The sequence below is a fragment of the Caretta caretta genome, chromosome 5, assembly GCF_965140235.1.
Source record: "Caretta caretta isolate rCarCar2 chromosome 5, rCarCar1.hap1, whole genome shotgun sequence".
In the NCBI taxonomy this organism is placed as follows: domain Eukaryota; kingdom Metazoa; phylum Chordata; order Testudines; family Cheloniidae; genus Caretta; species Caretta caretta.
Genome location: NC_134210.1, coordinates 102,987,883 through 103,504,584, shown reverse-complemented (window position 1 = coordinate 103,504,584; position 516,702 = coordinate 102,987,883). Strand labels below are relative to the sequence as shown.

General features: G+C 41.4%; 3 protein-coding genes across 7 annotated transcripts; all 3 read left to right on the top strand.

The window, feature by feature from the left end:
* The first annotated feature begins 101,885 nt into the window (after positions 1-101,885).
* RFX3 (regulatory factor X3) lies at positions 101,886-356,366 on the top strand. 3 transcript variants are annotated; one of them, XM_048850510.2, is made up of 17 exons: positions 101,888-102,383; positions 237,655-237,779; positions 270,279-270,376; positions 283,671-283,929; positions 293,705-293,779; positions 298,917-299,098; positions 309,350-309,469; positions 327,527-327,648; positions 329,564-329,676; positions 330,526-330,641; positions 331,140-331,294; positions 339,997-340,094; positions 340,422-340,571; positions 341,569-341,777; positions 343,232-343,385; positions 346,475-346,517; positions 349,061-356,366. In XM_048850510.2, the coding sequence occupies exons 2-17, from the start codon at positions 237,663-237,665 to the stop codon at positions 349,297-349,299; spliced, it is 2,250 nt and encodes a 749-aa protein (XP_048706467.1). In that variant the 5' UTR covers positions 101,888-102,383; positions 237,655-237,662; the 3' UTR covers positions 349,300-356,366. The 3 variants fall into 3 exon arrangements, with proteins under 3 accessions (XP_048706469.1, XP_048706467.1, XP_048706470.1); XM_048850512.2 differs by lacking the exon at positions 293,705-293,779 and having other exon boundaries at positions 101,886-102,383; XM_048850513.2 differs by lacking the exons at positions 101,888-102,383; positions 270,279-270,376 and having other exon boundaries at positions 237,652-237,779.
* On the top strand, positions 163,362-165,274 carry LOC142072207 (uncharacterized). The gene is made up of 2 exons (XM_075128756.1): positions 163,362-163,951; positions 164,612-165,274. The coding sequence occupies exons 1-2, from the start codon at positions 163,573-163,575 to the stop codon at positions 164,860-164,862; spliced, it is 630 nt and encodes a 209-aa protein (XP_074984857.1). The 5' UTR covers positions 163,362-163,572; the 3' UTR covers positions 164,863-165,274.
* Positions 356,367-369,784: 13,418 nt separating the features above from the next.
* Positions 369,785-514,463, top strand: LOC125636961 (histone-arginine methyltransferase CARM1). Of its 3 annotated transcripts, none has more exons than XM_048850896.2 (13): positions 369,789-370,268; positions 422,626-422,751; positions 444,088-444,194; positions 444,400-444,504; positions 453,838-453,948; positions 480,302-480,479; positions 488,682-488,772; positions 495,250-495,331; positions 497,880-497,965; positions 501,571-501,660; positions 504,063-504,200; positions 511,256-511,345; positions 512,486-513,848. In XM_048850896.2, exons 1-13 carry the CDS (start codon positions 369,935-369,937, stop codon positions 512,703-512,705), a joined length of 1,758 nt encoding a protein of 585 aa, XP_048706853.2. In that variant the 5' UTR covers positions 369,789-369,934; the 3' UTR covers positions 512,706-513,848. The 3 variants fall into 3 exon arrangements, with proteins under 3 accessions (XP_048706855.2, XP_048706853.2, XP_048706854.1); XM_048850897.2 differs by having other exon boundaries at positions 369,798-370,268; positions 513,790-514,463; XM_048850898.2 differs by lacking the exon at positions 422,626-422,751 and having other exon boundaries at positions 369,785-370,268.
* The last annotated feature ends 2,239 nt before the right edge of the window (positions 514,464-516,702 follow it).

The following is a 516,702-nucleotide window of genomic DNA, read 5'->3' as shown; positions in this document are numbered from 1 at the left end:
ATGCTACATGGTGTCATAAGCGAGTTACAGAAGGAGCAAAAGAAAAAACTGAGACCTGCCAGAGTGGTGAGTGAGTGGGGAAAATGGAAAAGCAGGCAGAAGACCTGTGAAAGCTGCAGCAAGAAGGAGGCAGTGCACAGTCTCAGCACAGCAATGGAGTCTATAGCACAAATGGATCAGTTTGAGAAGTTTGATTTTTGGCAACCCAGACAACTGGCCTTGCTGGATCCATAGATTTGAGCAATTCCAGATGGCTTCTGAATCAACAGAGCACAAGAATACCAGGTAAATGCCCTGATATTTGCCATGGGCGATACTGCTGATGATATCCTATGTACCCTACCCCTTTCCGCTAAGGAAAAGAAAGAATACTCCAGAATGAAGGAGGCTTTTGATGTTCATTTCACAGGCAGACCGAATATTATATATGAAAGGGCCAGTTTAATACGAGGTGCCAGGAACAAGGGGAAACAGCTGAGACTTCAACTACTGCAGTTCGTAGTCTTGCAGAATATTGCAAATATGGAATGTTAAAAGAACTCATAAGAGACATCTTACCTCATAGGCAGGCAGGCAAGGAGCGTTTTGGTGAGGGCAGCACACCTTCACCTCACTCTGCTTCTCCCTGCCATCTGTGAGGCAAATAGCAGCCTCCATCCCTTCCATTCATCAGTGAATGTTCAATGGCGGCTGCACCTTCTGTCCAGCCGCCCCTCCTTTCCTTGAAGTTCGTAAGTGGCTCAGTGGTGTTCCCCATCCCTGCTTTAATAAGCAGCTTGGGTGCCACTAAGGTTAGTACATCCGCCACCTCATCCTTTTCAAGCCCCAAACATCCAGGGATTTTTCTTACAAGTAGAAGACATTGTTTCTACGCTACCTATCTTGATTTCTTAGTGAGATGCTTGGAAAGGATTGCTCTGGACGACATGCCCATTCAGGACCACAGCTCCTTCCCACCTTGCTTTGTGACCCACTGCTGGTGTGTTTTTGCAGCCGCTACTCAAATATGACAGACTCCTAGGTGAGTGCATCCCCATCTCCAAGAGAGCTTTCCAAGGGTCTGCTGAGTGCCTAGCTGCTCCTGCCCCTCCCCCCCAAGTCCCTTTGGCTGGTCCTCCACCTACGGCTCTTGTGTTTTGGGTGAGTCCTTTGGAGGACATATGGTGGGAGTTTACACAGAGGGCCATCCAGTTGGGGGATAAGCAGGCAGTGGTTTCTAGATTTCTGGCTGTTCTTGGGGTGTGTGAATAAGATGGAGAATATCTTATTGCTCTTATATAAATCCAAGATGCCCACATCTTGAATACTGCGTACACATGTGGTCCCCTCATCTTAAAAAAGATATACTAGCATTAGAAAAGGTTCAGAAAAGGGCAACTAAAATGATTAGGGGTTTGGAACAGGTCCCATATGAGGAGAGATTAAAGAGGCTAGGACTTTTCAGTTTGGAAAAGAGGAGACTAAGGGGGGATATGATAGAGGTGTAGATATAATCTCGTGAATAGTGTGGAGAAAGTGAATAAGGAAAAGTTATTTACTTGTTCCCATAATATAAGAACTAGGGGCCACCAAATGAAATTATGGGTAGCAGATTTAAAACAAAGAAAAGGAAGTTCTTCTTCACTCAGTGCACAGTCAACCTGTGGAACTCCTTGCCTGAGGAGGTTGTGAAGGCTAGGACTCTAACAGGGTTTAAAAGAGAACTGGATAAATTCATGGAGGTTAAGTCCATTAATGGCTATTAGCCAGGATGGGTATGGAATGGTGTCCCTAGCCTCTGTATGTCAGAGGGTGGAGATGGATGGCAGGAGAGAGATCACTTGATCATTACCTGTTAGGTTCACTCCCTCTGGAGCACCTGGCATTGGCCACTGTCGGTAAACAGGATACTGGGTTGGATGGACCTTTGGTCTGACCCAGTATGGCCATTCTTATGTGTGATCAGAAATGCTCCATCCAAATGCTTTTCAATAGAAAATGTAGTTTCTGCAAAATCAAAATGTTCAGTGGGAAAACTTCTGCTTCTGCTGAAATTTTTGATACTTCTTTCAGGAAAATCAAAATGAAATATTTTGTTTTGGGCTGAATTGCTCCAAAATCTATTTAGCTTGGTTTGTTTAACTGACCTGAAACTTTTTGTTTAATCCGTTCAGCATTCAACTGCGTTTTCCTATGGAAGTTCTAGTTGTCTCAAGGAAATCGTAGTTTGGATTCCTGAAGCCCCAGTGCTCTCCTATGGACTGGGCTCCCTAGCTGGTCTACACCTTCTATGATGGAGGGCAGTCTCCCCTCCGACTGAGTGGCATGGTGCATCATGGGAGTCGCATGATTGCAGGGGCATCATAGGAGACACCTATTAAAATGCTATGTTGTATGTGATTTTTAGAGGGACTAGGTCTGTACAAAAGCACAACCGTCTACTTTCCTGGGCTAGGATTATCAGGGAAATACCCCTGATACTCCACCATGTTCAGAGATCTTGCCATGTTCTAACTTGACTCCCTTTACTTTTATCACTGCAAACAACTTCAAACTCACTTTGAATCACCTTTGGCACAAACAGAATTTTAAACTCTCTCTAGAAAACACTGTTATTGAGCTTCCTCAACATCAGCTAAAAAGGTTTCTACTTCAGTAGGCAGCCTTAAAGTAAACACTTTCCATAGCAAAGTATGTCCTCCTTACTGCAATATATACAGTAAGAACAGGAAATAGTGTGAGTAAAGTTACCACCACACTAAGAGAAATACTTGCTTTTTAAGTTCCCCACTGTCTAATCTCCCAGATTCTTAATTTATATCTCTCCTCTATCCCCCTGGAAACGAAACTGTTCTTATTTCAAAGTTAGATATGAAAATCATTCTACCACATCTTCCCATGTCATTTATAGATTTACAGCTAAAGTAAATTTACCTGGCAGTCAGTATCATTAATGATTCACAAAGGAGATGGGCTGGTTTAGTGAACTGTAACAAAGAACTCCTTTCTGTGTTCCTTGTTAAAAGTTCCAGCATACCTTTGAAATATCTAGCAAATGCCAACCTCATGCATGGTTGCAACTGTGTACACAGGATAAAGTGCTACAAGTACATCCCAGGTAGGCAGAAGGAAATATTTTTACCCTCAATATTGTATATATTTTTGACACACAACCTAGTCCAACCTCCCAGTCTGTGAGAATCCATTTTTGCACACTATCGTCTTGTCTAAACACACAAGATGTACTGCTTTAACTATCCTGGGACGAGTGGCACAACCCCTGTAGTGGGGACACAGTTACACTAGTATAAAAGCTCTTACGCTGCTATAGCGTATTCTTGTATGGGATGGGGAATAAACTATCCTGACAAAAGGCAACTTTATACTGGTATTATTGCTACAGCAGTTGTAACGATCTAATTGTATTGGTAAAAAAATCACAGTTTTTGTACACATGTAATTGTTTTGGTCAGGGTTGTGTATAGACTAGGCCTAAGAAGTACAATGCTGTAAGCATAGTGGGTGCAATAATACATACATCTTTGTCACAGGCTGGCTGGCCCTTAAGGGCTCAGCCTGTGATGGATCAACTCCCCCTCTGCCCTCCCACTCCCCAGTTTATCCTGATCGGCTAGAGATCAGATGGCTTAACTTAGTTATTAGACAGAGCTTGGGAAGAGCTGACGATTCTCAAAAAGAGCTGGGTAAGGCCAGTTGGAAGGGGAAAGCCAGAGGAGAGGAGGTGGGAAGTGTCCTGGCTCTGAGAAGCAGCCTGAAGGAAGGTTGAGAAGGAGAAAAGCAGACAGGCTACTCCCAAGGTTTGCTGGAAGCTTGATTGGAGGCAGGAACCCTGAGAATAGCATCCTTTCTGAACCCCTGCAAGGGGGGAGGAGCATGCTAGCCCCTGGACTGTGGGGTTCTTTGAGGCACAGGAGCCTGGGACTAGGCTTGGGGACAAACTGTAGTGGTCAAGGTGCCTTTGTGAGGAAGAGGCAGCCAGCAGAGCCTGGCTGGGCTGCAGATTCAGTTGTTTTGAGTATTTTTGTTGGACTTTTGTAAAGGACGCTGGCCCCAGAAGGGGCTGGACTTCATAAAGTGGTTTGGCTGAATGGCCAGGTCACTCCTATGCCTGGAGTAGGCTGAAGGACTGCAGGGGAAACTGAGGCAAAAGTTGTTGCAGCACCAAAGCCAGCCAGGTGGTGACAGGGTGGGGTGGCAACCTTGTGACAGTCTTAGGAGCAACTGTATTTTGTTCTAATTATTTAAATGAATTTATGCTGGGGTTTTGAGAGGACTCTAAGGGAGTGAAGTAGCCAATTTCCCTTGTAGTTCTCTTCGTCATCCCCTCCCCACACCTTAATTCTGGAATGAAACCCCTAGATATTGATGTTCTGATTTTCAAAGGTACTCACCACCCATTGACATCGGTGGGAGCTCTGAGTGCTTTGAATATTAAGCCACAAAGTCCTCTAGATGCAGAACAGTAGCAGCAACAAAGTAAGCTTCATCATGCTATTGTGCTCATGTGCCTCAACCCTGTATCCATGCCCTTCTCCAGGGGTGAGAGTAGTTGTGTCCATGTCAACTTTCTCCTTGGTGTCTCTGCCAAGACTGTCAACAACAGTGCAAAACGTGGTAGTTACTCTGTGATATGGACACCTATTGAATGGAACCTGGATTGAAATGACCAAAATTGTTTCAGGTGGCCCACTAAAATGCTATTAACAAATGCCACTACTTTCTATTACTACCAACCTGGCTGAATCTGAATCACTGTCTCCTGGTGCATCTTCACTGGGAGAAAGGTGTTCTTACCATGTGTTAGCTAGCACATGGTAACTAATATGAAGTAAAATCCTAGTAAAGACAAGGCAGTTTGTAGTTTTCACACAAGTTGGCAGGTAGAGTTCAAATCTAAGTGAAGAGCCTCTGGTTTACGTTAAAATCCGTTAACATGTTAAAACTACAAACTGCCTTGTCTTATCTAGGATTTTACCTCATGTTGAATCTATGGTTAGCTAACACTATGTCAGAAGGCACCTTCCCCCCTCCCCCCCCCCCCCCCCACTGAAGACAAGGCAAAGATGAAAGACTCTCCATTCCATTAGCAAGCCCTGAAGCCACCCATATCAATCTGCCTTGTCAACACTCCTCAGGTTTGACCAGCAACATCTCTGTTCATCAAGGCCTGGATCTATCTGTATTAGACATTGCCAGACATGCTGCATTATGGACCAATGACTAGTTTGAGACTACCAAACTCACATGAAACATCGTTTAGGGTTTGGATCCACATCTCCAGAACAGAAAGGTCAGTGCACTAGCCCACTATGAAACCAATTACTTATTGCTAACCTTTTCCCCCTCTAAAAATAGCAAGATCTCAATTACAGGAGAGCCCTATTTATCAGAATAGATGGTTGGATATGTAGTTTGTGCTGATAAACCGTCTTGCTCTTGAAGAGTTTTTCATGTAAAAAACACAGAGTGGTGAGCAAAACCCACATTTTGATAACAGGAATTTTTTTAAGATAAAAAAATCTCGCTAATAGGTGCTCTACTGCATTTATAGAAAAATGATTTAGTTCCTTCTTTTGATCCCTAACCTATACATTATAGTCAAGGAAGCAGACACCATGCTCGCTGATTCAAAGAGAAAAGCAGTGTGTGCTCCAATCCCATTGTTCCTCATTTCATTTTCACATGATTGTGTGACCTCCAACAGGACATTTATCAGATGAGAACAAGCTGAAACCAAATTGATTGGCGCATTTAGTCTTTCTTGCCTTTTCTGAATGAAGCAGTGAAGCACTGTACTTTTCTTGTATGAATTATGGTTTTGTGGAGTCATTGTTCAATTTAAAACATAGGGCCAGATTCTCTCATTCACCCAACCTGCTCGCAGCACAAAAAACATGGGGGCAAGAGGGAAAGGTGGCTATAAGCCATCTTTGTTCCCCTGATCCTGGGACTGGTCTGATATCCAGCACAAGTTAGAGCAACCTGAAGGCCAAATGGCTATTATGGCAGACATAGATCAATGTGGAACAGGGATGGCCTAGTAGTCACTCCTGGTTTCTCCCTGGCTGCATCCCTAGCACCAGCCACGAGGAAGTGGGGTTGATGTATGAGCTGTTATGACAGTCCTGAGCTACCTGAGGATTCCCCTACACTTGGGGTCCTCAAATGGCTGGTTAAGATGGATTTAGGCTGCTATGGAACAGCAAAGATCATCTGGGGCATGCCAATGAACTGAGCCATAGTTCTGTGGAGGAGGGGTAGCTCAGTGGTTGGAGGAGGGGTAGCTCAGTGGTTTGAGCATTGGCCTGCTAAACCCAGGGTTATGAGTTCAATCCTTGAGGGGGCCATTTGGGCAAAAATTGGGCATTGGTCCTGCTTTGAGCAGGGGGTTGGACTAGATGACCTCCTGAGGTCCCTTCCAACCCTGATATTCTATGGTCAGTTGTGTTTGGAAGAAATTGAAGAGTTGTTTTTCTTAATAACCACAACACAACTGGGGAAAATTAATTCCTGGTGTTATGTTTATGTCATGCTAGATCTAGCACGCTTCATACTCTTCTTATCCTCCCTATCAACATTTATCTGGCCCCAGGGATGGGAAAAGGGCAGTTTTGTCTCCCATCTAGAATACTGTGTATAGTATAGGCTAGAAGGAATATTACCGCTCTGTAAAGGAGGCAGCCTAGGGCAGTAAAGGTGACAACGTTATTAAGGGAGATGATGGAAAAAAGCTAACAGAGCTCAGTTTGCTGTAAGAAGTTCGTAAAGGGCCATATTTTAAAAACTAGGTTTAAACTGGGAACTCGGGTGGAAGTATTTAATGCAAGAGGTAAAGACTGATCAATGGAATATGTTACAGGGGAAGATATTTGAAACAAGCAGGGCCGGCTCCAGGCCCCAGCGTTCCAAGCAGGAGTTTCTGCGACGGCAGCAATTCGGCGGCAGCTTCTCCGTTCCGCTGTCTGCAACAGCGATTCGGCAGCAACTGTTTTTTTTTCATTGCTTTGGGTGGTAAAAACGGTAGAGCCGGCCCTGGAAACAAGTTGTAAAACTTGGTCCAAAAGATTCGTGATAGTGACTTGTTTCTGGGAAAGAAGGTGGCCAGAAGAATAATAAAGCAACAGTATAAAGTATGGGCAGGGAAACCAGGAACTGAGATTAGCTCCTTTATTTAAAGGCTCTCGAGGCAGACTACAAACATTAATGAATGAAGCCACTAACTGACAATCTGAAGTTGGTTTACTGTATAGCAACTCACAAAATATCAGTGAGTTGCCTGTACACCTTCATCTTAGCTCAAGCCAAATGATTGTCAATTGTCACCAAAGGTGGCAATTATTGCTTGTCGGAATATGTACAAAATTACAAAAAGGACCCCTCGTTATCTGTCAGCTTCTGAACATAGATCAGTCTCCTTGACTTGACCTCCCTGGCTCCAGATAGATGGAGGCTGGAAAAATGCTAACATCTTGGGCCTGATTCTCCACTTCCCTGCATGCCATGAAGTCATTGCAGTCACTTTGCCATTCTGAGTGGGTACTGCTACTTTGCCCTGCACATGTAAATGTGTAAATGACTGCACAAGATGTACAGTAATGGAGTATCTGGGCCCCAGTCTTCTCATGCTCTTTGTTCTACTCTGTCCTCTCACTTGACTCATCCTTTTCTTTGTCTCCCACTCATGAAGGAGCTCTAGAGCTGCCCCAGAGGCAAAAGGTCTCTGTATATGGCCCTGGCCACCCATGGATACCCCCAGATACACACAAATTCAGGGTAGGTGTCAAATCCCCAAACTCATTCTGCGGGGAAAGAGGGCAAACCTCACCCGATTCGGTCCCTCAAAGTAATGATCAGGAGAAAATGTCCACAGTCCATTTCCTGTAGGTTTCCCTGGGGAAAGTGATCTGACCCTCTGTTACTTCCACACAGCTTGGTGGGGAGGTTTTCAAGGCATTGAACGTGAATAGCAGTTGGGTACCTAACTCCCATTTGTGCCTCTGAAAATTTCCCTCCAGAGAGTTAAAACTGGAAGAACTTTCAAAATCCCCGTTACTTGTCACTCTTTATGCTCTCTGTCAGCCCACATTTTGGAAAACAAGAATTTGCCTTCCCAACAACCTGCCAATCTGTCATTAGCCCCCTATCTTAAAATAAAGGCAGGCCCTCTGCTTCCCTATTTACAGACATATTTTGTATCTAGAAAAGACTTTATTTACATATTTGCCAAGAGTTTTGGCACTTTCTTCCTTAATCCTCTGGTTTTTAGACCCATTGTCTGAGCTTTGACTAATGAAAGAAAAGAAGCGAAGAAAAGTATACTAGAAGAGTGTTCTGAAGCATAAAGAGATTGGTCCAAATCCTGATCTCACCTGTCCTGGTGTAAATCAGGAGTAACCCCACTAAAATCAAAGGAGTTAAACCAGTGTAAAACTAATGTGAAACCCAAATCAGGCCTGTTACATGCTGCAGCAAAAGTTAATCTAAGCTTTCTATTCTTATTTTTGGGTGGGCAGGAGAGAAAAAGTGTGTAATAAACTTTGCTTTGCCTCAAATGTCTGCCTGCCAAAGCTGTGGAGCGTGTGTAACTATAGAAATGTTGGCCTTAGTCCTACAGCCTTACCTCATCCTGCAAGCATTTAACAAAGACTGTGTTATTGAATACCAAGTTCCAACTAATTATCAGGAGTGAGAGAGAGAGAAAGGGGACAATGAACACCTGACTCGATGCCATGTTAATAATTCACTCAGCTGTCTTGGATAATATAAGCCCTCCATGCACAAGAGTTTCATGAGATCCTGGAATGAGCTTTCATTTTCAGAAAGGTTTTCCCCTAGTGGTGGAGGAAATGCTATGAAAATGGAAGCAATCAAGGTCAGAAGTGTGTCTCCTGTTTGCACACCTTTCATCCTGAGCAAACGTATCTCGCTGATGCGTACTTTACATGCAAAAGATCATCAGGCTCTTTGCTCCACTGGGTTGCCTTAGTACCTCCAATAATTAATCATGAAAATTGCGCCCAGGAATTCCAAGCATGCAGCTTTCAACAGTGACACAATTTATCTATGTATAAGGCCACTAAAAAAAATGACAGTGGACTGTACCTCCCCAAAGGTCACATTCTTTACTGAACTCTTTGCATAATTTAAATGTTATGGCCTCTGGATATATATGCATGCCATGGTAGGGGAAGTGATTTGTAAAGCAGAAAGGCTTGTTCTCCAAAACTGATTAAGAATGAAGACGTCTTCCCGTTGTGGGTTTGCATTAAATAAGTAAGCACACATGGGCAAGTAAACCAATAAACAATAGATGAAAGCCAATTTTATCCACTATGTTCAGGCTGCTTTACACCAAACCACCAGCAAAAAGCAACCCCAAAGAGAACAGAGCTGGCCATGGGAGGATCATCCTCATGTTATACTGGGGTTGGGTGCAACAGCTTCTCTTCATTCATGATTTGATTGTAAAAAGCAACGACACTCCTTTATTAAATAGATAGCTGAAGCAATTAGAGCCACTGCCCAAAACACAAGCCGTATGCAAGGTTGGAATCAGGTTCAAGCCCTGTACGTGTGAGAGAAAGGGGAGAAACACCACACAACACAGAAGGCAGCAAGGAACCCCCAGAGACACACTTGTAGTGTGTCTCTGCGAAAAAGCTGAGAGCACTTTTGGGTAAAGTAGCTAAAAAGAGGTTTGGAATGGTGAGCAAAGAAACTATCTCCTGCTGTTTGAATCCTACAGTATTCAGGGAAAGAGGCCTTTATACACATATTCTTTGTAAATAAACAGAATTATAGAGTAGCATAACTTCCATGCCCTAGAGCTGGCATTCTGGCTTCTGTGACAGATATGGCAATTTTCTGCATATCCTTGGGAGACCTTATTGACTTAAGTTTAACTATCTTTGGGGTCCATTGTATTAAATGCAAAACATATGTATTATGGTGGGCCAAGGATCGCATGTAATTCCATGGGGAAGGGTACTCCCAGCTAAGAACAGTAGGGGGTGATTAGGTAAATTCACTCAGGTTGTAACACCTCCAGAGAGGTACGATCACCTGGAGAGGCTCATAGATACTACTTCAAACTGGAACCTCCAGAGATCAACAGACAAAGAACAGACTTTTGGAAAAACAGCCTAAATGTAAATTGACTCTGGACCTTCTTTCTGATTCAACAAATGAACGGGACCTTCTGTCCAAGAGAGGGCTCCAATACTGGTGGAAGGGTTGGAAGGACCTACCAGACCCCCCTAAGAACCTCATACACTGTTCGCATGTGTATAGGAACGTCTATTGTTTTAATGTTTTCTCTATAATAGGCTCACCTTAAGTATAAATGTGCTTGGTTAGAAACTGCTGGGTGGTGATTTGTAACTGTGGACAATTACACTGTTCATAGCCTCCAAAGAGAAAGCAGAGCAGATGCTGGCCTATATAGGCAGTCTGGCTTGATAGGAATATCACAATGTACGGCATAGCGCTGTGCAGCCTGAAAAACTCCGGTCAGGAGGGAGATGCAGGTCTCTACCCAAGAGAGATAAGGGCAAGAGCCAGAAACCTTTAAGTGGGTGCCCTTGGTAGACCATGGAGGAGGAATATAGCTTCAGTTCCCCTGAACTGTGACACCTTCCACTCCAGACTCTTAGCTGTAGCTGGAGAGGGGGAAGCTCTGGCAACTTCTAACTGCCATAAAAGCCCCTTGGTGGCCACAGGCACCTAGTGCAAGTTAGAAATGTTCACCTGGCTCGGAGCTGAGGAAGCACAAAGGTGGCTTAATGCTACAGCCAAGGATTTGAGCCTACAGGTATGTGCATTTAATTTCTTAGGGGGTGATACTGCAGTGCTGAGCACTCTCCATTTCTAGTAAAAGCTACAGGATGTGGTGGCACTCAACACTCCACAGAATCAGGGCTGTAAAGAGTTTTTCAAGGACAAGACCTAATCTTGCAGTTTTTGAGTGGCTTTTTCAAGGTTAAAACTAGCTGGGTGCAGAGGCCCCTTGCCTACTTGCAAAAACTGAGCTTATCGTGAGTATTAAGAATAGAAAGTACATTTATGCTTCAGTTCCTCATCCTCTCCTCAGAACTCTGCCCTCCCTACAACTCCTGTTATTTCACCCCAAATTTCCATCCTGCTCTTTTCACATTCCATCTCATACATGTTTCTTATGTCTCCTCCCACCCTCAGTTGCACTTGGAATAACCTGCTTCTTCCTACAAGCCAGGCACCCAGCTTCTCCTTCTTTCAAATCCCTCTCCAAAATCCACTTCCTTGGCAAACCTTTCTTTTGCTGGTCCCTTCCAATACCCTCCTCATTATTCCTTACTTTAACTATTTTCTTGTATATCATATATTTCTGATAGATTATAAGTTCTTTAGGGCAGGGACCTCAGGCCTGATTCTGATCTCACTTACACCAATCCTACACTGGAGTAACTCCATTCACCTCAGTGAAGTTACTCCTCAAATACGCTGGTGTGAAACTACAATCCCTTGGGCCCAATTCACTGTTACACTGCACCTTGTGTAGTCATTTGCCCCAACAGAAAGTGGATATAAAGCACTACCAGATTAGAATGGTAGTATCTTACCCTTAGGTTGCATTGGTGTAAATGACAATGCACGGTTGGAGCAATGCTGAATTTGACTCCTTCTGTGATTTGTAAAGTGTTTGTACACATTTGGGAACTACACAAATAATATGAGATATGGCTCCTGTTACTGCCAATAGGACTGCTTGCATGAGTAAGGTGAACATGACTGGGCCAGTGGTGAATGTTACAGATATGGCAATTTCCTGCAATGACCTTAAACTTAATTCGATAAGGTATTTTTTCAAGTATCTTTGGAGTTCATGGTATTGAATGTAAAGTTTGTGTATTATTGCAAGGCCTGGATGATCAAAGGACACTATTGAGCCATGTGGCAGATAAGAATGGCTTTTTGAGACGATACATGTGCAGTGGATTTCCTGGGAAATATCTAGGTGGAGATGTATGTGAATTCCCCATCTCTGATTCTGCAGAAACCCAGCCTTTTCAAGCTATATCCTAAAGAAAGGGCCTTTTCGCTGCTGAATCACCTGGAACATGAGGCCAAGATCAAAGGCCCAACCTGGTGGTTCCGGTTCATTACTATTTCAGATTCAAAATTTGTAACCATGGAGAAAACAGAGTTGGGGGTTTTGAAGTACTGACACCTACCGGAGTCCAAGATTAGAGTTGGGGTAACCTCTGGTAAACTTGTTAGCATGCATGTAGGTTCTTTTATTATTTTTATATGTTTTATATATTTAAGAATAAATGTGCTTGCTTAGAAAGAGCGGGGTGGTAAATTGTGGCTATGGCAATTTATGCTGTTCAGGGCCTCTGGAAAGGAAGCAAAATGCAGATGCTGGCTTGTTCAGGAAGTCTGGCTTGCTGTGAATATCACAATGTAAGCAGGGAAATTTGCAGCCTGGAAAAACCCTGGTAAGGGGTGGGGGAGAGAGAGAGAGAGAGGTGATGGCTGAGGAGCCAGGAGCCTAGAGTGGATGCCCTTGATGAACTAGGAAGGGGAAATACAGGTGCAGTTGTCCTGAACTGTGACAGTGAGGACTGGAGTTAACCTCATTTTTACAGCAGTTGGTAGAACTAACTGCATGTCCACAAGGAGTAATGTTTTTAGAATACTGTTTGGGAAAGGCTGTGAAAGTACCCTCCATTGGTTTTAAAATCCACAAACTGTCTTAATCTTTGTTTTGAAAACTACATTTTTTAAAACAAAACAGAAAAACCAATTCAGAGCTGATACTGGCTGCTAGGTTACAGCAAGAGCATCCTGTAAACAAACAATGAGACTAGCAACAGGCACATCTCCAGCAGCAGACGAACTGCAAACTTTCATCCATTTGTTACTTCTGTTGAAGAAGTTTTATTACTTATCGGAAAGAGAGAGAGAGAAAGAAAAAGAAAATAAAAGGTGTGTGCATCAGCAAAGTCCAGTGCATGGTAGTTATACATTTTACAGTGACATCACCAGTACCATATACAGTAGTTGCCTAATGCATGAAAAGATATACAAAAAAAACCAAAATTCCCTACAAACCCAAATAAACTTGCTGAGTCACAGGATTCCAAGAAACTGAGCTATCATTCTTGAAACTGTTCATACATCTCACATAATTGGTATGTAATCTTTGTCTAAATTTGCTGAACTTCTACAGCCTGAATACTTCTCAACAATGCTAATTTTGTTTGCTCTCTTCCTCTCTCTTTACGCTTTTCAGTCCTGATTTTGATTTCACACTCATTTTATCTGTGTGTAATTCCACTGGTTTCAATGGAGTTACTCCTCTTTTTACATTATTATTATTTATTTATTTATTTATTACCATGGCATCGTGCAGTACTAGTAATGGAACAGGACTCCACTGTGCTAAGTACTGTACAAACACAGAACAAAAAAAGACAGCCCCTGCCCCAGAGAGTATATAATCTAAGGAAAAGACAAGAGACAAAAGGTGGATATAAACAGATGGCAGAGCACAAGGAAACAGTGAGACAATATTGATCAGCCTTAGTGGCAGAGGTCTCAGCATGCCACCAGCCAAAAAGTTGTCAAGAATTTTGTAGAAGCACAAAAAAGGAGAGTTTCTTGAGGAGGGTTTTGCAGGGGGATAATGCATTTGTTCTGCAGATATTTAAGGGGCCTTCGTCCAAGTGTGAGGCGCAGCACAGGAGGCAGCACAAATGTGCTTGTTGGAAAATGTAACAAGTGGGCAATGGAGGCCGGCATCATGGGACAATCATAGGCAAGAGGCAACATCTCAGTAGTGAATGAGAGATGGTAGGTAGAGTGGGACTAGACCATCAAGGTCCTTGAAGGTGAAGACAAGAAATTTGTTTGATGTGATAGGGAAGGATGCAAAGAAAGGGGTGACATGGTCAAAGCAGCGGGCTAGGAAAATTATTTTTTCAATTCGACGAAGATTGCATTTGTCAAGGCCAGAAAACCGGATGGGGCAGTAATGAAGATGTGAGATAATAAGAGCTTGAATGACATCTGTAGCTGTATAGATGGATAGAAAAAGCTGTATCTTTGAGATGCACAAAGAATTGGCAAAATTTGGATGTATACAGGATATGAGGCTCTAGAAAGAAGTCCAAGTCAAAGTTGATAGCTAGGTTATGGGCCTGAGTGACAGGCAAGAGGATGGTGGTGTCCACAATGACAGAGAAATGAGGTAGCAAGGATGGTTTGTTGGGGAAGATTAGGAGCTCTGTTGTAGCCATACTGAGCTTGAGCTGATGACTACACATACAGTGGTAAAAGTGAGAACAGACTCAGACTAACTCTCTTAAAAAGAATGCTACATTTGTGTGGAAACGTGTAATGTGCCTTATTGATATTCCAAAGGTTGTTCAAATAAAAAGATCTGGAGATCTAAGAGGCCGATGTGTAATATTAGTTTGAAACATCTGTTCACTTCCTCCCTTAAAGTGAAACTGCTCAGAGTAGTGCTGATGACGCTATAGTTAAGGATGAGAAGACATTATAAAACCTTATTCGTGTTTGCTCAGCACTTCCTGAATATATTACCTTTTGGGCTCATACTTTCCAAACTTGGTTCGTCGTTCAAATGTCACACCAGTGTAAATCAGGAGAAATTCTACTGAAGTCAATTGAGTTAGTTGGGTGTAAAATCAGCCTTAGCAGGATTTGAATCAGGCCTACATAGAAAATTACCCGAGAAAATTTGAGCAAAATCAGCTCTTGTTGAGCTATGTGACTGAAAAGAATATTCTTCCATTATACAAATATTTGGATGACCCTGGTCCTTTAAAATGGCTGTCCATATTTGTCTATTTTTCTGAGAATTTTTCTCAGTGGTGGTATGGAAGCATCTGGGAGAATACTATGGTACCTCCTCAATTTGGCTGCAGGCAGATACCCAGAAATGTGTGGTACTGGAGATTTGATGCTCTCTGTTTCCCTGAGCTCTCCATGAAGGTGTAGAAACAAAGAGCTTGTCTACATGGGCCATTACTGCATGGCAAGCCAAGGTGTGACACTACAGCGCACCAGCTTGCCACACAGTTACATCCCACATGGACACTGCTACACCACACTAAAAGTTCCATAGTGCCTGTTGATGTCGTCCTGTTCCAAACAGCCTGAGTGGTGTTAAGGGGCCTTAGCATAAATGAGAACTAGGTACTTTGTGTCAGGAACCAGGGCCTGAGGCAAAGCCAGTCTCCAGGCAACTTAATGAGCGCAGATGGCCAATAGTAGGCTGCCAAACTGGCTACACCGCCTGATTGGCTGGAAGAGTCAGCAGACTTGCTCTGAGCCCCACAGCGGGTGCAGTTCTGTGGTGGCTCAAAGCATTTGTCCACAGCTGTGATAGCGCCTGTGCCTGTTTGTTCCCAGTCTTGTTCCAGCCCCGGCTCACACCAGGTAACCTGGGTCTGACCCTGGTCTCTGATTCCTGATTCTGACTCTGAACCTAGGCTCTGGCATCTGGTCTCTAACTCCACGTTTGACTCGGGACTCTAACTCTTGGCTATCAACACCTGTTTTAACCACTGGGTTTGACTGCCCGCGTCACGATCATTGACCCTTTATAGTCAAAGGAAACAATGGAGTTTACAGTCTTACATCTCAATTATTGTTATTTGTAATATGATAGGGCACAGAAGACTTAATTAGGGACCCATTCTGCTGGCCACTATACACACATAATAAGAAAGTCCCTGTCCCAATGAGCTTACAGTCTAGATAAATGGAGATTGACTTTCATAGAGAAACGCCCATGGAAACTGAAAGCTGGATTGAGGTCATTATATGGTTCTAAGACTCAATTGAGAGATATTGCAGAAACAATTACAGGCAATAATTTTTCCCCACAAATCAAGATTTGTCTTATTGGCTATTTTTTTATTAGTCATGCTCCCTTACTTTATATTTGTTCCTGTTCTATAATGTCACACTGAATAGAAAATGGCTTTATAAAGTAACAACCAGAAGAAAGTTTGGCAGCACTTTACAAATAGTGGCTAATCATTAAAGCTATTTGATGTTCATTGTATGGTAATAACATTATTCATAAGGAACTTATTCAATAGTAATGTGGCTGCAGTGTGCAGTTCAACAGTAACCTCTTGAATCTTATCCTTGAATACCTTCCACTTATTGTAAAGATTTTAAGCAAAATTTTCTACAGATAATTTGAAAAGGGGCTATTTTCAATTATTTGAGAATCTGAGTGACTGTGTGGGCCAAATTCTCCATTAGAGGTGTATTTGAGGACAGAATTTAGCCCTTTAGAACCAGCCAACTCAGGTTCGCAGGGCTTGGGCTGTGGGACTGTGTCATTGCAGTGTAGACTTTTGGGCTTGGGTTTAAGCCCAACCTCTGGGACCCTCCCACCTAGCAGGGTCCTAGAGCCTGGGCTCCAGACCAAGCTCAGAAATCTACACAGGAATGAAACAGCCCCACAAGCCTGAGTCAGCTGGTATGTGCTAGCCACGGGTGTCTAGTTGCTGTTTAGATATAACCTGAGCAACAAATACTAAGGCTAACTTCCAAGCAATACTTTGAAAATCCATCTCCAAATGGTTTGCATTGTAAAACACCTAAACTGTCTACAGATATTGTATTATGACTATGATTGGAGAGGAATGTGCATAAAGCAAAAATCTCCTAAGATGACAATCATTCTGAATAGTGATGAAATCATCTATTCTTGTGTCTGTCATGGGCTAGAATCAACCACATCTAGACAGGAGCCAGAAATCAGGCTTTTACCAGATTTGGGAATCTGACAAAAACCAAGAACTATAAGGTCACATTAAATTTGAAGTTTAGCCTACTTCTATTTACTAGTACAGAACAATGAAGCATGTAGGTTTCCTACTATAACCTAGATAATTTTCATTTCATTCAGAGCACATGCTGTCAGATTTCAGCTGTTCATATTCATACTTTCATAGTGAAATCTGTCTAGCTAACTAACCAGCATTATCATGTTTTTTTCCCCAAACACAAAAAACAACCATATTCTTTCAGATAATGTTGAGAGACTCTCTCCTTATCCAGTGCTAGAAACATCACGAGAATTGCTTGTAAGACTTTGGCACTGTTGGCGCAGAACCTAAACCCTAGTTCTGTCTAGGCCTGAAGCATGAATCGTAGCCTAAACTACATCTAGATCCCAACACCACTTTTATGGACTATCTCTACTAATAACCATTTTATATTATGTTTGTTACGCTATTCTAGTTGTATGTACACTTTGCCAATAAAATTATTTTTATATCATTTCATCAAGTACATTTTTTTCTCCATGGTAGATCTGTTCTTATTGGTTAAAAAACCCCAAATCGTCCCTCATTTCGGGTCAGATCCAGAACCCATTGACTCAGTGGGATTCTTTCTATTGATTTTTATGGGCTTTGGATCAGGTCTTTACTCTCCCCTTTGTGCATTTCTTCTAAACCATTTACCAGCCTGATCTCACTGAGTCATTTCATGTTGCCAGACTGCTCGGATTACCTCTGAGAAAGAGGACAAAAGTTATGTGAGGGAAGGAAAAGGAAGAGATTAAAATAAAAATCCGAGTCCTACCACTTTTGAGGAAAAACTGCAGTGAAGAAAAGATTAATGCAGAGGTTTTAGATTCCTAAACTATTTAGTATTAAGATATATAAGTATAAAAAATTCCCCTTCAGTATCACTTCCAAGGAATTTTTAGTTCTTGCCAGAAGGTTACAACACAACAATGGTTACTCAAGAAGCTGGTTAGTAATCCATGAAAAAGATACTGGCATTTTTGTTATTTGCTGACATCACACAGAAAGAGGAAAATAAGCAAAAGCAATAAAACTTTCATATAATACATATTTGCTGTTTTTCCAGTAATTTTAACATGACTTTATGTCTTGCAGGGCAACCAAGCCCTGTAGTTTGGTCTGTGGTTAAGATGCCAAAACCCACTGATGCAGATCGCATTGTTCACTGTGGAAAGAGCTCCAGAAAGAATGTAACCGGCCTCAAAAATGGCCTTGTTTTTGTTTTGGTTTGGAGGTGTTTTTTGGGGAGGGGGAGATGGTTTGCAAGCTGAAAACTTCTAGTTATATCTTCCAAGAATGGCACAAAGGCTCAATAAAAAGAAGAAATAAAAACTCATTGAGCTTGATTCTGCTCTCCTATCATTGTAAATCAGAAATAAGTCTGTTGAAATCACTTGGATTAAACCAGTTCAAAACTGGTCTACGTGAGATAAGAATCAGACCCATCAGCTATTAAAAAAGGACCATCATTCTCAGGTAAACTGAAAAGAGTTAGTTGTGACAGCTCTCATGAACACAATTTCCCTTGCACAGTGCAAGCAGCACACGCTGGTGTAGATGCCAATTGCAGTCTGTGTGAGCTGCCAGATAGTTAGTTGATGCTGTGGATTTCCCTGTCCTTCCATGAGACCAAACCAGATGACAATGTTGAGACAATTAAAAATGCTCCAGCTCCCTCTGAAGTTTCCCTTCAGGGAATTCCTTTCCCAGCTTTGTCTCTGGGTTGCTGACAGATGGAACTAAGTAAAGAGACACAGTTTTCAATCTCAACCTCCAGAAGGCCCAATTTAGTTTAATTTCTTCCCCTACTCAGAGATGCCTAGGGAATTCTTCCCTTCCTCAGCGTTCTCTGGAGCATCCAATTCTTGAGTCTTTAGATAAGTGTTTTCTAAATCCAGTCCTTCTCTCCTCCTTATGCAACTCACATTGACCACCCTCCTGGAGGGATATTCACATCCTCCCCATATCACTGACCAGTGGATAACACTGCCAAAGAAGCTGAAGCAACTGCTGAAAAAGGTGATAGTAAAACACTTTACCAACTCAACAAGGTTGTAACTGGCAAGTTTACACCAGCCATACCGCCTGTTGAGGACAAACAAAGAAAGACCTCAACAGAAAAAGAGCAAAGAGAGCTGTGGACAGAACAATTTCAAGAGGTGTTAGACCAATACCACAAGATCTACTGATTTTGATACAGAATTTAAGCACCCAGATTAGACATCATAACAACTCACATCACACACAAAGAAGTGAAAGATGCAATAAAAAAGTTAAAATCTGGGAAACCTGCAGGTGAAGATCAAGTCAGGGGAGAAATGTTAAAAACTTGTGATGACGAGACCACCAATAAAATTAACAAACTCTTCTAAAAAGTATAGCACCAGGAAAAGCCTCCAGAACAATGGGAAAAAATGGCTTTATAGTCAAAGAACCAAAGAAAGGCAACTCACCGATTGCAATAACTGGTGATGTGTTACCCTCCTTTCAGCAATAGGCAAAATCTTCTGAAATATCATTTTAAGCAAAATAAAGGAAGTGGTTGAGGCAAAGCTAAGGGGGATTTCAACCCAGAAGATCATGTGTTCACCAGATTTTCACTGGAGAATAATCATCAAAGAGCGCATTGAATGGCAATAACCATTCATAATAAACTTCATAGATTTTAAGAAAGCATTCAACAGCCTCTATTGTGATTCAGTCTAGAAAATCTTGAAGTGTTAGGCCAGCAAAAATGAGCATTATCAAAATTCAGATTACACAGTAAAATAAAGGCAGAGTTAAGCGAATGGTTCAGTATAGACACTGGTGTCAAACAAGGATGCATTCTCTCATCTCTCCTGTTTGGCACTGCCTTTTTCTTATTATGAGAAAAAGTGTAGACAGATACAACACAGGGATCACATGGCTTAATGACAGTATACTAGGAGATTTGGATTTTGCTGATAACATAGCTCTTCTAAGTGTGCTGGGGGTGGGAGGAAAAGGGCTGAGTACATCTGCTTGTGAAGTGGAAGGCACTCAAGGACAATAAAATCAACCCCCAACAAACAAGTAAAGCCCAAAAGACTGTCCAGCATTACAAAAAAAAAGAGCAGGCTAATAATTAGTTACAAGAAACAAATTAAGCAGAACACCAGCAACTCCCAACTGAAGACATTACATTAGAAGAAAAGGAATGCAAGGGGTGAGTCAGTTTATATACCTTGGCAGTAAAGTATAAACCAATAGGATTATCCAAAAAGAAATAATATCACGAATTGGCAAAGCAATGGCTGCATTCACCAGCTTAAACAAGATTTGGTCACTGAGCATCTACAGTTTGAAGAGCAACCTATAAAACCTTAACTCAAATGTTATTTCCACTATAACATATCAATGTAAAAGCTGGAAATCCACCACAGGTACAGACAGATGTCTAAATGCCTTCAAAAACAAATGCCTCGGGCAAACACTAGGTATAAAATGTAATTAATTTATAACAAATGCCAAGATTTGTCAGAGAGTTCAACAGGCCTTTATCTCTAAAGTTACCCAGAAAAGAAGATAGAAATATTTGAGACGTGTTAAGAATGAGCCAGAGCATTTGCCATTGCAGGTGTGCCATTGGGCAGCTGGAGGAACACATAAAAGGGGCCAACTGAAAGAATCCCTCTGAAAACTGCTCAGAGGGGGAAAACTAATGGAACTTAACATAGAGGATGTTCCAAGAGTGACCCGGTATACACAGGGATGACAAAGTCTTGTTTGTGCCCTAAGGGATGTTTGATAGCTCAGAAAGGACTCAGATTCAGATTACTGACCAAACAGCCCATTGGCACTACTTTGCTTTGTTTTGTTTCCCCTCCTCCTCACACACATGCACGTGCATGCGTACACAGACTCTTGCCAAGTACAGTTTGGCTGGACCAGAGGATCCAGCGCAGTGACTACTTCTGTAATTCTCTGTATTTCAAGCAAAACACACAATAAAATGGTATTTGACCACATAGCAAAAAGACTGACATTTCAAGGTGAGGTACACAGATAACAGAATACCAACATCTTTCACTCTGAATGTAAATATGAACTGTGTAGTACAAATCCTTCCTACAACCTCATGAAGTATTAATAGTCTTCATGCAAGTAACATAAAAACAAATGTACAAGTTTTTGAATGTTTGTTAGATAATGTTATTAATTTAGAAGTTGTGCTATGGATTGCTAATCTCCCCTAGACAGGCAATAAAGTTGTGGATTGTACTTCTGACCGCAATGCCACAAGATAATGATTGCTAAAAGTTCTTGATTTTTGTGCCTGTATATTTGGTAGAATTTTATTAATTTACGAGGATAAATTCATTATTTTCTAAAATAATTTATTTACGCTTAGGATAAAATATTCTGAGGCCATAACTTGGTTTCTGAATCTGTGTTTGCAATTTTTGCGCATGCAGAAACCTGAAGGTGTTTATCTATCCTATTAATATGTACAGCATTGCAGAATAAAATTAGAGGCTGTTTTTGGCCCTAATTCTTTGGGTTACCCAGTGGTCTTACTGTTCCCTAAATCAAAACAATGGCCTTGTAATCACAATTGATTTTAAACCAACTGTGTTTTGAAAGCAATCAAGGAAAACAGCAGACTCAGAATCAATACCTTAATTAGGGCCTAACTTGGGCTCTGACAAAAAAGGCTGCAGTAGGTTATTAAAGGGCACAAACACAAATACTGACTTGAAAACTGCAGCCAAATTCTGCCATCCTGTCTACACCAACTATGTTAGCATATATGTGAGGCTTCAGTTGGCCTCATTACTTATCTAACACTCTACAATCAATCTTTTGTCTTCCATCAGGTATGCATCTTCAGATCAATCCTCTCTTCAGATCCATCTTCCTTTCTAGGTTGTTTTCTGTCTGTTTCGGGCCTCCCCACTGCCTATCCTGCTTCTGACCATGAAAAACACTGTTGCCTGTTGAACAAGCGATAGCAGCTTTTGGGACCTTTCAGCTCAGTTTTCCATTAGAAAATAAATGTGTGATGCAGAGTCAAGGGACTTTCTCAGTGTAGTTTGTTTATTCATACACTGTACAAAAGTCCTGATTCCTGCAACAGGAATGTGCTGGATGTGGACTGTAATACTTATGCTGTGGACTGTAATACTTTGATCGAGTTTCAGTTCAGTTTAGTGTGCAGATGCTGCTTGGTGTTGGTGCACTGTGTGAACAGGCGGTCAGGCTATATGCTCTGATGATCCCTTCTGACCTTAAACTCAGAAACCTCAGCTAACGCACCATGCCCTTATCCTAAAGGCCATTATCTTTGGCCTCTGTCCAGGGGCGGCTCTACCAATTTTGCCGCCCCAAGCAGTCGCCGCCCAATTGCCGCCATGTCTGGATGGAAGAGCAGCAGAGCTGCCACCGAATTGCCACTGCGGGACATGGACTGCCGCCCCATTCTCAATGCCGCCCCAAGCACCTGCTTGGAAAGCTGGTGCCTGGAGCCAGCCCTGCCTCTGTCTTTCCTGGAAACCCACAGCTTAATCGTTGTTTCCTGATCCTGCCTCAACCGCTGGGCTTGACTTGGGAAACCACCTTACCCAAAGTTGCTCACTTAAGACCACATAGTCTGGAAATGACATTAATGCTCCTTTTGGCTTCTTTGCAACACATAGGAATACCAGAAAGGGTTTAACTGCCAATCAGAGAGTTCTTTAACCCATACAGCCCCTTTCAACAGCAGTCTGGATGAGACTACTGCATGGTTAACTTCAACTGTTTCTATGAGGAGTTTCATCCTGGGTGCTTCTACCTCAGTGACTCATAATGTGCATGATATTAATACCTGTTCCATAATATATTTTTGTTCTAAAAAATTAAGTAGTAAGACAATAAGTAGCAAATCCTAGATAAAGGAAAAGAAATGAAAAATGTTCTCTCTTATTTTATTAATCCACTCCTCCCTTCTACCTTCCCCCTGCAATGTTCTTAAATCTTATTCATGTAAACTTATCTAATTCAGATTGTATTCTGTAGTGATAATTGGGGCCTAGTAGCCCTATCCCAGTTGTGAGTCTAACTTTGGGAAAGTGGTTAAAAGTTTATAAAATCGTCCCATAACATATAATAATAGATGCAAAAGGGAGAGATTGAATTAGCTCCAAAAAAATTCTTACTGATATGATTCAAACATACCTGGAAAATAAAAAGAGTGGGACTACAAGTTAATGGACAAACCTGGTGTGTTGGACAATAGGCCTAACTGGTGAACAAGATAATGAGAAGGTGGATTGTTTCTCCCATCATCCATCTTTCAGGGTCCTTAAAAAAGAGACTTTGGGGCAAATGTTGGCTGACTGAAAGACAGAACAGGAAGGCGTGCTGGAAGTAGGGGTGCAGCAGCAGCCCATGGCTTGAAGTAATAATAGCAACCAAAAGTTTTACAGTTTTGTTCAACAGCTTTTAGCACCCCACCCCTTCACATACCATTTTGCCCTCTGTTGAATAAGACTGGCTTAGCCAGCCAAGACTGTGTATGTTGTAACATTGTTACAAGCCTGTGACCAAAGTGGTAGACTAATCCAAAACAGCCCAACACTAGTACAAATTTGCCAGATCTCAGAGTAGCCGCTAAAACCCTGTGTTGTGCCTGTGTTTCTCTCACAGTGAGGCTGCAAGTGGGTCAACACCAGAGACAGAAGCTACATTTTCTATCTTTGCTGTTCTTTTCTCTTCCTCTTTTGTGTGTTTGTCTTGTTTTGTCTTACAGGAAGCCATATTGGGCTTTAACAAGAGCAACAACAGTAGCTCCAGACTAACTAACTTCTCTTTTCCCCAAAAAGGACACAATCTTCAATAGAGTCTAAAAGACTGTCAAAGAGGGGTTTTTTCCCCTTATAAAAGCTCACTACAGCTAAAGGGAACAAAGGATAGTGTTAAAGTGAAAGCCTTATTTAATACTCTGTATTTCAAATTCTTTAACTGATTTTCCTTTTCTGTTTTTTTAGGAAAACGTTTTCAAAGAATTGTTCATGGTGCATTTGCTATAGTACTTAACAGGCAGAAGTCTCTGAATACCAAACTCCAAAATTCATTTAAAGTACCATTACCTCTGCTGCATGCCCTACCTCTCTATAAATGATTATAATCAATACTATACAGATTTGAACATGCAGGTTAAGTGAACATTAACAAAGGGACATGTTTGCAGGGAAAGGGGTGGAATTAGGTAGATACATAGTATCTAGCTACTTTCTAAAGCAGAACAGAACACAATTGAATGTTTAAATTACTGCAGACTTTGTGAGGAATAAGTTATGTTTTGGGGTGTTGGCTAACATCAGTTACAATTTGCAACTCGCTTCTCCATTCCTAGCCCCGAAAAGGTTGAACTGGGAGGTGAAATTTTAGAGTGGCAGACCCAAGGATCCTACAAAGAAATTCAGGATTTGTCTGTGTCCCTTAGGCTGTGATGCTGCAAACTTACATTAAAATTCAGGGCAGGTGAGTCCAATTACCAGTAGCTCCAGCCAGGAAATAATGGGTGAGGGAGTCTCAATCTGGGCTAGAAGAAGCTAGGAAAGCAGCTGAATTCCCTGAGAAAATATAGGCTGGGATTTATGTTGTGTTATTGATAAAGCCCGGGCAGTGTGTGCAAGGCTGTAATGGGGGGGGTCCATCCCTACCCCTTCAGACTGGTCTCTAGTGAAAAACCAGTGTCACTCCACAATTTTGTTCTGCTTTGGGAGCAATAGACCCCCTTGGCTCCTCTGCTGGAAAGCTTCAAGCAATGGTGAGCTTTGGTGTACAGAAGACCTCTTTGCCTTGTTCCCCAATAAGGTAAAATAATAGATTTACTTTCCCGTTGTTATCATGCAGCTGCATGCCCAGTTCTGTGTACAGCTTGAACTCCATTCATCGGGCCATCACTGGACTAGGTTTGTGTGTGCAAAACCCAGGGCTCCAGGGGAATTCAGAGTGAGTTTCATGGTTTGCACTGCAGAAAACTCACAGTTCAGCAGCTGCCACCATGTTTCATTCACAAGGAGGGAAGCTGAATGCCTGTTAAGTTGAGTAAGTGGAACTTTATTAAACCCCCTGCACTGCTCTGTCCACTTGGCTCAGTTGCTTCCAGCCTAACTACCCATATTCTCTGTTTCCCCAGTGTTCTTTCACTCACAGTCCCTCCAGGAAACATGAGCCCTTTGACTCCAGTACCACAGATCATGGTACAGGCACAAGCAGAGGAAGCACTAAGGGCAAAAGAGGAACCATCTGCCTGCTCTCGGTTTCTGAGCCAAGCACTAAGGCAGCTCAGGAGCTGCAATAGTAGGAAAGTCCTGCTTAGCCCCTGCAACCCTGAGCTGCAGCATGCCCAGTCCCTCTGTAAGGATGGGGTCCATGTGCAGTCCAGGAACCGTGGGGGGAGTGAAACTGCTCAGCGCAGATAGAATTTTCAAAGAATTTAGCTACCACACTCTTAACAAGTCTCTACTGAGCATGCACAAACTGAGATTTTTTTCAAAGGCTTATAACATGGGCAAATTTTCACAGGGATGGTAAAAGGCACAACTCTCACAAGGTGACATCACTATCAAATTTCAAGTCCCTCCTCCAAAGCATTAGGTGCTAGAATTTCTCAATGAAACAGTTGTAAGATTTTTTTTTTAACATGGGTAAAACAATGTATATTCCCCTAATCAAATTCTCTGAAACAGCTTTAGTGTTTTAGCAGAAACTTTTCAAAATATTCAGCTTCATGTAGACACCCAACATGGGAAATGTCATCCAAACAGCTAAAGTTTGGAAAAGTTTTAAGCACCTGAAACCCCAGTTTCGTAATAGAAAGTGTTGGGCCATCTAAACTGCAAGCTCTGCACCACCTATAATATGTACATGCGTGCGCACACACACACACGTATATATAAAATGTATTAAGAATTCATATAAAGAGGGTGGGTTTTAATTTAGGATTGGCCAGAGGGCTAATCACTCAATCTTTGAATTGCCTGCCAGAGGGGGATGATGGCCCACCAGCTGGAAGAGGATTGGAAACTGAGGCACAGTGGTGAATCTCAATAGGAAGGTACAGCAGTTCCATGACAAGGACTTTACTTATATTGTATATCCATTCTTTTGCTCTCTGTATGTTCATGTCAGATTCTGAGCAGGAATTGTGCCTGTTTGAAAAGTGCCTAGAACATTGTGGGTGTTACTGGAAACCAGTAATAAATAATGATTATGAAGCAGGCCTAAGACTAGTTAGTTGATTGAGGAGCCAGTCATTTAGCTCCTTGTTTAAAGTTTTACGTCAGTTATCCTTAGAGCCCTGTGCAGACACAAAAAGGTGGGTCCACATCCAATCTGCATCTGCCAGGATCGACCCACAATCCACTAGCCGTCTTTTACCTGCATTTGCACCCGCATGCAATCTCACAAGGGTTAGCAACGGGGGAGGGGGAACGTGGGGGAGGCAGGGACTTGCAGGGAAGAGGCAGTGCAAGGGTGGGGACTGGGGGTAAGAGGTAGCACAGGGTCTCAAGGAGAAGGGACACCACGGAGGAGGGTCTGGGAGGAAGGGGAGTCGCATCATGTGCTACTCCGAGGGGCTCACAAGCGACAGCACATGGCAGCAGCAGTGTGTGTTGCATCGCCGTGGCCCCACCTGCTCCAATCCCTCTGGCCCAGCCTGCCGGCTCCTGGGCAGTAGGGACTGGGAGCGCAGCCAGTGCTGCTGGGTCAGGCCATGGTGGGGACGCTGGCGCTGCCCGAGGGGCCTGAGCTGCTGGACAGGAAGCAGTGTAGCAAGCAGGTGCTGAACAGCCCCAACTCCGACCTGCCCCCCAGCCACTGGCTGCTGCCACCAGTCCTGAGCATGCTGCGGCCTCCAGGCTGCCCAAGCCAGACACTGGCCAGGCACCGCCCGTGAGTAGAGCCCTGTGTGGTTGTATTTGCATCTGATCCACAAAAATGGTCTGCACATATCCGCATGTGCAGATATGTAGGGGGCATCCTTGGATTTGCAGGGCTCTATTTTTCCTTCTCAAATTCTATTTGGCTGCCTTGGATCTGTTATGAGAGAGACAAAGTGAGTGAGGTACTTTTACTGAATCAGTTTCTGTTGGTGAAAGAGACATGCTTTCGAGCTCCCCAGAACAGAAAAAGAGCTCTGCGGAGCTTGAAAGCTTCTCTCTTTCAACAACAGAAGCTAGTCCAATAAAATATATTACTTCACTCACCTTGTTTCTCTGATATCCTGGGACCAACATGGCTACAAAAACACTGCAAACAATAATGGGTCTGTTATGGCAATCAGTTCTGCAGATATGGGATACCTTTACATTTTTGAAACTGAAGAAATGGACAGAATATATCATAATTAGATATAAAATAAGGACCTTTGTGGGGTGGAAATTTCTCAACAGACTTTGTGTTCCTTTAAATATGACCATCTGACCTCATTATTTAATATAATACTGTCAAGTGTTCCGTTAGATTTTCCTTGGCTGCAGTGTTGGACTTCTCACTATAAAGACACTTCGATATGATGGTGAGGGAGGGTATATAAGTAGCTAGATAAAAATAGAAACATAAGGAAAAGCTGACTAGTATTCCTTGGACAATTGTCATTATATTAAATGGAGAGTAGTGCTGTCTCAGAGTGCCCTCCTTGTAGGATGAAAGATAAGTGTAGAAAAGTTCTCCCACAGGAATGAACAAAAAAAATAGGCAAAAATCTAAGGCCTAATCTGTTTTATGCTTGTAACAGTGAAATGGCATTTTTTAAATAGCTGGAATCTTTTCAAAGCTGATCCTAGAGCTGTGCAAACATTGCAGCCACCCTGGCTGCCCCTTGCTTAAGGCATCTCCCTGACACCAACGTCCTGGTACTGGGAGTGGCAGCAACAAAATAAACAGTGGGATTTATTATCTTTTTAAATGGGAGGAAGATGTGAGAGGGGCTGGAGTCCCCTGATGGATTGCTGGGAATGCTCTGGTAGGGGTAGAGAGACTGAAAAAACTAGTATCCATAAGCTGCATCTAAATATGTTAGACTGCTGCTGAATTCTCTCATAAGGGGAAGCAGTGGAAATGCGTATCCATGAGGTAATGCCACCTCTGGCTATGGTGGGGGAATATGAAGGGATTTATTAGGGTCCTAAGCTCAATATCAGGAATTTTTCATATTAAATGCTATCTATGCACCTGAGGTTCTTATATGGTTGTCAATAAGAACATAAGAGCGGACATACTGGGTCAGACCAAAGGTCCATCTACCTCAGTATCCTGTCTTTCGACAGTGGCCAATACCAGGTGCTTCAGAAAGAATGAACAGAACAGGTAATCATCAGGTGATCCATGCCCTGTCACCCATTCCCAGCTTCTGGCAAACAGAGACTAGGGACACCATCCCTGTGCATCCTGGCTAATAGTCATTGATGGATCTATCCTCCATGAATTTATCTAGATTTGGGGGTTTTTTTTGAACCCTTGGCCTTCACAACATCCCCTGGCAAAGACTTCCACAAGTTGAGTTGACTGTGTGTTGTGTGAAGAAATACTTCCTTTTCTTTGTTTTAAACCTGCTGCATATTAATTTCATTTGGTGACCTGGTTCTTGTGTTATGAGAAGGAGTAAATAACACTTCCTTATTTACTTTCTCCGCACCAGTCATGATTTTATCCAGTCAGATCCTCCCTTAGTCATCTCTTTGGCAAACTGAAAAGTCCCAGACTTATTAATCTCTCCTCAGATGGAAGCTGTTCCATACCCCTAATCATTTTTGTTGCCCTTTTTTGAACATTTTCCAATTCCGATGTATCTTTTTTGAGATGGGGCGACCACATTTGCACACAGTGTTCAAGATGTGGGCATACTATGGATTTATATAGAGGCAATATGATATTTTCTCTTATTATCTCTCCCTTTCTTGGTTATTCCCAACATTCTGTTAGCTTGTTTGACTGCTGCTGCACATTGAGTGGATGTTTTTAGAGAACTGTGCACCATAGTACTTCACATGCAGCTTATATTTACTCTCACACTACTCCTGTAAAGTAGGAAAGTGCTATTAGTCCCACTTCACAGATGGGCTAAGTGACTTGCCCAAGACAGTCGGGAAAATGTTTTTCTTCACACAGGAAGTCTGCGGTAGAGCAGGGACTTGAACCTGTCTCCCCCCTAAGTGCCCTAACCACAGGACAATCCTTCCTCTCCCATGTTAAAGATGAGGCTATTTGGTGCACTTAATGGACACTGTACATTATATCAGTTTTATTACCCCCATATTGCGATCTAAATGTTGGTAAGAGTGAAAGATATTAGGAATAGATGACTGGTGCCTCCCCATACTGGGGGGACACAAGCTAAAGGGGAAGACACTTGACCACCCCATGTGTCTCCGTGCCCACCCCCCATGCTCTGCTCCCCGCCTGGGGCCCCTGCGCTCTCCTCGCCCCACCTTAGCTGCAGCGGGGAGAGGCTCTGTTCTCCCACTGCACTGGCTCCCCCACCCCCAACACATTAGGCCGCTCTCCCTCGCAGCTGAGCCCAAGCAGGGAGCGGAACGAAGCCGCTCCCAGTCGCTGCTCTATGCAGCGTAGCCAGCTGCCTGAGTGAGAGCCTGGCTGGGGAAGGGCTGCAGCGGCTGACTCCCTGCCCAGGCTCTGCTTCCCGTGATAGGGGCTGAGCATGCCGGCTCACTTGGCTGCTGTCCCCAGAAGCTGAGCCTGGGCAGAGGAACAGACCGCCGCGGCCACAGCAAGGTGCTTTCCAAGGCAGCTGCCGCGCTGAAGCAGGCAGCATCGTCCCTGTGGTGGGAAGAGGCTCTGACCCTGCCCCTTCTACTCCGGCTCTGGTCATGCCCCTTCTCTTCTCCACCCAGGCCAGCTGCTGCAGGGGGCTTGACCCTGCCTCCCCCCTCCACCCGACACATCGCCTTTGTCACAAAGACATACTCATGCTCTCTCTCATTGAGCTAAGGCCCTTAAAACCAGTAGCATAGTCATGGTACCGTGGGCAGCAGCGACACAGAATAGCTGTGCTGTCTATGTAACCATGGGGTCTAGGCAGACTTGTACTTACGGTGGCCCTGTGCTGCCACTCTCTGCTAACTGTGCTGCTGCAGCTACGCTGCTATTTTTAGCACTCTACCTCCATAAAAGCTAGCACAAGTATGTCTACTCAAGCTGCTCCCAGTGTAGAGGTAGCTTTATGATGATATGTTGTGTGTGGGGTGATGCCTGCCTCACATGCTACCTGAGTGGCCATATCCCTAAAGATAATAACGTATTTATATTGCACCTTTAATCCCAAACTGATACGGAAATTTTACACAGGGTCCATTCTATCCAGCACTGAGATTTAGTTACCTCTGGTGCTACACTAGGAAAGTTTGCAAGTGTTTTTCTGCACCATTGCTGGAAGCTGTAGGGTGGAAAGGGTCTGGCATCTACCTCTGTGTCATGAGAACATTCTGGAATATTGAGGAAGATTGGCTCTAGCTTCAGAAGCAAACTTTGCTGTTGAGTCCTATCTTTATTTTACAAACATACACAAGGAACAACCAGGCACCATTGCCTCAGCATTCATTAATTCTCTTTTAAACAAGACAAAAAGAAACACCCAGATTCTCTAACAGAAAAAGAACAGTTCTCTTGGAAAAAAAAAAATAACTTTCAGATTCAACTGTCTGCCAAAATAACCCTTGTGGTGTAAATATCTGAAATAAGTCTTCCAAGAGCATTGTACAGTTACCACAATCTCAGCAGTGGAGGGGAAAAAAACATTTCCAAAAGCCAGATCCTAAAGAAAGCTGTGCAATTTCAACATTCAATACATCTAAGAGTCAACAAGTAGACAAAGAAAATTCAGACCTTTGATGACCCCTGGTGAATAAACTAAGCACTGCATTGAAATGCTAGCTAAAAATTGTATTTGAAACACAGTCCACGCAATTCTCACAATAGTCAAATAACAAAGAAATATTGTTCTTTTTTAAAAAATACATAGCTGGCGTGCCAAAGAAAATAGGCTTTCTGCAGCTGGAGTACTATCAGAGCTTACAGTACAAGTTTTTAGGCAATCTAAGCAGATTTTCAGATAATGAAATTCTACATTCCTATATCCTTGTAATACAAACTGGGCAAGCTTGTTGGGGAAAAAATTAGTTTACAGTGCAAATATATCATATGTCTCTTATGACCCTCAAACAAAAAAGTTTAGTCCATACAGCAATTACATGGAGTATTAGAGATGGTAAACCCTGATGCTGTGGCCTCAGTTAGATTATCTATGTCTCAAGTCCTGTTTCATGGAAGAGTTAACCTTATTTACCTAAAATTTAAAGTTACAGGCTTGATCATTTTGCCTTTGGCTCCTCGTGAATCAAAATTCCTTTTGTGCAGACTCCTACTGTATCTTATCTATAAAATAAAATAAAAATGCCTTTTTAAAAGGTTGCATCTTGTACATTGATGTGTACATAGACTACACTGTGTATGGCAGTAGTAAGCTATCCTCATCAGTGTGGATTTTATCAGGTTATGAATGAGAAATAAATTATTTTAACTTTTGGAGAGGAGATCAAGGGTGGTAGGAATCTATCTATGCATGAGTCTTACTCATACTAATCATAAGAATACAATTATGTGCTAAATTCAAAGAGGTCTGATTTGGCCTTACTTATATATGTAATAATTAGTACTGTCCTATGTTTAAGATAAATAATCTTTCCCATTTATGTAGTGCTTTTCATTCCAAAAAGACCCCAAACTTAGCAAAGTAATATCCTGTACAGATTATGTACAGGGACCCATGATGTTTTGGGGATTACCCAAACCAGTAAGGGGCTCTGTCACTGCCTACCCTGTAACCTTGGGTGCCTTTATGCTGTGTAGCTTTGGTTCAGATGCTTGACACCAATAGTCTGCCCACAATCACAAGGTCTCACCCTGGCTTCCACATGCTAGTTACTCCTTGGAGGGTGACACCAACAGCACTTCCAGTCCTGAGCCTCCCCATCCATCTGCCCCGGATTCTTAAATATGAGACACTTGGACTTTTCCCCTCTTGTTCATCACTCATGAAGGCATAAAACCCATTCCCCCAACACCAGCTTATTTTAAGCACACACACTCCACACCGTTTGTGCAACAGTTACCTGCTTGGGATAAAAATAGAAAAAAGGTTTATTTAATAGAAAAATCGCAGATTCAAAGATAAAATAGTAAGGACCAGCGAACATTCACAAGCAACACAGAAAATAAACATAAAGATGCAACCTCAGGCTTTACACTTTCAAATTAGATAGACTCCCTTTTTTAATAAAAGTAACCTATTGGCTCTGAACAGATTTCCAGCATACCCCTTGCCATAGAAAAGATCCAGCATTTCATGGATGCCACCCACCAAGCAACTGTACCTCAGTATATGGATGCCTTTCATGTCAAATCCCTTACATTTTTAAAGGGTTTTTTAGGGTTTGTTTGTTTTTTTCCTTTAGTCACTATAGATATGCAAAGTTGAGAAATCCCCAGTTGTCTCAGTGTCGTTCCATTAACTTTAATGGCCCATTGTTGCCTTTTCCTGGGTTGTACAATGCATCTGGTTTTGTGTAAACACCTGGTTTGAGAACCACCACCACCCCACCCCACTGTGAGGTGTATGTAAAATTGTAGTACAGGTTATGAGCACAGTTTTCTATATACATAAATTCAAACCACAGCCTTATACACATGTCCTAATCATCAAGTTCAGAACATTGCAAGCTTTCATAAAAGACCTTATTCAGCATATTTTCATATACAATAACATTACATACAATCAGCTGAATCAACTGCTTATTCTTTGGGATTCAGACCCCCTGTCTTGCCCTTGGATTGTCTGGACCCTGACTGTCTCAGATCCCTCAACCACTGCCGAAATAAAGTCATTCTATAGTGAAATCTGGCACCTATATAACAGTGCACAGCATTACTACTGAACAATGTGAAAGTGGAAGTGAAGAACACCTTATCGCATTGGAAAAGCAGGGAGAATTTTAGGTAAGTGTCACATTTTAATTGCTAAATATTTTATAGCAGGAACATAGCTCTTCAATAGCACATAATTTTCTCAAAATCCTCTTGGCTGAAAATTTCCATCTTTAATTTTTGGCCAAAGTCTGTGTAGCCATTTTCTATGTGATATTCTTTCTTAACTTTTTACTCCCATAGGTTTAAATCTAAAATCTTGTGCACAATTCAGCAATGGCTGAACAAATTTTCATCAAACTTAGATCGTTTTGTAAATCTCATTGAGTTCTAAGGAATAAACCAATTTTGAAGGAAAGTTGTTTAATGGCTTAGAGGCTATGAAATTTGAAGAGCAGGATTCGTACAGTCAGATTTTGTGTTCAGCTTGTAGTTCTAGTAACAGTGGGGAGCGAGCTGTGTCACTCCCATCTCCCATGTGTGTGCTCGAGGGGGATTGGGTCTGCTACCATCCCCTCCCCTCCAAGTGACAATGCTGAATGAAAAGGGGTGTTGTCCTTGCATAGTAGTATCCCGTTCCTCACTCTGAAAAGGTAGGTGGGGGGAGTGGTCAGACCACTGAAGAGCCCAAGCATGTGTTGAATGCCTGTGGGCCTACCTTGTCAGAGGAAAGTAAACATGAATGGGGACTCAAGGAGGAGGATGTTAGGGCATGTAGAAATCCCAGATTTCTGCCAAATTGGTACAAGTGCTGGATATAAATTTGTATCTGAACTGCTATTGATGTTTGGATTTAATGCTAATTTTTGACAAATTCAAATATGGAGTCAGCTCATCTCTCTCCAGCTACTCTGCCTATTTTATCTAGCTATACTATATTGACTTGACAGAGACAATTCAGATATCTGAGACAGTGGCATGCTGTATAAATCAGTTTGGCACCAGTGTCTTCGTAGCTGGTTAATAACTTCAGATGCAGGTGCATCTCATGCTGCCCTATGAGAAAATGTTGGCCAGTTGTTCGATTTACATAAATCTGTGATGAATGAGCAATTTGTCTCATCTGAGAATGCCATTTTAACTGCTGAGGATCTAGGACCTTGTCACTCCTCTAACACTGCATGTAGAGAATATCCTCCTCCCAGAGCACTGTCCTCCCCTTTCCCAGAACCCAATAGAAAGCTCTTCATGGCCTCCAAGATCCACACATGCAAGAAGAGGGCAAGAGTTGTTGAGGCTGAGGGATCTGAGCTGGGTCCCATCTACAACCTTGCCAGGAATGCTCTGGTGAGTTAATACAGCTTGTCTCAACTTTCCTGTGGAGAAGTGAGGCACCACAGAACCACTCCACCCCCATAAAGTAAAATGATATAGTATGGATAAGTTTTTAAAACTTATGTCTATAGAAAAATATAAACACCCATATTAGTGCCCAGTATTATTTCATACAACAAACACATTTTAACCGTACACGTGTACGCACTGAGAACTTCATGTTTTCAATGAGACTTTAAAACAATTTGTTGCTATGAATGTTGGTATGATAGGGCACAATCCAACTTCCATTAACCTTTGTGGGCATTGGATCTGGCAAACAGCTAGGAAGCATTTTTATATAGTTGGACAGTTGGCTTATGGATAAAGTAAATCAAGATTCATCTTTATATGTACCTCTTCACCAGTAAGGTAGACTGGTTTCAGTTTAACACTTTTTATAGCACACTATACAAAAAATGTTTCTTTTGTTTCTTGTTTTACATAGAAGTGTCCTATGTAGTAAAGAAATGCAAAGTTTATTATATTCCAGAGCTACAGACATTCTGTCTCAGCATCTCCTATAGAATCAAATTTGGGAAACCATTATTTTTGCAAATGACATCTACTTATCTTACCAATTACCACCCTGAAGGGGCAGGTTAATTTTTGCTGATGTCTATTTATAAGGATGTGTAGGCGTGTGAAGTTATTGCCTCAACTCACAAACTGAAAGGGACAAGGTCAGGTTAGAAATCAGATTTTTAAAAATCCTTTAGAATATTTTGCAGTATGAAAAATGAAATTTTTTTGCATTATTTATGCTGGGTATTTCCTTCTTGTATTTCATTCATCTTGGACAATGAAAATAGACTAAGCAATTTCACTTTTGTTCGTATTCAGTTTCGCAATCTGTTTCATATGTACTAGCACAACATTGTGGAGTTTGACTTGTAACCCTTGACAGAAAAATGTTTAATTTTTTTTTAAAAATCATTTGTTGTAAATGAATTGTTTGAAAAAATCATTAAAATATTTTCATTACAGGGACACTATCAATTTTAAAATGGCACTTCTTTCTGAAATTGTTTATCTATTTTTGTTACAAGTAATGCTAAATATTCTTACGCTGAGAGTTAGAGAACAAACCATCTTTCTTTGTCTTTTCAGTTTGCTTCCTGTGTGTATTTCTGTCTGCCTACAGCCCATCACAGAAGCATGTGTGCCTACTCAGCATTTGTGTATAGTCAGTTTCATGTTTTTTCCCTGTACAGTGAGTCAGTTAGTTTCCCCTTCATTGTGTGGGTCTTGTGAGGGGAAAGAAGAACAACTTTAAAATATAGGAAACTGTGGTTGTAAAATCACAAAAAGTGGCTGGGGGACTCAGGGGCAGCTTGTAGTGCCTGAAGTTACTTTACATTCTTAAAAATTAATAAATTGGCTAGATATCTAGTTAATATACCCCTTAATTATTATTATTATTAATTTTTTTACAAAACCTAAATGTGACAGATGATCAATGGAATTTTAAAAGTTCAGGACACCATGATAGGGAAATGATCACTTTGGGCTCAGTCATTGCTGTTGTATGCATTACCTTAGTACCCTAGTCATGGACCCTGACACCTGTGCTAGGTGCTGTAGGATGACTCAGACCCCATAGAACAAAGAAACAGTCCCTACCCCAAAGAATTTACAAACTAAGTATACGATAAGAGATAACAGATTGATACGGACAGAGAGACGGGGGGAGTACAAGAAAAAATGACAGTTCTGGTCAGCATGATAGGCAGCAGTCCCAGCACATCCACAGCCAAACTATTGTCAAACTTTTTTTTTTTTGGGGTGGTCATGTTGCTACTCTGCCCAGGACCAGGCTGGAAAGCAGGTTGTGACTCAGATTCAGTTCAGTAAGAGTTGAGCGCATGCTTAAGTGCTGTCCTAAAGAGGAATGCTTTCCTGAAATGAAACCACAGTTCTACCGATACATCTTTATCTGGACCTGAAACATCTCTAGAACAATGGCGTTGGACTCTGGGGTTTTTATCGTATGAGCACAGAAAAAGTTCACCAAATTCATATTTTCATATGACAAAGTCAAATTTTAACCCAGGACTCCAGAGATGAAATAAATCCTTAAAAAAAACCTAAACTCAAAATATGACTTTTTTTCTTTTAGCTAAAACGTTCCAGGGTTGGAGACCACATCTCCAGATGGAAGTTTGTTATTTAATAATAATAATAAATTAATTAACCAAATATCTAGGCATACCCTTAAGCAGCATAAATTCTTCATTCATCAAATGGAACAATACTTGGGAAAATAATCATATTGTGTTTACTTTTCTCCAGTTGCTGCCATTCGCATTATGTTTTTATGAAACTTATAGTGAGCTTATCAAATGTATGGTAGAATTGGCCAGTAATTCACTCGCATTCCAAGGTCCACACACAGTAGGATGACTCAGACCCCATAAATATACTTCACCTGTCTCACTGATGTATAATAATGATACACTTTGCATAAAAGGTGCAGGTAGAGGAAGCCTGCCATCACTGTAGATTGGGGGAATCTAAACTGTGAGTGCACATCTGTGTCTGGCTCAAAGCTGAGCATGTAGGTCATTACTAGAGCTGTTAGGAAAATGGGTTTTTTTCATGCAATAAATTCTTGACTTTTCTTAAAAAAAAAAAAAAAAAAAGCTTACAGCCAAAAAAAATTGATTTCAGTTTTCTGATGTAAAAAAAGAAAGTTGTATGGTAAGTATCTGCTTTCTTTAATATTTTGTCAAAACCCTAATTTTCCCCTGAAAAGTTTTAATGGAAATTTTTTTGACTGGTCCTAGTTGTTACAGTTCTGTGCTGCCTGAAGTCACAGCATCCTCTCAGACTATGTCTTAACTGGAGGAGGGGAGTGAGAGGAAAGCTAACTCAAGTTAGCTGTCTTGATGCAAAACCCTAGTGTAAGTAAGTCATGGGTAGTTTTGACTTCAGTGTAGATACTCAAGGTCAACTCTATATCCCCCTCCTGGAGCTGACTTTGACTAGCTGAGGTAAAAATTACCTATGATTTGTCTCCACTAGACTGACAGCTCTGGAAACTTGTATTCTGTTTATACACAGATCAGATACAAGAATAGGCACCAGTGAAAGCTTTCCCACACATTGCCCTGCCAATGTGCCTCAGCCCTGATCGAGCCGGGAGGGTAATTTAATTGCTGTCTTCTTTACTGAGACTGCTAACAAGAGTGCCAGGTGTCAGGTGCTGTATATCACAAATATTAGATATTAGAGTTCAAATAGATACTGTCCCTGCTATTTAGATTTGGAAAAGCAGTTGGCATGAGGCCTGCTGTGGTTAGTGACAGTTTTTCTTAGAATAGGAGCACAGATCAGTGAGTTTCTCCAACCCCATATCAAAAGACCCAGTGGCATTTGTGTTGCAGCCAGCCACTCTCCTTCTAAACCACTATAAAGGAAAAGTGGGGGAGGGGAATCGTCTAGCCTCTGTTTCGGATGGTGTGGGGGAGGGGTGCAGTGCTTATAGCTCAGAAATGACTGGGCACTCTGAGGGTCCAGTGACTGATTTATTGTTGCCTGATCCTAGTCAAGGCTCGGTTAGATGAAGATAAAGCCTTTCTCTGAGTCAGGGCTCATGTTACAAGAGAGTAGTAAAACACGGTTAATTCTTTAGTATCCAGATACTCAGCAGGGGCACACAATCTTCACCCGCAGCTCTTCATCCTTTGGACTGTGGGGAAAAGGAGAATATAATGTCTAGTTCCCTGGGCTCCTGAGTGGGGAAAGACCATTTTTGACCACCATCTCATCTCTTTCAATATTGCCTATCTTCCTGTTGTCCCTTCATCTACTCTTTACAAGCTGATCTGTGCCATCTCATGGTTTGCTCATGCTCTCCCATCTGTTTGTATCCATTTACTGTCTCATTTTAGACTGTTAGCATTTTGGAGCAAGGACTGTTAGAAGTTAGGAAAACCTGTCTCTGTTATGTGTTTGTACAATTAATAATCATCATCATCATCATCTCTTGCTTCAGTGCTCCCACTTCTAGCTTCCAGGAGGAGAAAAGATGACAGCAGAAGGGAGGCCTTTCACCCCTACTCCCTCATCTAAGTACCCCCATGCACACAGGCCCTGTATCTGAATAGGACAGATTCTGAATGCGAAGAGTTAAGCACATCTCTCCAAACTGTGTTTTGTGCATTTCTGATTGATTTTGTGATGTAGAAAACCATCCACTAAAAACTGGAGTGAAGCCACCAGGGCTGGTCCTTGGGTAACTATTGAGCAGGGGTGCTGCAACAATTTTTATAAGTAGGGGTGCTGCTGATGGAAATCAAGGAACCTATGTATTTGGTGTTTGTTATTACTACTTAGAGCCAGGGGGTGTGGCAGCACCCCCAGCACATACAGCTCCAGCACCATTGTCATTGAGTGGTGAAGACTTTCAGTTGACTCCAAACCAGTGACCCAGAGATCAAAGGCTATCATAATGCCCAGTCCTCTGCATGACCTGCACTATTAAGGTATGACTACACGTTGAGCCGGGGGTGATTTACAGCTTGAGGAGAAAAACCCGTGCTAGCTTGCTAAAAACAGAATCATAGAAATTAGGGACCTTGGGAAGACATCTAGTCCATCCTCCTGTGCTAAGGCAGGACCAAGTCACCCTAGACTATCTCTGACTGGTGTTTGTCTAACCTCTTCTTAAATACCGCCCAATGACAGGGATTCCACAATCTCTCTTAGAAACCTTTTCTAGGGCTTACTATCCTTATAGCTGGACAAATTTTCTGAATATCTAACCTAAGTCTCCTTTGCTACAGATTAAGGCCATTACTTCTTGCCTACCTTCAGTGGACATGAAGAACAATTGATCATGGTCCTCCTTATAACAGTCTATAACACATTTGAAGAGTGTTATTAGGTCCCCCCCCCCCCCAGTCTTCTTTTCTTAAGGTTAAACTTGCCCAGTTCTTAAAACCTTTCCTCATAAGTCAGGTTTTCTAAACCTTTTATAATTTGTTGTTCTCTTGTGGTCTCGCTCCAATTTTTTAGTGTCTTTTCTGAAGTGTGGTGCCAAGAACTGGACCCAGTATTTCAGCTGAGGCCTCACCAGTGCCAAGTAGAACATTACAATTATCGCCCATGTTTTACATACAACACTCTTATTAATCCACCTCAAAATGATATTAGCCTTTTTAGCAACTGCATCACATTGTTGACTTTCATTCAGTTTTATACACTATAACCCCCAGATCCTTTTCAGCAGTACTACCATCTAGCCAGTTATTTCCCATTTTGTAGTTGTGCATTTGATTTTTTTTTCTTTCTAAGAAGAGTACTTTGTATTTGTCTTTATTGAATTTCATCTTCCTGATTTCAGACCAATTCTCCAATATATCAAGGTCCTTTGAATTCTAATCCTGTCCTCCAAAGTGGTAGCAACTTCTTCCAGATTGGTGTCATCCATAAATTCTACAAGCATACTCTATGCTTCATTATCTAAGTCATTAATGAAAGTATTGACTAGTATTGGACCCAGGACAGATCTCTGTAGAACCCCACTAGACACATCCTCTGATTTCGATGGCAAACCATTGATAACTACACTCTGAATATGGTCTTAAAAATTGCTATAATATGGGTGCAAATCTGATTTAATCTAGACCATATTTCCCTAGTTTGCTTAGGAGAATCTCATGGGGGACTGTGTCAAAAGCCTTACTAATATCAAGATATCAAATCTACTACTTCCTCTCATCCAGTAGGTCAGTAACCCTGTCAAAGGTGGAAATTATGTTGATTAGACCTGATTTGTTCAAGGAAATCCATTTTGGCTATTAGTTATAGAGGAAAAGAAAAAATCATTCCCCATGGACTGTGCCTTGATGTGGTGGGAAGGCTAGTGTGCCCCCATAACTCCGAGAGCTATGCTGGTGGGTGCATAACTCCTGGTAAGGTCACCTACACTAGATATGTTGAAGGGTAGGCCCTCTCTGGTAGGGGATTGGGATAATGATGACCTGCACCTGTTTAAAAAAAATAGCAAAGTCATTAGGGAAACCTACATGTAACTGGGTTGGCTGCTTCCTGTATGCCCCCTTGTGGCCTAGCTTCATGCTACAAGTAGCCTGCCTCACTTTCCCCTTTTGGACTATTCAAGAAACTGAAAAAAGACTTTTATCCATACCCACCACTCGGAGATTACACTTTATTAAATTATCAAACATTCAAAATAACATTTTAAAGTCCATCCATAATCTACACAAATAATGGTTTCTCTTCCTCCCAAACCTTCCTGCTTTGGCAGGCCATTCCCAGGCCCCTTATAGCACAGGTGCCATTCCCAGGCCCCTTTCCCCTTAATTGGCTCATTTGGGAGCATGTTCTCTGGTACTGGGGAGCTGGACCTATTTTCATCACAGGGGCCAGCCCCTCTTTGGCACTACGCTACTGCTCAGTTCAACAAACTCAATCCAACTCAACTCAATTCAAATAGACCTAGAAGAGAGATGATGCCGTGGGCAAACCCACAAGAAAGCTACTGAGGAATTTGCTCTCTCCTAAGTACATTAACAAAATTGTTACATGAAATGTGAAGATGCTATATGAACCTGGTAAAATAATCCAAGTAACAAAAGAAATGGACAGATAGGCCTAAGTGAAAGCAAGACAAATTACGTTGTCAACTGAACACATCCTGCTACATTCTGGACTACCAAATGTTCACAGAGATATGGGTCTGATACTTTCAAGGAGGGCAGCCAAAAGCCTGATAAAATGGTCACTAGTTTTGGAAAGAGAGGGCAATCAATTGGTTAAAAAGTGGAAAGGCTCCAGGTCCAGGTAACATTCCAAGGGAGATTCTTAAGGGAGACTTGAAGAACACAGTAGACATTTTGTTAGGCCTCTTATGAAAGATATGGGAAGAATAAAAATACCAAACAAGTGGAAAAGGATCATATAGTAAAGCAACCAAAGAAAGGGGACCTCAACTAGCGTAAAAACTGGAGGAGCATTCAATTGCTTTCTATTGCAAGTAAGGTATTTAAATGCTTTATTCTAGACAGAATAAAGAAGGTAGTAGATTTAAGATTATGCTAAGAACAGGCAGGATTCAGACAGGAGAAATCATGTGTATATCAAATAGTAACCCAACGTATCATCATAGAACTGTCAATTGAACAGCAGTCACTGCTTTATATGAATTTATAGATTTCCAAAATGTCTTTCATACAGTGGCTAGGACAGTTTTATGGAAGTTGCTACACCACTATGGAATCCCTCCAGAATTTGTGAACATAATTAAGAGCTTCTATGAAAACATGACATGCCAAGAAATATATAATAAACTGACTCAGCCATTTGAGGTTACTATGGACATCAGACAAGGATGTCTTCTCGCCTATGATCCTTTTACTGGTAGTGGACTGGGTAATGAGAGAGACCACAGAACAACCAAGGGGCATACAATAGACTTACACAGAAGTCAGATGACTTTTACTTTACAGATGACTTCAACTTGCTATCCCATACCTACACAGACATGCAAACCAAAACAAATTATCTCCTATGCACAATTAGTAGGGCTGAAAATCAACACTGAGAAAACTAAAACCATGAGAATCAACACACAAAAAGAGACACCAATAATACTTTCTGGGACTGACACACAAGAAATCTGATATTTCACATATCATGGTAGCATAATAAGTACAACAGGTGGAACAGATGAAGACATGAAAGGCAGAATAGCAAAAGCCACGCATGCATTTATAACTCTGAAGCTGATCTGGAGAAACAGAAATCTTGCCCTTCAAATTAAACTTTAAATATTTAACACCATTGTAAAGTTAGTCTTACAAAAGGGTGCTGAAATTTGGAGAGTTAAAGACCTTAGTAGCTTAACTCCAAGTTTTGATAAACAGCTGCCTTAGACACATCCTCAATTTCAGATGACCAGAAAAAAAAAATCAGAAAGAAAGAACTTTGGAGGAAGATAAAACAGAAACTGATAGGACAGAAAATTAAGGAATTAAAATGGAGATGGCTATGACCAATATGGAGGAAAGACCTGAATAACATAACAAAACAGGCACGGGACTTGGAACACCCAGGGCAAGAGGCAACAAGGTAGACCACGGTACTATGGTAATTCACAATAGAAGCAGACTTGAAAGCTATTAAAATTACATGGAAAGAAGCAAAGACTGCAGCAGGAGACTGTCAAAAATAGAAGGCAGTGGTGAAGACCTTATGCTCTGTGTGGAATAGAGAGGTATAAGATAAGAAGAACAAAAAAAATAAGAGTGTAGCCATGGGAACACAAGCTGCGGGACAGACTAGCCGCTGTATACATACCCATCCAAGATAGTAGGCACCTACTCAGGGTGACAAGTGCCCCTGCTTCTTCTCCCAGCCCTGCTCTGCTGCTCCTGCCACTGCCAAAACCCTCTATTTTTAGTGGTCTAACTCAATCAGAGCTAGCACAGGTATGTCTCCTTGAGCTGGGAATTATGCCTCCAGTTCAAAGTGTAGATGTATCCTAAGTCCCTTCTCTCCCCAGGTATATTTTATAAAGTCATTATCTCCTGAAATAATTTTAGTTCTGCTGTATCGTGGTCCATAAGATTATATAATAAAGCAGTAATGTTATCATTCATCCTCTAAGCACATTACAAAATATTTTCCCCTTGTATTCACATACTGTGATGAAACAACATAATTAAGTACCTTTTTCAAGATTAAAATATCCAGCCATCTCCTCTATATAAAACTTCAAGAGTTAATTTCCTTAAAGTGAATATTATGAAGCACTGGTAGATTCAGTAGGGGAAAAAACCGTTGAAAATACTCAATTTGCTTCAGGAGATATGCAAAAATGGCAACCCCCCATATAGTTAAAAGATCAAGGGAAGGAATGAAAGATTAAGCAGCAGATGAGATAATAGACAAGATAATTACAGAGCATTAAATCCTCCGATTTATTTTTAAGATGTTCAAGCTCTATTTAGAAAAGCCCATTGCTAACTTTTGTGAAGCTAAAATGAATTGTCCTCAAATATTGAACAGTAATGTGACTGACGGAGCCAAAATTTCATCATTTCATTTTGTAAAACAGCCCCTACAGTGACTGGGCATGGAGTGCAACAGTGGCACAACTGGGAGATGTGTTCTCTGAAGGAAATGGTATCTCAGGCTTTCAGATAGCAAACCCCAAAATGCCACATGGTGGGGGAGGGTCACCTTCAGTGAAGAATGTGGAGGGTGAAGGAAGCCATGTTGCTCTTCAGTGTTCTCAATAATTTACAATAGGCATCATTTGACAAGCATCAGGAATCATTTCACAAGGGAGCCAAACAGACCCCCTTCTTACCCGGTGTCAAATCATCACTCTGCTGTTGTGCAGAAAAGGAAAAGAACTGTAATTTAGGGGTAGGAGCTATGGTCACAGAAGTATAACTGCAATGACTGATATGTAGATTGGTTTGTGTTTCCCTGACTAACAGGACTTAGGTGAGAAGGCAATGACAGATGCAGAGGCAAGTAGTGACCCAAGTAGTGGAAGACACAATGAAGATGACGGGATGTAGAAGCTGAGGCATGTACATGATCCTGGAGGGGGTACCTGAAAAGAGTTTAGTCTGCATGAAGTACCGCCTGATAAAGCTGATGGAAGAAAAGATCCGAGGATTGGAGATGCAGGTGGAAACTCTGGTCGAGTTTAGAAGGGAGTTCAAGCAGATGATGGAGCAAAGATATGAGGAGGCTGAAGAGAAAAGCTCAGACTTGCAGATGGAAGCAGGACCAAAGAACTCTGAGGGGATACTGCTGGGTGAGGAAAGTGGACAGTGGAAGCATGTGTCGCAGAGAAAAAGACAGGCTAGTGAAGGAGAAACAGAGCTCAGGAACAGGTCTGCGGAGTTGGAAAATGAAGAAGGGGCACAGCGAGTGGTCACTGAAAGTGAGAGGGCAAGGAAGAAGAGAAGAGCAGCTAGTCCTATAGGAAAAGGGCAAGAGTTAATGGAGACTACACCAAATATGAGCCCCAGGAGGATACAGTATGGGTTGCAGAGAATTGCAAGGGACAATAGGAATCGAGAGGACTTGCAGCCAGAGGGAACAGGGGATAGACTGGAGAATTGCACCATCACCAGGAAAAGGCTGGTCTATGTGATTGGGGACTCCTTACTGAGAAGAATAGACAGGCCTGTAACAAGAACTGATCCAGAGAACAGAAGAGTGTGCTGTCTGCTGGGTGCTAAGATACAAGATGTGAACCTGAAGCTAAAAAGCATCCTAACGGGAGCGGGAAAGAATCCACTGATTGTCCTTCATGTGGAACAAATGATACGGCTAGATTCTTGCTGGAATGTATCAAGGGAAACTATGCAAGGCTGGGGAAGACGCTTAAGGAAATCGAGGCTCAGGTGATCTTCAGTGGGATTCAGCCCGTTCCTAGAGAAGGGCAACAAAGGTGTCACAAGATTATGATGCTCAACAGATGGCTGAGGCAGCGGTGCTATAAGGAGGGCTTTGGGATGTATGGCCACTGGGAAGCATTCATGGACAGAGGACTGTTCTCTCAGGATGGACTTCATCTGAGTAAGGAGGAAAATAGACTTCTAGGATGGAGGAAGGCACAACTGATCAAGAGAGCTTTAAACTAGGAATCTGGGGGAGATGGTTGGGAGATGTTCAGGTAATCTCCACGCCGGATTTTAACATTGAGAGGGAAGAAAACGAAGTAAGAAAGGATACAGCCGTGGGTAGGAGAATGGACATAAGGAAGAACGGTAGTGTACATACCAGTCTAATAGGTGATACTGGCGGTAGAATGTCTTTGCCTAATCGGGTAAAGAATGTGAGTGAGGCCAAACAGCAAAAATTAAGATGTTTGTACACTAATGCGAGGAGCCTAGGTAATAAAATGGAGGAACTAGAGCTACTGGTGCAGGAAGTGAAACCAGATATAGGGATAACAGAAACGTGGTGGAATAGTAGTCATGACTGGACTACAGCTATTGAAGGGTATGTGCTGTTTAGGAAAGACAGAAATAAAGGCAAAGGTGGTGGAGTAGCATTGTATATCAATGATGAGGTAGACTGTAAAGAAACAAGAAGGAATGGAATGGATATGACAGTCTGTCTGGGCAAAAATCACATTGGGGAAGAAAGCTACTAGGAACCTCCCCTGGGTTAGTGCTTGGGGTGTGCTATAGACTGCCGGGATCCGATTTGGATATGGATAGACCTCTTTAATGTTTTTAAATAAGTATATACTAATGGGAATTGTGTGATCGTGGGAGACTTTAACTTCCCAGATATAGACTGGAGGACAAGTGCTAGTAATAATAATAGGGCTCAGATCTTCCTGGATGCGATAGCTGATGGATTCCTTCACCAAGTAGCTGATGATCCAACAAGAGGGGATGCCATTTTAGATTTGCTTTTGGTGAATAGTGAGGACCTCATAGAAGAAATGGTAGTAGGGGACAACCTTGGTTTGAGCAATCATGAGCTAATTCAGTTCAAACTAGATGGAAGGATAAACAAAAATAGATCTGTGACTAGGGTTTTTGATTTCAAAAGAACTAACTTTAAAAAATTAAGGAAATTAGTTAGGGAAGTGGATTGGACTGAAGAACTTGTGGATCTAAAGGCGGAGGAGGTCTGGAATTACTTCAAGTCAAAGTCGCAGAAACTATCAGAAGCCTGCATCCCAAGAAAGAGGGAAAAATTCAGATGCAAGAGTTGTAGACCAAGCTGGATGAGCAAGCACCTTAGAGAGGTGATTAAGAAAAAGCAGAAAGCCTATAAGGAATGGAAGATGGGAGGGATTAGCAAGGAAAGCTACCTTATTGAGGTCAGAACATGTAGCAATAAAGTGAGAGAGGCCAAAACCCATGTAGAGTTGGACCTTGCAAAGGGATTTAAAACCAATAGTAAAAGGTTCTATAGCCATATAAATAAGAAGAAAACAAAGAAAGAAGAAGTGGGACTGCTAAACACTGAGGATGGAGTGGAGGTTAAGGATAATCTAGGCATGGCCCAATATCTAAACAAATACTTTGCCTCAGTCTTTAATAAGATAATGAGGAGCTTAGGGATAATGGTAGGATGACAAATGGGAACGAGCATATGGAGGTAGATATTACCACATCTGAGGTAGAAGCCAAACTTGAACAGCTTAATGGGACTAAATTGGGGGGCCCAGATAATCTTCCTTCAAGAATATTAAAGGAACTGGCACATGAAATTGCAAGCCCATTAGCAAGAATTTTTAATGAATCTGTATACTCAGGGGTTGACCCGTATGACTGGAGAATTGCTAACATAGTTCCTATTTTTAAGAAGGGGGAAAAAAGTGATCCAGGTAACTACAGGCATGTTAGTTTGACATCTGTAGTATGCAACGTCTTGGAAAAAATTTTGAAGGAGAAAGTACTTAAGGACATTGAGGTCAATGGTAATTGGGACAAAATACAACATGGTTTTACAAAAGGTAGATCGTGTCAAACCAACCTGATCTCCTTCTTTGAGAAGGTAACAGATTTTTTAGACAAAGGAAACGCAGTGGATCTAATTTACCTTGATTTCAGTAAGGCATTTGATACAGTTCCACATAGGGAATTATTAGCTAAATTGGAAAAGATGGGGTTCAATATGAAAATTGAAAGGTGGATAAGGAATTGGTTAAAGGGGAGACTACAACGGGTCACACTGAAAGGTGAACTGTCAGGCTGGAAGGAGGTTACTAGTGGAGTTCCTCAGGGAACAGTTTTGGGACCAATCTTATTTAATCTTTTTATTACTGACCTTGGCACAAAAAGAGGGAATGTGCTAATAAAGTTTGCGGATGACATGAAGCTGGGAGGTATTGCCAATACAGAGAAGGACCGGGATATCATACAGGAAGATCTAGATGACCTTGTAAACTGGAGTAATTGTAATAGGATGAAATTTAATAGTGAGAAGTGCAAGGTCATGCATTTAGGGGTTAATAATAAGAATTTTAGTTATAAACCGGGGATGCATCACTTGGAAGTAACAGACGAGGAGAAGGACCTCAGAGTATTGGCTGATCACAGGATGACTATGAGCCGCCAATGTGATATGGCCATGAAAAAAGCTAATATGGTCTTGGGATGCATCAGGCGAGGTATTTCCAGTAGAGATAAGGAGGTGTTAGTACCGTTATACAAGGCACTGGTGAGACCTCATCTGAAATATTGTGTGCAGTTCTGGTCTCCCATGTTTAAGAAAGATTAATTCAAACTGGAACAGGTACAGAGAAGGACTACTAGGGATAATCCGAGGAATGAAAAACCTGTCCTATGAAAGGAGACTCAAAGAGCTTGGCTTGTTTAGCCTAACCAAAAGAAGGCTGAGGGGAGATATGATTGCTCTCTATAAATATATCAGAGGGATAAATACCACGGAAGGAGAAGAATTATTTAAGTTCAGTACCAATGTGGACACAAGAACACATGGATATAAACTGGCCATCAGGAAGTTTAGACTTGAAATTAGATGAAGGTTTCTAACCATCAGAGGAGTGAAGTTCTGAAACAGCCTTCCAAGGGAAGCAGTGGGGGCAAAAGGCATATCTGGCTTCAAGACTAAGCTTGATAAGTTTATGGAAGGGATGATATGATGGGATAGCCTAATTTTGGCAATTAATTGATCTTCAACTATTAGCGGTAGATATGCCCAATGGCCTGAGATGGGATGTTAGATGCGGTGGGATCTGAGTTACTACAGAGAATTCTTTCCTGGGTGGCTGGCTGGTGAGTCTTGCCCACATGTTCAGAGTTTAGCTGATTGCCATATTTGGGGTCGGGAAGGAATTTTCCTCCAGGGCAGATTGGCAGAGGCCCTGGGGGTTTTTCGCCTTCCTCTGCAGCATAGGGCACGGGTCACTTGCTGGAGGATTCTCTGCACCTCAAAGTCTTTAAACCACAATTTGAGGACTTCAATAGCTCAGACATAGGTTAGAGTTTGTTATAGGAGTGGGTGGGTGAGATTCTGTGGCCTGCGTAGTGCAGGAGGTCAGACTAGACAATCATAATGGTCGCTTCTGACCTTAGTCTATGATTCTATGAGACAGAATTGTTTGTGAGACAAGTGATTGAAGCTTACGTGTTGAGAGAAACAGTTCTAACCCTAGAGAAATGCCTCCAAATAGCAAGGGCAGTTGAACTGTCCAGGAAAAGGATAAAAACAGTGACAGCCATTAGTGACACAAAAGTACACAGTATTAAAGAAACCCAGGAAACATAGACAGTCTGACGAAGAATGCAGGCATCATGGTCCAATGTACATACTGTAGAAAGCAGCAGGGAAGCCAGAAAGAAAAATGCCCAGCCTATGGGCAGCAGTACACAAGGTGTGTGAAACAGAACCACTTGATGACCTAAACCAACAGGTACCTCAAGAATTAAAAAGCAGTAGTACATTAAGTGGTTAAGAATGTCCAGATTTCCAATGAAAAGGAAGATATCTGTGGGGTGACTTTAGCAGGACCAAAGACTCTTAATATACATGCACTACCAAAGAAGGTTACCAGCTATTCAACTGCCATATTTGCAGTTATACTTTTGGATCAACAACCAATTCAAGTCCAGCTGGATTTCAGAGCCATCTGCAATGTAATCCCAGCAACTCTGATAAACAGCAATATTAGACCGGAAAAATGTGACCAAATGCTGGTGATGTACAATAAACGATTCTGTGGCCAGTGGGTAAATACAGGCTGTTGATAAGAAACCCATGAAACAAGAGACATTATTGTTTGGAGTTTATAGTAGTTGACATGCCAGAGTACCACCTACTGCTGGACAGCAGAGCAGTGCAAGCCATGGATATGATCGCAGTACAAAACCAGAATATCCTTGATGCGAGACAGGACGGAGAACAGTCACCATGGGCTCTGTCCAGCAGTCTAACAGAATATAAGAATATATTTCAAGGAGATAGACACCTTGAGGCCAAGCTGAAGTTAGAAATAAACCCCCATGTATAGCCTGTGAGACTTCTGAAACACAGAGTTCCGTTAGCCCTCTTTGAGCAATAGAAGAAGGAGCTGGCAAGCCTGCAAAGAGGCGGCATCGTTACATCTGTTGAAACTTGCACAGAGTGGATCAGCAGTGGTAAGAGAACCTTCAGTTAACTGAGGATCTCCAGTGAGCCAAAACCATTTAACAGAGCATCGAAAAGAAGTCTCTATCCTCTACCAGTGATTGAGGATATACTACCTCATCTATTCAGGGCAAAAGTATTTGTTCTTTGTGATGTCAAGGATGGGTTGGAGCATATTGAGCTCAATGAGCCATCCAGTCACCTGACAACACCTGCCATACCTTTTGGCAGGTACTGCTGGGTATGAGTACCTGTGGGCATTAACCCAGCCCCAGAGCTGTTCCGGTGTAAACTGAATTAGGCGCTAGAGCGACTCCCAGGTGTCAAGATTGTAGCTGATGACGTTCTTATTGTAGGAGATAAGATACCAAGGAAAAGGCAATCCAAGACCATGACACCAAGCTGTGACAACTTGTAAACAGTTGCCAGGAGTGGAAAATGCATCTAAATGCAGACACATTGAAGATGAGGTCAAACTGGACATCTGTTCACTTCTGAAAGACTACAGCCAGACCCTGAGAAACTGAGAGACAATAAGGAAATGCCCAGACTAAAGGCTGCAAAGGGAGTCCAGCGATTTATAGGGACAGATGACTATCTTTCCAGATTCTGCATATGCCTATGAGAAACCTGTGAACCCTGTGTATGCCTATCAGAAATCTTTGAGACAGTTAACACACAATGTTGCAGTGTGTAGATTGTCAGAGACCAAGAGCAGGCATTTGAAAGAGTAAAGGAAATCATAAACATGAGACCAGTCCTAAATTACTACTACCCTGCAGAGCAGCTACAACTATATTGTGATGCTTCAGAAGGAAGCCTAGGAGCAGCATTGATGCAAAGCCAGCAGCCCATAGCATTTGCTAGTAGACCCTCCAACAGACACAGAAAGGGGATTTTCTCAGAAAGAAAAGGAGCTACTGGCTGTGCTCTTTGGAATGATTCCATCAATTAACCTTTGAGCACAAGGTAGACCTGCAGTCTGATCATAAGACATTAGAAAGTATCATGAAGAAGTCACTGTTGGGTGCACCTGAGTGCAACACATTCTATTGAGGCTCCAGTGCCATGAGGTGAGGATAAGGTACAGCCCAGCAAAGTCACAGCTGGAGGCATATACACAGATGGCTCTGTGGAACACGAGAAAGTCTGTCAACGTGTTACAATACCTGTGCATCTCTCATGGGAGGCTCCAGGCAATCCAACAAAACACCGAACAGGATGGGGTGCTGCAGGCAGTAAAATGATTCAGACTTCTAGGGTTGGGTCAGATCAAAAGGAGAAAGTTCCCTCATCCGGTAGTAGGAGGTAATCTCCTGTGGATGAGTTGGATGTGTAAGAAATTATTTTATTTATGGGGAACCAAGCAGTAATCCCAGGAAATTTTAGAGCTGACCTCATGAGATGGATACATTCTTCACACCTGGGTAGAGGCATGCTTGAGATGATCCAGGAATGTATTTTCTGGCCAGGCATGAATGCCAACAGAGAGTATACCTGAAACAGTGTGAAGTGCATAAATGGTATAGTGGTCAACAACAGAAGGCAATTCTACAGCCTCATGAAATCCCAGCCCAATTCTGGGAAAAGATTTAGACAGACTCATTCACTTTTAATGAGAGGAACTCCTAAATTTGGGAATGGCAATATCTGATGCTTTTGCTAAACAGCATTTTTTTTAGAGACTATTATAAATCTTCAGAGATAAAAATAACCATATGAAGGACTCATTGTATAAGTCTTGTAAAAGCCTGCAAAAACAGGAGAAAGAAATCAATTAGAATTACCATGGCAACAACCAACAATTTTACATGCAAGAAGGAAAGAAAATAAAACAAGGAAACAAAATAGAAAATGATTGAAATAATATGGGATTTTAAATAAACATGGTAGAGCAGAATCTCAAGAATGTGAGAGTCTGTCATTCATTTAAAATATAATTTCAGATGAGGCGAATGTTTTTCATTCTTATTGATGATGGGTGAAATCTAAAATATTATTGATAAAGTTTAACTGCGTATAAAAGGTTAAAAAGATTTTCAGGAAACTGAGGTCTGGCAAAGTAGAAACATAATATAAAATGAACCTAAATCCATCCTATCTATGTGACTGTGTCTCTGTTTTTGTTTTGTTGTTTTCTCCTTAAATAAGAGCACAGAAAAATTGAATTATGAAAAAGTATATACCATATTTTATACCAACAATTTGAGAGTCACCATATTTTATACCAACAATTTGAGAGTCAATTTAATAATTTATGGAATGTTAACATACTGTAGAGCTTGAGTCTACATTCCCTGTCTACTCCAAACTCCCATTGGCTACAATGGGAGTTTGATATGCAGAGTTTGCCCTTTATATCAGAGGTTCTCAAACTGGGAGGGCACAGAATGTATTTGGTGGGGGAGGAGGGAAGAGGTTGCTGAGAATCTTTAGGGGAAAAACTTACTGCACACATTTTACCTACAGCAATGAATAACTAGAAAACATGATTCCTCCAGACATATCAGGTCCTCAGATGGCACTGTACATTTTGATGCATTTTTGTTAAGCTTGTATAGCATTATACGAAGTTGTTGCCATCTGTAGGTTAATCAGTTTGCTACGACAGTGTGTACATTTAATTGTAAGCATTGACCACAATCATGGTTTTGCTTTTGCTCTTATTACAATGAATAATTAGCTCATTTGTGCAATTTGTGGAATTGCTCTTCTCCAAAAAACAGGTGCACCCATCACACTAACAACGTGATGCCAGTAAGTAGTATCTCACATAAAATTTACATTGCTATATACTTGAATAGCTCTGTTTGAATCAATGCCTTACTGTTTTTAATATTTAATGAGTTGCATTTTTATTGGTAATATGTACTTGTGTGAGGAGAGTGGGGGGCGCATAAACTGCTATAGACACAAAGAAGGGGGGCGTGATCAAATAAGTTTGAGAACCACTGCTTTATATATCAGTGACTCAACAAAATGATTAGAGGTCAAATTCTGCTCTCTTTTTCAACTCTGCTGAAGTTTGTGGATTTGTACTGGTATGATTGAGATTAGAATTTGGTCCTTATTTTTACAGTGATCTTCAGCAATGTCTCCTTTCCTTTTTGGCATTACTTTCTATGTGCCAGTGAGCCTACAGAAACTGGAGCTATTTTATACTCTGATTTCAGAATGAGAGAAAAGCAGAATCACCAGCAAAGCTCAAGTTCTTAAAGTGATACTCTTTAGTAAGAGAGAAGAGAAAATGGTAAGGATGAACAAATAGAGGAGGGCATTAAGGATGGGAAGAGAGCTCTGCTGCAGAAATAGAATGGATGAGGAATGTGAGATGTTGCATCACATGTAACAGGCATAACATTAATCTCTTGTGTTCAAAGTTTGTGAAGATGGAATTTTCTCACCCACATGCTCATACGATTGCCCTTCAGTCATGCAGTAAGAGATTTTTGGGGCCTTGAAGGTCAGTTTCCTAGTTGGAACAGAAATTGGTGACACAGCGTTAGGTATTTTCTTAATATAGTTTGTGTATTTACAAAATGTACACAAGTTCTATTTCCTTCAATAGAGGAGGTAATGGGCAACTTCTTCCTTCAGAAACCTTGGGCAACATGCCATTACTCTGTCCCCAGAAGCAGCTGTCTTGCCTTTCTCTCTATCTGTCTCTTTCCATGATCTTACACTGAATCATAAAGCCTACCTGACTGCTTACCACATAGCTCTTTCTCCTTGCCCCTGCATTTTACACCTAGGAAATGACTAGCCCAAAACTGTTCATCTTGGGCCTTTCGTGCTCACCTTATAAGTGCTGCCACACCTTTATTATAAAGATGTCAGCAATGTTGTCCATTTTCAAGAGCAGTAGCAGCACTGCTGTGCTGTGACAATGGGAGAACAGGTATTGTATGTATTTGTGACTTCCAAGCTTGATATTTGCCATTATCAGTGTAAAACCACCATTTTTTTAAAAACATGGCAGCCTGTCTATTTAGCAATACAGGTCACCAAGAGCAAGTCAGGCTGGTACCTCCCTCTCTTCACAGGCTATTCATTGAATCCTGGATCAAATCCAAGGTTTCAGTACTCTCTTCGAAGCTTGCCACGGGACTAGTCCAAGTTACCAGAAGGATTATGTTGCCCTGTGAGATCATGACTTCCTGTAACCGGGCACAGACTCACTGGCAGCACCTCCTGCTGGTCATCCTTGGGAATTAGCTTTCCAGCCTCCGGAGCACCCTCTTCAGGCTGGTGTCTCGCCTTGCTGCTGGCTCCTGTGTCCCTTCCAGGACCCCAGTGCCCCTTTCACTGGGTGCTGCCCCCTGGAAGTACCCCACAGCTCTGGGTCTTCCCCTCCCAGGGGAACCCCCCACCCATTATCCGTACCTCGCCTCAGTCATAGGCTCCTGCCAGTCACCAGCTAGCCCCTGCGCCCTGGGGCAGACTGCAGTATGAGCCACTCATCACAGGCAAGGTTGGGTTTGGACCTGCTGCCTCTGTCTAACCTTGGGCTGCCCCCTGCAACCCCAGTACCTGTTGGGCCTAATGCTAGGCCGCAGCCTGGGGCTTTCCTGGCTGGAGCTCCCCAGCTCCTCAGGCCCTTCCCCAGCCCTGCTCCAATCTAGGTACTCTGCTTAGGTCCCTGCAGCCAGGTCCCTCCCTCTCAGAAACTAGAGAGAGTGTCTCTTCTGCTCCTGGCTTTTATAAGGCCCACTGGGTCTGTTTGGGGCATGTCCCCCAGCTGTGGCTGCTCTGCCAATCAGCCCAGCTCTTCCCCTGCCCCAGCCCTCTCCCAAGGCTATCTTAAACCCCTCTGGGCCCGAGCGGGTATCCACCCCGCTACACTTCCCATGACATCTGTGTTCCAGTGGAACTGTCAACCTCAAGAGTGAAACCCATGTGTAGGGTATGGAGGTTTCTCAGAAACCGGTCCAAGATGCTGGAACTTGCTCTAGGAAAGATCAGGATGATCAAGAACCTCAGTTCTTTCAAAGCAAAATACAAACCTTGATTCTTTGAACTATCGTCCTACAAGAATACTACACACACAGTACAAGTCCAGTTCCTGCTCCCCGGAAGAAAGAATATTAACCCACTTTAGAGTCTTGATTTATTTTCTTTTGAATTCCACCAGTGGTGAAATCTAACTCAAGGATTAAGAATAACTCAATGTTTATCAATTCAGTTTAAAACTTAAGATAGTAAAATAAACTCAATTAAATCAATACAAGTGTAGTTTGATTATATAATAAAGTTTTACTTCAAGCTAGTCTTATTAAAGATGTTTCTCGGTTTAGGCCTTTTTACTTGCATGTGGCTCATCCTTGAAACCTCAATAATAAATCTTAGAGTGGGGAAGAAAACAAGAAGGGACTAATTGTAATAAATTCAATTAAAAATTTCCCTAAATAAGCTGCCAATTTTAACAAATACTAAGCTCATGATTAAAATCCATTTTTTTCTGTAAAGATGAAACAGGTAGTTTTTCCTGTCATCTGGGTTCAAATAAATTTCTCCTCTCAGTGCAGTCTAGATACCCATCGTTGTTTTCTGAACAGTTATCTCTGGCTAGTCTTTTGAACAATGCACAGTCTTGGGCTAACAGAACCTTCTCTTGTACAGTTTAGGTGACGAATGCTTCGGACTATACAGGGTTCTGAGCAGATGAAGAGCTAAATCTACTTTGAACTCCACTGCAGACAATGCTTTGCACATCTAAATCACTTTGTTCAACATAAGAGCATTACAGATATTCATAATATAAATTAGATAGACTAACAGCTGGGAGATGTGATTCACCTGTTTTCTGGGTAGGTCACCAGTTGCAAGGAAAGCTCAAGATTCATCCACAGCTAACCAAGAACTTGTCAGAAGTTCTCCAAAAAGGCAAAGTAAGACATAGAGTAGGAGTACATTCCTCCACCAAAGAAAACATTTTTATTTTGTGCTCTGAAGCCTATGAGGCTTGTAAGGTGGTGTTCCAAGGTATAAGTATTTCTATGTTGGTGAAAACCTCTGTTTTCCCATTGGGTTTAGCGGCAGCATAAAAACAATCTTGCTGCAGAGTTGGAGAAAATAGAAGTAAACAGGGCTGGCTCCAGTGTTTTTGCCGCCCCAAGCCCCAAAAAAAAAAAAATCTTGCCGCCGAACGGGGAGGCAGAATCCTGCCCGCCGAACACGGAGGTAGAGTGATGGTGCGGCCGCTGAATTGCTGCTGGCGACCAAAGAAGAGTTGCGTCCCCGCCGCCTAATTGCTGCCGAGTGCAAAACGCGCTGTGACAGAGTGGCCGCTGAATTGCCGCCGCCACCGAGGGTGGATTGCTGCCAGAGCCTGATGTCCTGCTGCCTCTTTACATTTGCCGCCCCAGGCACCTGCTTGGTTCGCTGGTGCCTGGAGCTGGCCCTGGAAGTACAGCAAAGTTGAGGCAGTAACCCAAAGAAAAAAGAGAGCAGAAGCTATCTAAGAAAAGTCTGAGCATCAGAGGGGAATGACTAGCATTTACACCACTTGAGAGAAGTTCTAGAAACTGAGGAAAGGGGATACACAACAGCCAGGGCAGTAAATGAAGAATAGGTAGCTAGTAAACCAGCAAACCACTGGATTCTAAGGGAGGTTTTAGAGCCAAAAAGTCTAAATAAGGACAGTGGAATTAAGAAAATAAAGCACCCAAGGGAGAAAAATCTCCTAAGGAGATGAATGTTTGGCACAGGCTAAAGTTAGAGGAAATTACAGAACCTGTAGAGAGCAAAAGTAGACCAAGTAGAAGTCAAAATAAGGTGAGAGGCACAGTCAAGAAAAATAATATAGATTGTCCAAAAAGATAATAGAGGAATGTTGTGGTTAGGGTTGCTACTTTCAACAGTTTTGAAAATGAAACGCAGGATAATTAGCTTTTACATTAAGTTATAGGCAATCTGTACAAAATTTTCTTACCCTTACATTGCCTTGAGAAATTATTTATTGGGTAGCTGTGACTCAAGGACCCCTTGATGCCAGCTGAAAGAGGGCACAGAGGTACCAGGGATCCGTGTGTTCACCAAAAGGCGTCACGTGAGGTCTCTAATACAAGCCTGTGCCACACTGGTTATGTAAGGAGTTATGTATATACACTGAAAATTATATTCTTAAAGTCTGTGCCTAGGGACTGGTCATCAACAAAGGTGAAAAATGTTTTCTTTCAGGCCAAAAACATTGATCCATCTGTCTGTTTACATGTAAATTAAGGATTGTATGGGTCACAGTGGGCCTCCGTTCACCAGTCTGAGCTAAATGCTAACGAAGGATTGTGAAATCTTGAAAGAGAGAAAAGTAACAGGAAGGGGTAAACAGCAGGGGGCCCTATCTCAGGGTGCGTATCAAAGGCACGTGTTGGCATATTTTGAGGTGCAAAGACATATCCTGGCATGCTTTACCTAGGAAGTAAATGGACAGCAAGTTGCTTCATGAACAAAAGGTTCTCAGCCAGACTTGGTTGAAAATGCTGGAGAGAACTTCTGGTGAGATAAGCTTCTGTAGACAGGAGGATAATTTGCTAGTTACGTTTAGTATCTAGAAAGCAAGTTATGATTTTGTTTTATATGTAACCTTTTGTTTCCAATATTCTTACTCACTATCGCTTGAATCTCTGTTCTTTGATAATAAACTTATTCTTGTTTGCACTATCACTATAAATATATCTAATTGCTGTGTGTTCAATAGAGGTGTGTTCTGAGGTATAACTAGCAAGCTGTGGAGTACTGTTCCTTTGGGAACAGCAGACCTGGTAATTCTGTGAGTGTTCAGTGGCTAAGGGGCTGGACTATGGGGAATGCTATGGGGAATGCTTGGCAGATCTGGGGGTTGGGGTGTGCTTATCACTACTTGTACAGAGGCATCCAGGACTGCAGCAGCCTGGAAGTCAGTGCTTGTGTTCCCAGAGGCTGGTGATTTCAGGGAGGAGAGTCGAGGCTGGGGGAAGGAAAGAGACTGAAAGAGAGGCTAGATGCAGGGGACTAAGCAAGCCTGTGCAGGATTAGAGCAATCAGAAGAGAGTCCAAGGAGGTGAGCAACAGGTTGCTAATTAATCACAGAGAGGGAACAAATATTAAAGGTAAAGAGGCCTAGACAGAGGACAAAAGTAATGCTGTGTGGCAACCCACATTGGGAGTGTAAGGGAGACTCTTAATAGTCTCCTACCATTTTCTCTGAGAAGTTAGGGACTTTAGGGCTTTGCTTTTTTCCACCAGAAGCCCCATGCAGTACACAGACAACTTCACATGCTAAATCTGTTGTTTATGCCACATAATATTTACAACACAGTTGTTGGTGCTAAGAGAGTCTGTTTAATCCTTTTACAATCAAAGCAGTAGTGAGTGAAAAATGGTAGTATTTCTGGTTTGTCATACACAGTGTATGTCATTAGAAACTGCATGTTAATGCAGAATAGCAATCTACTGTAAATAAGCAGTATGTCTTAGAGGGACCAGTCAAGGCTTTGCCATCAATGCTGCTATCTACAGAAAGAGGCACACAAGGGGCAAATTCCAGTGGCGTATAGGCCTTGGCTGGCCCTTTGAACAGGAGTGAATTTCACCCGAGGTGAATGCATTCATAAAAGCCTTATTAAAGTATGGGATTTTCACCTGAAGAGTTTCTGGGAAAGAAAGATATGTATTTTTAACTCAATATGGCACATCTAGTTGTTTTGTTTTTGTTTTTAAATTATCAGTATTTTAACTTAAAATTTTTAAAACTATACTGAAATGAATGCAAAACCAAATGTAATATACAACTGAAAGAATGCAAGGATTGTTCATTCATATTGGTTTCTGTAATAGGTATTTCACAGTGGTCTGTGTGCGCCAAGGAAAGTGTTCTTCCAATGAGTCTCAGCCGAGATTAGCTCTTAAACTAGGAATCTAGCAATGGCTAGATCAGCTAGGGTTAGGACAGCTTTGCGCTACAGCTAAAGATCTGGCCTAAAGTTTTGCAAATTTTCTAAAGTACAGCAGAGTATCAATAGGGACTGACAGTAACGGAGTGTCAGGGTTTTGCTAATTAACTAATCTAAGCCAGTCTATTAATAACATCTGCCACTTATACTTTTTAAATTGTGTTCTCCTTTAGTTATTTGTACTTGAAAACTCTGTCCCTGGTCTGAGAGCAAAGCCTGTAGTTACCATTACATACCTGTCAAGTGGCCCTTGTCTGCTTTTCAGTAGATATTTTCTCACCTTTCCTGTTGAGTCTGCGAGGTTCCTCCTATGAACTTCAGAGAATGTCTTTCTAAAAACTTTAAGATTACAAAACCTCTGGTTTCTCGGAAGCAGAAATCTGTTTGATCCAATGGACAAAACACGTAACTGTACAAATATTTCACTCTTATTCCTGCCCTCTTTCTGTTAAACATAGGTTCCTTGGACCTCAAGAACAGAAAAGAGAGAGAAACAAGTCAATGGGAGGAGAAAGGAGTAATGAAGGGGTTATATTATAAGTAGACCATTCAAAAAGAGTTCCACTGATTGCAATTTTATGTAAGTAAGGGTTACAGAAATAGGTCCAATAGCTGGAAGTGAGAACCACATATGTTTATCTACAAAAACTTAGTTACTGTTGGCTCAAGTGCATTTCCTATCCAGTCAATCAGTAGAAATCAGGCCATCACTAGTTACGGCAGTATTAATATTCAGATCAACTTAGTCCACTTATCTTCCCACCCAAACATCACAGCACCAACACCCACTCACAGATTCTTCACCTCCACAACAAACTTCCCTTCACTTCTCACGTACTGCCTCTCACGCTGCACACTTGCAGTTCCTCAAGCAGACAGCAGTAGCCCCACCCCCACCCCTTTGTGAGCTGCTCCAATTCAAGTCTTGCACACATGGCACTAAAAGTTTACCTGGTAGTTATTTATTTATTTCTAGAAATCAGGGGCAGATTCTGATCCTCTTGAAGTCAATGGAAATTTTGCCATTCATTTCAATGTGACTAGGATTCAGCCCCAGTCTTTGTGTATCCTCTCGAAAAATGTATGCATATAATGTGAAGCTCTAAATTCAGTGGTGTTGTACTAAGAATAAATTCTACAGCTCCTTAGCCTCTGGGAAAATTCCTTTGTAAGAGACAGTATGCTGGGTGATGACTAGCTTCTAATGAAAAATATATGAGCATTTACAACGTAGACTGCTATAAAGTAAACCCAAAGTTTTATGCCTATGTCTAGTCAAATGGAAAGCAAAATGTAAACAAATTCCATCCTCAGAGAAATATAGAAAACTCCCAATGAAGTTAATAGGAATTGAAGGTGAGTCTCTCAATGAAGAATTAGGCACAAATAAGAATAATGCACACCATTTTATCCTTAATACACTATTCTTTACCGCAGAACAGTAAACAGAAGGGCAAATGCTGCATTCATGCCACCACGACATATAAGTCTTGACACATAACAATGTTACACAGTAGGAAATAGTTGTGACTACAGATTAAGTGCTTTAGAAGCAGCTAAGATGAAGAGAAAGGGGTCAGAAATTTAAAGAAATAGCACTTTACCTGACTCATTTGTGGTATTAGTGCAACACTGCTTCTGTATCTGCATGCATTAGGAAATTAAATAAAATCTACACTATAGACTAAGAGATGGAAAGGTCCATGCTCTTGAAAATGCAGGATTCTTCTCTGCTATACATTTCCCACTGCTTTATCTGGTTTTAAATGTCTGAAGTAATGGAGCTTCCTAGGATTGCTTTGAATTCTTCTGTGGAGAGTTGAACTTCACTAGCTTCCTCAGAGGTGAATGGGTGACTTGACACAACTTTCTGACTCTGGATACAACAAGGCACTATTTAAAATCAAACTCTTAGGTCAGTAACAGTATAGGAATGTATGGTATAAAGGTACTATTTTTAGAAAGTGCACTATTCCCAGAGAGTTGTGTTTTTAACAATTCATGAATCTGAACTAATTACTTAGATGTTTTAGCCACCACAAACACATACACACTGTTTAAACCAACTAGTGCAATTTCAGCTTTAAAGCTGGTGCGGATCTGATTCTGATCAATATTTTGAAAACTGCACTTCCACTGAGAAATAATACTAGAAACCACTGCCATGTGACTTATTTATGCATTTCATTCTTTCAGAGCAGGCAGACATAGAGTCAGCAGGTGGAGCTGCGATTCCCTCAGCAGGGCTGATATAAGTTTCTATGCTGAAAGATCATTCAGTTACATGTGCTCACTCTGACAGCCCATTCTAACTCCCCAGCCAGCAGAAGGTCATAATAAAACATGAACATTCAATAATGCAGTTGTTACATCATGTTGTAAGTGCACAAGCCAGGAGAAGAAGAAAACACAGAATTGACAGTGTTTGTCCGCACAAGCTGCTTTTACTTTTTTTAAATTAGAGACAAATGGTACTATTTTAAAGTGATATACATGATTCTAGGGCATCTTACATAATGCAGGGCTGTGCCATATTACTCATGCATGGACTAAAAGGGTACACTGATGTAAACACATTTTTCCATCATCTTCAACATTAACATATGTGAAGTACATCTTTATGGATGTGAATGACTTCATAAAGTGCTATTTATTTTTTTCATATAACATATAACGGCAGTCCCTCTAGATACTACTACTATTTAGTTAAATCAGGGGATCATGACCCCAGGTGTCACATGGTAGCAACTATGCTGTCTTTCCCATATTTTCAAATGGGTGTGGGTCCTAATTAGCTCCTGGCTAAATGGGAAGAGGGTCCTGGTATGGAAAACTTTTAGGACCACTGACCTAAGGTAAAGGAAGTAAACAAGATAAACATTTACAAAGTGCAAGTGGTACACTGCTATACATTTCTTTGTGACTATCAAACCTTTCTTTATTTTATTGCCTTGTTTAACTATCCCAAGAAAGGTTTCAGAGTAGCCGCCGTGTTAGTCTGTATTCGCAAAAAGAAAAGGAAAGCATAAAAGAAAAGAAAGCATAAGAAAGCATCGGATGCCGATGAAGTGAGCTGTAGCTCACGAAAGCGTATGCTCAAATAAATTTGTTAGTCTCTAAGGTGCCACAAGTCCTCCTTTTCTTTTATCCCAAGAAAGCTTCTCTTACTTTGCAAAGTTTTCATTTTAGTACTCAATCCATGCCAAAGTAATAATGATTCAGTTGCTTTCACATGACAGACAAAACACCCTGTTGTTTATATTTGCTATAGGTATAGTGGCCATTTTAATTAAAATCAATAAATAATTAACCCTGACTTGATTTTCTGTGTATTGTAGCAGAACAAGTACACTTGGGTTTTTGTGAGGCAAGTAGAAAGTAACTCTGGTCTCATTCTGAATATTTTATATGTTCTTTTCCTTTCTCCCCCACAATGTTTCTTCTCCTTCCCCAGTACTACTTTAAAAAACAACAACTCAGAAAGGTAGATTACCAGTTTGTTCTTTCGGTGTTGTTCTAGTAGGAGTGCCAACCCCAAGCGTTCAAGCAGCTTGAGTGAAGCCGCCAAAATCATGAGATTGGCTTAAAAAGATTTTTTTTAAATATTACATTTTTGTTTCTTTTTATTTTCCTCTTGAGTTTTGAGGGGTCATGTTTTCAAGCTTTTCTCTGCAACCACAAATTCCAGACGTTTTTGTAAATGAAAGCTGAGATAATCACATGACTCCATGTGCTGGAACTTCACAGAGAACCCCAAATATCATGAGACTCATGATAAAATCATGACAGCGGGTAACATTGTTACATCTTCACAGCTGCTCCCTGAATTGGCCTTTCTCGATGCAGCACTGAGCAGAGTTCTTTATTTCAGAGACAATATGATAGCCCAACGGCAGACACTGGGGCCGATGGTGTTTAGCACTGGCAGAACTGTAGGAAAATGTTAGGTAAGATTTTTTTGTATTAAAACATAGTTGAGTCAGCTAGTCACAGTCTGAACAACTCTGGATTAAGTCCATAGAAATGAGAAATCTGGTCACTCCCATGATCAGGGGTGCTGAGTGGCCCATTATGGCCAGGATGTGTGGAAATATGCTTAGAATGCCATTTTAATTTACTATACTGGATATACACGTAATTCCTTTTATCTGAAACCTGCTAGTACCTTATTTATTCTACCATTTCTAAAGAAGCAATTAGAAGCTGGGTGATCAAATACATTTCTTATAAGGACCTGGCACACACAATCATGTGACAACAGATGGTATCTGAAAGCCTTTGTGAGAAGTATGGCCAATGTTAAATAGACTGTGAATATGCAAGGTTGAACATATATTCTTAGAGTACCATTCATCTGCTCAGGCATCTGAAACATGGTAAACAAAATTCAGTTTATTTTGGTATAATGCATGTTAATGTGGAGAGCCATACAAAAGACATGGAACACTCAGTCCATACTGCTGGCTGCTGCACAGCAAAGCATACAAAGCAAGGTTAATGATGTTAGCCCCAGAGGGGGACTGACTCCAGTCATGTACTAGAACATTGGAATTCATCAAATTAGTGGGCAAAAACTAAAAGCAGCATATGTGTTCAGAGCAGGAACAGAGACTCAAAAAAATCTAGTGTAGGAAAAACCAGAAGGTGTAGTATAGATCAGAAGATCCCCACTTTGCAGGGGAGATGGCAGTAGCCCTGCAGTCAACAGCAGGGGAAGACAGGTGAGCAATGCACCTGTGCTAATGTACTATATATTGTCCTAGCTACGGAGTATTAGCCCTAGATTTCCTTGTCTCCCTGATCATAGCAAGTTTTGGCTCTTGGTATTAAGATGAAAGAAAGTGTGTAAGGCAGCACACTAATGAGAATTACCATTAAACAATGTAGAGTTTGGCAGCAATCAACAACAATCAGCTCAGAAGCAGAAAGAGCAAAGGCAAAAAGTCAGAAAAGCAGCTTTTCTGGAGCGGATTTGTTTTGGTTGCTTTCAGCATCAGGCGAGGCCAAGTATAATGTATGTTTAACAAACGTGATGCACTGTCGGCTAATATGATCCACTCTCTTGTTAAGACTTCTGGGTTGATTTCAATCATTTTTTTCTTTTCATTCGAAAAACATTCTAAAGACATCTTATGGGAAATGACTGTGAAAACAATGAGCCCAATCTTTGAGCTTGGTTTTTCTGCTCCACACACTATTGGTGAAATTTCAAAATGTTCGCACAGCCCAAGTAGCCTGTTGCATACTCCAAATGGAGCCCAGCACATGTGTAGGCATTCTGTAGCTTTTCAGAACTGGTTTGCAGATGTACTGTTCTCTGAGTGCTCTGGATGCTAAGCCCTTCAAGATGGCAGTGTCAGGGCCTGGAGAGGAGCTGAGCACTCAAATGACCTTTTCAAAAGCATTCAGCAGCCCAAACATTCTGCCAGGTGCTCCTAAGTTAGTTATGCCTGGTGCCTGGTTCAGACAGGAGGCACAGTTAAACCACTCATGCACCAGCAATACCCATTGATTGCTCTGCATGTCACACACAGGAAACAAACAGCCAGCTGATTTGAAAAACTCAAACACATAATAGAAAAAGATGAGAGGGTGATTCAGACAACTAGAAAAAGGCTCAGGGAGAGCAAATAGTAGCTTAGGGAGCTAGAATCAATTATTGCAGGCCTTCGGAGTCCATGACTTGCAAACATGGTTTTAATGTGCTTGACTTCAGCTGATATTATGGTAACTGCAAGTATCACTCTTTCTGAATAGTTTCTAAAACAGTCTGTCAGGTAGTACACGTGAATGGTGGGCAAGCATCATGTGTTGCGTCACCAGACGTATGGGATGAGATAGGAGGAGGGAATAGCTAAGGATGGAAAAACATTACAAGCTGTAGGTAGTGGATGGAGGAATCAACACTTCTGATCTGTGGATTCCCAATATACAATGAGCTTTCAGCAATTTTAGGCATACTTATGAAAGATTAAAAAATAGGAGTTCCCACATTGATTGGAAGCCAGTGTTGGAAAGGATATATGAAGGGCGGACACTCTGGAATGACTAAGTTAAACAGCAGAGCTGGGGAAGTCTTATTCAGGTCAAAGACAAACAGTAATATTGAGTTCATTCACCCTGTCACAAGAACATACAAAATCCATTTTGTGTATGCCAATTCTGCTATACACAGCCCCAGCAAGTTCATTTGGTACGAATGGGACACAGTAGACTAGATGGGGAACCTTAATAGCCTAGTTATAAATACTAAGGCACAGTCAGGCTCAGTGGAAATATTAAGACCACTCATTCAGGCTGTCCTTCCACCAGATATATCATGTAATGGGGGACAGAAGAGAGTTGTGATGGAAAGCAAGGAAAATTATTTTGGGGTAAAAAAAGAATTTTCACCTAACAATTCCTAAAATGTTGGTTGTACGCTTCAGCATTGTATTAAATAACATTTCCATTCCCATTTAGATTTGTTATTGTCATTTAAGCATCTAGAAAAGCAGATGGGAAAATGTTTGGAGTTTTTTCATTCACAATTGTTCAATAGCCAAGTTTCACTTGAAGAACTGGTTTCTTGGCAAAAATCATTTTTAAATTGTTATAAAGGAACTGTTACATTTCATTTAAAATGCTAAGGCCTGGTTCTGTGTTCTTTACATACCCCAAACTGCTATTGACTTGCCTTCCTTTCATGGGAGTTTTGAGTATGCAAGGAATGCAGGATCAAGATCAGTATAATTGAATAGCAAAAAACTTTGTTGGCATAGAGTTAAAGTTGTCCGGTGATAGTTTGTGCCCTTTTAGAATGCCTCATTCAGCAAAACTCAAGAGGAGAAAGTTTTTAATTATTCAGGGTATTTGCATGAATTCAGAAGCTTTGTTTCTTATGAATTGATACACTCTTGTTGCTGCTTATAATTCACCTGAAGTCACAGTTCCCAAGTTCACACACTGTTCCTGTGTAAGTCAGTGAGAACACTCTCATTGAACATCATTCTTGCAAGACAGAAGCTAGGAACAGTATTTCACCTTAAATCCATTGGTCACATCATGGCGGCCTCCCCAGCAGCACTTTTATTTGTGATATCACAAATGAAAAATTATAATATTAAATAAAGGAATAAGTAACTGAGCAGACAGAAACAAAAATTCTGCTTTCTTTAAATAAAAAAATAAGGGGAAACTCTTGTTTTTAGTACTGTGTATTCCATGAGATGTCAGCAATTCTTCAGTGGATTTCAGTTTTGTTTCATATCTAATCATTAATTTGCACCATGAATTTACTGTGTTTTTATCTGTTTTCCCTATGTTTGTTAAATCTCAATGCCCCATGCTAATATAAGGCGGAGTGTGTCACCCTTCCTTACAATGAGTAGTACCACACTCTGCAAGCAGTTCCAGTGATTTCAGTGGTAGTACTTGAAGGGGGATGGTGTTACTCAGCGAGAGTGAGCATGGCAAAATCTAGCCCACAGTAAAGGAACTAAGGGCACATTTACACTATGAGGATTATAGTGACATAACCCTGTAGTGTAGACACATGCTACAGCTCCGGAAGGAGTTCTTCCTTTGTTTTAGCTAGGTCTACATTGGCAGTTAGGTCAGCATAGCTACAGCACTCAGGTGTGAAAAATCCACACCTCTCTGTACTGTAGCTATGTCAACCAAAGTTTTAAGTGAAGATCAGGCCTAAATTATTCCCATGAGGAGCTAGAATAAAAGTTTAAACTTTGAAATTATTTTTAGGGATGTCAAGTGATTAAAAAAAATTAATCGTGATTAATCACGATATTAAACAATAATAGAATATAATTTTTTAAAATATTTTTGAATGTTTTCTACATTTTCAAATATATTGATTTCAATTACAACATGGAATACAAAGTATACAGTTCTTACTTTACATTTATTTTGATTACAAATATTTGCACTGTAAAAAACAAAAGAAAGTTGAAGTTACAAATGTAGAATTATGTATAAAAATAACTGCATTCAAAAATAAAACAATGTAAAACTTTAGAGTTTACAAGTCCACTCAGTCCTACTTCTTGTTCAGCCATTCACTCAGACAAATCAATTTGTTTACATTTGCAGGAGATAATGCTGCCTGCTTCTTGTTTACAATGTCACCTGAAAGTGAGAACAGGCATTCACATGGCACTGTTGTAGCCAGCATTGCAAGATATTTACATACCAGATGCTCTAAAAGATGCATATGTCCCTTCATGCTTCAACCACCATTCCAGAGGACATGCATCCATACTGATGATGGGTTCTGATCAATAATAATCCAAAGCAGTGCAGACCGATACATGTTCATTTTCATCATCTGAGTCAGATGCCAAAAGCAGAAGGTTGATTTTCCTTTTTGGCAGTTTGGGTTCTGTAGTTTCTGCATCAGAGTGTTGCTTTTTTAAGACACCTGAAAGTATGAAGGGGCACAAAAATGTTTAGCATATCTGGCACGTAAATACCTTGCCATGCTTGTTCTCACTTTCAGGTGACATTGTAAATAAAAAGCGGGCAGCATTATCTCCTTTAAATGTAAACAAACTTGTTTGTCTTAGCAAAAAAGTAGGACTGAGTGGACTTGTAGGCTCTAAAGTTTTACTTTGTTTTTGAGTGCAGTTACATAAAAAAATCTACATTTGTATGTTGCACTTTCATGATAAAGAGATTGCACTACAGTACTTGTATGTGGTAAATTTCTTTATCATTTTTACAGTGCAAATATTTGCAATAAAAATAATAAAAAGTGAGCACTTACACTTTTTATTCTGTGTTGTAATTGAAATCAATATATTTGAAAATGTACAAAAACATCCAAAAATATTTAATAAATTTCAATTGGCATTCTATTATTGTTTAACAGTGTGATTAAAACTACAATTAATTGCAATTAATTTTTTTAATTGCGATTATTATTTTTTAGTTAATCGCGTGAGTTCACTGCGAATAATCAACAGTCCTAATTATTTTCCAAAAGTGCTAAGCAAATGTATAAAACTCTTTTCTGGTTAAGAAATAACCTGTACTAATAATGAGACCATCTGTTTATTTTTAGACCATGATGTTAGGCCTTATCCCTCCAAAATACTGAGGAGGCTCCTGAAAGACATACTACTTATGAGGGACAGGGTCCAATATGGTTTCACCTCCTCTTGCAGATGCATCTGAGGAGTTAGAAACATCTGATCCATTTTTATAAAAAGGGTACTGTGTGGGTAAGTGGCAATGCTGTTCAGGAGAGCTATAACTGAGGCAAAAGTAACTCATCCAGGTGTTAATGAGCATAACTAGGAAGAGTGAGAAAGCAGATAAGAGTAGATTTGATCTAAACAGACAGTGCCTACTGAGGCTCAGGTATGATTTAGGTTAGTACTCTCTATACTCTAGGAAGGAAAATATAGGTCTGTCCCAATCAAATCACAAAGTACATGTACAGAGTGCACAATCAGCTTAGGGTTTCTATATGTAGGCTATTTGTACCAAAGCACACAACAATTACAATTGTCCTTTAAGCATGAACCTTAGTCCAAATGAATGCATGAGGGGTTGAAGCATGAATTCTCCAGAGGCATTGCTAAGGATTTTCATTCAGAGGAGTGTTTCCCAATATTCAGTATCTTATAGACATGCACACGATTGCAGTGGACTATTAAAACATTAAATTATCTTTCTCATATTTAAGCTCATTTTGGGTTGGTTCCATTTGAAGCCATTTGAAGAATGACTTTAACCAGTCCAAATGCCCAGTTCTGCAAACTCTTCTACTAAGTATAGCACTATGCCTAGCAATCGAATAAGTGTTTGCAGGATCAAGCCCAGGTTATTTTATAGATACCTAGCAATTAGAGGAATACTGTCAGGTATGCTATTTATCATTAAAATTGAAAGAATTTTTTAAATCTAATTTTACTTTTCCCTTTTTGCATTTTTCTTTTGTTGTTTGTTTTTGTTTGACACAAATGAGGGACCAACCTGGTGAGCTGATGAAGGTTTTAGTGGGGAAATTGTAGCAGAGGTGAGAATGTAATGCCTGATCTCATTTTTGCCAGCAAGCCAATGTACCTGGGGGCTTTTTAGCTGCCATTCTTTCAAGAGAGATAAAGGATTAAACAATGAGTCATCAACAATAAAAAGACTTACAGGCCTTGATCCTGCAAACATGCATGTATTTGATTTTAAGAACAGTAATCATTCAATTGTCTTCAGTGGAATTATTCCCATGCTTAAAGTTATAAATGTTTGAGGCCTGGTCTACATTTAAAACTCATGTCGACATAACTTACGGTGCTCAGGAGTGTGAAAAATCCACTTCCCTGAGCTCCATAGCAATGCTGACCTAACTCCTTGTGTAGACACAGCTAGGTTGACAGAAGACACAGTCCCTGCCCCAAAAAGCTTACATAGGCAAATATTCCATTAGAACCTAGAAGGTCTGAAAGCTTGTAATCAAACATGATTTAAATACTCTCTCCAGCAGTGAAATGTTAATTGCAATAACTCTTGAAAGTGCTACCTTCTTCACCCCAGGCTAGCAAGGGATTTCTGTAACGACAAGCAGAGATGGCAGATTGGTATTCCTTACTGGTTATATGCATGCTGAGTCTGAGTCAAGATATGAACGATGCAAATAGAATTTTCATCTAAAGACTCATCACCCAAGGCTACAAGTTAGTGTGCAAACTTTAAATTGGTAATGCAAAACGAAAAAACCTTTATGTTAGGGAGGCACTGTACTGCTGGAGGCAGCATGTTTTTGGCCAGGATGTAAAATAATTCTTTATCACATCTCATTAAAGATCCTGTGGGCATTTCTTGCAAGAATTGCTGTTGGTGTTTTGGCCAGATTCCAATCTTGATAACTGCATAATGTTTACTTATTCTGCCCTTGCAGTTTCAATTGTGTTCAGTATTCTTTACTTCCTTTCCTAACTCTTGTGTGTTATTTTTATGCACTGAACACATGTATGAATACATATAAAAGTACTTTAGGATCCTTGAGGTTGAAATGAATATGTAAGATATTTTCATTATAAACTTGACCAGTGCCTCCAAAGAAGATCTATAACAATGGAATTTCTTTAGAGCAAAGGTCCTGGGACTACTTTAAAAGCTTAGGGAGTTTTACATTTAGTATGATTTGCCTTTATGAAGGAAGGAACTCCATCACACTCTCTCATCTCTGAAAGCTCCACTCAGATCCCTAAAGTACAGACTTCACAGGATGATAAAACTCCCAATGAAGACTTTATTGAATAGTTAGGAGCTGACTTCCCTGTTCTCCGCACTATTCTAACAGCTACCATTTTGACAGGGGATGATCTGCCAGCCTGCATTCCATCGGTCTCTGTAAGATGCACTAAAGACACAGTTAAAAGATACAGTTAAAAGAATGAGGAGGTAGCCATGTTAGTCTGTATCCACAAAAACAACAAGGAGTCCGGTGGCACCTTAAAGACTAACAGATTTATTTGTGCATAAGCTTTCATGGGTTAAAAACCACTTCTTCAGATGCATGGAGTGAAAATTACCCATGCAGGCATTATATAATGACATGTGAAGAGAAGGGCGTTACCTCACAAGTGGAAGTCCAGTGTTCACAGGGCCAATTCAATCAAGTGGATGTAGTCCACTCCCAATAGTAGATGAGGAGGTGTCAATTCCAGAGAAGCAAAGCTGCTTTTGTAATGAGACAGCCACTCCAAGTCCCTATTCAAGCCCAAATTAATGGTGTTAAATTTGCAAATGAATTTTAGTTCTGCTGTTTCTCTTTGAAGTCTGTTTCTGAAGGTTTTTTGTTGAAATATAGCTACTTTTAAATCTGTTATAGAATGTCCAGGAAGATTGTTCTCCTACTGGCTTTTGTATGTTACCGTTCCTGATGTCCGATTTGTGTCCATTTATTCTTTTATGTAGGGACTGTCCGGTTTGGCCAATGTACATGGCAGAGGGGCATTGCTGGCACATGATGGCATATTTAACATTAATAGACGTACAGGTGAATGAGCCTCTGATGGTGTGGCTGATGTGGTTGGGTCCTCTGATGGTGTTGCTAGAGTAGATATGGGAACAGAGTAGGCAACGAGGTTTGCTACAGGGATTGGTACTTGGGTTAGTGTTTCTGTGGTGTGGTGTGTAGTTGCTGGTGAGTATTTGCTTCAGGTTGGGGGGGCTGTCTGTAAGTGAGGACTGGCCTGTCTCCCAAGGTCTGTGAGCTTGAGGGATCGTTTTCCAGGATAGATTGTTTTCCAGGTTGTAGATCGTTGATAATGTGCTGGAGAGGTTTTAGCTGGGGGCTGTACGGGATGGCCTGTGGTGGTCTGTTATTTTCCTTGTGGGGCCTGTCCTGTGGTAGATGATTTCTGGGTACCCGTCTTGCTCTGTCAATCTGTTATCCAAAAGCAGCTTTGCCTCTCCTGGAATTGACACCTCCTCTTCTACTATTGGGAGTGGACTACATCCACCCTGTCAACACTGGTTCTCCACTTGTGAGGTAACTCCCTTCTCTTCATGTGTCATTATATAATGCCTGCATGTGTAATTTTCACTCCAAGCATCTGAAGAAGTGGTTTTTTACCCACGAAAGCTTATGCACAAATAGATCTGTTAGTCTTTAAGGTGCCACAGGACTCCTTTTTGTTTTAGTTAAAAGAATGTTAAAAGAAAAGTTAAAAGAATGTTATGGTTGCAAAGTCAAGCACTCAAAAGTTAGGAAATGCCAGAATTAAGGTTGTCTGTGTAACCTTAATTCAGCCCTCTTGTTCATATGAATTATGGTACAGTCTTTAATTACAAGACACCCCATGTTATTATTTTTTCTTTTCCTTTCAATAATTCCTGTTAGCTGATAAATTCAACCTGGCTTCTGTCTAGTTGCCAGAGTGCTCAGCACAATATTGTCATGGTCCCTCAGCTTATACCATCCTCAAAATGCCTAAGAAAGGCACCAAAAAGAACCCACAGAGGCCAATTGCAAAAAAGAGCTAGGGTAGGGAGGATAAAAGTAGGAAGAACTAATACACATACTATCTGCACACAAGGAGCACATTTGTGGAATAGGCATCTCCTTTTACGTTTCAGAGTAGAACTGTACTTTAATTAGTAACCATGAACTGATGATTTTATTTAGAACACAGTGGAAGGATCATACTCTGAAATTTACAACAGTTCTAAGTAAACTAATAAATTTGTACTTTTCCTAAGAGTGAAGCCTGTAGCCTTAATCTAAAGGGCTGAAATCAGATATATTGCTTTTTTAAAATTTTGATTAAACATTATTTTTGCATGAACCGTGTCATAGGAAATTACAATAAGTACTAAGGGAAAAATCCAATAGAATAATATTGATTTTGCACCAATGTATTAAAATATAATAGTGTAAAAATATAAAATGTTTGTTTTCATTTGAATTATTATTAGGTAAAGGGAAATAATACTGAGCTCTCCAGAGGTTGCCCAAAAAGACAGAAAAGGGAAATAGAAAGAAAGAAAAAACAAAAGTAAGACATGCTGTTCATACACTGCAATATTTGTAGTTCATAAGGAGCTATGCTTACATGGGAACTGCATTTATAGAAAAGTAACTAATAAAAATAGTACACTTTTATTTTACAAGGGTATGGTCAGTAATCTCATTAAGTATCACCCTTGACTAACAAGAAAATACATAAATATGTAAAATAGTTTGTCTGAGAACAATTTCCTTCATTCTTCAATTTTACATATACACACCACATAGAGAAATGAATACTTATAATCATACCTGTGCAACTATATTGAAGTCAGTGAGGATTCATGAGAGTAAATGACAACAGAATTAGACCTAATACCGCCTTCTAAAAATTCATACAAAATCTATGCTAATAAAACATTAATATTCTACAGTTATGTGCTCAATTTCAGAAATGCCCAAATTTAGGTTGATTGTTCAGCCTTAACTCTGCCTCCATTGGCTCATGCATTATGATAGTCTTTCATTACACGAGAACTTACTGTTTTTCAAACACTAAAATAAAATATTTTAAATGTTTACAATATTAATGTCAAGGTCATACATGTAAACCAAAATTAGGCATCTCCTGACTTCCAAGGGCTTAATTGTACAACTTTAATATTCAATTAACTACAAAACACTGTATAAAAGAAAGTTAAGGTTGCACTGAATGAGGCAAAAATGTGGAAAAAGTAGAGTTTGATGATGTAATTAAAGATGATATCATAATGCATATGCACATGGGGAGCAAATTAAGGTTGAACAGACAACCTTCATTCTGATACTTCCAAGTTTTAAATACTTGATTTTGCAATCTTAATATTCTTTTAATATAGTTTTTGAGTATGATTTCATGTTTTTTTAAAATAAAAGCAAACTGAAAAACAGAATTTCATCCTGTGGAATCATGTTGACTACTATATGGTTCATCAACAGGGTTGGAACCTTTTGATCCACAGCACTGATCTCTGCTATTTGACGTTACAGAGTAACCGGTAGCAGTAGGAGGTTGTAATCCTCCATGTAGGTCAATCACTAGAGGGAGGTGAAACACACACTTTGCCAGTGGGTTTCACAATTATCTGCTGACAGGAGAGGAATGTTGATACTCAGGAATAATGGGTTCTATTCCAGTTTGTGGAGGGGAGTGTATTTAGTGGTAACAGACCCTTCTGCCCCTATCCCTCCCAAACCTAACCCCATCCCATCCAACCTGTCCTTGTCCCCATCTCCCAACAACACCCTCTTTGGCTACATGTCCCAATCTCCCCCTACCACTTCCACCTACCTCAGCTCCTCATACCAGTCTACCCCATGTCATTCTCCTCACCCCTCTGCACTGAGATCAGGCCACTTGCTCCTTTTCTCTGCTTCCTGCAAAACAGCAGGAGGAACATTCAGAGCACAGGAGAAGACAGTGTCCATGGTCTCAGTTCCTGTGCTCAGTGTCAGTGTGACCCTCACTTGTCAGGAGGAGCAATTGCAGCAAAAGTCCTTCTAAGCTCCACTGGAGCAGAGCCCTTTGATCTGGCAGAACTTATGTTTTCCACTAGCTCAGAGGCCTTCCCCAGCTGCAGAACTGCTGAAATATTCAGGAATTAAGCCAGGGGCTCCTGTAGAACTTATAAGGTTTGGAAGAAATTTTGACAATGCACCTGTCAACCTTACGAGGTCCACTGAAGGCCTTATTCTTTACCTCTACATGATACAAGTTCCCAAGAACCCTTCTCTCTGCACCAGTTCTCCCTACCAATTTGTAGCAATTTAGATGATGAGCCAATTCACTGGGAAGATGGCTTTGCTCTATATGCCCGTAGAGTCACAGTTAGCAATCTTAGTGAACACAATTTACTGTGTATGCTCCATGTATGATTGCTAAGTGCTAACACTTAGTCATATAAAAATTTGATTTTGGCCAGAACAAATCTGTGCCCTGGTCTTCACTGAAGGCTATTCACATGCCAATTTTCAACTTTCAAACGTCAGCTGATTTGATTGGATGAACACACACAGACACACGTCAGGAATTTTTTTATTATGGGGAAAGTGTTTTTTTACTCTCTTCATGCTTAAACAGCTGACCAGTTTTTGCTCAAGTTTACATGGACATTCACTTCAGGCAGAGACCACATCTAGAAAGTGTCAACCCAAAAGGGGGAAGATTCAGATAGTTAACATAGAAATCATAGAAATGTCTGGAAGGATGTTGTAACTGGAAATTATTAAATGTTAATCGTCTCAGTTAATTTTTACCTGTTATAGTACAGCCACTATATTAACATTTCAGCTTTGCCACCTGCCAGATGTGTAAAACTGATGTCCTGATAACAGTGTTGTGTTTCAGACAATTCAGGTACACACAAACATACAGTTAAGGTTCTTTAATAAGAAGAGTACTAGCAATTTGCTCCACAATCAAACACCTTGTAAACTAGACTAACTCCCAATTATGCTGGGGTTCTCAGGTTACAATACAGTAGCTTTAAAATGAAACATCATTACATTGATCACCAGTTTATTTCATGTTTTTATTTTTAACTTTCCCTACCAATCAGCATGCCATGCAATTATACATTTTAATAACAATTTTTTAAAATATAAACATTAAAAAGATTCTCTTCATCAAAGGGCAGCCCCAAACCTAAGAAGTTCTCCCCAAGAAACCACTATGTAATTTAATTTACTCACATTTTCTTGTGATATTTACAAGCTTTAAACATTGACCACAAACCCCAAAAGTCTTTTAAAAAAGATTCCTACCCCAACCACTAGATTTCTCCCATTAGTAGCTCCATTAAACATTCAGTCATTAGAGAGTCCATGGTACTTTCCAGACGAATAGGACTGTTGGCCCCATATTGCTAAATTATACTTTGGCCATTCTGCCTACCTACCATTCCTCTTTGAAGTTAGTTGAATTAGATACCACACATGCTTGAAAGGTGCCCATTTAAATGTGTTCCATTTTTTGATTTTCAGACCGTCTTTCTTGCAAATGTAAGGACAGATTCTGGCTGGCCCTTACTTGGGTGTCCACGGCAGAAGGCAGAAAGTGCCTTTCTCTATGCTTGCGTTGCCCAGATAAGAGCTCTCCACAATTGTAGTCCCCCACACCAGTGACTGTTATTTCAGGATGTAATCCACCTGAAAGGAGCAGGGAGAGTGTGGGGCCATAGACCAACTCTACCTTTCTGAAGCATGCCACAAAGCAAACTGGTATGGTGCACCCCCAGAAGGGATGTAGCAATGCTCTTAGCACTGTGGAGCTCAGGGAGGAATTCTGAAAATCTCAAAATGCATATTCTTAAATGAGTGCCTTATAAACATGTGTAATAATAATCCAGTTAGAGGAAAATGTAATTACTTCTGGACTGGAAGTCAGGAGATTTGGGTTCTAATTCCTTGTTCTTGCCCTGACCTGCTGTGTGATCTTGGGAAAATAATTTCATTTCTCTTTCTCAGCTTTCCCATCTATTTAAATGAGGTAATCTACACTTACCTTACTTGATAAAGTGCTTTGAGCTCTAGTGGATGAAAACACTATATAAGTGCAAATTTATTATTACTGTTGGCAGTGTGCAATTTGCACAATCTAGCCCTTACAGTTTCCACTAAACTTTACTAACAAAAAAAAAAGGGTAAAGCATGCCACAGTAGTTAAAAACTGATAACCTCTGATTTCTGATGTGTATATTTAATTTATATTTATTTTAAAATGCACCCATCCAAAGCCTTAAGATATGAAACATCCTATAAAATACATATGCAAATACACAATTGTTATAATTTTTGTTGTTCAACAGTGATGGAAGTTAATGTTATACCAATAAAATAAAAATCAGCAGGATTTTATTAAAGGGGAAAAGGCAAAATGCCACATTTATTGTGAATACAGAAAGAATCATAGTAAGCGGTTAGTTATAGCTATAACATTCCATTCAATTTCATATTTATTCACACATTCATTCATACACACACACATACACAGGTTCTGCAAGGTTGTCATCATAGTTATCAGCCTTAGAGTTGCTCATGCCAAGCCACTGGCCAGGTGGCCTGGATATGAGGAGGGAGAAGGGCCTTGTCAGATGCTCATCTGATTCTCCTGGAAGTTGGTTTGCAGAATCGGACCCCAAAGTTCTCACTTTCTAGAGTCCATTTTTGTAGGAATTTCTTCCTGTACCAGTCTATGGGAATTGCTTCATCATGCTGTTGCTGAATCAATCAGTAGATGGCACATTCCTGACGACTCCGTGCTGCCAGATGTTATCTTGTTCTTTGGTTCTTCCATTCTTGAGGCTGTTGGGTGGATTCCAGTCTGCCCTCCGGGGGTCCTCTGGTTATTTCCACTTGATGCCTTCTTCAGCCAATGGACACTGGATTCTTAGGCTGGCACCTCCCTGATCATTCAGTTATTATCCACACCAAGCATCCATCCACATCCATCCTCTATCTCTATTTTAATCACAATTGTTAACAAAGTGAGATGAATACAACAAAAGGGTGGGGAGTCTCTGGGTGCTGTTTCTGTTGTTACAGAGTATTGCTTTGAGTCTCTCTCTGTGTGAGTAGTTGTTGTTACAAAGAATTGCTTTGAGAACAGACTCTGTCTTAGAATGTACTAACACAATTAGCGGCTTGCAAGTTTCACACAGAGAGGGAGAGAAACAGTACCAAAAACCAAGAGACCTCTTAATTAGTAATACCCTGGAATTTAAACTATGGGGAATCAAACTCATTTGTGATTTTAATACAGAACTTCTTTAATATGATCCAATATAATGGCCATATCTGCAGTCTCAGGTGAGCTGCTTGCACTAAGTATCTTTAGAAATATGCTTCTGTGCTTTCAAATTCAGTAGCATTTTCTGAGATTCACAACTCAAAAGGAAACACCTCATCTATCATAGAAGCACGGCCAATTTGGCTAAAACATGCCCTCTATTTAACAATGAAGAGCCACACTATGCAACAGGTTTAGATATGGAAATGAAGACTAGGAACTTCAGGGGAAATTTTAGTTATACAGAATGTAATTGTCCAAATTGGAATTTGGATAGTGTGTTGGCTTTAACCATCTGCTCTTACAGAAAGAATCATGGGAATCTGAATGATCAAAAGTATCAGGACCTTAGATTTATGTCTCACTTGAAAATCAGCAACTCCAGCAACGTAGTGCCCTCTAATACTTTGCTGAGAATTAGCATAATGCTGACCCAGAGTACTAGCATAAGGCAATATGTATCCAAGCTAAAACTATACTACAGACCTTTCAAATGGAGGATCCATTGTGTCGACTTCAGTGGGAGTTTCACCAACTGGTTTCTCCATCCGTTTATCTGGATTATAATTATTATTCTCTGTACAATGTTTTAATTTTCTTACTGAATTCTAGGTTTGATTTTATGAAGAGTTAAATGCAGATTTTTAAAAATTCTCATTCAGAAGACAGACATGTTTAATAATTAACCCTGCTAAAAATCTTCTGCCAGGGACTACTATTTTTTATGTAATCTTTACTATTCTCATTAGCACTACCAATCTTTCATCAATCTTCAATTCAAATTAGGGTTCTTTCTTTAAAGGTTATTTCTTCTAGATGAAGAATTATATCACATTTTAATAAGAAGTCTATAATTATGGTGTCATATGTCTGCAGCTGCAAATAGGACATCCCTATACTGCAAATCAAATGTCTTTACCTTATTTTTAAATGCATTACTTCATAATTTCAGAGCCCAATCAATGTATTGAATTAAAAGTTCTTAAGTGATCATCTTTTAAAAATTGTCCTCACTTCTTCATTACACTTTCCCCCTAATATCTTTGTGAATCAGCAGTCCATAGTTCATAATATTTTTTTCATGTTAGTGAAGTACAATTATTTTTGAATAAGTACTTCCACCTCTGTGGGAGAAAAAATTCTTCAGTATATCCACTTCAAAATAATCATGTCATATATGTTTTCTAAAGCTTTCCATTTGAAAAGACCCTTGGGGTAAGTTTGTTGTCTGTAGTGTGTGTTTTTGTGTTTGTGATGTGCTTGCTGCTTGACTGAAATTTTCCCTAGTGTTTCTTTGTTTGGGGGACTGTGCGCTGAGCCTAGCAGCCTGCTAGGCAAGGCTGGAAGCTTCTTAAAGAGGCTTTGATCCCTAAGCCCTTTAGCACCCATCAACCTTTAATCAGGGAACCGGGATACTCAGGAAGACCAGTACTTTAAAAAGCCCGCTCCAGTGAACAGAAGCAGCTAACAGGGGAGTTTTGTGAGGGAGTTTAGAGAGAGAGTGTGTGTGTGTATGTGTGTGTGTGTGTGTGGGGGGCTAGATACACTTACCATTCTTTAAACTTAAAGCCAAAACCACGCCCTGATAAAAACAAAACAATGACAAAGGAATGAGCTTCAGGAGTAAAAAGAGAATGCAGGAAGAAGTCCAGCAACAGAGTGGGGGCTATCCAGTTTATTGCACCAGATGCAGCATGTATGACTACCTGCCCTATGGGCAGGTGGCGTATGTGTGCATCCAGTGCAAGGAGCTCCTGGACCTCAGAGACCATCATGGGCTTTGGAGCCCAGAGTGGCTGAAGTGGAGGAGCTAAGGGAGACAGAGAGATACATAGATGAGATTTTCTGGGACACAGTAGAACGGTCCCGCTCCGGGTCTGACAGCCTCTGTGCTGTTGAGGAGGATGAAAGTCTCAGGGAAGGAGAACATCCAACTGGGAGCAAAGGAAATGATCCATAGTTGGGACCCTCCTTCCAGATTATGTTGTGGTATCCTCTCACACTGAGGATACCTCTATGAGGGAGGGAACTCCAGTTATTAGGAAGAGACAGATATTAGTATTGGACGATTCATTGATTAGAAACATAGCTGGGTTTGCGAAGACTGGGAGAACTGCATGGTGACTTGCCTGCCAGGTGTGAAGGTTGCAGATCTCTTGAGACATCTAGATAGATTTATGTGTAGTGCTGGGGAGGAGCTGATGGTCGTGGCACATGTAGGTATCAATGACATAGGGAAGGATAGGAGAGAGGTCCTGGAGGCCAAATTTAGGCTGCTAGGTAAAAGACTGAAATCCAGGCCCTCCATGGTAGCATTCTCTGAAGAGCTTCCAGTTCCACATGCAGGGTCAGTTAGACAGGCAGAACTGCAGGGTCTCAATACATGGATGAGATGATGGTGTAGGGAAGAGGGGCTTAGATTTACTAGGAACTGGGGAAACTTTTGGGATGGGGGAGCCTATACAGGAAGGATGGGCTCCATCTAAACCAAAATGGAACCAGACTGCTGGCACTTGAAATTAAAAAGGTTGTAGAGCAGTTTTTAAACTAAGGGCTGGGGGAAAGCCGACAGGTGAGGAGGAGCACATGGTTCGGACAGAGACATCCCTTAGGGGAGGATCTATTCATAGAGATTCTCTATATCCTAGTAAGGAGGAAAGGATGGAAGATGATAAAATACATATAGGATCTGATGAGAAACAGTCAAATGAAAAGATTTCAGAGTGGTAGCCGTGTTAGTCTGTATCAGCAAAAAAACCGAGGAGTATTTGTGGCACTTTAGAGACTAACAAATTTGTTTGGGCATAAGCTTTTGTGGGCTAAAAGCCACTTCATCGGATGCATGCAGTGGGAAATACAGTAGGAAGATATATATACACAGATATATATACACAGAGAACATGAAAAACTGGGTGTTGTCATACCAACTGTAACGAGACCAATCAAAAGGTGGGCTATGATCAGCAGGAGAAAAAAAAATGTTGTAGTGATAATCAGGATGGCCCATTTCAAACAGTTGACAGGAAGGTGTGAGTAACAGTAGGGGGAAAATAGCACGGGGAAATAGTTTTTACTTTGTGTAATGACCCGTCCACTCCCAGTCTTTATTCAAGCCTAATTTAATGGTGTCCAGTTTGCAAATTAATTCCAATTCAGCAGTTTCTCATTGGAGTCTGTTTTTGAAGTTTTGTTTTTGGAAAATTGCGACTTTTAGAGCTGAAACTGAGTTACCAGGGAGGTTGAAGTGTTCTCCGACTGGTGTTTGAATGTTGCAAAAAGAAAAGGAGTACTTGTGGCACCTTAGAGACTAACCAATTTATTTGAGCATGAGCTTTCGTGAGCTACAGCTCACTTCATCTGATGCATACCGTGGAAACTGCAGCAGACTTTATATATACACAGAGAATATGAAACAATACCTCCTCCCACCCCACTGTGACCATCACTTACCACTGTGGGGTGGGAGGAGGTATTGTTTCATATTCTCTGTGTATATATAAAGTCTGCTGCAGTTTCCACGGTATGCATCAGATGAAGTGAGCTGTAGCTCACGAAAGCTCATGCTCAAATAAATTGGTTAGTCTCTAAGGTGCCACAAGTACTCCTTTTCTTTTTGCGAATACAGACTAACACGGCTGTTACTCTGAAACCTGTTTGAATGTTATAATTCTTGACGTCTGATTTGTGTCCATTTATTCTTTTGCGTAGAGATTGTCCGGTTTGGCCAATGTACATGGCAGAGGGGCATAGCTGGCACATGATGGCACATATCACATTGGTCGATGTGCAGGTGAACAAGCCTCTTATGGTGTGGCTGATGTGCTTAGGTCCTATGATGGTGTCCATTGAATTGATATGTGGACAGAGTTGGCAATGGGCTTCATTGCAAGGATAGGTTCCTGGGTTAGAGGTTTTGTTGTGTGGTGTGTGGTTGCTGGTGAGTATTTTTTCAGGTTGGGGGGCTGTCTGTAAGCGAGGACTGGCCTGTCTCCCAAGATCTGTGAGAGTGAGGGAATGTCCTTCAGGATAGGTTGTAGATCCTTGATGATGCGCTGGAGAGGTTTTAGTTGGGGGCTGAAGGTGACGGCTAGTGGCATTCTGTTACTTTCTTTGTTGGGCCTTTCCTGGAGTAGGTGACTAGTGGGTATTCTTCTGGCTCTGTCAATCTGTTTCTTCACTTCACCAGGTGGGTATTGTAGTTTTAAGAACGCTTGATAGAAATCTTGTAGGTGTTTGTCTCTGTCTGAGGGATTGGAGCAAATGTGGTTGTATCTTAGAGCTTGGCTGTAGACAATGGATTGTGTGATGTGGTCTGGATGAAAGCTGGAAGCATGTACGTAAGTATAGTGGTCAGTAGGTTTCCAGTATAGGGTGGTGTTTATGTGACCATCACTTACCATTCAATAACATCATGTAATGGCAGACAGCTAAAAAGTGACAAGTTTTTAAAGTGCTTATATACAAATGCTAGAAGTCTAAATGATAAGATGGGTGAACTAGAGTGCCTTGTATTAAGTGAGAATACTGATATAATAGGCATAACAGAAACTTGGTGGAATGAGGATAATCAATAGGACACAGTAATACCAGGGTACAAAATATATCGGAAGGACAGAATAGGTTGTGCTGGTGCGGGAGTGGCATTATGGGTGAAAGAAAGCGTAGAATCAAATGAAGTAAAAATCTTAAATGAACCAAACTGTACCATAGAATCTCTATGGATAGTAATTCCATGCTCTTATAATAAGAATATAGCAGTAGGGATATATTACGGACCACCTGACCAGGATGGTGATAGTGAGTTTGAAACGTTCAGAGAGATTAGAGAGGCTATTAAAATAAAAAACTCAATAATAATGGGGGATTTTAACTATCCCCATGTTGAGTGGGTACATGTCACCTCAGGATGGGATGCAGAGATAAAGTTTCTTGACCCCTTAAATGACTGCTTCTTGGAGCAGCTAGTCCTGGAGTCCACAAGAGGAGAGGCAATTCTTGATTTAGTCCTAAGTAGAGCACAGGATCTGGTCCAAGAGGTGAATATAGCTGGACTGTTTGGTAATACTGATCATAATATAATTAAATTTAACATCTCTATGTCAGGGAAAACACCACAGCAGCCCAACACTGTACCATTTAATTTCAAAAAGGGGAACAACACAAAAATGAGGAAGTTAGTTAAACAGAAATTAAAAGGTACAGTGCCAAAAGTGAAATCTCTGCAAGCTGCATGGAAACTTTTCAAAGGCACCATAATAGATGTGCAACTTAAATGTACACCCCAAATTAAAAAACATAGTAAGAGAACCAAAAAAGTGCCACTGTGGCTAAACGACACAGTAAAAGAAGCAATGAGAGGCAAAAAGGCATGCTTTAAAAAGTGGAAGTTAAATCCTAGTGAGGAAAATGGAAAGGAGCATAATCTCTGGCAAATTAAGTGTAAAAATATAATTAGGAAGGCCAAAAAAGAATTTGAAGAACAGCTAGCCAAAGACTCAAAAAGTAATAGCAAAAAAATGTTTTTAAGTACATCAGAAGCAGGAAGCCTGCTAAACAACCAATGGGGCCTCTGGAAGATCGAGATGCTAAAGGAGCACGAAAGGACGATAAAGCCATTGAGGAGAAACTAAATGAATTCTTTGCATCGGTCTTCACGACTGAGGATGTGAAGGAGATTCCCAAACCTGAACCATTCTTTTTAGGTGATAAATCTGAGGAACTGTCCCAGACTGAGGTGTCATTAGAGGAGATTTTGGAACAAATTGATAAATTAAACAGCAATAAGTCACCAGGACCAGACAGTATTCATCCAAGAGTTCTGAAGGAACTCAAATGTGAAATTGCAGAACTACTAACTGTAGTCTGTAACCTATAATTTAAATCAGCTTCTGTACCAAATGACTGGAGGATAGCTAATGTGACGCCACTTTAAAAGGGTTTCAGAGTAGCAGCTGTGTTAGTCTGTATCCGAAAAAGAAAAGGAGTACTTGTGGCACCTTAGAGACTAACCAATTTATTAGAGCATAAGCTTTCGTGAGCTACAGTTCACTTCATCGGGCATCTGATGAAGTGAGCTGTAGCTCACGAAAGCTTATGCTCCAATAAATTTGTTAGTCTCTAAGGTGCCACAAGTACTCCTTTTCTTTTCTCTTTAAAAAGGGCTCCAGAGGTGATCTCGGCAATTACAGGCTGGTAAGCCTGACTTCAGTACCGCGCAAATAGGTTGAAACTATAGTAAAGAACAAAATTGTCAGACTCATAGATGAACATAATTTGCTGGAGAATAGTCAATCTGGTGTGATAAAGTTCCTGCTCTACCTTGGTGGGTCTTGCGCTTATTGGTGGATTTGCTCGCCTTGGAGCCTCACGGTAGCCCTCAGTTTGGCCGTTTTTCTGAACCCACAGTCCAGGTCGACTCCTCCTGTGTCTGACCAGGAGTTGGGAGGATTTGGGGGGAACCTGGGCCCGCCCTCTACTCCGGGTCCCAGCCCAGGGCCCTGTGGAATGCAGCTGTCTAGAGTGCCTCCTGGAACAGCTATGCGACAGCTACAATTCCCTGGGCTACTTCCCCATGGCCTCCTCCCAACACCTTTATCCTCTCCATAGGACCTTCCTCCTGGTCTCTGATAATGCTTGTACACCTCAGTCCTCTAACAGTCCACGTTCTCACTCTCAGCTCCTAGTGCCTCTTGCTCCCAGCTCCTCACACGCACACCACAAACTGAAGTGAGCTCCTTTTTAAAATATTTGCCCATGCAAATTATAACATACAATTCTAGACACACAAATTATTTTAAAGCAATTCAAGAGAATAAAAATGACATACACACATGCAAGTTTATGCAAAAATTGCATGCAGATTTTAAGTCCTATTTTCGGAAGTGGCATAAAAAATATACATGCAAATGCTTAGCATTTACAATCACAAACTATGTTTGCAGCTTCACATTTTACACTGTGTGCTTTAGCCAACTGGCTAAAGATATGATGTTGCCATAACCAAATGCTCAGATAAAGACCACTCCTGCAAAAGGGACCACAAGTGAGAACTCTTAGACCCTGGCAGAGTCCAGTTGGGATCAATGGGATGCCTCATTGCATGAGGGTCTACACACTTCTAAATCACTTTGGAGGACTGAGGTGTTAGATGCTACATGAAAATTATTAATATTAAACATTTTAGCAACAATTTTAACCTTCTGTATACAACAAACAGGTTTGAGTTTGATAGGTTTTTAGTGTATGAGTTAAGAGCAAGAATGAAATAATAGACCAGAAGCTTGAACAGATGTTTTCTCTAGGCTCCACACAATTGTTCATTAAATACAGAAAGAAAAATCAGTGTGCCAAATTTCACAAGAGTATACCAAAATCAAGGGATAATGTTAACATTAAAAGTAAAAAAGTTATTACAAGAAAGAAAAGAAAAAGGTAACATTCTAAATAAAAGGGTACAAATCTCTTATAGTTTTTCTTTCTATGGGCCAAATTCTGCCCTTCATTACATACTCAACTCCTATTGGGAATTTTTTTTAACATTATACATGTTTGGCCAACTGACCACACATATGTAACCCACAAGCTTTATACTGTAGCCCTCAAAGAAAGGGACAGAAGCAGTGGGAGGAGACATGGATTTTAGTTGGAATATTCTGTCGCAACACATATACAGGGGAATGCAATTCAGCTATAAGGGTACAGAAACATTGGGAAATAGAGTGTGGCAATTACTGGACATGCTTAGTAGCTGCTTCTGAAGTTGCATAGAAATTTTCACTGTAGGTAAGCACTTGGCGGGTCACACTCAGTTACCCTCTGAAAGCTGAACCAATCAGAGTCTAGGGGGGCATGGAAGGTGGGCAGCAGGTTACAAATATGAGTTAAGGATAGCCCTGTGGACCATCCATACAGGACGAAGAGTTGTGTTTGCTGTGAAGACTTGGGCCTTGTCTACACTACATAGTTTTATTGACAAAAGGCAGCTTTTGTCAACAAAGCAGTGAACGTGTACAAACCGTGATGCGACTTTTGGCAGCAAAAATGCCATTTTGGCAGCAAAATTCAACCACCTGGATGAGAGACATAAGTTTTTTTCCTCTAAATTTTTGTTGACAAAGTGCCACTGTAGACACCATGCTTGATTTTATCGCTTTAATTGGCCATGAGGAGTTGTCCCACAATGCCCGTCATGACCGCTCTGATCAGCGGTTTGAACTCCACTGCCCTGCAGCCAGGTAAACAACCATCTGCCCCTCCCCCTTAGAAGCCCCAGGAATTTTTAAAATTCCATTTCCTGTTTGGTCGGCGTGGAGAGGTCTCATCACATCTTCCCAGGTGACCGTGGCAGGTTATCGAAGCAAATGCTCTCCCACTTAGACCACTGCGGAGCTGCTGGATCTGCTCAGTATATGGGGAGAGGAGGCTGAGCAGTCCCAGCTGCGCTTGAGCCATAGGAATTGGGATACCTACGGGGACATTTCTTGAGGCTTGTGCGAAAAGGGCTATGATTGGGACATGCTGCAGTGTAGAGCAAAGATAAAGGAGCTGAAGCAGGCGTACCCTAAGGCAAGGGAGTTGAAGCATCACTCTGGTGCTGCACCTAAGACCTGCAGGATCTATAAGGAGCTAGCCACTATCCTCAGTGGCGACTCCACTGCCAAGAGTCCTGTGGATACTTTGGCGGGCATGGATGCGGTGGAAAGAGGACCTAAGCTGGAGGAAGAAGTTATTGATGAAGAGGTGGAGTTACATGACAATGTGGAGCTCTCGGCAGGGTCACCCAGTGGGGCAGGCAGACAGGAACTGTTCACCACTCCAGAGGTGTCTAGCCAGTCTCAGCAGTTCCTCTCCATCGAGCAAGATTCAGGAGAGGAGATGCCTGGTAAGTGGCTGTGGTTTGTGTAGTGCGGAGGTGGGTTCAGGGTATGAAAATGTAGAAGGCTGGCTGTGTTTCTGTGAGCTGGACATTTCCCCGTGTAGCTAATCAGTACAGTGGAACAGGGTGTTGATGCACACTGAGATCTCATGGAAATTGTTCAGAGAAATTTCTAGGAAAGTTTCCTGGAGGTACTCGGCAATCCTCTGCCGAAGGTTCCTTGGCAGAGCAGCTCTGTTCCTTCCCCCATTGTAGGAAACTTTCCCATGGGTGGGGGAAATGGTTGTTAACCTTGCTGTTGAACCTGACCCCATCCCATTCTGTGACAAGATCCATGCACTATATGCAGCATAGGCAAGAGTGGTAACGCAAGAGGCCTACAGGCCTGCATCCTGTAAGACTTAGCTTAAGCTAAGAGCATTTGCATATGCTTGGCCGTAGTATTTTGACCCAGATAACGAACTAGGCCAACCTCTAGCCTAGCTCAAGTCCCTAGCTGTCCATTATAAGCAACCCCTGCCCCCAAACCTGCAAAAGCCCCTAGGCAAAACGCTGCCACAAGCAAACGGCAGATCTTGATAATAACGAAGTGCGTCAGCACAGTGCTAATTATGAAACTGTTTACTTTGGCTCCTTATAAAGCTTTATTAACAATGCTTGAGTGATAAAAAAATTAAGGAAATGTATCATTTGACTTGAATGTAAAAAACTATATAAGACTGGTATTATAGGGGCAGGACAGAGAGAGACCAGGATGGCACCTGCGTGTGGCAATATCTGTCTCCTTCTCCCTGCATGCTTGTATTCAAATAAAAGGACCTCAGGCTGTTTGAACCAAACAGATTGTGTGACTCGTTTTCCACAACAATTTGGGGGCTTGTCCGGGATCCACCATATACCATCCATGACTAGAGAACCGCAGGCCGTTTCCCTCCAAACCCAAGGTGCCATGTAAAAGGTAAGAGACCTTTTAAATCTCTATATTGGGTTTTCAGTGGAGAACTGACTGTAGGCTCTGGAATTGGGTGAGTTGCGTGCTGGATCTGAACTTTATTTTCAAACAGTTCTGATGCCTTCAGGTAGGCTGGAAAAGTCACAAAGGTGGTTGTCTAGGACTTAGTCTGTGTGTGTGTGTGCCAGTGTGAAAGTAAGGATCACAGAAAGACGCCCAGAGCCCTCTGCAAAGCTTTGCTCATGACCAGAGGTGTCTCTAAAGCAAGCTCTGTGGCCCCAACGGAGAAGGGCGGTAAAAGCCCTGGCCAAGATGGGTCGTTTCTGCATGGTTTGACCGGTGAAACGGACCCCGTCTAAGGCAAGGAAAGCATGCGTGTCCCTATGCTCCGTCTTTGGACGACCCTAATTCTTTGGTCATTGACTGATCCTACACCTTGCCTGAAGCGACAGAGTATACAGCTCTAGCCAATGCTCTTTGCGAAAGGGGGCTGTGGGGAAGGTCACAGGCTAGGACCACTGACTGGTCTTACACCTCGCCTGATGCGATAGAGCATGCGGCACTAGCTGATGCTCTTTGGTGAAAGGGGGCTGTAGGAAGGTTGTGGACACCCTAAAAAAGTCCACCCTCTGAATAGGACCCGAAAGGGGAAGAAATGGGGGCCGGTGGGTCCAGAGGGATCATCGTCCCGCCAAAAGGCCTAGTCCTTTCACTTGCAAGTTTCTGGAAAAAATGGAATTGGTATACCAGGGATGATTCAAAATTACGGTCTCCCCAGAGGGAAAGTTTTGCCCTTGACAAGATTGTGCACCTCAGAGGTGCACTTCTGGCAAATGTTTGATGCATATTTCAATTGGTATGGAGAAACAGAAAAACGGCACCATGAATCTCAAAGGAGGAGTCTCAAGGACTCCCAGGAGAAACTTAAAACACAATTAATGGAGACAAAAGAGAAATTGGGTTCTCCAAGCACCTGCTGGCCAGCAGATCTCTCTCTACCCTTTAAAGCCTCTTTGGGGTACCCCCTCAACTCCATCTGAAGATCCTATAAACTTATATTTAAACTTCAGTAGCGGTGGGCAATATTCCTAATCCCCACCCCATCTCTTTACCTCTGACTGTTTCTATCGGTCCTCTGTCTGACCATCATGCCTTCCTCCTCAGCCCTTGCTCACGGGTTAACCTTTTGGGAAGAGGCTTGCTATGTAAATTAAAATGTACATGGACACTCCAAGAGGGAGACCTCATTGCAGCAGGAACTGCTAAGGTTCCCCCCCCGCCCCCGTGGGCTGATCATGCTGACCAGGTTGGGTACATTGGGTCCGCCCAACCGGTTAAAATTCCACCTGAACCCAGCAAGACCTCTTCCTAAAATTCACCTGAATCCTCTCTCAAAATAGGCCAAGGAAAAAATTTGACCAGTAATCACCTCCTTAATTCAGCAAAGAGACATCATTCCTACAGTCAGTGAGTGTAACTCCCCATTTCACCATGCTGTTAATGCTGCTGTTCTCCTTACCATTCATGTTTTCCCTAGCCCCCTGCTACTATCCTTTCCGGCAAAGCACCGGTGCTGAGGGGTTGTTACCACCTCTGTCATAAATATAAAGGGAAGGGTAAACCCCTTTGAAATCCCTCCTGGCCAGGGGAAAGCTCCTCTCACCTGTAAAGGGTTAAGAAGCTAAAGGTAACCTCGCTGGCACCTGACCAAAATGACCAATGAGGAGACAAGATACTTTCAAAAGCTGGGAGGAGGGAGAGAAACAAAGGGTCTGTGTCTGTCTGTATGCTGCTTCTTGCCAGGGACAGAACAGGAATGGAGTCTTAGAACTTTTAGTAAGTAATCTAGCTAGGTATGTGTTAGATTATGATTTCTTTAAATGGCTGAGAAAAGCATTGTGCTGAATAGAATAACTATTTCTGTCTGTGTATCTTTTTTGTAACGTAAGGTTTTGCCTAGAGGGGTTCTCTATGTTTTGGAATCTAATTACCCTGTAAGATATCTACCATCCTGATTTTACAGGGGGGATTTCTTTATTTCTATTTACTTCTATTTTTTATTAAAAGTCTTCTTGTAAAAACTGAATGCTTTTTCATTGTTCTCAGATCCAAGGGTTTGGGTCTGTGGTCACCTATGCAAATTGGTGAGGCTTTTTATCCAACATTTCCCAGGAAAGGGGGGGTGCAAGTGTTGGGAGGATTGTTCATTGCCCTTAAGATCCAAGGGTCTGGGTCTGTAGTCACCTAGGCAAATTGGTGAGGCTTTTTACCAAACCTTGTCCAGGAAGTGGGGTGCAAGGTTTTGGGAAGTATTTTGGGGGGAAGGACCCGTCCAAACAGCTCTTCCCCAGTAACCAGTATTAGTTTGGTGGTGGTAGCGGCCATTCCAAGGATAACGGGTGTAAAATTTTGTACCTTGGGGAAGTTTTGACCTAAGCTGGTAAAGATAAGCTTAGGAGGTTTTTCATGCAGGTCCCCACATCTGTACCCTAGAGTTCAGAGTGGGGGAGGAACCTTGACAACCTCAAATAAGGAAAAGGTTGTATTAAGTCCGGACATAAAGGATTAAAGTTATTGTTAAATAAGATGCATCTAGATATTAGGAATGAATGTGCGTGTATGTAAATAGGTGTGTATAAATAAATAAAAGGGGGGTTAGTCAAAAAGCCCACCCTCCTTGCTAAATTGGTAGTGAAACAATACCTGTGCCCATGAAAAAAAAAATGTAACAAGAAGAAAAAAAGAAAAAAAAAAAAGGATCGGGCCCAGACAAGCAGGCAACCACAGTAAAGGAAGTTAAAAGAAAAAAGGGAAAGGTTAACTGTGTAGTTACTGGAGGAAATTAAGCAGTGAAACTTTGTACAAATGTTAAAAGAAGGTGTTATGAAAAGAAAATTCTTAGTTTCTTTGCAGCCACTCCTTTTGGGAATGTCTGTAGATAATCCAGGCAAGAGGTTATTTAGGTGGAATCATTTAACTATGAACAATCTTTGTTTTATAAGTTTAAGATGAATTGGTGTTGTTTTAAAATTGTAAACCCAAAAAATACTTTTGCCAGACAAAAGAAACTAGTGTTGTTTAATTTTGGTATTTAGCATTTAATCCTTAAGGTGACTTAATGCTTTACAAGATTTAAAATTAAATGTTTTTAAATAAAGACCAAAGTTGTGGCTGCAGCAGGGCAGTCAAAGCCAGGAAAATGGGAAAAGATTTTAAATCTGTTTTGGTAACAAATAGCAGATAAAAGCTGTAGTCAGTGCCCCACACTAAGTCGTAAGGTGGCTCTGTGTAATCAACGGTCATTTTGCCAAAGGGGAGCCAAAATGGGTTGTGTTTTTTCCTTTTCAAATCAATGTGTGTTTAAAAGCAGAAGTTAAAAGCTGGAAGTTAATTGCGTCATTTTGAGACAAAGACTCTAAGTGGCTAATAACTTTGAATCCAAAAGTAAGCCGAGAATGTCTGTGTTAATGCAAATCACCTAAATAATAAAGATAGAAGCCATTGAAACCTGACCTGCCTATAAAACAAATACAGAAAAATATGGGGAGTAATTCCTCAGTTTTGCCTGCAATCAGCAAGGGTATTTACAAAGAAAGGACTATTTTAAGCAATACTGCCAACAGTGTGTAATCTGCCAGCAACATAGTGTTGGTAAAGCTGTCAAGGTTGGGCAAGCAGCACATCCCCCTTCCTGGGGACCTTTTGTAAATATTCAGATTGATTTTATTTAAATGTCTAAATGTTGTAATTTTAAGTGTGTTTGTTTTAGCTAATGTATTTTCCAACTGGGTTGAGGCCTTTCCCTGTAAAAAGGCAGATGCCAAAACTGTTGTAAAACTTTGTTTAAGAATTTTGTACCACAATTTGACATACCTGTGAGTAGAAACAGTGATAATGGACCTAATGTTATTGGACAAATTATAACAAGTTATGTGCAGCTTTACAGATCCAACACAATCTCCACTGCCCGCACCACCCGCAGTCTGCCAGGACAGTAAAACATCAAAATGGGATTTTGAAAAATAAACTGGCCAAGATCTGTGCTAAAACAAATTTAAAGTGGCCAAATGCCCTCCCATTAGCATTAATGAATACGAGGGCCACTCCCAATCGAAGAACTGGACTCAGCCCTCATGAAAGTCTAACGGGGTACCCGATGCAACTACTGGCTGCGCCCCCACTGGCTCTGGCTCAGATGGACATTCATTTAATGAATGACACAATGCTTGATTATCGCCAGGCACTAATGAAGTGTGTCAGGTCTCTTTATACACAGGTAAAAGAAGCACTATCCAAGAATCCTGAGCAACCCTGCCACTCGCTGGGACCAAAAAAGACTGGGTCTATATAACAGTCCATCAGTGAAAGACCGTCCTGGCCCTGCGCTGGAGAAGCCCTTGCCAATTCCTGTTAATTACCAACACAGCTCTGGGGTGCCAGGGACTGACTGCCATCCCTCCACCTCAGGATGATCCTCCAACTGATGCTGCCGTTCCTTCTGGACAGCAGGAGAAAAGAACAAGGTGAAGTGCTAGTAACCTCTCCCTTATCCACTGACAAAACTATTTGCATTTGGACTTTGCTAGAAGAACCAAACCATTACAGCGTGATGTGCTAGTAACCTCTCCCCTGCATAATGCTAAACCACAGCTGTTCCAAGTAAAAAGAAGGAACACTCGTTCTGCTGAAACCACCAACGTCCAGGGATTCCTGACTACAAAAGACATTAAGAATTGGCCCTGATGGAAAAGACTAAGTATTGTTAATTGGCAGGGAGGGGACTGCGGGGACTACGCTTGGAAATGAGAAGTTGAGTGGTGGGATGGGTATTTTTCCGGGGGCTGGGCTCTGTGCTTACTAACAAGTACCATCAAAATGCACTGCCCTCCCTAATTGGCTTCTGGAGGATAAATACCAAAAACACCTTGCTACCATAGACCTAACTCCCACCATTCCCTCCACCTCTGTCACCACCCCTAAAATTTACCCAAATACAGATAATACTATATATTCTAATGAAACCCAATGGTCCAGGCCTTCAAATGGGTCAGTGAAAATAAAAATATATAGTATTACTACAAATGAGCTACAGGAATCAGAAATTGAGATTAATGGGTTCTGTGACGGGGTAAATATGATATCAGCTCCTGTACTCCACAGTGTATTGGATGAAGTAGGCCCTTACTGTTATTTGATCACCCAGCTGGTGAATAATCAAACAAATACCCCAAAAAAGTTTGTTCTGCTGCTGAAAAGCTTACTTGTACTGAAAATGTCCCAATAACTAATAATTTAAACTGTACCATATTGCAGTACACCCCATCCTATGCTATTGATGCTGAGGCCTCTCAAGAGTATATGTCAAGGTTCCTTCCCCACTCTGAACTCTAGGGTACAGATGTGGGTACCTGCATGAAAGACCCCCTAAGCTTATTCTTACCAGCTTAGGTTAAAAACTTCCTCAAGGTACAAACTTTGCCTTGTCCTTGAACCCTATTCTGCCACCACCAAGCGTGAAGAACAAAGAACAGGGAAAGAGCCCACTTGGAGATGTCTTCCCCCCAAGCCCTACACCCCCTTTCCTGGGGAAGGCTTGATAAAAATCCTCACCAATTTGCATAGGTGAACACAGATCCAAACCCTTGGATCTTAAGAATAATGAAAAAGCAATCAGGTTCTTAAAAGAAGAATTTTAACTGAAGAAAAAGTAAAAGAATCGCCTCTGTAAAATCAGGATGGTAAATACCTTACAGGGTAATCAGATTCAAAACACAGAGAATCCCTCTAGGCAAAACGTTAAATTACAAAAAGACACAAAAACAGGAATATACATTCCATTCAGCACAGCTATTTTACCAGCCATTAAACAAAATAAAATCTAACGCATTTCTAGCTAGCTTGCTTACTAACTTTTTACAGGAGTTCTGAAGAGCATTCCTGATCTGGTCCCGGCAAAAGCATCACACAGACAGACAGACCCTTTGTCCCCCCTGCCCCTCCAGCTTTGAAAGTAACTTGTCTCATTGGTCATTTTGGTCAGGTGCCAGCGAGGTTATCTTAGCTTCTTAACCCTTTACAGGTGAAAGGATTTTGCCTCTGGCCAGGAGGGATTTTATAGTTCTGTGTACAGAAAGGTGGTTACCCTTCCCTTTATATTTATGACAGTATATAAGGGTGTTCAGCCATCAAATGTGATATAATACTTCCTCAAAGAGAAATGGGTTGGCGTTTCAATGGACTATAATTAATGCTACCCTAGGGACTATAAAATTTACACTACCCTTATCTAGTTTTCAGATTACCTCTGTATATCCTAATTGTTCAAAAGGAGCTGCCATTCTGTTGGCACAGCAACGGACTTGAGTTTCCACTAGAAAGAAGAGGGACTTGGCTGGACACCTATGGGATGGTGCAAATAGCATAGCTGCAATCTGGAATATCCGTAAAGGTCAGCAACATGAGGAAAAAATTGGGACAGTTGGAAAAAGCCATGGGCCTTATTACTGGAGCACAGCTAGCCCAGGTTCAGGCTGGTGTTGGTGAATTATACATTATCTCAGCCCTTAGTTCAATGACCCAAAAGCCGTTAACAGAGATGGTACTGGGTATCACCAACGGTGGAAAGGCGTTATAGTGGGATCAGGCTTGTTCAGAGGTTCAGGATTTTCTGAATGACCAGCTCACGGCCATTCAGAGGGATCTTGAACATCAGGCATGGCCCTTTACCCTTACAGTCACTTCGGGAGTACCATCTGATTTGTGGCTGTGGAGACACACTTGGAGATTTTCTAAGTGAAAATGCAGATGTTCTAAGTGCTCCTTCCAAGCATAGGGGCTGGTCGGAAGGGTATGGGCTCCCACCTACCAAATCCTGCCGGGTCCGTGAGGAGGATGCATGTGGGACTGGATAATTCTCCGAGACATCTGGGAATTTGAACTACCTAGTATGCCCAACTGATTTGTAGTCAGTGCTCCTGGAATAACGCCCGACATTTGGGTAGGGATTGGAAGCCACTCTGGCAGTTAGAACCCCCTCAACTTCAGTGTGTACGTAAACTAAAACCAGGAGAGGTTGTCACTGTTCATGACACCATTTGTTGGGAGGGTATGGGACACGGGACTACCCTGACAGGACACCTACTTTTCCAAGCTAATAATAGCTGTGTGCATGTTAAGACCACTACCTTGAATGATGTACACTTTAATCTCACTATAGCCCCAGGCAATCATATCATTCATTGGCCTGCGGATAAAATTTTACAATTAGCCCTTAGGTTCCAAATACCCTTTTAACTGGACTAGTTTAGTACCTGACCAATTCCAAAATTTGCTTTCAATCCTACCAGAGGTTAAAAAAATCCTGAATTACAAGAAAAAATTCATATGCTCCAAAAAATATATCAAATTAAAAAGCATGCTTTCCATACAGCCTATAAAGTGTCTACTTTATGTACTAAGTATAATGTATTGTGTTCTGTGACTAAGGCTATACAACAACCCCATCATATTGTTACAATGGGAATGTTAATGCTTTTAGTGTTATTTAGTTTAAGATTATGTTATCGTTATTGTAAGGGATGTAATAAAACTAGCACCTTCCATATTTATCCTAACCATGCATTGTTGTTGCATTCAACTAAAACCCCAAAGGCTAAGCCATTTAATTTAAAATAAAAAAATACAAGGTTTGATAAAAATGAACGTTTAAAACTAATAGTTGTGCTAAAAGTACAAAACGGGGAAATTATGGGGGAAATTGCTGTTAACCTTGCTGTTGAACCTGACCCCATCCCACTCTGTGACAAGATCTATGCACTATATGCAGCATAGGCAAGAGCGGTAACGCAAGAGGCCTACAGGCCTGCATCCTGTAAGACTTAGCTTAAGCTAAGAGCATTTGCATATGCTGGGCTGTAGTATTTTGACCCAGATAACGAACTAGGCCAACCTCTAGCCTAGCTCAAGTACCTAGCTGTCCATTATATGCAACCCCCCACCCCTAAACCTGCAAAAGCCCCTAGGCAAAACGCTGCCACAAGCAAACCGCAGATCTTGATAATAACGAAGTGCATCAGCACAGTGCTAATTATGAAACTGTTTACTTTGGCTCCTTATAAGGCTTTATTAACAATGCTTGAGTGATAAAAAAATTAAGGAAATGTATCATTTGACTTGAATGTAAAAAACTATATAAGACTGGTATTATAGGGGCAGGACAGAAAGAGACCAGGGTGGCACCTGCGTGTGGCCATCTCTGACTCCTTCTCCCTGCATGCTTGTATTCAAATAAAAGGACCTCAGATTGTTTGAACCAAACAGATGGTGTGACTCGTTTTCCACAACACATGCCATTTGGTAATCACTTGTGCAGGGACCATAGCGGCACACAGGTGAGCAGCACAGGGAGCAGGGCAGAAGCCTCAAGCATGTGGTAGATGTACCCTAATTTCCCTGCTAGAATGACACCCACCTGTGGAAAAGGGTGGGAGAATTTTAGATTTTTCCCCCCTAGTTGGCTGCACCACAATCCTTGCAGAGTGAGTGCTCTTTTCCCCAAGTGGAGCGTCCCCCCACCACCAATACTCACTATGCTTTGGGTGTTCACAGATATGTGTGCTTGCCAAGAATCAGTGAGAAAATGATTGTTTTGTTGCAAAAGGTGTATTTTACTGAAATGTTTCAATGCTGTGCGTGACTTTAACAATCATGCTTCTGTGCATTGTTCCTTGTGCTTTGGCAGATGTGGCCTTCAGGAACACCCCCCACACACCAGCCGAGTGTCTCCGCCAGATAAGAAAGCGCCCAAGATGGAGCAAAGAAGACATGTTCCCGGAGGTACTGCACTCCTCCAATGCAGAGAAAAGGGAACACAAGGAGTGGTGGGAAGCCAAAAGGCAGGACAGAAAAGAAAATCAGGAGTTTGTTAAGGATGCTACTGAGTGGATGATTAAATTAATGGAAGGGGAAACGCAAATGCTGAAGTCCTTAATAGTGCTGCAGACTGAGCAGATCCGTGACTGCCCTCCCCTGCAGCATATTCAGAACTCTTTTCCATGCTGCCTCCAAACTCTGCCCAAACATTGCTTTCCACTTTCTGGGACTTCTGGGTTTCCCCTTCAGTCCACCCCCTTGGCAACTTTCATAATGATAGCTGGACCTACACACAGCTCTGAAAGTTACCTCCTTTCCCACCAAGCATCTATGTGTGTTTGTGTGAGTTGTTTCCTGTGCAATAAAAGCAACGTTTTTGAATGGTAACTCATCTTTATTTGTGCTCTACAAATTGAGATAGCAGGCACTACCAATACATAAACAAGCAGTTTATTCATGTGCTTGCTTGAATGTAAGGCCCCAAATGTCACCATTACTTCTAGAAAAACTACATGTAACATCGTAGCACCAATCACAGAGATATACATTACTGGTTCTCATTTTCAGTGTTGTCTTAAAGCCTCCCTGTTTCGAATTGCCCCCCTCTGGAGTCCTCTGATAGCCTTGGTATTTGGCTGCTCAAAATCGGCAGCCAAGTGGTCTGCCTCAACACTCCACCCCGAGCAAACCTTTCACCCTTAGCTTCACAAAGATTATGCAACATACAACACACGGCTATGACCATAGGAATATTATCCTCAGTAAGGTCTAGCCTGCCATAAAGGCATCACCAGCACACCTTTAATCTGCAAAAGGCATATTCCACTGTCATCCGGCACCTACTCAGGCTGTTGTTGAAGTGCTCCTTACAGCTTTCCAGGTTTCCCATGTAAGGTTTCATGAGCCACTGCTCTAAGGGGTATGCTAGGTCTCCCAGGATCACTATGAGCATTTCAACATCCCCCACTGTAATCTTCTGGTTTGGAAAGAAAGTCCACACTTGTAGCTTTCTATACAGGCCAGTGTTCCTGAAGATGCATGAGTCATGCACCGCCCCGGACCACCGCGGGATGTCAGTGAAATGCCCATTGTGATATACATATGCCTGCAACACCCTGGAGAAGTACCCCTTCCTATTGATGTACTCTGTTGCAAGGTGCTCTGGTGCCAAAATTGGAATATGTGTGCCATCTATTGCCCCTCCACAGTTAGGGAAACCCATTTCTGCAAAGCCATCCACTATTTCACATACATTTCCCAGAGTTACGGTCCTTCATAGCAGGATGTGATTTATTGTGCTGCACACTTGCATTAACGCAGCCCCAACGGTTGACTTCCCCACTCCAAATTGATTCGCGACTGAGTGGTAGCAGTCTGGAGTTGCCAGCTTCCACATAGCAATTGCCACGTGCTACAAAGAGGTCACCTCTCATTCTAGTTTTCTTGCACCCCAGGTCTGGGGAGAGCTCTACACACGGTTCCAGGAAGGTGGCTTGCCGCATCCGAAAGTTCTATAGCCACTGCTCATCATCTCACACTTGTATGATGATACAATCCCACCATTCAGTGCTTGTTTCATGATCCCAAAAGTGATGGTCTATCCTATGCAGCTGTTCTGTGAATGCCAAAAGCAATTTAAAGTTGCTCCTATCCATATCACACAGTATGTCAGGCGACTGGGAGTCTTCTTCAGTTAGGAACTTAGTGATTAACTGCACTGCCATCCACAATGTCTTCATGACAGTTAAGAATGCATAGGAGAGCAGTGCAGAATCCATCCCTTCTCACAAAGATGCCGGGGTGCATAGCAAAAAAGGGCCATTGAAAAAAAGCTGTAAAAGAAAGCCTGAAGCCCATGGAGTGCTGGGACACAAAGCAATACATCATGGGACATGGAGCCCGGTCCCAAGATGCACGGGATAGGTACCTACAGTGCATTGCTCTCATTGTCGATGATAGTGCCCTAACTGTGGACGTGCTCTGCCGACAGAGGGAGCGAGTGTGAACATGACATTCCAATTTTTATTATGTAGATTTTTGATTTTCTACATCACTTTTGTTCACAAAACTTTGTAGTGTAGACAAGACATGTCTTATCTACATGTGCCACTTTGGATACAGGTGAGTGCTATTCCAGGGAAGCAGGAAATGTTTGGTATAGTGTGGTGTGTATTACAGACCTAGCGGGAGAGTGGATTCTTGGATGCTAATATATAAACCAGGGGTTCTCAAACTGGGGGTCAGGACCCGTCAGGGGGTCACAAGGTTATTACATGGGGGGTTGCGAGCTGTCAGCCTCCACCCCAAACCCCGCTTTGCCTCCTGAATTTATAATGGTGTTAAATATATTTAAAAGTGTTTTTAATTTACAATGGGGGGGTTGCACTCAGAGGCTTGCTATGTGAAAGGGGTCACCAGTACAAAAGTTTGAGAACAGCTGATCTAAACTGTATTAGTAAATTTATTCACCAAAATTTGGGTTATTGCTGATCATGCACTATATGTATCTTCTGACTTTTAAAACAAACTTTGTATTTGTGGATAATCTAAGCACTATATCCAGATGTACAGACACTCTTTTTTCTTAACCTGTGTATTATACATTTTTTTTAACATTAGCTTTAATAAAATTTTTAAATCTGTTCTTATCAGTTTGATTAATGAGGCAGAAACTACACTTCTAGTAGACCTAGAGGGAGAGTGTTAAGGAAGCATTTGGTACTCATAGATGCTACAGAGCCTATGGAACTTACTCTTAGCTATTAGCTAACTGCTTTAAACTGGGATTCTGTTTTGGTTAGAGAGAGAACAAGGGCAGTGTGGAGTGAGATGTGGGATTTTACATTCTTACCTAATTTAGCTGGGTTTATGGGGAGAACATAGTGTTCTACAGATTGAAAGCCTTATAGAAATTCAGGGAGTGGATCTTATATATACTGATCCCAGTACCTGTACTACTTTGGATATAGGCTACATCTTTGTTTCACCAGAATCTGAGAATTGGTCAACTATTAACCCAGGGGCTGGAATACCACTAGCTGTGGAGACCACAGACTGTTTGAAAGCGTTCTGAAGTGTCCGGAAAAGGACTGAGATTCTACCATTCTTTTCAAGTTCTGAAAAGTCCCGGTGCCAGACATTACATATTATAGTCACACTATAAAGACTGAGAAATCATCTCTGAAAGAATACCGGAGGGGAATGTATTTATATGTGTGTGCTAAAGTATAGGAGTGTAAATGTTATGTTGAAACCTTACATTTGAATTTCAAATATGTAACAGCAACAAAGGATGGGTAGAGGCTATATCAAGAACACATGTAGATTTGTCTACTAGCTTTTGTTTAAAAGCTACTCATAGCATTCTAAATACTATTTACAATTTTCATACTATTTCTATTCTGTGTGCTTTGAATGTTTGTTCACTAAAATGTGTGGCTCTTTCTTTGAAGTTGACTGGAAACCATTAACACCTACTTGTCAAGATTTTACATGCGATAGCCCTGCAGTTTAACTCTAATGCTTTCTGAAAAAATATCAAACTCTGGCCTGTGCTTCAGCAAAGAGTTATGCTGAGGTACTGAAGAAACAAAATGTAATATTGCCTCAGCATCCCCATATTCTGTTACACATACAATATAAAATGCAAGCCACAAACATAGATTTTGGTTGCAAATGCAGAGGCTGCCAAAAAGGCCGTAGGGTAGGGATAAATTATGCCCATTTGATTTCAATGGAGAGTTGTATGTGTGTAATTAAGGGTGTAATTTGGCTAAAAATTGTATATGTTTACATGTTGAGTTTAAATTAAGAACAGCTATGTCTATTGTTCAGGGTGGATAGATAATTGTATTTAAAAAACCTTATTTCTATTAAAAGTTTGTTTTCTTTAACTATAAAAACTTTATCCAGAGAGAAGCTGTGATACTTTCCAGACAGATCACGGCGGGGACCATCCACAAATGACATTTGCCAAAAAGCTTCCTGGTTTTCTGGTAGCATGATGATTGCTTACATTCAGCTTGTATCCATATAATCTAACCTGGGTAATGGGAGGCACATAACTGAAACGCCTCAGCAGCTGACAAGAGAACAAATTTCTCCCCTGCTCCCACATTACTCTGGGGAAGGAGTAAATTATTCTATCCCTTCTATTTAAGCTCCTTAAGGTACAGCTATGCTGAACCTAGAGGTGTAATTTCCAGCTTGGGTAGATGTACACATGCTAGCCTTGATTGAACTAGCATGCTTAATACAGCAGTGAAGCCACAGCAGCACTGGTAGCAACTCATGCCAGCTGCCCAAATATGTACCTAGGATCTTGGATGGGATTGTATTCAGGTGGTTAGCCTGAGCCAAACTCCTGCACCATCACAGCTACACTGCTATTTTTTGTCTGCTAGCTTGATCAAACTAGTGTGTGTACATCTACCCAAACTGGAAACTATACTCCAGCTACTGTGCAGACCTACGCTTACTCTCCCCTGTATCACTCAGCCAACTAGTAGGTGGCAGACCCAGGGTTCCTCATATTCCCATCCTTCTCTATTTGCTTGCAGTGGGAAACAGGAGGTGAATAGCCACTGTTCTCCCCCCAAGAGTCGTAATGTCAGGAGGGTCACTTTACTTCCATAGGCTCTAAATTACACCAACAGGTAACAGCCTCAAGGGGCCTTTCTATCAGAGAGGAATAGTTGGAGTGTAACTGTGCACTGGCCACCTCGCTGCTGGGCCTACATGACCTGGGGATCCCAGTATGATGGACAAATCCTTGGCAGCCTGGAGTGGTGTAGAGAGGCTGTATTGTGGGCCACCATCTGACCTGTAAGCTTTATTGAAGATAAGCGTCTGTAGTGCTCTGCTCTAATGCCACCTCCATGCTGCACCCTTGTGGAGCCTCTGAAGACAATAGGAGCAGCATTTGCTCAGCATCTCACGATAAGGCTCTATTTTAGCAAATAATCCAGATGTCAACTCGATCACAGTGATAGTTTTACTAATTCTTTAATATTATTTCTTAACTGAAAAAGTCTCCACCAGTCAGTTACTGTAGGTCTTAGACCTAATCTACACTTAAAAATTAGATCAACCTAGCTACATTGCTCAGGGCTGTGAAAAATTTTGTACCTTGTTCAATGTAGTTAGGAAGATACAGAGAATACAAGCTGAGTAAAGTGGATTAAAGTTTGTTTGGGGATGTGGTGTGTGGAAATGCAAGATGCTAAAGGTCTTCTAAAGGGATGTAATATGTTGTAAGGATAGGGGCTTTGTGTGGGGAGGGAGTAGCGGGCTACAGACTGCCTTTGGTACAAAATGTTTGTGAGGGTATAGGCTGGTTACAGGTTATGCATAAGGATTCCAGATGTGTGTATTTGGGGGAAGTTACTGGAAGTTTCTAGGGTGTACCTGGTTTACAGATTGCATGTAGCAGAAATGTTAGAGGGACCAGTAGCTAAGTTACAGGGTAGATGGGTTCTCAGTCGGTGGATTACAGGGTGCATGGTTGGGAATGTGTGTAGGAATGTGTGTGGGAATGTGTTACAGGACACAGGAGTTGTGTGCATAGGATTGTAGGTAGGTTACAGGAAGAGTAAGGGATATAGGTGGGTTACAGGATGTTTGTGTGTGGGAACAGGATGCATTTGGGCTGTCGGTGAGTTACAAGGGGTGTGTACAGAGGGGTTGTAGGTGAGTTGCAAGGAGTGTGGAAGGCAGATGATATAGGTGTTGAACAGATGGCTACATGGTATGATATAGGTAGGGGCTGCAGAGATGTAGACAGGCCACAGAATGGGCGTGTTGGGGTAGGTGCCATAAAGGACAAGGATAGGGTGGGGTTTGTGGGTTGCAGGATGGGAGGGCCTGGGGTGTAGGTACATAGAAGTGCTGCTGTAGGGGTGAGGTGTGCCTGTGGGGGGGGGGCACTAGCACGGCTGAAGGATGGTGTAGCGTCAGGGATGTGTACATTGGGATTCACGTGGGAGTGGGGTAAGGGATGTGTATGTTGATTGCAGGACAAGTGCAGAGGTGGGGGATCTGCGTGTGCAGGTGAGTTGTAGGGCAGGGCTGGCAATGAGTATGTGGATTGCAGGCTGGTGTATGCGGGTTGCCAGAGATAGGTGTGGAGAGTTGGGACGGGTGTACCACAGTCAGTGTAGAGTGACGAGGGGGTGTGTGGTGTGGGCAAGCTGCAGGGCGGGGTGAGGGCAGGATGGCTACGGGTGGGTCCAGAGTTCGCGTGGGGGTGAGAGGCGCGCGTAGGCAGGCTGCACAGTGGATACAAGGGCTGTGTGTGGTGGCAGGTAGCAGAGTCTGTGTATGCGGGGTAAGGAGAGTGGAGGGCCGTGCACCCGGGGATTGGCTAGTCACAGGCTTTGCGCGCGCGGCGGCGGTTACAAGACGCTGAGTGCGGAGAAACTACCATCCTCTGTCCCCCCTCTAAGATGGCGCCTCCAAGCTGCCGTTTTCATGGCGCTGGGGGAAATCGGGCGCGAGGCGGGACTTCCTCCGTGCCCCACAACGCCAACTGCTTCCTCGGGGCGCGCCTGGCTAGGGGGCCCTGAGCGACTGGCAGAGAACGTCTCTCGCCGGCCCACATCCGGGACTTTCCTCCTCCCCCTCCTCTCTCCCACGGCCGGAAGTGACGGCAGAGCCGGTCGCCGCGTTGTTGGTGCACGCGGGCGCCAGGTGTGACCACGCCCCCTAGTCATGCACGGCGGGAATCGGCGCTCGGTAGTATCGCCTGTCGAGCGGAGTAACTGTTCTCGCTAACCGCCCCCTCGCGGACACCACATTGTGCTCAGCAACACCCGCCTTTGCGGGAAGGGAGGGACGCCACTCGCGCGCGCCCCAAGGGGAGGAGCGCTCAGCCCGACCCCACCCCGCGTTCAGTTGAGAGACAGGTGCGCTCCCCTCCTTCCTGTGAGGGAACCGAGTCTCCTCCCACCGGCGCCGGGACGGGGTGTCAGTCATGCGGTGGCCCCGCCTCTTCCGGGCCTCTCAGGCTGGGCCGCCGCCTCCTCCTCCTCTCTCGCTCGCTCTCTCCCTTTTGTGAGTTATAGCAACCGTTGCCTTGTGAATCAAGCGCCATAGTCACCGTAGTCCTGGCGACTGTTACCCATCAACAACAACCGCTCCTCTCCTCCTCCTCCTCCTCCTGCTGTTGCTCCTCACCCCCATCCTCACCCCCTTCCTCATCATCACCCACAACAACAACAGCCACCAGCAAGAGCAACAACAACAGCAACACCACAGCCCTGCACAGCCCAGGTGACTATGATTGTTCCGTGCATTCCGGGTCCCCGGGCTGCGCTGCCCCATTGATTGAGATGTAGCCAGAGGGTGAGGCTGTAACGCGTGTCTCCCTGCGGGCTGGTTGTCCCACCCCCCTTGGTTGTACTTTGATGGTGGATGGGGAATGTGGTGTTGGCTGAGGGAAGGAGGAAGGAAGCGGGCGGGGTGGGGGGGAGAGTCACGCTTCTGGTCTGCGGGACGGTTGTGGAGGGGGTGGACAGGTATCTCCTTGGCCTCCGTCTACAATAGAGGGGAATTGTTAGAGGAGAGGAGATGAGGTGATGATGAGCCCTGTCTGAGGGTACCTGCTTTAGCGAACACCCAGGCATGGATTCTGCAGCATACCAACAACCAGGGAATGTTTCTCCTCTTCCCTCTCAGGGGCCTTGTTCTGGGGTTGTGAGACTGTTCAGATTTAGATGTTTGTGAACTTTTTATCTCTTCTGGTGATACTCACACATTCCCCCGCCCTCTTCTGTGCAGCCCTAATTCTGTGGCCAGATTATTTCCTCCTTTAATCATCATTAGTTTAATTGTTTGTTTTTGGGAAAACTGTATTTTTTTGTACTGTAAGTTTTTTTTCTATTCACCCAGTAATCCCTCCAACCACCACCACAGACAGCAGCAGTTTTGCTTTGCTGTCCAGCTGCTGGGAAATATATATATATATATATATATATATATATATATATATATATATATTAATGCTGTTTTTGTACTTGTGATTTAATCTGGATACAGTGCATGTGTGCTAGTTGGGTTTGTAGTTTATCCACAGTGTGTTATCTTCCATATAGTGATGTTTGGGATAGAGGATCCATTTCAGTTTCCTTAAGTTTCCCACAGTGAAGGGAATCTTAGTTATTTTCATTATGAATGTGAGACTTTGTATACATCAGATAAATGAAAGAGAGAGGAAAACATTAAGAAAACTTGCTTTACAATTGTATTTGTCAAAGCTACTGTAGTTTTAGAGGATTTTTCTTGGTAGGTCTTTTTCTGCAGAGAGCTGAAATTTAAGTCAAGTTGTTCATAAAGAATGTATGAATCTTCTGAACTTGAAATGCATGTCTATTTCATCTTCTTTTTGATTGTTAAGATCTAGGGATTTGCCTTCTCAGCATATACTATCAATGTATTCACTTGTTTTTCTGGACATAAGGTGTGTATTTGATACCTCCGTGGGGTATCATGGGGAATTTCTTTAACATCTTTATATCCAATTCTTTCCCCCTCCCCCCAACCACCCCATGATGTCAAATCAACTCCCAGTTAATAAAATGGTCTCTAGAATTTACAAGTTTTTTTTAAAATACAGATGATTTTAAAAGTGTTATTTCCTCATTCCTGTATTTAATGTAATTCATAGGAAAATGGTAGTGTTTTACAACAAGATATTTTTGTTGATTTTAATTTTGAAGATACTTTTTTCCACCTTTACATTTAAGCCCTGCATTGACTACAATCTTGTTCCTCGTAACAACGCCAACAGAAAGATATTGATTTATTTGACAGAGCAACCTCTGAAGAATGTGACAGTGTCAATTATTCTGGGGATTGTCAAGTGCAGAGGAGGTTAGATAATTAATGCATTAGTGATACTTATATTATTTTTTGAACTAAGGCTTATTATGTCTCTTGCAGTTTTACTTTCTAAGTATGTTTTCATATGCAGTCCGTGTAACTGAAATGATACATTTCAATGAACCACCGAAGGTCTCAAAATTCTCATTTGTGGTCTTGTCAAAGTTTTCATCCTGAACAATAAAACAATCATCAGTAATACAAATGTTATTTTCTTTTAACTTAATATACTTTATATTGAAAAGGAAGAATGACTTATTTTCCTTTCTCCTAGCATAGGTCCTGTGATCAGATGAGTTCCAAATACATTAAAAATTACTGATATCAAAGAAGTCAGTTCATCACTGTATGTTCAGTATGTTATCTAGTAGAGTTGTTACATAGAAGTCTTAGTGAATTAATTTCTAGAATATAACAATTATTAGTTTTTGTTAGGGAGTTTACTTTGTGATTCATTATTTGTTAATTCATTCCACACGTCTAATGTTGCTTATAAGGTAATGCCCCAATTCTGCAAGCTGCACAGTGTGGGTTGGACTCCCTACACCAGCAAAGAGCCCCACTGATGATGGAGTTCTGGATGGGTCTAGAGATCTGCATGGGTAGAGCAGCTTTCAGGATCAAAGCCTAAATTAGCAAAGAAAAGTGAGCTGGCTGTGGAAGCAGAAAGCTTTATTTTTTGATGGGGGGAAAGGGGTACAGTAGGTTCTTTTTTAAAAGACTGTATTTTAAAAAGTGTGTTGTGTTGTACCACAAAAAGTTTTTAGTATTACTCACCACATTTACTTTAAAGGAGCTGTTGCATGAGGTAATTAAAAATAGTGCCATGTCACATCAGCTAGCACCATAGACTTTTACAAAGAAAAGCAGCATTAACAATTTGTTCCCACCTTAACGTTTTAATGTTTCATAGATGGGATCTTCATTATGCATTTTGATTCCCCAGTGTCCTCAACTATCAGAATACCAGATGTTTGCGATGTCAGACAGCCTTTTGATAATAAAGTGGTTTGTGATTTTTATTCACGTGTTTGTGGTTTAGAGTACATAGCTGAACAAGTGTGATTAAAAATGCATTTTAATGCACTTGCACATGGCTTCATTGAGTCTTTGTGAGTTCTGTGCTCTGGTGTGTTAGCTAACTTGCATTGGGCTGGAGAAGACAGATTTTTTTTGGCGATATATTCAAAAGAAATAAAATAGGAGTCCATGACCTGCCATTTTTATGTGGTTTAGAATCATTTGTTTTCTTCATCTCATAGGATAACTGGGCCTTGTTTCATTACTACTGTATATTTTCTTCTCTTCCTAAATTTAGCAGTTTGTTAGTTATAACAATACAGTTCTCAGAAATAAAAATGTTACTATTTCTTTTAACTTAATAAACTTCACACTGAAAGGGAAGGATGACATATTTTTCTTTGTCCTTACCTGGAACAGAACCAGGTATGCTTAATATGGTTAAGGAATCTAAAATGTTGTACAGTTTAATCATAGTGGTTGCTTTGTGGCCTAGTGAGCGTTACTGATTTTCAGGTTTTTTTTCCCACCTCTTCTGTCATTAAATTACTGTATTGCCTTTTCATAGTCAAAATTGAGTGATGATTCTTATGCAAACCACAAAGGAGGCCGACCAGCAGCAGACATTGACATGTGTGATATTAACAAGGGAACAGGCTTTTTCAACATATAAAATATATTCTGTTTATTTTTTTAAAGTTTGTTTTGAATTGAGATTACAGGTTGTGAATGCAACACAAATATACAGAAAATAAAAGCAAACTGTCAAAGTTATTATAGAGGTAGAGAGCTTGTTTTAAATCAAGTTCCATGTCAGATGAATATAGACTCTAATTAGAATGCCAAGAAGTGTGTTTTTAAATAATGAATTAAACTATTAATTTTTCAGCCTCTTCTTAGTAAATAGACTTTCAAAAATCTGCATGTTTAAAAGGGCATATTTTTCCCACCAGTTCTAAGTTTGGCATTATTTATATGTCTTTAATAAAGGTGGTGTTAACATGGTTGTAGTTTTTCTTTGCTTGCAAGTTCAATGTACACACACATTTTGGAAATGTAAGATTAAGTGGATGGACTGATCTGACTAAATTTAGCTTGTTAGGGACAGATGGCTGCTTTAAACAGGTGTCACTTTCATTTCTAGTGCATTGTGCTGGGACTTCCAGTGGCTCACAAAGTCCTGTCTAAAGCAGGTGGCATCTTCTGCTTTTGTCATTAGCAAAATCTGCTCTTTTATAGGTAATTATTTTCCCAGTGACTGGGTACATTATAATATGTGGTATAGTTTATCAGAGTCTTAAATGGCTCCTCATAACACATTCATATATTACATTTTTGGATAATCCGCTTATCAAACTTTTAAAGGGGGGAAAGGAAAGCATTATTAAGCGATATAAGTTAGCAGCTTTTGAATACAAGTAGGTGGAATAATCCTAATAGCTGGCTTGCAAGACAAGTAGCAAATTGCAGCTTGAAGTAAAAACTTGTTTTGCTAGATAACTGACCTGTGGCTTTTTAAAATCTGAATTGTTATGACTTAATTTTTATACCAGTGAACTATAAGTAGGAACATTAAATACATTTTAAGCTTCCATCTTTTATTTACAGTTTCTCTTGATCTGTGGGACATCTTTATTCTTTTCATTGTATTTAATATTAACTGTTACAAGTTAAAATATTCTTAACTTTAAACATTTGGAAAAAGAAAGAATTGGGTATGAGAACTAGAGCTTTTTAGTTTTTTACTTTCTGCACCAGTGTTGAGAACAATGACTGGTGCCTATTCTTAATCTGTTACATTTCCTCTATCAGATGCACCAGAGGGTGCTATGCTATTTCAAACACAATAAGAAAAAAAGCTAAAAAGCACCGATTTATTCAAATACATATATTAAACTATAACATTTATATTTTTCAATTCTTATTTTAAGATCAAGATTTTTCTGTCTTTATTCTATGCATCTCCATATAACAAGATGTTTTTTCTCTAAATGCTTAAAGTAAAGATTTTAAAATAATAGACTGTTCCATAACAAATATGTATTTACGCAGTATACAGTCACAGTTTACTTAAAATTTAAAACATAAGTATATATTTATTAGCGGTGCTTGTATAGCAGATGTAGTTTCCACTTTTATATATTTGCTTTATATCTTTACATTTACTCTTATTTAGGTATATCACTGCTAATCTCAATAGCTGAATTAATGATTTGACTTAGGAAATTCTCACATTTTTAGTGTGCTTTAATGTACTACTATTTCAGTTTTAACTATTACTCATATTTTATTTGGGTTGTTAATTATTTTACAGCTGAGTTTTGTTTTGGAACATATATTACCTTGCATTTTTGTTGGTCGGTTGTTTTATTCCTTGCTGCAAGTCTTGCTGGAAGAAACTGGGGTCAAAGCAGATAGAACTGATTATTCTCTCATAAGTAGCAAAGAGAGTACAAGAATCTAGTGGACTGGAATGCTTGTATGTATTTTATCCCCCTAATTATTGGGACTGATGGGGTAATAGAGAGGCAGTAGCCTCTTCATATTAAAGATAACAGCCAGGTTCTTTTATAAATTATTGTGGGTATGTATGACTGACAAATTAGGATTTCTTTTTTTACGAGTTTCATAGCAAAACACAGAGTTTTTGCATGACTAAAATTAAGTATACAGTTATAGTAAAAATGGCAAAATACCTTTTAAATTTTTTTTACAGTATCTTTGCTTTTCATACCAATAGCAAAATTGTGGAATGCAGTTTTTTTTTACCACTTGTGTAGCTTAATAAAGTCTTCGGAATTTTTTTTGTATATAGGATCTAATAATGTAGTGTTTGTAGCACATATTGAGCCTTCTTGAGGAGATGTGTAAAGTGGTGAAACTTTAACTCTGCTAAACTTACACTCACACACACCAGTAGATGGGTGTAAGTAAGGGTGTCTAATTCAGTGGAATTGTCATGCTCGGAGGAGCCACAAAAAGATGTATTCTGCTTTAACTCACATGTTCTTACTCCTTTCTGTTAGTTGCTTTTTTTTGCTCTTCTCCTGTCTTCTGGCCACTCTGTGTGAATTACACATGCTCAGAATCAGTGGGCCAAATTCAGAAATGAAGTATTAGATGTGTTTGTAAGTTGCATGTTGGTGAGGGGGTCTAAACTGGTGCAACGTGGATGTGAGGGAGCCAGAAAAGTGTATGTTATACCAATTTAGAATTCTTAAACTTATAGTAGTTTACATATAATCTTTATCTAGCTAGATTCATCACTGTTCTAAGCTAGTGCTGAACATTATACACTAATCTCTGAATTTGACCCACTATATTCACTTATATTTTGGTAACTTCTGCCTCACTTGTTAATGACTGGGAAAAACCTGTTTAGCAGTATTTTTAAAGCTTGCTTCCTATTATTAATAAACCCAATACATTGGAGGCTGCTTCCTTAGTTCCACTGTCTTTGAATGTACATGTAATGCAATCATCACATTGTACACAACGCTACCATGTGTAACTATGTAATCTACTATCATTCTCTTGTACCCTCTTACTGTTACTGTCACTTGTGCCTTGTCTCAAATTAGATTGTAAACTCTTCAGGGTAGGCCATGTCTTCCTGTGTTTATAGTGCCTGATTGGGCTTTTGGGCACTACCCCGATACAAATAAATAACAACAGTGGGTCTTGCTTGCTATGTACCCCCGAAGCAAGTGGCTTCCCTCTTCTGCTTTGTTACCTCAATGTAACAAAGTTAGCTGCATTTCTCCTTATTTATCATGTCAAAGGCAATTTCTAAACAATGAAACACACACTATTCAAGGCAACAGTGTAGAAGTGCAAAATATAGGATACAAATTAGCACTTCTCTAAAAGGTGCCATTTGCCCAATTCACTGTACTTCAGCTAAAGCCCTACTGTTCGTTTATCTGATTTCTGAGTTGTATTTTTTATAAATAGTGAATAATGCAATAATTTGGGCCAGGCTGGGGGATTGGCTTTTTTAACTTTTAGAATTTAAAATTAATATGTAGAAATTTCAGTGGAGGTAAATTTTTTAAAATACGTTTTTAGTTTGAACAAGTTAATTCACTTCATAAGCTGAATCTTCAGTTCATGTTCTGGAATGTTCCTTCAGTTAAGTCAGTACCGATTTTTTAAGAATATTTACCTGAGATTTTATTTTTCTTTGTTGTGATTGTGTTGAATGCTCAGTGGCCAATTGAAGATATTTTACTTACAAGTGGGTTGATAACCAGCATTGAAAATTTGATATACTGGCCTTCAGCATGGTCAGTGACATATCATTAGCAAACACGCTAGGTTAAATGGAGGATGGCCACATGAGCACAGTTAGAAATGTTGGGTTTAATTTTATTTGTCATAATTTACAATATTATCTAAGTTACTTCCTGCTCAGTTCACATTCTGCATCACTAAGAGTTGAAGACCAAAATAATTCAAGATGAAAGTGCAAGTCTTAGATGAACAGGTCTTGAAAATTTTATCAGTCACCTGCTAACCAAAGGACTAAATCTACTAGCTAGAGGTAAATGAGGGTGAGACAAGATTAGCAAGATCCCTGGGCAATACCCTAGCAAGAAATTCATCTGCTGGGAAGGGGGTAGATGCTGGGATTGCTACATGGGTGTGCTTTCATATCAGCCTCTGGCAAGGAGGTGTCATATAAACTTAAAGCTCCACCTCCCCTTTAACAACTGGAATGATAAAGGAGCTTTTTGTGTTTTCTCCCTCTTCTTGAGCCTCCTGGCTGATTTGTCATAGTAGGGTCTCTGCAAAATTCTGAATGACAGATGTAAATCTGACCAGTCCTGTTAATTCACTCTGTTGCTGCTTTGCAAACCTGTGGTATGGGCAGAAGCAGAGATATTGTAGAAAGGGAGCAGTACATTGATTTACACTAGGTTCACATTTGCAAGGGCCAGAAACTTCATGAACGTTTAAATTCTGCAGAAATCGATGATTTAATGCCTTCCAGCCCCACATTCCAACTACCACTACCACCATGCTCCTTAGTGAAAGTTTCCCACTTCCCCCTGGCAAGTGTATATTTCAAGCCCTCTTAGACAGAATATAATGCCACATATGAAATTCATCGAAAGATCATGTAAGGTCACAGAGATTGGGTCAGTTCATACATTTGACCAGTGACTGTCAGGGCCCAGTTAAAAACACTTGAAAGCATCCAACAATAACAATGCAAGCAAGATGTGGGGAGTGATTGGGGAAACTCAGGTTGGAGGAGTGTCATCTGGGGTTAGCTAATACCTCACATATGGTATTAGATAATGGTTAACAGAACACTTTCTTCTCCTGGCTCGTAAACAAGGTGTGCAGTTTCCAGGGTTAAGGCAGTTTACATTTGTTTTGTGTTTTGTTGAGTGTCTTCCTGTCACCAGAGGAATTGATGAATATATTGGTAAAATGAAGCAAAGAGAACACAGTAGGTACATTTCTTTTGTTTTGGATGAAACTTAAGAAGTGAAATTCTGCCCCCATTGAAGTCAATGGGAGATTTATTCTTTTACGTTCACCTGCACATCTACCAATGTGATATATGCCATCATGTGCCAGCAATGCCCCTCTGCCATGTACATTGGTCAAACTGGACCAACTGGTCAAAATTCTTTTCTACGTAAAAGAATAAATGGACACAAATCAGACGTCAAGAATTATAACATTCAAAAACCAGTTGGAGAACACTTCAGGCTCTTTGGTCACTCGATTACAGACCTAAAAGTCGCAATTCTTCAACAAAAAAACTTCAGAAATAGACTCCAACGAGAGACTGCTGAATTGGAATTAATTTGCAAACTGGATACAATTAACTTAGGCTTGAATAGAGACTGGGAGTGGATGGGTCATTACACAAAGTAAAACTATTTCCCCATGTTTATTCCGTCCACCCCCTACTGTTCCTCAGAGGTTCTTGTCAACTGCTGGAAATGGCCCACCTTGATTATCACTACAAAAGGTTCTCCTCCCCCCCCCCCCCCGCTCTCCTGCTGGTAATAGCTCACCTTAAGTGATCACTCTCTTGTTACAGTGCGTATGGTAACACCCATTGTTTCATGTTCTCTATGTATATAAATCTCCCCTCTGTATTTTCCACTGAATGCATCCGATGAAGTGAGCTGTAGCTCATGAAAGCTTATGCTCAAATAAATTTGTTAGTCTCTAAGGTGCCACAAGTACTCCTTTTCTTTTTGCGAATACAGACTAACACGGCTGCTACTCTGAAACTGAAAGAATTCTATTATGCATCTCTTGTAATATGAGCCATGCACATTAGTGACATATATATCAAAAGGGAAAAGTTTGTGTCATCCTTCAGTCAAATCTCCATAGTCCCGGAAAGCATATTACACCTGTTTACAAAATTAAATGAACACTTTCATGTGTTCAGATTATTCCTGTCAGAAGTCATGATTGTATTCAGGTTTGTTTTAGTGATGGTTAAAGAGGGTCAATTTGACCACCTATGTAATAGCTGGTTTACCATATTAAGTGTTATATAGAAGATCAAGTTGGCATACATTAGCTAACCAGGCACTAGGCACTTTAAGGTCACACTACCAATTCAACCATTACTGAAAGGGAATGCTTTTTGCTTTTTATTTAGTAACTTGTTTCAGTCCAACCTGAACGGGTTCACTTTACATCAAACCATTTCAGTTGAGCTACAAGTTGTGTGCTAACTGGTTAAATAATTTTATAGATTCACTTTATTGCAATATACTAAGTTCAGTTATATGAAGAAAATGCAAAATCATCTGACAGTTAAATTTTAGACTTGGTTTACAAGTAAAATTAATAGTGTGGTAACTTTTCCTTCTGCTTAAGGATGATTCTTTAAAAACTTTCTGTTTATATGTTCTTTGGGTCAAGGGAATGGATCTTATCCCTTGACCCAAAACATCCCTTCTGCTTTTTGGATGGAGGGGTTAAAATCTTGTTGGATTAAAAATAGCGGAGGGGGCATGCAACTGAGGAATGTCTCCTTCACAATGTCAATTCCTGATTCTGTAGAAATCCTGCTGTGCGTGCTTTGTGGTTTCAGGATCAGTCAGGTGTGAAGGGGTTGAGGCAGACATTCTCCATGGCATTGTCTCCTCTCAACCTCTTGGTCGTTCCCTGCTGGAGTGAATACAGACTATATCAGAATAACGTATGCTGTTGTTTCTCTCTAAATGCTCTGAACCCTCTTTCCCCAACAAGAAGGTTCTAGGAGTCAAAACCACCTGACAAACTCATGGTAGCTTTGCTGTGTTAGAGCCATGTTAATATGGAGGTGAGAGCTGGGAGGCATTAGGCCTCAGCGTAATTAGTATAGGGCAAACCACAGGTTTTAGGACTGCAACCTCAATCCGCTTCCCCCTACTCTCCGTACCCCACATATTTGTTACTTCTCATAAAAAATGGTGTAGCAAATTAGAAGCTTTTTAGTTTCTGGAAGAGTGTAAACTTCACATCTCCTGGGACGAATGTAACATTGGATCATCGCTTGAATGCAGAGAGTTAGTTTAGTCTAGTCAGATCAAGTCATAAATAATATTTGTTTTATGGTGTTCATATTATGATTTAAAAAATCTGGTTCTATAATATTGTCACAGGGAGGGAGATAAGCACAAGAGGGTTTTGACAGCTAGGCAGTTGCTTTGTGGTTGTCTATCATAGAGTGAAGGATACCCAAAAGCCAATTGTGATCTGAGGAGCTGCAGGATTTGCAGTGTCTTTATGTGCATGACATAAGTACCTTGTACATCAGTAAGGAGGCCAGCAGGTTATATAAGCTGGCCAAGGACATTAGCAGCTGGGAACAGAATTCCTTTAATGTAGACTTGAAGGCACATTGGACAATTGTAGGAAGAATGGAAAAGGTTGAGGGGCTAGTTGATTATATATAAAACCTTCAGTTTAATCAGCTGTGTCAACTCTATAGAGTGAACAATCTGGACCAGATGTGACTTAATATTATGTATAACCTTGCTTTCCGCTTCCCACTCTTCGTAAACTAATATTTTCATTTTTATTTGTACATTTGCTCTACATGGATTAGTCATTGTATCATATATTTCTTATGCACTGATACAAAAGCTGCCTATGTTCTCCTACTATACTGCGTTTGTAAGATTTAACCTGATAGAATAGTAAGTAATAGACCTGCAACAAACCCAAAGTAACTGTTCAGTTTGAGAGTACACAGAACTGTGTATCGAGTTGTAAAGATCACCAAGGTGCATAAATTTCCTGAAGAATATAAGAAACATATAACAAATATTTCCATGGGGCTAACAACCGTCTATCAGGGTACAAACAGCACTTGATTATTAAATAATACAAATATTGTATTAGTTGCTTCTATGTAATTGACTGTCAACTTCTAAATCAGATGGATTCCCCAGGGTTTCTCAGACTTTTTCATATTGGAAACCATAGTTTAATACAAATGTTATGTTACGGAGTGCCTCACCTCCTATTAACAAGTGTAAAGAACACCTTCCCTCCCATTTATGATCATATAACATCACTGTGGCACATAGTTTTCACATACACAATTGCACTAATTACAATAGAACCTCAATTTTATGAACACCAGTCTTATAAACAACCGGTTATATGAACCATTTTTCTTAAAGTGAGGGGGAAAAACCCATGTAATGAAAATTATGTTGATGAACAACAAGTAAATGTCCCTTCACATTCGCATGCCTTCAGTGCATTAGAAATCTCTGCAGTGGTTTGAGGGACAAGAAGGAAGGGATGCAGTGCATCGTACCACAATTTACGCATTGTACTTACTGTAATTTTGAGGTGTTGAATTTTATGAACCTCTCAGTTCCTAATTAGTTTGTACAATGGGGTTCTGCATTAGAAACAGATTTACTGTGTTTTTAACTTGTTTTAATGAAATTTAGCAGCTAGAAACAAGAAGTAGAAGTAGTGTCATGTGACTAACCAGGTCTCCATGGACCCTCAGACAGTAATCTGTTGACCACCAGTGCTCAGTTTTACAGCAAGTTTTTTCCTGTTGCTGGCCAAGGCTTCTGTTTTAATTCCTTATTACTACATTTAAAACTTGACTTATCAGTGTAAGTGAATAAGAGAGGGGACAGCAGCTGGAGTTTGCCACACAGAACAGGTGTTTTGTGTTACAAAGAAGCGGGATGGCTGTACAATGCATAATCTCTCCTTGAGTATAGAAAAATACTGTTTAAATGTCCCGCCCCCCCCTCCCATGCAGTGTATTACTAGTTATTTTTATTCAGACATTTTATACTTTGAACTTTGTAATCCCTTTGACCACAGACTGGAAACTGTATGTGTGTTTATTTGTAAAATACTTTACTAGGAGACCCCTCGAGGTACGGGATTTTATTTTCAGTGGAGTCCGGAGATGACAAAAATAGCAGCAATATGAAAAAGCATACACTAGGGAGAGAGAGAGGATTCTTTAGGGTTCTTCAAGGGGGGTATAAGTAGGAGGAAAAAAATGCTTGGTCTGAATATCCTGGGAAAGAAAAACTTAGCTTCCCAATGATGTGGTATTCTAGGTAGTCTTGCTTTCCAGATCCGTAATTCAGAGTACTACGTTTTCACTGCAATGGCTGAAGGGACACAGCCAAGACAAACCTAAGGTCAACATAAGATTTTCCATTAAACTTCTTAAAATACTAAAAGAAACAGCAACCCAGAAACTGAATGTGAAATTGACTAGAAGCTTACTATAAACCAGAGTGAAGCTAACCAGTAGTGTTGGCTTAGTGATTAGGGTATGAAAGTTAGGTAACTTTGACTGCCAGTACTTCATTGTGCCTCAATTTTCCTCATTTGTAAACAGCGAGAGTAAAACTTGCTTTTGTAACAAAGAATTTTAGGATGAAAAGCAGTAAATGCAAAGTACTTTTTTGTGTTTTTATAACTTCTTCAACTTTAATGATAATGGGTTGGATTTTCAAAAGTGCTTTAGCAGCATAAATCCCATTGACTTCCAGTGGAATGTGTGCTCCTAAGTCATGTAGAAACTGGTTTGAAAATTCTAAACCAAAGGCTTTCCAAATAACGGATAAAGAAATTTTAGTTTTTACAATACAATTTTGAACAAGATAGTGTCCCTTTAATGAAAAACATAGCCAACGCAAGTTTCACTGCTTTCTTCTCGGCATTTAAAATTAATGTCTCAGGGACAGAGATCCCCTTGTATGTAGAATCTTGTTTGGGAGAGGTTGATTGAAGCTGAGCAAAATTCCATATTTAGCTAGTTGCCCCATGACTTGTAAATAAAATCTTAACAAGTAGAGAACAATAAAATCTTAACAAGTAGGGGGGAGGGATAGCTCAGTGGTTTGAGCCTGCTAAACCCAGGGTTGTGAGTTCAATCCTTGAAGGGACCATTTAGGGATATGGGGCAAAAATTGGGGATTGGTCCTGCTTTGAGCAGGGGATTGGACTAGATGACCTCCTGAGGTCCCTTCCAACCCTGATATTCTATGAGAAGGTGCCTAACTGAGAACTTGAAGATTTGTGACTTTTCTGTCATGGGGATAATTGTGAAAATATTTTTCCTTGTGTGGGTTAGACTTTCATTAACTTCACTAAGAGTTGGATTGTGTTGCAAAAGGGAGAATGGTGTAGATGACATATTTCTTGAGGACATGCAAATAGCTGCTTTAAAGTGGAGTTTCCAACTTTAGAAAAATTGTGTGGGCTATAGGCTGTAGGGTTGTGAACATTTATACTGCATAGTTCTGATTGATTGCCATTGAACTTGCTTGAATATGAGTAATTTTACCTGGTGTCCCATATTCAGCATAGGGAAATATGGTCACCCTAACTTCACAAAAACTGTGTGGGCTATAGGCTGTAGGGTTGTGCATTGTACTGCACTTTATACAGTTGCAAATACAAGGCAAAGGGGGAATGATGTGGAATTTTATCAAGGGAAAAAAATAGCCTCTGAGGAAGTGTTTATGTGGTGACTCTACATCATCGCTGAGACCAGCTTCATATTATGTGATTAATTGCCTCCAGGGATTGAAGACATTTTCATGGCCTATTCCTTTGGCTGGGTCAAATCAATGTAGGTGAAGCCCATTCTCAGAAGCCTGAAGTCCTCAGCAAAATTAACGTTGCTCTTTTACTCATAATCAGAACTGCTCGAGGGATGCACAGACTCATGTTGTACATATCACCAATTGTGATAAATAGTGTTTTAATAATCAAGACTATATTAGGAGCTAATCTATTGTATTCAAAGGCAGATGTTTCTTTGTTGCTTGAATCTAATTGAATGATCAAGGCATGAACAAGTAAATACATTATACAGAACCTACATTTTAGTTACATTCAAAACTGACTTCAACTTGCCTCCATCAAATCCTGGTAGTTCAGTAGAAAGGCACATATGACTTACTAAGGTGCTTTGCAGTAATGCCTTTTATATAGTTTTACCAGTCAGACTGAACAACGAAATGCACAGTAAAACTTGTCCTAAATGATCGAGTACTGTAACAAGATGACTGTCTCTTTTCTCAAGGTCCCATTATTCTCTGTTTCTAGCTTTAGGAACATCTTAGCCCAGTGAGGCTGTATGTCTGATTTTTTTTTCTTTTAATGCACATTAGGGTTTATACATGTTAGAAACAGATTAAAATGTATGTCAGAATTGGAGTGTTATGAAGCTTATTGAACCAGACAAGACATTTGAACAAAATAACTGAAAGACAAGTAAAATATCACTGTGTGAAAGTATATAGCAGTATTCATAATATTTAAGGTAGTTGTATATTTACTGTAATTTAGAGGGACACTGTTAGCTTAAAAAAATCATGGGCAGTGTAATAACATCACTTTTAAAGTAGACCAGTTATTTGAATGAGGTGACCTGTTTCCTATTTTAAAAAGTTATCTTTGTTACTAATAACTTCTTAGATAGTTAAAATGTAAAATATCTTATTTTACTAGTTTCCAGTTTTAAAAATCTATTTTACTTTTTCGTTGGTTTACTCTTTATATATCTTATTGGAGAATATAATTAGACTGGTCAGTTTATATTCAGTTTTGTTTTCTGGTACTTTTACAAGTTGAAGAGATTGTAGGGGAATCTCAAATACAATTTTCACTAAATGAGAAGACTTGAGCTAATATTACGTTTTGTTAAGCCCTCATTTAAAAAAATTGTCTAAATTACCTGGCAGTGTCCATTTAACAATCATTTCAAGATTTGTCAGATAATGTGAAAAATTCAGTTAAAAATGTTCCCCATTCGTTGATATTAATACATACCTTCCACATGCCACTTTTTAACTGATTAAAAGATACAGAATCATATCTGTGACATAATTGAGATGATACATTTCTTGACATTCAATCTCTGTCGTAATTAATACCCAGTACCACTACTATAATAATAGAATCACATATAACATAAATTTCAGTCTCATTCAGCTTTAGTTGAATCCTGCAAATTCTGTTCATTTTTATGTGGCTCTTCTGTTTTAAGACAATGGACGTTCCATCCATGGTGCCCTTTAAGTTTACATCATGGTGTCTTATTGTGTATTCATTACTTTATTTGTGTTTATGTTTGATCTGAATCACCTTTGTGATATTACATTAGTATAAAAATCGTAGCAGAGGATCTCCAGGATTAAGTGGGCTAACCTATTTTATGCAAACTATATTGTGTGCGGTCTAAATAGAATGCATATTCTGGTGTTTCAGTTATAGAAGTTGCATTTATTTTTTTTCTTGATTTTATATTTTCGTATGCTTTTAGTGGAGCTGATGTATGTCATAGTTAGTAAGGTGAGTGAAAAGAATCCACAGGCCTCTGTATGTATCCACAAGCCTCTGCTTTTCTGGGGAAGGGTATGGTTAGATACAGAAGATTTAATAACATAGAAGACTTTATAAATCGTATGTCATTAAGAAATACAAATGGAAACTGTTGTTCCTGTAGGTCACGCTTGTGGAACAAAAACACAGTATTGACATCTGTACAAGTTGAGGCTTGCCCAGGCCAGTATCTTTTAAGTTGTTGCAGCACAGTTAACTGAAAAAAGTCAACCAGGAGAATGCATCCTCTATGAACTGAATACACTTCACTGCATAGCAACTAAAAGCAATGTAGGCAGTTACGCACTAATATGTTTAGTATTTATCTTAAAGTGGTGGTAGTGGTGGGGGGAGGTTTGAGTAGGGTGATAGAGTCAAGATGTGACTAAAGTTATGTTTCTTTTTGTGTATAATCATTTTCTGTATATTTTTAATTTAAATTATTTTAGAAAATGCTGTGAGGCCAGTGTTGATTTTTGTTTTCTTCAACCTAACTGGGAATAAGGGAATTCTGAGCACAAATGTGTCTAAAAAGAAGCTTAATTAATTGAAGCAATCATTTCTTTAGAAAAAGATATAAAAGATTGGAAGCTCAAAGGTATCTTGATGTTATGGTAGTCTAGGTTGTGTTAGTGAATATGAAATGACATTTGTAATAATTTTCCTATGGGAGTATGCTTTTGTCACTTGTTCTTAATCAGATAAATCCCCTATGGATAAATCTTTCTTGAAAACTACTCCCATTGGATTTGGCCTTAACTTGAATATTAAAAAAAGCAGTATGATAAACAATGGCATGATGAAACGTTAGTTATCCCTTGCACCTTTGCTAAGAAGTTCCTCGTCCGGTGTTATCAATCTTAATCCTTCAGGGGTTCTAATTTTCTCTGCTTTATTAGTGCTGTTCCATTTGAATTAAAGCAGTTTTTCAAATAGAAATTATATTAATTGATTTCATTTTGAGATAACTGTAGAATAGTCCATGATTATTTACTTTTAGAATTATTATGCTTTTCAACTTGTGTGGCTTCTAATCCATGAAATGGAAGAGGAAGTGCTAAATTTTTTAAAGGAGATTTGGTAGTCAGCTGAAAGGACAAAGTATTAAAGACACCTTCAAGACTTTAAATGAGCATACGGTAACTCTTTCAAGATGCTTTTGCCAAAGTAACCAGATACCTGATTACTAATTTTGTAGGCTATAAAAAGGAAAAATCTAAGGGAATGTGGTCTTAAATATCTAATTACTAATTTTATTTTAATTGTTACTAAACAAGGATTAAAATTGAACATCTGTTCTTAAACCTTTTTTATTTTAACATCTTCTGTACTTACCCAGTTAATATTTTAGTGTTGCTCTGGTTTCCGATTATGTTATCACCACTGGCAGCAATGTATTTTCGTACACTTTTTGTAATTATTGTTCTGTTTCTGATATTTGCTGAAACCTGATTCTTGTCGGCCTCTATTTTGGGGCCTACTTTTTCTCATTTATTTTTACCACCTCTTCCCCATTCATACATATTTCTCTGTTGCCTGAATTGCATGTGTTTTAGTAGTTCACAGTTTACCTGAGAAGATCAGATGTGGCAGTGTTTCTAAATGTCACACATCTGGCAGTCTTGACACACATTCGGCTTGGCTGCCAGGATAGCCTGCAACTACTTTTGCCAGACTCCAGGGTCTGCAATGGCCTCTTGTTACAGGCAGCCATGCAGTCGCTTTGCCTTCGTTTGCTGCTCCTTAGCTTTCTTTTGAGGGGGAAACCTTTTCTGTTTTTTCTCAACCCCCCAAATGATTGGTTGTTGGTTTTTTTGTTTAAATACTTGAGGAAATTTTCCTCCATCAATTTTAAATTAGTGCAAGATGGAGCAAAGAGACACTCAGAGTATGTCTACAGTATCGGGTGTGAAAAAACACACCCATGGCCGACATAAGTTACACTGACAGAAGCGATGGTGTGGACACTGCTATGTCAGCTGGAGATGCTCTCCTGCTGACATAGCTACCGCCACTCATTGGGAACGGTTTAATTATGCTCTCCTCTCGGCGTAGAGCAGCTACATGGGAGACCTTACAGCAGTGCAGCTACCTCGTTACAGCTGTGTCGCTGTAAGGTTTCTATGTAGAGATAGCCTTAGGCCTGGTTTACACCTAAATCTTAGAGCATGGCTACACTTGCAAATGTAGAGCACTTTGCATTAAACCAGCCTTCGTAGAGCGCAGTAGGGAAAGTGCTGCAGTCTGTCCATACTGACAGCTGCAAGCGCACTGGTGTGTCCACATTTGCGGCACTTGCAGCGGCATTGGGAGCGGTGCATTGTGGGGAGCGGTGCATTGTGGGCAGCTATCCCACAGAGCACCTCTTCCCATTCTGGCGCTGTGGCTTGTGGAAAGGGGGCGAAGGGTGGGGGCATTCTGGGTCCTGTCGCAACGCCCATGATGCATCGGTTCGCATCCCAGCAATTCCTCTGCTTCCGTCCACAATTGGTGCCATCTTTCAACGTTTTTTATACTGCGTCTTCCCTTTCGGTCTGCGGGAATGGAGCCTGAACTGCTGAGGAATGTGCTGATGAGTCTTGCCAGCACATCACGTTAGGCAGTCGAGTTACTCCTTAAGATCCAGAGTGACAGTGAGGACTCTGACGATGATATCGACTCGCATAACGCATACAACACGAGATTGCTTGTGGCATTCACGGACATGCTCACCTCAGTGGAATGCCGCTTTTGGACTCGGGAAACAAGCACTGAGTGGTGGGATCACATCGTCATGCAAGTCTGGGATGACGAGCAGTGGCTGCAGAACTTTCAGATGAGAAAAGCCACTTTCATAGGACTGTGTGCTGAGCTCGCCCCCACCTTGCAGCGCAAGGACAGGAGATTGAGAGCTGCCCTGCCGGTGGAGAAGCAGGTGGCTATGGCAATCTGGACGCTGGCAATTCCAGACAATTACCGATCAGTCGCTAACCGGTTTGAAGTGGGAAAGTCGACCGTTGGAATCATGCTGATGCAAGTTTGTAGGGCCATTAATCGCATCAGGCTCAGAAAAACTGTGACTCTGGGTAATGTGCATGACATTGTGGCTGGCTTTGCACAAATGGGTTTTCCTAACTGCAGAGGGGCGATAGATGGGACACATATTCCAATTCTGGCACCAGCCCACCTAGCCTCCAGGTATGTTAATCGGAATGGGTATTTCTTTATGGTTCTCCAGGCACTTGTGGATCACCGTGGACATTTCACTGACATTAATGCAGGCTGGTCCAGAAAGGTGCACGACGCACCCATCTTTCAGAACACAGGCCTGTTCAGGAAGCTGCAAGCTGGGACTTTCTTCCCAGACCAGAAGATCACTGTAGGGGAAGTCAAAATGCCCATTGTGATCCTTGTAGACCCCGCTTACCCTTTAATGCCATGGCTCGTGAACCCGCGGTTCAATAACTGGCAGAGTCAGTGCAGAATGAGTGTGGAGTGTGCTTTTGGCTGTTTAAAGGGCCGCTGGTGCTCTCTGTATGGGAAGCTGGACCTGGCCGATGACAACATCCCCACGGTTATATCGGCATGCTGTACCCTCCATAACATTTGTGAAGGGAAGGGTGAATGATTCACTCAGGCATGGAACTCGGCAGTTCAACACCTGGAGGCTGAATTTGAACAGCCAGAGAGTAGGTCTATTAGAGGGGCCCAGCGCGGGGCTGCAAGGATTAGGGATGCCTTGAGGGAGCAATTTGAGGCTGAAAGCCATCAGTCATGTTTGCTGTCCTGCACGGGAGTGAAGTGCAGTGGTTCCAATGTTAGTAGGAATCTGTGTTTGCTACACTGATATGCAGTGCCTGTTTCTTTCCTGGGCTAAAGTATCTTTTACTTTATGCAATAATAAAGAATGTTTTCACCGCCAAAAAATCCATTTATTGAAAAGAAACACAACTGCTTTGGAAACGGAAAGGGCAAGGGGTTGGGGTGGAGAACTATACAATCACAAATTTGCGTATGTTCTGTTATCATATTCAGCCTTCCTGTCTGGAGTGCTGCACAATGAGTGCTGCACTTCTGGCTGGCTATACTGCATGGTGATGGGGGTTGAGTGCAGTGGGTAAGGGTCGTAGTTTTCAGGGCTGGGTGGTGAAGCTACAGGTGTTGGAGGCAGCTGGTAACGATAAGAACCCGGATGTTGGGGAGTGGGTTGGAGGTGATATGGGGGCACAAGGGAAAGAGTTTTGGGACAAGGGCGGCGGGGGGGCAGGCGTGGAAGTGCTCCGCCTGCATTGCTACAAGCACCTGTATTGAGTCTGCTTAGCGTTCCATAATGCTTAGCAGCTGCTCTGTGCTTTGGTGCTGGCAATCCTCATTCTGCTGGCGGACCCTCCTTTCACTGTCCCGCCACTCCTGCACTTTTTGATTTTCATTAAGGGACTGCTGCATTACTTCATGTAGCATGTCCTCTTTGCTTCTACGTAGCCGCTTCCTAATTCTTTGACGTTTCCGGCTGATAATAACACAGACGGCTGAGATCTCAAGGTTGCATCTGTAAAGTCAAAATGCAACACTTAACAGAGGCAGCATTGTTCACACCAGACAGAGCAGTGATTCGGCCATACTTAAAGTAGACAAGCACAGTCTACACAATAGCAGAAATTGCCCGTCCAAAAGCGAGCACACATAACCCACAGGAGCCCCAAAATGGTGAGTAAGCACAGGGGCAAGGGGGGCCGTACTGTCCTCTGGGGTTCTGTGCCTTGGGGAGAGCCAATACTGAACACTGTCCCCACATTTTCCACAGGAGTTTGTCCTGGAAGATATCTCGCTGTTGAGTGTGACCTGGGAAGCAAGGGAGGGTCTTCTACTACAATGCGGCTTCCGCCCTGGCCCATGTGCAGCTTGCCTGTGTCCTCCCGCCCCTCACGGTACAGTAGCGCAGACATGTTAGCCTTACTGGGACAAGGGGCACAGTAGCTTTGCTAAGGAACCGGCGCAAGCGGATTGCATAGCTTCTGCATGAGACCTTTGAAGAGATCACTGAGGCAGACTATTGCAATGTGAGAGAGCACATCAACGCCCTGTTCCACATCTAGGCATGCATGCAGCTCTAACCCTCCTCGCCCCAAGAGCCCACACTGAACAACTTCCTTCCCAAAATAAAAGCTGCTTACCAGGCACCTTCTCTGGTGTTTGTTCTTCCCCAAGCACCAGCCGCCGCAACTGGCTACCTTCCTCCTGGCTTGAGAACAGCTCCTGGCTGCATGCATCTAGGGATGCTGGGCTGTCACCCTCCTCCTCAGCACCCTCGCTCCCACTTTCCTCCTCCTCCTGGCTTGTTGAACTGAGCTCTGAAGTGTCCATGGTGGTCTTTGGAGTGGATGTGGGGTCTCCCCCAAGTATTGCATCCAGCTGTTCATAGAAACGGCAGGTTGTGGGGGCAGCACTGGAGCAGCTGTTTGCCTCGCGGGCTTTGTGGTAGTGTTCCGCAGCTCCTTCACTTTAACCCTGTACTGCAGTGCATCCCGGTCATGGCCCATTTCCATCATGTCCCTTGATATCTGCCCGAAGGTATTGTAATTCCGACTGCTGGAGCGTAGCTGGGACTGGACAGCTTCCTCTCCCCAAATACTGATGAGGTCCAGCACCTCATCATTGCTCCATACTGAGTATCGCCGGGCACAGGGAGGCATGGTCACTTGGAAAGATTCGCTGAGAGCACTGCACGCCTTGCTGAGCAAAGTGATGACGAGAGTGACTAGAACAGGAATTGTGGGACACTTCTGGAGGCCAATCAGAGTGCATTAGTAGACCAGGGTATCCACACTGGCACTGCAGCACTCCAGCAGGGGCACATCAAGCATTATGGTTCTCGTCGAGGTGGATTACCAGGAGCGCTCCAGCCGTGGAGTCTGAGCGCTCTACATGCTGTGCCAGTGTGGACGCATCATGAGTTAAGGTGCCCGGAGCTGCTCTAATACTCTCCAGCTTGCAAGTGTAGCCAAGCCCTAAGTGAATTGTCCCAGGGCAACTCACCTGCTTAAAGTTAAGCACATACTTAAACGTTTGCAGGATCAGGTCTTAAATATAAAGTCGGTGGTTATGAAGGCAAAAGTTAAAGTTCTTATATTAATATTAACTTGTTAATGCTGTATGTAATATGGTAAGTGTTTGGTGATAATGATATAGGCATTAGCACTTTCATACAACCCCATTATCATATGCTTCTCACTTGCTAAAATAAATTCTTTCCAGTTGCAAGTTTTCATGTTTGACTTCAGCCATGATGTGACTTTTTGTTTAAAGTTTGAGCAATATTCTTTCAGAAGTTTTCAGTTGTTATGTAATGGTATTTTTTTTTAAATAGTAGTTTAATTTTCATATGCTAGTTTTCTCAAGATAGTTAAGTTCAAAGGGGCCCCACTAAACTGGATGACTGTCAAGAAAATGTCAGATGAAATTCAGTGTTAAGTGCAAAGTAATGCACACTGGAAAACATCCCAACTATACATACAAAATAAGCTGTTACCACTCAAGAAAGAGATCTTTGGAAACATCTGCTCAATGTGCAGCAGCAGTCGAAAAAGCTAACAGAATTTTAGGAACCATTAGGAAATGAATAGGCAGCAGGTTTAAAACAAACGTAACAAAGTGATTGTGCATTGTGTAAAGAAATAATCTGTGGAACTCATTGTCAGTAGATGTGAAGGCCAAAACCATAACTGGGTTCAAAAAAGAATTAGATAAATTCATGGAGGATAGGTCCATCAGTGGTTATTAGCTAAGGTGGTCAGAGATGCAATCCCATTCTCCAGATGTCTCTAAACCTCCAGCTGCCAGAAGCTGCGACTGGACGACAGGGATGGATCACTCAAAATTGCCCTGTTCTGTTCATTCCCTCTGAAGCATCTGGCATGGTCCTTTTGGAAGACAGGTACTAGGCTAGATGGACCATTGGTCTGACCCAGTATGGCCGCTTTTATGTTCTTATGCTTTCCCCTACCTCAGGAAAGACTGAACTTTATATTTTGAAATTTTCAGATTGACTAGTCCCCAGTTAATATTAGGCCCTTTTATAATCGGAAAAATAAATTAGTTGTAAGTGTATTAAAGGCCAGTTTTGTATATGAGCGTGGCTGTGCTGGTTCAGGCCCTTAATCTTGATATTAATTGTATACCATAAATACATTGGAAGCGTAATGTGACAGAATGAGTTAGTGTAAGAACTTAATATTTTTGATTTTCTGAATTCTGAGCATTTAAATTCCTATCTGTAATATTATATGAAGGTTTATTTTTTATTTTAATATATCATCCACAAATACAGAGAAGATATGTGAAAAGCTTATTTAGATAAATAAAAGTCATATTTATGGAGGTAAATTGCCTCATTCTGCTATTTTGACAAATAGATTGTCATGCTGATATTTTTAGAATGGGACTTTCACTGTTCTAATGTCAAAATCATATTTTCCATTGCACTACAGTGTCAAACAGTCAGCTTTCTTTGCCAGTCATCCATTATAAACTGATGTTATTTGAGACTGTTCTACTGTATTGGAACATGTGAAAGAGATACAAAATCTTTTTATATAATTCAATACATATTGATAAAAACCTTTTAAATAGCCTTTTTAATTTTGCAGAAAACATTGTTTAGTAGCAACTTACATATAGTTTCTCAAGGCACATTTATGCTGGTGTGTTCTGCCGCTCCCCCTTTTTTTTTTTTAAAGCCATTCCCCCCCCCCCCGCCCCCCGCTTTCGTCAGTGTTTCACAGCACTTTGCCTCGTGTCCACCTAAAAATTCTTATTTCTGAATATTAAAATTGTAGTTTTTATCTTGAAAATGTAATACTTACTGCAAATATAAATGCCACAGTTGGACACATTAATGCATTTCTTCACCTATTAAAATTTTATTAGGTATTGGGAAGGTACCACATTTCAATAAGAACAGTAAATCAGCAGCAATTTATCCAATGTTACCAAGTCCTTCATTTTGAGTGGAGTACAGTTTGAACATATATGTTTATATATACAGTTTGAACATATGAATTAGCATCTAGGATTAAATACGATCTTAGTTCTGCATGTATGTCATATTCTCTGCATAAGAGTTACACAAATGAGACCCACAAAGTGCCTATTTTGTTTCTGTAAATTTAGTGCATTTACACAGAATTGTGAAGAAATATACAGGTCATATGATTTTAAAACAAAAACATGGAAAAGGGAATCTTTTAGAAAGGCAAGAACCACTCCTCCGTCTACCACTGCTCTATGTATCCTCAGTTAAGCAGGATATATTATCTGTCTGCTGTGTCCCTCTCACCCCTCTACTTCTATCTTCACTCATCCCTGGCTCCTGTCACTCTGCATAAGCCACTCTTCCACCTGCTCCTCCCCGCTTTTTCTGCGACTAGCTCGTACCCCTGTTCCCTTTCTCACTCCTCATTAATCTGTATTCAAATTAGGCCACTTTCTTCTTTTCCTCTGCTGCCTGGACACTAGCAGGGACCATTGAGAGCACAGGAGAGACAGTTTCCCAGCTCTCCGTTCTTGTGCTCAACACCTGTGGCTCCCAGGAGGAGCAATTGTAGGAAAAGTCTTGCTCAGCCCTGGCTTGTTGTATGCTTACTTGTTCTATGGTTTGGGCCGTGTGCCATCTGGTCAGTCTGTAGAGGCTATGTGGGGATGGTGCATATTCAGTGCAGACAATCTTCAGAGATTTTAGCCAGTTTAACAAGTCTCTACAAGGGATGTGTAAAATGAGATTTTTCAGGGTTTATAATTTGGCTAAATTTGGGCAGATTTTCATTGGGCTGACAAAAGGCACATCCCTGACACGAGGATGGACCTCCTTCTGCCAAATTTCAAGTCCCTGCTTCAAAGCATGGAGGTTTTAGAGCGTCTCAACAAAAAAATCGTAAGGTTGTTTTTTTTTGTTTTTTTTTTAAAACATCGGCAATGAACATATTTTTCTCTAACCCCATTCTTGGGAATAGCTGAACCATTTTAGCTAAATTTTCAAAAAAATTCAGCCTGAGGCATACACTTGGCATGAAAAATTTCAGCCTAAATGGTTTACGTTTGGTAAAGTTATAAGCAACAGAAAATAGTGTTGGGATTCCCTCTGAGACCTCTTTCCACTTGGCTTCTCAAAAACTCAGTTCAACTCCCAGATTTCTTCACTTAGGGTATGTCTACACTACGAAATTAGGTCGAATTTATAGAAGTCGGTTTTTTAGAAATCGGTTTTATATATTCGAGTGTGTGTGTCCCCACAGAAAATGCTCTAAGTGCATTAACTCGGCGGAGTGCTTCCACAGTACCGAGGCTAGAATCGACTTCCAGAGTGTTGCACTGTGGGTAGCTATCCCACAGTTCCCGCAGTCTCCGCTGCCCATTAGAATTCCTGGTTGAGATCCCAATGCCTGATGGGGCTAAAACATTGTCGCGGGTGGTTCTGGGTACATGTCATCAGGCCCCCCTTCCCTCCCTCCCTCCATGAAAGAAAGGGCAGTCAATCGTTTTGCGCCTTTTTTCCTGGGTTACCTGTGCAGACGCCATACCACGGCAAGCATGGAGCCCGCTCAGCTCACTGTCACCATACGTCTCCTGGGTGCTGGCAGACGTGGTACTGCATTGCTACACAGCAGCAGCAACCCATTGCCTTCTGGCAGCAGACAGTACAGTAGGACTGGTAGCCGTCATAGTCATGTCCGAGGTGCTCCTGGTCGCCTCTGTGGCAGGCGATATGGATTGCTAGCAGTCCTCTTGTACCATCTTCTGCCGGGCAGGCAAGAGATGAGGATGGCTAGCAGTCCTATTGTACCATCTTCTGCCGAGCAGCCATGAGATGTGGATGGCATGCAGTCCTTCTGCACTGTCTGCTGCCAGCCAAAGATGTAAAAGATAGATGTGTGTATCAAACAAGAAATAGACCAATTTGTTTTGTACTCATTTGCAACCCCACCCCACCCCCTGTCTAGGGGACTCATTCCTCTAGGTCACACTGCAGTCACTCACAGAGAAGGTGCAGCGAGAGAGGCCAGACCAACCTGCCTGTTCCAATAAGAACATAACTTAGGTGCACCATTTCTTATTGGAACCCTCTGTGAAGTCCTGCCTGAAATATTCCTTGATGTAAAGCCACCCCCTTTGTTGATTTTAACTCCCTGTAAGCCAACCCTGTAAGCCATGTCATCAGTCACCCCTCCCTGCGTCAGAGCAATGGCAGACAATCATGCATCTGAGTTGAGAGTGCTGTCCAGAGCAGTCACAATGGAGCACTCTGGGATAGCTCCCAGAGGCCAATACCGTCGAATTGTGTCCACAGTACCCCAAATTTGACCTGCCAAGGCCAATTTAAGTACTAATCCACTTTTCAGGGGTGGAGTAAGGAAATCGATTTTAAGAGCCCTTTAAGTCGAAATAAAGGGCTTCATCGTGTGAACGGGTGCAGGTTTACATCGATTTAATGCTGCTAAATTCGACCTAAAGTCCTAGTGTAGACCAGGGCTTAGTTATCTTTATTTGACATACAGAAAAACTACGCTGATTTGATCAGAGTCAGGCTCAGGGGATGGGTATAGGGCATACCCTATATCCAAAATTACACAGAAAACCTCTTCCTTTGTATACATTTACACATTACATTGCGTTTACTATACATTGCATCACACGTTTTGGGATAAGCTTGGTTACTTTGTAGGAACAAGTCCCTATATAGCATGCTTTGCTCATGCTCTGTTCATGTATAATGCTGATCTTTACATTCAAGCTTGCTAGTGGTCGGTGGCTAATCAGTTTGGAATTGGAAAATCCACTGTGGGAGACCACTGTCTTCCAACTATGCAAGGCCTTGAAGAGTATCTTGCTGCACAGGACTGTGACTCTTGGCAACATGAAGGAAATAGTGGATGGATTTGCAGCAATGGGGTACCTGAACTGCTGTGGGACAATAGACGTCACTCATATCCTTATTCTGGCATCATCCCACTTTGCCTATGAGTACATAAACAGAAAGGGATACTTCACCATGGATTCACAAGTGCTGGTAGATCACTGGGAACACTTCACTGATATCAATGTGGGCTGGTCAGGGAAAGTATATGGCGTTTGCATCTTTAAGAATACCGGCCTTTTCCAAAAGCTGTAGCAGGGATACTCTTTCCCAAATGGCACATTCCTACTGGTGATATTGAAATACCAATTGTAATTTTGGGGGACCCAGCCTACCTCTTGCTCACCTCAATCATGGAGCTGTATGCTGGCCACCTTCACACCACCGAAGAGAGATTCAGCTGTCAGTTCAGAAGGTGCAGGATAACTTTTGAATGTGCGTTTGGTAAATTAAAGGGTCACTGGCACTGTTTACTGATTGGATCTCAGCAAGACAAATATCCCCATTATTATAGCTGCATAATATCTGTCAGACGAAGGGGGAAAAGGCTACCGCCAGGGTGGAGGGGCAAGGTACACCATCTGTCTGCTGAATTTGAGCAGCCAAACACCAGGGCTATGAGGAGAGCCAACCGCAGAGCTATACTGTTGTGGGAGGCCTTTAGTATTTTAACAGTCAGCCACAGTAGTGTTATGTGGTGTTTTTATGAAATACTATTGGCTCCCCTTATGAATTTTGTAATACATTTGAGTTTCCAAAAACAGAACTTTATTGCGTGCCAAGAAACAGAAAGCAAAATTAAAGTGCAAGTACACAAGGTTCAAACATTGCATTAGCCCTGTGAAAGGCTGTACTTTAAAACAATAAATGTTTATATTTATGTATTAATAAAATATTACAATCTTTCAGTCTTGTTACAAAATGTGTCGTGCATTGTGGCTGGTCCTGTAGTTTTCACAGGTCATTATATATGTAGTTGTGGTTCTCCATATTTTCCCCTGGTGTGGAGTAAAAGGGGTAAGAGTTCATATTATGCTGCCACCTGTTGCACTGTGGGGCGGTATAGAGAGCAGTGACGATGGAGTTTTCCATGGATTGGAAATTGTGCTGTGTCCAGAATCTTTGGGCATGTATCTCGAAAATGCTCTTCAACATCTGTGTTTGTTGCCTGAGTAAACCTGTGATGTCCTGGCAATCCCTTTGTCACTCTTGTAGCAACCACTTTCGCCATTCTTGGTCTTTATTCCTGGTCTTGGACATGTAGCCCTTCCACGTTTTGTGTTCATGGTCAGCATTGGTGGAGGATTGGAGGATCTCGCAGAACATATCCTCCCTGGATCACTTCTTTCTTTCCTGGATCAGAGTCAGGTATTTAGCAGTCATAGAATGGAACGTTTCAAGTGTACCATGCCAGAGGCTGCTGATTAAAACAGATACACCATTAGATTTACAGTTTCAAAGGAAACAGAAAGATTAAGTTTCAAAACTCCCTTACATTATTTCCATAAATACCTTTAATAAGAAATGCCTATTGTAGCACCTTATTACTGCGCCACTATGCAGCTCAAGCTATGGTGAGTACTACCCAGTAGGTTGAGTCTATGTTGGTTAAATGGAAGATTTATACATTAGGTGCCCTTGGGTATGAGTACAGGGAAAGTACGTTGAATATTGCTTCTATTTTAACAGGCAGTAGTGAGTTTGGCTGGTATCTCACTCCTAAGGGCAATAAAGGCAGAGCTGCTAATGGCATCCCAAAGCTGCCCAGGTGCTAGCCGATTTACTGAAATGATGCCAACAGAAGTGGTTGCAGACTAATGTGGAAAAGTCTCTTCTGTTACAAAGGAAGAAACAAGGCCGCCATTCCTAGAAATACTTGGGAGAGGATGGCAGAGTATCTCCATGAAAGTTTTATTGATATTGTTCAAGAGGATAAAAAGGTCATCCCTGTTCAGAAAAACAAGTACTCCGCATCAGATGTATTGTCGTCCCTGCTGCCTGGCCCAACTAGGCAAACAATGAAATAGTGGGCACTGCCTTTGCTGCTGCTTCTTTTTTTTTTTTTTTTTTTAAATCTTTGAGCACAGGACATTGATATGATGTGGACTATGTAAATCAGACTGCCATACTAATTTTTTAAAATTTATTTTCTAACATATTACAAGTAAAGTGAGCAATCAGACATCAATGCTTTTGTTCTGTAAATGCACAGATGTGGTGGGTGCCATTTTAATGGGGAAGAGAGGGAGAGGAAGTTTCGGTAACAAAAAGGTAAAAAATTCTTACGAGGAATATTATGTGTACATGCTTAGCTGATCTCAGTTTCCCTTCATCAATAGGCTCATCTGCACGCAAGTGGCAGGATTGTCTTGACTCCAGTGGAGTTTCAAACAGCACCTAGGTCATTGCATGGTCTGCATTCCCCTCCTTGTCACTGTCTCCTGCCCACTTCCTCACTTACACTGCAGCAATGTCTACATGAGGCTTCCGCAGAGTGTCCACAGTTGTATGCGGGGTGCTAGTTGGGTCCATGCCAAGTGTGACTTGCAGTTCGTTGTAGAAGTGGCAGGTCTGCCAGGTTGCCCCAGTTTTGTTGTTGCTCTCCCTCACCTTCTGATATGCCCATTGAAAGTTCCTTCACTTTCATATAGCACTGCTGCTCATCCAAGTTGTACCCCAGTTTCAATATCCCCTGTGCACTCTGCACATAAATGTCTATATTACTTCAGCTGTTCCTTCACTGTGCTCGCCCAGTCTCTTCTTCCCACAGGTTGAGGAGATACATGACTTTCCTGCTCCAGGCAGGAATACGTCAAGTAGCTCTCTGCATGCATGGAGTGGGCATGATCGGATACTCACAACAAAGGTGGGTCAATAGGCGTGCTTGCCAAGTTGAGCAATTAGGAAAAAGCATTTCAAAAAGATGCTGGAGATTTATAAGGGCGTGGAGGGTGCTTCTGGTGGTTGTGACCCTTGGGTAATGGAGTGCAGAATTGTGATAGGAGGACCACTGTCACAGGGACCCAAGGGCATTATGGGACAGCTAATGGAGGATTGTTAGGGTTGATAGAAGTAATGCAGTGTCTACACTCAGGCTGCATTGACACAAGAAGGTTGACCGTACCTTTGCGTCGTTCAGGGAGGTGGCGTAATTGTGTCGCTTAAGTCATAAGGTGACAAATTCAGGTGTAGATACACACACAACTAGGTTGAAACCAGTTAACTTAGATTGATCTAACTTTATAGTGAAAACCAGGTGAGGCCATCAATTCTCACTAAAGTCAGTATGAGTTAAGGGTGTTCAGCAGCTTGCAGGAGACATACATCTCATTAGGATTGGGCTCTAGGCCTATGGTTTTGTATTTTAAAAGCGTGCTCTTTTGCTGAAGTTAAAAAAAAGTCAGTTTTGCATTCACTACTTTAACATATTTCAGAGTAACAGCCGTGTTAGTCTGTATTCGCAAAAAGAAAAGGAGTACTTGTGGCACCTTAGAGACTAACCAATTTATTTGAGCATAAGCTTTCGTGAGCTATCCGATGAAGTGAGCTATAGCTCACGAAAGCTTATGCTCAGATAAATTGGTTAGTCTCTAAGGTGCCACAAGTACTCCTTTACTTTAACATAAAAACACTCCAAGGCTTTAAATTCAGGAGAGGAAAAAAGGATCTACTGCAAAAGAGTCCCCTTTCCTTAGGGCCCTACCAGCATCTCCACAAGAAGAGGATTTGTTCTTTCAGATTTCAGAGCTTTTTACCTAAACAAGTCTTTATAAACCTGCTACTCTGAAACCTTTACAAACCTCACTATTTCTAGAGGTCCTTGTGGAAAATCTCAACCAAGCAATCAGCCCAGAGTATGTTAGCAGAGACACACACTCTTTTCTTCCAATCCTTTTGCCAATTTTTAGAATCCATTTCTAGGCAATGGTTGTTTTGGTTATCCTAGACTACGCTATGACATACCTACCTTAAACTTTCCCGTCCCTTTTTGGGATTGTCTTTCTCTTTTTTTTTTGTTGGTGGGATTGATTACATTGGGGACTGTTAGTATTAGAGATAGTGGAGAATGGCTATACTACCCAGTTCTACTCCTTGCCACCTTTGAGTTCTTTTCTAATCAATTTGCAACGGTATAACTGAAGACATAATTTGAAGGCACTGGGATTGCATAATTGTCACTAGGTCTAATTTGGCCAATAGAACCTTTATTACTGGTGATGATACACAATGAGGAAAGAACTCAGTTTGACACACACATCTTAGATTGAGTTCACAGGGCTGTTAGACAAATTTGGCATAGAAATCATTGGGAGACAGTAAACTTGAAACATGTGCCTCTTAAGTCTTTTTTTCAGAATTGACTTGTTGCCTTAAGGTTCCAAGAGCATTATTCTTTCAATTGCCTTACATATATATCGGATTTTCTATTCTTTTTTTCTTCTTCTTAAATGCATAGCTTAATAAATTACTCTATGTTGGTAAATGCTTAGAATGAAACGTGCTTTCTGTGCAATTGTATTAACTTCGCTGTTGAAACTTTAACTTTGGCATTTCCTGCCTTTTTGAGAGTTTTTAACTATACAGCTTTAATGTTGGATTGAGGTATAGGAGTTTGCATTCAGTTATAATGCTGTGGGGTTAATATGGACAGGTTTTGAATAGTTTTCTTGTTTTTAAATTTATTTACATTGTTAGAATCTGGCATTGTTACTTCTTTGTAATAAGATATGTCCTAAATTGTGTGCTGACTATTTAAGAGTTTTAAGCTCTTTAACCAAGCGGGTTGGAACTGTAGAAGGAGGCCTACAGGTTTATTAACGCTTCTTATCCTGAAAGCACAGCATACCTTTTCAGGTTGCACAGCAACAGACTCCTAGCAACGATAATAGATTGAATTTCCAAGAGTGACCATGCCGGATGTAATAATAAAGCAAGAGTACAAACAGTTGTCATGGTTTTCTTTTCACAATAAACTAGTCTTCATTTAGGGAGCTTTAGTCTTTCAAAAATGGTCAACTCCTTGTAAAACTAAGGATATTTAAGAATAGTTCTGGTACCAAAACAAGTCTGCTTAGAAAGAGTGACTCTCATGTTTTTAAAAAGTGAAGTAGTATTAGACGTACAGAAAACAAAGAAACATTACATGGATTATCAAGTAAGGAGGACACTTAATACCTACATAAAAAGGTTTGTCATTCATAACTTGTTCTCTAAGTTGATCCATACTAAGACTTCATTAAACGTGGGGTTGAACAAGTAAAACAAGAATTTTGGAAGGGATAGAAATAGTCATGTTTCAGGGCATAAGGCACACTTTAACTAACACAGGTTAGGAACAGACTTTTCCTGTGAATTATCCCATAACTGCCTACTGTAGGACTTGTTGCACCTTCCTGTGAGACAGATGGTGTTAGAGACAGGATACTGGTGTGATCTATTCTGACAATTCTTATGTTCTTATGCATGATCAGTGTTTTGTTGCTTTTATTTGTTCAGTTATCTCCTCTTGGTTCAGCTAGCATGAATCCTGGGCCAGTTCATTCTAATTTATTTTTTTCTTTTTGGAGATACATGTATGTTCATGTAAAAATCAGACCATATTAAAAAGGTTTATTTCTTCGAAAAAGCACAAGAAAACTGGATCATTTGATTCCCTAGAAGTCTTTTTTTTTTTTTTTTTTTTTAAGTTTGTGAGCTAACTGTTGTAAAGACATTTGTAGGCAGTGACAATAAATAAAATTTCCAGTAGCTGCTGGACAAATTTATTTCAGTGTCATAATAGTCTGTCAGAATTTTCTCTTGTCAAGTCTTATATGTGTGAAAGGTGAGTATGTGTGGGCAGGCAGGCGGGTGGTAAGTAGGGTAAGAGAGAGGAATCCTTCTACAAAACTAAAATACAGAAATCTGGATGCACCTGTCCATACTGTAGTTACAAATTCTGACCCGGCTAATTAAGTTGAGATTTGAACTGCAGCTTTTGACAGCAGTAAGATGTAAATGTCAGGGTGGATTGATCTTTAAATCACTGATTTTAGTCATAATTTAAATCAGCAAGCAGGAAACCTTGACTTAAATCATCAATTTTAAGTGTTTTACATTTGTACTTTTCAGTTATTTTCCTAAAGTTTATTCTCATTGGTTGGTAATCATTAAACCATGATGACTTGCAAGTAAATACAGCCTTCACACTCAATTTTGTGCTGCTTTTTGATAACTAGGAGGATACCTATATCTGTATTCATTTATTTAAGCAATTATATAGCTTAACTTACATTTATTTAGTCTTAATTTTTATATTTGTATTATGTTAAGAAATTCATCATTTACCATTTTATTTACTAGATTAATTTTTTACTTGCAACATGTTTCAATCTCTATTTGGTGGAAATTCAGATTCAATTTAAAATGCACAAAAATGGCATTTTAATTTTTTTAGTAAATAAACTGCCTTGAAGCTGGATACATAAACTTCTTTTCCTCATCAAAATGTTTTGCATTTAAAACTACCTTGTTAAACAAAGGAAGTTAATAAATTGAACTGATTCTTTCTGTTCAACGTGTGTTTAAAGATTTTAGAACTAGAAGATCTCATTCTCACACCTAATTTTTATTCATATATTGGAAGAGGAAAACATGCTTTTCTACTTTTTCAGCTACCATCTGATTTCTTAACTTTGAATGAACTAGCCATTGAACTGCACTAGTGGAATAAACTGAAATGAAGAAAGTTATTCTCTCTGCACTTGCAAAAGAAGGTATTGCTGTCAAAAGCTGGTTTAGCACTTCAACAAACTCTGGTGCAAAGCGCTTAACCAGGGACTTCCACCAATCCAGTGGTTTGACATTTTAGAAAACTTGACAGCAAACATGTACTGTTCATAATCATTTTTGTATTTAACTTCAATGTTTTTAATAGATTATAGTAAATTTGTATTCCTTAACATGGGTTGTCAATTTCAAATTTAATCTTAAATAGGTTTATTTTTAAAAAAAATTGATTTAAATTTTAGAAATCCAGTTTTAAATTTTTTAAAATACATTTTCATCTATTCTGACAAATATAAACATGCCAGTACATGTGCTAATATACATATGTTCAGTTTGTGTAAGTGTTTGGAAAAGCTTGTTAGAATGGTAGCTTATACTAAAGACCACCAAATACAGTAAAAAGAAATTATGTATCATTGTTACATTTTTTTAAAAGGATTTACATTGGAAAATGGCACCATTCTGATTAGTTGACAACCGTCCTAACATGGTATAAAACACACAGCTTCCGTTCATGGTAAAAGCAACCACTCCATAGAACTGAGCAAGGAAATGATATAAAAATATAAACAATTATAAAAAATAAATGTGACTTTTAAGTTGGGATGTTTTACTGGATTCATATGTTACGCCATCATTCTGCAATGACTTTTCCCAAGCATAGGAGTTTGTCTGGGAAGAACTCATTGTGGGACTGTGTCCTTTTTTTGCATTCCTAAAAGAACTTTGTTAAAATGACATTTTAGGCCAGGCTGTGATATTCTTACTCTTGTTGGATAATACGTTATACTGTGAGTTGTTCTGTTTAACTCAATGAAATTCTTTTTGACTGAAGTACTAGCTGAGATGAGTAAGGACATTGCAGTCTGTCCCTCTGTCTTTGACATTTTTAATTCACCTTCTAAGCATCTTGGGGTGTCTACACTGTAGTTAAACATCTGCAGCTGGCCACTGTCTGCTGACTTGGGCTTTGGCTGCGGGACCTGTAAAATTGCAGTGTAGATGTTTGGGCTTGGGCTGGAACCTGGGCCCTGGGATCCTTCCCCACTCCAGTTTGAGCCCAAACATCTACACTGCAGTTTTACAGCCCTGCAGCCAGAGTCCCATAAGCCCAAGTCAGCTGACATGGGCCAGCCACAGGTGTTAATTGCAGTGTAGACATGGCTTTAATTTTCACTGCTGTGGATTGGTATTCTAAGATTTATCAAAGACTTTTGTAATAGAAGCTGTAGAGTACCAATCTAAATGATTAACTTATGTTTGCAAATTATGTAAATACTTTTTACACAACAATGCAGTGCTTTAGATAAAGCCATAATATTATGTTAATTTACCTTAACTTTTTTAACCGTAAACTAGAACAAAAATAAAACAAAGGGACATTCAAATAGAGGGTCTGAAGCTGATCTCACATAACACTTGTTTTATACTGATACAGTAACTTTGACTTAAGTGATTTTGTGGTATTGTTCCACGATCTGAGAGAGAAGGTAGGTGAGGTAATATGTTTTATTTGACCAATTTCTGTTGGTGGAAGGGAAAAGCTTTTGAATTTCACAGAGCTCTTCTTCAGTTCTGGAGAAAGTAACCAGAGTGTCTCATCTGAATACAAGAGGGGAGAAATTGGTAAGCATAAGGGATTCATGCATGCTGTAGGAGAATACTTAAAATGACGTAGGCAATGGAGGGTTACCAGGCAGTAGTGTGTGTTTGTAAATTGTTGTAATGAGCCACAAAACCAGTCTCTGTAAATTCCGTGGTTTTTCGTGTCCAGCAGTTATGAATTTGTTTCCAGGCTCATCTTTTAAAGATGTTGTGCATGTTTATTTTGAGGATGAAGACAAAGAGGTTAGATATGGAATGATCGCTTTGTGAAAAGTGTTTGCCCATGAGTGATATGGTGTTTGTGACTCTTATTATTTTTCTGTGTGAGTTCATTTGAGAGTGCAGTGATTGTGTGGTTTCACCCACATAGTTGTTGTTGGGGCATTTTTTGCATTGGATGAGGTGCAACATATATTGTAATAAGCATGTCTAGGACACATGGATCTTGAAAGGTATGTTGTGGGGGATATTGATCATTATAGTAGTGGAGATTGTCTGCAGGTTTCATATCTGTTTTTTTGGCAGGCCCTGGATGCCGCTTTGAGTTGGTGTGTCCTGGTGTGTGGGGAGCTTGATTCTGATGTTGAGTTTGGTGAGGCTGGGTGGTTGTTTGAAGTCCAGAAGATGGGGTTCAGGAAGTGTTTCTTTCTTGATGCGGTCCCTATCAACTCCAAGTTGTAATTGTTTAATGATACTGTGTATAGGTTCTAGTGTGGGGTGACAAGCAGGGATGTTTAAGCACCTTTCCTGATTAGGGGTGCTTTCCTTGAATCTGGACTTACATTTATTTAAAATAATAGTTCAGTGTCCAATATTTATTACTGTACTAAGGAGGGACAAATGTGTTATAGTACTGCACTCTCAATGTTGTGAGCCAACAACTACTACAGAAACTGGATGGCTTAAAAGAAAAATTATGGAGCAAAGAAGAGATGGATTTCAAAAATATATTTACAGGGGACTTGAGATAGAGAAAGGAAGGGTTATAATTTAGATAGAGGGATGAAGATGTGAAGATATACTTTTTTTTTAAGTGATGGAAAATGTATAAGGAAACGGGGAATATGAAAATGAGGAAAACTGCAAAGAATAAAATTGTTTGAATTTGTAATTTAGTTAACATTTCTTAAAATAGCTCCTGTAAAGATTTTAAGTAAAATTGTTTGTTAGTGGCAAAGTACAGCATTTGAAATTTTCAAAGCAGTGAAGGGGACTTAGACACATCTTTCATTATAAGATTAATTAGAAGAATGTGTCTAAATCACCTAGACTGCTTTCCAAATCTCAACAAGTATGCTGTTGTCCAGAATCATCTTAATTATCTTTAATAAACACACTCCTTTGTTTTTACCAAGTACCAGGATCTCTCGCCACATTTGTTATCAGTATATATTTTTTCATTTTAATAAAAGCTTTTTATATATTTACAAAGAACAGGATGCTGCACAATGTAGTTACTCTTCCATTCCTTACTGAGACAAACCTGTATAGTTAGGAATGCAGCATCCAAGCCTGACCACCTGCACTGATGGCTCTATGAACGTGGGGGAAATTGGAGCACAGGTAGTGCGGTATGCCAGATGTTACAGCAACGGAGGGTAAGTATCACAGCTTTAATCATTTGGATAGTATCATTGGAGAGGAATTCAAATGATTATATCTGAAAGAGCACCTTGCATGTCTTTTAAATTATTTATGAATAAATAATTTAAAGAGGCGTAATGATCTCAAGTTGCAGTGGGGGAGGTTTAGGTTGGATATTAGGAAAAACTTTTTCACTAGGAGGGTGGTGAAACACTGGAATGCATTACCTAGGGAATCTCCTTCCTTAGAGGTTTTTAAGGTCAGGCTTGACAAAGCCCTGGCTGGGATGATTTAGTTGGGGATAGGTCCTGCTTTGAGCAGGGGCTTGGACTAGATGACCTCCTGAGGTCCCTTCCAACCCTGATGTTCTATGATTCTGTGATTGATTCTATGATTTGTTTTTATAAAGAGGAGAATAGAGAGGGGACAGGGTAGTGGTGTAAAAGAATGAATAGAAACCAGAATGATAGAACAAAACTCTTTGTAAAGAAATGTCATATCCTAATAAAAGAAAAATGTTGAGCGAGGAAAAGGTAAATAAGTTAAAAAGAAAATAGAACATAAGTAATATATGTTCTTAAAAGAATTGTGGATTTATTTAAAGCAAATTAAGAGAATTTCCAAAGTGTTTCTAAGTATAGAAAAATACTATAGAGAGAGCAGACTAAAGAAGTAAGAAAGAAGATAGTAGAAGAGAAGAACACAGTGAAAAAAAGATTGGTAACAAATAAGAAAGGTGTGGCTGAAACTGCATGCGATATAATGTGTTATGAGGTCATATTGAGTGTTTGTCAAAATCAGTCTTTGAGGGTTTTTAAATTACTGATGTTGGTGTGTAAGGCCTGTGTCAAATTTACTTCTAAAATTCTGTTTGCAGACAAATATTTCCAGGGAGATGCTTAGCCCAGACCATTATTCACTGTTTTTTTAAATTTAAATGTGTTTAAAATGTAGAGATGAAAATGCTATTCCACTCATCTGTTCTAAAAAAACTTCTCATGTGTCTTACTCTTGCATGCTTACCTTAAACCAGTTCTTTCATAGCAATGCTTTCCATTTGATTCTTTTGCAGATCAGGGCAAAAAATAATTAACATTACTATTTTAGTACTTTTTAACTAACATCATTTAAATGGAAGGTAGAATCATTAGCTGTTTTTAAAGTTACTGTATTGACTCATTTTAAGAAAAGACTTTTAAATACTAAATGTTCCAGGTAAAAATCTATATGATGAGCAACATAGTTGTCCTCTGAGTGAATATAAGACAGAATTAATTTTCCTGTGGCTCAGCTGCTATAATATAATAGAGCATATATGATATCCTTCTTGAATGAATTCACCCAATATTCAATATACAATATTCACTCTGGAATCGTATACTGTATTTATGGCACAATCTGCCAGTATAACGAGGAACATAAATGAGCCATTTTGATGCTTAATTAAATACTGAGGGTCCAATTCAATGGGTCTACATCATATTTATGTACACACATTGCATTTAATCAGAAATAAATGCAGAATGATGTTTTCCTAGTAAATAGAGAATATCGTTGAATGTGTCTTTCTCTTTTCATGACATCCTACAGGGGATTAATATTAAAATAGCTTATATGGAAATACTAAAAGCACTGATGTAGAGGATGAAACACAGAATTCCTATGACTCAATCCTTTTAAAAATCCATTGGATGAGAGAGTAGGAAAATAATCTTTATGGCCCTTTTAAGAAGAGGATGCAATATTGAGATCCATACATTCGTCCGTGTCAGTTCCAAAGTCATTGGTGATCATAGAGTCATAGGGTTAGAAGGGGGCCGCAAGGGTCATCTAGTCTAACCCCCCGCCAAGATGATGAGAGAGGGAAGAGGGAGGGGCACCGCAAAATGGAACGATGGTAACTTGCATATGATCCAGACCTTCATGGGATCATCTGAAGAGGATGCAAATTCCAGCATGCTTTCAAAATTCATCTTGATAACCAGGAAATGTTAGAAGTTTACTTCTAAAATGAGATATTTCATAAAATCATTGTTAAGGGAAACTGTTTCCCCAACCCTCAAAGTTAAGAGATGTGCAGCACAATCATAAACAATCTCTTGGAAAGTGTGTTCTGTGTGATGGTGGGTGAATCCATAATAATCTGTAAATCCAAGTTGCATTTTCTGTTCGCAGTCATAATTTTTGTTTAATTACAGAGATGCACAAGGTTTTTTGTCTTCCAGTGGATTTGAACTCCATATTGTTAATTGTTTTGTAGCCCTCAGCCTGTTCTTTGCAGAGAATTGACTTCATGCTAGAAAAATCCAGTTGAAGCCAAGTAGTTAGTATTGGATTATAATCTTGAAGAACCATATCTCATGAAATAAAAAGTTTTAAACTTTTATGTTGATAAATTATCACACCAAAATTATGAAAGAGCAAAAAATGATTGTGAATGTCAGATATGTATTATTTGGAGAAGAGATGATACTGCATATACTCTGATTTCAACAATATGCTGATGACATGTTTATCTCACTTTCCAAACTAGTGCCATCACAAGGACTTCACAAGGTGTACAAGGGATCAGCACCTGAATGAAGAGCAGTACTTCAAAGTTCATTTAGGCAAGACTAAAATGATGTTGGTTAGATGGAATTAACTGTGACACTGAATTCTCCTTTCATACAGGGCATCTCCACCCTATTTATTAAAGTGTTAAAAAGCAGCATGGTCATCTTACATGATTCATTAATCCTAAATAGGGTTGCCAGGTGTCCTGTTTTCGACTGGAATGCCCGGTAGAAAAGGGACCCTGGTGTCTCTGGTCAGCGCTGCTGACCGGGCCATTAAAAGTCTGGTCGGCAGGGCTAAGGCAGGCTCCCTGCCTATCATGGCTCTGCACAGCTCCCAGAAGCAGTGGCATGTCTCATCTCCAGATCCTAGGCGTAGGGGCAGCCAGGGGCTCCATGTGCTGCCCCCGCCCCAAGCGATGGCTCTGCAGGACCCATTGGCCAGGAACCGCAGCCAATGGGAGCTGCGGGGGCGGTACTGTTGAACAGGGCAGCGTGCAGAGCTGTCTGGCTATGCCTCCACGTAGGAGCTGGAGGGGGGACATGCTGCTGCTTCCAAGAGCTGCTTGAGGTAAGCACTGCCTGGAGCCTGTACCCGTGACTCGTCCCGCACCCCAACCCCCTTCCCCAACCCTGATACCCTCATGCCCTCTGAACCCCTCGGTCCCAGTCCAGAGCCCCATCTTGCACTCCAAATCCCTCATCCCCAACCCCACACCAGACCCCACACTCCCAGCCGGAGCCCTCACTCCCCTGCGCCCAACCCCCCTGCTCCAGTCCAGAGCTCCCTCCCACACCCTGAACCCCTCATTTCTGGCCCCACCCGCAGCCTCAGCCCAGAGCATCCTCCCATACTCTGAACCTCTAAGCCCGCCTCCCCAGCCAGAGCCCTCACCCCTTGGGCCAGTCTGGTGAAAATGAGCAAATGAGTGAGGGTGGGGAGAACGAGTGATGGAGGGAGGAGGGATGGAGTGAGCTGGGGCAGGGCCTTGGAGGAGGGGTGAGGGAGGGGAGAGGCCTCAGAGGAGGGGCGGGGCAAGGGTGTTTAGTTTTGTGCAAGTAGAAACCGTAATCCTAAAAGATAGGTAGCATTGATGGACCCCCTGCCCAAAAGCCTTCTACCTTTAGCTTGTTATGAAACTCTGCTGCTTCCTTCCTGATAAGGATTTTACCACAGTGACCTTTGTTTTTGTTACCACCGCACTGGAATACTGTCATTTGCTTCCACAATCAGCCCCAATTATAGTAATGCAGAGATTGTAGTTATTTTAGAATGCCTCTGATTGCCACCTCCATAGTTCAAGCTACTGTGAGCATGTGACCGCTGTCCTCTATTCCCTTCACTGGCTCCCAGGCTGATTCTGGTGTTGTGTTAAGCCTTAGTTTTGATTTTCAAGGCTGCTAGTGGATTAGAACCCAACTACATCCGTGATTAGATCTCCATTTCAAGACAGCTGTACTCCTCTGGTACAGTGCAGCTCACACTTGGGCAGAATGTATGAGAGACAGAGAAAGTGGGGGGTTTTGAACTAGCTGTGGAATGAGCTTTCACAGGAACTTGGACTAATCTGAATTTTAACTACCTTTAGGGTATGCTGTAAGATCCTCCTCTTTGGGAGAGCTTTGCCACCATAACAAGGTAGATAACATAAAACCCAAGCAAGCAAACAAACAAACCAATCCACTAGCAATATTCAACCCAAGCAGAGTCTCCTCTATCCAGCAAAGAAAAAGGAGCAGAAGGCTCCATGAAATCCACTAGGGATCTCACTATGAGGCTACTACAGGGATTGATACTATTTAAAACCCTAAATTAGATAGAAGGTTGGTACCCAAACACAAAAATAGAAGGAGATTTTCAAAAACACCTGAGAGAGAGGTGCCTGACTCCAACGGACTTTCACCTGACTCCCATTAGTGCCTTTGAAAATCTCCCCCATAAACTATTGAAAATTTTACCCTGTGTCTCCATTTTTTAACTTCTTAAAGTGCCCAACAGACTTTGAGCACAAGTTCCATTTTCAAAAACTTGTCTGGCAGTTTGTGAATCACTGTCTCTTAACATCTTGTTCTTCTTCAAGTGATGGTCCCTATGTGTATTCCTCATGTGGGATATCCATTCACACCATACGCCCGAGTCCGGAAATTCTTCAAAGCAGTGTCTGTTGGCTTGCACCTGCACAGTAGCTCTCCTCATGCTCCTATCCATGACGCAGTGTGTGTGGAAGCTTCTTCAGTTCCTTCTTACTGCCACATGCCTGAGTTGGAATTGTCCTTCTTCACTTAGTTGCATGACCTGTAATGAAACCATTTATAAATAGTTATAGTCTTAGATTAGTAGTTAATAATTACATTTTAAAGTATAGTATAGAATATTTCTTTTCCCCAGGTTGGGGAACCCCTCTCCGGTTCCAGGACTATGCATAGAATACTGGGATTCAAGAATTGTGTTTCCTGCTCTCAGTCCTTCTCCATCAGTGATGAACATCAGCATTGCCTGTATTGCCTGGGTGAAGTGCATATCTTTGCGAAATGCAGTATCTGTCGCTCTTTCCCACCCAGAACTCGAGAAGTCCAGGAGTTTCGCCTATGGATGCACCTGTTAGGGTGTTATACCAATAAAATAAAAACCAGCAGGATCTTATTAAAGGGGAAAAGGCAAAATGCCACATTTATTGTGAATACAGAAAGAATCATAGTAAGCAATTAGTCATAGCTATAACATTCCATTCAATTTCATATTTATTCACACATTCATTCATACACACACAGGTTCTGCAAGGTTGTTATCATAGTTACCAGCCTTAGAGTTGCTCATGCCAAGCCACTGGCCAGGTGGCCTGGACATGAGGAGGGAGCAGGGCCTTGTCAGATGCTCATCTGATGCTCCTGGAAGTTGGTTTGCAGAATCAGACCCCAAAGTTCTCACTTTCTAGAGTCCATTTTTATAGGAATTTCTTCCTATGCCAGTCTGTGGGAATTGCTTCATCATGCTGTTGCTGAATCAGTCAGCAGATGGCATATTCCTGATGGCTCCGTGCTGCCAGATGTTATCTTGTTCTTTGGTTCTTCCATTCTTGAGGCTGTTGGGTGGATTCCAGTCTGCCCTCCGGGGGTCCTCTGGTTATGTCCACTTGACGCCTTCTTCAGCCGATGGACACTGGATTCTTAGGCTGGCACCTCCCTGATCATTCAGTTATTATCCACACCAAGCATCCATCCACATCCATCCTCTATCTCTGTTTTAATCACAATTGTTAACAAAGCGAGATGAATACAACAAAAGGGTGGGGAGTCTCTGGGTGCTGTTTCTGTTGTTAGAGTATTGCTTTGAGTCTCTCTCTGTGTGAGTAGTTGTTGTTACAAAGAATTGCTTTGCAACAGACTCTGTCTTAGAATGTACTAACACAATTAGCAGCTTGCAAGTTTCACACAGAGAGGGAGAGAAACAGTACCAAAAACCAAGAGACCTCTTAATTAGTAATACCCTGGAATTTAAACTATGGGGAATCAAACTCATTTGTGATTTTAGTACAGAACTTCTTTAATATGATCCAACATGGGAAGGCTGTGAGGTCCCTCTCTAATCCAGGCCAGGGAGAACTCCCCTGTAAATCGGCCTCAGCTGACCAATCAAACATGTGCCTTGGAGTGGAACCCTCAACATCTAAGCCCATGGGCTCTTCTTTCAGGGCTCCACATGAGAGTAAATGGGACTCGCATGGGTGCAAGGATAGATCCACCATTGAGGACTCTCCATAAGAAACGCACTTCCTCCCCAAGCCTGTCCAGGTTGGGCAAGATGTTGCATACGGAACCTAAGGAACTGTTTCCAATGAAGACCTCTCCCCCCCTCCCCCTCCCCAGATCAGAGGGCAAAATGTAAAAAGAAGGATCTGCTGGTTTCATCGGTCACCTTGACACCGAAGCGCAAAGATATATGTTCCTCAGTTTCATCTATGAGTGCTGGTAGGTAGAAGGGCCTTGTCCTTCTGAAGAGCATCCAGTCACTGCAGGAGCACTGGATGCGTCAGACTTAACTGGGGAAACCCCTCAGGGACCAAGGTGTACTGAGACTTATATAACACAGGAGGGTATATTCCTCTCTTATCCCCAGTCTCCATTTCTTTCTGGCCCAGCTCTCCAGAAGGATGTCCTTACTCTGGAGGAGAGTCTACATCACTGTCCCAGGAGGCATCTCATCTCCAGCCATGTGGCAGGAGTGCCGTGGTACTGACGGCACCGCTCCTAGTGGTGGAGCAGTTCTCAGATGAATCAGAGGAGATGGCTGCACCAATATCTCCATGGAGACAGTTGAGCTGCGATAGACAGTAAAGGGGATTATGCTCACCATTCTGCTGGGTATGACCCCCTCCCCAAGAAAGCTGGTACTGATTTTCTTGGGGTCCCTTGCAACTGATCAGTCCTCCTTTTTGGCTTGATTGGGTTCTGTGGGATCCGGTGGCAGGCGTCCAGGCCCCCTCAAGGGTTGTACTGCTCTTCTTTCTCTTGTCAATGGGTTCTGTCTGTGTAGAAACATGTGGAACTGAATCTGCAGGTACTGATGATTCTGATGACTATCTCTTTATCATCCCTGGATGAGGTGGTCGCTCTTTCTTCACTTTCTCCACCGCATGACCGCCGCCATACCACGAGCTGTTACAAGGAGTTGCCAGTGACCTCCATCTCCCATTTGGACATCTTGTAGCTGCAGGGACCGAATAAGTTAGCCCTACCCATCAGTGAGGCCATACTAGAACTGGCTAGAGTGGTATGGCACACTCCAGCATCCTATGCCCCTACACCAGAAAGGGCTGAGAGACAGCATTTTGTTCCTGCGAAAGGGGCTGAATTGTTATTCTCCCATCTTTCCTCCAACTTGCTAGCAGTTCAGGTGACTGCTGAAAGGGTTCAGTCGCACTATTGATGGGCCTGTCTGACAGATAAAGCCTCTAGGAGACTGGACATCACAGACCTCCTGGGGAGAAAAGTCTTCTTCACAGGCCTGCAAATTTGTGTCACTAACTACCAAGCATTAGCAAAGTATTATTTTAATACCTATCCCACGCTTGTAGACTTCACAGACAAGCTTCCTTCACAGAAGACAGGACCCACTTTCAATCTCTTTTAGATGAGAGGAAGCTAGTGGCAAAAGCAGCCCTCCAGGCTGCAGTGGATGCAGTGGATATGGCTTCCTGAAGTTTACCCACTGGTCTAGTCATGAGGAAGGATTCCCAGCTGCAGTCATTTAGGTTTCCTAGGGAGGTCCAAAACATCCAGGCCATCCCTTTTGACAAGTCGAATCTCTTCAATGAGAAAATGGATGAGCTCCTGCACTATTAAAAGTCTCGAGATCAACTCTGCATTCCCTGGGAATTTATACTCCAACCCTCAGGAGGAAACACTGGAGGCAATCCATGATCGAGGCCATCCCCTCCCCATGCACCTTATTACCAGCGCACGGCTGAGCCTCCGCACAAACACCAAAAGATTCAGAGGCCTCACTTCTTGGCTCCCTCTTCTGCTACAGCCTCTAATCACTCTCAACCTCCAGTCAAGAGCCACTTATGGCATATTGGTAGAGACCTGTGTACCGCCACTGATGCCAACAGCTCCATCCCCTGTCATCTTTGGGGACTGTCTTACACTCTTTGCCCACAACTGGAACAAGAGCGCTACAGACAGCTAGATTCTGGAGATTCTCTTTCCCACCTCATAAAGCCCCTTCCCAATACCCCTTTGGGGATCACGCTCACGAAGTTATTCTTTAAGGGAAAGCAGAATCCCTTTTACACCGAGAGGCAATAGAGTGTGCCCTGTCTCATTACTGTGGGAGAGGGTTCTATTCCCCATATTTTCTAATCCTCAAAAGAGACAGAGGGTAGAGGCCCATCCTGTCTTCTGCAACTCACCATCTTCATTTGAAAGCTGAAGTTTCGAATGATTACATTTGCATCTGTAAAACCCTCCCTTCAGGAAGGGATGTGGTTTGTGGCTCTCGACATGAAGGATGTGTAGTTCCATGTGGATATTCACTCATCACACAGGAGTTTCCTGCGTTTTATGGCAGGCCTGGAACACTTCCAGTTTCGAGTCCTCCCCTTTGGGCTGGCTGTGGCACCCAGAATATTTACAAAGGTTTTATCTCTGGTCGCAGCCCCAGTGAGATGATAGGACTATACGGTATTCCCATACCGTGACAGTTGGCTCCTGGTAGGCCACTCTTGTCAGGAGGTCACATCAGCAACAGCGTTTCTCATACAGCTTTTAACAACCCTAGATATTTGCATAAATGAAGAAAAGTCTGTTTTGTTACCTACAAGATCAATGAACTTTATAGGGGCAAAGCTGGACTTGGTTTCCGTGAGAGCATACCTCCCCTCAGAAAGGTTTTGTGCAGTTGGCAACCTGATTTCACACATCACCCACAGTGCACAAGTACCTCTCACTGTTAGGCCACATGGCCACATGCACCTATGCCAGACTTCACTTGCAGTGCCCGCAGGCTTGGCTTAACTTGATTTATTGACGAAGCAAGGACCACATCAACTCCATGGTGGTCGTTCTCAGCAGAGTTCTCACCTCCCTAACTTGGTGGTTGAACCCAGAAAAGGTCATGGTAGGAGTTCCCTTCAGCTCTCCCACCCCAGGGTCACCATTGTGACAGATGCCTCCTTTTTGGAGTGGGATGCTCACCTGGAAAACCACGCTATTCAGGGAACCTGGATCCCATGAAATATAAATTTACTGGAACTGAGGGTGGTCTCCCAAAGGCCTTCCTTCCTTTTGCATGCTCAGTCCATGTACAAATAATGTCAGACAATATCACCATGGAGGTCTGTATAAATAAACAGGGAGGAGTGTGATCTCATCCCCTCTGCCACGAAGCCATCAGGCTTTGGAACTGGTATAAGAAACAGTATCATGATACAGGCATCGTACCTTCCTGGTATTCACAACTCCCTGGAAGAGAAATTAAGCAGAAGTTTCTTGATAGATTTGGAGTGGGAGGTTCGTAACAAATCGTAAGTGAGATATTTACACAGTGGGGTGCACCATTATGGGACCTCTTTGTGTCCCAAATGAACAGAAGTCTCTCCCTATATAGCTCTAGGGGAGCCATAGTGGTGACTCCCAAGGCAATGATCTGCTGATGTTCTGTATTAATGGCCTCAATATGCCTTTCCTCTCATTTCCCTGCTTCCTCAGATTGTAGGGAAGATGCATCACAACAAAGCCAGCATCATTCTCCTATCACCCCACTAGCCAAAACAGTTCTGGTTCATGAACTTGGAACAATGTCTGCATGCCTACCAATCAGGATCTTCCCATTCTGGGTCTCCTAACCCAGGGTGGGATGTGGGGGGAGAGACCAAGCATCCCAATCTGGTCTCTCTCCACGTCAGGGCCTGGTTTTTGGATGGACGTCGGAGATAGAATGTCCATGTTCATCCCTTGTTCAGGTGATCCTTAACCAAGGTAGAGAAGAGTCTACTAGAACTTGCTATCTTGCCAACTGGAGACACTTTTCAGCCTGGCACGATTACACCAACATTCTCCAGATACTTTAGGCATCCCAGTTGTTCTAGGCTATCTCCAGTCCCTGAAGACTTCAGGTCTCTCTTAGTTTGCTAAGAGTACACCAAGCAGCAATTAGCGTCTTCTTCCCTCTGGTAGAAGGATATGCTGTCTTTAGTTAGCCAGCTACAGTATGATTCATGAAAGGCCTGATCAGGACCTTTCCACCAGTGCTTAAACCTACCCATCAACGGGACCTTAATCTTGTCCTGTCCAAACTCACTAGTTTGCCTTTCGAACCCACAGCAACTTGTGTCATGGCCCACCTGTCCACAAAGTGGTATTCTTAGTAGCTCTCACCTCAGATAGGAGGGTCAGCAAGCTCAGCGCCATCGTGGAGGACTCTCCTTCTACCGTGTTTCAAAAGGAAAAGGTTTCTCTTCAACACCACCCCAAGTTTCTCTCCAAGATTGTTTCAGAGTTCCACATCAATCAAATTAATACTTCCTGTATTTTTCCTGAAACCCCATGCTTCCCCTGAAGACAAGAGATTTCACTCCCTCAGTGTCAGGCATGTATTCACCTTCTACCTGAAAAGCCCATTAGGAAATCATCGAGACTCTTTATCACCATAGCAGAGAGATCATGTGGACAAGCCATATCCTCCGAGAGGATTTCTAATTGGGTCTTGTGATGCATCTTATGCTATGTCTACACTTTGCAGCTTACAGTGGCACAGCTGTGCCACTAATGCCTTGCTGCTGCTCTTTGTCGGCAGGAGAGAGCTCTCTTGCTGACAGAATAAAACCACCCCCAATGATGGGCGGTAGCTTTGTTGGCAGGAGAGCCTCTCTTGTGGACAAAGCACTGTCCACACCAGTGCTTTTTGTCATTAAAATTTTTGTTGGTCAGGCATGTGTGTTTTTCACACCTGACCGACAAAAGTGCAGTGTATACATAGCCTTAGAGTGCTACAAGGTAGCAAACATCCCCTGTGGGTGTCACAGCTCACTCCATACGAGCACAAGCTGCTTCCATGGCATCCCTGTCAGATATTCCTCTGCAGCACATCTGCAGAGTGGCCACCTGAAGTTTGATCCACATGTTCATGATGCGCTACATTGTAGTACATGCCTAGGCTAAGGATGCAGCAATGGTATTGGCAGTATTGGAAATATCTTTACTACCAGCTTTCTCGCACCTGCCTCCAGTTTGAACACTGTTTGCCAATCATCTACATATGGAATATTTATATATACCATCACTCGAAGTAGTGGACGTTGCTTACTGTAACTGGAGGTTCTTTGAGATGTGTGGTCCCTATCTGGATTCTACTACCTGCCCTCCATTCCCTCTGCTTTGGATCCTATTGGATTTGCAGTAAGAAAAGGAACTGGAGAAGCGTCAACCAGAACTGCCTCTTATATTCTCGGTTGGGAGTACAAGGAGAGCTACTATGTGCGCGCGAGCCAACGGATGCTGCTTTGAAGAATTCCCGGACTCGCATGCATGCATACCCAATGTGTGGAGTACAGATAGGGACCACACATCTCGAAGAACCGCCAGTTACAGTAAGCAATGTCCACTATTTTGAGTGATGGTACGTACGTTTATGTAACCTCCACATTTTGAAGCATTCTAGAACAAGAGGGTCTTCTGGATTAGAACTCAATATGAATGCATATCTATTTGGATTATATTGTGAATATCTTTGAGAGAGAGAACTTTTGCTGAGGTTACTGAACCTAAAGCATTGGGACTCAAACCCCATAGTGTTGTATGCAGGCAGACATTTTGTAGAATGGAATGGACATTGATACATATTTAGAAATGCATCGGGTGTGACCAGATTTATTTTAACCAAGAACTAGAATCATGATTGGTAAGGAATGTAATGATTAAAGGGATATCTGCTTATCTTAATTGAAATTCCATTTTTGAAGATTTTTTTTCTTGATATTTTGATACTTTATATAGTTACATTAAACTTTGGAGGAACGGTTTTATATATTTTGCTTCTAAAAGTAGCTTCCCTGAAAAGATTGTCCAGTCAGAAGGACTGTTGAACAATTCAGCCTTAAAATCTGGTTTTACAAGTTCTTTTTTGAGCAATTGCACATGTCTGTTCCACTGTAGGAATGTGTGCGCCAATGCACAGTTGGAGCGTTTCCCCTCAAGTGACTTGAGTGCCCCCTGCTGCCTCGTGCTACTATGGAAAGGTATAAAGGGTGGAGCTGCCCCTGACCCCACTCAGTTCTTCCCTACCCTGGTTTTTGGAGGTGCTGTTCTTGATTTTGAAAGTCCTTTTTTTCTTCTTGTATATAGTACCTGTTGGTTAGTTATAGTCTGGTTTTAAGGCTGTTTTTTTTTCTGGCATAGTATTAGTATTAGGTTAGTGGTTGATAGTTTGGATTGGATGGTCCCCTCTTCCTGGATGCTAGTGCTGGTATCAGAGTCATGCCTCTGTGTCTGGGCTTCATGTTCTGTCACTCTTGTAGCAAATGAATGCCTGTCACTGACCCCACCACAGCTGTCTTAAATGCTTGGGGGAGGCCGATGTCAGTGACAAATGTAACGTTTGCAAGGGGTTTAAGCCCTGTTCTGAGAAAGAGCAGCCAAACTCAAGTATTTGATGTTGGAGTCAATGCCCCATCCACTGTTGGAACCTTCTCACTCAGCGGGTGCCGAATTCATCCATATCAGTTAGCAGTGCTCCTTCTGGTTTGGCTGAGCCATGAGACAGGTCTGCATAGCCAGTGCTGAAGAAAAAGCACCATAAGTCTGATAAGAACTTGGTACCAGAGACTTCAAGATCCTCAGCACAGTAGTTGAATGCACATAAGAGGCATTCCCTGATGCAGTTCTCAAATCATAAGAGGTAATTGACTCTGGAGTCTAAGTTGGCGCTGTTGAGACAGACTCCTGAGTTATCTGCCTTGATGTCTTCAGCACAGCTATCAATACTGCAGGATCAAGAGTCTTTCCCAGTGCTGTCTATGCCCTAAGCTTAAGTGGCAGCTTGTGAGTTGTTATTAACCTTGTCAACACCTGTTTTCCTGGCTATTCAGGACTTTAATCTGGCATCCACGTCTGAGGTGTCAGTGTCAACTGTTCCTGCTCCAGCTCTGACTGGCTGTATGGTAGTGTTGGACCCAACAGTTAACGTGACTCTCAGCTCAGTACCGACTGGAGGGAAATCAGCCATGATTTCACCAGTACCTTCATCCCAGCCTCTAAGCCTATCTCTGCTGGGGTCAGCTCTCTTCTGGATGGAGGAAGCAGATTCATCATTGGATTCTGAGGTCGTTTCTTATGTGTCATAGCCTGGACATGTACAGCAACCCTGTGGAGTGCTTATCCTCTGTGGTACCAGCCACTGTCGCAACATGACCCATCTCACAAGGACTAATGGCCCAGACGTATCAGTGACCTTTCTGGAACCCTTGGGGTTTCTCTCTTCAGTTTAGGGCCTCACTGCACTCTTTACCTCACACTTCTTCAATTGGGGCATTGTGAGCTACTGCATCAGACTGAGCATCTACCCATCCTTGGTACAGGGCCTGGTACTGTACATAAGAATGGCCATACTGGATCAGACCAAAGATCCATGTAGCCTAGTATCCTGTATTCTGACAGGTGCTTCGGGGAAATGAACAGGAACAGGTAATCATCAAGTGATCCATCCCCTGTCACTCATTCCCGGACTCTGGTAAACAGAGGCTAGGGACACCATCCTTGGCCATCCTGGCTAATAGTCGTTGATGGACCTATCCTCCATGAATACATGCAGAGATTCACTCTCAAGAGTTGCCCTTGTAGGAATCAGAGGAGGCTCCACCTCCTTCTTCATCCTTTGACAAGGCAGTGGTAGCAGATTCTGTTTCTCCCCCACCTGATGGTTGTATAGTTGTTGAAAAGGATTGCTACAGCTCTGGATATTCAGCCAGAGAAGGTCAAGGAAAAGCCACACAAGCTGTGAACATTTTAGCCTCAGTGGGACCCTTCTAAACTAACTCTCCCTATTAATGAGGCTATTCTTGCGTTTGTTAGATTGTTATAACAGACCCCATCTTCCCTGCCCCCTAATGCAAAAGGAGCAGAGAGAGGAGATACTATATTTCTTTGCATGGGTTTGAACATTTCTATAACCATCACCCTCTGGGCTCCCTGGTAGTCTCTGCTGCTAATGAAAGAGAGAGATGGGGTCACGAGGCATCAACAATGAAAGGTTAAGAAACAGGTCTTATTTGTAAGGAAGCTTTATTCTACAGGAGGTTTGCAGCTTAGAATTGAGAACCAGCAAGCTCTGCTGGGTTACTACGATTTTAGCCTCCAGGATAATATTTTAAAATTTAAGGACAGGCTTCCAGATGATGTGAAACGGGAATTTTGCTGCAATAGTGGATGAGGGCAAATTAGTTGCCAGATTGGCTCTGCAGGCTGGTCTAGATGCAGAGCAGTGTCCTTAACCATCACTATGAGGCAGTGTTAATGGCTGCAGTCATTTTGTCTCCCTCCCTCTGTGGTTCAACAGACCATTCAAGACCTCCCATTTGAGAGTCCTTTGCTCTTTCTGGAAAGACTGATAAGAGGCTGCATAGTCTCAAGGATTCAAGAGCGACCCCTTAAGTTTCTAGGTATTTATGTGCTGGCATCAAAAAGAAAGCCCGTTTGTCCGCAGCAGTCCCAATGTTATCAGAGTTTCAGACCTAGAACCTGTCCAGGAAAAAGGGCAGAAGTTACAGGAGAAGTCCGCCACCTGCCTCTTCTTCTGTAGCTGCCAGTTCATCTAGACAAGCTGGATTCTTGAAACGAACATTTTGATACTTTGGTCAAGGGCAGACTGCCTGTCCCCAGAGTGCCATCTTCCCCTCCCCATCCCTCCCATTTACTAATCACCTATCCCACTTCTTAATTGCTTGGTGTCATGTCAACACGCATGGATAGATCTTTAGCACAGTGGAACTGGGATACACCCTTCAGTTTATTTCTATCCCCATCTCTAGCCTTCCTTTCCAATCTCTCTTCAGGGACCTCTCTCCCAAGGTCCAATCTCTTCTTCTCTGTTGTTCAGGGGAAAGGGGATTTATTCCTGCTAATTCCTAATTCCGAAAGCAAAAGTGGGTCTTAGGCCAATTTTAGATCTAAGAGATCTTAACAAGTTCCTGAAGAAAATGAAATTGTGGATGGCCAATCTGGATTCATTTATTCCTTCTTTGAATCCTGGGGACTGGTAATCCACTCTCAACTTAAAAGGTGTATTTTCATGTAGGAATTTTCTGTGGCTCTGGTGAATTGCCAAGTTTCATGATCAACAGATCCTACTATCAATTTGCACTGCTAGTCTTTGTCCTGTCAGCAATGCCTCTTGTGTTGACGAAGTGCCTGGTGGTGGTAGCAGTGTTCTTGCAGAGGTTATGTGTCCATGTTTCCTTACCTAGACAACTGGGTGGTGAGAGGCCAGTCCATGTCTTAAGTACTGTCCAGCGTGGCCATTATCCAGTCCACTTTTGATGCATTGAGACTGCTAATCAACACAGAGATGTCGATCTTGACTCACATACAGAAAACAGTATTCATTGGAGTGGTCCTGGATTCTATGAAGGCCAAGGCCTTCCTGCCATGGTTGAGATTACAAACAATGTGAGCCATTGCTCTTAGACTTAAAGGCACATCCTGTCACTACAGTACAAAACTGCGTCCAGCTTCCTGGGCATATGGCACAATACACTTACGTAATACCGTATGCACTTCAGAAAGTTACACGATTGATTAGCCTTGGTGTATTGACCAGTCCATCATCAGATGGTGGTTCAAGTACCAAATCATGTCCCTGGACTGGTGGATAGAACCCTTGAATATTTGCACAGGAATTTCCTTTATTCCTCTGCAACAGATGCTCACCCTAGTCACAGATGCATCAGATCTATGTTGGGGGGCTCGCTTGGGTCTCCTGCAAACACAGGGATCACTTATGTCTCCTTCAGACACAAGGTCTGTGGTCTGCCCAGGATCTACAGCTACATATAAAAGTAAGAGCATTATGAGCCATGTATTTGGCTTGCATGACATTTCTTGTAGATATCTAGGGACATAATTTGTTGGTGCTAACAGAGCAGCCGGGTTTTACATGAACAAGCATTACATTACAGCAGCCATATTTTACATGAACAAGCAAGGGGTAGCCTGATGGATGCAACTGTGCCAAGAGGCAATTCTGCTTTGGGATTTCTGAATCTCCAACTCTATCCACCTGAAATTTGGCTACCTTCCAGGAATACAGAATGCTCTGGCAGACTACCTAAGTAGGTTGTTCACCAATCACCATGAGTGGTCTCTTCATCCAGATGTAGCCAGATCCATTTTCCATTTGTGGGAAACTCCTTAAGTGGACCTGTTTGCAACAAGGACGAAAGAAAATGTCATCAGTTTTATTCCTGAGCGGGTCACAGCGCAGGTTCTTTGACAGATGCCTCCCTGCTAACATTGTCAAACGCCCTGCTGCATGCCTTCCCTCTGGTTGTGCTTCTGCCCAAAGTTTTGTCCAAAATCAAACAAGACCAGGCTTATCTTATCCTAATAGGCCCAGAGTGGCCTTATCAGCACTGGTTTACAGCTTTACGAACCCTATTGGTCAGACCGCCACTATCACTACCACTAGAAGTAGACATGATCTCCCAGGACTGCAGCTGCCTTCTCCATCCCAATCTGCAGGCCATCCACCTGTTAGCCTGGGTGTTTCATGGCTGACATGTTTGATAGGGGGTTTGTTTTAAGGAAGTACAGGAAGTGCTTCTAAATAGTGGAAAGTCCTTTGCCTAGGAGTACTTACCTGACTAAATGGAAAAGATTCCCTGTCTGGTCCCGACAGAAAGATGTTTCCCTGGCCTGGGCTCATATCCAGTATGTATTGGACTGTCTCCTGTTCCTGAAATAATAAAAGTTAGCCATTAGTTCCATCAGAGTACACATAGCAGCTATTTTGGCTTTCTCCCCTCCTGTTGGTAATCACTCACTGTTTTCCAATCCTATGTTTATCAGATTTTTGAAAGGTCTGGACAGGCTATAATCATAAGTTCAGGAGGCTGTCCCTCCATGGAACTTGAATCTAGTTTTAGCAAAGTTGATATGTTCCCCACTTTGAGCCACTGGCAACCTGTTCCCTGCTATACTTTTCAGGGAAAATGGCTTTTATGGTTGCTATTACCTTGGCCAGGAGAGTGGGGGAATTGCAACTTCAAGTGTCAGAATCTCTGTATACAGTCTTCTATAGAGACAAATTTTACTTCCACCCTCACCCGAAGTTTTACTAAAATAGTTTTTTCTGTTTTCATATTAACCATTTACTGACCTACTTTCCAAAGCGTTATACTCATAACGAGGAAACGCTCCGTACTCAAGAAGAGGTTTGGCTTTTTACCAGCATCAGATTAAACCATGTAGGTCTTCAATGCAACTGTTCAAAGCATCACAGAAACGTATGACTTGCTGGGTCCTCGATAGGTCACCTAGTCCAGTCCCTTGCACTGAGGGAGGACTAAGTGTTATATAGACCATCCCTGACAGATGTTCGTCTAACCTCCAATGATATATATTCCACAACTTCCCTAGATTATTTGTTGCAGTGCTTAACTATCCTTACAGTTGGGAAGTTTTTCCTAAGGTTTAACCTAAATTTCCCTTGCTGCAGTTTAATCTCATTACTTTTTGTCCTGTTCTCAGTGGAGAAGAACAATTTATCATCCTCCTCTTTTTATAACAACCTTTTAGATATTTGAAGACACTTTTCATGTCCCCCGTCAGTCTTCTCTTTGCCAGACTAACCAAACCCAGTTTTTTTCAGTCTTTCCTCATAGATCATGTTTTCTAGATCTTTAATCATTTTTGCATTTGTCCTTATTGAATTTTATCCTATTCATTTCAGTCCATTTCTCCAGTTTGTCAAAATAATTTTGAATTCTAGTCCTGCCCTCCAAAGCGCATGCAATCCCTCCCAGCTCGGTATCATCCTCAAACTTTAGAAGTGTACTCTGTGCCATTATCCATTATTCACCACTTTTCATCAGGACTGCAAAGAGAATGAAAGGCTATCCAGTGTCTTACCAAAGGATCTCCTCTTGGATATCCAGTTGTATTTGATTATACATACATACATGATTGGCTAACATAATGTCCCGAAGTAGAGTGGTGGCCTATTCATCCAGGTCTCAAGAAGCTTCTGGCTCATGAGTTCAACTTGAATATTTATAAGGCAGCAACCTGGTCATTGTTTCATATGGTTGCGTCTCACTATGCAATCTCTCTGTAATTCAGAGGCTATGCAAGGTTTGGATGAGTAGTCCACCAGTTCCCTTTTCAAATAGACTCTGAGCCCACCTCCAGTTCGATCTGCTTGTGAGTCACCTACAGTGGAATGGACGTGTGCAATCACTTGAAGAAACAATTACTAACCTTTTTCTGAAACTTGTTCTTTGAGATGTGTTGTGCATATCCATTTGACAACTCTTCCTCCTTCTTTGCCTTTCAATCTGCTAAGAAGGAACTGAGCAGGGATTGGATGTGGCTTCACCCTTTATATCTGGGCATAGTAGTGTGAGGCAGCAGACGGCTCTCTGGTAGCCCTGACAGGTATTGTAGAGGGAAAAATCTCCAACTGTGCACAGGGTGCGCATGCACCTACAGTGGACTGGACATGTACAACACATCTTTCAGAAAACAGGAAAAAAGTTAGTAATGGAAACTTCTCACTGAATCACTGGGAGAATTTTTACTCTAAAAATGGCTTTTCTGTTAGCAGTCATGTAGAAAAGTCAGCGAGCCAGGGCCATTATTAATTTAAAAAGCCATCTTACGGGTTTTTTTGTTTTTGTTTTTTTGACACACTATTATTCAAGCTGGATCCTGAATGTTTTTCAAAGAGAAATAGTCTTCCACTTAAATCAGCCTATTTCTTACATTCCTTCTTTCCTCAGCATTCCTATAGCTTGGAGAAATAGTTACATACACAGAGTGTAATCTTTGCAATGAAGAAAACCTCAGAGGAAATCTGTCCTATGGGAACCAAACAAGGGATGCAAAGCATCTCAGTCAACTCTTTTTAGGTTGACAAGTCAACTCTTTTTTAGGCCTACAGATGATCAGTAAAGAACTCACTGTAGGAGTAAGGACACGCTCTACCAAACTAGAAGGCTGCCTATTGGGCAGAATAGCAAAGATACAACAGATCTCATCATGAGATATATCATCTTGGTGTATCTTTTGTAGTGCTTAGCAAAATAGAAGTTTTTGTTTCATTCACTTTTGGATGAAAAGTCCTCCAGTCTTCTCTTGGTATCTTTCATCAAAGACATTTATTAATTTTTGAAGGAGAAAAAAGGGTTGAGAGCTTTATTTGGTTTTGGAATCATTTTCCCCCTTCTCCCCTTTGTTGGAGGATATTTGCTGCTTTTTTTGTCTCCCCATCAATTCAAGGTCTCTGGAGCAGCAGGTACTCATGTGGATAGAAAGGGAAAGTAAGTTTCCCTTATCTTTAATCTTATCTTTTCCAAAGTGTGCTTCATCAGAACCTACTTTGTGCATTTTATTCTCTGTTGTATTTCATTGATTGGACATGCATAGGGGTATTCTTCCTAGTATAAACATTTTATCTGAAGAGTGAGGGAGAGAAAAAAATGGAAGAACTATAAGTTTAAAATAAAAATCTTTCTGCCTGGGTAATGTTTGAGTAATGATTTTTCTAAAATAGACCTTAGTTCTTTGTATTTCCTCAGCTATGGTAAGATGCCTAATGTCTGAATATGGCTGTATTTCTTTAAGCAGGCTAGCAGGGGAATTTAAGAGAGATTGTCAAATTAAAAGTCACACTTCTATCAATTATTTTTTAGTTCAAGCTTTCTCAATCACAAGAGGAATCTCATATATTACCTCTGGTGCTTGAGGAATAAAGGTAGAAGACCAGTATGAGACTGACAACAATGGGTACACACTTCAGAGAAGGTGAAATTATGGATAAGGAAAACTAATTTCACCTTTTTTCCCCTCTAATCTCTTTCAGTTATATAATCTTAAATGCTTCTTGTAATAATGATAGATTAAAAAATTCACAAAAACGTAGTATTTTAAGTCGGTGTTCCTTTTTAACTATTTTGTTTGCTTAGTGTCCTTAATGATTACTAAAACTGTACTTAGCTGATTGCATAAACTGAAGATTTCTTCAGTTGAAGTAATCTAGCAAATGAAATTCAAATAATCTTACAAAAACCATTACTCATTATAGGTCCAGTAGCCAATCAGGTACTATCCATGCTTCAAATTTTCAACTATATTAAGAAAAATAATAGTTTAAAAGTGGTCAACATAGTTCATGTTACAACTTAAAAATAACATTTTACAGAAGTGTTAAAGTCCTCCAAATGTAATTTTGAACACAATTCTGTTGTACACAGTTTAGTTGTACTATGAATAGGTCTTGCAGAAAAATTGTATTAGTCTCCTGTAATGCACATCATTATTTTGATAAAATAAGCACTTGCAACATGGTTCAAAGCAGGAAGTAAATGCTCTGTTTGTTTGCACAGGCAAATACATTCAGATATCTATATACAGTTTTGTATTTATGTTACCACAAGTATGTTCACCTATGGTATTTGAACTGCAGTCATGTAGGGCTTGTCTTCACTGCAACAGTTAGCTAGAGTTAGTACACTCAAGTTACTGCACTGGAGTTAGCTTAGCTTGAGTGAGAGCGACCACACAGCAAAACCACACTAGAGTTACACAGTGATTTGATTAGCAACACGGAGTGATTGGATTAGTTTCTGATGTAAAGGGTGGCAGCTCAGGCTAGCTGCGTTAGTACAAACCTGCTTGGATCCTTGGGTACATATTCAGGTGGCTAACCCAAACCACCACCTGCACTATTGTTCTAGATCAAGCAGAGCTAATGCGTGTCTGTTTATTCGCTCTGGGAAGCATGCTTACAGCTACAGTGTAAATGTATTCTCAGTTTATACTTTCTTTTACTACTCTGTGAAGACAGAGAAAAAAAGACTTCCAATAATGAGTGCACTTCAATACAAGCAGGACAATGGATACTTTATTGCGTCCTACGATTCCCTGCATTAAAAAGCATATCCAAACTTGTTTCTGAAGGGTCATGAGGGTGTTCTATCACAGTTGTAAAAATGGAGTAACTTAACGTGATTGTGCAGGTTAAGCCATATTAGCATATTTTGAAAACAATTTAACTTTGTGTTGCTATGAACACAACCTTAGAGTTAAAAAGAAATTTTTTTTTATTCCTATAGCCCAATGTTTGAGGACTCCCAAAATTGTAATTTTTTAAATCATGTCTTTATTTTCTAAGGCAATATCCTGGTTCTGAAGTGCTTTCTTGTCTTTATTCAGGGCAGCAAACATTATTATGTGCTGATGCTCAGTTTTCAAGATCTGTGGTCACCTTTTCATTGCTTTCAGTTTCTCAGATCACAACAGGGGCCATAATGGGGGCTGTCGGACCTAGTGGTTGACTCCAGGAGTAGAGTTGGGTTGGAGTCACGCCAATGGTCAAAGCCAAAGTCAGCAACTGAGGTCAGGGCAAGGAAGCAAGAACCAGGAAAAAGTTGTGGTGAGAGGGACAGGGACGAGGCATGGTAGTAGGAACAAGAAACATGAAATAGCAAGAACAAGGAGCCAGAACTAGTTGAGGAATCAAGGACTTGGTCTCAGAGGTCTAGGCAGTAACAGGCCTAGTGATTAGATGCTCAGACAGGGTGTGGGACAGGAACAGGAAGCTTTATACCCAGTGGTGTCCAATCAGCATCTGCTGTCAGTCATCTGACGCAGCTGAATAAGCAGGTGTTGCTTCTGGTAGTTGAATATTAGTAGCAGTTCCCTTGTCAGTGCTTGCAGGTGCTGAGTATAAGACTCCTGCTTGGGAGCCTCACAGGCCTAGGTTTTAGACTGATGGTGCCTGACAGATCAGTTCTTTACTTACTAATTTTTTTTAAAGGTTCTTGCATAAACATTTGGTTATTTTAATTGACGCCTCTTCTGGATGTTGGTTATACTCCCATACTTACAAAATTTAACAAGAAAAGAAGCTTTACTGAGGTCTGTGGTTTCTCAGACACTTGTGGTTTAAAAATGTTCTTTGTGGTGGATGATGTTTCCTTTTGCAATCTTCACCTCTTATCTGGGTGGATTATATTAACAACTGAATATCTTCCATCAAAAGTGATATCAAAGTCTGAGAGAGGAAATAACCAACAAAATTACAAACAAGCCTCTTGCAAGAGGATATCCATTCTGTCGCTCAGTTGTGCACACTTCTATTCATTTTTTATTTATTTTAGATTATTTTAGAATTACAGCTCTTTTAATGCCAAAAGTGGTATGAAGTTGAGAGCAAATATGAGATTTTAGTGTTGGGGATTCTGATGGCTTTTCTACTTCATTATGAAAAGCCTTGTTTTTCTTCTCTTCTATATGTTTGGCTTGATCATTAAAGGAAAGAGTTTGGTTATTAATCTTGGCTACAGTATATGCATAAAAGGAAACAAATAACAACTATTCACAATAGTATATGGTTGTTGGTCAAATGACCCACTGCTTCAAAAAGCCCACAGCTTTCTGGCTCATAAGCACTTACCTGCTCCCCCCCCCCCCCCCCAACCTTTCAGGAATTAAAAGCAAAGGCCATCATACTGAGTTCACTAAAGAGCATTTGCAAAAAGCACAAAAGAGAAAGGTGGATACTTGAGGAGAAAAATTGCTTTAAAAAGGAGAGCAGTGGAAAGAGGAAGAAGGATTTGTTACCCTTTAAAAATGTCGTTTAAAAAAAATTGTCCCCATCACCTTTTAAAACAAAACACCGAGGAAATGTGTAGCAGACGCTCTGTCTGTAGAAAGGCAGGTTGATTTCTTGTGCATGTGATTTCTGGTTTAATTAGCATTTATCAAAACTGCTTTGGCTCAGTTTTATATAAAAACATCAACTTCTAGTTAACTTATACTTTTAAAATTGAAGTAGCCTTAAGTAAGAGCTATTGAAACATTTAATAATAAGGCCAAATTTTCTTGAGTTGAGAATGAGATTGGAGTGTTATTTCCTGACATTAACAATCTAGGTATGGACATTCTTTGATCCTAGTTGAGTTAGCAGGCATCTCTCTCTTTCTCTTTTATGCCTCTCTATTCCATGTGAAACATAAGGCCTTCACTATTGCCTTCCATCTTTGCCAGCCTCCTGCTGCAGTCTTAGCTTCTTCCCATGTCACTGTGAGCTTTCAGTTCTACTTTACTGTGTGTTTCCATGTTATCCTTGGTCTACCTCTTGCTCTGGGTTTTCTGCCCAGTGCTTGTCTTATGATATTCAGTTCTTTACTCCATGTATGTTGTAGCCAGCTCTGGTTTCCTGTCCAAGGTCTAGAAGCATTTCTGGTGAAATCTTGTCAAGGCCACTTGCTTTTCCTGCGGCTCAGTGCTCTCTCTGCTTCCTCAGTGGCAAAAGGCTGTAAGATGTCTTCCTCATTCTGAGGTGGGGCCAGTCTGTATCTGCACCATTTCCTCTTCACTGACTCCTCAAAGGGCTTGTTCCTGCCAATCCCTGCTGGCTTTTGTTATTTTACTTAGGTGTGTGGTGATGCTGTTCAGGGACGTTTTACAGTGACATATAGGTGGTGGTTTCTGTGCTGCTCCATACTTCCTTATGAGTGACGATGCTTTCCTGCTAGACCTTGCCATATTTATATCAGATGCAACTTCTCCCAACATTCCATGCAACTAGCGTTGAGACTGACACTGAGGTGTTTTGCTAGGACAGGAGTGATGATCCCCATAACAAACACTATCCCAGTGAAATTATAGAAAATCAGACTGGAAAAAATACTCAGAGCTGACCTATGAGTATATATTGTGCATACTGCATAATACCTCTGTAGAATGGGTAACATAGTTATCTCTGTCTTGTATACTTTGTGGGACTATATAACCATGTATGGGCTGTTATCATTCCTAAGTGTCGTCCAAAGACAATGTTGTCCAAACTGTTGGGACTCAGTGTGTTCCAGAATGAGGCTGAAAAGCCAATGATTGGGAGGTCCAAAAATCTTTGATATCAAATCTCTATTTATTTTAGATACTTACTACATCACTGTAGTAGTACCTGAGCGCCTCACAATCTTCAATGTGTTTATCCTCACAATCCCCTTGTGAGGTAGGGAAGTGCTATTATCTTCACTTTACAGATGGAAAACTGCGGTGCAGAGGCTAAGGGCTTGGTTACACTTGCGAGTTACAGTGCATTAAAGGAGCCCCGGGCGCACTAGCTCACTACCCGTCCACACTGGCAAGGCACGTAGAGCGCTCTGACTCTGCCACTAGAGCGCTCCTGGTACTCCACCTCGGCGAGTGGAATAACGTTTAGTGTGCCCCCGCTGGAGTGCCGCGGCACCAGTGTGGACGCCCTGTTCTGTTAGTGCGCTCTGATCAGCCTCCAGAAGTGTCCCACAATGCCTATTCTAGCCACTGGTCAGCACTTCGAACTTTACTGCCAGACCCGCCCTTTAAATCTCTGGGAATTTTCAAAATCCCCTTCCTGTTTGCTCAGCCAGGCGTGGAGTGCTCTCAGCGAATCTTTCCAGGTGACCATGTTGCCACACGCCAGGTGATCCCCAGTAAGGAGCAATGGCAAGTGCTGGACCTCATCAGTGTGTAGGGGGAGGAAGCTGTCCAGTCCCAGCTGCACTCCAGCCGTAGGAATTACGACACCTTCGGGCAGATATCAAGGGACATGATGGAAAGAGGCCATGACTGGGACATATTGCAGTGCAGGGTTACAGTGAAAGAGCTGCGGAACGCCTACCGCAAAGCCCGCGAAGCAAACAGCCGCTCCGGTGCTGCCCCTGCGACCTGCCATTTCTACAAAGAGCTGGATGCGATACTTGGGGGCGACCCCACCTCCACTCCGAGTACCACCATGGAGACTTCAGATCCCAGTTCAACAAGGCAGGAGGAGGAGGAGCAAAGCGGGAGTGAGGGTGCTGAGGCAGAGGAAGACACCCCTGAATCCCTAGATGCATGCAGCCAGGAGCTGTTCTCAAGCCAGGAAGAAGGTAGCCAGTCACGGCGGCCGGTGCTTGGGAAAGTACAAACACCAGAGGAGGTTCCTGGTAAGCGGCTTTTATTTTGGGAAGGAAGTTATTCGGTGCGGGCTCTTGGGGCGAGGAGGGTTAGGGCTGCATGCATGCCTAGATGTGGAATAGGGCATTGATATGCTCTCTCACATTGCGGCCTCAGTGATCTCTTCAAAGGTCTCATCCAGAACTTGGGCAATGCGCTTGCGCAGGTTTCTCGTGAGAGCCACTGTGATCCTTGTCCCAATAAGGCTAACTTGTCCGCACCACTGTACCATGAGGGGCAGGGGGACCATCGCTGTACACAGGCAAGCTGCTCATGGGCCAGGGTGGAAGCCACATTGTAGTAGAAGACCCTCCCTTGCTTCCCAGGTCACACTCAACAGCGAGATATCTTCCAGGACAAACTCCTGTGGAAAATGTGGGGACAGTGTTCAGTATAGGGGCTCCCTGTCACTGTTGGCTCTCCCCAAGGCACAGAAACCCAGAGGATGGTACAGCTGTGAAACAATCAGTCACTCTTGATCCTGTGCTTACCCACCATTTTGGGGCTCCCGTGCATTAAGTGCGCTCGCTTTGGGATGGGCAAATTATGTTATTGTGTAGAGTGTGCTTGTCCTTAAGTACAGAGGAATCATTGCTCTGTCTGGTGTGAACAATGCTGCCTCTGTTAAGTGTTGCATTTTGCATTTACAGATGCAACCTTGAGATCTCAGCCGTCTGTGTTATCACCAGCTGAAAGACTCCAAAGAATCAGAAAGAGGCCACGTAGAAGCAAGGAAGACATGTTGCATGAAGTAATGCAGCATTCAAGTAATGAAAATCAAAAAGTGCAGGAGTGGTGGGACAGTGAAAGGAGGATCCGCCAGCAGAATGAGGATTGCCAGCACCAAAGCACAGAGCAGCACAAAAGCGCGGTGCTCCGGCAGCAAAGCACGAATCGTTGATAAGCATAATGGAGTACCAAGCGGACTCTATCCAGGCACTCGTAGCCATGCAGGCGGAGCACTACCGCGCCTGCCCCCCCACCCCTGCAGCTCTTGTCTCAAAACTCTTTCCCTTGTGCCCCCATGTCACCTCCAACCTGCTTTCCCCAACATCCGGGTTCTTACCGCCACCAGCTGCCTCCAACACCTGTAGCTTCACCACCCAGCCCTGAAAACTACGACCCTTACCCACTGCATTCAACCCCTATCACCATGCAGTATAGCCATCGTGAAGTGCAGCCCTCATTGCACAGCATTCCAGACAGGAAGGCTGAGTATGATAACAGGACATACAAAAATCTGTGATTGTACCGTTCCCCACCCCACACCCTTGCCCTTTCCGTTTCCCAAGCAGTTGTGTTTCTTTTCAATAAATGGATTTTCTTTTCAATAAATAGATTTTTTGGCTTTGAAAACATTCTTTATTATTGCATAAAGTAAAAGATACCTTAGCCCAGGAAAGAAACAGGCACTGCATATCAGCGTAGCAAACACAGGTTCCTACTAACATTGGAACCACTGCACTTCACTTCCGTGCAGGGCACCAGACATGACTGGTGGCTTTCAGCCTCAAATTGCTCCCTCAAGGCATCCCTAGTCCTTGCAGCCCTGCGCTGGGCCCCTCTAATAGACCTACTCTCTGGCTGTTCAAATTCAGCCTCCAGGTGTTGAACCTCCGAGTTCCATGCCTGAGTGAATCATTCATCCTTCCCTTCACAAATGTTATGGAGGGTACAGCACGCGGATATAACCATGGGGATGTTGTCATCGGCCAGGTCCAGCTTCCCATACAGAGAGCACCAGCGGCCCTTTAAACTGCTAAAAGCACACTCCACACTTATTCTGCACTGGCTCCGCCTGTTATTGAGCTGCTCCTTGCTGCTGTCAAGGCTCCCTGTGTAGGGGTTCATGAGCCATGGCATTAAAGGGTAAGCGGGGTCTACAAGGATCACAATGGGCATTTTGACTTTCCCTACAGTGATCTTCTGGTCTGGGAAAAAAGTCCCAGCTTGCAGCTTCCTGAACAGGCCAGTGTTCTGAAAGATGCGTGTGTCATGCCCCTTTCTGGGCCAGCCTGTGCTAATGTCAATGAAACCACCCACGGTGAACCACAAGCGCCTGGAGGATCATAGAGATATACCCCTTCAAATTAACATACTCTGAGACTAGGAGGGCTGGTGCCAGAATTGGAATGTGTGTGCCATCAATCGCCCCTCTGCAGTTAGAAAAACCCATTTGTGTAAAGCAATGTCATGCACGTTACGCAGAGTCATAGTTCTTCTGAGCAGGATGCAATTAATGGCCCTGCTAACTTGCATCAACACGATTCCAATGGTTGACTTTCCCACTCCAAACTGGTTAGCGACCGATCGGTAGCTGTATGGAATTGCCAGCATCCAGATTGCCATAGCCACCTGCTTTTCACCGGCAGGGCAGCTCTCAATCTCGTGTCCTTGCGCCACAAGGTGGGGGCGAGCTCAGCACACAGTCCCATGAAAGTGGCTTTTCTCATCTGAAAGTTCTGCAGCCACTGCTCGTCATCCCAGACTTGCATGACGATGTGATCCCACCACTCAGTGCTTGTTTCCCAAGCCCAAAAGTGGCAGTTCACTCTGAGCATGTCCGTGAATGCCACAAGCAAACTTGTGTCATATGCGTTACTTGAGTCGATATCGTCGTCGGAGCCCTCACTGTCACTTTGGATCATAAGGAATAACTCGACTGCCAAACATGACGCGCTGCTAAGACTCGTCAGCATACTCCTCAGCAGTTCAGGGTCTATTCCCGCAGATTGAAAGGGAAGACAGAGTGCGCAGTACAAAAAACGTTGAAAGATGGCGCCAATTGTGGACAGAAGCACAGGGATTGCTGGGATGCGAACCGATCCATAACGGAGCATTGGGACAGGACCCAGAATGCTCCGTGCTGCCCACCCCCTTCCCACAATCATCAGAATGGGAAGAGGTGCTCTGTGGGATAGCTGCCCGTAATGCACCGCTCCCAATATCTCTACAAGTGCCGCAAACGTGGCCACGCCAGTGCACTTGCCGCTGTCAGCGTGGACAGACTGCAGTGCTTTCCCTACTGTGCTCTCTGAAGGCAGGTTTAATTCAAAGCACTCTACATCTGCAAGTGTAGCTATGCCCTAAGTGATTTTTACTCATAGTCACATGCGACGTCTGTGATGGAGCAGAGAATTGAACCTGGCTAGGTCTCCCAGGCCTAAACTAGTGCCCTAACCACTGCACCTCTCTAAATTAAGGGTCTGGCCTGTCTCGCACTATTCAGCTGTGACCTAAAAAAGAATCCAGTCAAATGATATCTTCAAAGATACATAATTACCAATGAATAATTTAATTGCTGCTTTATGGTCATCTCTTGAAATTGATAAGATTAAGTGAACTATTTTCTTGCTCTTACAAATTAGTCTACTTTTATATTTTCACTGTAGTTGTCCAGCATGAAATTATAGTCATTAGACATGAAAAAGCCACTGTGTCCATTCTACTGGAATTTTACAATTTGCCTTTCTAATAGAAGATGTATGATATGATATCTAAATCTCTCTCATATAAAGTGATGGAAAAACGCAGGTGTATTGATAGGTCAATCAGATTTTAAATTAACTGGTTAAAGTAGTGTCAGCCTGAGCAGTCTGAATCTTTAGAAGTCCAATAAATATCTCCTTCAGTAATGTTCATTTTGTGGCTGGGTGAGTGGCTGTGGTTTTTGGGATCTTGTTGCATGGCATTTTTGTAACTTGTGTTTTGTCCCTCTCCAACCTCCCCGAAAAATATGTAGAGGTCTAGATCTATGTTTTTAAACTCTAATCCCCAAAGATACTGTTGGAGTTGACTGATAAATTTAAAATTTAGTTGGCAGTTTAGTTAATAATCAAGAAGTTTCCCAGGACAAAGGGACAACCACAGAAGGACATGCTCTCTAGCCAGCTGTCTCTGTATTCAGGAAACTGTTTTTGCTGTTCTTATCTGGTTTGAATTAGTGAGGTGTAATTCAAAACATTTCTTCTTTTTTTTTGGTTGATGTGCACCTATCAAAAAGCATTTTATCAATGATTTGTTTGTAATAATAATAAACCCTAATATTTCTGTGGCATGTTAACCAAGAGGATTGTAATGTGTAAATCCTAATGTGAGCTGTGCTGTATGATTGACTAAGTAATTTCTGATGTCACAATTGCATCACCCAACAATGAGCTAAGCATCAGCACGAAATCAGGATTCTAATCCAAATGAGGCATTTGTTGAATGGCCCGAAATTCTGTGTAAGTAATGCTCTCTATCAATAGTTATAAGAAAGTGGCCAAGGAATGAGACTTGCAACTAATTTCATAGAGGTATGCGCTCAAAATTGTAAACTGCTAGATGTGAATAGTGCTCCTAACAGAAGATACAGTAGATCATCAGCTGGCACTAAGGAAAGGGGTGTTTGAGGTAGCATCTTTTCTTTAGAGTCCTGTGTTAAAAGGGGCACAGTTTTGAGGAGTGGGGTATTTCACTATTAGTATATTACACCTGTTCTCAGGATCTGCACTTGCTACCTGTGGGTTCCTAAGAATTTGAACTCTGGTTTTTGACCCCGTAAGCCCTACATGATTAAAGCCTGCTTGTTTGGAAGATTCTCTCCATGTGCTATTGCCAAGTTATAGCGCTTAGCTACTACAATGCTTAGCACTTTAGATCAGTGGTTCTCAAACTTTATTTTTCGCAGATCACTTGAAAATTGCTGAGGGTCTCGGCGGACCACTTAATGATCTTTCCAAATGATGTTTGTACCGTTCGCTAACTATTGTAAAGCGCTTTGGATAAAAGCGCTACGTAAAAAAACCCGTAATACTTAACGTTTTTTTGTTCTATAAATAAAAGCACACAACTCATATTTTAATATCATTAGTCTTACCTTTCTAATGCGATGGATGTGCCCTCTCTCCCACACCGTGGCAGCCCCCAAGCTGAGGCTGGGAAGGGAGGAGGGTCTCTCCCCCGCCACAGCAGCCACAGAGCTGAGGCTGGGAAGGAGGGCCATCTCTCCCTGGCAGCTGCAGCTCTGGAGCTGGGAAAAGTCGCCTCTTTCTCTGGCTGCCGCAGCCCTGCACATCCCAAATTCCCCCCTCCCCTTCTCACCCCATTGCCCTTTCCACCTGCCCCCTATTCCTCCCAAGGACACCACCTCCCCTTACATGTCCGTCTTCTCCAGGGTCCAGGTACCTAATTAGTGGAGCCACGCCTGTCGCTCCACTAATTAGGCGGGTGGCCCTTCATTCTCTCGTGTGGGCCACCCAGGTGCACACCTTAGAGGGAACTATCCGCGGAACCTCTGCTTTAGATAATGTAAAAAATAAATTTCACTCAGTGGAGGTGCTAGCTCAGGAACTCCCTCAGTTTAAAAGGGAGGGGTAGCTGGCAAGGAGTTGTTCATGTTGGGGCCTGACTCTCTGAAATTCACTCCTTCACCTCTTTACCCTGAAATAGCCCAAATCTGTTGATGAGGACATGCTGCATAATCCAGTTTTGCTCAGTTTTCTAAGGAGGAGGAAGATGGAGGAGAGCTGCTCTTTCTAGGGGTATGTCTACACTACGGAATAAGGTTGAATTTATAGAAGTCGGTTTTTTAGAAATCGGTTCTATATATTCGAGTGTGTGTGTCCCCACAGAAAATGCTCTAAGTGCATTAAGTGCATTAACTCGGCGGAGTGCTTCCACAGTACCGAGGCTAGAGTCGACTTCCAGAGCGTTGCACTGTGGGTAGCTATCCCACAGTTCCCGCAGTCTCTGCTGCCCATTGGAATTCTGGGTTGAGATCCCAATGCCTGATGGGGCTAAAACATTGTCGCGGGTGGTTCTGTGTTGCGTTTCAATACAAGACAGGACACAGCTTTAGGCGAGCAAGCAGGCTGGTTTGCTGACGGGATTTGCCCCCCTGTCAGCTTTTCCAGCTCTCCTTTTATTTCTCTCCCCCCTGTGCAATACATACTCCGACCGCAGAAGGCATCAACAAAGGAAATAAGATGACTTTGATTAATATTCTTATTTACCAGCCTCTATCTACTACAATCCTTGTTCTCAGGCCTTGAGCCCAGGCCAAGGAAGCTTCCCACGGTTCATGTCCTTTAGTTGACTTCCCATGGTCTATGTCCTTGGACGGAGCAGTGTGTGCATCGCTCCTACACAACAGTCCGGGTGTGCCCTGAATGTTTCCAGGTGCATGAACGCTACATGAACCCTTCATCCCCCCCTTTTTTGTTATTTGTGCTCGGCCATCTCATGGTAGCCATCAATTTGCTTTTGCAAGGAATTTAACTCCCGGACAGACAAGGACATAACTCGGGGAGCCTGCCAGGGCAGGTCTCTACAAAGCCTTAGCAAAGAGGGAATACATTGTATACAGCAGCAGCAAAAAATAAGCCCAACAATCACAAACACAGCATAACCGAAAAGTTGTCGCAGCCATCCTAGAGAGGGCAGCCAACCTGTAAGCCAATTCCAAAAGCCCTCAAACCCCAGATCTTGGCGTATGTGTGCTGTAAGATTGGCCAATTCGGCCAGTCTAGTTTCTATGGAACGATTATTATCAGTTAAATTAAAACAACACATATGCCGAAACGTGGAACAGCCTTGATGATGTTTCAAGAGCAGAAAATCAATGGCTGCTCTGTTATCCAAAATTGCATCCCTTAATTCGTGTTGCTCTGTGTTAAGTAGGGCAATTGCCTGGGATGTTGTATTAATTGCCTTTGCCGCAAAACACGCCAGGGCATTCAAAGTTGTGGCTGTATAAGTGACAAGCCCGGGGACCCCAACAATAGAGGCCACTAAGGCGGTATACTCAGAGTGGCTGAAAAGATCGACATCTGCAACACAATCTTCTGAAAGGGGTATATTTTTACTGCGCTTTTGGCCGGCAAAAGGCAAAATGAGTGTCATTCTACTGAGGCAACAAAGGGTGCCATCACTTAAATTTGCGGGAATATAACTAAAGGTGCGTGAGCCGCAGGTAAAAAACCACCTGGATGGTAGGATGATATGGCCATAATTGTACGAAACATTCACGGCGTGGGAACAATTTAAAAAGGGCTGAGAAATTTGCCGACAGCCTAAGGGCACCTTTGTACTAGTGCAGTTGACCACACGCGCACAGGTGACATTGTTGGCCCTGGCCAGATACAGTGTGTGGAGGGATATGGCTGTGTGAGGCAAAGTATAGTTGGCCGGGCCCCAATTAGCCATGCCAGAGTACTGGGAAGAGAGATTCGCGTAAGCAACGAGCATCGTCTCATTCCCTATTTCCTCAGGGTGATGACATACTGGAATGAGGCATGTACCTAACAGTTCTCCGGCTGCTACAGAATCAGATAAACAAAAGTGGGTAACATTTGCTATTGAAGCCAATCTTTCCCATAGGTTATATGTCATTTGGGCCCGTAACGGAGGAAGCGCTTCCGAGCCAACCCCTACAAGAAATATCAAGCACAAAAGGCATACAATCAATACAGAATTAGCAGTAATTTGGGCGAGAATTGCCACAAACAAGGTCTCAGGAGTGTCTGGCTGTTGATTTGCTGCCAGTCTTCGTTGAGCCGCGGCAACCAATGCTTTTACCACTCCCCATGTCACGGGCTGGCTTGGGACACTACGCCTCCTCCGTTTCCGTCCTGTCGTTGTCGACCCGGGAGGCACCGCGCTGTCCTCCAGGGTCAGCTGAAACTCCGGTATGGGGTTCGATAGTCCCTGGCGCCACGCCATGCTGCTTCAGTGCCAGTCGCGCACACCAGGCCGGAACCCACAACGGTCCTGCAGGGAGAGACACAGCAGCATATCCCCGACCCCAAGTGATTAGAGGTACTGGGTCCAGCCATTGCGGGTCGGGCAGCTGACGGTAATAGACACGCGGTCTTTCCAGTACCTCGGATTTATGAAAATGCCGATCCGCGGGGGTCTGCTGATCTGCGTTCAGCGTTAAATTATTTAAAGTAAACGAAAGGATAAGCAATTGTTGCTGAATGTCTCCTAAGGTTCGGAGACGCTGCTCCCCTTGTTTTAATTGTTTATCAAGCAAGGTTTTCAGCGTGTGATTTGCACGTTCAACAATAGCTTGGCCCATGGAATTATAAGGGATCCCGTGTTTTAGACGGACGTCCCATCGGGCACAAAAAGTGGAGAGGGCTGTGGAGCAATAGGCTGGGGCATTATCCGTTTTTATCTGGCTTGGCGACCCATAACAGCAAAACAGGCTAGCAAATGGTGAATAACTTTGGGAGTGGCTTCTCCACGCTGTGGGGTCGCCCAGAGGAATCCCGAATAGGTATCAATGGAAACATGAAAAAAAAAAAATAGGGGCGGAATTGTGGCACGTGAGTGACATCCATTTGCCAGAGCTGATTCGCCACGGTGCCTCTGGGGTTAACGGCATAAGAAAAGGTAGGGGCAGCAGCGGCACAGTGGGGGCAGGAACGAACAATAGAACGTGCATGATCAGCAGGAATGTGAAACTGCCGGGCCAAAACAGAGGCAGACTGATGAAAAAAGGAATGGCTTTCAATGGGGTCAGAAAAAAGGGAATTTACCTGACCACGTAACGCGCGATCAGCGTGCGCATTGCCCTCAGTGAGTAGCCCAGGCAGAGGGGTATGACTGCGAATATGAGCAACAAAATAAGGGAAATTACGAGTGGTGATGAGATACTGTAAAGACAAAAACAGGTGAAGGAGGTCTGCATCGACCTGAGGGGTAATGAGGGCTAGGGGTAAATGATCAATTACCTGATAAACATAATGGGTGTCCACAATCAAAGGGACAATCAGCAAAAAGTTGAAAGGCCAAAACAACAGCAGCCAGTTCTGAGCGCTGCGCGGAATGCTGAGGCAGCGTAAAACGAGAATGCCAATGAGGGGGGTCACCTAGTTGATAGGTGACAACACCTTGATGTGGAGAGCCATCAGTAAAAAGAGTGATAGCTGAAACAATAGGTCGAGAGCGGCTAAGACGATGCACAATTAGGGGCACCTGTTGGATAATCACCAATCGGGGATCTTTTGGGGGATTATAAGAGATCTCTCCCACATAATCACAAAGAGCAACCTGCCAAGCCAAGGAGGTGTGGTACAAGGAATCAAATTCACTACGTGATAAGGGGAACGCAATGGCAATTAAATCAGTGCCCGTGAGTTGTACTGCACGGTGGCGGGCATTACGAACAAGATCGGACAGGGCGTCTAAATAAGGATAAATGTTCCGAGGAGGAGTGGATGACAAATATATCCACTCTATGATAGAGACGGCTGTGTTCGTACGAGGTACAAACAGAGCCCCCGTGGGCATATGAGGGGTGGCAAGGATAACCAGCCGCAGGGGACAGACCTCCGTGAGTCTATCCACAAACTACTGACTCAACACTGCATTGATCTGTCGAATGCAGGCAATGTGCTCCTCAGTGATGGCAATAACTGCGCCCGGTGCCCGAGCTCCACGTAGGAGTCGAACAACGGCTGCAGCATTGATGTCAGGAGACGGAAGTAGGGTCGAATCCAATTTAAATGACCCAAAATCTGTTGTAATTTAACAAGGGTCAAGGGTTGGGGAAGGACTAGTTCCGGGCAAACAGGGGCAGCATAGGTTTGTAAAACCTTATGCCCAAGGTATTGGTAGGGATAAGAGCGTTGGATTTTTTCTGGTGCCACCAATAGGCCATTTTGGCCGAGAATCTGGGACAAAGATTCAAGCTGTTCTGCCGTGACCTGGGGACCACTAAGCAAAATGTCATCCATATAATGGTAAACCTTTAGTGTGGGGTATTGGGCACGAAAAGGGGCGAGGGCCCGATCCACAAAAAGTTGACATAAAGTTGACATAAGGTTGGACTATTTTGCATTCCCTGGGGCAAGACCTTCCACTGATACCTAAGAGAGGGTTGCTGATTATTATATTGTGGCACCGTAAACGCGAATTTTTCGCGATCTTGTGGGCAAAGGGGGATGGTGAAGAAACAATCTTTTAAATCTAACACACAAAGCTGATCGGTTTGAGAAATTAAATTTGGGTTCGGTAAGTCAAATTGTAAGGGGCCCATGGGTTGTATGCGTTTATTTATTTCCCTTAAATCATGTAACAGCCGCCATGCACCGGATTTTTCTTAATAACGAACACCGGGGTGTTCCAAGGACTAGTGGAACGTTCCAAGCGCTGTGCACGCAAATGTTGTTGCACAAGCGAATGAAGTGCTTTCAACTTCTCTAAAGGGAGGGGCCACTGGTCAATCCATACGGGCTCTAAGGATTGCCATACCAATGGTAATGCGGAGGGCAAGGTGGGTGCGGGAGGGTTTTGGGCCATTATATATTAATATCGAGGGTGGTGTCCAGCTTTGTAAGTAAGTCACGGCCCCAAATATTGAGGTGGACAGGGAGCACAAAAGGGCGGATTGTAGCAAGGGCACGGCCTCCCAGTTTAGAGACCGTGACCCAAGACAAACTTTGGCGCCCAGGTTTACTACCCCCGATCCCCCACAACTCTTTAGAAGGAACTGTTGGCCAACTGACCGGCCACTCCGGATCACGAATCACCGTAACGTCAGCTCCAGTGTCCACCAGCCCTGTAAAAGGAACATTATTTAAGAGAAGTGTTAACTGAGGTTTCGAGGGGCGGACCGACATTGTTAGAGCAACAAGTGGAGAGGACCTGTTGTGAGACGGCAACTGAGACAGCGTCGATCCAAAGCCATTCCCGCCCCGGGCTCGATCCTCTGCGGCTGGCACCTGATAGGGGACTAAAATCAATTGCGCAATTGACCATCCACCTGGGAGCGACTGCGGAAGATGGGTCCACACCTGGACCTTAATAACGCCGGTGTAATCGGCGTCAATGACCCCTGGGATGAACAAAAAAAAACTGTTTCCCAGCGTGTGAGCGAGGGAGAACCAGACCCACAAATCCGGCAGGGAGTGGTCCCGTCACCTGGGTAGGTATGGCGCAAACCTCCCTCGGCAACTGAAAGTCAGCATCCTCCTGCATAATCAAATCAAGCCCTGCACTTCCGGCGGTTGCCGCCCTCATGGAGTCTATGGATTTTAAAGCAGAAGAACAGTTGTCTGAGTGGGAAACACCCCCGTTTGGCCCAGGGTTCGGGGGGGACCCGTCGTGCAGTTTCCTGACCCGCTATGACACTGATTAGCCCAGTGATAGCCCTTTCGACACCTGGGGCACTTCTTTGAGGGGCGAGCGGGCGCCGTTGATGAGCGGCACTCCCGCTGAAAATGACCCTCCTTACCACAGCGGTAACGCTTCCCCTCCTTTCCGCTTTTTCTCAGGGCGGCAGCCAGAACTCCAGCTTTATGGGCTTGGGTTCCGATGTTTTGGCACGCCCGCAGCATGTCCGACAGCTCTAGAATTCCAGAGGCTTGTGCTGCCTGGAGAGCACGGCGGCAATCCTCGTTCGCATTTTCAACTGCCATTTTTAACAGGATCTCCTGAGCTGCTGCAGGGCTATCCACCTGTTGGAGGATAGCCTCCTGCAATCTGTTGGTAAAATCCATAAAGGACTCTGACGCACCCTGACGGATACTGGCAAAGCTTTTGGTAGGCTTGCCCGAATCCGGGACCTTCCGGAAAGCATGCTGGGCGCAGGTGGAAATAATGGGGAAGATGGCCTGAGAGAGTTGAGACTGCAGCTGAACGGTAGCAAACTGGTCCTCCCCTGCCAAGTGCTCATAAATGATACCTTGCTCTCTATATACCTGGGCTTGGCGTTCCGCCATCTGCCAATACTCACTAAGCCAAATAACATACTGACTGGGCGTCAGCATCATGCGCAACAGCACTTTCCAGTCTTCAGGGACGAGGGAATACCCAGAACCTAGCCCTTCAATGAGACCTCGCACATACGTGCTGGTCAAACCGAACTCGCAAATCGCTTTCTTTACCTCTCTGATCACCGAGTAAGGCAAACTGACCCGGTTTGCAACCTGGTTGCCCTGGCCATCATCCTGCCAGGTCACCGGACAGACTGAGACCAGATCAGCCAGCTCCTCTGCTGTAATATCTGAGCGAGTCTTTGCTGTGTGAACCATTTGTTGCACCAGCGAAAGCCCCTGAGCAGACGCGGATGACCCCCCGGGGGGCCCCGAAGCATGGGGTCCCACGGGGGGAGGGTGATCACACACCGGCTCCGGTGGGGAAGGCCAGGGAGGCGGTGGTAATAGAGGCACTGGGGGCGAAGCAGGGGGAGGAATGGTTGCAGACGGGGAGGGGGGAGATCGGCAGCCCCTCTGTTGGTGCGGAAGAGGGTCTTTCCGAGGCGACACGCTGTGTCGCATCGCCAGGAGGGGGGATGGCTGCAGGAGCGGACGGGAATGGCGAGAGCACCAGCCTCGCGAGGGAGGGCCTGTCCGAGGCGACACGCTGTACCGCGTCGCGGCAGAGGTGCCAGGCATGTAAAGCCTGCACGGGCGCCCGAGGCTCCTTGTGCAATGTCTGGCCCAACCGCTCCCAGTCCGCTAGCTTAAGGGTTCCAGCTTCAGGGTACCATGGGCATTGGGCACTCACCTCCTGTAGCAGGAGAGTGAGTTCTCGAGTGGGGCAGTCGTGCTGAGCCTTACGCAGCAAATACTGAAGCTCATTGCGGTGTTGCACTTGCAAAGCAGAGAGGGAGCTTCCCATACTTACCACAATGAAAAATACTCACCGGGATCCGCGAAGCGGATGAGTGACGTGTCTGAAACCCTTGCCGGGCGAGGTGAGTGCTGAGGGCCCCATGTTGGGCGCCAGTTGTTGCGGTTCAATACAAGACAGGACACAGCTTTAGGCGAGCAAGGAGGCTGGTTTGCTGATGGGATTTGCCCCCCGTCAGCTTTTCCAGCTCTCCTTTTATTTCTCTCCCCCCTGCGCAATACATACTCCGACCGCAGAAGGCATCAACAAAGGAAATAAGATGACTTTGATTAATATTCTTATTTACCAGCCTCTGTCTACTACAATCCTTGTTCTCAGGCCTTGAGCCCAGGCCAAGGAAGCTTCCCACGGTTCATGTCCTTTAGTTGACTTCCCATAGACCATGTCCTTGGACGGAGCAGTGTGTGCATCGCTCCTACACAACAGTCCGGGTGTGCCCTGAATGTTTCCAGGTGCATGAACGCTACATGAACCCTTCAGTTCTGGGTACATATCGTCAGGCCCCCGTTCCCTCCCTCCCTCCGTGAAAGAAAGGGCAGACAATCGTTTTGCGCCTTTTTTCCTGAGTTACCTGTGCAGACGCCATACCACGGCAAGCATGGAGCCCGCTCAGGTAACCGTCACCGTATGTCTCCTGGGTGCTGGCAGACGCGGTACAGCATTGCTATACAGTAGCAGCAACCCATGCCTTGTGGTAGCAGACGGTGCAATACGACTGGTAGCCGCCATCGTCGTGTCCGAGGTGCTCCTGGCCACGTCGGCTGGGAGCGCCTGGACAGACATGGGCGCAGGGACTAAATTTGGAGTGACTTGACCAGGTCATTCTCTTTAGTCCTGCAGTCAGTCCTATTGAACCGTCTTATGGTGAGCAGGCAGATGATACGGATTGCTAGCATTCGTACTGTACCATCTTCTGCCGGGCAGGCAAGAGATGAGGATGGCTAGCAGTCCTATTGCACCATCTTCTGCCGAGCAGCCATGAGATGTGGATGGCATGCAGTCCTTCTGCACCGTCTGCTGCCAGCCAAAGATGTAAAAGATAGATGGAGTGGATCAAAACAAGAAATAGACCAGATTTGTTTTGTACTCATTTGCTTCCCCCCCTCCCCCGTCTAGGGGACTCATTCCTCTAGGTCACACTGTAGTCACTCACAGGGAAGGTGCAGCGAGGTAAATCTAGCCATGTATCAATCAGAGGCCAGGCTAACCTCCTTGTTCCAATAAGAACAAAACTTAGGTGCACCATTTCTTATTGGAACCCTCTGTGAAGTCCTGCCTGAAATACTCCTTGATTGAAAGCCACCCCCTTTGTTGACTTTAGCTCCCTGAAGCCAACCCTGTAAGCCATGTCGTCGGTCGCCCCCCCCCCCCCCCGTCAGAGCAACGGCAGACAATCGTTCCGCGCCTTTTTTCTGTGCGGACGCCATACCAAGGCAAGGATGGAGGCCGCTCAGCTCACTTTGGCAATTAGGAGCACATTAAACAACACACGCATTATCCAGCAGTATATTCAGCACCAGAACCTGGCAAAGCAATACCGTGCGAGGAGGCAACGTCAGCGCGATCACGTGAGTGATCAGGACATGGACACAGATTTCTCTGAAAGCATGGGCCCTGCCAATGCATGCATCATGGTGCTAATGGGGCAGGTTCATGCTGTGGAACGCCGATTCTGGGCTCGGGAAACAAGCACAGACTGGTGGGACTGCATAGTGTTGCAGGTCTGGGACGATTCCCAGTGGCTGCGAAACTTTCGCATGCGTAAGGGCACTTTCATGGAATTTTGTGACTTGCTTTCCCCTGCCCTGAAGCGCATGAATACCAAGATGAGAGCAGCCCTCACAGTTGAGAAGCGAGTGGCGATAGCCCTGTAGAGGCTTGCAACGCCAGACAGCTACCAGTCAGTTGGGAATCAATTTGGAGTGGGCAAATCTACTGTTGGGGCTGCTGTGATGCAAGTAGCCCACGCAGTCAAAGATCTGCTGCTATCAAGGGTAGTGACCCTGGGAAATGTGCAGGTCATAGTGGATGGCTTTGCTGCAATGGGATTCCCTAACTGTGGTGGGGCCATAGACGGAACCCATATCCCTATCTTGGCACCGGAGCACCAAGCCACCGAGTACATAAACCGCAAGGGGTACTTTTCGATAGTGCTGCAAGCTCTGGTGGATCACAAGGGACGTTTCACCAACATCAACGTGGGATGGCCGGGAAAGGTACATGACGCTCGCATCTTCAGGAACTCTGGTCTGTTTCAAAAGCTGCAGGAAGGGACTTTATTTCCAGACAAGAAAATAACTGTTGGGGATGTTGAAATGCCTATATGTATCCTTGGGGACCCAGCCTACCTCTTAATGCCATGGCTCTTGAAGCCGTACACAGGCAGCCTGGACTGTAGTCAGGAGCTGTTCAACTACAGGCTGAGCAAGTGCAGAATGGTGGTAGAATGTGCATTTAGACATTTAAAGGCGTGCTGGCGCTGTTTACTGACTCTCTTATGCCTCAGCAAAACCAATATTCCCACTGTTATTACTGCTTGCTGTGTGCTCACAATCTCTGTGAGAGTAAGGGGGAGACGTTTATGGCGGGGTGGGAGGTTGAGGCAAATCGCCTGGCTGCTGGTTACGCGCAGCCAGACACCAGGGCGGTTAGAAGAGCACAGGAGGGCGCGGTACACATCAGAGAAGCTTTGAAAACCAGTTTCATGACTGGCCAGGCTACGGTGTGAAAGTTCTGTTTGTTTCTCCTTGATGAAACCCCCTGCCCCTTGGTTCACTTCTACTTCCCTGTAAGCTAACCACCCTCCCCTCCTCCCTTCGATCACCCCTTGCAGAGGCAATAAAGTCATTGTTGCTTCACATTCATGCATTCTTTATTCGTTTATCACACAAATAGGGGGATGACTACCAAGGTAGTCCAGGAGGGGTGGTGGAGGAGGGAAGGAAAATGCCACACAGTACTTTAAAAGTTTACAACTTTAAAATTTATTGAATGCCAGCCTTCTTTTTTTTGAGCAATCCTCTGTGGTGGAGTGGCTGGTTGGCCGGTGGCCCCCCCACCGCGTTCTTGGGCGTCTGGGTGTGGAGGCTATGGAACTTGGGGAGGAGGGCGGTTGGTTACACAGGGGCTGTAGTGGCTGTCTGCTCCAGCTGCCTTTGCTGCAGCTGAACTATACACTGGAGCATACTGGTTTGGTCCTCCAGCAGCCTCAGCATTGAATCCTGCCTCCTCTCAATCACGCTGCTGCTACATTTGAGCTTCAGCCCTGTCTTCAGCCCGCCACTTACTCTCTTCAGCCCGCCACCTCTCCTCCTGGTCATTTTGTGCTTTGCTGTACTCTGACATTATTTGCCTCCATGCATTCGTCTGTGCTCTGTCAGTGCGGGAGGACAGCATGAGCTCGGAGAACATTTCATCTCGAGTGCGTTTTTTTTTCTTTCTAATCTTCACTAGCCTCTGGGAAGGAGAAGATCCTGTGATCATTGAAACACATGCAGCTGGTGGAGAAAAAAAAAGGGACAGCGGTGTTTAAAAAGACACATTTTATAAAACAGTGGCTACACTCTTTCAGGATAAACCTTGCTGTTAACATTACATACATAGCACATTTCGTTCCAAGGTCACATTTTGCCTCCCCCCACCGCGTGGCTACCCCCGTGGCTAACAGTGAGGAACATTTCTGTTTAGCCACAGGCAAACAGCCCAGCAGGAACGGGCTTCTCTGAGTGTCCCTTGAAGAAAAGCACTCTATTTCAACCAGGTGACCATGAATTATATCTCACTCTCCTGAGGATAACACAGAGAGATAAAGAACGGATGTTGTTTGAATGCCAGCAAACATACACTGCAATGCTTTGTTGTACAATGATTCCCGAGTACGTGTTACTGGCCTGGAGTGGTAAAGTGTCCTACCATGAAGGACGCAATAAGGCTGCCCTCCCCAGAAACCTTCTGCAAAGGCTTTGGGAGTACATCCAGGAGAGCCGCGAATGACAGGGCAAAGTAATCCTTTCACATGCTTGCTTTTAAACCATGTATAGTATTTTAAAAGGTACACTCACTGGAGGTCCCTTCTCTGCCTGCTGGGTCCAGGAAGCAGCCTTGGGTGGGTTCAGGGGGTACTGGCTCCAGGTCCAGGGTGAGAAACAGTTCCTGGCTGTTGGGAAAACCAGTTTCTCCACTTGCTTGCCGTGAGCTATCTACAACCTCATCATCATCATCATCTTCTTCGTCCCCAAAATTTGGTTCCGTGTTGCCTCCATCTCCATTGAAGGAGTCAAACAACACGGCTGGGGTAGTGGTGGCTGAACCCCCTAAGATGACATGCAGCTCATCATAGAAGCGGCATGTTTGGGGCTCTGACCCGGAGCGGCCGTTCGCCTCTCTGGTTTTCTGGTAGGCTTGCCTCAGCTCCTTAAGTTTCACACGGCACTGCTTCAGGTCCCTGTTATGGCCCTAGGAGATTTTGACAAAGGTTTTGGCATTTCAAAAACTGGAACGGAGTTCTGATAGCACGGATTCCTCTCCCCAAACAGCGATCAGATCCCGTACCTCCCGTTCGGTCCATGCTGGAGCTGTTTTGCGATTCTGGGACTCCATCATGGTCACCTGTGCTGATGAGCTCTGCATGGTCACCTGCAGCTTGCCACGCTGGCCAAACAGGAAATGAGATTTAAAAGTTTGCGGTTCTTTTCCTGTCTACCTGGCCAGTGCATCTGAGTTGAGAGTGCTGTCCAGAGCGGTCACAATGGAGCACTCTGGGATAGCTCCCGGAGGCCAGTACCATCGAATTGTGTCCACAGTACCCCAAATTCGAGCCGGCAAGGCCGATTTAAGCGCTAATCCACTTGTCAGGGGTGGAGTAAGGAAATCGATTTTAAGAGCCCTTTAAGTCGAAATAAAGGGCTTCATCGTGTGGACGGGTGCAGGTTTACATCGATTTAACGCTGCTAAATTCGACCTAAAGTCCTAGTGTAGACCAGGGCTAGGAGAGGGTAAGATTAAGATTAATCTCTTTGGTTGATTATTTTTGACTTGAAAGTGAAGAAATGCAAAGTCTACTCACCTGTATAATAGGACAACTATGTAGCGAGTACGGGAAAGATTAGGGAATTACCAAGGTTTTTATGTTTTAAAATTGTACTTGTTTCTTGTCTGCCTGTTGGTGCTGGTCTGTATTGTCTGTTTAGATTGTAACTATGTCTGGTCGGGGACCATTTTGTGTTTGTGCAGTGCCTGGCACAATGGTATCCTGATTGTAGCATTTAGACACTAGTGAAATACAAACAATAATTAAATGGCAAAAAACTTTGTTCATGTGGCGTTAAGGTTGCCTGGTGATAATTTGTTCCATTCGAGGACATTGAGTTCAGGAAAACTCAGCCTTCTGAAAACCAGAAAATACAGAGTTGAGGGAAACACCCATGCAACCTTAACTCTGCCCCCAGGAGCTGGCAATAGTCACTAGGAATGATCTACCTGCACTTCAGCTGCATTGACTATGTTAGTTGTAGCTGTATTGAATGGTGGAGGAATATTTTGGAGAAGCTTGGAAGAGCTGTGATTGTGATATAAAAACATTTGGGGATTAGTTTGAGGAGCATCATAGAACTTTGACTGTGATATGAGGAGGTCTGGGCCTGAGTCCCTCCTCATGTGCTGTCAATAGAAGGAGATGGATGTGTACTTTGAGGTTCTACTCTGCATCATTTCAATACAAAATTGTGTAGGTTGTGTCAGTGGCAGGACACTAGGGCTTCTTGCAATGAGTATGGTCAGTAGTGAGATGAGATATGAAAGTAGTCTCTGGATTAAAAAGTGTGGTATTCTGTCAGAGGAGTAGGCTCAGTGTTTTAGTGAGGGGCAAGTAGCACCTATCCATCATAATGAAAAGACAAAGTGTATGTGTGTTGTGGGCTCCCAAAGAGGGCAGAGTTAATGCTGTGTGGACATTAACCTTAACTCTGGATTTCTTGGTTTTCAGATATTTGAATTTTGCTGAATTGGATGTTCTGGAAGATCATGCACTATTACTGGCCATGTTAACTTTGCATTAATGAACTTTTTTGCCATTTAATTTACTAGGTTTTCAAACAGAAGGAAAAATGCTTGTTGGTCATTTAGAAAGTTATAATTCTCATCCAGGTTTGTAGCTGATATGCTACTGTGGCTAGGTAATAATCGGATGAGCTAACTTTTATATAACTTTTTCAGCAGTAGATCTCAAAGAACTTTACATTATTATCTGCATTTTACAGATGGGAAACTGAGGCGCAGAGAGCTGAAGTTATTTGCCCATGGTCACCCAGCAGGCCAGTGGCAGAACTAAGAATAGTTCCGGGCCAAAAGTGTTTCCACTTCTAAGCCACACAATTACTATGTGTTTTCTCTGTGCTCCGTGCACCTCCTGTACATTTTATTATACTGGAATGAGGATAATGGCCATGCTTTGCAATGCATAGTTCCTAACAGGGTGGGAGAAATCTCATCCATGGTCTATGTCCAAAAACCTTGACCGTTTTATTACATGATTGTTGCAGTAACTATAAGCATATGAGAGAAGACTGGTGTGTCTCTCTCCTTCTCCATTCCCTACCCCACCATTCCCTACAATACATAGCCTGCCCTCCAAAATGTCCAGCTCCCCTACTCCTTCCTGCCCCATAAAGCCATGAATTAGGCTATAGAAGCCATTAACCTGTAAGACATTTCTCTTTGCTGTCTCCTGCGGCTGCCCTATCTTGCTGTTGCATTAACCATAGCCCAAGCTGAACACTGAGCTGGCCTCTCACTCCAGATGTGATTCCTGCCCCTGATTCAGCCAGGCATGCCCAGGTCCAGTCCACCCCTCCTCCAATCCAGGCTCTTCCTCCGCACACTCTATGAGCCTCGTCATCTCACACCAGGGTGATGTGTATGTTAACAACTTGCTCTCTGGATTTCAGATGTTTAAATTTCTGTTACTTTCATTAGCCCCATGCCAGATCTCAGCTTGGAGGGAGATGGGCTAGGACACCCAAAGAGGAGCAAGTGTTTCCCAGATCCTACAAAAGACAGCATGCAGGGAGAGGGGCTCAGACCCCTGCAGAGGGTGAGGACTCCCCCAGGTCCTAGTATGCACACACATGGAAGTGGAGATTTTAGTGACAGCCCATGATACTCATAAACCCCTAATTTCTGCTACTGCTCTATTCTTCAACCCCTCCTGTCTTCTCCTCTCCTAGTTCCTCCCCTCTCTGCCTTACCTGAACTCTCACAACTCCCTCTTCCCTCCCTTACCGTAATTTATCCCCCCTCTAGATCCCTCATTGGAGACCCAAGCCCCTCTGCCTTTTGCCACCTGCTTTTGTACTCCAATCAGCCCTTCTCTCCTAGTGAGCATTTGCATGTATAATTTATTTTCTTAACAAAACAAAACAACACCCCCCCCCCAATAAAATCTTGATGGAGACAGATTTTTGCAAATATTAACAGTTCATTCTCAGATTTCTGCTCAGGGTGTGTTTCTGAAGTTACTAGAATCTGTGAAGACAGAGACCCCAATGAGGGATCTAGAGGGGGGATCTCTGTCTCAGTAATCTGGGGTCTCTGTCTTGGGAACCCCTGGCTCAAATGCTTCCACCTTTGGCCAATTAACCCTATCCTATGCTGCCATGAGGCTTGGCAAATGACAAGACAATTTGTATAAGCATGTGGATTTTACAGCACTTAGAAGAGTTGTCCTTTAAATACCACTAAAAGGCTTCTCAACCTTAGCTAGAGCAGAGCATTATAATATTACTCCTGGGGTAATTCTGCACCAAAATATTAAAAATTATATGCACAATATTTTAAAATTCTGCAAATGTTATTTGTCAATAAATAAATGTGGCTCCAGCATGGTAATGGGGAGCACAGGCCACTGGCTGCATTGAGGTGGGAGATCACCCTGAGGTCCCCACTTCCCCTGGTACAGAGACTTGGCAGTGAGGCTGCACCTGAGCCTGACCCAGTGCAAGGGCTGGGCTTGCCCCAGAAACAGCCTGGGGCCCTGCCCCTTTGCTCCAGGTGCACGAGGTGTGGGTGGGCAGGCTCAGCCCAGCAGGATCCAAGTGTGGAGGGAAGAGGTTTCCATGGGGGGCAATCTGGGTGAGGGCGGCTCAGTGGGAGATCTGGATGCCCAGAGGATCCTTAGGGGGGTTCCAGGGCAATGGGATTCTGCAGGGGATCCAGATGAAGGTGATTGTGGCTTAGCAAGGGTTGGGGAGAACTGGGTGCGTGGGTTTGAGTGGAGGGTCCAGGTGCTGGGGGAGTGGGGCTTGATCTGGTGGGGTTCCAGGTGCAAGTGGTTGGGGATCAGTGTAGTGGAAGTCTGGGTGTGGGGGGCTTGTTGGAAGGGTCCAGGTGTAGGGGGGTAGGACTTGTTATTGTGAGGGCCTGCTTAATGATGGGGAACCCCAGCTGCTGCTGAGGGGATGCTGCATGCTGGGCTCCCGCCTCCCCCCATGATTCCCCGATTCCCTTTTCTTCTCCATTCCACTCCCCTCAGTCCCACATTCCCCTCCCCATGCCCTATTCCATCTCCCCTTTCTCCCCACTGCCTCTTCCCCCCACCTCATCACCCCCCCTTCCCTCATTTTCCTCACCTCCCCCCCCTTACCCAGCCCCACCGCAAGCACTCACTGTTGCACGGAATAGAAAACAGGAAGGTTCCCAGCACACAGAAGGGGGTAGCATGACTGGCACTAGGACCCAGGAAGCGGCGTTCAGCTGCAGAGTGAGCAGAGCCCAGACACAGCCTCCTTCAGCTGGGCAGCTCTGCGCTTGCCAAATGAGGGGGGGCAGTAGCATGTAACCCCATGTGCCCCCCCATTCCTTGCTTCTGTTTGTAGGGGGGGCAGCCCCCTCCCCAAAGTTTGCCCATGATCACCTCCCTCCCTCCCCATGCAGCTTCCCTGCCATTTTCTGCAGGGAAACACAGGAAATCTTCAGGGGAGGGGGCATTTTCTGCGGGCGCGCAGTCACGCAGAATCCCCCCAGGAGTATAATATTGTCTGAAATGAGAGAGAGAGAACGGAGGGGAGGGTTTCCATACATCCATTAGCAGCATAACATTCAGAGAAGTGTTAAATGACCCATTCATCTCAATGAGATGGTCTCAGCTGAAAGAGTTGGGACTTAAATACTGCCTGAAACAATAGTCTAAGACATGTGAACTGCTCCATTCATGTCAGTGGGTGTTCCCTTCCCAGCTCCCCAGTGGTGGAGAGTTTTTGATATATGTCAAGCATACCCCTTCTCAGCTCCTCACCCCTTCTCATTGTGTTCTTGCCTTGGTCCATGCTCTGAACTTGCCAGTTCTAAGGTCCTCACTCAGGGCGTGTCTACACTGACATTTTACGGCGCTGCAACTTTCTCACTCAGGGGTGTGGAAAACCGCACCCTGAGCGCTGCCAAGTGGCAGTGTAGACAGTGCACCAGTGCTGGGAGCTACTCCCCTCGTGGAGGTGGGTTTTTTTATAGTGCTGGGAGACCTCTCTCCCAGCTTTGGTGCCACAACTACACAGCCACGTTAAAGCATTGCCGTGGCAGTGCTTTAATGTTGCTAGTGAAGACATACCCTCAGAGTGGCAAGGCTTCCCCAATCCTGTCCCACATGGTGGGGGAAGACTGGAGGGAGAGGGGCTCAGGCATTCCCAGAAAGGCAAGACCCCCAGAACCTGGCTTACATGAGAGAGGCAAGGCGGGCAGGGTCCTATAGATCCTTGTGGGCACATTGGGGGGCTCAGATACTCCCAGAAGGCTAGTGACCTCCCCTCCCCAGATCACATGAAGCAATTAGGGAGTGGGGCTCAGACCACCCCCAGAAAGGTAAGAACCCTTCAGAATATACAGGATGAAAATGCTTTCTGCCTTTTAGACTTTTACATAAGCAACAAATTTTAGAAGTGAACAGTGCACTACCCAATCAGAAATTTAGTGTATCTGACCACTTTCTGCCCCATGGCTGCATGAAGAAATAGTAAAGAAAGAGACTCACCTGTGACTATGACAGACTCAGGTGTGACTTTTTTCATTTTATTTTTGCTGTCTCTTCTCTGCCACCTTGTGGGCTGATTTATTTTAATTCCAGAATGGAATCTTGCTGCTTTTAATGAAGATGACTTTTTCTTTGTATTCTCATTATCCTTTATCCTGATTTGATATATTCTGCTGCTGTTTTATGTTAATTTTTATTTTCAATTTTGGAGTATAATGAAATTAGTGCTAGCATTTTAAATGCTATAGTAACATTAACAGAAAGCTGATCAGTCAAACGTATGCAGGCATTTCTGTAATAGACCTAGGCTCTAACTTACTGAATCGGTCATGCTGATAGCTATAAAAAATTACAAGAATGGCTGTTGATGATTGGATCTTTGCTTCTTACTGCATGTGATGATTTGAAAAATCTTAATTACACTTGAACTTTTTGTAAGCACATATTTCTTTACTCTTCCATTGTGTACTCTCTTGGGTCCTCCCTATAAAAAGAATCAATAGCAGTCTTTGAACAAGTATACAAGTTTCATCAGTTCATTTGTCAAGATAATTTAAGAATTAAGTTCAAAATGTGATCAAAGAAAATATTCTGCAGACATTAAAGCTGGGAGTAAGAAATCAAAGCTTTTGTTCCCCCGTTCAACCCTTCCCTCCAGAAATCAAATTTATTGGTATATAATAATACCTCTCCTGACTCCCATATAAAGTAATCAGTCCCACAGGAGTTGAATCCATTCTGTTGAAACATGTAATCTGGGAAAAGTGTTTTGACAGGAGTCAAAATGTAGTAGAATTTCTTTAGAGCATTATGTCCCAGTCTACTTCTTGGGTCATTGAAGGAAGCCTAAGGGCAGTTTATATCCTCAGCTGGTTCAATGATCAAGATAATGATTTGCATAAATATCAAAGTTCAGCCTCAACTTTTATGTTCCATTTATGCCCCTAACCCTGTGTTTCATTATCCATCACCATCTGGTGGACCTACTACTTGGGCTATTGATACGGACTTATATAATACAAGTTTTAAAAATTCCTGCTATTAATTTTGGGATTTTCATTTTATCTGTTATAGTTTAAGATTTTAATTGCCTTTCTGTGCATTTTTGGAATTCCATGTACCAGTACAAAAAATATGTTTTTTTTTATGCACGTGAGATGGAAAATGGCTTTGAAGTTTGACACATTTATATGCATCCCATGATAGAAAGACAACACCAATGCACTGAACCAGGTCCAGAAATCCTTCAGCTAACTTTTGGCAAAGTCTGCTTAATGTGCATTGTCAAAATGAGAAGTATCATTTTAAATTAGCCAAATGAATGAAGATTCATATTCAAATCCAAAGTAATTGACAAATTGATTAATTGTCCTGAGCTAAGAATTGCATCTTTGCCTCCCACAGCCTTTCTTGGCTTAATGAAGGGGAGAGGGAGTTGAAGAGGGAAGATATCTGAAAGGGAAGTGGACTGTTTAAGGGGAGCTGTCGGGAGTGTGGAGAAGAAAGCAGACCACAGGGAGAAATAAGGGAGTGGGAGCAGACTCTGGGTATGCTGCACTGTACAACTGCACTTACACTGGAAGTGGGATCCGGGGAGCAGGAAGGAAACTGGGAAGCAGGGAGAGTTAAAGGGTAAGGTGATTCTCTGCTCCCCTCTAGTAAAATTATTTCTCATTTCCAAAGAAATGGTTAGAGTCAGAGAAGCACAACAGCATCAGCTTTCTTGAGCTACGAGTGGATATGTTGGCTTTGATAGTTTTCCAGAAATCTATATATGAAGGTGCACAAAAATTTAACATCAGTAGTCTACCTACATAAATAAGAAAAACAAGAAGCTCCTTCACTGGAGGTTTTCAGAAGGAGGCTGGATAGCCATCTGTCTTGGACAGTTTAGACACAACAAATCCTGCATCTTGGTAGGGGGTTAGACTAGATGACCTTGGCAGTCCCTTCTAACCCTACGATCTAAGAAGTTTCAGCCTTCCAAAAGGCAATAATAAAGACTCAAATAGGCAGTCTGCTACAACAGAGTTGATACAGGCAAAAAGCAGTTGTCTGTCCTTCAGATCTGTGTACATAAGCAGTATCCACAATTAAAAATAATAATAATTTTTAAAGAGGATTGGCCATAGCAGCAACACAAAATAGGAAATATTAATGGAATTATTACTCTGAGTGCAAACAATTTTCATCTGTAAAGCAGATGTGGACGGAACACTAAAATAAAGCTTTGGTTTTTAAGGGGCAAGGAACCCAAAGTCAAGGGAGAGAATAAGCTGTAGGAGGCATGGCCAAAAGATATTTTGTGTCTATTTCCACTAATACTATTTGTAGGTCAGCTAATACATAAATGCAGCAGAAGCATATATAATAACCAATCCAATATGACCTTGATTTTTCTAATATATAGATTTAGAAAGTTTTCATCATGAGTGATCTCTCTACCAAGTGCAATAGGTCTCAGTCAGGGCACCCTGGCACAGATTCATTGAAGGAGCTTTCCCCCTATTAGATTTGTTTTGTTTTAGAAAGAAAATTCATATTTAAAGCTAAACATGTATCTTTAATTTTTATTGAAAATATATGACACAATAACCTGAATTCTAAATGTGAACTGTAAGTACAAACTGTTATTGCATCCTGAAATATGCTGAATGTCCTCATTAAACAACCAATAAAAAAACATTCAGCCTAGAAGTTTAGCCCTTCTGTGAAATCTTCTGGCTGTTTGTTGCTGGGAAATCGATGAATAGTATAAGTGCAGTTACAGAGTTTTTGCATATTCTGGTTTGGGTTTAACAAACAAGGTGATGTTACTGGATTTCATGGAACAGGAAAAAATGTTTTAAAGAGGGTACAGTAAAAGTTATTTCTTTGCTCAATGCCTCTGCAGTTTAGTAAGTGAAAGTATTCAGCGTACATGTCAGAGCTTAAGAAGACTTTCATTTTATCATTGCAGTTTGAATTTTCAGTTTTACTTTTCCCAATTCATATCGCAACCTTTGCTTTTTTAATTTAATAATTGAACAGAGCTGCTTCTTCTAATCATCCGTAAAGTATATTTTTGCAACCAACAGTTTATATGAATTTAGATTATTTTTGCACATTACTCTGCATTGAAAGGCTTTACATCTATCTATATTTTGCTTATTCTAATTACAGAATTAATATTATGTGTATTTTTGGCAGCAACGTCTTTGAAATATTACAATTAATTGTTTTTTAAAAAGGATACAAATCTGCAGTTTTTATGTCTCAAGTATTTCTGCTTCACTGTTCTACAGGATGATTAATATTTTCTAATGAAATTCTGTTTTCCAAGAAGAAAAAACAGTCAGGGTAAAATATGAAAAATGTTTTAGTTTGTCCAAGGCTAATGTTGACTTAAATAGGTCTAGGTCTTCATGGTTGACAGCTGCAGATAATTAGCTTTTTCTTCCTTAACAAAGAAAGCAAATGGAGCCGCAAGACATTCATTGCCTTTTCTGTCATCATAATAATAATGTATGTATTTAACTTCTGCATTTCTTTAAATTGATTTAGTGCTAAGCTGCCTACATTACATATAATGGGAGTGACAAGTGAAAGCTGCAAAGTATATTTGTGCTGCAAGAGGGAGAATGATTGACACCTAGGTTCTTCTTTATAAGAAACAGCAATGTTTCAGTGCTTTATTTATTTATTTATTTAAAATCCTGAATATATCATTCTTAACACTGTGGAGTTTAGAAATAAATGTTGAAAAAGGGTTGCCATTTGCACTTCTCTTAGTGTGGAAACAACAAAGGTAAAATATTCTAAAAGATCTTTTTCAGTTGTGTTAGATGTTCTAGCTCTATGCCAGCACTGCAAATTACAGAGAAAAGAATATGGATTTTAGATTGCTAAAATAACATTTTTTTTCTCATTCCTAATTGATTGAAAATCTGTCTGCTTGAAAGAAAGCAAGTAATAATGACAAAACCAATGCAAATACATACACATGAAAAGCATAGGGACATAATAGTTTGATTTATGTTAAAGCCATACCATTTTGATACAAAGCTTGCAAGACCTTTGGTTTCTTTTCTGAGAAAGAGATATGGGGTCCATTTATGTATTTTATAAGTCACCAGTATAAAATGTATGCTTGCTTTTAGTTTTACTTACTTTATTCAGAGAGGAAGGATAACTGAGTGGTTAGAATGTTAGACTGGAACTTCGGAGATAAGCATTCAATTCCTTGCTTTGCTACAGACTCTCTGTATATGACCTTGGGCAAGTCTCTGATACCTCAGTTGTATAAAATGGGGATAATAACACTTCTTTGAGTGGCCTCTATGCGTTCTCACTCTTGGGGTGTGCCAGAGGTGCAGCTTGGACAATAAAATGCTTTGTAGCCCATTGGAGCTCTCTCTTGCCTCCTTTTGCCTGTCCCTTCACTTTTCTTGAACATTCTGAGAGTGAACCTATAAAAGGGAATGTGGTGCTCTGGCTGCCTTAGTTCCCTTCCAACTGTAGTGCCAGAGTGACTGGAGCCTCTCCAGATGTGACTCAGATCCACCTCTTCAAACAACACCATGCCTTTAGTTAGTTTTTAGTCATAGTTAATTAGGATTAATATAATTGTTTTGTTTAACTGCAAAGTATTTTTATTTAAATTTGTAAAGATCCATTCGGTTCTGCCCCTGGGTGCAGTCTCCCAGATTCCATGGCGGATATGAAGGGAAAATAGCTAGAATTTAAGAGATGTGCCTCTTGCCCTGCCATATTTCCTCTGATGCCCATACTAGGTGTTTTGGGGGAAGAAATTAGGGGGAAAGCCAAATTAGGAAAAGAACAAATTAAATAAATATTTAGATAAGTTTGAGTTCAAGTCAGCAGGCTCTGGTAAAATTCGTCCTAGGGAACTTTAAGGAAATAGCTGAAGCAATCTTGGAACCGTTAGCAGTTATCTTCAAAGACTCACAGAGGGACAGGGGAGAGCAAACACAGTACCTACCTTTAAAAAGGGGAACACAGAGGATCCAGGGAATTATAGACCAGACAGCCTAACTTTGGTACCTGGAAAGATGCTGAAACAAATTGTTAAACAATCGTAGATCAGCCTATAACACCAGGATATAGGCATCCCTATAGTGATGCCAGATATGTTTTCAGAAGAAGATCCTATGGGAGAAGTAGAATTCCAGGACATTGACTTAGGACCTGGTTACCAAATGACAACATAGGGGTTGCTGCACCATCTTCTCTTTCTGAAGTTGCCATACAATTTCATGAGCTTGTCTCTATAACATCTTTTACTTTGGAGATACTAGATAGAAGAGACCTCATCCTGTTTTTGATATTCTGGGCGTCCGTAATTCCAAGATAACAAAACCAGTATTAGAAGGGCTCTTACGAAAAGGATCTGGTTGAATCATGTGTCTAAGAAGGCTGATCATGTTTACCAGCTGTACTACAAAAGTTTCTTTCTATTTCACACACATCCTACTTCCAACTCTGTGGTAGCAGCTGTAGCTGTCCAATGGGTAAAAGGAGGCAAGATGTATTGTACCCAATCTGACAAGAAAGGCAAGAAGCTGGATACTTTGGGCAGGAAGATCTCCTCACCCAGTGTAGGCATCAGCTCAAATCAAGCTGTGATATCTAAGTATCAGTTCCATCTCTGGGAGAAGATGGCTATCTTTAAGGACCTGCCTGAATATCAGTCATCGGGATATTTGTCGGTGCCAGTTTGAGTCTTGGAACAGATGCCACGGCTCTAAAGGCACTGGGGATGGAAAAGACTGTTAGCCTGTCAACGAGCTTAAAGCCATGTCAGTTCCAGCTATATTGGTTTTGAAGAAGAAGTGGTTGAGGGAAAAAACTGCCACTGTTAGCTGTGCCAGATGGCATTCATTAGACTTACCAGATCTGTCTGATACTGATGTACCCTCTATGGTTCTAACTTTGAGATTCAAGTCAGTTCCGGGTTCCACTTCAAAGCCCAGTGTTGTGTGGCTGAGTATTTCTCCAGATCTGGTATTTTCCAGGCCTGTGATGCTAGATCTGTCCCCTGCTCCAGTTCTGGCACAGTCATTGGATCCAAAGAGAACATCAATAGTAGTGGCTGATATCCATCTTCCTCCTCTCTGAGTGGTCCTCAGATTCGTCAGACAGAAACTTAGTGATGGAGAAGAGACAGTCCTCTTCAGTTCTGCGATCTGTTTTAAGGGAGATGGGTTGTTCAATACTAAAAACTGATGACATCCTCAAAGATGAAAGATACTAAATTGTCATCTAGATACTATGTGAACAAGTAGAGAAGAGCTTATTCCTTACACCTGTTTAGGGACTGGTGCATCCGTCATACCTAGGACCCTATCAAGTTCGCTGTCCATTTTGGTCAATTTCACAGTCATAGGATTTTTAAAATAGTCAATTTCATGGTTTCAGATGTTTACATCTGAAATTTCATGGTACTGACTGTGGGGGTCCCAACCCAAAAGAGAGTCATGGGGTGTGGGGTCACAAGGCTATTGTAGGGGGCCGTGGGATTGCCACTCTTACTTCTGTGCTGCTGCTGTCCGGGTGACTGCCTTCAGAGCTGCACAGCCAGAGAACAGCGGTTACTGGCAGGGCGCCCAACTCTAAAGCCATTGCCATCGCCAGTAGCAGCGCAGAAGTGAGGGTCGCAGGATATGGGTGGGATGGGTTTCCATACGTCCAGGTGTTGCCAGAAGCCTCCTCCCACAGTTGGGGGCTGACAGCTGGTGCTGCAGCCTTTCTGTCGGTTCGGGGGCTGACAGCCACCCCTCACTTCTGCACTGCCTTCAGAGCTGGACTCTCAGCCAGCAGCCACAGACCTTCCTGTAGCTGGGAGATGTTCTTGGAGGTGAGTCTAACCTGGCTCCGAGAGCGGCCCCTGCAGGGGAAGAGGAAGTCCCATCCCTCCCTAGCCTGGGCTGGGACTAGCAGCTGGAACCTGGAGCATGTTAGGATCCCCCAGTTGGGGCATCCCCAGCCCTTCCCCTCTCCTACAATAGGTATATTTCATGGGGGAGATCAGATTTCATGGTCTGTGACACGTTTTTCGCAGATGTGAATTTGCTAGGGCCCTAATCATAACATTTAATTTATAGTACTTCACCTAGTAGCAGAATACAACACACTGGTGGATCAACTCAGCAGGGCCAGAAACAGCTACCCACCTAAAGTACCTCTGACAGAGAAAGTCTTTGCCTTTAAGGGTCATCTGGATATTGATCTGTTTGCAGTTACAATGCCAAATGCCTCAGAGCAGGAGCACACAGCCTGTCCATTTCAGATGTGTTCCTACTTGACTGGGGAATTTTTCTATTCTGCATCTTTTCTCCATTTCCTCTAATCCATAGAGTGATACAGAAGATAAAGCAAGGCAATTCCAGAATAATTCTGATTGTTCCAGCATGGGCAAAACAGTAATGATTTCCGGATCTCCTTCACGTCTCTAAAGAAGTGTATCATTGTTTCCTTGTGACTACAGATATGTTATCTCAGTAGGACAACTGGATCTTTCACCTAGACCCTCAGTCTCTATGCTTGACAGCATGAGCTGTAGGTCTCGAGCTGGTCTAAAGAAAGGGTACAACATATCCTGTTAAACTCTAGAAAGCAATCCATTTGTAAGTTCTGTGACCTCAAATGGAGACTTCTTTTTTTTTTTAGGCTTCAAACAACAATGTAACACCTTCAGTCAGCATCATTTCGTTCCAAACTTGATTACTTGCTACAGCTGAAACTATTTGATCTCGCCTTATCCTTGCTTAAATCTGCTTAGCTGCCAATTCAGCTTATTGTATACCAGTGGACAGCAGATCTATGTTTATCCATGACTCAATTAAACAGTTTATGAAGGGTATAGTGAATGTATATCTGCCAGTCAAAGATCTCATACCATCATGGAACCTTAACCTAGTTCTCACTCAACCTATGAGGTCCCCCTCCCCCTTTGAGCCTTTGAATGATTTACTGATGTTTTACGTGTCAATCAAGACTTACATGTACTATACGAATTATATATACCAGAAGACTAAGTGAAATACAAGTCTTGATGGTGTATCCACTCTTCAGTTTCCCCAAAGACAGTGGTCCTCCATCTTCATCCTAAATTCCTCCACAAGGTGGTTACTAACTTCCATCTTAATCAGGCAGTTCGTCTACTGATATTTTTCCCCAGACCTCATGCACCTTCAGGGGAGTCAAAACTGTACACATTAGTTGCTGAAAGGACATTAGCTTTTTATTTAAATAGGACTAAAGACTTTAGAAAGTCCTCTAATCTCTTTATAACATTCAAAGAAAATAGTGTCAGGCTGTTCATTTTTCATTCAGATGGGTTGGGCTATGTCTTGAAGAGAGCTACAAACTAGACTCTGGCCCCCTTTCCATAAAGGTTAGGATTAATTCTACAACAGCTAAGGCAGCTTCTCTATGCCTTAGCCATATTTCCATTATTAAAATCAGCAGGGCTGCAACATGGAGCTCCATCTACACATGTACTAAACATTACTCTTGATTTAGCATGTAGATCTGATGCACAATACTATTAAAGAAGGTGGGATGCTGAGTCCTAATAAAATCTTCCTCAGTTAACAGTATTGCTTATCAAACTATCCCAGGAGTTGGAATGTATAGAGGCCACTCAAAGAAGAAATGTATTGCTCACTTGGAATCAGAGTTCTTTGAGATGGATTATATTCATTCATACTCCCTGCCCGCCTTACTCTCTTCTTTTGAGTCCTGATTGCAGTCTAGGACTTGAAGAGACAGTGGAAGGAACTAAGGTGGCTGCAGTACCATACCGCTTTTTAGAGTCTTGCCTTCAGAATGGTCAGGAACTGTGAGGGGAAGAGTACGAGAGTGCTCTACTGAAGAGTGCTATGAAGCATTCCAGTAGCACATCCTGAGATTCTGAATGCATAGAGTTCATCTCAAAGAACTTCAATTACAGGTGAGTAACCTTCATTTGTCTTTGTTGCAGAGGTATTCTGAGTATAAATACAGGAAAATTTATGAGGCATGGTCTGCATTGTTTTGGAAAAATGGCAGTCACTGTAAAGCAAATGTAAGACTGGAAGTTGATTTTTCACTGTTGACAGAAGCCGGGACCTAATGTGTATACTAACTTCAAGAAAAGGACAATATATATATATATATTTAAAATCAAAAGAAATTTTCAAGTGTCTCTCAAAATTTACTTTAGATTTATTTAGTTTTTTCTTATTTGTTGATGTAGTTGATGAAGAACTGCAATAAAAGGATCACATAGTATTAGTTGAACCTAACTAAAACTTTTGAAGGGTGATTTACAAGAAGGAATACAAAAGAAGGGCTATCAATGTGTTATTTACATTAAATATAGCTTATGTTTGTGTTTCAGGTTACACAACTTGCTGGCTTCTGCTGTGTGTAATTTTTAATCATGCATTATGGTGGTAACTTCACATCCATCATGGAACTTCACAGGAGCATGGAGCTAATCATGGGTGGGGCAAGTTTTGGGGGTGGGAGACTTAGGATATTTTTTGAATTTCAAAGTGTTATATTTTTAAATAACTTTGATTATATATCTTATGAGGTATAAAGTAAGGATATTTCTCCCAGATCAAAACGGTATACTAAAAAAACCTGTCACTTACCATACCACTGCCCAACTCTTGATTTGTTCTGTGTACCAGTATAGTTCTGGGGGGGTGTATGTTGAGATGTCCCACAAAACAGAGCTGGGTACCTATGGCTCTGAGACACCTGAAAAGCAAAACCACCCCCTCTCCCCAATAAAATAAATGTGTTGAAAGACCTTGATCCTTGCTATTTGGAGCATGCAAAATGTTGAGAGTTGTTGTAAAAAGATTCTGATTATATTTTGAGAAATTATGATGGGGCACTCTATCCTGGGAAGCAGTGACTCTGAAAAAGATTTGGGAGTCACGACAGATAATTGTCTGAACATGAGTTCCCAGTGCAATGCTGTGGCTAACGAGATCCTTGGATGCATAAACAGGGGACTCTCGAACAGAAATGGAAATGTATTTTTTTTTTTACCCCCATTTTGGTATTGGTGCGACCTCTGCTGGAATACTTTGTCCAGTTCTGGCATGTACAATTAAAGAAGGATATTGATAAATTGGAGAGGTTTCTAAGAAGAGCCAGGAGACGATTCAAGGAATAGAAAACTTTCCTTAGATAGACTCAAGGTGATCGACTCAAGGAGCTTAATTTATTCAGTTTAACGAAGAGACGAGTTACGGGGTGACTTAATTACAGCTTGTAAGTATCTACATAGGGAATAAATATTTAATAATGAGCTCTTCAGTCTAGTGGAGAAAGGTACAACACAATCCAATGGGTGGAAGGTGAAGCTAGACAAATTCAGACTGGAAATAAGGTGTACATTTTTCACAGCGTAATTAACCATTGAAACAACTTATCCAAGGGTCATGGCAGATTTTGACAATTTTTAAATCTTCATTGACAATTTTAAAATCAAGATTGCTTGTTTTTCTAAAAGATATGCTTTGGGAATTATTTTTGAGGAAGTTCTGGGATCTCAGTTATGCAGGAGGTCAGATCAAATGATCACAATAGTCCCTTCTAGCCTTGGAATCTAAAAATTTATGTGTTGGGAAAATATTCAGGAAGCTGTAATACATGACTGTATGCATCAGATGATATTCTGCATCCCCCATATAAGTGATGGTGCATATTTCTGCCATTGTCTTGATGTTTCCTGCTGACTGTTCTGTAGAGTGATTTTGTTACATTTGTATTGTATTCTGATTAGATCAATTATGTTTGTTTCTAAAGTGTGCAATTCATTAAGATGAGGATGGACTGCACAAGGCCCTCAAAACCAGCTGCAGAGGGACACTGGTGTGGCAACTACTTAGTGGAGCCTCCAGATCACCTCCTTGACAGTGTGGGTGATACTGGGGTCATCTAAGGTAAGGGCCAAGGTATCCATGGTTATGCAGAACCAGTGGCCCCAGCACTCAGTGGGAGTGGTGCAAATGGAGCTGCCGCTACTCTGGTTGAGAGCCTGAAGTAACTGCCATACCATGTCCTACTGTGGGCTGTGGTGATGGATTTTGCCTCACATCCCAATACACTTCAGATTAGTAAAGCTCAAATACTTTATTACTTACCTTCCTTTGTAAGGTGCTTTGAGATTTATACATGACAAACTCTGAGAGCTAATCATCATCATCATTTGGGCTTTAAGTGTAGGAAAGGAATCATCTGATTTGCAAAGGTTCTGATTGTGCTGGGGTCTGGTCTAACAAAGATTAACTGATTTTACTTTCTTGAAGTGAATCAAATCTTTGTGATGAAAATGGGGAAAATATTGCTTTGGAAAATAGTTTACCCACTTTAATCATGCTTATGTAATTACCTTAGTGCCTGCTCTTAGCTACTTACAAAATTGGGGCCTTAGACTTCAGGGAATCTCATTTGATCTTCAAGACTGTAGATTTTGTTTCAGAAATGTCACTTGCTGAGGACAACTGCAGCCATGGCTGAAATCTGTGAGATTTCTTTGCAACTCAGCTGCCCGTTCCTGTTGCCATAGAAATGAATGTCAGATTGGAGAGGGTTGGGGAAAAAGCGGGGTAAGTGCTTTAAAATAATCACTGGTTCCGTTTTGAAAGCATGATTATTGTAAAGTACTTACTTTTTTGTTGCTCTGACATTAGCTTCTATAAGTGGAAACAGCAGTGAGCCACTGACTTGTTAGAACTCCTTCTAGTATATTTCAGTTGTTGTATTTGGTTAAAATTCTCAAAATCTTTTTATTTTAAATTCAACTAACAGACCTAAGGCCTGATTCCACAAACACATACGAAGAACTTTACTCCCATGAGTGAAGTTTGTTCATGTGCAAGTAGGTGTTGGCAAGATCAAGCCTATGGGCTTGTCTACATTACCCGCTGGATCAACGGGTAGCGATTGATCCAGCAGGGGTCAATTTGTCACGTCTAGTCTAGATGCGCTAAATCGACCACTGAGCACTCTCCCGTTGACTCCGGTACTCCTCCAGGGCGAGAGGTGCAGGTGGAGTCGATGGGAGAGCGTCAGCCATGGACTTACTGCAGTGAAGACACCACGGTAAGTAGATCTGAGTATGTCGACTTCAGCTATATTATTCAAATTAGTTATGATCAGTTATTAGATCGATATCCCCCCCCCCCCCCCAGTGTAGACCAGGCCTATGTTTTGGAAGATAGGTTTTTTGTATGTGGTGTTCTTCAGTAGTTTAAGTTTATGGCCATGATCCTAAAATGGAATGCCTGCCAATGAATCCTTGCATAACATATGCAACCTTATTGACTGCTGCGTGCCTTTGTGCTGTCACAGGCATGTGTGTATGAACAGCAGATTGCCAGATCACAGCCCCATTTAAAGCTCTAGTTTTTAGGGTAGCACTAAATATTGTAAAACTGAACTGAATCTACCAAACTCATGTCACATAGATGACCAAACAGCCAGCAGATGACAACTTTTGGTCCTTACCGACTTGTCTAGATGTTTGGAATAGCAACCTTGAGATGAAAAATTTTTTTTCTCCAATTACCAGTGCCCTAAGCCATCCAGTCCCTCCTATTTTTTTTTCTGTTCTTAATACTGTGGTGTTTGTCATGCAGGTATTCAAAACAGAAGTTATCACTTTACATAGTAAATACATGTACATTGTACAGCGTTCATGGTGTGAGATACTTATTTCATAAAACAAGAAATGATACAGTGTTTACAACACAGTGATTTCAGCATAATGTATTAATTCTTGTATCTTTAAATGTTATGTAGTTGCCATTTCTAGTAATTGCAACCATTTCAAGTTGTTACAGCTGCATGAAGGATGAAAAGGGAGAATTTTTTATTTGCCTTTCTCCATGTTGTGGTTAACGTCTACTCTTACTTGTCATATGTTTAGCTATGAACATTCTGTTTAAAATTTACATTGCTTCTCATCAGTTTTTCTTTTTTCCCTTACCTGTAAAGTATATTGGATTTTAGTTATGTTTCGGTTTATGACAAATTGACAACGGAACTTGCACACCTTTTGAATTATGGAATTGGTTTACATATGGTAACTCATTACTTCATAGAAAGGATAACTCATTTTAAAAAGAGACTTTTACATATTTATTTATTTATTTATTTATTTTATTGTTTTGTTTTAAAGAGATTCAATCATTTAGGGTGACATTCATCTCCAGGCCAAGGTCCTGCATGAAACCCTGTTCATCACACAAGCCTCACTTTAGTTCTTAACTAAAAAGGGTTTGTATGGTATACAGTGCCTTGAGGATGGCCCAGATGCACTGGGGTGAATTTTACTTTAATTGTACATCTAGGCTGAGATTTTCAAAGGAGCTTAAAGAAATTGAGCACTCAGCTCCCACTGAATATCAGTAGGAGTTGGGCATCTAACTCTACATTCCTTTGAAAATCCCAGACCTAGTGTATAAAGCAACAAAACAAAACACACACATACAGAACTTTGCACATAGAGGAGTAGTACTGAGAAATTTGATATGAGAGAATCTCTGTGGAACTACTCCCTAGGGAGCCAAAAATTGGTGGGTCTAACTGAAATAAACTACTCTAGCTAAAATAAAAAAGATACTCAGCAGTAATGAACTCAAGATATGGCAAAGTTAGACCTAAGACTGTTGCTCGGAAAAAGAGAAAATCATGCTTAGGGTAAATAGTGTGTCCTAGATTCCTAGGGAAAAAGAGAAGGAATTATCAGGACTAAAATCTCTGAACATGAGGAATGGATTTATTGCTTGAAGTCAAGTTTCCCTCTTTCTGGAGAACTAACTCAAGAGAAGGATTCCTGAAAAGGGAAAGAATGAGAGAAGTGGATTGTGCGAAGGTGAAGAACATTACTACTCTTCGCAAAAAGAAAAGGAGTACTTGTGGCACCTGAGAGACTAACCAATTTATTTGAGCATAAGCTTTCGTGAGCTACAGCTCACTTCATGGTTAGCCCAGGTTAGCTGGCATGGGTTCATGGGGCTGTAAAATTGCAGTGTAGATGTTTGGGCTTGGGATGGAGCCCAAGCTCTGGGACCCTGTGAAAGGTAGGGTCCCAGAGCCCAATCTCCAGCCTGAGCCCAAATATCTACATTGAAGTTTTACAGTTCTGCGAACCTGAGTCAGCCACCGGTGTTTTATTGTTATGTAGGCATACCTTCAGAGTCCTCAGTCCACCTATTGAACCCTCTGTTGTAGAGTATTGTAGAGTGGCATGATAGGAAATATATTTTAATCCAGGTTTGTTTGTGTAGGTAGTTTCTGGTTTGGTATTGTCAAAATATTTAATTCATTTATATTTATTATTTAAATTCGTATAATGCACTTGGCAATGTACAAGACAAAACAGAGAGTCAGTATCCCAGACATCTCACATCTACACATGATTTTGATACTAAATTGGGAAATTAATAAAAATATTATGCTAGTAGAAATCTGGATAGGTATACTTAGGAAAAATTATTGTAAACAAGTTTACATCAGTGCAAACATATTTTAAAATTAATATATTGTTTTAAATGTTGAAATCAAGAATACTAATCAGTAAAATTTTTAGAAATTAACTTTTCCACTGTTGGTTTATTTTACTTTTGGATTCCCCCTTCATAGAAGCCAAAATGTTTGGTTTCAAGGTGTGCTCTGAAATAAGGCATGAATCCCCTGCTGAATGGGTGCAAGGGTTCACTCATGTAATAAATTGATGGATTGGGGACCAGGATAGAAAGTATGTTAGCTTTTCCTTTCTGTATGTCCTTGTCCACCCTCTGTCACACTCTTTAGAAGTGCTGCTATGCATACATCTAAGGTAGCAAGTTGTACAGTACAGAAGGCATACTGAAAACTGCATTCTTGTATGTTGGTAGGCAGTAAAGGGATTTTTTTTTAAAAAATATGATTTATAGCAGTGTACGTTTATTCCAGAGCTAAAAACAGGAGAATAAGTGAATTTTAAGGCTTTTTCCCTGCTTAGGTGGAATAAATTTCATTTTAACATATTAAGTATTTATATATCAGATGTCTCTTACTAGAAAAATTTTAAATTTAGATTTTTTTAAAATATGTTTTTAGGAATTTATGTATATATTTACTTTTCCTGGTATTTCAAGAGAAAAAATATTGATTTATTGTAAAAATAGAAATAAATGTGGTTGGTTGGTTATTTTATTGATCAGCTGGGAGAAAGTGGAGATAGCTTGAGCTGTTTTATTGATATGTGATGTCTTATTTGTGGGGTTTTGTCATATAGCTCAGTACAGCCTGTGTGCTTGTTTATCTGTCTGATTACGTAGAGATATTTGTGCAGATATCTATAAATATAAGCATACACATTTATGTTTTATAAAAGACAGAGTACCATTTAAAATCTGGACTTTAATATCTACAATGGATAATTTAACAATCAGATTTACAGCCATTTTTATTCTAATATGGAATACCTCAGTAAAGGAAATATTACTGAACAGTAGTGTGCAGTGTTGTAGCTATCTTGGTCCTAAGACATTAGAGACACAAGGATGAGGTAATATCTTTCATTGAACCAACTTCTGAATGGTAATGTCTGTTTTTAAAATGGAGTCAACTGTACCTTTGATAAAAAATTTCAAACTACTGTGTGATTGTGTATAGCCATAATTTGTATCCTTTACGTGCCACATTCTAGATTTATGTTTTAACATTTATCACTGACATTCTGAGGGGAAAAGTTTTGACAAGCAGGTTGGCCTTTCACAGTCCATGGAGCAACCAGGGCAATCTAATCACTGTATACGGTAGGCTGAAGGCTGCAAAATGTTTATTGATTCAAAAGTAATTTATTGTACATTTTGCAACTATGAGGCAAATGTGTTTCATAGGTCTCTGTATTCTCTCATATAATAGGTATATCACATTTTAATTTCCCATTTCTTGTTTTAGTTGTCAGATATACTTTATGAAGACACAAAGAGAAAAATAAATAATTGAATTACAGGGTTATCAATACAGGGTATTACATCCATTAATATAATAATGCCATATGAGCAAACAAAACTTGCATTATAGATTCTCCTCTCCATGATTAGCTTCTCTAGAAGGTACAGAATTACACTGTGTTCTGTAATTTTCTGTAAAAAAATTCCCATCTGGCCTGGGGAGCAACAGTCTAATGCAGATGTCACTCTAACTTCTATCCTCCTACATATAAGTACTAACACTAATCCACTATCCCTTTGGAATGATTTAGGAAAATATAAAATTTGATTTTTAAATTAATTTAGCTTAGATTTTTCGTCTTTGGGAAATTATAACTCTAATACATGTACTGTACAGATAGTTTTGGATATGTTTAAGTGGTGTCATTTCCAGGATTTAATAGAATTTTAATAATACATTTTACACACCTTATGAGAATAAAATAGCAAAAAAGCCTTGTTGTTTAGATGTCTATTCATTAACTGAAAAGTTATTTTGAAAGAAGAGAAAACTAATGTATGCATTATGGGACCCAAAGAATTATACTATTTTTTGAGAAGTTAAGCACAAATGCCATGTATCTGTCACATAACAATAAAACAAGAATGCCATTTTGTTCGAGAGGGTTGACCTATACTTGTGCACCAATTTTGTCCTGTACCCATCCCAGGACATTTTCACAGGCAGACGCATTCAGTCATATCTAGCTTTTAGGTAGGAAATTTCCTGTATTTGAGGTAAGATTGAAAAAGGTCCAGCTGCATCTTCTCCTTATGCTTCCTCATTACTCCTGAGACAATTCTGCACCAAAAAAAAATAAAAATTCTGCTAAATGCTGCATATTTTATTTGTCAAAATAACACAATATAATCATGCCAGTTTCAATTATTTTGGTAATTACTTCAACTACAATACAGAAAAAAGTCACAATAACTATTTAGCATTTCCTAAAGAAATGAAAGTTAAGTTACAAATGCTTGGTAACCAATACCCTGCATTCCAGTTATAACCTTGCTAGCAACTTTGGGAAATGCTTGGTTCTGACTCTCCTGACATTTTGTTGACTGCTTGATAAACATTTTATTTGTCCTCAGGTTCTTTATTTATTTATTTTTTTAATGGGTAAGTAAAATAGATCCTGAGCTGTAATCTAACCCCACTGTGACACTCTGGCACAGGAAAAAAGCAAGAAAGCACACACATCTTCCTAGCTGAGGATTCCCTTACTGTCGTTTATAATAAGGCTCCTTCACACCACTGTGGCAATATAAAGGAGCCTTAAAACTTTTACACCTGTTTTATGCTCATGGGGGAATTCACTAAGAATGGGAACGATTAACTAACAATAATAGGAACAACTGTGCAGGCAGGCGACTACATTTTCTGCTCTGTCTGAGGGGACAGAGCCTACCTCATGCCTACCTCCAAACAGCCCGAAGCCCTATTCCTCCATTCTGGGTGCACCACAATAGTCAGCGAGAGAGACAGAGTTTCACTCACACGCATGCCCAGACCTCCTCCCCTCGCTGATTTATGTCTCCACCAGCTTCTCCAGGTGCTCAAACAGACTCATCTGGGCTGCTTGGGAAATGTTAAATTGTGGGTGGGTGGGTGTCCGTCCCAAATTTCTTTGCTTTCCCATTTTTTTGTGACAAAGTAAAGAAATCTGCGAGGGACATTAATTCTGCGCACACGCAGTGGTGCAGAATTCTTCTAGGATTACCTCATGTAATGTGGAACATATATCCATCTGGAAAACACAGTGTCAACAGCAGTCCTGCAGTATTTACAACCAGGTCTTGGTTATGCACGTTAAGCTGGGGTACATCTACACAACAGAGAAAACTCTGCAACAGTGAGTCTCAGAATCTAGGTCAGCTGAATCAGCCTCTTGCTGTGGGGCTAAATGTAGCAGTGTAGATGCTTGGGCTGGAGTGAGGGCTCCAAGACCCTCTGTCATTGCTGGTTTTTAAAGCCTGGGCTGTAGCCTAAGCCCAAATGTCTACACGACTATTTTTAGACCCACAAGCCTAAATCAGTTGACCTGGTCTCTGAGCCTTGCTGCCATGGGGTTTGGGGTTTTTTGGGATTGTTTGCAGTGTAGCCATACTCTGAGACCTCATTCTTGATCAAATCATAGATGTATTAGCTTTCTTTGCTGATGACTTTGCATTCAACAGCATGATGCAAAAAGCCAGATCTGTGTTCACTGACATACTAATATCTTGAGAATTATTAAGGGTTAACCAAGGGAATTGAGAATTAAATCTTGCTTTAGAATATTTTTCATGTGATAAAAATAGTTTTCCATTAGCAAGGAGTGGCTCCTAACGCACACTTTCGCTTTTCTAATGCCATGTGAGTTGACTCTTGTGTCTATTGACAGAGCATGGTCTGGCATGTTTCCAACAGTAGAATCTACCAGGAAACTTCTTGGTCTCCATGTGTTGTGTGGATTAGGGGAGAAGGCTCTTTCTAAACATATATCCTAGAAGGTATACTATTCTAATATTGTAGCTATAGACAGTTTACACATTGTTGTTAATATTACAGAGAAAACTGAATAAGGATCTGTTACGGGTGGTTTGTTCAATGTCTTAAGATTAATTATATGCTTTTATTACTGAGTTTTAAAAGTCTAGCTGCTTGGGTAGTTGTTATACCAAGTAAAATGACTCTAATGTTACAATATGTTATTATTTTATTAGTATGAACTAGGTCAATTTCTTCCCATGTATTCTTTGGCACTTTTTGCTGTTCAATTATGAACAGTCACGAGTATTACTGTGACTATCAAGATATTCAGCCATGTTTACGGCCGCATCATCCCTCTGAAATTTCACTTCCCTTGAAATGCATTTGCACCCTAGCCCCAAAGTAGAGTTTCAATATATGAGGACTTTAGTTGTGATTTTTGGTTAGGCTGACAAATAGTGAAAAAAACAAAGTAGTATGTCTTGAGTATAGTGAAGCTTGTATTCCAGTCCCCAGGATAATTAAGGCAGCATGCCAACTAAGCCGGATCAAATCTGCAAGTTGGGAGCCTTGGAAAAGGTTAATGGTACTTAACCAATTAAGAGTGCAATATTGCTGTTTCGTTAATTTGTCACAAAACAACTAAATATTTATAGTTGAAATTTTAAATTGCTTCCTGTGAAATAATGGTTGCTTTATATGTGAGTTTTATTAAAGAAAACATGATGGAGTTCTCATGCACCTTCCTACATCTGTGATCTGTATTTTACTTGACCTAATTTGCCACGTAATCATCCTCTCTGCCAAAGTCCGTCTTTAAAACTCCTTGGGGCCTATAAAGCCTAGTTCTCTCCTTAGAGAAGTGTTAACAAATAGTGACATAGACAAGAACAAATAAAAAGTCTATTTAAAAAAAAGTGGAACGAACAAGTATTATGCTTAATGCCACCAATCCTTTTTTTGTTTGTTTCTTCCATCCATCCATCCTTGATATGTTGTCTATTTTGGGCCTGATCCTCAAATGCTAATGACCATATTGCTTACTGCTATGAAAAAAGTTTGTGATCATGTAATTAAAGACTGTCATAATGCATATGGCATGCAGAAAGGCCAAAATTAGAAAATGCCAGAAATAAGGTTGCCTGTGCACCTCTAATTTTTGAGTTCTTGACTTTGCAACCTTAATATCATCATCATCATTATTATTATTTATTTTATTTATTTTAGTGATAGATTTGTCACCTTTGGTTTAGAGTAATGAGCATATAAAAATTGGATTTAACCATACCGTATTTTAGGATAAAAAGTTCCATTTGGAATTCCTGAATTATCTCAATGTTTGCTACAGCATAGCTGATAGGAAACAATTTATAACTGCTATGTAATAACTGAGTAATGATTATATCTGTTTTTGTTTGTTTGTTTTTGTTTTTTAGCATTAGGTATATACTCTAAGGCAGGGGTGGCCAACTTGAGCCTGAGAAGGAGCCAAAATTTACCAATGTACATTGTCAAAGAGCCACAGTAATATGTCAGCAGCCCCCCATCAGCTTCCCCGCCCCCCCCCCAGCTCCCAGCCCTTCCCGCCCACCGGCAGCCCCGCCAGTCAGCACCTCCTCCTCCCTCCCGATCAGCTGTTTCATGGCATGGAGGAGGCTCGGAGGGGGAGGAGCAAGGGCATAGCAGGTTCTGGAGAGGGGGCGGGAAGGGGTGGAGTGGGGGCCGGGCTTGTGGCAGAGCCAGGGGTTGAGCAGTGAGCATCCCCCGGCACCTTGTAAAGTTGGTGTCTGTAGCTCCAGCCCCGGAGTCGGTGCCTATACAAGGAGTTGCATATTAACTTCTGAAGAGCCGCACGTGGCTCCGGAGCTACAGGTTGACCACCCCTGGTCTAAGGTTTTAGAAGGGATATAACTAGTGCTGTTTAGTTTTAGTCTACATCTACACTTAAATGTTGTGTTTCAGTGTAGCCACTCGCTACAGCCATGGGCGGGGTTTTACCATCACTGTAGTTAATCCACCTACCTGAGACATGTTAGCTAGGTTGACAGAAGAATTCTTCCATTGACCTAGCGCTGTCTACACTGGAAGTTAGCTGAATTTAACTGTGTCACTTAGGAGTGTGGATTTTTCACACCCCTGAGCCACATAACTGGGTCGACTTAACCTTTTAGAGAAGATCTGGCCTAAATGTCTAATAATTCAATAGCATGTTTTTATTATACTTGCATATTTATGAAAAATATGCTGCAGGAGGATGTGACAAAATGGGGAATATCTATTATTTTGTATAAATAGTGTGCATACCTCTGTGTGTTTGTTTATGATGGGTTCCTGGCTATGGAGTTACAGAGACCAAGCAGAAAAGGCAAAACAATGGCAAAGATAAGGTACTATCTTGGAGAATACCATAGCTTCTTAAGAGAACAATTGGGGGAGCTGTTAATTGGGGAATGCCCCTACTTGGCTGCCTTCAGTCTGGCAAACCAGGATACATCTAAGATTCAAGTGGCTACTAAAACATTATATATGCTAACCTGCTGAAAGGGAGGGGAAAGTTGTCAGCTGCTGCAGGCTGACATAGACTGACTGGGAGTCAGGGTCTGAAGCGTATGTTGGTTTTTAAGAGAATGGGGGGCAGCAAGGCTAAGTCATGTCTACCTGCATGCTTGAGAGGAATTCTAGGTGTTGGTGAGGCAATATGCATACTAGTCTTTTTGTTTTAAATTCATTTCTCTCAGCACTCTGTACCTTTTGGCAAATAAATCATACGTCGTTTTGAAGAAGCTGAATCTGGGTCATGCATACTATTAATGTCTATAAATTCCTAATGGGAAACCCTTGCAGTTGCCAAACTCACTGGGTCTGCTAGGCATCATTGCTGCCAAATGGGATGGAGCAGGTGTAACTCCGAGACCCAGTTGGTGTGATTGGATCATGCGATCTCACTTCAAACAGATGTGGAGGCATGGTCCTGACACTTGAAAGGGTTTTACTTGTGGAACTAGAAAAGTCTCAGAAGAGGCAATTTACCCGGGGATCATGACAGAAGACATTTGCCCTTTAAATAAAAATGGTCAATACTTGTTTGAATTATCAATTTTTATAGTCTTATAACATTGGTAATAAATTGCTAATATTTATAATAGCTGAAGTGAAAGGTGTATAAAATAGATTCCTTTGCTTTCTGCTTTTTAGAGTCACATTTGGTCCCATAAGCAAAACCTGAGTAAAAGGGCATTTCCTGTTGGTTGTACATAAGAAATGAAGAGGGTGTGCCCCTATCCTCTGGGATTCTTTTGCGCAAGTGGGGTGTGAATCTGTATGGTGGAGTCTGGCGTGATCGGAAGCTCTGTGGAATTACGGAACAGTTAAAGGGGCTGGGACAGAGGATTCACTGCTGTGCAAATCCTCTTGTCTTTTGTCCATCCCTACTCCCCACATTCAGAAAGAGCACATAAAGCTCTGCATACTACTCCAGTCATTGGGTTGGAGTAGCTTCTGCATCTCGGAGACAGGTTTTCTTCCCTCATATATATCTGCCATCAACCCACACTGACTAATTAGGCTAGATGCTGACCTGTAGATTTTGGGTGTTGTTTAATAACTTTTGACTTAAGCTTATGATCTAGAAGGGCATCTAGCCTTGATTTGAAGACATTGAGACATTATGGGTGGGGGTGGGATCTGGGAGTTACTGCAGGGAAGGACATACAGACAGAAGAACTGAGGAGATACAAAGGCTAGATAAGAGGGAGGGAAATGGAAAAAAGAATGTGTGAAAGGAAGCATGGAAAATTAAGGGCAGAAATAGTGGTTGTACTAAAGCGGAACATAATTTCTGTCTGTGCGATACTGAATGTGCCTATATGGTATTGAATAAATAACTTAAGGTTTTATTACTACATAAAGGACCTATTTTACCCTTGATCTTTGTGCAGACCTCCCATTGACATCAGTGGGGGATCCACTATGGATTGCAGGGGGGACAATTCTCAGTATATACTCCCAATCTAAAGACCATAATTTAAAATAAAAATTGCTCCTTTCCACTAAAAGAGTTTTGGCACCCCTGTTTAGAAGCTGTAAAGATAGCATCATATGGCGTATGCTGTAACTTGGTGAGTGGAAGAGTGTCTAGAAAAAGCTTAGATTGCCTGAATGGTCTTTAAGAAGATTGGATTAATATACTGGAACATCTCCATTCTAATAGTACCATAGAGAAAATTTGAATTAGCTTTAGGTGGCCTGGGCAGTTGTGTGTTGGTAAAACAGAGAGATTTCAGCAAAGATCAGGATTTTTTTTTTGTTTAATGTGATTTTATTTTTAAATGTTTTTACATTAAAATGTGTTTTATAATTTTGTTTTGTTCTTTAGAGCTAAGAATATATTTCTTTTTAATTTCCATTTCCTTGAGAGTTGGTGCTTATATCGCAAAAACAGCAAAATAAAACTGAGGAGGGAAGAGCCTTAAATGACTTCAACTTGATATATGCGACAATACAGTTGTTTAGTGGAATCAGGAAGACTCCATAGTGCATAAATTTCACTTGAGTAAGCTAATGTCACATAGTGTTAAATCTATCATCAGAAATACAGGAAATAAGAATTTTTCTAGCATCTCCATTAGAATAGATTAGACTCCATATAATATGCCTATATTTGAACCTTTTAAAATTTCTCCTTACAGGATTTCACAGATGTATTGAATATCCATCCCATTACCAATCTCCTAAGTCATCCAGTCCCTGCAAAAAAGCATTTGCAATACAAAATAAGCCTTTAAAGTATCTGCAGAGACAAAAGTTACAGTATGGCAAACACTATAAAGAATAAAGGCAAGTGATGTCTTATGTGGAAGGGAGGAGGAAGCTGTCCATTAATGATATTTAACATACATCAGACAATGGCTTGAAAAATCTGCAGTTACTTTGCTTGGTGTATAAGGGTGCCTAAACCACCAATTTCTGCAGAATGTAAGTCTTTATTTAAAATAAAATTGGTTTTAAAGACATGATTGGTGCAGGATTTCCACTTTGGGGTCCAGACCTCCAATGTGAGACACGTGGCCAGCTCCCTAGCTCACAAAATTTTTGACCCTCTGATGCCTAAGTAGGCCGCCTCAAGGGCTTCATACTACTGTGTGCTCTAGTCTTGAGTACTTTGGAGCTCCAGAACCTTCCAACCAGTTCCTTTCTGACGTGGGTCAGTAAAGGAGCTCTCCATGGGAACTGAGCAACAATTCTAACCAGAACAGCTCTTGCTCATGCTGAAGCTCGTTTAAGTTTATTTCTGCCCTATTTCTGTTGTTTCTTCTGTTTTCAGTCAGTGCTCCCGAGCCCCGGAAACCTCTTCCTTTTGACTCTTCGCATCTTTCAAAGATTTATATATTTAGGCTTGTTCTCTTCCTCATGTTTTTTTCAGAAAGACATATGCAATACCAGCTATCTGTCTGTCTATCTTAAATGTAGGTGTTGAGGCTGTCTGTGGTTGCCTAATACTTTCCATTATCAGTCTTGTCAACTCTCCAAATTTTTCACAAGTCAAGTGATTTCATCCAGGGCTGGAGCAAGTCTTGTGATGTCATGAGATGCTCCAGTCCCTTTGTGAATGTCAGCCCTACCTTGGGGATGACCCTATCTGATTGGCTCTTGGGGAAGAGAAGACAAACAGGGATGCTGCAGGAGGCAGAAAGAGCTCTTTCTCCCCATCCCCTCATGAGCTGGCACCATTCTCACAGGAGGGGAGCAGGAAGTAGAGTCTGGCAGTTTGCTCCCTCCTCCCCCTTCCCCTGAGCAAGGGGGAAGATCCTTCCCTCTGAGGGACCGTCTACCTACCTGTAGCACCAGGCCTTGCAAGGAGAAGAAGAGGGACCTGCTACAGCTGCTCGCCCCTGGGCCTGTTAAAAGAGGCAGAAGACCCAATCAGGCTGTAGGAGGAGCAGAGGTCAAGCTGTGTGGCAAAACTGATGTTGGGGAAAGAATTGATTTAGAGTTGGGGGCAGAATTAATTGCTAAGTGGGGGAAGGTGGGAGTCAGAGTTCCTGCAATGGGGGCCTGAATCACTGTACTCAATACATTTGGGAGTTTTGGCAACACTAGTTGACACTTACACTCTGGGGGTAAAGAGGGGGAGTTCAAAAATCAAAACTTTTTATTTAAAAAAATCTCATGATTTCTGGGGGTCTAACTCATGATTCTTGAACCTTTGGAGCTAGCAGTACTGCACTGTCAAGACCCAGTTTTCATTTGTTTGTAACTGTACCAAACTCTAACCATTTGTGCTGGAATTTTATATGCCAGGTCTCTGCCTCAGGCTGATTTGTTTTTTTTTTTTAATTCTGAAAACATGGTTCAACTGTTTTAACAACATAGGAATAAATATTGTTCCAATATTTAAAAAAAAACCAATTTTATTAAGAAGTCTTAGTGCCTCAGTGCTTTGGTGCAGACACTTGAAATTTGACAGGAGTGGGTAGGAGTGGGTAGCTTTTGTTTTCCCCCTGAAAATCCACCCAGATTTGGCTGAGTTCTAAGCCTCTGAAAATCACCATCAGCATATGCTCAGTAGACATTTGTTAGAGGCAGGATGGCAGACAAATCCTCCAGAGGTTCTATTTGCACCAGATATGTTTCAGTCAAGGCTCCAAGGGCTGAGCAGCACTTTCACTGCAATAGTTCCTCCTCGCTTCCAGGGGCTACTGAGCATCAGGTGCTAGAAGTGAGAGCTGCAATGCTTGCCTGTGCTCTCAGTGATTCCTTTGCTGGTGCCAAGGTAGCATGGAAGAGAAGGAGGAACCAGCCTAACTTGAATGTAGAGAGTTAAGAATCAGAGTGGAAAAAGAGGCATGGAGACAGGGATGAGGACAGGGTCAGTCTGGGATGGGGAGTAGGAGCGGAGGAGCACAAGGTTAGGATGGGAAGGAAAGGAACAGAGGGGAGCCAGGGACAGATGGTGGTTTTGAAACAAAGGGGACAGGACAGGAGTGACAGACATAGGTAGGGAATATTAGGAGCCAACACCAGGAGAGAGTAGGCCACGAGGATCAAGTGAAAATAATCCTTTAGGGAAAAAGTATGTGATCATGTGATTAAAGACTATCTTAGTGCATACACAAAAGGGAACCGAATTAAAGTTGCATGGACATCTTTCATTCTGGCATTTCCTAACTTTTGTGTGCTTGACTTGGCAACTAACGTTCTTTTAATATTGTTTTCTTATGTAATTATGGCAGTGCAACTCTCAGTTACATACTTAAGGAGAGCTGAGTTTTGCATTTAAAGGAGGATTCAGCCACTTTCCCATGTACCAAGGGTACAGCATGTCTTTCCCAAAATTAGATCATTTATTCTTTGAGGATAGATATTCTTGGAGCTTACAGATAATTTTGGTACTTAGTCAAAATTAATTAAAATGCATCTTTAAAAAATTTAACTTCCAGACTTTTTTCTGTGTCTCAAATGATCTTAACAAACTAAATAAAAACACAGGTTTCATAATTTCCTGGTCGCTAAAAGTCCCTGAATCTTGTGCATATCTGCATTTGAAGATACTTTTAGGAGCCATTTTTCCCATTATTCTTCATAATTAAGTTCCCATTCATCCGAGGCAGATGAAAAATATTCTAATTCAGACAATTCCATATATAACGGCCTTCTTCCAAAATGGCTGTCATCTCCCTTTGTTCTCAATGGGGCTGAGGCCACAGATTGCTCTTAACAAAGATGGCTCCTCATTAGAAATTAGAGGTGGCCATTTTGAAAGGCTGATTCTGGGAAAGAGCAACCACTGAGTTATTGACACCATTGCCTGCGACATAGCACCCCCCAGCAACACTTTGGCTCAGCAGGCTCAACACTGATCTAAAGGGGAGAGCACCCTTTACTGGGTCAGCCCCATTGGTAGGGTGCGCTGTGCTGCAGGAAGCAATGAGCTGAGGCTTTCATAGAATATCAGGGTTGGAAGGGACTCAGGAGGTCATCTAGTCCAACACCCTGCTCAAAGCAGGACCAATCCCCAACTAAATCATCCCAGCCAGGGCTTTGTCAAACCTGACCTTAAAAACCTCTAAGGAAGGAGATTCCACCACCTCCCTAGGTAACCCATTCCAGTGCTTCTCCACCCTCCTAGTGAAAAAGGTTTTCCTAATATCCAACCTAAACCTCCCCCACTGCAACTTGAGACCATTACTCCTTGTTCTGTCATCTGGTACCACTGAGAACAGTTTAGATTCATCCTCTTTGGAAGCGGCTATCAAATCCCCCCCCATTCTTCTTTTCTGCAGACTAAATAATCCCAGTTCCTTCAGCCTCTCCTCATAAATCATGTGTTCCAGCCCCCTAATCATTTTTGTTGCCCTCCGCTGGACTCTTTCCAATTTTTCCACATCCTTCTTGTAGTGTGGGGCCCAAAACTTTGACTCAAGCTAGGAGAGAGTTCACTTCCAAAGTTAACCATTGAATTTGCATTATGATTATTCTTTTTGGCACGGGGGCTGGAATGCTGACACAGACATTCCCTGGCTCAATAGAAACTGTATAATGCATTGTTGCAGCTGATGAAGTGTGATGATAATATTTCTAAGTCCTGCTGCTGCTCTTAGAGCTGTTTGCTGTGGAGCTGCACACTGTATTTGTTGGCTGGGGAGCTGCCAGATGAAGTCAGATTGGAGAGAGAGGTGAATAGTGTAAAGATGTGGCTGGACACAGCAAGCTGATCCTGGTTTCTGCCTGAGGAAACTTTAATAAGCCTAGGTTTACATCTTGGTTTAAGTAAAATAGACTTCAGTTACATTGCAGCACAGTTGCATCATTCAGTCCCAACATCCCAAGTGCTCATAGTGCAGTCCATTGGTTTGGAACTTAGCTGGTGTCCTTTGCCCTGCCACCATCAGGAGAGAGAGTAAATAAGCTGTAGTAACGGATGCAGCCAGTACCTACCTGTTAACAGGAGAATGAGGTTCTGTAACCACTAACTTTCAGCCAGATTTGTGTGATACACACTTCCCTCTCAACTTGTGACATCCCTGCCTGACAAGGGACCAAGACCCAGGATAAGGGATACATGAATGATGGAGACTGATTACATCCCCCAGTCCATCCCGAATGGATTGTTCCTGGTAGATATTTCCAGTAAGGTATTAAGTGTCCCCTAACACAGTGGTTCTTAAGTTCTTACTAAGGTGACCCACCAAATGCATTTTGTGTTTTTTTTGTGACCCACCTAAGGTTCACATTGGGGGAGGAGCAAAATCATAGGCATGTCCTTCTCATCCTTGGAGTTTGGACCCTGAATGGGTCACAAGAAAAGACAAAATGCAGTTGGTGGGTTGTCTTAGTAAAAAGTTTAAGAATCACTGCCCTAAAATAAGGCTTCCACCACTTCCTGTGCAAGTCTCTTTCACAGTCTAATAGAGAAAGTTTCTTGTGTTCAGCCTATATTTCCCTTTGCTGATTGTTGGATCATATTAAAGAAGTTCTGTATTAAAATCACAAATCAGTTTGATTCCCCATAGTTTAAATTCCAGGGTATTACTAATTAAGAGGTCTCTTGGTTTTTGGTACTGTTTCTCTCCCTCTCTGTGTGAAACTTGCAAGCTGCTAATTGCGTTAGTACATTCTAAGACAGAGTCTGTTCTCAAAGCAATTCTTTGTAACAACAACTACTCACACAGAAAGAGACTCAAAGCAAGACTCTGTAACCACAGAAACAGCACCCAGAGATTCCCCGCCCTTTTGTTTATTCATCTCGCTTTGTTAACAATTGTGATTAAAATAGAGATAGAGGATGGATGTGGATGGATGCTTGGTGTGGATAATAACTGAATGATCAGGGAGGTGCCAGCCTAAGAATCCAGTGTCCATTGGCTGAAGAAGGCATCAATTGGAAATAACCAGAGGACTCCCAGCCTCAAGGATGGGAGAACCAAAGAATAAGATAACATCTGGCAGCACGGAGCCATCAGGAATGTGCCATCTGCTGATTGATTCAGCAACAGCATGATGAAGCAATTCCCATAGACTGGCATAGGAAGAAATTCCTATAAAAATGGACTCTAGAAAGTGAGAACTTTGGGGTCTGATTCTGCAAACCAACTTCCAGGAGCATCAGATAACGTCTGACAAGGCCTTGCTCCCTCCTCATGTCCAGGCCACCTGGGCAGTGGCTTGGCATGAGCAACTCTAAGGCTGGTAACTATGATAACAACCTTGCAGAACCTGTGAGTGTGTGTATGAATGAATGTGTGAATAAATATGAAATTGAATGGAATGTTATGGCTATAACTAACTGCTTACTATGATTCTTTCTGTATTCATAATAAATGTGGCATTTTGCCTTTTCCCCTTTAATAAGATCCTGCTGGTTTTTTATTTTATTGGTATAACATGATTTCTATCTTATTATTAGGGCCCTATCAAATTCATGGCCATGAAAAACATGTCATGTACTGTGAAATCTGGTCTGCCCCCATGAAATCTGGTCTTTTGTGTGATTTTACTCTGTACCATAATCTTGCTACTCTCCACCCCTCACAACTCCTTTTTGGGTCAGAATCCCTACAATTACAACACCGTGATATTTCAGATTTAAATAGCTGAAATCAGGAAATGTACAATTTTAAAAATCCTATGACTGTGAAATTGACCTAAGTGGACAGTGAGTTTGATAGAGCCCTACTTATTATTTCACTCTGCTGAAATCCTCTCCCTCCTTGGGCTTTATATTCATTAAGAACAGTTATATACCTCTGTCATTGACTGGCTAGGTTTTCCAAATATCAAGATCTTTCCTTGTCATTCTATCTTATCCAGACCTTTACACATTTCAGTTACTCTTCTCTAAATACCCTCCAGTTTGTCAACACAGTCTTGGTGCTGAGATTATCAGATCTTAGTGCAATACTGTACAGCCAGGAAGAGGAAAATGACATAGTGGAAATAAGAGGCAGTGAAGAAGTTCTGGACTAAGCGGGTTCCTCACAATGGGTGTTACTCATCTCTGTGCGTCCCTCCCCCACCCTATTATTTATCAGGATGTAAATAGTCTGCTGGCCTTCTGAATGTTGCTGAATTTGTTGCTGAATTTCATATGTTGCTGAATTTCACCCAGCATGTTAGGAGAGGTAATGGGATGACGCAGAGGGCTGCAGACCTTCTGATAATTACAGATAGACTGAATAATGCTGGGAGATGTCCTGAGCAAGGGCTAGTCTACAGCAGAAGCGATGAATCAGCGCAGCTGCATCAGAGCATCTGCGCCACGGTAGCACATCTGGTGAAGATGCTCTATGCTAACAGGAGAGAGCTCTCCTGATGGCATAATTACTCCATCTTCACGAGAGGCGGAAGCTACATTGGCGGGAGAGCGTCTCCCACCGAGAACAGCACTTAGGTCGCTGTAATTTGCATCGCTCAGGGAGGTGGCTTTTTCATATCCCCGAGCGATGTACGTTATATCGACATAAGCAGTAGTGTAGACCTGCCCTTTTTCTGTGCAGGAGAATTGTATGGCAGGGGCATTGGAGAGATGTTGGGTTTCTGAGGTGGTAAACAAGATTAGTTTGTGGGGCTCTGTCAGAAGGGACTTAGGTTTGCATTATTTCCCTTTTATCTTCCTAGTCAAAGTCCTGTGAATTGTTTTTGATTTGCCATTCTTACCCCAAGGCTATCTTTGCATGACAGCCCATTGGAATGTGATGAACGTATGGCGACAGGAATAGTTTCAGTAACTACTTCCCTAGAGCTGAAAGGCTCCATCTCCAATACCAACCTCCTGAGCTGTCCTGTCCCTGCAAAATGAATTTTCAGTATGAACTGAAGCATTAAAAAATGTTCACTATCTTATTTCTCAAAAGAAATTAATCCAAGATGGAAAGTATGATTTTTGTGACTCCAGGTGCACTATGGTGTAATTCAGTCCCACAGAGCAGCAACATTTGACAGCCCATAGTGCTGTATTTAACCTGGAGCGTACCTACCACTAAGGCTATGTCCACACTGCACTTTCATCTGTAAAACTTTTATCTGACATGGGGTGTGAAAGTACACACCCCTGACTGACAAAAGTTTGACTGATGAAAACCGCTGGTGTGGACAGTGCTTTGTCAGTAGGAGACACTCTCCCGCCAACAAAGCTATCGCCCCTCATTGGGGGTGGTTTTATTTTGTTGGCAGAAGAACTCTCTCCTGCTGACAAAGAGCGGCTACACTGCATATCTTACACTGGCACAGTTGTGCCACTGTAAGGTGTGCCGTGTACACCTAGCCTAAAAGACTGTGAGAGGAATAAATTAACAGGACTGTGGTGGGGCTACAGTGAGTAGAAAGCTCCTTTTTGTTCTGTGTTTGTACAGCGTCTAGCATAGTGGGGTCCTAGTTCATGACTAGGGCTCCTATGCGCTACAATAACAAAAATAAATAATAATAATAATAGCAAATCTCAGTTCTTCACACAAAGGAATGGCTCCTTTTGATAGGATTTTTGTTTTGTGTTAGCGGCAGAAAAGAATTCTAACTGCTGACTTACTGTTTGGTAATAGATAGTAAAAGCTCATTTTAAGGGGTACCTAAACTTTCCAAATTGCTTTAACCCACTTCTAGTAGCATAGAGAGCAACATGGAATGGAATACTCTGCATTATTTTGAAAGTGCTCCTATACAATAAGTGACCCATAGAGATATCCAGTGAAGCATAATGTGTTGAGTTGTTGTTAAACTTTGTACTCACTAGTAATGTGAGAATTCGTGTAATATCAATACTTTTTTTTATCCTGGAGGGTATTTGACTTTTTCTAAGACCCTCTTACACCAGTCCCAGTGTTTTTAAATCACTGCTTCTCCCTCATACAATTGCTTCCATAGAATTCTAGTTTTGGAAAGTGACTGATACACCATGTGGATCTCTGCTCATCTGACATTAGTTAGGCATAGGAGGGTTCTTCCTGAGCTTGTTATCATTTCCTCTTCCCCCACCAGACACTTGTTTATGTATCCCAAAACTTTTGTTCTATAACCTGAAATGACTTTTTTTCTTTATTCCTATAATTAGTGCCTTTTACTAGTAGTCATTTTTGTACTTTCTGTAGTCTCTAGAAAAAATTCCCTTAAAATCAGGCCAACTTCTAACTTTCTAGGAGCTCTAGAATTCTTGTAATAGCAGTACTTACTTGTAGCCCAGAAGGCATTTTTGATCTTTTCTAAATCTTTTCTTTTTCAATCCTAGCTTACTGCTAAATATTATTCAGTAGAACCTCACTCATCCTCATTAATGAGGATGATCTCCAGTCCAGTATAGTGGGGTCTGTACTGTAGTGAGATCTTTGCTGAATGGAACCAGTGTATTTACATCATGTTCCTCTCAGGGCTGTGGGATATGACCACATCTCCCTCTACCCTCTCCAGTTCCCTTTTCTCTACCTGATCCACCTTCATTGCACAAGATTATTTATCCTGTTTCTCCTCCTTCCTGGTACTAAGATAATGGGTGTTGGAATCAATAATTTAACTTGTCCATTGTGCTAAGGAGGGATAGTCCAAGTGCCAGTGCTATCCCCTTTTATTTGTGATTAGAAAGGAAATAGTTGGGAATAGTGCTTAGGGGAGATCGTATTTTGCTATCAGACACTGTAATATTATAACTATCACATTTTGGTTTCAGTGACTGTAAGCTCTTTGGGGCAGGAAGTGTGACTTATTATATGTTATATGGAACCTAATACAATGGGACCCAAACTGCTTTATCTAAATAAATTACTACATGAATCATATTATGAATTAGGCCAGCGGTTCTCAAACTGGTTCGGGACCCCAAAGTGGATCGCGATCCCATTTTAATGGGGTCATCAGTGCCGGCGTTACACCTGCTGAGGCCCGGGGCCAAAGCCCAAGTCCCATCACCCAAGGCCAAAGCTGAAACCCGAGGCCTTCAGCCCTGGGTGGTGGGGCTCAGGTTATAGCTCCCCTGCTTGGGGCTTAAGCCCTGGGCTTTGGCCTCCCCAGCCCTGGACGGTGGGGCTCGGGCTTTGGCCCTCCTGCCCGGGATAGCAGGGTCTCAGGTGGGCTCATGCTTTGGTCACCCCTCCTGGGGTCATGTAGTAATTTTTGTTGTCAGAAGGGGTCGCGGTGCAATGAAGTTTGAGAACCCCTGAATTAGGCCTTCAACTTGAAAGATATTAATAATTTGATTCAGATGATGTGTGAAAAAAGCATCAGCTTGAATCTGATTTGAAATAAGAAAAAAAAAATGGTTACAACTCTTTTGTTTGAAAAAGTAAAAAAGGTACTTAAGCAGCTTGTGTATGTCATCTGTGTACAGAAAAATCATTGCCAGCATTAATCATTGTCATTAGTTATCTACACAAGTGGTTTTCAAACTTTTATTCTGGGGACCCAATTGAAGAAAATTGTTGATGCCCATGACCCAACGGAGCTGGGGATGAGGGGTTTGGGGTGTGGGAGGGGTTGAGGGCTGGGGCAAAGGGTTAGGGTGTGGGGTTGAGGGCTGCGGGGTGGGGCCAGGAATGAGGGGTTCAGGGTGTGGGAGGGGGCTCTGGGCTGGGGTTGGAGGTTGGGGTGCAGGAGGGGGTTCTGAGTTTGGGGGGCTCAGGGCTGGGGCAGGGGATTGGGCCGCAGACTTACCTGTGGCGGCTCCTGGTCAGCAGCGCAGCTGGGATGCAGAGGCAGGCTTCCCACCTGTCCTGGCACCACAGACTGCGCTGCGCCCCGGAAGCAGCCAGGAGCAGGTCTGGCTTCTAGGCGGAGGCGCACGACTCTCAGGCACTGCCCCTCCCTCCCCCACAGTGCAGAGCCAGGGCTCAGGGCGAGGGCAGCACACGGAGCCCCGTGGCCCCCCTGTCTAGAAGCTGGACACTCTGCTGGCCACTTCCAGGGCGCAGCGCGGTGTCAGAACAGGTAGGCACCTTAGCTGGGTAGCACCACTTACAGGACTTTTAATTTCCTGGTTGGCGGCGCTGACCAGAGTGACCCAGTGCCTCGCAACCCAAACTTTTGAAAAACACTGATCTACACTGTATCATTGTCATCTTCTCTTCAAATCAGTTTAGTGCAAACTTTTTTTTATAATACAGTCATGGGAATTGCATCAAACCTAAATATAATAGGCAAAAAAATAGAAATGTTATTTGAAACCTTTCATTTAAGAGTCTTCAATGAGTCATAGAGAAGAAAATTATTTTCTTATAATGGACATTATAAACATTTTTCTTGTATTAGAGACAAAAAATAGCTAGTGTAATACTTTTTTCTGTTTGTAAGTAAGCACAAGTATTTGACTTCAAACTGAGATTTTTGTTCATGATCAAAAGGAAGACCATTCATTACTTCCTAATACTCTTCATTATTTTGTTGTATGAACGCTTATTTTACTATTTTTAATGCTGTTGTAGGAATACATAGTTTATATCTATTACATATATCTCAGGTATTGTCAATAAGGGATTTTCTGTCTGTATACTTCCTTAGTTAATGATGGATATGTTGTTTATATGTGTCACATTCCGGGGTGCAGTCCAGATCAGTGAGGGGTTCTGTCATCACACCTCTAGCCAGGTGTTAACAAAGTTAATTGGCAATCACCTGTCAAGTGGCCATTCTTTAGCAGCAAAGGGGAGCAGAAACAGATCAATCTGCATTTTAGCAAACAAACAACCTGGAACCTCTTTTATCATGAGACTCCATGTTTCGTTCCTCACAGTTGGAAAGAATTTTATTTAAGGGGTAACTCTCTGGAAAATGCAATTCGAAAGGGTGACTGGGCTCTAAAAGTGAGAGGCAAAACACTCCTGGTTCTCTCTCTCTTTCATCTAAGAAGACAAAGGAACCAGCCCTTTGGGGGGGAAATCCTGACCTGAGACTTTTGGTCAGCGCAGTTGCTGGGAATCACATATGTGGTAAGGATTTACCTTGAGCCAAGTCTAGCTTGTTAAGTTTTAGCTACTAGGAAGTGTTTTATCGTGATTTCTCTTATAATCATTTCTGACTTTAATACATTATATTTGTATTCACTTAAAACCTGTCTCTTTGTACTTAAATAAACTTGTTTTATTTTTAGTCTGAACTAATCCAGTGTTATGTTTAAATTGAACTGTTTGGTAACTCCAGTTAAAGTAGAAAATCGTTGAATATTGACCTTTACAGGGGCAATGAACCTTTAATATCTGAACTGTCCAGGAAATGGCTGGACAGTGCAGAACACATGTTTTTGGGAAAATTCGGGTCTGGGAGTTTGTTGGGATCACCCTGCAAGTAGTAACCAAGACTGATGGAAGCTAGAATGTGACTGGAGTGTTGCTGGTAGGCTGCTGGGGTCAGAGCTGCTGGACCAGGGCTACAGCTATACTCAGACACGCCGGGTGTGACTAGCATGCTGATAGGTTGTTTGTGAGTGGACCTCGTTGCGAGCTACAACAGCAAAGCATTTTGAAGTTACCTAAGGTGGTGGGACAGGTGATGACAAAGACCCTCACTGGTCTGTATTGCACCCCAGAATATGACAGTGTGTAAACCTTTTAATTCTGAAATCCAATTCTTCATCTTTGGACACCAGCTTATGAAGAAAGGATGGATGCCTCTTCACCTTCAGTTTACTTACAAGCAGCAGAACCAGCCATGTGTTAGACATTTTGGAGCTCTGGCTAGTTTTCTATTTCTTTTCTTATCTTCCTTCCTTCATTTTTCTCTCTGCCTCAGTCAGAGGGAGTTGCAGTAGATCAACTAGGTTGAGGAAGTAGGAAATTCTGATACGTGATCAAACTTGTGGAACTATACAGAACAAAGATTAACACAGATATGAGTTTAACAATTTGGGAGCTTGCTTATCAAGGGAATGGATCAGAAGGCTAGAGGAGCCTGAATTGGTTAGAAATTAGAGCAGTCTACCTGACCATGAAACACCTGCTATCTTCATCATGATTGAGAATGACAGCTATGTCTTATGTAAACCAATGTAGTGTATAAGAGTACCCCACTCTTCTGAAGAAGGCTATATAATACTTATCACAGCCTGGCCCAGTCCCATCTGGTTGGACACCAGCTGCCCCTTTGTGTTGTGAGTGGACCTAGCCACTGTCCCATATGTTTCTAAGCAAACTGGGTCTATGGAGAGCCTGGTCACTGTTCTTAGGTGTGGGTCTGTAAGGCATGCTCCCAGGCTCAGACTTCTTGTCAGAACCTTTCCTTGGGACATGAGAGACTGTTGTCCTGCCATCCCCAGACTCTGGAACCTTCCAGACACCCCTACTTGCTTACATAGACTCCCTCAGAATTCCACTTAGGCTGTGGTCACTCTGGTATTCTAGTTTAATCCTTTAGAGGACTAAGTAGCAGGTAAGCAAGAAATACAAATTTAACACAGGAATTTCTTAATCACAGCTTAAAAAGCATTAGATTGCTACAGATCTAGGCAAAATTACTGAAGTCTTGGGACAGACTCTCAGAAGGGGAGAGATCAGACTGGTAGTTGTGAGAGGGGAGTGTGAGTTATCAGCATTTCAGGCTAGGCAGAGTCCTTCCAGCCAGTTCTTCCGGCATGTAGCGATGAACGACTCCCTCAGTTAAGAAGCACCTCTTTAATAAAGTTTCTATCCTTTTTTGCCCAGGTTGAGAAACTCCAGGCTCTTATTCAACTCAGATTTCATTGCAGAGAATTCCTCATGCCATGGTGTTGGGACAGCTTTTGAGAGGCAATTAAAGCTAATGGCACTAGATTGCTATGTGATCGTTTCTCAGTCATAGTCATTCAGCTCAGTCATTCAAGCACCTTTCCTGGGCTGGGCACCTGTCTGTAATGCATTACAATAACTTGCATTGTCAAGGTTAGACCTGTACAGCAGCTAACACAAAACGGATATCTGAATCTGAAATGGAGGTTACAATCCAAAAATGGAGGTAACAATCCAGAATAGAGTTCACAGTTTGACCTAGACATTTCCCACTTTCTTACATTGCTAATATAAATAAAAGGGGATCTATAATAGCTGTGAATATAAGGGAAATCGGACTGTTGGGCCAGCTAACCAATTTGATTAGTAAAGGACCATGGAGGATGGACTCTACATCCAGGAGTGTTCACACAGATCACCAGGATATTGGGTACTGCAGTGGTTTAGAACTGTTTGTCTCAGCAAAGAATTGCAAATCTTTTTTTTTTCCCCCCTAAATAAAAGGATCTAGCAGGCAGGTACAGATGCTCCCTCACAGAATTGGAGCTTTGATCTTATGTAAACATCCTCCTCCCAATTTTGCTCATTCCAAAGAACCATCAGAAAAATAAAAACACAGTTGTAGTGCACTTAATAAATAGTACTTTATTGGCCCAAGAGACTTGTTCCCAGACCTACTGGACATAGTATCAATGGTTGATTAATGACTAACTCTGAGGACAATGTATTCATTCAAGGATGCACACTTCACTCAGATTCAGGATCCTAAAATTTCTAGCCTCAAAGCAGTGTGTCAGATGCTTATAAGAGAATTACTTCTCACAAATTATTTTCATAAAGCTTGATTTAGGACAAAAAGCTATGAATTTTGCATATTCCAAAGTATGGGAAATATTGACTTGAGGAAAGGAATTTTAGGCCCTAGCCAGCCCAAATCCTTATCATCCTGGACTACTTGCAAAGCTAGGTGATTATCATTAAAATAAACCTCAATGGAGGTGCATGTTGCTGCAATAATAAACATTCTAGCACCAATACTAGGATTCTTGATACTTAGAAACATAGGTGTAAAAAGGTTCCTAAATCAGCAGAGAATATCAGTGTGTCTACAATGCCAAGTTTCAGGGTAACAGCCGTGTTAGTCTGTATTCGCAAAAAGAAAAGTAATACTTGTGGCACCTTAGAGACTAACCAATTTATTTGAGCATAAGCTTTCGTGAGCTACAGCTCACTTCATCGGATGCATACTGTGGAAAGTGTAGAAGATCTTTTTATACACACAAAGCATGAAAAAATACCACCCCCACCCCACTCTCCTGCTGGTAATAGCTTATCTAAAGTGATCACTCTCCTTACAATGTGCATGATAATCAAGTTGGGCCATTTCCAGCACAAATCCAGGTCCCCTCCCCCCCAACCCACTCTTGTGTCGCCAAAACCTCTAGTGAACAAAGTAATATCTGAGAATAGAAAAATGTAATAGTTGACTGAAATATTTATTTCCTTTCTTCTAACTTTCCTACTTATGAATCTGATCCTGCCTTGGGAGACCTTATGAGCGAATGTTAAAGAATTGTTTTTTAGATTTAGTTTTCCTAAGATGACGTATTTGTAATACCTAGCAGGATTAAATATAATTTTGATGCTCTAACAGGTTTTATTAGTATGTTGCTACAGCTTTGGAAGCACCTTTTGGTAGGTCACAGCAAGAGGTCTATGCCACATCCTTTCGGCCAAAAGGTCTGTGCTTAACTGGAGATGGGGAACCCTATTATGATGACTAGTGAATACACGTATGGGAAATTAGAAGTAAACCAGTAAACAAAATTTCCAGTCAGTGTGCCTTTTGTGACTCTTCCATTGGGAATTACCAGAAAGGGTCCATGCTAATTTGTAGCTGTCTATGCTTCTTCCTCTTGGGTCCAGGTTAGGTGTGCATTAGTGGTGATATATGGAGCTACAGAATCAAGTTTACAGACTTTCCGTAATTTCACAGCTATTCCTTCTCTCCTCCCTAGAACTCTCGAGATGGTGAACAAGCTATTTTACTAAATAAAATATGTCAGATCAATCCATATCTCAGAAATATCCAGCTGCCTACTCCTGTCTATTTTGTTATCCCTAAGTGAGTCAGAGGGGACAGACAATCCAGGACTAATTTTCTCCAAATTAGTTTCCTTAAAATTAAAAAAAAAATGTTTAAAACTTTCTTCTTTACCCACTCAGAATAGTGCATCGAAGTTGTCTTCTACCTCAGAAATAGATTAACAGATTCCATGGGCAGAAGGGATCATTGTGATCTTCTACTCAACTTCCTGCATAACATAAGCCATGGACTTCCCCACAATAATTCCTAGATCATAGAAATAGGTGTATGCAGCCCACCAAACGTTAATGATGATCGTAAGAACTCTTATTTGAAATAATTATTTATTTGATTTATTTATTTAAATTTATACAAAAGATAAAAAGAATCCATAGTATTTATTAAGATCTGTTCACATTTGTAGTATGGTTCAAGAACTAAGCACAGTGTATTAATTTATTTGTTGATACTTAGATGTTCTAAGAATTTTACTTTGTTGTATAAGTCATTATGTTGCCTGAAATTCTTAATGAGTGTGTTGGTCATTCACTACTATGAGTAGGTAAGGTCAAAGATTATGTTTTCATTCTGACCATTAAAAGCCAGTCATCATTGCGTGTGATTAGAAGATTTAGTTTACTTTGGCTTCTAAGATGTTTTATTTACCCTTCTAAAGGAGAAAAAAGAAATTTCCTGCTGCACTTGAAAGTAAAATGTACAGGCTTTTAGTTTCAGCGTTGAATTAAAACCTGGTAAGTTATTTGGTGTAGACAATAACATATATGTAGTGGAACAAAACTTTACAAACTAGTATTTAGAAAAGTAAATTAGTTCAGGATGAAGGAGCCCAATAAAAAAATAAATAGTTACTATTAAGCTGACACATTTATACAATACTATTTGATAGACAGTAGATAATAAGGTCAGGCTCTTAAACCATTCAGTCTGGTATGTAAAGTGTTGAAAACAGAAGGATCCCTACTGTGAAACTGAGTGTATTAAATAATCTTTAGGAAGCTTAACAAACAACATTAGAGTACACAAAATTTGCAGTAAAACATGTATTCTTAACACAGTTACTTTGCCTGGGTTTTGCCTATTAGGCTGAAGATATGCTAATCTTGTCACGTGCAGCAGCTGGGTTTGTGCAATATTCTTTTCCTTCTCCTAGGGGTTAATTAGCCTTCTTTCAAAATGTGGCCTATTTAACTGTAGATTCTCATGATTCAGCCAATACTGCTGGTACAAAGCAGAACTGTTAACAGGCGGGTGTGTCCTACTGCTTAATTAGCCAGAATAGAAAGATCCTTTGTCAAACAAGCATCTGTTGCTTGTGATACACCTGACAGTCCCATTAGGCAAATATGACTAGACTGAAATTGGGCATCTCTCTCCTTCAACAATATACAGCTCATTTACATATGTGGAGCATCCCTGAAAAACTGCAGGGGTTTATTTAGTTTATCAGAATGAATTAGTGTAACTGATAAACATCACTTGAAGAAGCCCTGTAAAATAATTTTACTAACTAAACTGCTCCAGGACATGGCATTAGCAACAACTGCCACTGAACAGGGACACTATACATGTTGGATGTAAAGCAGAGCATATTTCACGTTTAAGGAAAATCCTGTGATGTGTTAGCAAATCATGTTAAAGAATTGTCCTCATGGGGTGAGCGTGGACAGTGTAGAAATAGAGGAGACAAACCAAAATACTTCTGAATAGGTAGGAATTAAGGTGTTACCTTTAAATTATCTGTTCAGCGAAAATTGGCAACCGCATTTATATTCCCCAAACATGCTTTAGCATTCTAATTGATCTACTGTTAAATCAACCTACAGAACTAATCAATTCAAGTGCCTCTGGCAAAATACTAGTTAGAATGTATTGTAGTTCCACTGGAGAGAGAGAGACAGCAAGTTACATCCTTAAATCTAGAGGGATTATCTTTGTCTTTGTTCTTTTCATTTACTAGATTCTTAAATTTTCAGACTTAAGGCCCTTCCCCATGAGGGCATCTGCATTAGGCATTTTTCTTACTGTTGCTACCATTGGTAGCCACTGGTGGGAGCAATGGTGGAGCACATGTGTAAATAGGGCTCCAGGCTGCTGCAGGTGAGTTAATCCCTGTATCTTCTTTGAGTGAGGTCCCTGTGGGTGCTCCACTTTAGGCTAGCTAGATTTCTTTATAAAAAAATTTTGTTCCTCTTTTCCCCGTTGGGGAAATCTTTATCAGACACAATGCTTAGCTCACCCAGATTTAAAAAATGTGACTCTTGCCATGAGGCAATGCCCATCTCAGACGGTCATTCATTGTGTGTCCGTTGTTTGGGGGAGACCCATATCCCCCCAAAATGTTCATGTTGCAGTAACCTGAAAGCCAGGGCAAGGCGTGACAGAGATCTCTGCCTCAAATCATTTAGATGGAGAAGTCCCTTCAGCCTACTCCTCCAGGAACAAAATCTACATCAGCAGATGGTTCCCCAAACAAACCTTTGCTAATGGGAGTGCTCAGCCTTCCCAATCGTCCAGGAAGCAAGCCGCGACCTCTCCCAATAGGGACACTCAAAACAAAAAGAGCTCCCCAGCAAGGTCACCTTCTTCGGTGCCGAGTTCAAGTAGAGTGAGCACCTTTGAGGCTCCAGGCGGCTCCAGGCACCTCCGGCACCGTCCTTCAGCGGACCTCTGCCAAGCCCCGCCATTCTGGAACGTAGTTGAGATGTTCCTCCTCCATGGCACCGACCACCCCGGTGTGGGAATCAGCACCGAGATCGACTCAACAAGCAATACCGCCCCCACTGGCACAGATTCAGTCATCGGCACCAACCATCTCGAGAAAGGCACCGACTATATCCACATCAGCAGCACCGCTGCCACAGAAACATACTGCTCCACAGCAGTTTCTACAACACAAGGATATAGCGATCTCCTCAGTGCCACAATCACCCTTGCTCGGTACCGAGGGGATCTCTGGGCCAACTAACCGAACAATTGCCCACTTCTCTGGCTCCACATCCCTTCTCCAGTGATGAAGAGGAGGAAGTACATGGGAACTGTTTCTCCTCCCAGCACTCTTCTCCGATGGGACGAAAACCAACATGTGAAGCAGCTGAGACCAAATCTTACCATCCTTGTGAGGTACAGCAATGGTATGGGCAACCCTGGCTGGGTCCACCGTGATCTTTGTCATGCCTTGCCCTGACTTTCAGGTTACTGCAATGTGAGCATTTTGGGGAGATATGGGTCTCCCCCAGCAACGGACACACAATGAATGACCGTCTGAGACAAGCATCACCTCATGGCACGAGTCACATTTTTTAAATCCAGGCGAGCCAGGGATTGTGTCTGATAAAGGTTTCCCCAATGGTGAAAGGGAAAAATCTGGCAATTAAAGAAAAATATCTCTATCTTACAAAAACAATTTTTTTAAAATAAAGAAATATAGCTAACCTAAAGTGGAGCAGCCACAGAGACACACATCTTGAAGAACCATTGTTACTGCACAAGGTGAATAACTTCTTCATCTAACCCTGTTCACAGCATGACTACATGATGCGAAGATTAAAGTTAAAACATTATCATCTGCCAGTGCCTTTCTCATGCTGATGCTCTGATTGTTGATTCATAGATACTAAGGTCAGAAGGGACCATTATGATCATCTAGTCTGACCTCCTGCACAATGCAGGCCACAGAATCTCACCCACCCACTCCTGCAAAAAACCTCTCATCTATGTCTGAGCTATTGAAGTCCTCAAATCGTGGTTTAAAGACTTCAAGGAGCAGAGAATCCTCCAGCAAGTGACCCGTGCCCCGTGCTACAGAGGAAGGCGAAAAACCTCCAGGGCCTCTTCCTATCTGCCCTGGAGGAAAATTCCTTCCCGACCCCAAATATGACGATCAGCTAAACCCTGAGCATATGGGAAAGATTCACCAGCCAGATACCCAGGAAAGAATTTGCTGTAGTAACTCAGATCCCACCCCATCTAACATCCCATCACAAGCCATTGGGTCTGTTTACCAGGAATATTTAAAGATCAATTAATTACCAAAATCATGATACCCCATCATACCATCTCCTCGATAAACTTATCAAGTTTAATCTTAAAGCCAGATAGGTCTTTTGCCCCCACTGCTTCCCTTGGAAGGCTATTCCAAAACTTCACTCCTCTGATGGTTTGAAACCTTTGTCTAATTTCAAGTCTAAACTTCCCAATGACCAGTTTATATCCGTTTGTTCTTGTGTCCACATTGGTACTGAGCTGAAATAATTCCTCTCCCTCTCCGGTATTTATCCCTCTGATATATTTATAGTGAGCAATCATATCTCCCCTCAACCTTCTTTTAGTTAGGTGAAACAAGCCAAGCTCCTTGAATCTCCTTTCATAAAACAGGTTTTCCATTCCTTGGATCATCCTAGTAGCCCTTCTCTGTACCTGTTCCAGTTTGAATTCATCCTTCTTAAACATAGGAGACCAGAACTGCACACAGTATTCCAGGTGAGGTCTCACCAGTGCCTTGTATAACGGTACTAAAACCTCCTTATCTCTACTGGAAATACCTCGCCTGATGCATCACAAGACTGCATTAGCTTTTTTCACGGCCATATCACGTTGGCGGCTCATAGTCATCCTGTGATCAACCAATACTACAAGGTCCTTCTCCTCCTCTGTTACTTCTAATTGATGCGTCCCTAGGTTATAACTAAAATTCTTCTTATTAATCCCTAAATGCATAACCTTACACTTCTCACTATTAAATTTCATCTTATTATTATTACTCCAGTTTACAAGGTCATCCAAATCTTCCTGTATGATTTCCTGGTCCTTCTCTAAATTGGCAATACCTCCCAGCTTTGTATCATCCGCAAACTTTATTAGCGCACACCCACTTTTTGTGCTGAGGTCAGTAATAAAAAGATTAAATAAGATTGGTCCCAAAACTGATCCCTGAGGAACTCCACTGGTAACCTCCCTCCATCCTGACAGTTCACCTTTCAGTAGGACCTGCTGTAGTCTCCCTTTTAACCAATTCCTTATCCACCTTTCAATTTTCATATTGATCCCCATCTTTTCCAATGTAACTAATAATTCCCCCTGTGGCACGGTATCAAACGCCTTACTGAAATCTAGGTAAATTAGATCCACTGCATTTCCTTTGTCTAAAAAATCTGTTACTTTCTCAAAGAAGGAGATCAGGTTGGTTTGGAACAATCCACCTTTTGTAAAACCATATTGTATTTTTCCCATTTACCATTGACCTCAATGTCCTTAAGTACTTTCTCCTTCAAAATTTTTTCCAAGACGTTGCATACTACAGATGTCAAACTAACATGCCTGTAGTTACCTGGATCACTTTTTTCCCCCTTCTTAAAAATAGGAACTATGTTAGCAATTCTCCAGTCATACGGTACAACCCCTGAGTATACAGATTCATTAAAAATTCTTGCTAATGGGCTTGCAATTTCATGTGCCAATTCCTTTAACATTCTTGGATGAAGATTATTTGGGCCCCCCGATTTAGTCCCATTAAGCTGTTCAAGTTTTGCTTCTGCCTCAGATATGGTAATATCTACCTCCATATCCTCGTTGCCATTTGTCATGCTACCATTATCCCTAAGATCCTCTTTAGCCTTATTAAAGACTGAGGCAAAGTATTTGTTTAGAATCATAGAATCATAGAATATCAGGGTTGGAAGGGACCCCAGAAGGTCATCTAGTCCAACCCCCTGCTCGAAGCAGGACCAATTCCCAGTTAAATCATCCCAGCCAGGGCTTTGTCAAGCCTGACCTTAAAAACCTCTAAGGAAGGAGATTCTACCACCTCCCTAGGTAACGCATTCCAGTGTTTCACCGCCCTCATAGTGAAAAAGTTTTTCCTAATATCCAATCTAAACCTCCCCCACTGCAACTTGAGACCATTACTCTTCGTTCTGTCATCTGCTACCATTGAGAACAGTCTAGAGCCATCCTCTTTGGAACCCCCTTTCAGGTAGTTGAAAGCAGCTATCAAATCCCCCCTCATTCTTCTCTTCTGCAGACTAAACAATCCCAGCTCCCTCAGCCTCTCCTCATAAGTCATGTGTTCTAGACCCCTAATCATTTTTGTTGCCCTTCGCTGGACTCTCTCCAATTTTTCCACATCCTTCTTGTAGTGTGGGGGCCAAAACTGGACATAGTACTCCAGATGAGGCCTCACCAATGTCGAATAGAGGGGAACGATCACATCCCTCGATCTGCTCGCTATGCCCCTACTTATACATCCCAAAATGCCATTTGCCTTCTTGGCAACAAGGGCACACTGCTGACTCATATCCAGCTTCTCATCCACTGTCACCCCTAGGTCCTTTTCCGCAGAACTGCTGCCTAGCCATTCGGCCCCTAGTCTGTACCGGTGCATTGGATTCTTCCGTCCTAAGTGCAGGACCCTGCACTTATCCTTATTGAACCTCATCAGATTTCTTTTGGCCCAATCCTCCAATTTGTCTAGGTCCTTCTGTATCCTATCCCTCCCCTCCAGCGTATCTACCACTCCTCCCAGTTTAGTATCATCCACAAATTTGCTGAGAGTGCAATCTACACCGTCCTCCAGATCATTTATGAAGATAAATTGGGCCATGCCTAGATTATCCTTAACCTCCAGTCCATCCTCAGTGTTCAACGGTCCCACTTCTTCTTTCTTTGTTTTCTTCTTATTTATATGGCTATAGGACCTTTTACTATTGGCTTTAATTCGCTTTTCAAGGTCCAACTCTACTTGACTTTTAGCCTTTCTCACTTTATCCCTACATGTTCTGACCTCAATAAGGTAGCTTTCTTTGCTGATCCCTCCCATCTTCCACTCCCTGTATGCTTTCTGCTTTTTCTTAATCACCTCTCTGAGATGCTTGTTTATGCAGCTTGGTTTACAACTCCTGCCTATGAATTTTTTCCCCTTTCTTGGGATGCAGGTTTCTGATAGCTTCTGTAGCTTTGATTTAAAGTAAACCCAGGCCTCCTCTGCCTTTAGATCCATAAGTTCTTCAGTCCAATCCACTTCCCTAAGTAATTTCCTTAATTTTTGAAAGTCAGCCCTTTTAAAATCAAAAACCCTAGTTGCAGATTTATTTTTGTTAATCCTTCCATTCAGTTTGAACTGAATTAGCTCATGATCACTTGAACCAAGATTGTCCACTGCAACCATTTCTTCTGTGGGGTCCTCACTACTCACCAAAACCAAATCTAAAATGGCATCCCCTCTAGTCGCTTCAGCAACTACTTGATGAAGGAATCCATCAGCTATCGCATCTAGGAAAATCTGAGCCCTATTGTTATTACTAGCACTCGTCCTCCAGTCTATCTCTGGGAAGTTAAAGTATCCCATGATCACGCAGTTTCCATGAGTATTTACTTCATTAAAAACATTAAAGAGGGCTCTGTCCATATCCAGATTAGATCCCGGCAGTCTATAGCACACCCCAAGCACTATCCTAGGGGAGGCTCTAGTAGTTTTCTTCCCCAGTGTAATTTTTACCCAGATGGACTCTGACGTCTCCATTCCATCGCTTCTTATTTCTTTACATTCTACCTCATCATTGATATACAATGTTACTCCACCACCTTTACCTTTATTTCTGTCTTTCCTAAACAGCACATACCCTTCAAAACCTGTAGTCTAGTCATGACTACTATGTCACCATGTTTCTGTTATCCCTATAATATCTGGTTTCACTTCCTGCACCAGTAGCTCTCGTTCCTCCATTTTGTTACCTAGGCTCCTCGTATTAGTGTACAAACATCTTAATTTTTGCTCTTTGGCCTCGCTCACATTCTGTAGCCGATTAGGCACGGTCATTCTACAGCCAGTATAACCTATTAGACTGGTATCCACACTGCCCTTCCTCCTTACATACATTCTCCTACCCACGGCTGTATCCTTTCTTACTTGGTTTTCTTCCCTCACAATGCTAAAATCCGGCGTGGAGATTACCTGGACATCTCCCAACCATCTCCCCCAAATTCCTAGTTTAAAGCTCTCTTAATCAGTTGTGCCTTCCTCCATCCTAGAAGTCTATTTCCTTCCCTACTCAGATGAAGTCCATCCCGAGAGAACTGTCATCTGTCTATGAATGCCTCCCTGTGGCCATACATCCCAAAGCCCTCCTTATAGCACCACTGCCTGAGCTATCTGTTGATAGTCATAATCTTGTCACACCTTTGTTGCCCTTCTCTAGGAACAGGCAGAATCCCACTAAAGATCACCTGAGCCTCGATTTCCTTAAGCGTCTTCCCCAGCCTAGCATAGTCTCCCTTAATACTTTCCAGCGAGAATCTAGCCGTATCATTTGTTCCCACATGAAGGATAATTAGGATAACTTTCCTGCTCCCTTTAGGATCCTTTTCAACCTCAGGTCTACATCCCGTATCTTAGCACCTGGAAAACAGCACACCCTTCTATTCTCTGGATCAGCTCTGGTTACAAGCCTGTCTATTCTTCTCAATAAAGAGTTCCCGATCACATAGACCTGCCTTTTCCTGGTGACAGTGCTATTCTCCAGTCTATCCCCTGTTCCCTCTGGCTGCAAGTTCTTTCCATTCCTGTTCTCCCTTTTAATCCTCTTCTACCCATCCTGTATCCTCCTGATGCTGTAGCTTTTATTTGTTTATTATTAATTATATTGGCTTAAAGCCTCACTTCAAATAGTTATTTTGTCTGATCTCACTGTTCTGGTTCAGAAAAATCTAGGTGCTGTAGGTAGTAGAGCAGGTAATTCAGTAGGTGGCACCCTTTGCTGAGTAATTAAGGAACAAATGCCCAACATAATTTTAAGGACCATTTTGCTAGTAGAATTATTGGCTTTCAGACAAACTGTAAAATAAAGGACATGACCACTTATGGATATTAATGATTGCGCATAACTTTTTGTATCAATAGTGGGGTTAATTTGTATGGTCTCTCCAAATTCCCATTACATCTGCGTACCTAAATTCCACTCTAAATTTCAGATTCCAAGGTTTCGGTTTCATCTTCCAAGCAGCTGTATGTGTGCTATTTTATGTAAATTATTTAATGAGATAATTTGCTTGATTCAGACATGTGGAAAATAATCCATTATGTAGTCCTTATGAGGTGGGGTGGAAAAGTAAGTGCCCCAAACTGGTTTGGGAGAAGAAAATGATATAAAGTATAATCTCATTCCTCTGTACCAGCCGGGAAAGAGGTGATTCCTGGCTAGAGAACAAAGAAATAAGGTTATTGTTAGGTGGTGTACACACATTAGCTTGCAGTTATGAATGTTCTACATTCCTCTGTCCTCAGTTCCTCTCTGCCAGCAACACTGGGTTAAAGAAATAGTCTTCCCGTTGTCTTTGATGCTTTTTGTCATTTTTTAAATAATATTTCTTAAAACTTCTTATGTTTGGTATTAGTGTTTTTACCAGATTTTTGCAGTTGAGAACTTTGTCTGCTCAGTGAGCGATACAAAATTGTAAATCTGTAAAAATCCCACTATTTTTAGAGTTGAATGTCACATGACAAGATTTCTGTCACTTGAAGACAGTCATTCTTCCCAGAAAATTTGAAGTGATGGACGTTTTGTAGAAAAGCAAGAAGGGATTGGGATCTGTATCAAATGCATTTCTGTCATGTTGGGATAAAGGTTTCCTGTATGCTGTTTCTCTTTCGCCTTGTGTAATAAAGGAAATGAGATAAAAGGCTAGCCATATGATCTCAGTAGGTATGAAGGGGTTGACTCACTATTAGTGCCTCTTTGTGGTCAGGTGTTGCTTAGTAGCTCTCTTCCTATCCGGTACCTCCTGCTGATGGTCGCTCTGGGGCCGTGGTGGTCTCCCTCTTCCTGTGTCGTGGCCCTCTGGCCAGGTCATGTTAAAGGGCAGTTAATGAAGAGAAATAAGAGGAATTAACACAAATGAATTATCCTTAATTGGGTTAAGGCTCTCTTCTTTCAAAGGGCACTCATCTGTCTGTGGCCCTAAACTGAGTTCACATGTAGTAGAGGTGAATAGTTCTCTCTCTAGGAGAGTCAGCCTCTGGCCCTCCTTTTCTTCAGGCAAGGGCTGTTGGGCAGCAGTCCTCTGAGAAGTTCTTGCTTGCAGTTTGCCCTCTTTCCAGGAGCTGAGGACTGAAGGTCAGCTCTGCTCCCTGGTCTGCCATCAATTGACATGAGTATCTCCTTCTTAAACTCCTCCCTCCAATCCTAACATCTCTCATGAGTGCAATGGGGCGGAGGCACCCAAGCCCACATTAAGTCTTGAGAGAAGTGCTAGATCCTTGCTTCAGGAGGGCAGTCTGTCTCTAGACTGGGCCCTTAGCCATGTTGAGTGGTGCTCACTTAATCTAATGAGTCACTTACGTAACCTTCCTTTCTCCTTCACAAAGTTGTCTCTTTAGCACCCAATGTAGGCAATTAGTAAGCAGTAGCAATACCCAACTAATGTCCAGATTCTTCAGCCCTTCTTCAGACTGAGCAATACTTACATGAGTAATCCCAGTTTTGGAGGAAGATAATTGAGAAGATTGTAGAGTTTTCCAATTGTACTGCTTCTGCCTTCTCTTGTTCCCCACTTCATCATGTTCATATGATTTTGTGCAGGCAGAGGAAAACAGAGGAAACAGGCCCATTGCAACCTTCTCTAGAACATTTGGCCATGGCAAGTCAGTGTGTGTGTGCCGTTAAATGATACTGCTTGAAGTGGTTCCAGTGCTTAAAGTCATATGTGAAGATCCTATAGTCTGGATTTGTGAAGGAAGTATTTTATTAATAGATGATGATACTAGTATTCTTTTTCTCAGTCAGAGAACTTTAGTTACAGATTTCTAGAGTTTGTGGCCAGAGGAGACTGTTAGATGTTCTAGTCTGACCTTTGGTATATCACAGGTCATTAAATTTCACCCAGTTATCCTATATTGAGCCCAGTAACTTGTGTTCTGACTCAAGCATGTCTTCCAGAGAGACATCCTGTCTGGATTTGAAGATGTCAAGACATGGAGAATCCGCCACTTTCCTTGGTAGTTTGTTCCAGTGGTTAATCCCACTCACTATTAAAAATTTTTTTTTTAAAAAAGTGCCTTATTTTTAATCTGAATTTTTCTAGCTTCGGCTTTTAGCCGTTGGTTCTTGTTATGGCTTTATCCACTAGATTAAAGAGCCCTTTAGTATCTGGTATTTTCTCCCCGTGAAGGTACCTGTATGCTCTAATGAAGTCATCTCTCAGTCTTCTTTCTGATCAGCTAAACAGATTGAGCTCTTAAGTCTCGCGCTGTAAAGCAATTCCTTCAGCCCCTGAATCATTTCTGTAGCTTTTTTCTGCAATCTCTCAAATTTTTCAAAATCCTTTTTAAAATGTGGACACTAGAACTGTATGCAGTATTTCAGTATTGGTCTCACTGATGCTATCTGCAGAAGTAAAATCACTTCCTATTGCTACCTACTACTCCCCTGTTTACACATCCAAGGATCACATTAGCTCTTTTTTCTACAGTACTGCTCATGTTGAGTTGCTTGTCCACTCTGACCCATAAATTCTTTATTGGAGTCAATACTTTCCTGGATAGAGACCTCCATTTGGGAGGTATGTCCTGCATTTCTTGTTCCTAGATGTATCATTTTGCATTTGCCTATAGACTGTTTATACTGTAAATTATCTGAAGCAAGAAATAGCTGGCTTTAAGAAATTACCTGAATCAGCTACAGACTAAGGACAGACTCATTTCTAAGTCTCCAGATTTGTTCTTTCATAATTGATTTCCTGCCTCAATTGTAGACTACAAATAAGTCAGATACATCTCTGTTCATTAAGATTATTAAATAATAGAGATATTTGGGGCTTAGGTGAGAGCAGAAGATGCCCCTAAATATTTACATATATGAATGTTTGAGCCTGCATTCTTATGGAGAAAAAATGCCTTCCACATGGTGACTCTTCAGAAAGAAAAAAGTAAAGAAAAAAGTATTTCTGGTATTACATATTTTACTCATTGAACTTTTTCAATATACTTTGCTCATTCTGTGTCAGTACTTTCTGAAAACTGAGTATATGGGATACACCATAATTTAAAAATGCCTTTTGTAGAAATGACTTATAGTTCTCTAGAATTAAGGACAGTCAGTATGAATTGTGCTTTGAAGTATTCAGTTCAATACAGTGGTTATTGGAGACTTTATAAGAAGGCGTGTTTAGTGCTGGCTCAATAAAAGTGAAATACTTATAAGTGCAGTTTCTAAGACTAATTATATTGTTCGCTGTATAGATAGCTTCAAGTGTCCAGATTTAACTACGATGCAAAGATATAGGGTTTGATTGTCCTCTCAAATGAGTTTTACCGTGACGTAACTTCCAAGGACTTTCATGGAGTTGAAGCTAATTTATCCCATGACAAGTGGAGAAGAATCAGGTTAATTTCTCTAAAAGTTCTTTACTTCACAGCAATAAATAGGTTCAAAAGCACCTTGCTACTGAACTAGCATACACTGTTATAAAGCAGGCTGGTAGGTAAACTAGGAAAAATTACTTATTGTTAGCATCTAAAGCTTGAAGTATTCTGTTCTCCGTTTTCTTTCTGTGCAGCAGCCATAAGTAAATAGAGCAATAACCTGTGTAATGCTACATACATATTTTCTTATATTTTAGGATATAGCAGCCGAGGGGCTGGGGGAAGAAATGTGCACAGAGCCATGTGATGGTAGGGGGGAAAATCTTTTGGCTAATCCCCAGATTAGAATTTGGGCAAATGTTACTCTTTTAAGATTTACATAAAGATAAGTGACAACAAGCAAAAAAGTTCATGTGGTAAACTGGATTTTACATTTTAATTTTATTCAGAGACCACGATGCAGACATCAGAGACTGTGTCGGACACAGGTTCAACAGTGACTTTACAGACATCTGTGGCTGGCCAGGCAGCAGTGCCCACACAGGTAGTACAGCAAGTACCGGTACAGCAGCAGGTAGGTGGCTGTTAGTCTAGGAAAAAAACATGAAAAGTCAAGTCACAGTTGTGCCTTTCCTCAAATATAATGAAGGACTGATTTTGTATAGGTCTGCTAAATGAACTCTTCTTTCTGTTTTTATCCATTTTATTTTGCTAAAACCAAAAGAGCTACATAAAAAGACACACTGCTTCTAGGATTTATTCCTTGAATAAGATCATCAAGACATTTATCAGAGGTGTATAACCACCATATATATATAAATATGTGGTAGTAATAATAGATAATATAGTAATGTAACATCATAATTTAACATTAATGTAAAACAATTAAATATTCAAATTAATTTATTTGAAAGGTTAATAAGGAAAATATTCCTAATATTAATGGCCAGATTCTTTTCCCTTTTTGTTTTGCCCCCTTGAATCAGTCTAAAATAAATGCAAAACGAGTATTACTTTGCACCTCTAAAGTTGTATGCTAAACACTGATGACACCCTTGACTTGAAAGCCCCACCCTAGAATTCATTTCAGCAGCTGAATCTGTGCAAGATCTACAGTGTAAATTGAACTGATTTGGGGGAATAGGTAATTGGGTGCAAGAGTTGTGCCTTATATTTAAAATAGTGTTCAAGGGTTTTTTTTCTCATACATGTAAATAAATCAGTATTTAATCATGAGCGTTTTGGGGATTGTGGATGACAGTGATGTTATCTTGCACTGAGAACTGGCTTTAAATAATTATAGAATCATAGACATTAGAAATGGAAAGGACCTTTTAGATCATGCAGTCTGATTTCTTGCCAATGCAGTCTTGTTCCCAGGAGTAAACAGTTTCTAGTATTTTGTCAAATTTAGTTTTAAAATCCCAGGTGACATTGTTGACTTGCCTCTTACTTTTCATTGTTGATCAATTTTTCTTGATAGTAAGACCAAACTTTCTCTCTTCTAATTTCATGCTATTACTTCTGCTTATATTTCTATGTATAACATGGAATAATTCTGTTCCGTTCTAGGGTATTAATTCAGCAAAACTACTTAGGCACATAATTAACTTTAGGCATATGCTTAAAATCATCTCTATTCAGCAAAGCACTTAAGCACATAGTTAAGTCCTATTGAAGTTGGTAGGATGTCAGTGTGTACTTACATGCTTTGTTAAATAGGGATGGTCTTAAGCATGTGCTTTAAAGTTAAGAACGTCTCAAAGTGGTTTTGCTGAGTTGGGATCTTAGTGTTTAGATCTTTCATTATTTGTGGATAGTTATGTTTTTCTGTCTCCTTCCTCCTCGTAGTTATTGCTTAGCCAATCTATAGTATGTATTTGGTTCTTTTAATTTTTCCTCATAAAATAATCCCTCTAGCTCTATCATCAGTTGTGTAGATCAATTGTGTAGCTTTCTTATACTTATTCCAATTTTTTTTCTATTAATGTGGTATCCAGAACAGAACACAATAATCTAGATGTGGTTGCAGTGGACTCTTATCTGCCTGCTCTGGTGCGATGCCTTAGTGTATGCAGGCATCTGAAAATCACATTGGTCTATTTTTTGCAGCCATGTAGCAATACGTAAGGCCACTATCAACCTTAGTTCTTCTTTTTGTAATTATTCCTATGGGTGCTTCACTTTAGGTGTGCATGTGCACCTTGGATGAGAGATTTTTGGTAGTGGTATCTACATGGTCTGTGCTAGCTGTGCTCTGTACACCCTCCTGCTCTGATCTGAGGGCAGGTCAGACCCACTGCTACTCCAGTTCTTTCTCAGCTGCCCACTGCCTGAAAGGGAACCCTGGAGTGTCCATGCACTAGTGTACCTCTTGTCTTAGCCAGCTGTCCTTGCCTAATTCCTTAATTTTTATGACATTTTTTATTAAATTTATTTTACTTTTGAACTTACTTGCACACTTTTTTGTGCGTTTTTTTTTTTTTCAGAGGGTCCCCTCATTTTTCAAGGTCAGGCCTCCCACCTCACTTAGAGCCTTTTCCTTTGTTTGAGGTGTCTCTCTTTCCTTGCTGATTATGCCCCAAACCCTTGGTCTTAAATGCTGCCTGACCCCTAGAAGGTATTTACCCCTCAACAACATTCATTCTAGCTGTCTCCAATATCTGGGGGAGATAAATATCCCATCAAGGTGCAAGATCTGCATTGGATTTGGAAGCAAATCCAGGATACTGAAGGAGGACAGACTTAAGCTGCTGCTCATGGAGCATTCTATGAGACCCTCCTCCAACTTGGGGCCTGTTCAGCAGCTTTGACTAGTCTAGCACACCCCTTCAATTTCCATCACTCCACTCTAGGGGGCAAGAACCATGGGGTATCTCCAGATAGTAGCTCAGAGCCCTCAAAAAAGATGAGACCTAAGCCTCCTGATAGAGAGGCCTTGAAGAAAAGGGATAAATTGCCTCAGAAATCTGTTAGCAAGGAGACATTGAATTCTGGTATGGGTATAGTTGAGGCTCCAAGACCCTCCTGTACTGAGCTTCCTGCACTGACTAAGAAGACCTTTAGTGCTCCCTGCTCTGAAAAGTCTCTTGGCGTGCAGCTTCACCTGGTACTAATGGTAATATGTGGCACTGAACCAGTAATGCATAAGGGCTCCATCACCTCAAAGAGATCAGTACTGGCACCAGCTCCCCTGCTTCCTGCCACTCGACTAGGGTACAAATACACAAGGCATTCTATTCATGCCCCTGTGCCATCTTTGGTACCAATGGCTTCAACTGTGATGGACTCAGCTCTCCTATGTCCTGCCTTCCTGGTACTGAGCAGATTCCTGTTTCTAAGCGACCTCCTACTATTCAAGGAGCCTTATTTTCCCCCTACTGATGGGTACTGAAGGAAACCTTGTGGACCCATGATCTCCTCTGGTACCAACTAAATGAGCTCCCCTTCAAAGACTCCTTTGCTGACTTGGATATGTCCATTCAGGAATCTATCATCTTCCCATTCAGACCCCCTCCCCAGAAGTCTGTTTTGAAAAGAGGGTCAGCAGGAACCAGACACATGCGAGTTCCTCAACAGCCTCCTTGCTATAACCTCTTTTGGGGTTCATTGCTCTTCCCCTATGCCCTGCCTCAGTGTCCCTTCTGCAGCTCCTGGGCTGCATATGGAGACCAGTATTATAAGAGCACACTCTCTCAGGAATGACCACCAGGAGTGAGAGGGACTTGTTCCTCAGGACCCCCCTCATCTCTACCCTTGTCAGGAGAAACCAAGAACTGTGGGCTGATAGAAAGGCAACACCACCCACTAATAAGTCCTCTTCCTCACTTGATGAAGCTGTAATACCTCCTCCACATTCCTATGCAGACGACTTCAAACTTTTCCAAGATTTCATGTAAAGAATATTTGAGTCTCTGCAAATCCCTCTGGAAGAGGTGCAGGAGTCGCAGCATAGCATGATGTAAATCCTTCATTCCACCTCCTAGGGCAGGATGGCCTTGTCAATAAATGATGCCTTGCTAGAGCCATCGAGAACAGTATGTTAAATACCTGCTTCTGTCCCACCCACTTGGAAAAGAAAGGACAAGAAATATTCACTCCAGTGGCACAGAATACCTATTTGACTATCTTGAACTGATCGGTGGTTGGTACTATTTATGAAACAAACAGCATGATTCCAGGTCCACATGATAAAGAGTATAAGCGGCTGGACCTTTTCAGTCATAAAAATTATTCCTCAGCCTTATTACAATTTAGGGTAGCAAATTACCAAGATGTAATTGCTCAATATAATTACACAAACTATAATAAATTTCACTCATTTTATTGAATATCGTCCACAATAACAAAGAGACCGGTTCCAGGCACTCATCACTGAAGGACAACTCGTTGCCAAGGCCTCATTAGCCTCTCTCATCTGTGGCAGTTTCAAATATATAAAGGGCCATAGAACCACCCAAGAAAAGATCTAGGTTCCACCTCTGTGGTTGCCCAGCTACCAGCCTGCATCAAACCACCATTTTGATATATTGGTTGAGAGCCACAAGTCACTTCATTATCTGGATCTTGCACTCCACCACCTTTCTACTTCCCATTTCCTGCCTTATGGGGACCATCTTTCCCATTTCATGCACTCATGGGAATGAATCCCTTTGAACTGGTGGGTGGTAGAAGTTGTCACATCAGGCTATGCCTCCTCTCCACCCACCCTCACTGCCCCTCCTCAGGGACCCATCTCATGAAGGTTCCTAATATAAGAAGTGAAATCCCGTCTTCCAACATGGGAAAAAGACTCTACTCTAAATACTTTCTGGTGCCCAAGAAGAAGGTGGGATGGAGACAGATCTTGGATCTCAGAACATTGAAAATATTTATCCAGACTCAGAGGTTCCAGATGATGACCTTAGCAGCAATTATACCACCTCTAGATCCAGGGGATTACTTTGTGGCCCTTAACCTCCAGGATGTGTGTTTTCATGTAGCAATGCATCCAGCTCACAATTGCTTCCTGTGGTTCACAGTCAGTCACAAACATTATCAATAATAGATACTTCTATTTAAGCTCTCTACTGCCCCAAGAGTCTTCATGAAGGCTCTGTCATTAGTGGCTGTCCAGCTGAATAGTTAGGAGTGATCGTCTTTGCCTACTAGATTACTGACTCCTCGAACAACGAGGTACAATCAGCAGTTGGAAAGGCTCTACCTCTTTTCAACACACTGGGGCTAACATTCAACAGAGAAAAGTCCACTTTGATACCTACCCAATGTATCAAGTTCATTGGGGCCACCCTGAACTCCTAGACCACCAGAACACACGTACTGTCAGACAGATTTGTCACAATGTCCAACCTCATCTCCCAGCTTCAGTTAAGTCCTCGAACAGTGAGAACTTGTGTGCAGCTGTTGGATCACATGGCAGACTGCACATTCATGACACTTTACACCAGATTACATTCCCGATGCCTTCAGGATGGGCTCAGAACCATCTATGCCTGACAAATATTATCTAAACAAACTGGTATCTATTCTACAAAAAGTCCTTGAGTCCTCATCTGCTTTTTCTCCCCAAGATCTCCTCGGACTTCCACACTCACCAGGACATTCAGTAACTCATCTTCTACTCTCAACTGCACAACTGTAGGAAAGAAACCAGTGTACACATCCTGGATGTTAAGAGGGCACTAGTTTTCTGCCTAGAAAGAACATGCTTTTTGTGTCCTTCACAGACTTAATGAATAGAACCACTGTTTCTGCCCAGAGACAATCCAGGAGGGCACTAGCATTCTACCTAGAGAGAACTAAACCCTTCAGAGTTTCTCCTAGGCTCTTTGTATCTTTCACAGACAAAATTAGTGGAACTTTATTTCTATCCAAAGACTATCAAAATGGGCTTTGGGATGCATTTTGGCCTGTAGCAAACTCTCAAGAGTGCATCCTCCCTCTAGGGTGACAGCCCATTTCACTAGAGCACTGTCCACCTCAGTTGCTTTTGGCAAGAATGTCCCCATCAAAGACATCTATAAATCTGTCACCTACTCATCTGTTCATACCTTTTCCCAGCAGTACCCCATGGTGTATATTTGCAGCTCTGATGCAGCCTTTTGGATGACTGTACTCCAATATATATTAGGCAGGATTCCTCAGCACCTGCCCCCTTAATGTGGGTACTGCTTGGGAGTCACCTGAAGTGGAGCGCACATAGGGACACTTACTTGAAGGAGAAGGGGAGGTTACTTACTTGTACAGTAGCTGGGCCTTCAAGATGTTTTGTCACTATGAGTGCTCTATTACTTACCCTCCTTCCCCTGCTAACAAAAACCTGTGATCGGAGGAGTAGTGATCCATCAAACTCTCTGTCAACTGGCAAGGGGGTTGTAAGAACATCCTGATTCTGGTATGTACATTCTGTCTCATCAAAGAATGTCATGTGCGGTCTTAAATGAAAGCCAGAGTCACACTGGTCATTAATATCCTTCTGAAATATAGGTACAGATACTATATAAGGAATTATGTGTATGTATACTGAAAATATGATCTTAGATTCTGTATCGCAGCAGAAGTTGAGAAATAGGTTTCTTGTCAGACAAAAAGAAAAGGAGTACTTGTGGCACCTTAGAGACTAACCAATTTATTTGAGCATGAGCTTTCGTGAGCTACAGCTCACTTCATCAGATGTTTACCGTGGAAACTGCAGCAGACTTTATATACACACAGAGAATATGAAACAATACCTCCTCCCACCCCACTGTCCTGCTGGTAATAGCTTATCTAAAGTGATCAACAGGTGGGCCATTTCCAGCACAAATCCAGGTTTTCTCACCCTCCACCCCCCCACACAAATTCACTCTCCTGCTGGTGCTAGCCCATCCAAAGTGACAACTCTTTACATAGTCAAGTCAGGCTATTTCCTGCATAGATCCAGGTTTTCTCACATCCCCCCCACCCCCATACACACACAAACTCACTCTCCTGCTGGTAATAGCTCATCTAAACTGACCACTCTCCAAGTTTAAATCCAAGTTAAACCAGAACATCGGGGGGGGGGGGGGTAGGAAAAAACAAGAGGAAACAGGCTACCTTGCATAATGACTTAGCCACTCCCAGTCTCTATTTAAGCCTAAATTAATAGTATCCAATTTGCAAATGAATTCCAATTCAGCAGTTTCTCGCTGGAGTCTGGATTTGAAGTTTTTTTGTTTTAAGATAGCGACCTTCATGTCTGTGATTGCGTGACCAGAGAGATTGAAGTGTTCTCCGACTGGTTTATGAATGTTATAATTCTTGACATCTGATTTGTGTCCATTTATTCTTTTACGTAGAGACTGTCCAGTTTGACCAATGTACATGGCAGAGGGGCATTGCTGGCACATGATGGCATATATCACATTGGTGGATGTGCAGGTGAACGAGCCTCTGATAGTGTGGCTGATGTTATTAGGCCCTGTGATGGTGTCCCCTGAATAGATATGTGGGCACAATTGGCAACGGGCTTTGTTGCAAGGATAAGTTCCTGGGTTAGTGGTTCTGTTGTGTGGTATGTGGTTGTTGGTGAGTATTTGCTTCAGATTGCGGGGCTGTCTGTAGGCAAGGACTGGCCTGTCTCCCAAGACTTGTGAGAGTGTTGGGTCATCCTTTAGGATAGGTTGTAGATCCTTAATAATGCGTTGGAGGGGTTTTAGTTGGGGGCTGAAGGTGACCGCTAGTGGCGTTCTGTTATTTTCTTTGTTAGGCCTGTCCTGTAGTAGGTAACTTCTGGGAACTCTTCTGGCTCTATCAATCTGTTTCTTTACTTCTGCAGGTGGGTATTGTAGTTGTAAGAAAGCTTGACAGAGATCTTGTAGGTGTTTGTCTCTGTCTGAGGGGTTGGAGCAAATGCGGTTGTATCGCAGAGCTTGGCTGTAGACGATGGATCGTGTGGTGTGGTCAGGGTGAAAGCTGGAGGCATGCAGGTAGGAATAGCGGTCAGTAGGTTTCCGGTATAGGGTGGTGTTTATGTGGCCATTGTTTATTAGCACTGTAGTGTCCAGGAAGTGGATCTCTTGTGTGGACTGGACCAGGCTGAGGTTGGTGGTGGGATGGAAATTGTTGAAATCATGGTGGAATTCCTCAAGGGCTTCTTTTCCATGGGTCCAGATGATGAAGATGTCATCAATATAGCGCAAGTAGAGTAGGGGCTTTAGGGGACGAGAGCTGAGGAAGCGTTGTTCTAAATCAGCCATAAAAATGTTGGCATACTGTGGGGCCATGCGGGTACCCATAGCAGTGCCGCTGATCTGAAGGTATACATTGTCCCCAAATGTGAAATAGTTATGGGTAAGGACAAAGTCACAAAGTTCAGCCACCAGGTTAGCTGTGACATTATCGGGGATAGTGTTCTTGACGGCTTGTAGTCCATCTTTGTGTGGAATGTTGGTGTAGAGGGCTTCTACATCCATAGTAGCCAGGATGGTGTTATCAGGAAGATCACCGATGGATTGAAGTTTCCTCAGGAAGTCAGTGGTGTCTCGAAGGTAGCTGGGAGTGCTGGTAGCGTAGGGCCTGAGGAGGGAGTCTACATAGCCAGACAATCCTGCTGTCAGGGTGCCAATGCCTGAGATGATGGGGCGCCCAGGATTTCCAGGTTTATGGATCTTGGGTAGTAGATAGAATATCCCAGGTCGGGGTTCCAGGGGTGTGTCTGTGCGGATTTGATCTTGTGCTTTTTCAGGAAGTTTCTTGAGCAAATGCTGTAGTTGCTTTTGGTAACTCTCAGTGGGATCAGAGGGTAATGGCTTGTAGAAACTCGTGTTGGAGAGCTGCCGAGCAGCCTCTTGTTCATATTCCGACCTATTCATGATGACAACAGCACCTCCTTTGTCAGCCTTTTTGATTATGATGTCAGAGTTGTTTCTGAGGCTGTGGATGGCATTGCGTTCTGCATGGCTGAGGTTATGGGGCAAGTGATGCTGCTTTTCCACAATTTCAGCCCGTGCACGTCGGCGGAAGCACTCTATGTAGAAGTCCAGTCTGCTGTTTCGACCTTCAGGAGGAGTCCATCTAGAATCCCTCTTTCTGTAGTGTTGGCAGGGAGACCTCTGTGGATTAGTATGTTGTTCAGAGGTATTTTGGAAATATTCCTTGAGACGGAGACGTCGAAAATAGGATTCTAGGTCACCACAGAACTGTATCATGTTCGTGGGGGTGGAGGGGCAGAAGGAGAGGCCCCGAGATAGAACAGCTGCTTCTGCTGGGCTGAGAGTATAGTTGGATAGGTTAACAATATTGCTAGGTGGGGTGAGGGAACCATTGCTGTGGCCCCTTGTAGCATGTAGTAGTTTAGAAAGTTTAGTGTCTTTTTTCTTTTGTAGAGAAGCAAAGTGTGCGTTGTAAATGGCTTGTCTAGTTTTAGTAAAATCCAGCCACGAGGAAGTTTGTGTGGAACGTTGGTTCTTTATGAGAGTATCCATTTTTGAGAGCTCATTCTTAATCTTTCCCTGTTTGCTGTAGAGGATCTTGATCAGGTGATTCCGCAGTTTCTTTGAGAGCGTGAGGCACAAGCTGTCAGCATAGTCTGTGTGGTATGTAGATTGTAATGGATTTTTGACCTTCAGTCCTTTTGGTACGATGTCCATCTGTTTGCATTTGGAAAGGAAGATGATGTCTGTCTGTTGCCCCATAACCTCAGCCATGCGGAACGCAATGCCATCCACAGCCTCAGAAACAACTCTGACATCATAATCAAAAAGGCTGACAAAGGAGGTGCTGTTGTCATCATGAATAGGTCGGAATATGAACAAGAGGCTGCTCGGCAGCTCTCCAACACGAGTTTCTACAAGCCATTACCCTCTGATCCCACTGAGAGTTACCAAAAGCAACTACAGCATTTGCTCAAGAAACTTCCTGAAAAAGCACAAGATCAAATCCGCACAGACACACCCCTGGAACCCCGACCTGGGATATTCTATCTACTACCCAAGATCCATAAACCTGGAAATCCTGGGCGCCCCATCATCTCAGGCATTGGCACCCTGACAGCAGGATTGTCTGGCTATGTAGACTCCCTCCTCAGGCCCTACGCTACCAGCACTCCCAGCTACCTTCGAGACACCACTGACTTCCTGAGGAAACTTCAATCCATCGGTGATCTTCCTGATAACACCATCCTGGCTACTATGGATGTAGAAGCCCTCTACACCAACATTCCACACAAAGATGGACTACAAGCCGTCAAGAACACTATCCCCGATAATGTCACAGCTAACCTGGTGGCTGAACTTTGTGACTTTGTCCTTACCCATAACTATTTCACATTTGGGGACAATGTATACCTTCAGATCAGCGGCACTGCTATGGGTACCCGCATGGCCCCACAGTATGCCAACATTTTTATGGCTGATTTAGAACAACGCTTCCTCAGCTCTCGTCCCCTAAAGCCCCTACTCTACTTGCGCTATATTGATGACATCTTCATCATCTGGACCCATGGAAAAGAAGCCCTTGAGGAATTCCACCATGATTTCAACAATTTCCATCCCACCACCAACCTCAGCCTGGTCCAGTCCACACAAGAGATCCACTTCCTGGACACTACAGTGCTAATAAACAATGGCCACATAAACACCACCCTATACCGGAAACCTACTGACCGCTATTCCTACCTGCATGCCTCCAGCTTTCACCCTGACCACACCACACGATCCATCGTCTACAGCCAAGCTCTGCGATACAACCGCATTTGCTCCAACCCCTCAGACAGAGACAAACACCTACAAGATCTCTGTCAAGCTTTCTTACAACTACAATACCCACCTGCAGAAGTAAAGAAACAGATTGATAGAGCCAGAAGAGTTCCCAGAAGTTACCTACTACAGGACAGGCCTAACAAAGAAAATAACAGAACGCCACTAGCGGTCACCTTCAGCCCCCAACTAAAACCCCTCCAACGCATTATTAAGGATCTACAACCTATCCTAAAGGATGACCCAACACTCTCACAAGTCTTGGGAGACAGGCCAGTCCTTGCCTACAGACAGCCCCGCAATCTGAAGCAAATACTCACCAACAACCACATACCACACAACAGAACCACTAACCCAGGAACTTATCCTTGCAACAAAGCCCGTTGCCAATTGTGCCCACATATCTATTCAGGGGACACCATCACAGGGCCTAATAACATCAGCCACACTATCAGAGGCTCGTTCACCTGCACATCCACCAATGTGATATATGCCATCATGTGCCAGCAATGCCCCTCTGCCATGTACATTGGTCAAACTGGACAGTCTCTACGTAAAAGAATAAATGGACACAAATCAGATGTCAAGAATTCTAACATTCATAAACCAGTCGGAGAACACTTCAATCTCTCTGGTCACGCAATCACAGACATGAAGGTCGCTATCTTAAAACAAAAAAACTTCAAATCCAGACTCCAGCGAGAAACTGCTGAATTGGAATTCATTTGCAAATTGGATACTATTAATTTAGGCTTAAATAGAGACTGGGAGTGGCTAAGTCATTATGCAAGGTAGCCTGTTTCCTCTTGTTTTTTCCTACCACCTCCCCCCCCCCGATGTTCTGGTTTAACTTGGATTTAAACTTGGAGAGTGGTCAGTTTAGATGAGCTATTACCAGCAGGAGAGTGAGTTTGTGTGTGTATGGGGGTGGGGGGGATGTGAGAAAACCTGGATCTATGCAGGAAATAGCCTGACTTGACTATGTAAAGAGTTGTCACTTTGGATGGGCTAGCACCAGCAGGAGAGTGAATTTGTGTGGGGGGGTGGAGGGTGAGAAAACCTGGATTTGTGCTGGAAATGGCCCACCTGTTGATCACTTTAGATAAGCTATTACCAGCAGGACAGTGGGGTGGGAGGAGGTATTGTTTCATATTCTCTGTGTGTATATAAAGTCTGCTGCAGTTTCCACGGTAAACATCTGATGAAGTGAGCTGTAGCTCACGAAAGCTCATGCTCAAATAAATTGGTTAGTCTCTAAGGTGCCACAAGTACTCCTTTTCTTTTTGCGAATACAGACTAACAGGGCTGTTCCTCTGAAACTTGTCAGACAAAAGATGTTTATTTGCCTCTCTGTCAGCATGTAGATTTAGCATTGTAAGCTAACACAATGGAGGCACATTTACATCTGAAATCAATGGAGAGCTCTGAAGTCAACAAGGAAGAGCACATGGCAGAGGAAGAGAACCTTACCTGGAGATACATTTCAGAGGTTTACTATTCCATATTTGTAGAACAGAGAAGACACCCTGTCATGCTGTACCTAGGAAGTAAATGGGAATCCATTTACATTCATGAAAATGTGATCTCAGCCAGCCTTGTTTGAAAAGGCTGAAGAAGACATTAGGGGTGAGATAAACTTCTTTAGACAGGAGGTTAGCCTGTTAAGTTTAGTGTCAAGAAAGCATATTATGATTTTGTTTTATATATAACCCTTTTGTTTCCATTATTATCACTTACTTTCTCTCAGTGCAGTGGTATTAAACAAGGACCTGATAGTACAAACTGAATCATACAAGTTGGTGTGTACACTCTTCCCCTGGGGACAGCAGACCTGGAATTTTTTAGAGTGTCCTGTGGAGAAGGGGCTGGATACTACAGAGGAATGCTTTGAAAGGGCTTAATGACTGGAGTACACCTGTTGTTAACCTAGCAGGCAAAGGCAGGGCTAACATAGCTCAGAGGATAGAGCTTGGGTAGCTAACAGTCTGGTGATATCAGGGAACTGATGCCCAGTTAAACACAAGCAAGTCTTCCTCATGCTGGAGGCAGGGGGGTAACAAGGTGACTCATAGCCTTGGGTATCCTGAGAGCCAGCACAATATGGACACGCACACATCTAAAATGGAGTACCCACAGGGACAAAACACTAGTTACTGTACAAGTAAGTAACCTTTCTTCTTTGCGTGATTGTCCATATACATATTGCACTGTTGCCAGAGTCTTTTTTAGTCAGTGGTACTGTTGGAGTGGCACATGTGCCCTGCCCGCCCTTGTGCCTGCAGCTACGGGCATAAAAGGTGGGGCTGCACCAACCAACTCCAGTTGCTTCTTGCTGCCCATGGTTAAGAGGCAGAGCTTATCACTTCTTTTGGCATACTACCCATTGTCTTGTAATATTAGTGTAAATAGATAGTTTTTAGTTAGCGGTAAGAGGTTTGGTTTAGGTTTTTTGATAGTGTCTGTTTAAAATTCCATTCAGGACCTTATTTTTGTTTTTTTCTTTATGGGAGGTACTTGCTAGCAGTCTGTGCACCAAAACTGACCACAAATCCATGTGATTCAAACATCACCTGTCTTGAGAAGCAGTCATGCTGCTGAATGAAGGCCAGACAGAATGTTTCTCCTTTACTGGTGTGACATTTGGAGACCATTCTCAAGGATACCTCAGAGCTAGAGAATCTCACCTCACGGAATTTCTTTGAGCAGTCGATATGTCCACGTTTGGACTCTGGCCTTTCAACTCTGGAGGCTGAAAAGGTTGAATGGTCTTCCAGGACTGCTCCTGCCTCTTTATCTTCTAAGACCATTGAACTAGCCATCAAGTCTTCTGCCTTGAGAAAGTTATCAGGAGACAGAGGTAATAGGAAGGAGAAGAGGCACAGATCACGCTCTCCAAGTGTGGTATCTAGGCCTCAGAAAACGTTGAGGCTTTTTGATGTAAACAGTGCTTCTAAACTTAAAAAAAAAGGGGGGGGGGCCTTGAGCACCCATCAAGTTCCTGCTTGGGCTGATTTGGACTTGGACTTATCTCATATTTTACTCAGTGCCATATCGGCCATTTTGGGATCCTATGACCAATCCTCCAGCACTGACTACCCTGGTACTGGCAACACTGGTACTGATGACTGGTGTATCCTAATGCTGTCAAGATTATATATTGTGGCCCCACCTGCTATCATGCCTGTTCCCTTTGTATTGCTTCCATCTTAAACTGTTTTGGCACCAAGACCATATCTTGCTACCAGAGAACTTATCATTTCATCAGTACCAGACTCTCTGCTTCTTGCTTCCACAAAACTATTCCCGTGGGCACCACCTTTAGTTCTAGGTCTAGTACTATCTAGTACTACCTAAAGTATATCCCATACAAATTCCCATTACACCAGTGGGAACAGCACAGCCATTCAGTGAGGAGGTATTCATTTACCTCATAAGCTTTGGGGGACAGTGGAGAGCATTCTACAAGATCCTAGTTGTCTGGGCTTTCTGGAAAGCATCTAAGAGAGGCTCCTATTATTATTATTTATTTATTATTATGGAAGGAGCTCATAAAGGCACCCTGGCCATTGGTACCCACTTCCTTGGCCTTTGGCATCTTATACATTCTAGTATACCTGGAATTTCTGGATGCCTTGGGGATATTCTCAGCATTGAAGACCTGTCTCAACTACCTGTACAAGACTCAGATCTCTGTCTCCTGAACAACTGAGAATGGAGTTATATCCCCCACAACAGCCAGAACCATCTCAGGACGTTTCTCCTCTGGATGAGACTTGCAGGAGACAGAACTGTCCATCCCTGCGCAGTGTCTTCATCCCGAGATGAAGCAGTGGTTCCCGAAACTTAAACATCTACTCCTGATGATTACAAGGTTTTTCAGGAGTTAATGAGGAGAGTAGCCTTGACATTCGGAATCCTGATGGTTGAAGTTCAGGACAGGCCACATAGATTATTGGACATCTTGCACACTTGGTACTAGGATGTACCTCTCTTTTAGATTCTGCTAAAATATTGTGGCAGATACCAGCTTCACTGGGTTGCACTTTGAAATGTGCAGACAGACATTACCGGGTACTATCCACTGGCTCTTTGTAACCTTATACTTACTCAGTACTGGGATCTCTTGTAGCTACAGCTGCAAATGAGATCTTGCCAGACTCAGCTAGGATCTACTCTAAGCATAAGGAACCTATAAGATTAGACCTTTTTGGCAGAAAATGTTATTCCATCTCTAGGCTGCAGATGTGGATTTCTAATTACTGAGAGGTATTAGCCAAGTATGATTTCATAAATTGTAATACAATGCAAAAATTTATTTATTAACTCTAAAGAGGAGTTCAGGTCCATCTTAAAGGGCAGCTGGAAGTGAAAACATAATTGAAAACTGCTCTGTAAGCAGTTGATACGGCATGTAAATCAATGGGAACAGCTATACTAATGCACAGATCCTCTTGGTTCTTCTCCTTCTGTGATATCCCTAGAGAATTACAAATGACTACTGAGGAGTTGCCCATTGAGGGTTGTAATTTATTCCATGACCATCTAGGGCAGGCGTTGGTATGCCGATTTTTGGCCGCACTCTGCTGCCAGCCGGGGTCCCGTCCGCTGGCCCCACTCAGCCCGCTGCCTGCCTGGATGATCAGAACCCCAGACAGGCAGTGGGCTGAGCGGGGCCAGCGGCTGGGACCCCAGGCCGGCAGTGGGCTGAGCGGCTCAGCCCACTGCCGGTCTGGGGTTCTGGCCGCTGGCTTCTGCCAGCTGGGGTCCCGACCGCTGGCCCCGCTCCGTCCGCTGCCTGTCTGGGGTTCCATCCACTGGCTCCTGTAAATGTAAAATGTATTATTGGCACGTCAAACCTTAAATTACTGAAGACTTGGCACGCCACTTGTCAAATGTTGCCGACCCCTGTTCTAGGGCAATGCTCGTTGAGAGTATACACACCAACCCAAAATGCAAACACTTTGGACTTCAGATGTACCAAAAGCAGCCTGTGTGTCATCAGTCCAGGTTCACACAGCTTCTCAGGGAGCTGCAAAAATTCTCTGGAAGAAGACCATCATCAACAGACATATTATTGCCTCTGCTTCCCTCATTTTCCAGGCAACAAAATTGACTCAATGCCTGGAAGCAGTTTACCCGTTACTTCGGATATTTCTAACCTATCTCCTCCTGTTGAGGATGGACTGTCTGACTTCCACCACTTATGGATTACAAAAACAGACCAAAGAAACAAGAGTTTGTGTAGTGGGTTATACAGTTCAATGTCACTCCCTGTTCCACCCTCTGTCTTCTTCCCCATCCCTATTCAGGAGCCCCTTTCACAACAGCAGGTTAGAACAGGGAGTACAATCACTTCTCGCTCTCAGTGCAATAGTGGAGGAACCACACCACCTGAAAAGGAAAAGATTTTACTTGAAGTATTTCCTTATCCCCAACTAAAAGGAAGGACTTTAGCCTATCCTCGATCTCAGGGCACTGACCATTTACATCAAAAGGGGCAAGTTCAGAATGGAATTTAGCAATAATCATCCCGACCCCACACCTGAAAGACTGGTACACTGCTCTTGATCTCCAGAATGTGTATTTTCATATTTCAATCCATCGGACATACAAACAGGGCTTTGCAAATTAACCCAGGGAGGTCATACCAAACATAGGGGTTGTGTGAAAGAAGGTACAGAGGAGATTGTGTGAAATGTGACAAATAACCAGACATAGGTGGGAGCTGCGACAGAGCCCCCAGGACATAGGCAATACAAACCTTGACAAGGGAGTATAACCAATGAGAGATAGAGTTATGTCGAGTTTTGAAGGTGACAGCAGGAAGTTTAAATTTGATATGCTATCATATGGGAAGCCAATGGAGGAATTAAAAAAGGGGAGTTACATGATTCACTTGATTGGCAAGGAAGTTGCATTTAGTGGCAGCATTTTGTGTAGACTGAAGGGAGGCAATGTGTGTGTTCGGGAGGCCAGAGCCTGGGAAGTTGCAGTAATTCAGACAGGATGTAAAGACAACACGAATAAGAGATTTTGCAGTGTTGGGAAACAGAAAAGAACAGATTCTGGAGCTGTTGAGAAAGAAGTGGCACAATTTAGAAATGATGTGGATATGTGAGCAGAGGAGGAGGAGTCAAAATGTGAACGTAAATGTGGACAGGAGACTGTGAAGGATCATGGACAAAGAGTCTAAGTGGGGCAGCTCATATCCAGTATAGATAGGAGGGATAGAACAGCCACTTCCCGCATACTATGAATTGAGAGGGTAAGTGGAGTCCTCTCTGAACAGTGAATCAAGAGGCCTGTGTGTGAGAGAGAGCGAGAGCGGGGCTAAGGTTGAAATTTGACCTCACGCACTTTGGGAGCTGGCATCTTCTTCCTAAAGATGAAAATAATTAGAAGACAGGCAAAAAGAAATGTAATTTTAAATATCTCATGATTTTAAGCTATTCTTGTGATTTTTGGAGGTGTGTGTGTCATGGGGTATATAGGCCCCATGTTGGCCTGGCAAACAAATGGTTAAGGGGAGGAACTACCGGCCAGTACTGATTGGCAGCCTCACAACATCTGGGAGAATAAAAGAGCTGAGAAGCAGAGGGGCAGGGTGGCTGCCACAGGAGCAAGCAGGCTGGAGAAGGAAACTCATGCCAGCAAGCTGCTGAGTAGCTGACCAGAGACATTACCGAGAGAAGGCATAATCAGATCTACAGGCTGGAGAAGCCTACAGAAATTTGAGTTCCCCTACAGGCCACTCAGAGACTTAAAAACTGAAGGTGTTTCCAGATCCTCTGACTACCAGGACCAGCTGACTTTGCCAAGTATAAGAGGAAAATCCACACACCCCAGTGGGACTGAAACTAGCACCCTTCATAGCCCAGAATGGGAATGTCATAGAGACTCAAGCAAGAGGAGCTGACTGACCACCCTGCCAGATCAAGCAAACTCAGTGGAACACTCCATCTGACCAAACGGAGTTCTGTTGCACCAGCACATCAGCTCACAGGGTGGTCTTATTAATTTTGAAGGTCTGGCGTTGGCAGTACTGGCTACAGGAGGGAAAAGATGGAGGTTAACAGTGTGGGCTGTCATGGGCATATCCATGAACACAGATATCCCTCTATGCACAGACACAGGGAGATGATGTACCCCATGGAGTTATCCTAGATGCTCTTTACTGAGAGTTTGCTGCACATAGTTTTATTTCAAATATAAATTCAAATATACAAGGATTTTTTTTCTGTGTTGATAAATGGAAACAATTTTCAGAAATCCTGGATATATACAAATTAATCAGAATATTCACTTTGTGGCAATTAGACTAAAGATACATCAGTGAATCTATATTTGCTTCATTAAGTATGTATATGATACGGTGATTTTTAAAGAGAATTGCTATTTTCTAATAAAACTAATGCATCTTTGAATTTTATTAGAAAATAAAGTAATACATTGCATGTGTGCTATGTTTGAGTAAACAAACTTCTGTATATTTACATTTATGGTGATATAAATAATTGTTCTTTTGAAGTGAATGATACTGTTTTAGATTAGGGTTTTTTAAATTAAAACTGATTACAGTATTTCATTTGTCTAGCAAACTATTCTCTTCCTACATTTCTTTAGTATTTACATCATTCTTAAATGACAGCTCATGCTTGTGTTGCTCAGTGTTTGTTTCTATAGTGTAGTGATAGCTGTCCTTGGAAAAACGTAGAATACATTTTGCTGAAGAAATACTATTTCTCTGAAGGAGAGGGAGATAGTTAAATAAAAAGGTGAAACTGACAGCCCTTTTCCTGGAGCTGTATTTGTGTTAAACTGTCCTTTATATTGAGCACATAGCAAATTAGTATCTGTCATTTTCTCAGATATTATATATCCTTTCTTTGCACGGAGCCAAAATAAACATGACTCTTTTAAATGTCCTATTCAGGGCTCCTGAGTCAGACAAAACTCCCATTGTCACCAATAGAAATATAGGATACCCTCATGGCAGCCAGGAGAGGTGGTGTAGGCAGCCAAACTGAATGCATTATGGAGGAGGGGGAAGCCTGCCCAGGATTCAGCATAGTAGATGGGGGTTGGAAGGCATCTACTCTACCCTGCATTAATGAGGCAGGATAGGAAACAGCAATGTCTTTCCTGTCAGCTTTCCTTCCACCCCACCACCCTTTTCATCTATGAGAAAATAAACATCTGTTCCTGGAAAGCCAGGCTAAGAAGCCAGAACACTTCTACCTATCTTTTTTTTTTTTTTTTAAAGTCTGCTGTGGGGTAGAATTGTCCCAAGACACTTATGCCCCCCATCTCTCAAAAAAGTCAGGACTGGGAGGTTGACAGGGAATTGGGGGAAGAATGGCCACAGCAGCGCTTTAATATCACTGCTCCTTTCCCCTCCCCTCCCCCCATCAACGGCCCTGCTGGTAGGGTGCCTACCAGCAGGGCCACCAACGGGGCGGGGGCAAAAGGGGCAGCGACATTAAAGTGCTGTCATGGAGGGTCCTTAAAGCGCTTTAATTTAATGTACGGGCCGGTACCGGCAGTCACTTCTTACCAGTACACCGTACCGGCCTACTTTCACCCCTGAAAATATCCCATGCTATCCTGATACAAGGGGTATTGTTCAGCCAGCAAGTTCTCTATCATCCTTCTTAAAGGAATATCAAAGACACAAGCAAAATTGGATGGCTCCAAAGTATTAGTGGATGGTTTCTGAAGCATATGTAAGCGGGGGAATAGTCCCGCTCTTGTGGGGAACTTTCCTGGCTTCTGCATTACCCCGGTGAAGTGGGCTAGCAAAAGGATCTGAGTCCTCGCTCCACTTCCTTTACCCAGTGGCCTCCCTGCCCTTGAGGACTCCCCTTCCACTCTCCTGTCTGGCAGAGTCCTCGTAACCCCAACAAGGCTGGGCCCAGGATTCCTGGGGGGCTTGACCCCCAACCCTGCTGTGGTCACCTAGGACAGGGGCTAGGGTGTCCCCACTCCGGGGTACTCTCTCTGTACTGGGCACTTCTCTGACCCACTGACCATTACATACAAGTTAAAGCAAATGCAAGTTATTTAATCAACAATTAATTTTAAAAAGAATAAGGGAAAATGAGAAAGGTTAAAGGAAACACATCAACCCGCTCTGTGGCAGGGAACATCACAAACAGTGTCTCTGGAATGTCAGGGCAGTTCAGAGTCTGTTCCTTGTAAGTCCCAGGCCTTCTTCTCAGGCCCTGGCTGTGCTGCAGGGATGCTGTGGGTTGGACACTTGCTCTGGTGGTGGCCTCACACTCTCAGGCTCTAAGTGGTAGGACCCTTCTTCCCAGTGTCGCCCCCGCCCTGTCGGGGTTAAATTCCAAGCCTGGCCTGCAGAGCCTCTTGGCTGAGGCGTCTCCCTGTGCTGGGCCCGCTGCCCAGGGTCCCCCTCGCTCTCTCCAGCTGCTCACCACACCCAGCTCCGGACTGCTCCAGCCCCAGCTCCACCACTCTGTCTCAGCACTGCTGCTGCTCTGCCTCCAGCTCCCTGGGCTGCTTCTTTGGCCCTTCTGCCTCTGGTTGCTACAGCTCTGCTCCCAGGACAGGTCTGCTCTGCAGGCTGCTTCTGTGACTCTGCTCCCAGCACTGACCTGCTTCGTGGGCTGCTTTTCTGGCCCCTCTGGCTCTGGTTGCTGCAGCTTTCTTCCCAGGGCAAGTCTGCTCTCTCTGGGCTGTGCCTCTGGCTTTGGGGCTGTAGCTTTGCTCCCAGGACAGGGTCTGCTCTCTCTGGATCTGGCATAGCTCTGCTCCCCAGCTCAGCTTGGGCCCTTGCGTTCTCCTTAGCTCGACCCCATGCTGTCTGATGCAGGCAATTCCAGCTCACATGGAGGACGGGACCTCCCTGGCCTCCTGACTCCCTGATTAGCCTGCCCACCCTGTCATTCAGGCTGACCTGGATCATTGGCCTCTCCCCATTGTTTCTGGGGACTATCAGTCTCAGGGTCCTGATTTCCCATCGACCCTTCCCCTTTTTAGTACTGGGAGCTAGCCAACCAAAACACCACCACTGACTGTTAGTAAGGGGGCAACAGTCCCCTTAAACATAGGTTAAATTCTGACATATTTCAGCTGGGGTAGCACTCTGCCCTAACTGAAGGGGTAATTGACAGTAGATTCTAAATTCTGAGCTTTCATAGATACTAGAAAGTCACTACTAGATACTAGATACTAGATACATAGATACTAGAAAGCTTGTGGCTGAGCTGGCAGAAGAGGCGGGAATGCAGTCTCTATTGCTATACCTTTACCAGTTTTACAGCATAGTGCTGTCATCATTCACTTCCTCCAATAACCCTAACCTTAAATCTTAAGCCTACTTCTATCTCTCCCCTTGCCAGTGCACCAAATTGGCACTGTTTAGATGAACTAAAACAGTTTTGACTTAAGTATACAAATAAACTTGAGGGGGAGGGAGTGATAACTTGGCTGAGTTATCTCTGATGTCAGAATGCGTCTCTGCCTGCAGCACTAAGTATGCATATTAGACTTTTCCATTGTTCCTTTTCAGCTGTCACCAAAATCAATAGGGTTCTTCCCACTGATGCCTACAATATTCCCGGAAATCATGGAATTGATTGGACCCAGTCTTCAAAAGTTACCTCATTAGAGACAAGTGCCATCGAAAATGTTCAAGTTTTACTGAAACAACACAGCTATTGTAACAGTTCTTTTTAGTAGGACAGCATATTTAAACTCTGAAATATAAAATGTGTCTTCCAGTAAGATATTTATGCACAAGACCTTTTCTAATGTATTTCTCAGACATTCCCACTAGAATTCTTAGCAATCCAATTTAGCACCTTCTACTTTGCAAAGGAAAAACAAGAACAAGCAAAGGTTTAAAAAATTGTAATTTAAAATGTGAAATTCCATTATTATTTAGCTATTTCTTTTCATTCTAGATAAATGTGCCTTATCTAAAATGTTAATATAGAAAATAAGTGATAAAAGAAATCCCAAATCACTGGTCTGTTTTCTGATAATTCTTTGTTGTTGTTATTTTATATAGTGTCAACAGTGGGCTAGTGATGGACAAGAAGACAAAGTCCATTGCACTAAAGTTATTGTGAATATATTTTCCAAAAAGATTTAAAGTTGTTGAAATCAGATAACATTTCAATTCACTACAAAAAGCACTTGAAGAGCAGTTCTTCTCTGAAAAGTAACCTGTAAAAATGGCATTGTGGGAGTCCCATGTTTGTCTCTCAATAACTTCATATTAAATTTCTGCCATTTTAACGCAATTTTTTCTCCTAACTGCCAGCCCTGCAAGTTCAGCCTGGGCTCTAAAAGTTCGTCTGCACTTTTTCTGAGTTGCACATCTTTATCAGTGATAAGATTCTGCAACTGGGTCTTAATCATGACGTTAAAAACATGGCCGGACGGCTGCTAAAATTCATATAATACATAAAAGCAAAGCGTGAGTTCTAAAGTTCTGCATAAGCCTACAAAGTGCGGTGGACTAGCTTTCCCAAAATTGGCTTATTACCATGCATCACAATTAAAAGATGTGATCAACTGGGTTAACAATAGACCATCCAAACACTAGGTAAAACTTGAACAAGACTGGAACCCCAGATGTTCATAGCTATTCATAGTAATTGTTGGTTTAAGATGAAATTTAGGTCACCAGAAATAATAATAATTAAAAAAATCACCTATTCATCCAGATTACCTTAACAGCTTTGAACAAATTTTCTAAACTCCTGTTGGTGAGGCCCTTTCCCTTAGCTACTTTCATTAATAATCAGGAATTTATCCCTTGTAACGATCAAAGTGACTATTTGTTGTGGGTAAGAACTGAGATTACTCAATTGGGAGAGCTATTCCTAATTTGAAATCATAGTGTAATAGGGCTTCCACTTACTGAGTGCTACCTCATGGCCAGAGCTCCCCCTGCGGTGCCCTCCCTCAGCTTTCTCACTCCTGGGCCCTTTATGAGCTTTACACAGCCCTTCTTGTGCATAGAACTATTCTCCACTTGTGGCTGGTTTAATGACCACAAACAGTTCCACATAGTACTTAATGTCTCAGAAATAAAGTTCAGCAATGCAACCCAAGAGTTCACAGTTATTTCTGTCTCTTCTGCCACCCACACAGAGCTCTTCTCTTTCCAGTATCTGTTCTTCATAGGCTTACCACTGCAAGCTATTTCTTTCTGGAGCTCAGCCTTCAGGCTCTAGCTTCCTTCTACTATCTTCTCCCTTCTTCTGGTGAGAAGGCTATATATATGCTTCCCTCCTCTCGAGAGGTTTTCTAAATTGGCTGGAAGAGAAGAGAGCCTTTCCGCACCCTACAGTACAGTGCTCCTGGTCCTAGTCTCCTGAAGGTTCGGTGTCCTGTCCTCTGTCACCCAATCAATCTACTAATTCCCCAGGACTGCTTCTTCTCTTCAAGGCTATTTCCTGGGTCTTTCTTTCAGCTTCCTGGAAATGGGGTCTTCTGGCCCCATCTACTCTTAAAGGGTCAGTATATCCCAGCACATGTACCAAGAGATATGTAATAATATAAAAATCCTGTGTTTTTAATATTTACAAGTGAAACAGTTTATTGTGAAATTTGGATACGAGTTGGCCCTATCTAGGTCTTTAACTGCATTTGAGGAGTTTACAACAATTTTTGACTGTGTCAAAAGCCTTTCTAACATTCAGATATATCACAGCTATTGCTTCTCCCCTATTCACAAGACTTCTTACCCTGTCAAAGAAGGATATTAGGTTGGTTTGACATGATTTGTTCTTGACAAATCCGTGTTGATTATTACTTATCACCTTATCTTTCTTACAAATCAGTTTTTTTATTTGCTCCATTATCTTTCTGGGTATCAAAGTTCAGCTGACTGGTCTATAATTCCCTGGGTTGTTCTTATTCCCCTTTTTGTAGAGAGGTACTATATTTTCCCTTTTCCAGTCCTCTGCGGTCTCTCCCATCCTCCAGTTTTCTGAGATAATTGCTAATCACTCAGACCTCTTTTCAGCCAGTTCCTTAAGTATTCTAGGATGTATTTCATCAGGCCTTGCTGACTTGAAGACATTTAATTTGTCTAAGTAATTCTCAACTTGTTCTTTACCTATTTTAGCCTCAGAGCCTACCCCATTTATACTGATGTTCACTATGTTAGTCATCTAACCTTTTTGGTGAAAGCTGAAACAAAAAAAGCATTTAACACTTTGGTCATGGCTGCCTTTTCATAGAATCAAAGAGATGTAGGGATGGAAGGGACCTTGAGAAGTCATCAAGTCCAGCTCCCTGCACTGTGGGAGGACCAAGTAAAGCTAGACCATCCCTGACCGGTGTTTGTCCAAATTGTTTCTAAAACATCCCATGATGGGGACTCCACAATCTCCCTTGAAAGCATATTATAGAGTTTAACTACCTTTTATCGTTAGATTTTCCTAATATCTAACCTAAATCTCCCTTGCTGCAGATTAAGCCCATTACTTCTTGTCCTACCTTCAGTGGACATGGAGAACAACTGATCGCTGTCCTCTTTATAACAACACTTAACATAGTTGAAGGTTGTTATCAGGTCCCACATCAATCTTCTTTTCCCAAGATTAAACATGCCCTTAAAGTTTTTTTAACCTTTCCACATAGGTCAGGCTTTCTAAACCTTTTATCATTTTTGTTGCTCTCCTCTGGACTCTTTCCAATTTGTCCACATCTTTCCTAAATTTTGGTGCCCAGAATTAGACATAGTACTCTAGCAGGGGCCTCACCAATGCTGAGTAAAGTGGGGCAATTACTTCCTATGTCTTACATACAATACTGTTAATACACCTCAGAATCTTATTACCCTTTTTTGCAATTGCATCACATTGACGATGCATATTCCATTTGTCATCCACTTCAAGAGTCAGATCCTTTTCAGCAGTACTACCACCTAGACAGTTCTTTTCCCATTTTGTAGTTGTGCATTTGATTTTTCCTTCCTAAGTGAAGTACTTTTCATTTTTCTTTATTGAATTCTATCTTGTTCAATTCAGACCAATTCTCTAATTTGTCAAGCTCATTTTGAATTTTAAACCTATCCTCCAAAGTGCTTGCAGCCCTCCCAGTTTGGTGTCATCTGCAGATTTTTTAGCATACTCTCTACTCCATTATTTCAGTTATTAATGAAAATATTGAATAGTACTGGACCCAGGACTGATCCCTTTGTGGTCCCACTAGATATGCCCTCCCAATTTGACAACAAACCATTGATAACTACTCTTTGAGTACGGTCTTTTAACCAATTGTGCACCCATCTTATAGTAATTTCATCTAGACCACATGACCCTAGTTTGCTTATGACAATGTCATGTGGAACTGTTTCTGTTTTCTGCTATTTTCTTTCCCTCCTCATTGAGTAGTGGCCCTACTCTGTCTTTGGACTTCCTTTTGCTTCTAAAGTATTTTTAAAATGTTTTCTTGTTACCCTTCATGTCCCTAGCTAGCTTAATGACATGTGCCTTGGCCTTTCTAATTTTGCCCCTGCATGCTTGTGTTGTTCATTTATATTCATCCTTCTTAATTTGACCTAGTTTCCTCTTTTTGTATGACTGTATTTTGAGTTTCAGGTCATTGAAGATCACCTGGGCAAGCCAGGGTGGTCTCTTACCATTCTTCCTATCTTTTCTCTGCATTGATATAGTTTGCTCTTGTGCCCTTAATAATGTCTCTCTAAAAAGTTGCCAACTCTTCTGAACTTTTTTCCCTTAAATGTGCTTCCCATGGGATCTTATCTACCAGTTCTCTGAGTTTGATAGTTTCTCTGAATATAGGACAGCCTTAACTTATACACAACTTAATGTTTTTGTTTATTAACATACCTGTAAATGTTGAGTTTTCTTAGTAATTTATGGGTTTTTTTTTTCAAGTCTGGATTCTATCTTCTTTTTCTATTTTTTTCCTGTTTGTATATAACCCTTTCCTAGTGTTAAGACTCCAATAAATTTTAACTTTTAGTTTCTGTTTTCCAATATGTAATGGAGACTTTTTATTTGAACAACAGTAGTACTATAGAGAAGGATAAAATAAAGTATAAGGTGGTCTTTGAAGGACACCTCTCAATAGTAATGAGGGATCCAGAGAGATGCCTTTAGAACTAGTAAACATAAACACTACAAATGAAGGTTAATAATAATTTAAATAAATTTAAAAAAAAATAATTTTATTTGGTTCTCCTTTGAAAAGATTCACAAAATTGAATTATGCAGTTGATCACACATGGAATAAAAGTCACTAAATGTCTGTTTAGAGAGAGAGAAAGAACTTGTTCCTGCACAGTAGAGATGTGAAGTTTTGTGTATATATAAGTGCAAGATAAAAATGATGAATAGAACAGGGAGCACATTGGACTCAATCCGGCAACAATGTGTGCTGCAGTGGGCTGCCAAATTATTCTTGCCTAATAGCAGAAATAAGGCTAAAAAGGAGAGGATGTAGCTAAGTGCTACAGAAGTATGCTAAGGAATTTGCTTAAGTCCATGTTTCCTCAAACATGTCCATTTTCCACTCATATCCCTCCCTTATTTTATTTTGCACTGTTAAGCATAAGGGAGCAAATATAGAAGGGATTGGCACTAGCCCCCACTTAGTTTACGCTTAGTGCCTCATACTGCACAAGCAATTAGAGGAGCTGAGTTAAAATAGATCATGTAATCTGTCCAGAGAGAAACATCCATCCACCAAAATTTGAACAAATCTTCATATTCATCTCAGAGCACAGCCATAGCATGCAAAAAGGATTGTGAGGATGTATCATTGAGACAGAGATGCACACTTCTATTAATCAAAATTGGAACCTAGCTTAAAACCATGTTTAGCATGTGCAAAATGTAATCATGAACTGATATGGACAAAGAATATTGATTGCAGTGTGTGCTGTTTCTGTGATGCCTACCAAAATGCCTACCAATCCAGACTAATGAAGATACTAAGAATGATTCTGAAATCTGAGAAGGGGAAAAAATGTATATCCAGCATTATTTATAGGCATGGCAGTTGATATTTTTTAAACTGTTTATAAATAAGAACATAAAAGCAGCCATACCAAGTCAGACTAAAGATCCATATAGCCCAGTATCTTGTCTTCCGATAGTGGCCAATGCCAGGTGCCCCAGAGGGAATGAACAGAACAGGTAATCATCAAGTGATCCATCCCCTGTTGCCCATTCCCAGCTTCTGGCAAACAGAGGCTAGGGGCACTGTCCCTGCCCTTCCTGGCTAATAGTCACTGATGAATCTATCCTCCATGAACTTATCTAGTTCTTTTTTGAAACCTGTTATAGTTGGTCTTCACAACTTCCTCTGTCAAAGAGTTCCACGTTGTGTGGAAAAAATACTTCCTTTTGTTTGTTTTAAACCTGCTACCTATTAATTTCATTAGGTGACCCCTAGTTCTTGAGTTAGAGAAGGAGTAAATAACACTTCCTTATTTACTTTCTCCACACCAGTCATGATTTTATGGATCCCAATCATATCCCCCCCCTTAGTCGTCTCTTTTTCCAAGCTGAAAAGTCCCAGTTTTATTAATTTCTCTTCATCCGGCAGCCGTTCCATACCCCTAATAATTTTGTTGCCCTTTTCTGAACCTTTCCCAATTCCAATGTATCTTTTTTGAGATGGGACGACCACATCTGCATGCCGTATTCAAGATGTGGGCGTACCATGGATTTATATAGAGGCAATATATTTTCTGTCTTATTATCTATCCCTTTCTTAATGATTCCCAACATTGTTAGCTTTTTTGACTGCCACTGCACATTGAGTGGATGTTTTCAGACTCAGTGACTGCAAGATCTCTTTCTTGAGTGGTAACAGCTAATTTAGACCCCATCATTTCATATGGATTGTGTTTCCCAATGTGCATTATTTTGCATTTATCAGCCTGGAATTTCATCTGCCATTTTGTTGCCCAGTCACCCAGTTTATTTTACCCTATTTATTTTTCTAATGTTTCCTTCTTAGTGGTTTTAATACAAATACATTTAATTTGAAATTTAAAGTTCCCTGTTGTGCAACATTTCACTTTTGTGGTTCAAGATGGTTTCTGTTTTTAAATTGAATATTTTTATTCGCTTTATTTTTGTTGACAAACATTTGCATCCACATACTGTATAAATTAGTGCTCCATTTGTTCCTCTCGGGCAGCATATGTTACTCAAGCATGTAATTTGTTTTGGTATTGTTTTCTTCTGCAAATAATAATAAAAATAATCACTAAAAAGCTACATCAAAATAAGCATTCATTCTGCCTCTCATTCTATTGGGGACACGCTGATTGCTTACTCCTTCTCCTCTTCCAATTACTCCAGGCTGGAAACAACCAAACAAGAAGAGTCAAAGAAATCTACTAGTAGGTCCAGTAGGTCCTTGTTAACCCCATTTGCTTCCTGTGCCAGTCAGTTTATTTCCTGTCTTCTGGCAAGACAGTTCCAAAAGTTCCCCTGACTATGCTTCCCCCATCCCTAATAATACCAGTTTTAGAGCTTGAACACCATCAGAATGTCATAAATGTTTCAGTATCTTGTGTAATTTCGCCTTAATAGCTGGTTGCTCTTACACTGTCACACAGGCAGGGAGACCAATCAGACAGTTTGAGATTTAAAGAGCCTCTGGTGGACACTCTCTCTGAGCCTCCCAATCACTGTTCTACTTCACAAGCCAACAGACCACACTGTAAATTTTTTGTTAAACATTTAAATAAAAGTTGTCAGGCAAAAATGACATATAAAACAGAAGAAGGGACAGAAAAAAAATTTCCATAGTGCTACAGTCTTACACTGAAAATGGTGATGAGTTTTTCCTCAGGCCAAATTCTCCTAAATGTATTGGGCCCCTATATCTTTGAGGAGATATCTGTTCTCCTTGACCTCCCATCCCTAAATAGAGAGATGTGCCCTACTCAGTCTAAGGCTATGTCTGCACTACACCTCACTGGTGGCTGTGTGTAGGATATATGTAGCTACAGGCCACAATGAAAATCCTACTGTGCCCACACTGTAACTACATCATGTGTTAGTGAAAGGCTCTGGCAGAGGGGGAAAGCTTCAGTAGCTCCCTACTGCCGGAGCCTTTCACTATGGTGAGGAAAGCCTCTGACAGCGGGGAGGAGGGGAGGTTCCTTAGAGGGGGAAGACTCCAACAGTAGGGAGATGACAGAGCCTTTCCCTGTTGGGAGAGTCTTTTCCTGTAGAGGGGCAAGGTTCCAGCAGCAGGGAGGCAGCAGGACACTACACTGCAAAATACAGCTGTGTAGACAGGCTTGGGCAAGTAGTGAGTATATAGGATATGTACTTGCATATATACTCGCACCCTTCAGGAGTGTCTTTACTCCACCCATCTAATAGGTGTCTCCCTGGCTACACTGCTGTTTATACCCACACAAGGGGGCTAGATACGTATGCATTCTACACACAGCTGAAAGAAGCGTGCAGTGAAAATGAACCTTAAGAAGATGTGCCCTTTCTCAAGAGGTTTAACACAGATTTGGCTTTGGTAGTGAATGAACTTTTTCTAACTTAAAAAGTCAGATACTTCCTTATAAATAGGTTTCAGAGTAACAGCCGTGTTAGTCTGTATTCGCAAAAAGAAAAGGAGTACTTGTGGCACCTTAGAGACTAACCAATTTATTTGAGCATAAGCTTTCAAGTGAGCTGTAGCTCACGAAAGCTTATGCTCAAATAAATTGGTTAGTCTCTAAGGTGCCACAAGTACTCCTTTTCTTTTTCCTTATAAATATAATTTAAAATAGGATCTAGCTTAGTGATTTAACAAGTTTTATTGTTAACACTTCTTTAAAGTGGTTTTCTTCAAGACAAAATTTTCCTAAACAAAGGCCATCACAAGGGCTTTTTAGCTATATTATTTCTCACTCGTCACCATAAAGAGACCATTTTAGTATCTGGGTTATAGGGAGTCGTGGTTTTTCCCTAAAAATATATTGGACCCGGCTCTAAATTCAGTTTTGAAGGAAGTTTTTCTTAAACTTCAAAAACAAAAGCTGTTTGGGAGTTACCTGATCTTTTAAATTTTCTTTTCAAAGAATTATACAGTATATATGAAGTTCTACCAGGGGGTGTGTGTATGTGTTTCTATAGTAGCATCAAGTCTCTAATATTGACCTAGCAAATAACCTTTTATTTTCTGAAGGCTTCATTGTGAGCTTATAACTCTGAAAAACTGATTTTCAGACTCAGGATGTCACTCAACTGTCATTTCCAACTGCCATGGAACCTTCTAGTTACAACATTTTTAACTCCTAACAGGGTTTCATTGTTTTTTTTTTAAATAAGTCAACATACATCCTCCCACCTTTACTCTGAAGCATGGTCTCTGGCAAGGTGGCAGAGTGGATGGAGCATTATCAGTTGCTTTTTATTTGTACTGCTGCAAGGATTTTTATGCATCAGCATATTGAATTAATAAACAAGCTGTAGGAGTTCAAGAATGTATAATTTTTTTTAAAAAGTCCTGACTATTTATCCTGCTATAATTTTTTTTATTTAAAATATGGATGAAACTATGGAACTTGTGTTTCTCTTCTTAAATCTCAGATTGCAGAACTTGTTTATATGATACACACAGGAGAAAAAAAAATCCTTAAAAACAGACTTTATTCTTGAAAATTATGATAATCTTCTGTCACTTATCGTGTGAAACACAACAAAACACACATTTGAAGGTGGAAAAGTGTGCTTTCAGGACTGACCCAAAGCTTGTTGAAATTATTCTCATAGACTTCAGTGGGCTTTGGATCAGATTCCACCAGCGCTTGTAGAGCAATTATGATTTGGGCTTACAATTTAGGATAAAATAGAGGGCACAGGAATTCAAGGAGGATGAAAACATCACTAGGTTTGATTACTGTTGAACAAAGATTTTTGTGTGATGCAATAATTTATATGACCTCTTTTCATGCACAAAATCTGCTTTGAAGTCAAGTAATAAGAAGAGCTTCTGGATTAAATAGTGGTCTCGTGATTTCATTTCTTTACTGAGTCTCCCTTTTATAAAGCCAGAGATTGGTTGGAGAGGAAACGTATGCAGTCGTATCCTGTCGTACTGTTAAGAAATCATCTTTACCACTTGATTAAGATTTTTTGAAAAATAACAGGTCAGGTACTCTTTCCAAAAGAGCAGGCTGTGCAAGAGCAGGATTGTCTTTGTATAAATGGTTCACAATGGAAATATTTCACAAAACTTCTGGTGGTAAACACTAATTAATCTAATCTTCAAAAAGGATCATTTCAAAAACCTCCATTTTTCTATCGAACTTTAGCAACAGTATTAAAGTGTGGGATTGTTCTCAGAATCTAAGCTTTATAGTCAATATAGGGAAGAGTTTCTATAAATCTGTCACAAAATCTCTTTTCTAAATGAAAAGGAGTACTTGTGGCACCTTAGAGACTAACCAATTTATTTGAGCATGAGCTTTCGTGAGCTACAGCTCACTTCATCAGATGTTTACCGTGGAAACTGCAGCAGACTTTATATACACACAGAGAATATGAAACAATACCTCCTCCCACCCCACTGTCCTGCTGGTAATAGCTTATCTAAAGTGATCAACAGGTGGGCCATTTCCAGCACAAATCCAGGTTTTCTCACCCTCCACCCCCCACACAAATTCACTCTCCTGCTGGTGCTAGCCCATCCAAAGTGACAACTCTTTGCATAATCAAGTCGGGCTATTTCCTGCATAGATCAAGGTTTTCTCACATCCCCCCACCCCCATACACACACAAACTCACTCTCCTGCTGGTAATAGCTCATCTAAACTGACCACTCTCCAACTAAGAGTGGTCAGTTTAGATGAGCTATTACCAGCAGGAGAGTGAGTTTGTGTGTGTATGGGGGTGGGGGGATGTGAGAAAACCTTGATCTATGCAGGAAATAGCCCGACTTGATTATGCAAAGAGTTGTCACTTTGGATGGGCTAGCACCAGCAGGAGAGTGAATTTGTGTGGGGGGTGGAGGGTGAGAAAACCTGGATTTGTGCTGGAAATGGCCAACCTGTTGATCACTTTAGATAAGCTATTACCAGCAGGACAGTGGGGTGGGAGGAGGTATTGTTTCATATTCTCTGTGTGTATATAAAGTCTGCTGCAGTTTCCACGGTAAACATCTGATGAAGTGAGCTGTAGCTCACGAAAGCTCATGCTCAAATAAATTGGTTAGTCTCTAAGGTGCCACAAGTACTCCTTTTCTTTTTGCGAATACAGACTAACACGGCTGTTCCTCTGAAACTTTTCTAAATGAATGAGTCAGTACCGGAAAAGAGAGAGTAGAAAAAAATCTGTTATAGTCAGAATTTTGCAGAGGTAGTCAGGATGATAGAGATGTTCTAATTGAGAAGTTCTCAAAGAGTCCTTCCTGATGAGCCACAGAATGAAATGAGAACCATGCTAGAGGGGTATTGGAGTGCTGGGAGGCCTTAAGGCATATTCTACCAGGTCCAAGGCTGCCTGACAACAGCATGTCTAAGAAATATTTCTGTCACTGAGATAGGGAAGGTTTCTATCTGAAGTTCAATTCATAAATTTATGCAACATTACTTTTTTGACTTGGCTTCCAGAAATAGGGTGGAATTGTATTCTGTGCCTACTGAAGTAGGTGATACCTGGGGCAGCAGAATGCAAAGGTGGGTTTAAGTGGGGAAACTCTGCTTTCAATACTCAGAGAAAGGCTTTATCTATACTGAGGGTTTTGATATAGTTACACCAGTTTCACAGCATTCACTTAAAAAGTGATGCAGCTTACCCCAATTAGAAACTCCGGTATATCACACTAATGCAAGCCCAGTTTTTACACCAGTGCATCACATCTATACTAGGGATTTATACCAGCTCAGCTACGTCGGTATAGCTGCACTGGAGCAAAAATCCAGGGTAGACAAGGCCAAAGGAAACTTACTTACCTAGAAAATGTAATTCTTAGAATAGATGAACAGCATCGATCCACACTTCTCATCCACCTTCCCCAGTTCATTTTAGGGTAGATTATGATTTAAATAGAAAGGAACTGGAGTGAGTTCCATGAGGCTTCTGTTGTGAAGGAGTAAATATGTAGTCGAGTGTTTTCCAGGTGGTTCTGACTTTGTCACTGAGAGTACATGCACTCCCAAGAGTATGGCTCTGAGATGTCAGTACTGTAATGTGGTAATTGCAGTCTTATCCCACAGCTGTCGCATTCTCTATTGTTTAATAACTGTTAGAACATTCATGTGCCCCAACTATTTCATATTGCTTAGTAACCATTAGAACCACTTTAGCACTGGACATACTTTTTGCAAAATACCATGTCCCATAAAGTGCCTGGTGGTTTTTTGTTTTTGTTTGTTTTTACAGGTACAGCAGGTGCAGACCGTGCAGCAGGTACAGCATGTCTACCCAGCACAGGTGCAGTATGTGGAGGGAAGTGACACGGTCTACACAAATGGAGCTATGTAAGTTTTATTAATTGGAATTTCCATACCTGGCAGGATGTGTGGTTAAATACACATCTCTAATGACACCTTACTGGCTTCAGTTTTGTAAGTGGATGAGAGAAATTGTCAGTGGTTAAAAGCTTGTTCCTTGTAGTGTCATTTGAAATAATTCTAGGGAGAAAATAGGAGATGAATTCACATAGTTTAAATATTTTCAGATAGAACTTTTGCCTTGAAATTAATACAGGTATATTTCTGCAACTGTTTTAGTTGGACCTACATAACAATTACATCTACAGTATTCTGTCATATTTTTTAACCTTTAGTTTTATGGGTAAGTTTAAATCCTAGCCATAGAAAGAGTTATCTAACTTTGCAATAAAGTTTTTTCATAAAAAAAGACTCAAGTTATTGGCCACGTCCCCTTCCAATTATAATCCTACTTGCAATAGCACTACCTGTGGCAACTACAACAATTACTTGTGGAAAAGAAGTGATGTGTTTTTACTGTGTTTAATGAGATGTGTTCTTTCCCTTTCAGGAGGGAAATAAGAGTAACCTTGTCTCAGTTAGTGCTACATGGTCCCCTTCTCCAGATATCTTCCTCTTCCATCTGTGTTGTGTTGTGTTGTGAGTGCATTTAGGAGCAAGGAGCACACAGAAGCATGTGTGGAATCAGCAAAGATTTATTTATTGATAATTTAAAAGCGGCACAGCAGAATCAACTTTATTTCCAGGTGTAGCAACTCTTCCAAAGTTAACTCTTTCAGTGCCTTCCAGCACAACATGGTTTTCCTCTCTTCCTACGCCTTCTCCCAGTGACCCACTGCACATACTGCCTTGCTGCTTGTTTTCCTTCTCTCTTGCACATACTACTCAACTATCCTATTCTAGGCAGGGCTGGTAGTACTGCCTCTTATTAAGATTGCCCAACTCTTCCAATTATAAGACCCTGTTTTCAGTTTCTTATCACTTTGCCAAACTTTAACCATTTGGGCTGAAATTTTGTGTGTTGGGTGTCCGCCTTTGGCTAAATTAGTCTGAAAAGTTTCAAGTAGAACAGTTCAGCTATTATACACTGTTTTGTCCATCTGAAAAAATTCTGGCTATCTTTCTGGCGAAATGCCCTAGTGCCCCCATTCTTTGGAGCACAGACTTGAAATTTCGCAGGGGTAGCCTTTGTCTCAGGGATATGCCTTTTGCCATTCCAGTGAACATCTGCCAAAATTTGGCCAAGTTATAATCCTTTGAAAAATTACATTTCACACACGCTCAGTAGAGACATTTTAGATGTTAGTAGCTACATTTTCCAAAGATTCTGTTTGCAGTGGGCATGCTGCAACCCAGGGCTGAACAGAACTCCCCCTGCAATTGCTGTTCTGGCCTACTACAGGGTATGCTGTGTGTGGGACCAGAACTGAGAGCAAGGAATCTCTTTCTCCTCTGCTCTCAGTGACTGTCTTGCTGGGCTCAAGCAGCATGGATGAAGAAGCTGCCTGATTTGAATGCAGAGGGAAGAAAAGCCAGCCCTGAGAAGGGGTGGCAGTGAGAGTAGATTGGGAAAAGGAGCATGTGGGGTGGAAACTGGGACTGCAAGCTGGTTGTGGAAGAGAGGGAAACTGGGACTGGCTGAGCAAGGAGACTGGGACAGAATGAGCCAGAGACTGGGACTAGCTGGGCAAGACTACTCTGGAGGAACGAGTGTCTGGGAGCCAGTAGACAGCCAGGAGAAAGAGACTGGATGAAGAGCCAGGGGACCTGACTGGGATTGACTGGGCAGTAAGACTGAGACAAGAGACTTGTGGGGGAGGCACCAAAGTTAGATGAGCAGCCTGGGGGGAGAGAGAGTGCCATTTGGAGCCAGTGGGCACAGGGAGCATGGATGGACCACTAGAGACCAGGATGGAGGCAGTTCAGATGAGGAGCCATGGGGGACAGGCGGGTCTGGGCCTGGATGGACAAAGAGACTGGGGACAAGGAGTTGGGGATAGGGAGGAACTGGAAATGGATGGGCAAGGAGACTGGGACTGGAATGAGAAGCCTGAGCAGTGGAGACTGGGACTGGCTAGGTAAGGATAGTGGGACTGGATAAGGAGCCAGAGGTAGGGAAGAGACAGGACTGGGACAGGGACAGATTGGAGGGGATGGGTCAGAATGGATCATGCGTGGGGAAATGGGCAGAAGAGTCTGCCTGTTACAGCACATTCTCCTCTGGAGCTTGGAATGGAACCCAAGATTCTACTTTATGTCAATGTAAATCCCAGTGTAGTTGTGCATGCATCCCATGCTCATGAGATTGTCGTCTTTTGAATAGCAGCATCCCTTGGGACCGTTCATGCAGCCTGTGCCTCCTTGTGCTCCCATGTGAGGGCATAAAAGCTGGACCAGCCGCATCCTTTCCATAGTTTCCTCTTACCATCTGTGGCAGCAAAATGGAATCCAGCGATGTCCAACCTGCTATTCCCTTTTCGCAGATATAGTGTCAGTTAAATCTTCTCCCGTTGTCTTCCACATTTCCAGAGAACTTCAAATCTGGTGGGGCTTTTGTGTAAGGGGCTGGCCAAGACAGCAAATTCTGCTACGGATCTTTTGTAGTAGGAGGCCAGACGTAGCAAACTGTGCACTTTGGTTACATACCAAGATACAGGCCATGCTCTGACATATCCACCTTCTCTGGATCTGGGCCTGCTCCCTCCATAGAGATCATGTGCCCCAATATGTCACATCGCTAAAGAAAAAGCTGACACTTAGTGTCGTTAACTTTCAGATTGGCACCTTTCAACTTCTTGAGTACTGATTTCAGTTTCTGCAGATGTTCTTCCAAAATTCAGCCTATCACAATGATCTCATCCTGGTACACTAGGTAGGATGTTTTCTGCAAGTCTGCTGACACGATATCCATGAGCCTCTGGAATGTACCTAGCACATTACACAGACCAAATGGCAGCATGTTGAGCCCAAAAAGTCCCTGCTTGGTGCACAATGCTGTTTTAGCGTTATCTTCTGGATACACCTACAGTGGCCAAACCCCACTTGCCAGGTCAAGGGTGGAGAACCATCAGTCTTTAACCAGGCCATCTAATGTGTTGTCAGTGTGGCGCAAGGGATAGGCATTATTAACAGTTGCATAATTCAGTTTATGATAATCCCTGCAGTCCCACACACATCCATGTTTCTTCCACACCAAAATCACTGGAGCAGCCTACAGGCTCACAGAGGGCCTAATGAGCCCACTCTCCTCCATTTCTTGTGAGCCATTGCTTGAACTCATGCTGAAAATGAATGGGGATCCTTCCAAGTCTTTGACTGATACGTCTGGCATTCCCAGAACTGATCCAATACTTTATTAACACAGTGCATCCCAGATGATGGGTCACCATGACTAAATATATTTGCATATTCTAACAAAACTTCCTGTACTGTTCACATCTGTTCAAGCTTCAGACTGTATTGTTTAAACTTGAACTCAAGTCCTGCATCTCTCTGAGCCTTTCTTCCCAGCCCTTTGTTGCCTTGACCCTGGTCTGGTTTGAACTTCCTCACATCAACTGGGTTCTTGGTTTTGTGATCTTTCTGCAGGACCAGCACACCCCTCTCAAGTGTGCCAATCACCCTATGCTGATACACGACCAATGGGCTTTGTTGACATGTTGGCTATCCATACCAGGATTTGCCACATCAGCTCCTACCAATCGAGTGTCCAGTGAGGAGCTCCAGCCTATTTGAAGGTTAGGGCTCAATCAGACCACCTTCATCATCTTGGCACCCACCTTTGATCTGCCTGGGATAATCATCTCAATTTTAGAGGCTCCATCAGATTTTCTTCTACCACCTCTCCATGCACTTCCACATGGCCGTCTGTAGTGAAGAGGGGAAATCACCTTCCCAACAGAGAACAGGAACAGTTGGTGAAATTCACAGCAACATGGTATTTCTTCAGGAAGTCCGTCCCAATCAGGCATACTGAGTGCCATCTTTTACCAAGAGGAATTCACAGGTTAGTTGTAAAGCCTGGAGGTTGATGACTGTGTGCCACATTCCCAGAACTTGAAGCATCATTCTGTTATCCACCCTGACAGCTAATTTATAGGGTTGATGATTCCTCTCGGTCTCAGTGGTATGTACAATGGATACCTGGGCATTGGAGTCTAGGAGAGAGTGGCACTGTATTTCTCCAGTCTCCCCTTCCAGATAGTATCCAGCCCTACTGCACGAGCAATCTCCACCTTCTTTGGAATTGTTTTCAGTAGCAATGTCCATTGGGGCTGCACATGTGTCCTGTGCTTCCTTGTGCTCCTGTACAAGAACATAAAGGGCACAGCAGCCACAACCCTCCCATAATTCCCTCTTACCAAGTGTGGCAGCAAGATGGAACTTAGACTGTGTCTGATCTGTGCTGCCAGCTGTCAAATATACCTCCCCCACTATCAAGGCTAACTCTGTCAGAGGTCAAGCAACATCCTTGGCCTGTTTCAGAAAAGTTCCAGTATCTGAACTCTGCTAGGTGGAGCAGTCTGCTCACATATGTAGAGCACTGTGCACTGCACTTGGCTAGTAGATCCAATACCAGGTTCAGAAGAGCAGTACTCCCATCCTGGTTTGACTAATGTATCTGGTGCTCTTCATGCCTGCCATCCTGAAGACGATGCTCTGTGCCAGCCATCTACAGTGGAATCCACGATGACACATACACAAAGAAAGAATGGTTAGTTAATCTCTAGAAACTGTGTTTCTTTGAGATATTATAGTCAGTGTGGATCTTCCAACCCATCCTTCTTCCCTTCCTTAAGAGTCCTCAGAGAACATAGGCTTCAAAGTACAGGGGAACTTTTTTTATTCACTCAATTTTCATAAGTCCAAACTTTTCTTAAATGCTATGTGTCCAGTGGACTTTAAAACATTTCTATTTCCATGAGCAAGAAATACTGGATTGAATACTGGATTCTGCAGTGTTTGTCTCCTTGTACAAAAACTGTCTTGCTGTTTATGCGTACATATTTATTTTCACTTCCTAACACATTTTGGAAGTGTCTGTATAATCAATAATATGTAGGCTGTATGGTTTGTCAACATTATTCATTTAATGTCACAATGGAATTTCTACATGTTGTATTATCATGCAACCCTGTTTTAGTGTAAGTTTTCTCTCATATAGTTATTCTTGTTGCAGATATATTTTATGTAATTATTCTATATATAGAATATACATAGAGTAGATTTACTATAATTAACTACTGGAGAAAAGCAAATTACTTACCTGTAATTTTTGTTCTCTGATAAACGTAGACCCACCCGTCCTTCTACCTTTCTTTAGACTTTATGTGTTTTCTTTAGTTAAACAGAAATTTGATCGTTGGAAGCAATGACATTCTATTAGTCCATCCAACCTCAAGCCATGTGATCTGTTTCTCTTCCAATGGTTTAGAGAGTCTGTGCTGGAGAAATCGCCACCCCTTGTGTGTTTGAGAATGTTGCTCTCTACCAGCAAGAATGGGGGACCTCTGACTGTATGGATCTGCTGGCTATACTTTCATATGGTGGGGCTATGGAGGCTATTGAAGCCCACAAACTGCAATATTTCCTTTCCATATCTTGGGAATGAAGGATTCTGTTCAGTGTAGCTCCCAAGGAGTGCCCTGCATAAAACCTGTTTATTCAGTCATTATGCTGGGACATGGGATTCAAGCCAAAATGTGAAAGAAAGTTATGATACAGTTGCTGTGGGAGCCATAACTTTGAATTTCTTGACTCTTTTGCAGGTGAATTACCATCTGTGCACATTAACATAACATTTATATTAGACACATTAGAGAGTGTCTATGGTAATTGTAGAAAATTAGCATACCCCAATATACAGCTAGAACATCTTAAATGTAAATTTATATTTGTCTTCTTTATCTCTATATACTCTCATACCCTCAGGTGCAAAGAGCACCCATTAGTTTCTGCCATTTATTTCGGTCTTGTGCTGGTCTATTCAGGCTTCTGGGGGCTTGTCTACACTATTCACTGGATTGGGGGGCAGCAATCAATCCAGTGCGGGTTGATTTATTATATCTAGTATAGATGCGATAAATCGACTTCTGAGCGCTCTCTCATAGACTCCGGTACTCCACCAGAACGAGGAGCACAAGCGGAGTCGATGGGAGAGCGTCAGCTGTCGACTTACTGCAGTGAAGACACCGCGGTAGATTTAAGTACACAGTAGTGTAGACAAGCCCTGGGTGTCATGTTAATAGATTTGGCTTCTTGCTCTGTTATTATGCATAATGTTTCTCTAGGCCATCCTCTTTTTCTCTGTTCATGTTGTCTCCATATTACCATCTGATTGGAAATGGTGTTGGTGGCTTCCTTAAAGTGTGTACTGAAAATGTCCATCTTCCTCTTCATACCATGTTTAATGCTTCAGATTGGTCTGCTCTTCTTAGAATTTCTGATGTTGCAAAAAACTCTTTTCAGTGAATTCTGAAAATCTTTTGTAGTTGTTAACTTTGGAATGGGTTGATCTTCTTCTTATCAATTTCTGTTGTAGATTTCCGTGACTGTGGTTCATGAAGGAGGACAGACATGATGCCAGTGTTAAAAATTCATAGTTTTGTGTTAGTGCCAATCATGCTACTTTTCCAAATCTTTTCAAATTTATGTAAGTCGTGCTGCTTTTGATATTTGTTGTTTGATATATAGCATAGTGTCACCATCATTTCACATCTCAACCCCCAGGTAAAATGACTTACTTCTTCTGGTGTTTCTTTGTTGTTTTCTCCATCTACTTTGATGGTTGCTTTAGGGGTGTTGGATGGCCATATATTTTTGTCGTTCTCTTGCTGATGAACAAGCTAACTTGTTTTGCTGTGTCTGCCAAAAGCTGGGTCTTTTCTTCCATTAAATGATATGTTGATTAATCAGGACAATGTCATTGACAAAAACAAAGTCATCAAATTGTGCTTTATAATTTATCCATAAAATTCACTGCTTATCTTTTGTGGTTACTTTCCTCATGACATAGCCAGTGACGAATGCAAACAATAGTGGGGACATAATACAGCTTTGCCTTACTCCAGTTGTTGTCACTGCAGAGCATTGATTGATTTTGTCACCATCTTTGACTGCACATTCAACATTATGATATAGATCTGCTATTTAATCATTTTTGCTTGTATTCCCTAGTATGCCATAATTTTCCAAGGACTGTTTCTGTGTATACTGTCAGAAGCCTTCTGGAAATTTATAAAATTTATCACAAGAGGGGCTTTCCATTCTACACTTTGTTCTGTAATATGTCTGAGAACAACAATATGGTCTGCACATTATCTCAGTGGTCTAAAACCAGCTTGTTCTTCTCCAAGTTGGAGATCTATACGTTTCTTAAAAGGTTCCAGGATGATGTTGCACGTGATTTTCCCAGCCACTGAGAGTAATATAATTTCTCTCCAGTTATTGTAGTTGGTAAAGTCGCATTTCTTTGGCAATTTTACAATAAGGCCCCTCTTCCATTGGGATGGGTTCTTTTCTTCATTCCATATTCTATAAAAAACCCAAGGAAAGTCATAGAGGGCTCTTTCATAACTTTCTTTAAGCATCTCTTTGGTAATGTTATTCTCTCCAGCTACTTTCCCATTTTTAAGTTTACTGATGGCTTTTCTAACTTATTCCATTGTAATGTCTTCTAAATCAATATCAAGCTCTGGTGGTAGGTCTTCATCATGTATTTCTAATAGTTCACTTGGACTTGGTCTATTTAAAACAGCCTGAAAATGTTCTGCTCATCTTTTCCTTTGTTCTTGTTCCATACTTAGTGTCTTTCCATTTGCATCTTTAGTAGGTCCTCCAATACTGCTAGAGTTTCCTATTAGCTGTTTGGTTGTTTTACACAAAGTAGTAAATTCACCTCTTTGGCTGGCATCTTCAGCCTCTTCATAGATTCTATCAATAAATGCCTTTTTATCTTTTCTAGCACTCCTTTTTATCTTTCTGTCTAGAGCTCTGTATTCTTCTTGCTACTTGTTTGTCTCTTCTTCTTGTCTTAGCATTCGTAAGTTTTTGCTTTACGCTTCTTTTTTCCACTGCTTCCCAAGTGCATCACTAGACCATCCATACCTTTTAAATTTCATTGCTATTAAGACTGTCTTTGCACTTTCTAGATAGCACTCTCTGATATCTTCTCACATAGTATCAGTTTCTTTGTTTCCTTCAGTTTGACTCCATGAGAACACTGAACTTGTTCTTCAGTTCAAACTGAAAAGCACATTTTGTGTCTGGATCTTCTAATTTTGCACACTTGCTTCATGGCCTTTTTTTAACCACATTCTTCTTCTTTAACTTGATCTTCAATTTAGTGATACAAAGATTATGGTCACTTCCCATGTCTGTTCCCCTGTATGCACATACATCTGCCAGCGAGCTGCAAAACTTCCTTGAAATGCAGAAGCAATGTATCTGGTTCTTTGCAGTACCATCTGGGGAGTTCAGTGTCACTTTGTGGATTTCATTATGCGGGAAGGGAGTGTTGCTCCACTTATCACTAGGTCATTCACACTGCAACTTTCTGCTTGTTGTTCACCATTTTGATTCATGTCCAAATCCCTGCCGCATTTGCCCATAATCATATCCAACCAATCATTATTACTTTATTACATTATGATTATTACTTCCAACCTTTACATTAAAATCATGCATAGTCACTGTGATATCATATTTGAGGACTTTGGTTAACACATCCTATAACAAATCATAAAAAACAATTTTTTTCTTTTCCAGGCTTTTCCTGGTTTGGTGCATAGCATTGTATGACTGTTAGTTTGAAGAATCTAGTCTGAAAACAAGTTCCAATAATTCCTTAATTTAACTATTCCCACTTGCTTAGTGCCTGCTCAGCTTCTTTCAACTTTAGAATTTCTGTGCCAGCTTCATGGCTATCATCTACTTTCCTACAGTAGATTATGATCTTATTTGTTTCTCTGAAATGTAGTTTATTTGAACCTGTCCGCCTACACTCACTGATAACAAGGACATCAAGATGATAGCTGTCCTTTTTCTTTCTTTCTTTTTTTAGCAGTTTTAGTAGTTTCATATATTATTCTCACATTCCAAAATCTGATTTTCATCACTGATCTGATCTTGACCAATGTACTTTTCAGGACATAGGCTTCCTTCTGGGTTTGACTAATGCCTATCATATTCTTCCCATGAAGCTGATGTCTTTTTGGAGCCTGTGGCACACCAATATGGCTGCCAGCATTCATTCCTGTACTATATTTGTTTTATGTGATGGGGTTACCAGCTCCATGCACAATCCTAGGTCCACAGCTCCTTATTCATTATATGGAACTATCCATATTTTTATTTACATCCACCATATTCTATATAGCTCAATGAATAGTCCCTTCAGAAATGGTTATATCCTGTGTAAGGCTAATCTACATTTCAAAACTTTAAGTATAACTTCTGACAAACATTTCTACCAGCTCAGACTGGCTAGTCCACAAAAAAGTCTGATGAGTAATTCTGAGTTTTATAATTATGCCCCTTTATTTCTTATGTGGACTAGAACTACAGAAAAATTAATAGGATTGCAAAGAAAGTCATTTCCCTCATTTTAAACACAGAAGTGTACTACCCCTTTACAGACACTGTAATATATGCCAGTATTTCTAATGTTAGATATCTGTGTGTGTGTTTATATATATATATATATATATATATATATATATATATATATATATATATAAATTTATAATATTATATATAATTATAATATTGTATCTATAATTTTGATTATTTCATGTATTTTCCAAGAATTGTATTTGGAAGAGAGTGCTTATAATTAGCAATGTGAATTAATAATTCAATCTTTACAGTTTACAATTGGAGAATAATGATTCTGAAAATAAAGTAAAAGATGATTAACACTCAAAAATTATAGGCTCAACTTGAGTGCACATTCCTGAGTTCAGATTCTTAACCAGCTTCAAAATTGTATAATTAGACGGCTGCTTTTTTTTAAAGTAAAACATGACATTACAGGAAGAAAATTCATTGCGAGGAAAAAATATTTTTGAAGAAGACAGTATAAGTAAAAGTGGTTCTAAAATGAAAAACAACCCCTACATACATAAATACAGAGATGGTGATCACCTAGCGAATTAGTAGTTCAAAGAAAATTCAGGGTCATGTAGAGTTAAGGTACTGGCTAAGGCATGATGGGATGGCTGGAAGGAGCACTAATTTATAGAAGTGAACAGATCAGAGTCTTGACGTTTACATAAAACCTAATAATAGAGTCAGCTGGGAATACATCACTCTCTGTGTGTGTGCATACACACAGTCTAAACTTAAGGGAGAACAATAACAAGATTTATCCTTTCTGTATCAGTGCATTTATTCACGATTATTATACACGTTTTCCCCAAAAAGTATGACAGTAGAAACTGAAGAATTTAAAAAACAAACAAACATAGTAACAGTATTTAGGTGCCCATAGTCAGTTGTTAGAAATTCAGCTGTGCAACTTCAAATTTATTTTAGTAGTAGCATTACAGTAATGCCTAGATTTACTGAATTCACAATTGGATAGCTGGTTTCTGTTCTGATGTGCTACAAACTACTCATTCTGTAAAACAACTTTTTTGTCCCTGAAGTTTTATTTTTAGTAGTATTAATTTTTTTTGAAAATTTCTAGAGGAAAATGGTACGTAAACAATAAAATATAACAGGGCATGCACAGAACTTTAGTAACTGGCATGCCTGGTGGTGTATTGTGATGCACAAGATTGAATGCTTCCAGTTCTCAGGAAGAGGTGTTACTAAAGAGTAGAACACACATCCAGGAACTCCCTCCTCACCAAATATTTTTTCACAGGTTTTTTTTGTTTGTTTTATTCTGTATGATGCTGCAGTCTTCTTAGATTGGTGGTGAATTCTCATGGCTGTTTTTATACTTTTGAAATAATAATAATAATAATTAATAATAAAAATCCTAGCTCTTATATAGTGCTTTTCATGTATAGATCTCAATAGACTTTACAAAGAAGGTTGGAATCATTTAAAAAAAAAAAACTTCAAAAGCTACTTTAGAAGCTCCACCCTCTCATGACAATAATAGTATAGCACAAGGATTTAAAAGCATTACAATTTTTTAAAGTGAAGCTTCATAGCTTCTAAAGTGGCTCTGAATGACAAGGAAGAATCCCGAGGGAGTTCATGATGGCCAGAGTGTAAAGGTAATTTAAGCTATCAAGTTCTGGTCTGTGCTATTATCATGGCCCCATGTATTCTGTGATTCTGCCATTGTTTAAAAGCTAATAGATTGCAGAATCTAGAGAAGGATAAATTACCACTGAGCCCTTGCTCTGCTGATTTGTTAATAAATCAAGTGTAAGTCTTTGTTCTTTTAAAAGAACAATGTATTGTCATGGCCAGTAGGGCACTGCTCAGCAGCTGACCTGGTATCTATTTCCTGTTCCAGTCTCTTAGACTCTTTTGTTAAGGCAGAATGCTCAACCCCTTGTGAGGAAAGGGGAGTGGTCTGCCTTATGCACATGGACTCTTCTGAATAATTATAGAGTAGTGTTGACAAAGTGCATAGAAAGTCTTGCCCATGCCTTGTTGTCCAGAAGGATAGTAATTTTGGGTGCCCTCACCCTGTGCTGTCTGGTTTCATGGTTTAATGTAGGCAGCATACACTGCCATCCAATTAACTCACCCTTCTGGAGGGCAGGAGGCAGCAGCCAGATTCTGGCACAGCTGGGACCAGGATTGCCAACTTTCTAATCGCACAAAACAGAACAGCCCCACCCCCTTCCCTTGCTCCTTCTCCGGGGCCCCACCCCCCACTCACTCCATCTCCCCTCCCTCCCTTGCTCACTCTCTCCCACCCTCACTCACTTTCACTGGCCTGGGGTTGGGGTTTGGGGTGCAAAAGGGGGGTGAGGGCTCGGAGTGGGGCAGGGATGAGGGGTTTGGGGTGTGGGAGAGGGCTTTGGGCTGGGGCAGGGGGTTGGGATGCGGGGGGGGCATGGGCTCTGGATTGGGGGTATGGACTCCGGATGGGGCCAGAAATGAGGGGTTAAGGGTACGGGACAGAGCTTCGGGCTGGGGCAAGGGTTGCGGTGCGGGAGGGGTGCGGGCTCTGGGGTGGAGTTGGGGATGAGGTGTTTGGTGTGCAGGAGGGGGCTCCAGGCTGGGGCCGAGGGGTTTTGAATGTGGAAGGGAAAGTGGGCTCTGGCTGGGGGTGTGGGCTCTGAGGTCGGGCCAGGGATGAGGGGTTTCAGGTGCAGGAGGGGGCTCAGGGCTGGGACAGGGGGTTGGGGTGGGGGAGGGGCTGCGGGGTTCCAGCGGCACTTACCTCGGCTCCCAGGAAGTGGTCGCCAGCTCCCTGCGGCCCTGCAGGCACCACCCCCGCAGCTCCCATTGGTTGCAGTTCCCGACCAATGGGAGCCGATGCTCAGGGCAGCGTGCAGAGCTCTCCTGGGCGCCCATGTGCCATGGGACTGCAGGAACCTGGAGGCTGCTTCTGGGAGCCGCGCGGAGCTAGGGCAGGTAGGGAGCCTGCATTAACCCCAGGCCCCACTGCGCCACCGACTCGACTTTTAACGGCCTGATCAGCAGTGCCAACCGAAGCCACCAGGGTCCCTTTTCAACCAGGCATTCCAGTCAAAAACTGGATGCCTGGCAACCCTAGTAGGGACACAGACAGGAAGAAAAGTATCAGGTGCACAGTTGCAGGGATATGGTGAATTCTGTGACAAAAAAGTTGAATTCCATGGCAACTTGGGAAAGTGCCAAATTGCTCAGCCACAGAATTTCAAAGTGCCTCTGATTAAGATGATTGGGGTAGGTCACAATTCCCAGAGCTATTGCTTCATGTTCTCCGCAGATGCAGACAGATGACACTGGATTGGGTTTAAACTCGGTTCACATTTTTGAGATTTTCTCTGCAATAATAATGTCTAAAAATGCAACTGAAAATCAATCAGATTCTGGGATGCAATCCTGCAACAAGGGGGTGAATTCTGCAGCAAATTCTATGGACAAAAATTAAAATTGCCAAATAGGGCCCTGGTTTTGCTGAGGATCTGAAAGGTTGGAGTTCAAGCCCACCTGATGATCCATATTGGGGAAAAATACTTATTTCAATACTTAGTCATGGAAGTCAATTACTCAATGCTTAGACATTGCAAAATGCTATTGTCAGTGCATGGGTTGTGCACCAGTCTTATTTAATTTGATTGTATACTCATTTCCACAGTGTTAACATTGCACTCACCCAATAAAGAAGACAAATAAATACCTTTTTTTTTTTCTTTTCCTAAAGCCGAACAACAACTTACCCTTATACAGAAACCCAGATGTATAGCCAAAACACCGGGGGGAATTACTTTGATACTCAAGGAGGTTCTGCACAAGTGACAACAGTGGTCTCATCTCATAGTATGGTGGGCTCTGGAGGGATTCAAATGGGTGTCACAGGAGGACAACTCATTAGCAGCTCTGGAGGGACCTATCTGATTGGCAATTCAATGGAAAATTCTGCTCATTCAGTGACTCATACAATGCGGGCCTCCCCAGCTACAGTAAGTATTCAGAACTACATAAATTTTTAGAGCAAGTTTCCTGGTCCCTGTTGTGCTCTTTTATGACTATGTATGTTTCTTGTAACCGAAATAATGTGTTTGAAAAAATAAGTAATTTTGATCCCCATCCTGCAAACACTTATAAAGGTGCTTAACTTTGTGCATATGAAGAACTCCATTTAGTTCATTATGCTGTTCATGTGCATAAAGTTGTGTGCATGCTTGAGTATTTGCAGGATCAGGGCCTTAAATTGTTGGACATATGTTTTTATGCTTTCTGAAAAAGAAACAAAATATTACCTTGCAAGGAACACTTTGTTTATATAATTGAATTTTATAACTAATATCTTAACTCTACAGATATATGTAACTTCTTTGCATTCATTGCATTTTCTAAATCCAGTTTTGGTATTTATTTTGTATCATATCTCAAAATAGTCACCACTAATTCTGAATTGTTCCACTATATTAACTTTTAGTATTGTTCTGCTTGTTATTTATTATTATTATTTATTATTTCTGGTCATTCCCAATTATTATTTTATATTTCTGGTAACTCCCAAAGACCCCAATCTTCTGAGGATCAGAGCCTCATTGTACTAGGTGTATTAAATATAGATACTAAGAAGCATTCTGTTACTACAGTGATGGGTGACCTTAACCTATATAGACAAACAAGGCAAACATAGTCCTTTCCCTTAAGAACTTAGTCAGTCCTGATTCTAATTAAGAAAAATTGGTTTATATTTACTGTATCCTTGCTGAATAGCTCTAGTGTACATTTTTTACCTACTCCTTGAGGAGATTCTGCCCCGATTATGGACATTAGAAATTAAAGGACAAGTGAAATTATGGAAAGTGAAGTAGAAAGAGCAAACTGAAAAATGTCCTCAGGAGAAGAGGACAAGCAAGATGGAGCATGACTAAATAGTATTTATATATTAGTGCAAAAAGTTACTAAAAAACTAAGGGATTTTAGTTTTGGAGACAGCTGAAATCAGTAAAAATCAACAAATAATATGTCAACATTTGAAGCTGCATGCATTTGAAATGATGAGCCCATTACTGTGGCATCAGATAATTCAAATGATCTTGTAAAATAACAATTAATTGCATTAATATAAACAAGGACTAAATGCAATCTGGGTTATTAAAAGTAAAAGGTGATATTTCCCGCTAACATTGAAACTGCCATCACTATATGGTATTGTAAATTCTTTTATTGAGGACTGTTATGAATGAAAAGAAAAAACGTAAAGAATTCTGAATCATAGCCTAAGTCATGTTATATTGGAAAATTAAGAGAACAGAGATTCAGCCTGCAGCAGGAGTTTTTATATGCATGTTTTTTGATTACTAAAGGAAAAGGATTATATGTTGTAGCATTTACAGTATTTTAACTTTAAAAGGTGGTTCTTAAAGGAGTATCACTGATAAATCAGATTTATTTAATTAAAAAATCTCTGATCATATATTTTTCCTTTTCATGGCTTTTATATAGAACATTTTGCATTAGTTCCTTCTATAGCCCAATTCAATGAAATTGAAGAAATTCTGCAGTTTTGGTCTTACAGCCAGTTTAGTATGTGTCCTAGGATTAAAAAATAGGTGCAGAACTAGAGTAGTTTCCTGTAGGCAAAAGTGAAGAGAAGGGTCATCTCCACAACAGATGTTTCTAGAAAAAAAATTAAATGGCAAATATTTTCTTGTGTTCTCTTAGCTATTATTAATGGCTTTACGTTTGAATAATAACGTCCCCTCTTTATAACCCAGTAGCAAGAAAGCTACCTGATCCTACCAGCACAGATATAATCTTGTTTAATAGGATGATGCCATTCTGATGCCGTTCTGTTACCATATAAAATAATATGTCATAAGTTCAGCAGTCTGAAGTGACAGCAGAATAAAATAAGTGGAAAAGATGAGCTCAGCGGGGGCAAACTGTTGATTAAATGTAAACAGCAAACATAATTGAAAAAAATATTTCAGAAAAGTGAAGAATACTGGACTTGCATTGAAATCTGATTTACTTGAAAATTTTTACTAGTCTGAAAGTCCCATGTTAAATTTTGCAACTGAAAACCAAATTAGAATTTTTGCCCAAATATGGAGAAGCATGTCTCTATATTTACAAAGGATTTTATAATATAATCTACAATTCAACAATTGTATTTGCCAGGTTAATTTTTGCTTTACATAAGACACATTGCCTTTGAAACAATGCGTCTTTTAAGAGCATAGACAGTTTAAAATGTGATTTTTCCAGCAATTATAATTTTAACACATTAAGACAAGCAATATTTTTTCTGTGTTTTGTGATCATTTTGAACAGAAACAATTGGCTTGCAAAATAAAATATATTTTTAAGGTAAATATCTATCTCAATTCCCCTGCTCTTGCTGTTTGTGTTTAAAAAAGTTGTCTTAAGCATATAGTGTGTTCCTGTGTACATTACCGTAGCACGTTTGTTTTAGGAGTGCAGAAAAAATACTTTGTATTTGTAAAATTGCTCTTTTATCACTACAATAATATTTCTCCTCTTCCCCCATGTTCAGAAGGTACCTTGTATTTGTTTGAGTGTCTGGTTAAGGAAACTGAATAAATTGCAAATGCATTTCTTGCTGCTAAAATGTTAAGCAGGAAATTGCTAAATGGTGTATGAATTTTTTTTATTACATTGGGCACTTGGTATATATGGGTTCAACTGATTACATACAAGCGTTTGACTGAAATGTAAAAGGTTCAGCTCAAACTGTTAATTGATCTGAAATACCTACTGAGTTTTAATTTTACTTGGAAGTTAATAATATACCAGCCAATCTTTAGCAATAAAGTACAGTGTTTTTATATGCATTGCTGACTCAAGCTCAGATAGCTAGAACTCATTTCACTTGTGACCCTCATCTTAATTGCATCATCATAACGCTTTTCTGTACTTGTCTAAAGAATTCTTTTGAGTGATCTAAATAACGTGTATCAAAGCTGTTTGTCATTGTGATAAATATGCAGCAAAGTTTTTCAAGCCTTTTGAATGAATTTATATAATTTTCACAAGGAGACAAAGGAAATGTAAGCAACTAAAATTTTGCTTATTGCCATTTGTGTGCGCACATCATAACCTCTATCACTTTTGTCATATCTGTATCTAATTCTGTTTTGTCACTTGCACTAAGCAACTTTATTTGCTGTCATTCATCCCCATTCATCAAATCACAAAGCTTCTGTAGAACTTAACAGTTTAGTTTTATTAAAAAAATTTTAGCTAGTCCTGATTTTAAAAAAAGATTAGATAGATTGGTTTTGGTGTCAAAATATGACATTAAAGGGATGCTGTCAAGTTAAAAGTCAATTTAAAAAAAAAATAACCTGTGTTACTCACAGTACCTTAGATTATTAGAAGTGGGGGGGAAAATCTAAAAAAATCCAGTTTATTTTTCTTCAGATTTGCTGTCTGTTTACTTATTGCGCTCTTCAACAAAAATAGACTATCATTGACAGTTTTTCTTTTATTTTTGTTCACTTTCACTTTATGCTTCTTCTCATGTATCAGCATAATCTTGAGATGTATCATAATCATCATCCATCATGGCAAATCCCAAGGATGTAGCCTTCTTGCAGATCTAGCTAAATCATTAAGGTAATCTGGCTGGATGTTCAGTTTATGTTCATCATTGGCGATCATATCACATCATCAAAGCTTTTGGCAACCATGTGATCACCAGCTGTCTAGTGGCATTCCTTGGTACACACTTTGCTGGTTTTCTCCTGTAATGTTTGAGGACTGTTTAAATAAAATAAAATCATATTTTGTTTTGGATCATGAAAATATATTCATATTTGCTTTTGTAAAACTTTTACAAAACAAATATTGAGTCCACAATACTTGACAGTGCCCTTCTCAGGTTACAGCAGGAATTCCGTTAATTACCAGTTGTGAACTTTTGAGAATCTCTCTTTCATAAATATACTTGAGGGATACATTGGCATGCATGAGGAAAGTTTGTTAGAATTCATGTTACTCATTACATTTCCTCCATTGGCATTGCTTATTTCCATCAAACACTTAGCTCTTCTGTTTAGCTGTAATAATTTGCATTTTCCTAGTTATTAAGAATAGTTTATTGTACTAAAAAACTTATGGCAGCCAGACCAGAGATGCAGCAGTAGTGTGTGATGCTGATATGAGGGTAGGCCAAGTTCAGTTGAAATTAATAACATAGTAAAATTGGTACATTTGGTTTGAGTGTTTGGACAAGTCAAGAAAAGACTCCAGTTGCATTGTTGCAGAACTCTCTTCCTGTTACTGGTTGATTGTTATGCTGGTATTTACAGTGATATTGAAGAAGGTTGCATGTTCCATCCAAGGTGGTAGAAGAATGAGGTAGGAGTTGCTGAGGGCTGCAGAGGTTCAGTAAAGATAAGAAAGTAATAGGAATATCAACAGCCTCTAAATTATAGAACCTGAATCTCCAGACAGTCTCCCCATACTCAAATACATATGCACTTTCCCTGTGATAAAAGAGAATTATTTTACAAATATTTTTCTGATGTCAAAACTTAAAACAATTTATTTAACTACTTAACAGTAAGTGTGTTGCAATGCCTGTTAGCCAATGAGAGGCTCCCGTTTGTCAGTCCTGCTGCTTCTAACAAGTTTCGGGATTGATCAGCAAGTAATGTGGTGCCATGCATAAAAGGCATCACCAAATGCAAGCAGTCTTCCACTCACACTGCTGGAACATTTTTCGTAGTGTAGATCCTTTAGTTCAATCAGAAAGTACATAAAATTAAAACAAAGCAAATAACTAAAAATATTTTGAATCCCCATACTTATTATTTATTGTTTCTGGAATCACAGTGTGCTAGGCACTCTCCAAACATAAAAGGAGGCATGGTTCATATCTGAAAGAGCTTATGCTCCTTATTTAAAAAAAACAAAACCACACCAGCTAGGCATCTGAGGGTAGGAGAAAGGGTATTAACAAACAAAAAAGGTGGCCCAATGGTAGTAATACACCATGTTAATGGCACAATTAGAATTATTTTAAAAAATATATAAACTTATAAAGTGTCATAGTTTTATTTTATTCTGGGGTGGTTGTGTTTTGGGTGATGGTTTGGGATCAGTTTTAATGTATCCAAACAATTCAGCCATTCCTAGGTGAAATAACTTTTTTTTTTTCTTTTAAGTTGGCAGTTTATAGCTGTACACACTAGGGGAAGGCAAACTGATTCAGATAAAATATTTTGTCACAGCTTTTTTGGAGTGTTTTTATAGCCTGAAATGAACTTCTTTTCTTTCTCGCTTCTGATTTCTCTATGGGACTGAACCCAGCAGGCTTAAATTCTGGGAGATAATGACATTTCCCTTTGGGATTGAGGCATACACAAAGCCAGATCTACAAGTCCATATGTGAGAGCTTGAAGATTTGTGTTTCTGAGTGTAGTATACTCTTAGATATATTAGCCACAAACTGTGAAAAAGCCAACAGCAGTGAAACCCAATGGAGAGTTTAGGGTCTTTCTGCAGAAGAAGGGAGAGAAAGAACTGGCACACCCAATAGATTGCTTAATGGAGGATTTGAGGGGAGTGATGAGCTGGCCACCCTTTTAAGATGCCAGTAAAGGAGAGTAGATAGCCACTAGTCCTCTTCCCAGAAGACTGGATTATGTCAGGTGGGAAGCTTAGGCCTATTGGGGAAAGTTGTCTGGCTGGAGAGGAGAAGCTAAAAGTTTGAATGAGTTTTCGAAAAAAAACTTAACTTTTTAGATGCTTATCTAAACCCCAAACATTCTGGATATTCACCCATGCCTAATATGTTAAGTATGTACATGCCTTATATAAAAAATGATAATATAACAAAGTTTATATTAATCAGCCAATATGTATATTCGTTTGTGGTTTCAGACATATTAAGGATCTGCAATTGCACCAGGTTTTCTGTCCAGTAGCAATTATAAACTTTTGATTGTGATTGATCCTGCTTATTTTTGTAATTGAATTGATCAATTTTAAGAAAAATAATAGGTTTTTAAGGCTTATTTATATTTTATTTTAAAGTAGACACTCAGAGAAGACTCCAGAGACAATCTTCTTCAGAGAAGATTTTTTAATTTATTTTTATAATTTGTATTTCTTTTGAGGGTATATTTAAAAAGCTTTTGGTATACCATGCTTAGAATAATTCCATCTCTCCAGCTTCCATTTCTTTTTTGTCTGCTTTAGCAAAATTCATTATAATCTGTTAAAGGCTCCACTACTGCTGTGGAGAATCCTGACAGAATCTCTCAAGTTTAATTTTTCTGTCTGTTCAAGTCTGGGCTATTCTCTCTTGAGATGATCACTGCTGCTTCAGGCCTCTTTGATCCCAGGTCAGCCTGTCAGCCTAACTCACCTCACTAGCACCACTTCCTTTTCAAAGAACAGTTGATGTATATTTCGTGCTTTAAAGGAGACAGTTTCACAAAGATAAAAAAAATTGAGCCAGATCAGCTGGGAGGAATAATGTAATCAGGAAACTGTGAATGATAATTGGTAATTCTTTAAGAACACTTTACTACATACCCAGAATCAAGGAAGAAGGCCATATTGACTTACAAAAACATAGCCTGGTTTAGAAGGGGTGTGAAAACAGCTATAATTTTTTTTTTTAATATATAACCAGTGGATGAAAGGGGAAGTTCTTAGTAATGAATATAAATCAGAAGCTAGGAATTATAGAAAATTGATAAGGGAAGCAAAGGGACAGAAGGAGCAATTTATGGACAGCAGCATTAAGGACAGTAAGAAGGAATATTTAAAAAGTATATTAGGAACAAAAAGAATCCTAACAATGGTATTGGTCTAGTGGAAATGGTAGAATTACCAAATATCAATAATGATGCAGAAAAGGCAAAAGTGTTCAATAAACATTTGTTCTGTATTTGGGGGAAAAACAGATGATATAGTCACATTCATTCCACTAGTATCTCAAGAGGCTGTTAAACAGCAGCTACTGAAGTTAGACATTTTAAACTCAGCAGATTCAGATAACTTGCATCCAAGAGTTTTAAAAGAGCTAGCTGAAGAGCTTGCTGGATCATTAATATTGATTTTCAATATGTCGTGGAACACCGGGGAAGTATTAGAAGAAAGCTAATGCTGTGCTAACTGATAGGTCTGACAATGTAATCATCAAATGGGTGTGTTTCTGGTGGCATCTTGCAGGGATCGATTCTTGGCCCTACTATGTTTTACACTTTCATTAATGATCTGGAAGAAAACATAAAATCATCATTGATAAAGTTTGCAGATTACACAAAAATAGTGGGAGTGATAAATAACTAAGAGGATACAGAAAAATTTGGATGTCTTGGTATGTTGCGCACAAGCAAACTGTGCATTTTAATATGGGTAAATGTATACAACTAGGAACAAAGAATATAGGCCATACTTATAGGATGGGGGACTTATTCCTGGGAAGCAGTGACTCTGAAAAAGATTTAGGGGTCATGCTGTAAAATGAGCTGAACATGAGCTCCCAGTGCGATGCTGTGACCAAAAGGGCTAATGCGCTCCTTAGCCGAATAAACAAAGAGCATCTTGAGTAGGAGTAACAAGATTATTTTACCTCTGTAATTTGGCACTGGTGCGACTGCCGCTGGAAAACTATGTCTAGTTCTGGTGTCCACAATTCAAGAAGTATGTTGATAAAGGAGAGGGTTCAGAGAAGAGTTACGAGAATGATGAAAAGATTAGAAAATATGCTTTATAATAATAGGTTCAAGGAACTCAATCTGTTTATTTTAACATGGAGAAGGTTAAGGAGTGACTTGATTACAATCTATGATTACCTACGTTGGGAATAAATATTTAATAATGGGCTCTTCAGTCTATCAGAGAAAAGTTTAACAAGAGCTAATGACTGGAAGTTAAAACTAGACAAATTCAGACTGGAAATAAGATGTACATGTTTAACAATGAGAGCAAATCATCATTTAACCAAGTGTCATGATGGATTCTCCATGACAGATCATTTTTAAATCAAGAGTGGATGTTTTTCTAAAAGATCTGCTCTAGGAATTATTTTAGGGAAGCTCTGTGGCCTCTGTTATACAGGAGGTCAGACTAGATGATTACAATGGTTCCCTTCTGGCCTTGGAATCTACGTATCTATGAAATACTCTAACTCAACCAGAAGTCACAGGCTTGATGCAGGAATTATGTGGTGAAACTCTATGACCTGTGTTATGTAGGAGGTCAGACTAGATTATCATAATTTAGCAAAAAAAAATTGTTCTTTAGCCTTGTCAAAATTATGTCATTTATTTTGTAATCAGACATTCTTTTCAACACTTTACCTGAATAAAAAGGGCTTGCATTTCTAAAACAAAAACAACTGTCCGAAAGAGAAATGTAATGTTCAAGATTAAGAAAAGTACCTTTTTAATTAATGTTGCAATAAAATTATTACTGTAACAAGGGAGAAGTTAATTTTGCATGTGTGCTAGTAAAGTCTAATACATGACATCTGAAATCTTTTTTATTTCAGTTCATATGTGTATTGATGAACCCTACTGATGCTTGTAAATTAGACTGGAAAATCTGTGGGTAGTATGGTAATAAGGCAATGTGTGGGGGGGAGAGGATTCAATAAAAATTATCTATCGGGAAAAAGATAAGTGTCTTTAAACTTACAGTTAGTTTTGAATATGCCATGTTTTTGTTTTTTCCATTTTACAAGACTAATTCATTTCTTGCTATTTTTACTGCACACTGAGTGAACATGATTATCTGTCCTCTTACTGAACTCTAAAAAAGGGTGTGGGTGTGGGAAGGTGTTTCCATGAAAGCTTTTCTATTTTACATCTCATTGCCTCTGTCATTTCCAATGTTTTTTCTCTGCTGTAGCCACAGTTACACTTAATACAGAACTACAATTACCCTGTAATTTTACTCAATAACGCTACTACGGAAGCAGCCAAAAGTGACATTAAGATCCAAAGTTATGAAAAAAAGACTGGGTGGGGGTCTTTACACATATGCATTAGGAATAGTACTGCTGTATGTTTAAGGGGTGATATAAAATAATAATTTTCATCTTAAAAGGTAAAATTATTCTGAATAAATTAGAATATTTTCTCAGAGCTGAAACCTGCACTATGTGCACACCCAAACTTCCATCAACTTTCCTGAGATCTTTGGATGTGTAAAAAATGCTATGTCAGGGAAGAAGGCTAAAATCCAGCCACCACTGAATCTAATGGCTAAACTCCCATTGAATTCAGAGCATGTAGGAGTTCACTCTAGGTGTTTGGGTGCACAAAGAGAAAAAATGTTGCCTCGAGTTCATATCTCTGACTTCAAACTATGCAAGGGGTTTTCTCATATCCTTGGGAAAAACTCTTCAGGACCTCGGGTGTGGGTTGTATTTCCCCACCCCACCCTCTGCGTTTGGTTAAAGATACTGAATGTTCAGAAGGTTTTTATATTTGCATTGTGACTTAGAAATAAATTTTGTGCTTGTTTTATTTCTTGAGCAGAGAGGAGGGTGAATTGAATTTTCTGAGGGCCTGATCCTTCAATGTGTATAAAAGCAAAATGCCTCCCAAAGTTACTGGGAGTTTTGCTTTCACAGGGACTCCAGAATCAGGCAGTTAATAGAATTTGTTCAATAACCTGGACTGAAGTTTAAGCAATTCCTGTTGAACTTTAAGCAATCTATCAAAGTTTCTCTGGTCAGCCTTTTATTACTATCTTGTCTTGAGCCCTTTTTTTAATGACATCTATTATCAGATTGAAATGGCGATTGAGACACTGCAAAAGTCTGATGGTCTGTCCACTCACAGAAGCTCTCTTCTCAACAGCCATGTAAGTTGCCTCTTCTTCATGTAAACTAATCTCCTGCTTTGTCTGCATGCTTAATCTGTCTCTAAATGCCTGTTTGGTTTTATTGATATTTTATTTTATTTTATTTTTTTGGCCTCTTAATCTTCCCTTCTCAGTCACTTGTAATCTTATACAGCATCTCCCATGGCTATGTTTTGTCAGGTGAAATGTCACTAAATACATATATATTATTGAGTTAGTTTCTTAGGTTCTGCATTATGTCCACAGGTGTTACCACATTCTGAGTTTCACAATAATGTAATTGTGAAAATAATCATTGAAAAATTCTTAATTATCCAGGGGGTTGGTATTTGAGATAAAATTAGCCTCTAAAAAGAATCTGGGCACTGTATAATAATTTTTTGGGGGTGGAGCATGCAGTATGAGTATGTAATATCTTTTGGATTATTTTAGAGAATGGCATTACTTTATTTTGAATAATGAATTTATTGAAAATGACAAAAGAATGCTGAAGGTCCATAAAGTGGTGTTGGTATTTCTGTTAAATGACTTATACAAGATGTTGCCTCCATGGGCTGAAAAAATGAAAACAATTGATTACTCTGAAAGCTGGAGATATGTTTTGCTCTTTGTGCCTCTTTATTTGGTCTGAATTTACAAATCCTAAAAAAAAGAATCTTCAGTAAGAATAACTTTTGCCTAAGGTGGGTGTTCGTATAAAAACAGCATTTTAAAATATAGTGGTAAAGATATTAAATGTAACTTTTGTATAGAGAGGGAAAAGGGCCCAAAGCTTAATCTCCAATTTACTGTATAAATTATAAAATGAATTGCCAGCCCAAGTTTTTCCAGAAATATCTTTCCAGCTGGTAAAAGTTGCTTTATTTAAATTATATTGTTTGGCATTTGTATATGTTCCCTCCTTATCACATATTAAGGCTACTAATCAAAATGATTCTTATTCTCTGATCACACTTTTTTATTCTTCTACCAAAAAAATGGAGAATAGGAAACTAAATCTCAATTTCAAAAGTTTATTTTTGTACTATCAATTGGTTTCATGACAGTAGACACAATAATTTAGAAATCAAACCAAAGCAATTATATATTTTGTTCTGAAAATGTCCCATAATCGGAACCTGAAAAACCAATAACTTTGTGTGAAAGTTTCCCATCATGATGGCAAGAAACAATAAGGGATTGATTCTAAAACACGTGAAAGAGAAAACAACTTTAGAAACTGCTAAAATTGTGGGAAGAGAGATTGAATAGCATCAATGTGATTAAGACTTTTAAATTCTATCTTGGATGTTAAAAAGAAATGTTGTTTTGAAGATAGAAGGCTGCCTAGAAATTGCATTATCAGGGTTAATTAAATACCATTCTGAAGAGATCATAACCTTGGCAAAGGGCCAAAGCATGTTAAAACTGGAGATACAGAGAGCTGTTACTTTGTCTTGAATCCCATATGGAAGCACACAATCCTTAACATCATATCTAAGAAGAGCTAGATGATAGGCTGTTTACCTTGGGTAACTTTATTCCATTATTTACATATAGACGTATATAGTTATATGCACTATTTACAAATACCTTTCTGCTAATAATATTTACATGTACCCATTATACTATGTCACTACTTTTCTCTTTTGTTCCTTTAATTTGGGCATTATTTCAAATTTTAATAAAAGATCAGTATGTAATCAGGATAGGGCTCTGTCTTTGATCCTGTATAGGACACACAAACATATTTCTTTGACATGATAGTCTTGACAGCCCCAATCACCCATATAAGAAGTTGACAGAAAATGGTTGAATTTATTTTATAGTTTGCCTATTTTTAAAACTGTATTTATTTTGCCTTCTGACTCAAATTGGTGTAACATGGAAGAAATGTAATATGTTTTTTTGTTTTCTCCCTATTTCTCAAACTACCCTTCATTTTGATTTCCAGAGGTCTGAGCCAAAGCGCATTAAGTCAAAGTAGAGACACTTCTGATATAAATGGGCTTTAGATCAGGCCTGAAAAGCTGTGAATTTCATTAGAATTACCTTTTACATTACAAATGTTCTATTCATCCATGACAAAAATTTAAACTCTCAAAAATAATAGTCTGCTGACTTGGCTTTCTATGGTACTATACCTCCATTGTTAGCCATCCTGGAGTGTGGTTGCCTTTATTGATGCTTGCTCATTTTTCATTTCTCCTCTACTTTTTTCTTTTTCTGATTTCTTTGTGCATGAGGTTGACTTGACTAATCAATTTATAATTGAATGTTGTATAAACATCGGAGTTTTAGTGAAGCCAGAGTCAATTTGCCAGTTTTTACCGTGTAAACACTTCATACTTATCCATCCTTAAATGCTACTAATACTATTAGTCAACAAGCTAGTATTCAAATCCTGAACAGCTCAGGTGTCGAATTCTTATTCTGCATTGAAGAAATATGTTTACAATAGCTGTATAATGTTTGTAGATTATTTTCCTTTTAAAATTACATACAGCCTTGGGCACTCTTCTTTCCAGCAATCTAGCAAATAATCACTTGATGCCTTTTGCCACTGAAATACATCCACCCTAGAGCAAAAATCCTTGTTCTATGCTTATCTTGGATTATGCTGTGCCAACATTGGCTAATGCAAGTTATAGTTGAAATAATATCTGTCAAGAATTCAGATCATTAGTAAAGTGCACTTAAAATGAATCCTAATAGGTTATAATCCATCTGGAAAAAAAACCCCAAATGTTACATTTAGAAGTTAATTGGGAAATGCATTTTTTGTTTGTTTGTTTGTCAGTCAGTATTTCCCTTTGGGGAAAAATAAGAATAGTTCACCCTTCTTAATCTATCCTGATTAACGGAGATTAAATGCAAAGGTTGAAAGATGTAATTATCTTGGTTTCTAGCCTCAGATATGCTTATGTCAGTTCATTAGTGAAAAAAGTAGTGTTTTTTTAAATAAACCAAGGTAAAGGTTAAAGTTTCCAGTGATATTTTTTTTCATAGGTTTTATATCAGAATGGTAAACAACCAATTTAAAAGACATTTGTGAACACTATGACTCAGTATTTTTTTAAATAATGATTTTAGATCTACCAGCTGAAATAAGGATGATAAACTGCTCTGTTTTATTAGATTCTATTTAAAGTGCAAAATTGTCTAAAAGTCTGGCTAACAGCTCTACATTGTGGAACCATTTAAGTACGTCAAACACAGAGACATTTCTTCTTGTGGGTATTTGCCTACTTGTCATTCATATTACGTGCTAGCAAGTTAAAACAATAGAAGCCATCTCAGCTCATATTTTAGAACATAAACTAAAGAATTACAATTTTGTTTTCTATTTTGTTCTCCATGGAAAAGGAGAACATGAAGATAGCCTCTAAAAGGTCTTGGGTGAATTGTTGTTCTCGTTGCACTTGGCAAAGTGCACATGACTCTGATTGAAACGGAGGTGAGAGTCCAGTACATTAATTATACCTCTAGATTTTAGTGAGTACTAATGTAAGAGTGACTGTAGAGTGGGGGCACGATCTAAGAATGTTCTATTTTAGGAATACAGAATTAAATTTTTTCACATTAAAATATTTAAGATCTGTGTCTTAAGTGATTATGTTCAACATTAGCAAAAGTTTTCTCTTCCTTATCATTGAAAAGTTTGTGTTACCACTCTTTATTAGTAAATGAATGCGACAGACTACAGTATTATCACGTAAACTGATCTTTTTGCTGCTGTTAAGAACATATATATATATTACTCATGTTTTGCCTTGATACTTTACATTAAAATTTGTTACACATTTCTGTTGAGAACTAATGCATCAGAACAAAATTTTGTTGCATTGGTTGAAATCATTTTAAAATGCCTGGTTTGGAGTTTCATTGGAAACTCAAAACTGAGCCCAGATTTTTTGTAAAATCCATTAACCTGACTGATTTAAAGATTCACACTGAAATCATGCTCTTGGCTTTGACATCAAAACTGGTGAAACTTGGCAATTTCAGCTGCTTTCCTGTTTACATTTTTGGGCTCATTCAAACCCAAAACTCAAAGGAAAATTCTGGGGGATATAAATCTGTGGTATGGTAAGCCAAATGAAAGATTATCAGAACCCTAGAAAACTGAAACCACAGACTTTCACACAATTTAAGTATAACCATCATATAAAAATACTCCTATTTTGTGCTATCATTTTTCTACTCAGTTAAAGCTGGTGGGAAGATCGGAGTGAAACTGACACAGGCAGTCGACCTTGTTAAAGTGCTTTTTCTTAGTTTGTTTTCTCATCTGTTAGTGGCAGTTTATATTATATATGTTGTAAGTATTCCCAAAAAGATACCATTTGTGCCTCTTACTATAGAGCCACTGAAGTACTCGGCATGTAAGTGTTTTTCTGCCAGCTTTCAAAACTACCCACTAAAGTTCTAAATTAAATGACCTGGAGAGAGAGTTTTTATAGGACTCAGTCCTGTTCCCACTTAAGTTAATGACAAAATTCCATTTGGCTTCAATGGAAGCAGAATTGGGCCCATAATCTGTAATAGTTGTATTAGTTCATTTCAGCATCACCTAGATTGCTCCTTGCCTTGTGTTTGTTTTTTGGTTCTTTATTTATGGTTAAAAAATAAAAGAATAAATCTTGTTCAGTTAAATAGTGTAACTGATCTGAGTGCCTGGGGAAACGAAACAACTCTGCAATACATTAGTCTAATAATGCAGATGGATTAAATGACTCTCCATCAGTTCAACAAGCAGTTTCCTTTCTGTGGTTGTTTAAATACATTTATGATTGGTTAAATTCCCTAAAGTACTAACAATTTGTGTCCAAAGCCTAGATCAGTGTACAGAAAATTAATGTGTGGTACTGGACTCTTGAATACTTTAAGAAATGGGAACTATCTGAGGTCACAAGTGTTATGAGTTCTGCTATTTCCATGTATTTCTGAAAGACTCAAAGACACCATTGTATATCTAACACCTCTAAAGAGGACTGCCTTCACTTGAAGAAAAATGTCACCATTGAATAGACATTAAGAGCAATCTCAAAATGTACTAAGAAGCTTTGTATTGTACAGCTATGTTAATAATAGCCTAAAACGTTTATTGTGAAATTATCTGAATTTACTTTTCTTCACTGTCTCCTATTTGAAATAGCTCCAGTGGCTCTTAGACAACTATGAAACAGCAGAAGGAGTCAGTCTCCCCAGAAGTACGCTTTACAATCATTACTTACGACACTGTCAGGAGCACAAGTTGGACCCAGTCAATGCTGCCTCCTTTGGAAAACTCATAAGGTCAATTTTCATGGGGCTACGGACCAGGAGACTAGGAACCAGGTCTGTGTAAAACAATCAGATCTTAGATTATAGCATAGAGAGAGTGTAGGAATCATTGTGATCATGAACCTTGTACATGATACACTAAACAAACTGAAAGAAAACATTACTTAAATGTTAAAATGTTTGTCTATAAATTTCTCATGTAATTTCAAACTGTGTCAAGTTGTTACAGAAATCCATTACATTTCTCCTTGTCCTGAAATCACTTATTAATTTTGAAACATACACAACAGATTTGTAGCAATACAAATATAATATAGGCTGTTGGTTGGAAACTATGCATCAGATGGAAAATAATTACTATATTTCTTATGAGTTAAAAACCTGGTTATATTTGTTTTTTATTTTTCATCCAATACTTAATTTAAGTATATGCTGAGCACAAAGTGGTGGTTGATCATTACATATAAGACAATAGGGGTGTTCTGCCTTTCCATATAAGAATAAATGAATGATCTTAATGTAGATCAATATTTTTATCAACTGATTTTTTTGTTTGTGTTATAAGGGACTGTTATTTAATGCTGCCATGATTCTACAGCTTAATTACAAAATAGCTTCAATTCCTTATTTATAAATTGTCATTACTGTTTTTATTTCATGCAGTGATATTTCAGTGTGGTATGATAAGTAAATATGAGGGACACTAAGTGTAAAAATAGAGGAGTTTTTTCTTGTATGTTTACCCAGTGTAGTGGGCTATGCTTAAAGCCTTATAGCAGATTCCATTCACTCATTCACAGCTTTTCCAAACACTTACCTCTTAGATTGAAATGTTCCATGCTTGTTCTGTCTGAAGGAAAAGTATTTATTATTAATGTTTTGTAAATGTGAGCCTTTAGGGGCTCTTTAGCCATGTTTGCGTTAAAGGAGAGTAAGGGAACAAAGATTTCTAATCACAGTTTTTTTTTAAACAGGGAGCTAACAAAATTGGTGAGTTTTGTAATTTGAAACGTGTTCGTTATTTGCTTTGAAAAAAGAAATAATTTTGATTCAACCAATAAATAAGAATTTGAAAATAGTGTATAGAGCAAGACCGATAGAAAATGTGTTTAAATCTTTTAAGTGTATACAGATGCACACTTACACATGTTGCTGGCAAGTTCCACAGAGCTGAATAGTTCAAGATTTTTTCCATTTCTTGTTTCCTTGTCCAGTCCTTCCAGATACCAGGACAGCAGCAGCATGTTGTCAGTGGTATCAAAGGCTGCTGACAGAACTAATAAAACTTACATGTACATGTGACCTTTTTTCCCTATTACCAAAAGGAATTTGTCAATCAAGTATTTTCTACACCATATCCAGGCCTAAAAGAAAATTGAAAATAAATTGGGAAATTAAAAAAAGATCCATATATCACTACAATCTTCTAATAATCTTCAATCTTCTCCACCATTAAAAGGGTTCAAGATAAGGTAGTAATTGGCACTGTTGTCAGGTGGCAGTTTCTTGAGCAAAGACATAACCGCAACTTATTTAAGAATGGCATGAGGAGCCTGGTCCATTTTGTCCGTTGCACTCTATACCTTCCCAGCACATCCATTTGTCTCATTTATATTTTGCTGCTGATCCAGTGGATGCCTCTGATTGGTGCAATATTGTCACTTTTGTCTGTAAAATACAAGTGGCAAACTCCTTGTGTCAAGCTATGCTCAGAATGTTTCCTGAGAGGGACCATTTGCATTATTGCTGCACAGAACAGTTTGTCTGGTCATATCTATGTTGGTCCAGTAACTGATGAGAGTTTCTTAGCTTTAGCCACAGTTACAACAGAGATGTCTACTATTAGCTGTATCAGAAAGAGCTCTCCACCTCTATGCTCTAGTGTCTACCATTGTTGTTTTGTAGGTCACAGGTGGCAGTTGGACAGAGTGAAAGAAGGGAATGTGTAGGGGCAGTTGTGTTGGTCATTTATGGTAGAAGATTATCATCATGTCATGCTAAGATATTGACAGTGTCCAGCCGTTGATCATTATTTTCTTAAGCGTTCTGAAATCTTGCTTCATCCATCAGTTTGTATCCAGTCTAATAAGCCTCAATATGGGCCAAAAGATGTTATCCTTTTTTTTTAAATAAGGAGAAAAAAACTAGTTCCATAGGTTTAAAAACACATTAAAATGTTGTTTATACTTAGAATGTTTTTCTACAAAGGCCCCAATCCTGCATTTGACTATACACAGGCAGACCACTGCCCCTGTGCTCAGCCCCACTGAAGGCAATAGGGCTCCATACAGGTGCAGGGGTCCATGTGTGCTTAAAAAGTTTGAAGTCTGGGACCAAAATTATTACAGACTGGAAAGCCTGAAGTCTCTAGGAGCATTGGTGTCTTTAATATTGTTGGCCTTGCTCAACCTAAGCCACTGAACGCTGCAAAAATTCTAACAACATTGGATTAAAGGTTGCTCCTGTTTGTGCTACTATATATCAGTTAATTTTAAACACATATGTGTGTGTACATGTGCACTGGTATGTGTGTGTGCATGGGTACATTCAAGTACATTGAGCTTACACATGCCCAGGGAGAGATTATGACACACTTACTCACCCTGAGTAATATGTTACTTCACAGATAGTCCCACTGAAGTCAGTTGGACTACACGTGGTATAAGGTACTATTCGTCATAAGTACAGGTATCACAGCCTGGTCCATGATGATTTATTGATTATTTTAAAGCCCCTTTTTGCCTGTCTATAATCTGTTTCCATAGAAACAGGGACAGCATCTTGCAGTGTTCATCAGGATTGTTAGAAAACTTGTAACTTTCAGTAGCTCCAGGTAAGCCCTGCCAGTTCAGTTTTAACAGCACACAGCCTTTAGGATATTGTAGAATCCATACACATACTCTTTTTTCCATTGTATATAGTTCAATAGATACTGCTATAAAGCCATCACTGAAATAGTTGGTAAATTCTTATACATTTCAGGAATTGCCACTGTAGGCACAGCAAAGTGTCTCTTTGTGATTTCATAGATCTTATATAAAACTAAACTAAAGAGCCGTATAAACGAAGCAGCAGAGAGCTAATACTTCTTAGCTCTGGCAGTATTAGATACACAATGCCATCACTTCAGAAGGGTGGTGAGGTCATAGATCCTGCCCACCACTCTTCATTAGCTGCTATTTCATATCCTCCATGAGAAGAAGACCCCCCGGCAATCACTTTAAAAACATTAAAAGCGTCAATTTACTTCTTAAAATCTTTAAAACAAGGCTTCTAATGTAGCACTTACGTTTCCTTCTTCAAGTGGAGGGACGTCATCCAGTATATGGAGTCTTGCTCAGGACACTAAATTCTTGCAGTATTTTCCTAGGAGATGACCAAAGTTTTCAGCCAACAAAAGTGCATATAACCCTAACTAATCTAATGGCAGGGTAACAGAAACTTGGTTATAGTAGTGCAAACCCAGAAAAGGAATGCATATGCCACACCAACTCTTTATTACTGGCATAGCAGGAATGAGAGGGTATGACTGCAGAAAAGCAGATGTGACTGGGACATTTCCTACACAACAATTATCCTCAGATATTTTTTTCATCCATAGTTGCCATTGAAAGCCAACAAAAGTTAGAAGACACCTAAGGCTGAAACAGCCATCTATAAAGCAACACCAAGATCAGGGCAGTACAAAGGGGAGTTCTAACTTATCTTAGCACACCATCTGCTGCCTTGCACTCTTTGTGTTATGGCCGAACTTAAAGCCATATCAAATGGCCCTATATAGTAACGGTCTACGAAAACTTTAAAAAGTCCTTGCTTTTGTCTCTGGAAGGAAGAAAACTGAAAGAACACTGATACTGAACTTATTATATTTAGTGCTATGCAAAAGTACAAGTACTGATATTCTCTTTAATGTTTGCATATGGAAAAACTGATATTTTCCTCAGTATTTACAAACTAATAATAACTAAATAATTGTTCTGTTGCTGTCCAAAATTGTGAATTTGCCTCAGGTAGAAATTCCCCATTTCCACAACATTTTTTTTCTCTTCCTGTCATCGATGGCAGTTTTTTGCAGAGTTCTGATTTATAACTTAAGCCTTACCATCTGAAAAATATATCATTGAAGAATGCTTACAAAATATTTTTCAAAATCAGTAATGACAGGATTTTACTGTTGTTTTATTCACATGAACAATATGTTTTCCTATTTTTGTTCTGTTTCAGAAATTGTGTGATTTCAAGTCTCTATATTAAAAATATCATGTTATGCTTAAAAGTTTTACTATATATATATAGTATAACTTTTAAGCATAGCATATTTTTTATATATATATATACACACACATACATATAGTGACAAAGTTCCTGCTCTACCTTGGTGGGTCTTGTGCTTATTGGCAGATTTGCTCGCCTTAGAGAGCTTCACAGCAGCCCTCAGCTTGGCCATTTTTCTGAATTCACAGTCCAGGTCGACTCCTCCTGTGTCTGACCAGCAGTTGGGAGGATTTGGGGGGAACCTGGGCCTGCCTTCTACTCCGGGTTCCAGCCCAGGGCCTTCTGGAATGCAGCTGTCTAGAGTGCCTCCTGGAACAGCTATGCGACAGCTACAATTCCCTGGGCTACTTCCCCATGGCCTCCTCCCAACACCTTCTTTATCCTCGCCATAGGACCTTCCTCCGGGTGTCTGATAATGCTTGTACACCTCAGTCATCGAACAGTCCGCGTTCTCACTCTCAGCTCCTAGTGCCTCTTGCTCCCAGCTCCTCACACGCATACCACAAACTGAAGTGAGCTCCTTTTTAAAACCCAGGTGCCCTGATTAGCCTGCCTTAACTGATTCTAGCAGCTTCTTGATTGGCTGCAGGTGTTCTAATCAGCCTATCTTAATTGTCTCCAGAAGGTTCCTGATTGTTCTGGAACCTTCCCTGTTGGGAAACGGAACGTCCTTTGCTTGCTCCTCAGCTATCTGCTTTCTATTCTTTCCTAAAGCCCCCTGGCCTGGATTTTTCTTACTTTTTGCACCTGCCTTAGTCCCCCCCCCCCCCCCCCCCGACTGGGCCAGACGCTTTTTTTGTTTTCCTTTGATTTTTTGTTTTTTTCCGTCTCGTGCTGTCGGCCCTCAGCTTGCCGCCAGCACCCCCCCCCCCCACGCCTGCTTTCGGGCGCAGCTGTTTGTTTCAGCTGAGCCCCCCGGAGGAGGGGGGGAAGATTGCCGATTTTGCTGTCCGGAGGGGGGAGTGGAAACCCCCAGACCCAGCCGTTTTGCTGGCAGCTCAGACTTTACAACATTCTTAGCATGCCGAAGGCCTTGGAACACAGCCAACACAGCTGGAGAAGAAGATTTCAGAAGACAGGAGAAATAATCCAGGAGAGCTATAAATCATCGTGAAGGGGGCCGTAAGACTGAGTAATTTTCTGAATTATACTCTCGTGGGGGGGAGTTTGACTGTGGTTACTTGCGTTTGTGGCAGCACAGGGGGTGTGGCGCGGAGACCGCCACCCCCGATCCATCGGTGCCCCCAACTCCCCCACCCTTACTACAACTGTTACGGCCCCCCCGCCGTCCGTCCCTGCTGGCAACCTGCCATCTCCCTTTGGATCCAGCTGTTCGCTTTGAACTTTGCCTTTTGGACCGGACATAACAGCCGACCAACCGAGACTCTTTGGACAAACATGTGTGGGTCTGCACACACACCCCCCGGATTGCTTATCCCACAGCTTGCCCCTATTACTGGACCCCGATTTTGTTTCTTCCCCCCCCTCCCAGTCCAACCCCCTCGGCATTCCCCCCCCTCCCCGCCTGCAGCCTAGCGGGGAGGAGCGGCTACTCCACTTCTCCCCTCCCCCCTCCTCCTTCCGGTGTCTCCCTGTCTCTCTCTTCTCACAATGGCGGGGAATGAGAGGGGCGAGGCCGCTTCAACAAAATTAGTTGTCCCTCCCCCCCCCCCCCCACTATTGTCAAGATACTTGCCACCCCCCCCAGCTGGGGCACCGGGGTGATCGCTGCTGCTGCTGCACCCACCGCCCTCCCAGATTCTAGGAAACCCCCCCCGGTTGGCCGGAAGGGCCAGGGCGGGATGAAAGGAAAGGGCCCCGCTAAAACCACTAAGCCCTCCATGGCAGAGGCTGCCCCCACCACTGTGGCCTCGTCATCAACCGTGGCGCCCCTCCCTGCGTTTCCCTCCACCAGCTCTGTGATTGTCCCTCCCCCGGCCCCCAGGACGTATGCCCGGGCGGCAACGGGCTCCCCCCTGCCTGCCGCCTTGTCATCTCGCCCCCCCCCCCGCCTCCGCCACCATCACCAGCGGCCGGGGCCCTTTCCCCGCCTTGACCAGTAGGCACGGCGTCCGTTGCCTCCTGGTGCCCGCCTCGCCCCACGTGGAGACATACGTGCAGGCATTAGCGAAGGTGGTAGGACCCACGGCTATTGTGGCGGCCTCCAAGATGTATGGGAAGGTCTTTTTTTTCTTAGCTTCGGAGGATGCCGCCCAGGAGGCGGTGGAGAGGGGCCTGACGGTGGGGGGGGGGGGGGGGTGTTTGTCCCCTTTAAACCATTAGAAGACCTGGGCGTTCGCCTCGTCCTCACCTCTGTTCCTCCCTTCTTACCCAATGCTGCCCTGTTACCCGCCCTCTCCACTCTGGGGAAACTTGTTTCTGTCATCAGCCCTCTCCCGTTGGGCTGCAAGGACCCCACTCTCCGTCACGTTTTTTCATTCCACCGGCAAGTGCAGCTTCTACCGCCGGCAGGGGTGCGTGACGAAGAGTCGCTCGAGGGGTCCTTTCTAGTCCCCTACCAGGGAGCCCGCTATTGGGTCTTTTACTCCACCGGAGAGGCCCGGTGCTACCTCTGCCGCTCAGCGGGGCATGTCCGCAGAGACTGCCCTTTGGCCTGGGGGGGAGGAGCACGCGAAACCCCCAAGACCCGGCAGGACATCGGCCCCGCTGCTGCCGACGCCCCTGGCAGCCCGGCACCTGAAACCAACCCTCCTCCTACTCGACCCATCGCTACTCACATCCGGGCCCAAGAGATACCTTCCCTACAACGCCCGGGCGAGCAAGGGAGTTCCACCCTTGCTAGTACCAGTTCAGCAGAGCCCATGGAGGAGGGTGTGGCAAGGATATTACCGGGTATAGGAGAGGGCCCACCCCAAGGAGAAACCCCCGCCCCTCATGCTGCCGCTACCTCCCCGAACCCCTGAACCATCGCCTCCGCCCCCCGACACGACCCCTGCTAACCAACCCCCAGATGACGCTATGGAGGGCTGGACCCTAGTCCGGGGAAGCGAGGCAAGCGGAAGGCTCGAGCTCCGCTGCATCCATCCGACGCGGAAGCCCCCCGGAAGACCAGGAAAGGAGGCACTGCTATCGAGCCTCCCGCCACGGCCATGAGTGAGATCCATCCGCTGGTGTCGGGAGGGGAAGACGGACTGGCATTGGAGGGCAGAATCCCCCCTCCACGGGAGACCCTCCCCTCCGAGACTTCTGAGGACGTCCCTTCTGCCTGGATACCACCCGAACCCCCCGCGGACCCCGAGGCGACCGTTGAGACGGGCCCTAGAGGAGAGGCCCCCGGGGTGGCAGGAGCTGGCCTCCCCCCCGTGTATGCGGAGATCGAGGCCCTAGATTTGACCCTGGTCACCCAGGGAGGGGATGATCTGCTGCCGGCTGGCCTCGAGCTGGGCAGCCTTACCCCAGCCTCCCTTTCCCCATGCTCCCTCCCCCTAATTGCCTTCCTGGGTGAGCACCCTGCAGAAGGTGGTCTACCACCTGATGCCATGGCCGCTAAGACCACCATGGAGCCAGTGCCTAGCATTATTGGGAGCCCCCTCCCTTACCCCTTAACCCTTGACTCTGCTCAGGAGGCACTTTCCTTTAGCTGCTTGCCTCCTGAACCCCAGAGCCTTACCCCTGCCCCTTCCCCCACCCCTGTCCCTGCCCAAGTCCCCTCCTCCTGCAATGCTAATGCCGCCCCTGGGGTTATTTCCTTTCCGCCTTTCACAGATTCCCCCCAGGGAGCAGTCTTTGCACTTTCTAGCCGCGACCCATTAGGAGTGGCAATTTTTTCCCTGCCATCCCCCTCCACCCCAAGGCGTGAAATGAATTTAATAACCCCAGCCTGTCAGACACCCCGTCAGTGGTCCGCACCCTGTCTACCCGCCTTAGCGGACCACGAGGCTGTATTAAGAGTCCCACCAGGGAACACCTCGGGAATTGTAACCCCACCCCCCCATGAGCTGTGGCATGCACTACGGAAGTTCCTAGAGCACACCCGTGGCGCCCGCAATAGGGTACAGCTGGCTCTTCAGCTATGGGGGGACTTTGATCACATCCTCCAGGCCACAGGGGCCCTTATAAAGGAGGGCAGGGGGCAAGGAAGGCGCGGTGCTGTGGCCTACGAGCGAGCCCGCAGCTTCCGACGCGATCTACTCACCCACGGGATGGGTCACGGGTTGCTGTGCAACCCACCAGGGGCCCTGAATACCCCCGCCAACACGAAACCCCCACCCCCCCAGCCCTCCGCATGACGCCTCTTATTATTGCAACCCTGAATACCAGGGGCTGTAGGATGGCTCTCCGCAGGTCCCAGGTGCTCTCTTACCTTCGGGAAGGGGGGTACTCTGTAGTTTTCCTGCAGGAGACCCATACGGACCCGGCCGCCGAGGACAGGTGGCGGCTGGAGTGGGGGGACGGGGTATACTTTAGCCACTTCGCGACCTGGCAAGCTGGAGTGGCGACCCTGTTCTCCCCCAACCTATGGCCTGAGGTGCTAGGGATCAATGAGGCCGTGCTGGGCCACCTGCTGCACCTTCGAGTCCGTATGGAGGGGCTCGTGGTTAATCTTGTTAACATCTATGCCCCGCAAATGAGCTCCAGGCGGCCACAATTTTATCAGCGGGTGTCCGACTTTCTCGGCATACGGTTATACATGTGTGTTTCTCGGCACCCTGGATTCGCACGAGTGCCTGGTCCTGGGAGGGGACTTTAACACCACCCTCGAGGAACGGGACCGCTCAGGGGCTGAACCGAGCCCGGCCGCCGCGAATATTCTCCAAGGGATAGTTGAACATCACTCCCTAGTGGACGTCTGGCGTGACCATCACCCAGATGACAGCTCCACGTTCACCTTTGTCCGGGTGGAGGCCCATCGGTTGGCCCATGAAACGTCCTGCGATTGTGGGGCCTTTTTCCGATCCTCAGTACATTCACGTATCCGGGTGGAGTTCCTCTGGGTGGCGTCCACCGACTCCCTTGACGCTTTCGAGGAGCGGTGGGTGCTGTCCGGGGTTCTCTGCTCGGTGACCCCGTCCGGTTCCCTCCGTCTGACCCTTTGATTGAGAGGAAGAGCGAGAGACGCCAGCCCCAGCCGTTGCCGCCGTGGATACCATCATTCCTGTCATCTAGGAGGGGTCCTATAATACATGGGTGTCTACCCCCCCCCCCCACCCCTAAACAGCCCACCCCGCAGCCGAGCCCATCTTACCGGGCACTCTCAGGAGAGGGAGGATCGGTGACACTGGGCGCGGCACTAGGTAACTCAAGGGGGTGGAAGACCATGAGTGTCGAGGAAGCCCCCCCACTCTGGGCCCAGGCTAGCCTGAACACTTCTCCCTCCTGAAAGCTGCTGTGTTATACCTTCTTTTGTGTTGTTTTGTTGCATAGTTGTTTTGTTTCCTTTGGTAATTTTGTAAGTGTTACCAATAAATTTTCTTTCTGTTTCAAAAAAAAAAAAAAAAAACCTTCCCTGTTGCCTTACCCAGGGAAAAGGGACCTACTTAGCCTGGGGCTAATATATCTGCCTTCTATTACTCTCCTATAGCCATCTGGTCCGACCCTGTCACTATATCTATCTATCTATCTATCTATCTATATGAATAAGATTAAAACAAAGACCATTATAACAAGTTTCTTCAGATCACTGACACTGAAGTTTAGTTGAAACTTTAGATTACCAAATTTAGTTTGTCGGGTTTTTTTTCCACAGATTTATTATGGATCTTTTGGATCTGGATAGTATGGATTATTGTCTCTGCATATGAGTCAATTTAAGGGGCATTTACTGGGCCTGATGCTCCTGGTTTACACTGATGTAAGGGAGAGGAGTTGATCTTATGAACCCAATGGTATGATAGAAGTATAAAATTGATGAATCAGGAGGAGAAATTGGAGAGGAGAATTTGGTCCAATTTCTGTACTCTATTTTCCAGTAGAAGTAAACTGTAAGACTTTAAAGGGAAAAAAAACAGTCTGACAAATTATTTCTGTTTTATCAACTTTTTTTCCCTTAATTCTTATTCTTTCGTAAAGGGGGAACTCCAAATATCATTACTATGGGATTCGTGTCAAGCCAGATTCTCCTCTTAATCGGCTACAAGAGGACATGCAATATATGGCTATGAGACAACAACCCATGCAGCAGAAACAGAGGTACAGTGTGGAAATTGTAACTATATTAAATATTTTTTCATATTTCTAGCACTTGAAACCTGGGAGGATTGCTTCAGTGTGATACCAAACTCCTTTCAGCATTTTTGGAAATTACTCGTCTATATGAAGTAGTTAATAAACCTCTCTATTATGCATAAATTTTGCAGCAAAAGGGAGTAAAGTTTTTTTTGGATTTTTAAAGGAGTGTGGGATGCTTTTATTTGTGCTTCTTAGTATTAAAGACTTTCCATTCTGACCCACTAAATAGATACTGTTATTCTTGCATGGAGATTATATGTGTTGCAAATGGGGTTTTTTTCTCCCCCATTGGTATTTTAAAAAGGTATCGTTAAGGAAGAAGCTGTGTGATGCAGTGTACTGGGCATCAGGAGACCTTTTTTCTATTCCCATCATTGGGGACAAATCAGGCTAGATTTACACCATTCTTTGTTAGAAAAAGGTTTGGGTGTGAGTTCTTTTCCACAATGTGTTAAGTACTATGCTAAAAAAATTATAGAAGTATTAGGATTGTTTCTTGATTCAGAGATAATTTCATTACACTTTGAATTTCCCCAAAAAAAGAAAAAAGGTTTAAAAGACTGCAAGAGATGGTCCTGATATATTTCTTAAAACACTGTATTCTTGTTTACTAGTCTCTAAAATTCCACTTCTAAGGAGATCAGAATTGAAATTCTGTTAAGTTTGTTCTGAAGTTTCCAGATATCAGTTAACCAAAATGTTCCAAAAGACAATGGTAAAGTTGCAAATACTGATACTAAAAGCAAAGTATAATATAGTTGTCTTGAAATTTATCATCTGGACAATCTTTTGGATTATTTTCTCCCAAATTGATTGAATCTGATAAGATACTTTGAATTTCAAACTCCATTGTTCATATTTTACTATTACATCTTGTATGTGGCCTTATAAGACAGTGGATCAGATTTAGCCTGGGATTGACTTCCCTTTTGCAACAGGAAACATAGTGTATCATCCCTACCCAAAAAGAGGGGAGGTCCTGACTAGGAACCAATATGACCAATGTCATCTAGATATGCTTTGATTAAATGTTTTCTCTCAGCAGCTGCCACTAGTAGTGCTTCTGTAGAATCCCAGCTGTAATTTAAAGCAGCTCCATTCACTGGAAAATTCCAAGGAAGGGAGGCGGCAGTAAAACCATCTGTCTTCCCTTGGCATATGTAACCACTAGGAACCAAGATGGCAGAGGGAGACTGCAGAGATTTGCATATGTTTGAAAAAGACTGTCTTAGACGCGTGGGTTCTAGGGACAATTCAAGACAGATACATATATATGTGATAGACTGACATGATACCACAAAAGGAAATATTTGATATCTTTGAAATCAAGGAATCCAGAAAAACTCAGGAAGTCAACGAGGACATCTCACAAGCACTACAGAAAGAGTGCCATAGAAACAGTTCTATTGAAGGAGCAATCCCATACAGTGTACTCAGCATTCTTTGTTGTCTTAAAAACAATCAGGACCTAAAAGCCATCTTCAGTCTCAAAGCACTTGATAGGTTCACTTGAAAATCAAAGCTCATCATTTCCATGAGTAGTAGCAGTGGCAGTTGTAAATATTTATATTATGATAGCATGCAGCTGCTTAGGGCCCCATTGTGATAGGCACTGTACAGACACAAAAAAGAGAGAGTCCCAATTCTGAACGGCTTAGAGTCTAAAGGCACAGGCTGAGCAGTCAGAGATGTAGCTATAACATACAAGCAAATGAGTATGGTGAAGAATTGGCATTTTTTTTAAGTTACATGTATTGTATTTTGTTTGTTTGCCTGCTTTTGGTGGTGGTGGTGGTGTTTTTAATGGGGGTTAAAGATATGGAGGAAGGGAATAAGAAAAGGAAAGAAATGGAAGCATTAATTTCCAGTATCATCTGCAGAAAAGACCCAGGTTGATTGCAATATATTATCATGTAACTAGATTCCTAAGAGCAGGAAAACTGACCAGTGATTTACAGATTCCCACTATGGAGCTTAAATTGTGTGCTTCAGACCCTTACAATACCTCTCCTTTTACCTCTGAGGTCAGTATTCCTTTACTTTGCTCACTCTTGTGGTATTTTCTCTAATTGCTATAATGTCAGTTCAGATAGCATTGTAAACAAGATCACTGCCCATTGAGCTACAATACTTACTCTTGAGGGCATTCTGTGCCAAAAAATTCAGCATTTATTTTAAAATTCTGCAAAATTCTGCAAATTTTATTTGTCAGATAAATGTGGAGGCTCTAGCATGGCATTGGGGAGCACAGGCCACTGGCTGCACAGAGGTGGGAGATCACTCTGTATCCATCCATCCCCCCCCTCCCCAGGACATGGATTCAGCGGTGAGGCTGCACCCAACCCTGACACACTGCAAGGACAGGGCCTGCCCCAGAAACACCCCAGGGCCCTGCCCCTCTGTGCCAGGTGCACTAGGTGTGGGCAAGCAGGGTCCGCCTGGCAGGATCCAAGAATGGAGGGGCTTAGTGTGGGGGGATCCTGGTGTGGGTAGAGAGGGTTCTGTGTGGGGCAATCTGGTTGCGTGCGGCTCAGTGGGGATCTGGGTGCAGGGGGAATCTGGATACACAAGTGCTTGTTGGGGGGTTCTGGGTGCAATGCTAATGGGACTCTGGGGGGGGGGGTCTAGGTGAAGGTGGTTGGAGCTCACCGGGGGGGTCTTGGTGTGGGGGGGATAGAGCTCCACAGGGGGATCTGGGTTTAGGGTGTCCAGTGCGGGGGGCCCAGATGCTAGGGAAGTGGGACTCAGTGGGGTGGGGATCCAGGTACAGCTGGTTGGGGCTCGGTGGGGTGGGGATCTGGTGCAGGTGGCTCGTTGGGGTGGTCCAGGTGCAGGGGAAGTGGGGCTTGGCAAAGGGGATTCTGGGTGCGGGGGGGATGAAGCTTGGTGGCAGGGTCTGGATGCACGGGGGTTAGGTGGATGGGGGAGCAGCTCCCAGTACAGTGATCCCTCTCCCTGCAGCTGAAGAGTGATGAGTGCAGGAAGCGGAAGGGGGGAGTTTGCAGAGCTTCCTGCAGCCTGGGGTGAAATCTGAGGGTGGGTCTGACCTGGCTCTGGATGTCGTGCAGGGGAAGAGGAAGTCCCGTCCTCCGCAGCCCAGCCGGGACTAGCAGCTGAGCATGGCACGGGGTAAGAGCTATGAGCCAGGTCTTCCCCAGTCCTGCCTCCTGCCCTACAGTGATTTACCTCTCTGCCAGCTGCCCTGGGCACCCAAAACATACTGCTGGGAAGAGTTGCATGACTGCTCTTCTTGCTTCCCCATCAGAAAGTAATTTGTTGGTGGAGAAGCAAAGAAATCTGTAGGGGACATGAATTCTGCGCATCCGCAAGGGTGCAGAATTCCCCCAGGAGTAAATACTTCATTTTCCATCATGATAAAGTAGTTCTGAAGACCATTTTTGCTTTCATCTCAGAAATCAAATACGTCTTTCTCAGATCACAATAAATACCTGCCTGAATCTGAAGCATCTTCTGCTTCTGAGGGAATTCTGCCCCTCTGCGCACATGCAGAATTCATGTCCAGCGCAGAATTTTTTTTTCTGCAGAAAATACATTCTGCCCAAGAAGTGCTGCAGTTCCACTTTTCACCCAGCAGAGGCTGCTGTGGCACCAGAACAGCCAGCTGACTGGCAGTAACAGCTAGCAGCCAGCTGCGCTCATCACAGCAGCCTGCCCAAGGAGGCAGAATGGGGCACACGGGGCTGCTGCGGGGTCACAGACTGGGATTCAGAAGGGCTAGTGCAGGGGACAGACTGGGGAGCAGGTTAGGAGCTAATGGGTTGACAGCATCGAGCCATGGGCTGAATGGGAGGGGTGCTCCAGGACCACAAGGGGATGAGGGCAGAGGGGGGCAGGGCCATGTTGAGGACAGCAGGTAGGGGGGCTCCAGGGGCACATGGGGACAGGGGATGGGGGGCTCCTGGGCCACATTTGGTGCAGAATTGGTGCATAGAAAGACTAGTAGGATGATTAGAGGAATGGAAAACCTACCTTAGGAGAGGAGACTCATGGCTTGCTTAACTTAACCAAATGAAGGCTGAGGTAAGATATGATCGCTCTCTGTCAATACATCAGAGGAGACTTACTAAAAGTATGCTAAAAATCAAGATAGCCTGTTTTGCAGCTCATACTGCCATGGCGAAGCTGCCCCAAGTATGTGCTTATCTGAGACTGTAGGCACCTACCCAGGGTGGCTAGTCCCTCCTGCCACACACTGCCAGAGCTACATTCTGTTTTTCATATGCTAGCTTGATGAGATCTAGCAAAAGTATGTCTCTTTGAGTGAGGGATCACACTCCCAGCTTGAAGTGTAGACATAGCCCTACTGTCAAGTTCCTCCTTAGCTTATCATATAGCTTGTTGGCTTATCATATAGCTTGTTGAAACCTTTTAATTTAATGTACAATAATATATTCTGTTTTGAGTCATCAGTTTGTCTCACTGTAGGGAAAATTAATATTTAAGCAGGTGTCCTTTCTGGATGGGGGTGAGGAGGCATTCTTCCTTAGTACAATAACCATTGCACATTTCCAGTTTGATTCAATATGGTCTGGACTCCATTTCCACAAGTAAAATAGCTGTTGTCCATCTCCTGTACCTTCCCAGGATAATTTCAAACACTTCTTTGAACTTTTGGAGGTATCCACTAATTATGCCTGCTCTGTGTTTTCTATCCCTGTCTCAGTGTAGAGAAAACTTCTTTTTGTTTTGTTTTTGTCTGATCCAAAGATAACATATTTTCCATCACCGTTCTCCTTGTATTTTCTGATTACTTAACTCAAAGTGTTTGCTACTTGTAGAAATTCATTCATATCATTCTCTGGGACATAAATGTAAAGAGACCATTCTTGACTCTTCTATCTTATCCATATTCTTTTTAATTCCTATACAAATAGTATCCAGTCTATTACACTGCCTAATTGCTAACACAACTACTTTATCAGTCTGTAGCTTCTCTTCTTGTAACTTTTTGGACCCTTTTAAAACAGTTTGGCCTTATAAGCTACACTAAAAAGTATGGAAGTGTAACATTATTCTTTTCTCAAAAAAACAGTATAATGCAATCTATAGAACTATGTTATAGTTTGGTTATAATACAATATCTAGAGCAATGTTAAAGAAATTCAGGTATTATAATACTAATCAGCTTCCCAATTTAGTGTTTAAGAAAAGAGCCTTCAGTTTCTTTTTGAACAGCCAAGGTGTTTGGACTGTGCAGTTGTAGAGCTGACGTAACATCATGATCTAAAAATGATTTAGTTCTGCTTTGGCTTCCAGCCAGATAGATATGGCTCAACACTGGTTGTTGCTTTGCTAAATGTTGGAACCCTCATTTGTTCATTGTTGTCTTCTGATTCTCATTTTCATCTTAGCTATAATTAACTTTTCCATTCTTGGCATTGAACTAATGAGAGATTTTAAAAGTTGTTTTTCATCAAAGAAAGTTCACATTCTTTAGACTGTCTAATGTTTTCTTGCCTTTGGTTGCAAATAGATGCATTTCTAATAAGGTCACCGGGTCACTTGTTCGAGGTTCATTGCAGATGTGCAACAGTGCACTTGCAGGACAGTTCTGGCTCTTCAGATACTATTTAACAGCTAGCATAACCTCTGAACCAATCCACACACCAAAGAGTACTAAAAATATCTAAATATTTTTCAGATATCTGTACATTATCTACAGGTTTTTGTGTATACAGTAAGTTATTAAAGCATTTGGGTTTCTTTGATTTCCTAATCATTAACAGCTTTAACTTTTGGTTGCTTGTGGCGCTGCAAGCTGTTAAAATTACCATTTGCTTTTTGCTAATTTTAAAACCAGGGGCTGCTTTTTTTCCATTAGCATCAAGAGCAAGGTCTTCTATGGAACAAAACACTAAAATAAGATTACATAGCTTGGTATGTTACACGCAGCTCTCACATACTGGATCAGTATGCCACATTCCTCTATTAAAAAATCATGAGTCAGAACTGCAAGTCATGAGATTGGCTTAAAGGGTTTTTTTAAATAATACATTCTGAAGTCTTTCAATTTGCTTTTTGTTTGTTGAGCCTTCAGGGTTCACATTTTCCAGCATTTGTCAGCAAACCCATGAGGGATACAAACTTTTTTTTCTTCTTCTTCTTCTTCAATGAAAGCTCAGAATCTCACTTAATAGTATGACTCCAGGTCCTGGATCTTCCAGAAAAACACCAAATAGTGTGAGACGCACAATAAAATCATGAATGTTGGCAACATTGCCACAGCAAAATCTTTAAGCCTTAAGAACTTATCCAGAAGGGGTGTTGCCTGTTTATATAACTTTTTATCACTTAGTCAGTCCACTGTGACTTCTGTTCCTTCAGAGTCGTACGACAGTTTTCAATTCAGTTTTCTTTCTTACCAGTTTGCCTGTGTGTGTCCATGTAACATCAAAGAGGCATCTTGCCATGCATTTCTATTCTTTAGTTTCTGCTCCATTCCCTTAGTAAATGTATGTGGTTTGTTGCAGAGAATTTGAGTCAATGGCTATTTATATAGTGCTATTGTAACTTTACCTGCAATATGTTCAGTAGGATGGACTGGGGGGAAATGAGAAAAAGGGAGTCCGGAGAGAAGTTTATGGAAGTCCAGATATAACAGAGTTTACTCATCTTTTTTGGAAGGTTATAGACCCAGCACAGCCAGTTCCAAGTTTCAGCCCTAGAACAAGAGTGTTCTGGGAGATATAGTTCCACAAGGGATGCTAGAAATCACAGGCTGGGCAGCAATGCATGTGAGGAGAGGAGGCAGAGTTATAAAAGAGATTATTTTCCTGGGATGCCAGTTTTCAGAAGTAATGAGTCAGACTCCCCAAAATCATGAGATTGGCATAAAAATCATAAGATTTTTTTAAAATATGTTTTTGCTTGCCTTCTGATTTTGTAATCTTTTGGGGGTAAACCTCCCATCCCCAATTTCTATGTGATCATTTCAGCTTCAAAATTTACCTTTAAATACATGCACGAAAAGGCAGGCTTTTTCTTCAAGCTGCTGTGCATGTGAATTCTACTCATGGGTGAGCTGGCACCCCTGCATAAAAGATTGGGCTTTTTTTTTCTAGTACTGCCCTTTAAGTGTTGTGCAAGCATTTGTCATACTCCCCCTCCCAAGAGTGTAAGGGGCAGCATGACCCAATCACCAGCCAATTCTTTCTGACCTCCTGGGGAGTGGAACCCCACTGAGAGGAAATTCTATGAACTTTGTTTTAGTGCCTATGGTTGATAGAGTTGTGGGGACTGGTAACCAGGGCCGACTCTACAGTTTTTGCCGCCCCAAGCAGTGAAGAAAACTGCTGCCACGGACGGCAAAAGGAAGAAGTTGCCTCCGATTTGCCACCGCGGCCAGCAAAGGGAGAAGCTGCTGCCGAATTGCCACCACGGCGGGCGGAACAAAGAAGCTGCCGCAGAACTGCTGCCGTGGCCGGAGGAACTGCCTCCCCTTTCTAACTGCCGTCGCAAGCACCTGCTTGGGACACTGGTGCCTGGAGCCGGCTCTGCAGTTAACAAAGGATTATGAAGTACCTAAAGAACAGTGATGTTAGGCTAAAGAGCCAAAAGTAGCCAATGCCAGGAGGGAAGTTAAAAAACTATCAAAGTGAAGGAAGAAGCTATGATATAGCTATGTCCTATGGCCAGGATTCCCAAGAGATGGTGGAAGAAAGCCCCCTTTCATTCGCTCTCTATCAATAAGGAAAATTTGCTGGATAGATAGGAAGTACTGTATCTTAGAGATGTTATGCAGAAAAAATCTGCAAGATTTAGACATAGCCTGGATGAGAAGACCTAGAGAGAGACCGGAGTCAAAGATGATACCCAGGTTATGGGCCCGCGTGATAGGATAATAGTGTAGTCCACAGTAATCAAGAAAGGAAGGAGCAGGGAGGGTTTGTGGGGTGGGCGGGAGCTTGAGCTTTGTTCTAACAATGTTGATGTTAATGAGCTTCAACTGATGGCTAGACATCCAGAAGGAGATATCTGATAGACAGGCCAAGATTTTAGTTGGCCCTGCCCTCTGGATGGTCATAGAAACTCCTCACAAATGTAGAAAATTGACACTATTATCTGAAGACTTTCCATACTTTTACTGTACTTGTAGTTAGCCATGTAAAATTCCTCTGAGATCCAAATACCCTTTTCTCTGAATCAAATCTTTTGAAATATGTAATGTCCATAATGTGTCTGTATCCTTTATAGCTCTTCTTTCAGTACTAATAAAGAGGCCTGGGAAAATGAAAGAAATCTGAGTAAAATAAACAGTAGGTGAATTTTAGAAAAGAATGATTAGACCCGGAAGGGAGATTGTATACACTAGTGACTGGTAAGTATTTTCCATGTCCATAATTAAAGCTCAAAAGGTAACCAAGACAGGCTAGACACTTCGGAAGGAAATGGGGAAGCCTCTCATCACCCATATTGGTGAGGCTTTATTTTTTACTACTCATAAAAGACAGTACGTCCAAGGTTGCCTACCATACTCAGCTCCGGGCTTTACTGAACCTTGGGGAAAAAAATCTTCTCTCTTTCCATTTCTCAGCTGGATCCTGCAAGTTGTTTCTCAGTGCTACTGACACTGGTCAACTCATGAGATAAGTCACTCTGTCACCATGCCAAAATTCAGAATTTTCCCCAACATATTTCACATAAAGCACATTGGAGCAAATGCTAAAATAATCCTGACTTCAAGCACTAGAGGATTAAATTGGCTTTTATATTTTTAATTAAGTTCTTTCTAAATCCTAGAAATTCTTAAAGGATTGTTTTTTTATGCTCTTTAGGCATTTTGGATTGTATTCCAAAAGCTGAAAAGTTTGTGAAATGACACATTCTGTAGCAACTAGCTACGTTGTGTTGCAGTATCCGTTTTGGTTAACAGGAATTTTCAGATAAAATCTGATGTTCTCTCCAGTATTTGTAATGGCCATTTATAATTAGAAAAAAATTTCCAAATTCCTCCACTCCAAATTGTAGCAATTGCAGATGCATCCACCCTAGAATCAGGAACGCATGCGGAAAAGTTCTGTAACCATGACACATAGGGTGAAATCCTGGCTCCATTAAAGTCAATGAGAGTTTTGTTATAGACTTTAATGGGGCCAGAATTTCACCCTTGGCCTCTATGTGAAGCCAAACTTCAGATAAATGTTCTGGGATAGGGTGGCCATGTATGTACTTTCAGAGACCTGATATCCTAAAGGTGATCATGCTTTAAGTGAACAATCAGGCCACTCTGATCTACATCAACAAAAATGGAGGGAAACCTTCTCCTGTGAAAGTGGAACTGTGCAACACAGAAATGCTGCTGCTTTGGACAATTTATGTTTTGTGTATCCTATGCTATGTAATTGTGCATTTAAATGTATTTCTAGTGTCCCCAGAGCTTTGTATAGGCACCCTTTGTTGTGGAGTTTTCTTTTAGAACAAAATCTAAGTAAATAAATAAGACTCTCCAGGTTGCCATTTAATTGGATCAGAATGAGAACATGATTACAGTCAGCCATTTAATAACAGACTCTCACAGATTGTGCAGTAACGCCTCACTTAAAGTTATAGTTACGTTCTTGAAAAATGCGACTTTAAGTGAAACGATGTTAAGTGAATCCAATTTCCCCATAAAAATTAATGTAAATAGGAGGGGTTAGGTTCCAGGGAAGTATTTTTCGCCAGACAAAAGACATTATATACATATACAGAAAAAGTTTTAAACAAGTTCTAATCAGGTGATTGTCTGGGGACCTGCTCATGAGCTCCCTGAGCTTCTCCTAAGCGTTTCTATCAGGTGGGATATTTCCCAGGGAATGATAAATAATGAACTAGCACTTGGCTAAGCCCTCAAGGGTTAACACGTTGTTGTTAATGTAGCCTCACACTCTACAAGACAGCACCGAGGGAGGCAGGAGAGAGGAGAGGCAAAGGACGCACACAGTGCCTGCAAACACTTCCCTGGGGGAACTGAACACGATGATGAGCACACCACTCCCTTCTCCGGATGGCTCATGTACGGCTGCACAAGTGCCGACTTTCCAAAGTGCCAGATGGGTGTTCAACCCCTGGCTCTTCCCCAGACCTGCCCCCAGTCCACCCCTTCCCCCAAACCCCCCCCGCCTTTTCCCGCCCCCCCCCCCCCAAGCACGCTGTGTCCTCGCTCCTCCCCAGCCTCCTGAATGCCATAAACAGCTGATTGCGGTGGGCAGGAGGCACAAAGAGGGAGAGGGGAGGCGCTGATCTGCGGGGCCTGTCAGCAGGTGGAAGGCACTGGGGGTGGTGGAGGGGAGCTGATGGGGAGCTGCTGGCCCACCCTGATTCCAAGCCCCCCACCCATTAGTTTTGACGGGTTGCTCTTCCAGAGAATCCCTCAAGTAGTGGTCAAAGTACTGTACTAGCAGGAGCTGGCCAAATTATGTTATAACCGAACATTGCGCAACTTTAAACAAGTATGTTCTCTAATAGATCAGATGTAACAACAAAACAGCGTTAACCAGGACAAGGTTAAGTGAGGAGTTACTATACCTGGATCAGAGGGGGGTGGAACAAATCTTCTTCTTCAAGTGCTTGTTCATGTCGATTCCATTCTAGGTGTGTGCACGCCCACGCGCGCGGTCATCGCAGATTTTTGCCTTAGGGGTATCCGTAGGATCAGCAGAGGTGCCCCCTTGAGTCCCACACCAATATATAAATATATCAGGTGCCACCGACCATACAGCCTCTCAGTTCCTTCTTACCACCTGTGGTGGTTGGTAGGAGTGCCTGTCCTTGCATAGCAAGGTCTAACGGTTTTTTGTCTTTACTGACTTCGAGCCTTAGGACCTTGTAAATAGTTTGTTTATAGTAGTTAGGGTTAAATAGTTGTTAAGTGTATATGCTGTAGGAATCAGCAAAGGCTCCCCATGAGGGCAAGCCAGCTGCTAAGACCCCTCGGGGCAGTGGAGCGCCACCAGTCCCCAGAGGCAAAGAAGTGCTCTCCACCTCCATGCTGCAGATCACTGGAGTCACAGCCCAGATCCTCTGGGGATCGCCTTTGTCATCGGCACTGCGATTGCAGTTCCTGCTGTCTCGATGCAGATTGCCTAGAAGGAGATGCTGGTCTCCATACGACTGGTACTGTTCGCCCTCCCGCTTTTCATCCTGTACGTGCAGGTCCCGGTCGCCTGCCCTGTGGGAGTGCTCTCTGCCATGTCTTCAGTCTCCCTGGCACCAGCACCGGTCCCCTCAATACCGGCACTGATCCACTCGCTCTGGGCACTGGTCTCCAATGGCGACAGTCAGCAAACAGACTAAAGTGTTGACTTTCCACCGTGGTCACCAGAAGGGGATTCCTCTGTAAGGACAGTTAAGCCCCTCGCCTAGACTTCATTGCATGAGTGGGCACCCGATGCCATGTCGACGTCAATGGCACGCCTTGGCAGCACGGCCAGTGGCCAGCGCAGTGGCCTTATTGGGGAGTGCCAGTCATAGCGATGCTCCCTTCACACCACTCATCGGCCACTGCCTTGGAGCAACAGCTGGCAGCACGAACAGCACCAGGCTCGGTGCACGAGGCATGCTTGGAGGTCAAGCCAGAGGAGACTGCACCCACCCCTAAGTCTCCCTCCCCCAAGGGGGAAGATGCCTCCCCCGGCAGTACAGTCACCATCTTCGTCCCCAGATGAGGCGGTTGCAGGACCCTTGAGGGCCAGCCCACCAGATGATTTTAAAGAACACTAGGCCCTGCTTCAAAGGATGGCTGAAAATTTGGGCCTAGAGGTGGAGGAAATGACTGAGCAGGTGGACACCTTGTTTAATGTCCTGTAAGCATCTACCCCAGCCCGTATCACACTACCAGTTTATAACATTGTCCTCAAGATTGCCACAGCCCTCTGGCAAACTCCCTCATCCATCCCGCCCACCTTGAAAAGGAATGAAAAGGAATACTTTGTCCCAGCCAAAGGGTTTGAGTACCTTTACACCCAACCTGCCCCTGGCTTGTTGGTGGTTTCTGCAGTCAATGAAAAGGATAAGCAAGAACATACCAGCTCGACCCCCAAAAATAAAGAGGCCAAAAGATTGGATCTGTTTGGGAGGAAAACTTATTCAGCTGCCAGCCCTCCTAAGAAGAGAAAAATTTAACTTATGGGACGCTCTCTGTAAGTTCAAGGAGTCTCTCCTGCAGGACTTGGCCCAGGAATTCAGCACCCTGGTGGAAGAGGGCACCATGGCGGCTCAGTGCTCCCTCCAAATGGCATGGGACATGGCTGACTCAGCGGCTAGGGTGGTCGAATTGGCAGTGGTTATGAGGCACAGCTCTTGGCTTCAGACTGCTGGCCTCTCCCAAGAGATGCAGACCTTGATCCGAGATGCAGACCTCCCATTCGATGGGATCGGTCTTTTTTCAGAGCAAACGGTTGTGAGGCTGCATGGGTTGAAAGACACTTGGGCTACCCTTTGCTCATTGGGCATGCATACGCTGCAGTCTGCAAGAAAGCAGTTCCAACTGCTCCTGCCACCTAGGCCTTAGCAATCTTATCCTGGGTCTACAAAAAGAAGGGACAGAGATGTTAGTTTCAGCCGCCGCCCTCCTTCTGCCCACCTGCGCAGTCCAGCCTGGCAAAGCACCTCGGGGGCCAGAAGTGTTCATTTTGAGGGTGCGATCGAGAGCAACACCCCACTCACCTCTAAAGATCCTCCCCGTTCTTTCCTCAACTGTCTTCGTCCCTACTGTTTGGCCTGGTCATGGGTCACCTTGGACCATTGTGTGCTGGAGATAGTGTCTCAAGGCTAAACCCTGCAGTTTTCAGCCACACCACACTCCTACCACCTCTCTTTCTTGTCCCTCTTCAGGGACCCTTCTCATGAGCAACTCCTCATTCAGGAGGTCGAGAACTTCCTGCACATGGAGGTGGTGGAGGAGGTCCCTCTGGACATGACAGGAAAGAGATTCTACTCCCATTATTTCCTAATCCCAAAAGCAAAAGGGAGCCTCAGACCCATTTTGGACCTGTGATGCTCTCTCAAGAAGTTGAAGTTTCCCATGATCTCCCTGGCCTCCATCGTCACTTCCCTGGATCTGGGAAACTGGTATGCCACCCTCGACTTAAAGGATGCTTATTTCCATATTCCAAGGTCACAGACGTTTCCTCCGTTTCCAATTTATGGTGCTTCTCTTTGGCCTCTCATCAGCTCCAAGGGTTTTCAAAAAATGAATGGCGCCAGTGGCTGCTTACCTGAGACGTCAAGGGGTCCAGGTCTTCATGTATCTCAATGACTGGCTCATCAAGTGCAGGTCTCGGGAACAAGTACAGAGGAGCCTCAGTCTGGTGTGTTCCAACTGCCACGATCTGAGCCTGTTAATAAATTATCAAAAATCCATCTTAAGGCCAGTCCAACAAATAGAGTTAATCAGGGCAGTTCTCAACTCCACACGAGCCAGAACCTTCCTTCCAAAGGTTCGTTTTCAGACTATGTCAGACCTGATCTACCATGTGAAGAGCCACCCACACACCACGGCTCACACCTGCCTGCAGTTGGAGGGAGTTCCCTTCATGGCCCTTCATATCAATGTCAGGGAGCTAAAAGTGGTTCACCTAGCCTGTCAGGCTTTCTTGCCCCACCTGAGCAGCAAGGTGCTGCAGGTCCGCAAGGACAATACCGCCGCGATGTATTACATCAACAGGCAGGGCGGCGCCAGGTAGTCGGCCCTTTGCCAAGAAGCTCTTAGCCTTTGGGACTTATGTATGCGGCATGTCATTCATCTGGTAGCCACGCACCTGCCCGAGACCAGAAATGTGCTAGCAGATTGCCTCAGCAAGATCTTCTTGTCTCGCCATGAGTGGTCACTCCATATGGAGGCGGCCAGTATGATCTTCCAAAAGTTGGGAACTCTCCAGGTGGACTTGTTTACGTCCCATCAGAACAGGAAATGCCACGTGTTCTGTTCACTCCAGGTGATGGACAGGGGTTCCCTGTCAGATGCTTTCCTGCTCCCATGGTTGGGGGCCCAGATGTATGCCTTTCCGCCAGTGCCATTGATCCACAGATTCCTCGTGAAGATCAAACAGGACAGGGTGGAGGTTAGCTTGATAGCCCCCGAGTAGCCTCATCAGCACTGGTTCGGCACGCTGATGGACCTTTCAGTAGCCGCCCTGCTGTGGCTCCCTCTCTGGCCAGACCTGCTATCCCAGGACCATGGCAGGCTTCTGCACCCGAACCTGGATGCGTTGCACTTATCGGCATGGCTACTGCAAGACTGAATGCAGAAGAGTGGGAATGCTCAGTCCAGGTGCAACAGGTCTTGCTAGGTAGCAGAAAGCCCTCCACCAGAGCTACTTACCTGGCCAAGTGGAAAAGATTCACGTGCTGGGATTTGGAACGATGCATCCGGGCCGAGCGGGCCTCGCTGCAGGTGATCCTGGATTATCTCCTGCACCTCAAACTTCAGGGCTTATTCCTGTCATCAATCAGGGTCCACCTGTCCGCTATTTTGGCCTTCCACCCTCTGTTCCAAGGCAGGTCGGTCTTCGCTCATGACATGACAGCCCAGTTCTTGAAAGATCTGGAGTGTCTATACCTTCATATCCAGGACTCTGTCCCTCCCTGCAATTTGAATCTTGTGCTGTTGAGGTTCATGAGGCCTCTCTTCATACCTCTGGCTTCCCGCTCTCTTCTCCTTCTCCCCTAGAAGTTTTTGTTCCTGGTGGTGGTTACGTCTGCCCGCAGGGTGTCTGAGATCAAGGCACTTTCTTCAGAACTGCCCTATACTGTATTCTACAAAGATAAGGTGCAGTTGTGGCCACACCCGATGTTCCTGCCCAAGGTAGTTTCCCAGTTTCATACCGGCCAGGACATAGACTTACTAGTCTTCTTTCCAAAGCCCCATAAATCCGAAGAACACAGGTTACACACCCTGGATGTCAGGAGGATGCTGGCCTTTTATATTGACAGGACAAGGCTGTTTTGCAAGTCAGCACAGCTGTTTGTTGCTGTGGCAGACAGGATGAAAAGTTGCGTAGTGTCTGCTCAAAGTATTTCATCCTGGATGACAGCCTGCATCCGATACTGCTACAAGCTGGCAAGTGTGCCTCCACTGGCGATAGTCAAGGTGCACTCATGGCTCAGGTGCCGATCCAAGAGATTTGTAGAGCTGATACCTGGTCGTCTGTCCACACGTTCATGTCCCACTATGCGCTTACGCAGCAGGCCCAGGACGATGCTGGCTTCGGCAGACCAGTGCTGCAAGACTGTGAACTCCAAGCCCATCTCCATTGGCACTGCTTGTGAGACACCTAGAATGGAATCGACATGAGCAAGCACTCGAAGAAGAACAAATGGTTACCTATCTTTTCGTAACTGTTGTTCTTTGAGATGTTTTCCTCATGTCCATTCCATTACCCGCCCTCTTGCCCCTTTGTCGGAGTTGCTAGCAAGAAGGAACTGAGAGAGCGTAGGGTCAGCAGCATCTGATATACTGACACATAGGTGCGGCACTCAAGGGGGTGCCACTGCTGACCCTCTGGATACCACTACAGCAAAAATCTCCGACGACCGCACACATGGGCATGTGCACACCTACAATGGAATAGACATAAGCAACACATCTCAAAGAACAACAGTTACAAAAAGGTAGGATAACCGTTTTTTCCTCAAATGAAGCAAACCCAGGCTAGAATTCTGCCACTCTTCTGAAACCTACACAGTTTCTGTTGTTCTGCAGAGGAAAAATTCAGACCTCAGAGGAGGTTAACACCTTTCCCTTTCCGTGGAGGATATTCAGGTTTACCTTGTTTCCGTTTCCCTCTAGTTGCAAAACTTCCAGCTAAGCTCCACAAAGACAAAGTGTCCATATAAATCCAAACATATTTGGTTGAGTTACGAATTTTTCAAAATCACCATTTTCCATCTGTGTTTTTCTCACAACAGCTTGTTCCTGGCTTGGAGTAAAAATCCTGAACATCCCCAACACTGTATGCACTGCCTTACTTAATTATGCCACAAATAGTGCACTTCTTGACAGGACACAGTCAACACAGATCCTCCCTCTGCGAACCAGGAGACCCTGAATTGAAGTCTCACTTCTTTTACTGACTAGTAGTTAATAGTTCTGTGTCTTTTGCCACCCTTATTCTTGAGCAAGGTCTTCTACCCCAGTGAGGAGTTATACAAGCTGGAAATACAACCCAACTCTCAGCCATTTAGCCAGGCTGCTTTAGAAGGAATCAGTCAAATCTAAGCACTCAACTATACAGTGTTTCAAATGGACCGACTCATGAATTTGTAATCCACTATTTGAGTTTGTTACCCATCATCAAGTGGCTGGTGCACAATGGAGAACAATCTATTTCTGCTGCCAGCTATTATAGTTAATCCTTTCAATTTAGTGGTATAGGTGCCATAGTGTTGAATATCCAGAAGTCAAATCCTGCTGATAACAGGGAGGTCATAACATTTGCACATAACAGAATTAATTTTCTTTTAAAAAAAATCCTAGCAAATTACCTACAAAAAAACTACATTGAAAGAATGGTATGATTGCAAAGGCCTGAACATTAGGAAATGCAAAAATTAAGATTATCCATGCAATATTAATTCTGCCTCCTTGTTTATGTACATTATTTATATAGGCTTTAATTACAGGATCACATACTATTTTTTTTCCACAGACTCTCTGTCTCATTCAATGCACAAGATGTTTGGTGTTCAGAGAATGAATCCAGGGTGTGCAACGAGTGAGGCTGTTGTTTGTAGGTTCCCTGCTTTATTTGTTGCAGAAGTTGGAAGGTGTGTGGTGAATGAAACAGGGGATTGCAGGAAGAAAAAGGATTGTATCATAGCTAAAGGAGTTAAATGCCATCCTGGAGAACTGGATTCTATCCCAGACTCTGCCATAGACTTCCTATGTGATGCAGGGCAACTAACTTAAACCATACTTTTCACAGGTGACCATTAATTGTGTGTTCCTCGTATTCTGGGTGCTCAGTTTTAGACACCTGGAGCCTGTTTTCAGAAGAGCTGAGTGCTCACAATTGCAGTTGAATTCACTCAGAGCATTTGAGGCGCAATCTCTCTTGCAGAAAAGTTGTATGGTCAGAAGGAATGAGCTGAGCATAGGGTTGGGCATCAGGAAATTCCTGAGTTTGATTTACTGTGTTTCTGTTTCTCTATCTGTAAGATGCTTACCCAGCTACTTCATGGGGTGTTCAGATGATTGATTAGTTAATATCTGCACAGTCCTTTAAATATAAAATTGCTAAGGACTCTAAAAAATCAGGCCTAAGGTGTCTCAGTTTAGGCAGCCGATCATTAAGGTACCCAGAATTAGTTGATATTTTTGTATGTAGTGTAATTGTAGCCATGTCAGTCCCAAGATATTAATTCAGTTCAGAATATACCTGAAGAAGAGCTTTGTGTAGCTCAAAAACTTGTCTCTCTCACCAGCAGATACTACCTCGCCCAATAAAAGAGATTACGTTACCCACCTTGATATTTTTGCACATTTTGGCCTTAATCTCCCTGCCTCGGTCTCTGTCTGAGAAAGCCCTCACTACCACATGGGGTATTGAGGAAATAAATTATTTAATGTATGTTGGGCCCAAATAGTATAGTGATGAGCCATAGAAACGCTTATGAGGCACGTATTAATTCCATATTCATTGCAGGGTTTGGATATGGTATAGTAAATAAGGTAAGAGAGCCACAAATTGAATTATAAGTATTAAGAGAAATATTGAACAACTTCCTTGTTCAGTGAACACAGTTCAGCTAGACCAACCAGCTGGCCAATCGGAACATAATTTTAGTGAATCAGTGTCCCCAGCCAAATTTAAATTTGAATTAATTCCTGAGAGGAAGAGAGCAACCACAGAATCTAGTTGAAAAGAACTTTTATATATTGAGATTTTTGTGAGATGGAGAAATCCTATTTAAGGACAGAGCAACTGAAGTGGACAGAATCATACTGTGTAACAGTGGACTTTTGAGGAGTTGAATAAAAGGATAATTTTGTCTAATTTTGTGTCCAATATTTTTTAGGTACAAGCCTATGCAGAAAGTGGATGGCGTTGCAGATGGTTTCACAGGAAGTGGTCAGCAGACAGGCACATCTGTTGAGCAAACTGTAATTGCCCAAAGTCAACATCATCAACAGTTTTTGGGTATGTGAGGGCACATTATCCTGGTGTACAAATAAAAATAAACATCTGGCATCATCATAATTCTCTCTAGACTTAGGGTGTCCCATTAAAGCTTTCATTCATATTGGGGCACCCAGAAGCTAAATTCCCTCTAAGCTGCACAGCTGCCTATTAAGCCCCATGCAGGGGCTTAGGGCTGCGGTGGGAAGAGGTGCCTCTCCCCCAGGATGGACCAGCCCCGGACTTGCGGTGGCTGGGGGAGAGGCGCCCTGGCCCCAACCGAGCCCCGGCACAGACCTGCCATGGTTGTGGGAGAGGTGCCTCCCCTCCCACCCCCAGCTCAGGTGCTGCTGCAGGGAGAGAGAGCTTGGGGGAGTCCTCTCTCCCCGCCGCAGCCCCCAAGCAGCCTGCACCCCAAACCCCTCATCCCCAGCCCCACCCCAGAGCCTGCACCCCCAGCCGGAGGCCTTCCACCTTCCCCCTCCTCACCCCAACCCTCTGCCCCAGCCCTGAGCCCCTTAGCCCCAGCCCCACCCTGGAGCCCTCACCCACTGCACCGCAATCCTCTGTCCCAGCACTGAGCCCCCATCCCACACTCCAAACTCCTCGGCCCCACCCCCACCACATGAATTTTGTTATGTGCACTAATATGGAGGTGATGTGTCACACGTGTCACACATCACCTCCATATTGTTGCAAATAACAAAAATTCATTCTGCATATGCATGGGAAAAATTAGAGGGAACACTGCCCAGAAGTTATATACAGAAACTATATGCTCTACATCATGAAGCTTATGCAACATTTCACATACCTCATGTACGTATAGAAGAAAAGTTGTGCAAAATCTATATTTGCACTATACTTGTAAACATATACTGCAACACAATTTACTGTATGTATTGTGTGTCAAATTTACAGTCAGACTTAAAACTGATGCCTTAATATTTGTGCTCACATCCATTGTATGCTTCGCTCCTGAATGTGTGTGTAAAATGGGGTTACATTCAAGCTTTGCAATTGCAATGTAGCCATTACCATTTGGAAATATGGCCATGTATGCTATATTTTTAAATGATATAATCTATACTACTGTAGACTGAAAGGACCAAAATTTGAAAACTTGTGGTCCAAGGTCTACATGCTCAAAAATGTGCAATTTGTGCATACATCAGTTCATGAGGCATTTACCACAGGTGAGCATATAAATCATATATGTGCACACAGCAGTGGTAATTTAATAACTATTTGCATATATAACCACCTGTTTTGAACATGCCATTACATAATTGCACACTTAGCGTTAGGTTCATAAACTGGGATTTTAAAAGCACTCACCATTGGCCTACCTTGGCTCCCACTGACTTCAGTGGGAGTATATTTAGACCAGTGGTAAGTGTTTTTGAAACACACTTAACTGGTCACACACTTTTTTTTTTTATGCAGCATACTCAAAGTATGCATTAGGTATGCATTAAAGTCCATTAAATTCCAAATGTAAACGCTGAATACTCTGACAAATATACTACTGAATGTACTAAAGCTGTTCAATAGTGCAAAATAAAACCTAGTCAATGTGAATATGCTATAAACTCACATATTGTACTTTATTCTGTGCTTTACTGAAAATATCTTGTAGACTGAAATACCTTAGTGCTTGCCTTTGATGTACAGACATGTAGGATATACATAACTTCATTTTAGCATGTTATATATCCTGTAGTATAATATATCTTGTACTTAAAAAAATAGTGCGTTTAAAATTTTGTGTTGATAATTTTTTATTGCTATTTATAAAAATAAGGACGTGTTTGTTCTTTGGGTACTATCCCTTTTAGAATTTATTTCTTTGTATCATTCTTAAAGGTTTTCCTAATTAAACTGTAATTGGTACTATTTACAATAGCTTTCTTCCATTATGTTGTCATGGAAACAGATGCATCTCGAGTACTTCCAGAGTTTGGAGAAGTTGAAATATCTTCTTTGCCAGATGGTACTACGTTTGAGGATATCAAATCACTGCAGAGTCTTTATAGAGAGCACTGTGAGGTAAGAAGGATGTATTTCATATACACTGTTTTACCTTTGATTCTTTCATGAGAAGTCAAACACTCTCAATGCAATATGACTATACAAAACATATTACAGCCTGAGAGAGTCTAACTTGTCTAAAAAGCAGTTTGCTTATTCAGTTCTAAGGGAAATTTTACAATAAGATTTTTCTGGAGTCTCTCGTTTTGTAAGAATAGCCAATATTAGTATATTTTATAGAATATTGAGAATGAAAATTAGTTTGTTTTTAAAAAGTTTGATCTTGATATTTCTGTCAGATTTGAGAAATTAGATTTCAGATTTTGCATGCAATATTTTGGTTTTGCTGTGGGAGTATAAATCTAATTCAATTAATCATTTCTATTTTTTACATTAAGAAACAAATATTTTTTTTCAAGTATTACAAAAACAAGTTTCCTGAGATGAGAGCTTTAAGCCATATTTCATCTGGAATATTTCTGTGGCTGTTACAACTATTTCAAATGATGTGAAATGGAAAAGATATATGAACCTTCAGTGCAGAAGTAGTCATGGCAAATTTACCTTGTCTCCCTTGATTTTTTAGCTATTTTAGAAGTTTTGCTTATGTGAATTCATCAAATATGTTTGTTTAGGGCAGACCTTCTCTTTTTTGTCTCATATCCACTTATACTTCTATTAGTGTATCTCTCTGCACATACTGGATATATACTCTGATCACTGGTTAAAATAGAAATATACATTTCACCACTATTCCTCCTAATTATGCAAAATATAGCCAGTATATAAATGTTGTCATAACATACCCTGCTAACGAAAATTTAGGTAGAAGACCACCTGCACTTGCCTTTTTTTTCCCCCCCCCAGGCAATATTGGATGTTGTAGTGAACCTTCAGTTTAGCCTGATAGAAAAATTGTGGCAAACTTTCTGGCGCTATTCTCCCTCCACTCAAGCTGATGGCACTGCTATTAGTGAACCGAGGTCAGTAAATGTCTCTTTTACTGGTTATTATCATCATTTAATTGCAGATGTAAAATCAAATAGAAGTATAGTTTTACTACGAACTGGAAACCTAACTTGCTATCATTAATTTACGAGGTTAAATTAATGCTGTCTAAAATGTTTGTCCACTCTAACTAGTGTTTACCACAAATTGCTTTTTTGAAATGATTGTATATGTATATCTACCATTTTATTTGGTTTGGATCACTACAGTAGAGGTATCTTTTCATAACATTGTATTCAATCTTTTTTGAGATAAAAGGACCATTCTTATCATACCTCTGCATAAGTTATGTGCTGTAGCAGAAATTTGAAGGCCATTTTTCAATCTCATATGACACAAGGTGCACAGTGCTGTTGGGTGTGGTTCAGACATGTATAATGTTTTATTAAATAAAATATTTTAAAGTCCATTGTTTTCCTATCTGCATGTATATGCATTTTCATTTATTCATTTGATACATTTGTTCACACCAGCAATCTGAGTGAAATAGAAAGTCGACTTCCGAAAGCAAAGCTGATTACTCTGTGCAAAAATGAGACTGTTCTGAAATGGATGTGTAACTGTGACCATGTGATGTACCAGGCTTTGGTGGAGATTCTCATTCCTGACGTCCTTAGACCTATTCCTAGTAAGTTGAACACAGATGACGTCTTGTAAGGATTTTTTTTTTTTTTTTGGTCTGGTGATCTTATGCCTACAATACCTCCCAGGAAACCTTTGGGAGTGATTTTGAAGGCTACAGGAGCAGTATATGTGGTCACTCTTAGCTTTATAGTGTAGAAAGGTAGCAGTAGGTGTATGCATTGTATTTAAAGAAAAGGGGATTGATGATTTCACCACATTTATAAAAGGATAAAAACAGGCTTCCAGAAGTTTTCAGGATATATTTTCCTAAAAAAAAGATGCTTTTGTCATTGTATATTATTTATTTTATTATACTTTAGTATCAAAAATGTTGTTCCTTTGTACTCTGACTCTAGTCTACATGATAGACTCCAACACACTATGGGTCTGAGCCAGAGTCCACTGATATCATTCAGAGTTTTCCAGTTATTTTAGTAGGCTTTGGGTTAGGCTTTACATTAGCCTCTAAATAGCTAATAAAAATTATGTATATGCTGTATGCTTTCGTTTCTGGACAACTAAACAGTTGTTGTTGGTTGATCAGGAGGTTACTAAAGTCAGTAGGTTATGAATTTTAATGTTACATTTTACTATTAAAATGGTGTAGTGCAAAGTCAAACATTTTTAGCCTTATTCGTTTTTCCAGGCTATCACATTTTTTGTTCTATGTCCGACCTGATAGACTCAGTGACTGATTGTAGTATAATACCTTGGCCAGCCAACCATTATCAAATTGTTTTACTCAGGAGTACAGTTTTCTTTTCAAAGCTAAAATTATTGGAATCCGTAATTGCTCAGGTAGTGAATTTTAAGACTGCTTTTAACAGAAAACTAATTCACTTGGTTTCCAGCAAAGTTGAATTCCTTTATAAAGTATTTATTATGTCATGTATGTCATGCTAAATATTATGAATATATCTTCCATTAACAATAATAATTAATGATATTGTACAGGTAAAATCCATATAACTACATATGCATTGTGTTCGCTTCATGAACCAAACAATAGTCATTTCATAGTTAAATTGGATTAATATTTAAAGGAGATGGTGCCTCAGATAGCCTTGTAACTAACAAAGCTATTTTCTGTTGGTGTCAATACAACTGCTACTAATGATTCCAGTTACAGACAGGTCAGAAAAAAATTACACCTACACCTTTGTAAGAACATGCTACTGACCTTCACTTATTAATGAAACAGAGTGGAACGTCACTATACACAGTACAGTACAGTACTTGTGGTACAAGAAATTTTAGCTTTGTGAATCCAAAAGTCCAAATGCCAACCATATATTAAGACAATTTTTTAATTAAATTTTATAGTTAAAAAGGCAAAGATTAAGATATTGGTGGATTGCAGTTGTATTTGACCCTTTTATTAATGAAATAGAAAAGAGAAGAAGAAATGCTGAATGATTATCCTTTTTAAATACAGAGATTAAATAAGCAACCTTTGTCTACATACTTAAACTAATTGGCTTTGGCCTATGTTTATGGTGGAGTTTATTTTTCTGTTTAATGTAAATAGGTAGAATCTTATTTTCAAGTGAATTCAGTCCAGCTCAAACAAATATTCAAAAAAATTTCAATTAAAGTTGACAAATTGAATTGAGGTTTGAATGAAGGAGAAATGAGCTATTAAAATAGTCTTCCATTCCATCCACACAAAGTAGTTTCTGATTTTAAAAAATGTATTGCGTAAGTGAAGTTATCATGGAATATTTTAATGTGTGTATATATGCTTACTGATTTATGTACCAGATCCTGCTTTTTCCCTTAACCTTTCACTTGCTTCCTCTGCATTGACTGGTAGTCCCCAGAGAAGTTTTGTAAATTAGCTTATTAGCTATGACATCTTCCTGCCTACTCTCAATTTACTTCATGAGCTAGATGGAGCAGTGTCTGTACAGAATTTCAAAAAATTCTTCATTGATGAAGCATATATGTCCAGTGCTGATAAGTGCATATATGTTTGGGTCCTCTTCATTCTGTTTGTCATTACTGACAAAGGATTTCCATTAGGAATGAAATGCAGTAATGGATGAACATACCATTAGTTAGATTTGGATGATTATGTATGCTGTATGTGGGATTCCTGTTGTTTGGATGATGCTTGATAGAAATATCTTTTAATCCAAGGATCACTTCCTACCAACAAGCCTCTTTCTATCTTTTATGGTATCCTGGTGGGTTCCCATCCATACCCTCATCTCTTCAAATATCTTTAGAGGGCAGATGTTTGATCCACTTTCTTTTCTGGATCTTCAGGAGTAGTTGCCTAGCCTGTTTCTCCCATACTGATCTTTTGCAGGAGTGACGGCACATAAGTAGGCCCACTTCCCCAAATTCCCCATCCTCCACCCCTGCCATTCTGCATTAGTGAGAGTTAAAATCCCCCTCGCCCTTTTACAGTGACCCTTTAATTCAGCAACTAAAAGGTACCGTTCTGTCACAAAGTCCATTTAGCTCAATAAAAATCCCTAAATTTAATCCAGATTTAGTCCTTTAGCACAGTGCACTCTGGAATGAGTCTCAAGTACAGGATACAAAATGCCAATGCAAAAACAGCAGTAGTGGGAGCAGCAGTAGTTTATTACCTGCTTCAGAGGTTGAGGAAATGTCTTCCACTCACCACAGTAGGCTAAATACAGGATTCAGGGAAATTTGGGTTTATATGGCTGGCCCCATAAGAACAGAGATGGGTGAAGATGACTTGCTAATGGCTTCCTGGAAAAAGCATCATTCAAGAGTAAGAGTGGAAGCTGAGAGCAAAAAGGGGTAGTGATTGTCTCAACAAGTACAAGTTCTTCTTTGAGTGGTGGTCCCTATATGGATTCCAGACATGGGTGTGCATCCGTGACATGCGCCAAAGCTGGAACAGTTTTGCAGTAGTAGCGTCCATTGACCTGCATGTGTGTTGTGCATTGTTCGCGTGCTCGCATCCAGGGTTATCAGAGGCCATGCAGGTCAACACTGCTCCAGTTCCCTTTTATCGCCACATGGCTAGAGTCAGAACGCCTGTTCCTCAGTGCTCTTAGCCTTGCTAAGAGAACTGCTTGTCCATTTTTTCAGTGTATATAGTTGTTTATAGTTGTATATAGTAGCTTGTAAGACTCATAATTAGTTAGGATCCCTGTTGGATTTCTTCCCCCGTCGGACAGATCCCTCCCACCCCCCGCTTCCGGGGATTGTGCCCTGGCAAGCCAGCTTTGAAACCCACGCTCCTTTGCTGTGAGCGACGAGCACCAACTGTGCCTTTACTGCCTTGGCGAAGCCCACGTTGTCACTGGCTGTTCCTTCTGCCGATCATTCCCGCTCCGAAATTGAGAAGCTAAAGAACTTTGCCTCTGTACATTTCTAATGGAGGAGGCTATGCGCCCATGTGTGCAGTCTGATCCGAAACTGGCAGATCCATCGGAATGGCATCTGTCACCACTAGTAAGTGCCCCTCTGTCTTGCTCCAATGCAACAGAGCCATAAGTACTGCCACAGAAGCCAGACCATGAACATAAGAAGCATGGACATGGGCATAAGGGCAGCTCCCCGATGGGCACTGCCCTGAAACACAGCATTGCCTCCCTGAGCTAGATCAGGTGAAGAGTTGTGTGTCGACCCGGCTGCCCCAGCTCCCAAGAAGCCCCGGAAGGAGCATAAGGCAAAGCACCATCCACTTTTGAGGACCTCTCCTTTGACAACCAAAAGCTTTAGTGACAAGACGGATAAATCCCTCTGCGCTCTCAGTGATTCCCACCCCGCTCTGCAGTCACTCACCATATACACCTGGGCCCCGACCTGCAGGCAGCAGAAGTTGTCCTTTTGCCCTGCCCCAACACCTCCTTCTACCCCTACTTCCAACAACAACAGGCATCGTCCCGACATCATCAGTGCTCTCAACAACTACATTACTCTGCTGCTACCGCTTCTGCCCCCTCAACCTTCCCACAACATCAGTCAAAACACCCATTTTGACTCCCTCATCTGAACCTCCTCCTATCCCTCTCATGCTGCCCCATGTTACCCTTGGGGGCCGTCTTGCCTGTTTGCCCACAACTGGGACAAGATCACCACAGACCGCTCGATGCTTGACATCATTCACCAGGGGTACTCTATAGAAGTCCTCTGATTCCCCCCTCATCGCACTCTCCTGGAGATCCTTCCCACTCAGATCTCCTCTGAGAGGAAGCAGGCACCCTTCTCCGAAAGGGTGCCAGAGAGCACAACCCCCTCCATTACTAGGGCTGCCGCTTTAATTCCCTGTATTTCCTTATTCTGAAAAAAAGAGGCAGCTGCTGCCCCATTCTGGACCTCCAGTTACTCAACAGGTTCATACGAAAATTCAAGTTCTGGATGGTCACATTTTCCCTCCTTATCCCTTCCCTCCCTCACGGAGCCTGGTTTGCAGCTCTCAATATGAAAAATGCCATATTTCCACATAGACATTCACCTGGCTCATTGGAAATGTCTCCATTTTACGGGTTGCTCATTCCCATTCTCAGTTTTGTGTCCTCCCCTTTGGCATTGCCACTGCACCTTGTGTATTCACAAAAGTCTTTGCCATCATCGCAGCCCACATGCGACGCCTTGGCCACTCCGTGTTTCCCTATCTTGATGACTGTTCCTCGTTGTGATGTCACGCAACCACCTCCCTTCCGGTATACAGACCCTTTGCAATCTCCTCGCCAACATGGGCATTTGTATCAGCAGGGAAAAGCCAGTCCTCATCCCTACCCAATGGATCACCTTTATTGGGGCATTCCTGGACGCTCTCGTGAGCCGAGCTTTCCTCCCGGCAGACCCGTTTGCCATCCTCACCTCTCTCATCGCAACATTATGCCACAAACCGCACACCTGTATCCACCAATGTCTTTCCCTCCTTGGCCACATGGCGGCCTGCATCTCCATAACACCCCATGCCTGCCTCCATATATGCTGCCTTCAACTGTAGCTCAGGTTGATCTACAAACCACAGACAGACTGCTTGAACAAGTCTGTCCTGCTCCACTGGTTCGTCCTCGACTCCTTCATGTGGTGGACCAACCTGTCCAAAGTCTTGGTCGGCACCCTGTTTTACACCTCCCGCTCTCTGCACCACTCTCACCAGAGAGGCCTCCCTCACTGGTTGGGGCGTCCACCTGTCTAGTCACATGGCCCACGGCCTCTGGATACCGAGAGAGGCCAAGATGCACATCAACATTCTGGAACTGAGAGTTGCCCGTCTTACCTGTCAGGCATTCCTCTCTCTCATAAGATCATATCACATTCAACTGCTGTCCCACAACATGGCAACAGTTGTATATATCAACAAGCAAGGCAGTGACAAGTCACTCTCTCTATGTGCAGAGGCCTCCAACTCTGAAAAGGGTGCATCAAGCACGAAGTGATACTACAAGCCTTGTATCTTCTGGGTGCCAGCAACTCCCTAGCGAACACACTCAGCAGGTTTTTCTATGCGACCCATGAGTAGGAACTACATGATCCCACATGATGCTCTGTCTTCTGCTGGTGGTGCACCCTGTGCTGGGAACTCTTTGTGACCAGTGAGAACTGCAAACTCCCCCTCTTCTGCTCCAGATGGGCATTGGGGCCAGACTCACAGGGCAATGCCCTTCTCCTGCCCTAGACAATGAAGTCCACTATGCCTTTCCGCACATTCCCCTACTCCCGCAAGTCCTGCACAAGATTCAGTGGGATCAAGCGAAGGTCATATTGATGGTCCCCTTTTGGCCTTGCTAATACTGGTTCATGGACCTCCTCCATCTCCCTGCTCATCCCTCGCCTCCCCTGATCTGCCTCCACACCCACCCAGATCTCCTCACACAGGTGCAGGGATGATTCTGAAACCCCAACACATGCCTGCTGCACCTCACAACGTGGTATTTGGATCGGGCTCGCAAGTAGACAGAGCCATGCTCCACCCTAGTGCATGACATCCTCACGCACAGCAGAAGGCCATCTTCTAGAACCTGCTATCAGACAAAATGGAAGCATTTCACCACTTGGGCACACCACCACCATTACCCACTAGACTCCATATCCATTCCTATCCTCCTAGGCAACTTCCTCCAACTTAAACTGTAGGCCCTCGCCCACTCCTCCCTCAGAGTCCACCTGCTGGCTCTCAGAGCCTTCCTCCCTCCATTAGACAGTTCCTCCATCTTCACTCACCCAATCACCATTTGCTTCCTCAATGCCTTTCAACCTGTACAAAAACCTACCCCTTCTTGGGACCTGAATATCTCTCTCTCTCTGTTCTCACTAAACGACCGTTCAAAGCCCTCGCAACCTGCTCTATTGCCCACCCTCTCCATGAAGATGATCTTCTCGTGGCTGTCCCCTCAGCGATTCTGGTACTCTTATAGAAGATGAACACTTTTAGTTCTGAAGCCAGCATTAGCTGGCATGACACTAATGAAACAAACAGCATTACTCCCAATGCCATTTCCTGCAAAACCTTTTATTACTGACAGCAGCACTTCACAGGCTGTAACAAATCAAAAGCCGCTCAGGTCACTTTTATTGTTAACTGCATGCAAGATCACCTTGTCACTCTCTAAATTAGTTTTCTTGTGTGATAGCCAAATCAGTACCAAGAATGTCTAAAGAAATGCCGTTTTAAGATCTTTTGTAGTTACCAGGCATATAAACAATTACTGCTTCAAAGAAAAATAAGAGATTTTAATTTCCTCTCTAGAATAGGGCTTAAGAAGTAAAGGCCAGCACACATTTAGGTAGCATGCTTTCGCTTGATTGAAACAAAGAGAGCACAGAATTTGTTTTGGGTTTAAAATGACACTTCTCTCTCTGAGGTCTTCAGAAATTCATGGTTATTCTATACAATTTTTATGTTAAATAATCTATTTTATATACATAAAAGAAACTTCCTGCTGTGGAAGTTAGTATATCTCTTACTATCATCTATTCCTCTTTTTCATCACAACAAAAGACAACATTTACTTCATCAAGTTGTTGTTCGTTTCTTTTTTTAATCACACTTATTTTGAAAGTAGAATAGAGATACTTTGCTCTGAAAGATGAGTATATGAAAGAGATGTTTTACTATATCTGTTGTTCAGTGTTCATGAAAAGATTAATTTTGCCTTAGACAACTAGTATCATTAACTTAGTGATTACAGCTCAAGGAACACTGTATTGAAGAAATTCTATAAAACCATTGGTCACATGAATTAATGCACAGCTAATTAATAAGTGTGCAGAAATAAATTTGCATAGCACCAAAAGCATGCTAGGTATTTGACAGACCAGAAAAAAGAAGTCTCTTTTTGTCCTAGAAGACTCATGAAAAAGCCTGTTCTCATAAGACTTCCAGCCCAGTTTTGCAACATCACAAGGCTCAGACCTTACCAGGTTCACCCATCACTAGTTCCCACTGCATAGTTGAAAACAAAATAATATGCTCGGAAGACAAATAACTTTTTTATCTTTTTTGATAGATCTAAATAACTTTGATTCCTTTAAAAAAACACACACTTTAAAAAAGGGAATCATTAATTACTTTAGCTGTAAGTGGATATTTCTCAAAGAATATAACTTTTCTTTACAACTAATTCTTACTCTACTGGAGAGAGATGATTTTATAAATGGATCCAATCAATACTCAGTTGTAGACATTTTCATTGTTTCCTTTTACATGTCATTCAAAATCTTTTAAAGACAATTGAGTTTCCCCCTTTCAAGGTTTTTTTACACCATTATTACAACTGCGTTGTTCATCATGAGTCTACTGAAACTTATAGTTTTCCTTTCTCTTTTATGTGACACTTTTTTGGTAGATCTATGTATTATACTTGAGAGAGCAAGTGAGAGGTAAGGAAAAGTGAGGTTTTATTTACTGTGGAGGAGTTCCTGTTTTTTCTTTTCCAAGTGTAGCTCCCTCAGCACATATTTCCCTTCCATCCCCCTTCATGAACTAGAACTTTTTCTCACTTGAGAAATGCAGGTTAGTGTCCATCTCTTCCTTTATAGAAGGGAATATGATGTCACAGGCTCATCGACAGGTCTATAAAATTTCTCTCGAACCACCTGTGTGGACCACTCATCAGTGCTGAGGGAGCTGTACTGGGAAAGGGAAACAGAGGCTTCTCCACGGTAAGAATAACCCTACTTTCTATCACTTATGTATATTTTTATATTTTGCTGATTGACACTGCCTTTGAGCACTGCACTATCATGTGTTTTATTCTTTAAAACTGGAATAAACATCATGTTGGTGATGGTGCAGCACAATTTGGGCTAACTTGAGGAAATTATACTTTTGTAATAATCACAATTTTCAGCAGCCTCTCTGTACCTGAGAAGAAAAAGCACTTAGTTGCAGTGGAAGGTTGAAAAGTAATGATGTAAAGAGAATCCTGCTTGTTTCAGTAGATACAAAACAGTTGTTACAGTTATTGATGTTCCTCTACAGAAATACCTGAAACAGTACTCACCACTGGTGTTTTGTTGCTTTGGCCATAGACCTTTGAAAGCTTCTTAGATAAGGAGGTCAGTTCTGCTTGGAAAAGCTGAAAATAAAATAATTCTTGCATATTATATATGTGAATGAAGAATTTTGAACCTAGACTGGATAAGCCTCTGAGTATGTAAAAACGGCAGATCTCATCAATATAGAATATTAAAACATAAAGGACATGAAGGTTTCAGTACAGGCACTTCTTTTTCATTTGGTTTTTATTCTTTAATGTTTAGGTGCCTTGACCCAAGCCATTCGTAATTTTGCAAAAAGCCTTGAAGGTTGGCTTTCCAATGCCATGAACAATATTCCACAGAGAATGATACAAACCAAGGTAAAATTAAGTAACTGTTTAGTTTGGAATGAAAGTTGCATTATTCAACAGTGAGCCTGAATGACATTAATGACTATAGTAAAAATATTTGCATTTTGATAGCTACAACAAATGCTGTTATGTTTATGTTTTGTTTGCTGAAAATCTTTAAAACATATGAGGAAACATTATTTGATCTGTAATTTTAAATGCTGTGATTCACACGTAAGATGGCTCACACAAAATGAATATATAATTAAAATGTAATATAAAAGAATCATCAAGGGACAAGTTGATCCAAAAATAATGTGAGTACAATATGATTTGAGAAAACTGATTTCTTCATAGGTTGCCGCTGTAAGTGCCTTTGCCCAGACTCTGCGAAGATACACATCTCTTAATCACCTGGCTCAGGCAGCTCGTGCTGTGCTTCAGAACACTTCTCAAATCAACCAGATGCTCAATGACCTCAACCGTGTTGATTTTGCCAATGTCCAGGTAAACTGTATCTTTACAAAACAGAGTTTATCAAGTGTTCTCTTTTGTTTTCCCCATAACTCCGAACATTAGTATTAGGTCACATATTTCCACCCAGAAAATGCAACAGGTACATTTTGCTGAGGTGTATGCTGAGTGTGTCTAGCCAAATCTAACAGTTTACACAACTGTCCTCAGGAAGGAAAGATATCAGAGCTTTTTCCTCTCTATTTCCTCTGTTCCAACCCAAAGTGTTCTGCTGACTTTCATTTAGTGGAGATGCAATTGAGGAGTCCACTTATTTTTAGAACTAATGCTTCTTTCCTGTGATGAGGTCTAATGCAATAGGTCTGGTCTTCTGGGCAGATCTAATAGTAGCTAACTATACTGCAATATTTCTAGCGAGGGTGTCCTACTCACATTTTTTAAATATTTAAAAGTAATACACTTACCTGCTATGGTCACAATGTGTTTCAAATTATTTATTCTATTTAAAATATGATTCCAGTGTCTCTGTAAATATACTATAAATCGCATAATTAATTTGGATTAATTTTGTTTGCCTACAGGCAAACAAAACGGCCTTGATCTCACCCACTGCTTACTACTCTCTGCACTAGTACTTCTCTGCTCACCCAACATGCTGCCATTACACTCCCTACAACCCATCAACTCCCAAAATTTTCATGATAAATGTTAGGAAGGACTAGAGTTAAAGAAGTTTCATATAAAAATATTTGAGTATTGCTCTCTATTCATTTCTGTTTTTTCTACAGTATTTTTAATTTAGATATTTTATTTAAAGCCCATTTTCATATTTTGTTTATTTTTTGCCCACCTTTTTGTAAGAATGAGATTATGGGGGATTTAAAAATAAAAATGGCTTCATTAGTTTGCCTGGAAAGAGTAGTTCATCCTCTTCATTCAGCTGATTATTTAATCTTTCATAATAATTTTCCTTTTATGCATAAGCTTCACATACTGATGTTAATTGAAGATATGTTATGTACTGTAATAGGAGCAGGCTTCCTGGGTATGCCAGTGTGATGACAACATGGTTCAGAGACTAGAAACCGACTTCAAGATGACTCTTCAGCAGCAGAGCACTCTGGAGCAGTGGGCTGCCTGGCTCGATAACGTAATGATGCAAGCATTGAAACCATATGAAGGAAGACCCAGCTTTCCTAAAGCAGCACGGCAATTTCTGCTAAAATGGTCTTTCTACAGGTAGTACTTAAAATTCTTTTAAAATGTTTTCAGTGTATTTCATACTTTGCTGTTGAAATGTGCGCGCACACAGAGATTTTGATAACATGGAAGAAAAATAAGATCAGACCACAGAGCACTCACTATTAAAGATCCCATAGCATTTTTCAAAAGGGTAGGGTTATATTAACCTCAAATTCAAGGCCAGAATGCAACTCAGTGATTGAGGAGCGATCCTTGTGAACTGTTTCAGAAGCATTGTACAAATGCAATGAGAGCCAAATTTGGTCCTAAGTTTGTAACATGTTCAGGAAATCTTTGGGATGAAACACTATATAACTGTAAAATTATTTTTATTAATATTTATTTATTAAAATACCAGGTCTTCTATTTTTATTTTGTTTTGAAGACAGTCTTTTTTAATATGTGGAAGAACATCAAGCAAAAAGTACATATTCTGTGTTACTTCTGTTACCAAAGAAGAGCTGGTAAATAAAGTATATTCTTTGTGTGTCATGTTTGTATATAAATACATGGTAACATTATGTAACTTTTTTTCTGTCTGTATAAAGTACATTGACAGAACATTTCTTAATTTTTTAAAGATGATCCATTATAGTATCTGTTTCATGAGTCTTTAATATTGTGGAGTTTTTCAAACAAAACCTGCATTTGTACATACAACAGGTATACCTGCTAACTTATTGGCACAACTTATGTGACCAGCTTTAAAAATTGTATCAATCAGAAATCCGTACCATTGTGTTGCAGTTTTGGCACCAATGATGGTATAGCTGAAAGGGATATTTTCTTTTGTACTTTCAGATCTTTGTTTAAACTAGAATAATTATAATACAATGTTTTTTATTTAAGATTCAAGTGGAAGACTCTTTCTTGTATTTTAATGCCAGTTTTTCAAAGGACTGATTTTTGCATATGCCTAACTGATGTGCATGTAACCTTTAATGTGTGCCCCCAAATTGGGATGATTCAAAACCGACGCATCGAAAGGTGTGCATGCATAAAGAAATACACTTTTGAAAATCTGGCTCCTAGATTCTAGGAGTGTGGTCTCAAAGATGATAATTTCAGAGAAAGAGGAAGGTTGTTTACCTGTAAAGTGACTTCTCTGAAAATAATATAATATAAAAATGCAAATTCACCTACTCTATTTAACTTTTGAGAAATGTTTGGGATGGGTCTGTGCCAAAATAATCCATATTTGCAGAGCAAGGTATGGTATATAGATTCTGGAGTATTCAGGCAAATAATCATTTCTAATATCTTTCCTGCATTGGTTTCCTTGACATTGCACCCCAAAAACCCCATAACTCAGGAGTTTTGTGTCTGTGGATAATGTTAACTGCAGAAGATTCTTCTCTGAGTTAATTCTCCATATGGATAAGTCATGTAATTGTAAATATGGGGTAATTTTAATATTTATTTTATGTATATATCTTTTCATTTTTAAACAGCTCAATGGTTATTCGAGACTTAACCTTGCGCAGTGCTGCTAGTTTTGGCTCTTTTCATCTGATCCGCCTGCTTTATGATGAGTACATGTTTTACTTAGTAGAACATCGTGTTGCTCAGGCAACAGGAGAAACACCTATAGCAGTTATGGGAGAGGTAAGATAATATGCAAGAGTTGACTGGTTGATTTAGAGATGAATTTGGAATGTACCTTTACAAAGTGTCTGTAATTTCTAATTAAATGTGGGAAGAGTTTAATATAACTGCTGTAGGCATAAGGTTTGGACTGGGTTTGAAATAGACCAACATTTTCAAACTTGGGTGCCCAAAGTTAGGTAATCTTAATCCATGTTTAGGCAACTAAATAAAGTTGCCTGATTTGCAGAGTTATTGAGCACTCATAACTCAGGACTCTAAAAAAAATTGCAAAAGAAACCTGTAGTTGGAAACTCTTCTTTTCAGTGAACTATCCGCAGAAAGTAAGAATTAATTTCCTTAAACATTTGCATAATATACTGAAAATCTGAAATAAATAATTTGGATTAGATATAAATGTCTCAGATTCCATTGTGCAAACACTTACATTTCCTTGATTTTACACACAACTAGTCCTTTTGGCTTCACTGGTACTATTCATGTACATAAAGTAAAGCCCATACATAGGTGGTTGCTGGATTGGGACCCATATAGTTAGCAGGTGGCTAATCTAACTGAAATGTGGTGGTTTTTATACCATGGAATCAATCACATTATGTCTATTGCATTGTTAAGTCAACTCACAACTTAAGTTGACATCATACAGCATTCTTTCTTCAAGACTTATTTAATATTATCCATAAATGTTTTACTTTAATAGAGGTTGGGGAAGTGCCATATACTGTTAGCTTAATTTGTGGTGTCTTAATACAACATAATACAGCATCACACAATTTAGAAAAATAAATCATTCTGAGTAGTCACCTGCTAACCATTCAGATATTTATATCCAATAGTGGCTTTTTTTAAAAATTGCAGTGTTTCCCCATTATAATGTATGTATAGTAAGGAATATGTCAAAATGTAGAGTTGCTATATTTCTGTCTTTTTAATTGAAATAGAATTTGCTAACTGTGAGGTGTTTAGCGTGAGGGTTTCAATAATGGTCTGACATAAATTGAGGACTGGCAAACTTCTATAGCTCAAATAAGAACCAGCCCAAAACTGTTTTGAGTTTTGGGGGGAAAGTGGTTAACTATTTTTTTATTTATGCCATTTGTGTATCTGTGCAATTCCTGGTTTTGGATGATATAGCAAAAGGAAGGCTAATTCTTTCTTTATTTTTGACCAGAATGAAGCCAGGTAATGTTAGAAATATATTAAATAAATATATGTTGTTCTTACCTGAGAATTATAGGTCAGATTTTGTTCTGCAGTTTCTCATTCAAAAAAGGGATGGAACTGGAGGATTGTTTTCCAGGTGGTGTGGGTGGCTGGTAGACAACATTGCATTTAGTTAGTTTGCATAAATCAGATAATTACCAGAATAAGATACACCTGATATAAACCCCGACTATTTGGCCACACTGGAAGAAAACGAGACAATTGATATTATTTAGACTGCAACTCTGTCATCTCAAATATCTGGGAATATCCAGCAATAAAATTGCACAGTGCAGGTCATCATCATTTGCCAGATAATCTCCAACCTGGTCCTGGCCATCCCGTTGCTGAAATCCAGCCACCCTCCCCTTGCATGAGGTAAAAAGGGCTAGAAAAGGAGGGGGACTCAGCACCCTCCTGTACCAGATGTAGGAGCCCCCAATTCCTTTCCTCAGCTCATTTAAGGAATGCTTTCCTTCAAATCCTTTCCCAGTCCATTTCATCTGATAACTGTATCCCCTCTGTAACAAGTACCTGCACTGGCCATCTGCCACAAGGAGGCACAGGCAATTAAGCTTGTCTGCCTCCCACACATCCCACTCCGGGTTCCCAGATATTTACTGATTCCTTCCTAAATACTGGACAAAAATAGTCTGCTCCCCTGTTAGATAGTGTACCTCATCCTTCCCAAATAACTTGGGTACCCAGTAAGGTACCTGTTCTGTTCATTCCCTGGGGGAACCTGGCATTGGCCACTGTTGGAAGACAGGATACTGAGGTAGATGGACCTTTGGTCTGACCCATATGGCCGTTCTTATGCTTATATATGTTCTGATGTGCCACCCTGGTTTAGCTGCTTTCTGCTCTTCCCTGCTCTATCTGTGTAAACTTTCCCCCTCTACTGTCCACTGTAGGAGGGGGAACCCCTTTTCTTCAAGTCAGATGGACAAGGATTCACCACATACAGCTGTGGTGAGCACACTTGCACTGGTTCAATGTATTTACATTAGGTGTGTGCACTAGTGTCATTGATGTAATGACATGGGTGCAAATTTCTCAATTACAAACAAGGTCTTAAGGGGAAATTTTGTGGAAGCTTTTTGTTTAAATATTGGCAGCACATCATAGGCACCAAAAATATTTTCTAAACTGTACGATGCAGGAATATCTTACTCTAAGAGCTTACACTCAGAACAGGCAAGGATCCTGACAAAGATGTCAGATAATTATTTTAATCAGGATTTTAACTTCAGTTTTTAATTAGTTTCACCATTTTCATTGCTGGGGCTTTTTATTTTAGCTTTGATGTTATTTCCTTATTGTAAACCATGGTAAAATGCATCTTAGTGGGAATGGAAAATGAACTACTGAACTCAGTGAAAGTCTCTCTGATTTTCTGCACCCTGTCATTCCCCACCTCTACATATGCTTCCTTTTTGGTCAGTAGAAAGACTGTATTTAAAAATCACCAAAAAGAAAAAACAGTCTTATGTCAAGGTGATTCATCTACCAATTGTGGCAACTATTTTTTTTTTCACAACTGGTACATGTCTAACCTCACTGTGTCTTTTCTAAAATAACGCTGTCACACATCTTAATTTTGATAACTTGGTTTAAAAGTTTCCTGGTCGCTGCAATATAGAATCAGAATTGTTCAGATTAAGGTGGACCAGTCAAAAAACAAAGGTTTTTCTTGCTGTTTTTGCACCACGGCAGCAAAGCAGGTATTTGACTGTAACTGTTTTAAAAAATTGGTGAGTTAAATTGCAAATAATTTTCTAACTGCATGATAAAAAGGATGGACTACATCACCATTTTATTTGATGTTTAAATAGGATGTGCAGTATGGATTTTAAGACTAGCCAAGAATATTTATTATTTTGCAGTTTGGCGACTTAAATGCTGCTTCCCCTGGAAATATGGATAAAGGTAAGTACTTAATCTCTTGAACATATAATTCTTTATAAAACTAGTATTATCTGGAGCAAGACAAATCTTAATATTATGGAAATATAGTAGGGCTGTCACGTGATTAAAAAAATTAATCACCATTAATTATGTGATTAAAAAATTAATCCCCATTAATCACACTTAAACAATAATAGAACAGTACCATTTATTTAAATACTTTTGGATGTTTTCTACATTTTCAGATATATTGATTTCAATTTCAACACAGAATAAAAAGTGTACAGTGCTCACTTTATATTTTTTTTTATTACAAGTATTTGCACTGTAAAACAACAAAAGAAATAGTATTTTTCAATTCTCCCAATACAAAGTGCAATCTCTTTATCATGAAAGTTGAACTTACAAATGTAGAATTGTGTACAAAAAACTGCATTCAGAAATAAAACAATGTAAAATTTTAGAGCCTGCAAGTCCACTCAGTACTACTTCAGCCAATCACTCAGACAAACAAGTTTATTTACAATTTGCAGGAGATACTGCTGTCCACTTCTTGTTTACAATGTCACCTGAAAGTGAGAACAGGCATTCACATGGCATTGTTGTAGCCCGCACTGCAAGATAGTTACGTGCCAGATGCCCTAAAATTCATATGTCCCTTCATGCTTCAACCACCATTCCAGAGGACATGCGTCCATGCTGATGACTGGTTCTGCTCGATCCAAAGCAGTGTGGAATGATGCATGTTCATTTTCATCCTCTGAGTCAGATGCCACCAGCAGAAGGTTGATTTTCTTTTTTGGTGTTCAGGTTCTGTAGTTTCCGTATCTGAGTGTTGCTCTTTTAAGTCTTCTGAAAGCATGCTCTACACCTCATCCCTCTCAGGTTTTGGACGACACTTCAGATTCTTAAACCTTGGGTTGAGTGCTGTAGCTATTTTTAGAAATCTCACATAGGTACCTTCTTTGCGTTTTGTCAAATCTGCTGTGAAAGTGTTCTTAAAATGAACATGAGCTGGGTCATCATCTGAGACTGCTATGACATGAAATATGTAGCAAAATGCAGGAAAAACAGAACAGGATATATACAATTCTCCCCCAAGGAGTTTAGTCACAAGTGTAATTAACACATTATTTTTTAATGAGCATCATCAGCATGGAAGCATGTCCTCTGGAATGGTGGCCAGAGAATGAAGGGGCATACAAATGTTTAGCATATCTGACACGTAAATACCTTGCAACGCCGACTACAAAAGTGCCATGTGAACGCTTGTTCTCATTTTCAAGTGACATTGAAAACAAGAAGCAGGCAGCATTATCTCCTGCAAATTTTAACCAAACTTGTTTGTCTGAGCGATTGGCTGAAGTAGGACAGAGTGGACTTGTAGGCTCTAAAGTTTTACATTGATTTATTTTTAATGCAGTTATTTTTTTGTACATAATTCTACATTTGTAGGTTCGACTTTCATGATAAAGAGATTGCACTTCAGTACTTGTATTAGGTGAATTTGAAAAATACTATTTCTTTTGTTTTTTTACAGTGCAAATATTTGTAATAAAAAATAAATATAAAGTGAGCACTGTACACTTTGTATTTCGTGTTGTAATTAAAGTCAATATATTTGAAAATGTAGAAAACATCCAAAAATATTTAATACATTTCAATTGGTATTCTATTGTTTAACAGTACGATTAATCACAATTAATTTTTGAGTTAATCACGTGAGTTAACTGCAATTAATTGATAGCCCTAAAATATAGTAGCGCAGAACCTAAAACTAGATTCTTATAGTCTTCTGAATGAGTGTTCTATAATATCTACAGTATATTTCAGTATCGAATAATTACAGGATGCTGTAGATATGGCCTCTAATAAGAAAATCTTTTAAAAGGGCTGATTGTTTATACATTAGTAGGTATTCAGAATCCCACCCCGAAACTGGCTACATGCTGGTGGGTGAAATCTATACACATTCGTGTGTAGATAGTCTGAAAGAGTTTTCTCTGAGTAAGGACTGCAAAATTGGGCCCATTGTTTGTCAAGCACTTTGCCAAATAACTAGCTTTTTAAATAGTGAGAAGTATAATAGAGAGTGGTAAATTTCTAGGTCCTCTAAGTAGAGCCTTGGAATCAGCAAATCTGGCCTCTGTTCTCTTCTTTCCCCCTGGCTTGCTCTGTGATCTTGGGCAAGTCACTTAGCTTCTCTTCATCTCCATTCGTGTTAAATTCTGCAGGCAAAAGACATTATATAAGTACAAAGTTATTGTTATTTTAGTGACACTATTATATTTGTTTGAGCTGGCTTGAAGTGGCAAAAAGCAATTGCAATATTAAGAATGTGTACTATAATATTTGAAGCTGAGAGTTCATTGAACACATGAATCTCACATTATGCACTGACATTTTCCCACTAAAATCTCAATTTTCAGTTTATACCTTCTCAGGTAGCTAGATTTCTGTTTTTCATATCTTATGTGTTGTTTGCAAAATAAAAGCCTTAGTAATTCACAGTATTTAGATTTTTTTTCACTGTGTGCTAGTTTCATGGTTGTTTGTTTGTGCAGATGAGGGCAGTGAAGTTGAAAGCGAAATAGATGAAGAGCTAGAGGAATCTGGAGAGCCACAAGCCAAGAGAGAGAAAGCTGAGCTAACCCAGGCATTTCAGGTGGGCTGCATGCAGCCAGTACTAGAGAGTGGAGTACAGCAGAACCTCCTGACCCCACTTCACAATGAGCACATTGTCACAAGTACTCAGACTATCAGACAATGCAGTGCTACTGGAAATACATATACTGCAGTCTAACAAATATTAAAGCTTTTTTCCCCCCAGATTACATTAGCCCTGTTGATGTTGGGCTTAATATGAAAAAACGAGAATAAGTCTGAAGGCGACTGTTGTCAAATTTTAGCTTTGCTGAACATTACCTTTGTTGGAGTTGTGAAATGGAATGGGTGTATGTATTTTCCCAGATCTGTTTAAAAAAAAATTTTTGTAAACAAAATCATTTTACATTGGTCACTCAATATTAAGAGTTTTCTTAGTTTCACATGTCAAGAAGGATTTTGCAAAGCTTACTATTAATGTTTTTGTCATCTTATAATTAAAGTAATTTAATTTTTTCATAGTTTTTTAAAATATGTTAATGTTAATTGTTAGTTATGGTGATGATTTAATATACATAGTTTTTTAATTAGATGCACTTCTGTGAAATATCAAAAGAAATATTTTCTTTGATTTACACTGGAGGCATATTCATTTGACAGCAGATGCATCAAATTTGTCATAAAAAGGTGCTTTTCATTGGACAGAACTAGAAAACACTACTATTTTGATCATATTTCTGAGCATTCAGTGGGAAAGTTTTAGGAATTTTTATTATAATGCTGGAGGGTTGAGAAGATCTATTGTTTTCTTTATCTAAGGAAGAGTTATGTTTCTGCATTCATGAATGCAGACTAAATGAGAGAATGGTAATGTGTGCATAATAAATGTACATAATTATCAGACCATCATGTAAACAATGCAAGCTTCCATTGAAACCATCAGTTTTACATTTTGTTTGCATACCAGTTCCTCTGTTTGAAGACTACTGATTCTATATTTGAGACCACTGCACAGATGCTTTCAGCTGTTAAGTGGGACTGTAGTAGATAGATACTGAAGTTGAAAAAGAAGTGACTTGATTTTTGTAAGTGTATGTGCTACTTATGCTGAACTGGACATACAGGAAACCATTCCATCTGGATGACTTTCTTCTATTCCAGGTCTTTTTCCTACTAGTAGTTCAATCTGCTGCTCTTATAAAAGATAACTTATAGAATGCAAGGAATGTAGCAACCTGCATCATATTTACTTCAAAAATATTTCCTAGTTCTTAAAGTAAGTGGATTTAAATTTTTACAAAAATTAAATAAGGCAGTGTAACTGGCACACCTCATTTGTACTTATTCCCAATTGTGTAGAATTTGAATAGGTGGCTAGATGGACCATTGCCATTTAAGAATGTACATCAGGGATCATTGTACCTCGGCTATTACATGGTGCCTTAAACAGAACTGAAGCTAAGATTTAGTACTTTTTGTTATTAATAACTCTTAAATTCATTCAGCAAGGTGTGCCTGTCATTTTCAAATTCCCTAAGAAGTAAGGGCAGGTTACATATTCTTCAAAGAAATAAAAGGAAATTTTTTATTACTAAATGGTGTTAATATCCCTCTTAGAGTGACAATAAACCTATTTTTTCTTGTTTCTAGCTGAATTTCACTTTATTACAAATGAGATATGCTTGGGGATCTGGAAAGCAAAACTAGCTTTAATGCCAACTTCAGATGTTAACAAAGTAGGTTACCCCAGCCCCAAGCATGGTTATATATTTTCTAAACCCTTGTCTACTTTTAATTTTAGAAAGTAAACAAAATGAGCAGGTACTTAATGCAGAGCATGTTTTCAATTTGTATGTGTGGTGGGGTGTCAGTCTGCAATTATGTTTAATGGCTAAATCATAGAGAATGTGTGTACATCCCATTTTAATTGACATGAAACATCTCACAGGCATGTGTGATTATTTTATATATTTCATTATTTTTAAAACAGGCACACAAATCTACTCAGTTCTAATAGTGGAAATAAGCAAGCAAAAAAGCCAAAAATGAAGGAAAGTACACACACAAACATTTCAGTTTTATTGAGAGGGCCGGTTGGAAAAAAAACTAATGAGTTATTTAGTCTGGTTTATTTAGTGTGTCTTTGGACTGATCTTTTTTACCTGTACCAAATGGCTGAACAGCATGTGAGATGAACAGTATATTTATAGTATACATCTTTCTTGCTAGAGTTTTCATATGCTCCAAGAACTGATACAGATCAAGTAAATTTTCTTAATACACTAGTAAACATTTTTAATGTATAAAATAAGTATAAATTGTTTAGAGTTGTACTTTTCAGAATTTGGGGCCCGATTTTACATGCTCTACAGCTCGCACCAGTCAATGGGTGTTTTCCCTGAGTAGAGAGTGCAAGATAGGGTTTATGTCATTTACAGTATTTGAAATTTATGCAAGCTCTAGGTTTCATAGGTTTTGTTCACCCAGATATTATTTGCGTGTCCTGATTTTTTTTCCATCCAAAAGAGCATGTCTGCACCCCTCATTAAAATAAAACTAAGCTGTGATAAATATTTATTCCCCTTCATTGTGCATTATGAACTGTTTACAGGTTAAATTAAATATAAAAATAACAAAATATTTTCCATTTTCAACATAGTTTCTTTTAATGCTTTAATACTGAGGTTCTGAATTGGACCAGATATATTTACTGGTTTCATCTTTTGTGTTGGCAAACCTTAAATGTTTTCTTTTCCTTGTCCTGTATTGTTTTAATGTTGGATTTGCTCATGCTGAGAGAAAAGTGTGATTGTAACATGCAAATTTGGATTGCTATCAGAGGTGGAGCCTGTAAGCCCTCCATGATTCAACTTCTCCCCCCAGTTGTTCACTGTTCCCACAGTGCAAAAAATAAGAGTAAATACAAAAATGGAATGTATTTCACAGTTTGAACCAACAATAATTTTTATGCCTTAGATGAAAACTAGAATGTTAGATGAATCTGAGAATCTAACATGCCAGAAATCTTAATTAACTAGAGGTGATCTACTCCTTTTCTTTCTGAAAAAGAGTGTTATTTATCAAAATAAATTGGAATCATGGCGTGTTCAGTTAATTGAATGAAATAGTTTGTATTCCCATGTTTATAATTTGATTATAGTGTCAATTTTAAATAACATTTCCATCACTTTCTTACAAGATCTCTCCTTTAATGAAGTAAAATACTGTGTAAATTTACACGTTTGGGTGGTGTTTGTGGGTTTGGTTTTGGTTTTTTACATTTAATGGAGTTGTAATAAATCAAACACTATATATATAATCAATCAATTTGCACACTTTTGCTATTTATTAATATGTGGGAAGGGTTAATGATTTTTGGTAAAAACAGAGATTTAAAACCGTGTTCCCAGTTCTGCATCATGTAGTATGTGGCTAGACTTAAGTGCCAACCCTTAAGCCCACTAATTTCATTGGTGCTCTGTGGGAGTGCAGCAGTTTGCCCACATGCTACAAATTGCAGGGTCAGTGCCTATGTGATTTGTGGATTTTATCTGATCCAGACACTGATTTCAGAATAATTATTTTAAAAATATCCCCCTCCCCCTTTAGCACAAATAATACAGTGAGCAATGTGGGGGGTATTGTTGATCCACTTTCTCAAAACATGGGGCCCAATTTTCACAAGTTTTTATATGTATGCAAAATTGTTGGTACTTTTTCATGTCTCTCATTGTACACTAGATTTAAAATTACTTTTTGTCTCTCCAACTTGCTATTCTTTTTGTGCTTACTCTTGTACTGTAGCATGTTTAATGCATCTTTGTTTAGATAATATTCCTTACACAACATCTGGAGAATAGTTTTAAAATTGTTTACCTACAAAATAAGCGATGTGCAACATTACTGCCTTGAGTTTCACAAATGGGTAAAATCAATAAAATGCTGGTGTATTGTCATTCAGGAATGTATAGGTCTATATACAAATTTGTTTAATTTAAAACGAGGTATTTTTAAATGTCTGAAACACTGCTATGTTCAAATTATTTTCATTTGAAGACCGTATCTGATATCTTTGTGGTTCTTACCAGATGTCATCTGCACTGTTTAGGAAAACACGTATATTAGTTTAAAATAGATTGCAGTTGTTTCATTTAGAGAAGTGGTTTCACAGAACAAAAAAATCATTTATAGCCATAAAAAGAAATCAATAAACTCTGTAATATTAGAACTCATTTTTTACAGTAATTTTAGAATTTGAAATATTAATTTGGGAGAGCAGTACTAATTCCTGAAAATTGGGCCCTTGTCTCTGTGGAACAGGACAACCTCTGTGTACATGGTTAAGATAAGTCAATGAATGGAATTATAGTATCTCTGATACTTTATTTGGTGATTTTAAAAAACTGGAATAGAAGCATAAACACAGTGCTTATTTCTAGTATTAGAAAATTAATTTGATGTAATGCCTTGCATTAACCCTTTGAGCATTGTAAGTCACATGATAAGGGGAAAATCTTTTCAGGTAATTTAATTATTAGTCTACTGAAGATATTGTATACATCTAAGTGTCTGGTTATGTTGCAACAAATGTTTTTTTCTAAAGTAAATGCTTGCATACTATGTAGACTTTTCAATTTGTTGTAGAAGGCTTGATTGATTTAGGCTAAAATATATACTGCCATCTATGTGTACTGTCTACAGCAAAACAGTACTTCAGCTCCTTTAGTTTCATAATTCCGTAAATATTTAATGAAGGAGTCAAATATATGGTCCTATAAATACAAGTTGTGAAGTACTTAAAATGCCTTTAAAAGGTGGGAATTTAGCAAAAAGGGTTATTTTTAGACTTTGAAAATCTCATTAGGGTAGCATTGGAAAGCCCCAGTACTGTAAATGGAAATCTTTAGGAATAAAAACAGAACAAAACTGTCATAATAAGTAAGGATGATTTTTGCAGGACATTTGAGATGTTTGCAGTTAAATTTTCTGCACAATCTTTTGCATAAACAATTGCAAAAAGAACATAATTTTATTTATACCACTTCAACATTTTGTCACTGTGAAATGGCATATGGATAACAAAGAAGATAGAGGCACTTGGTTCAAGTTCATCTGTGAAAGCACTTTTGGATGGCCCTTACTGAGTGTCAGAATTTAAAAGAAAAAAAAAACAAACCTATAAATTTGCACCTGCATTTTGGCATCTGAAAAAACACCTTTTTTCTCACAAATAAATTGTGCATACAAAAATAAGGGCACAAATTTAGAAGTGGGTGGAGACTCTGAAAAAAATAGTTCTAAATGTCACCTTACTATATGAGAATATTGTAGATATTGTACTGGTTCCCTGCAGTATCAACCAGTGATCACCATTATCTGCAGCTGTGCTTGCTTTAGTCTAGCTGAGTGCAAAAAAGTCTCATATTAAGATGTTTAGTGGAAATACATCAGTAGTGTAGTGCAGATATGTTGTAAACTTTTTTTTAGTCAAATAAACAATGCAAATTCATGCATAATTAATTAAAACAAATGCAATACTCAAAGGGTTTTAATTTAACAATTTTTTATTCATAATTTACTGTAAATGCTTCTCAGTTTGCATGCCTTGATCATTGCTGCTAGTGATTTTATGTGCCAGTAGACCTGAGTTTAATTTACCAATTTTACTTAAAAAATAGTAAAAGCCACTTACAAAGTGACTGCCTATTTTTTGTTTGAAGTCAGATATGCCTTATTTTCAAACATTTGTTTTAACTCTTTTGTTTTGTTTGAATTTTTTTAAAAAAAATTATGATGATGGGATTGGAAGCCCTGAGTAATGAAATATTTGGTAAGAATTGTTAATTTACATCGATTGTTAAGGGTGAAATTCATCCCAGAGAAGAAGGCCCAGCACAAGATGGTGAGTCTCATTTAAATCACAGTTGGGCATGTGCTTGATTGCTTTCCTGAATCAGGGCCTTGTTTAACATGGGGCTCAGGTGGTGCAGATGATCTTGCTGGGGCTGTCGTACTGGGCTGAATTTCACTCTAAAACAATAAAAGACATTTTCAGAAGAATATAGGAATTGGGAGGAATAACCTCCTTTGACTCATGATTATCAGGGACCCGATTCAGTACTCCAGGCTCAAGAAAATTAACTACTGAAGTTAGCAGGAGATTTTTTTTCATAAGGAGTGCTAAAGGGATCCCATTTTCTTTGGCTGTCCCTCAGTGCGAGGATGATGTCTGCCAAGGGGTTCATTGGTGAGTTTTTAAGTGGCTGAGGAGCCCAAGTAAATTTTCCTTGAATAAAATATTACGGTGATTTGGCTTATTTTTATACATTACATATAAAATTAAAATAACCCAGTATATAGATTTTAAATATTTGTTGGTCAAAAAAGGTATCATTTTGTACCAAAGCAAGTTCCTTATCCCTGTCCCATCCCCACTTGTTGCCATCAAAAATTTGGATTTACAGTAGTAACCAGCGAGACTGTTACAGAAACTTTAAGTGAGTGCCTTTAGAAAACTTGGAAATTTGTGCCTGAGATGGTAAACTTTTAATTAGGTTAATTGTAGTGCTTACCAATCAGTAAATTCTACTATCACTCAGGGCTTTCTTACCTTCTAGGTAACTTCCTTCGTTGTGTTTATTTTTATTTTTTTTAAAGTGCCATCATTTAAATTTCACTTAGTAAGTGGCAGATTACATTATTCAGTCCCACAAGCACAGAAACATTGTAACACTAGGAGATATTTGAACTTTTATTTTCCAATTGACTGAATATGTTATGTAAATGAGGTAAGCAACTTTTTTGTAGATTGTATGTGTGAGATAATGTAATGTTCTTTTCCAGTTTTTGGATTACAGTTAAATATACTTTTTAATTATTTAAAGAAAACATCTTTACAGAATAACGTGATGAGTTTTTTGTATAATGTATTTGATTTTGTAAATATGTATTTCCTGATGTGATTTTTGTGAGAAATGCTAAATCTTTTAGTATATCATGTCCTCTCAAAATTGGCAGGAGCTAAATAATAGTTTGTGGGCAATTTGTATTGTGTACTGTACAATAACTGGGGAACTTTTATAATTATAAAAATATATATTAACTTTTAGTGTGTTGTTTAAACAAATGACTGGAACATACTAAAGATAGTAGGATTTTTCTGAATATTTCAGACTTGAACTCAGGCTAGCTTTCTTGTGTTTTTCAAAACAAAATTGTGTCTTGTCTTTTAAAAATCAATAAATTTGTTTTCTTGTTACAAACAAATTTTAAATGCTTCTGTTTTTATTAATTTTCTTGTATAACCAAATATTTCACAGGACTGTTGATTTTGGGAGAAAAATTAAATAACATCACCTTTCTGGCTTCATAATAAATTAAGAAATATTTATATTTAGAAATACTAAAAATAAAATCTAAAAACTACTGTGTAGTGTGCCTCAGACCATAGAAGAAAAATATAATTGAGTGATCAAGTGCTTCTTCTGCTAATGAGCTGTCCATGATCCCAGTATTAACAGGTTATAACGGGTTTATTACTCCTCTGGTTTGATTCATTTCACACTGATATTGCTTACCATTTCTCAACCCAGATTAAAATTTTATTTTACAAATTATTATTTAAATATAAAATACAAATATCTTATAATTTAGGACCTCAGCTCATAATAATGTAGCCTAGATTTTTTTAAAAAAATTATTTTGACCCTTTTTATTCCTGCTCCCCAGTTTAATATATACGGCTGAGTTCTCCTCAAAGAGAAAAATTTTGCACTTTAGTTTGCATTGCAGATCTCTATGCTAGTTCTGTGCTCAGAATCCCATGCTATCAATAGAAAGTTTCCTGTTTGGAACATACCCAGAGTACACAGTGAAGATCTTCATTGCAAATAAGAAGTCCAGTATACATCGTAGTTATTAATATTTACTTTTATTACAGTAGAATCTGGTGCCCCCAACTGGGATTTGGATCCCATTGTAACAGGTATGGTACAAACATATAGCTACTGTTGCTGTCTTTAAGAGTTTTTACAATCCAAATAAGCAAGACTCACAAAAGGATGGAGGAATGAAGTAGAATTAACTCTATTTATCGGTGGAGATTTGAAAGATCAGAAAGGAAAATTTTGCAGAGGGCAAATGAAAATGTTTGACAACTGTTTAAACTTGGTATAAAAATGGTTGAGGCTGAACCAGACTATACAACAGCTTGGCTTGCCAGCATGGGTGGGTCTAACTACATTTTAATCGGGTTGAAAAAATGCCCTGTAGCCCTCATAAGGTATGTCTACATGGCAACTTGGAGCAAGCTTCCCAGCCTGGGTAGACTCATGTGAGCAGGGCTTGAGCTACCCACTAAAAATAGCAGGTACAGACATTGCAGGTTGGACTGGACCTTGGGCTGTCAAGCCCACCTGACCCCCTAGGCTTCAGAGCATGAGCTCCAGCCCAAGCCACAATGTCCATACTGCTGTATTTAGTGTGTTAGCTTGAACCCCGTTCATGTAAGTCTGTCTACCCCCGGGTGCAAGGCTCACTCCTAGCTGCAGTGTAGACATAAACATAGTGATCTACGCTGCTAAAACCTAAGGAAGTTGGTTAAACATGAAAGTTCGCCCTGTGTTGATTTAACCTACGTTTTCTGCATGGATTTGCATGTGAAAATGCAGTCAGAGTATTTTGATGTGCAACCCCTTACATAAGTCCAGAAAGATGCATGGAATTAAAGCCCTATTTCCAGAGATGCTGAGCACCCTCACCTTCGCTACCTTCAGTGCCAGTTATAGATGCTCAGCATCTCTGGAAATCCAAAGACAATTCTATTTACCTACCTGCTAACCTATATTCAGAGACCACTGATTAATTGTAATTTTTACTTATTTATTTGTATACTTCCAACAGCATGTTTTGCATCTTACAGACAGGATTGAATACAAAGTGCTTACAATTTAGATACATCATGGAAAACACAGGAAAAAAACAGAAAGATTGAATAGTGAAGTTTAGCAGACTTATTTGTTCCTCAATTTTTATTTGTTTAATAGACTTTCTGTTGTCTGTTTTATTAACCTTTCTGTCTCAGAGAGGAAGAGTAGGATTTTTAGGTCTTTTATAAGAAATGCATTTTAAAAAAGGACTTGAAGAAGAAAAGGGTGGATCAGGTCAAGTCAAAGGTTCCACGCATTGGGGAAGGCACAGACATGAGTGAGAAAGAGACAGGAATGCTTGTATTTTAACTCATTTCTTTTACAGTGTCATCTGAGGCTTCATTTTAAATTCATATTTTTTATTCTTGCTGAATAGTTGACTCATGGAGTTGATATTGTGCAGTGTGTCTGCCACCTGGCTGTGTACGCTTTGGAGATGTTGGATTCAGTTCATTTTCAAAGGTAAACTGCAAGAGTAAAATGAAAATTGAGTTAAGTCCACAAATCTGTGCTGATTGTGCCCACTAAACTGATTGCAGGGTTATTCAGCAGAGATATCAGGATTAATTAGTCCTCTATAAGTCTTTTACTCTGAGTAATTCATTGAAATGTCAAAGTTTTCTAAAAATGGCTTAGAATGTATTATTCTGTGACATCACTCTCACCATCATCATTCGTGCTATTAGCCCCAGGCATTAAATGTACTTTAGAGATTTGATGAGTTATCCAAATCTTTTGAAAAAAGAAAAGGAGTACTTGTGGCACCTTAGAGACTAACAAATTTATTTGAGCATAAGCTTTCGTGAGCTACAGCTCACTTCATCGGATGCATTCAGTGGAAAATGTGAAGTGAGCTGTAGCTCACGAAAGCTTATGCTCAAATAAATTTATTAGTCTCTAAGATGCCACAAGTACTCCTTTTCTTTTTGCGAATGCAGACTAACACGGCTGCTACTCTGAAACCAAATCTTTTGATGAATCTGCCTGATATCCGCATTCTTGAGCAATCCCATCATACACGTTTAAAGTCTGCACATGTGTTAAATCCTTTCCAACATAATCCAGTCCCTCTGCTTTATTTAATTTCAGTTAAGATACATAGAATCTACTGTATATAATAGAAAATATTGCATGATGAAAAGTAAAGTGGATATAAATGTCTTACTATTGTTCATCCAAAATTTCATTGAGAACTTTTCTAGGTTGTTAATAGCTAAGATTTATTCTCATACATTTATCTGTGCTGAGGGTTGAAGGTGGTTCTGGTTTGGTAGGAGAGAGTAAATACCAGATGTGAACCTTTTTCCACCTCAACTCCCTTCAAGAATGTTTTCAGTTTTATGTCGCTATCTACTACTGTATTCTTTCGACACATATACTAAGTGTCTCATCTTAACTTGCAAGGCAAAAAAGACACTCTTGCAAGTTATGATTTTTTAAAGTTAATCAAGGGAAATTAGTGGGGCTTAATTGGTTTTCCAAACTCCTATTCATTACATCAGTCAAAAACATTTTTCTTCCACATGGTGGAAATATGGGATTGTTGTGAGAAGAAGCACAGTGGAGAGCATCTTGGTGTGAATTTTAATCTTCTGCAGATGTCTTCTCCAAATATTTCATTGCATCTTAAACACTAAAAAGTAGTGGCTTCAACACTGCCAAAACCACACATTCATAAATCATTAGCCAGGCCCTAAAACCCATGAGATTTGCTTTAGAATTCTGGGTTTTTTAATTATGCATTTTGAGTTCTTTTTATTTGCCTTCTGGTTCCTGAGCCTTTATGGTGCACTTGGGTCATATTTTCAAGCTTTTCACCACAACAGAAAAGGTTAGAAACTTGTTTTGTTTTTATTAAAGCGGAGCTTCTCACATAATGATATGACTCTAAGAGCTGAGGCTTTAAGAATAACACTAAATATTGTGAGACTCATGATAAAATTTGCAAGAGTAGGTAACACTAGGGCAGAGGTCGGCAACCTTTCAGAAGTGGTGTGCCAAGTCTTCATTTATTCACTCTAATTTAAGGTTTCACATGCCAGTAATACATTTTAACATTTTTGGAAGGTCTCTTTCTATAAGTCTCTAATATATAACTAAACTGTTGTATGTAAAGTAAATAAGGTTTTTAAAATGTTTAAGAAGCTTCATTTAAAATTAAATTAAAATGCAGAGCCCCCCCAGACCGGTGGCCAGGACCCGGGCAGTGTGAGTGCCACTGAAAATCAGCTTGCGTGCCGCAGGTCGCCTACCCCTGCACTAGGGTTTTATTTTTCGTTAGGGTGACCTGCCGTAGAAAGAGAGCATCTTCAGACTGAATTTGTTATACTTGCTTTCTTTTACTCTGCTTAGCACAGTGCCTCCAATTTTTTCTTTGTGAAATCCAACTGGATATTCAAAACCTCTCTTTCAATGAAGTTGCCTTGCTAGCCTGGAACCCTATCAGGAGACATATCAGCCCATTTCAACACTATGTAACCTGAGGTTAGGGTCCTTCATTTGAGGCAAATAATAAAGTGAAATTTTCAACTGGCAAGTTTTATAAATCAAGTTTGTTGGATTTATATGAAAGATGTTCTCAAATGCCAGGATATCAAAGAGACAGTCTCTTGGGAACCAGCATCCAACTCATTTATGGATTTATGTATTAAAACCAACACTTCTAATGGTATCCAGCAATAAGCTGAAATTCAGTGCAGCCTTTAGAGCATGTGAATGTATTTCCTGCAAGAAACACTCTTCTACAATTGGGCTACTACATTCTGCATCAGCTAAATCTTACTAATAATTTTCAAAATTAACTCCATGGAGAGCACATTACTATAAGTCTCAAGGTGACAAAAGCATGGGTTATTGTAGAGAGGTCTACACCTGAAGAGAAGGGCACAGCCTTCTGGCTGCAAATAACAAAAACCTTTCTTGGCCACTGCCTATGCATCCAGAATTAGCTGGGGATCCCAGAGGAAGAGAACATGAGTCACAAAAAGAAAACATAACCCACCAAATTGAGGGATACAGTTTCAATTCTGCCATTTATTTCAGTTATTTCCCACCAAACCAAAATAACTCCAATCCTGTCTGAGCTGAGATGCAGCTAGTTCTGGTGCCTCTCAGCACTCATTCTGGCAAAACACTTGAGTAAGCCAATGAGATTCCAGCAGCCTGACCTGATAATACAGGGATATATAGCTGAAAGTCATCTGGCACTGCACGCTATCTTTTCTGATGGCCTCAAATACATGCTGGACAAGTTGGACAATAGAATAACCCACATGAGCCCCCTCAGCATATATGAGCAATTGTCCAATGCTACTCTTGGGTCTTCTCAGAAAGAATAAAGCCAGTCAAGAATGCAAAAGCAAAGGTAGTTGAAGTTATTACAGGACTGAAGACAGCACATGCAATTCTGCAAAATGTATATACAGAAAATATTTAGGCTTGGACCACCACAGGTAGAGGTCCTAATTTTCCACTTCTTTATCCCTAATGCAAGAATTAACACCTGTGCAAAATGAGTGTAAAAATGCTACCAAATCAAAATGGTACTGGTTTATACTTGCTTTGCAAAAGTGTAAATGACTACACAAGGATCAAGGCAGTGGAGAGCCAGGCCCAAAAGTAAAAAAAGAAATCCCTCTGCCACCCAAATTTTTACACATACAATTTTGCAGAGAGAAAAAGAGATTTATGATTATTGTATTTGCGAGCCAGGAGTATTCAAACTCTTTTACAGTGTGGACCACATCTTAGTAGAGAATTTTTCTCACGGACTCTCTCTCCCAGGCACAATAATGCAGAGCACCTTTCCTCCCACTGGAAGTTTTGCTTATCAATATTATGAAAGTGTTCAATGTTGTCTAACTTATTTTAATGCACTGTACTAACCTGGAAATAAGGAGGAAAGGTGGCATCACACCAGCAGCCATCTCTCCAAAGGCTCCCAACAAGTGCTTCATGGACTGCTAATGGTCCACTGCCCACGGTTTTGGACACTGTATTCCATGTGCAGGACTTGGAATGCTATTTTTAATTGGGGAAGTCCCATTAAGTAATAAAACCCCAGCATGTCAAAGAGATCTTGAAAGGCCAGGATCAACACAGCAGAACACACATTTTATACTGGGTTCAGGAAAAGAAAGAAAAGTTGCCTCTTGAAGTTTGGTGACTTTGTCTAACTGCACGATCGTTCAGAGTCACTACTAATTACCTCCATCAGCTTATTTCAGATGAGGTCTGAAAGCATGATACGATGCAATCCTGAATCCTGCACAGAAGCCTACCGGATAAGGCTATCAGTCTTTCTACCCCACTGACCAGTCAGGGTCCATTTACAGATCCTCTCAGTTGGTTTGTAATTGGAGATTGAGATGACCTGGCTAAACTGATGCAGCAGTGATGCTGAGGTGTTTTTCTTCCAACACACAACTACTCACAAAGAATCTGTAAAATAAATTCCCCCACCCTGATAAATGTCATTAGGCCATGTTATTCAGCCCTGACTCAGGTAAAATACCCACCAACTTCATTGGGAGTTTTATCTGAGAGAAGCTACAAGATCTGACCCATTATCAGTATTAAGAAAAGTAATTTAAATTAGCTTCATATTTCAAGGTTATTTACTCCAGCTCTTCCTGACTCTGCTATAATATGGATCCCACAGCACAAAACATGGCAGAATTCCAGAGAAATTGGTTATTTCTGGAAGACACCATTCAAAATAATACAGTTTATGAGCAAGAACTGTCCTATTTTTATTGCTTCTATTTTACAGGGTAATATTCTGTACACTACTGATACTCTCAATTAAATAAGCTATGTACTGTATCATGTTTAAAATTCTATTTAACTTGCCTCCTCTCAGCAGTTTACATCTATAGTGTAAAATGCCACATGGCTCACAGCACACTAAATTGTAGCAATCATTTCATTGCACATCAATGTCTGTGCCAATTGCCATTACATATATGAAGCCAACCATCAGTGTACACACAGACCTGACATTGGCCGTTGAGAAACCTTGATCCATTTCTGGCACAGTCAGAGGGATGCCAGATAGAGTTGGTGCGCTGACTTGAAGTTGATGTGGCTGATCTCATTCCAGATTTTGCTAAATCCTATCGTGTGCATTCTTTCCCAGTGGCTGGATTAGTTTAACAGCAGGGCATTTTTATAAAAACCTTCTTGACAATAGTACTACAACAGTGCTGCTGTTACCAGCTTGTTCTGAGCAATTTTCTGAGCAGAACCATTTTTAGTAAGAACCCTTCTGGATAACACATTTTTCTGTGGAATTGCTATGCATTCATAACCTGGAGACATTTTTGCTATCATAACTGTTCCAGGCACTCCAGTTCTGTTGGGATTCCTTAATCTGGGCAGACTCCTAGAAAGTTCAAGCTAGTTAATAGGGTACCTGGGACTCCAGGCCAGAGCCCACTTAGCTTCCCAAAGGAAGTTGTCTTCAGCAGCAGGACAAGTGTGGGAGTTCAGACTTTCCTGCTTCTTTCCTGCAGTGTGAATTCAGTCTGGCCCAGAGGGCTGGAGAAAGGTCCCCTTTTCCATTTAGGGAGGAGCTGCCAGCAGAGCAGCTGTGTAGAGGGATCTCTGCACAGCTTGCACACTGCAGAGGAAGTCCCTGAGCTGGTCCCATGGAGGCCAAAGTGCAGGGAAGGGCCCCAAGAGCTTCAACCTGAAGTCCTGGTATCTTGCACAGATGTTGAGAGGTTGCAGTAGCAACTGCTATTCCAGCCCACGGGCTGGAGTAATGGTCAGAAATGGGGATACATTGCAGAATCCTTATTGGCTGTAGTATGGGGAGACGGATTCTACTTTCCCATCTGCTCTCATTACTTGGGCTTTATGTGGGCAAAGTGAATTCCACCCTAATATGACCATTTTACCATATATTTACAGGTCAGTAGCAACCAGTGATCACCATTCTCTCCCTTTCAGTATTGTTTCTGAAGTTCAGGAAAGTATTTTTTCCTCTGTGACTATTCACTGAACCCCTCCCTTCCTGAAGCTTCACCCAAGAAAGCCAAACCCATGAGTGCATCTGAACAAGATAATATGCTATTTTCATCCCCAGTCAGCAGGCCCACATTCCATCAATGAAAGGCTAGTGTGGCATAGCCCACTCCCCATTCTCTCAACCACAGCTCTTCAGACAAACTTCAGGAACATGCAGAACAGATATGTTCACCCACAGCCTTCAAGGCTCAGCATGGACCAAATAGCTAGACTTATCCCCACTGTCAGACTCCTCAAGGATAAGTGAATGCTGTGGCTATCCATATTCACCAACTAGCTCTGTGATGTGTATCTGCAACACTCTAATATACCAAAGCTATTGGTGATTTACCCTCAAAGCTTTTAAAGTCCCTATCCCTCTCATAGCAGGGAAATATTTAATAGCTTTGAAGTTAGTCAGCTCCTATATCAGGTATGAAAAAGAGTTTTGTATAATATTAGTGCTAAAATAATTTCAGTACCTTGCAAAAGGCATTGTTCCCTACCTGCAGTGAGGTAGAATGTGTGCATATGAAAAGCCCTAACTAATTTATTTAAAATTTTCATTTCTGGTTATAGCAGGGGCGGTAGATTACTCTCTGTCTTTATCTCTGTTTAGGAAGTTTCTGAAGAAGCCTATTAACTTGATAGTGCATTTCCTGGAATTTAATGATATTTACATGGTTTTAAACTTTTGTAATAACATCTAGTTGCTGTGGTGATAGTCACACAATAAGGCTTTAGTCCTGCCAAAACTTACACGTGCTCAACTTACAGGGATTGATGGTCTTTCATCTATAGTATTCTATAAGATTGTGTAAAATGTGTAAATAAAATGTCAGAGGGTTTTCATATTGTGGGTGTTTCCCTGTGTATTTTATATGCACTGACAATAGAGAGCTAGATCTAGCCTTTGTTATAAACTCTCTTAATTGCAGAATATGTAAAATTATTTTGTTTCTGTATTGTGTTGTGGCCACAGTTGATTCAGGGACATAAGAATCTTACTGAGGAAGCACTCATTTAGGGTTATAATCCTTGGACCAACCTAGGGTTTTGATTTTCGTTTGCAGATTTAGTCAGTACAACAACAGATGTGGTAGTCAAAAGATAATGCTTTACACAGAAGCCTGAAGAATTCAGTCTTACAAGAGAAATGATAGCTTGTTCAACCATTTGCCATGGTAGTACCTGTTATCGGCTAGAACTTAAGTGTAGCCATTCCTGTATCACACTTAGTGATGCTGCATAGTTGTAGTTTCCAGTTCAGAAAGATGATGCCCCCTACTTCTGTGGACATTTGTATTTGATAATGCTAGTCCTAGCTTTCTTGGTTCTCCACAAAAAGTGTTTGATACTTTGAACCAATTTTGTAATAGGGAGGACTTGTCAGGGCAAAAGTAGCCTTAGAAATATGTTCATCTTCATCAAATGAACATGGTCCCATAATTACTGCAGCTAGTTTTATTGTACTTGGGGCAAATACCAATTTAGTAAAATAAACTCTTTAAGAGACATGGGACCCTGAAGTTCTTTACCTACTATCAGTGGAAACAGAATTATGAGCATCACTAGTTATGGAATTCATCCCACTAGGGAGGTAATAACTGCACAATTCATGACGAAGAAGCCAAATGCACATGATGAAGATCATAGAATCATAGAATATCAGGGTTGGAAGGGACCTCAGGAGGTCATCTAGTCCAACCCCCAAATGTTTATCCTTGAATGAGATTGATTTCACATCCCACAGATGCTAGTTATTATTTCTCCTCTTCCAGACAAATATAGAAATAATAAACAGGTATGGCTCAGTGAAATGGTTTCAGAATGTATGATATGCAGGAGCATCATTATATTCTCTGGGTTTGCAAGTTTACTCCACAACTCAATGAGTTTTCACTTCCTTCACACATTCAAGGCAGACAGGCATACTACCTATGATATGGCTGAATTTTTTTACGGTTAATCCAAGCATCTTTATCTGTTTTCCAAATGCCCCAGTCCTATTGTGCCTCATTCTGGAACATTCTCCTTCTTAGACTCTCCCAGTAATTCTCCTAATAACCCCCTTGGGTGACAACCTATCTGACAAAACTGCAAAGGCCAAAAGAAAAATAAATCAAGGTAACTCTTATGACCAGGCAATTTAATTCAGGCTCTCCAGATTTTGTAGCCTGACTTTCCAGAACTTTGCCATCTGTGGTGGTCTCTGAAAGAGTAAAAAAACCACCAGCCTCTTAATCTTCTGGTGAAGGACAATCTTCAGTGGGTTTACAATCAGTTGACCAGCTGGAAAAAGCTATTAATAAGGACAGTTACTACTGGGTTTCTCTATTGTCCTTCTTTCTTCCTTTCTCCCAGACCTGTTAGCAAAAGCATTTGTAGAGACTACAGCCCTACCTCCAATTGTAGTAAAGGGGAAAAGGGTTAGTCAAATCTTCCAGTGTCCTACCAGTCAAGGTCAAATTACCTACTGTTGCTGAAATTCCCAGTAATACTGTTCCCTTAGATGTATGGGCCTCACTTGAAGGACCTAGTCTAGAAGGGCATTAAAGCATTAGACTCTGAGTTGTCTGTTAACTCTCTCTCTCTCTCCGGTAACCGCCAATAAAATGGATTTGAAGGATTCAGATTTCTTGGATAACAACTGTCTCCACAGTTGAAGTCCCAGATCAGCCCTGCTATTTTTCCTTGGAGGACCTGCTGATTCTATGCAGGAAAGTTACCACGGTTTTAAAGTTTTATCCCACCTTCTCCTTCAGGCGGTCCTGTAGTGTTTCTTATTAACTGTGAGCAGAATAGGCCTGATGATGTTTTATCTCTCTACCCAGCACTCCAAAAATTAAATACCGTAATCTATGCAGCCCTAAATTTTGGCAAATTACATACATTTCCTGATGATTAAATTAAGCTCAGGTCTGAAGCCCCTAAAATGGATTCTGCAATGGGCAACTGTTTGCAGAGTAATTCCCTACCAGTTGGAGGTAATGCCATGAAAAAAGTCCCTCCAGGTCTGAGATATTCACCTTGAAATTTTAGTAGCAACCTCAGAGTAAAGAACTATAAAAGCAAAGACATCTGGGAACTATATCAAGAGAAAATATGCTTAAGTGGAACTTGCGTTGTGCATAGGCCTCATGCTGGCTTCTGCACAACAGGGGGAATTTACCCAGTATGTTCCATTCCCTTAAACCTAAGTTGTTGCCACTATGAATGCAGCTGTTACCAGAACATCCATCTTTTGCAACATGAGCTACCCTTGCCTATATTAATTAGCAACCTGATTGTCCATGTAGTATGTTCATTTAATTAGCATTGTAGAAAGAATTAACATTTAGAAGCGTAGGAATTGTGATACCTGCAAAAGTCAGTAAACCAGGAAGAAGAAAAATACAATAGATCCTGGAAACCCTACAATAGTATACTGTAGTACCATAGGGGAAAAGGGGGGATTTTCTTGCTGATTTGATGTGATATTCATCTTATGTCCTGAAAAGGAGGATTGATTGCCTTGTCCTTTTTATGCTAACTAATATAATTGCTCATACGTATTCAAGTTTCAGTGAAAATACATACCATCCTCATTGCTTAAATTAACCATTTTAACAGTTAATCTCCACAGAGCCATCTTGTTTGCTTTTAATTCAGTAGTTGCTGTGGTTAACAGGGAAGGAGGAGTTAAAAACAGAAAACAATTCTATTTTAAACTGTTAATTTACTTTTTAAAGTTTATAGTTTACCTTCAATAATAAAATCATAAATTATTTTTGTCCTATGATGCAATCCCTGCACTTAACTTTTACAGCAAAAATGTTTCACTAATAATGTCCTTACACTTTTCGCTTGCCAAGACTGAAAAGTGCTCAATGAAAACTTTGCTCTTACAGCAAAATAGTGACATCTCCTGGTCACCACTCTGGCTACATTGATTAGTTCTCTGAAAACAAGGAGGATAAAGGAGAAACACCAGGGAAGAAAATGACTGAATTATTTGGATTTTAGTAAATAATTTGATACATTTTTATCTTACTAAATCACTCTCTCAAAATCATTTAAAATAAGCTTGGATATGAACACTTGAGAATTACCTGAATGATAAAATAATTATTAATGTTTTTAAAAATTAGTTTTGAGTGTATGATTTTAGGCCCCAGTGCTGCAAATTAGGCATACTGTTAACTTTCACATATTATTAACTCGCATTTAAGTAGGCCCACTGAAGTGAATGGGGTGGCTTGGGTGCATAACCATACTCATGTCTGACCCATGAAGCAATTTTGGTGCCTAAGTCCCCATGCAATCTATGAAACTCCCACTTGGCTGCTGCCTAACCCTGTAGGCACCTAAACTCACTAGGTGCCTATGTTTTAGACACTGGGAGGTGATCTAACCCCAGTTTTATGGGATATTCTGATGTGGGGCTCCCTCAGCATCTCGTATTGAAACTGTTCTACTGTGGATCAATAATGAAATAGTGTTTGGAGCAGGGGGCCTGGACTCAGTGTCTCCTATCTCCTGCCCTAACTACTGGATTAGAGAGTCATTCTCACTCTGTAGCCCAATGACTGTTCCACTGTGGCTAAATACTTACATAGTCATTGGGGCAGAGAGAGAGAGAGAGAGAGAATGACTCTGGATCATCGGTTAGGACACCCACATAGACAGCAGTGTTGCACATGTGATTTTCTAGACATTTCTTTGCTCAGGATTGCAGCGCTTGAGGATATGCCTATACTGCAAAAAAGACCTGCAGCACCAAGTCTCATAGACTGGATCAACATACTCCAGCTCACACTACAGAGCTAAAAATAGCAATGGAGATCTATTTGGGCTGGGCTGGAACCTAGGGCTTATGAAACCCAGCAAGTGGGAGTGGGTCTCAGAGCCTGGGCTCCAGCCCAAGCCCTACTGTCTAAATTGCTAGCCCAAGTCAGCTGACCCAGGCTCTGAGACTGGCTGCCACAGGTCTCTTTTTGCAGTGTAGATGCACTCTAAATCCCTTTATGGATCCCAACCCTAAGAGCTGACAGGATTGGGACCTCGGTGGGTATCAAATGTTTTACTACATTCCAGATAAGGTTATTTTCTTCTTCTTTCCTACTTCTCAGCGGACACAGGGCCAACAAGCTACATGCTGAAGGCCCAGTTTTTACACTGCCAGGAGAGAGAATTTTTGAGTGTCTTGGCTAGCTTCGCAACCATTCTGAAAAGCACAAAAATGAAGTCCAGAATACAATTTAAAAAACAGGGACTAGTATGGACACTGCTGCTTTAAACCAATTCCACCCCCACTTAGGGTGACCAGATGTCCTGATTTCATAGGGACAGTCCCAATATTTGGGGCTTTTTCTTATATAGGCTCCTATTACCCCCCTCCTGATTTTTCACACTTGCTGTCTGGTCAGCCTACCCCACTGCTCTTTTATCTCCCCAAAATGTGAAAAGCTGGGGTCAGGGAACCTTACTCCCAGATGTTTTGCCATTTTCAAATTCCCCCATTTAGAATGTGAACTGTGACCTTGATTGACACCCAGCTCTGAGTGCCTCCCCTCGCTCAGCTTCTGGGCAAACTGCTGCCGTCGGAGCGAGGGCCCTATAGAGGGCGAAAAGGGGGTTTAAACGTTTCACCGCACAGCCCTGCCTCGGGGGGGGGTGCATTGAGCCAGGCCTCGCAGTGCCCCTCCGGCGAGGGGGGTGCTCACGTGAGCCAGGCATTTTGCAGGGCTGCCCGGAGCGCCCTCCAGTCCGCGGGTGTAGCCACGCCGCTGGCCGGGAGATGTCACTGTTTCGCTGCAAGCGCCGAGATGTCGCCGAACACGGCTCACCCCAAGCGGCGGGGGAACGGCTAGCGGCGGAGCCGGCTTTGTAGAGGGAGGGGAGAATGCTGCGTTGCCAATGCCAGAAAGAGCCGAGAGGTGTCTCAAATGTGGGACTCGTTTATCAGTGAAACCTGCCCGCCGCCTCTCCCTTTCCCTCGGCTCCCCTGCGCGCTGCGCTGGGCCGGGGAAGCAGCAGGAGCAGCCGCAGCCGCCTGAGCTCCGCGGCTGGGCGGCGGCAGGGATCATGGCCGCCCCTCAGCAGCCCCAGCCCCTGCAGTACAGCGTGAGGCTGCTGCTGGTGAGCGAGGAGCAGCTGCGGGGGGGGCTGCAGCTTGCCAGCCCCAACCAGGGCGCGCTCCAGCTGGCGGTGCAGCCGGGCGAGGAGGATGCAGACGTGACTGTGACAGACGGTGAAGTATTGAGCACGCGCGGTTGTGAGGCTGCGTGGGTGGGGGGTGGCTGGCTGGCTGGCTGTCGGGGGGGGGCTGCTCCTGACAGGGCAGCGCACGGGGGGCGCCCGGCTTGCTGTCGAAAGCTGTTTTCCATCCTTTCCCCCCGGCGAGCAGGGTCCCGCTTGCCCCGGGGCTCGCCCCTCCAGAGGCCGGGCTTGCTGTGCATGAGGGACGGGACTGAGGAAGGCTCCCCTGGGGGCGTGTGCGCGGACGGGGCCACTCAGCGCAGCCCGCCTTCGTTTGCGCGGCGGCTGCTCTGAACGTGGGAATCCCTCCCCGCCTGGCAGCACAACTTGTTGCAGTGTGTGTGTGTGTCTAGGTCTAGACTCACGCCGAGGCCGAGAACCGATGTACTGGAGCAGGAGGGACCGGGGGCGGGGGAGTGACTGTGGCCACCTGATTTTCATGTTCAGCTGCAGGACAGAAGTTTCTTCCTGCGTAGTCAGTAGTTGCTTTGTCCGCAGTGCCCTGAGCCCCTTCTTGAGTCGGTGACTCCATGCAGCATTCTCGGCTTCGGGTGCTGTCTAGCAGAGACTGAGTGGAGGGGAACGTGGCTTAGCGCAGTGGTTCTCAAACTTCTGTACTGGTGACCCGTTTCACACAGCAAGCCTCTGAGTGCACCCCCCCCCCCAAATTAAAAACACTTAAATATATTTAACACCATTATAAATGGGGGAGGCAAAGCAGGGTTTGGGATGGAGGCTGACAGCTCGCAACCCCCCATATAATAACCTTGTGACCCCATGAGGGGTCCCGACCCCCCAGTTCCAGAACCCCTGGCTGAGCAGCTGGTGAAGACACTGCGTTTTGTCAGCTTTTCCGGCAGGGCTGTTCCTTTATTCTGTGTGCCTCCTATCGTTGGGGGTCCCTCGTTGCTCCTGCAGTACAAGTAATAAATAACAATGCCGTGGTGATGAGCGCAGTAGCAATGTCTAGATAGACACGCTGCAGCAGGGCAGGTGGTGTGTCTCCATTTGTTTGTACAGCACCAAACCCTGCTGATAATAGGGGAGTAAATGGTATTTCACAATGTCCTATGAAATAATGGATTAGATACAGGTTCTTACTGTGACTTTAGTGAAAACACAGCTGCCATTATGTGCTTGTGAGTAGCACACAGGACCTTTTGATATCAACTAATTTTATGGAGGAAAAGTATTGGCCAGAATGTCAGGGCTGTTCCCCCTACTGTTTTATTTTTATTTTTTATTTTAAGTGTGTGCTATGGGATTTCAATGTTAACCAGACATAGATAGAAGAGGCCTTTGTTTAATATCCTTGAAAGAGAAGCTCTTGATTCCTCCCTAGACAGGAGAGTAAAAGCAATGAAATTGAGGGGGCATGGGGGCAAACCATTTCCTAGATGCATTAATTTGACTCTGTGTTTATGTTAACGCTTAAAACTTCTCACACACTGGTTTCCCGTGTTTGCCTTGCGGCATTACAACCAGACTATGTATCAAAGCCATGTCCAACCACTGTTAGCTGTGGTGTTCAATTAGTCTCATAAATAAAATCCAAGAAAATACTTCCCCTTTTCCAGACACTGTGAATGGCAAGGTTCAGCCCTCCAATCACTTCTTATTGTTGTCTGCAAATGTGTCATGCTATTTTAGGATTCAAAAGGGGCAAGCACACAAAGCACAGGTAAAGAGTGCACGTGTGCACACGCGCTGTCAAAATGTAAAAAGAACTTCAGTCACTTTGTCCAATGCGTGGCGTATTTTATACACTTATTTGCTAGTACATTAAGCTTTCAATAAGAAAAAAAATTGGGGGAAGGGAGCTGGGGCTACGGAGAGCACAGTAAAAAAAATACTTTGAAAGTGTAATGGCTACAAAAGGAAAATATGAGTGCTGCCAGTTAGCAAAACAAATGAACCCTGAGACTATTCTGCAATGTGTTGAGCACCCTTAACTCCCATTGTGACTTCCCTTGGCACTTTGGAAGACTGGGCCCAAAAAGTGCTGAAAGGGATCTTGAGACTAGGTGGTGCAGCGGATTAAAATCCTGTTTGGGTCAATAGTGTAAATCAGTCTGATCTCATCCTAATTGTTAGCAGATACTTGTCCATGTTACTAAACAATCAGATAATATAGCATTTGTCAGTCTCTCTCTCTTTCTCTCTCTGTCCAAAACTGATCATGGGTAAGGATAGTAAGATGGTATGGGCTGGGATTTAGAGGTCCATTGTTTGGAAGATTGGATATCACCTGTCTGACTGGTTATGTCCATTTTATGCCTCAGATATGCTTGACTTTTATGAGCACTGACAATCATCATCCATTAAATATACTGGATTTTATTTTTCTACCAGCATTTAAAGTTAACAGATATTTGAATTGGAAAAGGATCACGTGACCCAACAGAAAACTTGAAAAATACAATGAAGACTTTGTTTAAAAACCTAGATTTGATAAAAACAATCTTTGAAGTCCATAACAAATCCCAAACCCTTTTATACTGCTTTGGTTTCTGTGCTGCTGAGCCAATTCACAGAATTGAGGCCTGATCCTCCCAGCCAGCCTTTACTCACCAAAGGCAGTTCCTTAATCATGCAAGTATTTGACTTCGGTGAGGACTACTCATGTGAATACAGGATCAGGCTCCAGTTTATTAAGGGCTCAATTATGGCTTTTGGACACAGACTAGCATTGGGGGCAGTACCATCCTTGGCAAAAGAGGGGAATACATCCAGAACTGTAGCTCTTTAGGGGGCAGCATGCTTCCACATCTGCCTTTCCTCACCTCTTGCACATTCACACAGCACCCTAAGCACTGTCAGACCAGGTGTGAGGTGAGATTCTTTTTAGAGCCATATGGCAGTTTTATCATTTGCTGCTTGAGCAGTTACTATATTATGAGAGAGATTCAGATTGTAAACTCTTCTCTTATATGCCTTATTTTAGCCCTCTGTGACTTTGGCTGTTAGAATTGATTTGGGCTGAAAGTTGTCACATTTACTTTAAAAGATAAGGAGGACTTTTCTGTGAAGGCTGAATAAAATTGGTCATGATGTGCCTTCTCTTTAAGATACAAGTTATTTTAAAAGAAATTATGCCGACTTGAAATCTTGACATGTTTCTTAGTGTTTCTGTAGCTCAAAAATGACTTCTAACCCTTCAAACTTTCTGTGTGACTAAATTTTCTTCCAAAATTGTGCAAAGGCTATGTTTAGGGGAAAAGTTGTAATTCAGCAAACTTATTAATATTTGTTGTAATGATTATTGTGTATGAGTACTTTGCCCTCTGGTGGATGGTTGCAGCTTAGAGCAAATATTAAGGTTCCTCCTCTACGTAACCAAGGTAAAAGGCTTTCTCTTAGCTTAAGGAGTAGCAGACTGGTTTTTCTGGTGCTTACGAACCAAGGTTCCGTTCTGGTCTTTGCAGACTTGCGTGGTTTGTCTATTAATTGTAGGCTTTATTTGTAGCAATGGCTTCATTGCAGAATGGTACACTATTTTTTTTCTTCAAAGTGTGAAGGAAAATTGGTTACCCTTCTTTGAGCTACAGATGATTAAAAATGACTGTCAATATGGAGGCACTCTGTAGCAGCAGATCAGTAGTTATAATGGAGCCCTGATTTCCAACATAAGCCCTGTCATCATGTCCATTTATTCAATTCTATATGGGTTCTTATACCATGCTCACCATCTTATCCGAACGCTTTCCAGTAGTGCATTAAGCATCATGACAACTTCTGTCATGTGTTTGTTCTCTGATCCTTTCCCTCAGTGGAGGAGTGGGTGCACAGTGGAGTGTTTTGGAATTTTTTTATAATACACACACACACACGTTACTATATGTTTATGCTTGAGAAGGCAACACTGAAGACATGTACCCCACACTTGGTGTGGAAGGGTGTGAGGTTTGTGATGGTCCTTAGTTCTTGTGGGAGTTCATTCCACAGTCTGGGGCCAGCCCCTGAGGAAGCACCGTCTCCTGCACAGATGAGCTTTACATTTCCTATAGAAAGTTCCATTGTACCACAGGTACAAAGTTGTTGACTTCTAACATTGCACAGGGAAAGTAATTTTGTGATTACTAGACCATTTGTTCAGAACCTTGGAAGTCTATTAGTCCTACCATTGTTAAGTTATGAATGATTAAAAACTTGACATTTTACTCTGAATCTACTTTTGGGGAGGAGGTCGTCCCTCTGGCTAAAAACAGCTTGATTGCAAATCTTAAATCTTTACACATAGTCACATACCACTAACATGTAAAGCACAGGGTAATTGAATTTAAATGTTGGAAATTATTTATCAATATTGACCTTGAAGCATTAATTAAAGCATATACTGTATACCAATGTGAAGTCTGCGTGGCCCAACAGATGCTTTATAAAGTCTGTGCAGGAGAAGCGGAGAGGTCATGGAAATGCTGAAGATACGTTGCCATATGCAATGTAGGAGCTAAAGCAGGGGAGCCATAAACACAGGTATTTGGCAGAGCTCTAAAGCCAGAAAATGAAAGCCATAGGGAGCCAGAGATCCTGTGGAACTCATGAGCTTTGCTGGACAGTGTGAGCTTGGGGCAACAGGGACTTGCAGTCATGCCCAGATTGCATTTTGGAAGGGCGGGAGAGAAGACACTGTGGAGCTCCTAAGCTCTACATTGGCCTAGTAAGTTTTCTTTTTTTTTGCTGTTATTTTTGTTTTTTGTAAACAGAGAAATAAAATAAAAAAAACTTGGTTCCTCAATCTTGATTAATGTTCCTCTGCTACATATGTATACCAAGGAATGTTAGAGTTAAAAAATAAAATCTTGACCATTTAATGAGGCAGTTTAGCCTAGTGGATAGAGCACTGCATTGGGATTGAGCAGACCTGGGATTCTATTCCCACCTCTGCCAATAAACTTCTGGGTGATGTTGGGTAAGTCACTTCCCTGCTCTATGCCTCGGTTTCCCCATATGTAAAATGGTGGTGATACTTACTTCCATTGGAAAGCGCTTTGAGATTTATTGATAAGTGCTACATAAAAACATAAACAAGAAAAAACATAAAAAAACATAAAAAAGAAGCTTACAAGAAGTGGAAGGTTGGACATATGACCAGGGAAGAGTATAAAAATATTGCTCGGGCATGTAGGAATGATATCAGGAGGGCCAAATCGCACCTGGAGCTGCAGCTAGCCAGAGATGTCAAGAATAACAAGAAGGGTTTCTTCAGGTATGTTGGCAACAAGAAGAAAGCCAAGGAAAGTGTGGGCCCCTTACTGAATGAGGGAGGCAACCTAGTGACAGAGGATGTGGAAAAAGCTAATGTACTCAATGCTTTTTTTGCCTCTGTTTTCACTAACAAGGTCAGCTCCCAGACTGCTGCACTGGGCATCACAAAATGGGGAAGAGATGGCCAGCCCTCTGTGGAGATAGAGGTGGTTAGAGACTATTTAGAAAAGCTGGACGTGCACAAGTCCATGGGGCCGGACGAGTTGCATCCGAGAGTGCTGAAGGAATTGGCGGCTGTGATTGCAGAGCCATTGGCCATTATCTTTGAAAACTCGTGGCGAACGGGGGAAGTCCCGGATGACTGGAAAAAGGCTAATGTAGTGCCAATCTTTAAAAAAGGGAAGAAGGAGGATCCAGGGAACTACAGGCCAGTCAGCCTCACCTCAGTCCCTGGAAAAATCATGGAGCAGGTCCTCAAAGAATCAATCCTGAAGCACTTGCATGAGAGGAAAGTGATCAGGAACACCCAGCATGGATTCACCAAGGGAAGGTCATGCCTGACTAATCTAATTGCCTTTTATGATGAGATTACTGGTTCTGTGGATGAAGGGAAAGCAGTGGATGTATTGTTTCTTGACTTTAGCAAAGCTTTTGACACGGTCTCCCACAGTATTCTTGTCAGCAAGTTAAGGAAGTATGGGCTGGATGAATGCACTATAAGGTGGGTAGAAAGCTGGCTAGATTGTCGGGCTCAACGGGTAGTGATCAATGGCTCCATGTCTAGTTGGCAGCCGGTATCAAGTGGAGTGCCCCAAGGGTCGGTCCTGGGGCCGGTTTTGTTCAATATCTTCATAAATGATCTGGAGGACGGTGTGGATTGCACTCTCAGCAAATTTGCGGATGATACTAAACTGGGAGGAGTGGTAGATACTCTGGAGGGGAGGGATAGGATACAGAGGGACCTAGACAAATTGGAGGATTGGGCCAAAAGAAATCTGATGAGGTTCAATAAGGATAAGTGCAGGGTCCTGCACTTAGGATGGAAGAATCCAATGCACCGCTACAGACTAGGGACTGAATGGCTAGGCAGCAGTTCTGCGGAAAAGGACCTAGGGGTGACAGTGGACGAGAAGCTGGATATGAGTCAGCAGTGTGCCCTTGTTGCCAAGAAGGCCAATGGCATTTTGGGATGTATAAGTAGGGGCATAGCGAGCAGATCGAGGGACGTGATCGTTCCCCTCTATTCGACATTGGTGAGGCCTCATCTGGAGTACTGTGTCCAGTTTTGGGCCCCACACTACAAGAAGGATGTGGATAAATTGGAGAGAGTCCAGCGAAGGGCAACAAAAATGATTAGGGGTCTAGAACACATGACTTATGAGGAGAGGCTGAGGGAGCTGGGATTGTTTAGCCTGCAGAAGAAAAGAATGAGGGGGGATTTGATAGCTGCTTTCAACTACCTGAAAGGGGGTTCCAAAGAGGATGGCTCTAGACTGTTCTCAATGGTAGCAGATGACAGAACGAGGAGTAATGGTCTCAAGTTGCAGTGGGGGAGGTTTAGATTGGATCTTAGGAAAAACTTTTTCACTGAGAGGGTGGTGAAACACTGGAATGCGTTACCTAGGGAGGTGGTAGAATCTCCTTCCTTAGAGGTTTTTAAGGTCAGGCTTGACAAAGCCCTGGCTGGGATGATTTAACTGGGAATTGGTCCTGCTTCGAGCAGGGGGTTGGACTAGATGACCTTCAGGGGTCCCTTCCAACCCTGATATTCTATGATTCTATAATACTCTTATTAACAATACCATTAAGTATAATTATTTAGCTGCTCACTTACAAGGGAAGGTAGAAAAATTCAGATACTTTCTTGGTCCTTAAAACTCTTGGGTAAGTGTACATGTAAAACATTTTCATCGCCTATTCCAAAAATAACTGTAACTCTGTCCTTCTTTGCTGTCCACTATCCATCTAGCACGGGTATGCTTCTATTAACTGTAGTATATAGGAATTGGGTAGCATTCTTTTGGGAACCCTCTACTGGGCCTCCATATCTTCAATTGCAGAAGCAGCAAATATCTAACAGAGTAGCTAAATTATATGAGCGAGAGAGGCTGGTGAGGGGGCACGTAGCAAATACAGTTACTTGGAGTCCAGTTGTGTCCATATGGCTTCATCATATCCTTAATGCTGTGTAGGGAGCAAAGACATAACCTTAACCATATTGTTGTATGCTGACCATGAATAGAGCTCATCAGAGAAAAGGCAGATTTGTCAAACCCATAAAGTTTCATGTTTCAGAGTAGCAGCCATGTTAGTCTGTATACGCAAAAAGAAAAGGAGTACTTGTGGCACCTTAGAGACTAAGACATTTATTTGAGCATAAGCTTTCATGAGCTACAGCTCACTTCATCGGATGCATGCAATGGAAAATACGCATTTTCCACTGACTGAGGTTTCATTTGGAAACTTGCCTGGTTTCCTGCCAGATTGCCTGGAGGGCTGCTGTGGAGCCCAGACTTCCAGGGTCTGTGGCTGCAGGGCAGCCCCGCTATGCCAAAACTTTCAGGAACCTGGGGATTGGCTCCCAGATCTGTAGCAGGGAGCCTGGAAGTCCTGGGATAGGCTCCTAAGGAGCATAATTTATTTTCAGAAATGCCACGTGTTGGTGTTCCTGAAACAAAAGGTTTTCTGAATTTCCAGTTCATGGAAAATTTTGAAATATCAAAACTTCCTGTGAACCAGAAATCCCAAGTTTTGGCTAGTTCTAATGGTGAATCAATATGTAATACATACTGTGAACACGTTGACTCTCTTCTCTCTAGTGTGGTAATTAGATAATGTGCTATCTTGCTGTGATGAACAGGTATGTGGCCTGTATTTGTAGAGTGGATTGGATGTAGGTGAACATGTAGACTGTCCAGAAGGGGACAGACTTGATGACTCTTATTCAAAGGGTGAATATTGGGATTTCTAGCCGTTACAGGGAAAGTGGATGTAGCAGATTGACTTTTTGCATATGGCTGGGATGGTGGGGTGGGGAAAAGGTATTGCTTCTGAAATGTACATGGAAAATAAGATCTGACCTATTTTAGTCTTTAAACCATAGGGGGTAGGTGGATGGGGAGGCTCAAATCTCTGGTCTTTATATGGATAGTAACAAGCAAGATAAATTCTTGAATATTTGTGAAGTACTTAGGTATTATGATGATGGGGCCACATAAGAACATAAAGATGATGTCGTCTCTGGCTAATTATGGGAGACTGAACTTACAGGTGGTGTGTGGTTGCGTGTGGGCCGTATGTTGTGGTTGGTAGTTTGCCAGAGTTTGTAGTCCTTATGGTAATGTAGGATGGGTAGCTGGGTGGCAATGTGTGTCTGGTGTTTTAGGCTGAGAGTAGAGAGTGTTTTTTAGAATATGTGATTTGACATTTTACAGTAGTACAGTGGAATCGTATGTATGAACTATATGAGTGATTTTGAATATTTTAGTAGTGCCTACCTCAGGTGCTCAAAAATCATGAGTGACTTAAAATCATGAAGTTATTTTTTAATCATAAATGTTGGATTCCCCTCCCCTTTCAGTTTTCTGAGACTTTAGGATTCACTCACTTCATGATCAGCTTTTCTCCATAACCATGAGGGGTAGAAACGTTTTTAAATAAATGAAAGCTGAGATTCTCATGCAATTTCTGGATTGCAGCCTCTGGAGATATCCCCAAAATCACAAGATTTATGATAAAATCACAAGAATTGGCAACATTTAATATTTCTCTACCCACCCTTAAATGTTTATTTCCATGCTTCAGGACTTGTTCGGAACACTCCTTGATATACAAAGAAATAGCAACCTTAAATTTAAGCCAGTAAAGTTTTGAACATTCTAAAGCAAATTTTTAATGAGACTAGAGAGTGCTTTTTTATAGAGTCACAATATTGTTGTCAAGCTATTTAAAATAAGAAGGAGAACATGATTGTTTTGGTTTAGAAGCAAACTACATAGTTCAAAAAGCAAAGTGAAGACTATGCAGCCATGTACTTCCAAAATTTGACTCATTTAAAATCTTGCATCCTTCTCTTATCCAACTACTACAACCTATTATTTTGCGGAGGTGTGCGGAATCAATACTTAACTGCTATGAAAGACCACTAGCCAGTACTTTTATGAGATCAAGGTTTTATACTTTTTAAAAATCACTCTGATTGCATTGTAATAATTAAAATAAGCTTTAATGCTTACACTGCAAAAATACAGTGTAAAATTTCAGAAGCTGGATATTTCAATTTCTTTTCCTTCCCTACTGATTTTGTTGTGCCTTATACAAATGTTTCATTTTTATCTTTTACAAATACAACTAACATTAACTTGCACACTTCATAGGGGGGTTCATACTTCAAGATGCCGAGCACTCTGGCGAAGTGTTGAGTGCCTTCAACTCCCACTGACTTTAATGGAGTTGAGTGTGTTGTGCACTTTGTAGGATTGAGCCCCGAGCGTCTTCATGACAAAACAGCTCTGAATAGGATTTGTGAGAGAACGGGTGCTGCATTATTTCTGTATCAAAGTGGAGGGAATGAGTGGAAGTGAATGATACATCGACTGTTCCCCAGATTAATTCATTTTGATTTTTGTTACCACAATGGGAAATAAAATTCTTACAATTTTAGGGCTGTTTTTGTAACAAAAAGTTAAAGGCTGTGAACTAGGGTAACTTAACTCATATTACATTTTCTGGCTTTATAGAATGTATAGGAAAATGCAGAAGTGCTGACTAGCAAATATATTTAATTATATTTGAAATACACATAAGAATGGTAGCCTAAATAGGTTAATGGTGGAAATAGTTTTATTCACAGGACCTGCACTGCACAATGTATAGGAGCCAAAAGTGAACTGGATGACGAGGCTTGTTTGTTGCGACCAGTAAGAAAAAAAATTCCTCTACTAAACACTGCTGCTTTTCTTTTTTCTCCCTGACAGTAGTTGCACTTAAACTATCCTATTTTACTCAAAACAGACGTCCAAATTCAGAGACTGGTGGCCTCATGATAGTCAAAATTCACATCCGGAATTAGTATGCATTTTGTTCTTTGCATATTTTTTGAGTTTTGGGGGGAGGAGAAACAGAAAGTTGGGTAAACTGAAGAGAGGAGACTTGAGGATAACTGAAATATATTTCTGTTCTATTGGTTGTTAGTGTGAGTTGACTTACACAAGCTAACCTTTTAATTTTTTTAGCTTTTTATTATTTTTAAAAGTATGGGCATCTGAGAGTGGTCTTGAATTACAAGACAATCAATAGAACATTAACCAAAAAGGAAATCACCAAGGGAAGTGCATTAGGCCAATCAAAAACTTATTCACAGCTCCACATAAACATTACATAGGACAAATTCCACAGCAAATATATTTCAATCAAAGACATAGTTTGAAGTCTAATGCTCTGTTGATTTGCTTCAATTCAGAAATCAGGAAGTTAAGAATTTATAGTGATTTCCAAAACCACAGTCTTTCCTCCAAGTGCTAGTTCCACAGTTAAGATTTCAGAAGTAAGTTGTGGGAACAAAAATTTGTACTCCATCATAAAAAGAAGGAGATATCTAAAAAGAGATATCTAAGTATCATGATTAGTACTAAGTTTTGCTGCATAAAAAACTTGCATGTTGAGCAGTCAGGTTTTACAAATTCTTCACTTGAAAACTGAAACCTTAGTCTTACAGAACTGGGTCTTAAATTTGGAAATTATTAAGCCTTTTTTTCCCTTTTGATTATTTTTATTTAGAATGCAACTTCTGAGAATATTGAAAATAATGAGCAGGGACATCTCCAGAACCCTACACTACATACCCATCTCTCTCAAAATAATTTGAACAGAGACAAATTAAAAGTCCTTTGGCTAACTCAGGATTAAATTTTTCATCCAACAGTTTTTCAAATAATTTGAGCATAGAAGTAAAAAGATTATTTTTAGTACTTTTTTTTTTTTAAAGCCTATTGGTTATAGACTGCAGACACTGGACTTTTTTCCAGGGCTTTCAATCTCAGAAGCAACATAACATTGTCTGGTACTAATGTTTTCAATAACATTTTTAAATACAGCATAATTTGATATCTTAAATCGGGGTGGCCAGCATGAGAAGGAGCCAGAATTTACCAATGTACATTGCCAAAGAGCCACAGTAATACGTCAAAAGAAAAAGGAGTACTTGTGGCACCTTAGAGACTGACACATTTATTTGAGCATAAGCTTTCGTGAGCTACAGCTCACTTCATCGGATGCATTCAGACTAACATGGCTGCTACTCTGAAACCTGTCATTATGCAAGGCGCTGAATTTAGCCGTATGGAGTGGAAATCTATCAACTTCATGAAAAAAACTCATACAGTCCACTGAATGCATCCGATGAAGTGAGCTGTAGCTCATGAAAGCTTATGCTCAAATAAATTTTTTGGTCTCTAAGGTGCCACAAGTACTCCTTTCCTTTTTGCGAATACAGACTAACACGGCTGCTTCTCTGAAACCAGTAATACGTCAGCACCCCCCCATCAGTCCCCTCCCCCCGGCTCCCAGCGCCTCCCATCCACCGGCAGCCCCATCTCTTCCCTCCTCGCACCTCCCAATCAGCTGTTTTGTGGCCTGCAGGAGGCTCTGGGGTGGGAGGGGAGGATGAGGAGCAAGGGCATGGCAGGCTCAGGGGAGGGAGCGAAAAGGGGTTGAGTGGGGGCCGGGCCTGTGGCAGAGCCCGGGGTTGAGCAGTGAGCACCCCCTGGCACATAGGGAAAGTTGGCGCCTGTAACTCCAGCTCTGGAGTCGGTGCCTATACAAGGAGCCGCATATTAACTTCTGACGAGCCACATGTGGCTCCGGAGCCACAGGTTGGCCACCCAGTCTTAAGTGTTCCCTTTGCTCTACTGAAGTTTCCAACTTCTGAATCTTTGGAGCAATAGTATCCAGCTTTGATCTATTTTCTTAATAAGGTGATATAAATTGTTTAAGGTATCCTACTCATCTGCAGGGGTTTGGTCTTCTGCCCACAAAAGTAGATGGTAAAACTCACACTGACTTCAATAGTGCATGATCGGCTTCCAGTTGTGAGAGACGCCAAACCTATAAACCAGATAAACTAGGGTGGAAAGGTGGAGGAAGTGTGGGTGGGGAGGCAGTACTATCTCACAGGCTATATTGACTTTAAAGAAGTTTCTCTCCACCTCAGCCAGTGTTGATACCTGTCTTATTGATTTCAAGAGCCAAAAGAGTTAAAGGTGTTGTAAATCTTTTCACTGTCCAATGACTTTTTCAATGTCACAATTTTTTTTCTGGAAGCCCTGGTTCACTCAGTTTTTTGGCAAACACCCAAAAGCACTTATTCTAAAGTTAGAAGGTTATTGATGGAAATGCAAGAAAAGAACAAGAAAGCAGAACAAGCAAAACTTTGAAACTGAAATTGAGTAATTATGCAAAATGAATGTAATTACAACCAATTTAAAGTCTTTCTTCTTTTGGAGGCAAAATATTAGTTTTTTATTTTACTAACAACCTTTCCTTGATGAAAAGGAAAGAGTTAGAGTAAAAGTAATTCATGATGTGTGAAAGAGATTTACTTTTCCAGCTTTTAACAGACAGGCACAAGATGAAGAAGAGAGGGGATAGAAAAGATGGTTGGGAGAGGGGGTTTAAATAAGGCTTTTGTTCATGTTCTTGGAAAACTGGTCAGTCATGAATGGATGCTTTAGTCTGGCATGTTGGCCACAACACCTGTCGCTCTGGACCCTGGCTCACATTCCAGTCAGAAATGTTATTTGGTTGGCCACCTTCTTCTCAGACAAAGCAGGGCTGGATGGCCCATCTCATCTTGCTGTGCTGACAAATGCAGTGCAGTTAATTTTAGGATTCAGTGAAAAGCTGAGAGAGAGTGAAAGAGAGGATAGAAGGAAGAATGGTTGGGCAGAAAATACCACAATTATGTATTCTTACTGATGGGCTGAGGACAGGATATCATGATGATATGATGACTTTCAGGACTCATGGCCTGGTGAAGAACAAAGTTTCTTAAACAAGAGCAAGGCTTGGTGTTCTTCTTCTCGGAAAGAAAATCATTTAGTCTGGTCTGTTCCTTCTGTCTTGGGATCGAGGAACATAAGATGAGAGTTTTTTAAAGTCTTCTTGGAAGAACCCCTGCAAAGGGGAGTGGGTTGAAAAACGGGCAGCATAGTTCATCTCATTGTTTCATTCAACCAATTTAACTCACTTGCGTAGGTAACAAACTTGGCATAGGTAACTTTGTTCCCATTATTTTTTTATTATTAAATTCAACCTCACAGTCCTGGAGCTATGGCAGCTAGACCTTTTACTTGGACTAATTTTAATTTCTCTGGGTTTTTTTTTTGTACCTGTTTAATAACATTCACGATTAAAAATAACTTGACTTACTTTTTATAGTTAGTTCCCAAGCAGGCAAAATTATAGGCCCAGTTGTTAGAACATATCTTAGACCAGATCCTTAGCTGGTGTACAACTGGCAATACTAAGTAAAGATGACAAGTATGTGATATGCCGGAAACATGGAAAATATATAGGATTCCTACCCCTCATTATAATCCTTGGCACAAGAGTGCTAACTACTGTAATTTGCAGTAGTGAATTTTTTGAGATCTGAAACTAGTTTGAGACAACCAACTCGTTTCTCATAGGCTGCTAAACACTAATCCATAATGACTTTCATGCAATACTGACCTGAGCTGGATACAAGCAGTTAATCTTGAGGGGCCACAGTTCATACTCTGTTACCAGTCCCCTGGGCCATTCATTTCCTCACATCAGATACTTTTTGCTTTGATGAATGGCGGTATTATTTTACTTCCCCCAAGTAGATACTTAGATTGTTTAATCTCCTGATAAGTTTTAAAACATATAAAACTTACAATTTAGTTTTAAACTGAACCAATTTATCAAATTTGGAAATCTGTATTAGGAACTGAAAAGTAGTTATACATCTGTTCTAGTGCTGTAAATACACATGCATTGGCTTTATTAGCAACAATGGTCTGCCCAAGTACAGTAGTTGCAAACAGTTCTAAGCAGCAAAGCTGTTGTAGCTTCTTATCTATTTTTTATGCCATGCAAATCCTCCTTTTTCTTAGTGAGAACAAATAGTTGCTCCTGAAGACTAAGAAAATCATAAAGATGGTACTTTGGGAGTATAATTCAGGCCCTCCCTGGTACTCTGGATGTATGGAGATTTATAATTGCTCTTTTCCATGACTTTCAGAAGTGTCACTGAAGCATAGAGGATTTCTTGGAGGGATTATACAAATAATTTTAAAGGTTGTTTAAATTATCACACCTATTTTAGAGGATTACTTTTTTTCTTTTCTTTTTTCAAGGGGAAACTGCAGGTCCTTTCCATCAGGCAGCTCTTGAAATAGAGCAGATTAGTCTGTTTGAAGGAACCATTAGTTTGGCTGAATGTGATGCAATTAAAAACAGGAATCTTGAGATTTTCCTGTAGCTGTTCCGTTTCATAGTCCCATGCCTCCTAATGAGAACAGATCATAACTCAAGACTTTTCAATAACTAAATTCTGAAAATGTATTTCCTTTATTTTTCATGAATAAAGCTCTGGTTGTCACCTGCATAGGTTTGAAGCATATCTGGAATAACATCTGTTTTTATAGTAACCACAGTATTAATAAAAAGAAAAGGAGTACTTGTGGCACCTTAGAGACTAACCAATTTATTTGAGCATGAGCTTTCGTGAGCTACAGCTCACTTCATCGGATGTATACCGTGGAAACTGCAGCAGACTTTATATACACACAGAGAATATGAAACAATACCTCCTCCCACGGAGGTATTGTTTCATATTCTCTGTGTGTATATAAAGTCTGCTGCAGTTTCCACGGTATACATCCGATGAAGTGAGCTGTAGCTCACGAAAGCTCATGCTCAAATAAATTGGTTAGTCTCTAAGGTGCCACAAGTACTCCTTTTCTTTTTGCGAATACAGACTAACACAGCTGTTCCTCTGAAACCTGTCACAGTATTAATGATATGTGACGTTTATGTAATCATAAGTGATCATATTCTCAATTTGAAAAACCTTAACGTAAATACCATTAATTCATTCTTAAGTTCAACAAAGAGTAGTGTTAAAATGGGATGCTCTAGATGGTGTGCTTTACATAACTGTACCAAGCATGGTCTAAGTAGCCAGGACCACCAGATATAGCTCACAACTGGAGTAGTAAATCTCACATGTTCTCCTTGATTAGACTGTGAGTGCACAATAGATACTCAACTTTTTCTTGTGTTGTCTGTACTGTTTCCTGCTAGAACAACACAGCCAGAAGAGTAACAAATGCTGGAATGGTATGCATCTTGATATAAATCGTCAGGCTTTTCCATTTACAAAAAGAAAAGTTCTAAATCAGATAAACAACTCTTTTTAATGTTTTAGTGCGAAATAAGTGAGAACTAGTTAAATCTTTATTGATAAAGCCATAAAGACAATATTGGTGATGATCCACAATTATGGGGAATAGAGCTGTGAAAAATTTAGTGCCCCTATAATGCCTTTAGAGTCAAAAGGCTAACTATAAACATTTCTAGCTTTCCACCCTAATCAGCAGTCCCCATAGAATTGCCATACAAGAAAAGTGAACATGCACCAGGCTGTGGGGCTATCAATTAATGGTTATCCAGAAACAGCGAGCACTCTTCTTTCTCCTTTCTTTCAAACATAGTGGATATAGTGACTGCATTATTTCTTTGAATGGTAAAAAAACAATCTCACTGGTCAAGGGTCGATGTCAATGCTAGTTTCATTTCCTGTGTTCAGATTTAGGCCCGTACTGAGGAAAGCACCTAGAGCACACACTTTATTTTTTTAAGCATTTCTTTAAGTGTTTTCCTGGATAGGGTTACTTTGCTGAAGAAAGGCCCTGGTTTCCTCATTTAATACAGGTTCTGAATGACAGAGTAATGTTCACCGTTTATATACCTTCACCCCAAGGAGGGGGAGAGAGCGCCTGGGCCACAGTCATACCACACCTTTCTCCTCCACCCTCTACCACAACACAGGCCACCTGGGTTGGCTGAACCTGGTGAGGGGCAATGAGCTGCAGCCTCCTAAGGGTGGAGCAATGGGTTTAACCCTCTTGTACCTGGGAGTTCTGAGCAGCTGTGTGCTGTTCCAATGTCAGCTGCAGTCTGAGGTCAATTTGATCTTCAGTGCTGCATGGTAGTCTTGCACTGAGTATTTGTATTTGTCAGAATGAACAAGACACTCGAACAGTTAAAATGGAAGAGCAAAACTGGTTGACTTTGTTTCTGCAGTGACTTTCTCAGTGGTTTGCTTGTATCTTTGCTGCTGCTTTTCTTTATCAGTGCTGATAAAATACCTGTGAATAGACACTAGCTCTTTGGTTTCTGAGTAGCATAATACTTAGCCCGGGTCTACACTGGGGTGGGGGATCGATCTAAGTTACTCAACTTCAGCTACGTGAATAACGTAGCTGAAGTCGACCTACTTAGATTGACTTACCGTGATGTCTTCACCGCGGTGAGTCGACTGCTGCCGCTCCCCTGTCAACTCCGCCTGCACCTCTCGTGGAGCTGAAATACAGGAGTAGACGGGAGAGTGCTCGGGGGTCGATTTATCATGTCTAGACTAGATGCGATAAATTGATCCCCGTTGGATCAATTGCTGCCCACCGATCCGGCGGGTAGTGTAGACATACGCTTAGTTACTGTAAAGAGGAACTGATGAAGAGTAGACTATCTCAGTGCTTTACTGTGAGTGTGTGATTTCCTCTGCCTTTTCCCCCTCCCCCATGCTCCACACCCGCTCACATCAATCATGGTTACAGACTGAAGTTTAAGTATGTAGGACAAACCATAGTAACAGCATCCCCTGTGTGTGTAACTTAACAGTAACAAGTCTCCGGGACCAGAACTCTTGAGTGAATACCATCTGAAAGAACTCAAATGTGAAATTGCGGAACTATTAACTATGGTTTGTAACCTGTCCTTTACATCAGCTACTGTACCCAGTGACTGAAAGATAGCTAATGTAACGCCAATATTTAAGAAGGGCTCTAGAGGTGATCCTGGCAATTACAGACCGGTAAGTCTAATATCAATACCGGGCAAATTAGTTGAAACAATAGTAAAGAATAAAATTGTCAGACATATAGAAGAACATAAAATTGTTGCGCAAGTCAACATGGTTTCTGTAAAGGGAAATCATGTCTTACTAATCTATTAGAGTTCTTTAAAGGAGTCAACAAACGTGGACAAGGGGGATCCAGTGGACATAGCGTACTTAGATTTCCAGAAAGCCTTTGACAAGGTCCCTCACGAAAGGCTCTTACGTAAATTAAGTTGTTATGGGATAAGAGGGAAGATCCTTTCATGGATTGGGAACTGGTTAAAAGACAGGGAACAAAGGGTAGGAATAAATGGTAAATTTTCAGAATGGAGAGCGGTAACTAGTGGTGTGCCCCAAGAGTCAGTCCTAGGACCAATCCTATTCAATTTATTCATAAATGATCTGGGGAAAGGGGTAAACAGCGAGGTGGCAAAGTTTGCAGGTGATACTAAACTGCTCAAGATAGTTAAAAGCAAAGCAGACTGTGAAGAAGTTCAAAAAGATCTCACAAAACTAGGTGATTGGGCAACAAAATGGCAAATGAAATTTAATGTGGATAAATGTAAAGTAATGCACATTGGAAAAAATAACCCCAATTATACATACAATATGATGGGGGCTAATTTAGCTACAACTAATCAGGAGAAAGATCTTGGATTCATCCTGGATAGTTCTCTGAAGACGTCCACACAGTGTGCAGCGGTAGTCAAAAAAGCAAACAGGATGTAGGTTCACTCCCTCTAGGGCACCTGGCATCGGCCACTGTCGGTAGACAGTATACTGGGCTGGATGGATCTTTGGTCTGACCCAGTATGGCCATTCTTATGTGTTTGCCTCAGGACACTGAGGGTATGTTTACACTGCAAAAATAAATAAGTAAGGCCTGTGGCAGCAAGTCTGAGCCCAGATCAGCTGACTCAGGCTCACAGGCTCATGCTATGGGGGCTAAAACTACAGTGTAGATATTTGTGCTTGGGCTGGAGCCCAGATTCAAACCCAGTGAGGAGAGAGGGTCTCAGAGCCCGAGCTCCAGCCCAAGCCTCTACACTGCTCCTTTTAGCCCTGTAATACAACCCCCACAAGCCTGCGTCAGGTGGCCTGGGCTCTGTGACTTGGTGCAAGGGATTTTTGTTGTTGTTGTCTGTGTAGACCTACCTTGATTGTCCAAAACGATGGTCTCTGATTAGGCTTTTTGATGAGTGGGACGTTGTTTTTATTGAAAAATTGTGTAACTTAAAAGACTGAGGTAAACTACCTGGGGTTTTGACACATTTTCATGGACTGAGACTCTCTCATTAAGAGAAGCAGATTTCAAGCTAATGGTTCTTCAGATTTGGACATATAGGCAAGTAAAAATGGGGGCTGTCAATGAACCCAAGATAGTTAATTATTAACGCTTTAGAATATATCTACATGAATCAGAGGAATTAAATAGATACAATAGGACACTTGATATAACAGTTTGCAGGCGTTATTCATAATGAACCTCCAGGTAACTAGACTGGATTCTGGATAGGCTTTTGCTGTTTTTTAGGATGTCCCAAACATATCTTATGTGCTGTCGATTTTTATACTGCACCCATCACCAAGGTATGTTATTTTCACCCTAATCCAATAAGGATGTCCCCGTGGTTAGGGTGGTAACCTGGGATTTGGGAGACCCAGGTTCAGTTCCTTGCTGTGCTATAAACTTCCTGTGTGACATTGGACCTGATGTCCCCCATATCTCCATTCCTCATCTGTTAGATGGGGGAATAGTGCTTCCTTTCCTCATATGTGTGTTGTGAGGATACATACATAAAAGATTGTGAGATGTTCAGATACTACAGTAATGAGGGCCATATAAGTACATTGGACAGACTAGACCCTGGGTTGGTGCACAATGGTCTGGTGGGCCCAAGATTCCTAAAGATTGCTTGAAGGATCAGGATGAAGACTGAAGTCCACTCCTCAAGTACAGTGGAGCTGCTTATGGCAGGGGAAAAGCTTGTCTGTGTGGGAGCCATATCTTTCTCTGGAGCTGCTCCTAGGTGGAACAAACTCCTGCACACACTAGCTTTGATCAAAATAGCAGTGTAGCCATGGCAGCACAGTCTCATGCGAGACCACAGGTACACAGTCAGGCAGCTAGCCTGGGCGCTTGCCGGCACTGCTGCAGCTATGCTGTTTTTTTTTTTTCTTCTTTTAGCATGCTAGCTCGATCAAAGCTTAGTGTGTATACACCTACCTGAGCTGGAAATTGCACATCTAGCAGCAGTATAGTTGTACCCTAAGACCCTTCTCAAGCATCCTCACTTTGCAATCCCAATGCTTGCTGCACTTCTCAGTCAATAACAGAGCCCAGTAGCAGGCATCAAATAAATTAAACGAAAGCGCTCCTCATGCTTATTTCTCACTGGGGGGGGGGGGTGGAGGGGAAAGAAAGAGAGAGCGAATCATATGTAACAACTGGTAGTCATGCAACTTGGTGCCCTGCTGGAAGGGACCAGGCTACTATGGTGATGAGGGTGATAATAAGGGCCTGAATGGAATATGGGTAAAAGTGTCTCCGAGCTGCTGGTGGGACAGTTGTCCACACCCTTTTAAACTCCCAACTAATTATTAAATATAGATGTACAATCCTCTACAGATTTTTTTCCCCCATTTTTACCAAATTATTGAATACGAATATACACCCAATCCCAGTTTGCCCTGTCCCACCTTCTTCCCCTCACAACCAACAGCTGTCCATTCCTCACTGCTTCCCTCTTCTCACTCCACCGATCCTTCCCACTCCATCATCTCGCCTTCCCTTAGTAAAGTACAGTAGTCCAGGGCTCGCTGCTGCCTATGTGAATGACAGGCTGGGGGAATCACCATTTTCTAGTTATTTATCGGATATTGATATAAAACTCCCTTCAGATTCCTCCTTTTCTCTCATATTATGAATATCAATATAAAATCCACTCAGAGCATGATGCTTATTTCTAATATTATCAAATAATCAGGTTTTGCTGCCTTTCTTCACAGTTCTAAAATATTAACATACAGTCTCCTAATATTTGGCTCAGTTTTCTTTCTAATTATCTATCATTGTCTTAATATCCTCTCTCTGATTTTTTCTCCATCATATAAAGTCTCATATTAGCCCATTTCTATCTGTTTCTAGAATAGTGATATAAAATCCTCTCAGATTTTGCCCCTTTGCTTATAATTGGACCTCAAAATGTTCCACTTCCCTAATTATCCTTTTTTATCCCCCTCACTTCAGATTCTCCCTTTTTTATTTTGATATCAGTTTTTAATAATTAATCTCCTCAGATTTTGTTGTTTTCCATGTAGTTACCAAGTAGTGATATGAAATCCTCTTAGATTTGGTGGGTTTCACATGTTCTTTAATTTCAGCAACATCTTTCTAGGAAGGAAATTATTTTCCTGAGTCTTTGTCCATATAGGAAGTTGTAGAAAGAAAGCGGGGGGGTTGACTCCCCAATCATCAAGTTTCCTCCTCATGTCTGAGTGTGAAATTGCTCCAATGGATATAAAGGATAAAACAAACTACCAAGGTAAGTGGTGGATTCTCCATTTCTTAATGTCTTCAAGACTGGGTGCCTTTCTGGAAGATATGCTTTAGTCAAACAAGTTATTGGGCACTCAATACAGGTGAAAGTCTGTGGTCTGCATTACACAAGAGGTCAGACCAGATGATCTAATGAACCTTTCCGGTCTTAATATGTATAAAAATGACCACTTCCAAAACAGTCCCACTGCACCTCCTCCTATGTATTCCTCTAGAAATTAATGTGCTGGAGTTTGAAATAGTAGCAACAGTTTGAAAGTGCAGCTTGATTGGCTCTGGTGCTATTTCTGAAAGTACAGCTTCCTAGGAATAATGTTAGATTCAGTTTCTTGGCGTGCCTGAATGTACACATGTGCTTTAGGCTGGCCTCGGGTACTGGCAGGTTGTGTGTGTGCGTGCGCGATGATGATACCAACCCATTTCTAAACTTCAGCTCTAAATGTGGTCTCTGGTTTACCTATGGCATCAAACTCCTCAAGCCTAAAAAAATGTTAGCAAGCAAAGAGACTGAAAATCCCTCATCTCAATAATTAATATCACTATTAACAAACTGTTTTGCTGAGTTATGGTTAAGGCTACAAATTAATCATGGGTATTTATGGTATAAGTCATGGACAGGTTACGGGCAAGAAACAAAAAATCACAGCCTGTGACCTGTCCATGACTTATACCATAAATACCCCTGATTGAATCTTAGGGTGGGAGGTACTGCCGGGGGGAAGCCCTTGGCACCAACTGCCGGAGGGGGGCCCCAGGAGTCCACAGCAACCAGTGCGGGGGGAGCCCAGGCACATCCACTGCCACTCCGGCTGCTGCTGTGGGGGGAACCCCGGTGGAGCCAGCACCTGGCCTTGGGGTCAGCCACACTGGCCACTGCAGAAGTCATGGAGGTCACAGGAAGTCACGAAATCCATGACTTCTGTGACCTCTGTCACAAACACGGAGCCTTAGTTATGATACTACTAGGCTCGGTCACAGTTGTGGCAGCCTGGTTTGAGTTAACGTCTCTCTCTGGCATTTATATAATTTATGTAATGTACCATCAAGATTCTCTTGTGCATATTTTGTTTTATCTATTCTTTTTATGCTCCATAGTATGAGTGCCTGTTCCACCCATTTTTTTTTTAATTGCAACAGCATTGATGTACTCCAACCAAAGCTGAGGCAAATTCAGGATCAGTCCCTGCCCTAAAAATTTGCAATCTAACTATACAAGACAGACAAAGAATAGGGGAAAGGAAGAAGTATAATTCCCATTTTACAGATGGGGAAGCTGAAGCACAGAGAGCAGGGGAATCAGGAAAATTGAACTACATTTTCTAAAAATAGTGTGAAAGTAAGAGTGTAGAATGTAGACCAGGAATAACTTACCCCTGAAATAGATGTGTGCTGGGTTTTTTTGTTTGTTTTATTGTTTGTTGTAGGGGAATATGTTGCTGAATTTGCCAAATTTCAAGCACAGAGAAAAATAATGGATAGATACAGAAACATGTGACAGTCTGATTCAGAGCCCATTGAAGTTAATGGAAAGACTCCCATGGACTTCAGTGGGTTTTGGATCAGCCCTGCAAGAGCCTGTTTTGTCTACTCTATACCACCTAAGGCAGGGGTGGCCAACCTGTGGCTCCGGAGCCACATGCAGCTCTTCAGAAGTTAATATGCGGCTCCTTGTATAGGCACCGACTCGGGCTGGAGCTATAGGTGCCAACTTTCCAATGTGCCAGGGGGTGCTCACTGCTCAACCCCTGGCTCTGCCACAGGCCTGGCCCCCACTCCACCCCTTCCCGCCCCCTCCCCTGAGCCTGCCGTGCCCTCGCTCCTCCCCTCTCCCCCCCAGAGCCTCCTGCACGCCACAAAACAGCTGATCGGGAGGTGCGGGGAAGGCGCTGATCAGTGGGGCTGCCAGTGGGTCGGAGGAGCTGGGAGTGGGGAGCTGATGCGAGGCTACTGATGTATTACTGTGGCTCTTTGGCAATGTACATTGGTAAATTCTGGCTCTTTCTCAGGCTCAGGTTAGCCACCCCTGACCTAAGGGGTCAAATATCATACAAGCAACAAAATGTAAACTTGGCATGGGTTAGGGCAACTTTTGACAACTCAGTTTTGCTGCACTGGACAATGCTTCCGTTTGTTCATTTGCAGCCCTGCTGTCAGTTTTGGTGCAAATGTATGCCAAGAAGTCACTGCTGTTTTTATTTTATTTATTTACTGCAAATTGTTATATTAATATTCCTTTTTAAATGTAAATATTTTAATACTGTAATCCAGCCAAGGGAAATTCCACACCCGCACCCCACCCCTCACAAGCAAGGGTAGGAGTATCCTTAAAATGTTTTACCATACAAACATCAGTCCAATTTAAGAGAGCACTATCAACTTGAAATTTAGACCAAAAAAAACAAAAAAACACACAGAGAGAGAGAGAGAGAGAGAGTTCCAAGTGGTCCCTCTACCAATTTTTGTGATTTTTATGATCACTTTTTCCTGGTTTTTTTAAATGTTTTTTTCTCTTTTGTTTCTCCGTAAAACAACTCTGACTGTAGTGAAAACAGTGAAATTGTCTATGTTCAAAATGCTGTCAAATCATAAAATAAATAAACTTAAAAAAACCCCTCCCTCTCTTAGTCTTTCACTTGGTATTAATTTTGGGTGTTATATGTACCTAAAGTAGTTAAATTTTCTTCAAGTGGAAGTGTGAGTTTTTTAAGTTGACGGTATCACTTTGTATTTATTTAAATAAATCCAATAAGCAGCCCCGTCAAAGTCATAGTTACCTGATCCTGCAAACATGTATGAGTAATTTTGCTCATATGAGTAGCCCCATTTATTTCAGTTGGGGAGTACTCATGTGCGTAAACTGAGTAATGTATTACTCCTACATATGTTTCTAGTATCAGGTTCTTTTTGTCCAAAAACAAATAATCATGACTGTTTGTTTAATAATAGGTAATTGGAAAGTGAATCATGCAAGTTGAGATCATGATGGTGTGACCACTTCGGTGCCAGTTGCTTTTATGCCAAACATTTCTGGCAACTAAGAAGTTTATTCCAGAGAGAAGCCTTCCATTCATCTCATATTGTCAGATGTATGGAATGTTCCAAATCTGAAATGGAATTGTTTGAATGTGTTTCCAGAATTGTAGCAGAAATCCATTATTGGGAAACTTTATTTTTGTTGTTTGTAGCTCAGGTTATGTGTTCAGCTAGCTAATTAGAAAGATGAAGAGTATATTTGGCACATCATGCATGACAGGCATTTCTGAATCACATACAATAATATCTGTGAGCTGGGGGAAAGGACTTTGAACTTGAGGCTAGATGTTACAATACTTCTAATGTTGTTTGAAAACAAAAAGGGGGACTGATATAAAATGATGGACCAGATCCTTAACTGGTGTAACTCCACTAAAGTCTTGTAGATTTAATAAGTCTTCCCCCCACCCTGGTAATTGACTAAAGAAACCTAATACTTCCACACATGTATCCTGCAAGTTCAGCAAATCTTGTGCATCAGGCAATGGCTACAGTCCAGTTACTGGGGGTGGGGACTATTAAGAATAGTCTCCTTAGAATTTCATGGAGAAAAATGTTCTGGATTTTTTTTCTCCCTCTCTTTTGGGGATGAATTCTTAAATAAAATTGTTTCTCCTTAATATCCTGACATTTCTTTTGACTACAGAATTCTGGTGCTAAATACAAGATGTTAATTTGCACCTCGTAGTCTCTTTCATTTTATATTTTTAAATAAAGTGTTACAAATCCTTAATTGCTGGAATTTTCCCTGCTATACCACACACAAGTGCTTAAAGTAGCTGTTGGTAAAGATGAGCAAGCTAGAATATAACATTCCTATTTTTTACCTTTTTAAAAATTTAGTTTTTAACTGTGTATTGCTGCTCAGAATACCATGCCTTTGATCTATTGTGTTGTTGTTTTTACTTCAGTGACCATCAAAAAATATAGTGTGTGTTTAAAAAAAAAAGGGGGGGGGTCATATTTTGTCAATTTACCCTTTAAAGTTTTGTGCTGATATAGCCAGAATTTAGTAAGACATTCAAAACATATTTATAGACATAAAATTGCCAAAATAAAGTGGTGATTTGTGAATGTTTCATTTATATTTCAAAATATTTGGTGTCATCAAGGATATAGCATTCTTGTGTGTTTGTGTTTTTGTTTTATTGCTACCTAAATGAAAATGTGAGGCAAGTTAATGACATTTAAAAGATATTTGTTGCACACAAAATCAGATCAGTTTCCCTAGGTGACTTCATATATTTGAAAAAAATTACATATTGGCCTTTTTATGTTTTGGTACAAAACATTTTATTAGGATACTGTGCTGCATTAGTTTATATCGCCTTTTAAACATTAATGAAAACAACATGTATTGAGATTTAGCATTTATTGACAAAAGAACATGTCCAATTATACCTAGCTATTGATTGCATGTATTTACATATATAAACATAATTTTAAAAATCACTCTTAACATGAGAGAAGTATAGTTTTGCATATAGACTGGATTTAAATATCATCACTGCCCCATATTTCATAGACCTGCCTATTCTCATACAATAGTTCGACTCCCTGTTTGACAAATTCCTTCTGTCCTTTAAAATAGTGTCAAGGTGCATCTGTTTAGGAAACATGAACCATATTTCACTAGTAAAAGTAATAGTTAGAAAGGTGAAAAGAAAAACAGAAAAAAGCAGTTGAAAGGTGACTGAGGAAACATTGTCTAACCTTTTAATTTCTGCAAGGCTGGTCACTTTACATCAGTCCTCTCCAAGACATTTTCCTATAAAGAGATTGGTGCACAGACTCCTTAAATGTCAAGCTAAGCAGAAGCCAACAGTGTGAGATCAGTTTACTAGTAATGGTACACAGGGCATTATGAAATGCTATTTTTGGTTTTCTTGCCCTGGGTCCTTAAAAGGTCCAGGGAGATAGCTTATGCACTTCTACTGGGTTCTTTTCATCTGGACTATGTGCAGGTCCAGTGCTACAGCAGGTATTCTGTAAATCACAAGGATTTATAATCGTAGCTTCTGATTTAATATTTTCCCATTTGAAGCTAATGAAGCTGCACCAATTTATACCAGCAGAGAATTTCATCCAATGTTTTCTGAGGTACTTGCATGACATTCAAGGTGACTCATCAATGCATTTGTCAAAGGACATGTGCATGTTTTAAGACAAATAAAAATATTGATCAAAATAATTAATCTGTATCCAAAATGGTGCTGCAGTATAACTACATCCATGCTTCAGTCCACACTGAACATCTTTCCTCACTTGGAGGATTGCCAACCCTTCAGGATTGTCCTGGAATCTCCAAGAATTAAAGATTAATCTTTAACTAAGGATTATGTCATGTGATGAAACCTCCAGGAAGACGTCCAACTAAAACTGGCAACCCTTTTGCTCAGTCACACACCCCCTTGGTTATTTTAGAGTGTTCTCCTTGACTCCAGTCTCTGACCTTTCATTTTGCCGGCTACATCTAGAACAATCTAGAATACCCAGCGAGAGGTTGACTGAGCCAAAAGCTCAATGAGGACAGATACAGAGCTACCCACGCCCCACCTCTGACTCAGGCACCATTTTTAGTTGGGTAACACTCTTTGTTAATATGAACAATGAATGTTTGGAGAAGGCATGGCTGAGGAGAAGATGGGCTGAGGCTGATATTTGGATTTGGTGATTTGACTTTCCTAAAAATATTAGAACTCCTGGATCTAAATATCAACCTATTTGCCCAGCCCTAGATTCCTCCTTTATAACTTGAGTTTTGCTCCTAACATTTTTACTGCACATGTTACCATGTCAGCTGAAAAAGGTAATTTGTTTGGTGACAATTTGTGTGGTAATCACAACATGACACTTTATCCCATTGGGGCCCACAGAATGGAGTTTGAGCAATCAGCATACTTTTCTATAATCAGAACAAATCATATTGTTATCCATGACACAGTTTTCTTCCCACACTTTGCAGTGAAAGTGACTCCTAATCTGCTTGTGGTTACAAATTGTATTGCTTAAATCACGTCAGAATACAAAGACACAGCTGAGTTTTGAAGCTGATAGACTAGAGCCCTCACAGGTGCACGCTCATAATAGTCTGCTATAGTTGCAAAGGTCAGGTTTATAAGACCTTCTACAACCCAAATTAATGTTCAGTAAAATGGTACTCACCTAAAAGGGGTGTGGAGGCAGATCTAAAAATTGAAACAAAAAATCATCCAAGACACTTTCTTCTCTGCCAGATAAATGGAAGGAAAAGATATTTTGCAAACATACCTTATAGATGATGTGAGGATAAATACATTGGATTGTGAGGTGTTTCAGATACTAAAATAAGGGGGCCACAGAAGCATCTTAGATAGATGTACAGTTGCATTTTGCTCACCTTTTTTTTAAAGGTGCATAAGGAGAGATTGAGAGTCCTGTCTCCTGATGTCATTTGCCTGGTTCATAAAAATGGATCCTCTGACCCCGCATCACCACGTTCGCACTGTGAAGATGATGGGGCATGGTCTCAGAGTAGATGTGGCCACAGCTGGGCCTTCTTGTACCCTGTAACGGGGGGCCAACGATAGATGTGCTGTCCTTGCACATAGGGGTCCTTGCCTTCGCTCCTTGTGATACGAGTAACTCTCATTTAAGTCAATAGCAATTATCCTTATTGTAAAGCAGGGGGAGAGAAGGTGGCACAGGAGCAGCTTTTCTTCCCTCTCCTCTCTCTGTTTTTGCAAACTGCAGGATTGAGTCCTAAAAAACCAAAACCATTTGTTGAAATTTCTAGTGCACCAAAAGTGACTTCGGTTTTATTTTATGGGGTTGGTATAGTGTCAGGAATTGGGTATTGTTCCTTTACATATTTTGTGAGCCCTTAAAAACTTTTTTTCTTGAAAAGTCAATAAAACATATTTAAAAATAGACCGAGAAGATGGTACGCTCCATGCAAAAGTTCAGTTGTTTAGGAAAAAACATCCTGTGATATACAGGCTTTTCTTTTGGTGGTCCTTGGTGGTGTTGGCCAAATAACTGTTGGTATCAAGGAGTATATTTTTGGTATTTATTTAAGGCCTCTAGGAAAGAGCCAGTGCTAACACCTTAAGTCAAGGAACAACAGTCCAAAAGCAAATAAAGCTAAATATCTACTGCCTCTCAACTGTAGAGTAGGGATATATGTGCAGAAATAGAGATCTTGCTGATAACTGTGTTTTTCAAGTAAACAACCACCGTCTAGACATATTTCCAGCAAGGGGATAAAGGGTTTTCATTTCAAATATCATTGAGCACTGAGCTGTGAAAGTGAAATTATGCAGAACTTGTTTCTCTAGTTTTTTTTTAAGGCTTTATCATATTTCTTCTCAGACCGTGAATTTCAGTATCTGCTGCCAAGGATCATTCAACTGGATTCTTGCTTTAAAAAGGGGGAGAGGGAGGAAGGAAGGAAGAGTTTTGGTTCCCCTCCATTCATGGAATTTGAAGGAAGAATATTGCCTTCATTCTTGCTTTTGGATGTGTAATTTGCATCACCATACATCTCATTATAAAATCAAATACTCTGCATGTGTATGGTTATGATGATGCAAGCCATATAGGTTTTATGCTCCCATTTTTCCTCATTGGTCAGCATGAACTTTCTGGACAGATTTTGCTTTCCTCTCTTAAAATAATAAGCTCTCTGCCAAACAAAGAAAATTAGAGCCCAAGTCAAAACTTCAGTAAAAATATAAATTAAGCAAATTTAATACAGTGTAGTATAGTTATTGATTTGTATGCAAAAAATCAAGGCTTGTACTTCAGAATGTGTATGTATGTAGGTGCCGACTTATACAATCGGCTAAGTGCATTATAGGGATGTTTTTGTCTTGTTTTAAACCATTGGGTTTGGCTATAGATGAGGGCAGCATACCTTTTAGATAGGAATAGCAAATTTCTTATCAGCCTTATAATGAAGGCACTCAGATACTGTGTTGATGGGGACAGCATAAAACTATAAGGCAGATTGACTATTGTATCATCTGGTACAGTACAGTTTTTAAAAATCGGCCATGTGTTTTTTGGCCTAAAGTTTTGTCCTCTGCTGTTTTCATCCAGTTTAAATCAACACCATTAGGGTTTGAAGAGGCAGAGCATGTAAGCCCTGGTCTACACGAGGACTTTAGGTCGAATTTAGCAGTGTTAAATCGATGTAAATCTGCACCTGTCCACATGATGAAGCCCTTTATTTCAACTTAAAGGGCTCTTAAAATCAATTTCCTTACTCCACCCCTGACAAGTGGATTAGCGCTTTAAATCGGCCTTGCCGGGTCGAATTTGGGGTGCTGTGGACACAATTTGATGGTATTGGCCTCCGGGAGCTATCCCAGAGTGCTCCATTGTGACTACTCTGGACAGCACTCACAACTCAGATGAACGATTGTTTGCTGTTGCTCTGACGCAGAGAGGGGTGACTGATGACACGGCTTACAGGGTTAGCTTACAGGGAGCTAAAATCAACAAAGGGGGTGGCTTTACATCAAGGAGTATTTCAGGCAAGACTTCACGGAGAGTTCCAATAAGAAATGGTGCACCTAAGTTATTGTTCTTATTGGAACAAGGAGGTTAGTCTGGCCTCTGATTGATACATGGCTAGATTTACCTCGCTGCACCTTCTCTGTGAGTGACTGCATTGTGACCTAGAGGAATGAGTCCCCTAGACGGGGGTGGGGGTTGGGGGGGTTTGCAAATGAGTACAAAACAAATCTGGTCTATTTCTTGTTTTGATCCACTCCATCTATCTTTTACATCTTTGGCTGGCAGCAGACGGTGCAGAAGGACTGCTAGCCATCCTCATCTCTTGTCTTCCTGGCAGAAGATGATGCAATAGGATTGCTAACAATCCATATCACCTGCCTGCTCACCATAAGATGGTTCAATAGGACTAACTGCAGGACTAAAGAGAATGACTTGATCAAGTCACTCCAAATTTAGTCCCTGCGCCCATGTCTGCCCAGGCGCTCCTGATCGACCTCACACAGGCGACCAGGAGCACCTCAGACATGACGATGACGGCTGTCAGTCCTATTGCACCGTCTGCTGCCACAAGGCAATGGGTTGCTGCTGCTGTGTAGCAATGCAGTACCGCATCTGCCAGCACCCAGGAGACATACGGTGACAGTGAGCTGAGCGGGCTCCATGCTTGCCGTGGTATGGCGTTTGCACAGGTAACTCAGGAAAAAAGGCGCGAAACGATTGTCTGCCCTTGATTTCACGGAGGGAGGGAGGGAGGGAATGGGGGCCTGACGATATGTACCCAGAACCACCCGTGACAATGTTTTAGCCCCATCAGGCATTGGGATCTCAACCCGGAATTCCAGTGGGTTGCAGAGACTGCGGGAACTGTGCGATAGCTACCCACAGTGCAACGCTCCGGAAGTCAACTTTAGCCTCGGTACTGTGGAAGCACTCCGCCGAGTTAATGCACTTAGAGCATTTTCTGTGGGGACACACTCACTTGAATATATAAAACCGATTTCTAAAAAACCGACTTCTATAAATTCGACCTAATTTCGTAGTGTAGACATACTCTAAGTGTTAAAATGTTCTCCATTTATAGAGAAAACCTGCTGTCATGTAGCACCCCTGAGTTGTAGGCTAGCTTCTGACTAGTAGAATCAGTTACTTATCCACATCGTGCTATCATCGGCAGGGTTTGTAGAGAGACATAGCTAGAGTATTCTTCTAGTGACAGCCACAGTCTGGCATGTACTTTATTATGTTAAGCTTGTCCCTCTGTTTTCCCCACCGCCAGTTTAGTACACAGGTCTTGCTTTTTTATAACAAGTCCTATTATATTTATTCTCAATTTTTAATAATTTAAAAAGACTTTAAATCATAAATCCTACAGAACATTTTCTCTACTAAGTGTAGCTGGATTAAAAACACAGATTCCTCTGCTCTAATGTTTTAAAGCAATATGAATTCCACGTGATATTCATTAAGACGGCTTAGAATTAGTGCCATTTTAAATGTTTTATACAGTATTGCCAAGGTCAGCAATCATTTTATAGATACCTGCAGTTTTTGGTCTACTGTTTTAGGGTTCATTTATAATTCATCAGCAAAAGACTACTAAGGCCTATTTGTATACTCTTTTAGGTACTAAATAGTGGGCCATTATTGCCAAATTCAAACCTTTTTGTCAGCTAAAATATGGGGGCAGCAAGGACATTGCAGTTCTTTTCCTATGTTGCATATGGAGTCAAGCGTAATACTGCTGTATGAAAGTTACCCTACCTTAATTGATGGACTGCAACAGAGATGCTCACCTGTAGTAACAGGATTTGTCTAGAAATAGGTTTCATTAGACATTCTGCTTCAAACGTAGCTAATGTGAAAATAAACTTATGCAGGGGTTCAATAAATGCAATCTATTAGTACTGATGTTTTTGACATACTAGCTGTTATCTCTAACAATTGTCAGTGGTTAGCTTTCTCTTGGTTTCTGATTCTTACAATTGTAAACATTGTTAGCATTCATGTGAACATTGAGAGTTGGGCTCTTAAAGAATTGTTGCTGATTTTCATTGTGCTCGATTTATCAAGGACCAAATGTGTTTCAGATCCACAGTTAGGCCACAAAAGACTTTTGCTGTTAGTTTGCCAATCGTATTCTGGGTAGTGAGTATTCGAACCTTTTCTTTTCTTTTCAGCTTTGTGGAACTCATTAAATAATTTTCTAACCTAACAATTATTTAAGTAGAACTGTACACAAAAATTGTTCTCTCTCTGTCTCTGTCTGTCTCTCTCCTAGGGCTTATCTACACAAATGCTTAGTTTGTACCAAACAGGCACTTACTATCTGTGTGGACCCTGCTGCTATGCACTAAAAGTCTCCTAGTGCCATTCAATCTACTCCTGTTTCAGAGCACTCCGCGGAACTTTTAATGTGCAGCAGCTGGGTCCACATGAACACTTAATCCCTGGCAGGCCAGCACAATGTAGACTTACATCTCAGCTTGCCGCAAAATATGTGTGTAGACAAGCCCTCAAAGAGGAGAGGGATGCAGGGCAAAGGAATTAAATGGGGGAGACTTCATGTTCCATAGCCACTACCAACTCCCACCCCTGCCACAGTGGCTTCTGTTGCCAGTGGCAAGTGACTACTTGAAAGTCTCCCACCTTGCCTCCTTGCTCCTATCGCAGTCCCAAATGTAGCTCTCCTGTACATTGCTGCAGGTTCAATCAGCAATCTGTTAGCTCAGGCTTTTCTGCTCTGTTCCTATGGCACATAGCTCAACTGTGGAGAATACCAGTGGCTGCCCATCCAGATCTGTGCCAAGCAATATGTAGTTTTCTGCTGAGTAGGAGGGGAGAAGAATTTAAAAACATGAGAACAATTTAAAAAACAAATGTGGAGGGGAAAAAATAAGACAAACAATGGGTGAGAAAGGGGACTGGGAAAAAGGAACCAAGTAGAAATGCTGTGTTGAGGTCAAATAAGTCCAATGAGCTCTTCCTGGGAAGGAATTTAGTGGGATTTATTCAGTTTATAGTACCCAAGAAAACTGGAGAGAGGAGGGCTGTTTGAGATCTGAAGGAGTTCAGCCTATGTGCCAATGTGTGTCCCTAATATTTTGGGGCAGGAGGGCCTTCCAACCAGTACCTCTGAGGCCACTGTGCCATATGAGTTCCCCACATGCCTGATATCCACTAGATAGGAAAGCTCTTCAAAAATTGTTAGAGGAAATTCATGAGCTGAAATTAAGCTGAGCAGAAAGATCCCTGCAGCAGACTTTTCAACACAACTTATATCTGCTTTTAGCTCTATAGGATGGCATGGGGACATGGGGGTTTCTGCAGGCAGACAGCCTCTGCATGCTGGGGAAGAGGGTCCCTGCAAACCCTGATAAGCCAGGCAGAGTGGAGAAAAGGATTAAGTAAGGCCTGGGAGTGGAGTCGGGGACTATTAGATAAATATTTTAAATGTATCCAGTGACACAAAATCATTGTTTGGGGAGTGCAGTGCAGGTGCTCAGCATGCAATCTTCCCATACATAGGTTGGAAGGTCCCTCTGGTGCTATCTGCAATTTCACAATCTGGAAATCCCATGTCTCGCTACTCCTCCTGAGTTCCCCATGCAAAGTCTAATTACTTGGGCTTTGCGTGATATGGGATGAATTACATCTAGAATTAGGAGAGTATACACAAGGCATCTAACGAGACAATTTCTGGCCTAAATACCAAATGAAAATGTTATGCTTTTGGCCTTCTGGCAAATGAGTTTTAACACTCAGAAATGGATTTTAAACAAATGCAATTACATAATTTTGTTCTTTAATATTGACAGTTTCAGATAATAAAGTCCTCAGGCAGTGAAAATGCCAAACTCGTTTTCATAGCTGCCAAGTTTGGTACAGCTCCATGTGTGATGTTTATACAAAATAGTGAAATAATTTGATTATTTTCTAAATAAGTTGCATATAGCCATAAACTTCTGCTTAAAAAATTGTGTGGGATGTATGTAGTGCTGCTAAAGGGCACACTGGTCCTGCTGTATGAGTTCTTTCTCTTTTTCTCTGTATGAGTTTTCCATGAGATGTAGGACAGACCTGCCAAATTCATAAATGTCACATGAGATGCATGACACTTGGTGGGTCTCGATTTTCGTCTCCTGTGCGCCCTGATCCCAGATGCTAGTAGTTTCTTCTGATAAGGAAACAATATGTCAGAATTTTGAACGCAGCCTTCAGTCTGGAAGGAAATAAGAGTCAAATCCCAGCATAGCTCTCTTTCGATGCCTTTTGACAGTTACAAATGCTTTTCTTTCAAGAAATATCAAAGAATAATCTGGGTTAAATAGTCTTTACTCCAGTATAGATGACATTTCCATACCTCTTCTCATTGGTTAAATGGTTGTGGGTTTTTTTAAGGTACTGGACAAAACCACAGCTTTACATTCTTATTGGCCTTCCCTTTTATTTCACAAGTAAAATTTTCACTCAACTGAGCTCTGCTTGTACTCTAAAGCCTCTGCATTTCAAGCTTCTTGGGGGGCCTGTGTGTGTAGTTTTAAAGGCATGCTTCAAGATTGTGCTTGCTGCTTCTTGCAAACGTACAAGAGCAATGTGTGTCTTTTGAAATCTTGCCTCGTGGTAGGATATTGAGCTTGGCTTAAGAACATAAGAACGGCCATACTAGGTCAGACCAAAGGTACATCTAGCCCAGTGTCCTGTCTTCCGACAGTGGCCAATGCCAGGTGCCCCAGAGGGAGTGAACAGAACAGGTAGTCATCAAGTGATCCATCCCCTGTTGCCCATTCCCAGCTTCTGGCAAAAAGAGTCTAGGGACACCGTCCCTGCCCATTCTGGCTAATAGCCATTGATGGACCTATCCTCCATGAATTTATCTAGTTCTTTTTTGAACCCTGTTATACTCTTGGCCTTCACAACATCCTCTGGTAAGGCGTTTCCACAGGTTGACTGTGCGTTGTGTGAAAAAATACTTCCTTTTGTTTGTTTTAAGCCCCTTATTTCCCTTTAGTCTTTTGGGTGCAATAATTTTACATGAATACACATCCCTGTTATGAGTTGTGTGATCACCAGCAGTATACCCCTTTGCGTCAGGGACCAGAGATGTAAGGCTTCATCTCCTGCGCTCCCAGTAGTGGCCTCTGTGTGCCATTCAGCCCTCTTGCCGAGAAGCATCTAATTCAGGTCCCTTTTTAGGGTAATGAAAGCTCAGACAAATCAGCCCTTCCTCTGGTCTCTGACTTCAGTCTTCTTTCGCAGCTGTTTTGGAGTGACTGTCTTCTTCCCTAACTTTGGTATTGAGCCCTGGGCCTCTCGGACTGCATCTTCCAGAGGCATCTGTTCTCCTGCAGACTCTGCTTCAAGCCCTTTCACAAGAGTCCCAGTGGTTCCTTCTTCCAGACTGAACTTTTTTGAGGCAAAGGTGGTCTATTAAGTTATCATCTGAGGTCTGTTGGTCCAGCACCCTGTGGCTGAGAAGCAACTAATTAACCACAACACAGGTGCAATAGATGTTGGCTCCAGTTAGTTATCCCTTCTATCCTGTGATGGGGTTTCACCCTATCACAATCCTATTTTCTAAATTAAAAACCATTTCCCCCACTATGAACTTTTCTCCAAAAGATTTGGATCTCTTGTCTACAGTAAAAATACTATTCTAATTAGAAGTCAGCCTGTTTATACACCTTATTCTTGCTGGATGAAATTTGACGCTGTGGAGAGGGCCACTCCAAGGTCTGTGCCCCCATTTAAGCCCTACTTTTAAGTGATGGTGCTTTCCATGAGATTGGTAGGAAGCTGTTTCCAGGTGTCAAAGTGAGACTGGGAGCAGGAGAGTGCAGCACATGGGGAATGTCCCTTCTGCCTCTGGATTGGATTAGCAGCTCTCCCAGTAACTAGCCTGTTCTTTGGCTGGTGCAATGAGAGCTCCATTCCAATTCCAATCTACTCTAGCCATTGGTTATTTGGAGCTATTTGCAGTGAATCATATTGTTCAGTACTGTAGCCTGTACTCAGGCACCAATGTAAGTGAGCATTTGAACATAAATAACATTGAATCTTGCTGCTGATATAAAAATATCTTTGAACTAAAAAGACAGCCATTTATGTAGCAAAATGTTTTTACAGGGTATGACAGTTAACTTTGTTTTTATTGCATTTTTTTATCCTACAATATGAAGTCTGGTACTTTTTTCTTTTCAAATAACACACAACATTTTTTTTATATCTAATCAAGTTAAAGATGTACTGACAGATTTTTTTGCTTTGTTTTTGTTTAATGCCCACGCTATACTAGGCACTTTATGAGTAAGTATGAAGAAAAGGCCCTAGCCTGATAGAGCTTGTAGTCTGATCCTAGGGATCTGCCAAGTGTGAAGAACAAATGTGCAATCAATTCACTAGACTTTTATACCTTGAGTTAAGAAAGACCTATCTGTAGTATGTTATTTACACATGGTAGGATGAGACAACAGAGAAAACAGTGAATTTACCATGGAATTGCTATAAAAGAGCACAGACAAAGGAAAAAGTAGAGCTTGTTGGAAAACTTAAGTGAAAACTGGAAATGAACACTTCTGTGAATTTTTTTCTTCCGTTTACTAACTCTTAAAATTATATTTATAGCTGAGAACCTTTTACCTTCATTGTACCTAAGCACCAGTTCACTCTAAAAACAGTCATGTTTTAGTAACCAATTTGTGACATGCTTATCTCCGTTCCAGTTATGAAGACATACCGGTAGTAATGTGGAGACGAAAAAGTCACACAACATAATCATGTGTCAGCTGAGTTTGTGACTGCATCTACCTCACCATGTTTGGATGTTGCATTCAGAAAAAAATCGGGGCATCTATTCTTTAATTAAAGTTGATTGAATTTTTTTGAACTCTGTGTGTGTGTGTGTGTGTGTGAACAATTAGCCTTTTTAAAAAGAAGTTAATGAAAAACAGGTTTTTGGTAAATGAAAACCTATGATAACCAGTTGCAAATATATTTTTGGAAAATTGAAAAATAAATAAATAAAAATACTTTAAAAATACAAAATGGGTCTATTTCAAACACTCTGACTTTGTCTGCACTGGAAAGTTATACATCCCCCTAGCCTGGACAAAGTTATGCTGGTGAACTGATGCTTTATACAGGTATAGCTATTTATGTACAGGAAGTGGAGTAGTTGGAATAAGGCACCTTTGTATAACTTTGTCCACACATAGCTGTACCAGCACAAATGCTGATCAGAAAAGAAAAAAAAAAACAAAACCCAAAACAAAAAAACCAACCCTACACTTAACTAACATAGTTAGACCAGTACAGCTTTCAAGAGTAGACCAGCCCTTTGAAATGAAAATAACTTCACAGTTTTTAATGAAAATAGGTTTTTACTTTTCAGCGAGTTCTATCAATGACACCTCGGCAGGGATAGATTGCTCCGAGGGTGTATATGCACAGCAGCTCCATCCGGACACCCGGCAAGGTGCTCTACGATGTCCTAATTGCTGCCCAGAGAGCTGTAAAGAAGGAGGGGTGGCCCTACTGGCTGCACGGGGATAGTTTAAGGGATCAGTTTACATGGGAAATAAAACAGTGTTTAGAACTGGTTACGGGAGGAGAATAGAGAGCCAACTTAGCTTTCTGGCCAGGATGCCATACATCTACTGTGTATTAATTATGTTGTGTGTGGTCACAAACCATTTAGAGGCAATATGTTCATTCGCTGATTACAAACTAGATTAAAAGTTGTAGTGTAGAGCGAAGGCCTAAGATTAGAAATATATTTTTTATCCTTTTATGTTAGACAGCAGTTAGTGAAATTAACTATACGGTTTCCTGTAAATAGTCAAGCAGTATTGACTGAATAGTACTGTAAACACTTTTAAAAGTTTGCTCTAGCAAGAGGCAAGCTGTGGCTTCCGTTTTTCTGCTAAACTCTTGTTCATTTCATTACTTCATTTTCCCCACCAACTGTCTCTTTGTCCATCTGTCACATGCTGTCTGTAACCTAGATTGCAAGTTCTCTGGAACTGGGATTGTCATTTGTACTATTTGTCTGTACAGTGCTAGCACAGGGGGCCATAGTGGGGAGGTTCCTAGGTGTTACCCCAATACAAATAACAGCAGTCACCTATTTTGAAGCTGACTAGGTGTCAAATGTGTGTATGATGCCCCTAACTCTGCAATTTTCTGTTCAATATCTTAATACCCAAGAGCCTCATTTGAATTGCAAACTAAAACTATATTTGTGTTTGGGTTTTTGGGGAGGGGAGGGGAGTGTAGATAACATTCAAAAGGAAATTTTTGCACTAAATGTATATATTTACCTCCGTCTCTTCTTACTCCACAAACTACATTTGCCACTGTACTTCCTCTTCCTATCCCAGCACTCCTAGAAGCATTAGATGGTAGAAGTGCTAAGGGTCTCCACCAGGAATAATAATATTTATACCTGATTATTTTTTTCAGGTTACAGAGGTGCCAATAATTGTAATTTTCAAAACACTACAGATCAAAAAGTGGTATTGTTTATAGTTCCTTTTTGATATGCTCAGCCTCAAGAGAACCCATTCCCAGGCTAACATAATTCTAGGCCCCGTGTTGAACCAATATTTACTTGTGAATTATTTGATAGATCTCAGGAGCATATAGATTGTTGATCTATAACTCATCTGTTTGAAGCCTTTTATTCAGTAGTAGCTCCTCATTTTTCCCTCTCCTCCTTTATGCGCAATCTCAACTGCATAAATGTTGACATATATTTTATAAAATCATAATTTATATTTTCTCTTCAATCTTGCAGACCTTGTAAATCTTTTGAGCATCTCACTGTGGTTGGTAATCTGTGCTACCAAGTACAAAGAAAGAAAATAAGTATGCTGTTTGCTTTCCTTCCTTCGTACAAATAGGCAGTGTTCTGATCGAAAAGTGACAGATTATTGCCAGCAGTGAAAATACAGATTCAGCAATAAAGATAACTTTAACAACTACGATAGCAATGTAAGAGAAATACTTGGTGTATATTTATAAAAGTTGAGGTGTGTATATTGCAGTTGGTCAAGCTTTATAAACCTTGTCGATTTCAATGTATTAACACTTCTGAGACATAACAGGTAGTCATGATGTTTGTCTTTAATAGAAAGAACCAGTTTTTCTTTTGCCATAACAGTCCATAGTCTGCCATCCATGCAGTGATGAGACCACTGCTGTTTTCCATTTTCTGGATTTCCTTTTTTCCCCCCCTCCATGACAATATGGAACTCGACTGTGCTGAGGCCCCCAACTGTTTCGTGGTTTGTTGTATCATAAGCAGTATTTCAGGCTCTAGTTCTTGGAGATATTACATTCTGGATGCAGAGGGAATGTCAGACATTTTATTTCAGCAAGATAACTTGAGTCCAAACCAGTCCTGCCATATCTGCTACTATATCCCCTCTTCTTAGAATTCTCTTTAGGTGACTGGAACTTCTGTTTCTGTTCACTTTGTTGCTGATTTAGTAGATCTGCTGTTGGAAACCAGTTCATATATTGTGGCTGTGATTGTGGATTACTGTGATATCTACTTGGGTACAGCTTTGAATTCTTTCTTACATTACTGTGTGGCAACTTCAGATGCATTGGCTTGTTCAGTAGATGAAGGTCACATATGTATATAAAAGTGCTATCAACTCTCATTTTCTTAGTCACCTTGTTCTTTCTCTGACCTGTGATTCTCCCCCCCCCCCTCCCCCCCCCTTTGCCTCCTCTGGATTGTTCACACTTTTCTTCCCTGTTCAGCATTTGCCCTCTAGGTATCATTATTTCCAAAGATATTCCGTAAAAGATGCTAAAGATGTTTCTGATTCCACCTTTCTTAGCTCTCCCTGATACGTTGGCTTTCCTTTCAAAAGAAACTTTCTCAGTCCTGTTATTGTCTTTAAGATAATGAGCCATAAAAACTGAACGGCGTTTGTTTTAAGCAAGCTAGTTGCAGGACTCTGGTTCAGTGTGCGCTAATCAGTATGGTCTTCTCATATGTTGCAATAATGTGACACCTTGGCATCTCCTATATAGGTGGCCTGCTCATCTCATACCATCAGCAAAATTATAATCATGTAAATCAAGTTTGAAAGTTGTAAAGAACCTGCTGATAGAAGCTCAGTAATTTTAGTCATCATCCCAGGTGGGAATTTTTTAAATTGTTGAATATAAAAACTGTTAAACACTGCATATTAGTAGAAACTTTTGGACATACAGATCATGCACATTTCCTTATTTGTTTATAAACCAACTAAGCAAATGGTACAGCATCAGTCAAAGCAATAAATCAGAATTGGGTGTGTAGCAAGATCAGATTATGTGACAGATCAGAAAAAGTGGGCCAAGCATTCATACTATAATTCACTTTTTTCTTTTAATTTGTAGGGCCTGTGTTTGCGTCGAAGGGTGGGTGGGTGGATGAATATGGAAGCCATGCAAGGTACTAATCTTTTAGCTTCTTCTGAAATGTGTAATGCAAAACTTTCCATTTCTGTAAAATAGCTTGCATTTTAAGACTGCCAGATTCTCACTACTCAGTGCTTTTCCTGCAAGGATCAATAGTTTTACGTAGTTATTCATTCAGTTTCCTAAATTTCTAAAACTGATTTTTGTGCTGAAATCTCCTCCAATAGTTTTACTATGTTCTCACTCTTGTAATCTCTTTTCCTAAATAAATGATTAATCTGCTGGGAAACTGGAATCAGATGTTTTTGAACTGGCTGGCAGTATTGTATAAAATAGCTTCCAGAGCAGTCGGAGGTCCAAATATCTCTTTTGTGCAGCACTCTTGAGTTATCATTCCTTTGTCTCAAAAATGAATTCCTTCTTGGGATCCACTCTTAAGACTGCTACATTTTAGAGAAACAAATTTAACCTGGAAGACTTTATTAATTTCTCACCAACATCAAAACTCCCTCCAGAGCAAAGTTTCAAACATTTGTTAATTGCTTGAAAGATGCTGTCCGTCTTCAGTAATGCTTAGCTATCTGAGAAGCTCTAGTTTAGTTTCAGTTCTGACCATACTACCAAAATGGTGCTTATTAGGTATTGTGAGTTTATCTACCAGGCTTACCTCTGCTCCTTTGGCCTTCATCCAACTTGAATTCTCTGTTGCATTAGACTTTTACGGTGAACAAAATATTGGCTTGACTGCATTATGCACTAATGACTATTAATGGATCTCTTGGGTTCAGTGCTTGGTTTTTATCACCAGTCTGTCTTAATGAGCTCAGTTCACTACCATTCATAATAGTCTCACTTATGATCCCATCATTGCTCAGCATGAAGATGATTCACTGCTCGGTTTCGTAGCATTAACAAGATACTTTAGCAAGAATTTTTCTTTAGAATGAGGTGGGCTGTAATTTCTATAGTGCATTGAACTGGGACTCAGCAGACCTGGGTTCTATTCCTAGCTCTGCCACAGTTCTGCTGGGTGACCCTGGGCAAGTCACTTCACCTCTTTCTGCCTAGTTTCCCCATCAGTAAAATGGTGGTGATGTTAGTGACTTCCTTTGTAAAATGCTTTGAGATCTGCAGATGAACGGCTACATAAGAGGTAGGACTGTTATCATTTATTCTGACTCTGAGAGTCCAGTAATTATATCATGTGTATCATCACATCTACCTAATATCTCATTTTAGATTTTGAAGAACTTAACTCCAAACCTGATATGAAGAAAACATTGCTCCCAGCCTTGTCATTTTAAATGACTGATGGAAGCTAAATTGTTCCTCCAAATAATATGCTCCTGGCGGCTGTGTTTGGTAGGGAGGGAGTCCTTGCTTTGTGATAAAATGTTGCCATTAGTGTCTAATGGAGTCTTAATTAATGACTTATGGGAAACATTCATTTTAGTTCTATAGGTGGATTTTGGGGCTTAATTTATAAATGTTTTAAAACCTTTTGAGATCCTTGGGTAGTGTCTCTTAAAAAAGAGAGAGAGAATATTTACAATTCTCTACTGGGGGACACTGTCTAATAAGATCATGCATGAACTCCAGTTAATTGAGAATGTTGCTATATTCCTTGTGAGAGGGCAAATTATCAAAATGCACTCTGACCATTTGACCACTGGCTGATTACTAGTCCAACAAAGTATCAGTTATGGAATCAACTAAAAATTAGATAAGATGAAGTGTTTTGGGTTGTTGTTTTTCTTAATGGACATAACTGACCTTTCAACCACTTACCGTATATACTTGCCCATTAGCCAAGATGGAGAGGTAAAAATGGCAAAAACTCCATGACCCTTTCATAAGCAGACCCTATATTTTAGGGGTTGGCAAACTTTGGCTCCTGGTCCATCAGGGTAAGCTGCTAGTGGGCCTGGATGTTTTGTTTACCTGAAGCGTTCGCAGACACGGATCCCCGCAGCTCCCACTGGCCACAGTTCACCGTTCCCAGCAGATGCTCCAGGTTAGCAAAACTTCCTGATCCACCAGCGGCTTACCCTAAGAGGCCGGGAGCCAAAGTTTGCAGACCCCTGCTATATTTTTAAAGTTGGCATCACAAAAAACACTCAAGTTTTGCTGGAATTATTTTAATGTAATCTAACGAAAAACCTGTTGTTATTATCACCTTCAAAATTATAGTCAGTGTTTTAAATATCCATTTACTGATATTAAAGTCTCATATTATTCTAAGGTACTTATTTAAAAAGTCTTAAAATCCTTCAAAGTCCGAAACAGTTAATTAAACTCTGCTTCAGTCACAGCTGTTACCTGCATTGTCATCGTAGATGTTGGCAGTGTCATCTTCAGACTCATATTCCTTCTCATCATCAGCCTCTGTTGAGTCGTCATCATCAGATATGGCATCGTCTTCTGACCCGTCAAGCGCATTGCTGATACAGCATTTCTGAAATGATTTTTCTGTCATTTCCAAGGGAATGGACTCCCACGCGTCCTTGACCCACTGGGCGACCAGATTGATTTTGGCTTCATAAGATTCCTGCCTTTTGTCAACTTTGCCATGCCTGAGCACATCCATTCAGACTACATTTTGCGTAGCCTGTCTGTAAAGGGTTTGTTCAGGCAGATGTCAAGTGGTTGTAGAACAGAAGTTAAGCCTCCAGATATTACAGGCAAAGTAGTTTTCATTTTTTTGGCCACATTTTTCACCTCATCCATCTTGTGAGCCCTGAACATGTCCCAAATGAGCATAGCAGATTTCTTGAAAAGTGCTCCTGGTCTCTTATTCCACACTTTTTTCTCCAGCCATTCAATAGTCCCACTTTCATCCATCCATCCATCCCTTTTCGTGTGCATGTACAATGACACCAGCACGAAATTCCATGTTTTTAGGCAAGGTTTTTCTTTTAAAAATAACAGGAGGGAGCTTTGATCCATTGGCCAAACATGATGAAACCAAGGTAAAATTGATTTTTTTCATGGCCAGTGGTTTTAATTAAAACTGTTTTTTCACCAACACCTGTTACCATTCTGTTGCTCGGAAAATCGAATGTCATCAATGTTTCGTCCATATTTTCTGTTTGTTCAATTCAAGTTCAAATGCATATTCCTTTCAATATTTTATAATAAACCTTTGGGGAAAGGTTCGATTTTTTTCTTCCGGATCTCTTGGCAGCTTTTGCGCTATCTTTGTTTGCTGACAGAGACCATGATGGTTCATGAAGCGAGTACACCAACCTGCTGATGCGACAAACATTGACGGCTTTACTGATTTGTATTTGTCATCTTTTGACATTTGCAGAGCACGCAGACAAATTCCAGTTCTAGTGACAACGTACCCATTTTGTCGACATTCAACAACCCAATCATTGAGATCTTTCTTCAGCTCAGGAAATGAAGCGCACCTCATTGGACATTTTTTTTCTTGCTTCTTGGCATGTCTTTTAGTGTTGTTTTATTTTTTCGCCGTTCTCTTACTTTCTTCTCATTGATACAGAATTCACAAGCAGCGGCGCAATTATTGTTTGCTTCTGCATATTCAACAACTTTAAGTTTGAACGCTGCATGATAAGCAGACTGTTTTCTTTTGATTTCACAGTTGTTCATTTTAAATACTAGTATGAAAATATTAGAAAATAATAATTTAGTTATAGATTTCGTAGGACTTTATGTAGGAATGTCACCTGCTTTATCACTGTCAAGTTATAATTGTTCTTTGTTTATTTCAAAGCAGCCCTGTAGATTGGCATGTCTGGGCAATAACAGGCTATTTCAATTTTATTACAGAATCCATCAATTCTGTGTGTTATGTTTTCAGATTGGCTCGAGACTCACGAGGTCCATTGGTAGAAATGCATGAAGAAATCAAATTACACAGTAGCAGACTGACACCAGTGCCATAGTACTATCGTTCATTGTATTTTTCTGATTGGCTCGTAAGGTGAAGCATTTTGTGAAATGCATGGGTCAAATGTCATGCAGGTCTGCAGCACTGCTCTTTTAGCATTCATTTCAAGCCAATCTAGTCCACTAAACAAATACTTTTCAGCTTTAAAAGGCTGCAATATTGACAATAAAATTACTTTACAATCAATATAAGTACTCACTATAAAAATAATTATAATATAGTCCTGTAGTAGAACAGTACTAGGAAAAGCAAACCGCTAGTACTAGGAAAATTGAACTTTAGGGAAGCCCTTTTTTTAAGTGGTTTGTTTACATGGACATGAACTGAGAAAAACTGTATAATTGATATCCATACATTTTATTTACATTAATACTTCTTTTATCTCAATTATAACATAACAAATATACAATTTAAGTAAAAATTAAAATGTTAACAAATTTTTAAAGAAGTGACTCCAGAATTGATGTTCCATCATCAGCGATCTACAACAGGGGTTGGCAAACTTTGTCTCCTGGCCCGTCAGGGTAAGCCGTTGGCGGGTCGGGACGTTTTGTTTACCTGGAGTGTCCGCAGGCACGGAGCCCCTCAGCTCCCAGTGCCCGTGGTTTGCCGTTCCAGCCAATGGGAGCTGCAGGAAGTGGCGCGGACCGAGGGATGTGGTGGCCACCACTTTCCTCAGTTCCCATTGGGTGGGAACGGCGAACCACGACCACTGGGAGCTGATGGGCTCTGTGCCTGCGAACACTCCAGGTAAACAAAATGACAATGTATTGGATATTCAATTCAATAATTCAGAAGAGCTTAAAATCATCAAATTTTGGTGTAGACCTGTTGATAAGCCGACCCCGGCTCTTTGATGCTTCACTTTTTTTACCAGAAAAATTTGGCTTATGAACGAGTATGTATGGTATATTCCTGATCATGCAAGACGCTTCTTATAGACCTACAGAGAGATGGCCTTCATTGTACAGAATCTTAGTCTGTACAGTTAGCTTTTGATGAAGTTGCTTCAGGCAAGATCATCATGCCTCTTATATCTAGACAAAAAAGCACAAGTTTTCAACTTGGCTTTTAGTGTTTAGATGAAATCATAGTCATATGTTTCAATGTTTTATGAGCTGTTACACATGAGGTTTTGTACAGCATTTTTTAGTGTTCTGCATGAAAGGTGTAATATACAGTAAGTGGACGGTGCAGGAAGCCATGCATGCCTGATTAAAGAAAATAAAGTTTTTTCCCTAATAGAAATGAGGAATTGTACAGAAATACATACATTCCTTAAATATTACATATCTAACACTGCTGAAATCACTGAGACCTCATTATCTGCTAAGTTTCAGAGGAACAGCCATGTTAGTCTGTATTCGCAAAAAGAAAAGGAGTACTTGTGGCACCTTAGAGACTAACCAATTTATTTGAGCATGAGCTTTCGTGAGCCACAGCTCACTTAGCTGTGGCTCACGAAAGCTCATGCTCAAATTATCTGCTAAGTACATGTTAGTTACTACCTGTCATCTTAAACTTTTTTAAATTAAAAAAGATAGTGATATAAAGTCAAGTACTTTAGGTTCTGAATTTTAATAATCTTTTTGAAGTTTTCTTGTTTTCTTTTCAAGTTGCACATCCTTTGGGTCGTACACTGTGGGTGGGTGTGTATGTTATATATGTTTGTTTAATATATATTATGCATGTGCACGCATAAACAAGCAGCTTTTGGGCTGAAACTTTACTCACTTTCAGTATTGAATATCCTCAAATTTCTGCTCACACCAACATCTGGGGTAAGCTTTCCTTAATAACAATAACTGTTGTTTTTGTACTGAGTTCACTCCCTGATTTCTTCATTCTGTGCTCTCACTTAAGTCACAGCATAATACCTGTGGATGTAAATGGGACTAGGGTCCAGCCCTAAAAGTACCCAATGCTGGGGGGTGGTTTATTTATTTATTATTTGTATTTTAGCAGTGCCTAGAGAAGACAACCAAACTCAGAATTCCAGTGTGTTAAGGGCTGTAAGGTTTCAGAGTAGCAGCCATGTTAGTCTGTATCTGCAAAAAGAACAGGAGTATGCATCCAATGAAGTGAGCTGTAGCCCACAAAAGCTTATGCTCTAATAAATTTGTTAGTCTCTAAGATGCCACAAGTCCTCCTTTTCTTTTTTAAGGGCTGTAAGAGACAGTTCCTGTCGCACAGAGCTTAAACTCTAAATAGACAAGACCAAAAGGTGGGGGGAAACAGAGGCACAGCTCCGCTTTCACAATGTTACTAACATTTCAATTACAGTGAAAATGGCATTGCATGCTTTTTCCATAACTTACATTAAATCTGCCATATACAGGTCCCACAACAATTTGGGTAAGGGCCTACTGGAACACAATGAAGGAGCAAAGTAGTTTGAATATTGCCCAGTGGTTTGCCTAAAATTATCCCTATATGAAACAGTGCAGAAACCACACAAACTTCCACCTAGTATGTGATATTTACGGAGGATGCTGTGACTGACCACAGGCTCTTCATGGCTGTCTCCTACTCTCTTCTACTCGGAGAGCCAAAATCCTCCTTTTCACAGCACTCCAGATTTGAAGACGCACAGTGTGTGCTCTTTTAACCCCTTGGCGCATATCAGTTTTTTGTGGTCTAGGACATCTAGAGTAGATTCTGGCTTCTTGTCTGGTGGTGGTGTATATCTCTAAAGGTTGTCAGTAAATATTTTTAGCACAGGTTGGTTAAAGACTGGGTGTGAGATTTTCAAAATCACTTAAATGAGTAAAAAGAAAAGGAGGACTTGTGGCACCTTAGAGACTAACCAATTTATTTGAGCATGAGCTTTCGTGAGCTACAGCTCACTTCATCGGATGCATACCGTGGAAACTGCAGCAGACTTTATATACACACAGAGAATATGAAACAATACCTCCTCCCACCCCACTGTCCTGCTGGTAATAGCTTATCTAAAGTGATCAACAGGTGGGCCCAGTGGGGTGGGAGGAGGTATTGTTTCATATTCTCTGTGTGTATATAAAGTCTGCTGCAGTTTCCACAGTATGCATCCGATGAAGTGAGCTGTAGCTCACGAAAGCTCATGCTCAAATAAATTGGTTAGTCTCTAAGGTGCCACAAGTACTCCTTTTCTTTTTGCGAATACAGACTAACACGGCTGTTACTCTGAAATCTTAAATGAGTAAGGAGCACAAGTCCATAAAAGTCAATAGGACTTGTGCTCTTTACTCACTTGGGTAGGATCTTCAAAAGCACCTTTTACTCCTCCTGACTCTGCATATGTAGATGCTGTGCTAAACTAAGAGTATGTATAGTATAAATAAAGTGTATCTCTAGTTTTATTATCTGAAAAGCAGCAGTTGGAACTAAAAAAACATTTAAAGTAATTACACAGTCAGGTTCCAGGTGAGGCATTTTTCATAATGTGCTATAAAGGATTAAAAGTATTCTGAAAAAATGTGAGAAGAAATTATAAACTGAAAGATTTGTGTTGGGTTCATTAAATGAAATCTAATTAAGGTTTTTTAATGTATTTTCTTACTTAATGGAAAAAGTACTGGCATGGATGTGCTCTGGTGGAATGAAGAGAGAATAGTCCTCATGTCTAACACAGAAACACCTGTATGTGAATTAAAATGTTTAGCAGACTTTATTAATGGGGAAAACTTAAAAAAAAAAAAAAGTACAAAAATATCTAGAATTTTGAAATGCTTTATATGTTGAAAGCATTCTACCAACACTAACTCATTCCTCCTCATAACACCCCATCAGGTACGTGGGTATGTACTACCCATTCCCATTTTCAGGTAGGCTGTGACCAGAGTCCCCGGGAACCCCGCTGAGGTCACTCAATTAGGATGAAGTTCAAAGAATGGGGCAGATAATCCCCAAAACTGGTGGATATTCCAATACTTAGTTTTACCAAACTAGTGCAAAACAGCTTCTGTAACAGCATCTGATTACCCAGAAGCCAACAATCCAGTTCCCTTAAAGCAACCCAGCCTTAGGCCTCCACCCAGACACCCAAGGCAAATATGATGAGGATTACTGAAAATCTTATCCATCATATAAAAAAGTTCTAACAATCCCAAAGAATCAGACGCATTATCTCCCAGGTTAAGGAATATTCCAGATCTTACGCAAATACATGTTTGCAGCCAATTCTTATTAACTAAACTAAAATTCATTAAAAAAGAAAAGAGAGAGTGTTGGTTAAAAGATCAATGTACATACAGACATGATTACAGTTCTGAGATCAGATCCATGGTAGAGATGGTGAGTTTTGTAGTTGCGAAGAGTTCTTTCAGAATTAGTCCATAGGATATAGTCCAATGTCCATATTCAGGGTGATCCAGGGTAGGGAGATCTCAGCCTTATGCCTTAAGCTTCCCCTGCATGAATCATCAAGCAGATCTAAGATAAAAAGGATCAGGACCCTAGACATTCTTATACAGTTCCAGGCCTTCTTTGACAGCTCGGAGTCCTTAGGCAAACAATAGGCAATTATCGAGATTTTGAAGTAGACCTATTTCCTAAGCATCACTTGTAATTAGCTACAGGGATTAACATACGATAATTTATTCATTAAGCAGTTTATCACAAACTTTAAAGAGACATATAGACAATGACATTATTTCACCCAAGGTTCATCTAAAGGTTGTTAATCCCTTTTGATCTCTGAATCAACAGCTATAGTGATAGACAGGAACTGTCTGTTTACATGGCTAACATCTAACAAGATATGAGTACACACATACAATTAGTATCACCTCTAATTCTCTAACAATACAGGTTTGCATTCAAACTTTTAGCCCATCTACCATGGAATGGCCCTAATTACCATTTGCATACTTTTCTAACATGTCTCTAAAGGTTGGCTCTGGGTCATTTAGCCTGCAAGCTGCTTAATCCTTTCTGGCCATGCGTCACACTTTTTGAATCAGATTTGTTGCAATTATATAACAGTGGGAGTGTCCCTCTTGCTGCCCCCTCTTCCAGACCTCAAAGGAAAACTCAAGGAATATGAATCCTCACAAAGGAAGAAACCAAAGAAAAGGATTTATGTAAGATCATGTGAATTGAACCACCAAGATTTGTGCAGCTCTAGTTTTAGATATAAATCCAAATATGACAAAAGTTTATCCTTGGAAGGATAATGTGGATCTGTTTCTGTATGTCCTTCACTTGTTTTAGACCCAGGTTTCTCGATGACGTTACTGAGAATTATGTGATGCTTACACTCTGGTTATTACTCTACTAGTGATCTCTCCCCATTCTTTACATTTTAAGTTACTGATGTAGTATGTGATGCTGCCTCTTTAAAAAGTACTGTATGTGAGCACCACCCTTTCATATCAGCAGTGAAAACATTACATGCTGGGAAACTGAAAAGAAGAAATCTGCCTGAACCACAATATTGAACCTGCTCTCCCCAGCTCCTCTCTAAATTTTTTAGAAAAGCTGGGATCCACATCCTGATTCATTTGTTGATGTCATATGTTGTGGCTTAGTTCTATCTAAGAAGCTGACTCAGAACACCTGGAGTTTGGAGGAGTAAGTCTCCAAATCTGGATCTGTACTCTTACAGTTGAGTTCTGTCTATATAAAAAGCCATCCAGTAAATCTAGCAATATAGCTCTGTCTTCCATATTAGCTCCAGTCTCTCTTTGTAACTTTGTACTGTGTGTCAGCCTTACCACTTCCATGAAACTTTTGTTAAATTTTGTAGTCAGTGTATCTGATTTTTGGGTACTGGATAGACTGACAGAAGAAAGTAAGTTGCAACACTGAGAAAACAGTAACATAATAGATAGCCGAAGAGTAAAATTCATTCTTGAGTGCATGTGTGCACACTGTTCCAAAGAGATTATTGGAACTGGTTCTTTAATAAAGAAAATGTCTCATTTCCCAAAGGTGAGATCTGTGTAATGGACCGTGGCTGTGTAGGTACTGCCGTTTTCAGTGGGGATTGAACCCTGGAGATATTTACCACCAAAAGCACAGGCCTCTACACCTAGAACTAAAGGAGAACCCCTACATAACTGTGGGGGAAGTAGCTGATTGCATGGTCACTTTGGCTTGTTACTTGAGGAGGTTATGTGTAGTAAGCAATTGTATTACTCATGGACCATCCTGATGTGTTCATGGGCACAAGTCCAGGGAGGAAGGTACATGCACACAGAAATGCGTGTGTCTTGAAACCCAAATTTGTAGGTATCTGTTTGGGTGTGTACAAGCTCAAGCTGGGAACACACTCTTGAAAATTTGTAGGTTTTCAATAGTTAAGCCTAGAATAACACATGAAATGTGTATTAGAGTGTCCACTATCTTTATATTGTATTTATTTCCAGCCACAGCAGATTTCTTTGAAGTGCAGAGTTTGAAAAATTTACCTCACACCTCCTAGCCCCAGGACTAAGCCCAATGGCTAGGGGGGGAGGAGGTGGAAGGAGGGGGGATAGGTGTGCTGCTGTGTATCTCTCCTTCCCTCTAGTGGAACTTCCTGCTTTTTAACAGAATAAATACAGTGTATTTGATGGACAGTATGTTACCATTAACTTTCTGTTGAATTACTGTTTTTAAATGTAACTTACTAAATCTTTTGCTTTTTTGTGCTACCTTTCCCATCCTGACCTCACTCCAGTTTTTCTCTTTCATGTTCTATACCAGCTCATAGTATATTTTTCTACATTATTTTGATTGTCTGTACCCTCTTTCCCTTCTCTCTCAATCCACTTTCTTATGTTCTTTTCTTTCCTTACACTATGTGCTCCACCTTCTCCCCTGTGCTTTTTCTCATTTGCCCCCCAAAATCTTTTCTCTCTCCCCGCCCCCAAAACTCACTCATTCAGCTCTACCAACCTATTTACTTATTTGTAGGTCTTTAAAAAATTACTAGACACTTAACTGACAGAGGATTACACTAAAATGAGAGGCGCAACTGTCTGGAAACAAAGCTCAGTGATGGTATCTCCTCCCGACTCTCAAATATCAGGGAACAGGGAAAGTGTTGGGATTCCTATCAGGGTATTGTCTCTGAAACACTGGAGCTTAGATACTATGGTGATGAGTGGCAGTTTAAAACCCTGTTTGAGGGCTTCATCTTTGGTAGCCCCTGCTTTGTAGATGCCAGATAAATTTGAAGCTTTCCAGCCATTTTCAGGTTGCTGGAAGTAAGGATGAATATTTTTACAGGGCGTGCAAACTGCGTCACATGCTCACCTCCTGACAGCTGCAAGGATGGTTGTGCGAGAATCTGATCATTTACCATTTCCCATCCCTCTGATTTTTGATCTTCCTCTTTAGAGAGTAGTACCTGTGCTTACTTCAGCTGAAGAGTACTTAAAAGTGTATTCTTGTTAAGCCAAATAATTGGATCATTATCACTAAAGTTGTAGAAAGTAGGGTCTATGGGTGGATTTCATTTCGCACGCAGCGTGGCATAGTATAACTGCATTTCGTGACACCCAAATGCCAAAAGAAAAGGAGTACTTGTAGCACCTTAGAGACTAACCAATTTATTTGAGCATGAGCTTTCGTGAGCTACAGCTCACTTCATCAGATGTATACCGTGGAAACTGCAGCAGACTTTATATACACACAGCCAAGCTCTGCGATACAACCGCATTTGCTCCAACCCCTCAGACAGAGACAAACACCTACAAGATCTCTGTCAAGCTTTCTTACAACTACAATACCCACCTGCAGAAGTAAAGAAACAGATTGATAGAGCCAGAAGAGTTCCCAGAAGTTACCTACTACAGGACAGGCCTAACAAAGAAAATAACAGAACGCCACTAGCGGTCACCTTCAGCCCCCAACTAAAACCCCTCCAACGCATTATTAAGGAGTTTCATATTCTCTGTGTGTATATAAAGTCTGCTGCAGTTTCCATGGTATACATCTGATGAAGTGAGCTGTAGCTCACGAAAGCTCATGCTCAAATAAATTGGTTAGTCTCTAAGGTGCTACAAGTACTCCTTTTCTTTTTGCGAATACAGACTAACACGGCTGTTCCTCTGAAACCTGTCCAAATGCCAAAGATGCAAAAGAAGGAAAAATTGCTGTGGTCCCTTCATTCTGTTTTGTTGCTACAGCTTGATTCCTTTTTTTTCTTTCTTTGCAACTCCACTGGTTAGAGCAGCAGGTTCTGAACCAAAGGTGTGACCCAGCAGTGCTTTGTTAGAGATGTTTACAGGACTGCCTGCACCAGCTGAACAACCAGTAAAATTCCACTGTTGCTAAGATCCTGTGGGAACACAGGGCTGGGGAGAGGAGGAGGGACTCTCACCTTTCTTCCTTTTGCTGCATCTACTTCTGCCCCCTACCCCCCAAACACAGCACAGCTCACAAAGGCCTGTGGCATATGGATGGTAGGGGGGTGAATTTTCAGCCATTTTGTGGATCATAGAGGGGGTGAAGTTTGAGAACCACTGTACTAGAGAACAAATTTCTCCCTTAAATTGCCCATCTTTAGTGCATGCTTAGGACAGTTTTAAATTGTAGATATCTATACTTCTGTTTGTGTTTTGTGTTTAACTTTTTAAAATTTTCTAAAGTATTTTTTTCCCCTTCAGCTGATGGAGTCTGTGTGTTTAAATGCTTGGTTAACAGAGACACTGAATACTGTCGTGTGGGCAAAGAGTCTGTCCTAATTACACTGGGGTACAACAGTGCCTTACTCCAATTCAAGTCACATTCTGGTAAGTGCTTGCCGCATCACAGACATCTTGCATTTCTGAGAATCGTCTTTCTCTCCCTTTGCTGCTCTATGAATATGTTTACTAAAACTCCTCCTATCTTTTCCCTCTGTTCTACATTATCTATTACATACTGCAATATGTTCATGATCCATGTGACTTGACATATCACTCTCCGGTTCTAACCAGCGATTGACATACAAGGCAACCATTTTCAAAAACACTACCAGAAACCCATTCTTATTCTTGAGGACAGATAACAGTTGAATATGGTACTCTTAGCATTTCATCCTTGATAAATGTAAGACTCTGTGTGTAAGAGCCAGCAATTTTTTAATTGTCCTGAAAGCTGTCCTTACCTTAAGGCTAAGCTCTTCATCTGTACAATTATGTCATTAAATAGTTTTGTAATTCAAATGCTTTTGAAACCAGCAATTCCTTCCTGTTTTTAGCTTTTCTACCAAAATATAAGCATCTATGCGCATTGGTATACTGTAACGTATACCTGCAGTCTGTATGTATTCTGTGTCTGTACATTAGCTTGACTCTACTGATGCTGAAAAAGAATCCCACTGTCGTTCTTTTAAAAAATCATTTATCAACTGCATTTAAGTGAACTTGTGAAACTTTAATAATTGCAATTCCACTTCACCAAATTTATCCTAAGTCTAACAGCAGCAAAATTTATTTTAATATAATTTTATTATAATAGCTATATGCATAAATAAGAGAAATTTTCTCACATTGACTTTTCAAAGCTTGCTTAGTTCCTGTGCAGGGCAATTCAAAAACCTAGTTCATTTATTCTGAGGAACATGCATTTTAGACCAAATGTAATTATGGCATAGCACGAATAGAATTCTCGCTCTCCTATCGCATACCCAGCACCATATACAGGAAAAAAACAACTCGACTCAACACATTCAGCCAGCAATTTGGACTGAAAATCAACCGCAGTAAGATAGATTCCATGACCTTTAATAGCGCCATCACCAGTACGGATAGAGGATTATGTTCTCACCAATGTAGAAACATTCACATACTTGGGCAGCACCATCAGCCAGGACGGTGGAACAAACCAAGACATCCGGAACAAAATCAGTAAAGCCAGGAACACTTTCAGGAGCTTAAATACAGTCTGGAAATCCTCAAAATACAACACCAAACCAAACTCAAGATTTATCAGAGCTGCGTACTTTCAACACTACTTTATAGTGCAAAATGCTGGGGAATGAGAAAGTATGATATGTCCAAACTGTCATCATTCCATACAACCTGCCTCAGAAAAATCTTCTGTATCTTTTGGCCCAGAACAATCTCAAACCAAGATCTTTTGACACTGTGCAGCCAAGAGGATCTGAGCACCATCATTACCTGGAAGTGTTGGAGTTGGATTGGCCATGTGCTTTGAATGGAAACTGATTCCATCACCAGAGTAGCAAAAAGGTGGACACCTGAAGGCAAGCGAAAATGAGGCTGCCCGAAAATAACATGGCAAAGAGCTGTGGAAGCCGAGCTGAAAAACCTGGGGCACAGCTGGGGACTCACTGAAATAGTTGCCAGAAACAGACAGGAGTGGAGGAGCGTCATAGCTGCCCTAAACGCCAGAGGCGTAGTGGGAAGATGATGATGATGAATAGAAGTCTCCTTTTTCTAGATCACCTGGTCTTTTGTCAGGTACCACAACCATTGTCACCACCACCACCTCCTGGCAGGTTTTAAAAGCGGTGTATTATTAGATCATCTCACTTGCATCTATAAGGGGAAATCATTCTTACATCCTCCTACATTGCTAAAGCAACACAGTTACAATGTAAAATTATAGCTCGGTATTGTTTCCCACAAAATGGTGTCACAATTGAGAAGAAATAATACTTTTTAAAAAATGAAAATGCCAGAACAGTGTTTATAGAACAATTCAGTAATAAATGGGGACTTGACAAATAATCAGAACCACTGTATGGATAAATTATTAGATAAATCTTCCGTGTCAGGATTTGAATAATTTATTTAAAAATCCTGACTGTTCTTGACCTTTCCCAGTGTTTGACATTATACAGTACACCAATGTAAAACCACACTTTGACCTTTCATAGTTATCGGTTTGCTAAAGTTCCGAGCTGTTTAACAGATCTTTCCATAAATAATCTGTGATGTACATCTTGAGGATTTAGCCTGACTAGTTTTTTTCTTTTTTTAATGTTTTCTGTATTCCCTGAAGTGTCTCATTTAGTCATTATGGTTCCAATTCTGGTGGGCATTTTAGGTTTAGGAGATCAGGGCACAAGGAGTCTGTTTTTTCTTCTACTTCCCTCTGCTGCAGACAACAGGAAAAGACTTCTCCAAACAAGCACTCAGAAATGTCAAGAATGTCTTCTGCCCAGCTCACGGTGTTCCAAAGGGGAATGGCCTGGACGTTAGGAGGCAAGTGCAGTTTTACCAGGAAAGAGAGATTTCATGAGGCTTGGTCCTACTCCTTAGAGAGATCTGATATAGTTTAAAGATCTGATCAGCTCCATATTGTGGAACTGTTAGCTAAAACTTTTATAAGAAATTGAGAATACAGTATTACGTGTAGCTAATTGGAAACAAGCCATTTTCCAGTGTTCTCTTTATTATATTTGAAAATGGGGAAAAAATAAATTGAAATGTCCATGTAAATCTATGCAAGTTACTTTTACCCAGAGACATTAAAAAAAAAAAAGTCTGAGTTTAAACAAACACCCTGTTGATATCAAATATAATGTACCAGCTGCTACATAAACTTGAAGTTGCCAATAAAAATGGCATTTATTTTTGCATGATTCCTGAGAAGTTAAATAATATTTTAAATGTATAAAGATAGCATAGTGCATAATACTGAACAGTGCCCCAATTGTGAGAAAGCTAACATTATTTTAAGAATGAAAGATTATAGGGCAGCAGCCATTTTTTGTCTGATGTCCTAGGCATAGGCCTTATTGGTGCATATAAATATATTTTTTTTAAATGAGAGAAAATAATGCTACCATCTGCAAACTTGAAGTGAAGACTTCGTCCTTTTAAATTTCAAGAGATTTTATAGTTATGGAAATGTTTTATTAGCTAGAGTTCTCAAAGTCCTATTTCTTTTCTAGATGAGGAAAAATTCATGCGCCACTTGTGCCCATGCAGAGAACTGTTGTTCTGTGCCTCCCTGCTTCCAGCATTTAGACAGCAGTAAATCACAGATTGTATCCTCCATTTCCTGCTGAACATATGTGCAACATCTGAATAGGCTCAAGCCGGCCATAAAAATGAAAGTTAATGTATCTAGTACCTACAGGCTTTTCTTTCAAAAACAAAGATCATTTATTTGGAACAGATTAACCAACCAGTCTGTAGCCCATCTGTAGTAGGTTTGGTGTGTAGGTCTGCTCCATAGTACAGATGTCTTAATTTAGCACAGAATTGCATGATGATGATAGGATAAATTGCTCTTTCAGGGTGGCCGTAGGAATGCAGATTCCTCCTTTACAATCCTCCTAGTCCTGGCATATTGCTATTTGAGGAGTGACTCCAGAAATCAAACAGACGTGCAAACAGTAGTTGTGTTTACATAGCCTAATCAACTCAGTTCTCAAATCCTTAACAAAACAACACGCACACAAACATCACACAGCAACAATACTCTATGCTACATGCAAGTGAGTACAGTAAAAGGGGGAAAAGGAAATAGGTTGATGTCGTTGATCTCCAGGCACAGAATTTTTATATATACATTCTTTTGGAAATCTAATATTTACTGTATTTGCTATATGAATAAATTGTGTCCGTTGATGCGATATGGACCTAAGCAGATATAACATATTTGATAGTGACTTTTTAAAATTATGCCTGTACTTGAATATAACAGCACATAGGCATGTCAGAAATGCAAATACTCATATTACGTTCCATGCGGAACATCTGTGCATATTTGTTCCATTGTGGTGCCTAGACCTGGTTGTGAAATTTGCATATAGAGACCATTTGCTCACTGGAAAGGCTCTCCTATGGCTAGATTGTCCAGTGATTAATTTGTTCACGTATTTTTGCACACCTCTATATTGAGTAATTTTTGGTTGTACTAGGTCTTTTCGCTGCGATTCTGAAAATAATCTGATTTTTGTTCACACCCTTTTTGCTTTTTCAACTTCAGCCGCACTCTTAGACTCTGTTTCAACAAAATACATAAGCAAGTACTTAATTTTGTTTTGCTGATTCAGAATCTTAATATGCATCATGTGAAGTTCTACTCCAATATAACTATGTAATCACTTGCTAGTTTTTTTTGTTTGTTTTTTTTTAAAGTTCTGACTTTTTTCCATGGGACTCTAAAAAGAGGAGATGGTTTGCTTCATCTAGACCTGCTTTATTACAGTCAGTTTAGAACATGGTTAAATTCACAGAATTTACTGAAAAAATCTTAAACGTTACTAATGCATAAGAATAAAGTGTGAATGTATCAGAAATATATTTATGCACAACTGCACCCCTAGTTTTGCAGATATAAATAGAGGTCCCGGTGCCGGAGTGCTCTGGCTGCTTTGCACCTCTCTGCGTGTTCACAGTGCCCTAAAGTTTTAACCCAGTGGAGGATCTCTCCTGTGTGCGTGGAACAAGCATTTGTTAGACATCAAAATATAGTTGTTCATTAAAATAGTTACCACTATGACCTGTCTTGCTTCTAGGGAGGTGCATGCTTTCTCATTGTTTTCCAGGCTGTGTTTAGAGCGCAGGATCCAAGATACATAAAGTGATATTGAGGCCTGCTGTTCTGTTCTCTCTCTGGATGGCTCAGTAAATGATTTTTATGCCTTCTGTTATTTTTCATGTCTGTTGTTCTTGCTGTTGGCATTTTGAGTCTGCCATCCCCCTTGAGTGATAGCTTCCATTGTCATGACCTTCATGGAATCTCTACTCTTTGATCCAATGGGGGAGCCTGCCAACCAAAAACTTACATGCTATTTTGAATATCTCACTGACTCTTTGCAAGGCAATAATATCTAAAGGGTATCCCAAGGGCTAATCTGATTCTGCTGCTGCCATGTTATCTCAATATGATATCATGCTGCTTGTTTTTCAGAACCTCTCATTCCTCTAACCTCTTGCACAGATAAACTAAGCGAATGTATCCATTGTTGGTGTTTAAGGTCAGCAATTCGCAAAATGATTATAAAGAGGGGAATTAAGGGAGCAGAAAGAAGATCAGTCACATCTTCCCAGCTTTTGTGTATCATGTGACATCCCACCATTGCTCTAGGACAGCGGTTCTTCAAACTGTGGGTCGGGACCCCATTTTAATGGGGTCCCCAGGGCTGGCTTAGACTTGCCAGGCAGCAGGGCTCAGGTTATAGGCCCACTGGCTGAGGCTGAAGCCCTTGGACTTCAGCTTTGACCCCTTCCCCGCCCAGGGGAGTGGGGCTCGGGCTTTGGCTCCCCAACCTGGGGCAGTGGGAGTCAGGTGGGCTGAGGCTTTTGTCCCCCCTCCTGGGGTCGTGTAGTAATTTTTGTTGTCAAAAGGGGGTCATGGTGCAATGAAGTTTGAGAACCTCTGTTCTAGGAGTTAATCCATGTTGTTTCCTTTCTCCCTGCATGGTCATATTTATTTTTTGAAGTTTAATGTGGTTTATCAAATGTGACAACTGTGTAATCCAGTGCTTTTTTCGTTGATGATGTAGCCGAGTGAGTTAGAACATTTTTTTTTGCTTTTTGTTTCCTTCATGTCTTTTTTTAGTTCTGATCTGGATAATTTTAAATTTCCAGATTTTCTGTTTTACATTCAAGGTTATTAATATTCCGCCAAACTGTCTGAGTAAATGACATGAAGACAGTTACTTGGAAACTGATTTTTTTTTTCAGCTCAGCCATAGCTCTCTTCACCACTCTTTGATCCACCTGCATGTAAACCTCTGCATAATGGCGCTGTTTTTGTCTCAGAAGAGGGGATTATCTGACTGAAAAAGTCATGTTATGGTTTGTTTTCTTCTTTAATGTTGTCTGGTAGCTCTGTTCTCAGTCTCAGCAATGACATCCCTTGGAATTTCCAAAGAGTGTTTCAATAAAAATTTTTTCTCAATTTTTCATTGAAATTTTAAAATTCGTGCCTTAGGGAAATGTCTAAGCACCTGGAGTGTTTCACTCCCACTTAATTTTCAATTGTCGTGTTCCAGTGAGAGTACAGGGTTTGTTGGGTTAATTTCTTGTTTAAAAATATATTCTAGTTCAATCAGTTAAGCAGGACAGATATTAGACAATGTTGGCATTATTTTGAAATTGATGTTGGTTAACTGTTCTACAAACTGCTGTATCCACCAAGTCATTCAAGTGCCAGTGTGTCCTGAACAAGAGTGGGCCTCGGTTTTGTTGGACTCTATGTGCAGTAAGGTGTGCAGGGACCCGTCTCCATCTGTATGTAGTTGGGCAGGTAATATTATGCTTGGTTAATTGGGGCTGTGTATGTAGAATTGCTGGATGAATGAAATAATGTAGCCCTCTGGTCCACAGTAACTCTAAGGTAGAGCTGGTTGGGAATTTTCCATCAAAATGATTTTTTGATGGAAAATGCAGTTCCTACATAATTAAAACTTTTCATGGGAAAATGTGGTTTTGGTTTGTGTTCTCTTAACCTGCTCCTCCCCCTGAAAATATTTTGGTTTGAGTTGATTTTACCCAAACTGTAATATTTCACTTTGATGGCCTGAAACAAACAGTTTCATTTTGAGTTCAGCATTAAACTGCATCTCCTGATGGTGCCAGATTGCCTTGTGGCAGTGATAGGACAGTTGCCTGATGTCCCTATTCTCTCCTATGGGCCAGGCTCCCTGGCTGGACTATATCTTGTATGATGTCCCGTGAGGCGTGATCAGAGGCAATATCACATTGTATCATGGTAGATATCGTCTGGCTAGGCAGTCTAGTCCATAGGAGAGAATGTGGGCCCCAAACACCTGAGCTACAACTCCCATGATGCAAAGTGTCACCACAGGTAGATGCAGTTCAATTTGAACTGACTTGAAACAAAACATTTAGTGTCAGTTCAGCAAACTGAAATAAAACACTTTGATTTGGAAATATCCAAATGGTCAGTTTCAATTGAAAATGCTGAAACAAAACCTTTCACCATTTCTAAATGAAAAATTTTCAGAACTCTTCATTCTGGGAAAATTCTGATATGTCAACTTTTCATCCTCATTTGGGATGAAAACAAATATTTAAGTATCCTAATTTCCCATGGGACAGAAATTCCAATTTTTTGCTCAGTTCCAATCTAATGTCATTACTTACCATAGTTTGTATGTTTTACAAAGTACATGGTCTGGTGGTGCCGTGTGCTGGCCCTGTATTGTTTTCTGTGGTTAATCTATAGTACTTAGCATAGAAAACACAATAGGCTTAAACTTTGTTTTGTTTAAATTTTTGGCTGGAATTTGATCAGAGCTGTTTAAGGTACAGAGCTTTATTCCCTCCAGGTGAACAGAGGATAGTTTCAGGGTTCATGTTGCTTTTAAAAGGTGAGGGTGACAGTATGTATTTGTTTATGTAATTTATCAGTAACTTAAGACATGGCGAAACATATTCTTTTTGAAATGATTAAAAATCAGGTTGGGGGAAACACTCCGTGGATGATTGTCAACACACCATGGTTTGTATGTTGAAGCTGTGGAATAAGTTTGGTAAAATACTATGCCAATAACCCATTACCTTTTGAAAATTAGTAAAACCATAATCTCTGCAAATCTGGAGTGCACTCCAGCAAACTAAAATCTGCACACTGATTAATGTGTCTGTTGATTTCTGCCTGTGCTATGCACACTGGGACTGTGAGTCTTCACTCACTCTAGATTAAGTGAAGAGAAACATGTCCCTGATCTCTCATGATGGACCTAGTGTCTCACCCCCAAATATTCATCAACCTTGTTAGAGGATGCACCTAGATGTAGACATATAGCATTGTGTACATTTTCTCTAAATATGACACAGAGCTGAATAATTAGCCCATAACACATTTTCCATGTTGAACTAATAATTGTTTACTGTGGTGCATGTGGTCTACAACCCTGCTTCAGTTATGACAATTAACTGTTACCAAACATGTTTGTTCTCTGTAATTAACATCGATTCATAGAGCTTAAAGCTAGAAGGGACTATTAGATCATTTGGTCTGACCACCTGTATATCACAGGCCATTAAATTTCACCCAGTTACCATTGTATTGACCCCACTAACTTGTATTTTGGCTAAAGCATATCTTCCAGAAAGGTATCTAGTCTTGATGTGCAGATCTGAAAAGGTGGAGAATCCACCACTTCCTTTTAGTTCTGAGATTGTAGTTTAAATCAGAGGTTCTGGACAGTTACAGTAATTTAAATAATCTTTGTGCAAAGTCGGTGTGGAACTTTAATCGCCACATCTCATGGCACTGCTCTTTCCAACTTCCAGGATTATTTCTAAATGCTCCACTATATCTCATACTTTACAATGCAAATAATAATTAAAACAGTCCTGATTTAAGTTTATGTATAATCCGTTATAATGAGGTTGATAAAATGGGTGATAACTTCCTGTAGCTCAAGTTGTTTTTATAGTATTGTAGTAGCTTGAAACTGAAGGTGCTATTTTAATACCCTGCTGAGAAGACCGTTTGATGATAATTGGCTCCTTTTATCGTTATTGGTTTACTTTGGATATGAACCACTTTGGGGCCATCAGTCCTGTTGCAAATCAAAAAAACCACAGTTGATGTAAAGGCCCCTCTATGTATGCAAATTGGCCCATTGAGGACACAGTCTGTGAGCATCAAGTTCCCCTGTATTGATGTGGGAAGTGATTCACTCACTAGTGTACATGGAACAAAACCATTCCCAACATTCTTGCAGTAAGTTTGGATTCAGTAGAAGAGCATAAAAGGACAGAAGAGAAATCACACGCTACAAGGGAAGGGAAACAAACACTACAAATAACTGAATTAGTTTGCAAATTATTATGTAATGTTCAGTCATCATATTCACAAATTATTTAATGTTAGTTGAATTGTTAATAAATGAAGTGTTAAAATGAACATCTGAATTCCATTTGTCTTGTCTGCCATGTTTATGGCTATGTAAAGGCTCACATTCTGCAGAATTCTGTTTTATTTTAAGAGAAAAATTTCTTTGCTATCAAACTTGTGGCAATCCACAAGGACTCCTGAGAGCCTTTTCCTTCAGGTGTGTGCTGCCCCTGTTGCAGTTGTTACTACTGCTGTTTCTGTGTCTGCTAGGTCACTGCTAACTTCAAATCCCAATATATCATCTTGAGTATGTAAAAGGGAAGGTTGGTTTGTTTATTTTGCTTCTGCATCAGATACTTGGAAGATTGTGTATCCTTGATGAGCATATACAGTTGATTTCAGTGCTAATGCCATCATTAATGGTACTGTCCTTATCAAATGGAGAATTAAACCTCCATTTCCTTGGTTGGAGTTGTGAGATCCCGGTGTTGTGCATGTAAGAGCGTGTTTCACTGATTAACAGTACAAGAGCTGATGAACCGAGCAGGGTTTCATATATTCTGTGTAATCCAATCATCACCTAGAGCAGGGGTTCTCAAACTGGGGGCCAGGACCCCTTAGGGGGTCACAAGGTTATTACATGGGGGGTCACGAGCTGTCAGTCTCCACCCCAAGCCCTGCTTTGCCTCCAGCATTTATAATGGTGTTAAATATATATAAAAAGTGTTTTTAATTTATAAGGGGGGTCACGCTCAGAGGCTTCCTATGTGAAAGGGGTCACCAGTACAAAAGTTTGAGAACTACTGATCTAGAGAGTCTTGTGTTCCTCTATTTCAAACATGGGACCAAATTCACTGCTCTGTAAACTTACAAATCACGGCCCAAATTTGCTGTTAGTATAACCACAACGCTCTAATTGCAGACTCCAGCCGATGTTCCATTTAAATGTGTCTGAATTATTCTCCACCGCTGTTAAGCCCCATCGCCTGAAACCAAAAGGGCTAGAGGCTAATTGTAGTATGCATTTATTTAATGACTTATCACTTGTGGTTTTATTTTTGTACTCTGTTTTTTTTTTTCAATCATGAGTCTCTTTTTGCCATATTCTGTTTTGTTTTTCTCTCCCACGCCCTTCCAGTTTTATTATTGGAGGCCTCCACTGTGATAATGCTGAGAGACTCCATCTGCTCTGAGCAGATGGGAGAGGTGCACTAATATTATGTTTCATATTTGAGTATGTTTCATCTACAGTGAGGTTAGGCATCTCTCAGAAATCAGTATAGCTGTCTTGCTAATACATTGTCATGTAGCATTTGGTTGGCATTTTACAGTGGTATGGTACAGGGTGGTCAGAATGAGTTGTGACAGAGTATCGGGGTGTCTTCTCCCCTCTTGAAAGAAGTCTGAGCCACTCATATTATAGGCTGGCCCCCTCACAAAAAAAATTATTGGTTTGGATCCTGGGAATTTAAGTCCTGACTCGAACTTGCCTTTACTCAGTGACTGCACAGTTCAGTTTTCATGCCCACAAAGGATCTCTGCATTGCTTCATTGCGGTCACTAAGCACTAAAGTAGTGTATAAACACAGTCTAGATATAGCATGTCTCTGAAAGGTTACCAAACTGGTTGTATAGATTTTCTTGGATTAGTGGGGATTTTTTGGTAATGTTAATAACTATATCAGATGGCTGAGAGGTACAGCTGGTAAAAGAAAAAAAATTCCATCAAAACATTTTTCTACAAAAAATGGCTTTTCTCATTTAAAAAAAAAGAGGTTTTTGAAAAAAAAATCCCTTTTGTCTAAATAGTCCAGGTTTTAATTGGAAAAAAATCTGAAAATTTAAAAATATCAGGTTTTTCTCCAAAAAAAAAAACCCAGAACATTTTAGAGAAAACTTTGAAAATGAAAAATTGTTCATTTGGTTTGAAATTTTTTGCAGGAAAAAAATCATTTCCCAACCTGATGTATTGCAAAGGCAATTTGACAAAGAAGTGTGGGGTATCAGAGAAAAGCCACAGAGCAAAGAACAGCTGGGAGAGGGGAAGATCTGCTGAATTGAATGTACGCGCAGTATAGTGTGTAATGTACTGGAAGGTCTAAATTCAGAAATGAAGATCCCTATCTTAAAATGTACACAATATGAGGAAAATCTTCCCCTTAAAGTTATTTAGAATCTTATTCAGAGCCTGAGGGCCAATTTCACAGGTGAGGAGCAAGTTAGTTCCCCTTACAGTGACTTTGACTGTAGAATCCCTTAGAGCTACTTGCATCTGCTCTAGTGCTGGGTAATGGAATCTAAGTGTGTCTGCACTGCAGTCACGTGGTGTGATTACGGCTCATGGTGTGCAGGGATGGGGGGGAGGGCTCCGGCTGGCGGTGCAGGCTCTGGGGTGGAGATTAGGGGTTTAAGGTGCAGGAGGTGCTCAGGGCTGGGATCAAAGGGTTTGGAGGGCAGGAGGGGGATCAGGGCTGAGGCAGGGGGTTGGGGCGCAGGAGGGGGGTGCAGGTTCCGGGCGGCGTTTACCTCAAGCAGCTCCTGGAAACAGCAGTATGTCTCCCCTCAGGTTCCTACATGGAGGCGTGGCCAGGCAACTCCCATAGGCCACAGTTCCCGGCCGATGGGAGCTGCAGAGCCAGGGCTTGGGGCGTGGGCAGCATATGGAGCACCCTGGCTACCCCTACACGTGGGAGTTGGAATGGGGACAGGCAGGGAGCCTGCCTTAGCCCCACTGTGTCACTGACTGGCCTTTTAACGGCCCGGTTAGTGGTGCTGGCCAGAGCTGCCAGGGTCCCTTTTCGACCGGGCATTCTGATCAAAAACCGGACACCCTGCAACCCTAATTTCCCCTCTTGGTCCTCCCGGAAGAGACCATACAAAGGTCTTAAAAGGGGCAGAGCATCAACCTTCAAAAGGTCCTGCAAGCAAGTCATCAACCCCAGTCTGTACCTGTTTATCAATGTAATTGATTCAGGATTTTCTTTATCAGTGTAATTGATTCGGGATTTTCACAAGTAACTCGTCAGCAGATACCCTAATTGGACTGGGAGTCAGGAGCCTAGAGCTCTGTTCCCTGCTCAACCTGCTCTGTGTGTGTGTGTGGAGCTGCTGCTATTGCTCCGCAGATGTGAGATGTGGCTGTAGTCACCAAAGGTTATTCTCCATTTTGGAAGGCAGGGTTCTGTACTGCAGAACAGACGATGGCTGTGAAGCTTACAGCAGACCCTTGTTGCTGCATTATTGTTTAAAAGTTTAAATAAGTGGTAAAATACGTACTCTCTGTGCCTTAATAAGAACAGCACACTGTCTACCTTTTGGAATTCATCTCTGAGCGCCCCAGCTTCCGTATCTGTAAAATGGGGGAAATTATATTTGCCCTCCTTGTAAAGAGCTTTGAGATCTGTAGATGAAAAGCATTATATAAGAGATTTATGATTACTAATTGGACTTGAAGCATCCTATCTTAGATGATACCCAGTTGGCATCCTTTTCCTATTCTCTACATTCATACAAGTAGAGTGGTCAAAAATGGTAACTGTATTTGATGAAAAATGTTTTTAAAATGAAGAAAAAGTTTTTTATTTAATGTGCTTGTGAATTTTTTCATCTTTTTTTATTAGAAAATTTTAAATGTTTTTAAAATGTTTTGATGGGGGGGAAAGCTTTTGTTATTGTTTTTGCTTATTCCTCCTGGAAAAAGTAGGTGTGGGAGTACAGGGGTGGGAGTACACTGTCCTTCCTGGTCCTCCACCCCACACCCTGCTTTTTGCAGTGGGGACAAAAATGAAGTGTGACCAAAATAAAATTAAAAAACATGAACGCATGAATGTTTTTTGTTTTGTTTTGAAACCCATTTTTCATCACACAGATATCACATGAAAAATGTTGACCAGCTTTACAAATAAATCCCCCTGTGTTTTAGAAATAAATACATGGCCTAAGTTCTTTTTTATTACACTCTTTAGCCAAATGCAGCATGTTGGAAACTTTGTCCCATAGATACATCAGGACGATCTCATTCATAACTGATTAGCAAAAGTATCTGATACTGTCTGTTTTATCAACCCTGGAAAGCTTTTGAATGTGGAATAGTTTTAATTAATTGTCAGCTATGCTGAAGAAGACCTACTGCTTCTTCAGCCAATGAATGCTACCACTAGCTTTTATAAAAGGAGCTGGATGAATATAAATAATGGGGTGTTAAAGTTCATAGACCTCAGGAGTAGTACGGTAGGTGCCAACAGCATGGTTAATTCTGTAAAAGAAACAAATGTGCTCTTGCCCTTCCAGTCACTAGACAGGTGCCTTTTACAGTTAATATTCTAATCAAAATTTTACGTGCATCAAATAAAAGAAATCCAGTAAATCCGGGTAGCCATGTGAAGAAGTCTTAGGTCTGATTTCAGCCAGCCACTAAAGCACTTGCTTAAAGTTAAGCATGTGCGGGAGTGCTGTGTTGAAGGGGCATGTCTGAGGCACCAGTTGGCACCCTCTTACAGCTGTGTGGGACTGTTACCGAGTCTGACTCCGATTCTGCCCTTGGATAATCACCTAGTCCTGTGTCTACTGATTTCTTATTAAGGACCTGGCCAGACTGCTGGGGTCATAGTCATCTCAGCGAGCTTGCAGGCTGATAGATATGGGTTAGCGAGGCTTGTGCTAACGCTGTATATATAGCTGTATAGACAGTGCTTTGAAGGTGCAGGTCAGGCTCTGAAGCCTGGGGAGGAGGCTCACTGCCACAGGTTATATAGACATACCCCAATAGTCCCCAGCTGAGCAGGCAGGAAATTTTTCCCATTAACCCTTTAGTCACTAAGCCAGCAGGGGGTCTATACCACCCCATGACACGGACCTTCTGTGCCTCATTTAAAAGGAGCTAATTGGGTACTGCATTTGGAAGGAGAGCATGTAGCTGTGTCTCTGTTTAAGGCCACCATAAAGTTCCACCCTAAGCACCTTCACTTGGCTGATAAAATCACTTAGAAGCACATAACCCATTGCAGTATCACTAATAAGGCCTTGTCTACACACTGAGTTGTGCTAGTTTAACTAAAGGTCTGTTTTAAAATCGGTTTAGTTAAACTGGCACTAACCCCTGCTTGCACCCTGGTTTAAACTGATTTAACTTAATTTGTGAAGGAATTGACTTAAGATAAATCAACATGAGACAGGTTTTAAATTGATTTAAAAATATCTAATAGGGGGTTTGAACCAGTTTAGGTTAATTGGTTTTTAAACCAATTTTAGTTAAACCGATGCAGCTTTGCTTGTTAGACAAGGCTCTATTGGTGACTGCTTCACAGTGCCTAAAAATACATGTCATTTTCGGCACATCGCAATTTCCACCTTAAGTGACCTGGTCAGGAAACCAAATGGGTGTGCCTTTTTTGTTGCTTTGTTCTGATGTGTATAAAAAGGCAATAAATAAAACTGCTTGTTTTTTTTACTTAAAAATATTAAGAATTACGTAAGAACGGCCATACTGGGTCAGATCAAAGGTCCATCTAGCCCAATATCCTGTCTTCTGACAGTGGCCAATGCCAGGCCAATGAACAGAACAGGTAATCATCAAGTGATCCACCTCCAGTTGCCCATTCCCAGCTTCTGGCAAACAGAGGTGAGGGATTTTCAAGTCTTTCAGAATTTCAAGAATTTCGGTTTTGGAGTTTTTTGAAGGATTTTATTAGAGGTCTTATAATATGAATTGTGAGTTTATCAGCCCTTAGTGGAGAGAGAAGTGTTGAAACTTTGGCAGATTTTTCCTTTCAATTGTTTATAGAACATTGTGAGTTAGATAAGTGTGGTTGGGATTTTGGTTTTATTTAGCAAAAAATTATAATCCCCCTCTCAAATTGATTTTACGTGCTTGATATTATGATATCATCCTTCCAGTTCTCAAGTTGTCCATTGTATCTTCAAGAAAGACCAAAGTAGAAAAGACCTGAATTTCTAATATTTAAAAAAAAAAAAAACTTTTTGGGACACAGGTGGCGAAAAATTTTCAGGCCATCCTTATATGACATAAAGAAGCAAAAAGAGCCACAAAACCCAGTATCTTTTCCTTTGCAGATGACCTTTAAATGCTTTTGCAAATCTAATCCTCACAAGAACCTTGTGAAGTAGGTAGGTAAGTATTACTGCGTTTTACCCATGAAGAAACAAGCAGCTAGGTTAAGTAATTTGCCCAAGACAATAGAAGGAGCCTCTGTCAAAGCAGGGTTAGAGGAGTCTGGATTTTGAGACTCAGATTACTAGGCCATGCACCGCTTGGTTAAATAATGCTGTACTTGGATTTATAGCCCACAAAACAGTAAAAGTACTTTACGGAGACAGGTCTGCAGAATCGAGCTTACAGGTAGTAGTATGGTACCATCTCTGGCAATCCAGCAGCCTTCTGAGAAGAGAATCGGTTCCACTACTGTCCTAGAAGGATAACGTGTTGTACAGAGTCCTAAAACCTCGGTAAAGTACATGGGGCCCTAGGATTAACAGTAAATATTCTGTTGGTTCTTGAAAATCAAGCAGGAATGTTGAATAGATTTTTAGCTCCAAGTGTTTGGCACTTGGTTGGAAAATGTAGAGTTCTAATCAGGGCAACCCAGAAATATGCAAGTTATGTGTTTAACCATTCTTGGGGTGGATTATTTTTGAACTTTACTTTCAAATAAAGACTTGCAAGTAATTCTGATTCAGCAAAGAGACTACAGAGAACAGTCAGCCTTAAGTTATCTAACCTATTTTCTTGCTGTACAATAGACACTGCTTTTTATTTGTCCAAGTAAAATTATAAATGTTCCTACCGGCTTGCAGTTTTGAAAGCCTGCTTTACATACTGAAGTTGAATAGATATTTAAAATAAGACAATTTGGGATAACATCTTTGTTAAATACAGAAGTATACCTAGTCCATTTTCATAGTGGCTGGGGCAGTGCTTTGGGCATGTCTCCAGAACTGTTGGAGCAGATTAAATTCCTAGTCAGAAAACTAGGTTTCAATCAAAGAACATTTGTCAATATATGAGCGTGAACATATTCATAAGATCTGTGATGGTTAGCAGCAGCCAGGAGTTGTAAATGTTAAAAGACGTTTGAAGAGATCTTTTCTGTTAAGTAGGGTAATCAACCAGAAGGGAAAAATACTACATCAGTGTGTGGGCTGCAAATGGAACCAAAAGAGTTACTGGAAATACCTGCTTAATACTGAAGACAGAGTGGCTAGCAATGTTCTGCCTCCTTCAGGAACAATCTATGAATGAAATAGCCATCCCATTCATCCTAAAAAGAATCCAAAATATGCAGCTTTTCCATTACAGATTGTCACTTCTGATTTATCTTCTATATCCATTTTATTTACAGTTTTTTCAATCATTCGTTCAGTTTTTACACAGTCAATTGTAAACATGTAGAACTGTGGCTGTTTATCATGGGATTTACATAGACAAACGCAAGTAACTGAGGTTTCAGACAATATCTGAAAACGATAACCTTGTAATGAATACTTTTTGCCTAAAGAGATCTAAATGATTTCCTTTAGGAGCAGTGTCCTGTATGAGGAAGAGAATAAACATAAACTTAAAAAAATCAAAACTCCAAGCTGCAGTAATAATTTCTATCTGCGAGCTGATCTGGAATTTGAAGTTATTTATCTATCATTTCCTGCATAAGTAAAAGACTCTCTCTTTAGACGTGAAATTTGTAAAGGTTGAAGGGGCTTAACATTTAAATTTCAGTGGATGGAAACAAAATAAGAGGAGAGAGCTTTGTGTGGTACGTTGATTCAGTTAGAAGCTGGATTGAAGGCTGTGGGGATTTCAAACAGGTGAAACAATTAGTTTTTCATGGAAATGTTGTAAACTGATGCTTTAATTTAATTTATTCAGCTAAGATTTTTATTTTTTCATTTTGCTGGAATGAATTAATTGTTTCTTACCCAAAAATGATTATCAAGATTCATATTTATTTTTTAATATAAAAGTAGCTCACATAGTTTCTAGCGTAAGCCACTGAGGTACACCCAGAAAATAGAGACAGGATTAAAAGCTTACTCTAAGCTTGCTGGGAGTTAAAAGATGTAATGCAGCCACTATTTTTTCTTCCTGAATCTTGAGTACCTTGTGTGATGTTTTGGATAACAGGATGGCAGTACAGTTCCACTATTATGGCAAGTTCTAGTAGAGGAGAGTGGGGAGGGACACAAGGAGCGTTTGTCTCTTTCCCCATTTCTCCCCTTTGCATTCTTCAAGAGGCTCTTATGTTCTTCCAGCATCCACCCAGGGCTTATGTAAAGGAAACTGATGGACTAAGGTCATCCGAGGCCAGTACTGAAAAAAACCAGACTTTTGTCTAAACACTTCATTTAGGACCACTATTCTTTCTTCTTTTAACCCAATGTCTGTCTGTTTTATAATTTGCTGGGATCGTAAGTGGACAATTACTGTTACAATCATCTATCCCGACCCAGAGGAGAAAGTACGACAAGCAGATGAACATAGTTCTTTCTCTTCTTCCCATCACGCACATCCTCTGAGATCAAAGATGAGTCATAATTAAGGTTGCTGTTCTCTATCCTGTGTTAACACTTTTGCAAACTGTGTGTGAGAGAGAGAGAGAGAGAAAAAAGATTGTCCTTGGGGGGAAAAGGAAGGCAAAGGTATTGCACCAGCTCTCACCTTTCAAATAATTAGGAAGGAATGGAAGAGGCATAAGATACTGGCTGTTTTTGGAAAAGAATTTTTCCCCTAGCATGGGACTCTTTACTGCTTTACTTCATGGGAAGATAACAGCAGAAGAGTGAAGTGGGTTAGTTTCTGGCCCACCTCTAGATGCAGGGCAAGCAGCTGGGCCTCACAAGGTTCTGTTCATCCCATGGAAACTGTATATCTTTTTATTGAGTTTCCTCAAATTTACTTTTTCTCTGTGCTGTGAGGGATAGAAAGGGGCATGTCAGCGAGGCATCATGTAGTGGCAGTGTTGATTCCAGATTGCTTATAGGTTGCTCCAGGGCTGGATATAGTCAGTCCAGGACCCCAGGCTCATAAGGCAAGGCAGGCTCTCTCCCCACCCCAATCCTTCAGTCCTGCTCGCTCACCATGGCCCCATCTTCACACAGGAGCCTGTGGCACTCTACCTCAAGGCAGCACCCTGGAGCCTCCATATTCACCCATGTCATATCATTAATATATATGTCATACAGCCCACTCCCAGGAGAGTGTTTGTTTAATCAGCAGGGGAGTTGTAATCGAGGGGTTTACAAAGCTGTAAGAGGGCTGTGCGTGCATCACAGAGTGGGGGATTGCTCACCTCTGTGACTCAGCAAAGTCCACCAGGACACATCTGGGCTGGTGTTTTCCAGGCACATGGACTGATGATATAAAATAGGAAACAGTGTCATCATGCTTTTACCTTTCTCCTCTCCCATGTAAGTTGGAAGCAACAAGAACGCTGCCCCAGGCTTAAGGGGGAAGCCTGTGTATTAAGAACTGTAACCTGCCTGCAACATCCAGGGGGGTGAGAAAACTGCTTGATCCAAATACTGCCTAATCTAATAAGGTTTAAGATTTAGACTGTGTGCTTACTTTTTATTTTCTTTGGTAACTATCTCTGGTCTTTTGTGCTTTCCACTTATAATCACTTAAAATCTCTCTCTCTCTGTAGTTAATACATTGTTTTATATTTTACCGGAAGCAGTGTGTTTTGGGTGAAGTGCTTGGGAAATCTCAGCTCAGTTTACTAAGGCTGGTGTGTGTCCTCTCCACACTGAGGGAGGGGCAGACTGGGTAATGAACTTACACTGGTCAGACTTCTGACCAGGGCAAGACAGTCTGTTCTGGGGGTGCAAGGCTGGGGGCTTGGGAGATTTGCTGGTGCCTTTCTCTGTGTGATTTGTGAGTGGTTTAGGGAACATTCACGCAGTCTAGCTGGGTGTGCGGCTCCACGTGCGGTTGGGCTAAGCGATAACAGCACCCAAGGGGTTTGCTGCTTGTCACTAGCAAAGCATTGTGAGAGACAGCCCAGGCTGGAGAGTTAAGACCCCAGTTCCAAGTTGTACCCCGGGGATCCCATCAAAGAGCCCCTCTTGTAGTGGCAGGCAGATGGGTCCTCCCTTCCCAAAGAGACAGTGGTAGCAGTATGGGCTTTCTTGCCCCCTGCCTCACAAGAGTGGCAGCAGGGATCCACCGCCCCACAATGGTAGGAGCAAGTGCCACCACCTCCCACCCCATACTTACCTCTGCAGCCAAAGTGTACCTGCTTGGGTTGGGAATGAGCCAGGCCTGCTGCACTCTCCCACTGCTATACGCAGTCCCCCGTTGGGGTGGTGTTGGCAGGGTCCACCAGAGCAGTGGGTTTCGAACTTAATACCCCTTAGTGTGTTATCTGAGCCTTGGGTGTAGACCTGTAAAGCCTTTGCTTTAGTTGGCCCTGGGTTGCCCAACAAGTTCAGTGGGTTGTTACGTGATTTGGTTCAGACTTGCTTGAGGAACCGTGCATGTGTTTGTCTTATTCATCAGTGCTAAGCCCTCTCACTGAAACAGAATATATGGCTGTAAGGAGCATGGAGACTCTATTCAACTCCACCTTTCCAGATTTAGTGATTCTACGTGGACAGGGGCTGAAAGACCTGAGCAGCAGCAACAGAAAAGGAAATCGCTGGCTAAATTTCTAGTGAGTTCTGCATCCTGTTTGCCATACGTTTTTACCAGACATTTAAAACATTTACTTTCTGAGTCTGTCTTTGAAGTTCCTACTCAAACAGAACTCCCATTGACTAAGGTTTGCCTGAGCAAGGACAATAGGGTAGAACCCTTTATTTGTATTTGATTCATCAGCTCTACTTTTTTTTTCTTTTTGTGTATTTGTGTGTTTCTCCTTAGGAAAGCTCATATCCAACTTGTTGAAGTTTTTATGGGCTGGGTTAGGAAAGCCAGCTGCTGCCTCTCCTAGCTGTCTTTGCCTTGTTTGTGGCAGCTGTCCCCAGCAGAGAGGGACCAGTACAACTTAAGTCCTGGTTTGGGGAGGTCAAAAGTCGAAGAAAAGATGGAGGAGGTGATTGTTTTCCTTGGTTACTGTATTCTGAGATTTATTGTTGTTGGCTAATTAACTGCTGTTATATTTTTATTTTCCAGATCTCTGGGTTTGAAGGGCTGCTACTCAAACAGCTCCTACTTGACTAGAGCACTAAGTGACAACTTCCTTGTGTATGTACTTTGTATTAATCAGAAATTAATTATTTTTATTTGAAGACCTGTGGGTTTTGGAGTTCTCTCCCCCACCCCTCTTTCTCTTTCTTTTGGTCAGTAAGTTGTTAATATAACATGGCTTACTTAAAACTGTTCTGACTGCTCTTGTTTTAACTTTTATTTCAGGAGCCAGCCATGAACAGAGGAGGGAAGACTTTCGTGCTTGGTTTTATTACCATTTATGCTACTTTTATGCAGAAACCTCTTTTCAGAGCTTTTCCTTTTCTAAATAAATTCTATATTTAATTAAATTTCCGGTATGTGTTGTCTTTTGTTCCCTGTGTGAAAAGTTTTGCTTCAGTTTTTTCGATCAGATCCAAAAGCTGCTGAGCTTTCAGGCCTGCTTGCGTTTTCCTACCACATGTCCAATATAAAAAATGTTCAGATCCACAGACGCACACCCTGTCCTGCTCCAGGGGTACTAGCTAGAATATTGGTAACATGCATAGTCCTCAGCAGCCTCTAGCTAGTGGTTTCTTAGACCATCCCTCTGCCCTGCAAATTTTTGTGACTTCATCCTGGGATGGATACCTCCTAGCTCAAGGTTATTCCTTCCCCAATTATCCCTACTGTTCTCATTATTGGCTGAGGCTACTCTAGGTGGACTCTGAAGATTAACTCCCCTTTGCCCAGCTTTTCTGCAACACAAAGAAACTCCTCCAACAGATTCAGCCATAACTCATGGCCACTTGAACAGGCCTGTCAGGGATTCGCCACAGGGCAACAGTGTTATGACCACCCACGTGCTCCTCAATAATCAGTTCAGATACTGAGACTCATCTCTCAAGGCTCCCGAAAGTTTAGCAAAGATGGAGAATTTCATACCATGTAATATAGCCTAATAATTTAACACATGCATTCCATTACTAGCTCTGCCATCATATTCTGCTGTTTTGCATTAACATAACATTTTTCTTAATGTAAATAATCAACTGTAGCTGAGACTGTTGGGTCAGCTAATAAATAGCTAACTTTATAAGAGGCACCATTCCCCTTCACCACTCCAAACAAAATCTATCACTGAGTTCTTGTTGTGAACATGCTATTTTGCTCTCTGTGGATTAGTAGTTTTCATATTTTGCTCCATTTTTCTTTTTTTCTTTTCTAGAATACAGCACATTTTCAAATGCACTGAAGAGGTGCCGGAATCAGAAGAAGGAACACTCCGTTTTCAATCAGCGAACAGAAGAGGCATCTGCTGCTCAGTATTTTCAGGTAACAAAGCCATCTAATGCCAGTTTTGTGGAAGCTAAGTTATAGATGTTTCCCCGTTTTTCTGACCTTAGTCACCGGACCAGGTAGAAAGTTAGTTCAGGATTCTGCAGCAAAGGGTCAGGCCCTTGTTACTGTTGAATACAGGTAGTTTGGTAGAAGATGGGCTTTATCTTTTTCTATTTTTCCATTCCTCCTTTCCTTTTAGTTCTATGGCTGTCTATCTCAACAACAGAATATGATGCAGGATTTTGTGAGGACGGCCACATATCACAGAGCTATTCTACAGAACCACATAGATTTTAAAGACAAGGTAAGCTCTGTTGGATCCAAACATAATTGTGTCCGGAAGAATAACATTGATTGAACTCTCCTGTCTGATCTTTCCTAGAACTTTGTGCATGAGTGTACTGATATGCAACTCATATGTTTACAAAAATAGGTGTCAAGTATATGGATGCCTAGGCAATATGGTGATGGGTCACATTAAAGGTACCTTAGGATAGATTGAATCTAAACCCTGGATCCAAACATTAGATCAGAATTTCACAGCTGGCCCCTGCAGACTAACCCGAAACCCAAATCTGAACACTCCTAAAATCTTTCTTTAACAGTGCCCAGATGCTTCACAGGAAGGTGCAAAAAAGTTTGCATTAGGCAGGTTTGGGGCAATCTGCCCTCCTTCTCCCCCTACCCCCCGCCCCCCCCAAAAAAAACCCCAAATAAAAAAGAGGTCTCCTCCTACTTGCTAATAGTTAAGAGATTGGCTTAAATCGTGAAGTATGAGGTTGAATATCCCTTCCAAAAATGTATATCATATCATACCTCTGGATATTCATAGAATTGGAACGAACCTCGAGTGGTCATCTAGTCCAGTCCCCTGCACTCCAGGCAGGACTAAGTATTATCTAGACCATCCCTGACAGGTGTTTGTCTAACCTGCTCTTAAAAATCCCCAATTATGGAGATTCCACAACCTCTGTAGGCAATTTATTCCACTGTTTAACCATCGTATCCATATACATGGTCAATCCCTTTTTGAATCTTGCTAAATTTTGATCCCTAAAGACAACATCTTGTGGCAATGAGTTCCACAGTTTACGTACACATTGTGTGAAAAAAGTGTTTCCTTTGATCAGTTTTGAATTTGCCATCTTTTAGTTTATTGAATGTCCCTGCTGCAAATTGCGTAGAAGTCTTCATTGAGCAATCTGCGGGGATGCCCAGTCCCCTTTCTTGAATTGATATCATTAATTTAGAACCCTGTAAGGTGTATCTGAATAGATAAAATGTTTTCACACCAAAGTCGCATTACTCTGTTTCAGTGTTGAACTTAATTTGCCACATTGCGCAGTCACACCTGGCTTTGGTTAGGACCATCTGCGGTTCCTCTCTGTCTCTCTGTTCTTGACTAATCTAAATAACTGTGTAATCTGCAGAATTTGCTGTCTCACTATTCATCCCTCTTCCAGATCATTAATCAATATGTTAAGCAGCATAGGATCCAGTATGGAACACTGCTATAACCAAAAATGCAATCTGAAAGCAACAGTTTACCAATCTGCTAAAAGTTTTCCAGGTCTGTAAATGGCTAAGACTGTGCGCTGCACCTGTAATGTCTTCCCCCAACTCCTGCTTTCTGTGTGCACTTATCTGCTTTTTAAGACAACAGCAAAAAACAAGGCTGATGTCAACTCAGGGCCATCTAAAATTGACACCACCCCAAAACAAGACTTTTAATACAATCTAAATTAAGCAAGAAATTTCCCCTTCATAAAACATAAGTCAAAATAAAGAAAATAGTTAAAATAAAGTTTCTCTTCACTTTTTAAAGTTTCTGATGTTCTGAGTTTTTCTTCTTTGTATGTGTTTAGTAAAAGGTTAAGATGCATTTTATGATGCCTGTTTGCAATGGGAATAGGTCAGTCATACCTTTATGCAAACCTCAAACCATACTTAACTGTTTAATTTTGTAAAAGTAAAACAAAGGGGTTTAAGAAACCTTAACCCCTTTTATGCCTGAGACAATCCTCCCTCAACAATACCAGCGAGCTAGGAACATGGGAGGGCTTGCCCAGTTTGCCTGGAACACCAGTGCCTGGCCCATAAGAGTGTGAATGGTATTGGATTGTTGATTTGTTACATCATCAACTGATTAATTTTCTTACCAGAACAGGTAGAAATCTGGTATTACAGGGTCTGTAACTAGTAGAACAGCAGTGGATTGGGAACACTCCTTGTCCTTTGGCTCCCTACTGATGAGAACCCCAATAAGAGTTTTTGCTTTTTATAGTGAGAAGGTAGAAAATGGACAGCAGAACCCAGTTGTGCACATTTCTTTTATGCTGAATTAAGGAGGAGGAAGTGTGTAGGCTGTGTATATTTTGTACCTGTTGGCCCCTTTAGCAGCTATTGCTGTTGTACAGCTGCTTGCGTTCTCTCTTGGGGTATTTATTTTTCCAACTGTTGGAACTGCCTTGGCCTCTGTTCAGCATACCTAATAGTAAAGCTGTTACAAACTTGATGCTGCCGGCCACCCACCTAGAGAATGGTCTCCCTATTCCCTGTCCTGTGAAATGAGAAGTTTCAGAACAAATGTGGTAGAAAAATTGGATAGGATATTTTGTGAGAAAACTCTTTCCCACGAGAATCTGAGAATTTCAGTGCTGCTTAGGTTTGGGCTAGCCAGGGCAGAAACACTGCACCAGTGTTTACTGTGAAAGCCAGAAAGCATAGAGGCATCTGAAAGACTGAAATATATAAGAAGCGTGATGGGGGGAGGGAGTAAGATGAGGATAAAAGAGCACAGTAATTTTCAGATCTTCAAAAAGAGTTTGATTCAGTTGTTACTTGTTTCCTAGCCAGTTTGGCCATTCAGTTGATTTTCACATTGCTGTCACTTTCCTCCTTTGATGTAAGGAAGTCAAATTACATGAAGTGAAAGGCATTTATGATGGAGAAGCAATCACCTTCACATTTCAATTATTTTTTGGAAAAATTTATCTTGTGAAGGAATGAATGGGCCCCTTACTGAATGAGGGAGGCAACCTAGTGACAGAGGATGTGGAAAAAGCTAATGTACTCAATGCTTTTTTTGCCTCTGTTTTCACTAACAAGGTCAGCTCCCAGACTGCTGCGCTGGGCATCACAAAATGGGGAAGAGATGGCCAGCCCTCTGTGGAGATAGAGGTGGTTAGGGACTATTTAGAAAAGCTGGACGTGCACAAGTCCATGGGGCCGGACGAGTTGCATCTGAGAGTGCTGAAGGAATTGGCGGCTGTGATTGCAGAGCCATTGGCCATTATCTTTGAAAACTCGTGGCGAACGGGGGAAGTCCCGGATGACTGGAAAAAGGCTAATGTAGTGCCAATCTTTAAAAAAGGGAAGGAGGAGGATCCTGGGAACTACAGGCCAGTCAGCCTCACCTCAGTCCCTGGAAAAATCATGGAGCAGGTCCTCAAAGAATCAATCCTGAAGCACTTGCATGAGAGGAAAGTGATCAGGAACAGCCAGCATGGATTCACCAAGGGAAGGTCATGCCTGACTAATCTAATTGCCTTTTATGATGAGATTACTGATTCTGTGGATGAAGGGAAAGCAGTGGATGTATTGTTTCTTGACTTTAGCAAAGCTTTTGACACGGTCTCCCACAGTATTCTTGTCAGCAAGTTAAGGAAGTATGGGCTGGATGAATGCACTATAAGGTGGGTAGAAAGCTGGCTAGATTGTCGGGCTCAATGGGTAGTGATCAATGGCTCCATGTCTAGATGGCAGCCCGTTATCAAGTGGAGTGCCCCAAGGGTCGGTCCTGGGGCCGGTTTTGTTCAATATCTTCATAAATGATCTGGAGGATGGTGTGGTTTGCACTCTCAGCAAATTTGCGGATGATACTAAGCTGGGAGGAGAGGTAGATACGCTGGAGGGGAGGGATAGGATACAGAAGGACCTAGACAAATTGGAGGATTGGGCCAAAAGAAATCTGATGAGGTTCAACAAGGATAAGTGAGGGTCCTGCACTTAGGACGGAAGAATCCAATGCACCGCTACAGACTAGGGACCGAATGGCTAGGCAGCAGTTCTGCGGAAAAGGACCTAGGGGTGACAGTGGACGAGAAGCTGGATATGAGTCAGCAGTGTGCCCTTGTTGCCAAGAAGGCCAATGGCATTTTGGGATGTATAAGTAGGGGCATAGCGAGCAGATCGAGGGACGTGATCATTCCCCTCTATTCGACATTGGTGAGGCCTCATCTGGAGTACTGTGTCCAGTTTTGGGCCCCACACTACAAGAAGGATGTGGATAAATTGGAGAGAGTCCAGCGAAGGGCAACAAAAATGATTAGGGGTCTGGAACACATGACTTATGAGGAGAGGCTGAGGGAGCTGGGATTGTTTAGCCTGCAGAAGAGAAGAATGAGGGGGGATTTGATAGCTGCTTTCAACTACCTGAAAGGGGGTTCCAAAGAGGATGGCTCTAGACTGTTCTCCATGGTAGCAGATGACAGAACGAGGAGTAATGGTCTCAAGTTGCAGTGGGGGAGGTTTAGATTGGATCTTAGGAAAAACTTTTTCACTAAGAAGGTGGTGAAACACTGGAATGCGTTACCTAGGGAGGTGGTAGAATCTCCTTCCTTAGAGGTTTTTAAGGTCAGGCTTGACAAAGCCCTGGCTGGGATGATGTAACTGGGAATTGGTCCTGCTTCGAGCAGGGGGTTGGACTAGATGACCTTCTGGGGTCCCTTCCAACCCTGATATTCTATGATTCTATGAAGCGGTTGGTCTGAGGTGTGGTGGTAAAAACTGATTCTGGACCCCTTGATAACGTTCTTGGCGGTATTTTCAATACACATTCTGTTTGTAATTTGAGTAATAGATGAGCTACTTCAGAACCAATTGTGGGTAGTGCTTGTACCAACCATTTGTGTTTTTAAGGAAGCCTAAAGAATATGGAGACAATTTTTAAAAAGTAATGAATCCTCGATAATAAAGTTAGAAAACATTGCTTGGATTGTCCTCTACACTACTTAAAATTGTCCTCTTCTCCATAACAACCTTTTAAGTGTTGTCTCTAGAGTACTTTCACTAGAGTTGCCTCAAACTTTTTAATCATACATTTTTTCTATTCTTGTCTGGTCTCCCTCACTATTTGGCATTAGGAAATAATTTCCTAACTACCTATGTTGCTTTTGAAAATTTTACCCTGGACTTCAAATGTTGAAATGCCACTAACATGGCGCCTTGCAAGTCAAAATGTCTTCTTGTGGTTTAACTAGAAGTAATGACCTAAAACAAAAAAATACAATATTTTTAAATAGATGGTAAGTGTAAAGTTAGAAATAATTTCCTAATTCTCTTTTGAAAATGGGATTTAGGCTCCTAAGTCACTTGACACTTTTGAAAATGTTGCCCATAAGTGTAATTTTAAAAAAAAATTATTTGAGTAGTTTATGTACTACACCTGCCCTAAGTCTCCCCAGCCAATTTTTGTGACTTTTAAAGTCACATTTTTCTTGTATTTTAAAAAGTCCCCTCCACACCCTCCTTTGCTGTATGAAAGACTCACACAAACAAAGGGGAACTGACCTGATTCTACAGGGGAGCAGATATATAAAAAGTGCTCTTAAAGACATTCAGTAATCAGAGAGAGAAATTAGAAAGAGAAAACGAATCTTTCAGTCAGATAATAATTAGATGTTACAAGTAACAACAGTATGGTAGAAATAGTTAGACCATATTGTGATTGATTTTTTTAAATTGATGGTGTCCCTTTCAGGAATAAGGCCCTTATTCTAGAGCCTTGCAACCTGACCCAAACCCAATGGGTCCAGACTACAGTGTCAGGTCCAGGTGAGGTGGAATAACAACTGGACGCCCTCAGGGTGCTCTCCCCCTGCTGCTGGTGGGGCCGGAATGGCAATGGCTGCAAGCCCCGTTCCTGCTGGCTGTCTTAGCGCTTCTTATTTCACAGCACAGCAGAGGGCAGTGGATGACGGGAATGGGTCATGCAGCCGCTGCCAACCCCATGGGCAGGAAGCTGTGGCAGTGCTGATTAAGGGATGGGGGGAAAGGTAGGGATCGGGTTGGGTCCTGGTCAGGCCTAAAAATTAGGCCTGAGCAGACCTCTGTTTTGCAAATGCTTAAGCATGTGTATATCTTTCCACCTGTGGATAGTCCCACTAAATTCAATGTGGAAAATTACTCACCTTTGTGAGAGTTTGCAGGATAATGACCTCGCTCTAATTAGATGGGTACAGCACAAATCCTCCCTGAAATGTTGATTTTTCACAATTATTTAAGTAGCCACACATCTGCTTCAGACTAGTTCTTGAAACTCCCACAAATTACTGTCCTTATTTATTTACTTATACATAGATATAAATATATGAGAGCAAATACATATATAGAGTAAACTCACTAACAGCCAGTCCTAAAACTAGACACTTATATTGAGAATATTTGACTTCTTATTGGGAAAAAAATGCTAATTCCATGTATTGAAAATCTACTGTGGTCACTAAGACAATGCACTGTGAAAATCTCTACACAGCAACTAGACGCCTGCAGCAGGCCTGTGCCAGCCGATGTGGGTTCATGGGGCTTAGGCTGTGGGGCTGTTTCATTGAAGTGTAGACTTCTGGGCTCAGGCTGGAGCATGAGCTGCAGGGCCCTGCGAGCTGGGGTGGGTCTCCAAGCTTGGGCTGTAGCCTGAGCCCGGATGTCTACACTGTAATGAAACAGCCCCACAGCCCAAGCCCCACAAGCCTGAGTCTGCTGACATGGGCCAGCTGTGGGTTTTCTTTGCAGTGTAGACATACCCACTGAGGGCTGGGTTCTGATGCTCTTACAATGGATAGTGCCTGTCATGACATTGCTGGCCCCTTAAAGGGAGTCTGGGCCTAGGCTACCTGTGAAGAGTTAATTTAATGAGCCCATCTAGGTAGTTAATTGGATAATGAACACTTGGGCCTGATAAAAAACTATTAGGGTTTGCTTACAGGAGGTACTCATAGAGAAAGAAACTTTCCAAAGGGAGAGACGCTCCCAGGATTGAGAACCACAGGCCCCAAGGAGGAAGGCTGTGTAACCTCCGAGCCCAAGGAAAGAGACTATAGTTTAAGCTTATTTTGGATTTAATAAAGTAGAACCCCTTCAGGGGAATCTTGTCTTATATCCATTTGGGGACTGTGTGGAATTCTTAAAAGGCCCTGAAAGAAAGGAAACCAAGGTAGGTATGCCTGCAACACCACATTATCTCAGCAGGGGGCACCTCCATGCCCTATAGCAGTACCTTACTCCACAAAGTCAGATGGACCATATGAGAAGTAAGGTGTGTTACTGGATGTGAGGAAGGGGCTCAGAATCTGGCCCTAAGTAGAAAGCCGCATTTCTCCATTCCATTAGTAATGTTTAACCATAGTCATTGGTTCTTCCCTCTCCTCTCGACATACACAAAAAGGAAAGGTTATGATCAGCAGTGTTCCCCAGTAGGTTTTGAGAAATCTTCTACCAACAAATCCTTCCGTCGGCCCTGTGGTTAAACAGAAACTTGTGCTTGATTGTCATTGGCTCCCTGCCTCTACCTTTTCTTTATTCCCCTTTGCCCAATATTTGCAGTAATTTGCTGTTTTGAAGTTAGCTCCTCTGGGCGTGGAGGTGTGGTCTAATACTCACCAAAGCACAGAAACAAAACTGGCTCTGTGACAGCCTGTTGTCTGTGAAATAAAAAATGAACTTAATAAAATCTTGCACTAGGAAAAGAAAATAATATTAGAGGCAATGTTTTGGCCCCAAGGCCTAATTTGAAGCTATGTAAAATAAAAGAAACAATGTTAGTTGCCTTAGTATTTCCTGTATCTGTGAAACAGAGATTCAGACTGGCTACAATATGCGCTGGCGGTTGGATTGCTTTCATTAGTACGTAGCCTAGGTTTCACATAAAGTATGTTTTTTAAAAGTGAAGTACGCTTTCAGCCCTGACAGATTTTCTTGCCAATACTACTTCTCTTTCTTTTTATGTATTCACAAAAATATCTTATTTTTCAAGGCTGCTACGCAAATTGCATTATTGGGAGGTTTTGAGCTTATTGGTAGATTGAGCTGCAGCGTTTACTAGAGGAAGGGCCATTGGGGCAGTTTTTGGAGCCAGTTTAATTTAAGGCCAGGGCTCAGGTTTGAGGTTAAGTCAGGAGCATGATCTGATTTCTGAATAGATAGCACTGAAGTCTTACGAGGTTTTGTTCCCAAATGGCAAAAATCACAAAGTTAAATGTTCTTGTGAGATTTCCACTATCTTGGGCCAAATCTCATGAGAATTTCAGCCAGATTTGAATTGCAGAATAAGGCTTCTTGTTTTGTATCCAGCCCAGAAACAAAACCAGAGGGGGCAGGTTCAGATCTGGAGATTCATTCCTGAATTACTTCTCTTTCACTCACACTCTCACTCACTGGTTAGGCTACTCATCTTAATCGTTCTGCCACTAACTACCAATATCTATCTATGCACTTTTGAATCTCTTTAACCATGAGATCTTGAGTGACTTGTAATTCCATTGCTACACTCTTTATGCAGCTTAGTATAGAGGGATTTGTGTGGACCTGCTGGTGTTGGTAATAAAGCTAGCAGCAGAATGCAGACTGTTTAGGCAACACTATGGCACCAGCATTTGAAATGAGAAAATACATTGAAAGAAACCCCCACTGCATACTTTACTCACATAAGGAGTCCCATTGGAGGACTCCACAGGGCTATTTATGTGATTAAAGTTATACATCTGCATAAGTGTTTTCATTTAAAAAAACAAAAAACCCAAAACTCAATCCTGCAGTGATACTATTTGCTTAAAGTTAAATATGTGCGTAAGTTTTTTCGGAATCAGGGCCTTCATTTGAAAACTACACCCAGCTATTTATGGACCTAGCAGTATGTAAAAATATTGCACAAAATATATACATATATGTCTGTGTGCACGCATGTACATCTAATCTATCTAAATCTTACTTAATACTTCACCCATTTTCTGTATTCTTTGTGATACAACATGGCCAGAGGGCAGCAGGAGAGTGTTAGAGCCTTATTCCCTGTAGAGGGAAGAAAGTTTGCTATAGATTTATTAAAGCACCTGAAGCCAATTAGAGCCCCTGAAGCCAAGTCACCTGATTAAACCCCCCCTGCTTCAATCAGACAAGGAAAGGAGATGAAGCAGAGTGGATTGGTGTTGGAGCAGAGAGCAGTTTGGAGGAGGTGAAGCACAGTGGATTGGTATTGGAGCAGAGAGCAGTTTGGAGGGAAGCAGAGGAGAGTTTGGAGAAGTGCTGCGGTGGGCTAAGAAGACCAAGACCCTAGGTAAAGAGACATCTGGTTTGTGCAGAGGGAGGGCAGGAAGCCCCACAAGCTGAAGGGCAGTAGAGGGAAGTAGCCCAGGGGAAGGAACCGCTAGTTCAAGCAGTTTATCTATTTAAATGTAAGCACCCAAAATAAAATTTATGATGATTGGCTTTTTAACACCATTTTTCCTCCCAGTTTAAATATTTCTTCAGGATGTCGTGCTTGGTCCTCTGGGACTTAGACATACAAGAATGAAATAACAACTTTGAAAATAATCCACCTTCTAAACTTCTTTTTTTTGTGTGTGTGCCTTTTGTTTTCAAGGTGGTCCTAGATGTTGGCTGTGGATCAGGAATCCTTTCGTTTTTTGCAGTGCAGGCTGGAGCTAGAAAAGTCTATGCAGTTGAAGCCAGCTCAGTGGCAAAATATGCCGAGGTAAGTGTTTTGTTCAACCAGGTGTTAAACTGGTCTGTAGGTAACTAGTGTACCACAAAGGCAACAGATATCTAGGACCACATCTCACAAATGGCAATGCTGCAGATTTCTGTTTATAACATGACTAAGGATGTATGTTGTTAGTGTTCATAATTTAAAAATATCTTTAAAGATATTCTGGTTGATACAATGTAATAAATACTGATAGTAATATAATAAATCATTTTCCTTCCTTTTTAATAAGGTCACAAATGCCCTTAAAATAACAATGATTAAATCTTTTCTCCCTGACAAAATTTTTTTTGCTTTTCCCTTTTGTATTTTTTTAAATTTTTAACAAAAATTCTTTTGGTTGTAGGTGCTCTGACTATTGATTTAATTTCCAATCCCTTAGTGTGATTAATCAGCTCTTTCTCTGGTCTTAGGAAATAATCACACACTTTACTGAGCTGTAACATGTGTCCTGTTTAAGTTGAGAGAGGGAAATAACTACTAAGTTCACTGATTACTAAATAATATAATTTTGTACATCTTTCTGATCCAGATATCTTATTTTTCTTTTAGTGAGTTGTAATACTAATTTAAAGATGATAGATGGACAACACTCACAACTGGCAGTCTTTTAAGCATAGACAAAGCAATTAAGGAGCTGCAGTGGAAGTTTGCCAGTGCTACCCTAACAATGTGGCCCTATCTTGCTCTGCTAGAGTCGAGATGATAGCTCATCCTGCAGAAGCAATTCAGTCCTTGAGCTGTCTGCCAATTGTCAATTGTAGTAATGGTTTTCGTGATAAGGAAACCTGTGAACTGGGAATTAAGGCTGTTCGGGTTTTAAAGGAAGAACATCTGCAGTATTAGATACTTTTACTTTTTTTCCAAATATTCATAGCTACAAACCTGTAGGTTTTAACATTTTCCTTTTGGCTCTGATACAGGGCTCCAAAGGGTTTTCCTGTTCATTGTTTTATAAATTTGTATCAGTGAATGAATGTCTCATAGAAATGTTCTGGATTTAAGAAAGGTAAATAATATGATAGATGTAGAATTGAGCTAGGAATCGCATAGCATCACCTTCATATTTCCAGCTTATTTGTGCTGTGGTTAAAAATGCTTGAATAGAGGCTGCTCGTTGTTTTTGTTCATTTGCTTATACATAAACAAGATATTGTGTATATATATTTTGTAGCTGGTAAGTATAAAAAAAGGTTTAGTGTAATCACTCGAAAGGACTGTGGAAAGACCTGCATAGCAGGCCCACCTTTTTTTTTTTTTTCTGGAAAATCTTTTCTGTCTTCAAATTTAGATTATGGAAGAACTCTCGCTGAGTTTTAGCTTTGCTAATTAAAGTGAGGACTGTTTGTCATTTGCCAGAGACATCAAAAGGCATCTGAAAAGTTATACACACCCCAAAAAATTATGCATGGCCAAGTTCTGACTTCACTGGTGCTGAGAGGACAAGTTCAGTGGAGTTAAAATTGTGGTCCAGTCGCTTGATTTCATGGTAAACTGAAGTATTAACTAGCAGTGGTCAGGATAATGGGATACCAGATCTCTAATAATAAAGAACAAAAGGGAACTCAAATGACCTGGGACATTGGAAATGAGATGTGGAATTTTTTGCCTTTGGTCACAGGTTTGAATTTGGTCCAGGTCAGAAGTAAACAAAAGTGATTGTTATCAGTAGGCTGATGGCCTGAGGACAGGTAGATTATACATAAAGAAATGAATAGACACCCCCCAACACATGGTTTTGATAGAGTTCATGCCACGTCTGTGTTCTATCAAGTGCTATTTACACTTATGGTGCAATATAAACCTTTTATTAGAATAACTGGTGCAGAGAGAGAGACCAAGAATCCATTAGGTCCGGTAACTGAATTGCCTTCCCACTCTCAGAGCTGGTTTCTCCAGGTGATGGCTAACATACATTGGTGGGGCAGATTGCACGGCTGCAGACTGTGCTTGCACCACTTCTCTTTTTGTGGAGAAACAGAAAACTTCAGTCCCCAGGGCGGTCAGCCCAGCTACTCTCACAAGCACTAGATTAACACTGAAAATAATTTTTAAAAAGGGAATATGTATAACACTATCAACTACCTCCAGGGTTAAATGCTACAACTGCTTAACAATATCTGACAGTTTAGGAGCAGAAATGAAGAACACCGTATTCAGTTGTAACTACAGGGGAGGGAATGTTGGGTGGAAAAAATGCAGGTGCTGAAACTGGGATTTACCCGGGGCATAAGAGGTAGTTAGGGTCTTGATTGAATGAAGGGTCTTATCCGCTTCTTGGTTTTAAATTTCATTCAAATTATGATACCTTCAGGAGCACAGTACCCCCTTCCCTGTGCTGAAATATGGATTCATTATTGTTTTAGAAGGAAGAATGTCATGTTGTCAGTCACCTGCACAGACAATATTAGCTGACAGAGCACTGAGTTTCCAAGCACCATCTTTCTAACTACTCTACATGGTTCATATATGGTTCTGTGTTCCTTGGCACTAACCTATCTTATCTGCTTCTTGGTGGTGGTTAAAACGTAAGAGGGCAATTGAAACTTCTTAATTTTTTCCTCAAAATAGCAGTCTACAAAGCACCCCGCTTTCCAGGAAAGAATTAATAAGAGAGTGCTCTAGTGAGTTCTCATGACTCAGACTTCCTTTTACTGTATAAGATATGCGGCAAGAGGCTGACTAATGCACTATGAACTATTCATGTGGAGCCAGCTGCAAAATGAGGACAGACACATGCATAGAATTAAATGTCAGGCCTGCAACTTTTATTAGACTTTAACATGGGGAGGGGCACTGCCCACCCATCATCCATACTCCCCTATACCAGGCATTTAATTGGTTCCAGTGCAGGGGTTACTGGGCTCCTTATCATATAACCCATTAACTGGTGCCAGGGCTACTGGGCTCCTTCCCATATAACCCATAACGTGGGGTGGCTCTCCTCAGCCTACCCCCCACGACTCAGATCTCAGTCCTAGCACCTCCCCCTGTGAAGGGGACAGTGGGTGAAGCAGGGTGGGGACCTCAGCCTGTGAGGTCACAAGGTCTGACCTTGGCCCATGAAGGCCCCAAGGTCTCACCGTATCACCTGAGCCCAAGGCCTATCACCAAAATCCCAGATCTTTTACCTCTGGGAACCATTCATTTTATTCTCTTAAACACACTGGAAAACAGCCACAGTGGGCACCAGCAACTACCATGGTCGGTCCCTGCCCAGCCATGCCACCTGGTATCACGCCACCTGTCCAATCCATGCCCGCACATCTAGCTGTACATCAAAACCTCCCTCTGACCGATGTACGCCGTCATTCCCAGAAACTTCTGTCTGATTGTAATGGATGTCCCTATGATGTATCACTGAGCCCCCTTTCTCCAGGAATATCATGGTGACCCCCTTATTTACTTTCTTACTAGCCTTGCCCACATGCACTAGGTCTGCTCCCAGCCATTGCCTGTCAGTGAGCACAGAAGTGGCATGAGCTGATCCCACTGCATGTCTCTTCTTGACATGTACAACTTCGCCCCTGCAGCCCAGCTGAGATCCAGCTGCTGTATTGGCCCAATGCACCGCAGAGTGCCCACAAATCCAGATATTGCATATGCTATGTGTAGCTTCTGAAACAAACAAGTTAGTTATGTTTTGCTGTTCCCTGCCATCTTTTGCTTGGTGCAGATGTAAGTCCTGTAACACCTTGATTTCTAGCACCCTCTTGAGTGCACCTGCTGTGAGCTGAAACCCCTTGTAACTGCTGATGTTGCTATCCCAATCCTGAAAGAATAAATACCAAATTTGAAGGGAGGTCAAGATCACAGCAGTGCAGGGTTTTTCTCAATACTGCACTGAATTGGTACCTTATCAGACCTGCCATCATCGTGTATGAACAGCGGTCCTGGTTGTAGGCCCCAGGTTTTTAGCAAGGCTCTTATTACCTTTAGAGGGCACAAGTGCTCATCTGCACATTCCTTCAACCCCACATAAGCCTCCTTTTCCTTCTGGCTTGTTTATGAATACCAAAAATGCAGGGACACTGCTCCTGCAGTTAGCTGCACATCATCTCTTACATTTAATGGGACCTGTCTGCAGCTGCCATAAGCACCAGTTCACTCACTCTAAAAGCAACAGAGAAGGCAACAACAAATGCTGCTGTAAATAAAATGGCTTTCCTCCCACAGCTGCAGAGCCTATACTAGTGGGTAACCTGTAATCCCTTCCTTACTTTTTAAAAATATACGGCAAGAGGTTGACTAATACACTATGAAATATTATAATTTGGCAAAAATAATCTGTTAAATAAAGCACACTGAGTGGTTCAGTAACCTTAACATTTTTATTGTGCGGTTTTTTACATACTAGTTTTCAAAATCTAGTAACACAGTGAGTCTTCATTAGCAATGTTCTAATATATAACGCCTGGTTATAGCAAGAATGGATTAGTTTCTGTCAGTTTCTTCCTGGTTACAGTCATCATTCCTCTTGTGGTATTTCTTGCCATCTGTTTCCGATGTCCAAAGTATATACTGTAGGATGTGAAATTAACAAGTTAAATTTATTGAGGCATTTCTAGAACAAATATCCATAGACCTGGTAATAGTGGGGGACTTTACCCAGATATCTGTTGCAAAAATAATACAGAAAAAACACAAAATGTCCAATAAGTTTATTGGAATGTGTTGGGGACAACTTCTTGTTTCAGATGGTGGAAGAAATAACTGGGGGGGCAACCATTTTAGATTTGATTCTGACTAACAGGGAGGAATTGGTTGTGAATCTGAAGGTGGAAGGCAACTTGAGTGAAAGTGATCATGAAATGATAGGCTTCCTGATCCTAAGGAAAGGAAGGAGTGAGAGCAGCAGAATAAGGGCAATGGACTTTTTAAAAGCAGACTTTAATAACCTCAGAGAGTTAGTAGATAAAGTCCCTTAGAAAGAAAATCTAAGGGGGAGAAAGGAGTTCAGGCAAGCTTGCAGTTTCTCTGAGACCATATTAAAGGCACAACAGCAAACCATCCTGATACAAAGGAATGATAAGTAGAATAGTAAGAGGCCACTATGTTTTGCCTCGGGAGCTCGTTGATTACCTGAAAATCAAAAAGGAATCTTACAAGTGGAAACATAGACAGATTGCTTAGAATGAGTACAAAAGAATAGCACAAGTGTGTAGGGACAAAATCAGAACAAGGGGGAATGAATACAAGCCAGAATAGGGCGAGAACAGGTTAAAGAATATTTAAATAAGTTAGATGTATTCAAGTCAGTAGGGCCTGATGAAATTCACTCTAAGAAACTAGCTGAAGCAATCTTGGAACTGTTAATGAGTATCTTCTAAAACACATCAGCCTAACTTCAGTACCTGGAAAGATACTGGAACAAATTATTTAACAATCAGTTTGTAAGCACCTAGAGGATGATAGAGTGATAAGTCATAGCCAACGTGAATTTGTCAAGAAAAAGTCATGCCGAACTAGCCTAATTTCCTTCTTTGACAAAGTTACTGGCCCAGTGGCTGGGGGGGAAGCAATAGACATGATATATCTTGATTTTTAGTGAAGCTTTTGATGGTGTCCCACATGACATTATCGTAAGCAAACTAAGGAAATGTGATCTAGATGAAATTATTATAAACTGAATGCACAATTGATTGAATAACCATGCGCAAAGAATGGTTATCAATGGTTTGCTGTCAAACTGGGAGATGTATCTAGGGGATCCTACAGGGGTCAGCCTTGGGTCTGGTTCTGTTCAATATTTTGATTAATTACTTGAATAATGGAATGGAGAATGTGTTTATAAAATCTGTGGATCACACCAAGCTGGGAGGGGTTGTAAATGCTTTGAAGGACAAGATTAGAATTTCAAATAACTTTGATAAATTAAAGAATTGGTCTGAAATCAGCAAGATGAAATTCAGTAAAGACATTTGCAAAGTATTAAACTTAGGAAGGAAAAATCAAACACACATTTACAAAATGGGAAATAATTGGCTAGGTGGCAGTACTACTGAAAAGGATCTGTGGGTTATAGTAGATCACAAATTGAGTATGAGCTGACAATGTGATGCAGTTGCAGAAAAGGCTTTTTCGGAGTGCCTTAACAGGAATGTCATATGTAAGATATGGAAGATAATTGTTCCACTCTACTTGGCAGCGATGAGGCCTCAGTTGGGGAACCATGTCTAGTTTTGATGGCCCCATTTTAAGAAAGATGTGGACAAACTGGAGAGAGTCCAGATGAGAACCACAAAAATGATAGTTCAGATTTTCTAAATCTTTTATGAGGAAAGGTTAAAAAAAACTGGTATGTTTTAGTCTTGAGAACAGAAGACTGAGCAAGGGACCTGATAAGTCCTCAAATATGATAAGGCCTGTTATAAAGAGGACAATGATCAATTGTTCTCTATGTCCACTAAAGCTAGTTCAAGAAGTAATGGGCTTAATCTGCAGCAAGGGAGATTTAAATTAGATATTAGGAAAAACTTCCTAACCGTAAGGGTACTTAAGTGCTGGAATAGGCTTCCAAGGGAGGCAACGAAATCCACGTAATTGGAGGTTTTTAAGAACAGATTAGACGAACACCTGTCTAGATATACTTGCTCCTGCCTCAGTGTGGGGGAATTGACTTGAGGTCCCTTTAAGCCCTACGTTTCTATGATTGTCTGAGCCCCACTGAAAGAAAGACGAGGCAATGTATGAGGATTAATTAGGCCACAACTTTATTCACTCAGTGTGTATGGTAGTACCCAACAATAAATTGTATAATGCAGGTCATGATTAAGGCTGTGAATTTGTCACGGAGGTCACAGATTCCATGACCTCTGTGACTTCTTCAGTGGCCGGTGTGGCTGGCTCAGAGGAAGCTCAGGTAGCCCCGCGCCAGGCGCACCAGCCACTGCTAGGGCAGTCTTAGGCCACCATGCCCCCAAGCCCCTGTGCCCCCGGCCACAGCAGCAGTTTGGCTTCGCAGCTCCCATTGGCCGGGAACCACTCGCAGAGCTGCCTGGCCATACCTCCACCTAGCAGCTGAACAAGGGGGATGTTGCCGCTTCCAGGGAGCCTCCCAGGTAAGCCCCGTCCAGAGCCCACCTCACCCTGTCCTGTGCCCCAACTCCCTGCCCCCTCCCACACCCAAACTGTGCTGCTGCTGGGGTGAGGAGGCACGGAGCCAGGTAGGAAGCCTGCTGGCCCCGCCAACCCCCCTCCCGAGCACCAGCAGGGGTCCTGGGCCGTGTGCCACTGCCCATGCCCCCCCACCCCCCTCCCAGCAGCCGGGCTGCCCTCCCCTTGCACCCACGGGGCCTCCAGGCAGCCCATCCCCCAAGTTTTATTCACTGGTAAAAGTCATGGAGAGGTCACGGGCCAAGAATTTTTGTTTACTGCCCGTGAACTGTCCTTGACTTTTATTAAAAATACCCGTGACTAAAATGTAGCCTTAGTCATGATTATTTCCTTAATTGCGTCCATCTTTTTGGAACGGCTGATGGCACCCCTCCATTTGTATGAGGATTAAGGGAGCTGGAAAAAGGGGGAGAGTTTCTCTCTCCACCATACCAGATTTCAGAACCCCATAACATCTTCCCTAGCTTTCCAACCCGTCTTCCTTAGCTTCTTTAAGGGAGGCTATCCACTAAATCCCCTTCCAAATCCATTTGATCAAAGAACCATTATCCCCTCTGTAATGTGTACCTGTACTGGACGCCTGCCACAAGGAAGCATCAGCAATTAGCTTGGCTGCCTCCTCCTCACCTTTATTGGGTTCCCAGATATTTACCAATTCATTCCCTCATATGGGCCAAAAATATATCCACTCTCTGGTCGGATAGGGGTACCCCATCCTTCCTGAATAACGTGGGTGCCGAATATGACATTTCCGGGTGAGCAATTGGCAATCCATCTTGGTGACATACGAATTTAGCCACCTCCCTATTCATGTGCCTCCTGGCCTTATCAACCAGTGGCCGCTTTATGGCTTCCTGCCATACCCTCCTCTGTAACATCTGAGACCAAATAATCATCACCCTCACGCAGAAATCTGGATCTGTCCCACATCAGAGTGAAAAATAACCACATCTGGTGTCTGTGTCCGGGCTGCCAAAGAGTGCACAAAGGGCATCAGCTTGTCCCGGGGCATGGCCCTTTTTCCATACCAACTCAGCCTTGCCCTGCTACTGAGGCTCAGCTGCGAATCTCCAGGTGACTTGGCAGTCTGCCTATGTGCCCAGTAGCTAATACGGCTCACCTGATTGCTGTGAAAGGGGACTTCTCTGGAAGTGCATGGAGTATAAACACCACACTCAGGTCCCTGGAGGGCACTGCCCCCACTCCCCCCCCCCACCCCCACACACCTTGTCCAGTCACTTCTTGTCCTCCCTGTTCTGTCCAGGTAAATTTCCCCCTTCCTATCACCTCTGCCACCCAGCTGGGGAGCGGGGTAGGGTTCTTAGAGGGACAACAACCTCTTTTCTTCTGGCCAACTGAAGAAAGACAGAGCACATTCAGTTGCAGTGAGCTCATTCTGTGCTCTGTCCCCTTTAATGTGGGCCATATGACAATAATGCAATAATCTGATTTGCAGACTGCAGTAAAATCATATTCCTTATATTAGCACCATAGAAAGTATTGCAATAGTATTTTACTGAGATACTGTATTGCCTACAGATGTGCAATGGTTACATAGGATATCTAAATAGGGCAATTAAGGGGGAAGTTGTAATGGGTGTTGCACAAGGAGAGATGCTGGTTATAGCTGAATTATGTAGTTGTTTAAGATATTTCCCTTTGTAATATTCTAAGAATATTATTTCACTCTGTACTGTGCAGTACTCCTGTGACCTTTTCAGTGTTTGGTAATTTAATTTTCTGGCATTTACATTTTCTAATGTGGCTACACTAAACTGTGCAGGAAAGATAAAGGGAAAGATTCTGTGATCCATACCACGGGAGTACATCTGGCATAACTCCAGAGAAGCCAGTAGAGTTACTTTGGATTTAAGATCATGTAAGGGAGAAAATTTGGCCTAAAGATATCAAATGTGACACCTTATTACAATCCAAGCAATATAATTTGTTCTTTTTCATCCCATGCAGTGACAGTGTACCATGCTTAAAACAATGAGATTATAGCTGTCATGCTGTACTGTGCCTTCCTGTTAACACTGCCTGCAAACTGGAAAAATGTATAAAAGAGGGGCTCCATCCTTGGCAGCACTGATTCATCAGTTAGTAGCCTCTTTCCAGCTTCAGTATATAGTAACCCCGTGTGTCCAGCTCTTTAGCTGGTTTTCAGACCAGTGTGCCAGCTTTTCTCCTGTTCCATGACTCCACACCTTGGATATGCAATTGCTGACAGCTGAATCCTGCCCCACACAGTCACGTTGCCTGCAGGAGGGAGAAAAGATTGAAACAGCCTTTGCCCAAGGAAACAAACACTTTGGTGCATGGAGAGGTGGGGGAGTATAGCTAATAGTCCTTGGTGGTGTACGAATGAGCCATGAAATGAATGCATAATCTCAGTCTTCCAACTTCGTTATAGTAAATCCATTAGGCAAAAACAGGGGAAACAAGACTAGGAATGGGTACCTGGCAATAATACTAGATTTGTCTAAACATAAAATGTTATTCTTAGGGTGACCATATTTCCCAAAGGAAATTGCCTGAGCACTCCTCCCTCTCCCCCTGTCCCCGGCCCGAGCTGCTCGCCGAAGCCCAGCCCCCACCTCCCCACACAGGACTAGCATCACTGCTCACCAAAACACTGACTGGCCCCTGTGCGAGGCTGGCAAGAGCAAAAAAAAAGTCAGGACAGCAGGGACAGGGCTTAAAAAAGGGACTGTCCCGGCCAAAACCAAACATATGGTCACCCTAATTATTCTAAGCAGCTCATGTAAGGCCACGGGGGGGCCATTCTAAGCTGCATTATTGGGCTGAACTTTTTTTTTTTATGTAGAGCACTTGAATAAACAGGAAGAAAGGGTTACGATGCATGAATTTAAAATGATTAAACTGCAGAGGCTAGTGATGCCATCATCAGAAATAAAAAATGAGTCCTCGTGGAATCCAAGTGTGTTTGCCGTGCGGTACCAGTAAAAAAGAGCCCTTCTGGGAGCTGCATGGTGACTAATCTTATGAGAGAATCAAGAAGAAGAGATTTGTGTAGAATTAATTATTCTTAAGGCTGCCATTTAGCTGCTTCCACTACTAACAGTGAGGGTACAGATCTACTAAAAAAACTGGGTAGTCTTGAGAGGATTGATTTGTGTGTACGTGCCCATGCGTGCTATACAGCTAATGTAATTGAGAAAGGTGTTTCACATGAGTTGGGAGCAGTTGCCACTTCAGCAGAGATGAAGTATAAATGGTGACAGCGGCATAACACTTGCACCTGTTTGTAGTGTAGTGTTTACCTAATATTTATTTATACCATATTGTAAACCGAGCAACAAATAGACAAACTGCACCTGTTTGCATTTTCAGTTATTTACATTAATATGTCTTAGCAAACAATTTACCATGAAAATATTGCAGTTATCTCATCTGCTCCACTGAGTGTTAATATCCAGTGCTGTTTTGTCGGGCTTATGTAAAATGGTGACGGAAAACAGATGTCTGAGAGACTTTGCAGCACAGAGTGGCACTGGGTAAAGGCTTGAGAGTATGTCATTTCCTCCCTTAGGAGGGGCAAGTTGTTGGCTTCTCTTGAGGAAGCTGTTGTATGACTGTGGCTCAGAAAAACACAACTGGATGCTGAGGATGTGGTAAACTGTTTCTCCCAGGCCAGATCATTGTCCCTGCTCCAGGTACACAAAAGAACCATGAAGCCACTAAGTGTCCTCCTGAGGATTCCCCCAGTGTACATGGAAATTTGTATGTGCTCTATAGCCAGCCTAGTGGCTCCTACACGCTTCTCTATACTCAGTGAACACTGTGCAGTGATTGAAAAGGGGATGTGAGCTGGGGCTGAAGTAGTCCCAGGATTAGGGTACTGCAAAGGTGGCATGGAAGCACGTTTGCTTCTCCCCCGGCCTGATCACTCACTGAGCCCAGGTTAGCTAGAGCAGAGTATCTGGCCTTCGCTATGTTACTTCCTGTTCCTGACTTAGATAATTGAGAAGGCTGTGGTGAGAAAATTCTGAATATCTAAATGCCTCTGATCCTCTTGAATTTTATCAGTCCGAGTACAAACTTGGACTGCATTGGTAGATGACCATCTGGTAGTTAGATGAAAATCAGGAGCCCATGATAATATTGTTAGATTGATCAATTGCCTTAGGTACTGTAGATCCATTACTTTCATTGTGAGCTCTTTGGGGGAGGGACCATCTTTTTGTTCTATGCTTACACAGCCCCTACCACAATGGGGTCCTGGTCCATGACTGAGGCTGTTAGGTGCTACTGCAATACACATAGTGAATGATAATTATGAGCCATTAACCAGCCTGTGAACCCTACTGTGAATAGAGAAGACTGCCCTCCAATGACTACATTTTTCTCTCTCAGAATGATGCTCATGGATAGTTTTGAGCCATTGGCCTTTCACCTCCATAGTTCTTTTCCCCTATTGTTTACAAAATAATCACAGCTACCTGCATTCTTGAAAAGAGGATTCCATCAAAAATAGCTGAAATGTGAATGTTAGCATTTAAGATTGGTTCCTTTGCTGATTTAAAAAAAAATAGTAATAAGCGACTAAAATATGAGCGGATATCGAAGGTTTTATCAGAGCCGAATTAGAAATTGTGTGAAAGTGTTAAATGTAAAAGCTGCATTTGAGTTCAATTTTTTATGAACTATTGTTACAAGTAGCACCTAAAATTTCTATAAAAGAAAGATTAGAGTTTTCAGTTTGTTTATTTTGTGCACTTGATAGCAATTTTGTGTAATGAGTTTCAGTGCTTTCTCTGTATAGTCAGCTTTCCTTTTTTGTTTGTTTGTCTTTCGTAGGGCTACCAAGGAGGGAAAAATTTTATATATTAACAGGAAGTGTGATTGGAAAAAATCCCAAATGGCAAAGGGATCCATGATCAGGGGTAGCATTGGAAATGACCATTAATTCAGTTTTCAAAATTGAAAAGATTTCAAGTTGGCATTGTATATATGTTGTGAGTTTTTAAAATTAGTTTGTGCTATAACTAATTTATAGCTGATCCTGCATACTCTTACTCAGTTGAATAATCTTTGTGTGCATAAGAGTACTCACAAAAGTAAGAACTACATGTGTGAGTAATGGTTTGAAGAATTAGATCCTTTGTTTAAAAAAGTTAAACTTAAATTCTGTTCTAAAACTTGTGTGTGCCCATTTTCAGATAAGAAGACATGGTTTTCTCTCTGACAATTGCACTTATGGACACAATTCCTAAGAGGAATCTCAAAAATTTCTGGCTACCAAATCAATAAGTAAAATTGTCTACTCAATATTTATATTTTATATTATAGTTATATTAATTGCTAAGGCTGCTGTCACTTTTCCATTTTGACAAAGCCCTGTGGCAGGCTTAGCAAACAGACTACTTTTTAGAATATATGAAATATTTTATACTGCTTGTCATGTCTTTGTGAGATGCATTGTACTTTGGAGAAATTTGTGTTCTTAAAATCAAATTACAAAGTTCTATAATAAGCAAGAAGAGAACCACTGTTACATAGGGGAAGCTACAGTATTTTGTTTAATATACCAGTATGAGCTGAGAGAGAGGGAATATATTCTTAATTATCAGGTATCAGAGTATAATAGATGTAGTGGGGTTTTTCTGGAGAAAGCCAGGTGGAGGATGAGATGGTATAACTGGTCCTCAATAATTATCATAGGTCAGAAGTTTATTGTACAACACCTGGTCCTGATCATGCTTCCGTTTAATTCAGTGGGAGTTTGCCATGGCTTCAATGGAAGCAGGTTAGGGCTCCTGAAGAGAAGAGGGATGTACCTGAGAGATTTGTTGTTACCTTTATGTATTTGAGATTAGTCAAGAAACTCTTCACTGATGAAAGAAAGGGCCACCTGTTTGACTAGTACTTGAATGTGTCATGAATGCTGCATAAAAAAGATGAAGGGAAAAAAATTACCAAAACACTAACATACCCTCAGTTGGTGGCAGATTGATGCAACACCTTTGAAATCATTGGAATTACATCAGAGAGTAATGTAACTGTTGTATTTTGTTTTGTGGAATGTGTGTGTACAGTCTTATCTTTTCATCAATGTCTTCTTGCCCTGCTCTCATATTGTTCTGAAATCTAGGTCACTGGCTGCATACTGTTGCTATTATAACAATACACACACATACCCACTGTTCATTCTCTGAAAAATCAAAGGGAGAGGAGGGGGGAAAGAGATGGAATGTTCTGTTTTCTTTGTAAACTTTTTCTTTATTATGAAACACTGAAACTTCCCAAGTATTTTGTTTCTTTAGTTTAAATACGTTGATGTACACAATAAAAGCGTGTCTATTTCGGTTATGGGCAAGGTTGGTTATTGCAGGAATTTGTGATATGCTTCGTAGGAGACTATCACACTGTCAATGCGTGTATAGATATAGTCTCATTTTGCATCATATTTCTTGCCCAATGTCACTAGTTCCAGTAAAGCTCTAGCCTGTTTGGGTACCTTGTTGTATGCTCATGACAAACTTGCGCTGCTCTCACTCGGCACTTGCCATGTACATGAAATCAAAAATATTTTCAATATGGGTGTGTATATTTAAATAAGCAGTCCCTAGTTAAAAAGGTTTCACAGCCAACCTATTTTAGCAAGAGATCAGTATGAACAACTAGAGATCCATTTTGGGAGTCTGGGGGCAGGGTGCTTGAAACGAGGGACAAGAAATAGGTCCCAGACTCACTTTTCTTAAAAAATAGGAGCTCCCCTGTCTCTACCTGATCAGTGGATCCACATTAGTTGTTCATAGAAATATCTTTGGATTGCAAAACGTTTCAAGTATGTTTGACTGGTGTATTAGAGATTATAAATTAGAAGTTCTTGTTATAGATCATGTCTCTATGTCTTGGCTACACCAATCTGGACTAAGCTGATTTTGCTTCTCATAGGGTTTGTTGTTGCCAGTAGTCAAGTTAGGCCATATCTGCATTTTTAGTCAATGATAGTTACGTTGTCATAAAGCCACTGCAATTAGTATATTGCTCATGCACATGCATATTTGGTTTCTTGCACTGGTGCTGCCACTAACCATATTGCTTCCAGTCAGTGTGCCCCTTGCGATCATCCTGGGTACTGTCTTTTGGGAGATATTAGCAATGCATGGTGGGGTAAAAACAAATCGTGCAGGGTGACTGGGAGCAAGGGATCAGGTTCTCCTCATGTGCCATCCATTTCCTGCAATTTTCATACCTTGTTTAAAATCCCAGAAACCTCCACAGCATTTTACTGTCCGCTATTTCTGACCGAAGCACAGAGCTCACACAGCTCTGCGCTGTTGTCATGAGCCTTTCAAGCAGAGGATGCGCAATCCTGCAATATGAGCAGACCCACAAGAAGAACCCCAGTAATAGGGGAGATGACTATTTCTTTGAGGACGGTTTGTTGAAGGACATCGCAAAACTGATTCAAGGTGGTTGCTGGCATTCCCGGAACAGCTGCAGACAGTGGAGCACTTCTTTTGGGCCTGAGAAACGAGCACTGGCTGGTGGGATCATGTTGTAATGCAGGTTTGGGATGGCAAGCAGAGGCTGCAGAACTTCTGGATGTGAAAGACCACATTTCTGGATCAGTGTGCTGAGCTCGCTACACCCTCCAGCGCTGGGAGACCAAAATGTGAGTTGCATTGATTGTGGAGAAGCAAATGACAATTGCCGTGTGGAACCTTGCAGTGCCAGATTTGCTACCGGAGTGTGGGCAATCACTTTGGAGTTAGAAAATCCACAGTGGGAGCCGTTGTCATGCAAACGTACAGGGCCATTAATTGTCTCTTGCTACGCAGGGCTGTAACTCTCAGCAATGTGCAGGACATAGTGGATGGTTTTGCAGTAATGGGTGACCCACACATCCCTATTTTGCCACTAGCCCACCTTGCCTCAGAGTACATCAACAAAACGGGCTGCTTTCCTATGGTTACGCAAGCATTGGTGGATCACCAGGGATGCTTCACTGACATCTGTGTGGGCTGGTCTGGGAAGATGCGGGATGCTCACATCTTTAAGAATATGGGACTGTTCAGAAAACTGCAGACAGTGACGTTCTTTCCCACCTGGCAGATTACCATTGGCAATGTTGAAATGCCAGTAGAGATCCTTGGGGACTCCTTGATAGCACCGAGGGAAGATTCAGCTACCAGCTCAGCAGGTGCTAGAGGACAGTTGAATGTGTTTTTGGTAAATTGAAGAGCCACTGGTGGTGGTAACTCACAAGATTGGATCTCAGTGAGAAAAATATCCCAATGATTATAGCTTCTTGTTGTGTCCTGAGTGATATTGGTGAGGCAAAGGGGAGGGGGGAGTTACTGCGGGGGTGAAGGGCAGAGGTGGGGAGCTGCTGAGTTTGAACAGCCAGACGCAAAGGCTATTAGAAGAACTCAGTGCAGAGCTATGCTGCTGAGGGAGACCTTGAAAGAGCACTTTAACAGTCAGCCACAGTAATGGGGTTTGGTGAACCATGCTTTACCTGGCCCTAAAGTTTTTTTGGGGGGCTATTAGGAAGGAGTTCTCTAGTGCTTGGTGAATATTTATCAATATAAATGTCTTTTAATGCACCTCTGAATTATGTGGGGCTTGCTGTATATTTTTAATATGTACACTGTGTTTTTCACTGAACTTATGAGTTCTGTGGCCCAGTACAATAACAAGCTGTACGTGCTTTGAGTAGCTCTAGGCATTCTGGAGTACGTGTTGTGAAGCAAAGAAGATGAATTAATTTCCAAAAAATAGAAATTCCTTGTGTACCAAAACCGTGCAAAACATGTGCATGCAATTCCAAAACAAACACAATAAAGCTTTTAAAAATAAATTAATGGAACAGAACTTAACAAGGGGAAAGAATATTCATATCCATTCCAGGCCATTTTGGCTACACATAAAGTAACTGTGGCTCTCACAGGTCAGTGTAAGGGAAGCTGGGGTTGTCCTTACCATTCCCGTGGTGCAGTTATAGTGGTAGGGATGTGGCCCCTGTTGCCATGTGGAATGTTGGGAAGTGTAGGGAAGTGCTGTAATGCAGTTCTCCATTGATTGCAAAGGATGATGAGGCCATGACTGTTGAACCTGTAGGGCAACAAAAGAGTATGTATTTGCTTCCAGAGAAGCCCCATTATGTCCTGGTGCATCTTCGTCTACTTTTCCTGCTGGGACTCCTGGGCCTGTCTCCTCTCCACTCTGTCCTTCTCCATGGTGTCTGCCATGTTCACCCTCAAGGCCCTTTGCTCATGGTTTGATGCAGCACTGGCTTGCAGGTTCTCACTGAACCTGTCATCCTGAGTCCTTTTCTTTTTCCTCCTCGTGAGGGTCAAGCATTCTACAGGCCTGGAGGGGGCATTAAATATCTGGCTGCTAGATGCTGGGACTAGATGACAGGGGATGGATCACTCAATAAAGTGCCCTGTTTTGTTGACTCCCTCTGAAGCACCTGGCACTGAGCACTGTCCGAAGACAGGATACTGGGCTAGGTGGACCATTGGTCTGACCCCGTATGGTTGTTCTAATATTCTTATGACGGCCCAAGAGATACGTGGATAACCAGAGGACTGCCATCTAAGAAGTACATCACAGGTAATAGCAGGGACAGTTTTCTCACACTGCCCTGCCAATGTCTCGATTGATCTGGGGGATCATGGCACCTCTACACCAATTCAAACCTCCGTCTGTCTGTATCAACAAGGGAATCAATTAGTCCCAATGTAGGTGCCAGATTTTAAAGGGAAAAACACCTGGCTGGCAGAAACTGAACTGAGACCACTGAAGTTATTTCACCTAGGTCATAGAACAGCTATCAGATGCTAATAACTTTTGGTTGCTACTGACGTAGGATGGAACTCACCTGCTATGACAGTAAAATTTTAATTGTAAAGTCATAAAGAACTTACCATTTTGAAAGTTAGAGTAGTCACATAGTTCCATTTTTTTAACCTCAAATTTTATTTTTGCACCTGGAATTTAACACTAGTTGGAACTCTTGTCAATGGCTTATGTCATGAGATGAAAAGGCAGAATCACCAATCAAACTGCACTAAATACTTTGGAGTTAAGGATTTTACATCCCAAATTGTGTCCCACTTTTCCCCTAGATAAAATTTCTGGAGATGAGAGAGATGAAAGTTACAATAGATTCATAAACATAAGCCTACTATATGAATACATCTGAAATATTTATAGCTCCTACTTCCAGTAAAAAACAGGGCCAAAAGAGGGCAAAATATAATCACCGAATTAGGCCTGGTCTACCCTACAAAATTAGGTCAACATAAGTCATCTTACATTGACCTAGTTGTGCATGTGTCTACGCTCAAATTTGTCTCTGGCCAATGTAAGCGTCCGACTACAGAGCACAGTTCCTGTTGAGGTCAGTTGCAGTCATGAACTCTATAAATCTGGCCTCAAATGTCTCGGGCACCAAAAAAATATGGAACACACAATTAGTGACCGCCTGTGAAGTTTGGTTCAAGTGAATTGCCCAGCATCACATAGGAACTCTGTGGCAGAGGCAGGGTTAGGATCCAGTTCTCCAGGGCAGCATTCAGCTGCCTTAACCATGAGATAATCCTTTTTCTTCCTGCAATCCTCTGCTTCATTCACTATGCAACTTCGAACTTCTGCAACAAATGAGGCAGGGGTCTTATAGGCAACAGTCCTCCTTACTACACAATCCTGGTTCCTTCCCAGAGTAGATCCATCCTTGTGTACTGAATGAGGCAGGGGGCCAGTAGAAAAAATAGTCTTTAATTATATGATCACATATTATGTCATCATGCATATACCCAAGGGGGGCTGAACTAAAGATTGCACATTTGTGGGAATTGTGGCATTTCCTAATTTTTGAGTGTTTGACTTTGCAACCTTAATCTTTTAATATAGTTTTAAATGCAATTTCCTAATTTAAAACACACACACACACCTGAAATTGTCACATGGAATCATATTGACCCTTAACTAGGCTCAGCAGGGTTCAAATCTTTAGATCCACAGAACAAACCTCTAATACTTGAGCTGGTTGTGTAACTGGGGAGCATTAGGAGTCTATTCTCTTGTATGCGGACCAGCTGCTAGAAGGGGATGAGAGAGTTTGCCAGTGTATTAGCTGAAGCCCAGTATACCTGTACAGGTATAGCTGTATCAGTGAACCTTCCGATTGGAGATGCAGCTTAAATTGGCAACAGCACCGGGTTTGAGACTTAGAACTCCTGGGTTCAATTGCAGGTCCTGGAAGAGAGTTTTCTCTATTGGTTATAGACCGTTCTGCTGCTGTTCCCCCAGCCTGCCTTTGTCCCCCTCTGTTCCTGCCCCCCTCCCTTGGTGCTTCCCCCCACTCTCTGGCTCCTGCATCGAGCCCTCACTCCTCAGTATACCACTCAGGTGGCTTTCTCCTTCTCCACTCCACATGGGCATTACCTTGGGGCTCTAACAGCACAGGAGCTCCTAGTTCCGATATCTTAAGCCACCGCTGTTCCTGGCAGCTGGGAGGAGCAATTGTGGGAAAATTCTTCCCAGCCCCCTGTAGCTGGAGTATGCTCGATATGGATCAAATCTTTAGCGACTCTAGCTGCCTCTCAAACAAGTAAGTCTCTACTGATCATGTGTGACCTATGATTTTTTTTCCCAGATGCTCGTAATTTGGCCAAATGTGGGTGAATTTTCAAAGGGCTAGCAAAAGACACATCCCTGTCATTAGGGTGACTCCCCAGCCAATTTTCAAATTCCTCCTCTAGAGAATGGATGTGCTAAAGTTTTTCAGCAAAATGGTTCTGAGAATTTTTTTACTTGGGCAAATCAGTGAATTTTCCCTAATTTCATCGTGAGAAATGGCTGAACCGTTTCAACTGAAATTTTCCAAAAATTTAAATCTGAGGGCAGACACCCAGCACTGAAAATTTCAACCTGGATTGTTAAAGTTTAGCAAAGTGAAAAGCAATGGAAAACAGAGTCATATAAAGAAAAGGAGGACTTGTGGCACCTTAGAGACTAACAAATTTATTTTGAGCATAAGCTTTTGTGAGCTACAGCTCACTTCATCGGATGCATTGAATGGAAAATACAGTGGGGAGATTTATATACACAGAGAACATGAAACAATGGGTGTTACCATACACACTGTAACGAGAGTGATCAGGTGAGGTGAGCTATTACCAGCAGAAGAGCAGGGGGTAGGGGGAAGTCTTTTGTAATGATAATCAAGGTGGGCCATTTCCGCAGTTGACAAGAAAGTCTGAGGAATAGCACGGGGGCGGGAATAAACATGGGGAAATAGTTTTACTTTGTGTAATGACCCATCCATTCCCGGTCTTTATTCAAGCCTAAGTTAATTGTATCCAGTTTGCAAATTAATTCCAATTCAGCAGTCTCTTGTTGGAGTCTGTTTTTGAAGTTTTTTTGTTGAAGAATTGCAACTTTTAGGTGTGTAATCGAGTGACCAAAGGGAGTGAAGTGTTCTCCAACTGGTTTTTGAATGTTATAATTCTTGACGTCTGATTTGTGTCGATTTATTCTTTTACGTAGAGACTGTCCAGTTTGGCCATTGTACATGGCAGAGGGGCATTGCTGGCACATGATGGCATATATCACATTGGTAGATGTGCAGGTGAATGAGCCTCTGATAGTGTGGCTGATGTGATTAGGCCCTATGATGGTGTCTCCTGAATAGATACGTGGACACAGCTGGCAATGGGCTTTGTTGCAAGGATAGTTTCCTGGGTTAATGGTTCTGTTGTGTGGTGCGTGGTTGCTGGTGAGTATTTGCTTCAGGTTGGGGGGCTGTCTGTAAGCAAGGACTGCCCTGTCTCCCAAGATCTGTGAGAGTGATGGGTCGTCCTTCAGGATAGGTTGTAGATCCTTGATGATGCGTTGAAGAAGTTTTAGTTGGGGGCTGAAGGTGATGGCTAGTGGCGTTCTGTTATTTTCTTTGTTGAGCCTGTCCTGTAGTAGGTAACTTCTGGGTACTCTTCTGGCTCTGTCAATCTGGTTCTTCACTTCAGCAGGTGGGTATCGTAGTTATAAGAATGCTTGATAGAGATCTTGTAGGTGTTTGTCTCTGTCTGAGGGGTTGGAACAAATGCGGTTGTATCGTAGAGCTTGGGTGTAGACAATGGATCATGTGGTGTGGTCTGGATGAAAGCTGGAGGCATGTAGGTAGGAATAGTGGTCAGTAGGTTTCCGGTATAGGTTGGTGTTTATGACAGGTTTCAGAGGAACAGCCGTGTTAGTCTGTATTCGCAAAAAGAAAAGGAGTACTTGTGGCACCTTAGAGACTAACCAATTTATTTGAGCATGAGCTTTCGTGAGCTACAGCTCACTTCATCAGATGTTTACCGTGGAAACTGCAGCAGACTTTATATACACACAGAGAATATGAAACAATACCTCCTCCCACCCCACTGTCCTGCTGGTAATAGCTTATCTAAAGTGATCAACAGGTGGGCCATTTCCAGCACAAATCCAGGTTTTCTCACCCTCCACCCCCCACACAAATTCACTCTCCTGCTGGTGCTAGCCCATCCAAAGTGACAACTCTTTACATAATCAAGTAGGGCTATTTCCTGCATAGATCAAGGTTTTCTCACATCCCCCCCACCCCCATACACACACAAACTCACTCTCCTGCTGGTAATAGCTCATCTAAACTGACCACTCTCCAAGTTTAAATCCAAGTTAAACCAGAACATCTGGGGGGGGGGGTAGGAAAAAACAAGAAGAAACAGGCTACCTTGCATAATGACTTAGCCACTCCCAGTCTCTATTTAAGCCTAAATTAATAGTATCCAATTTGCAAATGAATTCCAATTCAGCAGTTAAATGGATACTCTCATAAAGAACCAACCTTCCACACAAACTTCCTCGTGGCTGGATTTTACTAAAACTAGACAAGCCATTTACAACGCACACTTTGCTTCTCTACAAAAGAAAAAAGACACTAAACTTTCTAAACTACTACATGCTACAAGGGGCCACAGCAATGGTTCCCTCACCCCACCTAGCAATATTGTTAACCTATCCAACTATACTCTCAGCCCAGCAGAAGCAGCTGTTCTATCTCGGGGCCTCTCCTTCTGCCCCTCCACCCCCACGAACATGATACAGTTCTGTGGTGACCTAGAATCCTATTTTCGACGTCTCCGTCTCAAGGAATATTTCCAAAATACCTCTGAACAACATACTAATCCACAGAGGTCTCCCTGCCAACACTACAGAAAGAGGGATTCTAGATGGACTCCTCCTGAAGGTCGAAACAGCAGACTGGACTTCTACATAGAGTGCTTCCGCCGACGTGCACGGGCTGAAATTGTGGAAAAGCAGCATCACTTGCCCCATAACCTCAGCCATGCGGAACGCAATGCCATCCACAGCCTCAGAAACAACTCTGACATCATAATCAAAAAGGCTGACAAAGGAGGTGCTGTTGTCATCATGAATAGGTCGGAATATGAACAAGAGGCTGCTCGGCAGCTCTCCAACACGAGTTTCTACAAGCCATTACCCTCTGATCCCACTGAGAGTTACCAAAAGCAACTACAGCATTTGCTCAAGAAACTTCCTGAAAAAGCACAAGATCAAATCCGCACAGACACACCCCTGGAACCCCGACCTGGGATATTCTATCTACTACCCAAGATCCATAAACCTGGAAATCCTGGGCGCCCCATCGTCTCAGGCATTGGCACCCTGACAGCAGGATTGTCTGGCTATGTAGACTCCCTCCTCAGGCCCTACGCTACCAGCACTCCCAGCTACCTTCGAGACACCACTGACTTCCTGAGGAAACTTCAATCCATCGGTGATCTTCCTGATAACACCATCCTGGCTACTATGGATGTAGAAGCCCTCTACACCAACATTCCACACAAAGATGGACTACAAGCTGTCAAGAACACTATCCCCGATAATGTCACGGCTAACCTGGTGGCTGAACTTTGTGACTTTGTCCTTACCCATAACTATTTCACATTTGGGGACAATGTATACCTTCAGATCAGCGGCACTGCTATGGATACCCGCATTAAGGATCTACAACCTGCTATGGATACCCGCATTAAGGATCTACAACCTATCCTAAAGGATGACCCAACACTCTCACAAGTCTTGGGAGACAGGCCAGTCCTTGCCTACAGACAGCCCCGCAACCTGAAGCAAATACTCACCAACAACCACATACCACACAACAGAACCACTAACCCAGGAACTTATCCTTGCAACAAAGCCCGTTGCCAATTGTGCCCACATATCTATTCAGGGGACACCATCACAGGGCCTAATAACATCAGCCACACTATCAGAGGCTCGTTCACCTGCACATCCACCAATGTGATATATGCCATCATGTGCCAGCAATGCCCCTCTGCCATGTACATTGGTCAAACTGGACAGTCTCTACGTAAAAGAATAAATGGACACAAATCAGATGTCAAGAATTCTAACATTCATAAACCAGTCGGAGAACACTTCAATCTCTCTGGTCACGCAATCACAGACATGAAGGTCGCTATCTTAAAACAAAAAAACTTCAAATCCAGACTCCAGCGAGAAACTGCTGAATTGGAATTCATTTGCAAATTGGATACTATTAATTTAGGCTTAAATAGAGACTGGGAGTGGCTAAGTCATTATGCAAGGTAGCCTGTTTCTTCTTGTTTTTTCCTACCCCCCCCCCAGATGTTCTGGTTTAACTTGGATTTAAACTTGGAGAGTGGTCAGTTTAGATGAGCTATTACCAGCAGGAGAGTGAGTTTGTGTGTGTATGGGGGTGGGGGGGATGTGAGAAAACCTTGATCTATGCAGGAAATAGCCCTACTTGATTATGTAAAGAGTTGTCACTTTGGATGGGCTAGCACCAGCAGGAGAGTGAATTTGTGTGGGGGGTGGAGGGTGAGAAAACCTGGATTTGTGCTGGAAATGGCCCACCTGTTGATCACTTTAGATAAGCTATTACCAGCAGGACAGTGGGGTGGGAGGAGGTATTGTTTCATATTCTCTGTGTGTATATAAAGTCTGCTGCAGTTTCCACGGTAAACATCTGATGAAGTGAGCTGTAGCTCACGAAAGCTCATGCTCAAATAAATTGGTTAGTCTCTAAGGTGCCACAAGTACTCCTTTTCTTGTTGGTGTTTATGTGACCATCGCTTATTAGCACCGTAGTGTCCAGGAAGTGGATCTCTTGTGTGGACTGGTCCAGGCTGAGGTTGATGGTGGGATGGAAATTGTTGAAATCATGGTGGAATTCCTCAAGGGCTTCTTTTCCATGGGTCCAGATGATGAAGATGTCATCAGTGTAGCGCAAGTAGAGTAGGGGCATTAGGGGACGAGAGCTGAGGAAGCGTTGTTCTATGTCATCCATAAAAATGTTGGCATACTGTGGGGCCATGCGAGTACCCATGGCAGTGCTGCTGATTTGAAGGTATACGTTGTCCCCAATGTGAAATAGTTGTGGGTAAGGACAAAGTTACCAAGTTCAGCCACCAGGTTTGCCGTGACATTATCGGGGATAGTGTTCCTGACAGCTTGTAGTCCATCTTCATGTGGAATGTTGGTGTAGAGGGATTCTACATCCATAGTGGCTAGGATGGTGTTTTCAGGAAGATAAGCTTACCACAGGTTGTGTTCTCAAATTTGTCTGGCTAAGCAGGATTAGTCCTGGACAGGATTTGGGTGAGAGTCCTCCAAATAAATGCAGGGTCTTGCAGGAAGTGAAGATGATGATTCATTAGATGGCACTCTTCCAGCTGAGTGCATATTGGCTTTAGGGGACACCATGCTGTTACAGATGTGCTGTGTTTTGGGCAAGATATGAACCAATTCCTGAGTATTTGAGGCTGTGATGGAGAAGCAGGGGAATCAGGCAGCAGCATTCACAATAATAGGTCTGTGTATTTCAGTTTTGGTGGGGGGTGGGATTGGACAAATGTTAGTTTGGGTTATTACATTCTACCTACCAGCCCAATTCACTCTGTAGTTTTGATTGGATATGGTATTTGTTTTCACTTCCTGCCCTAAACTGTTGTGCAGTTTGCTCTGTTAAACATCTGCTGTGTTCCATCCCAGAGTCAGGAGTGAAAGGGATTCATATGTAGTATATAGTTCATAAAGAGCTTTGGCATCCTTCAGAGTGAAAAGAACCATGTAAAGGAAAGATGATACTTATTACATTTTTTATAACTACCTTAGCAAGAACATTATCTTACCTGGAAGAAATTGTGTGCTACTTTGACTTCCATGTGAAAAAAAAAAACACTTTAATGATTTCTTTTGGTTACAAATATGATTAAATAAATTACCCCTTCACTCATTAATTAAGGAGCTTTAATTAAACTAATTTTCTTGGATATCAGCAATAATGTGTTCTTTGTGTTGGGTTTGAAAAAAAAATACATGATGCTGAAGAATTGTACCTTGCCTTCTTAGAACATTCTAGTCACATTTTAAATAATCTTGCTATTGAACTGTTGACAAAATGGACAAGACTGGTAAAATAGCTTAATGGCCTCTATGAACACTGTTCCAAAAGTTTACAAGCAAATACAAAATTGAAGAGGAGCAAGACATGTACCCAGGGCAATACCATATGTGCCCATAATCATATATCAGAAACCAGACTCAGAAAACTACGTCTGTCTGTAGGATCAAGTTCAATAAAAGGCTGTTTTCATGGGGGCAAACTCAGTAGGGTTTGCCAAGTGAGTTCTAACATGAATATCTGTTTTAACTCCTGGGGATACACGCTGCCTTTCCCTGTCTTCTGTTCCTGGTTCCTGTTAATTATAGCTCAGGGTCAAACAACTCATTGCTAGTGGCTTACTCCAGCCACTGAACAGTCTTTTCTCTGACAATGAATTGTGGAAATAAGTTTGAAGATCTCTTCCACTAGCACCTGAACTAAACTTAAACATCGGGAGGTTTGTCTCTTCTAATCAGCTTTTTTCTTGGGAATCCACGTGGCTTCATGTAGAAGATTTTTCCCCCAACTTCCTCCTTTTTTCTGTGGTCTACATTATAATGCAGGATGCACAGACTCAAATCATGGTCCCCCCCATACACAAAGCAGGAAATGGGTTTTCAAGGATTGGGGTGAAGGTGTCTTTCAATCCAGGGACAGGATATACAGCCTCTATGCCATCTCTGGTGCAGCCTCAAGGCTTTGCTGGCAGCTGCAGCCCCACTGTGCTGTCTGTAACTGTATTTTTGGCCAATGGATTTGTATGGTTGCTTCTCCTGGCTTGCCCCTGTCCCATTCTGAATCTCCACCCACTGTGCTGTTGCAATAGGTGCCCCCACAGAGCCGTGCTCCATGGTACAGCATCCCCTTGCACAACCTTTCCCCATTCAGACTGGTTCACCGAGATAATGTTATCAGTATGTATAACACAGTATGTATTTGTATCCTATAGGCAAATTCTAAACATTGTCTAAACAGATTTTGGCGCTACAAGAAGACTTGTTCTCTGAGTGCCAAGGTACATTACAGATAAATATGACATACATTTCTAATCAGAGTGACTTTAGAGAGATTATTCCTTCCCCAAGCATCTTGCCACCCAGTACCTAAATTCTGAGTCAATTTCTCTTGTTCAGATGAAAGAAATGTCGATCAAAAAGTTAAGAAAAGTTTGCCCTGAGGTTCTCAGCCTGCATAGGATTCTGCACATGGTACCTAGGGATTGTGCATGCTCTATAAAAGGTATTCCTTGTTTTGTTTTTGTTTAGAAACATCATGCCTCAGACTTTCCTCCGTGTCTGAGAACATTCGTTCCCTGAGAATAGTCATGCATTTATGAGTGTGTAGATCGGTTAGGAATAGCCTTTTCTAGAACTGTTTTGAAGAATCTTAAAGATCTCTACTGTGTGTTCTTCTGTAGTGGATATTAACTTCCCTCTTTCTCTGTGTGCGCGTGTGTTGTATTCTTCTAGATATTGATTCTAATTATTTCTTAAAAGATGATGTAACTTGTACTGCTACTTGCTGATTCTGCACACTTCTATAAGTTTGCTCTCATCAGAGTATTTAGAAACTCTCTTTGTAGTAAGGCATGAGTCTGTACCATTTTTTAAGGTTTAATTACAGTGCAGGCTTTTCAAAGGCTGATAAAGTTACTAGATACTGAACGATTCAGAGGGTTTCACATTACCCAGAGACTTCTGGTAGAACTATGCATAACCAAAGAAGCTAACATGCTTGTTTTTTTTTCCCCTCTTTTACTCTTTCCAGATACTAGTGAGAAGTAACAACCTCTCTGATAAGATCATGGTTTTATCAGGTAAAATTGAGGAAATCTCTTTACCAGAGAACGTCGATGTGGTTATTTCTGAACCTATGGGTTACATGCTGTTCAATGAGAGGATGCTGGAAAGTTACCTCCATTCCAAAAAATGGTTGAAGTCAAACGGTGAGTATGCCAGCCCAGTGATGGATTGGGGGAAATGAGAGTTTTCAGAGAAAGGAGACAAGAAGGACCTCCAAATGGTGGCTCTGGACAGCACTGGTTGGTGTCGTGTTTCATCACCTCCTGTAGGCTCTAAGGAAATGAGACTTAAGTTTTCTCCCTTCATTTGAGCATGTTGGAAGCACCACTGTTACTATTTCATATTGTGATTTGCCAGTGAGACCAGCTATTTCAGCACTTAACCTGTATGTGCTGGATGTGTTGCCCTTGGCTGCCTCTTGTATCATTGAATTTAATGTGCCACCATATGCATTATGGGTTGCCTCTCAGTTCAAAGTTTATAATGCAAAACATGGTGGCAAGCTAAACTAAAATGCAAGGCAAGAGAGGGAAGAGAAAGACCTAGAGTTGGACAAAGAATGGGAAACGTCATGAAAAATGTCTTTTTTTTTCTTTGAAAAAAAATGTGAAATTTGAAATGTTTTCACCAGCTCTAATCAGACCCCACCCAAATTCCTAATTCCAAGGCCTCTTGGTACCCCCACTCTTTTCCAGTGATGTGTCCAATCCAGCCAGAAACAACTGCGATCCAGAGGTCAGTTCAATGGGATCTGTGTTTCAATCTGTTACTGGTTGGAGAAGTTTTGAAGGAGGCTTCTAAGTCCAGGGGCCTCCTGAGAAATTTCCCTGAAGGGAAGTCTGAACCTGCAGTTGCTATAAGTTATATTTCACTAGGTGAATTCCTGAAAACAAACTAAAAGATCACTAACATGGGTTTTGTTAAAAAGAAAGACTTTCTCTCGTGACACCAGTGTGAAAAACAGGATGTTTTTAGCATATTAAACTAGTTAGGGGAATGTGGGCTAATAGGCTGAGCACAGGATTAGGAACTGGGAACTACTGAGTGTTAATCCTGGTTCTGGCACTGACTTGGTCTGTGGCCTTACAAACGTCACTTAGGCTGATGTTTTCAAAAGTGTCCATTAACTTTAATGCCTCTGATTTTGGGTACCTATCTACAAACTCTTAGGGCATGTATAGACTGCAATGTAAGCTCAGGGTTAGTGGATTTGACCCCACAGACCTTAGGCTTGCAAGCCCAAGGCTTGAGTGTCCACACTCATTGGTGACCCTAGGTTTACAGTTTCTGGACCCAGGCTCCAAACCATGTCCCGGGGTTCCTAGCACCCTCCCCAGCACTCTAGCCCTCAGTTGATGGTACAGTGTGGGAAAACTTGACTATCCACCCTACACATTACAGGAAGTTGTTGCAACCTGCTAAGTTCCCAACATAATCCGCTGTGCTATCTTTTGGATTTGCACACTCCCAGCAACTGGAGCCAGCAACATGGAGGAGTCACATTTGAAGTACTCCTCTTGTTTGTGCTTTCACTCATGTTTCAGCAAACAGAGCATCCATGAGATGCTGATGGACATTCCGACATCGTTTTCTGACCTACAGAAGGCACCTGACAGGAGGAGGAGGAGGATATGCACATGGAAACATGGAAGACTCAAACTGGCTGATGCTGCTTGCGACTCTCAGTATAGCCGCTGATACCCCATACATAGACAGGTACTTCTGGAGCAGGGCCACAAGCACAGATTGGTTGGACCACATTGTGGTGAAGACCTCAGGTGACCAACGGTGTGCCCAAAACTTTCGCATGAAGAAAGCTACATTTCTGGAGCTTTGTGAGCAGCTTGCCCTGGCCCTCCAGTGTTAGGAAACACAAATGAGGATGTCCACATTGGTCTAGAACAGGGGTGGCCAACCTGTGGCTCCGGAGCCACATGCGGCTCTTCAGAAGTTAATATGCGGCTCCTTGTATCATCATCGACTCCGGGGCTGGAGCTACAGGTGCCAACTTTCCAATGTGCCGGGGTGGGGCTTATTGCTCAACCCCTGGCTCTGCCACAGGCCCTGCCCCCACTCTGCCCCTTCCCGCCCCCTCTCCAAGCCTGTCGTGCCCTCACTCCTCCCTCTCCCCCCCCCCGAGCCTCTTGCATGCCACGAAACAGCGGATCAGGAGGTGTGGGGAGAGAGGGGGAGGCACTGATTGGCAGGGCCGCCAATGGACGGAAGGTGCTGGGAGCGTGAGGAGATGGAAAAGAGCTGATGGTGGGCTGCTGACATATTACTGTGGGTCTTCGGCAATGTACACTGGTAAATTCTGGCTCCTTCTCAGGCTCGGGTTGGCCACCCCTGGTCTAGAAGCAGGTTGTTATAGCCGTCTGTAAGCTGATTCACCGTACTGCTACAGGTCTCTTGCTAACCAATTTGGCATTGGAAAGTCAACTGTAGGTAAGATGGTGGCGGAAGTTTCTGAGGCAATCAGGCATGTGATTTACCCAAAAGTGGTGGGCATAAAACAATATTCCTGAAGTAATTGCTGGCTTTCCAGAATGGGATTTTCAGACTGGAGTAGGGCCATTGATGGGACTCATGCACACAGTTTGCCCTCCTCAAGAAGCACATGTATGTAAACCACAAAGTGTACCACTCCATTGTCATGCAGGCCTCTGTGGACCACAGAGGCCAACTTATGGACACCAACATGGGCTGCACTGGAAACGTTCATCGCGCTAGGTTTTTCTGACAAGTGGGAGTCTACATTCATGCATAGACTGGGACACTCTTGCTACCAAACGGCATTGTCATAAATAGAGTTACTGTCCCCACTGTTATTCTGGGGGACCCTCTGCACCCCTTTTTGCATTGGCTTATGAAACCATATTTTGATCTCAGAGGCCCTGGCAAAAGAAGGTTTATTTATGCTCTAAGCAGCTGCAGACTGGTGATTGAATGTGTGTTTGGCAATTGAAATGCTGCTGGTGCTGTTTGCAGACCTGTGTGGATTCCAGTGTCATCAGTCCTGTCTGCATCACTGTGGCTTGCAGTGCTTTTCACAGCCTTTTTGAAGCCAAAGGTGAGCCATTTGCCTCTGAATGGAGCTATGACAGTAATGGATCGGAAAGCGCACCTATCCCATCTAGGGCAGGATGTGCCCAGGGAACACAAATCAGGGATGCTCTATGCTCCCACATTATGGATTTCCATGGGAGAGTAGTGTATTTTTATAAATGTGCTCGTACAATAGTTACAGTAAATGAGGTACAGCCACATCATGTAACAAAATGGGACTGTGGGAGCAGGGATTGATTGCCATGGATTGTACTTGTGAATGACATTTCATAAGCAGTTATGTGGCAAGAACTGTAGATATACAGTATGGCTTGATGTAGATAAATGTTTTGAGAAATAGCATTTGGGTATAACTTACCAGTTGTCCTTTATCATGTGTTTATCTTTATTATGTGAAATACACCTTATATGATGTGATGCAATAATGGTAATGAAATGTCTTAATAAAAGAAAAGCCTTTACTTTTGAACATGAATGAGAGAAAAAAAAAAACAGTGCCAGGCAGGCCAGCTGTCATTCACACACCAAAACACCAGTAATAAACCAACACCAAAACCATTAATAAAACACAGTGCATAAAGCACACATTAAACAGTAAAACATTGCTAACAAATAACCCCACCCCCCGGCACCCTGTTCTCTTTTCCCTTCCTTCCACATTTAGCACGCGCTTGGTGCTGCTGCAGAGGGTGGAGGCGTTTCCAGGTGTGGGCGTCTGCACAAGTGTGGAAGCCTGCAGGGGGTAGGGACCCTGCCTGGGGATGTAGGACTGCATGTAGTAGATTTGCTCTGTTCAGCTTCTTTTAAGTCCCAGTTACATGGAACCCTGCATCCAACGATGGAATTGTTCAACGTGTTCCTGGTCTACAGCATGGGGTTCCAAGGAGGGGACCCAGGACATGGTGTGGGTGCAGCAGGAGCCTGTACTCTGGCAGCCCCAAGCATAAGCAACCTCTCAAACAGGTCTTTCTGCTGGCCTCTGTCATCGCCCTCAGCCCATGTTCCTGCTACAGAAACTGTGTTGCAAGCCTCTCCTTGCGCGCTGAAATACTGTCCTTTGGCTCGGCAGCCTGCCTGTGCCTTTCTGCTTACTCTGGAACTGCACCCGCTTGTTGGCAGTGTCCAGAATGTCCATTTTAAGTTCATCACGGAAACACTTCTATTTGGACTGGGCTGTTACAGTTCTACATCCCAAGGATCTGCTGCAGTGGGCCCATATTGCTGAGGTGGAAGGACCAGCAGAGGTTGAAGGGCCAAAAAGCAGACCTCAAACAGTGCGCTATTGTTTCAGTGCTTCACAACAGGTTCAGTAGGCAAAAGCGCCTTGTGGAATCTCCAAGGCCAAAAAATGATACTTTGAAAAAGTATCCCAGAAGCTCAGTGGACACAATTCAGTTAATCACAGTGAAAAGACTGCGCAAACAATGGTGAGTTACTATTTATAATTGTTTTCTGTTTAAAAATGGCAGACCTGTTTGGCCCTTGGGATGGGGTGGAGAAGTATGCCATAATGCCACAGAGATTTTTCAGACTTATGGCGACGGAGCTGCACATCTATGAGTGAAGTGGGCTGGCGACTTACAGAAGAGGGCCGGGACAATATGCTCTTCACTGAAATTTGACTACCTGTCTAGAGTTTCTCTTATAGGAAAAGTTTGCGGCTGTCAGTGCCCAGGACTAGATCAGAATTTCTGAGTGAATTAACAGGAAACTGCATTCGCATCCAAACGAATTACTGCCTCCCCATGACTGCTGATGCAAGCTGCTCTGAGCACATCTACCCTCAACTACATGCAAATGCACAGGAACTCTCTCAGAACTAAACAGCCAACCCCCTCCCCTCAGCACACTTCTGGACCGCATAAAAACCCTGGCCACCCAACCGTTTCTCTTTTACAGGGGGCTCTTAACGCTGTGCAATGCCATGATTTGTACGGCATGGCATTCTGAAAGAGAAAGGCAATATAAAGTCCCTTACTTGTAACACCCTAGCACATCTCTGTAAGAATGCACAAGTTTCCAATAAAAAGTTAATTTCAAATGCTTGTTTCGCTATTGGTTGCACTTCTCAGCCTCCCTTTTGAATTCCACCTGGTGGTTTGGGGGGGCGAGGGGGAGATGCCAATGTACTGCCATGCAGTCCGCCATTAGCAGATATGTGCTGCTGCCCGTGCCTTGTAATAAATTTTTCATTGGGTCATAAACCAGAAATCCTTCCAACCCCTATATTAATAACAACAAACATGGTGCTAGAAACTTACCAGGTTGAGGGGTTCCTTCTGCCCCTTGTGTTTCTGCTGCTAGCTCCGCAGCTGGGTCTTTCTCTATGGGGACATCAGAAAGCTCCTCTGAGTAGGGACCCAAATGTGCTGCCGCTATGCAGGCAGCAAAGCCTCCTTGGGGACCAGTTTGAGCACAAGAGTCACTTTGTCAGCCTCAACTGGCACTTGCTGGCTCCCCTCCAGTCCTAGAGTGGATTTAGGGATGAGAAGGTCACTGACCTGGCTGACCAGGCTGCTGTGAAGCGCTGGTGGCTCAGTGCTCAGCACAGTATCCAGCACCCGGTCACACTCTTTCAAAAAGGGGTAGGATGACGGCGAATTCCCATCGTTCTTGTGCTGCTTAATCTGCTCCCTGCACTGGTCCAGTGAATCCCCAATGCTGCAAACTTCTTTCATATTTCTTGGTATGTGTTGTCATTCCTGGAACTCTTGCTAAAGTCACTGTTTGCTTGCCTCGCACCAGAGATTAACCAAAATCTGGCTGCGCTTCCTTGACCAGCTAGCAACATGATTGGCAAAAGACTTCTTCATGTCGGTGGCCATCACAAATGACGGAGAAGATTCACTATGCTTGCAGCTCAGCAGACAGAATAAAATGGAAGTATTAAATGTGGAGCCGCTGTACTTGAACCAAGGGGTGGCTTCCCTTTCCTGTGTGTTGATTAAGAAGACCATCCTACGGGACTGTGAGAGAAGTTTTCAGACTCACAGGACCAGAGTCTGGGGGGCCGGGCCTGATCTGCATCGATACTGCAATAGATGGAGTTTGGACCAAGTCAGACCCTCCACACTGCAGGGTTCTGAGCCCTGGGCCCAGTCCTGAGTCAGATAGAATTGTGTACAGCTGGAAGGGGCTTTCATTGGAATGTAGACATATGGTAGAGCAGTGGTTCCCAAACTTCTCGGCATCACGCCCCCCTTTTAATTTCAGAGAAACCCTCATGCCCCCCACCTCTCCTTTACCATCATCCAACCCCCTCTGATCCTTGTCCCCTAACCACCCCCCCCCAGGACCCCACTCCCTATTCAACTCCCCCTGCTCCCTGTCTCCTGACCGCTCCCCCGGGACCTCCTGCCCCTTATCCAACTCCCCCTCCCCCTGCTCCCCACCTCCTCACCAGGCTGCTCAGAGCGGCAGGACTGGCTTGTTGGAAATCCTGGGAGGTGGGCGGGTGCAAGCTGTGCTGCCCGCACAGCAGCGTCACTGTGGGGGAGGGTGGACAAGACGGGAGAGGCCGGGGTCTAGCCTCCCCAGCCAGGAGCTCAAGGGCCGAGCAGCCTCGCACCGCCCTTGGAATTTCTTCACGCCCCCCCCCCCCCCCCCCCGAGTTTGGGAACCAATGCGGTAGAGCCTGATATTTTAGAAGTGTTGATGACTGGCAGGTACTATTATCTTCAGTCAGAGTTGTGGGTGCTTAGCACTTCTGAAAATTGGGCCCTTTGAAATGGAAGTTGGTCACTTAAAAACTAAAGGAATCAAAAATTAATGGACACTTGAGCACGTAGACCTTAATTTATCTGTATCTGTTTCCCCATCTGTAGAATGTAAATGAGACTTATTTATATCTACCTCACACATGAATGGTAGCTAGAATTAGCTATTATTTGCTGTGTTGTTGTAGCTGTGTGTATTAAAGAGACCAGATGGGTGAAATAATATCTTTTATTGATGAGACAAGCTTTCAAGCTGCATCGATCTCCGATTTGAAGAGTTCTGTGCAACTCTAAAACTTGTCTCTTTCACCAACAGAAGTTGGTCCAATAAAAGATATTACCTCACCCATCTTGTTTCTCCAGAATTAATCATTGTTTATAGAGCACATTGAAAATGTAAAATGCTGTGTAAGTGCCAAGTGTGTAGTAGCAGAAGCTGAAGCAGCATGGTCTCATAAGCAATTTTAAAAACCTTTAATCCCCATCCCAGGTTTTACTCTGCAGAAGTATTAGTATTCTCTAAGCAGCAGGTCTTAAAAGAAACGTGTATTTACTGAGTGGATGTGTGATTCTTTTTGAAATTCCTGTGGTCTCTTGCTACATGTTGTTGTATTTGCAAAAAGAAAGCCATTTGTTCTTTCATTTGTGCACCACATTTTGCACCAGTTAAAACAGATGTTTGAAGAAACATGTTCCAGTCCAAAAACGACTGCTCTGTGGCCCCTGCTCCCCATTGATGCACAAACAACAGTGTGCAAAATATTTCTTTAATACTATTTTTGAAGTCTTATCAAGCAGTCTAATCCACTGTCCTCTGAAATCAGTAGAATTCCCATTGACTTCAGTGGCCATTGGATTCAGTCCCTAATTAATATAGAAGTCAGGACACTTGGATCCTTTTCCCGGCTCTGTCAATAACTTGTGTGAGGTATGTAAACTTCTATATGCCTCAGTTTCACCATCTGTAAAATTGATATAGTACTTAACTTTGAGCTTTATTTTATTAATGCTTTGTAAAGCGTTTTTGAGATATCTGGGTACAAGTTCCCATGTAATTATTATGTCAAGCTGCTAACGCTAGACCCCTTGAGGATTACCTAGTTGGTACTCTGCAGTTTGATTTATGATTGAGTCTGTTGACATATCTTCTGTGATAATATCTGTGGAAAGAGTTGTGTATATGGTCAGCTCTAAATAAGCATGTTTCTCCAATTGTGGAAATGGTGAAAAGGTGTTTTAGAGTAACATCTAACATTTTACATACTTTAAAGAAAGAGAAAATGATTTAAATGTCTAATATAGTGACATAAAACTTATAATGCTTTATCATTCTTGGCAGGCTTCTGAAATATCCTGACCCACGTCATAAGTGGATATTTTTGTTATTGATTGCTTTAACCTATAACTGCATTTCAAGAAACTACATATACCTGTAATGGGAATCAATGTTAGTCTGTTCAAGGTGCAAAGCAATTATTGCTTGCTGGTATTTTCTGTACATGTTTCCACAGGGCTAACCAGACATTTGAATTTTGCTACTATATATTATCTTTTGTTTACTAGGAATGATGTTTCCAACATTTAGTGACATTCATTTGGCTCCTTTTTCCGATGAGCAGCTCTACATGGAACACTACTCCAGAGCCAATTTTTGGTAATGATTGTTATGTTTTTTTTAAAAAAAATTTTGCTTGGAGACTCAGTAAAGATTTTAAAATGAAACTCATTCTTGTAATCTGAATAAAATGAAGCAAAGCACATGGCAGAAAATCCTTCTAATTTTCCATGCTCACTTCCTTTAACTTGATCCGCAGCTATGCTGTGTGAGCCTATCAGCTCTGGCTGTGTCAGAGCTAGGATGGGAAACCACGTCCACTGGGCTCTCAAGTGCTGCAGAAAAAGATGTTTATGAATCCATAGTTAGTAGGTGCATTTCTGTGTCAGTAATAAACCAATGCCCCAGGATGGTGCTTGAGGGGTGTTAAACAAATCAGACTCCTGACCATACACAGATGTCAAAGATCCAGTGGCGTTTTTCATAGAGACAAGGTATTGACTTCCATATCCTGGTCAAATTCTAAGTCAGTAATTACATTCTGTCTACCTAAATTCCTCCTGTAGCTTCAGCTAGAAACAACGGTCTTTACTTCTTGCCCTAAATTGTTGTTAATGTTGGGGTGCACTATTAAACAGCTGCTGTGTTCTACATGAGAGGTGGCTCCATTTCAGCAATGGGCAAAGAAGTCTACCTGTTGCTCACATACCTAATGTGGTGGTAAATAGACTTGTTAACGAAGTTTTTGAATCCTTGGATAAAGACATGCTGTGGAACTATGAAGATTAATAATTAGTCTCCTCTTTTGGAGACCACAGATATATTCCCCACTTACAACCATTCCTTAGGTTTGTGAAAGAGAAAGTGATAGGAGTTCTAAAGGTTAAGTCATTTGTTTTAAATCAATCAGTTTACTAATCACCTGGATTTAGGAATAAACTTTCCCTATGGATACGTCATTACATAATTATCGATTAGGGGATTTCTTCCACCTTCCTCTGAAGTATCCTTTATGGAAAGGTGGTATACAGTTTAATAGGGATGAAACCAATAGGGTTGTATAGAAATTGCTCTGAAATCATGTAAAATTTAATAGAGACTTTTGGACCAGATCCTCTCCTGATGAGTCATCGCCTGCTGATTTACACCACCTGAGAATGTTGCCTTTATCCTTTCTTTAGGTTTGTCAGGCCATCCTGTAGAATTCCATAATAGGCATATAGTTCTTTGAAACTCCATAGGATGGTTCAAAAAACCTATGGAGAGACTATTGTTCTCTATTTATATTATCTTGGTGTCTGTTAAAATTCTATAAGACATTTTTATAATGTACCATGTGGTAGTGGCCAGTGTCAGAGACAGGATAGTGGATTAGGTGGACCAGCTGTCTGATCTGGTATGGCAACTTTTATGCTTATATGAAAACTGTCCACCTGCTTTAGAGACAACAGTGTTGCTTGTCAGTGTTTCTTTTCAATGTAGCAGCCTAATTCTCCTTGTCCAAAACACTGTATTTTAGTTGAAAATGTAGGGCCAGACTCTGCCCTCAGTTACATTGGTTTAAATCTAGAAGTGCTACAGACTTGCATCAGTGTAACTCAGAGCAGGGTCTAGCTTGTAATTTTATATGTGAGAAAATTGTAACTGTTGTCATTTATCTAGAGTCTAGAAGAAAGAGCAACAACTTCAGGTGTGCTTTTCATAGATTCCAAAGCGACCATCCTGTATGGCACAGGCTACAGAACTCCGCCAGAATGATTCCTTTTGAACTATAGGATCTCTTTTTTAAAAAAATTCTTGTTTTAAAAATTGTCAGTTTTGGAGACTCCACCCTGACCCTTGATAAATTGTTCCAGTAGTTAATTACCCTCACTGTTAGAAAAAATTAGGCCTTATTTCCCATCTGAATTTTGTCTAGCTTCAGCTTCCAGCCACTGGATCTTGTTATACCGTTGTCTACTAGACTGAAGAGACCATTATCAAATAATTGTTCCCCATGTAGGAATTTATAGACTCTGATCAAGTCAACCTTTATCTGTCTCTTTGCTAAGATAAAGAGATTGAGCTCTTCAGTCTTTCACTAAAAGCATGTTTTCTAATCCTTTAATCATTTTCATTGCTCTTCTCTGACCCCTCTCCAATTTATCAACATCCTTCTTGAATAGTGAGCAACAGCATTGGCCATAATATTCCAACAGCAGTCATACCAGTGCCAAATACAGAGTTAAAATAGCATCTCTCTTCCTACTCGAGATTCTATGGTTTATGCACTCATGGATTGCATTTCCTTTTTTTTGGCTGCAGTATCGCACTGGGAACTTACATTCAGCTGATTATCCACCATAACCTCCAAATCTTTTTCAGGGTAACTGCTTCCCAAGATAGAGTCCCCTATCATGCAAGTATAGCCTACATTTTTTGTTCCTAGATGTATATGTTTATATTTAGCTGTATTAAAATGCATCTTGTTTGCTTGGGCCCCAGATTGCTCTATATCGGTGACCTGTCCTCTTCAGTATTTATCACTCACCCAATTTTTGTGTCATCTGCAAACTTTATCAGTAATGATTTTATGTTTTCTTCCTAGTCATTGATAAAAATGTTAAATAGGATAGGACCCACTAGAAATATACCTGTTTGATGAAGAATTCCTCATTTACAGTTGAGACCTATTTATTAGCCAGTTTTTTAGTCCATGTAATGTGTGCCATGTTCATTTTGTGTCATTCTATTTTTTTATTCAAAAATTTCATGTGGTACCAAGTCAAATGTTTTAGAGAAGTTGAAGTATATTACATCAACACTGTTACCTTTATTACTCAAACTTATCTCATCAAAAAATGTTTTCAAACCCTATCTATCATTTCAATTCCTCCCCACTTAATATTTAGCTTCTGCTCTTTTTGATTGTTCTCAAGAATACAAAATAATTATAATAAACTACAGATTGGGTGGAATGGGGCCCAATATTTTGGTTTTTGTTCCATGTGCCAGCTTCCTTGGGAAGCCATAGTAGAAACTCAGGGATTGATGAATAGGGGTTGTTATTGCTTTGTGAGGGGAATAGATGCTGAATTAGCAGTCTGAAGCAGAAACGTATCCGCTTTTTCACAGGGCTCTGCAGAACTAGATGTTATTGGCAGTATCCAAGCATTTCACTTTAAGGTTGCTTGTGATGCTTCATCTCCATCATTAGGGAATGTAAGACCTCTATTTGACAGCTTACAAGTGGGGAATACAAATGGTGTGATGTACACATAAATATTCTGTCTATATCTGTCTTTACATATACAGTATGTATATAGTATCTGTATTAATGGCAAAAAAAAATCTGCTTGTCCCTGCCATTAATTAATGGCACAAGCTCTTAACTGCTGATGTTCTGGTGACGTTATCTACATCCAGTTTCTTAACATAAATATCCAGACCTGCAAAATGACGTCTAGATGTAATACATACATTGTGTCCTATAATATTGCACACTGATACAATTATTCAGGTGAATACTCAGAACCAGTCACTACAGGGTTGCTAAGAGAATGATAGAAGTGAAAGATCCTAATCGTTCAGGTCTGGAAGTCCTTCACAGATAACTGGATCTGGGAACTTAATTCACTTCCCCATCATGATCATTGTTATTTGTTTATTTATTATTTGTATTTCAGTAGTGCCAGGTCAGGATTAGAACCTCAATGTGCTGGAAGCTGTACAAAAATAAACTAAGAGTCTCTGTCCCGAAGAGCTTACAGTCTTTGTAACGGGATCCTTTCCTCAATGTTTCAACAGCTCATTCCTTTTCTTGAACAAATCTTGAACAAATTTGCCATGTAAATGTTGGGCTAACAACACTGGATAAACTCTTACATACTTTACATGAGCTTACATGGATAATCCAATGCACCTGCAACATTGGAGTTTTTCCAGCCCTGGTAGTTTCCAGAGCACAACTGTTCATATCCTAAGTTATCCTAAATCATGCAGCGGTCTTTCAGTGTGGATGGGTGTCCAGCGGGGATTGATTATGCAAGGTATCTAGCAACTCCTGGAGTGTCTGAGCACTTTGCAGGACCAGGTGTTTAAGTGGAAAGACAAACAAATTAACTTCACTTGAACCTTGAACCAAAAGTTGAAACCCAGGTCTCTAGAGGTGAAAGTGCAATGTTTTTACCACTGCTTCACTTATCCCCTGGTGTCTTCTCTTTGTACTAAGATATACTGATATATCCAGTACAGTCCTAGAGCTGGGCACAGGGTCCCCAGCAAATTTAGGCTGTGTATCTGCTCTTTTTTAGTCATTTAAGTTGTGCCAGCTTGTGCTGTTTAGTGCTAGCCAGTGCCTGTATAAGCAGAAAATTCCATGCCTCCAAATTCCCTTTTCACTCAACTCCCTGGTTTGTTTTTTAGAAAATCTGCTTGCTGTATGTTTAATAATCCTTCCTATATAGCTAATCGTGTCTGAAGAGGGTTTTGCTGCAGATCTTACACATTTTTTGTCCCATTTGCTGTAAGCAACAAAAGAGTAAATGAAATGGCTGGAACTGCAGTTTGAGTTGGCTCTTGTGAAAACATCAGGTCTGTGAAATGGTGCAAAAAACCTGATCACAGAATCCTGGTGCATGTCATATCACTAGTTACTAGGAGTTTGCATAATTTGTTTATTAATGGAGGGAAAGAAGGATGAAATAGTTAACGCAAACACAGATTTATTAACTTGTGTTGGGTCAAAGTCAAGGATGGCACATTTCTGGAAAGGGTGATTGTTTGCAACGTATCTTACAAGAGGAGATCACTCTTTCTGTTGTAAGAAGCCTTCTGAAGATAGGTACGAAGCATAAATATACTGCAGGTGGTTAAAACAGTCTGTTCTTTGCCTTTGGCATACTTTGTGACTGCCCCCAGCTTAAATGAGAGGCAGACTTTCTTCTCTAGTATCTCCAGATAATTCATTTCATTGAATGGACGTTCCATTGAATAATACTGCACAGACTTAACTTTAAGGAAGAGTGGGCCAGTGTTTATTACCAACCACTGAGATACACAGAAATTCTTATGCTCCCTCCATATGAATGGGGGAGCTTTCAATTGATTAACTGATCTTTCTGCCATAATAGATAAGAGGTTCTCTAGTTGTGCATCAGTAATCATGCTGAAAAGGGGTAGAAGATCTCCTGTCACTGGTGGTATTAGATGATCTCTTCTGCTACGCTTACCATTAAGAAGAGAAGTACAGTACTCACTTTAAGCATCTTTCACTTGGAAATGGGACATAGGACACAGTTCACATTGTAGCAGATTAAATAATTAAGTTAATATTTTAAAGCAAAGTTAATACATCCGAAAGGGGCATTCTTAACCTGTTTTAAGCATTAAAATTGTGTTTTGAAAAAAAAATCCAGACAATATTTAAAATATTTGTATGATGTCTTTCAAATTAAAACAGGAATTTGAGGTTTTAAGCATTCTCCTAAGGTGTTTTCAGAGACTGCAGTAGACTTGAGACCTTTATTTTGCATCTGGATGATGATTTCATCACCAGAAATTTGCCTCGGTTGCAGACATCTTTATGTTTATATTGCCAGAGAATTGCTGAATCTTCCTGGGCTTTAATGAGTGTCTCTAGCCTTTTTCAGTGCTCCAGTGGATTGATAAGTGCGTCAAACCTCAGACTCTGGGTAGTTGTTGGAGGCAGATATTTTTGATTTCAAAGGAGTTTTACAGGGGGCCTGGATTTGCTGTCAGTGAGGGCTTGGCACAGTTGGATCAGCTGCGCATGTAACTTGTCTCTATTGTTTAAAAAAATTCCTATTCACTTAGGGTGAGATCCTCACACCCATTTACCCCTTTATGCCTGGTAAAAGGGCCAGAGCCATGTGTCGGGGCCCTAAAAGCCTTTTATATGACAATTCCACTCAGCACAGGCACTGTGGAGACAGCCATAAGCTGTCTTCAGAGGATACCCTTGAAAGCTTAGGGGGCATGGTGAGGGCTGCAGGGGTGTGTCAGGGTGGGACTGCACCCTGCATTGCTGTAGGGTTTTTGGTCAGCACTGCAGCCAACAAGGCAGCCTAGGGAGGCTGCCATAACTTAGCATATGCCCTCGGGGCAGTTTTCGGTTGTTCCAGAAGCCTCTCCAGTTCCTAGAGCAGCCCAGGATTGGGAGTGCACAAAGGTAGCTTAAAGCCACCTTAGTTCCCACTCCCTTGGTCTGTGGATTCTGTGCCATGCCAGTAAGAGGTGAAGTGTGGGAGCCCTTTCCTGATGCAGAGAGGTCTCTTGCGAGTTCAGCTGATGGCATCAGATTCCTCAGCCTGGAAGAATGCACAAGATAGTCTAACCAGCAGTGGATTTCACTGATGCCAGGAAATAACCTGTAACGGGCATATGTGGAGTGGGGGGCTGAAGAGTGGGGTGGGGACAGAGATGATTTGAGCTCTCCACAAATTCTAGGAAGGGGTTTAAGGGTTCAGCCACACTTCACAATCAGTTTGGAGACACAATTGTGCATGGATCCTCTGGGTGTGAAAGCCCCAAGAGACTTCTTCCACTAAATATTTTACTACACATTACTGTCTGTAGGTACCAGCAGTGTTTTTATGGGGTCAATCTATCCAGTCTCCGCAGTGCAGCAGTGGATGAGTACTTCCGACAACCTATCGTAGTAAGTATTTTCTCTCTCTCTCTTGCCTATCTCATCCCCTCCATAAAGTTTTGCAGTACTCTGTCTAGGAGAGCTCGAACCGTAGCTGTATAGTGTCATTTGGTTTGTGTACAGAACTTTGGTTTCCAGTGACCAATTCTGTTAGAACCAGGAGCATCCCTGTCAGAGGTTAATTACTGTTTGTACTATACCTGGCTTCCTCTTTTGTCATGAATAACAGAAGTGCAGAGTTGTATGCCCCTGTGGCAGCTACTTCATATGTAGTATGCCAAACTGTAATGATTTGATCCTCATGGCATCCTGTCTCCTCCTTGCTTATCTACATTTACTGGTGTGAATGCCAACAGAGAGATTGTTCAAAGGTCATGTGTTACATGCCACCCTCTTGGAGGGAAAAAATAGGAAAAACTCTGGAACAGAAAGTGCAATGAGTTTATACTTACAGTTTTTCCTCAAGGGGAAAGGGGGCAATGCAACCTGCAGATCCTCTGGTTTCTAGGGCATCCTCCAGAAAAGCCCAGCTATCTTTGTGGCTTACCTGCCCCTATTCCCCCCCCACACCCCTACATCCTTGGCAGCACAGCTCCCTTATCCGTATTTCTGTCCCCTTCACCTGCGCTCTAATAGTAAATAAGGTCCTGGCATTGGCTGAGCTCCTGAGAAGACAACTTTTCAAAGCAAACTTGCAATCCAAGGAACTCCAGTTGACACTCTGCAAAATCTCAGGCAGGTCATAGGACTGAATGCACTTGGTTTTGGCTTTGAAAATTAATACTTTTGAGCTCTCTTTAACCTAAACTGCTGCTCTGTTTCTCCAGGGATCACCACTTATGCCCACGTCAGTCTGTTATGTTGTCAGGACTTTGTACCCAGTTTGGGATATTATGTTTGAAAACCGTAACTTGAATATCAGTACAATAAATTCAAGTTACCTAGTCTATAGACCCAGAGCTTCCTCAGCTGCAGACATAAGCTCAACATTAGCTGTTTGCCCCTTGTGTACCCTGCTAAAAGAGGAAACCTAGCTTGTCCCTCTACCTTTTAGTTTGATTGCTCTCAAACCATCGCCACCACTGCCCTACCTTTACAAGCTGCTGATGATTTTTTAAACAAACCTGTGTGGGTTTTGTTACAGAATTAAAAGAAAACTAGATTCCCAAAGCTCTTTAGTTTTTACAACTTTCTAGTCATTAGTTTCTTTGCTGCTTATCATTAAACCACTCAGGTCTTGCCATTTCTAGTTTGTTTTCCTGGGTTTTAGGGATATTGGTGCCTTTCCAAAAGCATTAAACCTGTCAATTCCATGGTTTCACAGTTCCGAACAGTCCCTTCCTTGTCCACTGCATGTAAATGGCTCTCTCTCCACCCAACCCTCGCGGGGTCACAATCCCTAAAAGAGGCATTGCAGCTTTCAGCTGGAATTTGCATTATACCTTTGTTTCTCCCTTCCCTCCTCTACCACACAAATTAAAACAAAATAAAAAAATCAAGCCAGTAGCCAGGTTTCTATATAAAGACAACCATTCTTTTTTTACATATGTTCCTATTTACTGGCTGCCTCAGAATGAACCTCTTCAATTCTGTTCTCTCTCTTTGACATCAGGCCTGACTCCATTTGGTTGGAAAATGGCAAAAAGTAACAAAATTTATTTTCCATTTAAATTTTGAGCTTTTCAAGACTTTGCCACCAGCCCTTTGTGAGCTCTCTGTAGCTATTCAACCTAACACTCCAACATGCACACCATGTTGGTTATGTCACGCTTTCTGGCAGTCCACTAGAGAATGAAGCTGATCTGTGGAGGTAAAGCATGTCCTATGTAAGATATATATGTATATGCAAAGATGTGTGCTTGGTTTATAAGCCTTTGTTTTCTTAATTTATGCCCTTCCATTAAGATCAATAATAGAGTGTATTATTATAAATCACACACAATTGTTAAAAAGAAAAAAAAAACACCTTGGGATGTGCCTTTTCCCCATACATACACTTCACTCCCCATTGGGACTCAGTTTTTAAATTCAGTGTATATCACAAGCAGAGTTTGTGCTAAGATTTTAGCACCAACTGGGAGTTTGAGTCCGTGGAGGGTCTGGATTAGTGGATGTACAAAAAGAGGTGGGAAAAAGATGTTTTCAATTACGGGTGTACTGACTGCTCCTAGCCTGGTTACTATTCTGCATAATTAATTTTGATTCTCATGTAATTGTAGTTAACTCTTCAGCATATCTCCAAAATTCTATAATTGGTCAAACATTGTACGTGTGGTAGAGGAGGCCACATGAATTATTTGTGTGTGTGTTGGTGAAAACAAAATGAAAAGTGTTTCTGTATGATTTAGCAGGGTCTTTAAAAAAGTTTTGTAACATAAGTGAGCTATCAAATGCATTAATTGCAAATAATACTAATGTAAACTCTAGTAGAATGTTTTTTAGAGCTGTTAAAGAGCATTGTCATTAAAATAAAGATATCTTCTTTTTTGTCAGATACCTAGTTTAGAAGGTGGCAAGACAAAATGATAACATTTGTGACTTTTTTTTTCCCCCTCAGGACACTTTTGACATCAGAATTTTGATGGCTCGGACAGTGAAGTACACTGTTAACTTTACAGAAGCTGAAGAGGAAGATTTGCATAGGTTAGTATAGATCAGTGTCCTATTCTTACTCAGTTTTTTAATTATTTGTGTTTTTAGAAGACGCTGTTGGCTCTGGCTGGAGCTGTGGTCCATGGAACATTACTTGCATGGCTCTAGCAAAATATCAGCATTATCACCTGCAGTGCCCTCTTACCCCCTACAACAGCGGCACAGATGCAACATCAAGAGTAGTAAATTTGTTCAGTAACTGGTATTGAGGCAGCAGGATTTTCATTAAAGGTAGTTTATTGGGAACAAATCTAAGAAAAGAAAAATCCCTCTAAAGGGGAGGGAAAATAATAGCTTGTGTGTTTATTTTCTTCAAGAAGAGGGACCATTCTGCAGGGTTAAGGATGACATTTACTGATATTTAGGAACATTGAGGTCCCCCCAGATATGCCAAGATTCAGGCCATTGGAGAGATTATTATTCACAACACACATCCCTATTAGCTAGGGCTTCTCATCTTCAGAGGTCTTTACAGACATTCATTAATCCTCACAACCTGCCAGGGAGGGAGGTGAAAACAAGACTTGGAAAGGTTTCCTTGGGCATCAGGAGAACTTTGAAGCTAACACTGAATCTCAGTGGGGAAATGTGCTGTGCACAGATTGCCACCGCTTGTGCCGAATTATGTGGTGATTTTGTTGATACAGACAGTCACTGTGATATGCAGCCTGCTTGAGATTTGTATTAAAAATATGTATGGTTAAGAGGTTCCGTTTGAGTTCTCCTATTCCTGAAGTTCTTTTAGTTTTTGTTTTCAATATTCAGTAGAAATTATGAGACTGAATATGTTGCCAGCTCATTCAGCATCTTAACAATGCAGAGCCTTTTGTTTGACAAGCCTTAGAAAATCACTGCAATTTTGTACTAGTTTTTATGATTATCCTGACTCAAGAATGTATTTTCTCTCTTTTAATAAGGTCTTTGAAAAATAGCTTTTGTACAGCAATGTTTAAGTTACGAAAGCTTGATGGTGTAGAAACAACATTCATAACAGCTCCATTGTTTTGTGCAGTACCTCTAGCACCAAGAAGAATAATGCCACTTGGATAAAATGGTGGGTGAATGAGGGATCAGGGAAGGTAGTTGCTGTTTGGCTTTAGATTAATTAATTGTAAAAGGCATTGGTGGAGTAGTCTTTGTATATGTTTTCATTCCCGCAAAGAGAGAGAGAGATTGGGTCAAGCAAGTTCAATATAGAAAGACATCATCTGTATACCAGGGAGCAGTTGTTTCTCTGTAGACTATTTGCAGGAGCCCTTTTCATCCTGGTGATAGACCAAGCCCCACTGTGCATTCTACATACCGTGAAAGATTCCAATCCCCATTTGACTTGGTAGCATCATCACAAACCCCCTGTCCTGCATATCCCTCTCCTTTCTTGGAGTAACTCTTAACTCTCTTCTTTAAATTATTCAGACTAAAAAGGCTCAGCTGCACCTTCTTAACTTCCTAATGGTGCCTCCTTGGCTGCCGCCTGCCTCTAAACTTTTCGTTGAGGATTTCCCCCTAAAACTTTAGGCCACTGTGCAGCTTGACAGCTCCTAGGCACATGACTGGAATGAGGTGTACCCTACCGGAATGGGAGAACTTTAGGGTCTCTTCCAGGGAACACCACAGGAACTACAGACACACACAGACTCCCAACACACATCTGCCAGGCTCTTTTGAGTGAAATTCAGACCTCCTATAGTTCTACTAGGAGTTGCAGTCAATTGTATTTTATGGCACAATAGCATGGTCTAGTGAGAGAGAATTGCTTCCCCATTTCACCTGGTTAGTATGCTGGCTTGCTTCAGTGAGTTTCACAAGAAATATTTAAGTATGCTATCCACAGCTTCCTCTAAACTGGTGAACATCACTATTTTGATTATTACCATTCCTTCCAAGTGTTAGTTTTATGGTTCATATTCCTAGGAATGGCAGAGATTTGAGTGCAGCTATTTAGCCAATGATATGTTATTCCCAGAAGTACTGCCTTACTTAGTGATAATCCTGGAGGTGAAGTGAAGTAATATTCTTCTGCCTGTTGGCTTAATTAGCAGCATTCTTGCCTGTGGCTCAGGAGTAAAGCTGTTTGAAAAAAAATTCTAACAAAATATTTTCTTGCAGGAAATATGACCCCAATCTAAATAGAAGTTTTTCTGCAGGAAAAGATAGATTTTTAGTGGAGTTTTCTGTCAGTAAAATTTAAACATTATGTTTCAGGTCAACCTTAATCTCTGCATCTGCCTGCACTACTGAGGGCCCCTTGGGAGTTGTAGTTCCAGGTCTCTCATGGCCCCATTCTTTTCTGTGGAACCTGCTCTCCAGCCAGACTATACGTCCCATGAGGCACTACAGTCTGTCTGTGCACTGAGTTGCCATCGCATCCTGGAAGTCCCATGGCTCGGGCAGATGCACAGGTTAATATTGACTCAACTCAAAATGTCACGCTTCAGCGGGGGAGTGATGAAATGTTTAGTTTTAATTGAAAAGCTGAAATGAAGCATTTCAACATTTTTTAATTTATTTTCCAAAACATTTTACAATATTTTTTCAGAACAAGTTTTGATATTTTGACTTTTTGTCCTGATTTGAGATGGGAAAAAGATGTTGAAATATCAGAATTTTCAGTAGGATAGAAATTTAATTTTTTGATCAGCTTTATTAAGAAGGTTGAGTTCATATTCCTTACAAAAAATTGGATTTCTGGTCAATGCTGACTCTGCTGTAAGAGATTTTAGAAGGGATGGGAATGCATGTCTCTTCTGTTCCACTTTCAGTGGCTGTCTTGGTGGAATGGTAAAGATCCCCAAGGAATCCACTTATATGCTTAAAGTCAAGCACATGCTTAAATCTTTTTAAGATTGTTGCCTTTAATAGTAGGTGAAGAGCTTTCCCATCTAGATTTTTAATGAAAGTTTTGAGAAATATGGCAGTGGTTGAATTTGAAACATTATTTAAAACTCTAACTGTGTTAATTGTGGGGAAAAAGAGAGAAGGTACAGAGAATCTCTCACATGTGTACATACATGCGCACACACACATCACTTGTTTTTCTTTTAAAAGTACCACGGACCATTGCAGGTGTTATATAATCCTACAAATAGCTCGCTGTCATTATTCTGGATTTATTGCTTCTGAGAAGTGAATTTCTGCAGCTACTGTTAAAAATTTAACAGACTTATGTTTGTAAAACCGTATTTGAGCATCCCTTATATTAAAAAACAAAAGACTCTCCCACCCACCCCCTGTACTCACAGTAGTCTAGATTATTGACCCAAAATGCAGTAGCCCAGGTTTAAGCTGCAGAGTGCATACAGAACAGCTAATGGCCTAACTTTAGAGGTGCTGAGCACTTGGATTTTTCATTAGGAATTGCAGTTGTTCAGCATTTCTGAAAATCAAGCCAAATGTTTCTAAATGACGTAAAAAAATTATCCAGTGTAATTTTTTTAAACTGATTTTATCTGGGATGTGACAATTCAAGCACAAATTGTTGTGGTAAAGGTGTGGAAAACACCACCAGACACATTTCAGTAGAATGTTTCTGTTGGAATTTTGTCTGAACTACGTTTGTATGTTAACCTGGCAACATTCTAGTTTTCCTCCTGCAGAGTGGAAATCCCCTTCGTTTTCCAGATGATGCAGTCCGGACTAATCCACGGCCTGGCTTTTTGGTTTGACGTGGCATTTGTGGGATCACTGTATGTATATTTTTTTTAATCATTCCCATGAAACATTAAACACAGAAAAAATTACCTCCTTATTCATGCAGGAAGGTGTGATCTTACTTTAATGTTGAACTTGTCATATTATTCCCAGTAGGTAATGCCTTCTTGAGGTAGCAACCATGAGAATTACAACACAGCATTGACATTCTTCCCTCCAGCAGTTTGTGGGTTGGGGTTGTTTGCTGTTACCTTATGTGGGGTATGTTCAGGAATTGTGATAGTTTGGGATGTTTCAGTATTTTTTCTCTTAGGTGTCATCCCCATATCTTTCTGCACAAAAACCAACTCCTTGATTACTGCCCTATTTGAGTGTAACTGTTCAGTGTTATGGGGAAGAACAGGAACATGTGCTGTGATTGTTCACTTTGGGCTTGGGCTTGCTTGGGGGCCAGAGGCATCTCAAGAGAGCAGCTGGAACCTGCTGTGCTTGGTGCTGCTACTTACTATTCTGGAAAGTAAGTGGTGGAGCTGCACCGGGGAAAAGAAGAGTAAACTTCTCCACATCAGAGAGAATGTCACCCTCAGTCTAACAGAAAAGCATGTCCTATGAGGGGGTGAGGGAGGGAGATTTTTCTTTTACATTAAATAACTTGATAAGAATTGGACACATCTTCAGGAAACAAAGAATTATTACCAGACCCTGGGAAGCTAAGTCTTTAATTATTTGATTTTCTTTTTGTCTTTATTGATAAATACCCTTCATCGGCCCCTGATATAAGGCTCACCGAGTAAGGGTTTTTCTAATAACATTACATTCTCTTTTTTCTTTTTCTCTCTTTTTTTTTTTAAAGTAGTAGTTTACTGTATAACTTGAATTTTACTGGCAAGCGGATTCGGAATAGAGCCTGTCTTTAGCCCCACGTGGCACAAAGCAGCAGAGAAAGTTTCCAGCTATGTGGGAGCTGATTGAAACATATCAACCAAAGAAGCGTCCATTTTGGTGTAGAATGCAGCAGCCTGTCTGCTGACCAACATAGGCTGACAAGAGTGGGACTTTGATCACTGCATCAGATAACTGTTTAAATATCGAATAATGTTTAAATTCCTGTTCTTAGTATTCAGAGCTCTCAATGGGCTGGACGGGGGATATCTCACAGGCTGCCCCTATCTTTACAACCACAGGCTCCTTCGAGACTTATGGAAATCTCATTGGCCAGAGGCATGAAAGCTGGAAACAGGACATTCTCAGTGGGTGGTCCTCTGCAGGGGAACTCCTTGCCACAGTAAAAAGGAAAGACCACAAACTTTACTACTTTCAGGACAATCCCATCTCTTTGCCATCATTTCCCTTAATTAGATTAAAAAAAAAAAACAGAGGGAAGATGGGGGAGAAATGGACATCTTACTTCCTGGAAATAGAGAGAGTAGAGAATACTGGTCCTGTAGGGAGCATCTGTTTTGAATCGACATTGGCTAGGTGCGCAGATACCAGGATTACAAACACAGTACAGGTTAGAATAGACACATGAGTTGTTACATTTGAAGCCTTGCCTTCATCATGGACCAAATCCCCAGATTTTTGATTGTTCTTTGAAGGCAGATGGATATTTTAAAGTTTTAAAAACGACAACAAAAATCAAATAGGATCCCTTCAGGACTAGTCACTGTGCAAGTTTAACACACATTTCCTCTGGCTTTTTAACACAAGGAATAGTGTCCACTGACTAATAATAGTTTATGAATGAAAGAAAGAGGACTGGAGGAATAAATGAATTCCTTTTTCATTCTATCTTTCCTGTCCTTCCTGCTGTTCCCACTGAGACAAACTATAATCAATAATAATCTTTCCAATTTTCCCTGATAGAAAAACGAAATGGCCCTCTCCCTTTTTTTCTTTCAATATTCGTTGCATGGCTTTCCAGGGAGCTGTTTTACAAAATGCTGTTTCAGTGAGAAGGGAAATGGGAAGAAAGTCCCTCAGATTAGAAAAATAGCACTTATCTGACAGTAGAAGGCAATAGTCTTCTTCCCAGCAGGACTACGTGAAGCCCAGCTGTGATGTTACTTCTGGAGGAGAAGTTGGAGGCCTTAGGGCAGCTATCAAGTACTTTTTAATTCAGTTGCTGCCTGCAAACCTGCTGAGTATGTATGCCCTGATGCATGGCTGCCCATTTCACATCCTTCAGGTGCAGAATTGAACCTTAATTATATGGGTCTGTCATACTAGATGTGAGAAGGTAAGAGGTATGGAGGTAAATCAGTGACACTTGTAAATCAGGAATTTAGCATTTTGCACAACTGGTTCATAAGTAGCTTAAAGTATATAACAGACAGTTATGGGACCCATCATTCATAAATTCCCTTCCAAAATTGTGTTGCTGTCTAACAGAGCAAATGAGAAGGAGCCTATGTATCTTTTTTTTTTTTCTTTTTAGGGTAACTGTTTGGTTGTCAACTGCTCCGACGGAACCTTTAACTCACTGGTATCAAGTACGCTGCCTCCTTCAGACTCCCCTCTTTGCGAAAGAAGGGGAAACTCTCTCAGGGAAAGTCCTGTTTGTAGCGAATAAACGGTAAGTGGCAAAGCAACTCCAGGAGACTTCTCATTGTGGTGTGCCTCTGTTGCTGAGGTTCTCCAAAATGCTGCACCCATTGGGGAAGTTAGTAGCATAGAGACTGGACGAGGTAAAATCAGGGATGCAGATATACAGTTTAGCAAGCTGGGGAAATGGAAAAGTCAAGCTGCACAGGGTCTGTTTTAGTGCTTCGCATCTCTGCATCCAAGACTGTAGGGTATAAATTCACCCTTCATTGTGGTGCCCAGAGGAAACATGTCTTGCCAAAATGTGGAAGGAGTATTTCCATGTATCATGGGGAGGTTGGAAAAACTACTAGCTCAATTTCCAGAGTAACAGCCGTGTAAGTGAGCTGTAGCTCACGAAAGCTCATGCTCAAATAAATTGGTTAGTCTCTAAGGTGCCACAAGTACTCCTTTTCTTTTTACTAGCTCAATGTACATCTGCCAAATGACTTGATTTATCAACCAATTTAAAGATCAGATCAGCTTTCAATGCCTATAAGCATCTGCCTGTCCACACAATCCCAAATTTACACAGCAAAATTGATTTTCATGGAAGGAAAAACATTGTCAGAAGCAGCATTTTCTTTGGTTTGAAGTGCACAGCTGTCCCAGTTCGTCAATGGTTTTTGAGATATCTCATTGTGCATTCATCACCCTCATTTTTTCAGTGCAACATTTTTCCTCTGCAGATTTTGAATGTTTGTATTTTTTCCCCTTAGTGAATCTTGTGTTAGGGACAAGTAAAGTGGAGGTGGTGCTATATCCTTGCTAATTTTCACTTCTGAAAAGGATTTCCTATGGACACACTTTTCCCTGTTTACGACACTACTCCTGTATCACTGAGACACAACTTTCCCCTTTTAGTGTGGCTAGTGAAGAGGATGGTTCTCTAAGGAGTACATTTTTGTCAGTACAAAGTTAGTTAGCTGCATTCCTACTCTTTTGCTGTCAATGGGAGTTGAGAAGTATCACCCTTATGCTCTGCTGTGAAAACATTCCCTGAAGAGACTGGTTTGCACAGCTGATTCATTTCAATCTAGCACACCTGCATGTGTGCTTGTAATTGAAAGCAAATATAGAAATGTGAATCATTTTGTTGTTGTTGTTTAGCTCTGGATATGTGCCTTATGAGTTCAGAGAGTTCTCATAAGATCAAAACTGGTAGAAGCACTCACAAAGCACTTCATTCACACCTGCAATAAATGCCCAACGTGGGACTTTTTCCAGTTTGCAAGCTTTTGGATTAGGAGCTCTCCTTAAAGGAGATAAATCACACAAGTCACAATACGTCCCTTTCAAAAGTAAAAAGTATCAGTTACTAAATGTGTAGAGAGAGAACCAGTGTGCTGCACAAAGTGACCACACAGCCGCTACTATAATTACGTAGTACTATATTCTTCCTTCCAATTCTGCCTTGGCAAATGAACTGTAGTAAGCTTTCTGGAAGTTCCAGTGTATCTTGGCTTTCTTTGATGGATTTTTGGCCCAACTTCATTGGTAGGTTTGCTGGATTAAGGATTTAAGGACTGGGTTTTATATTGATGGCAAAGATTAGATGAAAGTATAGGTAGAAGCAAACTTGACACTTAGCGAATCCTTAAAACTGATTCTTTTTATCTATTTAGTTTTTTATACAGACCTGTCACTATGGTGTCTGAAAGTCTATCCACACCCACTCTGTTTATACATGTGCTTGTGATTGGCTATTTAGTGTGTGCAAATCAGGGTGGATAAAAATCCATGATTTAAAAAAAGAAAAAAATCACATGCTTTTATTTACATTAAACAGATATTTCTTTTTGAAAATAAACCTGTTTTCAATTGACAACCTATGTTAAGTCCAAAATTCACTATAATCTAATAAAGTCATTCAAATAATTTTTAAAAGTCTGGTGCATCAATGAGCTTCCCTCAAAATGTAATGAGTTCAAGGGTGCTTCTTTTTCAATTATATACAGAATCAGGAAGAAAACATTTTAAATTTAGAGGTCCACTCAAACTTTATATAGGTCACAGTATCATATACTGCATTAAGTTTCTGTATTGTTTCAGTCTTTACAATAGAGCAAATGATGATATTTTACATTTTTCCAAATTTAAGTACTTCCAGTTTCTGTTAGGCCAAAGAGTTTTTTACCTCAATTACTTTTGGTTTCATGGTAACTTGCAGGTGCAGAGAGAATATCTTTTTCTTCATTTGGACTAGTTCATTCAAAGTTGAGAAATTGACTGGGAGCTGAAAAAGCAGGAAAGCTTATTTTCTTCTTCCAGTCTGTGAATAAAAGCCTGGTGGGAGAAGATGAGATTTATTAATTCTAAAAATTTGAAGGCCACGAAACTAGATTTTCAAAGATATTTAGGTGCCTAAAGATGTAGATAAGTGACTAGCTGAATTTTCAAAAGCAGTAAGCAGGTTAGGCAGTTAGGAAAATACCACTAGCACCTATTTAACATATGTATGTGCCTAAATGCCTTTGTAAATATGGCACATGGTGACCAGAAACAATCTGTCAACTCACTAACTACAGTTAATTCTTCCTTCGTTTAATAAATCAGTTTGAAATGCAAATAAGTTTTGATAAACTTAGTTTTGTTCTTATGTATCCAGCACATTTAAGGCTGGTTTATTTAATTACTGAAAAATAATTTTAAAATGCTGGTTTTGTACATTTTTAATAGGATTTAATAGATGCATTTGGATGAAAATTGGAATTTAGTACAAAAATCATCTAGTAAATAAGAAATGCCTCATTCACTGTTTCCTAACCATAAAAACTGTAAAAATTAATAATGTGAATGTGTGTATATATATAATATATATATGTGTATGTGTTTAAATAAATGTGTATAGATACACTATATCTTCGTGGTTAGCAAAAAGAAGTACCAAATTTAGTTTAAAGGCTAAATTTGGTTGCAAATCAACATACTTTAATGATTACCAACCAGTGAGAATGAACCTTTCTTTGGTAAAATAACTAAAAACTATAAATGCAAACCAAGATTAAAATTGATGATTTAAATCAATCCATCCTGCAGAAAATAAATATAAAATCATACGCATATACCAATTGAACCATTATCAACTGACAATAATAAAGAACTTCCCAACTCCATAGAAATTTAGATCACTCCTCTCAAATTACCCCCTCAGGAAGAGCATGAGTAAATTGATAATGGTGGACTTCAATGTGCCCTAGAGTCAATAAACTGTCCCTGCTAGACTAATGAGGGTGCCCTGTGTATAGCACCAACACATACAAAAATAGAGACTAGTTGCTAAAGGGTACTGATTTCAGCTTCACAGAGAGGTGGTCTTGAAGATTTACATGACCCAAATGATACAGGACTTTATACGTTAAAAGCAACATATTGAATAGCATCAGGTAATGAAGTGGAAGCCAGGGCAGTCCATGGAGCGTCAATGTAATCTGTTCCATGTGGGGGAGAGCAGGCAACCACATTCTGCACTAGACGAAGTTTCAGAATGGTTGTGAAAGATACTGTCATGTACAATGCATTGTAATTATCCATTGTGGAGGTTACCAAAGCATACATAATTGGAAAGTTTGCAGGCAAAAGGAAAGGTCAAACCTTCTTGCCAACCAAAAACGTATTAAGGCACTTTTTCCACCTCTGCTCTCTGGGAAGCCAGAAGCAATCAAGGACTGCATAGAGTTCATAGAGTCCAAGGCTAGAAGGGACCATTGTGACCATCTAGTCTGACCTCCTGTATAACACAGGCCATAGAACTCCCCTAAAATAATTCCTAGAGCAAATATTTTAGAAAAACATCCAATCTTGGTTTAAAAATTGTCATGATGGAGAATCCACCACAACCCTTGGTAAATTGTTCCAATGGTGAATAGCTTTCACCATTAAAAATGTATGCCTTTGTGACTCTGGTCACCGGAGGGGCTATACTGAGAATGCTCAATCAGGACAAACTGCAAAGAATAGGGAAGATGATCCCCAAATAAACTGCTGGTTTATTCTTATAATTAGATTCACCAAGCCAGTACCTTTAAGCAATCCTGCCTTTGGCTCCCACCCAGACAGCCAAGTCTATATATTGAGATTTATTTAAAACCTTATTCGCCATATATAAAGTTCTACCAACCCCAAGAGATCGGACACATTATCCACCAGGTCAATGAATATTTCAGATCTTACCCAAATACACGTTTATACCAATTCTTATTAGCTAAATCTACGATTTATTAAACAAGAAAAGAAAGAGAGTTACTATGGTTGAAAGATCATTATGTGTATATATAGATATGAATAAAGTTCTTAGGTCTGTTTCATACACAGATGGTGAACCTGCGGATTTGTAAAAGTCCTTCCAGAATCAGTCCAATAGGCAGTCTGTGTGTAGAGTTTGTTCAGCTTCTTCCATAAGAAATTGCAGGGCTAATCTAGAGTAGACATGAAGACCTCAGTCTTGCAGCTTGAACTTCCCCTGACAAAATTTAAGCAGATCTGAGTTAAAACAGGATCAGACCCTAAGCTTCCATTATAGTTCTCTAGCAGGCTGATAGCCTCTTGACAGCAGACATCACAGCAAGTGCCTTACCAGATGAAGAGAGGCAGTGTATGTTGTTGCTTTAAAGCTAAACTTCTATTTCCTATGTATACACAGGTACACTAGTAGTGTTAATTAACATAAGGCAATTAGCTATTCAAACTATCAAGGCATTTTATTATTGCATAGACAATTTAAGCTGAAGACAATGTAAGTAATATTATTTCCTTCAATATCTTACATCTTGATCTTAAGGTTAACTGAACCATCTGCATGCATAATATAGTGTAATTAAGACATGAAAGGGAATTAGCATCCACAAACTAATCTGGTTACATTGTTAACTTCTAACAAGATGTAGGTAAACACAGACAAATACAATTAGTATCTATTCTTAATCCTCTAACAATACAGACCTACATGTTAACTTGTAGTCTACTTAACATGGCTTTGATAACTATCTACAAGGAATGGCCCTGGGTACCATTTCAGTACTTTTCTCATATGTCCTTAAAAGGTTGCTTTTAGATCAACCATCTGCTAGGTGCTTAATCCTCGTTGGCTCAGTGTCCACCTTATTTTATCTGATTTAAAAATTTTCTCCTGATTTCCAGTCTGAATACCCCCCTCAGTCATGGGGCAGATACCCCCTGCCATCGTTGCCACCATTTTATCTCTGGTCTATCACTGCACACAGTCGGTCTGGACTATTCACATGGCACTATTTCTCTCCAGTCTTTCTGTTCAGCTGGGCAACATTCTGAGGGCTCAATTTACCCTAATTCTTTAAAGGAGTACAAATTGTACTCGCTGTACCAGCAAGGGCTGCTGTACCCAAGGAAGAAACTTCTTTCAAGGAAGAAACTTGCCTCTGAAAGAAGAGAAACAGTGTTTGTACTGCTGTCTTCCCTTGGGGGTTCCACCAGGGGAGAGTCGCTTTAAAGCAAAGTCATGGTCCCCGAAAAGCACAGTTGATAGCAGCAAGAGATGAACTAACGTATCCCCTATCTGCCCTGACCATACTCCCCCCTTGTCTGGTTTCACTCACTTATGGGGTGCACTAGTTGGCAATTTGCCCACTAGCAAAGATGGGGTTGTGGGTAATTTATGCCACCACAACCACCGAGGGGAAGATTTCCTCTGTCTTGGGTTATACCAGTGAAGCCCAGGACTGAATTAAGCCATGTATCTGATGTCCTCACTAATAGAGAAACAAGGTGGGTGAGGTAATATCTTTTATTGGGCCAACTTCTATTGGTAAGAGAGGGAAGCTTTCAAGCTTACACTGAGCTCTGTGCAAGCTCAAAAACTTGTCACTCTTTCCAACAGAGGTTGGTCCAGTAAAAGATGTTACCTCACCCACCTTGTCTCTCTAATTTCTTGGCACTAACACAGCTACAACAACACTGTCCTCACAAATGACCAACTGGGACTGCCTCTACCAGGCCAATCAGCATGGCTGCTGGTTCCTCCAAGTCTCCCACAGAGTCCTCTGTCTCCTGCTCAGGGCAGCAGCCCTCTGTGGCAATCATTCTTTTTCATGTAGATGCAAAAATAGATGCATATCTCCAAAGGCAGTAGAAACTGAAAAAAAAAAATGCCAACATCTAAAAATAATTCCTTCAACTTTGGGTCTTGTCCTCAGCCTCCTGCTACGGAAAAAAAAAATTAAATAGTGACTCAAACCGGGAGAAAGAGGATTTAAATTAAGTTGAAAAGTGGTTCACCAACTTGAATTAGGGCTGTGAACCCCAAAACTGGTTTGAAATTTGTGGAAAGTACAGACTCTGTGAGGTTCTTGATGGTTCTGTGACATGCAAACAAACCTGTAGTAATAACAATAATAAATACAGAATGCCTGGAGCATTTCCTGGGTCTTAATGACAAGCCAGACTGGTGTTGCCTCGAGACAAATACTAAGATTTTTATTCAGAAATATGGACACACATTGAGCTTTTGGACTGGCCACCAACAGTGTGATCTATGAAATGAGGCACTTATCTTTACTGTTTATCTTATTTTTATGTGTAAATTCCATTTCCTAGTAACAAGTCCCTACAGAAAATGCATTTCTGGGTGATGATTGCACTTGGGTGGCTAAAGTTATTTGTCCATTTATTTTGTACTATCACTCAAAGTGTGATACACTCACCAAGAAATACACTGCTTGCATATTGTAATGATCAAATAATGATCTTTACTGCATTTTTGGCCAACAAAACTCATTGTTGAATGTCAGCCTCAGTTGCAATGAATGCATATTATGCAGCCTGTTTTAGATGTTGGGTCCTAAGTCTTCCATGCGCTTTTGTAAATTTTACCCATTGGCTATGAATAAGGAATTCATTTAGTCAAGCATGTATGAAATCGGAGGTATTGATCCCCTTGCATTTTGCATATACCAAATGCTTGCAACTCAAACCCCAGGTATTCTGACAATGCCATTATTTGACTTCATATGTTACCGATATAATTGTAGATCAGTTATGTTGTCTTTTTTGTACTTTTATTTTTTGATACAGACAGAGTTATGACATTCAGATTGTGGCTGTGGTGGACCAGACAGGCTTTAAATCTGGTAACATCCTTGATTTAAAGAATCCATTTTTTAGGTAAGACATGTTCTTGGCTAAAATACATCATCATTTTTAATATAGTAAAATATAGGGTAGGGGAGACCTTGTGTCAGAAATGCATCACTTTTGCTAGCTATGCTTCTGATATTACAGGCTATTTATTTTTGCAGATACTAGGGAGAGACAGCTATAGGTTAGCATTTATTCATCATTATACACTTACCAGCAGTTGTGCTTCTTTTCTTTCTGAGGAGGAAAGGGCAAGGTTTAAAAACCTCTCCATTAAAACAGGTGCAACAAATTAACTTCAGTGCACTCTCTGTAAATGAGGCCATAAAAATAAATAATATAGCCAACAACCCCCTTTCCTCCCACACATTCTGTTGAGACTAAAAATGTCAGCACTAAAGTTGAGTCCTAATACTGTTTTTTTGAGACCAGTAACACAGCTAACAAACAGTGGTATTTTCTTGTCTTTAATTTGAATACAGGTCTCCTCATAGTTAGGCAGTATTACATGTACGTTTTACTGAAGCATTGCAAGGGGAAACTATGTGCAGGCCCCTTAATCGTCCAGTGCTGTGGCTGAGCAGAACAGAAAGTCTGTCACACAGAATGTGGTGATGAATTTTTTGGTGCTAATTTACGCATAGAATCAGTTGCACCTTTCAGCCACGTGACTCATCACTGTGAATCATGAGAAATCTGCAACTGCATTGAGATATACAGTGAGGCATGGCACACATTTGAAATTAGTTGCTGGTGCCAAGCACCCACCTTCCTCTATAAAAACCATATGGAAAGAACCACCCACCCCAACCAGTTCAGTGGGCTTTTGTTGGGCTGCTCTCTGCTGCATAGTTCCCTTTGGGAAAAGCTGCCAGTTGGAGAGCAGAACAGCCAGGAAGCAGGCCCGTCAACTCTCACAGAAGGCAGAGTCTGTGGGAATAACAGCCTGTCCATTCCTACAGACAGCAGCAGCAGTGCGCGCTGCAGCGCACCTGGCAGGTTGCAGTTGGCCCACACCCCTTTTTCAGTACTGCTGCTTAGGGCAACAGTAATTTAGGACATGTGGAGTAGTCGACTTTTGGGGAGCTAAACTCATAGTAGGTATGAAGAGAAGTGACTGAAGTAATGGGAGATGTTACTACACAGCTGCCTATCCTCTCCATGCAGTCATTCCTTCCTTCATGACGCTGTTTCCAAGGGCTTCCTGTTCACTTTGGGGCATGCTGGCTGTCTGCTCCCCACTCCACAAATCCTCAGGAGGACTGCTTCCATAATCTGTAAGCCTGTTTTGGAAGGAGGTAGCGGTAGGTTTCTGAGGCAGTTGCCACCTTGCCTTTTCCTCCTTGTCACACATTCACACTGCAGCAGCAGGAACATAAAGAATTGATGGACTAATAGAAATGGTAGAATTGATTTTTCTAGGGTCTTTTTAGAGGTGCACATGGGAAATGGTGTTTCCCTATTTCGTTACGTGTTTCCCACATTCATTAGACCTTCATGATGACTCCTTTGTAAGCTTTTCAAGGCAGGCTGTCCTATGTGTGTGGTGAAATTTTAGGCATTTTCCCTTTCCTTTATACATGCACCACATTCGAGATTCTCTTTTTAAGAATGGGTCACTTTGTGTATACTTTAAAATGCAGTTAAATAAATAGATTGTTTGGGCAAACCTGCAGTGATTCTAAGCAAATCTCCATGGTGTAAAAACTGCATTTCCTCAGACCTGCCATTTGACATGTACATTTTCCCTGTTGAGTGCAATTGTCTGCCCATACCAGAAGAAAGACAGGAGGCAATGGATGTGGTTTAATTAGGCTGCAACTTTATTCACCTAAAATACCTGGGAGTACCCGGCAATAAATGTCAGGTCATCATCATTTCTTTAATCCAGTGGTTCCCAAACTTGTTCCACCGCTTGTGCAGGGAAAGCCCCTGGCGGGCCGGCCAGTTTGTTTACCTGCCGTGTCCGCAGGTTCGGCTCTGTAAAATGCTACCATTTTGACTTGGTAGCATTTCTCACTTCCTTTGCATAGGAGGCAGGGCAATGGAGAACCAAACTCAAGAATTGTAAACAAGGAGAGCAAAAAAGACCTCCCATATAAATTCTGCAAACACATTGCATTTTAGCATATGCAGTAGCATTCTGGTGACTTTGTATTTTATTTTATTTTCAATACAAACCCAGATCCAGATCCTCAGCTGATGTAAATCACCCTAGTTTCACAACACTAGCCTGATTTATGCTGGCTGAAGATCCAGCCCACTGTATTTCCTGTCTTATGGGGCCCTTATTACATCTGACATTCTGCCTTATATATATTAAGGGACTGTCGTTTAACTGTTCTCCCCAGGCCTAATCAGAAAAGCCACATAGATATTATTTCATTTGCTTAATTCAGTTAGAGCCATCAGCCATCAAAGACTGTTTTATTTTAACTACTGTGTTCTCTCCTATCCATATTTCTTTTTAGGTATGCCTAGAATATATTGTTATATGGTAAATGAAAAACAGAAACAAGATTCTCACCAAGCCAAGTAACCTATAAGACTGAAAACGTATTCAGAGTAATAGGCTTGCTGGTCCTTGTGCAAAATCAGATTGTAACTGTACATATCTGTAATAAAAGATTTTATGCAAGCAGTGTGACATGGGAATGTTGCAGTTCCATCCAGTTTTTAAAACTGAAATTTAGCTTGGGCTCACATTTGCAACACAGTAGATTACTTTGTTCTGAAATGCTTTGTTGATATATATAAAATGTTGGGTTTTGTTTGGGTTTTCAGCAAAGTTGACATTTGTTGCTTTTTAAAAAAAAAATTAACAAAACAAACCTACCTCATGTTTATATATGTGATACATTGAAGAATCTTAAAAGCAGAACACAATATTCATATGTAAGTTTCTTGGAGTTTCCTGCACAAGTTTCTTGGTGGTTTCAATATGTTTGTAGCTGGTCTTACAGGTTACCAATGTTAAATACGGACTCATTAATTCTGTTCTTTCTGAAACATGGAAACAAAATGATCCTTTGCGAACACCTTATAAATATTCTTTGATTACTCTGTAGATATAAAAGTGAAACACTACACACTTGTAAATTTACTGCTAACACCGTTTACAATAAAAATAAAATATGGGATATAAGTGAGGCTTTTACTGTTTCTGTAGCTCAGTGGGAACTTGCAGATTGTCCAGTACTTCTAGAGAACTTGTTTTATTCCTGGCAACAGCGGGCCAAGAGAGAAACTTGTGGCCATGCTACAGTTTCTAATGAGGTCTCTCTCCAGATAACCTGACTCCATCCACAAGGATAACGAGCAATAAGTGAACTGTACAGTGTGTGTGTATATATATGGATTGTGGATACCCTTGAATGGCTGAATTAACAAATTGGCATCTACACTCTCCGATTCCTGAATGGAAATAAAGTAAGGTAAAGCTATGTCTAATTTTAGTATTTATATTTCAAGCTAATCATGGATGCCACATTTGACCCTGCCTGGTGATTACAATCCTAGCAATAATTGGAAGGCTGCATTCAACTAAAAAGTCCCACCACAGCCACACCATGGTCTCTCCCAGGCATTAGGCTGTATTTGTCCAGAGGACTTTCCTAGTCAAGGACCCCTTCCGGGGTCCATCAGGAAACTGTTCTGGTTTCAGAAGCTTTTCTATATGTTGACAGCCATTTGAAAAATTATTTTTTTAAGAATATTTTTTCCTAAGTATGGAAATTGTTAGCTCATATTTTGAAACTTGTCAAAATCAAACATGGACTTTTGTTTGTCTGAGGCCATGGAATTGTAAAAGTCAGTAACACTATACCCTGCAAAAAGTGGTGTTTACTTGTCTAAGAGGATTTTTCCAGCAGCATTTAGCACTGCCAGTTTGTCTGATTGTAGAAATATGTAGAATGAACAATAAGAATGGCATGATATATCAGAAAAGCAGTATAAATTTAACAGATATGAAAAAGAGATTTCTGAAGCAATGTCTGATAATGGGGCCATCAAGGTTGGTCACCTTTAGTCTTTAGTTGATGGCTTGATTTTATGTATTTATTTTTAGGTAGAGATGGGCCTATGCCACAAACTTCAGATTGAAAGGTAATTTTCAGACACCCCCAGTTCAGGATTTTTCACAATGGCTTTTGTCCCAGCCATTAAAAAAAAAGACTACATGTGAAAATTGAATCTGGATCTATCTTAAAATTTTTAACCACTTCCTTCAAAATTCAGAGCTATTTGGACCTACAGTTTTGGTTTGAGTCCTTCTCTGTTAAAAAGTGAATACATAGTGAAAAATATTTCCTGAATGAAAAACCTTAGACTGTGATTCCTCTTTATGTAGTCTGCTTGCTTTACTCTTGGATTTCCCCCCCCCCCCCCCCCCACACACACACAATCTTACCACACTGAAAATAAAACGCGATGAAAGGAGAAAAAACCAAAACAGGGGATATGAAGTAGTTTTCCTCGCTTTAATTCAGTGAAAAAAGGCTGATGTATCTGATTAGCTTCTTACACAGAGTTTGTGGAAATTACTGCTTTGTTATGCACCCTAACCAATTGAGAAGTATTTCATAACTAGTCACTTTTGGGGGTGGAGGCAAATCAAGATGATCTGGTCAAACTGGTATTCATATTTGTATTCAGTTCAGAAATTCTATTTATTCTCAAACTGCAAGTCAAAATGGAAGAAGAGATTAGAGTTATATACATCACACAACATTCCCATTTAGGAATGCAGTCCTGTGTGTCTTAGTTTTTTCATAATCTCTTTTGTTCTCTTCTTTCCTGCTGTGAAGCTAGCATACACAATTTATCTTGAAGTGGTACAATGTACAAGCCTCAGTATTAGAAGTCTTTCCGTGTCTATTATTCTAAAAATTAGAATGTCAGTGAAAACATCTGATTGAGTCAAAAAACAAACATGATGGTAATGTATACTTAAAAAGTGATACAATGTTATATACATCAGTTGCCCTCTCAATGCAGCGAACTTCAGCTTCGGGAAGCTGAAACCAGTGGGGAGAGGATGGCTGGAGAGTCTGGAGGAAGCAAAGAAAAGGTGGTGGGCTGCCCGAGACTTGAATCGATTTGACTGCCTTGTGAAACCCAATGTTTCTTTAATGATGATTTCAAACTTGTATAAAAATGACAGATTGCCATACATCCCATAGACACGAGAAAAGCACCACAGGGGGGCATGCTAAGTATCACAGCTAGGAGTGGTGAATTTTCATTCTCTGCAGGATCTAGAGTCCTTGAGATGGCTCTGCTCGAAGAAGTAACACAGGGGAGAGATACTTCTTAACAGCTTATTGTTCAACTGCTCTTGGTTATTTTCTCTTCACCCTAGAAGTAGAGATGCATTAAAAGAG

Bases quoted from the DNA above. Each gene is read 5' to 3' on its own strand.
- LOC125636961 (XM_048850896.2), top strand. From the start codon at position 369,935: ATGCCAGAAAGAGCCGAGAGGTGTCTCAAATGTGGGACTCGTTTATCA. The intron at 444,195-444,399 runs GTAACAAAGCCA...CTTTCCTTTTAG, and splicing joins CTGCTGCTCAGTATTTTCAG to TTCTATGGCTGTCTATCTCA. The intron at 511,346-512,485 runs GTAAGACATGTT...CTCTCCATGCAG, and splicing joins TTAAAGAATCCATTTTTTAG to TCATTCCTTCCTTCATGACG.
- RFX3 (XM_048850510.2), top strand. From the start codon at position 237,663: ATGCAGACATCAGAGACTGTGTCGGACACAGGTTCAACAGTGACTTTA. The intron at 270,377-283,670 runs GTAAGTTTTATT...CTTTTCCTAAAG, and splicing joins GTCTACACAAATGGAGCTAT to CCGAACAACAACTTACCCTT. The intron at 331,295-339,996 runs GTAAGTTGAACA...TTTAATGTTTAG, and splicing joins CGTCCTTAGACCTATTCCTA to GTGCCTTGACCCAAGCCATT.
- LOC142072207 (XM_075128756.1), top strand. From the start codon at position 163,573: ATGATGGAAAGAGGCCATGACTGGGACATATTGCAGTGCAGGGTTACA. The intron at 163,952-164,611 runs GTAAGCGGCTTT...TTGCATTTACAG, and splicing joins AACACCAGAGGAGGTTCCTG to ATGCAACCTTGAGATCTCAG.